At 45.0% G+C, this 576,716-nt stretch overlaps 3 protein-coding genes and 1 long non-coding RNA gene across 13 annotated transcripts; 2 read left to right on the top strand and 2 right to left on the bottom strand.

Moving 5' to 3' along the window:
* Window positions 1-142,289: 142,289 nt before the first annotated feature.
* Window positions 142,290-412,570, top strand: SPAG17 (sperm associated antigen 17). 5 transcript variants are annotated; one of them, XM_039529239.1, is made up of 48 exons: window positions 142,291-142,547; window positions 164,512-164,652; window positions 164,984-165,043; window positions 223,070-223,201; window positions 225,724-225,928; window positions 227,660-227,854; window positions 229,739-229,920; window positions 240,345-240,479; window positions 243,800-243,881; window positions 273,774-273,892; window positions 276,445-276,582; window positions 276,675-276,788; window positions 279,459-279,609; window positions 280,937-281,167; window positions 301,266-301,327; window positions 303,180-303,308; window positions 307,910-308,064; window positions 312,385-312,575; window positions 312,892-312,977; window positions 317,233-317,475; window positions 323,580-323,691; window positions 324,393-324,530; window positions 332,163-332,276; window positions 337,810-338,024; window positions 343,480-343,600; window positions 345,006-345,304; window positions 356,615-356,768; window positions 357,562-357,785; window positions 358,090-358,234; window positions 359,538-359,692; window positions 360,151-360,336; window positions 372,178-372,305; window positions 373,680-373,810; window positions 375,827-375,954; window positions 376,891-377,073; window positions 381,663-381,776; window positions 387,372-387,417; window positions 390,254-390,356; window positions 390,827-390,880; window positions 394,819-394,921; window positions 395,635-395,752; window positions 397,006-397,104; window positions 398,293-398,444; window positions 400,292-400,461; window positions 406,835-406,895; window positions 409,312-409,456; window positions 410,731-410,868; window positions 412,450-412,570. In XM_039529239.1, the coding sequence occupies exons 1-47, from the start codon at window positions 142,446-142,448 to the stop codon at window positions 410,865-410,867; spliced, it is 6,588 nt and encodes a 2,195-aa protein (XP_039385173.1). In that variant the 5' UTR covers window positions 142,291-142,445; the 3' UTR covers window position 410,868; window positions 412,450-412,570. The 5 variants fall into 5 exon arrangements, with proteins under 5 accessions (XP_039385199.1, XP_039385173.1, XP_039385191.1 ...); XM_039529265.1 differs by lacking the exon at window positions 376,891-377,073 and having other exon boundaries at window positions 142,290-142,547; XM_039529257.1 differs by lacking the exon at window positions 398,293-398,444 and having other exon boundaries at window positions 400,296-400,461.
* LOC120400590 lies at window positions 184,632-187,924 on the bottom strand. Its single transcript, XR_005595905.1, has 3 exons — window positions 187,795-187,924; window positions 185,573-185,667; window positions 184,632-184,992 (listed from the first exon to the last, which is right to left on the bottom strand). It is a non-coding gene; the product is annotated as an uncharacterized LOC120400590 (long non-coding RNA).
* Window positions 412,571-423,744: 11,174 nt separating the features above from the next.
* Window positions 423,745-466,341, bottom strand: WDR3 (WD repeat domain 3). 3 transcript variants are annotated; one of them, XM_039529287.1, is made up of 27 exons: window positions 466,052-466,341; window positions 465,131-465,333; window positions 463,511-463,720; window positions 462,668-462,786; window positions 452,665-452,743; window positions 452,187-452,282; window positions 451,283-451,396; window positions 449,497-449,598; window positions 449,266-449,363; window positions 447,631-447,735; window positions 446,750-446,980; window positions 441,418-441,511; window positions 438,501-438,602; window positions 437,529-437,614; window positions 436,289-436,424; window positions 435,301-435,357; window positions 434,700-434,800; window positions 434,104-434,215; window positions 433,866-434,000; window positions 432,249-432,299; window positions 431,424-431,489; window positions 430,380-430,472; window positions 429,768-429,815; window positions 428,194-428,237; window positions 427,411-427,539; window positions 426,420-426,513; window positions 423,745-425,705 (listed from the first exon to the last, which is right to left on the bottom strand). In XM_039529287.1, the coding sequence occupies exons 2-27, from the start codon at window positions 465,299-465,301 to the stop codon at window positions 425,550-425,552; spliced, it is 2,829 nt and encodes a 942-aa protein (XP_039385221.1). In that variant the 5' UTR covers window positions 465,302-465,333; window positions 466,052-466,341; the 3' UTR covers window positions 423,745-425,549. The 3 variants fall into 3 exon arrangements, with proteins under 3 accessions (XP_039385221.1, XP_039385238.1, XP_039385229.1); XM_039529304.1 differs by having other exon boundaries at window positions 451,283-451,393; XM_039529295.1 differs by lacking the exon at window positions 466,052-466,341 and adding an exon at window positions 465,622-465,789.
* On the top strand, window positions 466,144-513,105 carry GDAP2 (ganglioside induced differentiation associated protein 2). 4 transcript variants are annotated; one of them, XM_039529344.1, is made up of 14 exons: window positions 466,144-466,160; window positions 471,776-472,022; window positions 473,980-474,119; window positions 480,625-480,778; window positions 482,784-482,872; window positions 486,190-486,266; window positions 492,040-492,199; window positions 493,547-493,697; window positions 494,958-495,034; window positions 498,021-498,097; window positions 498,843-498,982; window positions 499,748-499,802; window positions 510,221-510,364; window positions 512,383-513,105. In XM_039529344.1, exons 2-14 carry the CDS (start codon window positions 471,847-471,849, stop codon window positions 512,428-512,430), a joined length of 1,488 nt encoding a protein of 495 aa, XP_039385278.1. In that variant the 5' UTR covers window positions 466,144-466,160; window positions 471,776-471,846; the 3' UTR covers window positions 512,431-513,105. The 4 variants fall into 4 exon arrangements, with proteins under 4 accessions (XP_039385278.1, XP_039385250.1, XP_039385258.1 ...); XM_039529316.1 differs by lacking the exon at window positions 466,144-466,160 and adding an exon at window positions 466,195-466,326; XM_039529324.1 differs by lacking the exon at window positions 466,144-466,160 and adding an exon at window positions 466,201-466,326 and having other exon boundaries at window positions 471,782-472,022.
* The last annotated feature ends 63,611 nt before the right edge of the window (window positions 513,106-576,716 follow it).

Below are 576,716 nucleotides of genomic sequence, written 5' to 3'. Positions count from 1 at the left end.
TCTTTGGCATTGCTTGGGCACTGGCTGATTAAAGGTTGGTGTGTAGGAATTGACATGCCCAGAGATAGACAGCCACATCTGGTAACCATTTGGATTAATTATTACACCTGTGTCATAAAACACATGTTAATAAAGGGGTGGTGAACAGGTTCAGGTTGCAGCTTAAAAATAACCACAAAAAGTTGAACACTAGCCAAGAGAGAACCAGACTTTCTGCCAACATTATGATGTCATGACTCCACCATACATATTGAAGAGACTGTACCAGCAAAAAAATAGGGCAGAGAACAAAGGCATATATATCCTTGGATAAAGGGTGGAGAACAGTAAAGGTTCTTTCTTTCTTTCTTTCTTTCTTTCTTTCTTTCTTTCTTTCTTTCTTTCTTTTAGATGTAAAAGGAAAAAAATCATTAATCACTCTGCAGGATACAGCACTTAAATGGTTGGAGTTACTGAAGGGGTCTGGATAGCATCAGCCGATTTTTCATTTCCTTTCAATGGGGACAGTTTGGTGCTCTGGAATCCCTGGAGCCCAACAGCATGAATGCAGGTATTGAATTTTCAGGAGACAATTAAGACCAAACGTTTGAGATACAATGGTATTTAAATGAATTCAAGTGCATGAGCCGAAGACCTGAACCCTTTCCCTTCCCTTTTCTTTGGGGGGCATATTTGGGTTTTAGTGGGTGGGCATTAGTCATTAGTCACACTAGGCTTGTCTCAGTGATGATGGAAGACAATGGGTCTCTGCGTTTATGATTGCTTTCACTGGAAAATGTTTTCCTCATTCTTCAGATCTATTGAAAACTGTTTAGTTGAAACGGGCTCTTCAAACAACTTTGTCATGTTTTCATAGCCACCTGTTTTCTGATTACCTTTAGCAGAGTGTATTTAACTACAGAGTCTGAAGCAAGTTGGTAAATTGTCATTATTTGTTAGGTATCGCCTAGCAAAAAGGGGATTTATACTTTCCATAGAGACCTGGAGATAGGCAGTAAGGAAGAGAGAGCATGTCACCTTTGTGAGTTACCTGTAGTTCTCCTCTCATTTGGGTACATCTGTTTTAAGGGTTAGGGCTGTTTCCTTTTACCCATCATTGTTTGGCTTCTGTAGAATGTCAATGCTCAGCCCTGCAAATACAACTGAGGAATGGAATGTCAACCCATTCAAACACCAGGACGCCTCAGACAGTCAGGCAGAGACACTGAAATGTACTGAAGAAGAGGAAACCAAATAAAGCAGATGTTCCCCAGTTCTCCTAAAAAAAACACTTCATCCCAACCCCACCAATCCAACAGTTCATTCCCCAATAATACGGTACCCCAGTCCCCATTATTGCAATCCCCATGATCCAGGAGGGAGCTGAGATCCATTAAATGGGAGGATATTTGTATGCCATAGCTTGTGGAAACCAATAAAGAGGAAGGTGCATGACATTAGTTGGAGGGCATGCTGCATGCCCAGTCATGAGACCACTGGCCAAGAAAACACCGTTTGAATTTGAGGGGCTATCCAACTATTGCTCAGTCTCTAACCTCTCTGCTTTCTGAGAAGGTGGCAATGGGAATATGAATAGAATGGATTTTTAAAAATTATTTGCTTTCACACTCTGATACATTATGGAGTTGGCAAAGGTCTGTGTGCTGGATGCCCCCTGGCAATGGATGCCAAACATTGTTCCATACAAATGACACAAGATCCAGCAGCAGTTTCTGATCCTTTTTGGTCATGAGGTGATGTTGGTCTGACTGCATGGGCTTGCAGGTTTGAATCCTACAGAGGTCCTGTATATTGACATTGTTGTTCAGTGTTTAGTACAGATGCAGAACTAATAGGGAGGATGAGGCTACCTCCATCTCTGTTGCCATCTGATCCATCGTGGGGACCCCCATTTCAGTGCTGTCCAACCAAGCCTGCAAAGTGGAGGCAAGACACTTCTGGAGAATCTTCCATATTGGTTGCTGCTGTATGTATTGATATAAAATAGGTTGATATTACAGAGAAAGGTGGAAAAACCCCTATAGTACCCCTTGTCAGTTATGTTTTATTAGTGTACCAGTTTCTCTGAAATACAGCTATTTCATTTCCTAATGATCCTGCCTATCCTTTAGAGGCTTCTCCTGTAGGTGGCTACCCCCAGTCAATCAAGTTAAAGAATTACAGTATTTTGGTTCTATTGCAAGAAGAAAAACTCTTCAAAGAACTTAAAGGAGCTGAAGATACAGTGGGATTAATATTACAAAGTACTGTGTCTTGTAACACACCAATGCCTCAGCTCAACCAGGGGTTTGTGTTCCTAGATGGGAGCACCTGTTGGAATTGTTAATCCATTCACTATGATTGTGAGCTCTCTGCAGCATGCCCTTAGGTATCCATATGCAATGCAACCTAGCATCCCATAGTGCAATGCATTGTGTATCCAGCATAGTTACTCTTCATAGTGCAGCTCCTGTACTGTGTTAATGGTTCCTTGTTTGTTGTACATATTCTCACTTTTAAAGGGGTATCTTACCTATGTTTTAAAATGGGTACCGTTTGGTTTTTAATTCCTCACAGAGGTTATGAAAATGAGCAGTTACATATTGTTCAGAATTCCTGAGTTCTATATTACCTGCTTCCCTTAGGTACTTATATAGCTCCCATTACTATAGCACCTGAGCATTTCATAATCTTTAAAGCATTTATCCTCCTAATACCCCTGTGAAGTTAATTCCTCATTTTATATACAGTATATATAGATTAGTTTCAATAAAAGCAAATACATTCCAAAATGGGAAAAACAGGGAAGAAAAATCCTTCTTAAATTTTACAGCTGATCATCTGACTCAATCTAAGCAAGTGTTAAATCCATTTAAGTGTGCTTTAAAGTCAATTTAGTTAAAGAGGTGTGATTCTTTGATATAGAGAAGGGCTAAAAGTGCTGCTAAGGCACAGACTGTTGCAGGACACACAGAAAAGGCATTATGAGAAGACTACATAGAACCGGTGATTCTGTGAGGTGGCAAGACATTGCAAGGATAACTCAAACTATCCCTAGGACGGAAGAAAAACTGAGGTCAGACCCTATTATTACCCCACAAAGTGATCTATTTTGTAGGAATGGGAGACCACTCAGATGAGATCATGGGAAATTGAAAATTGAATTGATGCTTCTGTAGAGAATAAAGGAAACAGATATGGAAAAAAAAATTTGCAGAGCCTACTATGCAAAATGGAGAGAGTGGTGACACTGGGTTGGTAAGGATTAGTATTACTTCGCCCTTCACACTTGGGTCAGCAACACTCCCTGAATGATGTAAAGAGAGCATGATGTCTTGCCATCAGGAAAGTTCAAAGATTTCATTGGTGGTAAGGACCAGACTCTCTGGTGTTAAGTGCTAATAACCTCTGACACTGTAACATGCCTTTATGATAGACCAACAAGGGCAGACTGGCCTGAAGCAAGATACAGAGTTTTACTTTGAACATGAGAAGATTGTCCATGAGCCAGGACAATAAGGCTAAACTAAATGTCTGTGTCACCTGTACAAGAAATGTTTGTATGGAAATATATAATTCTTCAGGCCATGGGGATATGGTATATATTATGATATAATTTTAAGAGGCAGCCCATCTTAGGTCTGAGCAGGCTATTTATCTTTACATTTGCATTTTATTGCTTGAAGATTACTTTCCCCAAGTGATTCTGTTTAGGACGCTTCTACACCCTACAGGTATATACCGCAGTTCATTCCACTCACGATACAAAAACCCCACGGATGAGTAACCACAACCCAAGATTATCGCTAAAACAGAGTCAAATGCACTAAAACCCCTGTCCAGGTGACACAGCTTGTTTAGCTATGTTACTTTTTTTTTTTCAAATGACCTTTTTGTATCAGTGCTGTTTTGACCTTTTTGTAGCAGTATATTCAGGGGATTTCCCAGGGCAAAAAAATATTAGATTTTGTATAGTTTTCTATAGTAGACAAGTAATAGTAGCTTGCAGTTCAGTAACACTTTGAAGACGCAGTTCTTTAGCTCTACAGCTTCTGGTTTTGATTTGATTAACTGTACAAATGCCTTCAGTATCAGTTTTGTGCCCTGTGAAAGTTAAAGTCTCATGAAGAGGGCCCCAATCCAGCAAAGCACTTTAATTTAAGTAGTCCCACTCATGCGCTCAAAGCTATGCATATGTTTAAGGGCTTTGCTGGACTGGGGCCAGAATTAGCATTTTGGTTTCACTAATGTCAAACCATACTTTTGCACTCTGCTTAGTACTACCGCCAAATTAAACAAGAGCATTTCTGTGTCCTCTCCAGTAATGAGAATGTTGTCTAGGCAACTGTGACAGGGTGGAATGGCCAGGAAAGGGTTAACGGCTGACTGTCCCATCATTCAACAAGGCTATAAAGGAAAGGGGTATGTCCATTTCCACTGCAGAGGAAATGACTTCTGGCAGCTTTTTTGCTCTGGGGAGAATAGCTTTTGTTGTACGTTATTTTGTGAGCGGTTGTGTTTGTTAATAAACTGTGCTGAGGGGAGAGCCTGAAATGAAACTCAGGCATGGCACTGAATTTTTCTGAGCTGGTGCAGGAGCCCAACAATGTACAGTAACCTTATGGCCAAAGAGGTACAGCTTCTTTGCCTCTTTAGATTTGGGAGTAGGACCTTGTTGCTCTTTTCTTTTTTTAGCACGTGCCGCATCCATGACCAGCATGCCCGGTTGAAGGTGCGTGAAAAGATATTTGTACTCTTTGGAGGGTACAAAGTACTTCCTTTCAACCCCATTGGCCATGGGAGGAATGGAGGTGGCAGTTTGCCAGAGGGTCTTGGTGGTGTTGTGTATGGTTTTGGTGAAGGGCAAGGCTATCCTTGAAGGACCCTCGGGCATCAGAATGTCCACCATGGGATCTGTCTCTTCTGACACCTTCTCCACCTGTAGACCCAGATATTGTGCTACCCTTCTGAGCAGCTCTTCATGGACTTTATTGTCCATGGCCTGAAAAGTGGCAGATAAGCCCGCCACCGCCTCATCCGGGGAGGAAGAGGATGAAGGTCTTAGTTGCATGGGGTCCTCCTGACCCTCTAATTCATGGAGGTGCAGCCAGAGTCAACAGTGTCGGTTTTGCTGAAGCAGGAGCTGAGTATCCTGGCATGGGATGCACTCCACAGGCACCATCACGCTCCACTGCCCTTACTGTGGGTGAACACCCCTTCTTGGCTCTCTTTTGCTTTTTATGTGGCACCAGCGAGTGCAAGCGGTGCCAGGAAGCCGCCAAGCTTGTCTTCGGTGCTGGAGAGTGGCAGTGCCACAGATCTTTGGACACTGAGTCCTTTCCTGGTGCCTCACTGAGGCCAGTGCACTCCGCACTGAAGTGCTGGGCTTCGGGCCCAACGTGGGCTGTGCCGGCTGAGAGCAAAGAGCTGACTTCATAAGGAGAAGTTTTAACCCCAAAGTCCCTCTCCTTCTTGGTTCTTGGACGGAAGCCCCAGCAGTTTCTACACTTGTCAGTCTGGTGGGCTTCTCCTAAGCACTTTAAGCAGGAGTTGTGAGGGTCTCCCCTAGGCATAGGCTTCTGGCAGGACCCACAAGGTTTGAAGCCGTAAGACCAAGGCATGCTCTGGTCCCCAGGGGGAGAAAAGGTGGAGCGGGTAACCCCCAACAGAACTTAGCTACTAACTAACCTACACTAATACAATAAAACACTACACTAATTAGAACTATTTACAATACAAAAGGAAAGTCCACTAGGAGATCGCTTGCTGAAGCAAGAGAGAGGAGAAGTAGCTCCAACAACCATCACTGGCAGTAAGAAAGAACTGGAGAGGTGGCGGCTCACCAGAGAGCTATATTCACCACCATGAAGGCACAACTCCAAGGGGCTCCCCAACCAACCCGACAGGTAGCATTAGGGGAAAAAACTTCCAGCTGCCATGCACGCAGCATGCGCACACTTCCTTGGAATCGACATGAGCAAACACTCGAAGAAGAACCAGAAGACAGATCAAAAGAACCCTGTGACAGGGTGCTGTTAGCAGCTACAAATAGAGCCCTTTGGAGGCCAGCGCCCTGTCACTTAGAGTATGTCTACATTACCGTTAAAACCCTGCGGGTGGCCCATGCTAGATGACACAGATGCATGGGGCTTGGGCTAGGGGCAATTTAATTGTGGTGTAGCTGTTTCAGCTCTGGCTGGAGCCCAGGCTCTAGGAAGCTGCGAGATGGGAGGGTCACAGAGCTTGGGCTGTAGCCCAAGCCCAAACATTTATGCCACAATTAAACAGCCCTTAGCCCGAGCCTCTTAGCCTGAGTCAGCTGGCACAGGCCAGCCCTGGGTGTCTAATTGCAACAGCTGTGCCAGCACTGCTTCTGTCTCCTCCACCTGCGCCTGTAGCCAGACAGAGCGCCTGAGCATGGATGCTTCTACCCAGATCCTGGTGTGGTTTTGCAGAGACTGATTTGCAATTCCCACTTACTGATATCCAGGCTTGGGGGGGGGGGGCATCCAATGTGAAAGGTGCCTGCTGGTGGCTAGGTTGAGGAGCATCCAAATCCACGAGCAATTCCTGGACAGTGTCCATGTGGAGACAGTTGAGATAGCTGTCCCAGTACACAGGACTGCTGACACGCCACTGGTGGAGGAGGAGATGGCTCAGGGTGGACACTGGCAGCTGGTTACTGCTGGCAGCGAGCAGTGCTCCACCCCTGCTCTGAACCCTCCCGCCGTGGTAATAGGTAACCGTTATGCTCTTCTTGATACAGGAGAGAAGGAATCACCCCCTACAGTAGAGGAGAAGCCTCGTACCCCTAAGGCTGGGAGGTCTGCTGCCACCACTGCAAATAGGAAACGTAGGGTAGTGGTGGTCGGAGACTCTCTTCTGAGGGGGACGGAGGCACCCATCTGTCGCCCTGATATTTCATCTCAGGAGGTATGCTGCCTGCCGAGGGCCCGTATCCAAAATGTTACAGAGGCATTGTCAAGGATTATCCATTTCTCTGACTACTATCCCATGCTACTCATCCAGGTGGGCACAAATGATACTGCGAGGTGTGACACTGAGCAGATCAAGAGTGACTACAGGGCTCTGGGAGTACAGGTGAAGGAGTTTGGAGCGCAGGTGGTATTCACTTCTATCCTTCCTTTCAAAGGTAGGGGCCCGGGCAGAGACAGGTGCATCGTGGAGGTGAATGCCTGGCTGCAAAGATAGTGTTGCCAGGAGGGCTTTGGCTTCCCCAACCACGGGATACTATACCAGGAAGGACTGCTAGGCAGAGATGGTGTTCACCTTTCGAGGAGGGGAAAGACTCTATTTACACACAGACTGGCTAACCTAGTGAGGAGGGCTTTAAACTAGGTTCGACGGGGACAGATGAGTAAAGCCCACAGGTAAGTGGGGAACATGGAGACCTGGGAGATGGGTCGGAATAGGAGGGAGCGTGGGCTATAATGGCATAGAGAAAGGAGGGTCAGGGCAAAAGTGGGAGGCAAGATCAAACCAGTATCTTAGATGCCTATATACAAATGTGAGAAGTATGGGTAATGAGCAGGAAGAATTGGAAGTGCTAATAAATAAATACAGCTATGACATTGTTGGCATCACTGAAACTTGGTGGGATAATACACATCATTGGAATGTGGGTGTGGATGGGTACAGCTTGCTCAGGAATGATAGACAGAGGAAAAGGGGAGGAGGTGTTCCCTTATATATTAAAAATGTACACACTTGGACTGAGATGGACATAGGAGACGGAAGTGTTGAGAGTCTCTGGGTTAGGCTAAAAGGGGTAAAAAACAAGGGTGATGTCATGCTAGGAGTCTACTACAGGCCACCTAACCAGGTTTGGATGAGGCTTTTTTAAAACAACTAACAAAATCATCCAAAGCCCAAGATTTGGTGGTGATGGGGGACTTCAACTATCCAGATATATGTTGGGAAAATAACACAGCGGGGCACAGACCATCCAATAAGTTCTTGGGCTGCATTGAAGACAACTTTTTATTTCAGAAGGTTGAAAAAGCTACTAGCGGGGAAGCTGTTCTAGACTTGATTTTAACAAATAGGGAGGAACTCGTTGAGAATTTGAAAGTGGAAGGCAGCTTGGGTGAAAGTGATCATGAAATCATAGAGTTCACAATTCTAAGGAAGGGTAGAAGGGAGTACAGCAAAATAGAGACAATGGATTTCAGGAAGGCGTTTTTTGGTAAGCTCAGAGAGCTGATAGGAAAGGTCCCATGGGAATCAAGACTGAGGGGGAAAACAGTTTTTCAAAGGGACACTATTAAGGGCACAAAAAGCAAGCTATTCTGCTGGGTAGGAAAGATAGAAAATGTGGCAGAAGACCACCTTGGCTTAACCACGAGATCTTGCATGATCTAAAAAATAAAAAGGAGTCATATAAAAAATGGAAACTAGGACAGATTACAAAGGATGAATATAGGCAAACAACATAGGAATGCAGGGGCAAGATTAGAAAGGCAAAGGAACAAAATGAGCTCAAACTAGCTATGGGAATAAAGGGAAACAAGAAGACTTTTTATCAATACATTAGAAGCAAGAGGAAGACCAAGGACAAGGTAGGCCCACTGCTCAGTGAGGAGGGAGAAACAGTAACAGGAAACTTGGAAATGGCAGAAATGCTTAATGACTTCTTTGTTTCGGTCTTCACCGAGAAGTCTGAAGGAATGCCTAACATAGTGAATGCTAATGGGAAGGGGGTAGGTTTAGAAGATAAAATAAAAAAAGAACAAGTTAAAAATCACTTAGAAAAGTTAGATGCCTGCAAGTCACCAGGGCCTGATGAAATGCATCCTAGAATACTCAAGGAGCTAATAGAGGAGGTATCTGAGCCTCTAGCCATTATCTTTGGAAAATCATGGGAGACAGGAGAGATTCCAGAGCACTGGAAAAGGGCAAATATAGTGCTCATCTATAAAAAGGGAAATAAAAACAACCCAGGAAACTACAGACCAGTTAGTTTAACTTCTGTGCCAGGGAAGATAATGGAGCAAGTAATTAAGAAAATCATCTGCAAACACTTGGAAGGTGGTAAGGTGATAGGGAATAGCCAGCATGGATTTGTAAAGAACAAATCATGTCAAACCAATCTGATAGCTTTCTTTGATAGGATAACGAGCCTTGTGGATAAGGGAGAAGTGGTGGATGTGGTATACCTAGACTTTAGTAAGGCATTTGATATGGTCTTGCATGATATTCTTATCAATAAACTAGGCAATTTCAATTTAGATCGGGCTACTATAAGGTGGGTACATAACTCGCTGGATTACCATACTCACAGTGTAGTTATTAATGGTTCCCAATCCTGCTGGAAAGGTATAACAAGTGGGATTCCGCAGGGGTTTGTTTTGGGACCGGCTCTGTTCAATATCTTCCTCAACGACTTAGATATTGGCATAGAAAGTACGCTTATTACGTTTGCAGATGATATCAAACTGGGAGGGATTGCATCTGCTTTGGAGAATAGGGTCATAATTCAAAATGGTCTGGACAAATTGGAGAAATGGTCTGAGGTAAACAGGATGAAGTTTAACAAAGACAAATGCAATGTGCTCCACTTAGGAAGGAACAATCAGTTTCACACATACAGAATGGGAAGAGACTGTCTAGGAAGGAGTATGGCAGAAAGGGATCTAGGGGTTATAGTGGACCACAAGCTAAATATGAGTCAACAGCATGATGATGTTGCAAAAAAAGCAAACATGATTCTGGGATGTATTAACAGGTGTGTTGTGAGCAAGACACGAGAAGTCATTCTTCTGCTCTACTCTGCACTGGTTAGACCTCAACTGGAGTATTGGGTCCAGTTCTGGGCACCAGATTTCAAGAAAGATGTGGAGAAATTGGAGAGGGTCCAGAGAAGAGCAACAAGGATGATTAAAGGTCTTGAGAACATGACCTATGAAGGAAGGCTGAAAGAATTGGGTTTGTTTAGGTTGGAAAAGAGAAGACTGAGAGGGGACATGATAGCAGTTTTCAGGTATCTAAAAGGGTATCATAAGGAGGAGGGAGAAAACTTGTTCACCTTAGCCTCTAAGGATAGAACAAGAGGCAAAGGGCTTAAACTGCAGCAAAGGAGGTTCAGGTTGGACATTAGGAAAAAGTTCCTAACTCTCAGGGTGGTTAAACACTGGAATAAATTGCCTAGGGAGGTTGTGGAATCTCCATCTCTGGAGATATTTAAGAGTAGGTTAGATAAATGTCTATCCGGGATGGTCTAGACAGTATTTGGTCCTGCCATGAGGGCAGGGGACTGGACTTGATGACCTCTCAAGGTCCCTTCTAGTCCTAGAATCTATTAATAAAACCTTTTCCTTCTTGTTGGACTCCGAATACCTGCCTTTGTTTGTGAACTGCAAAGGCAGTGTTTCCATCTCTGAGAAAACTAATGTATCTCACTGTTTCTCACACTTGAATTCACGAGGTACACATGAAACGTGCTGACCCATTATATTTCTATCATTTAGGCCCAGATCCACAAAGGTAGTTAGGCTCCTAACTTCCATTGATTTCCACCTTTGTGCACCTTTGGGCCTTAAAGCTTACCTCTTTCCTCCATGTCTAAATGGAAATTTCTACTCCTCTAATGAGTAATGAAATACAAAAATTATAACTACGACTAAAAATTACAACTTTTAGTCTGTCACTGTATTACATATTCAGTACAAAATTGTGCCCATTAGGCCTTTTAGTGATTAGGGAAAACAGTGGGGAGTTTGAAGTCTGGGGGGGACATAATGAAGATGCTCTGTGCAATATGACAGACTGCATGTTGCTTTGTGTCCTTCTACTGAAGAAATTCATACAGGAAATAATTTTTAAAGATACATTCACTGTACTTTTCAGTTGCTGATCATAGTTTTTTCTTATTATGTTTGTTACTGACCAAAGCTACTTTCATTTACCTTGTTATTCTGGGTTTAAAATGAACCCGTCTCTAGGTACATGTACATACTTTTAAAAAGAACACTTGGCCTGAGTTCTGTAAATCCTTCCTCATTCATACTTTATGTGACTCAGTCCTCTTGAACTCAATTGAACAACACCCATAGATAAAGACTACTTCCAGGAGTGAGGTTCTGCAAGATCAGACCTGTATAGCAAATATTAACAATGTTCAGCATAGACTCACCTCTTATACCCCCATTATACCAAGGGATTCCTTCCTTCCAGCCCATCTTTTAATCCTACATCGTCCTGCACTGAAGTCATAATGTGAAAATTGAGATATCAAATTCTCTTCCACAGCCACTGAGAGCGGGGCAATCAGGAAGAACGAGAAGCTGTGGTTATCTGGGAAGCCAGAGAAGCTCTTAGTCAAAAGCAAAATGCCTGATGCAATAACATAGGGAACCTAGAATGACTCTGGCCAAGGTCAAGGTGTAAACTGTTTGGGGCAGAGATTATGGCTATCTGTGTTTTTGTACAGCACCTAGCACAATGGAGCCATGATCCTTCCAGGGGCCTCTGGGCGCCACCATAATATACATGACAAATAAAAATATTTAGACTGGTTCCTCTTTGGCAAGTGGCATTAGTGCCACATTTGCTCCAGCATAAATATCACTCTTTAAAGTTCTTTAATATGAGGCTTTAGTTGGCAGAGCCAGGACATCAATTTGTTAGCCAGAAACAGGGGAAATAGCCACGTATTCTGTCTTCAGTATGACACTGCCAGACGGATCATGTTTTAAAAATATCCAAATGAATGGTATCATAGTAAAACTACCCATACAAGCCAGCCAGGCAGGTTCTTTGTGAGTTTTTAATAAATTCCAAATGAAGCAAAGAGACGAAGGAAAAGAGATAAAAGCTGATATGTTAAAGTCATCAGCTGGATTGCCTAGGGCGTTTAGGATAAAAGGAGAGGGATTCTCAGAGGGAAACTGATTAGGGACAAAGAACACAGTGGTACTTTGTCTCTGTTACTTCCTTGGTAGAGGCATGACCCGGGTAGAGGGCTGGGGAGAAGCAGCTCCAACCCAACCACATCTCAGAAGTTCTGCTTGGGAGAGCCTCAAGCATTGAACTCATTTGAAAGGTATCAATCATCTCTCCTGTTACAGCTTCAGTTCTCATCTCCTCTCCTGCTGCTTTGTCCTGTATGTGTTTTTATTCTAGGGAATCACTTATGCTCGTATCGCAGTAAGAAACATTCAGCATTTGTAGTGGCTTTTCATCTGTTCCCACATCATCTGTTCATACAGCACAGGGGCCCAAAGAACCTTAAACTGTAGGATGAAGACATGGCTTATCAACTCCATGGGTTTTTTTTTTTTGCTGGTGAACTAAACCACCAAGCAATTTCTGTTCCCAAACTGTAATATAAAGATCAGTGCAAGCAAATACCATGGCAGTGTGAAGCCATGCAGCCCTCGGTGTCACCACATATAGTGTCCTTATGCACTTGTATGTCAAAATGCTTTACAAAAATGTAAGCCAACTGGCATGAGACAGTTCCTTCACACATCTCTTGTATATTATATACTGCAGTGAAGAGCAACAAAATCACCTTGGAGCTGGACTAGCACATAATACCACACCAATTAAACTCAGGTTGGCACAGAAGTGCTCAAACTGGGGCTTGGGACCCCTCATGGGGTGGTGAGATTATTACATGGGGGGTGGTGAGCTGTCAGACTCCACTGCAAACCCCATTTTGCCTCCAGCATCTATAATAATGCTAAATATAAAAAAGTGTTTTTAATTTATAAGGGGGGAGTCACACTCAGAGGTTTGCTGTGTGAAAGGAGTCACCAATACAAACGTTTGAGAACCACTGGGCTAGCGTCTCAGTTTAAGACCAGGCATCATTTGGTCTTTATGGACTTCAAGGCACACCCTGACCACAGGAAGACATGAGAAGCAACTGCAGATGGTCTCCCGGTTCACACGGGTCTTGGGGAAGGCTTTATCAAGAGCCAAGGCTCTCTCTACCCAGAGCTGGGCTGCAAAGGAATGGCTTACTTGAGGCAGACAGAACTCCACACATTTCTGTTCCTCTCAGGGCTGGAGAGAGACATGGAAAATAAAGCCAGGTTCCCAACATTGAGGGCACTAACCAAAGGGCTACTGGGCTGGCTCACTGAGATAGCAACAGACTTGCATGTGAGAAGCCCACAACTACTTGTTTATGGGTCTCCATTTTCCTTCCAGTCTCCACCTTTCACTGTCTTATTTCTTTGAAACTTTAAAGTCATGTAATCCCAGATCTGTAATGATGACAGTGCCCTGTCCTCACCAAGGAGTAAGAGTGCGGATTTAGAGATGCTCCTAAGCTTGGCTGAAATTTTTGGGATTCCCTCCACCCCACATTCAGACCAGTGCTGCCTCTCTCCTTTCACACAGGTCTAGCTCTATATCTTTGTAGCTTTCTTAGTAGGAATGCCCAGAAGCCTGCCACCTCTTCTTGGGGAGTTTTAAAACACACTATTTCCACATAACATGGTCTCTTGTGAAGGAGGAGTCCAAAACCCTATTTTATTTCCCTCATGTAGCAGTGGGACTGAAATCTGGCATCCCAAATAATATGTTAGGTTGTTACCAGGCCATTCTCAGAAGAGCTCATTTTGTGGAAGAGAGGGATTTTATGAACAAGGCTCTTCTTCTGTTTCTGAAGAGAAAGAAGAGCAACTGTATTCTACTGTTCCAGTGCTGGTGGTCCTCTCATCCCCTGGATGCACTCAATGCACCACCTCTCTTGAAGATACCAGAGATAGAGGTTATTTGGAATGTCATTCTCCTCCTGCAAAATAAGTCACCATTGCAGGGTATCAGACCATAAAGTTCCCCTTCCCTAAGAAGATAAATACAGGGAGAGTGTGACAGAGTGGGGGGAACCAACACCTGAGCCAGCGCTCTGATCATACACACACCAATTAATTCCCTCTGGGTTGAACCTGACTGTGCCCAATTAGCAGATTAGAATGGTCTGGGGAGGACTATTGAGCTAATAGTCACAGAGAGTAGAGGAAGGCACAGGAAGGAAATGCTAGGGGGAGACAGAGGCCCGTAGAACCAGAACCAAGAAAGATCTCTGGATGAAAGGAGACCACCCCTTCCCCCATGAGATATGAGCAGAGGAGAAGAAATTAATGATGTAAATGATGTGGTGTATGGATCAGTAAAGGTGGTGGGAAAAGTATTGTAAATACAGTACATGGGTATGTTTAACAATTGAAGGTCTCCAAACAGTTTGTGTAGAGGGAGCTGAAGACAGGAGTGGGAACTTCACCTGTCACAAAGAGGTAGGAGATGTAACCTGTTTGTTGGGAAGAGGCCTTTAAGACGAGAGGGAAGATTAGTTCCCATTTTGACATGTGCAGAAAAAACATTTGATTTTTTTGTTATGTGAAAACCGTTTCTTTTGAATTATTTAAATTTTGTACAATAAAGGTGAAATCAAAATGAAATGAAACACTTCAATTTTGTCAAAAGGACATGTTTCAATTGACCTGAAATAAAAAACATTTTGGAATTTTCTTTCACGAGAATGTCAAAATGTTCAGGTTTCATTTCTAATCAGAACTAAGACATCTCAAAATCCTTCCGAAAATGGAATTACCATCCTCCTCAAAACTCTGATTATTGATAACAGTCTGACCTTTAGGTTAAACCATTGTTTTATTATTATTATTGTGTGTCACTGAGCTTAAATCCATTTGAGAAATTCACTTTGTGAAACAATAACCCAAGTGGTCTAAACATTTATTGAGCATGCATCTGACCTCCCTCTGATATTCAGCACAACTGCTAATGATTCCTCATGTCCTCTTAATGTCACTTACACCCTGCACCTAATACAGGGACTCCTGTTGCCAATTAGATGAGATTAGCAGGGAGCTGTCTTGTGCGTACTGTACATGACAGCCTAGTCCTAGAGCTATATATTGCCTCTAAATTGGCTAATGCTGAATTCAGGATTGAAATGAAAAGCTATTTGTGAGAGGCCTGTCCTGAGTCCTCAGCAGCATATGAGAATTCTTACTTAGTGCTGATGGTAGGGTTATGCTGCATTGCTGATGGATGTAGAATATGTGCTACCAACAGGAGACTCCAGAATCCATTTCCTATAAAGCAGTGATAAAAAGGCTTCTTTAGACCTAATTCTGCCCTGCCTTACACCCCATGCAACTACAGGCTATCCAGGGAGTGAGAGCAGAATTTGCCCATAGAGAATTTTGAGCTCATATAAGCTTTGTGTGCTTATCTTTCCACAAGCAGCACACAACTGGGGAGCTGAAGGAGAGACAGTAGAAAGCAGGAAGGAAAGAAAGAAGGAAAAACACCCAAGAAACACAGCAGGACAGAGGAGGAAGTGAGAATATTGTCATTTAGGGATAGGTTTAAGTGCTGTATGACATTCAAATGTATGGTAATAGGACTTGCACCAAAATAATTACATTGGCTTTAATTCACACCATTTGCTATTTTGGTATAATTCTGTGGCATAGGGGCCAGTCCAAAGGTGTCTTACTGGATTTTGTAATCAATGTCCTATTCTGATTCATCTTAACCAACTTGAACAAAATCAAAATAGGTCACTTTGATTCTGAAGTAAGTGTCTGCACTAATAGAATTTTTCATTGGAAACTTTTATTCAACAAAAATGGTCTTTTTTTCAAAACCAAAAACTTCCAAAAAAAGATATTGGTTTTTCAAAACATTCTAGTCTTTTATCAGAGACAAACATTTCAAAATTTTGGAATTTGAAATATCAAAATTTTACATTTGTGTTCTTTCCCTATTCTCATGCTCCTTCCTCCCTACTTTATTCACTTTTTCCACTGAATGCAGTAGATTGAATGCTGTCTAGGGTTTTGTTGTGGCTTGTTTATTTGCTTCCTACTTATTTTCATTTTTCTCTCTCTTTTACCATTCTGTAACTCTTGAAAACTTCCACAACTTTGGAAAAGTTACAGAATAGCAAAAGGAAAAAGGAAATACTACAACTCTGTCTCTCTAAGTCTTTAAAAGTAGCAGAGAGTTTCATTTTTTTCCTCCTGACACCAACTTTTCTAACAGCGAAGAAGATTAAAAAAGTTACAAAGCAGCAAACAAAAAAATGAAAGTGAGATAAATCTGAACATAATTCATGTTAATGCACTCAGTGGCAAAAAGAGGGGAAATAGGGCAAATTTGAATTTTTTCAAAATAAGGTTTTCCACACAAATTCTTTAAAAAAAAAGGAAAAAAGAAATAAATTCAATTTTGAACTGAGACCAAACCAACTTCAATATTTGGGATTTTTTTAATTTTTTTTTTTTTGGTGTGTGAAATTGTTTTGTCCATTACCAGCTTTAGTCCACATGCAGGCTTGCAATGAAATAACAAAAGCTGTCAATTCAAACCAATCTAGTTATTACAGTGTAAGTTTGTGGGTAGATCAGCCCTTAGAATATCTATGATACATATGTATTTTATCTGACAAAATGTGTATGTATACAAACACACACACATACACTATGCACTTGTATAAAGAGGAGAAAATCCATTTTAGCATAATATTGAGAGTGTAATATGAGAAATATTTCCCCCTAAAATTGCTCCTCACTCCTGTTGAATGGCAAAGCCATGCTATAGACAGGTAATATAAGACATCTATAGTGAGAGCCAGTATATCTGCTAGCATATTCTCAATTGTATTTTTCTGATTATACGACTTCTTGTCGAATTTTGTGCTTAGCAATCTGATCTACTTTTTGCTTTTCAGTGTCTGGAAACTGTATTTGTCTATGGTCCGTCAGTTTGTCCCTCTTCCTGACCACAACTAACTATTGCCTTTTCTGCAATTTTAAAACTATCTCAGCATATAAGTGTCTTTGCCAAAAGTGCTCAGAGAAGCCAGACCACAAATGCAATTTCTGTCCAGTGAAGAGTGAAGTAAATTCAAAGAGGAAAGTAGCAAAGACCATTACAGGAAAGGTAGAGCAGCTTCTGATTCTGTGTCGGTAAAGGCAGGATAGCTTTACAAACACAGGAGAAGTGGGGAGAGGAGAATTAATCCTTCCTCATTAATCAATAGTAAATCAGTGATGTGGGGATATATCCACCTAGTTCTCACAGGTTATCCCTGCTCACTACTGCAGTGAGGGTTAGGGGGATGACGCCTGGGGCTGGAATGTGCTCACAGTTCTACACATGTTATTTTGGAGGAATCCTACCAACATAAATTGACTCAGGATTTACACCAGTGTAACTGAGAGTAGACTCTGGCAAATTTCTTTACCAACCACACAGATGGTGATCAATGTAGCTCTGTGTGTACAAACAAAACAATCCCTGAGATGCAGTTTGGGCTAAATTGTGCCTGCCCTCTGTGTTACTGCACAAGAGGGGAACTGGTCCACTCTCCCATTGCCTGTGAAAGCGCCAGACACAACTGTAGGCCTGCACTCTCTGAAGCACAGCGGGCAGCTCCTTTCGGAGGGCTACCTACTGCATGATCCTCAAGGGGAGTCCTTGGTAGAGGCCAGTATGGAAGTGTAAGCTACTCCACACGGCAGGGAGGAGGCAAGAGTAGGCGTCCAAACCCTGGATGGGGAAAGTAGCACAAGTTGTAGCAGTCTCTGTGATCCGTGGGTTTGGAGCAGGGGAGAATCAGAAACCTTCCTCTGCCTCCCTCCTTGCCCTTTTGTGGGCAACTAAATGGGACCCTGTAGTGAGGTGGCCTGGCTCCCAGCCGCACCTGAGAGGGCCGAGCCAGAACAGCCGCCGCAGTGGGCGGAGCCACCGCCGCCTGTCCCCGCCCCCTGGAAGTCAAGGGGCGGGACAGGATGTATAAAGGCCCGGGCCCAGCACTCAGTTGCTGCCCAGCCACCGGAGAGGACAGACGTTGCTGCCCGAGCTCCTGTTAGGTCGAGCCTTCCCCGAGCCCGGTACCCTGAGGAGCTGCCTGAGCGTCCCCTCACCTCGAGTCCTGAGGAGCAGCCCGACCTACCCAGCGCTCAGCCCCACGAGGAGCCCATGGTGTGGGACACGGCGGAGATGAGCAGGTACCCATGGAGGGGGAGATGGGAAGTAGCCTGGGGGTAGCCGACCCCAGTCTGGCTACAGCAGACTTCGAGCCAATGTTGGTGTGTTGCGGTCAGGACCCCACCGACACAGCAGCAGACTAACTGCCGCTGTTAGGGCCCCGGGCTGGGACACAGTGGAGTGGGTGGGCCTGTGTCCCCCCTGCCACCCCACTCACGGGTGGCAGTCTCCCCCTTCACCCCAGCGCTCAGGCCTAGAAGCCTGGACTTACCAGTGTTGCTCAGCCCCTGCCTGAGGACCTGAGCCCCTGAACTGTTGCTGTTTGCTCAGCTCCTGCCTGAGGGTCTGAGCCCAGAACTGCTATCTGTTGCCCCGCCCTGATCTGGGGCCTGGGCTTCACTGACTGTTTGTTTTGCTCAGCCCCTGCCTGAGGGTCTGAGCCTGTGAACTGTTGTTTGTTGCCCTGCCCTGACCTAGGGCTCGGACTCTGGAGATTGAGCTGCTTACTTAGCCACGCATAGGGAGGCGGCCTGGCTCCCAGCCACACCTGAGAGGGCCGAGCCCCACACCGGACTGTCTACAGACCCCCTCTTTATTCGATAGAGTACAGATGCAACAGCAGTGGACACACAAGAGACTCTGTATAGGAGAGAAGAGGTTACCTGCTGAAGTGGGACTCTCCTTTCATCATCCTTCCTAGTTTAGACCTACGAGAGCAGACCCCTTCCATGCCCAGCAGTGGAGGAGGGGAATGAGTGGCTAAGTGTCACTTCTGTGAGCTGAGTCCAAGTCCTTTCATTGTTATACTCCATTTTTTTCCTGCAGTATAAAGGTCACACTTTCAGTTAGGCTTGTGGGTGACGTATTTAAGGGTGTTTTGACTGTTCTCTTTGTTGAGGGGGCATCACGGCCCATTGGTTCTCTGGGTCACAATTTCAGAATCTGACTGGATCTATCACCACTTCTGGATTCTCAGATAGCAATAGGGGCCATTTTGCCATCTTCAGTTGGTGATTGTGAGCTTTCCTCTCTGAATGGGCCTCGCAATTGTTATCCATGTCTTTATCAACGCCACGCTGGATTGCTGTAATACTCTCTACTCAGAACTACCCTTAAAGATCACTCAGGAGCTGCACCTAGTGCAGAATAAGTGAGACTGCCAATCTCCTAAGTGGAGATGGCTGGCATGATGACATATAGCAACTCCTGTTCTCCACGCTCTGCCTTAGCTGCCCGTCCACTTCTAGATACAATTCAAAGTGCTGGTTGCCCTTTCTAAAATGCTGAGTGGCTTGATAACTGGCTATCTTTGAGACTGCCTCTACTCTTTGCCCCATGGTGGCAGTTGTATTCTACCAGGAAGCTCCGGCTGTCCCTGGGATTGAACTGCCCAGACAGCAGAACGTTGTCAGTGAATCCCATAGGCTCTGAAATTCACTCCCCATTGTGTTCTTCCAGAGAACAAATGTGGTGGTTTTTAGGAAACAATGCAAGACATATTTGCCCCCTCTACTATTTTCTTAATTTTGGGTAACAGCTAAAGGGTATATATATCTCATCAACAGGTGGGGGTAGCAGAAGCTAGGATAGTCTGAATTTGTGCCAGTTGCCACCAACAAGTTTTCATGCTAAGCTCTGCAATGCACTGCAATATCATGATGGTGGGCCTGATACAAATAAACTAAATACCATTGTTCCTTACAGTCCCTTTGAACACTTGTGGCATGTTTCTTTGCTTATGCTCACCATTCTAGAATGTGAATTCCTTAAAATGAACTTTTTTCAGTTTCTCAATCTAGTCTTACACCTTCTGAAAAAGCTTCTTTTCCATCAGATTCTGGGGTCCTTCATGATCTTTTCCCAAACAGCCTTCTTCCTTTTAACATGCCAAAAATACTTTACTAAGGACAGCCTCCCAAAAGCAATCCATGTCATATGCAGCCACTATTAAATGTCTCTCTGCAGTTTCTAGTACAATTTTATTCAACAGTTAGTTAAAATGAACACCTGGATTAGGCAACTGATTTTTACTGGCAATTTATGACAAGTATATATTATTGCTTTGACTTTCACCTATCAGCTTCTCCTATGATCTATGTCAATACATGTGCATCTTAGACTGTACACACATAGGTAACTCATCTTGTATCATGTTTAGGCTCTTTCCTATAAAATACTGTCGGTCAGATCAACTTCTGCTGACTAAGCATGCTCTGCCCTTGTAACACTTCAGAACTATCGCCCAAGATGTGAAATTACGAGAAGATGTTGATATGAAGACTGCAGAAATCAATATTTATTTAGAACTTTCCTTTGCCATTAAATCTTCACCTCTTGGCTGTGAGATACTTGGGAAAGTCACACTACAGATCAGATGCTGGCTAATCTGCAGCCAGTAACAGAATATTTTCAGCAAGTGTCTATCCCATCAGGTCAGCTGCTAATATTTTGATCTTGCTTTTCAGCAAGGCAGGAATTAGATACTCAGACTAAGACCCAACTTGCACATTCCCATTAAAGCTTAATTTGGCTGCATTACAACATCTGTGTTGTGCTGAGTCCAGTATCTCTCTCTCTCTCTCTCTTTTCAGGGCCAGACTCATCTATCATCGCAGACAGCAGCTTGGAACACAGCAACTGCTGCTGCTGGACCTCATTTATTGGGCGGGGAGGAGGGAAATCAATTCAAGTTCAAAAATGCCCAAGTTGACAGTAACAGCTGGGGTTACCTCATTCAGGTACAGAGTTCCCTGGACACTTTATTACTGTCCTAGGGTGGCAACCTCTCTTGAAGTCTAATAAATAGAGCAACTGACGCTTTATAATTCTCATTCCAACCACTGACTGAAAGGTGACATTACACAATAAGAGTCAATCTGCTACTCCACTTATACCAGCCTCCTATCCAGAGACATTTCTGCCATAACTTCCAAACCAAAATAGCAATTGATGAAATTCAGCCTGCATGCTGTTGTCAAAAACAAGTGCAAGTATTGTAGTTAATGTTTGGCAGCCAGCCTGCGAGTCAGAGTTCACAAGAGGGGCCCTGCTGGGGATTCTTGGCTATGCTGTACAAGCACACACCCCCTACACACATGTAAACTCAAAACACTCTCTGCATGCGCACAGAAACATTCCCAAGGAAAACACTCAACCCATGACTACATAGGCACATCATACACCACAATAAGCAGGCAGTGCACACAGACATTATGGGTCAGCTCCTCAGCTGGTATCAATCATGAATAAATAGATTGCAGGGTCAGAAGGGATAATTATGATCGTCTAGTCTTATCGCTTGCATAACACAGGCCATAGAACTTCCCCCAGTTATTCTGCATCCAGCCCAATACTTGTGGTTGAGCTAGAGCATATCTCATAGAAAAAAATCCATTCTTGGTTTAAAGGCTCCAGGTGGTGGAGAATTTACCACATCCCTTGGCAATCTGTTCCAAAGGTTAATTACCCTTCACATTAAACACTTGCACCTTATTTCCAGTTTGGATTGTGCTGGCTGTAACTACAAGCTATTGCATCTTGTTATGCCTTTGTCTGCTAGACTAAATAGCCCCTAGGTAGGCAAGTATAGACCATAATAAGCTAAACAGATTAAGTTTCTTTAGTTTCTCATTGTAAACATGTTTTCCAGACCACAAACCATTCTGGCAGAAGTCAGTGGAGTCAAATGAAGTCAGTGGAGCTATGCCGCTTTACACCAGCTTAGGGACTGAATGTGGAAACATAAACCATACACAACATATATCCATGCTCTGGTTGCACACACTTGTACAGCACACACAGCCACAATCCACTCACACATTATGTACTCACTATAGGCCTGCACATACACACAATACATGTGCACAAGAACACAAACTACCCGTACGTGCACACTGAAGCTCTGCAAAATTTGGAATTTCCATCCCATGGGAAATTCTGACATTTCAATATGTCCTAAATTTTGGGGGACAGTTTAAAATTCATTTTTTTATGGAATGGAAAACAAAACATTTTGACATTCCAAAATGTTTAATTTCAGTTTGTTGAAATGACCCAAAACACTTCATTGCAAGTAATTTCAACATTAAACTGTATTTTCTAAATTGTGGCACATTGCCTCATGAGACTTATAGTTTGGGAGTCTGCCATCCCCATTTCTTCCTATGGGCCAGGGTCCCTAGGCCAAGTACATCTCACAAGATGCAACCAGAGTCATATGACTCCCATGATGCACCAGGCAGAGCGTGATCAGATGAAAATTGCACTGGATTGTGGGAAAAGCAGCCTATTAGGGAGCTCAGCCCATAAGAGAGAACAGGAGCTGAAACTACAACTCCCATAAGGCAATGCACTGATAAGGAAATGTATTTGAATGTGTTATTGAATAGATTCAAAATATTTTGGGCCAATTAAACAAAACATTCTGATTTGCATCAAGCCAGCCCAAAATTTAATATTTCACTTCTATTTTCTGTCAGAAAATTTTGGACCCACTCTAATGCAAATGCATGTGCACTATATGTACAGATTTCATAAGCACATATATATACAATCTCCATTTATGCATATAGTGCATACTCACATATACACCTATGTACATAAACACATGTTATATGCAATCACACATCCACACTACATGGAAACAAACAATGGACACTACATACATTGAACAGTGACACACTACAGACATGTACACACAACTCATACAATCAACATGCATACACACTCTCTCTCACAAACACACAAAATGTACATACATTACATATACCTACACTACAAATGTCTACAAATACAAAGTATAAGTATATTTTACTGTACATGTAAACACAAGGTCAGACACTACATGCACACATACACACATACACACAAAACATCATTGCCAACTCTCAGTAATCTCATAAATATTTGGGGGTTTTCTCAAAGCCCCTGGTTCTGGAGTCATATGACTACTTGAGAATCTGTGTTCTTTTTTTTTAAAAGTAAGTTTCTAGCTCTCAAGTCATCATAGTTGCAGAGAAAAGTTTGCAAATGTGAACCTTGAAGGCTCAAAAACCAGATGGCAAATAAAGGAAATCAGAATGTGTTATTTTTGCCAATCCTATGATTTCTTGAGTCCTGACTCATGATTTTTGAAATCTTGGAGTTGACAATACTGTAACAATCATGTATACACACTAAAAATGCACCCTATGTGAATATATAAGCACTTAAATACATACAGATATTATTTACATGCACTCACTGTACCTTTGTGCGCACATTGCACATACAACCCAAACATAGGTGAACAAATGCAGTTATGTACTATGTTGTATATACACATTACCTGAAAATACTGAACACACATCCTGCATAGACACACCCACAAATGTGCAGCAGGAAATATTGAAGCCAAACTTTTCACTTTGAAATGACATTTCAAAACTAAATGAAAAATTTTGTTTTGATTCAACTTAAAATGTTGTTTCAATGTGGTTTTGGGGTTTAACATTTTTCATTTTTTAAAATCTCAAAATGTCAATTTGAAATGACCATTTTTCATTTTGTTTCAATTTATGTTGTTTTTTGAACTGAAACAAAAGACAACAAAAATGTTCATTGTATTTCAAAAGGTAGATACAAAGCAAATAAGTTTGAGATTCCCCACAGGAAAGCTGACATTTTTTGACTGAAATTTTGAATGAAGATTTTGCATGTAAACTTTCTCACAGGGAAAAATTTTGGTTTTCCAAACAGCTCAGTTACACCTACATGACATGCTACTTATTACACCCGTGGATCCTACACATTTGCACTCATTACAAATACACACTGTGGACACTACACACATGCACACAATGTGTGCAAAGATATATGCATTATATATGTGCACAAACTCCAGAGACAACACTCATTCTTGTAGTGTCTGTTAAGAAGCACAAGCAAGAAATCCAGTTTTAGATCAAATGAGCTAAGGTTCTACTGGTGGTGATGTTAAAGTCTTGTGCCAATGTGAAAAAACAAATGCACTATAAAAATAGTTCACAACTTCCATGCCCCTTGTTTCATTCCGTCCCTTGTTGTAAACCAAACCAGCAGGTGCATCAAGAGTCCTTCAAATTGACTCTTTGAAATAAAGGAAAACAGCATGAAGGCAGTAAAACAAAATAGAAAAGGGGAGGGGGCATTAATTTATAGGGGACAGCAGTGGGAATGTAAAAAACCAGGAGTCAGGGGGCTACCATCCTGCCTGGTTGCAGTTGTCATTAACTTGCAGTAAGAATATTAAATTGCAGCCTGCATGCGAGTGCACAGAGCCCACCTCTGAACCAAAACTCCTTGGTGTCTGATTCTTCGCTGCACCTAAGTGATTTAATGCCCTGCCCCATGTGGTTTATTTACTTCCTCTTGCTCCATTTAATTGAAGCCAGGGGCCTTCACACCATCTTGGGTCAGCGATGAAGCATGTTGCCTGCGCCAGGCAGTGCACCAGGGGCACAGGCAGGGGAAGGGACCAACCCTTAAAACACAACAAGCAACAGTTGAAGTCTTTGCAGTGGGATGTGATTGGTTGTCCTTATTAGTTTTGTAAAGCAGTATGTTACTCTGACATCTGCAGGGTATTTGCAAGGAAATTGAGACAACACTGAGCTGACACAGCAGACTTTGCTTATAATGGATATTTACCCCCAAACAAAGGTGTTAGAAAAACTTTAGAAAAGCCCCACATTTCCCAGTGTAGATGAAGTGTTCTAAGCTGAGTAACTAGGCAATTGGTTAAAATACAATGCATGTAAAATCAATATCAGTTTATTAAACACAATACAAATATCATACACTTAAAAATAAGAGAAGAAGCACATTAAAGTGTTTTTCTACACACAAAAGCAAGGAATATGGGAAAAACAAGAGGAGCTAGAAGTATTACCAAGAGGTGGAGATCAAGACCCAGTGGGAATAAATGAATTGAGGGTGGGGGTAGTGCTGGTAATTCTTACAGCTGAAATATCCAGGGTCAGTATTGCTGGATACAATCTCTCTAGGAGAAAGAAGACGAGCTGGAGTGGGTAATGATGAATAGCTTCTGAACAGGAGGTGCTATAATATGATTATAGGAATTAAGGGCTTGTCTTCACTAGCACTTTACAGTGCTGCAACTTTCTCACTCGGGTGTGAAAAAACACCCACCTGAGTGCTGAAAGTTTCAGCGCTTTTGAGTGGCAGTGTAGACAGTGCACCAGCGCTGGGAGCTGTGCTCTCAGTGCTGGTAGCTATTCCCCTCATGGAGGTTGGTTTTTTTTTTTTTTTTTAGAGTGCTGGGAGAGCTTTCTCCCAGTGCTGCGCCATGACCACACAAACCACGTTAAAGCACTGCCGCGGCAGTGCTTTAATGTTGCCAGTGAAGATGTGTCCTTAGAGATCTCGACCTTCAGGAAGTCTTTGATGAGGAAGAACAGCGTAGGTGGAGGAAGGAATAAAGCTTGCACACAGAACATGCTGTTTTAAAAAAACCCAACAAAACAATAATCATGCCATCCTGACCCCTAGCATATGGAAATGAATGGAGATGTGTTTAGTGATTTGACTTTGCTTGGGTCACAATGAGAAAACTACAAATTTGCAGCAGGCCTGGATACAAAGGAAAACCAAATAAGAGCAGCCACCCACACGTTATCTGTAATGGGCAAAGCTCCCACTCTGTTTACAGAGAGAGAGGCAGAAGCCTTGGCTATTAGTGTGTATGAGGTACTCTGGGGCTTGCCATCTAAATGTCAAAGTAGATGGAGTAAAGGTTCCTGGGGCTATGTTTGGAGGCTGAAGTTTTTGATAGACGTGGTAAAATGGGGTCTCCGTCACATTGTGAGATGATGAGGGCGGGAGGCTGTTGTATCCGGACTGTACATGGAGGCTAATGTTATTCCCCTATAAAGGGGATGTGAAATGAGAAGCCTCTAAGACTCAGGCCTGATCTACACTGGGTGGGGGGAGGGGGGGAATCGATCTAAGTTACGCAACTTCAGCTACATGAGTAACGTAGCTGAAGTCGACATACTTCAATCTACTTACCGCAGTGTCTTCACTGAGGTAGGTCGACTGCTGATGCTCCCCCGTCGACTCCACCTGCGCTTCTCACTCCAGTGGAGTACCGGAGTCGACGGGAGAGCACCCAGCGGTCGATTTATCGCATCTTCACTAGACGCGATAAATCGACCCCCGCTGGATCAGTCGCTCCGGAGGTAAGTGTAGACATGCCCATAGTCACCAACCTCCAGGCATCAGTCTTGTGCTCAGGGTCTGAAGGAGAGAAGTGACTTCAGTCTTCAGGAGCAAACCTGTGACACTGGGTGCTTCAGGCCAGGTATTCATACAGGTGACGACCAGAAGTAGGGTGACCAGATGTCCCGATAAAATCGGGACTGTCCCAATATTTAACCCTTTGTCCTGCGTCCGATCAACGTACGATCGGGATGCCATTTGTCCCAATATTCGGGTAAGGAGGCCAGTGGGAGGGAGGCATTGACCCCATGGGTGCTCCGGGGCTGGAGCACACATAGGGAAAAATTGCAGTCAAGCTCCCCCCTCCTCGCCTCCTTCTCTCCCCCCTCCCCTCGGCGTGCCACGTCCCCACTTTCCAGGAGGAATGGGGGCAGGGTGAGGGTGGTGCAGGGTTGGAAAGAGGTGGGGGGTGGGCGCGCACCCACCTGGGAGAGGGGAAGTCGGCACCATAGGGGCAGGGCCAGCTCCAGGTTTTCTGCCACCCCAAGTGGCAAAAAAAATAAAATAAAGCTGATCAGCGGCACTTTGGCGGCAGCTCAAAGAGGAAGAGAGGGACTGAGAGACCCAACACTGAATTCCTGCCGAGGCCCCGGACGTGCCGCCCCAATAGCGCATGGAGTGCCGCCCCTTTTTATTGGCCGCCCCGAGCACCTGCTTCCTTAGCTGGTGCCTGGAGCCAGCCCTGCGTAGGGGCAAGTGGCAGGTGGGGAGGTGAGCAGTGGGTGGGGGACTGAGGAGGGATTCAGCAAGCCAGTGGCAGTCCAGGGGATGAGAAAGGGCGCGGTGGAGGAGGGGGGGGCTGAGTGGGGAGGGAGCGGGACCTGGGGCATATTGGGAGCGGAGCCTGGGAGGAGTGGGGGCGGATTGTGGGCAGGGCCAATGTGTCCCGATATTTTAGTGTGATGATCTGGTCACCCTGACCAGAAGGGACCATTATGATCAACTAGTCTGAGCTGCATTTATTTTTTTCCAGGTCAATGATAATCAATAGCACTGGGCCATGAACAGACCCTTGTGGGACCCGGCTAGAAAAACACCCATTTAATGATGATTACCCATTATAGGTTGAGATGTCAGTTAGCCAGGTTTTAATCCATTTAATATGTGCTACGTTGATTTTGTATAGTGCTATTTTTAAAATCAGAATGCTGTGTGCTACTAAGACAAACATCTAACACAGTTAACTTTACATGTAATCTCGTTACCAAACTAGTAATCTTGTCAAAAAACCCAACAACTTTCTGTAAAACCATGCTTACTGGCATTAATTATGATACCATCCTTTAATTCTCTACTGATTGGATCCCATATCAGGCATTTGATGACTATGCCCGGCATCAATGTCAGGCTGACTGGCCTACAGACTATAGTTACTTGGGTCATCCCGTTTACCCTTTAGAAATATTGGCAGAACATTCACTTCTTTCCAGTCCTTTGAAACATCCTCAGTATTCCAAGTCTGATTAAAGATCCACATCAGTTCTCTTAAAGCAATAGGGTGCACTAATTACTGGTCATGCTGTGGCTATATGCCACTGCTCCCACTGGGAGATGAGGAGGAGCTGCACAACAGCAGTTTTTCCCAGAGGGATTGTGCCTGAGGCAGGGTCAATGTCTCCAGTGATGCTGGGGGAGTGCACACAGAAATTGCATCTGCTAAATCCCAATAAAAGGGTTTAGGGCACTTTCCGCTGTGACCATCTGTGACCATCAGGGTCCAGACACCCTCAGGGGCAGACAGAAAGTATAAACCCCACAAATGAGCAGCTGAACCAACTGATTGCATACTGTATTACTGTACTACAAAACCAGAACCAGTTTCTCCTCTCTTGGTTTTCACTCAACTGCTAGAACAGGGCCTCATCCTCCCTGATTGAACTAACCTCGTTATCTCTAGCTTGCTTCTTGCTTGCATATATAAACCTGTCCCTGGAAATTTCCACTACTTGCACCCGAAGAAGTGGGTATTCACCCACGAAAGCTCATGCTGCAAAACGTCTGTTAGTCTATAAGGTGCCACAGGATTCTTTGCTGCTTGTACTACAAAAGTGTATCAAGTAAATGCTTTTATGGAAGAGTGTAATGTTCTGAACTTGATAGTCATTGTGACATATGTATTCAGACTGTGGTTATAAATCCATGTATTTATTTATATAGAAAACTGTGCTCAGCCCGTGTACTACAATTTCAATTACATGTCACAGGAGGAATGGGTTCCTCCCAACCCAGGTATTTCCACAAAACTGGCTGCAAGAATTGACCCATTGTCCAGCCACAAAGAGACAATGGTGGACCATTAGAATTAATAGAAAGGCATTAAGACATCCCTGCTCTTCAGTTAAGAGGGTGTTACACAGACAGATTGGAACTGTTAACACAGATCAAATTTGAATCCAAAGTAATAGGGCCCCTCTCTACTGTGGTTCATTCCCCTTATTCAGCATCTACCAACTGTGAGTATTTGCCCTACTCACCTCCCCTTCCAATAACTCTACTACCACATTAAAAAAAAAAAAAAAAAATTTATTATCACAAATAATGGAGGACGGTAAACAGCACAGAGGGTATTTTAAAACCAAAATGGCTATGCCATTCTACAAGGGGATTTCCAGACTCTGAAAATGAGTTATCATGGACTGAGAGGGGGGAAAAAGAGGGAAAAGCCTTTTAAAAGGCTTGTCAGGTTTTTTTTACCCAGAAACTAAGGGACAGTCACTTGGCAGGAGGGGGGTTTGGCAGCTTTCTAATGAAAAAACTACACACCCTTCTCTGAGTCCCGCGGTCCTCCTCTCCATTGATTGTGATCATCTAATCTGATCATACAATACAAACACAACAAGCTGTCAAAGAATCGTGTGCAAAGCAGCCTCCTGTCCAGGGGCAGCTCCAGACCCTGTCCAGGGGCAGCAGCATGCAGGGGCGGCCCGGCGCGGGGCCGGGCTGCAGGCGGCTGGCGGTGTGACTCCGTGATGATGCCTGCGGGGGGTCTGGGGAGGCGGAGCAGGAGGACCACCCCTCCGCACACACACACCCACCACTGAGCCGAGCGACGGACGGCGCGACTGCCAGAGCGCGCCGCGCGCAAGGTGCTGCCTGCTTGGGGCGATGTCTAGAGTCCCTGCCGCTGTTGTCACAAGAAACAGAATGAAGCCTGAATGTTACACTGTCTTAGCTCCAACAATTTGTGCTTGCACATGAATCGTAGGAGATATTGACAATGACAGTAAGATGCAATGGGAAAATGAAGACAGGTAGGGAAATACACTGGATAATGAGAGAAAAAAACACAGGAAAAACAAGTGTGTGTATGTACTACTAACCACTAGGGCTTCAGAAATTCCTTCCTACCCCAAATATGGCAGTCAGCTGAACCCGAGCATGCGGCAAGACTCTCCAGCCATACCTCTGGGGAAGTGTACTAATTACCAGTGTGGCACTTAATTGACCTTTGACTAGAGCGTTATCCTATCATACTATCTCTCTCCTCCATAAACTTATCTTAATTTCTTAAAAGTCATGGGAGGTCCTTCCCACTGTTCCCTTCGAAGAGCTGTGTTTGTTCCAGCTCTCTGATGATCTGATGGTTAGTCTAATCAATAATTCATCAAGCCTAAATTTCAAGACTGACATTTTATATCCGTCTCATTAATATTTAAAGAGTGCAATCATATCCTCTCTCAACCTTTTTTTTGGTTAAGGAAAACAAACCGAGCTCCTCAAGTCTCCTTTCATACGACAGGCTTTCCATTCCTCGGATCATTCTAGTGGCCCTTCTTTGTACCCGTTCCAGTTTGAATAGCGGAGGGAGTGCTCATTACTGAACAGAGCAGATCTATATGACAGGATAGTCAAAGGTTGGTCATCGCTATCACTCCCAGTGTTGTTAGTGTTACAGGAGCTGCACTGGTGTTGACCAAAAGGGCAGGAATTTCAGGAAATCCTCACTGTAGATAAACCAGGCCCAGGAGCAAAGGACACAAAGAATGAAAAATTCCTGGACCATTTCTCACAGACTCATAACCACAGGCCACGGTACTCATGGGGGACTTTAAGTGCTGTATTCCCAAACAAAATTAGGGTGGCAGCAAATTTTCCTTATTATATATACAGGGCCAGTGCAAGGAAGTTTCATGCCCTAGGCAAAACTTCTTCCCCCCCCTGCCCTGCAGCAGCTGCCCCCTCCCCCCCCACCCCTGCCCTGCCCCCCCTTCCCCCCCCCTTTCCCCCCCCCCCATGCAGCACCTCACCCACCCACCCTCACTCTCAGCCTCCCCTCTCCACGCCATGCCACAGCTCCAAGCTCAGGAACAGCAGGAGCAAATGTGCTTCTGGTATTTGTGGCACCAAACAGCTGATTGGCGGAGAAGAGGTGAGCTAGGGTGGGGAGCCCCAGCACACTAACATCTGTCTTGCATCCGATGAAGTGGGTATTCACCCACGAAAGCTCATGCTCCAAAACATCTGTTAGTCTATAAGGTGCCACAGGACTCTTTGCTGCTTTTACAGATCCAGACTAACACGGCTACCCCTCCGATACTTTCTGGTATTTGGTACCAGTGTGGAAGCAGATGTTTACTCATTTTAATGAAGACCAACTTTGCCATCTTGCTTACAGATGGGAAATTGATGGGGAAACTGAGATGTCAGAAGGTTATAAAAATTAAAGGTGAATTGTAAATGAGGGAAAACCAAAAAATAGGTTTCTACCCCTCCCCAAACCTTCCTCCCTTCCCCTTCTTTATTCAGCATGAAGGATGTTCTTGGTTTGTTGGTCATTGTTTTTTCCTTTCCCCTCCAATAATTGTTATTTTGGTCTGCTTGTGAATAGAAATTGAGGTCTTGGATCTCCCGGTTTTCCCAGAAGACCCTATAGATGACTGGAAGATTTGTAGGTTATGACATTACAAATACCATATAAGTGAAACTTGATTAACTAAACAGGGGAAGTGACTTTTATTCAGACTGTACAACACTTTTTAAATTTGTTTTTGTCAACATCTGGGTAACCCAAACACCTGATAAACAGCTAAAAGAAAAGATCTTTTCTTAAAGAGCCAGCACCTCCTTTCAATTAAGAGCTTTCAATTTACATCTGTGGGTCCTTCCAAGGAAGAACAGGCTACCAGGAAAAACAAGACTTGACATTCCTAAGGATAAAAACAAGCAGAAAAATCACTAAAAGCAAATGTAGGCACACAGTGATTAGTCCCACAAGCGGCTTGTCTACACTACAGACCTTTTAGTGACAAGGCTGTGTTGTCGCTAAAAGTCAGCGTGTGTGAACACTCTTTTGTGGTATTTTGTCAGCACTTTTGCCGACAAAATACTTCCAGCCCCGCGAGCGGCATAAGCTTTGTCGGTAGGAATGCGTCCTGCTGACAAAGCTGCGTTCACACTGCCGCTTGCGTTGGCCAAACTTTTGTCTTTCGCCAGGGGGATTTTTTAAGTACCCGAGAAAGACAAAAGTTTTGGTGACAACTGTGCAGTGTAGACATACCCAAAGTTAGGCACTACATTTGGCAGTAAGTGTTTGAAGAATCAATCCCTAAACAAAAAACATACAGATCAACGTAGGAGGGGCAATAGGATGCCTCACAAGATATTTTTCCCCCATTCCTGGTTTCAGTTGTTTTTTTTAATGATGTTTGCCTCCCTTCTGTGGAAGTAGTGTGAGGTCTCAATAAATAAGTATTGTAAAGAGAATGATTAAGGCCAATCAGTGGAAGAAGCTGGTCTTAAACTCATGTGTTCTTGGCTCCCAGCCCTCGCCTGTTTCCATATGCCAGTTCCATAGGATGAGGAATGCGGTAAGGTCCTATATTTCCCATTAACTGGGAAATTGGTTTGGGCTGGCTTTGGAGGGGTTCAGCAGCTAAGTCAATAGTGATGGTCTAAGTCCATGCACAGAGCAGCACACTAACATCTGCAGTAAGGGGAGACGCATTGGAGGGGGGGGTGAAGGGTCACATGCCCCTCCCTAGTTGCCTGGGCCTCAGAGGCAAGAGCACTGCTAATGACTTCTGCCCTTGGTGCAGGGAGTTTGTTTATAAACAGAGGCAGGATGATTAAGATAACAAAAGGATTGTTATTAAATTAAATTAAGGATCATTAGGTGATCCTGAAAGCATTCCCAGGCACTCCAGTTAAAAGACAGGAAACAAAGGATAGGAATAAATGGGCCATTTTCAGAATGGAGAGAAGTAAATAGAGGTGGCCCCAGAGGTCTATACTGGTCTGGGATCAGTGCTGTTCAACATATCCATAAATGATCTGCAAAAAGGGGTAAACAGTGAGGTGGCAAAGTTTGCAGATGATACAGAATTACTCAAGATAGCTAACAGAGGCCCTGGCTACACTTGAGAGTTACAGCGCTGGTGGTGGCTTTATAGCACTGTAACTCACTCCCCGTCCACACTGGCAAGGCACATACAGCGCTGTATCTCCGTGGCTATAGCGCTGCTTGTACTCCACCTCCCCGAGAGGAATAAAGAGAATAGCGCTGGGGCGCCAGTGTAAACAGGAATAACTTTAGTACGCTGTGACTGACCTCCGGAAGCTTCCCATAATCCTTTTTAGTGAAGGTCCCGCTCTTTGTTTTGTTGTAAACTCCAGGCTCCTGGAGCTGCTTATCTAAAAAACAAATACAGCTCCTGTTTGCTGTGAACGAACAGAGGCAGGGGGGCTCCCTTTGGAATGCCCACAGCTAGTGTTTGTTTGAAGAGAGGAGGAGGGAGGGGGCTTGAGGAGAGAAGCAGCCCAGCGGGCGCGGGGGGGGGTCCGTTTCAGAGAGTCTTCTTATCTGGTCTGTGAGGAAAAAAACAGCTGCTGTTTGCTTTCAGAAAGTGAAAGAGGGGTGGGGAGGGGGTCGGAACTTGCAAGGCAGGGAGCTGAGACAGTGTCGGCTGCAAAAATCCACTCTCTCTCTCTCCCCCACGCTCCCTGTCACACTCCACCCCCACCCCACCCCGCTTTTGAAAAGCACGTTGCAGCCACTTGAATGCTGGGGTAGTTGCCCATAATGCATCACTCCCAACGCCGCTGCAGATGCTGCAAATGTGGCCATGGCAGTGCGCTGGTAGCTGTCAGTGTGGCCAGACTGCAGCGCTTTCCCTACTCAGCTGTACGAAGACAGGTTTAACTCCCAGCACTGTACAGCTGCAAGTGTAGCCATACCCTAAGTCCAAAACAAACTGTAAAGAGTTACAAAGGCCTGGTCTACACTACGAGTTTAGGTTGAATTTAGCAGCATTAAATCGAATTAACCCTGCACCGGTCCACACAACGAAGCCATTTTTGTGGACATAAAGGGCTCTTAAAATCAATTTCTGTACTCCTCCATGATGAGGGGAGTAGTGCTGAAATCGGTATTGCCATGTCGGATTAGGGTAGTGTGGCCGCAATTCGACGGTATTGGCCTACGGGAGCTATCCCACAGTGCACCATTGTGACGACTCTGGACAGCAATCTGAACTCGGATGCACTGGCCAGGTAGACAGGAAAAGCCCTGCGAACTTTTGAATTTCATTTCCTGTTTGCCCAGCGTGGAGAGCTGATCAGCACAGGTAACCATGCAGTCCCAGAATCGAAAAAGAGCTCCAGCACGGACTGTACAGGAGGTACTGGATCTGATCGCTGTATGGGGAGATGAATCCATGCTATCAGAACTCCATTCCAAAAGATGGAATGCCAAAACATTTGAAAAAATCTCCAAGGCCATGATGTACAGAGGCCACAACAGGGACTCAACACAGAAACTTAAGGAGCTGAGACAAGCGTACCAGAAAGCCAAAGAATAAAATGGACGCTCCGGGACAGAGCCACAGACATGCCACTTCTACACTGAGCTGCAGGCAATTCTAAGGGCGGGGGGCCACCACTACTACCCTATCCCTGTCCGTGGACTCCGATGATGAGGTACTTTCAGTTGCCATGCCTGAGGATTTTGAGGACAGGGAGGAGAAGGAGGACAACGACAAGGTTGAGGAGAGCACACAGCACACCATTCTCTCCGACAGCCAGGATCTTTTTCTCACCCTGACTGAAATACCCTCCCAACCCTCCCAAGGTGGTATCCCAGACCATGAAGCTGGAGAAGGGATCTCTGGTGAGTGTACCTTTGTAAATATAAAACATGGTTTAAAAGCAAGCATTTTTTAATGATTAATTTGCCCTGAGGACTTGGGATGCATTCGCAGCCAGTACAGCTACTGGAAAAGTCTGTTAACGTGTCTGGGGATGGAGCAGTAATCCTCCAGGGACATCTCCATGAAGCTCTCCTGGAGGTACTCTAAAAGCCTATGCAGAAGGTTTCTGGGCAGAGCAGCCTTATTCCGTCCTCCATGGTAGGACACTTTACCACACCATGCTAGTAGCAAGTAATCTGGTATCATTGCATGACAAAGCTTGGCAGCGTATGGTCCCGGTGTTTGCTGGCTTTCAAGCAACATCCTTTCTTTATCTCACCGTGTTATCCTCAGGATGGGTCGGGGGGTGGGGGTGGATAGCTTGGTTTCTGCTGCAGCCTGCATGTTAACATGAAAACCACAGCCCTAAATGGACAACTCAACGGGCTTTGCTTGGTATGGGAAAGGAGGGCGCTACTGTTATGAACATTGCAGAAGCCAAAAGACTATGGCTTACCATGGCCGCCTGCAAGCCGAATTCTGTTGCCCGGCATGTTTAATCTCTAACACCAAAGCCGCAGGCACCCAATATAAGATGCAAAAAATGACCTTGTACTGAAATCACATGTGCTATGTATTGTGAATAGTATTGTCCACCGTGAAAGAGTATATCCATCGTTCTGTAAAATGTATGTTTTTAAATATTTCTCTCCCTTTTTTCCTCCCACAGCTGCAAATGTTTCAAGCCTTCCTTCTCAGTCCCAAAGGAGATAAGGCAGGGAAAAAAATGCACATGCGATGAAATGTTCTCTGAGCTCATGCAGGCATCCCGTACTGAAAGAGCTCAGCAGAAAGAGTGGAGGGACACAATAGCACAGGACAGGAAAGCAGCCAGTGAACGTGAGGAGAGGTGGCAGCAGGAAGATCAGAGAATGCACAAAGCAATGCTGGGGCTACTGCGGGAACAAACGGGCATGATATGGCGTCTGGTGGAGGTTCAGGAACATCAGCTGGAGAGACTGCTGCTGCTGCCCCTGTTTAAGCGCCCTCCCTCCTCCTCATGTTCCATAGCTGCCTCCTCACCCAGATGCCCAAGAATGCGGAGGGGGGGGGCGGGTGGCTCCAACCACTCCACCCCAGTGGACAAAAGGCTGTCATTCAACAAGTATTGAAGTGCCCTTTTCCTTCCCTTCTCCTCTCCTCCCACACCCTACCTGGGCTACCTTGTGAGTTATCTCCCTATTTTTATAATCAATTAATAAAGAATACATGGTTTTTAAACGATAGTGACTTTATTTCCAAGTTGTGATCGAAGGGAGGAGGGTGGTTGGCTTACAGGAAATTAGAGTCAACCAAGGGGGCGGGTTTTCATCAAGGAGAAACAAATAGAACTGTCACACGGTACTCTGGCCAGTCATGAAACTGGTTTTCAGAGCTTCTCTGATGCGCAGCACTTCCTGATATGCTCTTCTAATCGCCCTGGTGTCTGGCTGTGCGTAATCGGCCGCCAGGCAATTTGCCTCAACCTCCCATCCTGCCATAATCATCTCCCCCTTACTCTCACAGAGATTGTGGAGCACACAGCAAGCAGCAATAACAATGGGGATATTGGTTTTGCTGAGGTCTGAGCGAGTCAGTAAATTGCGCCAGTGACCCTTCAAACGTCCAAATGCACACTCTACCACCATTCTGCACTTGCTCTGTGCAAATGGGCCGGACTCACCCCTGCGGTGCTTCCTGCTGGTCGTCCTTGGGAATTAGCTCATTCCAGCCCTGGAGCGCCCTCTGCAGGCTGGTGATCCACCTGTCCTCAGGCCCTCGTGTCCTTCCCTGGACCCGGTGCCCTTTTACATGGGGGTACTGCCCTCAGGGAACCCCCACCCTCTATCCCACACCCTACCTGGGCTACCTTGTGAGTTATCTCCCTATTTTTATAATCAATTAATAAAGAATACATGGTTTTTAAATGATAGTGACTTTATTTCCAAGCTGTGATCGAAGGAAGGAGGGTGGTTGGCTTACAGGAAATTAGAGTCAACCAAGGGGGCGGGTTTTCATCATCAGTGTATGGCTATTGCCAGTCATTGTCTAGCCCCACGCCCTGGGGCAGACTGCTATATCAGCCAACTCATCACTGGCAAGGAGGGTTTGGACCTGCTGCTTTGGCCTACCCCTGGGCTGCCCTCTGCAACCCCCAGTACCTGTTAGTCCTCTGCTAGGCCGCAGTCTGGGGCTTTCCAGGCTGGAGCTCCTCAGCCTGTCCCCAGCCCTGCTCCCCTCAGGTACTTTGTCTGTAGCTCCCTGCAGCCAGGCCCTTCTCCCTCTACAGGCAGAGGGAGAGTCTTTCCTGGGCTTCTCTGGCTCTTATAAGGCCCTGGGCTCAGTTTGGGGCGTGGCCCGAGCTGCAGCCACTTCCCCAATCAGTCCAGCCTAAAGGCTGTTTTCTCCTGCCACAGCCCCTTCCCAGGGCTGTTTTTAACCCCTTCAGGGCCGGAGCAGGGGTCCACCCTGCTACACTCAGCCTATAGTTGAACAGCTCCTTACTACTGTCCAGGGTGCCTGAGTATGGCTTCATGAGCCAGGGCATTAAGGAGTAGGCTGGGTCCCCAAGGATAACTATAGGCATTTCAACATCCCCAACAGTTATTTTCTGGTCTGGGAAGTAAATCCCTTCCTGCAGCCATTTAAACAGACCAGAGTTCCTGAAGACATGAGCGTCATGAACCGTTCCCGGCCATCCCACTTTGATGTTGGTGAAACGTCCCTTGTGATCCACCAGTGCTTGCAGCACCATTGAAAAGTACCCCTTGTGGTTGATGTACTGGCCGCCTTGGTGCTCCGGTCCCAAGATAGGGATATGCATTCCGTCGATCGGCCCACCACAGTTAGGGAATCCCATTGCAGCAAAGCTATCTACTATGACCTGCACATTTCCCAGAGTCACCTTTGATAGCAGCAGCTCAGTGATTGCATTGGCTACTTGCATGACAGCAACCCCCACAGTAGATTTGCCCACGCCAAATTGATTCCCGACTGACCGGTAGCTATCTGGCATTGCAAGCTTCCACAGGGCTATCACCACTCGCTTGTGAACTGTGAGGACTGCTCTCATCTTGGTATTCTTGCGGTTCAGGGCAGGGGAAAGCAAGTCACAAAGTTCAATGAAAGTGCCCTTACGCATGCGAAAGTTTCGGAGCCACCGGGAATCGTCCCAGACATCCAACACTATGCAATCCCACCAGTCTGTGCTTGTTTCCCAGGCCCAGAATCGGCATTCCACAGCATGAACCTGCCCCATTAAAAACATGATGTCCACATTGCCAGGGCCCGTGCTTTGAGAGAAGTCTGTGTCCATGTCCTCATCACTGTTGTCATCACACTGCCGTCACCTCCTCACCTGGTTTTTCAGCTTCTGGTTCTGCATAAACTGCACGATAATGCTTGAGGTGTTTACAATGCTCATAACTGCTGCGGTGAGCTGAACGGGTTTCATGCTTGCCGTGCTATGGCGTCTGCTCGGGCAATCCAGGGAAAAGTGCGAGAAATGATTGTCTGCCATTGCTTTTATGGAGAGAGGGTTGACTGACTACATTTACACATAACCACCCGCAAAAAATGTTGGCCCCATCAGGCATTGAGAGCTCAACCCAGAATTCCAATGGGTAGCGGGGACTGCGGGAACTGTGGGATAGCTACCACAGTGCACCGCTCCGAAAGTCGATGCTTGACACTGTACTATGAACGCACACCGCTGAATTAATGTGCTTAGTGTGGACGCATGCACTCGACTTTATACAATCTGTTCCCAAAAATTGACTTCTGTAAAATTGGAGTAATTTCGTAGTGTAGACATACCCTAAGGGATCTCACAAAATTGGGTGACTTGGCAAGAAAATGACAGATGAAATTCAAAGTTAAATGCAAAGTAATGCGCATGGCAAAATATAATCCCAACTATACATACAAAATGATGGTGCCTTAATTATCTGTTACTCATCAAGAAAGAGATCTTGGATTCATTTTCAGTACTCTGGAAGCACTGTTTCCAGAGTCCTGCAAATGTATAAGAATAAGGGCTGTCAAGCGATGAAAAAAATTAATCGCAATTAATCATGCAATTAATCGCTCTGTTAAACAATAATAGAATGCCATGTATTTAAATATTATTTGATGTTTTCTAAATCAAATATATTGATTTCAATTACAACACAGAATACAAAGTGTACAACATTCACTTTATATTTATTTTTATTATAAATATTTGCACTGTAAAAAAGAAAAAAGAAATAGTATTTTTCAATTCACCTAATACAAGTACTGTAGTGCAATCTCTTTATCATGAAAGTTGAATTTACAAATGTAGAATTATGTGCAAAAAATAACTGCACTCAAAAATAAAACGATGTAAAACTTTAGAGCCTACAAGTCGACTCATTCCTACTTCTTGTTCAGCCAATCGCCTAGACAAACAAGTTTGTTTACATTTGCAGGAGATAATGCTGCCTGGTTCTTGTTTACAATGTCACCTGAAAGTGAGAACAGGCATTCACATGGAACTGTTGTAGCCAGCGTAGCCAGATATTTACTCGTAGGGTGACCAGATGTCCCGATTTTATAGGGATGGTCCTGATTTTGGGGTCTTTTTCCTATATAGACTCCTATTAGCCCCACCCCCATCCCAATTTTTCACATTTGCTGTCAGGTCACCCTATTTACATGCCGGATGTGGTAAAGATTCTATGTCCCTTCATGCTTCACCCATCTTTCTAGAGGACATGAGTCCATGCTGATGAAGGGTTCTGCTCAACAACAATCCAAAGCAGAGTGGACCAACACATGTTCATTTTCAACATCTGAGTCAGATGCCACCAACAAAAGGTTGATTTTCTTTTTTGGTGGTTTGGGTTCTGTAGTTTCCGCATTGGAGTGTTGCTCTTTTAAGACTTCTGAAAGCGTGCGCCACACCTCGTCCCTCAGATTTTGGAAGGCACTTCAGATTCTTAAACCTTGGGTAGCTATCTTTAGGAATCTCACATTGGTACCTTCTTTGAATTTTGTCAAATCTGCAGTGAAAGTGTTAAATCAAACATGTCCTGGGTTGTCATCCGAGACTACCATAACACAAAATATATGGCAGAACACAAGTAAAACACAGCAGGAGACATTCAATTCTCACTCAAGGAGTTCAGTCGCAAATTTAATTAATACACCATCTAGAATGGTGGCCAAAGCATGAAGGGGCATACAAATGATTAGCATATCTGGCACATAAATACCTAGCAATGCCTGCTACAACAGTGCCATGTGAATGTCTGTTCTCACTTTTAGGTGACATTGTAAATAAGAAGCAGTCTGCGTTATTTCCCGTAAATGTAAAAAAACTTGTTTCTCTGAGCAATTTTCTGAACAAAAAGTAGGACTTAATGAATTTGTAGGCTCTAAAGTTTTACATTGTTTTGTTTATGAATGCAGTTATGTAACAAAAAATCTACATTTGTAAGTTTCACTTTCACAATAGAGATTGCACTACAGTACTTGTATGAGGTGAATTGAAAAATACGATTTCATTTGTTTATCATTTTTACAGTGCTAATATTTGTAATAAAAATAACAGTATAAAGTGAGCACTATAAACTTTGCATTCTGTGTTGTAAATTGAAATCAAATATTTGAAAATGCAGAAAAACATCCAAAATATTTAATACATTTCAGTTGGTATTCTATTATTGTTTAACAGTGCTATTAAAACTGCAATTAATCGCGATTAATTTTTTTTAGTTAATCGCATGAGTTAACTGCTATTAATCAACAGCCCTAATAAGAATCCTTCTCAGTGTACCTGTATCATCCTGAACTCATTCTCCAGCTTCAGAAGACTTAAAAATTATCTCCAGTCATCAACGGGACAGACATAACTGAATAATGCCCCCCCTTTGGCTGGTTTCCCCTTTTGTGTCCCTCCAGTATTGATAAAATGCTAAAAAATGTACTATACACATATGATGGACAATTGTCAAAGAATCATGACTTGTCCAAATCAAAACAGATTTTCACCAGGACACTGAAAGGCACATCTTGTTATTTTCCTGACAAATTCCACCATCCTAGCTTGAACCATCTCAGCACTACACCTGTGAAAAAAAGTTGCAGGACATTTTTAGAATGGGAAATGTGTTGTTTTTTTTCTTTTTCCCTAGTTCTCAAAAACTGATTTTTTCCTCAGTTTTTCCATAAAAATTCATGCTAGGCAGAGATTAGGCTTGAAAAGTTTCAGGCTGAAAGTGAACGTTTCTAATAGTAATGTGTGATTGAAAACAAGAGCTTAGAATGGAAATTTTTGAGGAACCTAAACTACACCTGTCACTTTAGCTCCAGCTATAATGCACAAATTTTAAGGCCAGAAGGGACAGCAAGGATTTCATATTTTCTTCCATATCATTGATAAGATATTATATAGCATTCAGTTGAGAACTGAATCCTGTGGAAATCCATGAGAAACCACCCCCATTTGATGATGACTACTCATTAACAATTTCATCTGTCAATTAGTCCATTTTTAATCCTTTAATAGAGGGGTAGGCAACCTATGGCATGCATGCCAAAGGTGGCACACGAGCTGATTTTCAGTGGCACTCACATTTCCGGGTCCTGGCCACCGGTCCAGGGGGCTCTGCATTTTAATTTAATTTTAAATGAAGCTTCTTAAACATTTTAAAAACCTTTTTTACTTTACATACAACAATCATTTAGTTATATATTATAGAATTATAGAAAGAGAAATGTATTACTGGCACGTGAAACCTTAAATCAGAGTGAATAAATGAAGATTCGGCACACCACTTCTGAAAGGTTGCCGACCCCTGCTTTAATATGTACTACATCAGGGTTTCTCAAACAGGGGTCACCGCTTGTGTAGGGAAAGGCCCTGGCCGGCCGGGCCAGTGTGTTTACCTGCCCCATCCGCAGGTCTGGCCGATCGCAGCTCCCACTGCTACGGGCCAATGGGAGTTGATGGAAGCAGCGGCCAGTTCCAGAAGCTCCCATTGGCCCGGAGCAGCGATTTATCTAACTAACTTGATAGCTTTTTTGATGAGATAATAAATTTTGTTGGTAAAAGTAGTATAGCATTGATGTAATATACTTAGACTTCTGTAAGGCATTTGACTTGGTACCAAATGACATTTTGATAAAAAACTAGAAAGATATAAAATTTACATGGCACACTTTAAGTAGATTATAAACTGGCTAACCAATAGGCCTAAAATGTAATTGTAAACAGGAAAATGTCATTGAATGAGTGTTTCTTCCTCCGTGCTGGTCAACATATTCATAAATGATCTGGAAAAGGGGTAAACAGTGAAGTGGCAAAGTCTGCAGATGATACAAAACTACTCAAGAATATCTCATAATACCACTATATAAATCCATGGTACTCCCACACAGCCTAGTGTGCCTCCCTGTCCCCTCCCGCCCCGCCCCCCCCACACACACACACAGGCCAGGCCCCCTCACGTGGTTTCCAGAGTGCTCTACCTTCCTTGGCTGGCCCATGCTGGCTGGAGCTGGCTGGCCTGTCTCCCACAGGGAGTTAGGGTGGCTGGTACTGAGGCTGCAACACCCAGAGCCCTGGGGCTGGCTGCCCCTCCTGGCCGCCTGGAGCACCAGGGCCGGGAGCACTGCCACCCGGAGCACTGGGGCTGGCTGCTCTGCCCAGAGCACCGGGACTAGGGCCTCGCCCTCTGGCTGCCCAGCACTAGGGCCAGGGGTGCGGTGGGAGTGCTCTGGGCTCCTGTGGGGGAGGGCAGGAAAAGCAGGGAAGATGGGGAGGGGTGGAGACTTGGGTACAAGAAGACGGGCCGGGGACTAGCCCCCCAATGGCCAGGTCACCAACTGCCCATGCTCCCACACCTTGAATACTGCATGTAGTTCTTGTCACCCCATCTCAAAAAAGATATATTAGAATTGGAAAAAGTACAGCGAAGGGCAACAAAAATGAATGGGGGTCTGGAACAGCTTCCATGTGAGGAGATGTTAAAAAAGACTGGGACTGTTTAGTTTAGAAAGGAGACAACTAAGGGGTGATTGAGAGAGGTCTACAAAATCATAAATTATGTGGAGAAAGTGAATAAGGAAGTGTTATTTACCCCTTCACATAACACAAGAACCAGGGGTCACCCACTGAAATTAATAAGCATCAGGTTTAAAACAAACATAAGAAGTACTTCTGCATGCAACACATAGCCAACCTGTGGAACTCACTGCCCGGGGATGTTATGAAGGCCAAAATTATAATTGGGTTAAAAAAAGAATTAGATACGTTCATGGAAGATAGGTCCATCAATGGCTATTAGCCAAAATTGTAAGGGATGCAACCCCATGCTGTGGGTGTTCCTAAACCTCTGATTGCCAGAAGCGTGGCGTGGCTGACAGGGGATGGATCACTCAATAACTGTCCTGTTAGGTTCATTTCCTCTGAAGCCTCTGACACCGGCCACTGTCAGAAGAGAGAATACTGGGGTAGATGGACCATTGATCCGACCCAGTATGGCCATTCTTATGCTCTTATCACAATGATCCCTTCTGGCCTTGGAATCTATGACTCTATTAATTTAGAATGTATCAGCAGGGAATAACCATGTGCTTGTACTGTGCATCGCACAATGGGGCCCTGGTTTCTGTAGTAGGCAGTACCCCAACACAAATAATTAATAATATTAATTTCCATTATCATTCCTTAGCTACAGCATTGGACTGATACTTCCTCTAGAGTTAAGGCTGCAACTAGGTTTTCATTTGAAATTTTATTTTTACCCCTCTTACAATTAAAAAAATAGTTTTTGAAATATTAAATTGAATTCTCCAGGTGAACTAGATTTTTTTCTTAAATTTTGAAGAAAATGGAACAAATACTTTTCCAGCTGAAGAGATTTTAAAATGACATTTTAAAAATGTTTGTGAATTGTCTAATATTTCTTATTGTCCCTATCTATTGAGCAAAGCTAAATTATGCCTCATAGATCACTTGGTAAATATTTTCCATCATAACCTTATGCACAGCCTCATTTTCAGGCAAATAGAGTAAAAACCTACGTTCCTATATAAGAGCTAAGCATCACCGGTATCATCACTTTTCAATAGGTAGGCATGAGTCTCCAACATTGTAGCTGACAGGAAAAAAAGTGTTCTGAGGGATATATTTTTGTCTCCAAAGCACAGGGAAAATTTTGCATCCTAATGCATTTGAACAGGAAAAGCTTTCTAAATGAGTTGACTTTAGCAAATGTTCGTCTTCAGCACAAATTAAATTATGCTGCCTCTCCTTTCCTCCCTAGACAACACCAGACTATGGTCCTTGGTCTGCATTCCCTCCCAGCTGACCCAAATCCACACAATACTTCTCAGATCCTCAAGGACAGTTATGGAACTTAGTAGCTTAGTGGACTTGGTGTGATGCTTCTCAAGATCAGTGTTGGTCTATGCTGAGTTTCCAGTCTCCACATGGATAGCTTGCTGAGATTGTTGGCTTCAGACTTCACATTTACTTTTGCATGGGCATCTCAGGGCGTTTTTTGACTCATACATCTTTAGGCATCCAGGTCTTCCTAACACGTACTATGTAATGCTCATTTGTCTTTGTTTGCTAAAAATAATACAGCACTTACTATTTTACATACACAGAACTTCATACAATGCAAAGACTTCAGTGAATAAAGACTTATGCATACAAAATATTAAACAGAAAATATGACATAAACTGAATAGTGCATGGTCCTGCCTCCTCTGCTGCCACTGACTTATCCGAGTGAAATAAAGCATGGGGTGGTGATTCCACCATTCATACCAAAGGCTGGGACTGATGAGCTTCTGTGTTCCTTCTCTTGTTTCTTAGGCCTGGTCTACACTACACGTTTATACCAAATTTAGCAGTGTTAAACCGATTTAACCCTGCACCAGTCCACACAACGAAGCCCTTAATATCGATATAAAGGGCTCTTAAAACTGATTTCTGTACTCCTCCCCACGCTGAAATCGGTATTGCCATGTCGGATTAGGGTTAGTGTGGCCGCAATTCAATGGTATTGGCCTCCGGGAGCTATTCCACAGTGCACCATTGTGACCACTCTGGACAGCAATCTGGAGTCAGATGCACTGGCCAGGTAGACAGGAAAAGCCCTGTGAACTTTTGAATTTCATTTCCTGTTTGCCCAGCGTGGAGAGCTGATCAGCACAGGTGACCACGCAGAGCTCATCAGCACAGGTAACTATGCAGTCTGAGAATCGAAAAAGAGCTCCAGCATGGATCGCATGGGAGGTACTGGATCTGATCGCTATATGGGGAGAGGATTCCGTGCTAACAGAACTCCGTTCCAAAAGACAATATGAAAAAACATTTGAAAAAATTTCCAAGGCCATGATGCAGAGAAGCCACACCAGGGACTCAGTACAGTGCCATGTGAAAGTTAAGGAGCTCAGACAAGCCTACCAGAAAACCAAAGAAGCAAACGGAAGGTCCGGGGCAGGGCTGCAAACATGCCGCTTCTACGCTGAGCAGCTGCAATTCTAGGATGGTCCGCCACTACTACCCCACCCCTGTCCGTGAATTCCGAGGAGGGGGTAATCTTAGCCTTGCCTGAGGATTCTGCGGATGGGGAAGATGAGGAGGAGGAAGAGGAGGACGAGCTTGCAGAGAGCACACAGCACTCTGTTCTCCCCAACAGCCAGGAGCTTTTTCTCAGCCTGACTGAAGTACCCTCCCAGCCCTCCCAAGCCACTATCCCAGACAATGAAGCCATGGAAGGGACCTCTGGTGAATGTACCTCTGTAAATATAAAACATGGTTTAAAAGCAAGCATTTTTTAATGATTAATTTGCCCTGAGGACTTGGGCTGCATTCGCGGCCAGTGAAGTTACTGGAAAAGTCTGTTAACATGTCTGGGGATGGAGCGGAAATCCTCCAGGGACATCTCCATGAAGCTCTCCTGGAGGTACTCCAAAAGCTTTTGCAGAAGGTTTCTGGGCAGGGCAGCCTTATTCCGTCCTCCATGGTAGGACACTTGACCACGCTATGCATGTAGCAAGTAATCTGGTATCATTGCATGACAAAGCCTAGCTGCGTATGGTCCCGATGTTTGCTGGCATTCAAGCAACATCCGTTCTTTATCTCACCGTGTTATCCTCAGGAGAGTGATATCCTTCATGGTAACCTGGTTGAAATACGGGAATTTAATTAAGGGGACAGAGATGGCTGGGCTGTTTGCCTGTGGCTTAAAAGAAATCCTTCCCTGCATTTAGCCACGCACGGGGAGGAGGGGGGGTGATTGGCGCTGAGCTTTTTCGCGTTTGGCTAGCTGGGATCTTCCCTGCTACCAGCCACGCAGAGGGGGAAGGGTGGCTAGCAGCGATCTTCCATGATACCAGCCACGTGGTGGGGGGAGGGGTAAAGCGATCATCCCAGAGAATTGGATGGGGGCAGTTCTGGTGCTGCACGTTAACAGGAAAGAAGTAGCACTCAACGGGCTTTGCTTGCTATTTGAGAAAAAAGGTCGCTGGATATATGAAGGCTGCAGAAGCCGAAAGACAATGGCTTACCATGGCTGCATGCAAGCCAAATTCTGATGCCCGGACCTGCGTCTGTGATCTCTAACACCAAAGCCGCAGGCACTCAATATTAAGATGCAAAATGCGACCTTGTAGTGAGATCACATGTGCTATGTAAGGTGAATAGTGTTGTTCACCGTGAAAGAGTATAACCATTCTTCTGTAAAATGTATTTTTTTAAATACTTCTCTCCCTTTTTTCCCTCCCTCCTGCAGCTGCAAATTTTTCAAGTTTCCCTCCTCCGTCCCGAAGGCTATCTCAGATAAGGCAGCGGAAAAAAAAGATGTGAGACGAAATGTTCTCGGAAATCATTGAAATGACCCGGAATGAAAGAGCTCATCTGAATGAGTGGAAGGACGTGGTATCAAAGTACAGGAAAGATGCCAGTGAACATGAGGAGAGGAGAGATGCTCAAGATGAGAGGTGGCGGCAGGAAGATCAGAGGAGGCATGATGCAATGCTGGGGCTGCTGCGTGATCAAACGGACATGCTCCGGCGTCTGGTGGAGCTTCAGGAACAGCAGCAGGATCACAGAGTGCCGCTGCAGCCCCTGTATAACCGCCCTCCCCCCTCACCATGTTCCTTAGCCTCCTCACCCACCAGACGACTAAGAACGCGTCGGGGGGAGGCTCCGTGCACCCGCCCATTCCACCCCAGTGGACAGCCAAACCAAAAGGCTGTCATTATTTTTAAATTTTTTTAGTGGCCTTTTCCTTCCCTCCTATCCTCCTCCCAAACCCCACCTGGACTACCTTGTCAGTTCTCTCCCTCTTTTTATAATTAATTAATAAAGAATACATGATTTTTAAATGCTAGTGACTTTATTTCCTTAGGAAGCAAGTGGTAATCGAAGCGGGAGGGTGGGTGGCTTACAGGGAATGAGTCAATCAAGGGGGGTGGTTTCATCAAGGAGAAACAAACACAACAGTCACACCGTACCCTGGCCAGTGATGAAACTGGTTTTCAAAGCTTCTCTGATGTGCACCACTTCCTGCTGTGCTCTTCTAATCGCCCTGGTGTCTGGCTGCGCATAATCAGCAGCCAGGTGATTTGCCTCAGCCTCCCACCCCACCATAAAGGTCTCCCCCTTACTCTCACAGAGATTGTGGAGAACACAGCAAGCAGCAATAACAATGGGGACATTGGTTTGGCTGAGGTCTGAGCGAGTCAGTAATGTGCGCCAGCGCACCTTTAAATGGCCAAATGCACATTCTACCAACATTCTGCACTTGCTCAGCCTGTAGTTGAACAGCTCCTGACCACTGTCCAGGCTGCCTGTGTATGGTTTCATGAGCCATGGCATCAAGGGGTAGGCTGGGTCCCCCAGGATAATGACAGGCATTTCAACATTCCCCAACTGTTATTTTCTGGTCTGGGAAGTAATTCCCTTGCTGCAGCCGTTTAAACAGAGTAGTGTTCCTGAAGACACGAGCGTCATGAACCCTTCCCAGCCATCCCACGTGGATGTTGATGAAACATCCCTTGTGATCCACCAGTGCTTGCAGCACCATTGAAAAGTACCCCTTGCGGTTTATGTACTGGGTGCCCTGGTGCTCCGGTGCCAAGATAGGGATATGGGTTCCATCTATCGCCCCATCACAGTTAGGAAATCCCATTGCAGCAAAGCCATCCACTATGACCTGCACATTTCCCAGAGTCACAACCTTTCGTAGCAGCAGCTTAATGATTGCTTTGGCTACTTGCATCACAGCAGCCCCCACAGTAGATTTGCCCACTCCAAATTGATTCCCGACTGACCGGTAGCTGTCTGGCGTTGCAAGCTTCCAGAGGGCTATTGCCACTCGCTTCTCAACTGTGAGGGCTGCTCTCATCTTGGTATTCTGGCGTTTCAGGGCAGGGGAAAGCAAGTCACAAAGTTCCATGAAAGTGCCCTTCCGCATGCGAAAGTTTTGCAGCCACTGGGAATCGTCCCACACCTGCAACACAATGCGGTCCCACCAGTCTGTGCTTGTTTCCCAGGCCCCAAATCGGCATTCAATGGCTAGAACCTGCCCCATTACCAGCATGATCTCCAAAGCACAGGGGCCCGCGGTTTGAGAGAATTATTTGTCCATGTCCTCATCACCGCGCTGCCGTAGCCGCCTCCTCATCGACTGGTTTTGCACGTCCTGGTTTAGCATTGACTGCACGAGAATGCGCGAGGTGTTTACAACGTCCATGATTGCTGTCTTGAGCTGAGCAGGGTCCATGCTTGCCGTGCTATGGCGTCTGCACAGTTCACCCAGGGAAAAAGGCGCGAAACAGTTGTCTGATACTTACACGGAGGGAGGGTTGAGGCAGGGGTGAGGCTGTACCCATAACCACCCGCGACAATGTTTTTTGCCCCATCAGGCACTGGGATCTCAACCCAGAATTCCAATGGGCGGGGGAGACTGCAGGAACTATGGGATAGCTACCCACAGTGCAATGCTCCGGAAATCGACAATAGCATCGGTTCATGGACGCACACCGCCGAATTAATGTGCTTAGTGTGGCCGCGTGCACTTGACTTTATACAATCTGTTTTAAATAACCGGTTTCTGTAAAATCAGAATAATCCCGTAGTGTAGACATACCCTTAGAAGCACCACCTGGACAGCATCTCTTTAAGGGAGGTATTGAAAAGAAACCCCAGGCTTATTTTCATCTAAGGAGAAGAGCTGCAATAAGAGGAAAATCATGATCTTTCACCACATAAAATGTTATGTATAGAAGTGTACGCAATCCTTGTAAGTCCAGCAGCTGCCTATTAGTGTTCTTAATATCAGTTATACATTTAGTAACAAAAAACTGCCCATGTGGAAATAATTTATTTTAGTGCAAGGATGGGTGATAGTATGGCTTAGAGCAGCGTTTCTCAAACTGAGGGCCCTGACCCAAAAGGGGGTCACAAGCTCACAAAAAATATTGTGATAACCTTTAGATCCCTTGCATTTCATTATAGCACTTAAATAGTTAGCTCTTAACAGCAATTGATGAAGTATGAAGCCAGACCTCCTGCCATGTGTTATTGGAAGCTCGTTAACTCTCACCCACCCTTCTGCTGTGTTTTACTGGTCCACTAAGCAACAGGCTTGTTGCTATGGAACATGATGTCCCACTTTTGAAGCATATTGTTGAAGACAGCCCGCCCACACTCTACCAGTGGGAAAGAATAGGCATAGAAAATAAAAAATAGACAGTACTGTAATTTCTGAAATAAACAAATGAATTTTGTAAAATCAATGGATTGTTTAGTCATACATAGCAGAAAGAGGGGAACTGAAGCCAACATTGATGGTGGAGAACTGGAGTCAGGAGTCATAAGTGCAGTAAAAAAAATCCAAAAAATAGAAAATACTGCAGTTCTTATTTGCCATTTGGATTTACTTACTTTACTGGCTCAGAAAGTCCCCAGTGTGTTTTGTATAGTGAATTTTTGGCAAATAGCCTAAAACCAGCAACATTTACAAACAAAACACCCTACATACGTGGAGAAATGGGTGGAATGTTTTGAAAGAAAACTTTGTGAACTTGAGCAACAAAAAACTTATACGTAAATCAGCAACTGTGACAGTCAAAACTCTGGAGGTATCTTATGCTGTTTCACTTTTAATCATCAAGACAAAAAATCCTCACACTATCGCCGGACCCATTATTCTTCCTGCAGCTAAAAAAATGTGAGATTATGATTGGCAAGATGCTGCTGCTCAGCTGAGCTCTATTCCACTAGCAAACAACGTAGTGAGTTGTCATACTGAAAGGGTTCAAAAGAGCAAGTTATTTTCCTTACAGCTTGATGAATCCACCGATGTTTCAGGGGCAGCCCAGTTACTGGTCTACATTTGGTACATTTTGGAAAACACAGTAAAAGAAGACTTTCTCTTCTGCAAGCCACTGCCGACATATACTACAGGAGAGGAATATATAAGCTCTTTGTCACCTTTATAACGGGGGAACACAATAACTGAAACAGGTGTGTAAGGATCTGCACTGCTGCCGCGAAAGCTACGTCCGGTACCAAGAATGGGCTCATTGGCAGACTTAGGCTATGTACACACTACAGCTTAGGTTGGTATAAGTTATGTCACTCAGGGGTGTGAAGAAGCCACCCACCATGAGCAATGCAAGTTATAGCAATCTAAGCACTGATGGAGAGCTTCTCCCACTGACATAGCTACTGCTGCTCATGGTGGCTGGAGTAGTTACGTTGACGGCAGAGCTCTCTCTCGTCATCTTATAGCATCTGCACTACAGTAGCTGCCGCGTCCGTGCAGCTGCACTGCGGTAAGCTCTGAAGTGTAGCCATAGCTTTAAAGAAGTGGCCCCAGAAGCCCAGTGGACACACTGCATGATTCACAGGCAGGCTCTTGCTGGTAGGAACATGGAGCCCTATCTTAAATTCATTTCGAGTCAAGCTGTAGCAGTCATCAATGTTATGAAAACAAAGCTGCTGAATTTCTGACTTTGTACAAGTCTCTGTGGAGAAATGCGAATGGAGCAGCAACACTTATTACTGCACACACAGCTTCACTGGCTGTCTCAGGGAAGCATTTAAGTGACATCAAACGGTTGGCAGCACTTGCATATCTAGCAGATATTTCTGATTGTTTGAATTCATTGAATGAGTCACCACAAGGAAAAGAAACAAACATTCTCAAACTCTATGACAAAATTAATGCCTTTACAAAAAAAAACCTGGATCTTTAGAAGTCACAAGTCGACAACAAAATTTTTCAAATATTTTCAGTGCTGAATGATATCCTGGAAATCTCATCCAATGATGTCACCATTGGGGATTGTGGCAGAGCTCTGATCTTGCTCCCGTGGGTCCTGCACTTCTAGGCGGTTTATGCTAGCCTCAGTGGCTCACTGTGACCCTCCACGTAGCCCTTCTCTCTCTAGGGCCAGGGTTACAGTCTACTGAGCCCTTTTCATCATAGGCTGCAAGGAGGTTGGTGAGAGAACTCCCACAGTCTCTGTTCAGCCTCCTGTCCTGACAGGGACCTGACTTCCCCTTCCAGGAGCTGTTCCTGTAGTGGTGGGTTGGGCGGAACCCGGGCCCGCCCTATACTCCGGGTTCCAGCCCAGGGACCCTAATGGTAGCAGTTGTTGGCAGCCAACCTTTCACTGCCAGAGTTGCTGTTTCCCTGGGCCACTTCCCCACAGCTCTCCTGCTTCTCCCTTCTCCCCCCTTACCTTAGGGCTCCTTTAACGATGTTTTAAGGTGTCTTCAGTAACCAGACCTTCAGCCGCACTTCCTCTCCTCTGGCTCCCTGACTCCCCTGCCTGACTGGAGTGAGCTCTTTTTATAGTATCAGCAGTGCCTTAATTAGAGTCAGGTGGTCACATTAACTGAATGGCCTCACCTGACTCTTTACAGGTTAATTAGAGTCAGGTGTTCTCATTAGCCTGGAGCAGCCCCTGCTCTGGTCAGTCAGGGAACAGAAAACTGTTAATCCAGTGGCCAGTATATCTGCCTTCTGCTATTCTGCTGTACCCAACTGGCCTGGGTCTATCACAGGATATAAAAGAACACATAGCTGAATACCTCTCTACACTCCTAGGCCAATTTTGAAATATTTTGCTGACTGTGACCTAACCTGCTTTAGCTGGATAAGAAATCCATTCGACTACCAGTTATCTCCAAATTCAAATCTCACCTTGAAAGCTCAAGAGGAACTGATTGACATCTCCTGTGATTCCATTCTGAAGCAACTATTCTAATCCCAGCCTCTGGCTGACTTCTGGGTTTCCCTCGAAGCAGACTATCCCCAAATCTAAACTGCAACAAGTAAAGTGCTTCTCCCATTCGCAACCACTTACTTATGGGAATCTGGTTTCTCCGTTTTGACATACTTAAGGAATAAACACTTGGCAAAACCGAATGCGGAGGACTGTTTAAGGGTCTGCCTTAGTTCCCTGGAGCTACGATTGAAAAAATTATGAACTTCGAAACAGCAGCGCCCCTCGCATTTAATGTTCAAATAACTTGTTTGTGTACAGGGGACTTCAATCACCCTGACATCTGCTGGGAGAGCAATACAGCAGTGCACAGACAATCCAGGAAGTTTTTGGAGAGTGTTGGGGACAACTTCCTGGTGCAACTACTGCAGGAACCAACTAGGGGCCGTGCTCTTCTTGACCTGATGCTCACAAACAGGGAAGACTTGGTAGGGGAAGTAGAAGTGGGTGGCAACCTGAGCAGCAGTGACCATGAGATGGTCGAGTTCAGGATCCTGACAAAAGGAAGAAAGGAGAGCAGCAAAATACAGACCCTGGACTTCAGAAAAGCAGATTTTGACTCCCTCATGGAACTGATGGGCAAGATCCCCTGGGAGACTAATATGAGGGGGAAAGGAGTCCAGAAAAGCTGGCTGTATTTTAAAGAAGCCTTATTGACGGTGCAGGAACAAACCATCCTGATGTGCAGAAAGAATAGCAAATATGGCTGGTAACCAGCTTGGCTTAACAGTGAAAGCTTCAGTGAGCTTAAACACGAAAAGGAAGCTTACAAGAAGTGGAAAGTTAGACAGATGACTAGGGAGGAGTATAAAAATATTGCTGGAGTATGCAGGGGTGTAATCAGGAAGGCCAGAACACAATTGGAGTTGCAGCTAGCAAGGGATGTGAAGGGTAACGAAGGGTTTCTACAGGTATGTCAGCAACAAGAAAAAGGTCAGGGAAAGTGTTTGACCCTTAATGAATGCAGGAGGCAACCTAGTGACAGATGATGTGGAAAAAGCTGAAGTACTCAATGCTTTTTTTCCCTCCATCTTCACAGACAAGGTCAGCTCCCAGACTACTACACCAGGCGACACAGTCAGGGCCGGCTCTGGCTTTTTTGCCGCCCCAAGCAAAAAAAAAAAAAATGGGGGGGGGGGGCAGAGCGGCAAAGCAGGAGGGGAAAAAAACAAAACAAAACAAAAAAACCTGTGGCGCGGCCCGAGCAGCAAAGTCGGGGGGGACACCTGCAGCGCGGCCGGAGCGGCAAAAAAAATAAAACAAAAAAATTTGTGGCGCGGCCGGAGCGGCAAAGCAGGAGGGGAAAAAAACCAACCAAACAAAAAAACCTGCGGTGCGGCCGGAGCAGCGGTGGAGAGGGACCTGCAGCGCGGCCGGAGCGGCAAAGCAGGGAAACAAAACAAAACAAAAAAACCTGGGGCATGGCCGGAGCAGCAAAGCAGGAGGGGGAAAAAAACAAAACAAAAGAAAAACCTGTGGCGGGGCCAGAGCAGCAAAGCGGGGGTAGGGAGGAACCTGGAGCACGGCCGGAGTGGCAAAGCAGGGGGAAAAAAACAACAAAAAAAACCCTGCCGGGCAGCCAGAGCCAGGGTGCAGGGGGACTCCCTGTGCTGAAGACGTGCAGCGGAGTGCGCACCCAGTCTAGCGGGGAGGGAGCGGGGGAGAGAGAGAGCAAGGGGGCGGGCCAGGGCTTCAGCGGGGTGCTTGTCCCGCAGTCCCGACCACTGCGCCGCCTGCCGGGAGGTCTCCGTTCCGCTCCAGTCGGCAGAGAGGGAAGAACAGGGGCTGCCCTGCCCAGTTTGCTGCAGGGCACTCCCCTCCTCCGCACTGCCGCCCCCTACAGGGCGGTCAGAGCGGCAAACCAAAACAAAAAAAAACAGCCATGCTGCCCTAGGATTGGGCGGAATACCGCCCCATAGAATATGCCGCCCCAAGGACCAGCTTGCTCAGCTGGTGCCTGGAGCTGGCCCTGGACACAGTATGGGGAGGAGGTGAGCAGCCCTCAGTGGTGAAAGAACAGGTAAAGGACTATTTAGAAAAGCTGCACATGCACATGCACAAGTCCAGATCTAATGGTGTTGAGGGAATTGGCTGATGTGATTGCGGAGCCATTGGCCATTATGTTTGAAAACTCGTGGCAATAGGGGAAGGTCCCAGATGATTGGAAAAAAGGAAAATATAGTGCTCATCTTTAAAAAAGAGAAGAAGGAGAATCCGGGGAACTACAGCCTCACCTCAGTCCTTGGAAAAATCATGGAGCAGGTCGTCAAGGAATCCATTTTGAAGCACTTGAAGGAGAGGAAGGTGATCAGGGACAGTTAACATGGATTCATCAAGGACAAGTCATGCCTCACCAAACTGATTGCCTTCTATGATGAGATAACTGGCTCTCTGAATATGGGGAAAGCGGTGCACGTGATATATCTTGACTTTAGCAAAGATTTTGATACGATCTCCCACAGTATTCTTGACAGCAAGTTAAAAAAGTACAGATTGGATGAATGGGCTCTAAGGTAGATAGAAAGCTGGCTAGATTGTCGGGTTCAACAGGTAGTGATCAATAGCTCAATGTCTAGTTGGCAGCTGGTATCAAGCAGAGTGCCCCAGGAGTCGGTCCTGTGGCCGGTTTTGTTCAGCATCTTTATTAATGATCTGGATGATGGGATGGATTGCACCCTCAGCAAGTCTGCAGATGACACTAAGCTGTGGGGAGAGGTAGATACGATGGAGGGTAGGGATAGGATACAGAGGGACCTAGACAAATTAGAGGATTGGGCCAAAAGAAATTTGATGAGATTCCACAAGGACAAGTGCAGAGTCCTGCAATTAGGATGGAAGAATCTCATGCACTGCTACAGACTAGGGACCGACTGGCTAAGCAGCAGTTCTGCAGAAAAGGACCTGGGGATTACAGTGGATGAGAAACTGGATATGAGTCAGCAGTGTGCCCTTCTTGCCGAGAAGGATAACAGCATATTGGGCTGCATTAGTAGGAACATTGCCAGCAGATCGAGGGAAGTGATTATTCCCCTCTATTCGGCACAGGTGAGGCCACATCTGGAGTACTGTGTCCAGTTTTGGGCCCCCCACTACAAAAAGGATGTGGACAAATTGGAGAGTCCAGCGGAGGGCAACGAAAATGATTAGGGGGCTGGAGCACATGATTTACGAGGAGAGGCTGAGGGACCTGGGCTTGTTTAGTCTGCAGAAGAGAAGAGTGAGGGGGGATTTGACAGCAGCCTTCGACTACCTGCAGTGGGGTTCCAAAGAGGATGGATCTTGGCTGTTCTCAGTGGTGGCAGATGAGTGAACAAGGAGCAATGGTCTCAAGTTGCAGTGGTGGAGGTCTAGTTTGGATATTAGGAAAAACTATTTCACTAGGAGGGTGGTGAAGCACTGGAATGGGTTACCTAGGGAAGTGGTGGAATCTCCATCCTTAGAGGTTTTTAAGGCCCGGCTTGACAAAGCCCTGGCTGGGATGATTTAGTTGGTGTTGGTCCTGCTTTGAGCAGGGATTTGGACTAGATGACCTCCTGAGGTCTCTTCCAACCCTAATATTCTATGATTCTATACAGTTGTGTATAAAGCCAGAATCCTTGAACAATATTATGATTATTATGACAAATTGGACGATGTTATGATTATTGCCACAATCACTGGCAAAGGCTTCCAGTTCCGCAAATTGTATCCTGTTGTCTTTTTTTTTTTTTAGAAAACGTTTTTCTTAAATGTCCACATATTTATGCCTGAAAACTGTTGCTTTACACTTTGTGAGAGGCTTCATTGCCTTTGACTGCAGGGATAATGATTACATGCTTCAATTAGTGTTCCTCTGAGCATGTACAGTAATTTGTTATTCCTTTTGGGGGCGGGGGAAAGGGATTGTCACAGCCTGAAATATTTTCAAAGCACAAAAAGTTTGAGAATCCCTCCCCTAGAGTAGAAACAAAGGACTTGTTGGGAAAGCTATGAATAACCTGATTTGTAAATAAGAAATATGGGCAGCAATGATTGCACACAGTCACACACATGCAATACCAGTATACATAAACACATACGCTCAACCACAAATTCACACATAATTACAGTCTCATATAAACACATACAATATGCGCACGGACACATAAAACTCAAACATACAGACACACTCAAACACCTTTGAACAAGTAACCTTTTCAGAACAAATAGGTAGTAATAAAACACTGAGCCAGAAAAATCTTTTCACTTCAAAATGCATCATCTCTTTTGCCTGGGGAATAAGAAATCCCTTTACAGTCAGACTCACATAGCAGTTCTCTCCAGATGGGCTACAGGGTGCTTATTTGTAACATTCGTGTTTTGACAAGGATCTCTGTTCACTCACAGACTCAAAAAAAAAAAGTGTATATAATCCTTTTTGGACTCACTAAAATCTGTCCCTGTTGCCAAAAGGGATGTATTTGAGGATACAAAAGAAGTTTTGCAGAGAAATGTGACAGAAATTTCTTATTAGTTAATTAGACAAATGGGTGTTTTCAGAGTAACCTTTGTTTTTTATTTTTAAAGAATAGCCATTTGAAAGCACAATGGTAGGATAGGAGGACTCATTCTTTCCACCAGCTCTTACCTAAAGTGTCATTTATTCCAGTAAAGAACTTTGAAATGAGCCAATGACAACACACACAACTGTATAATAGTACTATATCAAAGCACTGCTCTCCTGTGACCTGAGGAACACACACAGCTGTCATGCCACTTTGCATGCACACATTTTTGGTTAATTGTTTGCTGGTGTTAATTGGTACATTTCCATTGATGTCAAAGAAGAGTGTGAAGTCATCAGAGAATTTGGCCCCAATGTTTAGATGATTTGTTGTCTTTTGTTATGTCTATTACACTGAAGCCATTCAGGTAGACCCCTGCCTGAATTACCCTCAGACAGCATTTATTCAGTAGCCTCAAACAGTCAATCACAAGAATGACCCCAACTATGGGATCTGGGATGGAGATGTCCTTTGCTCTTTTACTAGTCACTGACACTATATTCCAATCCACACAGTTCCACAATGGGATTTTAAATCCACTGAAAGTGGGCTATTGAGCAGGCTAGGGAAAGGAGAAGTTATGAGAGAAATAAGATCTACTCTGAAGGGAGCTTCAGTTAGTTCCAGTCATCCTTCCCACTACTAATAGATCCCAGAGTCACCTCTGAGACGGTTTCATTCCAGAATACGATGCATAGAGTGAACAAGCAGGCTGGCCAGCCTCATTTTGGAAGCTGAGGAGTTTGGCTGCCTGATAGAGGAAACTATGACCCACACCACAAGTGTGGAATGTTGGGCTAATAGGGTGGGATTTCCATATGGAAAGCACAAGGCCATTTCTGCTTCAGTTGACATTAAAGGGAAAATGCTCCAATTAATCTGCTGCAGAAATTCATCCCCTAACGGTGAGGAAGGCTTGTTGAGGGGAGGGATGATTGAAGACATGCCTTGCGACATAGCTACCAATTGCAAGCCAAGCCAAAATCCAATTGATTTTTTGTCAGCTCTTGAGTCCTGATGTTAAGGATTAGTTCTGCTCCCATATGACCTCCTGAGCTGCTAGTATCTTGTCCCATGCAAATCGCAAGATGTCACCAGGTTTCTTAACTTTAAAGGGTTCCAATCTTCAGCGATGTTTCTGTTAAATATATTCACAGTGGTAAATGTAAAATCATAGGCATGATCCAGTTGTAAACTTTAGTTGCTACCATACAACCTCTAATGTCTGTACATTTCAGGAAACGTGCACAACGGGAATTCTTGCGTCCACTGAAGTGCCGATGACTGGATTGTGTTTAGCTTTACAGTTATTCTAGAAATCATGCATTAGACTCATAGACCATGATGATATGCTAGCAGCTCTAGAGATAATACATGAAGATAAATAAAGGCAGAGCCTAGTGCCACTGACTCACTGGGTGACCTTGGGCAAGTCACTTTATATCTCTATGCCACCATTTCCCTAGCTGTAAAATGGATATAAATAATGTTTCCCTTCCTTTCATGGTATGAGGTTTAGTTAATTAATGTCCATAGACAGCTTAGAAATTGCTCTTTAGATTCACAGATTCCGTAGATTCCAAGGCAAGAGGGGACTACTGTGATTATCTAGTCTGACCTTCTGTATAACACAAGCCGTAGAACTTCCCCAAAATAATACTTGAGCAGATCTTTTAGAAAAACATCCAATCTTGATTTAAAAATTGTCAGGGATGGAGAATTCTCCATGACCTTTCGTAAATTGTTCCAATGGTTAATTACACTTTCTGTTAAGAATTTACGCTTTATTTCCAGTATAAATTTGTCTAGCTTCAAATTCCAACCATTGGATCATGTTATACCTTTCTCTGCTAGATTAAAGAGCCCACTATTAAATATTTTTCCCCATGTACATGTTTATAGACAATAGTTAAGTTCCCCTTTTACGTTCTCTTTGTTATGGTAAATAGATTGAGCAATTTGAGTTTATCACTATAAGGCACATTTCTAATCCTTTAATCATTCTTGTGACTCTTCTCTGAACCCTCTCCAATTCATCAACATCCTTCTTGAACTGTGAGCCCCAGAACTGGACACAGTATTCCAGCAGCAGTCGCATCAGTGCCAAACACAGAGGTAAAATAACCTCTCGACTCTTATGCAAGATTCCCCTGTTCATGCATCGCAGGATCACATTAGTTCATTTGGCCACAGCATCACACTGGGAGCTCATCTTCAGCTGATTATCCACCATGACCCCCAATTCTTTTTCAGAGTTACTGCTTCCCAGGATAAAGTTCCCCATAAGTAGGTATGGCCTGCTTTCTTTGTCCCTAGATGTATACATTTACATTTTGCTGCAGTAAAAAGAGTATTGTTTGCTTGCTCCCACTTTACCGAGTGATCCAGATCGCTCTGAATCAGTACCAGCTATACTGCTGCTATTTTGCAATGGGCCAAATCCTAGACCATAGTTCAAGTCCTTCCCACCATTATAAAACAACTGAGGAGTCTCCTAGCCCAGAGGAAAATGCAACAGGCATATAGCTGATGCAGGCACCCCTATATCACCCCTTTATGCCACCCCTCCTGACTCCCCAGCTGTAGGGTCATATGGGTGCAGGAGATGGCATGAGAAGAGTGTGCTGCATTCCAGCAATCCCCAGCTTGTATAACAGCACCAAAGGCCCCCATTTTTGTAAATCTTGGCAATTGGTTCGATAAAGCTGGACAAATAATTCATGACAAATTACGTATTTGTTGAACATTGCCTTTGTGGCCCAAGGAGGACTTTGTAGCTCTAGGCTCCTGCTCCCACCTCCCCTCCCCTCTCAGGCACAGATAGCAGGAGCCCAGCAGCCCTAGAGCCAACTGTTGTTTTCCAGCATAGATGGGAGAAGTCGAAGGGAGTGGACTAGGCTGTTGTATTTTTCAGAAAGGGAGGGGAAGGAAGGGCTGGAGCCTCCTAACCCTGAATAGCCCAATAGCTCAGGGCCTTGCAGTGAGTAAGGTAGCTGCCTCCTCCTTCTCCGCCTCTTGTCTCCCTCCTCACTCCTCCCCTACCAAAAAAAACCTTTTGGCTGGTGGGCTCCCTCCGATAGAGTTTCTTCCCTCTCCTTGGAGAGGATGGGACGGGCAGAAAGGAGTAGAAGCCCCAGAGCTGCCAGAGGAGGGTCTTCTCCTCCTCTCCTACCAGCTAGCTGCTGCTGCTCCATGACCTGAAACACCACCTGAGCAGGTGGGACAATGAACTGGGGTGGGGAGAGGGGATGAGCTGGAATGCAGACCATACTGCAGGGTCCCGTGCACTTGACCCAGACTCGGAGAACATTGGCCAATGGGCTGATTGAAGAGAGAGAGGTTCTTCCAGGACAGTCACAGAGATGCCAATTGAAACAAAATGACACTGACCTGAAGTGCCTCTCCACAGCTGTTGCTGTTTGCTACCTGCTCCATCATACGTATGAACAGAAGAAAGAGCATTACTGCCCTTTCCTCAGAGTGAGCCCATTGTGACCCCTGTGACTACTATAGTTGGTCATGCTGCCTGATATTTCACTCATCCAGAAACTTGAGGCAGGGATGAGGGGTAAAAGTTGAAATCTCTGTGTTCATGTGCTTATGTCATATGCCCTTTATTCATTTGAATTCTTAGAAATGGCAATCATCACTCTATATAATAAAACAGTAATATCGGGTCAGTGTTTCCCTGGACTGATATTCATATGGAGGTTACCATTGAACATGACTTTTGTTAGAACAGAAAAAAATGCAGAACATTTGTGCAAATTGGATCAAAAAGATGCACTGAAATGTAATTATGCTACTTGTTTGCGGTAGGTGGCTCACTGGTGAGGAAAGTTTTGGGCAGTGTCCTTATACCACACAGAGGAATGTGTTCCATGATATTCCATGATGGCCTCCTGCTGGTCCAAGCCTACTAATATGTGGTTATCTTCACTCTCTGTCAATCAATACCTGCCTCTAGTCAGGCTGATTTTACCTTGTTCTTGTCCCTTCTCACTGCTAGGTTTGCCTGGGCCTTTAACGTCACCTGTCAGTCACCACAACTAGGAGGTGCCCAGCAGGGCACCATAATCAAGTTGCCCTTCAGTTTGTCTTTCTATTAGCAGAATCAAAGACATATTGGAAAGACATATTGCACTAGGAGAATGTTTTCTCAGTAACATGAAGACATGGTGTGACTCTTTCCATGAGACATTGTTTCCTTGACCAGGTCTCCAATCTTGGCCTTTTTTCAGTTTAATTTTAGGACATGGCTTCTTAGAAAGCTACTCATTCCCTTGCATCCAGTTCTGTTCCACTGAAATCTGCTACTCATACCCTAATTAACACCATTACTCCACACAAGGCAGAGGACAATGATAAATCATTTAAAAATTTTCCAATATTTGCATGCCTCCATTAATTGGTATGTAGACTAAAAGCAGTGGTTCCTACGGGTGCCTGTTGGCCAATGTAAACATTACTGAATATTCCTCTGGACCCCCATGAGCTAATCTACTGTTATAGTGCCAGGAAAACAGACTGCTATGCTGTTGGACTTATCAGGGTTATGATCAGCAGAGAAACTTTGTGGTGCATAAACTAGTACTGTGCCCCTCAGGAAAGTGTGCAACAATCTCAGATAAATAAAAGCTAAGATAAACTCTTACACTAGATAGAGGGGGGAGGGATAGCTCAGTGGCTTGAGCATTAGCCTGTTAAACTCAGAGTTATGAGTTTAATTCTCAAGGGGGCCATTTAGGGATCTGGAGCAAAAATCTGTCTGGGGATTAGTTCTGCTTTGAGCAGGGGATTGGACTAGATAACCTCCTGAGGTATCTTCCAACCCTGATAGTCTATGACAGGATCCACAAGGGGGCAGGCTATGTAGCAGTAATTGGGTACCATATTAGTAGCTGGACCCTATTATGAGACTTGATTGACTATATATTGCTTTCTCTGTTTTTCACACTTCGTTGAATATATGTCTTATGTTCACCATCCTAGGGAAATGGGACCAATAAGCTGTCAGTACTGAAGGGCATGTCACTGAACTTCTGCCCTTACCAGATGCTGCTTCTGGCACGATAAGCATAGAGAACCACATGCACTCAATATTCAGTTTTGTAACTCAGTCAGCCTGAGTGCAGAGGGTTGAGATGCATTATAGCGTAAACATTGCTAATGATTGTCCAGCCACTGATGAATTCAGGCCACAGATAGAGGAAAGAGTTTTCTGTGCTGGGCACATTGTGAGGTGGAAGTAGTGGGGAGGGAACATGTATATACTTAGATCATATCTAGATTGTTAGCCACTTGGGGCAGGGACCATCCTTTTGTTCTTTGTACAGCACCTGGCACAATTCCCAGTCCATGACTAGGACTCCTAGATGCTACAATAATACAAATAATAAACAACAACAACAATAATACCAGCATAACAAAGAAAGCAGAAGATATGCACCAGAAGCCATGGCTGTGTTAGCCATGCACTCACACAAACACACAGACATCTGCACAAGATTTGAATCAGGCTCCTCATCTTGTTGTCAGTCTGCTTCATCAGTCTTGCGCCCCCCCCCACCCCCACCCCCACCCCCCCGCACCACCAGCTTTCCCAGCTCAGATGGCATTAAACTGCTTTAATCATGAGACCTTCCTTTCCCTTCCTGCAATCCCCCACAAATAGTATGTGACCATGTAATTAAAGACAGTATCGTAATGCATATGCAGAAGGGGAACAAATTATGGTTGCATGGGCAGCCTTAATTCTGGTATTTTGTAAATTTTGAGTGTTTGACTTTGCAACCTTAACATTCGTTTAACATAGCGGGGGGCATGATGTAATGGGAGATAAGGAGACATAACAAGCATGAACTTCTGCAAAGGGGGAGAGGCCAGGGCCATTCTACGCACGTGCACAAACACACACACAGATCTGCCAGCAATGTAGGCCAGGCACAGCCAGACACAGATGCTATACCATACATGTGGAGTACTGCAGTCATGCTCCCTGGAAGTTCTGCAGAGGCAGTGCACCTCCTGCATCATCACCCCAGTGTGGGACTGTGGCTACACACCCCAATCCAGGTTTAACTATCACTTGCTCTCAGTCTAAGAAATTCCTCTTGCTTCCATTAATAAAATTATTTTTCAAATCATCCCACTCAAGCCATGAGTAGCTATACCCAGGCTTACCCTACCTAGAGAACATGAACATATGCTAGACTGGTCTGCCCTCAGGACACTAGGGTGCCGTGCACTCTGTCTGCATTCATCACACCCATGTACACTTACAGGGACTATGAATGTGATCTTAAAAATAACTGTTCCATGTTTGAAGGATTCATTTTAGTTTAGAGAGACAGACAGAGCTTTGGGGGTCGGTTCTGGCCATTTCCTGCTAGAATACACCGCTGTAAAGATCAGTCACATTACAGACCTAAATGACTTGAGAGAACCCCTTTAACTGACTCAGCAAATGAAGGTGACCCCTGATGTGAAGGAAGGGCCACTACAGTTTAATTAATAGTTAATGAAGAGCCTGATACTTCCCAGCACTGCCAGAGAAGCATAACAAAGTAATACACCCAGCTGGGGAACAGCCCTGGAGAAACAGGTGGCTAGAGCCCCTTTTCAGAGATGATGTTTAAGGTCTGTATACTTTATGGTGTATCTTCCTCCTACTAAAATCTCAGGAAATGTGAGGCTCTATCCATGAATTTTAGTGGATGCTAAGCCCCCTCCCAATCACCCTTTTGTATACAGCCACTCCCAGTCACTGTACTGTCCATGCCAGCAGGTTATTTTGATCTGTCCAGTAACTGTTCCATGTAATACATATGGTTAATTGTATGTTATTTAAAGGATATATGGGTCTACACTCTGAAGCCTTTTGTATTGTCACCTTTAATGACAGCCCTGGTAACTTGGATTAATTTGGGTAATTCTTCGATACTCAAGAGCAGTTGGATGCATCAGCTTCCCAACTATGCCTCACAGTCTCAGGTACTGATACCCTGACAGATAGAGTGATCCGCTAATTGGCCTCTCATGCTGCTTTAGTAGTCTATGATCCACAGCCTTCATATATGTACTGGGGGGAGTAGGAGGTACTAGCTCCCAGTCTATTTAGAAGGGTTAACCAGAATATGCCCCCAATCCGGTGGAGTTCACATGTCATCAGTGGACGTTCCCTCATAGCTAGCTCTTCTCTAGTATTTTCCAGATCCTGAACATGGTCATAAAATCATAGAAATTAGAAGTGGAAAAGTCCATTGTTCCCACACTCCATTGAGACCAGTGCAGGAATTTTCCCTTTTGTATATTCAACAGTACCTTATCCAGCAACGTTTTAAATGACTCAAGAATTGGCTCCCACGCTTTGCCCTGGGAGACTACTCCACAGCCAGTGGATGTCATTGTCAGGAGGGTTGTTTCTTTTTCTTGATAGCCCACATAAATTTTCCTTTCCTCATATTTATCTCATTATTCATACTATAATACTTCTCTCTTTTTGGTGTTCACATCCTTCAAGTACTTGTAGATGGCTCATATAGATTTATAGAGCCCGGCAGGGAACATTTATGATCAACTTGTGGCTGAACTAAAACATATCTTTTAGAAAGACATGCAGTCTTGATTTAAAGCCTCCATGTGATGAAGAATTTACCACAGCTCTTGGTAATCTGTTCCAAAGGTTAATGACCCATCACTGTTAAAATTTTGCAGTTTGAATTTTGCTGACTTGAATTCCCAGCCATCTAATCTTGTTGCGCCTTTCTCTACTAGATTAAAGATCCCTCTGCTATCAAATATTTTCAAGTAACTTCTTAGCTTTCTCTTAGATATATTCAAAATATTGAGATTTTTAAGTCACTTACAGTAAGACTGGTTTTCCATTCTGGATAGCTCTCTTCTGAGCCTTTTCCAATTTTTCAGTATCCTTTTTTATACTGAAATGCAGAACTGGATACAATATTCCGGTATTGCTATTCCGTATCCCCTGTTAAAACTTCCAAGGATACTCTTAGCCACTGCATCACACTAGCAACTCAAGTTTGTCCTACACATTTTTTTCAGAGAAATTGTTCTCCAGGATACTGTCCTCTATGCATGGATTGTTTTTACATATATGATTTTGCATATACTTGTATGAAAATGCCTATTGTTGTGTTAGTGGAGGTGCTGGAGATTCATTGGGACTGAAGGAAGGCCTCAAAGTTTCCCAAACACTGTCCTGTCCATGTGCTTCTGCAGTGACCAAGATAGATCCCACTTCTATGTGTCAGAAGAGAATTCAATCTCCATGGTCCCTTTATCCTTTAGTCTCTCTGATGAGATGGCCCAAACTGGAAAATTAATTTAGAATGAGTAATCATTATCATTTATTATCTTACATTGATTTTGTATTTTTCATCCTGAAGGATCCAAATTACTTATGGCACATATAGCACTAATTAAACCATCTTTGACATGGGCAGCAGAAGCTAAGAGAACAACTGGCTACTAGGAAGCTGTACCTTAAAAGAGAGGAGGACAGTTTTGGGCTCATACCTTACGTTAATGCCCACATTGAGCAAACAGGATTCTGGCTTCTAAGAACTCATCCAAAATACCCCTGCACACAGTAAGCTGCACAGAACTCAGTGTAACTACTACCTAAGAAGGATATTGACAATAATAATAATAATCTCACATTTATATTTCTACAGCAGCTTTCATCCTGAAAGTTTCCAAAATGTATTACAGACTTGGGCTTGTTCTATACACAGTTTTCGTAGCAGCATAACTATTTTGGTTAGGGCTGTGATTTTTCACTGATATAGTTATACAGGTACAACCCCTAGTGTGGATGCAGTTATACTGATAGAAATGTATCTATAGGATAAGGTTTATTCTCCTCCCTATATGGGAATAAACTATACTGATGTAAGCACATTTATACTAGTATGACAGCATTCTCACTAGGGGGGTTGTACTGCTTTAGCTCTACTGATACAACTTTTGTGTGTAGACAAGGCCTTAGCTACAAAAATTACACACAAAAGTCTCTTCTGTCACAGATTTGTTCTGGCTCCCCCCTGTAGGCAGTCCAGCAGACTGCTCTGAGGGGAATTCCACCTCTGGACCCTCCAGTGTTTTAAGCCTCCCGAGTCTGAACAGACCCAGGCACTGTCCCAGTTTGGGGGTCCCTAAGTGTAAGCAGAGTCAGGATGAGCTCTACCCTGACATCTGGTGGTGAATTGTGGCAAGTGTGGAAAAGAACTTCAGGGGCTGATCTGGTTTGCATAGGCACACCCACTCTGCCTAGCATGTGCCCACAGCAGCCCAAACGGGTCACTTTGGCACCTTTGGGATCCCCAGTTTCTCTGTTATTGAGGCAGGAGGAATAAAGTGTTGTTATCCTGATTATGTGAATGAAGAACATTGAAACTGTTTTATGACAGAGGGTCTCACCATCAACTAAGTAGCACTCACTAGACAAGGGACATGGTTTCCAAAACCTAGTGAATTGAGGGAGGTTGGGGGGCAGGTATTTGTACCTGAAACACCAATTGCATCTCCTCCACTGTTGAATGTCAGAGCTAATTTTGATTCCACTAGGAATCTAGTTACAGGCTGCTGAGCTGAATTCACTTTGGGCTAATAGCGCACCAACACTGGGGCTCCCCTACTACAAGCTGAAATTGCTAAGAGCTGAAATCACTAAAGAGCTAAAGTTACTAAGAGCTGAGATCACTAAAGAGCTAAAGTTACTAAGAGCTGAGATCACTGAGTGTTGGGTTAACTAGAGGAGGAACCTGAAGCTATATTGCTAGGTGGGACAGCTGGAGTGGCTCACAGAACGGCTGGTGGAGTGGAGCAGCTGGCAGAGTGGAGCAGTTTGTGGGATGGTTGGAGCGGCCCACGGAACGAGTGGAGTGGAGTGGAGCTGAGCAGTTTGCAGGGACAGCTGGAGGAGCAAAGCGGCGGGTAGAGTGGAGCAATTCATGGTGAAGGCAGAAGCAGAACCCCATGGAGAGGCGGGTCAGTTGGTCTTGGACCACGTAAGGTGTCCCTTAATACCCCGTGCCCCTGCCTTTCCACCCAGGCTGGGGGGGTTAAAACCCTGCAGATAAACTTTTGAACTCTGGGGCTGCACTGACCTGGGACAGAGATTTTTGGGTTGAGGGACTTTTGGGACTGTGGGTTGCTGGACTCAAGAGACTTTTGGGGTGTTGGACTTTGGGGTCTTTGGGTGATTTTTGGGTTGCTGGACTCAAGAACCAAAGGGAAAGGACATGGCCCAATTTGCTGGGGTGGGTCTTTACTCATGGTTTGGTCTATGAACTCTAGTTGTGGTGTTTTCCCAATTTAATGCTGATGTTGTTTACCTCATGTTATTAAACATTTTCTGCTACACCAAGACTCTGTGCTTGGGAGAGGGGAAGTACTGCCTCTTTGAGGTGCACAGGGGTGTGTGTAAGATTTCCCCAGGTCACTGAGTGGCGGCTCGAGCTGGTTTGGCGTTACCTTGTTGGGAGGGGACCCCTACGTACTGAACCCGGCCCTTGCTGCTATCAACTCAGCCTGGCAGAAGGGTTACATAAACATGCTCTCAGAGTGCAGACCCTCTGTCTAATATCTCCTCTTAAGAGCTGCGACCACTAGGGTGACCAGATTGCAAGGGTGAAAAATAAGGACAGGGAGTGCGGGGTAATAGGCACCTATATAAGACAAAGTCCCAAATATCGGGACTGTCCCTATAAAATCGGGACATCTGGTCACCCTAGCGACCATCCAGCCCAGCTGCCTAGCCCCTGGAACCAGCACTGAATCCTCAGCTCCCCCTGAGCTTAAACATACCTTCTCCCAGAACACCCCCAGTGCGAGCCTTTGTGGTTACAGTTTGAGTCTGTCAGGAGAAATAGGTAGACCTAGCATACAACAGAGAGAGAGAGAGACTGTGCACAGAGTCCAATACATTATTGCTCTTTATTTAATCACACACAAAATACACACATACATACAAAAATAATAAACCTTACATGAATTTCCCTTCTCCAGCTTGCCCTTCCCTGAGGAGACCTGTGGGGACCATTTGTGTTCAGATAGGTAGGTAGGCAGTGTTCCCCGCTCCGTTTGCCTCACCAGGCTCCTGCAGCAGCAGCTTGCTTCCTCTTAAACTACTGAAAAATAGCCAAAGACAGAGACCAAATGGAGCAGCTTCTGCCCTTTATCACCTCCAGTCTCTCAGTCAGGTGACTCCTTGGTCAGCCTCAGCAGATGACCTCAAAGTCACACCAGGTGACTTCATTGCCAGGTGACCTCTCCCTTGATAAACCAGTTCCTCTGGGCAGGGAACAGACCTTTGTCTAGGGTACTTCCTTCTTGAACAAAGGACCATCAAGATTTAATGTCTCTTTATTTTAGGCCTTTGCCATTACCCAGTTACCCAAGAGTTTCTATCCAACATGGAGGTGAATGGACAACAGAGGACAAAAGACTGCACCTTCAAAATGGAGTCTGCAGCTGGGTGAAGATACATACAGCGAATTCATACTCTCACATAGAATTAATAAATTATACAGAGAGACTCCCAAATTGTCACAGCTCCACCCACAAAGCGCAGTTACCACAAGGGTGAAAGGTGGCAACTGTCTGACAGTATAAAGCAACTCCACACAGCATTTTAGGGCAGGGAGTGAAGAAGATTAATGTATCCAGCTGAACATGCAGAGGGCATTTAGAAAGGGAGAATGTAATCACCAGTGATCAAAGCAGCCTTCGAAGAGTGGCACCACTATCTGGAGGGTGGTTAGTACCCCATGCAGGAGGTTTACACGGATTGTAAAAATGTACAGTATCTTCACTGAGCCAGCATACTGAACCAGAGGCAGCTTTGCTGGGCCTTGTTCTTCATACACTCAATTTCACCATCACATACCACTCAGGAGCCCAGAACAAGACCACTGATGCCTTGTCCAGAAAAGGGGGATATCTTGCCAGCCAACTCCCCGCCCCCTACTAAGACGCCATGTATTTTCCAGCCCCAGAACTTCCTGGATGCCACAGTTCCCCAAGACCTCACATCGCTGATCTGCTCAGATGCAGGGAAAGAGCCCTGTCCCAAGGAACTTGAGGCAACAAGCTAGGGGAAACAACAGGTCCAAGATATCTTGCTCTATTTCAAGGGCTGCTTGTATGTTCTGCCAGGACCCCCTCAGTTAGAGGTACTATAGCAGTCATGACTCACCATTATTAGGCCATCTGGGTCACCTCAAGATCCTCCATTTGGCCACCCACTCCTTCTGGTGGACCCATATGTAAATGACAATCCATTCATATATTCATTCCTGTGATACATGAGCCTGTACCAAGATGTCAGGCTCAAAAGTCCTCGGCACTCTAATGCCTTCTGAGATCCCATCCAGACCCTGGACAGCCATTACACTGGGCTTCATAGTCAGGTGTCCTGTGTGTAATGGGCATACCGTAGTCATAGAATCATAGAATATCAGGGCTGGAAGGGACCTCAGGAGGTCATCTAGTCCAACCCCCTGCTCAAAGCAGGACCAATTCCCAACTAAATCATCCTAGGCAGGGCTTTGTCAAGCCTGACCTTAAAAACCTCTAAGGAAGGAGATTCCACCACCTCCCTAGGTAACCCATTCCAGTGCTTCACCACTCTCCGAGTGAAAAAGTTTTTCCTAATATCCAACCTAAACCTCCCCCACTGCAACTTGAGACCATTACTCCTTGTTCTCTCATCTGCGACCACTGAGAACAGTCTAGTTCCATCCTCTTTGGAACCCCCTTTCAGGTAGTTGAAAGCAGCTATCAAATCACCCCTCCTTCTTCTCTTCTGCAGACTAAACAATCCCAGTTCCCTCAGCCTCTCCTCATAAGTCATGTGCTCCAGCACCCTAATCATTTTTGTTGCCCTCCGCTGGACTCTTTCCAATTTTTCCACATCCTTCTTGTAGTGTGGGGCCAAAAACTGGACACAGTACTCCAGATGAAGCCTCACCAATGTCAAATAGAGGGGAATGATCACATCTCTCGATCTGCTGGCAATGCCCCTACTTATACAGCCCAAAATGCCATTAGCCTTCTTGGCAACAAGGGCACACTGTTGACTCATATCCAGCTTCTCGTCCACTGTAACCCCTAGGTCCTTTTCTGCAGAACTGCTTCCTAGCCATTCGGTCCCTAGTCTGTAACAGTGAATGGGATTCTTCCGTCCTAAGTGCAGGACTCTGCACTTGTCCTTGTTGAACCTCATCAGGTTTCTTTTGGCCCAATCCTCTAATTTGTCTAGGTCCCTCTGTATCCTATCCCTACCCTCCAGCATATCTACCACTCCTCCCAGTTTAGTGTCATCTGCAAACTTGCTGAGAGTGCAGTCCACACCATCCTCCAGATCATTAATGAAGATATTGAATAAAACCGGCCCCAGCACTGACCCTTGGGGCACTCCACTTGAAACCGGCTGCCAACTAGACATGGAGCCGTTGATCACTACCCATTGAGCCCGACAATCTAGCCAGCTTTCTATCCACCTTATAGTCCAATTGTCCAGCCCATACTTCTTTAACTTGCTGGCAAGAATCCTGTGGGAGACCGTATCAAAAGCTTTGCTAAAGTCAAGGAATAACACATCCTCTGCTTTCCCCTCATCCACAGACCCAGTTATCTCCTCATAGAAGGCAATTAGGTTAGTCAGGCATGACTTGCCCTTGGTGAATCCATGCTGACTGTTCCTGATCACTTTCTTCTCCTCTAAGTGCTTCAGAATTGATTCCTTGAGGACCTGCTCCATGATTTTTCCAGGGACTGAGGTGAGGCTGACTGGCCTGTAGTTCCCTGTAGTTCATCATCTTGGTCAATCAATTGACAAAAATGGCCCACTTTATCCCCATTGGGCAACTGTCCTCTGCAGAAGAAATGGCCCAGTTCCTGTGATTCATGTCATCCGTTTCCAGCATTGCTTATAACAATGCCATTCATATCTTTCCTGAGAAGCAGTTGTTCTATGCAAACTGTGTCTTCCACTCCCATCTCCACCCAGAAGCACCTGTCACTTCCACCAATCCTGCGGCCTCTGACTGGGTGTGCCAGATCCATGAGGCCCAAGAAGGACTCAAAGCACATCTGGACAAGGCCATAGAAGGTTACACTTAGTATAATGACGGCTGGCACAGGAGGGCCAAGCATTCACTGTTGGGCAAAAAGTGTGTCTCTTAGCTCAACACCTCTGCACCAACCAGCCATATTCCAAACTGGATTATCGATACCTCAGGCATATTTCATCAGCCAGGTAATCAACTCAGTGAGCACGAGGCTCCAATTACTTATATCCCTCAAAATTGACCCAATGTTGCACACACCCTTGCTAAAATCTTATGTTGGCAACCCCTTTGCTCCTAGGTCCCAACTCCCGCTCTCGCTGGTGTGAATCCAAGGACATGAGGAGTACAAGGTCCACAAAGTACTGGACTCAAAAGTCAAACGTGGCTCCCTCTGGTACTTTATAGACTGGAAGGGCTTTGGTCAAAAAAAGTAGTCCTAGGAGCCACTGTCCCATGACCATGTGCCTGACCTTGTGGCAGCCTTACACACAGCCCATCCAGACAAACCTGGGACAGCACAGCGCACCAACATAAGGCCTCCAGGGAGCGAACACCTCCATGCTGAAATCCAGCAGCAGCTGTAATCAGCTCATGCTCCATTACCTGCCATCCCCTGTGGACACAGACCACAGGAAGTCCCACCTCAGAGGGTACAACAGGCAGCAGCCTCATGGCTCCTGATGGGCTCTCTGCCCTATGCAAACTCAAGGGGTGTTCCAGGAAGCATCCAGGCAACAAGTGTCATCTCCTGTAGTTGCCACAACTATTCTTCCTTCCTGCTCTTGAACTCCTGGCTTTGACTGGGGCTTGATTTGGACCGGAATCCTGACTTTGACTCTGATTCTCAGAGTTGACCCTGGCCTGGAACCTGATTACAAACTCCTCCACTATTTTCAGCCTCAAATTTAACCTGCTCTGACCCTTGGTCCCTTCTGCCCTTGTCAGGATCCTGACGCCCTGTTTAAAAAGTGGTGGGGCACGTAATCTTCAGTGACCACAGGTGGTCAGGACCTCAGTTTTATATCTTGTTTGAAAAAATGCATCTGTAGCAGTGTAATGTCCCCTAGCTCCTCAAAGATTCATTTGTTCAGTACTGATGCAGAGGGAAGTGTGTCATCTACTGCAAGCACCTCTTCCTGCAGCACCTAGGTGTTCCTTTATAGATCTTTCATCAAAAAACTTCATCCAAAAATAAAGGGCTGAATCAGCCATGATGGTACATAAGAACAGCTATACTAGGTCAGACCAAAGGTCCATCCAGCCCAGTATCCTGTCTTCTGACAGTGGCCAATGCCAGTTGCCCCAGAGGAATGAACAGAACAGGTAATCATCAAGTGATCCATCCCCTGTTACACATTCCCAGCTTCTGGCAAACAGAGGCTAGGGACACCATTCCTGCTCATTCTGGCTAATAGCCATTGATGGACCAATTCTCCATGAACTTATCTAGTTCTTTTTTAAACCCTGTTGTAGTCTTGGCCTTCACAACTTCCTCTGGCAAGGAGTTCCACAGACTGACTGAGTTTTATGTAAAGAAGACTTCCTTTTATTGGTTTTAAACCTGCTGGCTATTAATTTAATTGGGTGACCCCTAGTTCTTGTGATATATGAAGGAGTAAATAACATTTCCTTATTCACTTTCTCCACACCAGTCATGATTTTATAGACTTCTATCATATTCTCCCTCAATTGTCTCATTTCCAAAGTGAAAAGTTACAATCTTATTAATGGCTCCTCATATGGAATCTGTTCCATACCCCTAATCATTTTTGTTGCCTTTTTCAGAACCAGGGGTGGGTCTAGGAATTTGGCCACCCCAAGCATGGCGGCATGCAGCAGGGGGCGCGCTGCCGGTCGCCGGTCCCGCGGCTCCGGGGGACCTCTTGCAGACGTGTCTGCGGAAGGTGCGCTCGTCCCGCGGCTCCGGTGGAGCATCCGCAGGCATGCCTGCAGGAGGTCCACCCGAGCCGCGGAACCAGCGGACCCTCCACAGTCATGCCTGCGGGAGGTCCGCTGGTCCTGCGGCTCCGGTGGACCTCCCGCATGCATGACTGCGGAAGGTCCGCCGGAGCCGCCTGCCGCCCTGCCGGCAAAATGCCGCCCCAAGCGCGTGCTTGGCGTGCTGGGGTCTGGAGCCGGCCCTGTTCAGAACCGTTTCCAATTCCAATATATCTTTTTTGAGATGAGGTGACCACCATCTACACACAGTATTCAAGATGTTGGTGTACCATGGATTTATATAGAGGCAATATGTACCCCACACAAACACACAGAGTTTAGGGGCATTTTAAAATTATGTAGAACCCTGTTCATCAGGAACTAGACTCAGACCACCAGTTCATTTCACACACGCTATTGACCATCCTTCAGATCGTAATCACTTCAGTGACTATGTCCTGTGCTGGATTAGAATGGGTGTAGATGGAGCGGGAATCTCCATAACCTATTACTAATCCTCAAGCAGTTCAGTCCTTCTGACAACAAATGTATTAAATCTGATTTTAACAAAATTAGACCTGGATGCATTTTTGTACCCTTCAGAGTTTGGGGTTGTTCAGATCTGGCATTTAGTGGGGGTTATTAAACTTCAGGTTCAGATTCCAAATACTGTACCTCCAAGGTTGGGGATTGTTCTGATCTTAGCTTTTGAATCCAGCCCATTTCTAAATTTGAATCTAACTCAGTTTTAAAGAGAATCCTATGGGGAAGTTGATGGAGATGGCCAGAAGGGCACATTAGATCATCTAGTCTGATCTCCTGCATAACACCGGACATAGAATTTCACCCAACTGGCCAAGACTCCTGTATTGTCCCCAATAACTTGTGTTTGACTGAAGCATATCAAAGGAGAAAGGGGATCACCACTTAGCCAATTATTTGCTTGGAAGTATATGAGGTAAAATTCTCTTTTTCTGGTGTCTGAGATTAGCTGATCCAGTGGGTGCAAGTCACTTCTTTATCTGTATCTTAGTCTTCCCCTCTGTAAAATAGGGGTAATTATGTTTATTTACCAACCTCACAAAGGACAGAGTGCTCCATCCTCAATTACACACACCACTTCCTATAGCACAGCACCCTCTCACACCATCCAAGGTCATTGGGTTAAATGCCGCTATACAATCACTATCACCACATCCTGCAGCACCTGCAATTTTTCCTGGCAATGAGTCAACCGTCCAAATACTGACCAAGCCCAGATTTGCTTAGATAAGAGCTAGTGACATCAGAGTGCAAGATGGCATCTCTCAGATAGTATCAGGAACTGAAAATCCCAAACTACAGAAAATCCTGTGCACCTAGTAGAGATGAAAAATAATAAATAAGCTGCAGATTCTTTGCCACAGGGTAGATCTTACCTCAGTGCTAAGTTTCAGGATTTTGGCAGGTCTTAAAGAGCTACTTAAGTGAAATAAAAATAACTTGTCCTAAATAGTTTACTGCCCAAACCTGCCAAAGCTGCATCTCCCCAAGCCCCAGAGGAGGGACTGGCTGTACTGATTATCAGCTGCACTGAGAAAGGTTCCTCTCTTCATGCCTTCAACACCTACAAATCTTTCAGGGCCTGCTTGGCTGCTCACAAACTGACAGCATTTCTGCTATTAAAATAAACTGGCTGAGACTCAGTTTTACGAAAGGAGAGTTTCTGATTTATTGGGGGTGAGGGGCCTAGGTGAGATTGCAGAAAGGTTCACTTTGTTGCCATGCTTGCCTAGAAATAGCTGAGCTTTGGGAATGTGAGAAAAATACGAGTCTTTCCACCTATCAAGAAAAAGATTATTTTTAAAACTTTTTTTTTTGGTGTTAAACACCTTATTAATTTTTCAGCAATTAACAGCCGTTTAGCACATGAAGAGTGTGGTAGGTGGGCTGCAGATGAATAAATTAAAACTGAGAATTCATGCTAAGATGAAAATCAAAGCTGTCTGTTTTATTGGAAAGGCTTCTGCTAGCAAGAAGGGCAGGAAATTGGTATCTCATTAAAAATGGGAGAGAGAGAGAGAGAGAGAGAGAGAAAATCTTGTTAAAACAACTGGAAAGGCTGTCTTAATTGTACCTTTCCATTTGCTAACAAGCGGGTATTTGTTATAGGTTCAGAGTACTTTTCCTCCAACCAAAACAAACAATATTAATCACATTATTGTGTCTCTTTGGTCTAGTAGCAGTGACAGAATCTCTTTCAAAACAAACAATTCACCAGTGGAGCTCAACTAGGGAAAGTTAATGCAAGCAAAAAAGGTCAATTGCTTTTTCTTTTAATGACTGGTTTGAGAGCTGTTGGCTGATCTATATCCCAGCCCATGTCAAGTAGCAGGTGGGGGTAGGAAAGGAATAGCTTATCTCAGGAGAAAGCCAGTCCCTAGACTGTTGGAGTCACTCTAGACCTGCACTACAAAAACGGCCCCCACCCTCAACAAGTTCCTATCTATTGCCTGGGAATGAAATTTGTCACTTTCCCCTGCACTTAAAGATGAGCTGACAAGTATAGTCGAGTCAAGAACTCCTAGGGTATGTCTACCCTACGAAATTAGGTCGATTTTATAGAAGTCGTTTTTTAGAAACCGATTTTATACAGTTGATTGTGTATGTCCACACTAAGCACACTAAGTCAACGGAGTGCGTCCTCACTACCATGGCGGTGCACTGTGGGTAGCTATCCCACAGTTCCTGCAGTCTCCACTGCCCACTGGAATTCTGGGTTAAGCTCCCAATGCCTGATGGGACAAAAACATTGTTGCGGGTGGTTTTAGGTACATGTCCTCAGGCCCCTCTCCCTTCCTCCCTCCATGAAAGCAACAGCATACAATCGTTTCACACCTTTTTTCCGGGGTTACCCGTGCAGATGCCATACCACAGCAAGCATGGAGCCCGCTCAGCTCACCGTCACCATAGGTCTCCTGGGTGCTGCTGGCAGACGCGGTACAGCATTGCTACACAGCAGCAGCTCCTTGCCTTCACGACAGATGGTGCAGTAGGACTGATAGCCATTGAATGTCTCCTGGGTGCTCCTGGCAGATCTCAGTGAGGTCGATCAGGGGTGCCTGGACAGATATGGCTATCCTCCCCTTACAGCACCGAATGGGAGCCAGAGACTCCAGGTCATTCTCTTCTTTAAGTTTTGTCTCATGGAGATTCAGTCCTGCCTGGAATATCATGCGAGCTGGAGGCTTCTGCCTCAGGCTGCTCTCCCAGCCAGCAGCACCGCACGGTTGCACCTACCCCAGCCTACCCCTTGCTCCCATGGCTCATGAAGCCTGGACAGTAGTAAGGAGCAGTTCAGCTATAGACTGAGCAAGTGCAGAATGCTGGTAGAATGTGCATTTGAACGTTTAAAAGCTCGCTGGTGATGTTTGCTGACTAGGTCAGATCTCAGCGCAGCCAATATTCCCATTGTTATTGCTGCTTGCTGTGTGCTCCATAATATCTGTGAGAGTAAGAGGGAGACACCTATGGCGGGGTGGGAAGTTGAGGCAAGTTGCCTGGTGTCCAATTTTGAGCAGCCAGATACCAGGGCAATTAAAAGAGCTCAGCAGGGCGCGCTGCGCATCAGAGAGGCTTTGAAAACCAGTTTCATGACTGGCCAGGCTTCGGTGTGACAGTTGTGTGCATTTCTCTTTGATGCAAACCAACCCCCTTTGTTGATTTTAATTCCCTGTAAGCCAACCACCCTCTCCACTTCAAAATAAAGTAACTATTGTTTTGAAACCATGCATTCTTTCTTTATTAATTAAAAAAAATGAGATAACGGACAAGGTAGTCCAGGTGGGGTGAGGGAGGAGGGAAGGACAAGGCCACATTGCTTATTATAGCCACACTAAAAATCAAACTGTTTGATTGACAGCCTTTTGTTGCTTTGGCCATCCTCTGGAGTGGAGTGGCTGGGTGCCCGGAGCCTTCTCTCCCCTCCGCGTTCTTGGGCATCTGGGTGAGGAGGCTATGGAACATGGGGAGGAGGGTAGGTGGTTATACAGTGGATGCAGTGGGGGTCTGTGCTTTTGTTGGATTTCCTGCAGCTCCAACAGATGCTTCATCATGTCCATTTGCTCCCCCAACAGATGCTTCATCATGTCTGTTTGCTCCTCCATTAGCCTCAGCATCATGTCCTGCCTCCGCTCTTCGTGCTCACTTAATTCTTTCCTGGCCTCTGCCACTGAATGCCTCCATGCATTAAGCTGTGCCCTACCAGTGAGAGTGGACTGCATGAGCTTGGAAAACACGTCATCGCAAGTGCATTTTTCTCACCTTCTAATCTGTGATAACCTCAGAGATGCAGATGATGTGAGGAGCGTAGAAACATTCTACGCTCTACGATTCTCGGGGGGACTGCATGGTCACCTGTGCTGCTAAGTGCTGCTGAGTTCGTCATGCTGACCAAACAGGAAATGAAATTCAGAAGTTCCTGGGGCTTTTCCTGTGTACCTGGCTAGTGCATCGGAGTTCAAAGTGCTGTCCAGAGCGGTAACAATGGAGCACTCTGGGATAGCTTCCGGAGGCCAATACCATCGATTTGCATCCACACTACCCCAAATTCGACCCAGCAAGGTCGATTTTAGTGCTACTCCCCTCGCTGGGGAGGAGTACACAAGTTGATTTTAAGAGCCCTTTAAGTCGACAGAATGGGGTTGGTTGTGTGGACATATTCATATTAAAATCGACCTAATGTGGCTAAATTCGACCTAACCCTGTAATGTAGACCAGTCTCTAATCCCACTTGTACCAATGGAACAACTTCAACAGCAGAGCCTGAAGGAGCCCTGCATCAGAATACCCTGCTGTAGCTCAGTGGCTGGGGCACTCCCCTGAGAAGTGGCAGGGCCCTTTGGCCCTCAGAGAGAGTGGGGACTTGAACCAGAGGTCTCTCACCTCTCTGGCGAGCCCCCTAACTACTATGCTAAAAGTAAAGAAGGAGGCTCTCCTCCTCTCCCAATCATTTTGTGTGCTGGGGATCTGATCAGGTAGGTGAGCTCTGAGCATGCTTACTGGCTTGGAATCCAGGGAAAGTTAGGTAGAGAAATGCCTATCTTTCCCTTGTTTGTTCATCTCTCTGATCCTTATGCATCTGGATGCCTAGAGTGAGCTGCTACTGTGCAGAGAACTTCTACTGCAAAAATTTAAGTGCCAAGCAATTCTAGACACCTACAGTTGTTTGGCGATAGCTGAGTAGGAGTATGTGAATCCCAGTGGATCCTGATTCTGGGATTCAGGTCCCTACTTCCCATTTTAGGCACCTAACTCCCTTTGTGAATCTGCCCTTAGGACCAGTGACGGCATTATTAGATTGGAGGAAACATACAGAATGCAAATATTGATTATTTCATTTATTGGTTTCATAAAAACCTATACAGTGTGTGTAGACAGATCACAGTGAATAAGAAAGGCTTATAACAAACCTAAGTCACTACAAGATCTAATGATAATAAACCTTGTCTTCCCTACCCATTGCTCTCCCGTTGTTTGTTGCTTTTACTAACTGCATACCATGTCTACCTTTGGATTGTAAGCAATTCAGGGAGTGGGGCTGAATCTATTTTATGTGCCTGTGAGGTGCTTAATATACTTTGTTGCTATGTAATTATAATATTAGAGACCGAAAGGGGCCCCAAGTGGCCTCAGTATGATCAGAACAAGTGTAAGTGTGTTGTGTGGAGGCTGTGGACTGAGAGAGGCTAAGGAATGCACAGGCCACAGCAGCTGGGCTTGCCTCTATAGCTAATGTATGGGCTTGATTCAGATGCTTCTTTCTAGTTTTTTTTTTCCAGACAATTTCTCTGATAATCCAGCATGCCAGTATTACCAGCAATTTGCAAGTGTGTCTAAAACCTTGACGACAGTAATTAATGTATTCCATCAGCACCCGTGTCTCACGGCCAGCTGTTTTGTTGTGAAATCTGCCAAGTCCTAGAGTCAGAAAATTGTCTCTTCCTCCCCCCACCCCACTCCCAACATTGTCTGGTGTAACTTTCACTTAACGATTAGTGGCTTTATTCAATCCATCAGCATGGGGCAGGGGTTATGCTGATCTTAAGGGCATCCATCAAAACCTGATCTGACAGAAAACAGTCTGCTGAAGGAGAATTGCCTACCAGAAGAGTGGCTGCAGGTGGGGAAAGGAGAAAGGATAGAGGAGAGGCCTTTTAGGGAAAGAAATACCACTTTTGTTCTGGTTAGTTATCAGCGCATACAAAGGGACACTCTGAGGAAGGAACTTCTTGGCAGCCGGAGCAGGATGATAAGACAGAAGCTGTGCTTGCTTGTTGGAATGAGCCAGAGAACTGTGCCACAGGGCTCTCCAAGATGGAGTTTGAGAAAGCCGTTCAGTGTTACAGAGCCACCACATCTGCTCCGAAATTAAAAGGTTACATGAATATTTGCACTGAGAACAAGGATTGAACGTCTTTGTTCCGTATGAATCACATAAGGCATCTGCCCCAAATTTATCAAACATATTCTCCAATCATAGAATCATAGAATCTCAGGGTTAGAAGGGACCTCAGGAGGTCATCTAGTCCAACCCCCTGCTCAATCTTCTTAGCCTTTCCAGGTAAATCCACTTATTAGTTTGTGATTTAGAAGAATTTAATTGGCCCCTTTTTGAAAATTGTTGTTGAGTCTTGTATTTTTTATGATCCATCTAATCTTATTCTTGTCCTTTTCTGCACCACTCCAAGGACATGCAGATTAGTGGATTTTTCTACTTTCTATTATTATGAATAATAATAACACTAACAACATAAGCATTCGTAATGTTATGGGAAAGCTTTGGTAAAGAGATAGGTTGTGAATTTTGTCCTAAAAGCAGTAAGGTTTGTGACCATCCACAGATCTACTGGAAAGGAGTTATACATTCTTAAAGCTTTCTCCCTTGGGAACGTAATCTGTTAAACAGAACAGATGTGATTGTTTCATCAGCTTCCCATTTTCCCTAACCCCATTCTCTGGCCAGCTCCACTCCTGAGATTCTCCGTCTCCACTCCCTGCTTTAAGGTCTTAGCAGGCCTTCCCTTCTATCACTTCTTCCCTTTCCAGGCTATACAGTAAACTACAGTAGTTAAAGTTATTCTTGTTTCCCTCACTCCAACCAAATCCCACATTCTTGGGTCCCTCTACTAGTTTCATGTCTCTTTCTGCAACACATTTGAACATCTCATTCTGACTTCTAAAGCTCTGCACAGCTCTTCCCTTAATTACATCCCATCTCTCTGTTTGAGGGGCCATGCACTATGTGCTGCCATGTGCACCAGTCTCTTCCTGCAACTTTCACTGCTTTCCTATTTGTGGCTCCCTGTTGTGCTCAGAAAGCTGATCCAGTACATTTAGCCACTTTGCTTTCCTTCTTTAAGTTACTACCCAGAACTAACTTCTCTCATCCAGCCTTCTACCAGTAACCATCAACCCCTGCTTTTATATCTCACCTCATGATCTTTTAATGTTCTCTTTAAATTATTAGCTCATGGTAAGAGTTAAACAAAATTTATAAATTAAAAAAAAATGACCAAAACTACAACCTTACACATACCTGCTCTATAACTTTGCTATCATGTTGCATCTCTCTCTTCCCCCAACATCCTTAATAATTTATCAGTCTAGATTGTAAATTTCAGGGTCAGGGAGTTTATCTTCTTACATCTTTATAAAATGTTGTACACACCCATCATGTTACTCAGTATGTCTGACTGGTTTTGATTAAGGCTTTCCAAAGCCAGACTGCTACAAATGAGGATTCTAAACCTGGACCATTTTAACTGAGGTATCTTGAACCCAGTTTGAGTCCCCCACCCACCCCTTTGCAAAAAAGGCAAAATCAGCACTTAGGTAATATTGTTATAAATACCTTTGATATATAGGTTTGGCATTTAAATATAGGTAAAGACTCCTTCCTGTGGAGCTTGTAAATGCTGCAGAAACAGAAAGATTTCAATAGAGAATCTAGTTCTGTATTGTAATCTGACCACAGAGAAAGCTCTTTTATTGGAAACTTTCTAGCTAGACACTTGCTATAATATTAAATCAAAAGTTTATTTGCAACATCACAGCTAGGATTTTCAAAAGAGCCTGTAGGCATCATGGCCCAACTCCCATTGAATTGTAATGGGATTTACGTGCCTCATTCCCTTAGGCACCTTTGAAAATCTCAATCTGCATTCTCATTTTCCAAGTGTTCATTTTTGGAGGCTGAAATTTGTTTTTACAGAAAGCCCTTAGCAAGGGCAGTGCATTATTGCACTTCTCCTGGAACAACCCAGCAATCAGATTCTGATTGGTCTTCCCACAGGTCTGAGTGGGAATAGACTCTGCATCAGGCTAAGATCTGGTGCAACATAGTTCCCCTGGCACAGCTACACTAGCTAGCAGATGAGGAGACAGAGCCTTGGCTCCATTCCCTCCTCTCCCCCTCTCACCCACCTGCCCAGGGGGCTAGTATATAGTGGCTTCATGGAACCTGCTTTCTTACCTGTGCTACAACCCATGGTCTGAGTAGCTGACACAGGGAGTAAAGGGGGACCTTACTCCTTCTTACTCTCATGCACCATCATCCAAGCTGGGGTGGGGAGGTAAATGTTTTAATGCTATGTTATGTGAGGCTTCAATCTGATGTTGCACTGAGATATTTTGTGATAGGATCATGTTTTATCTGCTGCTCACAGATGTCCACATGCAGTTCCCCCCTAGCTGTTGGATTGTTTAGATTAATTCACAACAGTCTTAGTGGATTTGGTTTTAGTCACCCATATAAGAAATATTCTTCCATGGTTTTAAGGTCCTTGGTTAAGTGTTGTTCTATGGTAGGAAAATGGCATGCCTGCGTGATGACAGCAATGTCATCAGTATAAACAAAATTCCATGCTGATGTTTGAGGAAGATTGCTGGTGTAGATATTAAACAGGATTGTTGCTAGGACTGGTGCCTGTGGTAGGCCATAATAGAGAGTGTGTGGCATGCTGACCTGGTCACCAAGGAAAACAAAACATCTGCAATTGGTCAGAAGAACTTTATCATTGCATTGCATGGGATAATTTTGCTGGCTTTCAGAAGGAATAACCCTCCATTCAGTGCCATAGGTAGCAGATAAGTCTGATAAAGCAGTCCCAATCTTGAATTTTTGCTGGAATCCCACCTCCGTGTGTGTTGTTAAGGTCAGTGCTTGGTTGGTGCAGGTGCAGCCTGGTCAGAAGCCCACTTGTTCATTCAGTAATGTTGTTTGTACAAGCAGCATGATCATGGCCAATAATATTATTTCCATAAGCTTGTATGATGTGCAAAGGAGTGATATGGGCCAATATGATGAAGGATTAATGGCTGGCTTCCTGGGTTTGGCAATTGTAATTACCTCATGCCAGATCCTCAGGATGAACTTTGAGGAATGGATTTTGGAGGACAGAGGCTGCCAGCTATTTCTGTTCCTTGTTTCCCAGGTGTAAGAAATTCTGGGTAAACACCATCAAGTTCTGCAGCTTTCCAAGCTTTTGTAAGCGAAGGAACCTTATTTACCTTCATGACCAGGAAGGGCAGTAATAGGGTGGAGGAGGCAGGTAGTGAGTTATTTGCTGGAGCTTTCTTCACATTTTGCGTTTGATAAACTTGTCCCCTGGTGCTTTAGAGGTCATAAGCAGCAGTCTTGAGACTGCATCAGCTGAAACTTCAGGGTTTCAATGTTTCATTGGGTTTGCAATAATAGCCAAGCTGTATGGCTGGAGTGAGTAAAGTCTACAGCTTCAATTGTGTCAAGGTTCCTTCCCCACTCTGAACTTTAGGGTACAGATGTGGGGACCTGCATAAACACTTCTAATCTTAACTACCAGCTTAGATCTGGTTTCGCTGCCACTATCCAGATTCCTCAGTCTGGAACACCCCCTTTCCTCCCAAAACCTTCCCCTCCCTGGGTAGCCTTGATAGACTTTTTCATCAAGTTCCTGGTGAACACTGATCCAACCCCTTGGATCTTAACACAAGGAGAATGTAACCATCCCTATCCTTTCCCCCATCAATTCCTGGTGAGTCCAGATCCAATCCCCTTGGATCTTAAAACAAGGAAAAATCAATCCGGTTCTTAAAAAGAAAGCTTTTAATTAAAGAAAGAAAGGTAAAAATCATCTCTGTAAAATCAGGATGGAAAATACTTTACAGGGTAATCAGATTCATATAGCCCAGGGGAACCCCCTCTAGCCTTAGGTTCAAAGTTACAGCAAACAGAGGTAAAATCCTCTCAGCAAAAAGGAACATTTACAAGTTGAGAAAACAAAAATAAAACTAACATGCCTTGCCTGGCTGTTACTTACAAGTTTGAAATATGAGAGACTGGTTCAGAAAGATTTGGAGAGCCTGGATTGATGTTTGGTCCCTCTTAGTCCCAAGAGTGAAACCCCCAAAACAAAGAGCACAAACAAAAGACTTCTCCCCACCAAGATTTGAAAGTATCTTGTCCCCTTATTGGTCCTTTGGGTCAGGTGTCAGCCAGGTTACCTGAGCTTCTTAACCCTTTACAGGTAAAAGGATTTTGGTGTCTCTGGCCATGAGGGATTTTATAGTATTGTACACAGGAGGGCTGTTCCCTTCCCTTTATAGTTATGACAAACTGTCTCAATCCATCTTCGATGGCACACTAAACTCAGTGATTCCAGTAGGGATGTTGCAGTGCCCAGGTCACCAGACATTGATACCCCTTTAATAGCTTTCTGTTTCTGACTTCCAACTTTGGGCCACGAGGGATGCTTTTTTCTTGCAGCTATTCCGCTGAGTCTGGTGAACTAATAGACATTTTTGGGCTTTGGTAGAATCACATTCATGGTAGCCACAATTGTCTTTGTGCATCCTGGCCAATTTGCCTTTCAAAAATTCCATTGTAATTTAGACAAAGACATAAAACACTAGGAGTTCAATCCCAATGTGGATTAGCACCTGTTGGTGCTGGCTGTGTGGAAAGTTGCCAAGAAGTGTTTTGGAGGCATTCTGAGGGATTCTGAAGAAGTCTTTGATGAGGAACCAGAGATTGTCATTGTCCTGCAAGAATCTCACATCAGAAATGACACCCAAAACTCATGCTGCCATATTGCAGGCTACAATCTCATCACCTCTCCCTGTCGTCTGAAACATGACCTTGTTACATACATAAAGCAGGACATTGAGGATTATGTCATGACATACCGGGAAAAACTCTGGAATCTTCACCATCTCAATAAGAATCAGCAAGATAACAATAGTTAATGTGTATAAACCACCAAATACAGACTGGCCTTCTCCCCCATGACCCAATCACCCAACTATGCACATTGGTGATTTCAGTAATCACTACACAATGTGGGGCTATGATAACAACCATACGGTGAGAAAGGCAGTTGCAGAATGGTCATCGGATAAAGACATGCATCTGTTTTCTAATGTGAAAGATGGAGGTACTTCTCATTCTGCCTGCTGGAACAGAGATTACCCTCCTGTGACGGTCCCTAGTAAACACTATGCTGAAACAGCCAAATACAAATCATTACTTGCACAACAGCATAATGGAAAATATAACTAATGTAGTAAATAACATTGATCCCAAATTATTATGCAGTGTTCTGCACATGAAGTACAATTCATACCATGTTTGAACTGTCAGACTGCTTGAGGAACCCACTTTTCAAAGGGGCCTTTGAATGTTGTCCTCACTCACCACTGGTTAGCAGACAATTTGAAAGGGAGCAAGAACCAAATGTGAGCTGAGGGGATGTAGATTAAGTAGCCAAGAATCAACCTCAGGGAGTCTGAGAAGATAGAAAGAGGTAAACATGGCTTGTTATGGGGAGGAAGCCTCTGAGTGAACAAAGTAATAGGGGCAAATGCATTTCAAAAGCCTCAAAGGGTCAGTCTCATGAACGCTTTAATAATTTAAGCACATTTCTTTGGCTTAGCTGTGGTCAAGGAGGTGCAAGTTATGGTCCATTACTAGATGGAAATGGTAGAATTATCAAAAATAATGCAGAAAAGGCAGAAATATTCAATAAATATTTCTGTCCTATATGTGGGGGAAAATAGATGTTATCGTCTCCTCATATAGTGATTACACTCCTCCTATTCCACTAGTATCTCTAGATGATGATAAACAGATGCTACTAAAGTTAGACATTTTTAAATTGGCAGAAGCAGATAACTTGCATCCAAGAGTTTTAAAAGAGCTGGCTGAGGAGCTCACTGAACTGTTAATTTTCAATAAGTCTTGGAGCACCCTGAAGGCTCCAAAAGATTGGAAGAAAGCTAATGTTGTTCCATTTTTTAAAAAGGGTAAATGGGATTACTCGGCTAATTACAAGCCTGTCAACCTGACACCGATCCAGAGCAAGATAAAAGAGCAGCTGATATGGAAATCAATTAATAAAGAATTAAAGGAGGGTAATATAATTAATGCAAATCAACATGGATTTATGGAAAATAGATCCTGTCAAACTAACTTGATTTTTTTTATAAGATTACAAGTTTGGTTGATAAAGGTAATAGTGTTGATATAATATACTTAGACTTCTGAAAGGCATTTGACTTGGTACCACTGTGATATTATCTGATTACAATATGACCATATAGATCATTGTTGCAACCACAGTTATATATTTGCAACAAATCTTGTACAAAATATGGCATATAAGATATCTATGAAAAGGTTATGATTTGCTGGTTACGATTATGCTATCTGTATGCATGTATAATTTTTTTATTTGAAGTTATGAATATTGGCTCTATAACTGTATTTCAAATGTTTTCTCCTGGGGTAACACCCACAAGGTAGTTAGCTAGCACTTCTTGGAGGGACTATTCAAATTAAGTGGTTCATCAAGAAACACTTGACTGACAATGGACCATGGGAGACACCCATCTACACTGAATGGACTGCCCTGCAAATGTGCTATTTGAGGTATAGGTAATGGCTTCTACTGTGTCTAAACCTTCATGCATGTACATGCGACTTGCCCATGTGACTCCAAAAACTATCTTGTCACCTGTAATTTTCCACTAACTGTGCTGAGGGCTTTGTTTGAAACAATGGGTTCCCTCCACATGGCAGAAGATATAAAAGCCACTGGAAATCCCTCCATTTGGCCTCTATCCTGCTCCAGCCTCTTTTCTGCTCCAGCCTCTGGACTATGAACTTATATTAATGGAAGCATTCTAACCAAGGAATTGAGAACCTTCCAATGATTTGGAAGCAGCCAGAGACTTGACTTAAACCAGCAGTTTATTCCATCACTTCTACAAGCCTGAACCAAGAACTTTGCAATTATTGTATGTATTTGATTCCATTAACCAATTTTAACTCTCACCTTTCCTTCTTTTTTTTTATGAATAAACCTTTAGATTTTAAATACTAAAGGACTGGCATCAGCGTGATTTTCGGGTAAGATCTGAGTTATATATTGACCTGGGTATGTGGCTGGGCCTTTGGGATCAGAAGAACATTTTATTTGATGAGATTGGTTATAAAGAACCACTCACCTTTAAATACAGTGTTTTTGGTGGTGATATAAGAACTGGAATGCCTAAGGAAGCTGCTTTTATGACTGCTTACATAAGCACATAAGAATGGGCATCTAGCCCAGTATCCTGTCTTCCGACAGTGGCCAATGCCAGGTGCCCAGAGGGAATGAACAGAACAGGTAATCATCAAGTGATCCAACCCGTCGCTCATGCCCAGCTTCTGGCAAACAGAGGCTAGGGACACCATCCCTGCCCATCCTGGCTAATAGCCATTGATGGACCTATCCTCCATGAATTTATCTAGTTCTTTTTTAATGCTGTTATAGTCTTGGCCTTCACAACGTCCTCTGGCAAGGAGTTCCACAGGTTGTCTGTGTGTTCCATGAAAAAATACTTCCTTTTTTGTTTGTTTTAAACCTGCTGCCTATTCATTTCATTTGGTGGCCCCTAGTTCTTGTGTTATGAGAAAAAGTAAATAACACTTCCTTATTTACTTTCTCCACACCAGTCATGATTTTATAGACCTCAGTCATTTCTCCACTTGGTCATCTTTTCTCCAAGCTGAAAAATCCCATTATTAATCTCTCCTCATATGGAAGCCGTTCCACACACCTAATTTTTTTTGTCCTTTTCTGAACCTTTTCCAAGTCCAATATATATTTTTGAGATGGGGGAACCAAATCTGCACACAGATGTGGATGTACCATGGATTTATAGAGAGGCAATATGATATTTTCTGTCTTATTATCTGTCCCTTTCTTAATGCTTCCCAACATTCTGTTATTTTTTTTTGACTGCCGCTGCCCACTGAGTGGATGTTTTCAGAGAACTATCCACAATGACTCCAAGATCTCTTTCTGGAGTGATAACAGCTAATTTAGACCTCATCATTTTATACATATAATTGGGATTATGTTTAAGTCTCCCCCTGTGGCTTTGGGGGCTGTGGGTCCCCAGTGGAGGAAGCCGGGGGGGGGAGCCAGACACCTGCCAACTGGCCTGCCAGGCCAGGCCTCACCTGGCTGGCCGCTGGAGGATTCGGGGTGGTCCTGTGGGTTGGCGGCCGGGTGCAGGGGGTCTTGATGTTTTACTATGATTATGCATTACTTTGCATTTATCAACATTAAATTTCATCTGCCATTTTGTTGCCCAGTGACCCAGTTTGAGAGATCCTTTTGTAGCTCTTCACAGTCTGCCTGGGACTTAACTATCTTGAGTAGTTTTGTATCATCTGCAAATTAGGCCACTTCACTGTTCACCCCTTTTTCCAGATCATTTATGAATATGTTGAATAGGACTGGGCCCAGTACAGACCCCTGGAAATGAGAAAGAAGAGCATTTCTAGCATTTCTTTCTTTAGATGAATAGTGCTATAAAGTTAAAAGTGAGATTGAAACACAATCATAGAAATGGAATAACCTTTAAGTGCACCCACTGTAAGGGAAAATATAGCCATTAGTATTAAACTTGTTATTACAGCTTCCAACATTACTACCAAGCTGGTATGAAACCAAGTATTTAAACTTTTTTTTTGAAGAAGGGCTTTGGTCTGATTTTAGATTAGTTTCAAATTCCAGAGTTCAGCCATTTTTGAGCATTACTTGAACAAAAAGGATATTAACAGTTATAATGGGAAAGGGGGATTTTTTTTTCACTTTCTCATAACTCAAAAACAACTGAAAAGATTGTGGTCAAAGTTCCTAAAAAATTTTCCTCTGGGGCTGAGACCAAGCACAGGAAGAGGAGAATATAATACAAATCCAGACATAACCTTAATGATAGGTTTAGCTGTTTTGAAAGCTATAATATAAGGCAACTACTTGTACATTTGGGAGGTTCTTTTGTCTTTAATACTTAGCACAGGCTTCCTTTTAGCTGAAAAATATGTTTGTTTGGGTTTCGTAATTGAATCGGGGGTGGGGGGGGAAGGGAACATGGATTAAAATTACAAGGAAAAAAGTTTGTGAACTTCAACTAGTTTTATAAGGCCCCAAAACAGCTTGAGAACTTTGCCAAAACTCTAATCCAGGAGGTTTACTAATTTCTAATTTGATCTAGTATTTTCCATTCCACAACATGGAAGCAAATTTCTTTGTCAGCCCATCCTGTGGATGGATCTCTTGTATATTCTATACTGTTGCTGTACTTGGAACTCCTGTTGTCATAAGAAAATGAGAGCAATGAAGGTGAGCCTGACAGAGAAGAAAAAGGACAGGAAGAGTGGAGGAGACACTGTGAGAGAAGAGGTGGTTAAGGAAGAAGAGACAAAGAATGGGAGGATACGAAGTAATACACACACAGAAGGAAAATAAAAAGAAAAAAACAGATGACAGGAGGAATGGAGGTGATCCTCAGAGAGAAAGGGAGATTATGGAGAAATATTTTGCTTTTCCATCTGTGACACAGAGGCTCATTGGTACCAGCTGGCAAAGGGTTTACTGTCCTGTAACAGCAACTCCATACAGGCCTGATAAACTCTCTATAGTATACATTCATGGTATTTATCCATAAATGGTGGCATGTGAGGTCTTAAATTAAAGGCAGGATAATGTGGCTCATTAATATCTTTGTGAAATGTATGTACAGATATGATGTAAAAAGTTACATATTTATAATGAAAATATATGTTTCTAAAGTCTAACTCAAGGCAGGGCTGACAAACAGGTTTCTGCCAGACAAAGGATATTTATTCACCTGTCTATCTCAACTCATATGTAATTAAGCACTGTCATCAGATATCACCGGTGTGGTGCTCAGCTCTGTTCAATGTTGATAACAGTCGGCTGCGTGAGTGTGTTCTCTCTGTGTGCTGCCCCGGCTTTGCGCAGATAGCGGACACAGCAGACCCCGAGAGAACCCCCAATGACCACAGACTTTAGTAAGGTACGAAGGCACGTCGGCCAGGTTTATTGTCGAAGAGAAACACAGTCTCCAGCTCCCCGGATCTGCTAGTACATATGTGTTCCCTGACAATGGACACAGCTCAGTCAGTGGTGGGATTTACCACTGCCCCCTAGGCCAGACAAAGACATCCACTCAGGGCTGCATTCTTATACACAGGTACAAACAAGTTACACATCACTCCTGACGCATCGAGGTACAACCCCTCTACGCGTTTAGGTGCTACCTCTCTCCTGGTACATGTTGGTTCGAACAAACAAGTCTATCCACCATGTTATTCTTTTGACCCTGTCTTTAGGATGGGTCAGCCTATTCCTCATTATCTCTGCGGAATGTGTCTGTACCAGGCTGTTCTGATGCCATCCTGGCCCATGTTTAACCTATTAGTGCTTGATACCCTTTAGATATGTGTATACGTCCAATTAGCAGCCGTCTACTTGCCAACTTTTGTGAGCAGGGCCTGCCTCTGGCTCACAGCTTAACTTTGCTTTATGTTAGCTAAGTTCTGACCATTACTTTAGTTCAGGCCTCAGGCCTCATACCAGGCCTCTGATACCAAGGGTTTATGTTTCAGGGCCTCATCTTATTACAAGCATTATAACCCAACACAATGGAAGCCTCATTTACATATGAAGTCAACAAGGGATGGAAAGTCACAGGGAAGTAAGAAAATGGAGACTGAACAGAACCACAGGGGGTTGCCCTTCTCTGGAGGCAGACAGTGACCTTTGGGGATATATAAGGAGAAGGCAAGGAGAAAGTCTTTTATCATGCACCTGAGGAAGAAATAGAGCAATGCAATTTCATTCAAGAAAACGCGATGCCCACCTGCCCTGGCTGGAAGCACTTTAAAGGACACTTGAGTGAAACTGACTTCCTTAGACAGAAGGTTGGCTTGTTAAGTTAAGTTTAATTTCTAGAAAATGTGCTATGATTTTGTTCTATATGTAACCTGTTTCCATTATCCTTACTATCTCTTAAATTTTAATCTTTGATACTAAACTTACAATTGTTTTCACTACAAATATATCTCAGTGCTGTAATGATTATATAGGAGCTGATCATGAGTTGAATCAAACAAGATGGTGTGTATACGATTCCTTTGGGGCAGCTGACCTGGTAACTCCATGAGTGTTCAGTAGATAAGGGGCTGAACACAACAGGCAGATGCTTCAAAGGGGTTTGGGGATTCAGGTACACCCATTGTTACCCTGCGAGGCAAACTAAGGGCTGGCATAGCCCAGAGGAGATTGTCCGGGTGGTTAACAGACTAATGGTGTCAGAGAGCTAACACCCAGTTAAGCACAAGCAATTCTCCCTCTCACAAGAAGCAAGAAAGTAATAAGGTGACTCACAGTCCTGGGCAGCTCGAGGGATGGAGGTGACCCTCAGAAAGAAAGGGAGAGTAAGGAGAAATATTTTACTTTCCCATCCATCTGTTAAAAAAAAACAGATAAAGTAGTAGAACAGCGCTCTTCACTTCATTGTGCAGCCAGTGGAATTTTCCCATCTGGTTTGACATACCAACTGAATCTACAATCCACTCTGTAGCCTCTACAAATATGCCAATCAAAATAACTTGCTGTGAAAGCTGAGAGAAGGTACTGTTTGTGCTACCCTCACATGAATGCTAGACCCACATAGAATCCCTGCTGTATCTCACTTTCAGTCACAGGACACTGGAAAGCTCCTGCTGATGTTATTTTTGCCATGCAAGTAAAGGAATATTGTGATGTGGCTAAACCATGAAAGATGAGGAAAAGCCATGAAATGGAGTCTGGTTGTGAGCTAGCAGAGGGGGATCAGTCACACACGAAAGGCTCTCAGGCAGGACATGCTGAGAGCTTTTTTACATGACTCACTCTGGAGCCATGGAGACAATCAGCTTTGCAAACATTGCTAGAGTATTGATGATGAAATTGTTACATTCGCTCCAGACATTTCTGTAAGGCAGCTCTTCAAGAAACTCTTGAAGCATCACTGATGGTCAAAGAAAAATTCCACTTTATACCAACGGAGCAAGTGAAATATGTTTTGGTATCTGACTGTGAGCCTTTTCTCATGGTTCTGTTCTCTTCCTTGCATATTTTGAATGTTCCTGGGCCCACACTGTCACTTTAGAAATTCAATATCAAGCTAAATCACACACAAATCATGTGAAGTTAGAAGGCAAATCTTAGTCATATTCCTCTGTTCAGTTTAGGTTCAGTTAAACTCATAGAAGCAGCTACAGGATGTGTACAGTCAAGATGGTCTCCTATTGTCTAGGTGGGTTTGCATGTGCAGATTCAAGCAATTATGCGCACAGGAGTTAGAATCTATCATCCGACGAAGTGGGTATTCACCCATGAAAGCTCACTCTTTGCCACTTTTACAGATCTAACACTGCTACCCCTCTGATACAATCTATCACTTGTGCATGTAGGTGTTAGCAATGGTTAAGTGAATGCACAGATGTTACATATGTAAACTTGAGCAAACACCAAAGGCCAATTATCTGGGTTCCCCTTGAATGTTGGTAGGTCAGACCTAAGCCTATCTGATTTGGGGGTTCATTTTGCCAAATCCAAACCCAGCCTCCTCAGCTCACCTGCATAGGAGTAGAAAAGATTCCCTTCCCTTCCCTTCATGATTTAAAAGCAGATTACATATTAGAACCAATTCTGATTCCATACCACCATAAACTGAATTCAAGTTATACACTCAGATACTTCTGTGGTGAGGGCCATATTAGAACCTAGACACATACATAACCATTCCTGAATTACACTGGCATAAGAGATCAGAACAGCCCTCTTTTGGCTACATGAGTGAAAAAAAATCTCATGCACTCGATGCTGATGACAGTGCAGAGAGCAGGTTGAGATTGAATCTGACAATGCAGGAAGATGTCACTTAGGGTAGTACTGATGGAATATGACATGTAGAAATGGCATCACGCCTGGCATTTCCCCAGTAATGAGGAAGACAGGAAGATAATTCCAAAATATGGAACTGGGTAACATGGAATTTGAGCAGGCATCCCTTTGAACTATTGTTTTGTGCTGCACAGTTATGTCCATCATTAGCCTATGAGATGCTGTGCAATTAGAACTAATGGAAAGATTAATTCATTTCCAATGTAAAGAAGAAACATCCTAATGTTTAATTCCACCATTATTATTAGTAGGGTTGGCAGAATTCAATTTTTGTTTATCATTTTGAAGGATAATATGAATGTTTGTTTTAAAGCATTTTTTGTTTATATCAATTTAAATTTTCACAGTTGCAAGAAGTTATGGGGTGTCAGACAATATTTATTTAATGACAGATGTTGAAATTCAAAATGTTAAAGCTTTACAACCATGAAACACAAATTGTCAGCATCACATGTCAAAATATACAAAGTAAATATCCTTAAGTCAAACTCTAAAGTTCTCAAATAGCATTTTTCTTACTTCCTTTTTCTGTAGATTTCAATTATCATCTATGGAAATATTTTTGTTAGTTTGTGAGAGTACAATGAAATTGACATTTACTGATAAAAATCTAATCCTTCCAAGTCTAATTATTAATAATACTTGTAGTGTCTTTTTTTTTTTGATGATCTCAAATCACTTAAAATATTTCTTACATGCCACACAGGAGGTGGGCTGCAGGTAGCTATTGTAACTGTTATGAATTTTTCTCTGTACTACAATTTAAATTTCTAATTAGCTTGCCTGCAGAAATTGTGCCATTTTGTGAGGCAGAGTTGATGAAATATTTTACAGAGAGGACACACACTGTGCTGTTTCTTGGAGGCTTTACATTTATCTGTTCTTGTTTAGTTGTCACCCTTCTCTTTGTTTTGGAAAAACATGCAACAGGGAGGTATTATTTTATCCACATTTTACAAATGAGTAAACTCAGATACACAGCCATTAAGTGACTTTGCCAAGGCCACACAGTGACTTAGTAACAGAGGTGCGAATAAAAGTAAAGTGTCCTGACTCCTAATCCCCCAACTCTAAACATTAGATAATAATGCCTATTTATATTACATTCCTACTATATATAAATCCAAGGCTTTCTATGATCACATTCAAATAGGGAACACTGTGAAGAAAGTTATATTATTACAGAATGATCAGAACCCCAACAAACACAGGAGGCCAACAGGGACATTAGAACTATTATTTCCTTCTGGCTGCTATGTGCAACTTTAGTAAATGTGTGCGTGCATGTGTGTGTAAAATTGATACTTTAGTGAGCACTTGTGTGTGCTCCCTGAAAGAATCTTTGGATGCTTCACTAATTAATTCACTTCGGTCTTAATAAAGTTGCTCCAACTGTCCCTGCTTAAGTTAGTTAAGTTTTCAATTGGCCTGTAATTGGATCTCCATCACACATCTCAAAGGCATGTGAGCCAATGCAGATGACTCACACTCAGGCTAAACTGGTCACGCTTGCGCTAGTAGGTTGCATAAGTTTTGAGGGGACTCACCAGAACTAAGTTAACCTGACTTGTGCTGATCTAAATTAGGCCTATGTCCCAGCAATAAATCAAATCCTATGACAGGATTACTTAAAAGAGAAAATCTGATGTGCAGACGTCTTGCGGGGGTTAAAAATAGTTCCTTTCTTCAGATAGCAAACTGGTAAAATGATGCCTCAAGTGAACTGAGGTGGAGACAGTTTTAGTAAGGCCTACTGTATCAAACACATTTTCTATTCATAGTGAATACATCAAAACTATCACAGAAGTTAAAAATGGAAAACAAACTGCAATAGGAAAGTGATGGTCCTCTGGATGCTCTCTGGATATGTTCATCTGACAGCTTTGAGCAGGGCAATCTCAAGACAGGGCTCGCAACTCTAGAATTCACTTCTCCCCGATCTGACTTTGCTTGATTTACTGAATTTCAAGGCACATTCCAGAAAAAAAAAAAACACTTTGAAGAGTTTCTCGCCATGGTGTGGTACTGCGGTTAGGGTGACCAGACAGCAAGTGTGAAAAATCGGGATGGGGGTGAGGGGTAATAGGAGCCTATAGAAGAAAAAGACCCAAAAAACGGGACTGTCCCTATAAAATCGAGACATCTGGTCACCCTAACTGTGGTCTCCTTGTGTTGAAGGTACAAACCCTCAATTGGTCAATTCAATTTGTATATTGGGGTTGCTCCTCGATTCCTCACCAATACAAAGGTCTGATACAGCAGCATGCATGAGTAACGCTTTCTAGAATCTATGGCCCTCATCACCATAGTACTGGAGTGGCTTCTAGTACTGCATTATATGATGTGGCTAGCATGTGCCATATTTGGTTTGTTCTTTTTCTGATCCTCTCCTCAGAGGGTGAAGTGGGTGTGCAGTGGAATGTTTTCTTTTTGTTGTTGTTTTTTGTTTGTTTATAGATTCAATGTATTTATATTAGAGAAGGCAGATCGAAGAAATGCATACCTTGCACTTGGAGTAGAAGGTGAGGAGATATATAATGGTCCTAAGTTCCTGTGGGAGTTTGTTCCACACTCTTGGATTGGCCCCCAAGAAAGCTCTGTCTCCTGCATAGGTTAGCTTTATCCTTACCGTGGATAGCTCCATTGTGCCTGAGGAGAGGAATTATCAACCATGGTCCACGTTCCAGTGGGAATGCAGTCTCCATCTATGAAGTATTGCTTACTCTTGTTGATAATATTACCAGATTATCTGAAATGAAACTGAGTGGGATATGGGAGAGATCTGTATTATTTTTATGAATATGACTTGTACCTTTGTGGGTTTGATGGTTACTGGGTTGCTTGCTAAAGGATAATGAAGGGTTAAGTCAGTCTTAGGAAGTTTTGATTTGCAGAAACCAAAATCAGTGGTTTTTAGATAGCTCAGTCTCGTGATTATCTGACAATGCAGGTGTCAAGGCCTTTGAAGTTTTATTTCTGTCCAAGTTGCGCTTAATACTCCCCATCTTAGGACAGGGCCAAGGTCCTTCGGGCAGGAAACCTTAATAAAGACCTTGGCAGGGGCTCTGAAGCTGATAAAGGGAGACAGAATCTGGAGAGAAGCAAACTGGACTCCATTCACAGATGTTGGGGTGGCTGTTATGTAAGCCTTTTGTTGTTTTAACCCTATTCTGACTGATTGGTATGTTCCTATGGATAAATAAATAATTTGTTTTGAAGAAGCCATTAGATGTCACTGCATTTAACTACTGTTCACAGTTCCTGCAGAGAAGTTTCTGGCAGGCACCAAACCCAGTTGGGCATGCTAAGGAAACACAGCTGGTAAACAGGGGGCTGTAACCTGGACATCCAGTTTAAATGTAGGGTGAATCATGGGATTTCACTCTGAGATACGTGTAGATACTGGACCTGTCACTGGGAAGGGTTGCTACAGCTAACTCTGAACTGTGATAGATGGAGTCAGAGCTTACACCAGTGTTGAGTGATTTCTGCATCTAGCACCTAGTAAGACATCTTCCTTTGCCTTGGATGGTTATTTTAAAAAACAAACTTTTGATTTTGAAATTTAAAAAAAAAAATCCTGAAAATGAAATTTTAACCTGACCAATCTATACTACAAAACCAAACACAATACAATATGATAAATAACCAACAAGAGAAAATTTTCATCAATATGGAATGAGTTTCACAAAAATAACTTTTGGAAATAAAGCTTGAAAAGATTTTAATTAAAAAATATGAACCATCTCTTATTTGCAGTTTTCACCTTAATTAATTGTTTGCAAAGCACATTGAGAAGCCTGCAGGGGATGGTGTTACAGAAAGGGAAAGTATTACTACTTTCTCTAATAGGAAACTTCATCACAAAGTGATTAATCAATCCCAAAGTACTCCCACTGAGTTGGTATTAGAACTGTGAATAAAACTTTCCAGTCCTGGAATGCAGTCTCCTGTTCTGAACACTAATAAAATAATGAACACTATTAATGTCATAATAATTAATATTATTGCGGCAGGCATTACTGGGTAGTACACAGACTTTCTAGTATTGGTATATATAGACTTGTAGTTCTTTCAGTTAGTGTGCAAGCAAATGTTCAATCTTAAGAATACATGTTGTGATGTAAGTTTCAGTTATGTAAGGTTTCTGGATAGCCGCAGTTTCTGGAGAGAGAAGCAGTGCAAGCAGCAAGAGTGTCTGTTATTTGCCTTGGTCTTTGATTAGAGTCAGTTCTTGAGGCTGAGTTGTTCTCTGAGAACTGGGCATTGGTGTTGGCCTGAGGTTCCTGAAAGTAGGGATTGCCCTGCATACTATTTGACAATCTCTGTTCCAGAACGGGTTTATATGTATAAATAAAACAAGTTACATTTAGAATATACTCAGATTCCTTGTCACGGCTATCTCCTCCACTGGGAAGCCAATCAGCAAATCCCCAGATATCTGATACCACCTCCCATAGAGATGACTCTGGGTTCAGAATGGAACTTCATTTCAGAAGAAGCGGCAACGATATTCTGAAGAGACTCGTGAATGAACAGAGGCAATATCTGACTGTGGGTTATATTTAAAACAACCGCATTGATCTTTAGCAGAGGGCTAGATGTTGGAAGGGAAATGGAAAATTATAATAGAGTCATAGGCACAACAAGACAGATAACAGTGGGGAAATCTGCGCAGATCTTAGATTTCTGTACACAAATGCAAGGAGTATGGGGAGTAAAAAGGAAGAACTATAAATATTAATACATAAGTTAAATTAGTACTTAAATGGCAACACAGAGACTTGGTCAGATAAATCTCATGACTGGAATATTGGTAAAGAAGGTACATCAAGAAGGACAGGCAGATGAAAAAGCAAGGACAAGTTGCATTATACATGAAGAATATATACACTTGTTCGGAGGGCCAGGAGGTGAGAGGCAGACCACTTGAAAATCTTTCCGTGAATATAAAAGGGTGCGGGGAAGGGGCAATGTCATGGTAGAGGTCTACTATAGACCATGAAATCAGGAGGAAGAGGAGGCATTTCTAGAACTAATAACAGAAATATCCAAAAACACAAGACCTAGTAGCAATGGGGGACCTTAATTACCCAGAAATCTGTTGGAAAAGTAATATGGAAAGAGACAAAATGTTCGGTAAATTCTTGTAGTGTATTGGGGACAACTTTTTGTTTCAGAAAGTGGAGGAAGTAACTGGGAACAGCCATTTTAGAACTGATTCTGACTAACCGGGAGGAAATGGTTGCGAAGGTTGAAGGCAATTTGGGTGACGGTGATCATGAAATGATAGTATTCATGATTCTAAGGAAAAGGAGTGAGAGGATCAGAACAAGGACAGTGGACTTCAAAAAAGCAGACTTTAACAAACTCAGAGAACATGTAGTTAAGATCCCATGGGAAGAAAATCTGAGGGAAAAGGAAATTCAGGAGAGTTGCACTGTTAATATTGTCTCTTTAAGAAACTGTCAACAGTAAACTATCTTGATGCAAAGGAAAGATAGGAAGAATAATAAGAGGCCAAATGCCCTGAAAATCAAAAGAAAATCTTACAAAAAGTGGAAACATGGACAAATTGCTAAGGATGAGTACAAAAGAATAACACAAGCATGTAGAGACAAAATCAGAAAGGGCTAAGGCATAAAATGGTTTACACCTAGCAAGGTACATAAATAGTGATAAGAAGATGTTCTTTAAATATATTAGGAGCAAGAGAAAGATAAAGGAAAGTGTAGATCCTTTATTTTTATGTCAGAGGGGTAGCCGTGTTAGTCTGGATCTGTAAAAGCAGCAAAGAATCCTGTGGCACCTTATAGACTAACAGACGTTTTGCAGCATGAGCTTTTGTGGGTGAATACCCACTTCGTCGGATGCAACCCACAAAAGCTCATGCTGCAAAACGTCTGTTAGTCTATAAGGTGCCACAGGATTCTTTGCTGCTTTTATTTATATGATGACAGAAAGCTAATTACAGGTGACATCAAAACGGCTGAGGTGATTAATGCCTATTTTTCTTCAGTCTTCACTAAAAAGATTAATAGTTATCAGATACTCAACACAATATTAACAAAAAGGGGGAAGGAAGGAAGGAAGGAATGCAAGCCAAAATAGGGAAAGAATGGGTTAAATAATATTTAGGTTAGATGTATTCAAATCGGCATGGCCAGACAAAATTCACCCTAGGGTAATTAAGGAACTAGTTGAAGCAATCTCAGAAGTGTTAGTGTTTATCTTTGAGAACTCATGGAGAACATGTGAGGCCCCAGAGGACTGGAGAAGGGCAAGCATTGTACCTATCTTTAAAAAGGATAACAAAGAGGACCCAGGGAATTATAGACCAGTAAGCCTAACTTCAATACCTGGAAAGATATTGGGAAAAAAATATTAAACAATCAGTTTGTAAGCACCTAGAGGACAATAGGATTATAAGGACTAGCCAACATGGATTTGTCAAGAACAACTTATGACAGATCACCCTAATTTCCTTTTTTGACAGGGCTTCTAGCCTTGTGGATGGAGATAAGCTATAAATATGATATATCTTGATGTTTAGTAAGGCTTGTGATGATACAGTCCCACATGACACAGTCATATCAAAATAGGGAAATTTGGTCTAGATTAAATTACTATAATATGAATGCACAATGGGTTGAAAGACCCTACTCAGAGTCGTTATCGATGGTTGGCTGTCAAACTGAGAGGGTATATCTAGTGAGATCCCACAGGGGTCTGTTCTGGGAACAATACTTCAATATTTTCATTAATAATTTGGATAATGGAGTGAAGAGTATGCTTATTAAATTTGCAGATGACACCAAGCCGGTAATAACATAAAACTGGGATTCCTGACACTTTGGAGGGCAGGATTAGAATTCAAAACAACCTTGACAAATTAGAGAATTGGCTTGAAATCAACAAGATGAAATTCAATAAAGACAAGTGCAAAGTCCTACATTTAAGGAGGAAAAAAACAAATGCACAACTACAAAATGCAGAATAGCTGTGTAGGTGGTAGTACTGCTGAAGAGGATCTGGGGGTTATAGTGGATTACAAATTGACTATGAGCCAACAATGTGATGCAGTTGTGGAAAAGGCTAATATCATTCTAGGGTATATTAAGACACGGGAGGCAATAGTTGTGTTTACTCAGCACCAGTGCGGCCTCAGCTGAAATACCGGGTCCCCACTTTAAGAAAGATGTGGACAAACTGGAGAGATTTCAGAAGAGAGCCACAAAAATGATCAAAGGATTAGAAAGCCTGACCTCTGAGGAAAGGTTAAAAAAGTGGTCATGTTTAGTCTTGAGAAAAGAAGACTGAGGGAGGACCTGATAACAGTCTTCAAATATGGTAAGCGCTGTTATCAAAAGGATGGCGATCAATTGTTCTCTATATGTAATGAAGGTAGGACAAGAACTAAGAGGCTTAATCTGCAGCAAGGCAGATTTAGGTTAGATATTAGGAAAAGCTTTCTAACTAAAAGAGTAGTTAAGCTCTGGAACAGGCTTCCAAGGGAAGTCATGGAATCCTCATCATTGGAGGTTTTCCAGAACAGGTTGTTAGACAAACACCTATCAGGGGTGGTCTAGGTATACATGGTCCTGCCTCAGCACAGGGGGCTGGACTAGATAACCTCTTGAGGTCCCATCCAGTCCTACATTTCTATAAATCTATATTAGGTCTAAATTTTTTCCTATATTGATAATTGTTATAACCTGATGGGAAACACACTCCCCTTTCCTTCTGAATATCTGGACTTTGCTAAAATTCACCTATTGCTAAGAAATTACAAAAATAGTTTGTGAAGGGGAAAAGAACAAAAATCACAGGGAAAATATTAGTTCCCTTTAAAATCTGGAGTAAGGCTGCAGCCTACAGCACCAGTCCAAGCAATGACAACAGAAAAAGTCATAAAGGAAAATTCTTACTTCATATCACACCTTATGGCAACAAGCTGCAGTTTCAAACAAGGAAACAGTGCTTCTCCCTTAATAACATAAAGTCTGTTTTGTTTTAAAGCTTATGCTGTATTTGACAGTTTAAAGGGGGATTTAATGGAATTGCTGCTGTTTCTAGTGTTATGTTGCAATTCTGGAAGGAAATATTGTGAGTTTTGCTGAAATGGTGCCAAGTGTATGGCAATGTAAGGTATGTATCATCATCCATTTGGGACAGAAGTTAGACAGAGTTCACATGCTCAGAACCTTTTATAGACATCTGAAGATCAAATAACATCCTGCGGTTCTAATCAAGGCTCAGCTTCGCTAGAACTGCCAAAGGGGAAAGGCCAAAGGAGAGAGAGAATTCAAAGCTATCATCATCACAGCAATCAAGCAAGACCATAGTTACAGTTACCCACAGAAAGGAGTATAATAGGATAGAATTATCCAGGTATCACAGGCACATTAATGCTGGTCAGATTCCAAAACCTTTCATTGCAAACACTCCAGTGTGGCTCCCCCTACAGATGGACAAATAATGTTAATCAAATAAATGATCTGACAAATTTTGTGGAGGTTTAATAATAAATATTCAGCAAGCACTTTTTTCAATTAGTCACCCAGCAGTAGCCACTCAGATCCAGAAACCCATTCAAACATACCTCTCCTTCCCTTAGTTCTCTCACTATCTGTTTTGTCACTTCACCTTCCCCAACAGCACCCTGTGAGTAACCCTACAAAAACAAGTCTGTGTCTATGTCTCAGTCTTCCTAAGCAACTCAAAATTAACAAATCAGTGTGTTGTTTGCCAAGGCCAGAGCTGTCAGTTTGGTTTGGTTTTTGTTTCTTCATAAAAGGTCATATAGGGTCAGACCTTCTGTTGATGTTGTTTGTCATAGTGCCAGGGCTTGCCAGAGCTGAGCCCCGACACCTCTTGTAACGATCTTGGGGTTCATTAAATAATGCACAAGTGAATGAGAAAGGAATAAAACTTTAATAAAACAAACTGGAGAGCTTCTGTAGTGAGCTGCTGCACACAGCCATGCGGTGATCGACCCCCCCCCCCCCCAGTTAATGGCACTAAGCTGATTTACACCAGATAAGGATCTGACCCACAGTCTCTGTCATCCAAGCTAGCTCACAACTCAGCAAGGGTGCTCCACTATTTTGTACAAATTTGACTCTCTAATTGTTCAGTGTAGTGGAGTATGCATTTTTAAATTAAATAGAATTAAACCACTTGAAACATTTTCTTGTAAATAAATACTCTCTTTTTCATAATTTCCTGACAATTTCCCTTGTCATGGCACACATTTTAACTAAAGTATTTTCCCCCATTTACTTATTTAGCCTTGACGAACAAACACTCTAACAAATCAGTGTACAGTCTGCCACTCCTGAGCAACCATGCCATAACAGGCAGTATATTTAGCCCAGTTCTTTCTGGTAGCCCTCAAATAACTAATCAGTTTGTACAGCCAAGACCGTGTGGGCTGCCCAAAAGTACTAAACCTGACAGGTCCAACTTTCTATTATTCTTGAATGTGGACACTTGGTAACATGCATGCTGAAATAATTCAGCGTAATTAGCCCTACATAGGGTCGCTAGAGTGCTGTGGTATGCCAAACCTTTTCAGATATAACATGCAGTGGCATGCCAGGTGCGCCACATCTGAGAAGCAAGGGCAGAAGTCACTTCAGCCAGAAGAAGCTCTGGACTTTTGCACCTGGTGAGCTCTCAGTAAGGCAAATCCCCTGTGTCTGGGGCAGTTTGTTTCTCCCTTATTATCCTCATAAGAGCCTCAGAGGGCTATTGCCCATGAGTTCCCAATAGCCCATTCAGGCGTCCTACTATTCAGCTCTCTGGATTCTGGGGTCTGTTCAGTTATGCTGCTGAAAGGTCTGAAAGCAGTATCTCAATCCCTCGTAGGATTATCTTCACGCCAGGCAGCTATCATCACCTGTTGCTACTGGATCCTGAGAGAGCAAACTTCATTCCTGGGCCAGACCTTTTAAAAGTTTTCAGCCCTTCATCTGATTGGCCAGAAGTGAGGACTGGGTTACTCTCTCCCTTCCTGCTGTCCAATGACTTTCAGGAAATGAAAGGGGGAAAGGCGCCAGTTAGATTTTAAAGTTTCCTGGGTGGATCTTATTTTGGGACAAACAGAGGTGGTTAGTTTTTCTAATTTTTGAGGACCAGAAGGAATCAGTAGTTATTAATCACTCAAAATATATCTGTTCTACATATCTCTTAGAGTTGCCCGCTGCCCCTTGAATTTTCACAGAAAAGTCCCTAAATTCAGGAAACTATCCCATCCCACTGACTTTTGGAAGAGCCAAAATCCCAAATTTTCAGTAGTCATCCAAAGAAACCTCCTTCCCCACAAGATACTCTGTACCCTTGAGAAGGTACATTGATCTGAGAACCAGGAAACCATGCATTCAGATTTCACCTTTTCCACTAACTGCTATTAATATTTTATGTCCATTCAACCCTTATTTTGAGCAAAGTCTCATATTCCCTAATCCTTCCCACCCATGAGACAGGCAACTATCATTTTCCTCATTTTACAGATAATGTATTTAGGAATAGACCTCTGCATGGGCCAAGGATACTGAACTATCCCTGTTACCCCAGAAGAAGACCTCCAGATCAGGGCTGAGGCAAGGTGGCAGGGTGATGCAAGAAACTTGTCCTCCTGTCACCTTATCAGTGAATTTCATTCGCCAGCCTTTACCAGCAATAAATAACTGGAATATGTGAATTACTTACAAATATGCAAAATAGCTTATTACATATTTTAATTTCAATTTGGTTTTCAAAGCCCTGCATGTAATTGGTCCTGAGTTTCTGAGGGACCCTCTCTCCTTCTCTTATCACAACTTCCTGGGACAACTACATTTTACCGGAGCAATGCAACTCTCAGTCAACAGAGGGAGACTCCTGCTTCACAGGAACCAGACTCAGACTGTGGAATTTTGCTGCCTAATAAAAAAAAATAACTATTCACCTCACCACTTTTGGAGCCCAGTGCAAAACCCACTTCTTTGGCAAGGCTTTCTTGTAACCATACCCTCTTTCACATGGATTCCTTTAAAAAAACAAAACTTAAATCTGCCTTGCAATGCCAGGGAAAGAAGAGAGAAAAATTATTGTCATCATTTTTACTCATGGGAGGCACTCAGATACTATGATGATGATGATGATTGTGGGATATAAAATCCTGGGTGATTAGACAGATAGTGCTAGAATTGCATAGGTCCATAAGGAAAATGACATTCTCTACATACAGTGACTATGACTAAAAGAGGGCTAGGAGGATATGTGTGAGCTGTTTCTTTACATCTGTAGCAGGAAGCCAAGCAGTAGGGGACTGAGGAAGGTTCTAGAGAGAAGCTCCACAGTACCTATGGAAAGTAACTTTAGGGATAAATCTCTTTGCCGCAGTCTAATAAAGTTTCTTGTTCTGCATTGAAGACCTAAACTCTGTTTATCCACAGAACTTAAATAGTGGCAGTTCCAGCATCTCCCAAATTGTATACCAGCCTCCTCAAAAATGCAGTGAATGAGAAGGGACTGCAGTTTCTATGAAACTGTTCAGCCCCTGTGCTGACATGGCCAAATAGGTGACTGGTGGGTGGTGATGGCAGCGGGTTTTGACATATGATCTAAGTGTCCACTAGAACCTGGACTAAGATCTGCCAACTCATTTGGTAAAGGTTTCTGGATAGTTCAAAAGGTCAAAGAAAAAATAAATAAAAAGAAACAGAGAATTTAAAAACTAGAAATAAGCAGCAATTAAAATATATATATAGCAAAATGTAAACATGGTTTGCCAGACTATTTAACTGCATAATCTCTCTCTTCCCTCCCATTATTTGTTACATTTTGTCATGCTGGAGCTGGTCACAGCAGTATCATTGAAAGGTCGACACAGACATTTTTAGTTCTATAGGAGTTTCTAACCTTCAAGATAAGAGAGAGGGAGAGCAAGAGAAAAGGGTCCCGGGATAATAGGTAACAGAAAAGGATGAGTAAAGTGAGTAAGATGAAGGATTAGAAACAGAAAGTAAAAGACATTTCAAAATAAAAAAATGCAAAGGAAAAAGGGAGTGGAATTGCTGGCAGGTCTTGCTGGATGTTGTCAGTTTTGTTTTGAAGAAGTTGGCTAGATTCTGGGGAGAGAAGGATGCAAAGAAAGATGGGGCTGGGAAAAGAATTTAAGAAAGACAGTGAAGATAGGGAAGGGTTAGGGTGTTGGCAATGTAAGGGTACTTCCAGACTACCCGCCATATAGGCGGGTAGCAATCGATTTATCGGGGATCGATATATCACGTCTCATCTATCATGTCTCATCTCGTCAACTCCTTAACTCCACCAGAGCAAGCGGCGGTAGCGAAGTCGACGGGGGAGCTGCGGCCATCGATCCCGTGCTGTGAGGATGGGAGGTAAGTCGAAATAAGATACATCGACTTCAGCTACATTATTCCCGTAGCTGAAGTTGCATATCTTATGTTGACCCCCTCCCACCCCCAGTGTAGACCAGGCCTAAGAGTGGATTAGGGAGCAGTAAATCTGCTTAGCAAAGAAGAAAGCAGAGTTAAGCAGCAAGAAAATAACTTAAACTGGAAGAAGACGACAACACCAACACCAGACTTTTCCCTAGATGTATGGTTATCACCCACCTTGATTTTCATGAGAAGGTCTTGAAATTGAAGGGATGATCCTGCATCCTTCAGGGCTGTAGAATTGCAATTCTAAATGGGGGTTTAGCAGCCCTTCTGCACATGTCCAGGGCTGGGGTGGACTTGGGGTAGGTTTGGACTCAGGAGATAGAAAGATAAGAAAGAAAGCAGGGCTTGGTAAAAATTATGTTCCCAGAGCTACCAATATGGTGAATAGGGGCATCTGACCCAGCTCAAAAGAGGAAGATAGTAAAATGAAATTGAAGGCACTAAAATCAGAGTGGTCATTGATCTGAGCACTGAAGCCACTCGGCATGAGAGTCAGGGACTGAGGTGTGTGGAAGAAAAAGAAATAGGAATAAAAGTTTAGGAGGAAAGATGATAGCGGATTGAGAAAAGAAGACACATCCATAAGGAGAAAAATCAGACAAAGTGGACCTTGACAAGTGGGAGAGTGGAGGAAGGTGAGAAGAGAAGCCCAATGCCATAAAGGGAGTTTGAGGGAAGTACGGGAGCTCAGTTGGCTTTGGCATCAGTAAAGGGCTAGGTTTCAGTGAGAATGAGAGGGGTGGATGAAGCAGAAGAGGCCATGATGCCAAAGAGAGTGTTTTAGATATTGAGCAGACATCGAAGAGGGAGCAGAAAGGAAGGACAGGTAACAGGGATACAGTTGGCAGAGGTGGGGCCTGTACGATGGGAAAGGATTTCTGTGAGAGACTTCGTAGCTAAGAGACAGGAATGAAGGGCGGGCCTGGAATTTACAGGTCACATAATTCTTTCCACATTTGAATGACAAAGTGTTTCTATTTTGGAGAGATTTATGCTATTTCTAAGGTGAGAGGGCCATGCACAGATCATCTCTATCTGCCTCGTGAATGACTCATTTGTCCCAAGGATGTCAGGTGGCACAAGAAGGGTTAACTGTGAGTTCCACGGAGCTGCTGTACAGCTGGTGAAATGCATCTGTCAACAGAACTATTACTGTCATCCCCAGATCAACACAATGCCCTTGACGCTGAAGGTCAATTGGGAGGCATTAGCTGTTACACAGAAAGAGTTGTCATGCTGACATGGGGACAGAATGCTTGGAAGACCAATTGAATCTGTTGAGGAAGAGGAACAGTCCAACTGAAGCTACAGAAATTAGAAAGGCTGGGGCAGGACATGATAAAGTGGGGAGTGGGTGCATGTGATAAAGTAGGCTAGTGCCTTTCCCTTCAGGAGACTCAGGTTTAAATCCTCCCTTATGATCAAAATCTGTGAATGAGTCTGATAGTCTTTCCCTCCCAGGTCCCATTTGTGCACACCACAAAACTGCCACACAGTTTGTCAGATTTGAGAGTCTGTTCCAAACTCACAGCACTGTTAGAAAGACAGGGAGTGCTGTGCATCAGGACTGAGGTGCATTGGGCAGAGCTGAATGGAAGTCCTAAGGTTGCAATAGCATAGAGAGCAGCAGGATAGAATTAAGGAATCTGTGCTTTTAACCACATAGAGGCTGAACCCGATGGGTAAACGACTGGAGATTTCACACTGGGTCTCCAGCATCATGTATTTACAATTCAGTTACATTAATAACTTCTCTCTCACAATATGAATGGATGGGCTCCTATCATCACATTTTCTCTGAAGGGAACTAAAATCTTTAAGCTGTGATTTCATTAGCGATAAATTTCACTAAACTTTCTCTAGTTATATATGGGGCCCTATAATCCAGTGTCACTCAGAGCCCTGGCGGCTCTCAGCCAAGCTTTGCTGAAGAGAGGAGGAATAGGAGGAAGAAATGAAATGTGGAAGAGAAGATGGGGGAAAGGGAAGGAACGAGCATCAGGTTCTGTTTTTTCATAAACAGAAGCCAGGTCAGACTGCAGCATGTTCTACAGCTGTGGAGGGCACTCTCACCCCTGTTCCCATATCCCCTCTCGCCATTTGTTGTCCCTCACCAGGAAACCTTCATTAGCAAAGAATCTTTGAGTTGTTTACAGAGGCTTCGACTTCCTGAATTGACCCCTGTTCTGCCGCAGGTGCTGCCCCATTCCACCCCTTTCCCGACCCTCCACCCCGCCTCTTCCTGCCCCCAGTCCTCCCCCACCTCCCAGTGCCTCCTGCACGCCACTGAACAGTTAATCACTGGTGGGTGGGAGACACTGACGGTAAGGAGGAGGAGCTGATGGGCAGGGCTGCCGGTGGGTGCTGAGCACCCACTATATTTTTTCCACCTAGGGTTGTTTATATCAGAGACTAAATCATAGCCACATATTGTACAGAGAGATGACTGTGACCCCTTGTTTGTCTCTGGGCATTGGAAACCTTGCAGCATTTTTGCCGCTAGCTTAGTACTCGCAGCAGGTGGAAGCTTCCAGCCACAGAGCAGCTGTGTACAGCCGATCTTCAGGTTTTCACACACAGTCCTCAAGCCTCCCCTTCCCTTCTTTCCCTGTTTTTATGTGAAAAACTCTAACACTGCAGCCTGGATAGCCCACTCCCCTCCATCAGGTTCCACTTGCAGAATTCTGGGCATGACAGACTCACAGGGTAAACTGGCCTCTCACTTTCTGACTCAGAGAGTCCACCCTTATCCGCTGCCGTGGGGATGATATTTTTGAATTGTGTTTATTTGTTGGCACCCTGGTGTGAAAGCGCTTCCCATCAACTGCATATTAATCTTGTCAGCAGTTTGTGAACATTTTCCTCCCTCTGTAGCCTGACTAATTTATGACTTTTGGGTTCCTCACTCTCTTACGTCCCCACCACTCCTTGTAACAATAGAAAAAGAATCTTCTTTCAGTTTTTGTTACAGACGACCCAAGCCTACGAAAACTGTAAGGAAAGTGGCTGGCTGCAGCCTTAAGAAATGTACAGTTAGGACAGATTGTGCAGTGACATTAGAAATACCCATACAGACTTTTAAGTATTTACTCACTACATGTTAAAACAATCTTTGAAGGCCCCTTGCTTATACTCAATGCTGCATTTTCTATTGACCCCAGATCTTCAGGGCCACTGCCTGGAACCACTGTTGCATTCTCTCTGACCTCTAAGCCCCCAGAGCCACTGTCCAGACTCAGCACTGCATTCTCTGTTACTCTGAAATCTGTGGGGCCATTGCTTACAGTTAGGCTATGTCCACATAGGTCAGTGGTTTGCACATTAGCTTGCTAAACCCAGGGTTGTGAGCTCAGTCCTTGAGGGGGCCTGTAGTGAGTCGGTGTGGTCCCCCTCCTGCCAGCGGAGGGAGCACCTAGCCAGAAGCCTGAGGGGGCGGGGCCAAGGAGCATTGAGCCTGCTCCTCCAAGGGTCAGGCGGCGACCCAGAAGGATAAAAGCTGATCGTCAGAGCTCAGTCGGGGGCCAGCCGCCGCAGGGAGCAGACGTGCCACAGGGAGCTCGAGACTGGGAACCCTCCAGGACCCAGGGGAACTACCCAGACTGGCTGGAGCTTCCCCGTGCCCATTACCTGGAGGAGCTCCCGGAGCTTCCCCGCGCCCACTACCCGGAGGAGCCGCCGGAGCCTCCCCGTCCCTGCTGCTACCCGGAGGAGCCACCAGAGTACGCCTGGCCGGACTTCCCTGAGGAACTGCCGGACCTGCCTCCCAGCCCTGGCCACGAGGAGCCCATGCTGGTGGACTGGCCGGGGGCTGATGCCACGGACCAGGTAAGCCCTGAGGGGGAGACCGGAAGTAGCCCGGGGGCAGCTGACCCCAGTCAGGCTGCAGACACAACCGAACCTATGTCAGTGTGTTTCGGTCAGGAGCCCCACTGACCGAGCAGCGGTGATAGCCGCTGCTAGGGCCCTGGGCTGGGACGCAGTGGAGTGGGTGGGCCTGCGTCCCCCCTGCCACCCACTCGCAGGTGGCAGTCTCCCCCTCACCCCAACGCTCAGGCGTAGGAGCCGGGCATATGTACTGAACTGATTGTGTTTGCTCAGCCCTGAGCCAAAAGGGTCTGGGTGTTGCGACTCTGCGTTTGGTGCCCCGCCCGACCCTAGGGCTGGGCCCCTTTAGACTGTACTGCTGCTCAGCCCTGAACCAGAGGGCCTGAGCTCCCTGAACTTGGTGCTTTGCTCAGCCCTGAGCCAAAAGGGTCTGAGCCTTGTGACTCTGTATTGTTGCTCAGCCCCGAGGCAGAGGGCCTGAGCCCCTTTGACTCTGTATTGTTGCTCAGCCCTGAAGCAGAGGGCCTGAGCCCCTTTAAGTCTGTATTGTTGCTCAGCCCCAAGCCAGAGGGCCCGCGCCTTGGGATTCTGTGTTTGTCGCCCCAGGACCACCAGGGACCTGCCTGGACCAGACGGTGTGTAGTGAGTCGGTGTGGCTCCCCTCCACCCCTCGGAGAGGCTCGAGCCCGGTCACACACGATTACAGGGCCATTTAGGGATCTGGGGCAAAAATCTGTCTGGGGATGGGTCCAGCTTTGAGCAGGAGGTTGGACTAGATGATCTCCTGTGGTCCCTTCCAACCCTGATATTCTATGATGTACACAGTTGCATGCATATTTGAGTAGTGGATTGTATTCACTGTTAGAGCCTGGAATGTGGGCAGTTTTGCCTAATGGTCAGAGCGGGAATCATGCCTAGTGGTTGGAGCAGGCATCAGGGTGGAGAAACAGCCAAGGGTCAGAACAGGAATTAGAGGTCAAATGCAAGAACCAAAGGACAAGCCAGAGCCAGGAATTGGAGCTGGATCACCTGAAGTCAACACAGGAGGAGAAGCTAATGTAGCCCTGTCCAAATGCTTTGAGCAGCCAACAAGTCTGCTGATCTCCTCAGCCAGTTGGGTGTTTGGGCCAATCAGGCAGCTCATTGGGATCCCAGATGCACTCATTAGACTGCCTAGGGGTTAAAATAGCAGGTAAGAAGACTGGCAATGGGTCCTTAGTCTCGAAAGCACCCACTCCTCTGAGGGTGCCTTCCAGGGGCCACAGGGTCAGGGTTCTCAGGATAGGTTTCATGAAACTCCTGCAGCAGGTCTGGGGTATGAATATTTTTCACTGGTTCCCAGATGTGACATCATGCTCTGGACACCCAGAACTGTGAGCCACTGTGTTACCTACTGCCTTAACAAGAGTGAGAACTTTGCTGCTGCTAAGCTGTGTGTCTGCTCCTTGGCCCACCAGCCTGTCTGTCTTGCCAGCAAACTCTTCAAGACTCTGCCAGTCTAAACCGTGCCTTGTAGGTAATAATCAGTGGACCCCAGTTCCCGAGTTCCCCAGGCACATCTCCATTCAGTGTCCAGTTTCTCTCACTGGACACTAACAGAAATTATTAAGTTTGCTCCCTCCAAAGAGCCAGTGTACACATCAGTCTGTTGGGTTTGCTGAAGACTCACACTTCCTGCAATATGACAGCACTGAGATGCTTGGTAGTAAAACTAAGAAAATGTTTATTAACAAAGAACAGAGATTTAAGTGATGCTAAGCAAGAATAATAGAGAAAGGTATAGTTCCAAATAAAGCAAAAAGCACTTTCCAGTGACTAAAATGCAATTTTAGTAAGTTACAGTCTTTGCCAAAGCATTCTTATTACTTACATCAAGTTACTAGCATCCCTAACCCTCCAGACTAGGGAATCAGATTTTCACAGGCTCAAAGGGTGCTGTACCATATGTCCCCTCAGTGAGAGATAACTAAACGTTCTTTTTGCTCCCCTTATATTACCCAGAGTTCATTGTCTCTGCTTCAAGAGCCAGAAAGGCTTCCTGGGGTGCAGATTCTGTCCTGCAGAATGATTGTTAAATGGTCTTCTGCCAGACTTGTTTAGCTTGAGGCTTTGTTTACCTTATACATAAAGGTACTTCCATTGTCCTTTGACTGCAGTTAGGCTTGTCAGAGAGGTAAATATAAAATCCTTTGTCTAGCAATGATGTTTGGGACATATGATATGATAACTTGGCTTACATGACACCTTTGAGATATATATTATGACAACAGTGTGTTGTGACAATGAGTGCGGCAGGCCCGATGTAGGTTACAAATGGAGGGCCTTCTGCCATCTGCCACTGAAGGGTTCCCAGGGTCACACCAGGATCATTCATCTGGACCATAATCCTCCCTGTCCACTATGTACCTGAGTTTCCCCCTAACACATTGGGAGTCAAAGATTTATCAAACCAAATACTCTTCCTGCCCTGGGATTATGATAGGCGGGGATGGTAGCAGGGATCAAGACAGAAATGAGATCTGGATACAAGGCTTCAGGAGGGAGACATGGATCATGGTGGACCATGAGGGAATCTGTAACCTGAATGCCACTAGATTGTTCCATTTCAGAATCTTAAATGGACCCAGATAATGGTGTTCTATCTTAGTTAACAGGCATGTTAATCTAAGATCCTGAATGGACAGTCAAATCTTTTCCCCTGTGGCAAGGTTGAGAGCAGCCTGGAGGCCCTCATTGCCATGGTATGTGTAAGCCTCCTTAGCAGATGTCTGGTATTCCTTCAATTCTTGGTGTATTTGGCAGAGGTGGGAAGTCAAATATGTGGCATTGTGTACCAAAGACTATGTGGGGATATCCAAGTGAAAATGAGGATGAAACCCTTTGTTGGCAGAGAAGGGGCTTTGTTGGCTGGAGTCATGTGTGGCATTATTATATGCAAATTCAGCATAGGAAAGCAGGGAAACCTAGTAGGCTTGGTGATAGTTCAAAAAGCAGTAAAGGTATTGCTCAAGCATCTGCTTGACCCATTCGGTTTGCCCATTGGTGTCCAGGTGGCATGTAGATGAGATGAGGGAACGAAGCCTCAGAAACTCCCACCAGAAACGAGAGACAAACTGAGATCCCACCAGTCTGATATGGTGCCTGTTGGCAATCCATGATAATGAAAAATATTATCAGGAAAAGGAGAGCCATTTCCGGGGCAATAGGGATGGTGTGGCCTGGGACAAAGTGTGCCATCTTTAGAGCAAGGCAGTTTCACGATGAAGTTCATAGACAAGGTAACCAATTGCTAAGATGGGACAGGCAGGGGTTGGAGAAGACTGCGTGATTTCAAGTGCAGGCTCTTGAGGCACAGAAATGGAAGGATCTTATATACTTTTTGACAGAGGTGTACAGGCCCAGCCATCAGAAAATCCTTGACACCAAGTTCCAGGTCTTGAAGTGGCAGAAGTGACCAGTGAGTGGTGTATCATGGCATAAATACAGGACCTGAAGCCTAATCTGTCCCTCCAGGACATAAATATAGCCTTTGTGGTACAGGATGTTACCCTGTAATCGAAACTCAGTGACAGGTTGGATACTGGCAGCATCCAAGGCCTGCCAGTTCTGAGCAATGAATCAGGCAACAAGGAACAGATGGAAGACATCAGATTGCTGACTATTGTCCCATTAATAAAACTGGACACCTTAAGAACTGTGGAAGGAGTCCCTCTGCCAGCATCCGGATACTCCTCTTTATGAGACAGGGCCTTGACCTTTATTTTCTTGCCCCTGGATGATAGGTGACTATGAAATCAAACTGGGCAAAGAGAGGGATCAGCAGATCCTATGTTGGTTAAGGTGCCTGACTGTCCAGAGTATTCCTGTTCTTGTGATCTGTGAGGACCTGGACTGGGAACCTGGGCCTCTCTAGTAGATGGTGCTATTTCTCAGACTATCTTAATGGCTTACAGCTTCTTGTCCAATATATCACAGTTTCTCTCTGCCTGGGTTAGCTTATGTGAATAAAAGGTACAGGGGTGCAGTTGGCTGAGGGGGCCCACTGGCTGGGACAACACTCTACCCAGAGTGAATTTTGATGCGTTAATTTCTACTGTAAATGGTTTTGTGGAGTCTAGATGGGTCACAATGGGCACTGTGATGAATCTCTCTTTTAGTTACTAGAAGGCAGATTGGTCTTCTAAGGACCAGGTGAACCAGGCTTCCTTATGCAGAAGTGTAGTCATAGGAGTGTCTAAGCTAGAAAACCCCTGGATAAATCACCAGTAAAAATTGGTGAAGCCCAGGAATTGCTGTACCTGCTGGACAGTAAGATGTGGCTGCCACCTTGCGTGGGTCCATGGTTCGCCCTTTGGGAGAGAAGATATACCCAAGGAATTCAATTGTATTTTGGTTAAATTTGCACTTCTCAGGCACACCATACAGATGGTTCAGCGGAGTCTCTCTAGGATGCTGTGTACATGATGATTGTGAAGGGGCTGATCTTTCAGAAAAATGAGGATATTATCAAGGTAGATAACTACAAAATGCTGCAATGTTTAGAGCATGGCTTCTACTGTGCACATGATGTTTGTGTCATCAGAGATTACAACCATTACTTCCACAAAGTTTTCAAATGAGGAGAGGGCTACATTTCTCCAGGAGTAGGGAAGCCCAGGCCAGCCACCACCCCAGTCAGCAATCTGATGATAAGTCCTACTCAGGCTTAGTCGGTGGGGAATATTCTCGGTCACAACAGAAAAAGAAGTCAACACTGATTCAGGAATCTGCAGAATTTGCAGTGGTTTCCATTCATCTTATCTAGCAACGGAATCATGGAGACATAATGGAGACACTTGTCTTGGTAGGAGCCATGCCAGCAGGGAACTGGGCCCCTTTTCTCCTGATGCATTCATTTTGGTTGGCTGCTCAAACTGTTAGGGCCTGGATGTGGGTAGTCTGTTGTAGTGGTTGGAGCAGGTGTCAGGAGCAGGGAAACAGAGCCAAGGGTCAGAACTGGGATACCTGGAGCCAGGGAAGGTGGGAGGGGAGCAGGTCAGAGTTAGAAGCAGGAGCGAGGCTGGGACAGGACTGGAACAAGGCAGGGAAGAAGCTAATGCAGGCGAATGCTTTAAGGAGCTAGCACCCTGATACTGCTGCTGGTTTTACGCACTGGTCTGCTAATCCCCTCAGCCAGTGGAGCTGTCTGGCCAATCAGGTGGCATACTTGGGACCCAACCGCACTTGTTAAACTGCCTGGGAGTTAAGCTAACAGGTAAGCAGGCTAGCTATGACATTCATACTTGTGTACACTTTCCATACTCATGCTCAAGAGTCCCTGGTGTGGTGGACACAGGTATTACACTGTCTACACGCATCTACATGCATCCAAACTTCCACTTTAGGTACATGATGTTAGCACTGCTATTTTGGGCAGTACCCCAAGGTTCTGTGCATCACAGTGAAACACACTAGGAACTGTTTTGTTATGTTTGTTGGTACTATCCCTAGCCTTCACACCTTTGTTGATGGCTGTTCCTGGTCACGTCACCCCCTCACTGTTATTTCCTGCAAAACTGGGTGGAAGACATGGAGCAATTGGATGATGAGCTGGTTCTGCTCCTGCTCCTTATTGCAGGACGAATAGTTATGCAGTGGAGTAGGCAATCGGTGAGATGCTGGATGGAATTTGGGCAGCACTGTCTGACCCATCAAAGACGCCTGACCTTGAGGGTCAATGACAATTAATTCAGCCCACACTGTATAGATATGATGAATGCTGGTATTGTCACAGTATGCCCTTTGATTGACCATCGCTTTTGGTGCAACAGAACCAGCATGGTGTGGTGGGATAACATCATTTTTGGAAAGCTGAGATGATTAGTGTAAGCTCCATGTTTCCTTATTCAAAACTTCTGAAGCCACTACTAATCATCTCAGCTTTCCAAAAATGATGTTATCCCACCACACCATGCTGGTTCTGTTGCACCCTACAGTGCCACAAGGAAGCCATACCAGTTCAGAAGCAGATTGCTATTGCCTAGTGGAAGCTGGCTACACCAGACATGGTGATAGTGATTGTTCCAGGACTCCTCCTGGATTGGCATTGTCATTCAGAGTGACTGGGGGACCACTGGAACAGGATCTACAGACTCAGAAGCACTCTGGGTGGCAGCCAAAGGAGAAGGAGGAGGAGGCAGCCAGGGACACCACTTGGAGTCTGAAGCACCTGGGCAAAGTCTAAAAAATTTATCAAACATTTCCCGACATTTTAACAAATAGTATCAGTTTTGCAAGCTTTCTAAAACAGCAATTCTGCTACCTATGAAGAAATGACAAAACTAGAAAGTACTGTAATAATTACTTTAAATGCATTGACTGATAAACTGTTAATCAAGGGAAATTTTCCTCGATTTCATTTCACTACACTTCTTGGTTGATTTTCTGAGTATCCAGGCAGTTGACTATCTCTGTTTCACAAGCAAGAAAGATCACAAAATCAAATCAGTCATCACCCCTGGTAGATCTCAGCATCATTTTGACCAGTTTCGTCTTGCTAAAGATTCGTTCTCCTTTGGTAGAAGTTACAAGGATTGTCTTTGTCATTTGAAATGCAGCCCACCAGTTTGGGAGTCCCTTTTTGACCCCAGATGAATGTCTGATTAGTTTATCAAACCTAATATATAATCTTCTTTCAAAATTTTTCTTGACATCAGCTTTGAACAAAGTCCGTTCCATTAAAAAACTGTTCAGGTTGCATTTTGCAAAAACAAAATGTTTGAGTGAAGCTTTCACATGTTGTTGTGTCAAGATCTTTCAGGCATGTGATAACTGAAATAATATTTTCTTTCATTTCCTTATAAGCCAGATCCATCTCCTGCACCATAACTGCGAGTACTTTCCAGACTTTGTATTCATAGAACTCTTCAAATGATGGCTGTCTTGGAGTGTATTGATAGGGTCTTGAAACCAAGCAGGGATCTGTCTTTCTGTAGGCCTCATTTCGTATTCTTGCACTGGGTCATATTTCTTAGAGCCATCATCTTGCAAAAAATCATTTTTTTCCCCAAATAACTCTGCTGCCTTAACTTGGTAAGTAATATCTGCATCAGAAGTCTGGTTAGACAGTATAATGTGGCATACATCAGTTAAGAAGCTGCAGCAATGTCCAAGTCCTCAGCTTGGGTGCACATGACACCTAAACTCTGGGATCTCTACTGACTGCACATTGGTCTCTGGGTGAAGTTTAAGATGTTGATCATGACCTGTAAGACCCATAATAGCTTGAGACTGACCTACTTGATGGATCACCTCTCTTCCTGTGCCATACTTCTCCAGCTGCAGCCAGCAGGGGCACTCAAATTAGGGTGCCCAGACGTCCCAATAAAATTGGGATTGTCCCGATATTTAGGTCTTTGTCCCGATATTTATTGTATGGCTAAATGGAAGCAGAACTGTTCTTAATATGCCCTCATTATGAAAGGGTCACCCTAACTGTAACCTGACACACTAAACAGGGGTAGTTGGTATCAAATCCAAGTGAACGTCAGAGTGGGTTGTGACAGATTCTGTATCTATCTGGCAGTGTAGATTCTGTTTGAAGGATGTTAGATGCTATTTGAGGGCAGTAAATATCAATAAGAGAGAGGAGTTATTTAAGGTGGTATAACAGGAGTAATGGGATCAAATTAATACAAAGGAAAACTTAACTGAATCTCAGGATAAACTTCCTGACAATGAGATGCATTAGGCTGTGGAAATGTCTCCCCAGCACTTAGAACATTTAGAAGTGGTGTGGTAGAGTGGTAGTTGAATGGGTATTGATGTTTCCTATTCCCCCTGTGGGTCTGCTTGGTTCCTCTTTTTATCTGATAGAGAAAAATAAGGTGCCTACAGTGGGAGCTACATGAAAGGTCTGGGCTATCCTAGCTAAGAGGTACCAATTTCATCCTTACCTCCATGCAAAAGACATACCTGGGGTAACCCAGACTTACAGATTGGCAGAAAAAAACTATAATTGGGAAGAACTGACTGAGCAAGGGCATCATATGGATTTCTCAACTACTCAAGAGTGAGTCTCTTTTTTAACTTTAAAGCAATGATATGACCTGCCACTCTCAGCAGAGTGGCAGTACTTAACTAAAATACTTGCTAACATATCAGTTTGATCCAGATGCCCAGGAACTGCCAGAGGGTCCAGCATTACTGGCAACCTTGAAAATGCTTCATAAATGCCCCAGACCCATGTCAACTATGTATACTTCACCAATGATGAGGAATTCTATTGGTCTGGAGTTTGTTGTGAAGAGGAGTTATCACAACTCTTAAAGGAACACCAATGGAAGAGCCTATTTCAGAATGTTAAATACGCTTCTGTGGATCTCAGGCTATGCCTGATACATCAAAAGATTCTATTCCAGGCCAGGAGCCACTATAGCCCCTGACTGGGGAACCAGAGATCCCAGGGACCAGACTGGAGACCAGTCAATCAGTCGGAGTCAGAGTTCCAGGGAGCTACGTGCACCAGGGAACCCAGAAACCCTGACGATATATGGACTACAGCTTCAGAAAACATGGTAAGAAGTGGCCCAGGGAGGCAGAGTAAGTGGTATCTCCCACCCAGGTAAGGACAGTGTATTGCAGTAGGATCCCTGCTGACTGGGTGGTGAACACACTCACTGCTGACAGGGTCCTGGGCTGGGACCCGGTGGAGTTGGGTGGGCCCGGGTCCCCCTACCCTGGCCACCACCACCCATTTGGTGGCGGCCTCCAGACCTGACCATTAGGCCACGCAGCCCTGTACCTGAGAACAGCCACATTGATTCTGGCCATTAGGTCATACAGCGCTGAACCCCAGGGCAGCCATATTGACTTTGGTCATTAGGCTATGCTGCCCAGAACCCAAGGGTGGCTATGTTGACTCTGGCCATTAGACCACACAGCCCTGAATCCAAGGGCAGACATATTGACTCTGGACTTCGAGATGCACTATCTTGAGTTCAAAGACAGTCTGGTAGACAGCAACCGTGGTGCCTTCACAACACTGATACACCCCCAACAGGGCGATGGGGTGCGCATACACCATGATAAACTGTCCAACAGCCAGGCAGCTGTGGAAAGAATTGGATACAAAAGTGTCAGCAATCAAACCTTGACTAAAAATTATATCCTAGGTTATGTACCTGCTACACTGGGTTTAACTCCACCACAAAGACTTTGTTTCTTGAGGGCCACAATAATTACCAGGCACACAATTTTATAAAAATGGAGGAATAGGCTTATGCCTGAAATTCAACAGTGATATTCAGACCTGTACGAGTTAGCAGCAAAAGAAAGTATAGCTTACTAACACAGAGAACAATTATATGAATTCAAAGAAATTTGGACCCTATTTCTTGATACATTTGGATAAAGAATGCTGAGCTTGCCCAATAATGCCAGACTTCCATTCCACCTGACCTCTCTGCTTTTTCCCTTCCTCTTCCCATGCCATCTCCTCTTTGCTTTTTTTGCCCATTTGTGTATGCCTTTTTATTCTATTATTATTACTCCAGCCTAACATGTTTTGTCTGTGTAATACCATTGGATTTTGTGTTGTCTGGTCTTGCAGCTTTGACAAGTTGTAAAGTTGCATAATTGCATAATTTTATTGGCTGTCTTGTGAAATGTGAGCTATTTGGTGACATATACAAGCTGTAAGTCATTTTCCTTTTTGTAGTTTTGTTTGTTTCTTTTTGAAAATTAATAAAAAATTAATCACAAAAAAAAGGAGGACTGTATAAAGCACTGGAGAGTGTAGTGAGGAGAACTGGCTGCAGGTGGGAGCTGCGGTAGGCCGATGAGATGTGACCGTCTAGATCTTTTAATCTAATTTACACAATTCCATAATCAGTCCTTTTTTCTGCATAGATTTCATGCTTCCTTCGCTAGCATCACTTTATTCTGTTTGCCAATAGAGACACACCCTCCTCTTCTTTCCTCTGTTAGGTCATATGTTACCAATGTTGCACCAGCTGCAGTGAACCTCTTTATTATGTATGTCAGCACTGTCTTGGCTGGGGTCAATAATGGTTTGTGTACTCCATGGCTATACACATTTTTCTCATTCATGTTAATGAGACCTGCATAGCCAGATGTGTCAAGGTTCTAAAAGTGTAAAAGTGATGACATAATCATGGTACAGTCTATGGGAATATTACAGGGGGATTAGGATATTATCAACAAATCAGGTTCTAAGTATTGTTGTGTTGGACTAGGAGTGTTTCCAATTAATTTGTAATTAAATAAAGGAAGCAATTTAGTGAGTTTGGAGAGGTATTGCAGCAAAAGGTTTATCTCATCAGTCTCAACCTCACATTCCTCCCGAACAGGATCATTGTTTAGATCTTGGACATGTTACATGATCTGACCTATAGGAGTAATTTAATAAGATGTCAATATTTTCCTTCTATTAACCCACAGTGTCATGTTGAATGGAGAAAGCTGCCTCTGCCTTCCCTCAAGGCCCCCGTCAGCCCATATCCGCAGCCTCTTTGACTGGCTGGACAGGTGTTACCACTAAGCAGCCTGAGGCTTTCATACACAGTCAAACCAGACATTTTCTGAAATATACACAGAAGAGCATTGACGTATGGTAGAAAGGAGATGAAGCAAGGGAGAGAAGAGATAGCTAGGGGGCGACAGACTGGGACAGAGTGAAGTCCCATGCTGCTTTGGAAATGGAAAAAGCGGAGTCAAACTAAAAATAAATTCTAGCCTACGACAATCAGCTTTGCTCAAATGTTATTTTTAATGTTCTTTTTCAGACAGATCCAGAAGCTTAAGGTGGTTTGAGAGGGTCTGTAAGTAGACAAGTGATTCAAGAATACGTTTGCTGTATGAAAATTCTGCACAAGCAAGAGTTAGAATATGTCATGTGCATGTACAGGTTTCAGGGCAACAACAGGGTATATGCACAAAAACACACATGCACAAATGGAGTCTGGCCCTGACAGTTATGTGATTTTTTTTTCTTTTTCACAGTATTTATTCTATCACTGTGTTTAAGAGGACATAGGAAAGGTTGGGGACAAGGAGAATATGATGGCAGGAAGTGACGAGAAAGAGCAGAAGGAGGATTAGGAGAGGATTAAAAGAGGGAGAAGAAAGGAGTCAAGGGAGTGAGGTGGCAGCAGATTGTAAAGAGCTGGAGCGGGGAGAGAACTGAAGAATAAAGATGTAGGGGATTAGGAAGTGAAGGAGAGAGGGAATGAAGTAGGCAGGGACTAGACTGCCACAGAGTGGGGAGGGGAAATAGCATGTTTTAATTGAGTTTTGAAAGATTGTCTGAAAAGAGCTGATAGGGATAGCTCAGTGGTTTGAGCATGGGCCTGCTTAAACCCAGGGTTGTGAGTTCAATCCTTGAGGTGACAATTTATGGGGGGAATCTGTCTGGGGATTGGTCTTGCTTTGAGCAGAGGGTTGGATTAAATGACCCCCTAAGGTCCCTGCTATTCTATGAAATCATTTCCAAAAGATTCCTTAAAGAATTAACAAGCAGTCCAATGTTAAACAATAAACTGGATGATTCATGCAGAATTGTTGCATGGCAAGCATGAGAAATACAAGCAATATCCTGATTTCTAAACACCTAAATCTGATCACATACTTCCCTGTTTCAGAAAGAGGGAAATGGCTGCTGATTGGAATTATCTGGCTGGTACGGCAGCATACTTAGAAGACTACAATATATAGACTAAATCCATATCGTTACTAGAATGAAGTACATTCCTAATAGTTTGCTCCATCCATGGCCTCCTGTCACACTTTCCCCACTCACCTTCCCCTCCCTCGCTCCTGTCCCTTCCGTGACACTCACCACCACTCCCTTTCCCTTCTACCATTACTGCTGTTTCCATACCCTCACTCTCATGGTAACACTCACCCTCACTCACTTTCCCCTCCTCATTACTTAGGGCCCTGGCCATGAAAAACACATCACAGATCGCAAAATCTGGTCTTCCCCATGAAATCTGGTCTTTTGTGTGGTTTTACCCTATACTATACAGATTTCACAGGGGAGATCAGCGTTTTGCAAATTGGGGGGGCCTGACCCAAAAAGGAGTTGCAGGGTGGTCACAAAGTTATTTTGGGGGGGTGTCACAGTATTGCCACCCTTATTTTTGCACTGCCTTCAGAGGTGGACGGTCCAAGAGTGGCAGCTGTGGGCCAGGTGCTCAGCTCTGAAGGCAGCACCCCACCAGCAGCAGTGCAGAAGGGTGGCAATACCATGCCATGCCACCCTTACTTCTGCTCTGCTGCCTTCAGAACTGGGTGGCAGGAGAGTAGCAGCTGCTGACTGAGGGCCAGCTCTGCAGGCAGCAGCGCAGAAGTAAGGATGGCAATACCATAACATGCCATCCTTCCTTCTGAGCAGCTGCTGGCAGCGGCCCTGCCTTCAGAGCTGGGCAACTGGAAAGCAGCAGCTGCTGGCTGGGAGCCCAGCTCTGAAGGCAGAGCTGCCGCCAGCAGCAACACAGAAGTAAGGGTAGCAGTACTGCAACTCCCACAACTCCTTTTTGGGTCAGGACCCCTACAAATGCAACACCATGAAATTTCAGGTTTAAATAGCTGAAATCATGAAATTTATGATTTTTTAATCCTATGACCATGAAATTGACCAAAATGAACTGTGAATTTGGTAGGGCCATACTCATCACCATGCTTCCATCAGCACTCAGTGTCTAATCAGTATTGGTAGCAGAGATAATTTGGGGAATTTGTCTGTACAGTTTATGAATTCTGTGTGAGATCATGAACCATCTGTGTTTATCATTACCACATTGCAAACTCTATTCTGAATATGAAGCCCTTTGCGTTCTCTGTAGTCCTATCACCTCCATGTTGGACTGGAATTCCACAGGTGACTGGCAATGTCCTGACAACAGATCTATTCAAGAGGGAAGCACCTTAGACAAAAGGCTGACTCCTACCCAGGATAAATGATTTATCAGCGGAGAGGTTACCTGGCAATGAAGTTACCTAATAGGACTCTGTGGTCACCCGCTGAGGCTGATGGAGTCACCTGACTGGGGAGACTGAAAGCTGATAAAGGGCAGAGGCTGCTCTATTTGGTCTCTCTCTGCCATTTTTCACCAGTTTAAGATGAGGGAAACTGCTGCAGCACCCAGATGGGATGAGGGAAGCCTGCCTGCCTACCTACCTATCTGAACACAGATGGTCCCCCAAGGATTCCCCAGAGAAGGGTGAGTTGGAGAAGGAAAATGTACATAGGGTTTATTATTTTTGTATAGATCTGTGTAATTGTTATGCTGATTAAGAGAAAGCTGTGTTCAAGCTCTGTGCACAGCCTGTGTTATAAGCTATATGTGCTCCCAACAGAGTGAAACTGTAACCCAGAAGGCTCACCCTTTCAGTGGGATTCTGGAAGATGGTGTGCTTAAGTTACAAAGGGAGCTGAGGATTCAGTGCTGGTTCCAGGGGCTAGGGTCTGTGGTTGCAGCTTTCAGGAGAGAATGTTAGACAGAGGGTCTGCATTCAGAGAATGAGTTTATAGACCCCAAAACTGGGACAGTGCCTGGGGTCTGTGAAGACTCTGGCGGATGCAGAGACTGGGATTCCCCGACAACAATCAGGTGGGCATCCAGCAGGGGGAGCATGACCAGATGTGTGGCAGAGGGATAGTGCCTTCAGGGGTACTAGAGAGGGAGCACTAAGAAGCAATCATAGAATTCTTATACCTTTAAAACAGCACAGTGTACAGTAACTCCTCATTTAACGTTGTCCCGCTTAACGTTGTTTCAATGTTACCTCGCTAAATTAGGGAACATGCTCGTTTAAAGTTGTGCAATGCTCCCTTATAACGTTGTTTGGCTGCCTGCTTGTAAGATTCTGTGGAAGAGCAGCAAATTTACAAGGGAGCATTGCACAAGTTCCTCTTCTGTGCCTCCTCCCCCTCCCTCCCAGCGCTTCCCGCACCGCCAAATAGCTGTTTGGCCACGCTTAGGCCTTTCTGGGAGGGAGGAGGAGGAGCAGGGAAGCGCCGCATCTCCACTCCTCCCTCTCCCTCCCAGAAAGTCCTAAGCGCCGCCAAACAGCTGTTTGGCGACGCTTAGGCCTTTGGGGGGGAAAGGGATGTGGCGTGCTCCAGAGAGGAGGTGGAGTGGGAGTGGGAAGAGATGGGCCTGAAGTGGAGAGGGGACAGGAAGATGCGGGCCTGGAACATTCCCGGCAAAGTCCAAGCCTGTTCTTCTCCAGGGAAGCTGCTGCTGCTGCTGCCAGAGGCGGCTGCAGGCACCAGCGCTCCAAGTGCATGCCTGGGGCGGCAAGCTCCGGGGGCGCCCTGCAGGTGCCTGCGAGGGCGGCAGTCAGGCCGCCTTTGGCAGCTTGCCTGCGGGAAGTCCCCAGTCCCACGGATTCTGCGACAATTCGGCAGAGGGGATGCCGAAGCCACGGGACTGGCGGACCTCCTGCAGGCAAGTCGCCGAATCCACGGGACCAGGGACCTCCCACAGGCGCGCTGCTGAAGGCTGCCTGACTGCCATGCTTGGGGTGGCAAAAAAGCTAGAGCCTCCCATGGCTGCTGCAAAGGTGCTTCCTGGCATTCTTGCCTGCAGCAGGCTGTGCCTCTGTGGGGTAAGCCAGGGGCACTTCCCAAGCACAGTACAGTACTGTACAGTATATAATGCCTTTTGTCTGCCCCCAAAAACTTTCCTTGGAACCTAACCCCCCACATTTACATTAAATCTTATGGGAAAACTGGATTAGTTTAACATCGTTTCACTTACAGTTGCATTTTTCAGGAACATAACTACAATGTTAAGTGAGGAGTTACTGTATAGATCTACTAATGCTGGCCATCCTGCATCAGTAATGCTGTAGAGCAGGGGTTCCCAACCTTTTTAGGTCCAGGGACCGGTTTCGTTTGCCGGACCCTCCGCAGGCGTGCCTGCGGAAGCTCCAGCTGAGCCCCGGGAGCAGCGGACCTCCCGCAGGCACGACTGCGGAGGGAGCGCTCGTCCCGCGGCTCAGCTGGACCTCCGCAGGCATGCCTGCGGAAGCTCCACTGGGTCGGTTCGCGGCCCGGTTTCTAAGAGGCCGCGGACCGGGGGTTGGGGACCCCTGCTGTAGAGGGCAGGGCCATCTTAGATCATGGGATTTTCATCAAATTTTCCCAAAAAACTTTCCCTCTGGGCTAGCTCCAAGTAACTTTCAGCCTCAAAGGATAATTTTTTCAGAAAGTTACGAGCATATGAAAACAGGGCATACAATTAATCTTATGCTTAGCCCCAATATGCTAAGCATATTAAGCATATGAAAAGAGGGCTTATAATGACATAACCTTCCTACTGGTGGAACTGGTAGCCCTGCCTTTTATTAAGGTTGCCCAACGCTTCCCATAATAAGACACTGTTCAGTTGCTTATAATTTTGCCAAAACTTAATGATTTTCAACTGAAAATTTCCATACCAGGTGTCTGCTTCTGGCTCCATCTGAATTTTTTTGAAAGTTTCAGCTAACATGGTTCAGCTGTTTTTTAAGATCAAGATTAGGGGAAAGTATGCTTTATCTTTTTTTTTTAAACTTCTGGTGACCTTTTCTCTGAGAAGTTCTAATGCCCCCTTGCTTTGGAGAAGAGAATTGAAATTTGGAAGGGAGGTAGACTTTGTGCCAGGGATATGCCTTTTGCTGTCCTGATGAAAACTCACCCAAAGTTGGTCAAGTTGTATGCCTTTCAAACCTCTCAGTTTGCATATGCTCAGGAGAGATGTTGGAGTTTCACATTTATCTACACCAAAGATTCTGTGTGCACTGAACATGCTTCAGCCCAAGGCTCCAGGACCCAAGCGGGACTTTGCTTGATGCTCTGGTCTGCTATTGGCTAGGCTTCCACTGCAACTGCAAGCAGTCCCCCTGACTGTCTCTCCTGTGCTCTCAGTGATTCTCAACCGGCCTCCAGGAAACACAGAGGAGAAGAGGGATAAGAATCAAAATGGGGGAGGGCAGTGGGAGTAGATTGGTCTGGGGGTGGGAGTTGAAGGGGGAGAGAAACCAAGATTGGAAGTTGGGAAAGGGAAGACGGACTGGCTGGGCAGGGTGACTGGGACTGAGAGCCAGATGGGAAAAGGGGGACAGATATGGGGACTAGGAACCAGAGGTGGTGAAGAAAGATTGAGATTGGATGAGGAGATGAAGGGAGACTGGGACTGGCTACCAATGGTGGGGGGAAGAATGAGGAGGGGGACAAGAGGAGACAGATCTGACCAAGAGCTGGGGTGTGGAGGGAGAACTGGGACTAGCTAAGCAGAATCTGGGACAAGAGCAGGGGAAAGGGTTTGGAAACTGAGGTTGGATGAGGAGTCCAGGAAGGGAGACTGGAAGACAGAATGGGGAGCATGGGGCTTGTGGAGATGAACAGATTGGATAAAGAGTAAGGAGGATGCAGGGGGACTGGGAGGCTATTACTGGCTTGGCAAGGAGACTGGGAGTTGGACACTGGGACAAGCAGCCAGGCATAGGGATTAGACAGTAACGTGACAAGAACAAATTGAAGGGTGTGTGGCAGATGGGGTCAAGCTTACAGGTTGGGGTGGAACAGGCAGAATGCTCTGAAACCACTAGAGTACACTCCCCTCCAGAATGTGCAATAGAACCCACAATTCCTAAGTCTCATCATTCCTCTGTTCTCAGCAAATGTCTGTGAAATCCACAGTATGTTTCATTCCCTTCTAGTGTTGGTCCACAGAGAGGATGGCAGCCAGTTACTGCTATGGGTTACTCCGTTAGGTAAAGTGACAGAGGTTTGTGTAATGGATCTAAAGCTTCCAATCTTCCTGCTGAACCATGTGGGTGTCAATATGATGACATATGGTGGATTTTCTGTTTAGGTTGTTTGTTTGTTTTTAAATCTAGGAAATTACACACCAAAAAAGTACATTCAAGGAAAAAACAAGGTTGCAAAGCTGATCTCTCAAAAGTTAAATAGTGCCAGAATTAAGGGACAGAGGCAGAGATAATGCTGCTATGAGAAATTTAACTCTGACTTTTTCTAATGTTGATGTGATGTTGCATTAATGAATGTTTTTGCAAGTAATATGGGATTCAGGAGTGAATTTGATTTTTCAGGCCCTGAGCCAGACCATACAGCCTGAGTGGGAATGGTTGCAACAAGGAGAGACTGCCTTGAGCACCCCATCCCACCCTCATGTAACTTCACGAAGAGTGGAGAGGTCATCTATTTCCAGAGGTACCTCTGTCACAGCTATGGTAAAGCTCTCCCAGCTGGACAATTACCAGGTTGCTGTGTTTGGTTCCCAATGTGCTAGACCTCTGTGCTCTTAAGCTTCCCTTGGTCTGGGTAGGCTCCAGCACTGTCTCTTTTCATGGCCTCTCTGGCACACTTCTTGGGCCCAGGTTCTGCCTGTTACCCCTCCACAGAAGTGAGACTTTGCAGTCCCACTACCAGAGGCCCCCAGGACCAGTGCTAACCCTCCCAAGACACCCCAGTAGTGCCAATCTTATGGACGCTCTGAATTTACAGTTCATCTCCTTGAAGACACAACAGAGGAAGCACAAAATATGCAGGCTCTGCAAAGGTAGGGTGACCAGGCAGCAAGTGTGAAAAATTGGGGTGGGGGGTAATAGGAGCCTATATTAGGAAAAAGACCCAAAAATTGGGACTGTCCCTATAAAATCAGGACATCTGGTCACCCTATGCAAAGGGTTCCAAAAAAATCAATCATTCTTTATTTTAAATAGCACAAGAAATACACAGATCTAGACAAAACACATGGACACATTTCCCTGCTTCAGTTTCCTCATCACACTTGAGTATTCTTTGGGCTTAAGTCACAGTCTTAAGGCCTCCAGGATCCCCACCCCCACCCCAGCTTCTCAGTCTGAGAAGGCTTCTCCTCCATCACATAGACTCTCCCCTTCTCCTTTGCAGCTAGCTTCTTTCTTCTTCAGCTCAGTTGATCTTGCAGTTAGAAAGAATCCCTCTGCTACAAAAGCATGCCCCTCTGTTCCTCTCTTCTACCTAAGCTTTTTCTGTCTCTGTGTCCTTTTGAGTTTCCCTTCAAGTATCTCATACTCTATGGATTTTTAAGGGCCAGTACTAACATCTGACCTCTTTTCTCTCCTCTTTGGGGATTCTCCACTCTCCAAAACCCAGCTTCCTGAAGTGAAGTTGGAGAACACTGGTTTCACCTATGATGTGGCCATCCCATTCTACCAAGGTGCTCCTATTTGGAATCCAGGTTTAACAAACCTCCAGTGCCCCTGATCAGAGAGATATGTGACACACTCCTTTCAGCAGATGGTGGATTCCATCTCTAACGCTTATAATTTATAGATCTTAAGCCAGAAGGGGCAATTGTGACCATCTAGTCTGCCCTCCTGCACAATGCAGTCTGAAGACTTCCCTGAATAAGCTACTGTCAGAACTAGTCTCTCTATTTTAGAAAAACCATCTAATCTTTATTTTAAAATTGCCGGTGATGGAGAATCAATCATAACCCTTGTTCCTTTGTTCCAATGGTTAATTAATCTCACTGTTAAAAATGTGTGGCTTATTTCCATTCTGAATTTCTCTAGCTTCAACTTCCAGCCACTGGATCGTTTTACTTTTGTTTCCTAGATTGAAGAGCCTAAATTCTAAGAATCCCTCACCTGAAATGATCTGAGTGAGCAAATATTTAATTGACCTGATGGTATAACACTACAATAGAGTGTGCATCAAGAAGCAACCATATGCAATACTCCACTTAGCTAGGTGTCTGCAGAGAGCATAAGAAAATGTTGAGGGGACAAATTTCAATTAAATTCCATGGGGTTATTATAATAGAGAGAAATGATCATTTTTAGAATGTTGAGAATTCCTCAGTCCTTGTAGTTTTATAAGCAAAATGGTCACTTGTAAATAGATCTCTCTCATTTTCATCAAGGCAGGTTAATTAAGTAGTACAGAGCGTGTGCGGTCAGTCACACTAGATAAAAAAATCTGTCGGACCTTCGCCCTAATGTGAATTTCCTGACATGACAGATGGGATTGAGTGTCTGTTTATGCCGAGAGGAGTTTGCTAACATTTTTCCTCTAATTACTAATTATACCAGTGAAAGGAGCTTTACGGCCAGAGTCCTGGAAATGTGAAACTTGATCATCAGAGATTTGTAGCAAAGATGGGAGATTGATGTGTGACATCAAACAGCTGACAAGGAGGCTAGGGCAGCCAGATGAACAGCAGCTGCTCAGAAGGGATCTGGAGGGGTTTCAGGAGGGGAGAGAAGGGGACAGGGCAGCTGTGCAGAAGGTTTGCGGAGTTCATAGGGGGAGCAGCATGGAGGGGTTAGAGCCATTTTAACGGTTTTGCTTTCACCCCCTCCCCTCAGTCATTTCAGATATGAATGTGTCTAATCTCTCTGGGTTTGAGACTGTGTGAGAGTTCATCTACCAACAGGTGGCAAGGCATGGCAGCGGGCTGATGGCAGCTGCTGCTGGGGGGAGTGGGGGAGGAGTCATCAACTACATGAGAGGCAATACACAGCATTGGGAACAATGGATCAAAGGAAAGGAGGCAGCAGGGTAGGTTGATCAACTCCTACAGTCCTCAGGCTTCCCTGACCCAAATCTGATCCTCAGGCTTAACTCTCCACATTCCAGACAAACCAACCCACATCCTAGAGGCTCTCATTCTTCCATATTCTGATCCTAGATGACTTAGGTTTTCACTTTTCTACATCCTGATACTAGAAATCTCAGCCTTTTACCCTACCCCAATCGCAAACATCTCAGACTTTTATCATCCCCCTGTCCTGATCCCAGAAGTCTGAGGCTTTCACATATTTCTTCCCTCCCCCACCCCGACTCCTTGGCCTTTCACTTCTCATGAATCTGATCTCAGAGGCCTCAGGCACCCTCTCATCCTAACTTGGATCATGGAGGCACATGCTTTCACCTTCCCACACATTCCTGGATTTCAGAAGCCTCAGACGTTGCAACTATAATGTGAGCCTGGACATCTCAAGGTTTCATCTCTCCATTTAAAGTTCCATATTCTGCTTACCCTATCTCAGCAAAATACAAGAGGAAGTCATCTCCAGGTACTGTGGCCTGGAGAAATGCCTAAAAAAATAAACTGATAGCTCAATCTTCTCTTATCACACTCCAACCACACCACAACACACAGCAACCATGATCCATTTTATTGAAACTAATCTCCTATGCGATCAGTAACTCCCTCTGTTCTGAAAATCACAGCGCTCTCACTTTTCTGTATCCTTCTTGACATACAGGCAGCCTTTGACAGCATTGACTGCATCAACTTCCTTGAGCACCTCAAACATTACACTGTTGGGATTTGGCTGCCACCTCACCTAGTTTAACTCCTGTCTCTGAACGCTCCTCTTGCCTTCTGCAGTGATTATACCTTGGACTCCAGACTACTCCTTTACATAGCAAGCCTCTGAGTGCGACCTCCCTTATAAATTAAACACACTTTTTAATATATTTAACACCATTATAAATGCTGGAGGCAAAGAGGGATTTGGGGTGGAGGTTGACAGCTCACGACCCCCCATGTAATAACCTCGCAACCCCCTGAGGGGTCCCGACCCCCAGTTTGAGAACCCCTGGCCTACTGTATTTCCTCCCACTTAGACACAACATTTCACCATTTAACTATCAGGCTTTGTAGCCCATTGTTTTCTGTTATGTTTTGAAGTAAAGGAGGAACCAGTGACATTCACAAAACAGAAGTGTGAATCTTGACCTCATCTTGGCCTTTCTCACTTATGAGGTGAACTGCTTCATGCTGTCATTTCCTTCTTTCTGGGGAGACTGGGTTCATCCCCAAGTAGAGGAAGTGGCAGTGTTTAGCTGGGAGAAGATGAAAATGTGGATCACTTTGGCTAGGTCCTTGGCTGAGAGAAGGGAGGTACAGTTTCCTGGACAGCTGATAAGAGCAGAAAGCATTCCTATGCCATTGCACTGTGTGTCCAGGAGCAGAAATGAGCCCAGCATGGCTCTGAAGCATCTTGGTGATCTCTGTTCTGGTGCACTCAGTTGTTGCTGAGATTAGAGTATTGGCCAGTTCACCAGAATATTTTCCCTTCTTACCAGCATCACATCTGTTTTTCCAGGGTGAGCTTGAGCCAGCTGCTCTGCATCCATCTAATGATCTCTTCCAGGCATTGGGACATATTGGTGATGGGGAGGCTGAGTCAATAGAGAGAACTAACATTTTTTTAGTTCAGGGAAATGCAATAAATCTAATCTATCTGGACTTCAGTAAAGCATTTGATACAGTACCACATGGAAAATTAGTAGCTAAACTGCAGAAGATGGGGATTAGTACAAGAACTGAAAGATGTGTAAGGAACTGGCTAAAAGGGAAATGACAATGGGTTCTGCTGTCAGACTGGAAGGAGGTTACTAGTGGAGTTCCTCAGGGATCAGTCTTAGGACCAATCTTATTTAAAATTGTCATTAATGACCCTCTCACCAAGAGTAGGAGCATGCTAATGAAATTTGCTGCTGACAAAGTTGGGAAGCATCGCCAATACAGAGGGTTGTAATATTATACAGGAAGAGTTGGATGACCTTGAGGACTGGACAAATAGAAATGGGATTAAATTTAATACTACCAAGTGCAAGATCATGCAGTGAGGGACTAATAAGAATTTCTGCTATAAGCTGGGAGCTCATTAGCTGAAAACAACAGTGGAGGAGAAAGAGCTGGATGTATTATTTGATCAGAGTATGACTATGAGCCACCAATGTGATGCAGCCAGGAGAAAGGCAAGTGTGATTCTAGGATGTGTCAGGCAAGGTATTTCCATTAGAGATGGGGAAGTATTAATGCCATTGTACTAGGCACTTGTAAAACCTCATCTGAAATACTGTGTATAACTCTGGTCACTCATGTTGAAGAAAGATGAATTCAGACTGGAACAGGTGCAGAGATGGCTACAAGGATAATCAGGAGAATAGAGAGCTTATCTGAAAAGAGCTTGGCTTGTTTAGCTTAGTAAAATGATGGCTAAGGAGGTATATGACTGCTGTCTATAAATGCATCGGGGTACAACTGGGCAAAAAAATTTCAGCTAATGGCTTATTCACCAAAAAAATTCAGTTTCGGGTCAACTAAAACTGTTCGCAAATTCATGTTGAATTTGGCAAATAGTTTTGGCCGAAAGAAAATGGGGGAAAAATTTCTGAAAATGTCTAAATATTTTGTTTAGAAATGTTGCTAGCTTTTATACACATACCCATGCGTGCGCACACAAAAAAAAACTGGAAAAAAATGCAAAATTAGTTTTGGTGGGGAAGGTTGACAAGAAAAAACAAAACATTGTAATTGTGGGTAGAACTGAAACGAAAATATTTTGGGATTTTTCAGTTCAGGCACTGAAATACAAATCAGTTATTCACCCAGCCCTACTCAGGGGAGTAAACACCACAGAGGGAGAAGAGCTATTTACACTAAAGGGCAACATTGGTGCAAGAATAAATGAGTTTATACTGACCATGAATAAATTTAAGCTAGAAATTAAAAGGAAGTTTTTAAAATGGATCTTGATAAATTTATGAACCGAACTACGTCATAAGATTGCCTGCAATAGAAGGGAACTGGACTCAATGACCCTAGAGGATTCCTTCTAGTCCTATGTTAGAAGGAAATGAACAGTTGTGTGTCATAGACCTTGTCTACACTCAGGGGCAGCTCTAGACATTTCACTGCCCCAAGCAGGGCAGCATGCTGCAGGAGGCGCTCTGCCGGTTGCCAGTCCCGCGGCTCCGGTGGACCTCGCGCAGGTGTGCCTGCGGAGGGTCCGCTGGTCCCGCGGCTCCACAGAAGCTGCGCGGGAACAGCAGACCCTCCACAGGCACGCCTGCGGGAGGTCCACCAGAGCCGTCTGCCGCCCTCCCGGCGACCGGCAGAGCGCCCCCCGTGGCATGCCGCCCCAAGCACACGCTTGGCGTGCTGGGGTCTGGAGCCGCCCCTGTCTACACTAGAAGTTTTATGTTCTAATAGCATATGTTTCTCCTAGCATGACCTTAACATGCCATGCATCCAAACACTAAAGCCTCTCAATGTGTGTATGCAATGATACAGCCCATGCCATGTACCCTATAGTCCAGGGGTCGGCAACCTTTCAGAAGTGGTGTGCTGAGTCTTCATTTAGTCACTGTAATTTAAGGTTTCATGTGCCAGTAATACATTTTAATATTTGTAGAAGGTCCCTTTCTATAAGTCTATAATATATAACTAAACTATTGTTGTATGTAAAGTAAAGGTTTTTAAAATGTTTAAGAAGCTTCATTTAAAATTAAATTAAAATGCAGAGTCCCCCGCACTGGTGGCCAGGACCCAGGCAGTGTGCATGCCACTGAAAATCAGCTCGCGTGCCGCCTTTGGCATGCGTGCCATAGGTCGCCTACCCCTGCTATAGTCCCATTACTCAAGTTGAATTGTGTTACTCAATTATATTACTGCCCATGTGGTTGGAGCCCAGTGTTACCTGCAACTTTTTATCTTTTAAAGTGTTAATTATAATGTTAATCTTAAAAAGAGCTAATACTATTGTATTTGGTACAGTCTTATCTGAATTTGAAATAAATACACAGACATATAGCAGAGTGTTCCTTTAATTTTGTTCAGTTGAATGTCACTAAGGTGGATGCTGGTATTCACTATAATTAAGAGAGTGAAAAACAGCAGCAGTACAGAACTGAACAGGTTCTTGAAATCAGGAACTTTTAACCAATATCATAGGTAGAGTAGTTTGTTCTGTTTCAAAAAAAAAACAAAAAACAAGCCTTTCTTCATGTATACAAAAACAATTTTATGAAATTGACATGAATTCACAAAAGGTTTTGGTTGACCTAAAGCAACTTTTTTCCAGCTGAGAAATGTAGAATCTGAAAAAATTTCACCAGGCTCTTATCGAAGGCTGTATTTCAAATTGTCACAGCAGAAGCATTACATGAGTATGAGCTACTGCCACCTAGCCAGTTCCCAGGGTATCTCACACCATCACATACCTCTTTGTAATGTGCACAGCTTTTACCCAACATACTGAATAAAATTCCATAATAACTCTCATAAGTACACGTGAGTTAACCAAAATAACATTTTAAATATTTTAACATCATAGTGCCGCTGAAAGAAATGAACACACTAAATACCAGAGCGGATCAGCAATTTATATTCTGATTACAATACTCTCTGGTCCACTTGAGTGACCGAGTTCTAATGTTCAGCTTTACTTTACTGGGGGATAGATGTACACAGCAAGTAAACAATACACCATAGTCCATTCAACTGAGGGAATCAGGAACCTGTCTGTCTGTGATATGTAGGTATTTATATGATCTCTAATATTGAAGTGTCTGAATATCTGGATGCTCTGCTCTTATGGCTGAAAGGTGTATATCATTCAACATTTTCCAATCTGCTAACTTAGAGGGGACAGGCCTTTTTGTTTCACATTCTGAACTGGATCACCAAAGTTAACTGATTTGACTTCTACAGTACCACATTTACAAATTCATACAAAAGAACCACACTGAAAATATGGATATTTAACACTATATACTGTTTTCTTTTATCCTGCTTTCTTCAAATTATGTCTTGTAAATGTTGTGCTGAATTGTCATGTAATTTGAGTAAGAATTAGGCTTTTAGAGAACACAAAGATTTAATCTGATTTGCATCAATTTCCCACGAAGCAATTCTGAAGGACACGCATGGCTTATCATATACTGGATTGATCAGTAGTTCTTTACAAAATCTACTGCAAATTATTTCCAGGGCTTCCTTTCTAGGTCAAGTTTGCAGTCTTTCAAAACATTAAAACATTCTATTTTCATGCCTATTTCTCTCCTTCAAAAATTCCAAATATATGGAGTGGAAGTTGTCGTCCAGTGCTAGCTGTTATGGATCCACAGGGTTTTCTATGCATCCCTCTTAGTGCTAGGCCCTGGCCTCCACTTCTTACAATGGGAAAAGCTGTGACTCCATTAGTCCGAGACAGATTCCCTGGCCTCAGCATCTGTTTCTCACCAGGGCTCCTTAAACAAGTCCCAGAGAGTTTAGATACCTGTTGAGACTTATCTTGTGGGAGCTACACAACCAGGAGATATTTGCAGCAACACAGGACAGCCCTTTCAAAACAAGGCGTCATTTATTAGTCAACTGGAATACAGTATTTAGGTACATTAGATTAGAACGGTAAAGCAAAGTTTACATGCCTGGGCATGCTTGCAGTACAACTGTCTGCCTTGCTCAAATGTCCTGCATTCACCCCTTTACCCTGACACCGCAGGTTCTTATTGCACTCTGCTCACACCTCAGTTCTTTGTCTTAAGCTCCAATCACACTATTTTCACATGTCCTACCTCCCTTGGGAAAAAGCCATGAAAAATTGTCTAGTCCACGATCTTCCATTGTAGATCCAAAGTAGCTCCATTCAGTGCTTGATAGACATCATGACTCAGCCCTTCCTTTGGGGGGAGGGAGAGGGGGCGTGTTAGCTTAGGAACCCATTATAATTGTGCCCTTTTCCTCCTCAGCCTTTTCCACTCTCCTCAGCCCAGAGATCAGATGATGTGTTGCACTGTGCATTGTGCATTCTGTATTCTTGCAGATCTGTATGAACTTAATAGTTAATTATGACTTCCAATTGCCACACGCTGAGGAAGTGAGCTCAGTTTGCTAAGGAAGAGGTTCCCAACCTTTTTAAAAGTGGGGACCACATACTAGTAGAGAGACTGTATTATGGACACCTCCACTCACATTTGATTACATGGACTGTCTCCCTTTTCTTGCATGACCCTACAACATCTGTGTTGCAACTACAATTGCTTACATGAAAAAGTAATATGAAGAAATCACTGATGTATTTTAGTTGCCCTTCAATGCAGTTAGCAGCTAAGACAAGGTGAAGGCCACCACTATGTGACAAGCCAACTCTCTGCAGACCACCATCAAATTCTGCATGGACCATGGATGGAGCACCTATGATCCACAGACCAGCATACCTTTGAACAAAGATAGTGAGATTTCCACTTCCTTGGATCTGCAGAGTGCATCTCATCAGGTGTTTTTAATGGGCAAAATCTGGGATTTACAAAGATTATTTTTTGGTTTTGCTATGTACCTACTGGGTTTGCATCTGCCTCTAGTGCTTTCCAGAAGAGATTACTGGACTGATCTTGAAAGGCCAGTTTCTGGACTAGTATGATTTGGACAATACTATAGTAGATGGAAAGACATAAGTATAGCATGAAGAAATTTGAGAGCTTGAATGTAATGAAAGGCTGCTTTGAAACTGAAGTGTTCCTAGTGCAGCTTTTATTATATTTTTGGGAGGTGATGGTTGCTTTTGTTTATAAAATAAATCTCAAAGGGACGTGGATCCCATAAAACAGAGACAAATATTTGCCTTTGTCAGTGAGGGAAACTGTATCATAGGAACTGCAAAACCAAGAAAAGAACACCATCTCAGTATGGTCCTCTGAATAGGGTTTTCCAGTTGTCTATAACAAGAAAGTCACACATATTCAGGGTTCTTGGCACACCACCACATGGGATCTCTGTGGCTCCACCCCTGTGCCAGGGCCCTGCCTCCCACTTGGAATGGTAGGGGGGCAGCTCCCCTCTCAGAGGGGACTCCATGCTACTGCCCTTGCCCCTTCTCACCAAGAGTGGCAGCACTGCGCCACTACTCCAGAAGGTCAGAATAGCAGCAGGTGTCCCCAAATACACCCCAGCTGCTGGGCTAAGTATCTGCTTGGGTGGGTGGGCCAGGCCCACTGCACTCTTCTTCTCCTGCCACACTCAAGAGTCCTCTGCCAGAACGATGTTGGCAGGGCTGCTTAAGCAGTAGCTCTTTGAGCTAAGCCCCCATTGAGAGGCCTGGAGCAATTAATCCCTCTTAAAGCTACTGTTTCAGGCTGTCTGCAGACTCAGACAGATGCTGATAAATTGGTTACACTTGGGTCACATTTTCAAGCTTTTCTTCACAACTATGAGGGCAGAGACTTACATTTTTGATTATTTTTTTTTTTAAAGGAAGTGGAGATTTTGGGTACGTCTACACTACAGGATTATTCCGATTTTACATAAAGCGGTTTAGTAAAACAGATTGTATAAAATTGAGTGCACGCGGCCACACTAAGCACATCAATTCGGTGGTGTGCGTCCACGGTCCGAGGCTAGCAACGATTTCTGGAGCGTTGCACTGTGGGTAGCTATTCCGTAGCTATCCCATAGTTCCCGCAGTCTCCCCTGCCCCTTGGAATTCTGGGTAGAGATCCCAGTGCCTGATGGGGCAAAAATCATTGTCGCGGGTGGTTCTGGGTAAATGTCGTCACTCATTCCTTCCTCTGGGAAAGCAACGGCAGACAATCATTTCGCGCCCTTTTTCCCTGGATTACCCTGGCAGACGCCATAGCATGGCAACCATGGAGCCTGTTTTGCCTCTTGTCACTGTCACCATATGTGTAATAGACGCTGACAGAGGCGATTCAGCAGCGCTACACAGCAGCATTCATTTGCTTTTGCATGATAGCAGAGATGGTTATCAGCTGTTCTGTACCATCTACCATACCCTTGTAAATTGGCTATGAGATGACGGTTACCAGTCCTTTTGTGCTGTATCCTCTGCTGCTGTCATAGGTGCCCCTGACTGAGATTGGCCGGGAGCGCAAAAGACAAGCAGAGATGGTTACCAGGCATATTGCACCATCTGCTGCTATCATGGGTGCCCCTGGCTGAGATCGGCCAGGGGCGCAAAAGACAAATGGGAATGACTTCCTGAGTCAATCCCTCCTTTATGGTATCTAAAAATAGAATCAGTCCTGCCTAAAATATGGGGCAAGTGTACTAGAGATCCAGTGTATCAGAGAACCAGAGAGCACAGCCGCTCCGTGTCAGATCCCGCCGAAATGATGAGCTGCATGCCATTCACAGGGGGTGCCCCTGCAACAACCCCACCTGTTGATTCCCTCCTCCCCCAGCCTTCCTGGGCTACTGTTGCCGTGTCCCCCCATTTGTGTGATGAAGTAATAAAGAATGCAGGAATAAGAAACAGTGACTTGTTAGTGAGATAAAATGAGGGGAAGGCAGCCTCCAGCTGCTATGATAGTCCAGACAGGACATTAAGCAGTGTGGGGGAGAGGAGCCGAGCATCCCACTGCTATGATAGTCCAGGCAGTACAGAATCTTTTCTTTACACATGAAGGGCGGGGGCTGATGGAGCTCAGCCCCCATGAAGATGGTTACCAGCCGTTCTGTACCATCTACTGGGAATGACCAGGAGTTTTTTACCCAGGCACCCCCGGCCGACCTCACCTGAGGCCAGCCAGGAGCACTCATGGGCTGATGAGGACAGGTACCAGTCCTATTGTGCAGCACCATCTGCCACAAGGCTGATGATGAGGACGGTTACCAGTCATATTGCACCATCTACCACCAGTGAGGGGGAAAGAGGATACTGCAATTGAGAGCCGCAGCATCGCGTGTACCAGCAGCATTCAGTAGACATAGGGTGACATTTAGAAGAGTCAAGAGACAATTTTTTTCCCTTTTACTTCTGGGGGTGGGTGGGGGCTGTAAATTGACGAGCTATGCCCTGAACCACTGCGGACAATGTGTTTGACCCTACAGGCATTTGGAGCTCAGCCAAGAATGCAAATGCTTTTCGGAGACTGCAGGAACTGTGGGATAGCTTGAGTCCTCAGTCCCCCCTCCCTCCATGAGCGTCCATTTGATTCTTTGGCTTTCCATTACGCTTGTCACGCAGCAGTGTGCTGAGTCCCTGCTATGGCGTCTGTCTGGAGATTTTTTAAAAATGCTCTGGAATTTCGTCTTCTGTAACGGAGCTCTGATAGAACAGATTTGCCTGCCCTTACAGCGATCACATCCGTACGGTCCATGCTGGAGCTCTTTTTGGATTTTGATTTCGGACTGCATCGCCACCCGTGCTGATCGGAGCTCCACGCTGGGCAAACAGGAAATGATATTCAAAAGTTCGCGGGGCTTTTCCTGTCTACCTGGCCACTGCATCCGAGTTCAGATTGCTGTCCAGAGCAGTCAGTAGTGCACTGTGGGATACCGCCCGGAGGCCAATACCATCGATTTGCGGCCACACTAACCCTAAACCGATATGGTAATACCGATATTAGCGCTACTCCTCTCGTTAGGGAGGAGTACAGAAACCGGTTTAAAGAGCCCTTTATATCGATATAAAGGGCCTCTTAGTGTGGACGGGTGTGGCGTTAAATCGGTTTAACGCTCCTAAAACCGGTTTAAACGCGTAGTGTAGACCAGGCCTTTGACATAATCAAATGACATGAGGAGTAGGATCCTCTGTATGAGGCTATAGTGCCCATGCCTTAATTCAGGCCTTCATGTTCCTATTTTTGGAGCGAGAAAAATGGTATAATGTAGCCAAGTGTTGTGCCTTTTCACATTGATGAATCTGAGCATCATAGACAGAGCATCTGGTATAGCTGGCTACACAGTGTAGAAGCACAATAAAAGCATTGCTTTGGCAGAATTAATGACAAACCCTGAGACGCAAAGAGCCTGATTTTACTTTCTAGCTGGTATACATCAGGAGTAACTATTAAAGTCAATAAGAAATGTATTCATTTTCAGACCACTTCAGTCCTGTTCTCAGTAACGAAATAATGTAAACCCTTCAGACTTTTCATATAGTTCAAGCTCACTGAAATCTGATGTAGGCTTCACTTGAAGAAATTCAGTTGTAATTAAGATAATTAGAAACCCTCATTAATAAGTTATTATATTACAGAGATGCCAGTTGCAGCTCCATAGTTTGAGTTGAGTTTTACATTGAAAGTAGGGATTCAGACTGTTTGTTATGTAGGAAAATTGTCTGTCCTCCCTACAATTACAGCATTTACTCTAAGTAAAGAATGAATTTTCTGAGAAATTGTCTTATTTTTTTAGTGAGTTTCTCTGAAAGAAGATTAAGCACCAGCCTATGCTGAGAGAATAATGAAAAATATGAAAAATAATGGGGAGAAAATTGCAATTAATTTTAAATATTTATTTTCAAAAGCTACCCACTGCACCAGATCTACTCAACAGAAAGGGCAGAAGGGAGAGGAAAACTGGGGTGTGTTTGTGCAAGGGAATGTGGGGGAAAGGAAAGAAAAGATTAAGAGACCCGAGTTAATGTTGAGAGTACACATAAGGAATTTAACAGTAAAATATATTATGGTGATGTAATTATCCCCAAACTAAGCCTTCTAAGATCAGGAAATTCACAGTTAAACCTAAAAGACATTCAACCACGTTAAGGTATGGAAATACCCAATTATGGCACCCAAACAGGCTTCACTTTGCTCTGCAGTGATTCTATGCATTAACCATACAATTATGACCAAAGCATTTTAGTATTTGTGGTCATTTTCCACCTCTTGTTTTCCCTTATCATCATCATCATTTTTTTATTGCATGGCCTGGGTATGGTTGGGGGTTAGCCCTGCCCACCATGGTGTTTGTTTTTTATGAACCAGACGCAGCCCAGTAGTTTTATTTTTGTTCTGACATTATACTATTTAAATTTCAGAATTTGCTTTGTTTAGGTGGTCTTCCCTGATTTCTTGCTGCCCAGGATGGTAGGAGATGGGAGTCTATGGAAGCAGGATTTTCTGAGAAGTCTTCTCAGGCAGTTAAACAGTGGAACTCTGTGGATGACTGTGTGGTTATGACCGTTGAAAGGGAATTTATTCCTCCTTAGGAAGAAGGCCATGAAATAGGAGATGGAAGCATAGGAAAGAGGGAAGCATTAGGGCTGTGGAAAACCTTTTCCAAAGGAAAAAATGATTTGTTCTGATTTCTTTGTGTAAGGGACTAGAATAAACCCTCTGATTTGATTTGAAATGGGCAGACATAAAGCTGGTCAGCTCTTAGAGAAGTCAGAAGCTGGACCTTTCTACTGACTGGCTGGGCTGAAATGCTTCCAACACCCAATGAGCCAGAGGCAGGAGTAGGAATACAATACCAAATGCCAGAGGGAGGCTTCTTTTCTCTTCCATGGAGTTGAACAGACAGTTTCACTGAATCCAGCTGGAGTTTAGAAGCCAATTTACTGACAGGTGATAATGGATTACATTTTGGGTTTTGCCAGATATTCTAATGTCATTGGCAATATAGAGGAAAAAAGCATTGTGTGTGTGTGTGTGCGCGCGCACGCACACACACACACGGAATTGGACTACAAACTGAAGGCTTCAGAAACTAAATTGGATGTCTGTGTACTTGTTTTTCAGTCATACAAAATGGATAAAGACTTTTTAAAAAAATTACATTTATTCCTATAAAAAAGAAAATTCAGGCAGCTGTAAATAATTAGTCTGTCAATGATAACAGCAGAGGCTATAGGAATTTGTTGAGGGTATTCATCACTAGCAACCTGTACCCCGAATTACATGGCAGGGCCCTCCCAAGTACTGTCCCCTCTTAATTTCTCCACTTCCCCCATTCCAGTCTAATCCAATCAGTATAGTAACTCTTTATTTATCTTATATTAAAGTCACTTAATGTAATGCTGTCTCCAAATTCTAAGATTTCAAATACTGCCTATTAGAGTTATCAGAGTTAAGTGGAAGGTTTTTCAAGTGACCAGGAGACAATTGTAGCTTTGGTATCTGAGCTATGGGAGACTGTCTGGTGTTTTGGGATACAAGAGTCGGGGCTGCCAGCGGGGTCCAAGGTTGGGGCTGTTGCATAGCTGCCCTGCCACCCGGCCCCGACCAGCAGACTTCGGGATTGAAGCTGCTGCCCGGCCCTGCACAGCAGGGTGCAGGGTTCCCGCAGCCTGCTCTGCACCCGTGGCTCTGCTCCTGCCCCATGATAATAAATAGGTTGAGAACCACTGGATTAGATACATTTCCTCTTTTCCTCCCTCTTTGGAGAAACAATGGAGGTGATTTTACATTTGGGGAAGGGAATGAATTCCTCAATTCCCAGAAACCAGCTGCCCTGCTTCAGCTTGCCTCAGTAACTGCCTAGACATCCAACAATCATAGTTAACACTGTAGCTGAATGTAGTCGCTAAAATGATTAGCAGTAAAATAGTTAATTGTTTTAGTTCAAATAATCATAGTTATGGCTTCAGTATTAATATGTAAAGGGTACAAATGGGTCAGTTCACACCTCTCAGGGATATTGTTTCAAGCTGTTTGTAGACTCAAGCCATCTGTGCAATGGTTACACTCATTTGACTTTGTGAAGGTTTACTTCATAATCATAAAGGTTAGAGATTTAAAAAAAAATCATAATAAAGGCCTGGATTCAGAAACACAGTTCAAAGTAAGGGTATTATGTGACAACTTGCACAGCTGCAAAGCTACATTATATATGGCATTTTAGTCCTGGCCTGCTGCATCATCTGTTATTCCAATCCCACTTCTCTTCCCCAATATTCTGCCAATGCACCTCACTCCTGACACACCAGGTACAAACATAGCCTCTATATACAGGACTGTAGTCAAGATAGGGGAATGTCATACCCCTACATTTCTGCCAGCAGCTGGTGTCTGACTTTTCTGTTTCTGGCACCAAATGAAAAACCTCAGAAAAGTAAAGTGGCCTCCTGCCAAGAAATGGGGTGAAGAAAATGTTAATGTGTCTTGGCAAAAACTGTGGGCATCTCTCCCTGCTTCAAGAGGGGCTATAAACTACATCTTTCTGCAGACACAGGGAAAGGTGATTCTATATAATGTGAAGGTAGGATACTAGAAGACTCATTGTCTCTCACATAACCCATAAGCCTGAGTTCCCACTTCTCCCTTATGAGTGCATAATTATAGGCCTTTCAGAGAGTACACAATAGGTCAGTATCCTCCTAGAATGAAGTTCAGACTAAATCAATAATGCACTGAACAGCAGGGTTTCAAGGCTTCTATGAAATTAAAATAAAGATTGTATGTTCTGAGCAACTCAGATGGGTATAGTGGGGTTGGGGGAGAGGGAGCATGTGGTTTGGGATATTTTCACAGAATGTTAAATCACACAAAATATTTCACTCGTCTCTAGTGTGAGATCACAACATGATTCCTCTGTAATGAATTCTTTATCTTGGCAGCTCTCCTGCTTTCTCCCAGCTGTGCCTCTCTCTCCCCTTCTAGTCCCAGTGCAGGAACATATGGTAATATTTGTAGTGTGATTTAGGCCTGGGAGTGGGCCTAGCTGCCCACACCTATGCAGACCTCTGAGTCACCACGCAGCAGGCATCCAGGCTGAGGTCACGCACCAGCACCATTGTGTGAACTCACTCAGACATGCCAAGGCTGCCAGCATGCTTGTTTGGATTTGAAATTTCATGTTAGTCACATTAGAGCACACTGCCTTTCATTCTTCCCCTCTGACTGGGCTGCATCCTCCAAATTTAGCCGCAGCCCAGCACTCGTTTTAGAAGGATGCTCTGGGGAAAAAGCCCAAGGCTGCCAGTCCCCAGGTACTTCTAATAGGAGGGTACCTGATATAGAGACTGCCCCAGTCTTTCCCTCTGAGTTGCCCATAACGATACGGAAAGGTGAAAATATAACATCTATATGCTGAAGCTCTGTTAATAAAGATATTTCAGTACACTGAAGATGAGGAGACAATAAAGCTGCAGATGACTGGCTGCATACTGAGACCAGTAAGACAAGACTCTCCCTCCTGTGACCAGGGTGGGCCAATCTCCTTCTAGCCCTTGGCATCCACAGGAAAATACCTATAGGAAACACACCTTCTTCCCCATTCTATTGTCTGTGTAGTAGGTAAAATACCCAGGTGGACCATGCAGCCTTCTTTCAGCCCTGAGTCTCACTGCGGAGGCATCAAGATGGGCCACGTGGACTCCTCCAAGCTAGTGTCAGCATGGAGGGGCTCAGAGAGGACCCACTACCTCCTCCTAGCCCCAACGAACAGGGCAGAAAGAGCCCAGATGAAACAGACACTCTTGCGCTAGCCCTGCATGAGACGAGTCACACAAGTCATGGTGCAGAACAGACCTAGTGGGGTACTTGAGGACACGGTTTATAAGGGCGTTGACCTCGGAATCACTTTGGGAATGACATTAAATATAGTAATTAACCTTCAAGTGGCTGTAACTTGCTCTTGGGGAGGCGCAAAGCCCGTCTCCTCTGCACCGGCCCAGAGATGAACTCCGCACCAGCGGCCTGACTGCACGCGGCGCAATGCGTGGTGGGGCCGCCGGGCTCCAGCCAGGCTGGCCCAGCTGCGGCTACATGAACGTCGGCCCCTCCCTACCGCGCGGGGCGGCGGGGCGCGAGGCTCCCCACGCCCTGATCCCTGGGCACGCGCTCCCCGCGACTGGGCGGGGACAGGCAAGGAGGGGTCACTGCCACGCGCACACTGTGCTGCGGGCGGGCACGCGCACGGAGACACGGGGGGGGGGAGGAACAGTATTATCCGCGCCCGCTACCCCTTCGCCCCGCCAGCGTCGAGCTCGGTTGCTATGGAGACAGCGTGGTGGGCGTGCCCGGAAGGAGCCCCGTCGTGCGGGCGGGAGTAGGGTTGCTATGGATACGGCGTGAGGACCCGGTCGCGGTCCGAACTGAGCTGGGGGAGACTCCGAGCGCCCCATGGGGCCGAAGCGGCCTAAGAGCGGAGGCAGCTCCCCCGGGGGCGCCGGACCTGCTGCCAAGAGCTGGGAGGCCGGACTGGTGTCCGCCCGCCTGGAGGAGGTGAAAGGGGGCAGGGTACAGGGGGGGGCACAGCGAGGTCTAGGGGTACGGGGCAAGTGGGGGTTAAGGAGGGGCATGGTTAGGGTTGCCAATTTTGGTTGGACATATTCTTGGAGGTTTCCTCACATGGCATAATCTTTAATTCCTGGAGACTCCAGGGCAATCCTGGAGGGTTGGCAACCCTAGGTATGGTGGGGGTTAAAGGGGGAAGGGTGGGGCATAGTGGGGATTAAGGGGGCGAGAGGTGAAGCCGGGAGGGGGCTTGTGCCAAAGGTTGCCAATCCCTGGGCTACTGTATGTTCTCAGTAAGCTCAGCCTGCTTCAGTGTACCTTCTGAGGGCAAGAATAAAAGTAACTTTTTTCCATTCAGTAAATTATTGTGTTTGCTTATAATTATTCTGTTGCAGGTAAACTAGTTCAAGAATTTATTAGTGGTGCTAAAATATTTGTGTAATATAGTGGGCTCTCCAGGTCACCCATCCTTAAGTTACACAGCAGTAGAACAACAAATTTAAAAAGATAACCTTCCTCTGTGCACTTTGCACACTGTTTAAAGGAAAAGCAGCCAAACAGATTCATTCTTTTTTAGACTTTTCTTTCTGAGACTGGATGCCAACTTTCAGTTCAGAGTGAACTTTTATAAACTGCTGAACAACTAGGTTTGATGGAGGTGCTGACACAGCATTAACTGTAGCGTTGAAAATGTGAAGCTATAATTTTCCTACTTGAGCATTTAGCTAAAAGACCCTTTTTTATGGTGTGTGAGGATCTAAAAGCATATTTAGGTTTCCAGGTCCAATGTAAATAATGTAATTCTAATAAATCTTAACTTTCTAGAAAGAATTTGATTTCAAAATAATGTAGCAGTTTAGCAAACAATAATATTTATGTAGCATATGTTTTTCTAGCACTGCTTTTGCAAGAGAGACAAATGGCTTCCATGGCCTTTCTGTTTATTGGGTCACTGCTGTGCCCCCTCCAGGAATTGGGTGACCTCTATTTAAGCAGATAAGGACTTTTAAATAAAGCAGGCTGCTTTAAAAATTGGTTGAACAATTTACCAGTTAATGTACTGATGCCAAGTTTTTATATGCTTACCTGAAAAGACTGCTTTTATTATTGGGTCAATAATAGCCAGATATCAGGAGTTTAATTCACAATCAAACAATTGTTTTTTTAATTAAGTGCTGCTCAACAACTCTAAAGACTGAAATCCCCTATTTTTCTCCAACTAATTAATTTCAACCCTTATTTTTGAGAATGAGAGGGGAAGTCAGTCTCCATTGCCTGTTCAGTTGTTGGCCCTGAGATTACTAACGAGGCAGTGAAATGTCAATTAGTTCTACTTATAGTGGCAGCTTTTGTGATGCAGACATTGTCCACTGGAAATTGGACCATGACCATCAACTTGTTTCACAGGAGGCCAACAGCCATCACATGGTAACAGCTTTTGGTCACTACTGACCTGTTTCGCATTTAAACTGGCCATAATATGCTCCAAATTCTATTAATCTCCTTTTAATATCCTTGCTCTATTTGTTTTATTACGTACAAAAACTACATTGAAGGAACATTACAATTGAAAAGTCAAGTAATACTAGAATTAAGGTTGCCAATGCACTGGCACCCTTCTGTGTTCGTTATGATAATCTTCCACTTTGCAAAGTTAATGTTCTTTTAATGTAGTTTTTAAATATAATTTCCTTGGTTTAAAAAAAGCAAAATGGAGAAAAAAATCTATCATGTGTCACCATGGTGACAACATGCATGGGTGTCATTAACAGGGTTAAAAGAATGAGGAGTACTTGTGGCACCTTAGAGACTAACATTTATTTGGGCATAAGCTTTTGTGGGCTAAAACCCACTTCATCAGTTGCATGGAGTGGAAAATACAGTAGGAAGATATATATATCCACACAGAGAGAGAACACAGATCTCTGCCACTTGGACTAATGGACTATAATTGATAGGAGGAGTTTGTAGTCAGTGTAGACCAGCATTAGAGGATATGAGATATGCTTTGCCAGTGGGCTTCACAGATGTTAGCTGATGCAAAAGAATGCTGACACTCAGGAATCTGGGTTGTATTCCAAGCTCTGAGGAGAGTCTGGTCTACTGGACTTATTCTCAGTCCCAGTCTTCCTCCATCTACTTGGGTCTTTGTCCCCAGTCCCCACAGCCCTCCTTTGGCTCCTTGTCCCAATCAAATCCAATCTGGCTCCATGTCCAAGTCCCTCACCCAGTTCCTCATCCCAATCTCCCCTCTTACTAGCCCTCAGACCTGGCTCCTCATAACTCTGCATTCCAAAATGGGAACTGAGATTCCTTTACAATTTTATCCCATGCAGCAACTTCATGAGTTTGCAAAAACTGCTGATAAGTAGTCTGACTTTACCAACTTTCTCTTTGTTGGCTGCAAAGAGAGCCAGGTGCAGTACTGCCTATCCTAAATTTCAAAAAAATCATGAGTCAAGCCTCAGAAATCATGAGGTTGGCTTAACAATTAGGAAATTTAAAATAAAAATGTTTCTCTTTTGGTGTTTGAGCCTTTGGACTTCACATTTTCAAGATTTTTCTCTGTAACCATTAGGACTAGTAACATAGCTGAGATTCTAATATAAGCACGACTCTAGGAGTTGGGGCTTTAAGAAAAACACCAAATACCACATGAATAAGCAATACTACAAGGAGCCAGACAATCACATTACCAGGAAAGGGAAATAAAGTAAATTGTCATGGTGTTCCTCCCACCAAAGCTCTCTAGGATGAAGCAGTCTGAAAATGGCCAACTTGCCTGGGTTGTCCAAATGTCTGCTGTAGATTGCTGGTTTACCAGACCCTCCAATGACTAGGGCAGGAAAAGACAAATTTGTCTCCAGGAGCTGCAGAGCAGTTGTAATTAAGCAAGATCTTTGTGAGAACTTTTTTTATAGTCCCTCACAACACATTAGTGTGCCTGACTTAGGGGTATTTAGACTCTGGGGAAGGGAATTGGTTTGGTTTTATTTAAAGGGAGTTTGAATAAACTTGGGTGAGGGGAAAGGTGGTTCTAAATATTCTTCTCTATCTACAGTCTTTCCTAAATTTGTAATCACTCCAGCTAGATTGCTTTCTTTCATTCCAGACCCAGCGACTATGTAAGAATATTCAAAGTGCCTTCCTATTATTCTTAAAACATGCAGGGTTCATGTTAGAATCAGAGAGACCTCCTAAATTTACAGTACACTATTTCAATGAAAATAGAATTTAGAAATTTTTACTTTAAACAAAGACAGATACACATCTATCCCTTCGCTCTCCATTTCTTGTCTGCCACAGCAACATCTGAACAGTATATCTGTGCCAAAATATTTTACATAGGAAAAAGCTCCAAACTGGTGTGTAGAACAGTGTTTCTCAACCTTTTAGATAGCAGGGCTGGCTTGTTGCCTTCCTAAACTGTGTCAGGCAGATCAAGGACTAGTGCTGGTCCATGGACTGGTTGCTGAGAAACACTGGTGTCCAGAAGCCGGAGGGAAGGGGGATGGGACAGTCCACATAAATATGTTTTAGGAAAACCACCATTTTAGAAGATGGCTAGGCATCTAAATAGTTACTGCTTTAAGAGAAGTTAGTGGTGGCTTGCCAGCTCTGTAAGTTGACATTCTCTATTTGTCTCCAGAAGAGGTACAGCACAGGACACAGTGCAACCTTCCTACATACACTGCGTTTCCACAACTGTTCCTCAACCATGACATGAAACCATAGTTTCTAGGCATAGGAGAGGATTTTAGTCTTTCTCCACCCAAATTTTTGCCAAACGCCTATTCCACTACCTCAGAGCTTGGAGACACATCACCATGGATCAGTGGGTCTTAAACATGGTGGAACTGGAATACACTTCAGTTTATTGCTGTTTGCCCTTCTTGCTGTCCCCCCTCCCATCAGTCTTCATGGATTACTCTAGGAGAGTATGCTACTTCAGTCTGTCCTCCTTGTTGGGGCCTACAGGAAGTTCCTATATTGTTCAGAGGGAATGGATTTTATTCCCATTACTTTTTAATCCTGAAGACAAAGGGAGTCTCAGGCCTACTTTAGGTCTAAGACAGTTAAACAAATGCTAGAGTAAACTTCTGGAATTTTGTTTTCTTTAGGCCTCTATTATCCCTTAGGGACTGGTATGCTGTGCTTGATTTAAAGGACACCTATTATTACATGGTGATTCACCAGAGCCACTGAAAGTTTCTCAGATTCATGGTCAATGGATCCCACTATCCATTCACAGTACTGCCTTTCAACCTGTCAGCAGCCTATCACGTATTCACAAAATGCATGGCTGTAGTAGTAGCATTCCTGCAAAGCTCAGGAATCCATGTGTGCCTTTACCTGGATGACTGGCTAGTGAGGAGCCGATCCAGGTCCCAGGTACTTTCCAATGTAGCCATTATTCAGTCCATTTTCAGTGCAGAGGGGCTCCTAATCGATACAGAGAAATCTATCCTGACTCCTCTTCAAAGAATAGACCTAATTAGGGTAGTCCTGGACTCTACAAAGGCTAGGGCTTTTCTGCTGGAGCAGAGGTTCCAAGCAATGTGGGTCATTGCTCTAGACCTAAAGGCCCATCCTATCAGCATGGTTCAGAACTGCCTCAAACTTGTAGGACACATGGCAGTGTTCACTTACATGATGCAGCATGCCATACTGTACTCCAGTAAACAACAGGGTTGGCTAGCCTTGGTGTTTTCACCAGCCCGTCGTCATAGGGAGATGATGATTCAAGTCCTCCCTGGACTGGTGGGTACAACCTGCAGATGTTTGCAAGGGAGTTGCCTTTGTCCCTCCACAACAGTTGCTGACTTAGTCACAGATGAATCAGATCTAGGTTGGAGAGCTCACTTGGATCCCCAAGACTCAGGGCCTTTGGTCTCCTTAGGAACTAAGTCTCCATATAAATATCAGGGAGCTTCAGGCCATCAGTTTAGCTTGCATGGCGTTCCTTCCGCATATCAAGGGGCAGAATTTGTTGGTACTTACATCATGGCTGCTGTTGACTGTATGTAAACAAACCAGGCAGGGCCCGTTTGACAAAATTATGCCAGGAGGTGATCTTCCTCTGGAAGTTCTGCATCACCAGTTCCATCAACTGGAGAGCGGCTTACCTTCCAGGAGTTCAGAACTCTCCGGCAGACCACCTGAGCAGGTTGTGAGCAGGTTGTTTGCACGCCACCAAAAGTTGTCTCTTCTCCTGGATGTGTCCAGGTCCATTTTCTAGTGGTGAGGAACTCCCCCGGTGGACCTGTATGCAACAAGAGCAAACAAAAAATGTCATCTTTTTTGTTCCTGAGTGGATCACAGCTGGGGTTCACTGGTAGATGCTTTCCTTGTACCTTGGTCAAAAGGCTTGCTGTATGCCTTCCCTTCAGTTCCATTCCTGCCCAAAGTCTTAATTTTTTTATTGTAAGGCATATTTCCAGTCCTCAAATTCTTATTGTGTGTGGGGATATTTTCTGTTTGGAGTGTGGACACCAGAAGTGGACACAGTATTCTAGCAGTGGTCTCACCAAGTGCCATATTCAAAGGTAATATAACCTTCCTGCTCCACGTTCCTCTGTTTATACATCCAAGGATCACATTAGTCCTTTTGGCCACAGTATTACAGTAGAGTGAGAGCTCATGTTCAGTTGGTTATCCAACATGACCCTAGGTCCTTTTCAGAATCACTTGTTTCCAGGATACAGTCCCCCATTCTTTAAGCAAGTGGCTCTCAGCCTGTGTCCCACGGGCTGCTTGCGGCCCAATCAGCACACAACTGCAGCCCTTGTGACATCCTCAGGGCCATACAGGTAGTATTGGATGCAGCCCGCATAACACATTGTGGGCCGCATATGTGGCCCACAATGGTAAACAGGTTGAAAACCACTGCTTTAAGCATTCTTTTTGCCTAGATGTATGGCCTTGTCTTTAGCCATGTTGAAATGCACGTTGCTGGATCACACCCAGCTTATCAAGCAATCCAAATAACTCTGTAATAGCAACCTGTCCTCATTATTATTACCACCTGACCAGTCTGTGTCATCTGCAAACTTCAATAGATTCCAAGGCTGGAAGGGACCATTATGATCATATAGTCCGACCTCCTGTATGACACAGGCCATAAAACTTTCCCAAAAATAATTCCTAGAGCAGATCTTTTAGAAAAACATGCAATCTTAATTAAAAAGTTTTTACTGATGGAGAATCCACCACAACCCTTGGTAAATTGTCCAATGGTTAATTACTCTCACTTTTAAAATTTTACACCTTATTTCCAGGCTGAATTTATCTGGTTTCAACTTCCAGCCATTGGATTGTGTTATACCTTTCTTTGCTAGATTGAAGATCCCATTATTAAATATTTCTTCCCCATATAGTTACTTACAGATTGTAATCAACTCTCTCCTTTAACCCTCTTTGTTAAGCTAAATAGACTCAAGGAACTCAGTCTATCACTATAAGGCATGTTTTCTAATCCTTTAATTATTCTCATGGCTCTTCTCTGAACTCTTTCCAATTTATCAATATCCTTGAATTGTTGGCATCAGAACTAGACATACTAGTCCAGTTGAGGCCTTATAAGTGTGCTCTCTATGCCATTATCCAAATCATTTATGAAGATATTGAATAGACCTGGACCCAGTGATCGGTCCTCTTCATTATTTATCAGTCCTCCAGTTTTGGTGTCAACTGCAAACTTCATCATCAATGATTTTATATTTTCTTCCAGATCATTAATAGAAATATTAAAAAGCGTTGATAAGTAGCTGAAAACCAGTCCCTATAGGACCCCACTAAAAATACTCTATTAAATAATGATTCTCCATTATAATTACATTTTGAGATCTGTTAGTATTCCACTTAATATGTGCAATATTAAATTTGTTTGATACTTATCATTGAAATACTGTACTAACTCAACTGCCTTATGGAAGTCCATGTATATTATGTCAGTTATTTTTATCAACAAAGCTTGTTTTGATGAAATCACAAGCTATCTAGTTCATTTGACAAGACCTATTTTCCATTAAACCATGTTAAATTGGCATTTAGTATATTACCATCCTTTAATTCTTTATTGATCAAGTCCTTCTCAGCCTTTCCATTATTTGTCCCATTATATTTCAACCGTCTTAACCACAAGACCTTCCTTTCTCTTCCTGCAGGCCCTTGCCTCATTCACTATGTACCTATAGGGAATGAGGCAAGGATCCTACAAACAAAAGCTTCTTTCACAATATAGTCTTAATTCCCTGAGCACTTTCCACCCTGCAGACAGAATGAGATGGGGTTCTATGGAAAAAACAGTATGTAATTATAAAGTTAAAAACTGTATCATAATGTATATGGATGAGCAGCCTTAATTTAGGAATTTTCAGACTTTTAAGTGTTTGACCTGCAAGCTTATTCATGTTCTTATGTATATTTTAATATAATATCCTAGGGTTTTTTTAAAAAGGAAAAGGTAAAGATAAATTATTTAGAACTGCAGCATAGATTTCTACTGCTTGATTTACAGGACTTACTGTATTAGCTAGTAGCAAGAGAAGTCTGGTATTGTGTGTGAATCAGCCACTAAAAGAGGACCCATCTCACACTGGGTTACAGATGAATGAGCAGCCTCATTTTACAGACAGTATAAGTAAGGACAAAGATGGCAGGCAGTTTCTGATAGGTAGGGTGGTTAAATGAATGGGATTTGGGAATAGTAGTGATCTGGATTCTTCTTCTAGTTTGTGTAAACTCTTAGTTGTGTGTGAGGAACTGTTTGAGTGTTTTTATCTGTTTATGTATTCAGGACAGTTTAACAGGTGTACAAATACTAACATGTAAATATCAGCGACAAAGTGATAATTACTACAACAGTGTGTTTGTGTTTAGAGAAACAGTCTACATTAATATAATAATCAAATCTCTGTTTAATAGGATGTTACTATAATGGAGAATGAGCCTCTTTACACTACCCAGGATGTAGTGTTTCTGGTGATTTTATAACATTGAGTGAGAAATTTCTGATTACGTATTGTGGCAGAGCTCTGACCTTGCTCCTGTGGGTCCTGCACTTCTAGGCGGTTTATGCTAGCCTCAGTGGCTCACTGTGACCCTCCACATAGCCCTTCTCTCTCTAGGGTAGCGTTACAGTCTACTGAGCCCTTTTCATCATAGGCCTGCAAGGAGGTTGGTGAGAACTCCCACAGTCTGTTGTCCTTGGGAGCTTATGTCAGAACAGATTAGCCTCCTGTCCTGACTTCCCCTCCCAGGAGATATTCCTGTAGTGTGGTGGGTTGAGGGAAACCCAGGCCCACCCTCTACTCCAGGTTCCAGCCCAGGGACCCTAATGGTAGCAGCTGTTGGCAACCAAACTTTCACTGCCAGAGTTGCTACATTTCCCTGGGCCACTTCCCCACAGCTCTCCTGATTCTCCCTTACCTTAGGACTCCCTTAAGGATGGTTTGAGGGTGTCTTCATTAGCTAACCCTTCAGCTGTACTTGCTCTCCCCTGCCTGACTGGAGTGAGCCCTTTTTATAGTATCAGCAGGGCCTTAATTAGAGTCAGGTGGTCACATTAACTTAATGGCCTCACCTGACTCTTTGCAGGTTAATTAGAGTCAGGTGTTCTCATTAGCCTGGAGCAGCCCCTGCTCTGGTCAGTCAGGGAACAGAAAACTGTTAATCCAGTGGCCAGTATATCTGCCTTCTGCTATTCTGCTGTACCCAACTGGCCTGGGTCTATCACAGGATATATTTATAAAACCAGGCATTGATATCAAATGTTAAAATTCAAAAAAATTGGAAAGGTGTGCAGAGTTTTTTGCAGGTGAATGTACTTTGTCAGAGTATTGAGTAAGTGGTAACCAAATATCTAAGTAGAGGAACTGCTTAATAACAAGGGCTTTGAATAATTCTAGAAATGTACACAACAGTTAATATAAGTAAGTCTAGAACTCACAGTTGCTGGACTCCTAAGCTATGTCTACACTGTATTTAGGAGTGAGACTCCCAGCCTGGGTCCACAAACTTGTGTCAGTGAGGCTTGTGCTAAAAATAGCTGTGTAGATGTTGCTTTGATGTTGTGCTCTGGCTCTTAAGCTCACCCCCCAAACTCCAACATCAAAGCAATGCCTACCCAGCTATTTTTAACGAGCTAGTGGTAGCCCCACTAACACATGTATGTGGACCTGGGCTGAGAGGCTTGCTCTCAGATGCAGTGTAGACATACTTCTAGAGCTGTGCACTTTCCCTTAAGCCAAAGGGTGTTCTATGGCGCATGACCTGGAGCATCCAGTTTGTTTATGTTGTATCTGCAGTTTGAGTTTGTGAAATGCTGAAATGTGATACTGGAGCAGGATGTGCAGTGCTATAGAAAGTGGAGGGTTTTTTGCATGCTGTTAAAAAACAAGCTGTTTTGATGAAAACAAAAAACAAATGGCAATTTTCAACAGCATATAATTTGCCTAAATTTGAATAGATTTTCATAGAGCCAAAAAACCTCTCTGATCCTAGGACTATCCAAATTTCAATGTCCTTCTGCAACCCATGGAGCAGTTGGAGCACCTAACAAAACAAAACAACAATAACAAAAAAGTGACCCAGGAATCTTTTATAAGTGTTAGGTATCATTATTCTTATTATTACAGTTAGAGCTGCTGGGGACACCTATTCTTGTAGTTGCCAGACTCCTCCCACTATAAAATCCTGTTTTCAGTTGCGTATAATTTGGCCAGGTCTCTGCTGCAGGCTTTTTTTTTTTTTTCCCAATCAAAAATTGTTTCAGTAAAAATAGCTGTTTTTTCCTGAGAATGAGATTACTGTAAAATACATTGTTTTGACTATATTAAAAATGTTCTTATAACCAGGCTCCCTGAGAGTAATTCTGGGCCCCAGGGGCAGGGCTGTCCCGAGGAGTGGGGTGGGGAAAGGAATTTGTCACTTCTGGGACTTCCCACACTGGCCCGCAAGGCCCCCCAAGGCACGGGGCCCGGCGCAGTCGCATGTGCCTAGGAGCCCTGCGGCCCACCCAGGCAATTTAAAAGGGCCCAGGGCTCCCAGCTGCTACTGCTGCTACTGCAGCAGTGGTGGTGGCTGGGGCCCCCCAGGCCCTTTTAAATCTCCTGGGCCCCTGGGCAATTGCCCCCTTTGCACACACCCCCTCGCCTCCCCCGTTGGTGGGCCTGCTTATAACTGTTTTATTGAGAAGACGTAGCATTTCCTTTTATTGAAGCAAGCATTTGAAAGGTAGCAGGAGAGTTGCCCTGGTGTCAGGGATGTACCTTCTGCTGTGCCAATGAAAAATGCCCAAATTTGGCCCCATTGTAAACTTTTGAAAAATCTCAGATTGCATATGCTCACTACAGACTTAGTAGAGTTTGACAGCTACATTCTCTGAAGATCTGTTTTTGTGCGTGTGTGTTCTTAATACCCCCTTGCCTAGTGCCCAAGATACCTGTCCCAAATGCAAAGAGGGAAAGAACTGGACTTGAAGGGCAGAGGAAGCAGTGGAGGGAGCTTATTGGGACAAGGAACCTGGTGATGGGGTGGACTGGGACTGGCAATTGACAAAGATTATGGTTGGTAAAACTGGGACTAGCTGGGAAAGGAGACTGAGGCTGAGAGGGAACTGGGGTAGGGAGAATTGGAAGCCAGTGTGAGAGAGAGACTGAGATCAGACAGAAGCCAGGAGGAGGGATGGAACTGGACTTGATTGGGCAAGGAGATTAGGACAAGGAGCCTGAAAGGATGGAAACTGGGACTGGAAAGAGAAGCCAGGTAGAGGTGTTCAAGGAGGATTGTGAGAGTCTGGAATAGACAGGGGAGAAGGGGTCAGGCTTGGGGGAAACAGAGGCAGAAGACTGTATTTACTGGGTCTCCTGTTATGACACACACACTTTAATTACATAATCCCTTACTATTTTTTTCCATAAGACCCCTGCCTCATTCTATGCACAGGGATGAACTGTGTCCTGGGGATGAATCAGGACTGTGGAATAAATGAAGCCGTGGTTTGTAAGACTCCTGCCTTATTTGTTGCAGAAGTTGGAAGGAGTGTAATGAATGAGGCAGAGGATTGCAGGAAGAGAAGAGAGGGAAAGAGGGTCCCTTAGATTAGGCAGTTGAATGCTGTCCTGGAGAACTGGATTCTTAACCACAGAATACTTCTGTGATGCTGGGAAAGTCACTTAAACCAAACTTTTCACAGGTGGTCACTGACTGTGTGTTTCTCCTTTTCGGGTGCCCAACTTGATACTGTGGGGTATGAATTGTCAAAGAATTGAACACTCAAAGCTTCAATTGAAGTCAATAGGAGCTGAGCTTTGAATATGTAAAATGCAATATAATGAAAAATCAGACCACAGGCATCTGAAATTGGGCATCCAAAATCAGTGGATACTTTTTGCTTTAATCCCTCTGTGCCTCAGTGGGATTACAATGAGGGTAATAATACCCCTTCACCTCACAGAAGTGTTGTGAAAATAAATTAATGTATGTCTGTGAAGCACTCAGATACTATAGTGATGAGCACCATAGCAAATCATAGCATTACATAATTGACGAGTTCTGGAAAGCTAGAATTTGCTTCCTAATGTAGGGCAATATGCTAGTGTAGATATTAAATAAATTTGGTGGGGTTGTTCAGAGTTACCTGCACTTGCACTCTGTTAAGCTCTTGGCCTTTATGATATCTAGTGTCAGTAAGTTCTACAGGCTGACTGAATTGTGTGAAAAAGTATTTTTTTATCAGTTTTAAGTTTGTTCCTGTTCAGTTTCATTTAATGTTCCCTTGGTCTTGAATTTTGAGAAGGATGTACAGAAATTCCTGATATTCCTTCACTATACCATTTCTTCATTTTATATATCTTTATTGTGTCCCTGCCTACTCTTCCTACTCCTGGGGGAATTCTACACCATGCAGTGCAGAATTTGAACAGAATTAACGTTTTGAGAATAATTTCCCTTTTCCCTCACAGAAATGGGCTGCAGAGCTGCTGGCTGCCACTAGGGACTGCTGGTCCAGGCAAAGCCCAGCTCCCCAGCTTGCAAATAGAAGAGATTGCCATTGGGGGGGGGGGGATGGGGAGGAAGAGTTGAAGGATTCCCAGCAGCTGCAGTTCCACCATGTCTTGAAGGAATGAGGTGGTCTGCAGGAAACTCCATACAACCTCAGGACCCACTATCAGGCTGTTTCTCCCTCTGGGTCCCTGGGCTCTGGGGGGGAAGGTGGGTGCGGGTGTCTTGGCTGGAAAGGCACACCGCAGCTGGGCTCTGGGAGGGCAGGGAGTGCGGATGTCTGGGCATTGGTTGCGCCCCACAGCTGGGCTCTGTGGGTAGGGGCTGTGGGTGCCTGGGCTTGAGGGGGTGCTCCATGGATGGGCTCTGTTGGGAGAAGGGGTGCAGATGTATGGGATGGGGGCTGCCCTGTGGCTGGGTTCTGGGGGGTAGGGGGTGTGGGCATCTGGATTTTGGGGGGTGCTCCATGGCTGGGCTCTAGGGGAGAGGGAGTGTGCGTGTTTGGGCTGGGGGGACCCTGTGGCTGGATTCTGGAGGGAAGGGATGTGGGTGTCTGGCCCCCCGGCTGGGCTCTGGGGGTTAGGGAGTGCAGAAGCAGGAACTGGGTTGTCATAGTGATTTCTTTAACTCTCTACTCCTGGGGAAATTATTTTTGTTGTCTCTATTGCTACATACATAGTTGCTGACAGATATTTTGAAATAAATTACCTAAATAATTGAAACTGGCATGGTTATATAGTGTTATTTTGACAAATAAAATATGCAGAATTATGCAGAATTTTAAAATATTGTGCACAGAATTTTTAATGTTTTGGTGCAGAATTCCTCCAGGAGTATCTTCTCCTCTCTAAGGTAAGCAGTCCTAATCTTTTCAAACTCTCTTCACATGGAAGTTTTTCCAGGCTTCTAATCATTCTTATCATCTTTCTGTAATACCCTCTATTATTGGTATATAATTTTTGAGGTAAGATGACCAAAACTGAACACAGTATTCCAGGTGAGAGCATAATATTGATTTGTATAATGCCCTTATATGGGGACTCCACCACTTTCTGAAGGAAATTATTCTAAAGTCATAAAGATTAATGAAGATTAGATTATTCTAAAGTCTAATTAAGAGATTTTACCTGATATTCAGTCTAAAAGTACATTTACATTTGCAGTAGCATGTAGAGTACAGACATCGCATGCCCACCTGGCATGGGTATAAGCATTGTAGTCAGTATGGCACGACTTAGGGGAATAGGGTAAAGTAGAGTACTTTATACCTGAACCCTAAGGTATATACCAGGAGTGGCCAAACTTATTCACCCTCCGAGCCGCCATACGACAATCTTCAGAAGTTTGAGAACCGGTACATGCCTGCTGGGGCTCAGGGCTTCAGTCTGGCGGGGAGAGGTGTCTCGGGGCTTCAGCACCAGCAGGCATGCCCCACCAGGCTGAAGCCCCAAGACCCTCCTCCCCACTGGGCAGAAGCCAGAGGCGATTCATGGGGGGACATGTGGCATTCCCCCACCCCATTCCCGATTTTTGTCAGAGTTTTCTGGCCGCACTCGGTCACATAGTGTCGCAGAGTCCCCTCCCTGCATGACAGCTGCTGGAGCTGGCAAGCTGGGAGCTATGGCTGTGTGGAGAGGCAGCAGCAAACAGCTGGGAGCTACAGGGAGGGGCCACTGAGGGTAAAAGTGAGGGGCATGCCTGGGGGTGTGTGACCAAGGGTACCAGTTAGGGAGGGCAGCCCTCCCTACAAGCTTCATACAGGAGGTGTGCTCCCAGACAGATCTCATAACTGCACAGACTAAGGGAACGTCTACACTGGCAAAGTTACAGCGCCGGCAGTTACAGTGCTGCTCAGCGCAGAAAGAAAACCGCTGTTGCGTGTTCACACTGACAGCTGCCTGCGCAATGGCATGTTCACACTTTCATCACTTGCAGCGCTATTCGGAGTGGTGCACTCTGGGCAGCTATCCCACAGAGCACCTCTTTCTCTTTTGCCGCTAAGGCTTGTGGGAAGGCGGAGGGGGTCTCGGGGTATCCTGGGTCCAGTCCCAATGCCCTGTGATGCATTGCTTCGCATCCCAGTAATCCCTGTGCTTCCGTCCACATTTGGCACCATCTTTCAACAGTTTGTGTACTGCGCGCCCTGCCTCTTTCAGGTTGCAGGAATGGATCCTGAACTGGTGACCAGTATGCTGCTTGCTCTGACCAACACATCACGAGTGTCAGTGGAGTTATTCCTTAAACTACAAAGGCAAGAGGAGTGCAACATTGATCTCACCACGTGTAGTAGCTATGACACGAGATTGCTTGTGGCATTCACGGAGGTGCTGACCACAGTGGAATGCCGCTTTTGGGCTTGGGAAACAAGCACTGAGTTGTGGGATCACATCGTGATGCATGTCTGGGATGATGAGCAGTAGCTGCAGAACTTTCAGATGAGGAAGGCCACATTCATGGGACTGTGTGATGAGCTTGACCCAGCCCTGCAGTGCAGACACGCGAATGAGAGCTGCCCTTTCACTGGAGAAGCGTGTGGCGATTGCACTGTGGAACCTGGCTATTCCAGACTGCTACCAATCGGTCACTATCCAGTTCAGAGTGGGAACGTCGACCGCTGGAGTCGTGTTGATGGAAGTGTGCAGGGCTATTAATCGCATCCTGCTCCGAAAGACCATGACTCTGGGCAACGAGCATGACACAAATGGGCTTCCCTAACTGCGGAGGAGAAATAGATGGCACGCACATTCCAATTCTGGCATCAGACCACCTAGCCACTGAGTACATTAATCACAAGGGGTATTTCTCAATGGTTCTCTAGGTGCTTGTGGATCACCGTGGGCATTTCACGGACAGGTCCGGAAAGGTGCATGACGTGCACATCTTTCGGAACGCTGCCTTGTTCAAGAAACTGCAAGCAGGGACTTTCTTCCCGGACCAGAAGATCACCATAGGGGAAGTCAAAATGCCCATTGTGATCCTGGGAGACCCAGCCTACCCCTGAATGCAATGGCTTATGAAGCCATACACAGGGCGACTTGACAGCAGCAAAGAGTGGTTCAACAACAGGCTGAGCAAGTGCAGAATGACTGTTGAGTGTGCATTTGGCCATTTAAAAGCCCACGGGCAATGCCTGTTTGGGAAGCTGGACATGGCCAATGACAATATTCCTATGCTTATGCTTATAGATGTGTACTGTACGCTCCATAATATTTGTGAAGGGAAAGGTGAAAGCTTCACTCAGGGCTGGACCGCGGAGGCTCAGCATCTGGAGGCTGAGTTTGAACAGCCAGAGACCAGGGCTATTAGAGCGGCCCAGGCGGGGCCATAAGGATGAGGGATGCCTTGAGGCAGCAGTTTGAATCTGAAAGCCACTAATATTTGCAGCTATGCTTGGGGTTGCAGTGCTTGTAATGCTAGAAGGTGACTGGTGCACATGATGCAACAAGGGGGTTTAAAATAATTGCATGTTGCTTTGCAGTGCTCTTTTTTTGCTTTCATTTAATAGAATAAAGATTGCTTTCAAACCAACACAATTATTTTATTAAAAGACAACAATCGGAGGAGAGAGTCAAATGGCAAAAATACATCAGGAGGGAGGGGGAGGGGAGAAGGGAAGGTGTCCCGAGGAGGAGTGGTCCCGGGACTGCTACAGATTTGGGTATGTCCAGGGATCATACCCAATCTTATCCTTTGGAGTACAATGTAGCGGGTATTGTACTTCAGCAGGGCCAAACTGCAGAGGGATTGGTGTTGAGTGCGGTGAGTAGTGGGAGTCCACACTGCTGGACTGTGAGGAGGGAGGAGTGGAATGCTGCGGGTAGAGAATGGAGCCAGGAGGTTGATAACTGTGTGTTGGTGGTGTGTGTGTGTGGGGGGGGGCACATGGGAAAGAGTTTTGTGACAGCAGCTGCAGGGGAAGGCAGGCACGGAGCTGCTCAGTTTGAAGAGCTAGTATCGCCTGGAGCGTGTCCACTTGGCGCTTCATAACATTTAAGAGCCGCTCCGTGGCTTCTTTCTGGTGTGATGCGTTCTCCTTTCGGACCCTCTTCTTGCTGTCCCACCACTCCTTCAATTCTTGTATATCAGCAGCAGAGTGCATCCTAACCTCACAGAGAAAGTCCTCCTTAGTTCTTCGTGGCCGCTTTCTAATTCTGTGTAGCCGTTCTGCCGCTGATAAGGGAGGCTGACCTCCCAAGATCATCTCTGTGAAGTTTAAATGCAACATTTTACAGAAGCAGTATTGTTTGCAACACAGACAACTCTGATTCCTGCTTTAAAACACAGCCAGTACTCTAACTGGCTTTAAAACTAACTTTAAAACACACTAACTGGCTGTCACTAACTGGCTGACCACAGGCAAGCACACATGAGCCACAAGACCCTCAAAATGGTGAGTAGCTGCAGAGTCAGGATGAATCACTCTTCCCGGACCTTGCTGTACACTGGGCACGTGGCTCTTGGGGACAGCCAGCATTGTAGGGGGGGCTTGATAATCATTCCTGTCCCCACACTTCCCACAGGATGTGATCATTATGGAAGATATCTCGCTGCTGAGGGTGAGCAGGGAGTCAAGGGAGGGTCTTCTCCAAGCCTGCGGCTTCTGCCCTGGCCACTATGTGGCTCGCTTGTGTGCCGCCATGTCATCTCCCCCCACCCCCCCCGTGATGGCACAGTGGAGCAGGAAAGTTACGATTAATGGGGCAAAAAACAAAGCAGCTCTGCTGAGGAACCTGTGGCAGCGGATTGCCCAGTATCTCCATGACAGTTTCCTGGAGATCTCTGAGGGAGATTCCCGTGAAGTGAGGGAGTCTATCAACAGCCTGTTCCACTACTCAGAATAGACAAGCCTGCTTTCTGCATCCCTCCTGCCCCCAACAAATTGCTTCAGCAATTCCCAAAATCAGATCCACTTACCGGGAGCCTCCTCTCCTGTTTGCGCTTTGCCAAGATCCGACTGCCATGACTGGCTAGGCTCCTCTGGGGTAGAGCTCCTGACTGCATGCATCTCTGGCCTCCGAGCCATCCTCTGCCTCTGGGTTCCCCCCGCCCCCTTCATCTAAAATTTCCTCCTCCTGGCTCGGTCTACTCTCCACTGGCATTTGAGCCAACAAAGTATCCACAGGGGCCTTGGCAGTGGAGGTGGGGTCGCCACCGAGTATCCCATCCAGCTCTTTGTAGAACAGGTAGCTTGTGGGCACAGCACCGGAGTGGCAGTTTGCCTCCCGCACCTTGTGGTAGGTGTTCCGCAGCTCCTTCACTTTTACCCTACGCTGCAATGTATCCCATTCATGGCCCCTTTCTATCATGCATCGTGAAATCTGTCCATAGGTATCATAATTCCTACGGCTGGAGCGCAGCTGATACTGCACAGCTTCCTCTCCCTAAATGCCGATGAGGTCCAGCAGCTTGGCATTGCTCCAAGCGGGGGATCGCCTGGTGCGTGGAGCAGGCATGGCCACCTGGAAAGATGCGCTGAGACCACTGCACGCATCACTGAGCAAACAGGAAGGGGACTTTCAAATTTGCAAAGGAATGTATGGGGTGGGGATGACGGTTGGTCACCTGAGGGCAGGGCAGTAGAGTTCAAACCGATGACCAGAGAGGTGATAACAGGCATTGTGGGACACTCCTGGAGGCCAATCGCAGTGCTGTAATCATCACGGTGTCTACACTGGCACCGCAGCGCTGTAGCCCCAGCGCAGAAAGCTCTACGCCTCTCATCGGGGTGGTTTTTTTTAGAGCACTACAACTGCATAGTTTCTGCGCACTAAGTGGCTTGGCAGTGTGTACACCTCAGTTTGTGCTCCTGGGGCAGGGAGTTGGTGTCTTGTTTACAAATGGAGGCAGGGTACTTAAGATAAGAAAGGGCTGGTAATTAAATTAAGGATCAGGAAGTCTTTAGATGAACCCAAATATGTAGTTCCTGAGCCAATGCATATGAGATATGTAACTCTGGATAAGATGGCTCAGATATTTAAGTATGAAGTGTATAGTTATTGACCACACGTTATCACATCTTCACTGTGATGTTAATATCTATGAGTGAAGGCACTGATGCCAATAGCTTTACTTGATTAAGGACTAGAAGATTTGACCCTCCAACTTTTTTTCAAGAGGAAGAGCTGCCCAGAGCTCCTATGCCTGTTTATTTTCCTTTCCTGCCTGAGTGGCCCTGATATACCTCAGAAGTCTCAATTTTTTTCTCAACTTTAAAACGTGGAATTTTCTTAGTGTTTACTTTAAAATATTCTCCTATGGAGACTGCAACTCAGTTACCGTAGTGTTGTGTTTAAGACCCTTCTGGGAAATAGCTAGCCTTTAAACAGAAGCCGTGTTGCCAACTCTCATGATTTTGTTATGAGAGTCATGATAATTATTGTTTTCGTAAAGCCCCAGCTACTGGAGTCAAGTGATATGTGATGATTTCAGCCTTCATTCTTATAGAAAAATTGAAGTTTCTAGCCCTTGTGCCTCTGGAGAAAGCTTCAAAATGTGATCCCAGCGCACCCTAAAGGCTCAAAAAGCAGAATGGTAAATAAAAAGAACACCAAATATATTATTTTTACATAATCTTAAAGCGAATCTCATGATTTTTGGTGAGCCTGATTCATGATTTTTGAACATTTGGGGTTGGCAATACTGTGAAAGTGACTTGAAATTGTCAGTTTCACTCCTGTTTAAAGTCAGTTTCTAGTCTATTATTTGTAGTGGGGTAACATCCCTAGAGCCCCAGGCAGATGCAGTATAACTCTCAGGGCCTTGCCCTAGTAGGATGTTTCCAAAAGTTAAATGATCAATTCCAAGCTTGATGAACAGTAAAAAAGTAATAGGGAGTAATCTACATTTTTCTACAATTGTTTCAATCATTGTATTCAAGAATTAGTAACAAAGTAAGAATATACATTAAATGTTTAAACCTAATCAGTGTCCCTTTTTACACAAAATGTCAGAACATGTTAGTATTAGAGCTAGGGTCTAACCCTTATTTAATTTTCTTTCTTTATATAGGAATTAGAAATTATTATCTAACAGGAGCACTGTATCTAAGTTGTTATCTGCAAAAAACCAAGAGTTTTCAATTGCCCAAGTAGCCTCTGGAATCATGGTTAAAGTTGCCCCTACCCCCACCAAAATCTGAAATGGCGCCCTGGGTGTGACATAGGCTACTGGGGGTGGGATGAACCTTTAAATTGTGCCCCCCGCTCTCAGCAGGTACAGTCATCTCTGGCAGAAGCCCCTACTCCCAGGGCCAGTGCAACCATTTAGGCGACCTAGGCGGTCGGGCACTAGAATTTGGGGGGCAGCATTTTCTTCGGCAGCGACCGTGGCGTCCGGATCTTCGGCCGCCCCAGTCGCCGCCGGCATTTAGGCGGAGGGAGTTGGGGCAGGGGAGCGCGGGGAGAGCCGCCTGCAGCAAGTGTGTGTGTGAGGGGGTGGCACGCAGGGGAACTCCCTGCCCCAGCTCACCCCTGTCCCGCCTCCTCCCCAAGCATGCCGTGGCTGCTTCACTTCTCCCGCCTCCCAGGCTTGCGGTGCCTAAGCTGCCGCAAGGGAGGCACCTCAGGGCGGAGGGGGGGAGCTGCCGTGGGGGGGGGGCACCTCAGGGCAGGGGCTCAGGGACGGGGGAGGGCGCAAGGTGGAAGTTTCACCTAGGGAGCGAAACATCCTTGCACCAGCCCTGCCTGGTCCCACCGCCGCAGGGCAGAAGCCCTGAACTCCCCCCTCTCAATCTGGTAGGCTGAGAATAGGCAGGTATAGGAGGGCTCCACAATCTTCACCCTAACTGTAAAAGAGCCGCAGTTTGGCTCCCCTGGTATATACCCTACATGGCTCTCTATACGCCCAAGCAGTGCCTCCCATGTCTATACTGCTATTTGCAGCAGTGTAATGCCCTGCTGCCAGAGCCGTTCCTCACTATAATGAAAGGCTCTGACAGCTGGGAAGGGCTCTGGGAGGGAAGAGGCAGCAGGGAAAAGGAAAGGGCTGCCAGAGCTTTCCCTGCTGCCTCCCCCCTGCCAGATCCTTTCACTGCTGTGTGTAGCTACAGGTACCCTCCACACCGCTGCAAGTGTAGACACAGTCTGTGTTCTTTTTCGTTCTTTCATCCCATTACTTGTAGTCATGCCATCTTGGACTACAACAAACCATTTCCCTCCCTCATCCTAAATGCTTACACTGTGAAATATTTGTAGACAGTTACATATCTTTTTTTCTCATTCCCAGTCATCAGTTAGCCAAGATGTACATGTTTAATTATTTTCCTCCTAAAACAGTTTAAGAAGTTGGTAGGAACAAATGGAGAGGTGAAGGGTGAATAAGATTGGAAGGTCAAGGAGAAAGCCCTCCACTCACCCTACCTATCAAATGTAATTTCTTTATGTGAAGTTGACTCCTGCCTTTGCTCTGCCAAGAATGCTGGGCTTGATTACATCATTTTTTTCCCACAAACACATTCATACATTCCTGCATACCATCCCTTGTGAATTGGAAGCATTCTCCATAAAATTTCATAAGGCCACCACTTTATTCTTTTTAAAATTCCTCCTTAAAACCTGCTGTTCTCATGATGCCTACAAATAATGTCTCTGGCATTGGCTACCAATCAGCCTCCTGTTACTATGTTGACCACTGAGACACCTTACTTAGGCCTTGTTTACACTTACCGGGGGTTTGAGGCGTGCTAATCGATGCATTGGCGGTTGATTTAGTGGGTCTAGTGAAGTGTACTCTAGTGTACTCCACCTGAATGAGAAGCGCAAGGGGAGTTGACGGGAGAGCGTCTCCAGTCAACATCGCATTGTGTGGACCCCATGGTAAGTAAATCTCAGTACATCGACTTCAGCTATGTTATTCACGTAGCTGAAGGAGCCTAACTTAGATTGATCTCCCACTGTAGTGTAGACAAGGCCTTATGCATCTTTACTGTAAGTTTTGCAATTGGAGCATGTGGACATATGATTAAAAAGGGTGAGATTTTCAAAATTCCACACAGTGTGAACCCCAGCCGAAATGCTTCTAATTCCACTGCTTCTGGTTCTTATGCTGGGAGCCCTGGAGATGGACATAGAGATGCTGGGGAAGATGGACCTGGACCATGGAAGGGCCCTGGCAAGAGGCAGTGTTCCCAGAAGGAAGGAGTTCAAGGAAAAGACGCTCAGAAGACAGGGAGAGTAACTGTCTCCCTTACAAGTTCTCCAACATAGTTTGATACTCTCATTATGGAGATATCACCAAAGAATGACCATACAGTATAATTTGTGTTCGTTTTGTATTTCTGCAGAATTGAGTTTGGATTCTTTTTTTCATATCATTCTGCTAGGAAATATGTCAGCACGTTTGCAACCTGGTAGTTTTTGTGGTCATTTGTTGGTATTTTAACAGAACATAACTTGCCCTTGTCATGTATATTTTAATACAGAATTCTAGGTAAATAATAGTAATATTCCTTTTTGATCATAAAAGTTTTGTTTTGAAATATCTGAATGCTCTAAATTTCAGGAAGTTACATTTGATATTTCGTAATTCTTCAGGCTAGGAACTTGGAACTCTTTTTCATTTATTTTTTTCAACAACAAACAAAATTCAGCTTCTTTTTCAATTCTAAAGGCTGGCATGTCTGTAAGTGTCATCCTAAAATATTCCTCCAATTGTGCTAATAGAGCATTCACCAATAAAGAAATTGTTACATTGTGTTATGAAAGTGTTTTGTTTTATATAGCACAATGCTGCCACCTGATGGGAGTAAAGGAGTAGGACAACATGTGTTTATGCTTGTTAAAATTTTATATTATATATTCTAAAGTGTGGCATACATGGAAATACTCAATACACATTATGGACTTCACCAGCTGCCTTTGGTAAAGAAGTAATCTGTATAACTTGTTTCTTAAAACTCAAAAATAAAACTTTTTAAATACATTTATTTTTTATTTTGGAAAATCAACAGGATAATTGGAAGCCTAGCATTGCTTTTGTTGTTGGGAACAAAATTGAGGATGAAGTCCACACACAAGCCTTGTCTCTTGCTGTGCAGGTGCCACAGCGGAAGCTCTTCAGCGAGGTATCGTGGGAAGGAATTTTGGGACAGGTATTTAAAATGGTTTATTATTAAAACCTCTTGAAGACTTGGTAGCCTTTTTCTCTTTAGCCACAAGTGCTGCTGTGTTAATTTAAAATTAATAGATTAGTTTAAATAAGAAAACAACCGTTAGGTAAGCTAGTCCATCCTGTGTCAATGCACTGTAGTCCAGGGCTTTGTCCAGACTAGTTTTAAATGTCCAAAGTGATGGAGCTTTCACCACATCCCTTAGAAGATTATGTCACAATCTAATATATCTTACTGTCAGGGAGTCTGAGGGTAATCAAGAAAAAACTGATGAAGATAATAAACACAGTACTGCACTTTGCTTTTCTTACAGATCATGGAAGCTGGAAGTCAAAAGGGAAAAAAGGTTAAAGAGGTGCCTATGTATTATGAGGTAGGTTAAAGCACTTATTGCAGAGGCAAAGTTTTTATTGCTTTTTTAAATAATTGAGCTAAATACCTCTAATTAGTTATGTTTTGTATATCTGAGTAAAAAATTACTCTTGTCCACTGGATACAGCTTTTAAAAACATTTCTGTTGCCAAGATGCCAGAACTGCTTCCTTTTTGTTGCATCTTAATCAGTCCATATGAACTATTTGTAGAGAAAGCAAATGAGGAGCAAGGTACCTTCTGGGACATGGATTTCTTTATGATGCTTGTAATATATTCTCTGGGTATATTTTAATGGTGTTTCCATGAATTATAAAGATATAGAGCTGGGATCTGTTCTCCCAAATGTTTTCAAGTACATAAAAGGCTGTTACAAGGAGGAGGGAGAAGAATTGTTCTTCTTAATCTCTGAGGATAGGACAAGAAACAATGGGTTTAAATTGCAGCAAGGGAGGCTTAGGTTGGACATTAGGAAAAACTTCCTAACTGTCAGGATGGTTAAGCACTGGAATAAATTGCCTAGGGAGGTTGTGGAATCTCCATCATTGGAGATTTTTAAGAGCAGGTTGGACAAACACTTGTCAGGAATGGTCTAGAATGATAATACTTTGTCCTGCCATGAGTGCAGAGGACTGGACTAGATGACCTCTCGAGTCCCTTCCAGTCCTATGATTCTATGATTCTGTGTTCACAGCAGTTTACATGCTTAAACTCTCCTGCATCAATGAGCAAATAGAACTCTAGGATGCAGCATTGATGCTCTAGAGCTTAGTGTTTGTGTAACAGCTACTTGGTGTAAAGTTCTAAGTTGGTTGACCCAGTGGGGTAGATCCGAACAGTTAGTAAGCTTGCTTAGTACAAAGACGACTTCCTTTTACTCTACCTTGTAAATGTTTACTTTACAGTTTGTGAGAGCCTATAAAATTCTGTGATTAATTAAAAGATTTTAAAATTTTCTCAGCCAGTTTTATGGCCCTGCAGACCTTGGACATAAAGATTTTTGGATTCCTCTAAAAAGAACTTGTTTACATTTTAACTCAGTGATGACTAATAAACTTTTTATATGTCTTAGTTTTTGGTGGATTTTATAACAGCTCGTTTTAGTTGTAGCGTGTTTTTCAGTAATGCTACAGTACTATCTGAACAAGTCCCATTGGAATTATTTACAATTGACATGCCTGTGAATTTTATGGAATTAACCCTCTTCGTTCTGGACTAGCCTCCCAGGCAATCTTATTCTATACTATCTAGGATGTAAAACCCTTTTAGCCCTTCTGATAGGAGGATTTTAAAGTTTGGCCCTAAGCAGAACCTTTTCATTATACCTGTATTTAATTACTTGGAGCAGTTTACTTGTGGACTGGATACTTATGAATTTCAGCTGTCAATGCTGTGTCTCATTAGCTACTTACTTTATTGCTCTGTTTTTTTTAAATGGAGAATATAAAATGCCTGTTCTGACCTTTTTCCTGGATCCTGTTTCCGGTCTAGCAGTAGCAAATTAAAAGATTGATCAAGCTGCCACAAGCATAAATTCTGCCCGCTATGGGCAGAACTTTGCTCTACAATATTCACTGAGGATTCTACTGCAGATTCTGCATTCAAAATTCTCATTGACAGTAATGATAAACAAGTACAGAATGAGTACAGAAGGAAGTACATTATTTATCATGCTAAGATTTCTACACTTTTGTCTCAGCTTCCAGTGAGATTGCAGGTGTGAACTCCTAAAACTTTAATGATTTTTGAACAGCTACAATATAATGGAACCTGTGCCGGAGTTTAGTGCCTTATTGAGGAAAACTGCACAGGTATTGATGCAGTCACTATAATTGCTACCGATGGTGCTGGCCTTGATACAAGCTGCTTCAATAGAATGGAATTTCCCTTCTTCCACTTCAGTGCAGCAGTCTACAGTGCCTGCTTTAACTCAGGAAGATTAAGCTTGTGGTCTCAATGATATCTTGTGGGAATGAGTTCCAGAAGGTAATTATGTGTTGTGTTTAAAAAATGTTTCCGTGGATCAGTTTTAAATTTTCTGCCTCTCAGTTTCTTTAAATATCTTCTTGTGCTTGTATTATGTAAGTATTATCCTCATTTCACAGATTGGAAGACAGAGGCACTATAGCCTGATCTATAGATTATGGATAAAAATTCCCAGTTATCACTTTGAGGGTTGACAGGTTCTTGTCCCAAGATCAGGCCCAGTATTATTCAAATTATTATATAGTTGGGAACCCCAATGTGCACAGTTGCAACATTTACAAATAATTTATTAATACATTTAGCACACTCACAAACACTCTAACTCAGTAAGGTAGGTTGCAGAACAACCTGATATGTTAGTTATTATCTTCCTCATCACCGTCTCCTTCCTCCTCTTTACCAGTGGCCATCATTCTGGCACCTCCCAAGGGCTACATCTCTCTATCCTCCTGCCCACAGGCTGGGATGCCACTTTTATAACATGTTACGCTGATGCTACCATGTCTAATGCATATTCAGTAGGGGTATTTCCCTTCTTCCTTATTTGTATTTCCTCCCCTTACTAATGTTGAGGTGTCCTTCTTTTATATGTTAGTATATTCATGATTTCAACTCATTATCATATACCTCAATTTGTTGCCATGGCACTTTAGTTTTTGGATGTTCTCTCCAAAACTTTCCAAAAGCTGGTATTAGCTTAGGTTTCTGTGGTTGGCTGATGTCATTATGGGTAAAATTCCACCTTACACTCTACTGCCAGTTCCCCAAAACATAGGGGTTACTGTTGGACCATTTATCTATACCAAAGTCCATAGGCCTTAAGCCTCATGCTAACAGCTGAAGTCAATGCCTTACAGGATATAAGCCTGTAGGTTCTCTGAATATAATAAAGGCAGAATAATAAAGGCAAGGCAGTTAATATAATAAAGACAAGCTAGCCCTATGGGCTACAGCACAAAGAGTGCATGGGTTAAATCTACAAAGGTGTATAGTTGCTACACCTAATTCCTAGGCTCCCAGCAACCTAGTGGAATCTTGAGTTAGGTACCTAAGTTCCCCATACAATGCATGGGGAGAGTTAGGTGCTTAAGAAAGAGATCTTCAGAAGCCAGCAAGCTGAGCGAGGAGCCACCTAATTCAGCCAGCAGTGAAATGCATAGGAAAGGGGTGGGGTGTAGGCCCAGATCTACAAAGGTATTTGGATGCCTACTTCCTGGTTTTTTGGGCTGTAGGCACTTGACTTACAGGCCAGAGGGAGATGTCTATCTCTGCTTGGAATTGTCAGCTGTGAACCCTCTCCTGGAGTGAGGTGCCTAAGCCAGGTCAGCCATTTTGGTAATCCATGCCCTAGCAGACAGAGAGTAAAGAAAGAACTCTGCCCAAAAGCCTGGTAGTTAAGGCACTCACCTGGGATGTGATCTGAGAGACTTGGGTTCAAGTCCCTGGTCTGGAGCATAGTGCCCTAACCACTGGGCTGTTAAGTGTTTTGGACACACTCAGCTACCTGGTGTGTGAGGCAGCAGCCCAATCCTCTACGTCAGTGGTTCGCAAACTCTGGGTCAGGACCCCAAAGTGGGTCGCGATCCCATTTTAATGGGGTCTCCAGGGCTGACAGTGGACTTGCTGGGGACCGAGGCTGAAGCCAAATCCCGAGGGCTTCAGCCCTGGGTGTCGAGGCTCAGGTTACAGACCTTCCGCTCAGGGTTGAAGCCCTTAGGCTTTGCCCCCCCACACACACACTAATCTGCGGTATCAGGGCTTTGGCCCGTCACCCAGAACGGCGGGGCTCAAGTGGACTCAGGCTTCAGTCCCCCCTCCTGGTGTTGTGTAGTAATTTTTGTTGTCAGAAGGGGGTCACAGTGCAATGAAGCTTGAGAACTGCTGCTCTAGGTGTTCTCTGAGAATGTCTACAGGAATGGGCCCTGCCAGTGAGATAGGCAAGGGAACACCTAGTTTCTGCTTCAGGGCCTCTGGAGATTTGACTATAGCGAGGGCTGTGAGAACATTGTCAGTGTAGTACAAGGTCAGGGCTTAGCTGGCTTTGCATATGCCCACTATCAGAAATTTAGCGGTCTAAAGGGTTAGGCAGCTGCTGAGTGGTAGTTTTGTGAATGTCAATGGTGTTGAAATGGAGGATTTAGGCACTTAAAGAGGCAGTAAGGTACTTATACACCTTTGTGGATCTAGTCCTAAATGACAAGTCCAGGGTCACAAAATGAATCAATAGTAGAACTGGGATTAGAAAGCAGGAGGCCTGACTTCTAGTCCTTTGCTCATTCCAGCAATAAACTAAATGTGAATTAGAACATGTCCCTCCTAAACATGACAGATAGAGAAATAATGTTTTTTCCTTTTATATGGGTTTAAAATTAAAACAGACATAACAAGTCAGATTAATCTATCCTGTAATGTTTCCCACAAAACAGTATATAAAATGTTTGTATGTTGTATATGTATTTTTATTCACATATCTATTTTATTGCAATATTTTGGCAGCTTTCTGTTATTGGCATAGCTGGTAATGTCACATGTAATTAAAGTTATCCAACACTTCCATTATAAGACACCTACAGCTTTGTCAAACCCATGTTACGTGTCTGCCTCGGGCTTAATTTTTTTTTTAATTAATTAATTTATTTATTTTGAAAGCTCCAGCAAAAATGGTTCAGCTGGTTCCAAGAATGAAATTAGGGAAAACATATGTGTTATGATCATGTTAAAAATTCTAGTGACCTTGTCTTTGAGAAGACCGCATGCTTTGGAGTGAGGACTTGAAATTTGGCAGGGGAATGGCCTTTGTCTTTTTCCATCTTTGTGAAAATCTGCCTAAATCAGGCCACTTTGAAAAAATCTCAATTTGCACATGCTCAGTAGAGACTTGTTAGAGCTTTGCAGCTAAATTCTACAAGATTCCATCTGCACTGAGCATGCTCCAGCCCAGGGCTGAGAATGAATTTCCCTGCAATTGCTGCTTCTGGCTGTGGTGGACCAGAGTGAGGCCAGGAACCCAAACTGGGAGCAGGGAGACTCTCTCTTTTGCTGGCAGTGCTTCTCCCGCTAGTGCCTAAGCAGTATGGAGAAGGAAGCCCTGACACAAATGCAGAAGAGACAAAAGCCAGACCTGGGGAAGGTAGCATGACAAGTAGATTGAGACAAGGAACCTGGAGAAGGGGGTGAAGACTGGAACAGGAGTTAGGGAAATTAGATTTGGCTGGGGTGGGGAGACTGGGACTGGGAGAGAGTGAAGGAAACAGGTTAGTGCGGAGGGAATTGGGACTGGCTGGGTAAGGAGACTGGGACAGAAACAAGGAGCCAGGAAGGGGAAAGACAGATATGAGGAGCAGGTGGGGGGCAGGGTGATGGCAATTGAGATTAGATGAGGAGCCCGGAGCCTCTGCCTCATTCACTACACGCTTTTCAATTTCTACAACAGATGAGGCAGAGGTCCTACAGACAACAGCCTCATTAACTACTTAGCCCTGATTAATTCCCAGAGTAGGTCCATCATATGCACTGAATGAGGTAGGGGTCCTGTGGAAAAATGGGCATTTCCCAATATTTGAGTACCAGAATGCAACCTTAATGTTCTTTTAATGTAGTTTTGTGTGTGCAATAAAATAACACTGCCTATCTCATTGTGTAGTTATTTATACCCCAGCAGCCAGCAAACAGAGCTGTAAACAGGGGAGTTTCACTGGGAGTTTACAGGGGGAGTGTTCGGGGGAGACGTAGACCTAGGCAGAAGAACTGACAGGCTAGTGAGGGGAGGGGGTGGTGGTCTGCCAGTGTTCTGGTGCCTGTTGGGGGTTTGTTTTGGTTTTTGTTTCTTTGACGCACAGGTTTTCAGTGGGAAGGCTATGACCGATACAGAGGCAGCAGTGAAAGACACAATGAGGATGACCGGATGTGGAAGCTGCGGCATGTACATGATCCTGGAGGGGGTACCTGAAAAGAGTTTCGTCTGCATGAAGTGCCGCCTGATAAAGCTGATGGAAGAAAAGATCCGAGGACTGGAGAGGCAGGTGGAAACTCTGGTCGAGTTTAGAAGGGGGTTCGAGCAGATGATGGAGCAAAGACATGAGGCGGCTGAAGGGATAATCTCAGACTTGCAGATGGAAGCAGGACCAAAGAATTCTGAGGGGAGACTGCTGGGTGAGGAAAGTGGACGGTGGAAGCATGTAACTAAGAGAACCAGGCAGAGGAAAAGACAGGCCAGTGAAGGAGAATTAGAGCTCAAGAACAGGTTTGCAGAGTTGGAAAATGAAGAAGGGACACAGCAGGTGGTCGCTGAAGGTGAGAGTGCAAGGAAAAAGAGAAGAGCAGCTAGCCCTACAGGAAGAGGGGAAGAGTCAATGGAGACAACACCAAATATGAGCCCCAGGAGAATACAGGATGGGTTGCGGAGGATTGCAAGGGCGAACAGGAATCAAGAAGACTTGCAGCCAGTGGGAGCAGGGGATAGACCAGAGAATCATACTGTCACCAGGAAAAGGCAGGTCTACGTGATTGGGGACTCCTTACTGAGAAGAATAGATAGGGCTGTAACTAGAGTTGATCCGGAGAACAGAAGGGTGTGCTGTCTGCCGGGTGCTAAGATACGGGATGTGGACCTGAGGCTGAAAAGGATCTTAATGGGAGCGGGAAAGAATCCGTTGATTATCCTTCATGTGGGAACGAATGATACGGCTAGGTTTTCGCTGGAACATATCAAGGGAGACTATGCCAGGCTGGGGAAGACGCTTAAGGAAATGGAGGCTCAGGTGATCTTCAGTGGGATTCTGCCTGTTCCTAGAGAAGGGCAACAATGGTGTGACAAGATTATGGCAATCAACAGATGGCTCAGGCAGTGGTGCTATAAGGAGGGCTTTGGGATGTACGGCCACTGGGAAGCATTCATGGACAGAGGACTGTTCTCTCGGGATGGACTTCACCTGAGTAAGGAGGGAAATAGACCTCTAGGATGGAGGCTCGCCCAACTGATTAAGAGAGCTTTAAACTAGGAATTTGGGGGAGATGGTTGGGAGATGTCCAGATAATCTCCACGCCGGAATTTAACACTGAGAGGGAAGAACACAAAGTAAGAAAGGAGACAGCCGTGGGTAGGAGAATGGACATAAGGAGGAAGGGTAGTGTAGATACCAGTCTAATAGGTGATACTGGTGGTAGAATGTCTGTGCCTAACAAGATAAAGAATGTCAGTGAAGCCAAACGGCAAAAATTAAGCTGTCTGTACACTAATGCGAGGAGCCTAGGAAACAAAATGGAGGAACTAGAGCTTCTGGTGCAGGAAGTGAAACCGGATATTATAGGGATAACAGAAACATGGTGGAATAGTAGTCATGACTGGAGTACAGGTATTGAAGGCTATGTGCTCTTTAGGAAAGACAGAAATAAAGGCAAAGGTGGTGGAGTGGCACTGTATATCAATGATGAGGTTAACTGTAAAGAAATAAGAAGGGATGGAATGGATAAGACAGAGTCTGTCTGGGCAAAAATCACATTGGGAAAGAAAGCTACTAGAGCCTCCCCTGAGATAGTGCTTGGGGTGTGCTACAGACCGCCGGGATCTGATTTGGAGATGGACAGAGACCTCTTTAATGTTTTTAATGAAGTAAACACTAATGGGAATTGTGTGATCATGGGAGACTTTAACTTCCCAGATATAGATTGGAGGACAAGTGCTAGTAGTAGTAATAGGGCTCAGATTTTTCTGATGGATAGCTGATGGATTTCTTCATCAAGTAGTTGAAGAGCCAACAAGGGGGGATGCCATTTTAGATTTGGTTTTGGTGAGTAGTGAGGACCTCATAGAAGAAATGGTTGTAGGGGACAACCTTGGTTCAAGTGATCATGAGTTAATTCTGTTCAAACTAGATGGAAGGATAAACAAAAATAGATCTGTGACTAGGGTTTTTGATTTCAAAAGGGCTAACTTTAAAGAATTAAGGAAATTAGTTAGGCAAGTGGATTGGACTAAAGAACTTGTGGATCTAAAGGCAGAGGAGGCCTGGAATTATTTCAAGTCAAAGTTGCAGAAACTATCAGAAACCTGCATCCCAAGAAAGGGGAAAAAAATCATAGGCAGGAGTTGTAGACCAAGCTGGATGAGCAAGCATCTCAGAGAGGTGATTAAGAAAAAGCAAAAAGCCTACAGGGAGTGGAAGATGGGCGGGATTAGCAAGGAAAGCTACCTTATTGAGGTCAGAACATGTAGGGATGAAGTGAGAAAAGCTAAAAGCCATGTAGAGTTGGACCTTGCAAAGGGAATTAAAACCAATAGTAAAAGGTTCTATAGCCATATAAATAAGAAGAAAACAAAGAAAGAAGAAGTGGGACCGCTAAACACTGAGGATGGAGTGGAGGTTAAAGATAATCTAGACATGGCCCAATATCTAAATAAATACTTTGCCTTGGTCTTTAATAAGGCTAATGAGGAGCTTAGGGATAATGGACGGATGACAATTGGGAATGAGAATATGAAGGTAGATATTACCACATCCGAGGTAGAAGCCAAACTCGAACAGCTTAATGGGACTAAATCGGAGGGCCCAGATAATCTTCATCCAAGAATATTAAAGGAATTGGCACATGAAATTGCAAGCCCATTAGCAAGAATTTTTAATGAATCGGTAAACTCAGGGGTTGTACTGTACGACTGGAGAATTGCTAACATAGTTCCTATTTTTAAGAAAGGGAAAAAAAGTGATCCAAGTAACTATAGGCCTGTTAGTTTGACATCTGTAGTATGTAAGGTCTTGGAAAATTTTTTGAAGGAGAAGGTAGGTTAAGGACATTGAGGTCAATGGTAATTGGGACAAAATACAACATGGTTTCACAAAAGGTAGATCGTGCCAAACCAACCTGATCTCCTTCTTTGAGAAAGTAACAGATTTTTTAGACAAAGGAAATGCAGTGGATCTAATTTACCTCGATTTCAGTAAGGCATTTGACACGGTTCCACCTGGGGAATTATTAGTTAAATTGGAAAAGATGGGGATCAATATGAAAATTGAAAGGTGGATAAGGAACTGGTTAAAGGGGAGACAAAAATGGGTCATACTGAAAGGTGAACTGTCAGGCTGGAAGGAGGTTACTAGTGGAGTTCCTCAGGGATCAGTTTTGGGACCAATTTTATTTAACCTTTTTATTACTGACCTTGGCACAAAAAGCGGGAATGTGCTAATAAAGTTTGCGGATGACACAAAGCTGGGAGGTATTGCTAACACAGAGAAGGACCGGGATATCATACAGGAAGATCTGGATGTCCTTGTAAACTGGAGTAATAGTAATAGAATGAAATTTAATAGTGAAAAGTGCAAGGTCATGCATTTAGGGATTAATAACAAGAATTTTAGTTATAAATTGGGGACACATCAATTGGAAGTAACAGAGGAGGAGAAGGACCTCGGAGTATTGGTTGATCACAGGATGAGTATGAGCCACCAATGTGATATGGCCGTTAAAAAAGCTAATGCGGTTTTAGGATGCATCAGGCGAGGAATTTCCAGCAAAGATAAGGAGGTGTTAGTACCGTTATATAAGGCACTGGTGAGACCTCATCTGGAATACTGTGTGCAGTTCTGGTCTCCCATGTTTAAGAAGGATGAATTCAAACTGGAACAGGTTCAGAGACGGGCTACTAGGATGATCCGAGGAATGGAAAACCTGTCTTATGAAAGGAGACTGAAAGAGCTTGACTTGTTTAGCCTAACCAAAAGAAGGTTGAGGGGGGATATGATTGCTCTTTATAAATATATCAGAGGGATTAATATTAGGGAGGGAGAGGAATTATTTAAGCTTAGTAACAATATGGACACAAGAACAAATGGATATAAACTGGACACTAGGAAGTTTAGACTTGAAATTAGACGAAGGTTTCTAACCATTAGACGAGTGAAGTTCTGGAACAGCCTTCCAAGGGGAGTAGTGGGGGCAAAAGACATATCTGGCTTTAAGACTAAGCTTGATAAATTTATGGAGGGGACGGTATGATGGGATAGCCTAATTTTGGCAATTAATTTGGCAATTGATCTTTGATTATCAGCAGGTAAGTATGCCCAGTGGTCTGTGATGGGATGTTAGATGGGTTGGGATCTGAGTTACTACAGAGAATTCTTTCCTGGGTGTTGGCTGGTGAGTCTTGCCCACATGCTCAGGGTTTAACTGATTGCCATATTTGGGGTCGGGAAGGAATTTTCCTCCAGGGCAGATTGGCAGAGGCCCTGGAGGTTTTTCGCCTTCCTCTGCAGCATGGGGCACAGGTCACTTGCTGGAGGATTCTCTGCAGCTTGAGGTCTTCAAACCGCAATTTGGGGACTTCAATAACTCAGACATAGGCTAGGGGTTTGTTATAGAAGTGGATGGGTGAGATTCTGTGGCCTGCGTTGTGCAGGCCACAGACTAGTTGATCATAATGGTCCCTTCTGACCTTAAAGTCTATGAGTCTATGAGTCTATGAGACTGATTGTAAAATACTACCAAATCAGGGCCCATGCCAGAACTTTATGCTGCCAGAGCAGTGCATAGGGACCATAAATCTGCTGTAAATGAGCAGCTGAAGGTTCTCCAGTCATAGGGGAATCATTAGCTGGCATAAAGTCAGTGCAGCCAGAAATATGCTCCTTCCATCCCTCCTTCCACCCTCAGCATAGGTTGCATTTTGGGGATGGGAAGGGGCTGGAGGAGACAGGAACGAAGTGCATTGTACACCCACAATCCTTGCTGGTATAATGTCCCCCTGAGCGCCATTATAAACTAGTACAAGTTGGAGCAGACCTTAGTTTTTTTATTTATTAATCTGTGTATTATGGTAGTGTCCAGGGATCAGTGAGAATGGTGCCCACTGTGCTCAACACATACACATAGTAGCACACAGTCCCTTCCCTGAAGAGCTTACAGTCTAAATAGTCAAGGCAGGTACAGGCTGAGGAGAGGGGTATAACACACCAGCAGCATGGACTACATTATGACAGCAAACAACATGTTAGTTCCTCAGGGTGAGATTTTTGGAGTGGGGAGGGTTAGTTAGGAGGTGATCAGCTAAATGGAAAGGAGAGTGAAGGGAGAGGGAACATTGATGGGAAGGGGTTTGCGGGGACAGGACAAGGGAGGAGAGGGTAAGAGGGGCCAGTATTGAGTGAAGCTGAGATGAGAGACTGTGAGGTAGGGAGGGAGAGGGAGGGAGGAAACAGCCCATCAGCATGGGGTAGAGAAAGTCCAGTCAAAACTGTAGAAAGTTCTCTGGATGTCCAAATGTTCCTGCTTTGGCTGCTTCTGCAGCTTCTCCTATTAGCTGGAGTATCTGGCTAGGTCTTCTCTTCAGTTTTTCTCCAAGGCCACGTGGCTGTGGGAGAGGGAAGACACCACTTTAGTCCTAGTTTCTCCAAAGTGGAACTTATCAATTCTGGGTCAGTGGGTGCTGGGGTTCAGCCAGCCTCAAGGAGATAGGATTGGGATGGAGTAATGGTTTATTCTCTGCCTCCTCAGCTGCATTTTGATCTGCTTCAATGCAGCTGAGGACCAAGTCAATCCTGCTTTTCTTCTTTTTTCATTTTTCCTATCTCTTTCTTTGTAACTTTTCCACTTTACTGTTTAGTTGTCTCTTTTCTTCAGTGTCTGTTTTCCCTCTAATTAACATTTCTCCTTTCTTCTTTTTGAAATGTTGCTATTTCTCCTTTTGTCTCCCTTTCTTCCTCTTTTCACCCATCCATTCCTTCTCACTGTCTTCTTAGGATCATCATCTCCCATCTCCTTAGCCTTCCTTTCTTTTGCATTATCTACCTGGTCTGTCTCCCAACCTTCATTGTGGGCCTTGGCAGAAACAGGATACCTCCACATCATTCACCATGAGGGACTGAGGGAATGCATTTGAGCTTCAACAGTTCAGGTTAGGGACTAAGTTGCAGTTTCCTTGCCTTCTACTACATTTGATGATCAATTGGCTGGGACTTCAGGACTTGTGAAACATCTGGTGGTCTCAGGAGGAATCATCAAGCAGCTGTGGAGTGTATCTGCCTCCCGGGCCCCAAAGCTATATACTGGGCAGGGAGGGTGTCAACTTCCTTAGTGATGCTACTCTGCACCCTAATTGTACTGGACCCAGGACAAAGTTCATGGTTCCATTTCCTGATTATAGATAGTCCTGGCTGCACAGCCTGCTTCCTTTGCTGCAGCATAGATCCCTCCTCCCGAGGGGAACATTTGATAACGACTTTGCAAACTGAACTTTTGGAATTTGTCTCTCCCTCCTGTGGGGTTTTACTGCACAAGGCTCTGGGCCAAGAGGCCTTTCCTCAAAAGAAGTAATCACATATCGAAAGGTTCATCTTTTTATCATATCAGCTTATAGGCATTCTGTGTGGGGAAAAAAAGCTTTTAAAATGGAAATGAGCCTTTTCTAGTTGAAAAGCAGTGCAATGGATTTTGCACCTATCTTCCTCTAAAATTGAACTTGTCCTGAGACACAATATGGAAAGTTTCAACCCAAAAATAATTTTTGAGAAAGTTCTTATGAACAAATGACAATGGTGTTTATTATGGAAGCATGTATGTAGCCATCACTATATTACCACTGTCCATAAACACTGTCAGATAAAAACTGTAATGTCTTTTTAAATAGAATAATAAATTTAACGTTTGGCAGAAAAACAAGTTGAAAAAAGGGTGTTCTTCCCTTCTACAGAATAAAGATTTGTAAAATTGAGAACATAAACTTGCTTTCTCTTGCTATTCTTTTTGATGTTTTATGTTCTTTAGCAGGAGCTGTGGCTAGCATGCTTCTGAAGCCCAAGTATTAGCTCATTGTATACTTTTTCTATATTTTCCTTTTATTTTTTATCTTGTCTTATTGCTTTATATTTGTCTGTTACTTCTGAGCTGCATTTTCTCTGCTACTGTTGAATTTCTTTCAGTGTGTCTGTTATTTTCTCTTCTTCTTGTGTGTGGCTTATGTTTCTGCCCTCCCACCCCCTTCTGTTCTGTGTTAAAATCTTTCTTTATTCCTCTAAAAGTCTATTGGTCTATTTGTTTGTATTTTTGCTCCTTTAGCAATATATCTGTGTTAGCTAATATCTCTGGGTTTTGCTGTTGTGCAGTTCTAATGTGTTTTAATTAGCATTCTTAATGTAGGATGAGTGAAGAGCTCATTGGCAAGCAAAGGACAGCAGACTGAATAGTTTTGGTAGTGAGAGGTGGCTTGTTTCAATTTTATGTAACTGGTTTAAATCCAGCCTAGGGGAATTATTCTTCTTCAAGTGATTGCACATGTGTCTTCCACTCTTGGTTTTTATGCACCACTCACACAGTCATCAGAAACTTTTCTGTCAGTGGTACCCATCAGGGCAGCACGAGCGCCCTCTGCCATCGTGTGCCAGTGCATGCTGTTATAAAGAGCCCAGTCATCCCAGAGTCCCCTCAGTTCCTTCTTACCATCCGTGACAGTGGTTGGAATTGCTTGGCTTGCAGTAGCAAGTGCTCTAAGAATGCTCATTGTAAATATATTATAAATATTTTAGTGTTGTAGTTGATTAGTGCTTAATTAATGGTGTAGATAGGATTCATTTCATTTTCAGTCCCCAGTTTTGGGGTTTCTGTTTCTCATTACTGAGGAATTCCTCAGTCTCGGGGGTTCAAATGCTGTGTGCACTAGGCCAATGACTGTGAGTGACCCACACTCAAGCTGCTCAAAGTATGTAAGGGAAGCTTATATTTCAGATCATTGCCAAATCTGCAAAAGACTTTAAACCACAGTCAGGCTAAAATGTTTGGTCATGGAGGCAGCCCTGAGATCTCCATCAGACCCATGGTTGGTGGGTGAAATTTCCCCTGGGAGAGGCAAGCTCCTTGTCCTGTCTCTTCCGCCCACAGCCCCACTCACACTGCACCTCTGCTCTGGCCCAAGCCCCACTCCCACCTACCACTGACTTGCCACTCACCTCTTTACCCCCCAGATATACCCCCCTCTACTCACCTCCTCCCATGCCCGCTTGTGGCTCGCCCATCTGCTGCTCGCCTCCTCACCCCCTGACCCTTTCCTCACCCACCATGAGACACCCACCACAACCTGCTGTGCAGCTGGCTCACTGCTCGCCTCCTTACCCTGCCCCCCCCCGTGACATCCTCTCCCCTTTTCACCTTAAAGCACTAATAACATTCCCCAAGGGAACTGAACAGGCAACAGGTATAGCTCAATTGCCAGATAGATTCTCCTCTGTGTGGCAGGGAGTTCAATGTATACGGTATACAGAGAGATGAAAAGCCAGTCTACCTGCGCCAAACTGAAGCCTAATCTCTCAGTTTGAAAAAGTGCTTGTCATTGACAGCCTGCATTAAGGCAGTAGTTTAATCACCTTTCTTGCACAGCAGGGCCGGATTAACCTTTTGTGGGCCCAGCACTAAATATATTTGTGGGCCCCTTTGAGGGCAATGGAGCATGGCACGGGGAGGTTGGTCCTCAGAGCAAGGAGCCAGCCAGGGGCAATGCTGCGCCACACCGCTGCCCCTCCTGCCCAAGACCCCCCCCCCCCCGACTCCCTATGGTCAGAGCCCCCCTGGACCCGCTATGCCCAGTGCCACCATCCACAACCCCCTCCCCCACAAACGCACAGCGCCCTGCACATCACCACCCCTGCCCACAGCCACAGCACAACTGCCCTGCACCTCACACAGAACCCCCACTCCCTAGCACCCCAACACACAGAGATCTCCCCCAACCCGCCATTGCCCAGTGTCCTTCCCCACAGCCCCACCACCACAACTACACAGTGTCCCATAGAGACCTCCCAATGCCCAGCATCCCAACATACACAGACTTTCTCGACTGCCCAGTGCACCCCCCAACAGACCTCCCACTGCCTAGCACCCCAAAACACACTGCCCACACTGCCCAGTGCCCCTTCCCCCTCACAGCCCAGCACCCCCCTGAACCACTCCCCCATGCCTTGCCCCCTGGGCGTATTCACTGGCCCTGCTGAACCAGCGCAGAGCAGGGATTCCCCCTCCAAGCACAGTGCTAGGGAGCAGGACAGCTGAAGCTCTGGAGCACAGAGAGGTCCCGCCCAGCCCTGCCCATCTGGCGCTGGTGCCCGCAGTGCAGGAGGCGACTTCCCCAGCCTGCCGCTTCTGCAGAGTGGCAGGGAAAGGGGACCATGCTCCTGGGGAGCTCGAAGCAGACAGTCACCGGCCCAGAGTGGCAGCACCTGAGGGCTCCTCTCTGCCAGTGACAGGGGCGGAGAGGAGCACTCAGCCAGTTGGTCGGAGGCCAGGATGAGAGGATTGAGCAGCGGCTTGGGGGAGAGGAGCCAGCAGCTCGGGGCGCAACGCAAGTGGAGTCGGCTGGGCCAGGGCCCCTTTAGAGCATGAGCCCGGTGCCATGGCTCCACTGGTGCCATTGTAAACCCAGTACGGTTACACAGAATTCCCTGCCAGAATCGTTTACTTAAACTGGGTTTGAATAAAATGACTAGATCAAGAAATAAACTTACTGGCCATGTCAGCTCCTCCTTGAGCCACGTTAGCAGTTACTACTTCTGGGTACAGAGAATAACTGAAGGGTCGTCATTTGGAAACTGTTTTTAACCCCAATAACACATTTTCTTACAATATAAAATCCAGCTGAATGTGGCCAAAGGCTTTCTGGGCATTGGCAAATGCCTGTTAAATGGCTTCATTGCCGATGAGGCCTCCTTCCCAGGAAAGGGGAGCCTGGCTGCTTTCTTTAGCTGGTTAGATTACTGTGATCACCTCGTGAGAGAGTCCCACCCCGTAAGAAACAAATGACTCCTCCCCACTGTTTGTTGTCTTAGATGAGCATTCCTATCTCCGCTGTCTCAGAGGGTGCAAGTCTCTAGAGCAAGACAAATATACATTTAAACATGAAAAAAAAATGGCTTCATTACCACTTTAATGGCTCTTTAACAGTTTCAGTGATCTCTGCTATTAGGTCTCTAGAAGGCTTTTCCACTGTGTAAAGTTACTCAGGAATCCCCTCCACTTGCCTCCTCACCCCAGCCCCCATCTGCCACTGACTCCCCACTTGCATTCTCTCTCTCTCTCATACACACACACACCCACAGGGAGGGTGGGGTGAGGAGAGACGCAGACGTCAGCTGCGGGGATCTGGGGGGAAGGGAGTGGGATGGAGGAGAGGAGGAAGACTCCAGGCAGCAACAGCAGCAAGCTGCGGGAGCCTCGGGAAAGGGTCAGAGCAGGGAGGGAAAGAGGTGGGGGGTGGGGCACCACGGCCCAGGTGTCCGGCAGCAGGGACAGCTGTGCTAGGAGAGGAAATGCCTCCCCTTGCCTATTATACCTGCCGTTCATGATCAGATCCTAGTCCGCACCAACTGCTTCAGCATCAATTAGGAGTGTGCCTCCTATGTTGCCCAAAACCCAGCATTGCTAGCCCTCTCCAGTGCCTAAGAAGAGGCATAAGACCACCAAGGGAGGAAGGTCACTGGCATCAAAATCCTCTAAGCATAGGGAGAAGACTAGAGTGCAGCCAAGACCAACGCACTCCTCTTCATTGGTAGTGCCGAAACTGGCACCGTTGACACTGGCACCAAGGCAGGTACTGTAAAGTCTAGTGCCCGAAGGAGCGCCTTTTTAAATCTACAATACCGTAGCAACCCAAGACCATCTTGATACTGGCAATGCCAGAGGCATCTGTAGCAGTGAGAGATAGGCTCAGCAGATCAGCACTGGTATCCCCAGCTGTGCTACTCCTGAGGGCATTCTGCACCAAAAAATTAAAAATTCTGCACACAGTATTTTAAAATTCTGCAAATTTTATTTGTCAATTAAAAGTGGAGGCTCCAGCATGGCATTGGGGAGCACAGGCCACTGGCTGCACAGAGATGGGAGACCATTGTGCAGCTTCCCCTCCCCTCTCCGGGACACAGACTCAGCGGTGAGGCTGGACCCAACCCTGACACAGTGCAAGGACTGGGCCTGCCACAGAAACACCCCAACGCCCTGTCCCTCCATGCCAGGTGCATTAGGTGAGGGCAGGCAGGCTCAGCAAGGCAGGATCCAAATGTTGAGGGGCTTAGTGTGGGGGGATCCAGGTGTGGGTTAAGAGGGTTCTATGTGGGGCAATCTGGATACTGTTGGCTCAGAGGGGGATCCAGGTGTGAGGAGGATCTGGATGCACAGCGGCTTGTTGCGGGGGTTCTGGGTGCAACGGTAATCTGACTCTGCAGGGGAGTCCAGGTGAAAGTGTTTGGGACTCAGCAGGGTGGGGTCTGAGGGGGATAGATCTTGGCAGGGGGCTCTGGGTGTGGGGAGGCTCAGTGGGGGGGTCCAGATGCTGGAGGAGTGGGGCTCAGTGGGGTGGGGATCCAGGTGCAGCTGGTTGCGGTTCAGTGGGGTGAGTATCTGGGTGCGGGTGACTCATCAGGGTGGTCCAGGTGCAGGGGGAGTGGGGCTCATCAGGGGGGTCTGAGTGCAGGGGGTGAGGCTCAGCAGGAGGGTCTGAGTATGAGAGTGTCTGGATGCATGGGTTGGGCAGATGGGGCAGATTCCCTTCCCCTGCAACTGAGGAGCGATGGGTGCAGTAAGTGGGGTGAGGGGGGAATTTGCAGAGCTTCCTGCAGCTGGGGGAGAAATCTGGGGGTGGGTCTGACCCAGTCCTGGATGCTGTGTGGGGGAAGAGGAAGTCCTGTCCTCCCCAGGCCAGCCGGGACTAACAGCTGAGCTCAGCGCAGGGTAGGAGCCACCAGCTGGGTCTCCCCCAGTCCCACCCCCTGTCCCATAGTGATTTACCTCTCTGCCGGCAGCCCGGCACACCCAAAACATACTGCTGGGGAGGATCACATGACCACTCTTGTGACTTTGCTTTGCATCCCCATCAGAGAGTCATTTTTCTGCAGGGAAGCAAAGAAATCTGTGGGGGACATAAATTCTGTGCATGTGCAGTGGTGCAGAATCCCCTCAGAAGTACTGTGTAGGAGACTGTGCTCCTGGTACCAGCAGAGGAGTGATAGTATCATCAGTGCAGTACTTGGTATAGAGACAACCTTTGTTGCCTCACACTTCATTTCCTTCAGTACTGTCGAAGGGAAATCCTGCAATGTTGGCTGCTCTACACTCTTCACTGACTTGGCACCGGTCTCCGGCACTGTCGGGGACAGATCTCCCCACCCCCTTGGTCAGCAGAAGGTGATTCGTCCTCCTCTGAATAAGAGATTGGCTTTTATGTTTCCCAGCTTCGGAGCCAGTTATGCTACTTCTCACCTAGGTATTACTACCCTGAGTTGCCTCAAGATCCTCTGGTTGAAATAGGATAGGGCATGTGGCCAGGAAGTCACTGGGGCCCACCACTGGTCCAGTGGCCCTTCTGGAACCTCTGGGGATTCCTCTGATTTCTATGTCATACACAAGGCGATCCTGCTCTGTGTCCTTGGAGAGGTGTGGGAAGTCTATTCACAAGGTGCCACCTGTTCCTGAGCCTGGTACCAGGCCTGGTGCTGAGCAGGAAGACCCTGTTGGACAGCTAGTGGAGGAGGAGCCGCCTCACCCTGTGCTGGCTTCAGGGCCAGTGCAACCACTAGGTGAACTAGGTGGCTGCCTAGGGCGCCTAAAAGCCCGCTCAGGCGAGGAGGTGGAGTGGAGGTGAGCTGGGGCATGCGGGTGTGGGGAGGGCCTCCCACAGTAACGGGGGCGAGGGGCGCACAGGGGAACCGCTCCCCGCCCCAGATCACCTCCACTCAGCCTCTTCCGCTGAGCACACAGCCCCCGCTCTAATTCTCCAATCGGCACCACAAGCCTGGGAGGGGAGAAGAATTAGAGCAGCGCCGGTGTGCTCAGTGGAGGAGAGCTGGGGTGGGCTCCCCGGGTGGTGTTAGCTGCCGCAGAGGGGGCGGGGTCAGCTTCCGCGGGGGGGGCTCCCCGGGCGGGGTTAGCTGCCGCAGACTGTGGGGGGCTCTCCGGGCAGGGTTAGCTGCCGCAGAGTGGGGGGGGCTCCCCGGGCGGGGTTAGCTGCCATGGAGGGGTAGCTGCTGCGGGGGGTGGGAGGGCTCCCCAGGTTGGGGGGTGTGGTGGGCTGGGTTAGCTGCCGGAGCGGGCAGGGTTAGCTGCCGCGGGGCGGGGTGGCAGGCGGGGTTAGCTGGGTTGGGGGGGCGGCGCAAGGTGGAAGTTTCGCTAGGGCGCAAAACTTCCTTGCACCGGCCCTGGCTGGCTTGTTCATCCTCCTCTCCTGACAAGGCAGTTTCCTCAGGATGTACCTCACTCCTTCCCAGTGATTATGAGGCTCACCAAGAGTGAGGATCCAGGTTAAGGAGTCCTCCCATTGCCTTACTGATATTTTTGGCCACCACAGGGCCTTCTTGGGTGACCTGACCTTTTAATGAGGCATTTCTGGACCCCATTAAGTCACTCTGGTAGACCCGTTTATCCCTTCCTTCAACCTCAAAAAGGGCTGAATGTAAATATTATGTTCCCTCCCAGAGGTTTGTATATCTATACTCCCATCCTTTCCTAGGTTCTTTGGTAGTGACAGTGGCCAATGAAAGAGAAAGACAGGGCCAACAGGCAGCAACCTGCAAATCAAAAGAGGCTCAGAAACTAGATTTATTTGGTAGAAAAGTTTATTCTGCTTCAGGGTTGCCACTCAGAACTGCCAACCAACAAGCTCTTTTAGGACATTATGATTTTAATATTTGGGACTCCTTTTTAAAGTTTAAGAACATGTTGCTGGAGGACACTAGATAAGAGTTCTCTTTAGTTGATGAGGAGAATTCTGAAGCGAAAAGTTTGCTGCAGGTTGGACTAGACGCAGAGAACTCGGTTGATAGGACCATTGCTTCTGTCTCTACAGATCAACATAAGAGAGCTAAGGGCTGCCCGCCTGTGTCAATCTTTCCTATCTCAGTCAAGAAAAAAGGCTGTTCTCACAGACAACGCAGCGGCAATGTTTTCACTCAGCAGGCAGTGAGGAGCTTGCTCTTCCCTGCTTTGTCAAGAGGTAGTTCACCTGTGGAAATTTTGCATTGTAATTCAATCAGTCTTGAAGACTACTACCTTCCAGGGGTGCAGAATAAGCTGGCAGGCCACCTAAGCAGATTATTTACAAGTCACCACAAGTGAATCTGCCACACACATTTTAGGGCGGTGTGAATCCCCAGATAGACCTATTGCAACCAAAACCAACAAGACATGCCATCGGTTTTGCTCCTACAAGGTTACAGTTCCAGTTTCATCACAGACGCTTTCCTCCTGCACAGGTTGAACAAGCTCTGCTACGCTTTTCTTCCAATTCCACTCCTACACAGAGCGTTGTTAAATATCAGTCATAAGATACTAATAGCCCCAGCATGGTCCCGGCAGCACTGGTTCTCTACTCTCCTGGGTCTGTTGATGGAGGCTCTGATTTCACTTCCATTGGACCCAGATTTAATTTTTCAGAATCATGGTCAGCTGCTCCACCCAAACCTGTGGGAACTTAATTTAACAGCCTGGAGGCTCCATTGCTAAATCCTAGAAAGGAGCCTGACTTGGAGCAAGTTTGCAATGTCTTGTTACATAGTAAAAAGCCCTCCACCAAGACTACTTACATTTCGAAGTAGAAGTGTCTTTCCATCTGATTTTGTCAATCCTGTATTTCGCTGATTTAGTCTTCATCCAGCATATACTGGACTATCTATTGCATCTAAAACAGCAAGCATTGTCAGTTTTATCAAGGCCCACTTGGCAGCAGTGTCAGTTTTCCATCCTCGCATGGACAACTGTTCTATTTTTTTCTAAATATATGACAGTCACATTTTTTAAAGGCCTAGAAAGGTTATACACTCAGATATGGGAACATGTTGGCAGATTGGCAGAGGCCCTGGAGGTTTTTCGCCTTCCTCTGCAGTGTGGGACATGGGTCACTTGCTGGAGGATTCTCTGCACCTTGAGGTCTTTAAACCACGATTTGAGGACTTCAGTAACTCAGACATAGGTTAGGGGTTGTTACAAGAGTGGGTGGGTGAGATTCTGTGGCCTGTGTTGTACAGGAGGTCAGACTAGATGATCATAGTGGTCCCTTCTGACCTTAGAGTCTATAAGTCTATGTCACCCTCCCCCCGGTCTTGAAATTAGTTTTGTCAGGACTTATGGAGCCTCCGTTTGAGCCTCTTGCAACATGCCCTGTGATATAGCTATCACCTAAGGTGGCTTTTTTAGAAGCCATCGCTTTGGCCAGGAGTGTGGCTGAGCTGCTTGCACACCAAGAGTGGAAGGGATGTGTGCAACACGTCTAGAAGACCAACAGTTACAGGAGGTCAGTAACTACTTTTTTCTTTGCAGGCTACAAATAACTGCTATTATTTGAATGGGAGTTATTCATATTCTTTAGTGGGAGAAAAGGGGTCCTGGTTATTGCTAGTAACCCAAATTCATTGCTAGTTTGGTTATGTTTGTGAAATAAATTAAGTCTTAGTCTAGTCCATAGTGGACAAGTGTCCACAATCTCAAAACCACCATCACAGGTGGTATTTAACCCCTTGTTAGCAGTTTCACCAGAAAAGGCTTTGGAGACTGAATTCCTCTCTTCCCATTGAGCCATTCCTCATGGCAAGGGGAAGAGAGGATGGGTCAGTACTTGCTTTGTGGATAAATAGAGGACCTTGTAGCTGACAAGAAGATTTAGCCATATAACATCGATTAATTCTAATGGGATTTGGGTGACTAAAGTCCCTCGACACTCTTGAAAATCAGCCTTATTCTCTAGCTCTAAATTTGCCATCATTCCTGAGCTGCCATAGAGGCAGACACTATAGAAACAAGTATAAAATCAAAATAAGGACCCTCAACCATTTGGGGGTTTTTAAACAGTGGAGGTTACTTAGTAGAAGAGTTGTCAACTCTTCAGACAGATAGTGGGCTGTCGTATTACGGCTGCCAATGCTAACACCAACCCTCTTTATGTTCTATAAAATATCAATGCATACTTGGTATTTTATTAAGATTGTCTCATTTTAGTCTTTCTCTAACAATTTTTTCTCTTCCAACCTTTTATTAAGAAAAGCAGCATATAAACACTGGTTAATGTTTTACCTGTGTGTCTAGCTCACTCTGAGAAATGAGAATATATTCTTTTAAAAACAAAAACTTCCATGTGTTTTGTAACTTTAGCCGTGGTGTTATTGAAGTTGGGTTTTGTTTTTTTTTGGCTTATGCTTTGAGAAACCATCAGGGAAATTGTGTGCTGTCTGCAGCAAGTCACGTACATTTCTCTGCAAGCACTAATAACGTGCTCTGGCAGGGGCAGCAGGATCTTTGCGTTTACTAGTCACACACACAACAGATTTTCCTCCTGTCACTTCCAAGGCAAAAAACAATATTTAAGATATTGGGGGCTTCCACAGAGTAGTAAAACACAGCAATAAAACAGTGGAAAATATGCAATGAACTTTGCCAGAAAATAAGTGATTTTAAAGTAGTCTTCTTTTAGAAGACCAAACATTTCTTACAACTAGCAGTTTGCTAGGTCTGTCTTGAAAGTAGATTTAATAGGTTAGGGCTAGTAACCTAGGGATTCTGTCTAGGGTTAATAGGCCTTTCAAAGTGCCCGTGATACAAGGGATACTTCTGTCAGAGGACATTGGTTTTACACTGGAACAGAGCATGTACTTCTAGTGACAGGTGCTGTTATTGGGTATATGAAAGTATGTACAGCTACATCACTCCAATCCTCACACACCCCACTGGCACCTTTTTCACTTAACAAACCAGTTAAAAATAGCACTTCTACTTAAATATCTTTCATGGTCTTTCTCCAGCCAGGCTTAAATACCTTGTGTCTCTTTACTCCTCCCTCCAGTAAATCTTGTGTTCATCTCATGCTGCCTTCCTCTCTGTCTGTTGCTGTCTTCATTGTCAACAAAAACAGTTTGTTGTTTTACATCGAGATAGTTATCATGAGTTAGCTATTGCAGCATGTAAAATCCTAGTAGGGACAAGATTACCTTGATACAACTAATGGAAGTAAACCCCAGGTGAAGAGTATAGCCATCCTGCGTTAACACAATGTATTTAACAGAGAAGATATTGCTTTTGAGGTAGGGAGTGTTTTCAAGCCAGGTGATGAGGTTGGTTGCTTTCATTGAAAGGTGAGTTTGACAGTGTTTGGCATCCAGAAGGAGTGTGATTCTCTCATTGAGGGAAAACGAGGGTGTGTTTAGCAGTCAAAAGGAGGCCAGGTATGTCACTGAGGAAATGAAGGTCAGGAGTAGAGCTGGTTGGAACATTTTTGACATAATTTTTGTTGTAAAATGCTGTTAAGCTGAAATGTTTCATGGAAACATTTTGATGGGAAGGTTTCTGAAGTCTAGGTTGGACTCTCCAGTCAGTTGGAGAGAGAGGGTGAGAGAGTTGAATCAAAACCCTGGCCTTTTCAATCTAAAAATTGATGTTTTTACAACAATTCTGTTTTGCAAAAATGTTCAAAAGGTTTTGGTTTTGTTCCAGTGTGGAATGAAAACAAAATTTCCATACCTTGAAAGTTATTGTGAAACAGAATTGTCATTTTCCAGTCAGCTCTAGTTGGGAGGGTTTAAAGTAGCCAAGAAGAGAGGCAGGTGCTACCACTGGGGTGTGATTTGGTAGGTCTTGACAGCCAAGAGGGCTTGGGTGTGGTCATTGCATGAGGATGAGAATTTAGTAACCACAAAAGGGTCAGGTATTTTCACTGAAGGAAGTTGAGGGGCTTGTGAAGGTTTGGCAGCTGGCTGGGGTGAGGCGCTATCACTAAATGGGGGGAGGGATAGCTCGGTGGTTTGAGCATTGGCCTGCTAAACCCAGGGCTGTGAGCTCAATACTTGAGGGGGCCATTTAGGGATCTGGGGCAAAAATCTGTCTGGGGATTTGTCCTGCTTTGAGCAGGGGGTTGGACTAGATGACCTCCTGAGGTCCCTTCTAACCCTGATATTCTATGATTCTAAATGGAGGAGGTTCAGAAAGATTTGGCAGCTAGATACATTTCATTTTAATGAAGGAAATTAAATGAAAAAACTATTAAATAAATAACACTGAGATTTATTTATGTATAAATTTTCAATCAGGAAGTTCAAAAGCAGGCCATATTGCACTCTGATATTGGTTTCCAATTCTGTTCTTGCTGTTTCATGTTTTTCACTGTAAAATTTAAACACAATATTAATAGACAAAAACATGGATAACTTAAGTTGAAGTTGCTGTTATGTCTGTATAGTAAGGAATATTACAGTTAAAAATAACGTAAACATAAAAGTAAGTTAAGGGAAGGAGATACTTTTTGATATATATTCAGAATTCATACAGGCCACAATTTTCAAATTTGGGTGCCTAAAGTTGGGTACTAAATCCAAATGAATTGGTAAACTATTAAAATTGTTGACAGCTGCAGGTGTTCAGCACCTCTGAAAATCAGGTCACTTATTTCAGGGGCAGTGTGGATCTGACCACGCCTAGGAGGTATTGTTTCCCTACAGTGTTCAGCGAGAGTTTTGTGAATTGCAGTGGAGGCTAGAACTGCAACTTTAGGCACCTAACCCCCACAGTTGGGTTCCTAAGTACCTATGTGAATCTAGCCCTTAGTGCAGGGGTAGCCAGTTGGTAGACCGGGGGCTAAATCTTGACTGCCAGATGCTTTTGAATGGACCCCAAAATCTTTTGATTTACTTATTATCATTATTGTCTTTTTTTTAATTATTTTGTCTGGAACTTGACTCCAGAGGTACTGACCAGACACCAAAAGTGATCTGGAAAAAGGGATAAACAGTGAGGTGGCAAAATTTGCAGATGATACAAAATTACTAAAGGTAGTTAAGACCCAGGCAGACTGCAAAGAGCTACAAAAGGATCTCTCAAAACCGGGTGACTGGACAACAAAATAGCAGATGAAATTTAATGTTGGTAAATGCAAAGTAATGCACATTGGAAAGCATAATCTCAACTATACATATAAAATGATGGGATCTAAATTAGCTGGTACCACTCAAGAAAGAGATCTTGGAGTCATTGTGGATAGTTCTCTGAAAACATCCACGCAATGTGCAGCGGCAGTCAAAAAAGTGAACAGATTGCTGGGAATAATTAAGAAAAGGATAAGTAATAGGGCAGAAAATATCATGTTGCTTCTATATAAATCCATGGTACACCCACATCTTGAATACTGTGTGCAGATGTGGTCACCCCATCTCAAAAAAAGAGATATTGGAATTGGAAAAGGTTCAGAAAAGGGCAACAAAAATGATTAGGGATATGGAATGGCTTCCGTATGAGGAGAGATTAATAAGACTGAGACTTTTCAGCTTGGAAAAGAGACGTCTAAGGGGAGATATAATTGAGGTCTATAAAATCATGACTGATGTAGAGAAAGTAGATAACACAAGAACCAGGGGTCACCAAATGAAATTAATGGGCAGCAGGTTTAAAACAAATAAAAGGAAGTATTTCTTCACAGAACGCACAGTCAACCTGTGGAATTTCTTACCAGAGGATGTTGTGAAGGCCAAGACTATAACAGGGTTCAAAAAAGAATGAGGTAAATTCATGGAGGATAGATCCATCAATGGCTATTAGCCAGGATGGGCAGGAATGGTGTCCCTAGCCTCTGTTTGCCAGAAGTTGGGAATGAGCGACAGGGGATGGATCACTTGATGATTACCTGTTCTGTTCCTTCCCTCTGGGGCACCTGGCACTGGCCACTGTCAGAAGAAAGGATACTGGGCTAGATGGACCTTTGGTCTGACCCAGTATGGCCATTCTTATGTTCTTATGTACTATGGGATAGGGGAGGTCATTAGCCCCTGCTCAGCCATGGCTGCCTCCTACCTGCAAGCTGGCTTTTTGTAAGGCTGCAGCAGCAGCGCCCATCCCAGCCCCACAGCAGAGGGAGCCCAGCTGGAGGTGGAGGGAGGGAGATGGAGATGATCCAGAAAGTGATGGGGGGAGGAGCGAGCTACTGGGGCAGAACCTGGGGGGAAGAGGCGGAACAGGGGTGGGGTCTTGGGGGAAAAGACAGAGAAGGAGCAGGGCCTCAAGGAAAGAGGCAGAACATGGCAGGGCCTCGGGGGAAGAGGTGGAGCCTTAGGGTTACCAGCAATTAGAAATGTGGCAACCCTACCTTGGGTATACCTTGACCATGAAATTTGAACCGTTAAAAAAAATAATTGACTACCCCACCTTAGTGGATAGTTAACTGGTAATAAGGGTTAGTGTCATTGATTTTTTTTTATGATGTTTCAGTTCTTCCTTTTGGAAGGTAACTTGCTCATTTTTTGTTTTGTTTTTTTTTAATGTGAGCTGCTCCCAGGGTCAGCCAGGCTGCAAAAATTGCTCATCATGCAAGGTTATGATGGCTCTAAACCAGGGGTCTGCAGCCCGTGGAGCTCTTCCCTGCTGTCTGCCAAGCTTCCTGCACACACACACCCAGTTACTTCCTGTCACCGCCAAACTCCCCTCAACCCCCCCCCAAGTTGTTTTATATGGCAGCTAAGCTCCCCGCACACTGCGCCCCAATGTTTGGGGCTGGGTCTCTCCCCCGGCCCCACCTGCCTCCCCCACGCACCTCCCCCGAGTGTCCCCCGGCCTCACTTGCTGCCCCCTCATCGCCCCAGAGCCTGCAGCTCATGCTGACTCCACTTGGCTCTGCTGGCTTCCGGCATCACCTGCTGCCACAGGGTCCTAGTGCCCTCCTTCACTAGGGCCAGGGCACGCTGCCCTTCCCCTGCTCTAGTCCTGAGCCTCTCCAATGCCCCAAACCCCTCACCCCCAGCCCCACAGCCCTCACCCCTGCACCCCTCCTATCCCCAAACTCCATCCCAGAGTCTGCACCCCAGACCTCCTCCCCCACCCAAACTCCTTCCCAGAGCCTTAGGCAGGTGGGGGCAGAGTTTGGGGGAGGGCAGGTTCTGGGCACCACCAAACTTTCTACAAACCTGCCACCCCTGGAAGAGGCAGAGCAGGAGTGGAGTGGTGGTGCAGCCCAGTGCAGTGTGGGGGGCTTTACTGAGTGTGTATATTTTATTAAAACCGCTTGGAAATGACTTCGTCGAAAAAAAGACCACTCATGGAAGAAAAGAGAGTTTTTCAAGACAAATGGGAGAATTTATATTTTTTCAGAGGTAAAAGATAAAATTCAATGCCTTATTTGTCAGCAAATGATTGCTGTTCCCAAGGAGTATAACGTGTGTTGGCACTACGACATGATGCACCATGAAAAATATGATGCATTCACTGGAAAAGTCCGAGAGGAAAAAGTTCAGCAACTTAAAGCAGCATTTGCCAAGCAAAGAAATTTTTTTTCGAGGATTAACAAGTCTAGTGAAGATTCAGTAAGAGCAAGTTTTGTGATAAGCGAAATGATAGCTAAATCATCGCGACCTTCTACAGAAGGCTTATTCATAAAAGAATGTCTTATGAAGGCCAGCGAAATTTTATGTCCTGATAGGAAGAAAGTTTTTGAAGGCATAAGCTTGTCTGCCAATATAGTTGCATGCAGGATAATGGATTTAGCTGATAATGTGCAAAAACAATTGATTCAAATGGCAAAAGACTTCAAAGCATTTTCAATTGCTCTTGATGAGAGTACTGATGTATCAGATACCGCACAGTGTGCAGTGTTCATTAGAGGTGTGGATTGTAATTTGAATATAACTGAAGAATTGTTAGACTTAATGCCACTGAAGGGTACCACAATGGGACATGACATATTTCAAGGACTGGAAGAGTGCATTGAAAAAGCTGTGCTGCCATGGAACAAACTCGTATCTTTGGCTATGGATGGTGCGCCATCAATGTGCTCTAGAAACGTTGATGTGGTTGGGTTATTGAAGACCAAACTGAACAGCCTCAATATACCAGGAATTAGCTTCACCAGTATACATTGTATTTTGCACCAAGAAGCCCTGTGTAGTAAAAGTCTACAAATGAAGGAAGTTATAGATGTATGGACTCATAGAATATTCGAGTTGGAAGGGACCTCAGGAAGTCATCTAGTCCAACCCCCTGCTCAAAGCAGGACTAATTCCCAGGCAGATTTTTTACCCCAGTTCCCTAAATGGCCCCCTCAAGGATTGAACTCCCAACTCGGGGTTTAGTAGACCAATGCTCAAACCACTGAGCTATCCCTCCCCCTGTTAACTTTATATGTGCACGAGGGCTGAATCACAGACAGTTCACTTCTTTTCTAGCAAGTATGGACAGCGAATATGGGGAACTTCTGTATCACACTCAAGTTAGATGGCTGAGTTGTGGAAATGTTTTGAAGCGTGTTTTTGCACTTAGAGAGGAGACTGATTCCTTCATTAAAATGAAAAACAAGGAGGTTCCACAGCTTGCTGATTCCCCTTTTATCTGCAACCTTGCTTTTCTAACAGATGTAACTGATCACCTGAATGCACTGAACTTGAAACTTCAGGGAAGAAAACAGGTGATAACACAGAAGTATGACAGTGTTAAGTCATTCAAAGTCAAGCTTACTTTGGGGGGGAACAACTGACTGCTGGCAATTTGGTTCATTTCTCGACTCTGAATTCCTTAGGAAAAGTTGAACCCAAATCCTTGAAAGAATATGCAGAGATCATTTCTAACTTACACAAACAGTTTGTGCGGTTTAAAGATTTCAAGTCACTTGAACCACATTTTCAACTTTTTTCCACACCATTTGCTGTTGAAATTGACTATGTTGCAGAGGAAATGTAGATGGAGTTAGTGGAGCTTCAGTGTGACACCATTTTGAAACAGAAATATACAGATGTTGGAATTACAGAATTCTACAGGTTTCTTTCACAAGGCAGATTTCCCATGTTATTCTCTGCTTCCGTAAGGATAATGGCAATGTTTGGAAGTACATATATATGTGAACAGTTTTGCTCTTCAATAAAGATTAACAAATCTGTGTTAAGGTCAAGGCTCACTGATGAACATTTGAAAGCAACACTGAGATTGGTTTCGTCTCAGGATATCAAACCTAATATTGATGCTCTGGTTGATGCAAAACGCTGCCAGCTAAGTGGCCAAAAATGAGATGACTGTCAAAATTAGCACTGACTTTTCACATTACAGTTAAAGAAGTTAATTAAAAGTCAATTTATTAACTTTTTTATAGCATACTATATTTTAATACTATACTACTATATTACTGTTCTTTTTTTTTCCGCCTACCTCCAGGCGCTTCCCACCGCCAAGCCACCAAACAGCTGTTGGTGGTGCTTAACGCTTTCCAGGAGGGAGGGGGGAGGAGCGGGGAGCAGCGCGCTCAGGGGAGGAGGTGAAGAGATGGGGCAGGAGCAGGGCCTCATGGAAGGGGTGGAGTGGGGGCAGGGGCAGGGCCAGGGGGGGTGTCAGTGATGCAGCCCTCGGGCCAATGCACTAGTCCTCATGTGGCCCTCGTGGTCATTTGAGTTTGAGACCCCTGCTCTAAACAATAGGCATACCGGATGTATGTGGCGATGGAGCACTGTTTTGGGGTGACTCCCATCATTTGCTAGAAAGGGGAAAAACAATTAGTCATGCTTTGCATCTGGAGGGTGATTACCTAAGGAATATTGAGCTCAGGATGAGGCTAAAGACTGACCCCAAAGGATAGGCTGAAGGGGAACCTGAAAGATATTTGTGTTGGGATGTTTTGTGAACTTTCACTTGGACCTTCTGGATACCACAGAAGGGAGAGAGCAGTAGATGGCTAGTAGGAGGTTTCAGAGCAGATGATACTGGCAATACCAGGGGGCACTCCAAGGGTAAGTGTGTCCCCCATCACAGGTGCACTACCGAAAGATGTGCCCTCGATAAATCTTTCTCTAACCGAATGCAAAGAGCTAGGGAGTCTCATTTAAAAATACTTCTTTTGGAGAGAGCAACACATCCATTCTCAGAGTCTAGGATTCCTGAGGCAGAAACTTTTGAGTACTCAGTTAAAAGTGCTCTTGCTGGATCCTACACTCATGGGGCTAAAGTTCCTGCTTCCAAAGATATATCCTCCTTGCTTGATAAAACACATCCTTCTTGCTTGGTAAAATCTCAGGTGACAGGGGGAGGAAAGAGCACCAGGTTCACAAGGAGAAGAGACCTAGGTTTCCTTTACCAGGTCCTTCCTCTAAGAGCCACATATTCTCTCAAGTTTCAGAGGCTAAAGGTAACATAAGGCCCCAAAAGAGTTCTTCTGTCATCCTGTTAGGCACCAGTCATCATGCCTGAGGGCTAGGTTTTTTGGTACCACACAAATGATCCAGTATCATCCTCTCAGCACTGAGGCCTCCAGTACCACTGTCTGCAGTACAAGTGTCCTTGTTTGATGAAGGCAGTTTTAGGTGTGTTAGGTGTGTATCCAGACTTTCTCCTTGGAGCATATTTAGTTTTATCTGAGTGCCTGGCTGTAGATAGGTGGTTACTGGATCTGTATTTGGGGTGGCTGGATCTGTGAAGGTAAGTGTGTTGATCTGTGAGTTTCTTATATGCAGTTGTCTGTAGGATTCCATAGTTCCATAGTTGATGCTGATTGTGGTGTCCAGGAAATTGATGCTGTTTGGGAGTGTTCTAAAGAGCCTTCACCATACAAGGACACTTCACCAGACAAACAGATCATGTCATGGAACAGGCCACCCAAATACCTTGGGAGAACCTGTTTCAATATGGAAAAGAAAACCCTCCAACCACATGCCCCTAGTTGTCACCTACCATGCCACACTGGAACCCATATGGGGTATGATTAAACAGTTGCAATCCATACTTGATGGGGACCACATCCTGAATGAAATCTTTCCTGAATTCCTTCTTTTAGCCTCAGAAACCCCCCAACTTCACCAAACTCATCGTCAGAAGCAAGCAAGCGACACCAACTCAAAGCAGCACCAGACCCTGCCACAACAACAGATGCAAAACGTGTAGGCATATCCCACTGCCATGATGATCAGTACCCCCCACAATATATCTTTCACGATCCATGAGTCCTACACATGCCTATTACAACATATGGTGTACCTCATCCAGTGGACTGAATGCCCCAATAATAACTATGTGGGTGAAATGAGACAGTCACTATGTTCTCAAATTAACTCACACAAAAAAATGATAAAAGGAAAAAAAACACATCACCATGGGTGAACACTTTTCACAGCCTGATCACTTCCTATTTGACCTCTTATTCCTCATCCTCAAAGGAAATCTGCATAAAATCTTCAAAAGACGAGCCTGGAAGCTTAAATTCCTAATTCACTAGCCACTAAATCATGGACTTAATAAAGATACTGGATGTATGGCTTGTTACAACAATCTATAACTCAGTAATCCCTTTTTTTTTGCCCTATGACTGCAGAGGTGTTAAATGGCCACTTCACCTTGAACGATCTGTTACAATATGTGTTAACTACTTATGCTGTATTACCTTGTATTTAGCTGTGACACTGAGTACGTTTTCCAGACCTGAAGAAGAGCTCAGTGGAAGCTCAAAAGCTTGTCTCTTAAAGGCCTTGTCTACACTACAGAGTTTTATCAACAAAAGTGATGTCAACACTCAAAAATCGCTATAATAAAAATCAGTAAGTCACGTTCACACTCGCTCCCTCTGTCAGCAGAGCGCATCCAGAGTTGGAGCACTATCATTGACAGTGTGAGCAATGCATTGTAGATACCTATCCAACAGTCCAGCTCGATAACTTCTGCTGCTAGGTGTTGTGGGAAGGCAGAGCAGATCACGTCTCATGATACATTGCTTTCTGTCCCAGCATTCCACGGGCTTCTGGCTTTCTTTTGTGACATTTTCAATGGCCCTTATTTGCTGTGAACCCCGGCATCTTTGTGAGACGGGATAATCCCACACTGCTCTTCTATGCTCTGATAATTGTCATGAAGACATCGCGGATGGCAGTGCAGTTAATCACAAAGTTTCTAACTGAAGAAGACTCCCAATTGCCTGACATGCTGTGTGGATGCAACACACAGGAGCAACTTTAGATTGCTTTTGGCATTCACAGAACAGCTGCAGAGGGTGGACTGTCGCTTTTGGGCTTGGGAAACAAGCACTGAATGGTGGGATTGTATCATCGTGCACATCTGGGGTGATGAGCAGTGGCTACAGAACTTTTGGATGCAGAAAGCCACCTTCCTGGAACTGTATGCGGAGTTCGCCCCAGCACTCCATCACAAGGACCCCAGAATAAGACCTGCCCTATCGGTAGAGAAGCATGTGGCAATCACTGTGTGGAAGCTGGCAACTCCAGACTGCTACCAGTCGGTTGTGAGTCAATTTGGAGTCAGGAAGTCGATCATTGGGGCTCCATTAATGCAAGTGTGCAGGGCAATAAATCGCATCCTGCTCCAAAGGACCAAGACTCTGAGAATTGTGTGTGAAATAGAATCATAGACTTTAAGGTCAGAAGGGACCATTATAATCGTCGAGTCTGACCTCCTGCACAATGCAGGCCACAGAATCTCACCCACCCACTCCTGTATCAAACCCCTAACCTATGTCTGAGCTATTGAAGTCCTCAGATCGTGGTTTGAAGACTTCAAGGTGCAGAGAATCCTCCAGCAAGTGACCTGTGCCCCATGCTGCAGAGGAAAGCAAAAAAACCCCAGGGCCTCTGCCAATCTGCCCTGGAAGAAAATTCCTTCCCGACCCCAAATATGGCAATCAGCTAAACCCAGAGCATGTGGGCAAGACTCACCAGCCAGACACCCAGGAAAGAATTCTCTGTAATAACTCAGATCCCACCCCATCTAACATCCCATCACAGGCCATTGGGCATATTTACCGCTAATAGTCAAAGATCAATTAATCAATTAATTAGGTGGAAGGCTTTGCAGAAATGGGTTTCCCTAACTGTGTAGGGGTGATAGATGGCACACACATTCCAATTTTGGCACAGACCACCTTGCAATGGAGTACATCAATAGGAAGGGGTTCTCCTCCATGGTGTTGCAGGTGCTTGTGGATCACTGTGGGCATTTCATTGACATCAACGCGGGGGGTCCAGGAAGGTGCATGATGCATACATCTTCAGGAACACTGGCCTGTATAGAAAGCTACAAGCAGGGACTTTGTTTCCAGACCAGAAGATTACAAGGGGGGATGCTGAAATGCCCATAGTGATCCTGGGAGACCCGGTGTACCCCTTACAGGCCCATGAAACCTTACACAGGAAACCTGGACGGCAGTAAGGAGCAGTTCAACAATAGGCTGAGTAGGTGCCGGATGACAGTGGAATGTGCTTTTGGCAGATTAAACGCCCTCTGGCGATGTCTGTCTTTATGGCAGGTTACACCTCAATGAAGATAATATTCCCATGGTCATAGCCACGTGCTGTACACTGCATAATCTTTGTGAAGCTAAGGGTGAAAGGTTTGCTCAGGGGTGGAGTGTTGAAGCAGACTGCTTGGCTGCTGATTTTGAGCAGCCAGATACCAGGGCTATCAGAGGGGGGCAATTCGAATCAGGGAGACTTTGAGGCAACACTTTGAAAATGAGAACCAGTAATGTATATCTCTGTGATTGGTGCTGCCATGTTACATTACATGTCGTTTTTCTAGGAAGCAATGATGACATTTGAGGCCTTACATTCCAGTGAGCACATGAATAAACTGCCTGTGTATTTACCAGTAGTGCCTGCTATCTCAATTTGTCGGAAACAAATAAAGATGAGTTACTGTTCAAAAACTTTGCTTTTATTAAACAAGAAACAACACACACACAAAGGTGCTTGGTGGGAAAGGAGGTACCAGGGAAGGACAGATTTTAAGAGCTGTGTTTATGTCCAGCTATCATTTTGAAAGTTGTCCAAGGGGGGAATTGAAGGGGAAACCCAAGAACTCCGGGAAAGCAGAAAGGACTGGGCGGGCGGAGTTGGGGTGGAGGGGAGGCTTGTAAAAGAGTTCTGAATGTCCTGCAGGGGAGAGCAGGCATGCATCTGCTCAGTCTGCAGCGTTATTAAGGACTTCAGCATCTTGGTTTGCTTCTCCATGACTTTAATCATCCGCTCAGTAGCATCCTTTACAAACTCCTGATTTTCTTTTCGGTCCTGCCTTTCTGCTTGCCTCCACTCCTTGCGTTCCCTTTTCTCTGCATTGGAGAAGTGCAGTACCTTCCGGAACGTGTCTTCTTTGCCCCATCTTGGGTGCTTTCTTATCCGGCAGAGACACTCAGTAGGTGTGTATGGGGTGTTCCTGAAGGCCACATTTACTGAAGCACAAGGAACAATGCACAGAAGCATGATTGTTAAGTTCACTCATAGCATTGAAACATTTCAGTAAAATACACCTCTGGTAACATAACAATCACTTTCTCACTGATCTTTGGCAAGCACACATCTCGGTGAATACCCAAAGCATGGTGAGTGTTGGTTGGGGGATGGGGGAACGGGTGCTTTACTTGGTGAAAAGAGCACTCTGCAAAGGTTGCAGTGCAGCCGACTAGGGAAAAAATTCTAAAATTCTCCCACACTTTTCCACAGGTGGGGGTCATTGTAGCGGATATCTCACTTCTGAGGATAAGCAGGGAAGTGAGGGTACATCTACTACACACTTGTGGCTTCCACCGTGGTCCCTATGCTGTCGCCTGTGTGCCTCTTTGGTCCCTGCACAAGTGATTGCCAAATGGCGCGGGAAAGTTTCCTACAATGGGAAAAGGAACAAAGGATCTCTGCCAAGGAACCTTCAGCAGAGGATTGCCAAGTACCTCCAGGAAACTTTCAAGAGATCTCTCTGGAGGATTCCCATGAGATCTTGATGTGCATCAATACCCTGTTCTGCTGTAATGATTAGCTTCATGGGCAAATGTCCAGCACACAGAAACACAACCAGCCTTGTACATTTCTGTACCCTGAACCCATGCTACGCAAACCACAGCCATTTACCAGGCGTCTCCTCTCCTGGTTCTTGCTCACCGGAGAGCAACTGCTGAGACTGGCTAGACAACTCTGGAGTGCCTCACCGGGTGACCCTTCTGGGAGCTCCACATCATTGTCTAACCCACCTCTTCATCAGTAACTTTGTTCTCTGAGTTAGGTCCTCTTTCTGCCACCTACAGGCCCGCTGAAGTATCCACGGGGCTCTTGGCGGTGAAGGTGGGGTCACCACCGAGGACAGCCCCCTTAGAACCAGCAGGTCTAAGGTGCAGCACCAGAGTGACAGTTCGCCTTCCTCACCTTATGGTACGCCTGCCTCAGCTCCTTTATCTTCACTCTGCACTGCAGTGTGTCCTGACCATAGCCCTTTTCGTACGAGCCTCGACAGATCTGCCCATAGATATCAAAATTCCTACAGCTCAAGCACAGCTGGGACAGTCTTCTCTCCCAATATACTGATCAGATCCAGCAGCTCCAAGCGGGAGAGCGTTTGCTGCGATAACCCCTATAGTCAACTGGGAAGATGCGATGAGACCTCTCCATGCCGAGCCAACAGGAAATGGAATTTCAAAAATTCCTGGGGCTTCTAAGAGGGAGGGGAGCATGGTTATTTACCTGGTTGCAGGGCAGTGCAGTTCAAACTGCTGACCAGCGCGGTCAGATTGGGCATTGTGGGACACCTCCTGGAGACCAAGTAGAGCGATAAAATCAAGTGTGGTGTCTACACTGGCACATTGTCAACAAAAATTTTGCACAGAAAGCCTTATGTCTCTTGTCGGGGTGGTTTTATTTTGTTGGTGAAACAGGGCATTTTTACTGACAAAAGTCGCATCGCAGTGTGTACGCATTCACTGTTTTGTTGTCAAAAGCTGCCTTTTGTTGACAAAACTCTGTAGGGTAGACAAGGCCTCACCTACAGAAGTTGGTCCAATAAGAGATATTACCTCACCCACCTTGTTTCTTTGATTTCTTTATGCATTTTATAGTCAGATTCCTGGCTTGTTTTTGTGGGTTTTTTTTTTTTTTTTTTTTGCAGAACAGGGGAGAGGAAAATTTAAAAAAAATAGGAAGCTATAACTTGTAAAACTACAAAAGTTGGCGGCGGACCCAGGCGCAGGTGTAGCAACCAAAACTGCTTTTAATTCATTTTTTAAAACTGTCTAGGTTTCAAGTTGACAGTAGTCATTTAATTGGTATGGCTTAATTTACAAGTTCCACAGGAGACCTTGCAAGCTAATAAGCTCCACAAGCAGTCCTTTAACATGGCAAATTGAATTAATAACTTACATAACTCCTTAAATTTAGTTTGAGTTCTCAGTAAGTGACAAGTTCAACAGTGCAGGGTGATTATGAAGAACACAAAACTGGATTATAGACAATTTTCATGCTGCTCATGAAATGATGAATTAAGAGCAACAGACTTTCTAAAAATACTTAGATATCCTAATTGCCATGGTATTCAAAGATGGATAAAATAAATGTGAAGTTTCTAAGCCATGATAATTTTTAGATATGTTCCAAAAAAATTAAAAGACTTTTTTAAAAAGTGAAAAACTACTTATCTTCGTAGCTCCCTTATCTTTATCATGCCTTTCTGATTCACCTCAAATTTGGCAAGGAAAACAAAATCCACATTAATAGTCTTTTATGCCCATAGATCTTTTATGTTCATGTCAGCAGAAGAAAGTGTTTTATTGGTTTTGGAGGGGAGACACATGTATTACAAGCTTTAGAGGGGAAACACATGTTTTCTCACTCCAAGGAGAAATGCAAATAAAGGAATGTAAGGTACGTGCTTTTTGACAGATTGCATTGGATGTGCATAGTGTTCTACCCTAAAAAAGAATTTATCATATTTTAAATAGTGTAGGATTGTATCATAGCAATCAGCCTTTGTATTTCCTTGAAGCCTCCTCGATACTTTTTTCTTCTGTGTCCAGTTTTTCTTTTATTCTTTTAATTTATTTATTTGTAATTTTAGGGCCATAAGCTTGCATAACACTTTATAGATGGAACCAAAAATGATAGGTTCTTGACTCCAGGGATTTTACAGTCTAAGGCCTAGAACCTAAAAACTTTAAATATATCCTTAACTTTAAGCACGACTAGTCATGTTGACCTTTATGGGGCTAGTCATATGCTTAAAGTTAAGCATGTGAATATGTTTGCAGAATCAGGTCCTGAATTATACATAACATCACAGCTGGGGATCAAGCAGGGAAATGGGAATTGTAGAGAAGACAGAAGCTTAGACAAGAGCAAGGTGGATATTGCAGAACCATTTCTGCAAATACTAATTACAACTATTCAACTAATTCTCTTCAGCTGTGTTCATGCCCCTTATAACTGATATCCTTAAACAGTCTAATATATGAATTTTCAGCCAATTTTAATTGCAGAATATTTTAGAAGGCAAATTTCAAATTTATGTTCATGAGTACTCACATTAGAAGCCTCATTCCAAGAATTATGCCCATCCAATCTGGGAACAGAAACAATATTTTGTGGCCTATATGTCCAATCAAACTGACTTGAATTTCAAATATTAACAGTTTGCAGATGAGTTACAAATGAATTATTTGCAGAAAATGTTAGGGAAATAATTGTTTACAAATGAATAGATTAAATCATGATCAGTTCAGAGACTATTCATGAACAAAACAAGAGGTAAAATTTATCAAATAAATTATTTGTTATATATTATTTCCCCAGCTCTAGCTATAGGACTGTGAGATCAGCATATGTTCTTCTTTGAATGATTGCACATGTCTATTCCACTGTAGGTGTGTACACCCAGCGCATGGTTGTTGGAGATTTTTTCCCTCAGTGGTACCCCTTGGTTGCTTGAGCACTCTCTGCTGCTGCATGCCACTGTGTGAAGGTATAAAGGGCAGAGCCACCATCGATCCCCTCACCCCCAGTTCCTTCTTACCACCTGTGATGATTTTTGGAGCGATTACAGCCTTGCTACTGCAAGTTCATCCCTTAATTCCTTGTACATATACCTGTTTTTACTTAGAGTAGTTTCATAGTTAGCTAGCTAGATTATGGTTAAGATAGTGATTAGTTAGATATAAGTTTCAGAGGGTTTTATGCTGACCAGTTTTATTTTCAGTAATGGTACCAGTGTCATGAGCCATGCCTCAATCTTTGGGGTTTAAATTATGCCACTCATGCAGCAAACCAATGCCAGTGAGCGACCCACACCCCAGCTGCCTTAAATACTTGGTGGACTCCCATGTGAATGACAAATGTGACCTTTGTAAGGGATTTAAGCTTTGCTCTAAAAAGGACAGAACAGCTCAGCATAAGGGTACTGATATGGAGGCAGTGCTCTGTCCTCCCTTGAAGCTTTACATTTTGGAGCAGGCACCAGTACATCACCATCAGTTTAAAATGTTCCCCTGTAATTATCTGAGTTTTTGATTGTTGTCACCAGTGCAAAGTCAGAGGCACAAAAGACCTCCAGGGACTCACTACTTCTCTCACAGGACAAGACCTATAGTACCTAAGCCTTGTAGAGGCAAGAATTCTGAGAGGAATGTTGAAAGTACTCACTGCCCAAAATACTATTCAACTAAGAAGTGGTTGTTGAATCCGGAGCCTCTGTCAGGTCCGTTGAGACCAACCCCTGAAGTGCCCACTCCTGCTGCTTCAGGCTATCTCCTGGTACGTCAAAGCCAAAAAGCATTACCAGTACATCAGAGGCATATGCAGCTGTTAGAGAGCTCTTGGTACTAGTTTCCCCAGCAGTGCGGGAAGGACTGAATCCAGTACCAGTACCTAGGAACCTTACTCCAGCTCCTCCAAAGTGTGAGGTGCTGATGCCACCTACGTTTTCCTTAACTTGGAAAACAGTACCATTGAGAGGGAAGCCAGCTACAATTTCTCTGGTACTACCATGTCTGGGTTCTGGCTGTCTCATTCCGATACCAATGAGTTCTGCTTCCCCATTATTGGAAGACTCAGATTCTTCAGCTTCTTCAGACTGAGCGTTTGGGTCCTATGTGTCTCAGCCTAGACAGGAGAAACATCCTCAGTCGGAGGCTTATGTCCCATGGTTCCCACAGCAGCTTCAGCAGTGACCACAAGATAAGAGGCAATGGTCTGGTCAGGAATAGGTCCCAGGACCATGTCATTGGCCTTTCTGGACCCTGTGGGCTTTCCCCCATCTGCCACGTCATCCCCTCATCCTCCTCAGTATCTCTTCTCAGGCACCCATTAGGAGCATCGGTACCAGAGACAACATCTTCCTGTCATTGGCACTGGGACCAGTACTGGCAGGTGGAAGCCTCCCTAGTGATTCCTTCAGGAGAGGAGATAGAGTAAACTCTATTTTAATATCCACGTGCTTCTTCTTCCTCATTACCAGATGCAGTGGTTGAAGCAGTGTGTGGTTCTCCCCCACCAGATGATTATACAGCTCACCGGGACTTACTGAAAGGGTAGTCACAGACCTGGATATCCATGCAGAGAAGGTCTGTGAGAAATTCCACAAGCTGGTGGATATTTTGGATTCAGCAGGACAAAACAGGGTGCCTCTCCTGATCAATGAGATGTTATGAACCCAGTCAAGGTGTTTGTGGAATACTCCATCTTCCATCCCTGCCACAGCTAAATGGATTTGAGCACCTGTCTACACATCTCCCACTGGATTCCTCAGTAGCTGCTGCAGTTAATGAGCAGGAGAGGCAGGGACACCAAAAGGAAAGGACTCAAAGAAGCTGGATCTCTTTGATTGAAAACTTTATTCTACAAAGGGTCTGCAATTTAGGATTGCAAATCAACAGACATTCCTTGGTCTGTATGAATTTACCTTGTGGGATAACATATTTAAGTTCCAGGGCAGGTTACCAGACAATAGCAGAAAGGAATTCACTGTGATGGTGGAGGAGGCAAGGTAGTAGCCAGAACAGCCCTTCAGATCAGCTTGGATGCAGATGACTCAGCAACTCAAGCCATGGCATCTACCATAACTATGAAACAGTGTTCATGGCAGCAATCATCCGGACAGAAGTCCAGCAGACCATCCAATACCTCCCATTTTTTTGACAAGACAGATATTATGCTCTATAGCCTTAAGGATTTTAGGGCAATGCTGAAGTCACTTAGAATCTATATGCAGATAACAAAAAGGAAGCAGTTCTAGCCACAGCAGATCTACAGATATCTGCGATATCCCAAGACCTGTCGAGAAAAAGGGGCAGAAATTACAGGAGGCAACAATCACCATCCTCCTCTTCTACAGTTCCAGGTTCCTCTCATCCAGCAGCTTCTCCCAAACAAGCTTTTTGATGGGTTGTTTGAGAACAGCGTTCCAGTTCCCACAGTGCCACCCTCCTGTTCCTGTTTGTTTACCAATCATTTAGCCCACTCCCAAGTGCTTGGTCCCACATCACCTGAGATCAGTGGATCTGGGATACATCCTTCAGTTTTTCTATTTCCCTTCCTGCCCCCCTTCCCTGTCCCTTTTCAGGGATCAGTCTCACAAGGCTCTCCTTGAGCAGGAGGTGCAATCTCTCCTCCAAGTTATTTTGTTCCTCGGGGGGACAGACTTTTGTTCCCACTTCTTTCTTATTCCAAAAGCAAAAGGCAGTCTCAGGCCTATCTTAGATATAAGAGAATTAAACAAATTCTTGAAAAAAATAAAATTCTGCATGGTTACCCTAGCTTCCATTATTCTTTTCCTGGACCAAGGGGACTGGTATGCTGTCCTTGAATTAAAAGATATTTACTTCCAATTGGCAATCCCCCAAAACCCCACTGGAAGTTTCTCAAGTTCATGGTAAATGGATTCCTCTACCAATTTACAGTGCTTGCACGTAGTCTGTTGGCAGCTCCTTGCATTTTCATAAAGTGCACATTGGTGGTAGCAGCGTTCCTTCAGAAGTCAGGGATCCATGTGTTCCCTTACCTGGATGACTACTGGTGAGAAGCCAGTCCAAGTTTCAGGTACTGACCAGCGCAGCCATTATCTAGTTCACCTTCGGTGCTCTGGGGCTTCTAGTGAATGTGAACAAATCAGTTCTGAAACTGGTACAAAGAATAGAATTTATCAGAGCGGTCCTGGACTCTATGGACGTCAAACTTTTCTACCACAATCAAGGTTCAAAACGCTGTGAGGCTTAGTTCTGGAACTAAAAGCACATCCTGTCACCACAGTATGCAGTTGCTTCAGGCTCCACAGGCACATGATGGCATGTACCTATGTAGAGCAGCACTCCACATTACACCTCAGAAAGTGACAAGGATGGTTAGCTTTGTTGTATTTCCCGAGCCATCATCATCTAGATGTGGTGGGTCGAGTACCAATGCTAGTCTTGTCCTCTCTGGACTGATGGACAGACCCTTTGAAAGGTTCTATAGAGATCCCCATTGCTCTCCCACAACCAGCACTCACTTTAGTCACAGATACGTCCTCCTGGGTTGGAGAGTACACATGGGGTCACTGCAGACTCAGGTATCAGAGGGGTAGCCATGTTAGTCTGGATCTGTAAAAGCAGCAAAGAGTCCTGTGGCATCTTATAGACTAACAGACATTTTGGAGCATGAGCTTTCGTGGGTGAATACCCACTTCGTCGGATGCATGTAGTGGAAATTTCCAGGGGCAGATATATATGTAAGCAAGAAGCAGGCTAGAGATAACGAGGTTAGTTCAATCAGGGAGGATGAGGCCCTTTTCTAGCAGTTGAGGTGTGAAAACCAAGGGAGGAGAAACTGCTTTTGTAGTTAGCAAGCCATTCACAGTCTTTGTTTTAATCCTGAGCTGATGGTGTCAAATTTGCAGATGAACTGAAGCTCAGCAGTTTCTCTTTGAAATCTGGTCCTGAAGTTTTTTTGCTGCAAGATGGCTACCTTTAGATCTGCTATTGTGTGTCCAGGGAGATTGAAGTGTTCTCCTACAGGTTTTTGTATATTGCCATTCCTAATGTCTGATTTGTGTCCATTTATCCTTTTCCGTAGGGACTGTCCAGGGGAAGCCCTGCAGACTCAGGGTCTTTGGGCTTCCCAAGATTTGAAAGCTCAGATAAGTTTCAGGGAATTGTGAGCTGTCCTTCTAGCTCATTCAGCCTTCCTTCCACATATTGAGGGGAAAAATCTGCTACTGTTAACAGACAATATAGCAACTGTGTTTTATGTGAGAAGACAGGGAGGAGCCCAATTTACTCGATTGTGCCAGGAGGTGATTCTCCTTTGGGAGTTCTGCATAGCCAGCTCCATTCACCTGAGAACTACTATCTTCCAGGAGTACAGAATACACTGGCAGAACAGTTCAGCAGGTCTTTCAGTGATCATCAGGAGTAGTCACTTCATCCAGATGTGTCCAGATACCTTTTCCATCTCTGGAGACTTCCCAGGTGGACCTGTTTGCAACAAGGGCCAACAGAAAGCGCCATCAGTTCTGTTTCTTGGGAGTTACAGCCAAGGTTTGTTGATGAATGCATTCCTGCTACCCTGGAAGAACACCCTACTGTATGCATTCCTTCTGATTCCATTATTGCCCAGAGTCTTGTTTAAGACCAAACAAGACCATGCTCACCTCATGTTTATAGCATCAGTAAGGCCTCAGCAACACTGGTTCTTGACCCTACTAGCTTTGTCAGTCAGACATCCACTGTCTCTCCCGTTGGATCCAGATGTGGTTTCCCAGGGTATGGGTATCTCCTCCACCCCCAACCTGCAGGCCTTCCACTTGACAGCATGGGTGCTTCATGGCTAACACCACTGGAAGAGGCTTGCTCAAAGGACATGCAAGAAGTACTTCTAAATAATCGAAAGTATTCGACTGGAAGTATTTACCTGGCCAAATGGAAGCATTCTTCTTTGAGTTCTAGCACATGTCCATATCACTGTAAGTGTGTGCTTGCCTCGTGCACAGTTATCAGAGAACTTTTTCCCTCAGCGGTACCTGTCAGGGCAGTGCAAGCTCCCTCTGTCACCTCACACCATTGCGTGCTGGTATAAGAGGATGGATTCATCCTGATCTCCCTCACTTTCTTCTTACTACCAGTGACAGTTGTCAGAGTGATCTTAGACTAGTTATCATAAGTGCTTCCCTCACTCCTTTGTATGTGTACCCTCTTATTGTCAGTGATACGTTAGTTTTAGCTAGTATTTCCTGATAGTCTTAGATCTTTTGGACTAAATTTTTCTTTTTTTTTGTGCCGGAACACTGAGGCTCTCACCAGGGTTTAAGTCCTGCCGCACTTGTGCAAAACCCATGCAGGCCAGTAATCCACACCTGTCCTGTTTAAAGTGTTTGGGAGAATCCTAATGTGGCCTTGCACTCCCTATGTTTAATGGAAATATATTTATAAGTTTGAATATGATGTAACTGGAATATGCTTCATGCAAAAGGTCTCTTGTAAGGTATCACAGAATCATAGAATATCAGTATTGGAAGGGACCTCAGGAGGTCATCTAGTCCAACCCTCTGCTCAAAGCAGGACCAATCCCCAACTAAATTATCCCAGCCAGGGCTTTGTCAAGCCTGACCTTAAAAACATCTAAGAAAGGAGATTCCACCACCTCCCTAGGTAACCCATTCCCGTGCTTCACCACCCTCCTAGTGAAGAAGTTTTTCCTAATATCCAACCTAAACCTCCCCCACTGCAACTTGAGACCATTACTCCTTGTTCTGTCATCTGGTACCACTGAGAACAGTCTGGATCCATCCTCTTTGGAACCCCCTTTCAGGTAGTTGAAAGCATCTATGAAATCCGACCGTCATTCTTCTCTTCTGCAGACTAAATAATCCTAGTTCCCTCAGCCTCTCCTCAAAAGTCATGTGCTCCAGCACCCTAATCATTTTTGTTGCCCTCCGCTGGACTCTTTCCAATTTTTCCACATCCTTCTTGTAATGTGGGGCCAAAAACTGGACACAGTACTCCAGATGAGGCCTCACCAATGCCGAATAGAGGGGAATGATCACATCCCTCAATCTGATGGCAATGCTCCTACTTATACAGCCCAAAATGCCGTTAGACTTTTTGGCAACAAAGGCACACTGTTGACTCATATCCAACTTCTCGTCCACTGTAACCCCTGGGTCCTTTTCTGCAGCACTGCTGTCTTACCACTTGGTCCCTAGTCTATAGCAGTGCATGGGATTCTTCCGTCCTAAGTGCAGGATTCTGCACTTGTCCTTGTTGAACCTCATCAGATTTCTTTTGGCCCAATCCTCTAATTTGTCTAGGTCCCTCTGTATCCTATCTCTACCCTCCAGCATATCTACCACTCCTCCCAGTTTAGTGTCATCTGCAAACTTACTTAGGGTGCAATCCACGCCATCCTCTAGATCATTAATGAAGATATTGAACAAAACTGGCCCCAGGACCGACCCTTGGGGCACGCCGCTTGATACCAGATGCCAACTAGACTTGGAGCCATTGATCACTACCCGTTGAGCCCGATGATCTAGCCAGCTTTCTATCTACCTTATAGTCCATTCATCCAGCTCATATTTCTTTAACTTGCTGGCAAGAATACTGTGGAAGACCATATCAAAACCTTTGCTAAAATTAAGGAATAACATGTCCACTGCTTTCCCCTCATCCACAGAGCCAGTTATCTCATTATAGAAGGTAATTAGGTTAGTCAGGCATGACTTGCCCTTGGTGAATCCATGCTGACTGTTCCTGATCACTTTCTCTCCTCGAAGTGCTTCAGAACTGATTCCTTGAGGACCTGCTCCATGATTTTTCCAGGGACTGAGGTGAGGCTGACTGGCCTGTAGTGCCCCAGATCCTTCTTCTTCCCTTTTTAAAAGATGGGCACTACATTGGCCTTTTTCCAGTCATCCAGGACCTCCCCCCATCGCCATGAGTTTTCAAAGATAATGGCCAATGCTCTGCAATCACATCTGCCAACTCCATTAGCGCCCTTGGATGCAGTGCATCCAGCCCCATGGACTTGTGCTCGTCCAGCTTTTCTAAATAGTTCTGAACCACTTCTTTCTCAACAGAGGGCTGGTCACCTCCTCCCCATACTGTGCTGCCCCGTGCAATAGTCTGGGAGCTGACCTTGTTCATGAAGACAGAGGCAAAAAAAGCATTGAGTACATTAGCTTTTTCCACATCCTCTGTCACTAGGTTGCCTCTCCCATTCAGTAAGGGGCCCACACTTTCCTTGACCTTCTTCTTGTTGCTAACATAACTGTTATCATTACAAAGCTTATAATCTACTGTGTGTTCATCATATTTGTATGAATGTATCATTATTGTATCTGAAGCTAGAAATACAAAGTATTACTCTGAAGTCCTATTGTAATTATGCAAAGTGTGGGTCATTAATGGTGGTTTAGAATCTTGATGGCTCCCATTGACCAGGACAATTGGTTGTAAATGGCTCTGTTTACTTGTAAGCCTTCCTGTGTTCCTGTAAATCACGCCAGAAAGAATGGAGGCTTGGGGTCTCACAGGACATGTGACCGTGTCACCTGGTACTGGAATCCATCTTAAACCTGGTGCTTTTCCAGTTAGAAGGAGGGGTGGGGACTCAGAGAGACAAAAGATTCCCGCCTTGTGCCAAAGCCATAAAAGGAGGTGGAACAGAACAAAGGGGGCTGCAGTCATGAGAAATCCCCTAGTTACTACCTTAGCTGGAACTAACAAAAACTGTACTGGGGAAAGGATTGGGCCCACACTAGGAAGGAGTCTAGTCTGTGAAAGATGCTTATTGGTACATCTCTGAGGGTGAGATTTCCCTGTATTCAGTTTATTAAATGTATTAGGCTTAGACTTGCGTGTTTTGTTTTATTTTGCACGGTAACTTACTTTGTTCTGTCTGTTATTACTTGAAACCACTTAAATCCTACTTTTTATACTTAATAAAATCACTTGTTTATTAATTAACCCAGAGTAAGTGATTAATACCTGGGGAGCAAACAGCTGTGCATATCTCTCTATCGGTGTTATAGAGAATGGACAATTTATGAGTTTACCCTGTAGACGCTTTATACAGAGTAAAATGGATTTATTTGGGGTTTGGATCCCATTGGGAACTGGGTGTCTGGGTGCTGGAGACAGGAATACTTGCTAAGCTGTTTTCAGTGAAGTCTGCAGCTTTGGGGGTGTGAATTCAGACCCTGGGTCTGTATTGCAGCAGGCTTCCTTGTCTGGCTCAAAAAGGCAGGGTTCTGCAGTCCCAAGCTGGCAGTGGAATACGGGCTCAGAGGTAATTCCAGCATATCTGGTGACAGTCCCAAGAGGGTCTCCGGACCGAACCCGTCACACCTAACTTTACCCTCCTGCCTCACCAGGTCCTAGAGTCTGCACTGCAATCAAATAACCCCTTAGCCCAAGCCACATGAGCCCATATCAGCTGGTATGGGCCAGTTATAGGTATCTAAATGCAGTGTAGACATACCCTAAGAAACATGCTGGGAAAAGTCTTTCATTGGAGCAATATTAATCTAAAAAGAAGGGGTCGCTACCTTCGAAGCCTGTGCCAGGTCTGTTGAGTGCATCTCTGAAGGGTCTCTGAGACAGAGCCATCAGCCACTGCTGCTTTCAATCAGCCTGGAGCCATATGCAGCTACAAGAGACCTACTTAGTCTCTCAGTACCAGTATCCCCAGCAGTTCAAGAAGGTTCACAGTCAGTACTGATGCCATTGCCTACCAAACCTCTGCAAAGGCAGGTGCAGTCCAAAGGAAGCCTCCAATGATTTCCACAGTTACTCCTTCCTTGGACTCGGGGTACCTGTCCCTGACACCAACTGGTTCTTTCCCCCACCCCCAATGTTGGACAGATCAGACACGACATCTTCAGACTCAGAGGTACATTCATTGGTGTTTCATACAAGGCAGAGGACATATCCTCCATTACAGACTTGGGAACTGTGGGCAGTACAGCAGTCTCAAGACTGGCCTTCTTCCAAGGGGCAATAGCCCTGTCAAGGTTGGGTCCCAGACCCATATCAGTGGCTATCCTGGACGTTATGGGTTGCTCCCCTTCCCATTAGGTATTCCCTGCAGCTGTTTTGCTCTGGGTCATTGAAACTTCTCCAGGAGCATCAGCAATGAGGACATCACTCTCTGGTACCCGATATTGACATCGGTACCGAGCATCCAGATCCAATTCAGGTAGTTTATCCATGGCCAGTCATGGAGCAGCCACCACCTCAGAATCCTGTGGAATCCTCTTCCTTATCACCAGATGAAGTAGTTGAGGAAGCAAGCAATTCACCACTGCCAGAGGACCCCAGGGCTCACCAAAACTTATCAAGAAGGGTGGCCTGTGTTCTTGATATTCAGGCAGAGGAGATGCATGAAAGCTCCCACAAGTTGGTGGACATCTTGGTATTGGCGGGCCTTGCCAGGACGGTACTGCTGATTAACAAAACCATTATGGAACCCGTCAAGGTGCTATGGCAGATGCCGTCCTTCTTACCTCCCACAGCAAACTGAGCTGAAAGGAGGTAATACATTCCCTCTAAGGGATATAAATATTTGTTTTCCCACCCTCCCTTGGGTTTCTTGGTGGTGGCAGCTGCTAATGAACAGGAGAGACAAAGGCACCAAGCATCGATGCTGAATGGCAAAAAGCAAAGAGGCTGGACTTCTTTGGGCAAAAGCTTTATTCTACAGGGAATTTTCAACTCAGGATTGCAAACCAGCAAGCACTCCTGAGCTGCTATGACTTCACCCTCTGGGAGAACATCATACAATTTAAAGACATGCTGCCAGAATAGCAGCAGGAGTTTGCAATAATGATGGATGAATACAAGCTGGTGGCCAGAACCACTCCCTAGAACAGGTTAGATGGTGCAGATGTGGTGTCTCTAACTATGGCATCAGCTATTACCATGGGAAGGTGTTCATGGTTACAGGCATCCAGGCTCTCCTTGGAAGTTCAGCAGACCATTCAGGACCTCCCCTTTGAAGGGTGCCTTTTTGTTTTCAGATAACACGGACAATAGGCTTCATAGCCTAAAAGATTCCAGGACAACATTAAAATCTCTTGGAATCTATACTCTGGTGACAAAGAGGAAACAGTTCCATCCTCAGCAGCAATACAGATATCATGATTTTTCTCCCCAGTCTCAAGGTCTGCCAAGGAGAAAGGGTAAGAGTTATAGGAGGTCCTCCACCGCCCTTCACTTTGGCTTCATTGGTTTTCATCCCATCCACCCACCTCATCCAAACAAACATTTTGAAGCGTTGATTGAGAGTAGTGTACCAGTTACCATAGTCCCATCTGTTTCCCATTTTTTGTTTACCAACCACTTATTCCATTTCTTAAATTCTTGGGCTCACATAACACTGGATCAGTGGGTCTTAAGCACAGTAGAACTGGGATATGCCCTCCAGTTCATTTCTACCCCTTCTTCCTACTCCCCTTCCCTGTCCATCTTCAGGGACCATTCTCATGAGATCATCCTCGTGAAGGGACCTGGTCGGTTCTTCAAGCAGGGGCCATAGAGGAATTCCACTGGGCCTTAGAGGGAAAGGTTTTTATTTCCAGTACTTTCTGATCCCCAAAGTGAAAGGGGATCTCAGGCCTCTTTTGGATCTAAGAGAGTTAAACAAATTCCTGAAGAAAACAAAGTTTTGCATGGTTACCTTAGTCTCAGTTATTCCCTTCCTGGAACAAGGGGACTGGTATCCCATACTCGACATACAGGATCCTTACTTCCTTGTCATGATATGACACAACCATCAGAAGTTTCTCAGTTTTGTGGAAGGTGAATCCCGTTGTCAGTTGACAGTGCTCCTGTTTGGTTTCTCAGCTGATCCTTGGGTGTTTGCGAAATGCATGGCAGTAGTGGCAGCACAGCTACAAAACTCAAGTCCACGTGTTCCCATACCTTGACGACTGATTGATCAAGTGCTATCCAGCGTATACACTGTCCTGTCCACATTCAATGCACTGAGGCTCCTAGTGAATCAGGACAAATCAATTTTAAAACCTCTACAAAAGATAGAGTTTATTAGAGCGGTCTTAGACTCCACAATGACTAAGGCTTTGCTACTGCAATCCAGGTTCGAGACATTACGGGGCCTGGTGCTTTGACTGAAATCTTACCCTCTCACCACGGCACTCAGCTGTGTCTGAATCCTGAGTCACATGGTAGTGTGTACCTGTGTGGTTTAACACACCATGCTACACCTTAGAAAGCTACAGGCATAGCTAGCATCTGTGTATACCCCAAGTCAATGTCATCTGACAAGGTGGTTCAGGTGCCAATGTCAGTTTTGTCATCTCTGCATTGATGGATAGACCCTCTGAATCTCTGTGTGAGAGTCCCCCTTAGCGCCTCCCCCCCTGCTACCAGTCCTCACTTTAGTCACAGACCTGGGTTGAGTGGCTCATATGGGGTCCCAGCAGACTCAGCATCTCTTGGCACCTCAGGATCTATTGACTCATATAAAAGAAATGTCAGAGTTAAGAGTTGTGCAACTAGCCTGTTCAGCCTTCCTCCCACATATAGCAGGAAAGCGCTTGTTGATTCTAACAGACTTACTCTGCCATCGTGTTTTACATGAAAAGACAGGGAGGGGCATGGTCGACCTTGCTGTGTCAGGAACCAATCTGCTTCTGGGATTTTTGCATAACATAACCAATTAAATTAATCTCAAAGTAGCTTATCTTCCAAGGAAAGAGAACACGTTGGTGGACCAATGGAGCAGGACCTTCTCCAATCACGGTGATCTATATGTCTGAACACTGCCAGGTCCATCTTCCTGCACTGGAAAACTCCCCAGATGGACCTATTTGCACCAAAGACCAACAGAAAATGCCATTGGCTTTATTTTCAGGGAGGTCTCAGCCCAGGCTCTTTGACAGATGTGTTTCTACTTCCCTGGAAAAATCCTCTCTTGTATGCCTTCCCTCTGATTCCCTTGCTGCACAGCGTCTTGTGCAAAGTCAAACAAGTCAATGCTCATCTCATCCTTCTAACACCGACATTGCCTCAACAACACTGGTACTCAATTCTGCTATCCTTGTCAATGAAACCTCCACTGCCTCTCCTGCTGGATTCAGATGTAATTTCTCAGGACCAAGGTTGCCTCATGGTATGGATATTTCATGGTTAATGCCTGGCAAGATATCCTGTTCTTAGGATGTCCAGGAAGTACTTCTCAGTAATAGAAAATCCTCAACTAGATGCACTTACCTGGGTAAATGAAAGCACTTCTCTGTTTGGTCCCAGCAGAAAGACATACCTCCAGAGCATGCTCCCCTGCGTTGTGGACTATCTTATTGATCTGAAACATCAGAGTTTAGCAAGTAGCTCTATAAAGGTACACCTTGCTTCCATCTCGGCTTTTCATACCTCAGTGGATGGTAGATCCCTGTTCTACAATCAGTTGTTATCCAGTCCTTAAAAAGCTTGATATAAAAAGTTATATTCATATAGCAAGATCTTATTCCCTTCCTCCCCTCCCCCCCGGGGGGTCTGAACATGGTGCTAACAAAGTTAATGGGATTGCCATTTGAACCCCTTGCAACTTGCTCTCCTTGCTTCACCTCTCTATGAAGGTAGCATTCTTAATGGCCATTACCTCCGCCAGAAAGATGAGTGAGTTGAGGGACCTAGTGTCAGAACCTTCCTATACAGTTTTTCACAAGGACAAATTTTATCTCTGCCCTCATCCAAAATTTCGCTTCAAGGTCATTTCTAATGTCCATGTTAATGAGACAGTGTATTTGCCAACATTCGTCCTGAAACTCTGTGTGGATAAAGAAGAGGAGAGGCTTCATTCAGTGGGTGTGAGAAGCTCTCTAGCTTTCTGTCTGGACCAAATTAAGTTCTTTAGATCCTCCACACAGTTGTTTGTTGCAGTTGTAGACAGCATTAAGGGCCAACCAGTCTCTACTCAGAATCTCATTCTGGATCTCACCATACATTTGTTTATGCTACCAGTTAGCCATGGTATCTTTGCCAGCTAGAGTACTAGCCCATTCTACTAGAGCATAGACAATGTCAGCAGCTTTCTTGGTGCATGTTGTGGTCTTAGATATTTGCAGAGCAGCGACTTGGTCATCAGTCCACTCTTTTGCTTCTCATTATGCCATTTCCCGTCAGTCCAGGGACAACTCTAATTTTGGATTGGTTGTTCTTTAGTCACTATTCAGGTAGACTTCAAGCCTACCTCCATATTTGTCTGCTTGTGAGTCACCTACACTGGAATGGACATGTGCAAGCACTTGAAGAATTAAAAAGTTACTAGCCTTTTTATAACTGTTGTTCTTCGAGATGCGTTGCACATGTCCATTCCACAAACTGCTCTCCTTCCCTTCTCTATCAGAGTCTGCCCAGAGATAGCTACACCCTTTTATACTCAAGCTGCCCCAACAGGTACTGCTTTGGGAAAAAAATCTCTGACAATCATGTGCTGGGTATGCACTATAGTGGAATGGGCATGCACAAAACATCTTGAAGAACAAGAGTTACAAAAGGGTTAGTAACTGCTTTTCTTGTTACATGCACCTCCAGTTAGTTCTTTATTTTTTAAATTATGTATTACTATATTTATTATTTGACTATAAGTCAGTATACTATAATTTGAGGGAACAGCATCTTTGAAGTAAAAGTGGGAAGGCTAACCCAAACAACTGAGTCTTAAGGAAGGAGTTGAAGAAGGAGAATTAAGGTTGCATGGCTCACAGAATCAGGCAAAGGGAGAAGAACAAAAGAGGGTACAGAGGTACTGGTGGGAGAAGATCAGGGGTATGACAAGTCATGTTGAGCTTTTGGCGCATAGGGCAAAAGCAGGCTCTGAGGTTGTGTTTTTATGTTTTAAATTTCTATAAAGTTCTAAAAAGAGCTGCTTATTTCATTTTGGTAACACTGTCACTGCTATGTATAATTTCATTTCAAAACAGATTAAGTGGTCCCAAAGGTGGGTTATAGCTATAAAGATCTAGATACCAGATGAACAACTGAAAAGTATATAGATGTCACCTACTGTGGCTATTCTTTAGACTGAGTGGAGAGCAAAATTCCATTTTCCTGAAGATTTTGAGAATTTGAAATTTGGTTTAATACCAGTTAGAAACCAATGAGTATTTTGAAATTCGCAGAAAAGAAAATTGAAAAAAAAATTCAGATCAACTGAAATGTTTTATTTTGATTTTGATGTATTGTATTTTATTACACCCCAAACCCTAATTGTTGTATAGCTCAGAAGAGTCTCTTCAGAGGAACACCATTGAGTCAGAGTGTGATAGGTTTTGGGGATTACTTTTAGGTGGCACCAAAATACCTGGACATTGTGTCTCACATCTCTGCACAATGAAGGACAGTAGCTCAGTGTCTTTCACTAGTGAAGTCTGGGGAGAAGAAGTTTGCCTTCAGGTGCAGCTTCCCCTCACAAAGGTATCCTCAGAAAGCCTCCAGCTGCACTGCAAGATGCCATCATGTAAATCAAGGTTCAGAAGCATTCATAGCATGTAGCCAGCACAGAGGATCATGCTTTATCACCACTTTATCAACAGGTACTAACAGAGGTAGTAGTGGAGACCATCTGATACAGTTTCTGTATTCGATTATGTAGTTTTAAGGATTGGAGCTCCTGATTTAGGTATTTTATGCTCAAGACCCTTTTCTGCAAAGGCAATGAGGTCTCTGGTCATTCATCACCACCTCTGAAAGGGAATTCCAAAGTCTTGAGCCAGTTTCCAAGAAAGCTGTATGTCCCAACTCTCATGAATTTGAACTTCAATGTTGAAAATTTCATAATTCCATCATAAGTGTAACTGGAGGTCATTACCTTTGGGCCACAGATGTTCTTTTTAAGTAGCTTGGTCCAAAGTAAATTCTGCTTTCTTGAAATTAACCCAGTGTTCTATAGGAAACCAGTGGCTCCCAGTAGCCAGTATTGCTCAGAAAGCAGGCTGCTGTGTTTACCTTTTAAAAATCAGTGCGTTCATTCCCAAGTACAGTAGCACAGCCTGCAGATCACAAAGGCTTGGGTCTGTGTGGCCATGTTCATTGTCCATCAGTAAGGGACAGGGCCTTTTTGCCAGCTGCGGACAGAAAAAGCTGTTTTTTGGCAACCAGAGTCACTTGAATGTCCACAAACACCTAGGATTCCAAAAGAATTCCTAGGCTATGTCATCATCATCATCATGTTCCTATTATGCCTCTGGCGTTTAGGGCAGTGATGAAGATCCTCCACTCCTGTCCGTTTCTGGCAAGTCTTTCAATGGTTCCCCAGCTGTGCCACAGGTTTTCCACAGCTCTTCACCTTCAACTACCTGAAGGGGGGTTCCAGAGAGGATGGAGCTAAGGTGTTCTCAGTGGTGCAGATGACAGAACAAGAAGCAATGGTCTCAAGTGGCAGTGGGGGAGGTCTAGACTGGATATTAGGAAACACTATTTCACTAGGAAGGTGGTGAAACACTGGAATAGGTTACCTTGGGAGGTGGTGGAATCTCCATCCTTAGAAGTTTTTAAAGCCTGGCTTGACAAAGCCCTGGCTGGGATGATTTAGTTGGGTTTGGTCCTGCTTTGAGCAGGGGATTGGACTAGATGACTTCCTGAGGTCTCTTCCAACCCTAATATTCTATGATCCTGTGTTGTTTTCGGGCAGCCGCATTTTTGCTTGCCTTCAGGTGTGCATCTTATTGCTATTCTGGTGATGGAATCAGTTTCTAGCCGCAGCACATGACCGATCCATCTCTAATGCCTCCTGGCAATGATGGTGCTCAGATCCTCTTGGCTGCACTGTGTCAGTAATTCTTGGTTTGAGATTGTTCTGGGCCAAAAGATAGAGGATTTTTCTGAGGCAGGTTGTATGGAATGAAAACAGTTTGGACATGCCATACTCTCTCATTCCCCAGCATTCTGCACTATAAAGTAGTGTTGAAAGTATGCAGCTCTGATAAATCTTGAGTTTCGTTTTGGTGTTGTATTTTGATGATTTCCAGACTGTATTTAAGCCCCTGAAGGTGTTCTGGCTTTATTGATTTTGTTCTGGATGTCCTGGCTTGTTCCACCATCCTGGCTGGTGGTGCTGCCCAAGTATGTGAATGTTTCTACACTGGTGAGAAAATAATCCTCTCTCCATATTGGTGATGGTGAGGCAATATTAAAGATCATGATATCTGTCTTATTGTGGTTGATTTTCAGTCCAATTTGGTGGCTGAATGCGTTGAGTTGAGTTGTTTTTTCTTGTATATGGTGTTGGGTATGTAATCGGAGAGCAACATCATCTGCGAAGTCCAGGTCTTCAAGGGATGAGAAGAGTGTCCATTTAATGCCTCCTGGCATGTATTCTGTTGTACACAACATTACCCAGTCAATGGCAATGTTGAAGAGGATTGCAGACATGGCACATCCCTGATGTACTCCTGTTTTGACTTAAAAATTGAGCTCACTGTGATCAACACTGCATGTAAAGTTGAAATAGAAGCTTTTGATGACATTGATTATATGGAAAGATATTCCATATGCCTGCAGAATGCACCATAGGCTGGTTCTGTGAATGCTATCAAAAGTCTTCTCAAAGTCCATGAAATTTATGTAGAGTTGCTAAGCACTGTTCTATTATATTTCGTAGAGTGAAGATCTGGTCTGTGCATCCTCGCCCTTTCCGAAAACCAGCTTGTTCTTTTCTGAGAATGCTATCAACTGCCTCTGATATATGCTGGATTATGATCTTACACAGTACTTTGCTTGGCACAGATAAAAGTGTGATACCATGCCAGTTATTACAATCACTGAGAGTTCCTTTCTTTGGTATCTTCACTACAACCCCATTGGTCCACTTATCTGGCACTTTTTCCTTTTCCCAGACTGATGTAAATAAGGGGCTGGGATAGATGCGGCTAATTTAGGATTTACCCTGAACAATTCTGCATTCAAGTTATCCTTGCCTGGAGCTTTCTCATTTTTTAAGGATTTGATGGCTTGTATGATCTCTTCCTTAGCTGGGGTGTCTGTGTTGATATCCAGGAGGCAGAAGAAGATCTTGATGTTTGCTTCCTCTTTAAGTGGCTCCCTGTTCAGCAATTCTTTGAAATGCTCTGTACTAGGCTATGTACTGAATTGATATTTAAGGACAGATTTTCTCAAAGGAGTGAGATGGAGGGACAAACTTCCTTGTATGGGACCCACCTTCCATGAAAGGTAGAGGAGGCTGAGCATTGCTCATACACAGAGAGATAACAGTTGTGAGATGCAAACACGCTGCAGTGAATCTGATCATTAGAAATATCTACTGGTGGAAATGGTGACAACGAGAACCATACAGTGACTTGCCTGCCTGGTTCAAAGGTGATGGGTACATCCAGACAAACTTCTTATGAGTTCTGAGCAAGAGTCTGTGGTCGTGGTACATTTTGGTAGCAATGGTGTAGGAGAGGAGTACTAGAAGTTAAATTTAGATTACTAAGGAAAAGATTTAAGGCCAGGGTCCCTGTGCAGCTTCTCTGTAATACTTTCAATTCCAGGCATTTCATATTAGTATGTTGCAAAAGTTGATATTTGCCATATTTACCACATGGTAAACAGCTTAATCATTTCTGGGGGGGAAAAAACACTTGCCCAGGCAAAACCAGTAAAAATCTTCTAATACATTTTTGTTTGGTAGCTTTGACCAATAAACACCACATTTAAGGTGTTGAAATTAACTTAAACAGTAAAAACTGTTGCAGTGTTTCAGGTTCTGTGCAAAAAATGACACTGCTTGACAATTCCACATCATACCCCATCTAAATGTACATAAAATAAACATTCAAATGATATATGGGGGGGTACAGTAAACTCCAAAAATGTGACCTATTTTGGAGAATTGTCACACATCTATTTGAACTATTAATAAAACAGCAACTGTCACTAGGCCGGTTACTTTATGTAGTTTTTGGGAAGCCTTCCAGGATTTCCCCATTTCCCCTCTGCAGTGTTTCAAGGACTCTGCTTTGCATGCCCTAGCCTTCTAGTTAGGCAGTCGGGATGTGTCTCCTGAAGACTGTTAACACCACTTCTGCATTTGTCAAAAGGGGTCAGTGAAGAGAAATACAAGGATCTCGCTCCCTCAGTCAGGGGGATGAGTGTGCTGCTTCTGGCAAACTCTCTCTCCCTCTGAACTGACATTTCCTGCTTGGGCTAGCTCCAGCTGAATATTATTCATTACAATTGACCAATAGATTTTAGGGTACCGGTCCCACCTGCAGTTCTCTAAGTCCTTCCATAATCTGTTACTTACTGAGGTCCTAATCTATCTCAGAAGTCAACAGAAGCCTTTCCAATGATTTTAATCAGAGTTGGGTTGGACCCTAACTGAGACAGTGGTCAGGAGGTACTCTGGCAAAGGTATATTATGCGATGCAAAGCAAAATTGACGGTAGCTGTCACTTATTTTTCTATTCATGCAGTAAACTTAATGCCAGATTTACTGGTGTTGGGTTTTTGTTTGTTATGTAAACAAGTGTTTCTGTGGTTTTGTCTCCCTCTTCTGAGTTCCAGAAAAGCTGGACTATGTTCTAAAGGTCTGCTTGGGCCTAATTTTAAAGCCCAACCTGGACCTGAACCTGACCTGAGAGCTTCAAATAGTTTTCAGAACCCACTTGACCTAAACCCAACACTTCACACCAAACCTGCGTCAGTACCACTGCCTCATCTTTGGGTTTTGTCTGGTGGAAGCTTCCTGCTTGCCCCCCCATCTGCAACCCATCTCCGGCCACTTTCTGCTTTTGGGGGCAACACAGTGGTGGCTGTGTACCCTGCTCCTACTGGATGATACCACCTCATTCTGCTGTGTGTGCTGCCGAGGGAAAAGCACTGTGACTTTTCGGCACACTCCACAGCACACGCAGCACAATGAAGTGGCGGTGGCTGGCAGAAATAGGTCATGTAGCCGTTGCCATGCCAACTGCATGGGCTGGAGGAAATGATTGGAGATGACCCAACCCAAGCCCGAGAGGGTGGGCTGTTTTCAGACCTGACTTGACCTCAACCTCAGCAGTGTCCCATAGGGTTCAGGTCAGTTTGCAAAGCTCTACCTTGTTCTTCCTCCTATGGTATGAAACAGTAGTTTGGTCCATTTCAGCTTCAGTTACATTTTGGCTTAGTTTGATCCATAGAGTCATTCATAGTAAGAGGCAGAATTTTCTTTCTCCTCTCTTTCACTTGGCGGAGGAAACTCCTAAGAAACTGAACAAGAAACCATGAAAGGCCAAGGCCAATGGTGTTGTCTGTCAGACAAGACACAATTCAGCAAGATGCAGCATGCATCTTCATTGTCTGAATCTGAGCAAGTAAAATAGACACCATATGTACCCAAGTGTAATTGCTCCAAGGGGGGGAAAAAGAAACATGTCAGAACATTTGAGTAACACCTAATTCAGCCCAAGGTTATACATAAATCTGATGCTTGCTTAGAAACAAAAGTAGGAAAATATTATGGCTGGATTCCTCTTCAGCAGTGCTTCCTACATAGGTGAACTTTATTAGAGAGAAAACAGAAGTGAAAAGAAACATGTAACAACTTTTTATGGTGTTTTGTGCTTTTTTTTTTTGCTCTTTTTTTTTTTGCACTAAATAAAGTGGTTATGAGGCTCCAAGGAAAACAGCCCAGATGTTAGTGAGTTGTATGAAATTTAGTGGCAGCAGGCTGTAAAAAACATAGTCATAAAACAGCCTGTCAGTGTCACACATCTGGACAATGCAGCTGTATGTTCCTGCTGCTGTCATCACCTGAGGAAAACTCAATAGCCTTATTTCACATAAATTAGGCTACGTAGTACCAGCCAAATCAACATTAAACAAAGAGAGGGTGTCTTTGCACCAGTATAGCCTGGCTCAAATTGCCAACAAGCAGTTTGTATCTTTCAGTCAGGGTTAGTAACACAGACACTAGCCATTTTATAAACAGTAGCCCTGGCTATCCCAGTTGGTTTGGTATCTATTCAGTGCTATTTAATTTATAACTCTCTAAGTTGCTGTTAATATCGCTCCACTATTTAAAACCTAATAGTGGATGTTTTTACAACATTAACTGGATATCTGTATACTCCTAAAATGAAATGTAGAATGTTGCCCCCATCTCATCTTGTGTGTAGTGTGACAGTGAGCAGCACTCCAGCTGATTAGCAAGAAGGACCTGAGAGCCAAGGAGTGGGGATAGGCTGTTACTGGTGTTGGGTCAGTTTTTGAAAGTATGACTTAGGATGTCCATCTTATTGTGAGCCACATACTTTAAAATGTGAAATATCAGTCCACCTTGTCAGCACACACAGTATATGCCAAATTTTATATTGAAACTGTATTAATAATAACTTTCTTCACCTCTTTGCAGGTGATAGAGACAGCCAAAGCCATTCTGGATAGTGGAGAGCAGCTTCCTGTAACACTGATTGGAAAACTATTGAAATTTCAGCTGCTTTGCATCAAACAGAAGGACCTGCAGAGAAGAGCCGCTGAAAAGAAGGTACTCTTGTGTGCTGTAGGGAGGATGTTCCCAACTTTATGAAGGCAATTCCATTCCCTCCAGATCACACAGTCAAGTGTTGCCCAAGTAAATTCAACTTCTGTCCTGCTACTATTAGAAAATATTATCCAATAAATGCATTTATAACTGAGAAGCTAAAAACAAACCAAATAGAATATTCTTTTTTTATTAAGTCTTTAAAATAGTTAACTCCTTAAATATTCATTCCTGAGTACTGAGATGCAGAAGGTGGGACAGGAGAAAGAAAAACAGAAAGTTAATACAAAAGTCCTTTTTAGAGGAATGAGATGGAAATAACTGCTTTTAGTAATTATAAAGAAGATCGGAATTATAGGGGAAGACATCAGAAGAAACAAATGGGATACAAATGCAGGACAGCTAAGTGCTGCAGTGTATGTAAAAGGTTAAAGAATAAGCAAATGAGACTACAGAACGTAAGGAAATATTAAACTGGAAAAAAATAGTAGCAAAGGTCTCTGAAGGTGTTGAAAAACATCTAGAGCTCTTTGCTCAAAACCAGACAAGTTCAGTGTCTACTGTGTTCGGGACTTAATTCTAGGAAATGACCCAGATACATTAAATAAGGCAGTGTTTTGTGAACATTCTAGAACTGACAATTGTATAATCTGACTCTATGTGTTCATTGGGTTAGGAACCCAAAGCTGTAGCACAAAAAGATGGGGTTTACAAAAGTCTGAAGTGGAATAAATTTGAAATGAGATGAAGAAAACTGGTTGGAATGCACCAGTCCTCTAGATAGCGTTAAGAGTCTCTCGGAGACATGTCTGAATAGTTTAAAAGGAGCACATGTGAGGGTGCTTAGCACCGGACTGAGAAGGAAGAGAGCAAAAGAAGGCAGAATCTCTGGTTTCTAATCTGAAGTAAAAGACAACAGCTACAGCCAGAAAGGCTGCTTCTTCTGCAGCATCCAGCAAAACAATTGAGTATGGTAAATGATACCAATTACACAGAGTGCCGAGAGCTTTTCTTGCTGCTTGTACGCCCTTCAACATGACACCATGAGAGGGCAAAAAAAGAAAAGAAAAATCGAATGTACCTTTTAAAGTATCTATTTAATCTAATCTGGGGCCACAAACACTAAATTGCCTTAGTTATAAGTATATGATTATGGCACTACAGGTGACACCATCCCTGCGATTTTTTTATATATATACTGTCCACCTTAGCTCTATTTTAATATAGTTTTTGTCCGGGAATTATCTAATGATTCATTAGTGTCCTGTGTGAAATGAATTTAGTGCTCTCAGTCCCAGTTCATAGTGGATAGATGCAGTGGTGAGCTAGAGCCAGTTCCCACAGGTTCCTAAGAACCGGTTGCCAAAATTAGACCTCCATGGAGAACCGGTTGTTAAAGGGCCAGGGAGTGGGCAAAGAACTCCGGTCTGTGGGCTGGACCATCCTGTTGCTCCCAGGATTCCCAGCTGGGGAGGCTGAGGCTTCCCCGGCCCTTCCCCCACTTCCCCCCAGCTGCAGCGTGGCCAGCCACCGGCAACAGCTGGGAAGCTCAGCTGAGCTCTGGAGTCATCCTGCTGCCGCTTTTTGAGAGTCCCGGCAAGGTGGGGGTGGGGTCCTGCTGCAAGCTCCAGGGCTGGCCAGAGGGGAGGTGAGGGGGCAAGTGGGGCAATTGGCCCGGGCCCTGCAGGGGCCCCTGGCCCCATGAGGATGTCTCCCACCAGCCACCCCGTGCAGAGCTGCAACATGACCAGCAGCTAGGCAGCTCAGCTGAGCTCCTGAGTCGTCCTACTGCTTTGAGCTGCCAGCAAGGTAAGGGGGGAGGGGGCTGCAAAGTTCTAGGGTTGCTGGGGGGCAAGTGAGGCAATTTGCCCCAGGCCCTGCAGGGGCCCCCGGCCCCATGGGTATGTCTCTCCTGGCCCCTCCCCCGCTCCCCCCCCTTAAATCAGAACTTTTTATAGGGAAACGGTTGTTAAGATTTTGGCAGCTCATCACTGGATAGATGTTCACATCAAAGAAAAGACCGACAGAGTTGGCACCAATTGATTCCAGAGTTGGCAGTTTCAATAGAGACGCTAAGGACTGAACCAGCCTTAGACTCTGAACTTTTTGATCAGCCGCAGTTCCTTCCTGGTCCACAGGGAAGTTTGCACTGCTGCTGCAAGTGCTGTACCTGCTCTGAAGCTTAAAGCATCAGAGGGCATTAGTTTCCAGTGCTGTATCAATCCACCTTTCACCAGCACCAATTTCACGCATTTTTAAAAAATCATCGTTATTTTCTCATATATACCATATTCTTTTAGCATGAGGTCTTGGCACTGCTATTTAATAGGAATATAATAAACTGAAGAGTGTGAAAAGGGAGAAAGAGTGGAGCTCAAGACAGCTGCACCAAAACAAAATCCTGAAGGGTCAAAGGGAAAAATATTCAAATAAATATATTCAAACAGTAAAGTTTTACTACAGTCAACCATTTGTTCTGTATATGCTTAGACTAATAGGTGAGATTAGTTTGTTAATTTTACCAGGCAGCAGAAGAGCGAGAGAAGGAGAAAGAAAAAGATAAAGGGAAAGCTAAACCTCCTGGCAAGAAGGAAAAGCCACCCAGTGCCAAATCTGCAGGAAAAGGAGGGAAGGGAAAGAAAGCTGAAGCAGTACCAACAGCAACTACTATTAAAAAGGACACCACACTAAAGCGACGGGGAGAAGAAGAGGAAGATGACAAATATTTGGGTATGTAAGGCATGCAAATACCCTGCTGATCAACTCACCCAAAGAGCATTTAAAAGTCTTGAAACCTACCTGCTGATTGAAGACTCTGATGTATTCCCTTTAGAAAGATTAAAACCCATTATAAGTCAAGAAATAAAATAGTTACATTTACCTCCATATCCATGAGGCAATCCTCTCCTTGTGTTATAAAATATCAAAAGCTGTACAAGTTAATAATGTGCTAACCAGTTCTGAGAAAAATCGTATTCCTAAACCATAGCGGACATGCGCAGAATTGAGCCCTTTATGAGGCAAGGCTCACTGTATATTGCACTTTGTTTTCTACAACATATAGTAGAACCTCAGAGTTATGAACACCAGAGTTAGGAACTGACCAGTCAACCACACACCTCATTTGGAACCAGAAGTGCGCAATCAGGCAGCAGCAGAGACCAAAAAAAAAAAAAAGCAAATACAGTATAGTACTGTGTTAAAAGTAAGCTACTAAAAAAATAAAGGGAAAGCAGCATTTTTCTTCTGCACAGTAAAGTTTCAAAGCTGTATTAAGTCAATATTCAGTTGTAAACTTTTGAAAGAAAAATCATAATGTTTTGTTCAGAGTTGTAAACAACCTCCATTCCCCAAGTGTTCGTAACTGAGATTCTGCTGTACTGTTTTCCAGCTTACTAGTGGATCAAGATGGTGTCTAGAAAGCTCTGCCTCATTCAGTACATATATTCACTTCATTTTCCCCTGAGCAGTAAACTCTGCTATGCATGCATGAGCACTGCTGCCTTCTTTCATGTAGAACACTTGGAGATTATTAAAAAGCATTTTAACTGTGTAAAAACACACTCCTGCACATGTTCAAACTATAACTGACAAACCAAAAGAACTTGGGCAAATCAAAAATCCATTTTTCACCAGAACACTGAAAAGTGCCTATCCTCCCACAGGACTCATCCTGCCACATTTCAGCTTCTTACCCTTATGCACTTAGGTGCTAAATCAAAGTCAAAGACTTTTTATGATGTGGAAAATGTTCCTTTTCCATTTCCCTCACTCTCAAAACCAGCTCAACTATTTTTGTACATACTTACCTAAAAAAATCACTGTTGGACAATAACTTTCATGTACCATATGCTCAGTAAGAACATGATAGCACTCCATGTTTTTTAAACTAAACTAGCAGCAAAGAATCCTGGGGCACCTTATAGACTAACAGATGTTTTGCAGCATGAGCTCTCGGAACTTCTTCGGATTTTCTGAAGATTGCTTCCGAAAGAAAGTGAGCAGCTCATGCTTCAAAAATCTCTTATACTATAATCTGCCTGGTGATTCTTGCTGCTTCTACAGAACCAACACACAGACCCACCCCTACTTAAACTAAACTGGCTCTCTATTAAGAGAGCTATTTACAGAGATGCTGCATTTGTAACTAGCACTCTTGCCAGGTGCAAACATACCGGCTTCCTGGTGCCTCCTCCAAATTCTTCACTTCTGCAAGCTGTGCTCCTCCCTACAAGTTCCATGCAGGTTGCTACAGAAACTAGTTGGAAAATTTCAGTCTAAAAGATGAAAGTTCAGAAAATTGTGTGCATCAGAACAAAAGGGGTTACAATAGAAATATTTGTGCAACCTTAAATATAGCTGTTGCTATGCAATTGAGCTACAGTATACTTTAATATAAATGATCTATTCTAATCAGCTCTCCTTTTGTAATGTGACTGGTGATTTCGATATTTTGAACAGATGATGAACCAGATGATGGTGCCCAATATTACTTCATAATTTGGGGTTTCCACAACCCTCAGTTACTGCCTGTACTGTCTGAGCTTGGGGTCAGTATCTCAAATGTAATTAAGATTTCTTCTGAAAATTACGAGCCATTGCAGACATACTTGGGAGCAGCTAAACTGCAAGAAGAATCATTACTTACACCTGAAGGTAAGCTAGTGATAGGACAAATATCCTTTATAAAATCCTAAATATTCTATTTTTAAAATTTTATTTAAATTCTTATCCATGCTTAGCATTGTGTTATCTGAGTGCCTGTGCTCTCTTTTTAAAATGTTTTAGATATCTAGGCCTACAGGAGGAAATGAGCTGAATATTTGTATGCTACCACTTAGGAGACAGCCAGTTAGCTTCTTTGACGCTTGTCACTAGTGCCAGTACTTGCTTTGCCTTGTAATCCCCATGAGATGTCCTATGATATCACAACTATTAGAGATGGAAAATTTTCTTGTCCAATATTTACAGAAGAAGAGATTCAACAATATTTTTCTCCTCTTAATATTCTTCCTCACTCCCTTCTTTTCCCAGTTTTCTAGATCTTACATTGAAGAATAATTAATTAGTGGCATCTAGCCCACCTGTCACTTTGGAAAAATTGATACAGTATTAGTATAAATTAAACTTATAGGTCAAAAATTTCAATGAAAGGACTCCAGATTTTGAATAAATTGTCTGTCAAGCCTCTTAAAACATTTATCAGTTGCAGGAACTGAAGATGCATCTCAAGCTCTTTAAGACTGATGGAGTCAAAGAATCAATTGGTGAAATCAAAGAATAAATCCTGTAACTGGATTCATTCAGCAGAATTAAAGTGCCATGAATTGTCAGTGTATTTGTTATGTCCTTCCAGCATGACTGTGAACCACTGATAACTACTCTCTGGGAACAGTTTTCCAACCAGTTTTGCACCCACCTTATAGTAGCTCCATGTAGGTTGCATTTCCCTAATATGTTTATGAGAAGGTCACGCGAGACAGTATCAAAAGCTTTACTAAAGTCAAGATATACCACATCTACCACTTCCCCCCATCCACAAGTCTTATTACCCTGTCAAAGAAAGCTATTGGGTTGGTTTGACATACTCCCACTGCATTGTATCATATTCAACATATAAACATCTGTACCAGATACTCAGACATAATTTTCCAATTCACAAGCCTTGAGCAACATCAGTAGATGGAAGTGCCTTAGTTGAGGAAGGATAGTCCAGGGTTCTCTTCATGACTGCCACAGAATCCTTGTATGGCCTTGGGAAAGGTACATAGGCCAAACGTTTCAGAACACTCCACTACTGTATTTTTGGGGTTATCAACTTTAGACGCCTCTGGATCACTGGAGTTATACCAGGGATAAATTTAGCCCCAGGCCTGATTTTTAGAGGTGCTGAGCATCCAGAACTCCAAATGAAATCATAGCATTTGCAGCTGCAGATTCTCAGCAACTCCAACAATCAGGCCATGATCCCAGAGTGAGTTTGCAGGGCTGGCATTTAGAAAAATCATTTTTTCCTCATTATCCAGGTACATTTGAAATTTGATCTTTACAATACAATAAACATGGAAACCTGCACTGACGGTTCTACAATCACATTTCACTGATGAAATGTACTTTAATCTCTCTCTGTCTTAGTTTCAACATCTATAAAATGTGGATAACAACACTTATCTACCTCACATTTAAAGAACAGTTACTAGTTTAGACCCAAGGCATTTTGATAAGTATAACCTTAGATTTTGGATTTCAGGCATTTATTTGTTGTTTCTTCAAGTGCAACGTCCTATGAAGTTTTTCCCTCCTTACATTTTTCTTTTGTATTTTCAATCTTAAGTTGGGCTTGACCTCAGATATTTTTCTGGGAATTTGTTTAAGAATGGGAATTTTTTGAAGAACACTTTGGGTAGAGTAGACCAACCTGCAATTCATGTTTCCTTCTCAATATTCCAGAAATATGTCTCAGATTCACTATTCCCATGTAAAAAGAAGATATTGGGATACAAATATGCTATAATTTATCTAATAACGATGCATTTATAGTTGTAGAAGCTGAAAAAAGGAAGAAAGCTAAAGCCATCAAAGATTTGGAAACATTCTGGAAATACTTGGAGCCAATTCTGAACAGTGGGAAACATGGATCATCTCTCTTTGATGTTGCCAGACTTCATCACATAGTAAAGGAAAATACCTTTCCCACAGACTGGACTAATAGTGATATGATGGTCAGTAGTTTCCTCTTTCACAATGAGCTGCCCACTTAGTTTTTATAGCATTTAACAGCAATTTAAGTACAGTGGGAATTTGAGCTGTGTGTGTCTGTAAAACTCAGAACCGGACTGATTGGTTTACAGAGCATACAAACTATGCCTGTGGAGATTGTTGTCTCCTTGAATGAAAGCCATTCATTTTCCACACCTTATAAACTTGCTGGGTGTATCTATAGGGCTTCTATGTTCTTTGAACCAGTGTTTTAGATAGTGAGTTTCTAAACCGTGAGCCATGGTTGCAGAGTTTGTAATCTCTTTGAAGTCTAATAGTAAACAAATTCATAGCTTCCACACACTCCTCATTAGAGGTTCAAACATCGGTATTGAATAACTCCAAAATTATATTGCCAGCCCTTTAACAATCGATCTGTGTCCTAGATCTCATTGAGGGCAAATGAAAATAAAGGAATAATAAAACAAATGCGGAATTTCTGTGCAAGCCATTGTTGAGATATGATGTTCTAATGCACATCCCGCATTGCCTCTGGGGGGTCAGCCCCAAAGTATGCTTCAAATGCAGTACACAATTATGGCCACCAGCCCTCTTTCTTAAAGACCAATCACCCAGTAGAAGCCAACCAGCACTTCTTTCATCCACAGAGGTGCCCCAGCTCAGAACTCTTCCCCCACATTTTTTGTCTTTATTCTTCTGCAGATTGAATTCTCTTTTTCAGAGAATCATAGAATATTAGGTTTGCAAGGGAACTCAGGAGGTCATCTAGTCCAACCCCCTGCTCAAATCAGGACCAATCCCCAACTAAATATCCAACCTAGACCTCCCCCACTGCAACTTGAGACCATTGCTTCTTGTTCTGTCATTTGCCACCACTGAGAACAGCCTCTTTGGAACCCCCCTTCAGGTAACTGAAGGCTGCTATCAAATGCCACCTCACTCTTCTCTTCTGCAGACTAAATAACCCCAGTTCCCTGAGCCTCAACTTGTAAGTCATGTGCCCCAGCCCCCTAATTATTTTTGTTGCCCTCCGCTGGACTATCTCCAATTTGTCCACACCCCTTCTGTAGTGGGGGTACCAAAACTGGATGCAGTACTCTAGGTGTGGCCTCACCAGTGCCAAATAGAGGGGAATAATCACTTCCCTCAATCTGCTGGCAATGCTCCTACTAATACAGCCCAATATGCCATTGGCCTTCTTGACAATAAGGGCACACTGCTCATATCCACACTGGACTCATATCCAGCTTCTCGTCCATTGTAATCCTCAGGTCCTTTTCTGCAGAACAGCTGCTTAGCCAGTCGGTCCCCAGCCTGTAGCGGTGCATAGGATTCTTCCTTCCTAAGTGCAGAACTCTGCACTTGTCCTTGTTGAACCTCATCAGATTTCTTTTCACCCAATCCTTCAATTTGTCTAGGTCACTCTGGATCCTATCCTTAGCCTCCAGCATATCTACCTCTCTCCCAAGTTTAGTGTCATCTGCGAACTTGCTGAGGGTGCAATTAATCCCATCATCCAGATCATTAATAAAGATGTTGAACAAAACCGGGCCCAGGATTGACCCCTTAGATTGATACCGGCTGCCAACTAGACATCAAGCCATTGATCACTACCCGCTGAGCCAGACAATGTAGCCAACTTTTTATCCACCTTAAAGTCCATTAATCCAATTTTTCTGTTCTTCTTTTCTAAGATTTCCTTTCTGCCTGTATCCTCAGCTCATCCTCCCGTGTGAGCTTTTTTTCTTCTCTTCCATTTCCTCTCAGAGCATCATTGGCTCTGTTCAACGAGGTCACTCAATCTGGTACCACATGGAGGATCTCCCTCCCCACAGTACTGCTTCAAATACAGCAGAATTCAGCACAGCTGCAGTGCAAAAAAAGGGAGGACAGCCCTCTACTAAAAAGTATTTTGTACCCCACTCCTTCTTAGCAAGGATCAGTGTGACCAGGAAGTAGCAGAGAAAGCCCAAGCAGGCTCTAGGTGTTCCTCCTCCAGATCTTTACCATAGCAAGGGATCCAGTGTCTCCCTGTTCACATTAGATGAGGGGAAAAAATCCTAAACTACTGTGACGGGTTGGATCACAGAAACCCCCTTGGGGACTGCCAACTGATGTGCCAAGACTACTTCTGCCCCTGCTTTCCCTGCCAGTTCGGGACCCCAGCACTCTGTGCTTGCTGAGCCAGGCACGCCCGTCTGCTCCAACAAAGACCCAGGGTCTGAATTACTTGCCCCAAAGCTGCAGACTTAACTGAAAGCAGTTACAGAAGTGTTCTTGTCTTTAACACTCAGATGCCCAACTCCCAGTGGGGTCTAAACCCAAATAAATCTGTATAACGCTTATACAAGGTAAATTCATGAATCATTCGCCCTCTATAACACTGATAGAGAGATATGCACAGCTGTCCCCCCCCTCCCCCCCGCAGATATTAATACATAATCTGGGTTAAATAATAAGTAAAAAGTGATTTAATTAAATACAGAAAGTAAGATTTAAGCAGTTCCAAGTAGTAACAGACAGAACAAAGTGAATTACCAAGTAAAATAAAATAGAACATGCAAGTCTATGTCTGAGAAACTGAATACAAATAAAATCTCACCCAGTAAGCTTCCTTTTATGGACTAGTCTCCTTCTAGTCTGGGTCCATCAATCACTCACACCCCCTGTAGCTACTGTCCTTTGTTCCAGTTCCTTTCAGGTATCCTTGGGGGTGGAGAGGCTCTCTCTTTAGCCAGCTGAAAAAAACCAAATGGAGGGGTCTCCTGGCATTTAAATAGACTTTCTCTTGTGGGTGGAGACCCCCTCCTCTCCCCTATGCAAAGTTCAGCTCCAAGATGGAATTTTGGAGTCACATGGGCAAGTCACATGTCCATGCATGACTCAGAACTACAGGTAGCAGCCATGGTTCACATGCTACCTTGAACAACCTCAAGAAGACTTCTTATGTGGATTGGAGCATTCTAAGATCCATTGTTCCTTAATGACAGGTTTCAGAGTAGCAGCCGTGTTAGTCTGTATCCGCAAAAAGAACAGGAGTACTTGTGGCACCTTAAAGACTAACAAATTTATTGTAGCATGAGCTTTCGTGAGCTACAGCTCACTTCTTCGGATGCAGTGAGCTGTAGCTCACGAAAGCTCATGCTACAATAAATTTGTTAGTCTTTAAGGTGCCACAAGTACTCCTGTTCTTTTTATTGTTCCTTAAGTGCTTCCTGATTGGGCACTTAACTTTGCAAATTCCCTTCTAAAGAAGCTGACCAAATGCCTTACAAAGCTTACTTAGAAATCAAGCAAGTATACTGCCAATATTCTAAACTTCAAGTACAAAAATGATATATGTGTACAAATAGGATGAATAGTCATATTCCCATAAAGCATTATGGGGTACAGCGTCACAACTACCATAACACATTCCATAATTTCTTCCAGTTTATTTGTGGTTTATAGTAATAGAGTTAGAGGACAGACTATTTCCTCCCAACACTTATATTAGTGGATTAAATTCTGCATATAAACAATCAGTGAACTAGCAAGTCCCTCAAAACTGAAGGGATCAGATTGCATTTGGCTAATTCCGCAGTGGCTTCTAAGGCATACCTTGAAAATGCCTCATTTGTGGAAACATGTAGAACTGCTACTGGAAGTTCAGCCCACATGACATTACTTTCTTCACCTGACCTTCAGATTCGATGTTCATTTTGGGAGAGCAGTTCTTTAGTCATTCAGTTAAAATCCTCTCATTCTCATCTCTTTTATGGGTCTGTTGCTTATGAATATTCCAACAGTAAGTATCTTTACTGTCAGTACTGAAAAGGGAGAGAAAAGGTATGTGTACTATAGTTCTTTGAGTAGATTGAAAGTCTCAATTTACATTTCTCAATTTCTCAGAGACCAATATAGACTCTAAAGAAGTGGGGGGGGAGCATGGGGGTTGTAGGGCTTTAAAGAAATACATATAGAAGGGATACCAAAGAACATAGGACCATATCATAGTATACAGTGAATGGATGCAGTAAGTCTGTTTTGTTGGATTCCCTCTGGAAAGTCTTTACTGAGGTTAAATACAGCTCTGAACTGCCTCCAGGACATGCATGGGGAGGACTCAAATGAAGGACTGCCAGACATGCTATCTGAAAGAAGAGAGATTGACATATAATACAAGTAAATTACCTTTATTCAGGTTTGCATACTTTGAAAATGTGCCTTGCCACAAATATCAGACTTTCCTAAAACACCCTGCTATGCCCAAAAAGTACAGGTGGCAAGTTTTAGACGGAAAGCAGGATGTGAGGTTTTTGACCAAGTATGTGTGTGCTGGGAGGAGACATGGTGGGGAATTGATATTAGAAACTCTCATCTTATCCTAGCTGTTGGTCTTGTTAAACATTGGCAGTTCATGTTGCTTGTAATGTCTTTAGAATTTCTCATTTTGTTTATAATGCTTGCACGTTCAAAACATTCCAACAAGCCTTAATTAAAATGTTCCAGTGTCCTAGTAACCACTGATGAATAATAGAAACAAACATGGGGTGGTTTCTAGATCAACCTTTTTTGACAGATGTTTTGGGTTGGAAAAAAGAAAAGAAGTTCAGACTTTTTAAAAAATAAAAAACACTAACTTTTCAAAATTCCTGTTGTTCAAAAATGACTTGCCTTACTAATCTTGAAGTATCCTGTCATAAAAACAAATCATATCAAAAGTGATTGGTGATTTTGGGTGTCTAAATTGAGACACCTTAAAGAACCCTGAGTTTCAGAAAGTGTGTGCTTAGCACTTACGTAAAATCAGGTTCCTTCAATGTGTCTCAAGTTTGGGAACCTAAAACAGGCTTGTAAAATCATTATAATAATTACTATAATTATTTTTTATTTTTTTAAATTTTTGACCCAAGTGACTGACTCAGCTTACACACAAAATGGATGCACCAAACTAGTCAGAGCAAAGAAAACTGAAAGTATTCATTCTCCCCAGTATGGGGAAAAGAACCAAAATCAACAAAACACATCAGAGGTTACCAGAAATAACTTTATAAGGTTCTCAGCCAAAGATAACATTAGACTAACTTGCCAGCTCTGAGCCAGAGCTTCTCTGACTAGCCCCCTTTCTCCTCAAGTTTCATTTTTTTGGTCCCATCTCCTGTGTTTCTGGTTCCTATTTGCTAACCTGTTGCACCCATGACTCCAGCAGGGTTTAGCTAATCGTAGAATCATAGAATCATAGAATCTCAGGGTTGGAAGGGACCTCAGGAGGTCATCTAGTCCAACCCCCTGCTCAAAGCAGGACCAAACCCAACTAAATCATCCCAGCCAGGGCTTTGTCAAGCCTGACCTTAAAAACCTCTAAGGAAGGAGATTCCACTACCTCCCTAGGTAACCCATTCCAGTTCTTCACCACCCTACTAGTGAAAAAGTTTTTCCTAATATCCAACCTAAACCTCCCCCTCTGCAACCTGAGACCATTACTCCTTGTTCTGTCATCTTCTACCACTGAGAACAGTCTAGATCCATCCTCTTTGGAACCCCCTTTCAGGTAGTTGAAAGCAGCTATCAAATCCCCCCTCATTCTTCTCTTCTGCAGACTAAACAATCCCAGTTCCCTCAGCCTCTCCTCATAAGTCATGTGCTCCAGCCCCCTAATCATTTTTGTTGCCCTCCGCTGGACTCTCTCCAATTTATCCACATCCTTCTTGTAGTGTGGGGCCCAAAACTGGACACAGTACTCCAAATGAGGCCTCACCAGTGCTGAGTAGAGGGGAATGATCACATCCTCGATCTGCTGGAAATGCCCCTACTTATACAACCCAAAATGCCATTAGCCTTCTTGGCAACAAGGGCACACTGTTGACTCATATTCAGCTTTTCGTCCACCGTAACCCCTAGGTCCTTTTCTGCAGAACTGCTACCCAGCCATTCGGTCCCTAGTCTGTAGCAGTGCATGGGATTCTTCCGTCCTAAGTGCAGGACTCTGCACTTGTCCTTGTTGAACCTCATCATATTTCTTTTGGCCCAATCCTCTAATTTGTCTAGGTCCCTCTGTATCCTATCCCTACCCTCCAGCGTATCAACCACTCCTCCCAGTTTAGTGTCATCTGCAAACTTGCTAAGGGTGCAGTCCACACCATCCTCCAGATCGTTAATGAAGATATTGAACAAAACCGGCCCCAGCACCGACCCTTGGGGCACTCCACTTGATACCGGCTGCCAACTAGACATGGAACCATTGATCACTACCATCTAGCCAGTTTTCTATCCACCTTACCGTCCATTCATCCAGCCCAGACTTCTTTAACTTGCTGGCAAGAATAGTGTGGGAGACTGTATCAAAAGCTTTGCTAAAATCCAGAAATAGTACATTCACTGCTTTCCCCTCATCCACAGAGCCAGTTATCTCGTCATAGAAGGCAATTAGGTTAGTCAGGCATGACTTGCCCTTGGTGAATCCATGCTGACTGTTCCTGATCACTTTCCCCTCCTTTAAGTGGTTCAGGATTGATTCCTTGAGGACCTGTTCCATGATTTTTCCAGGGACTGAGGTGAGACTGACTGGCCTGTAGTTCCCTGGATCTTCCTTCTTCCCTTTTTTAAAGATGGGCACTACATTAGCTTTTTTCCAGTCATCCGGGACCTCCCCCGATCGCCATGATTTTTCAAAGATAATGGCCAATGGCTCTGCAATCTCATCGGCCAACTCCTTTAGCACCCTCGGATGCAGCGCATCCGGCCCCATGGACTTGTGCTCGTCCAGCTTTCCTAAATAGCCCCGAATCTGACTATTCCAGTCATCAGCAGCCCAGCAGCCACTCAGATTAGCTTTTTACATACACCCATTTGCCTATTTGTCCTAATCCTAGTTTTCCAGGAGGGAAAGAAAGATCTACCTTTCACACTATATTCATACAGCATACACTCATACATTAATACCATTCAGAACAGGGAAACCCAGTACAGGAAAGACCGATGAATCTCAAAGCGTTAAAGTCACTTGACTTTACACACACTGTCTTGACAGACAAAACTATTAAAATTTCATCCAAAAAAATATACTATTTTTGTTTTGCCCAAGAAAAAAATCTGTTGTATCATTTTTGTGATGCCTAGCATACACAGAAGAATATGGCCAAGCCGGCTAATACAAAGTGAAGCTTGAGTTGGCCTCAGGTTGGAATTGGATATCTGGCCCCATGTGATGTCAGTCTCATGGTGATGGCAAACCCTGTCTCAGTCGTTTTACTCTTTCCACTACATCATTCAGTATTTAGTAAAATCCACAGCAAAACACATCAGAAGCTTCCACCCTCCAACTTACAGCTTCATTCAAATATACTTTTGGCCTTTATGTGGTCTAGTGGCATCATACTGCTTCCACCTGTGGAATCAGAGTTCAGGTCTTGAGGTCTTCCCATCCCCCACCCCAGGACAGCAAATAATAGGAGTACTGTGGAATGACATTGAATTCTGTAAGGAGGCTTGTCCTGCCTTCCTTGGATGGAGGGAGTGTGGTCACTTGTAGCAATATACAGCTGCATGCAATTACAGCTGCACAAATTAAAACCTGCAAATTTGATATGAGGGAGAGAATACAGTACCTTCTGTTACAAAAAAAGAACATCAGCTTAAATCTACAAAAGGTACTTAGGCACCTAAATTCCTCCATAGATGCCTTGATCCACCTTCAGGCTTCACTGACATTCTCACAACTCAGCTGCTGCCTAAGTGACTCAATTTCTGCTAGTAGGCAGGTGTAAAGCCACCTAAGTCCTGACACTTCCCCACAGCTAATGAGCTTCTCAGAGCACTGAAGCGGGATTGTCAAAATAGGCATTCCCACTATCTATCTTACCTGGGGTTCAATCCCATGGACATCCTCAGAACACACGTACAGGATGGGGCATGTCACACAGTGGATGGGTACATATGTGAACATGAATCCAGAATACCCAATAGCCCAGTGGTTAGGGCAGTCACCTGGGATGTAGGCAACCCAGTTTCAAATGCCTGCTCTAATGAATATTTATTATTTCTAATACTGCAATGCCTAGAATACCTAATGCTAAGCACTGTATAAACAGAACAAAAATGGAACAGCTCAGACAGGAAAGATTGAAAAAGGGATCTACAAAGAATAGCATATAGCGCAGTGGTGAGGGCCCTCACATGGGATGTGGGAGACCTGTTGGAGCTGTTCAAGTCCTTGCTCCAAAAAGAGGCAGAGAAGAGTCTTGAATCCTGGTCTCTCACATCCGAGGTGAGTACCCTGGTTATTGGGAGGATTTTTTCTGGTTTTTCATCTGCTAGGGCACGGGCTGCCTAAATGGCTGAGCTGGCTTAGGCACCTAACTCCAGGAGAAGTTGTGGCACCTTAAAGACTAACAAATTTATTTTAGCATGAGTGTCGTGAGCTATAGCTCACTTCTTTGGATACATAGAATGGAACACACAGACAGGAGACATTTATACATACAGAGAACATGAAAAGGTGGAAGTATGCATAACAACAGGAAAAGTCTAATCAATTGAGATGAGCTATCATCAGCAGGAGGAAAAAAAACTTTTTGAAGTGATAATTAAGATGACCCATAGAAGGTGTGAGGAGAACTTAACATAGGGAAATAGATTCAATTAGTGTAATGACCCAACCATTCCCAGTCTCTGTTTAGGCCAGAATTAATTGAATCTAATTTGCATATTAATTCGAGTTCAGCAGTTTAGAGATTAGCATAGGACCTAATCACATCAGACACGCCATCAGGGGCTCGTACACCTGCACATCTACCAACGTGATATATGCCATCATGTGCCAGCAATGCCCCTCTGCCATGTACATTGGCCAAACCGGACAGTCTCTACGCAAAAGAATAAATGGACACAAATCTGACATCAGGAATCATAACATTCAAAAACCAGTGGGAGAACACTTCAACCTCTCTAACCACTCAGTGACAGACCTGAAGGTGGCAATTTTGCAACAAAAAAACTTCAAAAACAGACTCCAAAGAGAAACTGCTGAACTCGAATTAATATGCAAATTAGATTAAATTAATTCTGGCCTAAACAGAGACTGGGAGTGGTTGGGTCATTACACTAATTGAATCTATTTCCCTATGTTAAGTTCTCCTCACACCTTCTATGGGTCATCTTAATTATCACTTCAAAAAGTTTTTTTTCCTCCTGCTGATGATAGCTCATCTCAATTGATTAGACTTTTCCTGTTGTTATGCATACTTCCACCTTTTCATGTTCTCTGTATGTATAAATGTCTCCTGTCTGTGTGTTCCATTCTATGTATCCGAAGAAGTGAGCTATAGCTCACGAAAGCTCATGCTAAAATAAATGTGTTAGTCTTTAACGTGCCACAAGTACTCCTGTTCTTTTTGCGGATACAGACTAACACGGCTGCTATTCTGAAATCTAACTCCAGGAGATGATTCACAACTGAGAATCCTGAACAGAGATAGGCACCGCAATTCACCCTGTCAGTCAGGTGCCTAGAGGCCTAGATGAATGGTAGTTAAGTGCCTAAATACCTTTGAGGTTCTAGGTCTATGTCCTGCACCATTCCTCTACATTTCACTCCTATCTGCCTTAGGTCCCCATTTAGCTTGCTCACTTCTGAGGATCCTTCCTCGGGTACCTGATTCTCCCCATGCGTTATATGGAAAGCCTGGGAACCTAACTAGGACTAGGAATTAGGCATTCCCTTCTTACTTTTGTGCATTTAGCCTATAGACACATGCCATATATCTAAAGAAGAATCGGCTTTAACTGACATTAATAGTACCATTTTAATCTTCTGTAGAACTCCAGCCACTATAGGCAGTGTTACACATATAGATCATTCAATATGTTACAGACTATGACAGGGGTCGGCAACCTTTCAGAAGTGCTGTGCCGAGTCTTCATTTATTCACTCTGATTTCAGGTTTTGCGTGCCGGTAATACATTTTAATGTTTTTAGAAGGTCTCTTTCTAGAAGTCTATAATATATAACTCAACTATTGTTGTATGTAAAGTTAATAAGGTTTCAAAATGTTTAAGAAGCTTCATTTAAAATTAAATTAAAATGCAGAGCCCTCCGGACCGGTAGCCAGGATCTGGGCAGTGTGAGTGCCACTGAAAATCAACTCGCATGCCGCCTTCGGCACATGTGCCATAGGTTGCCTACCTCTGGACTATGATGTGATAGTTGGGAGAATAAAAAGGAAAGATGAGGGAGATCTTGAAAAAATTCTTCACTCATCACCCCCAACAAGAAGCCCTGTTTTCTTAGACTGACATTACAAATTAGCATTTTCAATTAATAAGGGAAACATTTTAAAAGGATGGTAGGTTTGTTGCTTAGAGAGTTGCTAGTTGGTGGTTGAGTTCCACTGTGCTGTTTTGTGTATAAACTTGATCCATCATATCTGTTTCTCTTTTCTCATAGCTTGCATTTGGAACTGTGCTATTTGAAAGCATTGCTTGTTTGATGTATGACTGTCTGGACTGGAAAAGACAACATCAGCACTACTTGGAAAACACCAACTTTATTAATGTCCCTGTAATAACAAAGAACAAACAGGTACAGCCTTCTGCAACTTATGAAGGGACGCTTTGCAATAGGTCATGGTTATGAGCAGTAATTAGGTACTAATTTAAGTGAAACTGCATGTTCTAACTACTCCACTCAAAAAAATCAAACCCAGGCCATTTACTACTTATGTGACCTTGTGTAAATGAGAATCTGGCCCTTTATCTTAAGGGTTAAATCCTCAAAATTGAAAACAAACAAACCCAAAAAAAAACAAAAAACCACCACCAGCTTGAGAATCAGGCCACTTCCTACCATGTCTCCTGGAGTTGCTGTCAAAACATCATCAGGATCCCCAGACCTCTCAGTGCATGGGGTTCCTAGCAATGCTGATCCCTCTCGGGTGTCCGCATGTCTCAGCGCCTCCATCTTCCGCAGTAAGAGGGTCCAGCTGCTCCTGGGCTGAAGCCAGCAAGGAGTGTTATTCCTCCTCAGCTGTCAGCCCAGGCTGAGCTGGGCTGCTCCCTTTTATACTAGTGCTGCATCAAGAGCATGTCCAGTGGGGGCGTGGCTTGCTCAGCCCACAGCGAGAAATTAACCTTCCCCATCCAGTGCAGAGTGAGTGCACCCCATCACAGGGATTCTGCATGCCCAGAGGTCATCTGGCATGGAGTAACTTGCCAGATCAGTTCATTTACAAAGTAAGATATAAATATTCAAAAATCTCCACTACTTTTGAATGTTAGCCTTTCAAAAATTGAGGAACCAAGAATCTTTGAAAATTTTAGCCTAAGCTTTTATTGCATACTTGAAAGTCTTTGATATCTAAAGTGAAAAATTAAACACTTTGTAATAAAACTTATTTTACATGTCTGCTTTGATATATATATCAATGCATAAACATCATTGAGATAAAGGGAGTTGCATTTTCTCAATGGACAGATATGATAGCCAACTACAGTGTAGTTTGTGTCCATGTGTCTCTGGACAGCCCTTCATCCATTTGATGTTCTAACTCCCTCAGTTAGGAAAAGGGAACCTAATTTAAATCATTTCTAATTTGTTTATTTTTCAACTAAATTTTTTAAAACACAGGTAAACCTGAAGAGGTGCCAAAATTAATATTTTTAAATGGTCATTTTGAGTTTTATGGAAAATTTGATATCTTAAAGCATGAAACTTTCTTATCTCCATTCCCACTCCTCTCTTTTCCCAACTTGGAGAAGTCAGAATTGCCAAATATTTTTGTCCATAACGGGAAAAAAAATTCACCTCTGGGCTGCAAAAAAAAGCCACCAAAACCAGAAGAAATTTAAGCCCCATGATACTGTTTTTTACCGAGAAAGCAATGTGCGCCTGAAAATGAATTTAGAAAGTGTCTGCTAATTATAGGTGGGTCACATAGCAATGTCTTTAGTTAACATTTTCCAACACTCCATTATAAGATCCTGGTTTTTAGTTGTTTTTGACTTTGCCAAACTACCATTGGGTTGAAATTTCCCATGTTTAGGGGTCTGCCTCAGACTGAATTTTTTGGAAAATGTCAACAAAGATGGTTCAACCATTTTGCAGAACGAGGCTGGGGTCTTTTTTCATTAAGATTTTTATTATTTTTTACTTTACAAACATTACAATATGAAAAATAAGAAAATTATACAGTAGGAACCTCAAAGATACAAACACCAGAGTTACGGACTTACCAGTCAACTGGACACCATGTGGAACCAGTAATCAATCAGGAAGCGGTGGAGGAAAAATACAGGAAATACTGTACTGCCTCTGTACTGCCTCAGGGCTGGAGCACCCACAGAAAAAAAATAGTGGGTGCTTAGTACCCACTGGCAGCCAGCTCCTCCCTTCCCCACCCCAGTGCCTCCTCCCCACCGATCTACTCCTCCCTGTCCCTCCCAGCGCCTCCCGCCTGCCATGATCAGCAGTTCTGCACCATGCAGGACGCGCTGGGAAGGAGGAAATGGGGTGCAGTCTAGGGAGGGGGCGGAACTGAGTGAGAAAGAGGCAGGGTGGGGGAGGAGCGGGGTCGGGAAGAGATGGGGTGGGAGCTTGTGGGAAGAAGTGGAGTGGGAGCGGGTCCTGAGGCAGACCGGGAGTGGAAAGAGGCAGGGTGGGGCTTGGGGCTTGGGGGAAAGGGTGGTGTGAAACCAGGAGCAGAGCCATGGGGAACTCCGGATCTCCCCACAAGGCTGAAACCATGAGCGGAGCTGTGGGGCTGAAACCCCACCCCCAGCGCTCCCACAGGTCTAAAGCCCTGAGCCCTGGTGCTCACACAGGACAGAAGCCCTGAGCCTCCCCACCCGGAGCCTTGGCACCCTGAGGGTCAGAAACCCCAACCCCCACCCAGAGTCCTGACCCCCACACCCCCACCCTGCGGCTGCAGCCCAAAACCCTGATGGCTGAAGTCCATAACGTCTTGTTCAAAGTTACAGAACATTTCAGAGTTTACATTCCTAAGGTGTCAATAGCACTGAGGTTGTACTGTAAAGTCAATTGTCATACATCAAAGTGTTAACATATAAACACAAAAAACATTTTACCAGCCTTAATATTAAACCATAAAAACAAATCAATACTTTACAACTAAGGGGGAGATAACACAGTCAAAGCAGAGAGAGGCAGTGTGAAAGCGGGGGGGGAGAAAGGGGATAGGAAAGAGTCAATGGGGAGGAAGAAGGGGAAAGGGGAAAGAGGGGCACTTAAAGTCTATGAATCTATGATTCAGTCAGACTTCCTGGGTAAGAACCGTTGATACACAGGGTATGTAGCCCAGAGCCTGGTCTGAGTGGGAGAATTGTAGAATTCTGTCTCAGGAGAGGAAAATGGCCAAACACCCGTGAGGGTGGACTTGTGGGGGTGGTTCCCTCAATCTTTTCTGTTGAAGTTGTTCCACTTTAGGTAAATAATTAAAAAATCATTGGGGCTGGGGGACTCAATGCTGGGTCTCCTATTTCCCAGGTGGGTGCCCTAACCACTGGGCTATAGAGTCCTTCTCACTGTCTTTCTCTGGCTTGGATTTAGGCACCTAGCTTAATGAGAGAGACAGAGTTTAGGACATCCCTGTCATCATCATCTCTCACTTGCTAGCTTAGGCAGCTCCCTGCCTAGCATGCTGGCTTTTGTGGATCTCATTCTAAGGTGCCTGTCTCTCCCAATTCATTGTATAGGGAGCCCAGGCAACTGATTTAGGCTTTGTGGAGCCCAGTGTTCTTCCAGTGATTCTCTGTCTGCCTAAAAGTTAAGTGTTGCAACTCCGAGATTAATCTCTTTATGGATCTGGGCCTCGGTGTTCACAAGTAGCAAACCTAACCTGGCTACACCTTTCTGTGTTTGTTTGATCCATATTTTTGTTCCTTTAGGCACATCTAGTTTCTCCCACTATCCCTTCAAAGAAGAAAGTACAAACAGAAGAAATTCAAGTACCAGCAATTCTACCACAGGGTATGTGTGAAGGATTAAAACTAGAATGAATATCTAATTCCTTGAGCAATTTTCTCTCTTGTCATCTATGCTTCTGTTTACACAGTCTTGAAGTTAATTGTGCAACAAACTAAAAGACTGAAATTGATGTTATACAAGTACTTCCTGGGGGCAAATAAATTATGTAAGTTGCAATACACTGCAATTGCAGCAGTAGCAATTGAATGCTTCAGAGAATGGCTTTATTGGTTTGAATATTCCTGCCTTGCTACCAAGCAAGGGCACTAAGAACCCTGGGATATACCCCCAGAACCAACCATGTCTGACTTGTGTCTGTGTAGTGCAGTGTGGACATGTTGGCATGGGTATGAGACTCCTGTAGCAGTGCAGTGTGGACACACGAGCATGAGCTTGGAAAGAATGGGCCTGCAGGCATGGGTCCCATAGAGGGGAGGTTTACTGTGCAGTGTAGACATGCCCAAGGGAATGGTTTGAACTAAGCTGGAGTGATGCTGATGTTTGATCTAATAATGCAGTGAGGGTGCAACAGCTTGAGTTACAACAGCTCACCAACAGCTGGTCTAATCACTCTGTGCTGCTAATCCAACTCTGTGTTACCATTCAAATCACTCTGTGTAACCCCAATGTTGTTTGAAGTGTGGTCGCTCTCCATCAAGCTAGGCTAGCTCAAGTGCAGATGCAGCGTTTCTCAAACGTGGCCACATGAGGCCACCAATGGATTTTTTGTGGCCATGACAGCCTCCAAAGCATGGGCAGAGATTCGGTGTGGGGGAAGCAGCGGCTCATCCCTGCAGCACCCAGCTGTTGCTCCTGAATAGCTGTTACCCAAGGCAGCAAGATGTGCCGTGTTCGTGTTTGTGCCTCTGAAGACACGTGGCACCGATGTGTACGGTGCTGAAGGCGGCTCTTGTCAGCGGAGGTAGCTGCAATGTTCAGTCACTCAGAGCTCCCTGGGCAGCTCCCCTATTCCTGCCCAATCAAAGCACGGGGAGCCTGGGACTCCGCAGGCAGCCAGTGAGTTCCTGACCTACCTTCCCTGGTACACCCTCTCACTAAAGGGCCAGGGGAGGCAAGGAGAAAGACTGGTTTGACAACATAGCCACCAGCAAGAGTTGGTGGCCACACTCTGACGCCACCAAAAATTCGTTGTGAGAACCCCTAGTTCTCGTTCCAATTAATTGTTGCAGTGAACACAAACCCTAAGACTCCATCTTCAGTGAGCATGCTGTAGCCCAGGGCCCTTCAGCAGGATTTTCCCTGCAATTACAACTCCTAGTAGAAAAAATAGTATGTGATCACATAATTAAAGATGGTATTATAATGCATACACACAAGGAGGTTCAATTAAGGTTGTATGGGCAACCTTAATTCTATCATTTCCTATTTTTGAGTGCTTGATTTTGCAAACTTTATGTTCTTTCAACATACCTTTGGGTACGTCTTCACTACCCGCCGGATCGGCGGGTAGCAATCGATTTCTCGGAGTTCGATATATCGCGTCTCATCTAGACGCGATATATCGAACCCCGAACGCGCTCCCGTCGACTCCGGAACTCCACCGGAGCGAGTGGCGGTAGCGGAGTCAACGGGGGAGCCACGGACGTTGATCCCGCGCCGTGAGGACGGGTAAGTAATTCGAGCTAAGGTACTTCGACTTCAGCTACGCTATTCACGTAGCTGAAGTTGCGTACCTTAGCTCAACCCTCCCCCCCCCCAGTGTAGACCAGGCCTAAGTGTGTGTAATTATTTATTAGCTTAGATTTGTTGCTTCTGTGTAACAAACATGGCTGCTGTGAATAAATTTATATAACTGGTATATTGCCTGGCTGCACAGTGGTTATACTTGGTAGTTTTAATTTATTTTATTTATTTATATCATTGTGTTGTATAAATACATTACAAACATTAAAAAGAACAACCATTGCCAACAATCTGCACAAATCACACTATTGATACAGTCCTTGGGCCAGACCCTCAGCTGATGTAAACTGATATATATACCTCCATTGAGGGGATAAATGTCCTTTAACTAAGCCAGTGGTGATAAATATGTATTGCACCACTTCCTAAAAATCACTAGTTTGTGCTCCAGAACACAATGGGTAGCAAATTTCAGAGTCTGTATGCTTTACTGACAATGTTCTGCTACCTGTGGAGTTCAGTCCTGGGGACATCAGCAAGAGATTCTGGTTGAACATAAATGATACTCTGGTGCATAGGAAAAACATAGTGGAGCTACCCCAGCAGTGCAGCAATACTGAGAGATTAGGGTAAGATTTTGAAAAGCAATCAGTGTTTTCCTAACTCTCTTCCCATTGAAGTTAATGGTAAAACTTCCATTGATTTCAGTGAGAACAGAACTAGGCCAATGCTTACCTCTTTGGAAAATATCACCCTTAAAGAACAATTTAAGTGTGGACATAGTCCGAGAGAGTCAATTCTCAGATCTTTCAAGGCCTTTGAGAGGGTAACAGGCACCTTGAATCATACCTGGAAATGTATAGGAAGCCAGTGCAAAATATGGAGCATAGGAATTACTGTCCACCAGTCACAGTTAAAAGGAGTTAGGAGCAGGCTAATCTGCACTAGTGGCAACAGCTGAATGGTCTTAAAAAGTAGTCTTAAGTAGGGCACATTACAGCGATCCAGTTTGGAAGTAACAAAGGCATGGTATCTGTGACCAGATTCCTTCAGAGAGGAAAGTTTCCAACAAAGATGAAAAAGCAGCTGTGGACCCTTGCAGTTTTCATTGTTTCACTGTCAGAAATTGATAAGGAAATTAAAAGTTAAAATTCTCACATCAACTCTGTTCTTCTGTCCTCTTCTGTTATACTAACGGTAGAATTTTTCATGACATGATCATGCAGCCTTGAATAACATGACGCTTTGGTAACTATTCCAGTTCAGCTATAAGATGTGATATAATATTCTCTATCAGTCCATTAAGGATGGGTAGGGATGGTTAAGTGCCTTAATTGAATTTAATATATTACCAATCCTTTGGCCTTGATGTTTGTTTATTTGTTTTAAATACCTCAGAGCTGGCCTTGGAATTGATCTAGTCCGGCATATATGGTTGTTACCTCATTAAGAACTTTGAGATCTACTGATGAAAAGCACTATATAAGAGTTAGGTATTATTATTATTATTTTTTTATTGTATTAAAATAAAAAGTACCTTTAAATTATCTTCTGGATATAATGGGGGGAACTGCCCCTTTTAACCATGGATACGTATTACACACAAAAAACTATGTTAAAAACATTATTAAGGTTGCAAAGTCAGGCACTCAGAAGTTGGGAAATGTCAGAATTAAGGATGTCTGTGCAACCTTAATTTGGCCCCATTGTGCATTATAGTGACGCAGCATCACATCTGTTTAAAGGTCGACCTAAAACCTCTAAAATGAACATGTTTATTTAGATTTCTTTGACATATGGTGTGTCTCAGGAGAGTCTGGAGTAGGGTTAGTACCCAAATTTGGAGTGATTTGAGTGTGGTGTTCCAGAGGTATAAACCCCCCTCAAAATAGCCATTTAAAAAAAATGGGTTTGTGTGTGTGTGTTTTTGCTGAAAGCTAGAGATCAGACCATTGGTGAGCTACAGGCCAAAATGGTCTTAATCTGTCAAGTTTTACCCCAGGTAATGCATGGCATCCAGTAAATCTTTGGGGGACCTAAATTGACAACAGTATTTAAGAATATGTACAGTTTTACACTGTGCATGTGCCAATTAAAAATGTCTAGAGGGTTTCCATTCCTGCCATTTTATATGCTACAAACTTGACTCTTATAAGTGTTCTAAAATCTGAATGGTTACTTGTATTGCTTTGAAATTAGGCGTACCTCATGGAGGATGTGGGTTGGACTGATGATCCAAATTTAGGGGAATTTGACCAAGGAATTCCCAAGTTACACGGCCCCCTCCCTCACAAAATATTGGTTTCTTTTGGCTGCCTTGTACTGTTAAATTGAGGGGTACTAATGACTGGATGAATCACAGACCTCTTTATGGCTGTGAACTTACCCTTCGATTAACATAACTAAGGATAAATTAATGATGAGCCTCCAATTCAGACAGAAGGAGTCTTGAATTCCATGGCTGCAGGTTGCTACAATTTGTGAGTCATGGGAGGCAATTTCACTTTGAGGGGAATATAATCAAGGTTTTTGGGAGAAAAATTAAACATGTGACTGCTTCCTGTGGGGGTGGGGGGGCATTAGAGACCACAGAAGTGGGGGAATAGGCAGGGAGGCATTTGGGACTTCAGCGAGGGGTTTTGGGAGAGGTAAAAATGTGTATGGCTGGTAGGGGAGGGGAGAGAGGTTGGGAGTTCAGGTGAGGGAGGTATGGCTCCCCCAGCTCTGCCAGCCCATTCCAACTCCCATACACTCCACAGTTCTGCCAGGCACCCCAACCTTCCTGCACTCAACCATTCTGTAGTCCCAGCTCTGCCAGTGCATCTCAGCCACCCTGCAACCCAGATTACCTGCACCCCACTGTTCTTCCAGTGCACCCCAACCCCCTACATCCCCAGCTCTCCCTGTGCACCCCAGATACCCTGCATCCTTGCCTGCTTGCACCATACAGCTCTGCCAATGCACCACAACCCTGTACCACAACCCCCTTACACTCGCAGCTCTGCAAATGCACCCCAACCACCTTGAACCCCAACCTTCTTGCACCCCACAGCTCTGCCAGTGCACCACAGCACTGCATGAAAGCTGTTAATAAGTGTTGAAAGAACATTAATTGGGACATTTGAGGGTACATGGCTGACTGGAAAATGTGCACTGTATGGCATAGAAACATTACAACCTCTATCACTTCAGTGTTTTTTGAAGATGGGGTACATGTATTGGATGGGGTCAGAGGATCTTTCCCTTAAATATAAAACTGTCAGGATCTTGGAACAGAAATCCTATCTGTAATTTCTCTTGTTGGCCTACCACAAACTCCACACTCCAACCATTGTGCAACACAACCAGGAACACTGTTCCATTGTAATGTAGTTGTCCTTTGCTCCAGGCATTTCATGTGAGTTGGGTTATAGGAATGGGAAGTAATGGCTATAGACATATTTGAATGTCAGGGAGTGAAGACTTCAGGGAGAAGCATTCCCTGCTTGCAATGGAGAGTCTTAGGTACATTAGTGGGGAGTGTCCACTTTGGAGAGGGGAATGCAAGGAATGAGTCAGTGGCATGGCTGGAGAAGTGTGCCAGTGCAGGGCTGGTGGAGCACAACTGATGGGAGGGGGCAGGCTGGCTCAGTATACTAAATGCAGGACATGATATGTATAACTGTCTAACTGATTACTAACCCCTACCACAACATGTATTTTTCTGAAAAAAAACTAGGAAGTTCAATGGCAAAAACCTATATTGATGGAGAATTAAGGTTGCTGGGTGGTATATCACCCCCTTGCAGAACACTGAGTTGAGCAAAACTCAAACTACTTCCTTGAGTAGTGTCCCTGTGGGTGCTTCACTTCATATACCTATGTGCCCCATGTGCCTTTGCTTGGAGATTTTTGGTAGCAGTGCCAGTTCATCCCATACATGCCCCATAACAAGAATATGTAGGGCTGTGTGAGCGAACTACCCTCAGTTCCTTTTCAACTGCCTCGGCCTGAGACAGAGTGTGTTGCCTGCCTGCTTCTATCATTCAAGTTTAGCTTCTACTTTTTAATTTAATTAGTGCAGTTTTTGCATGTTTTATTTTGTGTAATAGGCTTGTTTTATACTTCTTTCTCCTCAAGAGTGGCCCACTCTCGAGATCCCCCTCATCTCTGGGGTATGCAAGGATCTGCAGGATTCAAACATTGCCTCACCTGCCTGCACTCTAGCCTGCTCAATGGCAGGCAATCCTGGTTTCCTGGTGTATTCACTGTTTGGGGGAATATACATTCCTAAAAAGTATACATCTGTTCAGCATTTAGAAGTAAAGCTAGGAAGAACCGGGAGATAAGACTCAAGCTCCTGATGATGGAACATTTCCTTCATCTGGCCTTGGATCCAGGCCAGGAGACCTCCCTTATACATCAGCTTCTGAGTGAGCATAGTGCCCCATCAACATCTGCATCACATTCATCTAGACCTTCATAGAATCCCATGAACCGCTACAGGCTGGGGACTGACTGGCTAAGCAGCAGTTCTGCAGAAAAGGACCTGGGGATTACAGTGGACAAGAAGCTGGATATGAGTCAGCAGTGTGCCCTTGTTGCCAAGCAGGCTAACAGCATATTGGGCTGTATTAGTAGGAGCATTGCCAGCAGATCGAAGGAAGTGATTATTCCCCTCTATTCAGCATTGCTGAGGCCACATCTGGCATATTGCATCCAGTTTTAGGCCCCTCACTACAGAAAGGATGTGGACAAATTGGAGAGAGTCCCGCGGAGGGCAATGAAAATGATCAGGGGGCTGGGGCACATGGCTCACAAAGAGAGTCTGAGGGAACTGGGCTTGTTTAGTCTGCAGAAGAGAAGAGTGAGGTGGGATTTGATAGCAGCCTTCAATTACCTGAAGGGGGGTTCCAAAGAGGATGGAGCTCGGCTGTTCTCAGTGGTGGCAGATGACAGAACAAGAAGCAATGGTCTCAAGTTGCAGGGGGGAGGTCTAGATTGGATATTAGGAAAAACTGTTTCATTAGGAGGGTGGTGAAGCACTGGAATGGGTTACCTTGAGAGGTGGTGGAATCTCCATGCTTAGAGGTTTTTAAGGCCTGGCTTTACAAATCATAGAATTGAATCATAGAATTCAAGATCAGTAGGGACCATTATGATCATCTAGTCTGACCTCCTGCAAGATGCAGGCCACATAAGCCGATCCATCCACTCCTTAAGCAAGCGACCCCTGCCCCATGCTTCGGAGGAAGGCGAAAAACCTCCAGGGCCACTGCCAATCTACCCTGGAGGAAAATTCCTTCCCGACCCCAAATATGGTGGTCAGCTGAACCCCGAGCATGCGGGCAAGACTCTCCAGCCATACCCTCTGGAAAAAGGCTAACAATATCCTATCATTGACCCATTGTACTAATTACCAGTGTGGCACTTAATTGACCTATTGACTAAGCCCGTTATCCTATCATACCATCTCCTCCATAAACTTATCTAGCTTAATCTTAAAGTCATGGAAGTCCTTCACCCCCACTGTTTCCTTCGGTAGGCTGTTCCAGAATTGCACTCCTCTGATGGTTAGAAACCTTCGTCTAATTTCAAGCCTAAATTTCCTGACTGACAATTTATATCCGTTTGTCCTCGTGTCCACATTAGCACTGAGCTGAAATAATTCCTCTCCTTCCCTGGTATTTATCCCTCTGATATATTTAAAGAGTGCAATCATATCTCCTCTTATCCTTCTTTTGGTTAAGGAAAACAAACCGAGCTCCTCAAGTCTCCTTTCATACGACAGGCTTTCCATTCCTCGGATCATTCTAGTGGCCCTTCTTTGTACCCGTTCCAGTTTGAATTCATCCTTCTTAAACATGGGAGACCAAAACTGCACACAATACTCCAAATGAGGTCTTACCAACGCCTTATATAACGGGACTAGCACCTCCTTATCCCTACTAGAAATACCTCGCCTAATGCATCCCAAGACCGCATTAGCTTTTTTAACGGCCACATCACATTGCCTACTCATAGTCATCCTACGATCAACCAGGACTCCTAGGTCCTTCTCCTCCTCCGTTACTTCCAACTGGTGCGTCCCCAGCTTATAACTAAAGTTCTTGTTAGTCATCCCTAAATGCATAACCTTACTTCTCACTATTGAATTTCATCCTGTTACTAATAATCCAGTTTACAAGGTCATCCAAATCTCCCTGGAGGATATCCCGATCCTTTTCCAAATTTGCAATACCTCCCAACTTGGTGTCATCCGCAAACTTTATCAGCCCACTCCTACTCTTGGTTCCCAGGTCAGCGATAAATAGATTGAATAAAATTGGACCCAAAACCGAACCTTGAGGAACTCCACTGGTAACCCCCCTCCAACCCGACAGTTCCCCCTTCAATACGACCCTCTGCAGTCTCCCCTTTAACCAGCTCCTTATCCACCTCTGGATTTTCATTTAGATCCCCATCTTTTCCAATTTAACCAGTAATTCCTCGTGCGGTACCGTATCAAATGCCTTACTGAAATCAAGATATATTAGATCCACCGCATTTCCCTCATCTAAAAAATCTGTTACTTTCTCAAAGAAGGAGATCAGGTTGGTTTGGCACGATCTACCTTTCGTAAATCCATGCTGTAATTTGTCCCAGTTGCCATCGGCCTCAAGCTCCGTAACCACTCTCTCCTTTAAAATTTTTTCCATGACTTTGCATACTACAGATGTTAAACTAACAGGCCTGTAGTTACCCGGGTCACTTTTTTTCCCCTTCTTGAATATAGGAACTATATTAGCTAATCTCCAGTCAAACGGTACAACCCCCGAGTTTAGAGATTTATTAAAAATCATCGCTAACGGGCTTGCAATTTCACTCGCCAATTCCCTTAATATTCTAGGATGAAGATTATCCGGGCCCCCCGATTTACTTCCGTTTAGCTGTTCAAGTTTGGCTTCTACCTCAGATACTGTAATGTCTACCCCTATATCTTCATTCCCATCAGTCCCTCTATCACTATTCCTTAGCCCTTCATTAGCCTCATTAAAGACCGAGGCAAAATATTTGTTCAGATATTGTGCCATTCCAAGATAATCCCTAATCTCCACTCCGTTTAAAGTTTTAAGCGGTCCCACTTCTTCCTTCTTGGTTTTCTTCCTATTTATATGGCTAAAAAACCTTTTGCTATTGGTTTTAATCCCCTTCGCTAGGTCCATCTCCACCCGGCTCTTTGCCTTTCTCACTGCTTCCCTACACCCTCTGACCTCAATAAGGTAGGTTTCTTTGCTGATCCCTCCCATTTTCCACTCCTTGTACGCTTTCTGTTTTTTCTTAATCACCCCTCTAAGACGCTTGCTCATCCAGCTCGGTCTAAAACTGCTACCTACGAGCCGTTTTCCCTTTCTCGGGATACATGCCTCTGACAACTCCTGCAACTTCAACCTGAAGTAACCCCAGGCATCATCTGCCTTTAGATCCCTAAATATGTTAATCCAATCCACTTCCCTAACTAGTCGCCTTAATTTAGTAAAGTTAGCCCTTTTGAAATTGTATACCTTAGTCTCAGATGCAATTTTGATTATCCTCCCATTTATTTTGAAACGAATTAGCTCATGATCACTCGAGCCAAGGTTGTCCCCTACAACTATTTCCTCAACAAGGTCCTCGTTACTCACCAAAATCAGATCTAAAATGGCATCCCCCCTTGTCGGTTCAGCAACTTCTTGATGAAGGAATTCATCAGCTATCACGTCTAGGAAAAGCTGAGCCCTATTATTATTACTAGCATTTGTTTCCCAATCTATATCCGGGAAGTTAAAATCCCCCATGATCAAACAGTTCCTATTAGTATTTACCTCCTTAAAAACATTAAAGAGCTCTTTATCCATATCCAGGCTAGATCCCGGCGGTCTATAGCACACCCCAATCACTATCCCAGGGGAGGCTCTAGTAGTTTTCTTCCCCAATGTGACCATTGCCCAAACAGACTCCGTATTATCCATTGCATTGCTAGTTATTTCGTTACATTTCACCTCATTATTGACATACAATGCTACTCCCCCACCTTTACCTTTGCATCGGTCTTTCCTAAACAGCACATACCCTTCCATACCTGTACTCCAGTCATGGCTACCATTCCACCATGTTTCGGTTATTCCTACGATATCCGGTTTCAATTCCCGGACCAGGAGCTCCAGTTCCTCCATTTTGTTACCTAAGCTTCTCGCATTGGTGAACAAACATCCTAATTTTTGCTGTTTGGCTCCTCTCACCCTTTTCACCCAACTTGGTAGGGACACAGTACTACCAGTATGACCTGTCGATCTAGTATCCGTCCCCCACCTCTTCCTTACACCTAACCGTCCCCCTCCAGCTATATCTGTTGTTATCCTGTTGTTCTCACTCCCAATGTATAAATTTGGCGTGGAGAGCACCTGGACCTCTCCCAACCGTCTCCCTGGCTGGGATGATTTAGTTGGGAATTGGTCCTGCTTTGAGCAGGTGATTGGACTAGATGACCTCGTGAGGTCTTTTCCAACCTTAATCGTCTATGATTCTATGATTCATGGGATAGATCAGAGGATAAAGGGAAGACTCATAAGAAGAGGAATAATTCTCCTCACAAGGAGCCTACTTCAAAAAAGCCGCCTTCTCAAGATAAGAGAGTTGGAGACCTCAGATCTTGGTCTAGGTACTGCAAAGGCTCCAGCCTTTGCTGGTACCATTCTGCATTAGGGCTCTGAGCTCTTCTAAGGGTCATGATACCAAACATCTTTGGTACTGAAAAAGCATGATCATGCTATGAAAGAGTCTAAATGCTCTACCTCTAAGGAGGTAGTAGCTACAGCCCCATCGCAATGTCTGGTAATTAAACAAATCACTCAGATTCTCTCGATACTGGTAAGGAAACTGGCATCTGGGTGTTCCCCAAGCAGTCACCTTCTTTGCTACTAGTGACCTGCATCAGACAGGATCCACCTAAACACACTACCCTCAGTACCGATTGTGGAACCTTGCTCTGTTTCAGCTCAAATCCATCTGGTACCACACGAATTTAGATACTCAAGAAACGTATTTGTCTCAGACAAATTGGAGTCTCCTCTTTTAATGTGTTCTAAGCTTCTGTCAGTAATGAGATTGGCACGGTGACTGAGACCTGACTTTTCCCCAGTACCACTTGATTTTTTAAGCAACCTCTGAGTTTGGCAGGGCTCCTCCTTTAGATGATAAGGAGTTCTCTTCAGATTCCCAAATCTTGCCAAAGAAGGACATCCTCACTGGCACCTTCATGGAAAGAGAGGAGCTGCAAGTGAGGCAATCTTGTGTCCTTTCTCATTGGCTTGAGCCACACTGGATGTCACCTCCTATGCCCTATGGACCTCCTCAGTGTGCATATTGTGATCCATGGGATGCCTATTGACAGCAGTTTTCTCAAGCCCATAGTCTTTCTCAGGGGAACCACCGAGGGAGATGGAACAGGAGACTATCTACTCATCCTCCAACATCTCAATCACAGGCATCTTTTGAAGAGACTAGAACAGATAAGGAGGCTACTCCATAAACTAATATCTCCTCATCTGGAGAAGATGAGGCGGTTATGTCACCATCCACCTTCTCTAGCAGATGATTTTAAACCATTTCAAGTAATTAAACATATTACAGACTTCTTACAGATCCCCTTAGAAGAGGCCCAAGAGTCACAGCATAATCTTCTAAATACCCTGCAATGGACACCCCCTGCTCAAATGGCCTTATCAATAAACAAGGCCTTCTCAGTTCCCTCCAAGACCATCTGGTAGACCCTAGTAATGATTCCACCAACATGCAAATGTGCTGATAAAAAGTATTATGTCCCAGTCACAAATTCTGAATTTTTGTTTTCACATTCTTCACCTACATTTCTAGTTGTGAAAGCTGTAAATGAATGTGATTGACAGCACCACACTAAATCAACATCAGACAATAAGGACCACAAATACTTTGACCTTTTTGGCTGTAAGAACTACTCATCTGCAACCCTTTGATTTAGGATTGCAAATTACCAAGCTCTTATGACAAAATATAACCACACCAATTATTCTAAGTTCACCACCTTTACTGAGCGCTGTGATGGTGCAGGACTCACCCCTGCAGCGCCCCCTGCTGGTCTCTCAGGGAATTAGCTCAGCCAGCCTCCAGAGCGCCCTCTGCCCTCTGGTGTCCCGCTGCCACTGGCTCCCATGTCCTTCCTCAGATCTGGTGCCCCTTGTCTTTGGGGTGCTGTCCCCTGGCAATACCCCCACAGTCTCAGGGTCTCCCCATCCAGGGCAACCCCCAACCCTCTATCCCCACCTTGTCTCAGTCATGGGCTACTGCCAGTCACCATCTAGCCCCCACTCACTGGGGCAGACTGCAGTGTAAAAGCCACTCATCATAGGCAAGGGGGTTCAGTCCTGCTGCCTTCCTCTGCCTCCCAGTACCTCTATGGGCCTTGGACCAGGCCCTGCAGCCTGGGAAGTTGCCAGCCTGGAGCTCCCCTGCTTCTCTGGCCCTCCCCAGCCCTGCTTCACTCCCAACACCCTTTCTACAAGCAGACAGGCCCTGCTCTCTCCCAGCCTGGAGAGAAACTCCTCCTGGGCCTCTGGCTCACAGCCTTTTTATACAGGCCAGCTGTGGCCTGATTGGGGCGTGGCCCAGTTGCGGACGCTTCCCCAATCAGCCCAGCCTTTCCCCTGCCCCAGCCCTCTCCCAGGGCTGTTTTAAGTCCTTCAGGGCAGGAGTGGGGTAACCACCCTGCTACAAGCACTTTCCAGCAGAACATTACAAGCAATTCCAGGCTATTATTACTGAAGATAAGCTACTAGCTAGAAACTCATTGCAGGCCTTCTTAAACCTAGCTGACATTGCAGCTTGTTCTGTTTCCACAGCAGTCACCATCCATTGGACATCCTGGCTTCTGCATTCTAGGTTCCCCAGACAGTTCCAAAGTACTTCCCTTTTGATGGATCAAAACTCTAAGCTGAATCCACTGATCATGGACTTTTAAGGTCAGAAGGGGCCATTATGATCATCTAGTCTGACCTGCACAATGCAGGCCACAGAATCTCACCCACCCACTCCTGTATCAAACCTATGTCTGAGCCATTGAAGTCCTCAAATCATGGTTTAAAGACTTCAAGGTGCAGAGAACCTTCCAGCAAGTGACCCGTGCCCCACGTTGCAGAGGAAGGTGAAAAACCCTCAGGGCTTCTGCCAATCTGCCCTGGAGGAAAATTCATTCCCGACCCCAAATATGGCGATCAGCTAAACCCTGAGCATGTGGGCAAGACTCACCAGCCAGCACCCAGGAAAGAATTCTCTGTAGTAACTCAGATCCCACCCATCTAACATCCCATCACAAGCCATTGGGCATATTTACTGCTAGTAGTCAAAGACAAATTAATTGCCAAAATTAGGCTATCATGTTATACCATCCCCTCCATAAACTTATCAAACTTAGTCTTGAAGTCAGATCTGTCTTTTGCCCCCACTACTCCCCTTGGAAGGCTGTTTCAGAACTCCACTCCTCTGGTGGTTAGAAACCTTCATCTAATTTCAAGTCTAAATTTCCTGATCGCCAGTTTATATCCATTTGTTCTTGTGTCCACATTGGTACTGAGTTTAAATAATTCCTCTCCCTCCCTGGTATTTATTCCTCTGATATATTTATAGAGAGCAATCATATCTCCCCTCAGCCTTCTTTTGGTTAGGCTAAACAAGTCAAGCTCTTTGAGTCTCCTTTCATATGACAGGTTTTCCATTCCTCGGATCATCCTAATAGCCCTTCTCTGAACCTGTTCCAGTTTGAATTCATCCTTCTTAAACATGGGAGACCAGAACTGCACAGAGTATACCAGATGAGGTCTCACCCGTGCCCTGTAGAACATTACTAACACCTCCTTATCTCTACTGGAAATACCTCACCTGATGCATCCCAAGACCGCATTAGCTTTTTTCACGGCTATATCACATTGGCAGCTCATAGTCATCCTGTGATCAACCAATACTTCGAGGTCCTTCTCCTCCTCTGTTACTTCCAACTAATGCCTCCCCAACTTATAACAATAGTTCTTGTTGTTAATCCCTAAATGCATGACTTTGCACTTTTCATTATTAAATTTCATCTATTACTATTACTCCAGTTTACAAGGTCATCCAGATCTTCCTGTATGATATCCTGGTCCTTCTCTGTATTGGCAATACCTCCCAGCTTTGTGTCATCTGCAAACTTTATTAGCACATTCCCACTTTTTGTGCCAAGGTCAGTAATAAAAAGATTAAATAAGATTGGTCCCAAAACCAATCCCTGAGGAACTCCACTAGTAACCTCCCTCCAGCCTGATAATTCACCTTTCAATATGACCCGTTGTAGTCTCCCCTTTAACCAGTTCCTTATCCACCTTTCAATTTTCATATTGATCCCCATCTTTTCCAGTTTTGCTAATAATTTCCCGTGTGGAACCGTATCAAATGCCTTACTGAAATCGAGGTAAATTAGATCCACTGCATTTCCTTTGTCTAAAAAATCTGTTACCTTCTCAAAGAAGGTGATCAGGTTGGTTTAGCATGATCTACCTTTTGTAAATCCATGTTGTATTTTATCCCAATTACCATTGACCTCAATGTCCTTGAATACTTTTTCCTTCAAACATTTTCCCAAGATCTTGCATACTACAGATGTCAAACTGACGGGCCTGTAGTTACCCGGATCACTTTTTTTCACTTTCTTAAAGATAGGAACTGTGTTAGCAATTCTCCAGTCATACAGTAGAATCCCTGAGTTTACAGATTCATTAAAAATTCTTGCTAATGGGCTTGCAATTTCATGTGCTAGTTCCTTTAATATTCTTGGATGAAGATTATCTGGGCCCCCTGATTTTGTCCCATTAAGATGTCAATCTCCCTTAGAATCCTTAATTTATTTCCTCCAGGTTTTAAAAATCCAACATTTCATTAATTAATCCTCCTTGCAGAGTTCTGTGAATAAAAATGTTCACAATCTTTTGTAATGACAAGACAAAAGCTATTCAAATGTACTTATGAAGTCCCCCTCCAGGAAGCATTATGGGCAGGAAACATTCAATGCAATAGAGTTGCAGAGCTAACGCTTCACAAAAATGAAAGATTCATTTTGCTCAGACTGATAATGCACAAGCTGCATATTGTTCAGCCATACAGACAGCATTTTGAAAAGGAAGTTAGTAAGAGTAGCATTAAGCTGTTTATATACATAGACCCTACATCGGCATCACAACACCTAAATGCTGCTGAATTCTCTGGCATACAAACAGGCTACTGTGCATCTGAAATTTTCATGCACCCAAGGCTTTGAGTGCACAAAATAAGGAAGCTTAACATCCAAAATTTCATATAATTCACAAGGAAATCACTGCACACCCTGCAGGATTCCAAGGCCACCTTAAGATTCCTTGGGGTTAATACACCTGCAAGTAAACAAAAGTTTAGTAGATTCCATATGCAGGGCCGGCTTTAGCCAGTGCGAGACCGATTCGTGGGGCATGTACTCTCCGGGCGGCACTTCGGATTTCCGCGCTCCGGCTGTGGTAGCGGGACCGCGGGGTTGCGGGGCTCCGGCCGCGGGAGCGGGGCAGCCGCACTTGCCACTCTCCGGCCAGAGGACCGGGGCTGCCGGGTTGCGGGGCTCCGGACAAAGGAGCAGGGATGCGGGGTTGCGGGGCTCCGGCCGGGGTAGCGGGGCCGCGGGACTTGCCGCGCTCAGCCGGGGGAGCGGGGTTGCGGGGCTCTAGCCAGGGTAGCAGGGCCTCCCGGCTCCAGCCGGGAGAGCGGTGCTGCGGGGTTGCAGGGCTCGGGCCGGGGGAGTGGGACCGTGGGGTTGCGGGGCTCCGGCCAGGATAGCGGGGCTGCAGGGTTGCAGGGGCTCCAGCCGGGGGAGCGAGACCGCGGGGTTGCAGGGCTTCTGCCGGGAGAGCAGGACCTCTGGGTTGCGGGGCTCCAGCCTGGGGAGCAGGACCACGGGGTTGCGGGGTTCCGGCCAGGAGAGCGGGGTTGCGGGGCTCTGGCCGGGGAAGTGGGGCCGCAAGACTTGCCGCGCTCCAGCATGGGGAGCGGGACCACCGGGTCCCAGGGGTCTGGCCGGGGGAGCGGGGCCAAACGGCAAAAGCTGACATTAACATTGTTTCAGTCTGTGTGTTACTTGACATCGTGTATTCATTGTCACCATTGAAGGGAAGGGCTCTGCATAGAGGGAAATTTGCCTGGGTATCAGAACAAAATGTTAAGTAAAATTTGCTTTTAAATGAAACCTACCGCTTTGTGATCTTGTGTCATCATTTTTATTTCTTAGCTTTCAGCTATTTAAGTGAACTCCAAAACTTTCATACTGACTGTTTACTATCTGCCATTGTATCTCTCTAATCTCCTTCATAACCATCATTGACTTTTTTCCATTTTAATACTATCCCTTAGTATCAGAGACAGTGAGAAAAATAGCAAATAAAGGTACATGACTCTCTTTCTATCTCTATAGAGAATGATAGATATACATGCATCTGTCTCACATAGAGAGATGTGATGTATTCCCTGGACCATATGGTGCAGAGATCCCATCCCATTCAGGGCCAGATTAACTCTCCTGTGGGCCCAGGGCTGTTAGGTTTTGGGGGGCCCCTGTATACAAGTCTTTTTCCTAATTTAAAACAAAATTCTCACAATTATGGCATCGAGGCTATTAACGCCATGCTAAACTTGCCTTTTAATTAGCATAAAGCCGTTCTGTGGTTACATTTCAGGCTTAAAATATAGAATATAGTTACGTTAATTCAAAACAGCCTAAGTCTGACCTTAGAACAGCTGTTATATTAGTTTCTTTCGGGAAGGGAGTTTGGGTGCAGGAGGGGGCTCCAGACTGAGGCAGAGTGTTGGGGTGCAGGAGAGGGTGAGGCATGTGGGCTCTGGGAGGGAGTTTGGTTCAGGAGGGGATTCTGACTTGAGGCAGGGGTTTGGGGTGCAGGAGGGGGTGCGAGGTATAGGCTCCGGCCAGGAAGCGCTTACCATAGGTGGCTCCCGGCCAGCGGCGCAGCAGGGCTCAGGCAGGCTGCCTGCATACTGTGGCCCCACGCCACTCCCGGAAGCAGCTGGCTGCTGGCACGTCTCTGTGACCCCTTGCGGGGATGGGGAAGGCAGCTTCACGTGCTGCCCCCGCCCCCAGCACCGTCCCTGCAGCGCCCATTGGCTGGGAACAAGCCAATGGGAGCTGTGGGGGTGGGGGGTACTGGGGCTGGGGCAGTGCACGGAGCCACCTCCCCCCCACCCCCGCAAGGGGTCGCAGAGATGTGCCAGCAGCCGGCCGCTTCCGGAAGTGGCGTGGGGCCATGGTATGCGGCCCTGCTGCGCCAGGTCCCCCCTTAGCCCCGGGCCCTGGGCTGCAGCCCCTAAAGCCCCTACGTTAATCCGGCCCTGATCCCATCCAGTTTTATGGATTTCAAAGATCTACTGAGCCATCCAGAAAGAAACAAAGATTCCAAAGGAAGAGACCACATACTTCAACTACATCTATCATTCAACTATCCTCATCATCAAAATGGCAATTTTGATATATTGGTTGTTGGTCTGGAACAACACCACATCATGAATCTGTGACTGCACCAATATACCCAGCTCCTCACCTTTGGAGACTCTGTCCTATTTTCAATCTGCATGGGAACAAATTACATCAGGCAAATGGGTTTTGGGGGTTATAAGATCGGGTTACTACATCTATTTCACTTCCTTCCCTCCACCCCACTTCCCTTCCCCATTCTGTTCAGGGACCCACTTGCTGAGACAGGAAATCATCTCCTTTCTATGCCATAGACCCTGTTCCAGCTCCAATCAGGGGTACAGGATTGTATTCCAAGTATTTTCTTGTCCCAAAAAAGAACGGGTTGGAGACCAATTCTAAATCTACATAATCATAAAAATTCAAATTCAGGATGGTGATTCTCACAGTTATAATTCCATTGTTGAATTCACTGGATTGGTTCTCAGCCCTTGAGCTTCAGAACACATACTTTCATGTTTCAGAGTAGCAGCCGTGTTAGTCTATATCCACAAAAAGAACAGGAGTACTTGTGGCACCTTAGAGACTAACAAATTTATTTGAGCATAAGCTTTCGTAGGTTACAGCCCACTTCATTGGACGCATAGAATGGAACATATAGTGAGGAGATATATATACATACAGAGAACATGAAAAGGTGGGAGTTGACCAACCAACTCTAAGAGGCTAATTAATTAAGATGAACTGAGAGACATATCTGGCTTCTAGATTAAGCTTGATAAGTTTATGGAGGGGATGGTATGATGGGATAGCCTAATTTTGGCAATTAATTTGGCAATTGATCTTTGATTATCAGCAGGTAAGTATACCTAGTGGTCTTTGATGGGATGTTAGATGGGGTGGGATCTGAGTTACTACAGAGAATTCTTTCCTGAGTGCTGGCTGGTGAGTCTTGCCCACATGCTCAGGGTTTAGCTGATCACCATATCTGGGGTCGGGAATGAATTTTCCTCCAGGGCAGATTGGCAGAAGCCCTGGGGGGGTTTCACCTTCCTCTGCAGCGTGGGGCACCTTTTTCCTCAGATTAGACAGCACATTCCTATACAAGATCTAAACTTGATACTTAATTTTCTTACGATGCCCCCCTTTGAGCCAATGGCCACTTGTTCCCTTCACCTGTCCATGAAAATGGCCTTCTTATTGGCCATTACTTATGCCTGAAGAGTTGGAGAACTGTGGGTTTTAATGGCAGATCCTCCTTTCACAATATTCTTCAAGGACAAAGTTTCACTACGGCTACATCCTAAGTTCCCATCTAAAGTGACTTCTGAATTTCACATCAACCAAGTGAACCATCTCCCTGTTTTTTTCCCTGAGCCACATCAGTCCAAGGAAGATGCTGCCATCCATACTTGGACATTAGGACGGCATTAGCCTTTGGATTAAACCATTTACAAAGTCTCCCAGACAATTTGTTTTGACTGCAGACAGATCCAAGGGGTCCACAGTCTCCACCCAGAGTCTCTTAAGGTGGATTGCAGGGTGTATTGTCTCATGTTATGGAGTCTGCCAATATTAAACCTCCTTTTAGGGTATTATCTCATTCTGTGAGGTCTCTATCTACCTCTATGGTGTTATTTAAACATGTTTCCATTCTTGAGATTTGCAAGGCTGTGACCTGGACTTTGATGCAAACCCTTTCCAAACATTATATGGTGGCTCATTCTTCTAAATCTGATGCTGCCCTGGACAATCTAGTTTTGTCTTCGGTATTAGAGTCGGCTCTGAAGCTCCCTCCTTCTGATGAGGACAGTGCTTGGAAGCCACATGAAGTGAAGCACCCAGAGGGAGACTACTCGAAGAAAGAGAGATTACTCATCTTGTTCAGTAATTGGAGTTCTTCAAGATGTGTGTCTCTACAGGTGCTCCACTATCTGCCTTCCTTCCCCTGTGCTTCAGAGTTTCCTTTGAGGGGCTGTGTGGTAGAGAGGAAGGTGAAGGCCATTTCCTTGAAAAGCCCTATATCTCCTCAGAACGGGGCACAAGAAAGTGTAGGGCGCATGCATGGGCTGAATAGGCATTGCTACCAAAAATCTCTGATTAAAGGCACATGGGACATACGTACACTTGAAGCAGAGCACCCTTAGGGACACACATCTCCAGGAACTTCTGTTACTGCACAAGGTGAGTAACCCCTTCTGGAACCCAGGAAGTGCAGAGTTAAGATTGCCTGGGCAACCTTAACTCTGTGGTCTTTCAGCAGTGCCCCAATACACTCTGTTAACACACAGATCTTTACTCCGCCGTCCCCAGAGTTGCTGAAATATACTAGCTCTTCACCTCCTTTTAAAACCCATTCACTCTTACCATAGGATTCCATCTAGCACTATTAAAGGACAAAAAGGAGAAGAAGAAAAAAGATCGCCCACACCACCTTCCCTCTCTCTTCTTGAGCAATGCTTCAGTATATACATAGCTCATACTCACACTGGACCTTGACATTATAAGATTCAGGAAGTTCCAGATCCTGGCAAACATTCACACACTTAGCCAACTCCCAGGAAAGAATACCACATGTGTACAATTTTAGAACCACTTTACAGCTTTTTACAGCTCCTTATCCTGAGGGTACATCTGTATCTGAGCTGGGAGGTGAGATTTCCAGCTCTCATAGACAGATCCACTCTAGGTCTGCTCAAGCTAGCACACTAAAAATATCCATGTAGCTGGAGTAGCACTTGTGGTGGCTTGGGCTAGCCGTCCGAGTATGTACCCAGAGGGTCCAGGCGGATTTGTACTCAGGCAGCTAGCACCCCTGTTGCTCAGGCTACACTGCTATTTTTAGCATGCTAGCTCAAGCTGAGATACTGTGAGTACATCTACAAAGCTGGGAATCACACCTCCAAGCTCAAATGTAGACATACCATTACTCACGGGATGCCATCTCAACCTACACTTTCACCTAACCATTATTAAAGTATTATAATCGTCTAATATTCCACCTCATTGCCAGTAATATCCTTTGAAATCAAAGCTCCATGCCCTGCTACAGACATAATGTACATAGTTCAGCATAGAAATGATACATATTGCAAACTGAAGGTACACTTGCACCTCTTCCCTTTCCTCTCATACATGAGAGGATGCAAAACTTAGATCTCTTATTATAGTTACAACTCTGTCACACACCTCAAAGTAATCCACAGAGCTCCCAAACATATCTACTGCCTCCACCAGTCAGTTCAGCTGCACTTGACACCGACCACACTCACCGTACCTGGAGTGCATGAAGATAATAAATGCTTAGACTGCTCATAGACTCATGATCTTTAAGTCCAGAGGGGGCCACTATCATCATCTGGTATGATTTCCTGCATATCACAGGCCACTTACCCACTCCTGTAATAGGCCCATAACCTCTCTCTGAGTTACTGAAGTCCTCAAATCTTTATTTAAAGACGTCAAGTTAAAGAGAATCCACCATTTACTCTAGGTCAGACCAGCAAGTGACTGTGCCCCATGTTGCAGACAAAGGTGAAAATCCCCTAGAGTCTCTGCCCATCTGACCTGGGGAAAAATTTCTTCCTGATTCCAAATGTGGTGATCAGTTGGACCCTGAGTATGTGGGCAAGATCCACCAGCCAGACCCTTGGGAAAGAATTATCTGTACTAAGTCAGAGCCCTTCCCTTTGAGTGCCCCATCACCAGCTGTTGGAGATATTTGCTAATAGCAGTTGTGGATGGTCCATATGCCATTGTCAGCAACCTTATCATACCATCCCCTTCATAAACTTATCAAGCTCAATCATGAAACAAGTTGCATTTTTGCCCCCACTGCTCCCCTTGGAAGACTGTTTCAGAAATTCACTTTTCTAGTGGTTAGAAACCTTCATCTAATTTCAAGCCTAAACTTGATGATAGCAAGTTTATATCCATTTGTTCTTGTGCCAACATTGGCCCTTAACTTAAATAATTCTTCTCCCTCGCTGGTGTTTGTCCCTCTGATGTATTTATAGAGAGCAATCATATCTCCCCTCATTCTTCATTTTGTTAGGCTAAACAAGCCAAGCTCCTTAAGTCTCGTCTCCTGAGACATTCCTCTGATCATCCTAGTATCTTTCTCTGTACTTGTTCCAGTTTGAATTCATCTTTCTTAAACATGGGAGACCAGAATTGAACACAACATTCCAGATGTTGTTAGTCCCTAAGTGCATGACCTTGCACTTTGCACTATTAAATTTCATTCCATTTCTATTACTCCAGCTTTCAAGGTTGTCCAAATTTCCTTGTATGATATTCCCAGTCCTCCTCCATATTGGTAATACTGCCCAATTTTGTGTCATCCATACATTTTATTAACAATCTCCCACTTCTTGTGCCAAGGTCATTAATGAAAATATTAAATAAGATTGGTCTGAAAATTGATCCTTGAGGAACTCCACTAATAACCTCCCTCCAGCCTGACAATTCATCTTTCAGCGTGACCCCATGTACCTCTCCTTTAATCAGTTCTTTACCCACCTTTTGATTCTTGTATTAATCCCCATCTTCTCAAGTTTAACTAATAATTTTCCATGTGGAACTGTGTCATACTGAAATCCAGGTGGATTAGATCTACTGCATTTCCTTTGTCTAAAAAATAATTTGTCTTCTCAAAGAAAGAGATCAAGTTGGTCTGACACGATCTACCTATTGTAAAACCATGTTGTATTTTATCCCATGTACTGTTTACCTCTTTGTCTTTAATTACTCTGTCTTTGAAAATTTGTTCGAAGACCTGACATTCAGTTGGTCAAACTAACGGTCCTGTAGTTTCCCAGATGACTTTTTTCCCCCTTTCTTAAAAATAGGTACTATATTTGCAATTCTCCAGTGACAGGGTACAACCCCCAACTTTATGGAGCCATTAAAAATCCTTGCTAATAGGCTTGCAATTTCATGTGCCAGGGCCTTTAATATTCTTGAATGGAGATAATTCACACACACCCCTTTGGTCCCATTAAGCTGTTTGAGCTTGGCTTCCACTCGGATGAGGTAATTTGTACTTCCATATCCTTGTTTCCATTACCCATACTGCCACTGCTCCCAAGCTCCTCATTATCCTTACTAAAAACTGAGGCAAAGTATTTGTTTAGGTGTTGGGCCATATCTAGGATATCTTTAACCTCCACCCCATCCTCAGTGCTTCATGGTCCTGCTTCTTCTTTCCTTGTTTTCTTTTTCTTTTTATGGGCCTTTTACTATTGGTTTTAATTTCTTTTGGAAGGTCCAGTTTTGCTGGTCTTTTGGCAGTTTTCACTTTATCCCTACACTTTTTGACTTCCAAGAGGTAGCTTTCCTTGCTGATCCTTCCCTTCTTCCATTCCTTGTAGGCTTTTTGCCTTCCCTTAATAACCTGTTTGAGATGCTTGTTCATTCCAGTTTGGCCTCCAGCACTTCCCTACTCATTTTCCCCGTTGCTTGGGACACTGTCTCCAGATGGTTTCTGCAATTGTGCTCTCATATCCCAGCTCACTACTGACAATGTCCTTTGTAGTAAAACCCCTGTGTCATGCTAATTATATATCATACACATTTCTGTATTGAAATGATGTGTACTGGGTCACGAAGAGACACATGCAGCTCTTCCCTTTGCTTGCATAATATCAGAATGTGCAAAATATAGATTTCATTATATCATAATCACAGCTCCATTGCGCACGCCTCAAAGTAATCCACACATGTCCTCATATCAACAAACACAGCTTTACCAAGCAGGCTTAACTATTGTTCTACCATGTAGTGTAGGTTCACCCAACACACTGACTGCATTGGGAGCATATGCAAATAATTCCCATTGGCTACTGCCAGCACGAGGGAAACAGAGGGAAGATGGGGCAAGCAACCTTTTTTATCTCCCTTTTTGCCTTTTAATAATGTTAGATCCTGTGGGTGAGAAGGAATGGATTGTAAAGGAAGTAAAGAGCTTGTACATTTCAGCAACTATAGGATTGGCAGAGAGAAGGTATGTGTGTTAATGGGGCATATTGGGGCACTGCTGAAAGAAGGCAGAGTTAAGATTGCATGGGCAATCTTAACTGTGCATTTCCTTGTTTTCAGAAGTTTGAGTTTTGATCAACGTTTTGCAAAGGGGAGACATAACACTAAGCAGCCTTAACTCTGTGTTTACATAGTTTTTTGCCATTGATTATACATTATGATACAATCTTTGCTTACATGGTCACATACTATTTTTCCACAGGATCCCTGACTTAATCAGTGCACAAGATGGAGGGTGTCACTGAAAGAGCAGTTATGCAATATTTTGTGTTATCCTCAATCTGTGACCCCATGCCTTATTTACTGCATACTATTCAAAACCCTGCTCTGAATACAAAATCATTAATTTTCTCATGGAGTTTTCTGTGGTGCTATAGTATCTGAGTGTTTCACAAACATTAATTAATTTATTTTCACAATACCATGTGAGGTGAGGGGGTGGTATTATCCCCATTTTATAGATGTGGAGTTGAAGCACAGAGGGTATAAGGTCAAATATGTCCACTGAGTAAAGAACAGCACCTATTTGCACTGCCCCAGGAGCAGACCAGGGATTAAATAGTTATTCAGAGTCACAAATCAGTACCTGTTTACCCCTTGTTCCAAGGGTGATTAAGTTGCCCCAGACTTATATCTGATGCAGGTTTCTATTGGTTGAAATGTGGTAACTGGTGTACTGGAAGTAGGGAGCGAAGCCTCCACACCAGTGTATGCAGGGAGGCCAGTAGCAACTTCACAGCAACTGTTCTCCACCCTGCATGCAAACTGAAAATGTAGATGCCCACAGAGAGGCAGGGGCGGCTCTAGGCATTTTGCTGCCCCAAGCACGGCGGCACGCCGTGGGGGAGCACTCTGCCGGTCGCCGGTCCCGTGGCTCCAGTGGACCTCCCACAGACGTGCCTGAGGAGGGTCCACTGGTTCCGCGGCTCTGGTGGACCTCCCGCAGACGTGCCTGCGGATGCTCCACCGAAGCCGCGGGACCAGCGAACCCTCCGCAGGCACGTCTGCGGGAGGTCCACCAAAGCCGCCTGCCGCCCACCCGGCGACCGGCAGAACGCCCCCCACGGCGTGCCGCCCCAAGCACGCGCTTGGCGTGCTGGGGCCTGGAGCCGCCCCTGCACAGAGGACTAATACCATACAAACCCTTACTCCCTTGCACGGGTACAGAAGGCAGCTTGTGACTGAGCCCATAGCATATAGGATTTTCTTTCATTATGTGTGCTTGTAATTGAATTTTAATACTGCTTCTTGAGTGAGATTGTATAAATTAATTTAACCATGTACTACTGATTTATGTTTACACTGCACTTTTTAAAATGAGTTTAGAGATACACGGCTGCATTTTATATAGGTTAATATGTGATATGTCTCTATGGAACCTTAACTCTGAATCTCCTAAATTTTGAATATAATCCTTCTTTTATTATTAAAATACTTGTATTTTATTAAAAATAAATGAAACTATGGGAAGGAGATATGTCAAGAGCAGAAGTTCATCGTTGTGCAGACTAAGGGTATGTCTACACTGTGAAATTAGGTTGATTTAATAGAAGTCAATTTTTTAGAAATCGATTTGATACAGTCGATTGTGTGTGTCCCCACGAAGCGCATTAAGTTGGCAGCGTGTGTCCATAGTACCAAGGCTAGCGTCGACTTTAGGAGCGTTGCACTGTGGGTAGCTATCCCACAGTTCCTGCAGTCTCTGCCGCCCATTGGAATTCTGGGTTGAGCTCCAATGCCTGATGGGGCAAAAACATTGTCACAGGTGGTTCTGGGTACATGTCGTCAGGCCCTCCTCCCTCCCTCTCTCCCTCCCTCTCTCCATGAAAGCAATGGCAAACAATCATTTCTTGCCTTTTTTCCTGGGTTACCCATGCAGACGGCATACCATGGCAAGCATGGAGCCCGCTCAGCTCACTGTCACCATACATCTCCTGGGTGCTGCTGGCAGATGCGGTACTGCAGTGCTACACAGCAGCATCTCCTTCACTTGCCTTGCCTTGCCTTGCCGGCGGCAGATGGTGCAGTACAACTGTTAACCATCGTCGTCATCTTGTGGGTGCTCCTGGCCAACCTCGGTGAGGTGAGTCGGGGGCACCTGGACATAAATGGGACCGACTCCAGGTCATTCTTTTCTTTAAGTTTCGTCTGATGGAGATTCAGTCCTGCCTGTGAGCTGGAGGCTTTTGCCTCAGGCTGCTCTCCCAGCCGGCAGCACTGCGCAATCGCACCTACCCCAGCCTACCCCTTGCTCCCATGGCTCGTGAAGCCTGGAGCAGTTCAAATATAGGCTGAGCAAGTGCAGAATGGGTGGTAGAATTTGCCTTTGGACATTTAAAAGCTCTCTGGGGCTGTTTGCTGACTATGCTGTTTGCGATTAGAAGAGCACAGCAAGGCACACTGTGCATCACAGAGGCTTTGAAAACCAGTTTCATGACTGGCCAGGCTTCGGTGTGACAGTTGTGTGTGTTTCTCCTTGATGAAAACCTGCTCCCTTTGTTGATTTTAATTCCCTGTAAGCCATGTTGTTAGTTGCCCCTCCCTCCAACGGCAGACAATCGTTTCGCGCCTTTTTTCTGCGCAGATGCCATACAACAGCAAGCATGGAGCCTGCTCAGATCACCATGGCAGTTATGAGCACTGTAAACACCACGCACATTATCCTGCAGTATATGCAGCACCAGAAACTTCAACAGCAGGCCAGGAGGCGACGGCAGTACAGTTACGAGAGAGATGAGGTCATGGACACAGACTTCTCTCAAAGCACAGACCCTAGCAATTTGGACATCATGGTGGTAATGGGGCAGGTTCATGCCATAGAACGCCGATTCTGGGCCCGGGAAACAAGCACAGACTGGTGGGACCGCATAGTCTGGGATGATTCCCAGTGGCTGCGAAACTTTCGCATGCATAAGGTCACTTTCATGGAACTTTGTGACTTGCTTTCTCCTGCCCTGAAGCGCAAGAATACCAAGATGAGAGCAGTCCTCACAGTTCACAAGTGAGTGGCGATAGCCTTCTGGAAGCTTGCAACGCCAGAGAGCTACCAGTCAGTCGGGAATCAATTTGGAGTGGGCAAATCTACTGGGGGGGCTGCTGTGATCCAAGTAGCCAATGCGATCACTGAGCTGCTGCTATCAAGGGTAGTGACTCTGGGAAATGTGCAGGTCATAGTGGATGGCTTTGCTGCAATGGGATTCCCTAACTGTAGTGGAGCGATAGACAGCATATCCCTATCTTGGGACTGGAGCACCAAGGCAGCCAGTACATAAACCGCAAGGGGCACTTTTCTATGGTGCTGCAAGCACTGGTGGATCACAAGGGACGTTTCACCAACATCAACGTGGGATGGCCGGGAAAGGTACATGACGCTCGCATCTTTAGGAACCCTCATCTGTGTGAACGGCTGGAGCAAGGGACTTACTTTCCAGACTAGAAAATAACCGTTGGGGATGTTGAAATACCGATAGTTATCCCTGGGGACCCAGCCTACCCCTTAATGCCATGGCTCATGAAGCCATACACAGGCAGCCTGGACATAGTCAGGAGCTGTTCAACTATAGGCTGAGCAAGTGCAGAATGGTGGTAGAATGTGCATTTGGACGTTTAAAAGTGCACTAGCGCAGTTTACTGACTCAGTTAGACCGCAGCTATACCAATATTCCCATAGTTATTACTGCTTGCTGTGTGCTCCACAATATCTGTGAGAGTAAGGGGGAGACGTTTATGGCGAGGTGAGAGGTTGACGCAAATCACCTGGCCACTGATTACGTGCAGCCAAACACCAGGGTGGTTACAAGAGCACAGCAGGGCGCGCTGCGCATCAGAGAAGGTTTGAAAACCAGTTTCATGACTGGCCAGGCTACAGTGGGAAAGTTCTGTTTGTTTCTCCTAAATGAAAACCCGCCCCTTTGGTTCACTTTACTTCCCTGTAAACCAACTGCCCTCCTCTCCCCCCTTTGATCACCACTTGCAGAGGCAATAAAATCATTGTTGTTTCAAATTCATGCATTCTTTATTAATTCGTCACACAAATGGGGGGATAACTGCAAAGGTAGCCCAGGAGGGGTGGGGGAGGAGGGAAGCACTGGATGGGGTGGTGGAGGAGGGGAGGAGCGAAGAACAAGGCCACACTGCACTTCAAAACTTATTGAATGCCAGCTTTCTGTTGCTTGGGCAGTCCTCTGGGGGTGGAGTGGTTGGGTGCCTGGAGGCCCCCCCACCAAGTTCTTGGGCGTCTGGGTGAGGAGGATATGGAACTTGGGGAGGAGGGTGGTTGGTTACACAGGGGATGCAGCGGTGGTCTGTGCTCCTGCTGCCTTTCCTGCACCTCAACAATATGCTGGAGAATATCAGTTTGATCCTCCAGTAACCTGAGCATTGCTTCCTGCCTCCTCTCATTACATTGACGCCACCTATCATCTTGATCCCGCCACCTGTCCTTGCGTTCATTTTATGCTTTCCTGCACCCTGGCAGTGCCTGCTTCCACACATTCTGCTGGGCTCTTTCAGTGTGGGAGGACTTCATGAGCTCAGAGAACATTTCATTGCAAGTGCGTTTTTTTTCGCCTTCTAATCTTCGCTAGCCTCTGGGATGGAGATGATACAGGGAGCATTGAAACATTTGCAGCTGCAGTAGAAAAAAATGAGAGAGTAGTATTTAAAAAGCCACATTTTAGATAACAATGAGTAGACTCTTTCACGGTGAACCAAGCTGTTAACATTACATAGCACATGTGCTGTCTTTACAAGGTCGCATTTTGCCTCTTATATTGAGGGCCTGGCAGTTTGGTGTGAGAGATCATACACGCAGGGCCGGCGGGCAACAGAATTCGGCTCGCAGGCAGACATGGTAATCCACAGTCTTTTGGCTTCTTTAACCTTCATAACATGTGGGAATGGTTTCAAACAGCAGCGCCCTAATTTCCCATACCAAGAACCTGTTGGGTTGGCCATTTAAAATGGGCTGGCCATTTAAAAGGAAGGACTGTGGTTTTTGGGTTAACGTGCAGCACAAACCCAACTAAACCAACCCCACCACCACCACCCAATTCTCTGGGATGATTGCTTCACCCCTCCCCACACCGCGTGGCTAACAGCGGGGATGATTTCTGTTCAGCCACAGGCAAACAGCCCAGCAGGAGTGGCCACCTCTGAATGTTCCCTTAATAAAATTCCCCTATTTTAACCAGGTGACCATGAATGATATCACTCTCCTGAGGATAACACAGAGAGATTAAGAACGGATGTTGCTTGAATGCCAGCAAACACCGGGACCATATGCTGCCATGCTTTGTTATGCAATGATTGCAGACTGCATGCTACTGGTCTGGCGTGGTAAAGTGTCCTACTATGGAGGACAGAATAAGGCTGCCCTCCCCAGAAACCTTTTGCAAAGGCTTTTGGAGTACATCCAGGAGAGCTTCATTGAGATGTCCCTGCAGGATTTCCGCTCCATCCCCGTACACGTTAACAGACTTTTCCAGTAGCTGTACTGGCTGCAAATGCATCCCAAGTCTTCAGGGCAAATTAATCATTAAACACGCTTGCTTTTAAACCATGTATTATATTTACAAAGGTACACTCACCAGAGGGGCCTTCTCTGCCTTCAAGGTCCGGGAGCCCACCTTGGGTGGGTTGGGAGGGTACTGGCTCCAGGGTGATAAACAGTTCCTGGCTGTCAGGGAAAACGGTTTCTCTGCTTGCTTGCTGTGTGCTATCTTCAACCTCCTCATCTTCCTTGTCCCCAGAATCTGCATCCCTGTTGTGTGAGAGTCCATTGATGGAGTCCACGCACAGGGGTGGGGTAGTTGTAGGGTCATCCCCTAGAATGGCATGCAGCTCATCATAGAAGCGGCATGTCTGGGGCTCTGACCCGCAGTGGCCATTTGCCTCTCTGGTTCTTTGGTAGGCTTGCCTGAGCTCCTTAAGTTTCACATGGTACTGCTGCGGGTCCCTGGTATAGCCTCTGTCTTTCATGCCCTTGGAGATTTTTTCAAATATTTGGGCATTTCGTCTTTTGGAAAGGAGTTCTGATAGCACGGATTCCTCTCCCCATGCAGCGATCAGATCCAGTACCTCCCGTTCAGTCCATGCTGGAGCTCTTTTGCGATTCTGGCTGGTCACCTGTGCTGATGAGCTCTGCATAGTCACCTGTGCTGATCAGCTCGCTACGATGGCCAAACAGGAAATGAAATTCAAAAGTTCATGGGGCTTTTCCTGTCTACCTGTCCAGTGCATCTGAGTTGAGAGTGCTGTCCAGAGCAGTCACAATGGAGCACTCTGGGATAGCTCCTGGAGGCCAATACCGTCGAATTGCATCCACACTACCCCAAGTTCAACCCAGCAAGGTTGATTTCAGCCCTAATCCCCTCATCAGGGAGGAGTACAGGAATCGATTTTAAGAACCCTTTAAGTCAATAAAAATGGCTTCATCGTGTGGACGGGTGCAGGGTTAAATCAATCTATCGCTGCTAAATTCGACCTAAACTCGTAGTGTAGACCAGGGCTAAGCAGGAGAGGCTTTAAGAATTAGGTCCTTTCCTTATATTTTCTTACAACACTGTCACAGCCCTAATTCAGGAACATAGGAGAGATTCAATGAGTTAAATTAGGAAAATCTTACTAACCATTTCTGCCAAAGTCAAAGGAAAACCAACAGATCCAGCTAGATGGTCTCAATATGTTATTTCTGCTTTCTACAATAGAGGAAGACGTTTCTTTTCTGCCTCCTTATGTGGACATGAGGTATTACAATGATTTGCTAAGTCAGATTCCTGAAGAATTCATTTCTGTTCCTTTAATAATGAACTGCATGTTGGAACAGGTGAGTGTATTTTCATATTAATTCATACCCATCATTCAGGCTGAGCAGTGTGATAGCGAATTGATCAGTGAGAGACAAATCAGGTTCATCCCAAAATAAGAGAACGTACATAGCTGCACTACCTAAGGAGGATCAGTAGGGAAGGACTCAGAGAGGATCCCCTGCTTTGCCTTGCATTATGGAGGGGAGGAGTTAGGTTTTTCATTCCTTTTCAGGGTGCAGCTCATTCCCATTATGTGTCCGGTGATCTATTCCAAAGCTCCTACTACTACTCTCTAGTCCTCTATGCCCCCTCCCCATCCACTTTCTCACAGAGAAGAGTATTAGGATAGGGAGTCCCTGCCTTTTTTGCCGCTTTTTTGTCCTTGCTCCTCCTTCCTCCCTTGCATGGTTGAGTAAGGGCTAGGGTTAATCTAGCCTACAGTAACTGCTAGCGAGTGTTTTCTCTCAGGGTTGTCAAAACTAAGCATATATAATACAAGTGCAAATGATCACTAATACTATATGGTTGTCAACTTTTCTCAGTGTGGGACAGGAGATCCTCCACAAGAATGGCTATACTGTGTCATTGCACATGGGTCCCAGAGCTGGTTTGTAGCACTTTAGCTGTTAGGGAGTGTTTCCAGACAACCTACAATGGATCTTCAGTCTGCAGCTTTGAGGACAGAACTCAGACCTGCCCATCACTGGCTCATCGATATTTCTCCCAGTGAAGAGACTGCAGATTTTGTTCTGTTTCCACAGCAACAAACAAGATGTACAGTCCTCTGTGCTGCAAAACTTTAGAATTGGTGGATCAAAATTTTTTCTAAGCTAACCAAAAAATCTAAAAGTTAAATTTCATGTTTTTAAGACCAGAAAGGATGTTTATGATCCTCTAGTCTAAGATAATAGAGTGGCTGATATGGGTTTTAATTAATAAAGAATTAAAGGAGGGTAATATAATTAATGCAAATCAACTTGGATGTATGAAAAATAGATCCTGTCAAACTAACTTAATATCTCTTTTTGATGAGATTACAAGTTTGGTTTATAAAGGGTTGATGGTAATATACTTAGACTCTCCAAGGCATATGACTTAGTACCCCACAACATTTTGATTAAAAAACTAGAATGATATATAATTAACGTGTCACACATTAAATGGATTAAAAACTGGCTAGCTAATAGGTCTTAAAATGTAGTTGTAAATGGGGAATTGTCACCAAGTGGCTGCATTTCCAGTTGGATCCTACAGGGATGACCTGATCAAGTTTGCAAAAGATACAAAAATTGTGGAGGTTGGAAATAGGGCTGTCAATTAATCGCAGTTAACTCACACGATTCACTAAAAAAAATTGGCTTTCAAATATATCGATTTCTATTACAACACAAAATACAAAGTGTACAATGCTCACTTTATATTATAATTTTTATTACAAATATTTGCACTGTACAAATGATAAACAAAAGAAATAGTATTTTTCAATTCACCTCATACAAGTACTGTAGAGCAATCTCTTCATCATGAAAGTGCAACTTACAAATATAGATTTTTTTTTGTTACATAACTGCTCTCAAAAACAAAATAATGTAAAACTTTAGAGCCTACAAGTCCACTCAGTCCTACTTCTTGTTCAGCCAATTGCTAAGACAAATAAGTTCGTTTACATTTACAGGAGATGCTGCTGCCTGCTTCTTATTTACAATGTCACCTGAAAGTGAGAACAGGCATTTTCATGACACTTTTGTAGCTGGTGTTGCAAGGTATTTATGTGCCAGATATGCTAAATATTCGTATGCCCCTTCATGTTCGGCCACCATTCCAGAGGATATGCTTCCATGCTGATGATGCTTGTTAAAAAATAATGTGTTAATTAAATTTGTGACTGTACTCCTTGGGGGACAACTGTATGTCTTTGGCTCTGTTTTACCCACATTCTGCCATATATTTCATGTCATAGCAGTCTCGGATGATGACCCAGCACATGTTGGTCATTTTAAGAACACTTTCACAGCAGATTTGACAAAATGCAAAGAAGATACTAATGTGAGATTTCTAAAAATAACTACAGCACTCAACCCAGTGTTTAACAATCAGAAGTGCCTTCCAAAATCTGAGAGGGATGAGGTGTGGAGCATGCTTTCAGAAATCTTAAAAGAGCAACACTCCAATGCGGAAAATACAGAACCCGAACCACCAAAAAAGAAAATCAACCTTCTTCTGGCATCTGACTCAGATGATGAAAATGAACATGCATTGATCTGCTCTGGTTTAGATCTTTATCAAGCAGAACCCATCATCAGCGTAGATGCATGTCCTATGGAATGGTGGTTGAAGATGAAGGAACATATGAATCTTAAGTGCAGCTGGCACATAAATATCTTGCGATACCAGCTACACCAGTGCCATGCGAATGCCTGTTCTCACTTTCAAGTGACATCGCAAACAATACGTGGGCAGCATTAGCTCCTGCAAATTGTAACCAAGTTTGTTTCTCTGATACAACCTTAACTTAAGCTAACTACAAATCAATGCTATGATGACATCTAACATGTTTTCTGCTTGGTAGGTCATTGCAACTGAAGAAGGTCTTACACCACCAAGTCTGGTGGTCCCAGAACCACGAGCAGATGGGCTGGATCATAGCCTTGCAGAGCATATAGTCTCAATCCTTCCCTCTCTTGCCCTCTCTGAGAGTGAAAAAAAGGTTTGTATTGTCTTTTCCCTTCAGACTGCCTTGATTGCTAAATAAATCTGTGTATTAATTTTTAATGCGTGTGCTCTTTTCTTGCTTAATAGAATCTCTACAACTCCTTTTTCCCTAATGACAATGAAGAAAAGACTGTGGTCCCCAAATGGCCTCTTCTATTAAACTATCATGATATTTTGTCTCAGAGGCTACACCTGCTAAAGGTACAATACTGTGTCTTATATCAACAGTCTTAAAGTCTACAGAGAGGACATTAACTTAGAATGTGTCTTTTAGAAAGTAGACTAAGAGAACCCAAATTTTGCCCACCTCATGGTGACATTAGCCACTTGCCAGGAATCCAAAGGCTGTACTTAATTTGCTTAAAATGGAGCAGATTGCAGCCACCCATGGGGACTACAGATCCCAGTATGCAATGTAGCATATTGATCTGCGTGGCCTGGCCACAGTGCTTATATGGACATTTAGCTTTCGTGACTGCATTTCCATATAAATGATGGCATGGGATACATTGTAGAACTCGGTGGGCTTCACTTTGGACCACCACTGAGCTAGGGGATTATTATTCTGAAGAAACTAGAGTTTCTAAATGATGAGTGTGGTGTAGCAACTAGAATGGAATAGATTAGAGAGGATGGGACAAACAGGGGGAAGTGCACAAGAAGGCACAGAGCAGTTTATGGGAGAAGAACACCAGAGTGCATCAAAGTGTGCAGAGTGTAGCGCTCATATAAGGCAGCAAGAGTTATCTAGACATGATGTAGGCAGAAGTGTAGAGTAAGATTAGAGTAAAAAGTTGGATGCAGATTAAATTTATAAGGCAATAAAGGGTTTCAAGTAGAAGGAGGATGACATGGTTGAGTGGTGGGTCAGAAAGATGCTTTTAACAGAAGCATGTTGGATAGACTTTTGGGCAGCCATCTAGATTTCAGGAGGTTAGAGAGGAGGAAGTTGCACTGATTAATGCAGGAGTTGACCAAGGCATGAAAAATGTAGGTATTGGGGATGAAAGAAGAAGGAACAGGTTTGGGAGATATGATAGAGGAAAAAGGTATTAAAAGTAACACAGAAGACAGGGACTATAATAATAAAAATAAGAAAAAGCAAAACTGAACAAAGTAAAGAAACCTCAAGCCAGTACAGTTCTTTAAATCCATCATAACGCTGCTGTCAAAGACCATCAATAAGTTGTATGATTTCTTGATTATAATGACTATGGACAGTAATATAGACCAACTAAGAATATGTGTGAGACATTGCACTCCATATGTTTATGGAAATATGCTTATGAGTGTAAATATAATGTAACTGGAATATGCTTTATGCAAAAGGTCTCTTGTAAGGTATCATTACATAGCTTATAATCTACTGAGTGTGTTCATCCTATTTGTATGAATGTATCATTCTTGTATCTGAAGCTAGAAATATGAAGTATTACTCTGAAGTCCTATTGTAACTATGCAAAGTGTGGGCCATTAATGGTGGTTTGGAATCTTGATGGCTCCCATTAACCAGGACAATTGGTTGTAAGTGGCTCTGTCTACATGTAAGCCTTCCTGTGTTCTTGTGAGTCAGGCCGGAAAGAATGGAGAGTAGGGGTCTCACAGGACATGTCACCATGTCACTTGGTATTGGAATCCATCGTAAACCTGGTGCTTTTCCATTTAGAAGGAGGGGTGGGGACCCAGAGAGACAAAGGATTCTCGCCTTGGGCCAAAGGTATAAAAGTGGGTGAAGCAGGACAAAAAGGGTTCCAGTCATGTGGAATCCCCTGCTTTTCACCTAAGATGCCTGCTGGAACTAACAAGGTCTGGATCAGGGAAAAGGATTGGGCCCAGCCTAGGAAGGAGTCTAGTCTGTGAAAGAAGTTTATTGGACCATCCCTGAGCATGAGATTTACCTGTATTCAGTTTCTTAAATGTATTAGGCTTAGACTTGTGTGTTTTGTTTTATTTTGCTTTGTTCTGTCTGTTATTACTTAAAACCACTTAAATCCTACTTTTTAGGATAAAATCGCTTTTGCTTATTAATTTACCCAGAGTAAGTAATTAATACCTGGGGGAAAAAACAGCTATGCATATCTCTCTACCAGTGTTATAGAGGGCAGACAATTTATGAGTTTACCCTGTATACGCTTTATACAGAGTAAAACGGATTCATTTGGGGTTTGGATCCCATTGGGAACTGGGTGTCTGGGTGCTAGAGACAGGAGCACTTGCTAAGCCGTTTTCAGTTAAGTCTGCAGCTTTGGAGGAATGGGTCAGTCCCTGGGTCTGTGTTGCAGCAGATTAGCATATCTGGCTCAACAAGACAGGTTTATGGAGGCCCAAACTGACAGAGAAAATGGGCTCAGAGGTAGTCTCAGCACATCAGGTGACAGTCCCAAGGAGGTCTCTGTGACCGAACCGATCACAGTGTGGAAGGGAAAGGCTAATACAAAAGCATCCTTTGCAGTTTGACAGACTAAATCAATACATATTTTCTATATTCTGTGAAAATTTCAGATTCTGGCTAAATGGCAAATAATTTTGTGATCTTTAGCAAATATCAGTTAATTGTGCCCTCTTAAATTATTCTCTTTTTCTTCTGGTATATATTCACTCCCCCGCAGTGAGGAAAGTAAACAAGAACTGATTTCATCTTCCACATAAAGGCACTGATTCAGCAAAGCACTTCGAGTATATGCACAATTTTAAGCAGATGCTTAAATTCCATTGACTTCAAAGTAAAGTAAAGCATATGTGTGGGGAAGGGTGAGGGGCGGTTGGGGAGGGGGGAATTGTGTGCTGAACTGGAACCTTAGTTATTTAAATGAAAAATCCCTTTTTTGTGAAAGTTTACTTAGCTTTTCTCCTTATTGCTCTTTGCGTCAGGTCCAAGGGGGCTTAAACCCAAAAAAGATTGAACAGGATATGATGGACAAGCTGCCACTGGTGGAACTTCTTCAATTCCCCCTTCCTCCACCTGGAAACAACACTAAACGCTTGGCCAGAGTTCATGAGCTCATGCATTATTGCACCAGTGGTAAATTGATTTTTTTTTATTAATATTATTTCATACTTTGTTGACAAGCTCCTATGATATAGTTGTGGATCTGTGTGATATAGTTGGAACCCACTTTTTTGGGGCCACTGTCTCAATTTACCCAACTAAGACCTTCACGGTATCAGCCAGTATCTACCACTTTTCATATACTTGACTAACCTATCATGGAGTTTGGCCTAACACCAAACCACAATTTCATGGTTATGAGCAGACTAGGTTACACTGCATGTTAGAGACTGTGAGACTGACAACTGTGCATTAGCAGCATGTCAGGACTCAGCCAAGCACATAAGCTCTGCATTAAGTTGGGACAAGAATATCAGTCACACAAATTACTAGTTCTGGTTCTAGTGCACAGAACAAATATTGGGAACCACTGTGATATATAATGTATTTGTTGATTTTCTTTTTTGGTGGTTTAAGTTCTGTATTTTCCACATTGGTTTGTTTACAAAGAACCTTTTGATTGAGAAAAGAGATTTGTCTTGGATTGGGAGGATTACTCGGGGAAAAAGCCATGGTTTTCTCATTGTGTTTTCTTTGAGCTGCCCATGTTAATAGTACTGTGGTATCTACAATAGTCACATTTTCTGGTTGTCATGATAAGGTTTACTTCTCCATCAAGAACTGTCTCTTCAATTCCTCATTCTTGTAATGTGTGTACCTAGTTGGTGCACACTGTAAAACAGTTAGAAGGGCTACATAAATGCCTTCTACTGAGTCTGAATGTTCACTCTAAGGGTACAGTTAGTAATGAGCATCCAAACCCCTTCAATTTCTTCTTTACTGTCATAAGTAGGGCCCTACCAAATTCATGGTCCATTTTGGTCAATTTTCTCTGAAGGCAGCAGAGCAGAAGCAAGGGTAGCATGGTATGGTATTGCTAACCTTACTTCTGCGCAATACCACAGTCCCCCCTAAAATAACCTTGTGACCCCCCGCCACTCCCTTTTGGGTCAAGACCCCCAATTTGAGAAACTCCCTGTGAAATCTGTGTAGTATATGGTAAAAGCACACAAAAGACCAGTTTTCACGGAGATAGACCAGATTTCATGGAGAAAGACCAGATTTCACGGTCTGTGATGTATTTTTCATGGCTGTGAATTTGGTAGGGTCGTAGTCATAAGACACCATCTGACCACCATCTGATCAGTCCATCGATCATTACTGAAATTACCATCACCGTTAGCCCCCTTGTTGGCAGCCTTAAAAGCAATGCCAAGGACAATATACCTGGTCAGTCTTCTATTTACCTTTCACTGGAATGTAAGGACAATTTCTGTGGATGGTTTTAATTCTCTTCCAGAACTCTTGAGTTGGGCTGAAGTAGAAAGAGCCTTCAAAGTGTTTACTTTTGAAAGCCTGCGGCTGACTGGGGTGGATGATTCTGGCCTCCTGGAGGGCTCAGGGTTGATGCTTGGAGGTGATTATGAAGTATCTTATATTCCATGGGATAATCCGGCCAGGTTTGCAAGACATCTGAGACAACTATCGATGGTGGAAAACCTGTTTGATGAGAAAACTCCCAATGGCTCAGGTAACAAGGCATTTATCAGCATTATATCTAAAGAATTTAAACATGCTATTCACTAGAGTCCTTTTCTTTTACATTAGTTCAGAATTATTTATTATTACTGGGATGTGATGATTCTCCTGTTTTAGGAACCATTCGGTCATCAAGTACTCTACATTCCATTCATCCATTCATCAAGTAGGAATACTGGATAATGACATAAACTGGGCATTTTGTATGACAATTAAATAGTTTATTTAAACAAGTCTTTAAAAGTAGTATCTGTGTAAAAGAGCTCTGCATAGCAGATATTAGAAAACTATTTTATAGCTTTTGATATAAAAGTGTATTTTAGAGAAATTAAACATTGAAATCATACCATTAAACAGTTGTTTTAAACATATTTATACAACACAATATAATATAGGATTTGGCAACTGTTTCAAAGTTTCACTCTTCTTAAGTGTTTCAGAAATGCTATTCATAAAGTATATAAAACACTGCCTTTTATCTTGATATGCAACTAAAATAGTAATTTTGAAACTTTGATAATAGTAGTGGGTATATACAAATGATTATAAACAATACAATGACGAGAATGTAATTTACTACTTGGAACTGAATATGGACAGATTACATTTTAGATACAATAGTCTCTCTGCAATTTCTGACAATGGGCCAAATCTTAACATCATTGAAGTATGTTTATGCCAGGGGTTCTCAAACTTCATTGCACCACAACCTCCTTCTGATAAAAAAAAATTACTACAGGACCTCAGGAGGGGGGACCAAAGCCTGATCCCACCCAAGCCCCGCCACCCCAGTGGGGGCGGGAGGGGCCAAAGCCCCACTGCCCCAGGCTGAGGAGCCAAAGCCGAAGCCCAAGGGCTTCAGCCCCAGGCAAGGGGCCTGTAATCTGGCCCTGGGCCCCAGCAAGTCTAAGCCAGTTCCTGACCCACAGTTTGAGAACTGCTGGTTTATGCCAATAACCAGGGCCATCCTTAGGATTTATGGGGTCCTACGCAGTATTATTAAACTGGTGTCCCTATGCCTGACGGCAATCCGGGCTCGCAGCCAGTGGGGAGGAGGGATGAGGCAGTAAAGGATACTGAGATGCCCAGCCCGCCTCATGGCGGTGGAAAATCGCAGTTCCCCGCAGAGACCCCATACCCTCTCCTTCATGCAGAATGTGCAGCGCCAGCGCATTCGGCTCTCTGAATATGGCCCCTGCCTAAGGAGACTGCAGTGCGCACTGGGTGTGCGGGAGCCAACCCGCTCTTACCTGCTGTCATGGGCAGTGGGTGAAGCTGCCGCTTGGGGAGGCTAGTTTCCCAGCCCACCTCTTCTGTCTGTGGCCCTACCCATCCTCTACTCCTGCCCCACCACAGGCCCCGCTCTTTCCCACTGTCTCCCTCCTCTCTTCCCTCCTCCACCTTGCTCACCACCTTCCAGACAAATCCCTGAACCCAAATGAAGCAAATGACATTTGAAAAAAACACTCTTCTGCAATTTCTTTCTAAAGAAAATGGAGCATGTTTTCCACTGCATGCCAGATGGTGAAGACTGGACATGCAGAAGGTATCTAATCAAAAGCACTAAACTTGGGAATAAAAAATATCAGTCACAGGTTTTTTGATATGCCCTGAAGTTTGTCAGAGATTTATTTGCAAAAACTTTGTAGTAAGGGCAAGTCAGCTGTCTTGCTGAATACAACATTCAATATTATGGAATACAGGATGCAGCTCTTCTCTGTTTTACATTTTCTTAATCAGTATTTCTAAGCTGATTTTATATTTTAAATGTACTCTTAAGCCTTCATAAAGAAATCATTCCAGATTATTACATATTTAACTCATTGAAACAAAGACATTATTTTAAATTAATCTGTCACAGAGGTTTAGCGTGTTCATAACAATGTCCGTTGCTTTTAGAAAAAGGGAACACTAATTTACTTTGTGTGATCTCTATAACAATAGACAGGTTTATGAAATTTCACCAACTTAAAAAAATATATGTATCAAAAGATTTTAGGCATAACAAAGGATTTTATATCTTACTATGTACTGATTTTGCTGGAGGGTTCTCTTAAAACTAGTTCATCAGATAGTCAGAAGTGAAGAACGGGAAACTGTGTCCAGCTATCTGACAGGAAAGGGGTGTTGTCCCTTTAAGGGCTCTCTTCAAAAGGGGGTGAAGGGAGAAAGGGATGAACAGAAAAGACAGGAAGACTTTGGAAGCAAGTTTTTTTTACTATAGTAATTAAAATGAAAAGGTGTATTTTAGATAAGAGTGGTCTTTTGAAGAATTTATTTTAAAAACTATATGTCTGAAGATCCAAGCATTTAAGGCTAAAGATGATTGTTCATCTAAAAATCGGTGGAAGGGTTTTTTAGAGATGTGATTTTATAATCTTCACCAACTCACTAATGAAATATTTTTAAAGCAAATTTTAAATTAAGGTACTGTAGACTAACATGTTCTGAGAAAATATTACAGTAATGCACAACTGTTTTTGCCTGTAAATTCAGAAACCAACAGTCTATACAGGTCTGTCTCATCTTACACTGAGGTTACGTTCCGCAGTCAACGCATAAAGTGAAAATCGCATATAGTCAAAATTACATTGAGTGTAATGGCGGGCGGAATCGCCCGCACTATAGAAATAGTATTTAAATTGCGATTTTTCTCTTTTTTTTTTCTTGTTTTTGCAGACTGCGTAAAGCTGAAATCGCGCATGTTAAATGCACCTAAGATGCGACAGACCTGTACCTGGGGGTTGGCAAATGCCTGTTAAATGGCTTCATTACCACTTGAATGGCCCTTTAACAGTTTCAATGTTGTGCTAATAGGTCTAGCAGGCTGGAAGGCTTTTTCACTTTTAAGTTACTAGATCCCCTCTGGAGTAAGAGTCACCAGGCTGCAGAATCTAGCTGTGGGAGCCTGCAGGAAGGGTCAGAACTGGGATAGGAATAGCCGGGAGAGTGGACACTAAGACCCAGTGGTGCCCCAAATTTCCAGGTGCCCTACACAGCCACCTATGCTGTGTATACCTAGAACATAAGAACATAAAACGCCCATACTGGGTCAGACCAAAGGTCCATCAAGCCCAGTATCCTGTCCTCTGACAGTGGCCAATGGCAGGTGCCCCAAAGGGAATGAACAGACAGGTTGTCATCAAGTGATCCATGCCCTGTCACCCAATCCCAGCTTCTGGCAAACAGAGGCTAGGGACACCATACCTGCCCATCCTGGCTAATAGCCATTGATGGACCTATCCTCCATGTATCTATCTACCTCCCCTTTGAACCGCGTTATAGTATTGGCCTTCACAACACCCTCTGGCAAGGAGTGTTTTTACCTAGGGATGGCCCTGCCAATAACCTGCCAATAATGATGTCAGTGGGATTAGGATTTAACCCAATCTGCATTGGTTGTTGGTGTAACCATTTTCAGAACATCTGTACAGATCAATCAGGAAAGGCATCTCAGTCAGGAAAGGCTTCCACTACTCAACTGGAATAGTGAACTCTAGCCCTGATTCAGCAAGGTACTTAAGCATGTGCCTAACTTTAGAATTCAAGTAGTCCCAGTAAAGTCAATGCACATGCACCATTACCTTGCTGAATCAGGCTCCCATGAAATCCCATGCCTGTTCAGTCTTAGCAGCTTTAATAGTGACCAGAGAGAGTGAAAGCCAAAATCAGAGGTGATGTGTGAAGTATTGTAAATTAGATCAGTTATACTCAGGGTATGTCTAAACTACAAACTTTAGCCATCACAAGGTATGTCAGCATGAAGATGTCACAGTTGTATCGCTTTTGCGCGTGTATAGTTGGTACAGTCCAAGGCCAGCATCGGCAGTACCACCACTATGGACCTCACGCCAGGGCCTAGTCAGGAAGTAAAGAAGCACGCACATAAGCATGGCAGTAAGTCTTCCTCTAAGCTAAGAAGGGAGAGACCCCTTCCATGAGTTCCAGTCATGGGGATGAAGCAGGCTCTAAAGCGCACAAACCCAAAAAGAAGCTGCATAAATCGATGGATCCGCCAGTACTGAGTGCAGATTTGCACACACAGTCAACATCCCTCAGAATCAGAGAGCCATCCGTTCCGGGAAAGATCACCGCTTCGCTTCCGGGGACTGAGAAATTGCCCTTGATTCTGGGGAGGTCAAGAAAAGCACTATAACCCCAGGAAGTGTTTGCCTGGGAAAGCCATGGTCCCCACAACTTCTAGGGCCTTCTGCTTCCAGGGAGACACTATATGCGGCACCAGACACACCACATCTGAAGCACTCTTCACCCCCACTCTGGCAGTATACACGCTTCCACCCGCTCCGACAGTACTGCTGATGGAACAGGTCTCCGAGTTTTCATCTTTGGAAGACTCAGATGAGGATCAGGGACCATCCATCCCTTTCTGCCACTATGAGTACCAACAGAGACCTTCTATATCATGGCAGTATCCTCCATTCCATCTGCTGTAGAGCCACTGATTTCCTGTGCCATGGGGCCCTCCTCAGCACCCATCAGATCCATCCTGCTGGCCCTATTGGGGATCCTGGCCCCAATACTCACCCTTGTAACCCATCCATTCTATAAAGGAGGTTTCACCTATTTCACCATCTTGGGTGCCTTCAAGTAGATGCTCTGAACCAGTATTGGAAGATGAGCTGCTCAGACCGGATCCAACAATACCACCAAACAGGATAGATAACCATCATCGTCTCCTGATGTAGCAGTATCTTCAACATCCCCTCCATCTCCTGCTGACTACCGCCAATTTCAGGATCTCTTGCATAGACTGCCCAGAGAACTTCACATTCCCCTGGAGAAAATCCAAGACACTCAGCATAAGCTGCTGGATATACTTCACTCATCGAGGCCAACCACAGTCGCTCTCCCAAACAACGATGACATCATTGAGCCAGCTAGCACAGTTTGGCATACGTTGGCCATATGTACACTTACCTCAAAGGGGCAGAAAAAAGATACTGTGTACCAGCCAAGGGGTCTGAGTACATAGTATTCTCACTCTCACCTCCCAATTCACTTGTGGCCCAGGCAGCAATGGAACAGGTGAGGCAACAGTATCCACACTCCACCCAATCTGACAGGGAGGGCAAGGACCTTTTAGGGTGCAAAAGGGCTGCAAAAAGGACTGGACCTTTTAGGCTGCAAAATCTTTTATTCAGCCAACCTTCAATTCAGGATTTCGCATTATCAGGCATTATTTGCCGGATCCGTTTCCTGAATTACAGCAAATTGGAGGACTTGTCGAGAAACTGATGCAACTGGACCAGGCCTGCCTCCAGTCAATAACTGAGGAGGGGAAGCTGGTAGTGATGCCCTCACAACAGAAACCTCTTCGTGCTCAATGGCCACAGGCATTGTCATAAGGAGGCAGTTTTGGCTCCATTCCACTGGTTTTCCCAGGGAGGTATAAAATACCATTGAAGACCTCCCTTTTGATGAATCCTGTCTTTTCAACCAGAAAACGGACTATTCCCGCCACACCCTCAAGGATTTGAGAGCTACACTCTTCCTTGGGTGTTTACACACTGGCACCAGTTTTTCCATCAACAGCCTTATGAACCATCAAGGAAGTGTCAGATGACTCAAAGATCACATCCTCTAGGACCACCCTCGAAGTCTTCCTCCTCCCAAATGCAACACCCCCACAGAAGAGGTATTTCTGAGGAACCCTAGCATGCTGTCAACCACCTTGCCTGCTGCCACACAACCATCCTACCCACTTTGGGGGTTGTCTAGCACTCTTTTTAACCAGCTTGGAGTCCAATAACAAAAGACAAATCGGTGGTAAATGTCATCCACTATGGCTATACGATTGAGTTCATTACGCTACCTCATCCACAACCCTCTCCCTGATCCCTCCTCAGAGACCAGTCTCACAACAGCATCCTCGCCCTGGAGGTGGACTCTTTACTACAAAGAAGTGTGATAGAGTGGGTTCCTCCAGACTATCAAGGGATGGGGTTTGATTCAGCTTACTTCCTGATACCCAAATTGAAGGGTGAGTGGAGACCAATCCTGAATCTCCATTGTCTCAATTGCTTCATCTGCAAACCCGTTTCATATGGTCACCTTAGCAGCCATCATTAGAAGAAGGCTTATGGCTTTTGTCTTGCAGGATGGTTATTTTCACATAGACATCCATCCGGCCCACAGATGATTCCTGAGGTTTAAAATAGGCCCTCAGCACTTTCAATACAGGGTCCTGCCATTTGGACTCACCACTGCTCCCTTCACCAACGTTTTCTCTGTCATGGCGGCCTACCTCAAGCGTTATGGGGTCCTTGTATTCCCCTATCTCGACAACTGGCTCCTAGTAGTGCAGTCCAGAGAAAAAGCCTGGATTTCAACCTCCAGGTTGCTCAGACTCCTTTCCTCCCTCTGGGTCAGCATCAATGTCGAAAAATCAACTTTGGACCCCACACGGTTCCTAGACTTTATAGGGGCCTCCATCAGCTCAGTCACAGTATGAGCATATCTACCAAGGGACAGATTCCAGTCTCTGCAGGAACTCGTAGCCTGAGTGTAGTGAGGCAAAGTGTAGAGTGGCCTCCCTCTTAGCCTGATGGAGAGGAATGGCCCCATACCTCCCCTCCTCCCAGTAGATGGAGCCAAGCCAACCAGAAGCAGAGGGGTAGGACAGGAAATATAAAAGGCAGGCCCTCCAGCTCAGTTGAGCCAGAGCCAGGGAAGGAGGCAGAAGTCCCTGCCTTGCTGCTGAACTCCCGCCCAGTGACCAAGCGGTGCAGCGCCATGACCCCAGAGACCAGCTGTGTAGAGGTGTTGCTGGGACTGCTGTCCGCTGTTTATCCTGAAGAGATTGAGGACCCATGAACTACGGAGCCATGCCAAGGAAGGGCAGTAGGAAGTAGTCCAGTGGAACCAGACATTAAGCCGGTTGTGTTGCAAGGAGACGAGTCGTCATGTTTTGGTGACTTCCCCACTGACTCCTTGGTGGGACCACCCACCACTGCTAGGGCCTGGGCCTGGGCCATGGTGGAGTAGGCTGGGCCTGGCTCTCCCTGCCCTCCTGTCACCGGCCCCAACCCCTGGGGAGGTGGATTACTTACCCTAGGCCAGCAGGCCAGTGCCTTGTTTTGTGGCTTGCCCCAGCCAGGTAGCTGTCGGCCCTGAAACTGTAACTGTTGTCTGCTCTTGCCCAAAAGCTGAAGCTAAAGACTGCTCCCTGCTCTGCCCTGCCCGAGGGTCAGAGCCCCCAGACTGTGTCAATTGCTGTCTGCCCCATCCAGGAGGCTTCGGCTAAAGACTCCCTGTTATTCTGTCCTACTCAGAGGGCCAGAGCTACAGACTGCCTGCCCCAGTCAGGTTACTTCCTGCTGTACCCTGACCAGAGGGCCAGAACCCTAGCCTGCTAATTGTCTGCTTGCTGTTTGGCATAGTAAGGTAGAGTGGCCTCCCTCCAAGCCTGACAGGGAGGGACAACCACATAACCACTACACTGAGCAGTCAACAGTCCTGTTCAGGCCAGGACTTGCCTATCCCTCCTTGGCCACGTGGCCTTGTGCACATACGTCACCACCTTCACTCGCTTCTGCCTTCACTACCTTCAGATGTGGCTCCAGAGAGTTTACTCAACAGTGTGCCATGCCATATATCTGGTTCTGACGGTTCCTCCTGAGGTATTCTCTTTCCTCCAGTGTTGGACGGATCCACAACAAGTGTTTGGGGGTCCCCTTTCTCCCATCCTCCTCAGACAAGACAGTCATCACCGATGTGTCCCTCACACTTGGGAGATAGCATGAACCACTCGGGAATCCAGGGTGCATATCAACATTCTGGAACTCAGGACTGTAAGGAAGACATGCCAAGCATTTCTCCCATCCATTCACTCCCATCATGTTCTTATCAAGTCGGACAATGCCACCCCCATTTACTACATCAACAAACAAGGGGGCACGAAGTCAACTACTTTGTGTGTGGAGGCAGTCAATCTATGGAACTGGTACATTGCCCACAAGATCCTGTTATCTGCAGCCTATCTTCTGGGGACTTAGAACGTAATTGCAGACTCACTCAGCTGACAATTCGTGACCCATCATGAGTGGGAATTCCATGACACCGCAGTAAGCAACATCTTCAACCAATGGGGGACTCCAACCAGGGACCTCTTCACCTCCCCCGTCAACAAGTTTAGCACATACTGCTCCAGGGGAGGTATTGGTCCCCACTCACAAGGTGGTGCATTCATTCTCCACTGGTCAGACAAGATCAGTTACACCTTCTGCCCTCTACCACCCCTGCCATGAGTACTCCACAAGATCAGGTGGGATAGAACAACAGTCATCCTGATTGCCCCACTCGGACGCAGACAGTTCTGGTTTGCCAACCTTCCCAACGTGTCAGCTCACCCTCCACTTCCCATCCCCACTTTCCCTGAGCTACTGACTCAACACAGCAGCAAGATTAGACATTCTGATCCACAGACACTTCACCTCAGAGCATTGTATTTGGATAGGCATCTTCTCTACAACAGGCGTGTTTATCAGAAGTGCAAGACATCCTCTTGAGCAGCAGGAAGGAGTCCATTCGGTGTTCTGACTGGGCCAAGTGGAACTGCTTTGCCTCCTGGGCCCAACAGAAAGGGCTTTCCCCAGAACAGGTGGAGATTCCCCTTCTTTTGAATGAGCTCCTGTCCTTGAAGGCATCGGGTCTTGCCCTCAACTATTTCAAGGACCATCTAGCAGCAGTTAGCACTTTCCACCCTCCACCTCACCTCCAGTGGAAGGACACTCCACATTTACACACCCATTTACTGCTAGGTTTTGGAAGGGCCTCATCAGAACCTTCCCATCTGTACAACCTATTGCCCCCCAATAGGACCTTAACCTAATTCTGCTGGCACTAATGAAACAGGTCTTTGAGCAGCTAGCTTCCTGCTATATGTCCCTCCTTTCCATTAAAGTCACCTTCCATGTGGCTACCAGTTTGGCAAGAAGGGTAGGTGAACTTGGGGCCATGATGGCAGACCTGCCTTTCACCACTTTCCATAAGGATAGTCTCTCTGCGTCTACATCCCAAGTTTCTGCCAAAGGTCATATCCCAGTTTCATATCAATCAAACCATCCACTTACCTGTTTTCTTTCTGAAACCTCATGCTTTGGAATAGGAGTGATAACTTCACTCCCTTGACAGCTGTTGGGCCTTGGCCTTCTACTTGCAGAGGACAGGACTGGTCAGGAAATCTCCTAGATTGTTTATCACAATAACCAGGAGGGTTAAGGGGCAGGCAATCTCCACAAAGAATCTCCAATAGGGTGTATTACACTATGCTATCAGTTGTTGGGAGTGCCTCCCTCCCCTGGAGTGAGGGCCCATTTCATGAGAGCCCAGGCTTCAACTGCAGCCACTCTCCATGATGTTCTGCTTTGGGACATACATAGAGTAGCCATGTGGAGTTCAGTATATATCTTTGCTAGGCATTATGCCTTGTTGCAGGACTCTGTGATGGATGCATTTGGCACAGCTGTCCTCTGCTCAACCATTCCATCCTCACCTTTGCACCTTCCTCCAACTTAGGTACTGCTTGTTAATCACACTCAATGGAATACAATAGGGATCATCACTCGAAGAAGAGGAGATTACTTACTTGTAACTCAAGGTTCTTTGAGATGTGTGTTCCCTATCTGTATTCCACTTCCTGCCCTCCTTGCTCTCAGCTGCAGATCTCTTGGATTTGCAGTGGAATAGGAACTGGAGATGTGGTCAGTCTGCCTCACCCTTTAGCACCTCTGATGAAACCATGAGGTGAGCCAAGGGTGCATGCGCATACCAACGGACATTATTACTTGAAAAATCTGCAGCTCCAGATGCACGGTGCACATGCATAAACCCACAGTGGAATACGGATAGGGACCACACATCTCAAAGAACCTCCAGTTATAGGTAAGTAACCTTCTCTTGCCATTGGGAATATTGAAATGCCAGTAGCGATCCAGCCTACTCCTTGCTCCCCTGGCTCATGAAGCTGTACACTGGCCACCTTGACAGCACCAGGAAATGATTAACTACCAGCTCAGCAGGTGAAGAATGACAGTTGAATGTGCTTTTGATAGATTGAAGGGATGCTGGCATTGTCTACTCACAAGATTGGATCTCAGTGAAAAAAATATCCCAATGGTTATAGCTGCCTGCTGTGTCCTGCATAATATCTGTGAAGCAAAGTCGGGGGAATTGCTGCCGGGGTGGAGCGTGGAGGTGGAGTGGCTGTATGCTAAGTTTGAACAGCCAGACACAAGGGCTAAAAGAAGAGCTCAATGTGGAGCCGATTGTGGAGCAGCTGCTACCAGCGGTACTCCCGCTCCTCCCATGCTGGCATCACAGTCTCATGGTTGGCACCATTCCCGATGCTGCTGCTCCTCCTGGTTCCAGAACAGTGGCAGCTCATATGCCAGCCCGGCCTCCCTTCATAGTCGTCAGTCGATGAGACAGGCTAGTCAGGCTGAACAGCCTGCTCTGCTGGTGCCACAGCAGGTGCAGTGGCACCGGGCTCCTTGGCTGGCACCGTGGTACCAATGGGCCCCATGGCCCCCGACGCAGCCCCCGGTGGTGGCTCACTCGGTGGCCAGAGCCTTGGAGAAACTGTTAGCCCTTCTATTTCAGCCTCCCAGAAAGGAGTCGGTGGGGCGTTCATCTCCGGTTCCGCACCCAGAGGGCGACCAAGTGGTGGGACCTCTGGCACTGGTGGACATGCAGAGTACCGCACCACCATCCTCATCCTCTCCTGATGAGGCAATTCCATCCCTCCTAGACCTGTTTCACAGGAGGACTCTAAGACCCACCAGGAACTGTGGAAAAGGGTGGCATCAAGCCTCAACCTTCAAGCCGAGGATGTGGAGGAACCCTTGGACTCTCTCTTCAATGTCTTCTCGGCCTTGGCACCGGGCAAGGTGGCCCTTCCACTCCACAAAGGAGTTCAATTTGTGGGGCTCTCTGTCCAAATTTGAGGACTCCCTCCAGGAGTATGACAAGAAGGAGTTCAAGGCACTGGTGGATGAGGGTACAGCGGCTGACAGGGTGACCCTGCAGGAAGCATCGGATGCCACAGATATAGCTGCAAGGTCTGTCCATGAGGAGGGCGTTGTGGCTCCTGCTGTCTGGGCTGTCTAGCAAGGCACAGAACTCCTTGCAGGACCTCTGTTCGATGGCAAGGCACTGTTTGCGGAACAGACAGACGTGAAATTGCACGGCCTGAAAGATTCCCGCACAACTCTTAAGACACTTGGCCTCTATGTCCCGGCTCCAGCCAGGACCAAGTTTAAGCCTCAGCAGGCTCCCACCCAGGCCACCCACTCTAAATATGAGCCCCCTTATAAAAAGTCATGGGACTATTAGAAACACCCGCAGAGGCTGTCCTGGTCTGCCCCCCAACCTGGGCTTTCCAAGGGCAAACAGGCAGAAAACATCAGTTTTGACAGGATGCCCAGGGGCGACTTACCAGTTCATACCAGGGATCCATCCACAATAAAGCTTCCCTTCTCCAACCAGTTGTGTGCTTTTCTCCCGGAGTGGTCACAGCTGACGTCGGACTGTTGGGTCCTCAACACTGTCTCCCGGGGCTACACCCTCCAGTTTACGTCTACCCCGTCCAATCACCCTCCATCCCTGTCCCTTCTGGGGGACCCCCCTCACAAGGCCCTGCTTGAGCAGGAGATGGGGTGACTCCTTGGCCTTTGAGTGTGGAAGTGGTGCCAGCAGAGTTCAGATGCAAAGGGTACTACTCCTGCTATTTCCTTATCCCGAAGGCCAAAGGGGGGCTCAGGCCCATCCTGGACCTGTGAGGCCTGAATCGGTACATGGTAAAGCTCAAGTTTCGCATAGTCTCTCTGGCCTCCATCATCCCCTCCCTAGATCCTGGGGACAGGTACGCCGCCCTCAGTCTGCAGGACATGTACTTCCACATTCATATATTCGAGGGGCACAGGCACTTCCTCCGTTTCACAGTTGGGCAGGAACACTACCAATTTACGGTCCTCCCGTTTGGCCTGTCCACTGCTCCCAGGGTGTTCATAAAGTGCATGTCTGTGGTGGTGGCCTACCTCAGATGTCATGGAGTTCAGATCTTCCCCTATCTCAACAACTGGCTGGTCAAGGGCAGCTCCAGGTCGCAGGTGCAGGATCACGTGGTGCTCCTCCTGTCCACGTGCGCCACCCTGGGCCTGTTGGTAAACGACACCAAGTCCACGTTAGTCCCGGTGCAGTGCATAGAGTTTATCAGGGCAGTCCTGGATGCAACAACAGTCAGGGCCTCCCTCCCACCGGACAGATTCAAGACCCTAAAAGGGCTCATTGACACAGTCACAGGGTTCCCCATGACCACAGCCAGAGCATGCATCCAGCTCCTGGGTCACATGTCGGCATGCACATATGTGGTTCACCACGCCAGACTCAGGATGAGGCCCCTCCAGCTCTGGTTAGCCTCAGTGTTCTCCCAGTCCAGAGACAGGATGGACAAAGTCCTCACTGTGCCTGAACCAGTGATCATCTCCCTACAGTGGTGGTCCTCCCCAGGGAACATGCTCCATGGGGTTCCATTCAGGGTCAAGCCCCCATCAGTGAAGCTGGTGTCTGACGCGTTGGACCTGGGGTGGGGAGCCCATGTGGGGAAGGTTCAGACCCAAGGTCTGTGGTCTGCGCAGGACCTTTCCCTGCATATAAACGTCAAGGAGCTCAGGGCAGTCCGTCTGGCATGCGTGGCCTTCCACTCGCACCTGGAGGGCAGAGTTGTCAGGGTTCTCACGGACAACACAGCCTCGATGTTTTACATCAACAGGCAAGGCAGGGCCCGCTCCTCTGTCCTCTGCCAGGAAGCCCTCAGGCTGTGGGACTTCTGTATAGCCCATGACATTTGCCTACAAGCCCACCACTTACCAGGCACCCGGAACTCTCAGGCGGATCACCTGAGCTGAGACTTCTCCTCTCAGCACGAGTGGTCACTACACCCAGAGGTGGTGCACAGGATTTTCCAAGGGTGGGAAACTCCTCAGGTGGACCTGTTCGCGACTCGGCAAAACCGCCAGTCTCCCCGCTTCTGCTCCAGGGGGGGTGGGCGCCATCTCCGAGGCCTTCCTCCTATCTGGGTCGGGCCAGCTTCTCTATGCCTTCCCCCCGATCCCGCTGATCGGCAAGGTCTTAGAAAAGATAAAAATGGACAGGGCCCGGGTCCTCCTGGTAGTGCCAGCCTGGCCCAGGCAACATTAGTACGGGACTCTCACGAGCTTGGCAGTCGCCCCGCCATTGCCATCCCGCCTGGACCTGCTCTCCCAGGACCAGGGCCACCTCCTCCACCCCAGCCTAGCGGTACTCCACCTCATGGCGTGGCTGCTCAATGGTTAGGCCAGGAGGAAAGGACATGCTCAGAAGGGGTTCAGCATATCCTCCTGGAAAGCAGACAGCCCTCCACACATCTGGCCTACCTGGCAAAGCGATCTCGGTTTTACCGGTGGGCAGCTTATCGGGGTGTTTCAAAGGCCAGAGGAGGAGCAACAGGCAGGGCAGGAGCTAGGCAGCTGGAAGCAAGTCAGTCTCAGCTGGCTTGGGGTGCAAGGGGAGGTCCAGAGCCCTGGCCTTGGGCTCCCCTCCCCTCAAGATGGACTTGGCTGAAAGTCACTGATTTCTGTGCTAACAAGTTCTGTCCTACGCTGTGTTCCTGTTGACTAATAAACCTTCTGTTTTACCGGCTGGCTAAGAGTCACGTCTGACTGTGGAGTTGTGGTGCAGGGCCCTCTGGCTTCCCCAGGAGCCCCGGCCGGGCAGACGCGCTGCAGGAAGTGCACAGTGTGGAAGGGGATGCTGAATGCTCTGAGGTCAGACCTAGGAAGGTTGAAGCTGTGTAAGCTTCTTGCCCTGGAGACAGTATGCTCAGAAAGAGGAGGCATGCTCCTCCAGAGTCCTGACTGGCTTCATATGGAGTAGTTCCAGAGCATCGCCCTGGTGATTCCGTGACAACTGGTGGGAGAGGTGGGATAAACTGCACCCCATGGACACAGCGTCCTGCAGTAAGTGACTGGGGAGCAGTAAAATGAAGGGGGATTAGTGAGAGATGGGCATGCTGAAGGCTCCGAGAGGTGCAGTTCCAGGAGGTGGAGGAGCTTACGGCTTAACTCTGAGTGAGAGTGGACCCCCGAGAAGGGCTGTCTCACTGAAGGGGTTCCTCCCAGGGATCGTGGGGAGCTGAGAGAGCACAGGCCTGTGAATCCATGACCACTTGGGAACAGTGTGGAGATGGCCTATAACCATCTCCTTAAGAAGGACATTGTAGAGCTGTGCAGAGAGAGAGGGCTGCGCATTGAAAAGCTCACTAAGGCACAGCTGATTGCTCAGTTGGAAGAGGAGGATCGCTCTAAGGAGCCAGTTCCTGACCCAGCTTGGGCTGCGAGAGAGGCTGGGAGCAGCCAGGCAGCCCCAGGGCCCGCATCAGCTCCTGACCCAGCTGGGGCCTCAAGAGAGGCTGGGAGCAGCCGGGTGTCCTGGAGACCTATGTCCCCGACCGGCCGGTGGTCTCCACTGGGTTCCCCGTCAGTGGATCTGAGACGGATCGAATTGGAGCTGAGATCAAAGGAGTCAGAGGACCATGAGAGACAGGGAAGGCATGAAGCAAAGAACAGGAGAGACAGAGGCAGCATGAACTAGTGATGGCTGAGCTGAGAGGCAGAAGGATCCGCCCAGGGGTGAGTGGGGATGGACCCTGGGGTGCCAGTTCCACAAGGAACCTCGATACTAAATTGCTGCCCCAGGTTAAGGAGGGGGGAGATATAGATGCCTGTCTCACGGCCTTTGAGAAGGCTTGCAAGTGGAACCAGGTTGGCCCTGCAGAAAGGCTCTGGTGTCTAGCCCCCTTCCTGGGTCCCAAGGCCATAGAGCTGTTTAGCCAGATGGGCAGGGTGGCAGACTAGCTCTCACTCCTGGCCCCAGCATATATGTCTGTGTGGACTCTCCTGGGCTCAGGTCCCTCGGACCCCCAATGAGAGCGGGAGATGGTGGTCAATGGCGAGACATTTCTAGGGTGGCGAGACCCTGTGATAGAAAGAACTGTTGTCGGGCCCCAGGTGGTTCAGCCTCACCAGATGCTGAGAGGCTGTGTGACCTGGGTGAAGGTCCCAGGGATGAAGCCCCTCGCCCTGCCTATGGCCCAGATCCCTGTGCAGATGTAACCCACACACCTTCTGGGTGTGGTGTTCTGTCCCATCTAGTGACACCGAGACCACTTAGAGAGAGAGCTAAATGAGTCTGCTCTACAGCCTTAGCTAACAGCCAGTTGACTTTTAGCTCATGCGGTAGAAGCTCATGCACTAAGCTCCAGAGGTTCCCCGTTTCGATCTACGCCTGCTGATGACCGAGGTCTGTTGGTGTTACACAGAAACAGGAAGGGTTGGGCTGGCTGGTAATTGGGGTTCTCCAAGATATCAGCTGTGGCCTACTGTTGGGGGATGACTGTCTCTCTTTGGGACAGGATCCAGGGCCTGCTCCTGTAACAGCCGAGGATTTGAATTTGAATCCAGGGAACCAATTGGCTGAGACTGAAGTAGTCAGTGAAAATGCAAATGACCTTGCTGGCAGGGGGAGGAGCTGCTAAACTCGGGATACCTGCCTGTCTGTAACCAGTGCCCTGGAGCTGAGTGAGACACAGAGATACTTCCTACCCCACTGTACATGGAGGAGGTGGCTCAAGGTGGCTCTGATGCTATGAGCAAAGCAGTGGGCTCGCTGCCTGCCCTCACTGGCACTGGCACAGCAGGGGCAAAGCTGAGCCCAGGAAGATTAGAGACCCCAGCTGAGTGTGGGGAACCACAGCCAGGGCAAGACACCTGCTAACCAGGGCTGCCTTGTCCAGAGGTGCAAAAGGTCCAGGACAAGGATAAAGCAGCCTTCAGACACCTGCTTGTCATAGAGGAGCCTTTTCAGAAGGTGGCCCTGGACTTGGTGAGGGACGAATGGGAGGGGAAGACCTCCCCTGATGGAGAATCAGTGGTGGAGTATGTACTGACTTTCCAGGAAAAGCTCGCTGAGCTCGCGGGTCTGGCCAAGGAGAACCTAGCCAGGGCCCAAGGGAGGCAGGGGAGGTCTGGTACTACCGCTTAGCCTTTGGCACCGGGGAGCAGGTGAGGGTTCTCATCCTGGTGAGGAAAAATAAGCTGCAAGCTGCCTGGGACAGCCCCTTCAAGGTGAACAAGCAGGTAAATGAGGAGAACAATGTGCTGGAACTGCCCAACCAGGCTCACAGCCACCGAGGGGAGCAGGTCAACATGATGGAGCCATACTGTGACAGGGAGAGGCTGGTACTGGCCATGTGTGGCCAGTGGAAGAAAGGGGAAGATCCCCTGGTGGGTCTCTTTCTGAGACAGGAGTCAGCCCCTTGCTGGAATAAATTCCCCTTTCTGACCAGCTAACCCTTGCCAAGCAGGCAGAGATCAGAGAGATGCTGTATTCGTACCAACAGCTGTTTTCCAACCGGCCTGGGCTCACTAAACAAGCTGTCCACTGGGTGGAGACAGGAGCCAGCCCTCCTGTCAGGTGTTCCCCATCCAGAGTAACTGGGAACACAGCCCAGGCCCTGGAGGGAGAGGTCAGAGACATGCTGGCTTTAGGGGTGATCCAACCATCCACCAGCCCCGGGGGGGCTCCCATGGTGCTGGTCTCCAGGAAAGATGGGTCCATCTGATTCTGTGTGGTCTAACAGAATCTCAGTGCCATCACCCATGTATGGTGCCTGCCCATACCAAGCCTGATGAGATCCTAGACAAGTTGGGGGGGGGGTCTCGATACCCCATGACCAGGGATCTCACCAAACGCTACTGGCAGATGCCTTTAGATCCAGATGCCAGGTTGAAACCTGCTTTTGTCACCCCTTTGGGGCTGTAAAAGTCCCTGGTCCTACCTTTCGGGCTCAAGGAGGTGCTGGTCACCTACCAGCGCCAGGTGGATCAGTTACTGAGGAGGATGGAGAATTTTACCCTTGCATACATTGATGATATTTGTGTCATTAGCCAGACCTGGGAGGACCATGTGTGCCAGGTGAAGACGAGGCTGAGTGTAAAAGCTGACTGTAAAAGCTGGGACGTGGAAGGTGGGGATGGCAGAGGTGTCATTCCTGGGCCACAAAGTAGGGAGCGGCTGCCTAAAGCCAGAGCTGGCCAAGGTGAGGGCAATCAGAGACTGGCCTTCTCCCCAGACTAAGAAACAGGCCCAGGCCTTTATTGGGATGGTGGGGCACTACCGGAGGTTTGTGTCACACATTAGCTCTGTATCAGCTCCCATCACTGAGCTATGCAAGAAAGGTAAGCCAGACAAACTGGTCTGGACTGAGCAGTGCCAGAGGGCTCTCTGCATGCTGAAGAAGGTCAAGGGCCCAGTGCTGGGAAACTCAGATTTTGACAAGCCCTTTATGGTGTTCACCGATGCCCCAGACACAGGGCTGGGCGTGGTGCAGAGGCAGGCCAATGCAAAAGGGGGAGAAACATCCCATCACGTACCTGAGCAGGAAGCTGCTGCTCCGGGAGCAGGGCTATGCAGCCATAGAGAAGGAATGCCTGACCATGGAGTGGGCTCTTAAAAGGCTGTAGCTGGATCTATTTGGACGGCACTTCACTGTGTACCTGGACCACTCGCCCTGCTGTGGCTGCACCAGATGAGAGGAGCCAATGCCAAGCTCCTGAGGTGGAGTCTGTCCTTCCAGAATTATGAGATGGAGGTGGTCCATGTGCTCCCCCAGAGTCCTGACTGGCTTCGTAGGGAGTAGTTCCAGAGCATCGCCCTGGTGACTCCGTGACAATCACCTACTTATTAAAGACTGAGATCTGTGCCAAGTGCATTCTATCACCAAAGAGGTGTAGGGCCTCCAGAAAGAGGCAGCATTTTCAGAAAAAGAGACTTTCTACATTAGCAACCCATACTCTCAGATTGCATCAGCTCATAAACAACCATTTTGACAGGTTGCTCAAGAATTGCCGTGCCACTTTTCAGGATCTAGACTTTTGCATCTTTCCTTTCAGAAATCAGCCAAACTTCTTCCAAAATATATGGGCTTCAATTACACCAGACCATTGGGTACTAGAAATAGTATCAGTCAGATACTCCATCCAGTTTGAACTAAAAATCAACAAAGAAAAGTCCAGACTGACACCAATACAAAGAATAGAATTTACAGGAACTGTTATAGTTTCCAGAGCATGTCTGCCTCAGGACATATTCAAGAACATGTCCACTGTCATATCGCAGATTCAGTCAAGTCCAAACACCAAAGTGATGACTTCCCCAAGTCTTCGTGGACTTATGGCACCTTCCTTGCATGCAGGTTTGGCTAAAATCAATTTATGTTCAGAGCAGGCATTGCTTAGCTATGCCTCTTTTAGTACCACAAAATGTCCCAATGTCCCTAGATTGATGGGAAGATTCCGATTGTGTTTGAAAGAGGCTAACGTTTGCACCACACCTTCCATCCAGAACCATAGTGACAGATGCTTCCCTCTTGGGGGCACACGTGGATCATTGCAGTGTGCAAGGCCTTTGGATTCCAGACAAAGATCAGCTGCATATATATGTGTTGCAGCTCAGAGCAGTTCACAGAGCCTGCTCGGTATTCCTTCCATGTATTCAAGGTCAATCAAATTCAAATCATGATGGACAACATGACTGCCATGTTCTATATAAACAGACAAGGAGGTGCAAGATCATCTTTGTTGTGTCAGGAGGAAGTTTAACTACGGAACTGATGTATCCGTTATCAGATAGCCCTTACTGTGATTCACTTACCAGGTCTGTAGAATATCTTGGCAGACAGGCTGAGCAAACATTTTTCATCCAACCACGGATGGGAGATCAAGGACTTGGTCATACACAGTATCTTCAGGGATTTTTTGAGGAAAAAATGTTTTGTCTGAAAAAATTTACTGAGCACTAGTCCTATGACATTTGGATTCTGAAATAGAGAAGGAACTGAGTGGCAGCTGGGCCACTCCATTCTTTATGCTCAGTGCAGAGCACAAGGACACTCAAGGCACATGCACAGTCCCAACAGAAACTACTGGCCAAAAAACCATGCACATGTGCATGTGCACTACCAGCAGTGGAATATATACATAGACAACACGTTTCAAAGAACTCCAGTTACCATAGTTACTACTCGGAGAAGTAGCCTCTCTTTCTGTGATCTAATGACAATATAGTTATGAAAGCTCTAATTTCTAGTTGCTTCTTGTAGTGTCCAAAAAGGTGTTGCCATCTGATTGTTACTTGGTGGCCTATATGAAATGAATATGGTAGCCTGAGTAAAGTCTTTAGTGAACAAGTGTTAAATCATGAAATCGCCACCACAATTGTCACTAATTGGCCCTTTAGTTAGCAATCTCAGCAGAGAAGGTGAACAACAAATGGGCAAGGAAACTGAATACCCTCTTACTCCTAGAGGTGGGGCCCTCATGTTCAGGGCTGAGCATACTAGGAAAGCAGGATGGAGAAGCTTCCACTTGTACCCGTGCTCTACCTAGTCCGTGCACAAATAGAGGATGTCATATCTACAGAGCTGCCAGCTTGGCACCTTTCACCACCATTAATTTCAATAAAAAATTGTTTTAAAGGTTTGGATAATTTTATTACCATAACAGAATAATAATGTTGCTTACTACATACGTGCTGAAATAAGGCTAATCAAACTTCATGCTTCTGGGTTGAAACTAACTACCGCAGAGTTGGGAAAGCATTAACTCTTCTCTCCTTTGTCCAGCATTATGCAATTGCTAAAATACAGGATAGGTATTTTCCTCCTTTCTGTAAAGAATCAGGTAGTAATCTCTTCTGGTGATGTGATTCTGGACTTGATGAATCGATAGAAAGTCCTTTGTTCTTATGATCTTCTGTAGGGTCAAGAATGTGATTGGGTACTTTATCATCATCGAAGCAGGGCCCTTTCCATACTGATAAAGCAAAGCTTGAAAGGATATATGTAGCTTTCTGGAGGTTGAGCTAGAATGTGCCCACAACATGTGAATAACGAAGAGGAATAAAGTAAACAACAGAATAACAAATTCTGAAAATATCTGGAACTCTAGCATGTTTCTTCTCTGTTCAATTTCCAGTGCATATAGAAAAGAATGACAAACATGGAGGAGACGGTCTGGCTGATCCTATTGTAAACAAAGTAAGAAATTAGTTTCTTCACTTCAGAGATGAACAGTATAATGAGTGGAATAAACTATGTTCTATCACGTGGCTTGAAGGAATATTAAAGGCCGTACAAAGTGAATTCCTCTTGCTGAGGATTCGTCGTGAATCTCCATGTGGGTGTTAATTTTATTTAGGGCTGTCAAGCAATTAAAAAAATTAATCGCGATTAATCTCATTATTAAACAATAATGGAATACCATTTATTTAAATATTTTGAAAGTTTTCTACATTTTCCAGTATACTGATTTCAATTAGAACACAGAATTGAAAGTGTATAGTGCTCACTTTATATTTATTTTTTATTACAAATATTTGCACTGTAAAAAACAAAACCATGCTCCATACCTCGTCCCTCTCAGATTTTGGAAGGCACTTCTGATTCTTAAACCTTGGGTGGAATGCTGTAGCTATTTTTAGAAATCTCACATTGGTATCTTCTTTGCGTTTTGTCAAATCTGCTGTGAAAGTGTTCTTAAAACAAACATGCTGGGTCATCATCCGAGACTGCTATAATATGAAGTACATGGCAGAATGAGGGTAAAACAAAGCCAAAGCCAAAGACATACAGTTCTCCCCCAAAGAGTTCAGTCACAAATTTAATTAATGCATTATTTTTTAATGAGCATCATCAGCATGGAAGCATGTCCTCTGGAATGGTGGCCAAAGTGTGAAGGGGCATACGAATGTTTAGCATATCTGGCACATAAACACCTTGCAATGCCGGCTACAAAAGTGTCATGCAAACACCTGTTCTCACTTTCAGGTGATGTAAATAAGCAGCAGGTAGCAGCATCTCCTATAAATGTAAACAAACTTGTTTGTCTTAGCGATTGGCTGAACAAGAAGTAGGACTGAGTGGACTTGTAGACTCTAAAGTTTTACATTGTTTTGTTTTGTTTTTTAGAACAGTTATGTAACAAAAAAAAATCTACATTTGTAAGTTGCACTTTGATGATAAAGAGATTGCTCTACAGTACTTGCATGAGGTGAATTGAAAAATACTATTTCTTTTGTTTTTACAGTGCAAATATTTGTAATAAAAATAATAATATAAAGTGAGCAGTGTACACGTTGCATTCTGTGTTGTAATAGAAATCAATATATTTGAAAATGTAGAAAAACATCCTGAAACATTTAATAAATTTCATTGGTATTCTATTGTGTAACAGTGCGATTAATCATGATTAATTTTTTGAGTTAATCGTAAGTTAACTGCACTTAATTGACAGTCCTAATTTTATTATGTTTTGGGATAATACCCTAAAGTCCAGTAGCTTTAAAGTACTGTAAAATCTGCCTCTTGCAATTCTGCACTATCCAAGAAGGAGGGTGGAGGGGGCCTTCTCATGGCAATGCTGTGCTACTTATTGAGTGCAAGAGATTAATTATAGAGTAAGAGTTTAAGAGAGATTGCCAAACTGTAATCTCACTAACAGACTGTGTGGTTTGGCATCTTCACAAACATCTGTCTGCCGTTTAGCCCTAGATAAGTAAAGCCATGTTAAAGTGACTTCACAAGACCTATCTGTAAGTCTGTAATTGCTTACAGCACTCAGAAGCATATAACCTAACAATAGAAATATTTAGATTATGTTGACTATAAAGCAGTCAAAGGCAAAATCTTTTTGTCAATTTTTATTCTTACTAAAACATTTCCATATAGATTTACACATGTGCAGCTTTATGCAGTTAACTATGATGCTGCACTGGGCACTGTCTGTTCTATATTCTTTTGTACCTCATTCTCCTCACTGTAGTTAAGTCAATGGAATTACATTCAGTTTAAAACAAATGAATACTAAAATACTGATTTTTTTGTTGTTTTGATGTACTTTGAGGTTAAACAACAGAGGCATGGGCCAGAGACAGATTTAGTGGAAATACAAAAGACTCAGCAGCGGCATTTGACAGACTGGAGTTTTGCTGAACATTATGAGCCATGTCTTCTTCTTCAGGTATTTATGAGCTGTGATTCTCATAGGCACAATAGCTCTGGGGGCTGGTGCATAGAGTGCTAGTAACAGGATACAGAGCATTTTGTATATTATGTGTAGTGCTGGGGAGGAGCCGGTGGTCGTGGTACACATAGGTACCAACGACATGGGGAAGGATAGGAGGGAGAGCCTGGAGGCCAAATTTAGGCTGCTAGGTAAGAGATTGAAGTCCAGGACCTCCATGGTAGCATTCTCTGAAATGCTTCCAGTTTCACGTGCAGGGCCAGTTGGACAGGCAAAACTGCAGGGTCTCAATGTGTGGATGAGACCGTGGTGTAGGGAGGAGGGGTTTAGATTTATTAGGAACTGGGGAAGCTTTTGGGAGAGGGGGAGCCTATACAGGAAGGATGGGCTCCACCTAAACCAAAACAGAACCAGATTGCTGGCGCTTAACATTTAAAAGGTCGTAGAACAGTTTTTAAACTAAGGACTGGGGGAAAGCCGACAAGTGTGGAGGAGCATGTGATTCGGACATCTCTTAGGGGAGGATCTATAAATAGAGATTCCCTATGTCCTAATAAGGAGGAGAGGATGGAAAATGATAAAATACAGGGAGGATCTGATAAGAAAAAGTCAAACGAAAAAAAGTCTCATTCAATTATGTCATGCAACAGGGAACAGCCAAAAAATGACAAGTTTTTAAAATGCTTATATTCCAATGCTAGATGTCTAAATAATAAGATGAGTGAACTAGAGTGCCTAGTATTAATGAGGATATTGATATAATAGGCATCACAGAAACCAGGTGGAATGAGGATAATCAATGGGACACATTAATACCAGGGTACAAAATATATCGGAAGGACAGAACAGGTCGTGCTAGTGGGGGAGTGGCACTATATGTGAAAGAAAGCGTAGAATCAAATGAAGTAGAATTTTTAAATGAACTAAATTGTACTATAGAATCTCTATGGATAGTAATTCCATGCTTGAAAAATAAGAATATAGCAGTAGGGCTATATTAGAGACCACCTGACCAGGATGGTGTTAGTGACTCTGAAATGCTCAGGGAGATTAGAGAGGCTATTAAAATTAAAAAATCAATAATAATAATAATAATGGGGGATTTCAACTATCCCCATATTGACTGGGTACATGTCACCTCAGGAAGGGATGCTGAGATAAAGTTTCTTAACACCTTCTTGGAGAAGCTGGTCCTGGAACCCACAAGAGGAGAGGCAATTCTTAATTTAGTCCTAAGTGGAGTACAGGATCAGGTCCAAGAGGTGAATATAGCTGGACCACTTGGTAATAGTGACCATAATATAATTAAATTTAACATCCCCATGGTGGGGAACCTCCACAGTGGCCCAACACTGAAGCATTTAATTTCAGAAAGGGGAACTACACAAAAATGAGGAGGTTAGTGAAACAGAAATTAAAAGGTACAGTACCAAAAGTAAAATCCCTGCAAGCGGCATGGAAACTTTTTAAAGAATCATAATAGAGGCTCAACCTAAATGTATACCCCAATTTTAAAAACATAATAAGAGAACCAAAAAAGAGCCACCATGGTTAAACAACAAAGTAAAAGAAGCAGTGAGAGGCAAAAAGGCATCCTTCAAAAAGTGGAAGAGAAATCCTAATGAGGAAAATAGAAAAGAGCATAAACTCTGGCAAATGAAGTGTAAAAATATAATTAGAAAGACTAAAAAAGAATTTGAAGAACAGCTAGCCAAAGACTCCAAAAGTAATAGCATTTTTTTTTAAATACATCAGAAGCAGAAAGCCTGTAAACAACTAGTGGGGCCACTGGACAATCGAGGTGCTAAAGGAGCACTCAAAGACGATAAGGCCATTGTGGAGAAACTAAGTTAATTCTTTGTATCAGTCTTCACTGTTAAGGATGTGAGGGAGATTCCCAAACCTGAGCCATTCTTTTTGGGTGACAGATCTGAGGAACTGTCCCAAACTGAGGTGTCATTAGAGGAGGTTTTGGAACAAATTGATAAACTAAACAGTAATAAGTCTCCAGGACCTGATGGTATTCACCTAAGAGTTCTGAAGGAACTCAAATGTGAAATTGCAGGACAACTAACTGTCATATGTAACCTATCATTTAAATCAGCTTCTGTACCAAATGACTGAAGGGTAGCTAATGTGACCCCAATTTTTAAAAAGGGCTCCAGAGGCGATCCCTGGCAACTACAGGCCAGTAAGCCTCACTTCAGTACCAGGCAAATTGGTTGAAACTACCATAAAGAACAAAATTGTCAGACACATAGATGTTGGGAAATAGTCAACATGGTTTTTGTAAAGGGAAATCATGCCTCACCAATCTACTAGAATTCTTTGAGGGGGTCAACAAGCATGCAGACAAAGGCGATCCAGTGAATATAGTGTATTTAGATTTTCAGAAAGCCTTTGACAAGGTCCCTCACCAAAGGCTCTTAAGCAAAATAAGCAGTCATGGGATAAGAGGGAAGGTTCTCTCATGGATTGGTAACCGGTTAAAAGATAGAAAACAAAAGGTAGGAATAAATGCTAGAAATGCTCTTCTCTCTCATTTCCAGGGGTCTGTACTGGACCCGTCCTATTTAACATATTCATAAACAATCTGCAAAAAGGGGTAAACAGTGAGGTGACAAAATTTGCAGATGATACATGACTACTCAAGATAGTTAAGTCCCAGGCAGACTGTGAAGAGCTACAAAAGGCTCTCACAAAACTGGGTGACTGGGCAACAAAATGGCAGATGAAATTTAATGTTGATAAATGCAAAGTAATGCACACTGGAAAACATAATCCTAACTATACATATACAATGATGGGGTCTAAATTTGCTGTTACCACTCAAGAAAGAGATCTTGGAGCCATTATGGATAGGTCTCTGAAATCATCCACTCAATGTGCAGCGGCAGTCAAAAAAGCAAAAAACTGCTTTTTGGTGACTTTTACTAAATGAGTTTGTCATTTTAATCTATTTTGTAATTTTGTTCATGACTCAAAAACAGCATTGTAATTGTCCATTTTGGCATTGGAGCCCAGACTGAACATGTGATAGAAGGGACTTTCTTCTTATCCCTAGGATTGGCTTTTCTGTGGCAACAATGACATTGGCTGCAAGGGTTAGGAACGTTTCCCTGCATCCATTTTATGAATAAATGGAAGACGTTAGTGTTCATGACTGTCAGCAAGAACAAAGGGTCCTTGTCCTTCAAGTTCTCCATGGGCAGTACTCCCATGGATACATGTACAGTACTCCCATGGATATGGGAAACCCATAATAGAAATAGGATAATGACTAATATTTATCTTAAAGGAAAGAAGAAACAAGAACTGTAAAAGATTAATCAGAGTGCAGTACTGCAAATACATTGTGGTCTGTTCTTTCCTCAATGTACCCGAGGATTGTGCCTGTTAGGAGAATCCCAGAGTTGTACTAACCCAGAGGGTATGAGGAGGTATTCTGCCATGAACCCCAGGGGGAGTAGAGATGAAGCAGACTCTGTGCTCTGTTGAATTACAGAGGCTGTAGTTTTGCTTAGCTTTTTGTACTCTTCCCACCACACTGACCACACATATAAAGACCAAGTAGAATCTGGTCCTAAATTACAATACATGGGAAATTCCTACTAATGCGATGGACCTTAATATCTATACCACTGGTAATAATTAATAAAGATGGTTATAAAATGTCCATGAAAACAAAATTTCAACACAAAGTGGAAGTCTTGTAAAAACTTTTCCTTTTTCTCATCAGCTCTAGTAATTAAATTTCTTCATTAAAATTGGCACATACCATTTCATTTTCTGTATGGAAAGCAATATACTGTCTGCCACACCTTTACATATCCTTTTACATATTGCTGTTAATGAGTTTTCTTTTGTAAACTGAATATTCAATTAACTAGAATTTATTCATAAAATAGATTCAACCCAATAATTTATGATATATAAATGAATTTCAGTCCCATTTCAGCTCTAGTATTCTGCAAAAATGATACATTTAAAATAAGATAAAATGAGATTCAGCATAGAGCCAGTACATGCATTAAAAAAGGATGCACAACACAGAATGGGCTAGAAAAATTTAGTGGAAAGCAGTAAATATGGAGAACATCAGCAGTGATAGCACAGTGAATTTGATACAATATGAACTTATAATGTGATATAGCCATAAAAGAAGTAAATTTATTTTCTTTCTGCATGTTTGTAGGCAAGGGGATGATACTTCTTTTCTGTACAGCTCCAGCCACACCTGAAATATTGCATTCAGGTTGCATCCCAAAGAGATGGGAGTGGCCGGTAGGAGAAGATCAAGTTATGGTTCCTATGAATTTTCTAGTGGAGTTGGTTGACTGCATGGGTATAGCTAGTGGCACTCCTTTAAGGCATGTGGTTGTGGGAATACAGCTTCTACATGCCTGGGGACTCTAGAGAGACCTTTTGTCTGCCAGAGGCAAAATGCCTTTTGGTGCTTCTGGTATAGTGAGCCTCTGTACCATCCCTTACTATGGGACATCCCTACAAGGCACAATCAAACCCTCTTGTAGGAGTTGGGGGTGCCATTTGTCTGTATGAAGGATGTGTCTTAAGTATTAATTTCTTTTCATTTTCAGGTTTTACACAATGCAACCCAACAATACAGGTGTATTGATTCCTATTACCACACCCAAGATAACTCTCTGCTTATAGTCCTTCACAATCCAATGAATCAACACCGTCAGTGCAAGGAATCCTGGGATATTGCAATGCACTCTGATGTTGGATTTAGGTAATACATTTTTTAGATGGTATCTTCAAACAGGCATTTTAGCTGAAAGCCTGGCAATGGAAAAGGAGCTTGACATAACAAGCACTTACGAAATATGGTGGCATCAGAAAAATCAATGGGTTAACTGTAATACCTGGCAATAAATGGTTCAAGAAGAAATTACTAAGTCATTAGGGGGCAGGGATTGGGGGCATAGTAGTAGCACTATATCTAAAATATACCACAGACACTACTGAGGTAAAAAAATCTGAGTGAATAGAGCCACCCCATAGAATTTGTATGCTTACAAATCACAAGTCATAAGAATACAAATATGTTAATAGGGTTATATACTGGCCTCCATATCAGGAAAAACTGTATTGGGGGCACTATTTTGAGAGAAATCAAAAAGCCAGCTAAGTCTAATTAAACAAATCAGTTCCTTCAACTACCCATATATGAACTGGTCAAATGTCACAACAGGACAAGGTTTACAGAAGCAATTTCACAATACCTTAAACAATTTCTTCTTGGAACACCAAGTCATAGAGAATACAAACAAAGGGTCTATTCTTTGTCCCTAATTAGTTTCCACAACACCTGATTTTGGTGCTGTGGTTCAGGGGTAATCCAAACAACAGAGTAGTCAGTGAAAAATGTGAGATTCTCTGTGGCATGGTTTGCAAGGATTTGTGGGGTCTTGTAAGGATAACCATATTATAAGTGGGACAGGAGGTACTCAGTGCTTATACAGAAAAAGTGTGTATTTTCTGTCCCAGCCCAACATATATTTCTTTAAGGAAACAAGCAAAAGGAGCAGCGGCTATTTGAAATAAAATAAAATATGTCCATTTGTCCTGGTTTTTCAAGAAGAGTCTCTGTTTCATATGATGTCTCACTATCCTTGGAACATCTTTTGAAATAGCTGAAATGTCATAATTTTTCATTCTAGCAGTTAATTTTTTTTTATAACTACAAAATGTTTGTTCACATTATATCGCTATACCAAGCAAAACTTGCTGTGTGTGTCAGGAACAGATCGTCCAATGGAATGAGTGTTCTTCAAACATTTCTTCATACAGATCCTGTTGTAGGTGTGTGTGCCCCATGTGCATGATCTCAGAATCTTTTAGCCAGCAGTATCTGTTAAGGCTGCATATGCATCCTGCACACCCTCAGACTCCTTCTCTTGAGGCATAAAGGACGGAGAAGCCCTAACCGCTACTCAGTTCTTTCCTACCACCCATGGCAGCATGTTGGAGAGGTACAGTGTCTATCTGCTTCCCCATAGCCTGTTACATTATGTTTAGAGGTTACTAGTGAGTTTGATCTTTTTTTTGTAATTCTTCATAACTAGTAAGTTTCATTCAAGCCCATTGACAAAAAAAAGAGAGAGATTTTTAACTTGTTTTGAGTTTCCACTTGGTACCAAATCATAGATGTAATGGATGAGATGATGTCTCCAGGCTTTAAAATCTGTTCTGGCTGCGAGGCAGCTATGCCTGCAAACAATGGACTAATACATGCCTTTTTTGTCAAGTGGAATTATAGATCCCCAGCAAACATTCATTTTGCAGATCTTTCTCTAAGTGCATACGAAAACCTCATGATGCCCGTCAGAAATTATTTTTAATGGAAAGATCAGTGAAATATGTCTCTGACTCTGAGTTCCCTCTTTAAAGGCAGTCTGCTGCTGCTGCTTCAAAACCAGTTTCTGTCAGTGCTTCAGCTACCAGAGATACTCTGCCAGGAGCTAAGAGGTCATCAGGCTCTAAGAGACCTCGTGCTTCTCAGAAACTTACTGAACCTTCTCTACAGATCGGTCAGTGGATCCTGTTCCTTATTCTCTTATTTTCTGCTCCTTATTCATCTAGATCCAAATCTAGAAATAGGTCACTTCCTTCTAAGGAGTCATCTAAGATACTGCAGTCCTCAAGCAAAGTGCTCCATCAGGAATTTGAGCAAGAACCTCATACTGAGGAGGGAGATCTTGTGAAGGAGTATGGGGAGCAACCTATCCCTTTGACAGTTTCTTCTTCATAACCAGATAAAGTTGTGGCACCATCTACTTCTTCCACAGTTAATGACTTTAAGGATTTTAGGACCTTCTTAAAGGAATGGTGGATACTCTGGAGATATCTCTAGAAGTCATCCAGGAAAGATCAGACAAGTTATTTGATATTCTGCATCTGGTCTCTCAGGGTCACTTGACCTTTCCTATAAATTACGGTATCCTTGAACCAGTCAAGGATTTGTGGCAAGCTCCTGTATCCATTTCTGTTACATCAACAAGAGCAGGTTGGAGATAACAATTTTCTCCTATAGGGTATGAGTACTTTTTTACCAAACACATCCCTGGATCTTTAGTTGTAGCGGTGGATCATGAAAAATCTAAGCAGCAGGCTTTGGAGGGCTAGCTGGTGGTAAAAATCGTATAACAGGCCTTTTTGGATGTTTCTGACATGGTGTCAGGATCAATGGCTACTGCAGTCACTGTGCATAGAACATCATGACTACAGTCATGAGGCATTCCAGAAGAAGACCAAGCCACAATTGAGGACCTTCCTTTTGAGGGCTGTGTTTTTTAAATTTAAAGACTTAAGAGATGCTTTATTCTTTTAAAAGATTCCAGGGCAACACTTTGATTTCTAGGCCTAGATACCATGTTCCAGAAGAGGAAGCAAAGTAGACCTCAGTCCTTCTTGAGTGAAGGGCCTCCATCATCCTTGTATTCATGCCAACAAAAGGCTCCTGAATTTTACAAGAAAGGACCATATTTCCAAAAGAAAAGTGGCCCTCCTTCATTTACTGTTACTGCATACTCATCATCGGGCAAAAGTTGCAGGTTTGATGCTGCAGTCAAGAGTCTTGGACCAGTTTGTGAAGATCCGTACACCTTCTCCCCTGTGTTTGGCAACCTCCTTCCTTTTTCTGCAGATTCATGGATTGCAATTACTACCAACCAGTGTGTCTTAGAATATCCAGCAAGGATATTCAGTATAATTACAATCTAGACCAACTCCGCACACCCTACCCAGTCCCTTTTCATGAACTCTTTGCATGGGAGCCTGTCTTGTATGGAGACAGACTTTTCTTCAATGGGGTGTAATAAAGATGGTGCCTCCAGCATTCTGCAACCAGGTATTCAATTCCCACTACTTCCTCATTCTGAAGAAGAAAGGGGGTTGGCATCTTATATTAGCTGTCAAAGACATCTCAACAAATTCATCCATCACTTAAAATTTGACTCTTTAGTCAATAATCCTCTCTCTAGATCCCATGAAGTCATTCACAACATTTGATTTGCAGGATGCTTGCACGTGTCAATCTATCCAGCCCACAGGAAATATCTACATTTTATGGTCAATGGCCTTCAGTACCAATTTGAAGTCCTACCATTTGGTCTCTCAAAAGCTCCAAAGGTGTTTACCAAATGACTCTCAGTCATAGCAGTTCATTGAAGAGACAAGGCCTTCAGTTGTCCACATATGCTAATGACTGATTGATTTGGGGGCACACATCACAACAGATTATCAGAGATGTTCACATGGTTCTCCAGATGTTTTCCTGACTTGACTTCAAGATCAATTGAGACAAATATACTCTCACCCTTACTAAATTGATAGAATGTATAGGGGCAAGATTGGACACCTTCCTTGAGAAGTTTTGTATAATGAGTGATCTTATTTCAAACCTGCCTTACATGACCCCATAAGTCAGCAAGACTGTGCCACCATCCTCAGGATGAGGTGTGCGGTGTAAGTTTTCCATTTATCTTACAGCAATTTAGTTCCATCTTTTATGTGTCTATGTAAGTTTGATTAGAAATTGGTGCTTCATATATGCAGAGGGTGGTTAAGTGAACAAATGCTAAGGGCCAGTATTATCAGGAGTAACTCTAGTGAAGTCAGTGGAATTACAATGGTTGTAAACCACTAAGAAGGGAGAATCAAGTTTTTGACTCTTCTTACTGACCCTCGTTAAGTTAAATTAATCAATGGTGATTTATGGCTAGCTTTATTTTTTTATTATTATCATTATTATTATTATTATTATTATTATTGGCAAATGATGCTTTTGCAGAAAAGAGAACTCAAATGTTAAACATAAAATGTAGTGAGCAAAGATCAATAAGGCAAAGATAAAAATTCCCATACAGAAAAAAAAACCTGGTAAACTCTACCTGACTCTTAAAGATTATGGTAAAATGTTCAGATAGCAGCTAAAAAACCGAGACTGTCTCTAGTGAAAGGTAGAATGAAAAAGATATTGTATGTTCCAATATCATATCAATTAATACAGTATTTTCACTGTTAATAGTAGTAATATGTTTCTTTTCAGAAACTATCTGGAGCTGGTGGCCAACTCAATTGAAGACTGGGTGACAAAGGAAGAAACCAAATATCAGGAAGAAAAAATGGCTAAGGAACTGGAGACCCTTAAACTAGCTAAAGCCATGACAGAGAGACCTCCTGAAGATAAACCCGGTGCCTCCACTAGCAAAAAAGCTGCATCTCCTAAGAAAACAAAAAGTTGGTATCTTTCCATATGTATCCCAGAAAACTGATTCCAAACCCTCAAAAGTTTGAGTTTTGTTCAACTCACCATTCTGCAAGGGAACAACATGCCACCAAACAACCTTAACTGTGTGGTAGCATAGGGTTTTGCCATTGAATTGTAATACAATTAAATAATAATTGTGAAACACCAGTGTATCTGCCCTTCTGACCTTCTGACCAGAGAAACAAGGATTTTAAACAGGGATTCCATCCTGTCCTTTGCACTGAACCAGACTTATTTTATTTTATTTTGGCAACATATTTATTGTTCCCCTCTCATTTCTCAAAGGCAGTACATCAGGACTGGACGGTAAAGCAGAGGTCACACCGGAACTCCCAGAAAAAAATCCTTTTGTCAGAGAAGGCTCCCTCAAGGTGAGACAAGAAAAGCAAAAGTCCAATAGTCCCTCCCGAGTTGGTGGATTGGGAAGTGTGAGGGGGTCCTGGCCCAGATGGCAGGAGGGATCAGGGTGGGTGGAAGGACCCTGGCCCAGCAGGCGGTGGAGATTGGGTTGTGTGTGACGGCATGGGGATCAGTGTGTGAGGGGGCCCTCCCTGTCTGTGGGGATGGGATAGACTGCCCCACAAACACCTGCCCATGCTTCAAGCTGTGGATCCTGGTCTCTCCCAAATCCCCCTGCTGGGGCTGGGCCCCTTCAGCCTTGATTCCTCCCCACTTCCCCCACAAGGACAGGGGTGTCGTCACCCCCCCCCACACACACACACACACATACCTGCTAATGCTCCAAATGGCAGATCCCAATCTCCGCTCCTCACCAGGCAGTGCTGTGATGGCTTCCTTGAAACTGCCAGGGGCCACTGTGGGGGCCCAGGCTGGGGCTCCTAATCACCACATGTTTTAATCACTGCCCCGCTCTCCCCCTTGGCCAGATGGAAAGCAGCAGCCAGGGCCAGGGCTGAGCATGGATCAAGACGAGCCCTAATCATCTAGTCTGACCTCCTGTATAACACAGGCCATAGAATTTTCCCAAAATAATTCATAGAGCACATCTTTTAGAAAAACATAAAATCTTGATTTAAAAATAGTCAGTGATGGAAAATCCACCATAACCCTTGGTAAGTTGTTCCGATGGTTAATTACTCTCACTGTTAAATATTGCCTTATTTCCAGTCTGAATCTGTCTAGCTTCAACTTTCAGCCATTGGACCATGTTATGCCTTTCTCTGCTAGGCTGAAGAGTTCATTCTTAAATATTTGTTCCCTACATAGATACCTATAGATGAGTATTTTTATTACATTATGAAAACAGCAACACTCTTCCAAGATCTCACTTTCGTAGCTTGTATCACTTTGAATAAGCTTGTTATAAGACAAGGCTCCTATGTTTCATCAAGAAGTATCAGATGTGAAACAGCATGAAAGTATCTAAGAAGCCAACTCAAAGAGTTCCTCTTACACAAGCGTTCAGGTCTTGAGCAGTCCAGGCAAACAACACACGTTACAACAAAGCTTAAACTTGTTCTTCATAATTTAAAAACAACACTAGCAGCCTATTTAATTTTAAAAACAGCAAAAAATATCTACCTCCCTTTCCATTTCTTATAAGGAGTCTTAAAGGTTAAATCTCCTCAGTGTGATAGATAGGTTCGCTTTGATCTGCTTAGCTCTTGGAAGTCCCCAAGGCTCCAGGCTGCTGGTCCCATGTTGCCCAGGGTCCCTAGGGACAGCTCTGTCCGCCCTTAGGGAATTTTTTCCCGAGAACCCCCAATAACATTTTTCAAAACCCCAGGGGTTCACAAAGCCCAGTTTGGAAACCACTGCTATAGACTGTAATCAAGTCACCCCTTAACCTTCTCTTTGTTAGACTCAAAGAGCTCAATATATTTAGTTTATCACTATAAAAAATGTTTTCTAATCCTTTAATTATTCTCGTGGTTCTTCTCTGGAGGGTTTCTCTCCAGTTTATCAACATCATTCTTGAATTGTGGGCACCAGAACTGGACACAGTATTCCAGCAGCAGTCGCACCAGTGTCAAATACAAAGGCAAATTAACCTCTTTACTCTTATTCAGGATTCTCCTGTTTACGCATCTTAGGTTTGCATTAGCCCATTTGGCCACAGTATCGCATTTGGAACTCATGTTCAGCTGATTATCCATCATGACCCCCAAATCTTTTTCAGAGTCACTATTTCTCAAGATATGGCCTACATTCTTTGTTATATACATTTACGTTTAGCCAATTAAAATGTACATTGTTTGTTCACGCCCAATTTACCGAGCAATTCGTAGTCGTCTGTATCAGTGACCTATACTCTTCATTATCTACCACTCCCCCAATTTTGTGTCATCTGCAAATTTTATCACTGATGATCTTATGTTTTCTTCCAGGTCATTAATAGCAACATTAAATAGTGAGTGCCAACGACCAATCCCTGCAGAACCCCACTCGAAACACACCTGTTTGATGATGATTCCCCATTTACAGTTACACTTTGAGACCTATCATTTAGCCAGTTTTTAATCTATCTGATGTGTGCCATGTTAATTTTGTATATTTCTAGGGTTTTTTTAATCAAAATGTGGTACAGTACCAATCAATTACCTTACAGAAGTCTAAATATATTACAGGCACACTTTTACCTTTATCAACGAAACTTGTAATCTCATCAAAACAAGACATCAAACTATGTTAATTAGCATTAATTATATTACTCTCCTTTAATTCTTTATTAATCAAGCCCTCTATCAGCCACTCCATTATCTTGTCTGGGATCAATGTCTATTATTTCTATATAGTAATGAACCAATACCATTTTTAGGATTCTTTTTTTTCCTAAAGTACTTAACAAACTCATTTTTATAGTCCTTAATTCTACATGCCATGGATTTCCTGTGTCCCTTTGCTTCCCCTCTCAATTTTCTACAATTCCTAGCTTCTGCTTTATATTCATTACTATCAGCTTCCCTTGTCTTCCATTTGTTATATGTTAATATTTTTTATTTTTATTTATTTAATTATTTATTTTTACAGCTTCCTTCATTTTGCTTCTAAACCAGGTTGGGTTTTTTAACCAGTACAGACATCTTCTTCAGTTATGGGATTGTGGCTTTTTGGGCACCTAGTAAAGTGTTCTTAAACAATTCCCAATTACCACTCACATTTTTTCTAATTATAATCTTCCTCCTAGCTGATTTGGCTCATAATTGTTTTCAGCTTTGTGAAACTGGCCCTTTTAAAGCACTGAGTATATACATTATTGGTCTGGACTTTATTCTGTTTGCACATTATAAATCTAATCAAGTCATGAAAACTTGTACCTCAGTTACCATTAATGTTTAGTTCTGTGATCAGTTCCTCTTTATCTATTAGGACAAGGTCTAATATAGAATTCTCCCTTGTTGAATTCAACACTTTTTGAGTTAGGAAATTGTCATCTATACTATTTAGAAATTCCTTGGATGTCTTCCAAGGATGAAACCTCCAGCACATTGTCACTCAGATTGAATCCCCCTGATCACGCAGCATTTTTTCCTACACATTATAGATAGGTGCGTACGGAGCCGACTATTCTGTTCCCTAGTGTGATTTAGTGGTCTATGGCAGACACCAACTAATACCCCATTTTGTGTTTTATATGTTAGCATGTTGATGCATAAGCATTCAAGATCATTTTCTTCCGCATGATCAGTGACTCTGACTCTATTGTCAAAACAGTGCCACTTCCAATTCCCTTTTGCATGCTTGCTCCTTCTTAAGTAGGTTATTACCATTGATTTTAACGTTCCAGTCATGGGAGACATCCCAACAGGTTTCATTAATACCAACTAGATCAAATTTATGCTCATAAATGAGGCATTCCAATTCCTCTTATTTTTATATACCATTCGTGTATAGGCAACTGAAGAATTTCTTCTCTACATTTCTTTGGGTTCCTTGACTAATTTTGTTCCCAACATCCCAATTTTGTGCTAGCTTAACACTTATATCTTCCCTTTTTACCCTGCCCTTTTGTTGTTAGTTTAATGCTCTCCTGACTACTCTAGCCAGCCTGCCCCTGAGGAGATTGATCCCTGTTCTACTGAGGTGAAGCCATCCAAAATATACAGGTCCCTCTTCCCACTGAAGGCTGACCAATGTTAAAAACCAAAACACTACACTACTCATCTAGCCAGCATTTCACTTCCAGAATCTTCCGCCTTCTGCCTTCCTTTTCTCATGAGACACAAAGGATCTCAGACAAGATCGTTTGGACATTCTTCTTCAGCATGCTTTTGAGTTCCCTGAAGTCATGTACAATCTGCAAGATGACCATCTATGCAGAGTCATATGAAGTACAAACATTAACTAGTTAACTCATTTTCTTGGTGCCCAATTTGAGCAACCTGATACATAATTTGCAGAAGTTATGAGCACTCACAACTATAGCTGAATTTGAAAGTTGTGCTTTGAACATACGAAGTGCTATAAAAACACAAAATATTCTGAAGAATCCCATTGACTTTCAAGTTACTAAGTGTTTTTCAAAATTTTACTCTGTATCAGAATTCATAGCCATTTCAGGAGGCTGAATTAAAGTTGCAAATGGAGAGGTTTTTTATAAGACAGTAAGCATCTTTTGATAAAAACAAGACCATAATTACCTGAATTCTTAACTTTTTGTAATAGGCTTGGAAGGAAGAGCATGATCGACTACTAGAGGAAGAACGACTAAGAGAAGAAAAGAAAGCCGAGAAGAAAGAAAAGTCAGGTGGTAAAAAGAAAGGACAGAGCAAGGAGATACCAGTGCCTGATGACAGCAAGGGGTCCAAGACAAAATCTTCCAAGGAAAAGTCTAAAGATGAGACAGCAAAAATCCCTGAACTTGAGGAGCATAGTACCCCAGCACCACCCTCTGAGAAAGTTTATGAGGTAAGAAGTCACATTACAGCATCATATTAGAAAAGGGTTAGGTGTTTAAACTGTCAAGACTCCATTAGAGCTATCGTCCAAGTGTGAAACTGGAGTCAGGGACAAGTTAACCCTAATTGTGTCTTGTTTAACTCCATCATTTAAGCAGCTGACCCTTTTCTGACAGAGTTCTTTGTACTGTTTAGGCATCTCATCTTTTTACAACTGAACTGTTCTTTTTTCTTGCATTTCTTGGATTTTTTTCTACATGTGAAATTAATATGAGTATTGGAAGGATTCCCCCTTCAAAGATCTAGGCCTTGATGTGACAGACTGGTAAGAAGGGATCCCCAGAGAGCCCATTGCAGCTCCCTGATTCAGGGCTGCCTGGACCTCACACAAGTTTGGGCTGTAGCCCTAACTTACAGCACTTACTCCACAGTGCAGGATAGGGCATAGAGGAGTTTCACTATGTCTCTTCCTACCGGTCTCAATGCTGACCTGTCCTCAGAATTCCTTACATGTCCTCCTGCTGCATACACTGGCAGAGAGTTCTCTTGCAAATAGGCAATTCTCCACCAGTTAACTCCAGGCAGTTTAAAGCCCTCGTGTACTGCTTCTGCCTTCAGAATTTGACCCCCTCGATTCTTGGAGGGTGACAATTCTATTTATGTCACCACCTGAGTAATGGAACTGCAGAGCCACAAAACAGTACTTCAGAAAAATATAATATCTCAGTCTGAATTTGCTTGAGACCACTATTCTAATTCTTCACAATTTATGGATGAGCATCTGAATGGAATGGCTTAACACTCTGAGAGTATGTCTATACAGTGCACCCTGACTCAGATTTAAGCCCAAGCAGCACTTCCATCCACACAGAAATCAGTCTGATTTGGGCCAGGAATCCTCTGGACTCAGGCCCATGGTCTCTGCAAGGGTGGTGGGTCAGAGCCCCTGTGCCGTGAGTCAAAGCCCAGGCATTTTTCAGTTTGGACACAGTTCAAGCCAGGTCACCAGACTCAGGTCTGGAGAGTCCTCCAACTGTAGCCCACAATCTTCAAGGGCTGTGTTTCCCAATTCTTCCATACCAAAACTTCTCACTCACTTCCAAGGAGCTCAAAGCAAACTCCTAGTTCAAATGCAGCTGCTCAGCATTTAACCCTTCACTCCTATGTGGAATGCTTAGCTGGAAATACAGTTAATCCTCATATGAATTAACTCTGACCAGCACTAAGAAGAAGTCTTGCACTGTGTGCTTCTAGCTGTCCAGAGGAACATAGATGGATTCTGGTTAACCTCTGATCCAAGACGAGCAAGACATTCAACTTCAGCAAGAACACAAGAGATGTCTAGAAAGCTACATCCAATCAGCTGACAGTGTTGGGTCTCGACCACACAGCTCAATAATGCAGAAAGCAATTCAAGCAGCTGAAGACAGACTACCTCAAGGTCAAAGATTCTAACAGCACCTCTGGGAACTCACGGTCTTCCTGCCTCTTTTACACTGAGGCCACTGTGGTGCAAGACAATCTGCTGAGCAGTGATGGCACCCTCATAACCCCCCAGTCACAGGCATCACCAGTGGAAAGCCAGCCACCAGGTGAAGGGCAAGAAGTTATCCTGGTGTTGAGGCTGATAACCAAAGAGTTCATACTGCTGGAGCAGCTACAGCACATCCTGGGTCTGTACTTGGAGGAACTGTTTGGGGACACCCCTGGGTAGCAACCTGCTGCAGAACTGGCATCAGAGCAAGTGCAGAGCCTGGTAAGTTTCTGCCCCATGTTTGTTGTTACTAATGTATGGATGGGAGGGATTTCTGGCTTATGGCCCTATTAAGTTATTAATGCAAGCCAAGATTTTGGTGTGCTTCCATTTAAGGTGGAACCCACATCATTTCTGCAGTGTTTGCCCCTCTTTCCCCCAACACCACATGGAATTCAAAATGCACACTACAAAATGAGAAAAAGTGTTAAACAACCAGTAATCATGGAAGTTTTACTAGTTGCTCAATGATCGTTATAAGTATTGGTTGGGAGCTCCACAATTAACAGCCTCACATACCTCCCCGGCCTAATACAATGCACCGTATAAATCAGCCATGGCCGCACTATCCCAAACTGCCTGTAAACTGAGTCCCAGAAAGCCTGGCTGTTATAGCTGGCTTAAATGTAAGAGCCCAAATTACAGCAGAAGGTGGCTGGCTGGCTGTGTTACAGGAGTCCCCATGGCTGGCATTCAGTCAGGCAAGTGGATGGATGCATGGTGCTTGTAAGGAGGCTGTACTGTGTCTCCATGCTAATTCAGCATCTTGTTGATTTTACCACAAATTTTCACCAATTGATGGCTGGTGATGAAAGCAAACTTCTCACGAAGGTGGAGCTCCAGATGGCTGGTAATGTTCTGGAGTAGGGCATACTTATTAGGGCCATCTCTATAACTTATGAGCCCCCTCCATTCCAAAATGTGCTGGTCAGTTACTAGATGCCTAAGTATCTCCTTAGCATAGACAGATGGCTGTCTTCCGCTAGCCTGGGTCAGAAGTTCATGCTTCCACTCAGGGACCTCCCAAATATCAATGGTCTCCAGAGCTTGCCCTGCCTGAAAGGATTGAAAAACCATAGCTAGTTATTAGACCCCTTATAAAGCCCCACACACACTCACACCACCAAAAAAATGAAGAGGCTATAGAAATAATTTCAGCTGAAGTTTGTATGTGTATCTTACCGTGATTTGCAATGGCTTTCTGGGCTGCTCCAAAAGACATCTGAACTGGCTAATTTTTTTCTGTGAATAAAATAAAGCCCATTGATAAAAAGTATCATTTTTACCTTGAATTAAAGCAGCCAATAATGTGACATTCCATTTTTTTTCAAGGCCCTTCCACCACCTCAGGACAAACATGTGGCACCAAGAGCCTGGGGAAGTGAACCCACCTTCTGCAGGCAAGGAGAAAGAGAGTCTGAGATGAGTTGATGAAAAGCCAGATAAAATAAATCACCAGATAGATTTCCAGATGGACCAGTCTGACTATCAGAAGAATAAGGATGCAAGAAGGGTGGAAAGAAAGATGCTGCACAGTGCAAGGAGAGATTAGTGGAGAGATTCATGGAGCATGATCCCAGATTGAGCAGGAAAGACAGGAGTAGCAGGAGGAACTGTTCAAGCGATTACTTGTGCTTATGGCTACCAGACTGCAGGCTCCACTGCCACTTGTAACTCCTGCACCAGCCACACATCGTGAATCCTTTCCATGGTATTGTGTGCTGCAGACTATGCAGCCTTGGAACAGTTCAGTGGTTGCCAGGACCATCTCACAGGCAATGAACAGTAGCACATGGAACAGACATTATACCCTGTGCATTCATCCACTCTGGTCCAGTTGCAGCCCTCACATGTAAAATGCACCAGAAAGGCCAAGGAGAACAGAGGGACAGAGAATACCCAGAAATAGCTGTCCATGTCATTTGGTAACATGCACCTTTCAGTATTTTGGCAGTGAGTTTGGTTCTTGCATGGTACATTTTGACTGCAGCTGGTCTGCCTTTCTGGTTCTTATACTGTTATGTAAACAGTGTAAAATAAAGTTTTGAATTTTCACACAAGGCTACAGTAACAAGTTTTATTATATGTAATGTTAAAAGTGCACAAACTAATAAATGTCATCACGTGCTCATTCTCAATAAATTTAATAATAAACATTTTTCAAATATCATTTCATTCCCCCTCATGCATGGGACTATGCAAATCTATTATGCAGGTGAACAAAACATCTCTGATTTCCATGCACATCTGGATCCATCACCAGTCATGACAGGTGCACTATATAGCGGTGTGTACCAATTTTGAAACACATCAGTGTCTTGAGCCCACTGCTGGCTAAAAGATTCCCCCTGGTCCTTGCAGACATTATGCAGAACACAGCAGGCCCCAATAATGCGGACTTCATTGATGACACTGGCATCCAAATGGTTTTGAAGGCACCAGGACCAGCTCTAGGCACCAGCAAACCAAGTACGGGCTTGGGGCGGCACAATTCTAAGGGGGGCATTCCAGTGAGGTTTTTTCCTTTTTGCTTCGGCAGTGGTGCTCTCAGAGTTGATGATTTTTTTTTTTTTTTTGCTTGGGGCAGCAAAAAACCTAGAGCCGGCCCTGGAAGGGCACCATCAACAAAATCTGCCAAATACATATTCCACCACCATCCTACAGCTACTGAGTGTGTAGTTGAAACTTCTTTTTCCAGGTCCTCTGAAATCAGGATAAGGTTTCATAAGTCATGGCAACAGAGGGTAAGCAGCATCCCCTAGAATAACAGTAGGGACAGTGGCTCCATTTAAAGCAATGGCAGTCAGTGGGAATAATGTTCCAGCTTCTTCATGAAGGTAAAGTCCTGATCTCTGGAACTCCCTGACATCATACACCCTGCCAGTGTCCATGAATCTGTCCCTGTGGTTGACCAGGACCTGCATAATGGTGGAATAGTACCCTTTGCAGTTAAGAATGCATGCTCTTTGCAGAAGGCAAACTGTAGGCACGTGAGTCCCATCAGTGGCCCCAGCGCAGTTTGACAATCCATTCCCTCAAAGCCAGCAATTATTTCAGGAACATTTGTAATGCCCACCGTCTTTGGGTACATCACATTCCTGATGGCCTCACAAATCTCTGCCACAACCCCCACAGTTTATTTGCCAACTTCAAATTGGTTAGCCATGGACCCTGTAGCAGTCTGGTGTAACCAGCTTCTAGATGGCTATAGTTACCTACTTCTGGGCTGGTATGGCATCCCTCACATGGATGTCATGATGGTGGAAGGTCAGGGCAAGTGAACACAAACTCCAGGAACATCTGCTTTTTCATGCAAAAGTTGTGTAGCCACTGCTGGTCATCCCAGGTGCGCATGACAATGTGATCCCACCAGTCTGCTTTTGGCCCTGCTCTGGAAGCGCCAGGCTACATATGTGAAATGTGCAGCTAAAGCAACAGGGATGAACAGCTTCCCCTGGGTCATGGCTGGCATATCAATACATGCCTCTGAGGGGTGCCTTTTGCAGGTCAAAAACTGCCGCTTAAATGTCCACCCGCATTTTGGAGATGCTCTGCCTCATTTCCAAAATAGGACTGACAAAGTGAGTAGGAGAAGTGTTGATGGCTCTATCTGCTGGGAGTGTGCAGACACAAAATGGTTTACCACCCAAATCCCAGTCAGCTCCCTCGGGATGGACAGACAAGTTCTCCCATAAGCAACTATGAACCAAGCCCTAGAGCAGCTACAGCTGGCAAGGGTGCTAGGAACCCTGAGATACGATGACAAAAGCCCAAAGAAGCTGAAGTTATGAGTTTGGTCTGCATAGTGCAACATGGACATGCCAGCCCTTTCATGAGGCCTGGGTTTCCAATGCAGTGTGGGCGCTGAAGTGAGAGCTTGGAAACATTGAGTCCACAGGTGCAGGTCATACAGACCCAAGCTTACTGTGCTGTGTAGACAGACCCTAAGTATCAGATGTTAAAGGTCTAGAGCTCCTGCAGGCATAGACTTAAATCCCTTTAAGTCAATTTAGGCCTTCCGCTGTGGATAAGTCAAGCCGCATGCCATTTAGTATTCATGTATATTTTGGGTAAGACCTTGAAAACCAAAGTTCTGTCTGCTTCATCTGGATCTTAAAGATCCCATGGCTCTTTCCATCTAAGTAATAGTTTTTCTCAATGTGCTTGGCCAGAATTTCTCCTTCCTCCCTGTTACATGGTGAGCAAACAACCTATTTACCACTCTCTAACCCCAGGGATGGTTGCACATCAGTGAAGCAGTGATGTTATATGTTTATATAGGGCCAAATTCTGCTTTCACTTGTAACAGATACCCCCATTAATAATAATAATAGAGTTGTGTATTGGTGTAATAGAGAATAATTTGCCCCATAGTTTGTTAAAGTGGTATCAGTATAAATAAGCTACTATTGCCTATGCCAATATCTAACAATACTACATGTTAATCACTGTATAATAACATTGAATTGCTGAACAACAACAAAAACAACAGAAGAGAATAATCTTGCTTGTCTTCCATCTGCCTCCTTCATGCCTTCTGCCTTTCCAATCCACGCATAGTCTGACATTTCTTTTTCCAGTTTCTTGGCTACAATGTGGGGGAAGATCTCATTCAAGTCTCAGGGACCAGTCAATATCTTTTCCCCACTGATGGAGGACAGATCCAAGCAGAAAAGATAAAATTTGAAAAGGGTGAGTCTTCCTTTCATTATATTTCATTCCATTTTATTGTTGATTATGGGGTGCATGTGCTATTCAAAACAATATTCGTGAAACAGGACACTGTTTAAAGGCTATTACTTGAGAACTTTTTATAATTATGCTTGTAGAACTGATTAGATCACTGCTCTTCAGTATCAGAATTCTAAGACTATTTTCAGTTATAATAAAGTTCTTTTCAAATCTCTGTATTAAATTAATGATTTCTTAGGCAACTTGGAGAATAGTTTCTAATTACGCTGTTTTTCTGTATTATCATAACGTTGATATTTTGTTGTTATATTTTAACAATCAGTGGATAACCAGAGAATCTGCAAATTAGAACTGGAGACCAGCTAGGTCCTATTTAGTCCATCCTTTAGCAACCAATGCATGGTTGTTCCCTACATTACATGCTCCAGTGATTTGTCCAATCTGGATTTAAATGTCCCAAGAAATGGGGCTTCTACAGCGCCTTTAGAAGATTATTTCACATCCTAATAGAACTGACTGTCAGGAAGATTTTTCTGATATTCAGTCTAAATTTTCCTATTCTTAATTTTGTCCTATTACTCCTATTAAGCAATTTGGCACACCTTAACTAATTTCTGTGTTTGACTTGTTGGCATCACCAATCTGTAACTGCAGGCACAAAAGCAAGCCATTTACAAATGGTTGTATTTCGTTGTTTTCAGGGACAACTTTGGTAAAAATGAAGGTGGTAAAGGATCGCCACAGTTTCTTCATTCATATCACAGACCCCAAGAAAAACTTGATAGAAAGTGAAGGACAAGAAATGAGCAACTCTTTGGAAGGGCAGCAGAGTGAGACAGGTCAGTAGGTCACCATCACTGCTATAAAGAGTAATCATCTAAAATAGTCCAGTAACTAAATGCAAGGCATGACAAGTAGCAAGTAATGAGAGAATTATTTCAATTCTTATGTATAATACCAGGTAAATAAAGTTAGTTTAGCTGAAAACAGATAAATGTACTCTACTGAAGAATGGGAGGATGAACTCACTTTACTGGACATTATTTGTGAAGACTGGAAGGAAATCAAAGCCTGAGTGAACATCTAGCTTCACTTTCTATAAGATGCTGAATAATTCACTTGCTATCTTTGCCATTCATCAAGTGCAGCAGAATAAGTAGAGTGAATGTGCTATGTTGTAGCTATTATTATTCTGACTAGTACTTTGCTTGAAATGTCATTGGGATAATGTATGCGACACTACATCCCATTTGGAGCCCAAAGAAGCTGTAGAGGTGCTCTTCAGTGATCCTCACTGGTGTAACAACCTTTAGGTGACCATTAAAAACTGGCCTAAAGTAGAGCAGCCCTAAGTTTTCTTACAGGCTGAAGTGCTCCTGGCAGCTCTGGGATTCAGAGGAACACAAAGGTAGCATGCAGCAATCTTCCCTCACCCCTTCCGGTGTTCAGATCAGAGCTCTGGCACACTTGAGGATCTGGGCATGACTAATCACAGGGCCAGTTTGCTGGCTTGATCACCACCTACTTTGTTGTGCACAGAGGCAGGGGAGATGTTGTGGGAAATAATTGTAACTAGGGCTGTCAAGCGATTAACAAAAATAATTATAAATAATTGCACAATTAAAAAAGTAATCACTATTAATCATGCAATTAATCAAACTATTAAACAATAATAGAATATGATTTATTTAAATATTTTTGGATGTTTTCTACATTTTCAAATATATTGATTTCAATTATAACACAGAATACAAAGTTTACAGTGCTCACTTTCTATTTATTTTTATTACAAATATTTGCACTGTAAAAAACAAAAGAAATAGTATTATTCAATTCACCTAATACAATTACTGTAGTGCAATCTCTTTATCATGAAAGTTGAACTTACAAATGTAGAATTATGTACAAAAAAAACTGCATTCAAAAATAAAACAATGTAAAACTTTGGAGCCTACAAGTCCACTCAGTCCTATTTCTTATTCAGCCAATCGTTCAGACAAACAAGTTTGTTTACATTTGCAAGAGATAATGCTGACTGCTTCTTGGTCACAAGGTCACCTGAAAGTGAAAACAGGTGTTCTCATGGCTCTGCTGTAGCCAGCGTTGCAAGATATTTACATGCCAGATGCGCTAAAGATTCATATGTCCCTTCATGCTTCAACCACCATTCCAGAGGACGTGTCCATCCTGATGACGGGTTCTGCTCAATAACAATACAAAGCAGTGCGGACCGACACATGTTCATTTTCATCATCTGAGTCAGATGCCAGAAGAAGATTGATTATCTTTTTTTTGTGGTTCGGGTTCTGTAGTTTCCGCATCAGAGAGTTGCTCTTTTAAGACTTCTGAAAGCATGCTCCACACCTCATCCCTCTCAGATTTTGGAAGGCACTTCTAATTCTTAAACCTTGGGTCGAGTGCTCTAGCTATTTTTTAGAAATCTCACATTGGTATCTTCTTTACATTTTGTCAAATCTGCTGTGAAAGTGTTCTTAAAATGAACAACATGTGCTGGATCATCATCTGAGACTGCTATAACATGAAATATATGGCAGAATGTGAGTAAAACAGAGCTGAGGACATACAGTTCTCCCCCAAGGAGTTCAGTCACAAATTTAATTAACACATTATTTTTTTAATGAGCGTCATCAGCATGGAAGCATGTCCTCTGGAATGGTGGCTGAAGCATGAAGGGGCATACGAATTTTAGCATATCTGGCATGTAAATACCTTGCAATGCTGGCTACAAAAGTGCCATGCAAATGCTTGTTCTCACTTTCTGGTGACATTGTAAATGTAAACAAACTTGTTTATCTTAGCGATTGGCTGAACAAGAAATAGGACTGAGTAGACTTGTAGGCTCTGAAGTTTTACATTGTTTTGTTTTTGAGTGCAGTTATGTAACACAAAAAATCTACACTTGTAAGTTGCACTTTCATGATAAAGAGATTGCTCTACATCAATGGTTCTCAAAGCCAGTCCGCCACAAAATTAATCGTGATTAACTGGAGTTTCAATCACATTGTTAAACAACAGAATACCAACTGAAATTTATTAAATGTTTTTGGATGTTTTTCTACATTTTCAAATATATTGATTTGAATTACAAATATTTGCACTGTGAAAATGATAAACAAAAGAAATAGTATTTTTCAATTCACCTCATACAAGTACTGTAGAGCAGTGGTTCTCAAAGCCAGTCCATCGCTTGTTCAGGGAAAGCCCCTGGCAGGCTGTGGCATCTGCAGGTTCAGCCGATTGCGGCTCCCACAGGCCATGGTTTGCCGCTCCAGGCCAATGGGGGCTGCGGAAAGCAGCGCGGACCGAGGGATGTGCTGGCCGCCCTTCCCACAGCCCCAGGGCCGCCCAGAGGATTCAGGGGGCCTGGGGTCTTCAGTGGTGGGTCCCAGGGCCCCACTTCCCCCTCCTCCCCTCTGGGCAACCTTGCACAGCCCCCATTGGCCTGGAGCAGCGAACCGCAGTGAGTGGAAGCCGCGATCGGCTGAACCTGCAGACACGGCAGGTAAACAAACCGGCCTGGCCCACCAGGGGCTTTCCCTGAACAAGCAATGGACTGGCTTTGAGAACCACTGCTCTACAGTACTTGTATGAGATGAATTGAAAAATACTATTTCTTTTGTTTATCATTTTCACAGTGCAAATATTTGTAATAAAAAATAATAATATAAAGAGAGCATTGTACACTTGGTATTCTGTGTTGTTATTCAAATCAATATATTTGAAAATGTAGAAAAACATCCAAAAATATTTAATAAATTTCAATTGGTATTCTGTTGTTTAACAATGTGATTGAAACTCCAATTAATCATGATTAATTTTTTTAATCACAATTAATTTTTTAGTTAGTTGCGTGAGTTAACTGTGATTAATTGACAGCCCTAATTGTAACCCATACTATAGTTTCTGTTGCAGGGTGGAGGGGAAAGGAGGCACCCAGAGTGTGGGAAGAGGAACAGAGGTAGTGTCAACAGACAGAGAGGAGCTAAAGGGTAGGGACACTGGGAGAGGGTTGAGGGGAAAATAAGAGCATCAGGCAGAGGGGAAGACACCAGGGGGGAGGGGAATGGGTTAGAGGAGGAACATACCAGGAGAAGTCTCATGATCAGTGGGGCATGAGAAGTTTTATATTTCTCCTTTGGTTTGTGTTGCTCACATAGTTGTGCAAATGAAACCATACAGAAGCCAACAACTCTGCAATAGTATCTAAATGTAGCCCCTTCCTCAGGCACTTGTAATCCCCAATGGAAATCTCCTTATTCCACTCTTGTTGGGAGTTCAGTGACCCAATTTAGGACCAAAGAGCCCTGGGATTTTTTTGCAGTCAGTGCCTCCACCTAGTGGCCACGTGCATGAACTAATAGATAACAGCTCCCCCCTGCCAGAGCCTTTCACTGCTGTATGTAGCTACACACTTCAGTGTGGATGCAGCCTGCTTTTCACTGTGCTGTGTGGCTTCATGTACCCTATATGCTGCCACAAATATAGATGATGCCTGTGTGTGTGAGTTACTTAAATTTCAACTCACATCTATGTAACCAAGGAACTGTCCCACACAATACTATTACTTTAGAGATTTGACTGAGCCAATGATTATTATAATTATAGGTACACCATAACATGAACATAACCCATAAAAACCCCTAACCACTAGAAAGCATGGGAAAGATCATTTAAGGTATTTTGAATAAGTATTCTTTTAACCTTTCAGTTCATGCATTTGGTTAATGACAATATCAATACGTAAACTTTCACTTTATATATTTATTACACATACAAAAATATGTTAAAAGGACATTACTGAGAACATTATTAAACACTGAAAAATTAGGAGATGCCAGAATTAAGGTTGCTGCTGCCTCATTCGGTGCACAAGATGAACAGTGTTCATTAATGAGCAGCTGTTCAGTATTTTGTTTTCTACTTATTTTCCAGTGTGTGGCCCCAGGACTTATTTACTATTCAAACCCTGTTCTGAAAAAAGAATTATTAATTTCCTAATGGCATTTTCTATTACACTTATTGTTTTAGTATCAGTATTTCACAAACATTAATGAATTTATGTTCACAGTGCTCCTGTTAGATGGGGGAGGGGTATTATCCTCATTTTACAGATGAGGAACTGTGGCACAAGCTCAGAAATACCCACTAATTTGGGGTACTTGATTAGAGACACCTAGGACCTGATTTTTCAGAGTACTTAGCATTATATAGCACTTTATATTTTCAAAGCACAGCTCCCATTGACTTCAGGTGTAGCTGGGAGTTGTAAGATTGAAAGGCAAGACAATTTGTGAATTTGCCATGCATGGTGCCAGTTAGTAAAAAAGGATGATCCCATTTGATTCCATTATATATTGGTAAACCTAGTTTGTTAGAGTTCAGCTTTAAAATCTGAGTCCAGGAGCGTTGGCTTACTAGTTGAACGCTGGGTTCTTGGAAGGCCAAATTTTAACTTGAACAGTATTTCTCAGATCAGGACACTTAGTTATTCTTTACTAACCAACAGTGTATTAATTCATCCAGAACAAACAGTTCACCACACAAATGTAGACTAAACCAGTTCTGTGTACTACACACACAATACATTCTCACAAATGATTATTACAGACTAAAGTTGAGGTTCAGCAGTTATATCCAAGAACAAGGCAAATTACCAAGATTTCTTATTACATTTACTTATGATAATCAATTCTCAGTTCTTAAGTACCTAACATATTTATCATACTTCCAAGGATGTACTTATCTTTAAGACACTTTGAAGAGTGGGATTACTAAATTTGAATGGATTGGTCCAAAAGGAACAGGTTTAGAATATTAAAAGCTATTGCTTAAAATAATTGTTTTCAATCTCTCTTAGGCCATTTTGTTTGGACTTATAAAGGAGTTAGAATCTAAAATATGGTTACTTTGAGGTCTCACTAGAGTATAGACTCAACAAGATAAGTACGATTCTTTATGTCAAAGAACAGAAAGGGAAATACAATCCTTGAAATGAAATCTCACCACTTCTTGTTACCCTCTTAACCCTGGGATGGGGGAGAGTCCTTTCCACGCATCTGGGATGGGCTTCGGCCGATTGTACTTAGGATTCTGCACTTTCTTGTGTTGGGTTCAGTCAGTTTTCCTCATCACATGGTGTCTTCAGTTTATATACCCTAGTTTCACAGCTCGTAGGAGGGAGCCAACCATATATTCCTATTGGACCCATGCCAAGTGAGTGCTTAGTTTGAGCTCTTTCCATTTCTTTGCTGCTTCCATTGGTATCCAGTAGATGGCATTTGTGTATAACAAATTTCTTTAATCCTTTTCTTATGAGCAGCTTTTAAAATTTGGTTCATTTCAAGGATTGAATATCATTATTAGCTCCTACTATCAACTGGGATCTCCCCTTTTAAGCAATATCTCTTAATATCCCAAAGTTATACCCTGGTTTATATCTTTTAACATTTATTCTTCCTTGTGCTAGACAATTCCTATTACTTCTAGAGTGCAACAATTATTTACAATGAAAGCAAACAAAATCAATATAATCTTCTAAATTTGGAGGACATATTCTATATATTCTTTAATTATATATAAGCATTTCACAGTATTTAGAATTTACAACTGAACAAGAGATGTTTTCCACATACAGAAGGATGTAGAGCTGACTCACAAGGCAAACAAAATTGTAGTTTTTAATCTGGGATGAAAGACAGATTATCTCTGGTGCATTTGATTTACAAAGAAAAAAATGTATCTATATGTGGTGCGGTATAGTCAACAGCTGCCCCAGTTTTCAAGTCCTTGCTCCAGAGCATGGGAACATAAGAGCTTCTCAATGAAAAGGTCACCAGAATTTTTTAACATGGGCAAAAAAAGCTGAATTTTTCCCTAGCCTCACTCTCCAAACCAGCTGAACTGTTTTGGCTGAAATTTTCCAAAGAAATTCAGCCTGAGTCAGACACTCAGAATGGAAAATTTCATTCCAAACAGTTAAAGTTTGACAGAATTATAAGCAACTAAAAACAAGGTCTTTTAATGGGAAGCATTGGACAACTTTAATTATAGGTGGCGCTGCCAGCTCCTCCTAAAATGATCTCTGGTTTCCTTTTCCTTTTCTTTTCTGGTTGTAATACAAGGTGATGGTTTTTGACATAAAAGGCCCTAAATTGTTTGGTAACCATCAGTTACCTCTCCCCCATGTTAACACAGCAATTAAGATCAGCTGATATGTTTGAGCTAGCTGGTTAATGGGTTGAACAGGAGGAGGTTGCTGGGAAGGTGGAGTTCTTGATTCTGTTTTTCTCCTCTCTTGGTTTGATAGAACTTGGGTCTGTTTATCTTCAGTGATTGCTTATCTGTTTTTCCAGGATTTTAAGGAGAGGATGATTGGAAGTGTGTAAATGGGGACAAATGCTCAGTCCTTCTGTTTTGCATGGGTGGAGAATTTTTTAATCAGTTACTGTAGCTGTCTATAATTTTTGTAATAAAACTAGACAACATGCACCTATAAGCTAGGATAGGGGCTTTTTTAAAATCTAAATAATAGAAGATTATTAAGCAAAATAATTACCAGAAAAACCTGACTGTTCCTGTCTTTTTAAACTATTCCATTCTATGAGTGCACTGGGATGATTCAAGTAAGCAATGGTACTTACATTTAAAACACATTTTTTAAAATACTATTGAACAGATCACATAATTCATCTTAATAAGAGGTTATAGGTTATATATTTCAGCTTCATTTAAAAATGTGTTGGATAATTTTATGACAAATAATAATTATACATCCTGGTGTATGATCATATGTCATGCTTCAGGGCTTCAGCTAGTTGCTTCGGGATCAGGAAAGAATTTTTATCATTAATATACAGTATTTTGCATCTAACTAGAAGTATTTTGATCTTGTTTTGTTTTGTCTTTCTTTAAACCATCAAGTATAAGCCATGCTTAGATAATGGAATAGATGAACCAGTGGTCTGATCCAGTAGTGCAGCTAAGGACAGCAAGTCCTTACTTTTTATTTATTCCGGCAAAAGACTCATTGAAGTCAGTGGAGCTGCTCCTTACTTATACTGATATATATAAGGGTAGAATTTGGCCCTAAACTGTTTGCAAAAGGATCCTGTATGATAGGATGTAGGTTAATGAAGGATTTGGAAAAGTTTTGTGAGGTTGATCCCTGAGGTGCTCTGCATGTTACGCCATTCGTGAGGTAGCAAATCCATGTCTGCACATATAAAAATGATGTGGCAGTCAGCTAAGCTGCATGTGCAGAATAGGGTAAGGAACCAAGAATGTTTGGCTCCAGTAACACAAAGAGACTGGTTGTCATTATTAGTAGGTGTTTTACATAGTCCAACCACTAGTAGGTAGTGGTGCACATAGTAGCCAATAGATTACAGTTCAGCAATTCATGTGTGTTTTTTTTCCTCTTTAAATCCACATTTTCTTCTTCTTTTTTTTAGGAAAATTAATAAATCAAAAGAAAGCTGTGAGCAAGTTTGGATCTTTTTCAGCCACTTTGGAAAACGGAATCCAGCTATCCTTGAGCTACTATGGAGCTACAGGAAAAGCAGCAGGTAAAGCAACAGACAGAAGAGGATATTTGAGAGCCCACAGTGGGAGTCCTTATTTCTTTCATACACCCCTTAGTTCAATAATCTGTTGCATCCAGCCCTAACTTTTTTAACACAGTGGGTCATTTTCACCAGGATTTGAGCTGAGGTGACATTGTCAAATATATTTTATTATTCAAATTTCAAAATGAAAGGAGATCTCTGCACTTTTTTACTTATGTGAAAACAGGCCAGTGTAGTAAGAAAGTCCCAAGTATTTTTATTAACTAGCGTAGCAAAACCTTAAAATTAGTTTGAGCCAAAGAAAATGTGATTTGCTAAGGAATCTTCTTGGTTTTCCAAGAAATAATATTTTTGTTAATTTACATAGGTGATTATGGAAATTCTCATTTTGTGTCAGGCCATGTGTACACATCATGAGGAATTTCTGTCAGACTTTCAGTAAATATATTCACCAACTGGAAGCAATTGCTTCATAACCCATAAAGAAAACACCAAGAGCTAATAAAATCTTTTTGGTTCTGCTACATTTAAGAAGTCACTGAAAATGTCATACATCTGAGAGTGAAACCCTCCTCTGATCAGAAAATAATTTCAGCATTTTTCATCCCTTAAACTATGAAAACATTTAATCAGATGTTTCTCCATGTGGGTTTTGGTAAGCCATTTGTCTGACTGTACATTCAGTTTCAGTTCTTCCGAGACATTTTTCCCATGAATTGCTAAAAATGTACTTCTTATCTTGTGCTAAAATAGTATCCATACTGTAGTGGACTATGAAAACTCACATTACATCTTTAAAAAACAGAGAAGCATCTTATTAAATAATTAAATATTCTTTTGTATACACGATGGTAATTTTGATTGTGTTACAGCAGCCATTCCCAACCATAGGTCTGCATGCCATTTCTGGTGTTCAGGCTTCTGCGACAAATACTCCAAGTTCCCCACTCTACCTCAATGATAAGCCTCCTTGCTGAGTCTCAATAAGCCACTGTTGTCTGCCTTCCTTTCATCAGTGGAACTTGGGCTGACCAATATCCCAGTCTAACAATCACAAGAGCATCCCAAGCTCTATCCATATCAGGATAGAGTATGCACAGCAGAATATTGTAATGGGAGGTAGGGCACTGGAAAAAACATTTGGTCATTAGCCTGGCTCATCTGATGCTTTAGCTTAGTACACTGGTGTGGTTGCTCCAAAGGTTGAGAACTACTATTTTCTTGCCTAATCATGTTCCCACTGAAGTTAGTAAGAGTTTTACCATTGACCTCAATAGCAGCAGGATCAGGTCCTTACATAGTGAGTGGTTAGGGATGCAGAAAAGACAAAGGTGAAGTTGAAGAGGCTGTTCTTTGACACATGACACAGAACTGTGAATTCTCTGGAAGTGAGGAGTCTTCCCAAGCCCCCTTTTCTGCCCTTCAAACATCCCCCCACCCCCAACACCTCATCATCAGAAGCAAGTTCCCCATAGACCAGGACACACCAACTCAAAGTGGCACCAGACCCTGCCAAAACAACAGACCTGCAGACATATCTCCACTGCTACAATGAGCAATATCCCCCACAACACACCTTTCAAGATCAATGGGTCCTACACACAGGGCCGGCTTTAGGAAGTGCGGGGCCCAATTCGAACGTTTTTGGCCGGGCCCTGGCAGGGATGACTAAAAAAAAAAAAGTGTAAAAAAAAAGCCTTTCATTTCTTCCATGTATTATTTACTTTCCATAACTATATAAATAATAAAATTATATATTATGTACATTGCATCATATATGCTGTTGATTGGTTATTAATGACCTCCGTTTCACATGTGTGGGTCCCCGCCACTCCCTGGGGGTGTGCACATGTGTGAGTCCCAGCTGCTCCCTGCCCCCCTCATTGAAGCAAGTGTGCAGGGTTACTGCCCTGGGAACTGCAGGGCAGCAGTGAACATGGGGCTGGTTGGAGGCGGGGCAGAGGCTGACTGGAGGTAGGGTCTGGCTGCAGGCAGGGCAAGGGGTGTGGGGCTGGCTGGAGACAGGAGGGTGTGGGGCAGGCTGGCTTCAGGCAGGGCCGCAGGGGGTGCAGCAGGGGTTGGCAGGGCTGGAGACAGAGGAGTGCAGGACTGGCTGGCTTCAGGCAGGGGGGTGCAGCAGGGGTTGGCTGGAGACAGGGCAGGGGGTGCGGGGCTGGCGTAGTGAGGGGTGTGTGTGGGGCTGGCTGGTTTTGGGCAGGGCTGCAGGGGGGTGTGGCAGGGGTTGGCTGGAGACAGGGCAGGGGGTCTGGCAGGGGCTGGCTGTGGGCACGGGGTGCAGAGCTGGCTGCAGGCAGGGGGGATGGGGCTGGTGTGGGCAGGGCAGGGGGTGCAGCAAAGGCAGCTGGAGCCCCGGCCCTTTAAATAGCCCCCAAGCCCCCTGCTATCCCAGGGCTCTGGGGGCTATTTAAAGGGCCCAGGGCTCCCCTGCTTCTGCCCCACCCTGGACCTTTTAAATAGCTGCGGGAGCCCTGGGGAATGCATGGGGGCGACAGGGCTCTGACGGCTATTTAAAGGACCGGGGTGGCAGAGGCAGCTGGAGCCCCGCCCCTTTAAATAGCCCCCCGCTACCCAGGGCTCTGGGGGCTATTTAAAGGGCCTGGAGCTCCAGCTGGGAGAGCGGGGCTGTGGGGCAGCCGTGCTCCCGCCAGCGCTTTGGGCCATGGAAGACCCCGGAGCAGACCGCCGCCGGGGTAAGTAAAAAAAATTAAAAAGGCGCCTAAGGCGTGGGGCCCTCTTAGGCACGGGGCCCGATTCCCAGGAATCGAGCGAATCAGCCTAAAGCCGGCCCTGCCTACACATGCCTATCACAACATGTGTTATACCTCACCCAGTGCGCTAAATGCCCCAATAACAACTATGTGAGTGAAACCAGACCCCCACCCTCTCTTACTTTCACTGTGGTCTGCATCCAAGCCCCCAGCATAGCGAATTCATTTCAGTTGAGGATGACCTCCTCAATCAGGACAGCTAAGCACAGTTCTGCTGCCCTTTACTCATAAAATAAAGATAACATTTCACTACCCCTGCATTCAGTACTAAAGTGATTTTTAACACAACACCAGCCAAAGTTGATCACTTTGGGCAACACAGCTCTGTCTGCTGGATACCTATTCAGAGTAGGTGTGCTCATGTAAATACAGTCTGTACCTGAAGTCTTTTCCCCTCCCCAGCTACTGTCAGGGGAGAGCTCATTCAGACCCTGCTTACACAGATATTGTGGCAAATGCTATCATCTTTGTTGCCAACAGCCAAGAGGACCAAGTGGAGATACCACATTCCCTTCTGTGAAATTGAACATTTCTACACACATCCTTTCCTGGGTTCCTTGGTTGTTTCAGCGGTAAATAAAAAGGAGCATCAAGGACAGCCTTTGAATCTTAAATTTCTAAAAGATTCACTCTAGCTCAACCAGACGTAATGGACTTGATGCAGAAATTATTAGGCCTGTGTTTTGCAGGAGGTTAGACTAGAAAATCCTAATGGTCCATTTTTTCTTTAAAATATACAAATCTATGATCACATACTATTCTTTTGCCTTGCCTATTACACAAATTGAACCCTGTTCACTGAATGAGGCAGCTGTTCAGTATTTGCTCATCATATATGTAGCCCCATGTCTCATGCATTTCACACCTTTCAAAGCATAAACTGAATGAGTAAGAAGTCCTGTGAATCCCTGCTTTATTTACTACACACTATCTACCATCTGCACTGAAAAGGACCAGGATCCCCTTTGCCCTAGTTTTATTAACTACACTGCTCTGCACTGTCCAACTTGCACAATTAATAAGTCAGTGGTCCTGCACAAAAAATAGTGTGTGGTGATGTAATTAAATACTGTATTATAATGCATATGTGCAAGGGAGCAGAGTTAAGGTTGCACAACAAATATTAAAATTGTTAAATAGAAAATTCCACTCCATTTTTATTCCAATATATGTGCAGTGTGAGTAGAACATTAGCGGATTGTTAGTTTATCATATAGCCAAAAGTGGTGTATGTGCAAAATAGGTTTTGGAACCACTATAACTCAGCCAAATCAAAAATGATTGTTGTGAAGCCACCTAAAGACACATTTGTGAGGGTTGTGTTTCTACAAGCTCCTATTATGCAGCTAGAGCAGTTTAAATAAATAAATAAATAAAAGCCTACCCCCAGGCCATTTTCTGAGGACTGGTTCTTTGTGTTGTTGTATTACAATGTAAATCAGACCTTTCCATAAAAAGTGTTGGTCAAGACATTGGGATTCAAGTGTTGCTTCATCTGAGGTAAGTTGTCCATAAAAAGACTAGCATGAAGATTACGTGAATTGTCTGAGTGAGAAAAGCTCCCCAAATACATGCTCCGTATGTGTGGCTGTAGGGTTTACAACAGGAATAGATATTCAAATTTTTTCGTATTATGCTGTTGCAAAAAAGGCAAATGTCATTCCAGGATGTATTAAGAGGACACAGGAGTGTCATATATAGGACATGGGTGGTAATTGTTCCACTCTAGTTGATGCTTGTGAGGTCTCTGCTGGAGCATCGAAACCAGTTTTGGGCACCGCATTTTAAGAAAGATGTGGGCAAATTGAAGAGAGGAGGAGAGCAACAAAAATGATAAGAGGTTTAGAAAACCTGATCTATGAGGAAACGTTGAAAGACTTGAGCATGTTTAGTCTATAGAGAAGAAAGCTGAAGGGGACTTGATAACAGTCTTCAAATATATAAAAGGGTGTTATAAAGAGAAGTGTGATCAGTTGTTCTTCATATTTATTGAAGGTAGGACAAGAAGTAATGGGTTTAATCCGGAACAAAGATAATTTAGGATTGATATTAGGAAAAACTTTCTAACTATAAAGATAGTGAAGCACTGGAACAGGTTACCTAGGGAGGTTGTGGAATCCCCATCACTGGAGGTTTTTAAGACCAGGTTAGCCGAACACTTGTCAGGGAAGGTCTAGTTATGTTAATCCTACCTCATCACAGGTGGATGGACTAGATGAACTCTTGAGGTCCCTTCCAGTCCTACATTTCTATGATTCTATTAAATCTATCAGGTGTTTTTAAGTAAAAAGGACAGACCATCAGAACAGATCCTTTGCCATGGCAGAATAAAAGCATTACAACTCCAAACTACTGGAGTTAATGGTCAGTCCATGATGAAGTGTAACAACATCTATATTTTCCCGGATACTAGATTCAGAACATGTCCAGCTATATGAATATTTCTTGGGTGAAGGAAAGTGGAAAGATTGTCTTTCCCATACATGATAGACTCCGACCTAGAGATATCTCAGAAGCTATGGAACACACTAGTCTTAACCCTCTCTATGGCTAGAGTAGGCCATAGAAGGTGTTTGCATTTGTTGTCATGCACCCAGCCCCTGGACTGAGGTCTCTGGGGGTTTTGTCTTTTAAAAGGTAAAACTTGGTAACTGAAGTTTTGTCAAACAAAGCCTGATACATGCATGTATGTGGCTTCAGTCTATTGCATAAAAATGTTGCTTTTTCTCTCCCCCCCCCCGCAGATGATACAGACCCTAACTTAGCAACAATTCTGAATATCCCCTCCGTACATATTCCAACTGTTGCTCCCACTCCTGTTGCTGCTTCCACTTCTTCAGGAAAAAGCAACAAGTCACTGAAACAAAAATCAGCAAAATCTCTGCAGTCTGCCAAAGGGAGCCATGTCAAGTTAATCACTCCACCACCGGAGGAGTCTCCAAAGCAAGAAGAGAAAAAGGTGAGAGAATATTCCCCAATAAATACTAAATTTACCCCCTAGTGTAATCATAAGTCACAAATAGGTCTAAATTGGTAGAATGACTCAGCAGAAAAGACAGGTGCAGTCAGCAAGGTTATTTTTTTCAAATGTCAGTGTTTAAAACAAAGTGAAATCAATTAACTTGATCAGAAATGTTAGCTGAGCCTAGTCACGATCTGAGACCACAGGGAAAGATAACTTTTTGTAATGTCTGCTATGATCTCAGAGGCTTGGCCATTTATTGACAACATAATTAGAGTTGGTTAAAAACAAAGGAAAAAATATAGTAAAGATTATTCTAAATTTTCTCAGAATTTCAAAATTCTAAAATCTTCTATCAGCTCTATAATTGGTTTAAAAATGGGGGGAAATGTTCACAATTTTTTTTCAAATGTCTACCTGTAACCATAAATTGGTTGACAGAGTGGGCATCTGTCAGTCTAGTATGCATTCTCCTTATGTGACAAAGTGAGGCTGTACGGCTGCAAGAGGGTGTGGGAAGGCAGATATGTTAGCACTAGAATGTTAAAGGCCCTCTTCCCTATAAGCTGAGAAGGGGTTACCTCAGGTCAATTGGGAACACCTGGATCCAGTTAAAGGCTGCCTGAGATCTTTTAAAACCTCTCCTCCAGTGAGAGAAAGGGAGGGAGAAAGAGACAAGCTGCTACCAGGCCAGTGACAGCAGGGAAGTAAGCTTCTCCAGGAAGGGAGACTGCACTCCTCTCCATAGAGGAAGCAGACAAGCCTGAGTGCCTGCTAGGGGAAGGACTGAGACCCCGGGGCAGACTACAGGGCGACACCCAGCCCCAGCGGGGAGGCAGGGGAAAGTATCACCCTTTGTTTTTGTGTTTATGGTACTATTTCCCTTTTGATTGGTGGAGAATCACCTATAGGCCTACCCTGAGGCCTACCCAGGAAACACGGCCAAAGAAACACAGAAGTGGGGAGGACAAACGCTGCCCAGAGTGGGGTGGGGCCTCTCCCTCAATGTGAGAGGACCATGCACACTTGTGCTAACCAAGCTGAGATTTTCCCCAGATAAATTCTAGCACTAGAAAAAGGTTCAAAAAAAGAGCAAAAAAAATTAGGTTTAGAGAAGGAAGGTCCCATATGAGAAAAGATTAAAGAGGCTAGACTTTCAGTTTGGAAAAGAGAAGACTAGGGGGAGGGGATATAGGTATATAAAATAAAATCATGAGTGATGTTGAGAAAGAGAAGAAAAAAAGTTATTTACTCATAATATAAACTAAGAAGAACACAAAAAATTAAATTAATTAATAGGAGTTTTAAAAAAAAAAACAAATTCTTCTTCTTCTTCACAGACAGTCACTTGTGGAACTCCTACCTGAGGAGGTTGTGAAGGCTAGGACTATAACAATGTAATAAAGGGGAATGATAAATAAATGGATGGTGGCTGGCATAATAAATGGCTAGCCAGGATGGGAATGAATGGTGTAGGTCCTCTGCCTGTGAGATGAGGAGGATGGAGATGATGGAGAGGAGAGAGAGATCATTTGATCATTGCCTGTTAGGTGCACTACTCAGGGCACGGCAGATTGACCACTGGTCGGCGACAGATGCTGGGCTACCGATGGACTTTTGGTTCTGACCTTTCTTTCTTATGTTCTTATGTTCTTATACCTTAGTCAAACACACACTGGTTTGGATTAAAACATAAAATAAGTTTAACTACAGAAAGATAGATTTTAAGTGATTATAAGTGATAGCAAACAGATCAAAGCCGATTACCTAGTAAATAAACAAAAATGCAAACTGAGGTTAACATATTAGATAGGTAGGATATGAAGTAGCAAATTCTCACCCCGAATGATAAACAGGCTGGCATATACTTAAGGCACAAGCTTTTTTTCATACACAGGCTAGAAATCTCTTTAGCCTGGGACCATCACTTCCTCAATTCAGTCTTTGTTCCTCAGGTGTTTCCAGGTGTGTCGTACCTCAGAACGATCATGATGTCATTTCCCCCTTTTATATCTTCTTCCCACTTGCTGGAAAGCTCTTTTGCAGTGATCTGGGTCAAACAGTTCCCATTGTGTAGTGCTATCTCTAAGAGGTTTCTATTGTACACAGTTCCTGGAGTAATCCTTGTGCTTGTGTGCATTTCTTCAATGAGCCATTAATATAGTTTGGCCTTTTTACTGTTGTACCTGAAAGACTGCTTGTGGGTGTTTTCAACGTCACAACATGTTTCAGTAACACATACATAGCCAAACTTCATAACTTCACATATGACGATAGCACATACAATCCAATGCGATATTAATGTCTAGCAGATCAAGACTTTTAGAATGATAGTTCACAAGGCATACTTTGTGCAAAACATGTCCTAATTACATGACAGTGGTGAATAAGGGGGTGAAAGGGTGTCATAATGGCCTCAGGGTCATCTTCTGACAGAAGGAGCACATTCTTGGACTACAGAGTTATCTGTCCTGTCCCTTCCATGATCTACACACCATGATCATCTGTTGGTCTTGTTACTATAGCCACTCCACCAATCCCTTCAGCTGTTGGTGTTGCTGCTACTATATGGAGTGCTGCAGCTAGAATTGTTGATGGTACTCTACCATTCATTTCACTATGTTTTGCTTCATATTATTGTTTTACTCACAGTTTCTATGTGGGTCTGAAATCCGACAACCTCTGACACCTTGTGTAAACTGGTGGAATAAGCCATCAAAAGAAAAGAGTTATCCATAACTTTTCCTCAGTCAGTATTGTCGGGCTCAACGGGGAGTGATCAATGGCTCAATGTCTAGTGGGGCAGCCAGTATCAAGCCGAGTGCCCAGGGGTCAGTCCTGGGGCCGGTTTTGTTCAGCATCTTTATTAAGGATCTGGATGATGGAGGGATAGGGTCCAGAGTGACCTAGACAAATTGGAGGATTGGGCCAGATTCAATCGGATGAGGTTCAACAAGGACAGGTGCAGAGTCCTGCACTTAGGATGGAAGAATCCCATGCACGGCTACAGGCTGGGGAGCAACTGGCTAAGCAGCAGTTCTGCAGAAAAGGACCTGGGGATTACAGTGGATGAGAAGCTGGATGTGAGTCAGCAGTGTGCCCTTGTTGCCAAGAAGGCCAACAGCATATTGGGCTGCATTAGTAGGAGCATTGCCAGCAGATAGAGGGAAGTGATTATTCCCCTCCATTCAGCACTGGTGAGGCCACATCTGGAGTACTGCGTCCAATTTTGGTCCCCCCCACTACAGAATGAATGTGGAAAATTGGAGACAGTCCAACAGAGGGCAACAAAAATGATCAGGAGGCTGGGGCACATGGCTTACAAGGAGAAGCTCAGGGAACTGGGCTTGTTTAGTCAGCAGAAGAGAAGAATAATGAGGATTTGATAGCAGCCTTCAACTACCTGAAGAGGGAAAAGGATGGAGCTCGGCTGTTCTCAGTGGCAGATGACAGAACAAGGAGCAATGCTCTCAAGTTGCAGTGGGGGAGGTCTAGGTTGGATATTAGGAAAAACTATTTCACTAGGAGGGTGATGAAGCACTGGAATGCGTTACCAAGAGAGGTGGTGGACTCTCCATCCTTAGAGATTTATGGCCCAGCTTGACAAAGCCCTGACTGGGATGTTGTAGTTGGTGTTGGTCCTGCTTTGAGCAGGGCGTTGGACTAGATGACCTCCTGAGGTCTCTTCCAACCCCAATCTTCTATGATTCTATGTATAACAATACATTTAAAATAATTTAATATAGATAAAAGAAACAAACTTTCTCCAACTTAAATTTTTGTGGGACTCACAGATGCTGAATTTTTTTTCCTGGGGGGGTGCTCCAACCCCGCTCTACCCCAAGGCCCTGCTCCCACTCCACCTCTTTCCCTAAGGCCCTGCCTTTGCTCTGCCTCTTCCTGCCCCTGCTATGCCCCCTGGGACGGGTTGGGTCACAGAGACCCCCTTGGGACTGCCACCTGATGTGCTGAGGCTACCTCTGAGCCCATTTTCCCTGGCAGCTTGGGACTTCAGAACCCTGCCTTGCTGAGCCAGATACGCCAGTCTGCTCCAACACAGACCTAGGGTCTGAACCACGCACCTCAAAGCTGCAAACTTAACTGAAAAAAGTTTAAGAAGTGCTCCTGTCTCTAGCACCCAGACACCCAGCTCCCCCAATGGGATCCAAACCCCAAATAAATCCGTTTCACTCCATATAAAGCTTATGCAGGGTAAACTCATAAATTGTTCGCCCTCTATAACACTGATAGAGAGATATGCACTGCTGTTTGCTCCCCCAGGTATTAATTACTTGTTCTGGGTTAATTAATAAGCAAAAAGTGATTTTATTAAATATAAAAAGTAGGATGTAATTGGTTCAAAGTAATAACAGACAGAACAAAGTAAGTTACCAAGCAAAATAAAACAAAAACACGCAAGTTTAAGCCTAATACATGTAAGAAACTGAATACAGGTAAATGTCACCCTTAGAGATGTTCCAATAAGCTTCTTTCACAGACTAGACTCCTTTCTAGTCTGGGTCCAATCCTTTCCCCTGTACAGTCCTTGTTCCAGCTCAGGTGGTAGCTAGAGGATTTCTCACAACAGCAGCCCCTTTTTTTCTGTTCCACCCCCTTTTATAGCTTTGGCATAAGGTGGGAATCTTTTGTCTCTCTGGGTCCCCACCCCTCCTTCTAACTGGAAAAGCACCAGGTTTAAGATGGATTCCAGTACCAGGTGACATGGTCACATGTCCTGTGAGACCCCAAGCCTTCGTTCTTCCTGGCCTGGCCTCCAGACAGAGCCATTTACTGTCAATTGTCCGAGCTGATGGGAGCCATCAAGATTCTAAACCACCATTAATGGCCCACACTTTGCATACCTACAATAGGACTTCAGAGTTATATTTTATATTCTTAGTTTCAGATACAAGAATGATACATTTATATGAATAGGATGACCACACTGAGTAGATTATAAGCTTTGTAATGGTACCTTACAAAAGACCTTTTGCATATTCCAGTTACATTAAATTCACACCCATTAGCATATTTTCATAATATCATATGGAGTGCAACGTCACACCCCCTCTCCCAATGCCCACCCCGCCTGCCACTCACTCCTCTCCACCTCCCCCAAGCACTTCCCACCAGCCACTCTCGGCTCCGCTGGCCACCCTGGGAACTGCCAAACAGCTGATTGGCAGCCAGCCCCAGGGCCGCAGAACCACTGTAGCAGGTCGGTGCTGAGCATCCCCCTATTTTTTTTCCATGGCTGCTTGAGCCCTGGAGCCTGCACAGAGTCAGCACCTATGGTGGGACTGATTATGGATTAAATTATAACTCAACATTAATAAGGTAGGTAGAAGAATCAGACCTTTAGATACTAGCTCTACCAGAGCATATAACAAAACTAAACTTTATAAAATGCTTTTTGAAATGTGTAATAAAACTAATCTGTTCTATTCTCTAGGTAGAACTAGAACCATCAACACCTCAAACACAAGCGGTGCCAGATGTCCCTGTTTTCCAGACTTTGAATGTCTCCTGCCCCAACGGGCTGGTATTGACTTTCCTTGGTCAAAATTCTATAGGTTAGTTTTATGAATCACTATGGAGACAGGAGTATTCTGCATAAAGTTAAAATCACAAAAGATTTGTTTTTTGATGTAGAGATGGATTTAAACACAGTTACAGGAAAGTTCTGACATCTAATATTGAAAACAATTCCCTAAACATTGTTATAGAAAACAACTGTATGAATTTCTTTCTGTGTAGCTGAGCAAGGCTCAGGGCAGTTCATGACCCACTTTCTGTGCCTGGCCTATTAGGCTACTGCAGTGATTCAGCTTGCCACAATTTTTGGACATTTGCACAACTGTTCAACTGCACATGGTAGACTGCAGTGATACTTCGGTTGTTAGTAATCATAAGATTGAGATTTGGAGCAGTTTCATCTTCATTATGACTTGTAGTGTATATAAATGGCTGGAAGATGGATATTGGTGGTTCATAGAGCCTCAGCACAAAGGCTTATCATTATGGGAGAGTTTGATACCTCTGAGCCTGAGCCTGGCTAAACTTTATGAGTCATCCCTGAGCGAGAGAGAGTATAACGAGTCAGCAGAGGCAATTGCCTGCAGGTCTTGTGATAGGCCCCACACCATTCTACCAAGATTCAGCCAATCCACAGGCAAGGACCCACTGAAGTCATCCCAAGGTAGGGTTATAGGCTTCTAAGGAAAGCAGTCTGTCCAGTCTGCTCAATGTCCCTATTTGGCCGGCGCATTCCCATTCCCAGTAGTTTCAACAGACTACCATTGCTCCTGCTCCTGCTCCAGTCTGCTCTTCACATTGCTGCTGCTCCAGTCAGCCCTTGTGCCTGCTCCAGCTGGCCCTTGCTTCTGTTCCTGCACTACCTGTGCCTGTTTCCACACTATCTAGCTCCTGCTCCAGCCTGCATCTGCTACTGCCTCAGCCGGCCTGCCCAGCAACTCTAACAAAGCGGGAGAACCTAGATTACTGGTCACATAACCCTGAATTACCAGAATAATCATCTTTTACCTTCAGGCCTCCATCCCACTCTCATGTCAAAATATTTGTCTGTTCAAGGTATGTGAGGTCAGATTAGTTTAGCATTATATACAGTGCAGAGGGTAGAGAGGCTCAATATTAGATGTCAAAACAAACAATGTTTGGTACAGGAGTTTCAATTGGCAGTACTAATCTCCTATAGGTGTGCAGACTGTCTATACAATTGTCCACCACACTCAGTATACAATGAGCTCTACTGTCTGTGTCTAAGATTGACCCAAAGAATTTATTTGCAGAGACTGTCTACTTTTATGTTTGTAAAGCATCAACCAATGTGATGGCACTCACTAAATAATAATTTTCACCAGTATTGATGCTAAGATACAACAATGATGGGCTCCTTAGAATTGCTTAGATGACAACAGCTACTCTGGTACTGTTAATTAATATAGACTTTAATTTCAGATTTGAAAGCTGAGTCTAAGGAAGCTGAAGCCAAGGCAGATGAAGCCAACAAAAGTGAAACCAAGGCAGATGAAGCCAACAAAAGTGAAACCAAGGCAGATGAGGCCAAGGAAGATGAGGCCAAGGCAGAAAAAGCCAAGCAACCTACTCTGGAAATCCTAGTTAGGCAGAGTTATCCCCAAAGGGTGAAGCATTCCCATCTGTACAAAGCAGTGAAGAAACCAGTAGAACAGGAAGTGTCTAGAGTCATTACCAGCCAAGGAACTGTCGTAAAGTACATGATTGATGGATCCACCCAGGTATAGTAAAGAGTTTGATTAGAAATGGGTTCAACTTGGTTTTCTAGACAGGCCAAGTACTCGTGGCCTACAGTTTCTGCCTGTAGGCAGTCTGCACCATTGGGAAAAGATATGTTTTTACATAATTCCCGGAAAGACCACAGCCAGAAGAATAGTCCTTTCGGAATGACAACACAGAGTTGGCCAGCCTGTGTTGTTTGAGGCTAGATGTCTGTGATGGGGTGTGTAAATCCCACACTGACACAGACGGGGCTTGGGAGGGTGTGTGCTAAGATAGCCCAGCCCTGCCAGCCCTGCCAATCATGCTTGGTAGGGTTGAGGGCTTTGAAGGGAGGAAGCTGCAGTATGCAAGGCAGGAAACCCTGAGAAGGGGGTGACTAGAGTGGCTCCTGAAATAGCAGGAGGAACCCTCATGCCAGAACTGCCCCCAGCTCTGCAAGGAGTCCAGCAAACCCCAGGGCAAGCCTGATAGGGAGCAACTGACTCAGCTAGCCAGCCATAAGGACTCCAACAAAACTGCTACTCAGGCACCCCTGAGGTAAGGTTTTTTTGCCTTTTTATTGACCCCTCAAGGGGCTTGGATTGTGTTGACCTGGACTTTTGCTTTTCTCTTACCCAGAAGGAAAGTGAGCAGGCCCACAAGGGTGAGGCCACTACCAGAACTAAGAGGCTGTGGCCTATACTAGGCCATCGCAGTGGTGGAAACTGGGTAAGGTGAGGAGCCCAGCCCAGCTAGAGAGGTGCCCCAGAGAGACTCTTTTTACAATGTCATTTCAATACTACTGCTTTTGATACTTCTGTAATAGTACAGTGCTTCTTTCCTGTCCAGATGCCATGTTGGATTGTCCAATGGCTTGAGGGCTAGCCTAGGTGGTGGGAACCTGGGTTGAATTCTCTAGTCCACCACAGACTTCCTGTGTGACCTTGGCAAGTCACTTAGTCTTCCTGTACCTCCATTTCCCATCTGTAAAATGAGGATAATAGTATTTCCCTTCCTCACAGGAGCATTGTGAGGATAATGCATTAAAGATGGTGAGGTGTTCAGATACTTCAGTAATGAGAGCCATATAAGTACCTAAGACAGTTCAATATATTCTGCCTATCTATAATCTCTTCTTTGAGTGGTTACAGAGGCGTATTCCACTTGAGTATGTTGTCACCTAGCACACCAAGAGACAGAGATCTTTTTCCTGCAGCAGTATCTGTTAGAGCACTGCTCATGCCATACACCTCCTTGTGACCCTCTGTGATGTTCCCCTCTTGTGTTATCCGGACCGGTGATCTGCTAGGTCTCCAGTCCTTGACTCTGGGAGCCAGCCTGCACTTCTGTGAGAACCCCCACTCCTGGGCTGTTCAGGCACAGCCTCTGACATGTAAGCTGCTCCTTGGACTGTGCAACCGAATGACACTAGCCAATATCTCCAGTCCCAGACACAACCCTAGGAACCTCCGTCTTGCAATGTCCAGTTATGCCCGCTGGGTGCTGCAAGCTTATATGAGTTTGTCAATTTAACAAAGAAATTGATGTGTACGAGGCTTGTTATCCCAAGGGGAGTCTCTGACATGCTTCAAACCAAACGCACTGCTTCAGGTAGAATAAACAAACAGATTTATTAACTACAAAGATAGATTTTGGATGATTATAAGTCAGAACATAACGAGTCAGATTTGGTCAAATGAACTAAAAGCAAAACACATTCTAAGCTGATCTTAACACTTTCAGTGCCCTTATAAACTTAGATGCTTCTCACCACAGGCTGACTGGTTGCTCTTCAGCCAGGTTCTCCCCTTTGATCAGCACTTCAGTTGCTTGGTGTGATGTCTGTAGATGTAGGTGGAACAGAGAGAGAGAGTATAGCAACCGTCTCTCCCTTTTATCATGTTCTCTTCCCTCTTGGTTTTGCCCCCACCCTTCAGAGTCAGGTGAACATTACATCATCGCTCTCCCAAACTGACCAAGGGAAGGGGGGTGACTCACTCGAGAGTCCAACAGATCCTTTTGTTGCTGCCTAGGCCAGTGTCCTTTGTTCCTGTGAGGCTGAGCTCGGTTTGTCCCATACATGCCCTGATGAGGTGTGAACTGCCCCTCTGCTCTTGGAGAGTTATTGCCTGGGCTTGTTTTAAGCCATGAGGACACAATTTCAGCCTCATAACTATATACATGAAATTACAACCTATAACATTACTATAACATTGCTGTAAAGACAATTACTATAACAACCAGGCTCAGTGCATCATGAGCCTTCCGAAGACACCCAATATGACAAACTTTGCCTTGGACACCACACAATCATTTTATAAAGATGAACATGGGGGTGTAGGAAGGATGTTCCCACGAGGTACAGAATGCCACACCCTCCTGAGACTATATAAGGCTGGCAGCACCCCAGTCCTCCTCAGTTCCTTCTTACCATCTGCAACCTGCGTCTGAGTTCCACATGCAGGTTTTCTCCTCACAGTTTTTCTACTGCATCAGCAGTTTGTATCTGAGACCTTCGTACTGTATATAGTACCTGTAGTTTAGTGTAGTGTAGTTTGTTCTGCTCAGCATTGTAGGCTATGCAGTATTTCCTGGGCTTCAAAAATTGCCTGTCATGTGGGGTTTCTATCTCTCATAGTGACACTCACACACGGTGCTTATTGTGCCTTGGTGAAGGCCATACTAAAGAAAAGTGCAGTATTTGTCATTCTTTTAAGAAAAGAATGCAGATCACTATAGACGTGAGCCTGAAGGAACATCACAGGCAATGAGGCCTGTCTCCGCACCTGGACCTTTTTTAGATTGCTTGATCAACCATCCTTAGATGTCCTCTGCCTCTGCGCTAGTTCTGGACAGAGCCCAGAACTCTGATCTCCCTTTGATAAAGGAAAGGGGTCATTCATCATCTCCACATATCCGTCATAAGAGGACTCATAAAACAGACTGGAGCCATCCAAGACTGAAGGATTCATCCTCCTCTTCGTTGAGAACAGGGCCTCAGCCTCAGCAAAACTCAGGTACCCAGGATAGAGCCAGGGCATCAACCCATGTCTCCCCGGTACCAAGGTGGGAGGATCCCAGTGCTGTACTGTCAACTCTGGAACTATCTGTGGGACAGCCATTGAATTCAGTACCTATGGACACGACTGCTGCTCCATTGCTGTCGGTGCTGTTGACCCTACAAGTTTACATGGCAGCATCAGACTTACTTTGTCTGTCTGTACAGACATCCCCATTAACTCAGAATGTCAGGGCAGGGCCAGTGCCTCAGGCTAGTTCAAACCTTTTGTCCTCTTCTGCTTCAGGACAAAGATTGCCCTCATCTCTGGTACCAATGAAGAAGCAGGCACCATCCATGGTACCTATGCTGACTGGACGGGTACCGACGCACCCTCTGCCCTCAGCACTATCTGCATCATTAAGTTTGGCATCAGCATTCTCAGTATCAGTGGGTTGCTCAGGGTGGGGATCAAATAGCTCTTTGGCACCAGTAGCACACCCATCCTCAGTACCAGTCCCTGCTGCAAAACCCTCTCAAGGTGCCTTTGCAGTGCCAACCATGGTTCTGCTTATGGTACTAACATTAACCTTGCCCCACTGGGTTATCCTGTGGCCCCATCACAATAGTACATCTGACTGATGCCCACTGATTATTCAAACAGCACATCACAGATCACACTCCAGGTTGGAGTCCGTCAGCTCCTCTCTAATCCTGCCTTGACTAAAGAGATCAAGACACCCATGTGGAGTAAACATTGGTACCAAGAGCAGAGTCATTCTCGTAGTAAAGACAGCTCATCCTGGCCCACTGTGTACTGGCTTCCTATGCCATACCCTATGTCTCAGTGGCCCCGTAGGGATCTCTGGGTGCTTTTCATTCCCACAGATCCAAATCTCCGCACAGATCTCAGAGCAACCTGTGACACAAGCACAGGATAACATCCATCCTCCTGAGCCACCTCCTTTGGAGGACCCTTAGCCAGAGGAACAGCTCATGCCCCAGGAAACACCTGTGGCTCCAGTAATCCCGAACTCATCATCTCTGGATGATGCAGTGGCCCTGAGTTCAGCTTCTCCTGTCCCAGATGATTTCATATCCTACCAAAAATTGCTCAGGAGAATGACTGCAGCTCTTATACTCAAGCTGAACTAGTACAGGAAAATAGTCACAAATTGGTGGACATCCTCTAGGCAACAAACTCAGAAAGGGTTACCTTCCTAATTAATGGCACATTAACTTTGTGGCACATTGTAGGGCAGTGGTTTTCAAACTTTTTTCCTGGGGACCCAGTTGAAGAAAATTGTTGATGCCCATGACCCAACGGAGCTGGGGATGAAGGGTTTGGGGTGCGGGAGGGGCTTAGGGCTGGGGCAGAGGGTTGGGGGGTGGAGGTGAGGGCTGTGGGATGGGGCTGGTAATGAGGGGTTCAGGGTGTGGGAGGGGGCTCTGGGCTGGGGCAGGGGGTTGGGTTGCGGGAAGAGGGGCAGGGCTCTTGACTAGGGCTGGGGATGAGGAGTTTGGGGTGCAGGAGGGGCTCCAGGTTTGGGGGGACTCAGGGCTATGGCAGGGCGTTGGGGTGTGGAAGGGGGTCAGGGCTCTGGGATGGGGGTGCAGGCTCTGGGGTGGGTCTGGGGATGTGGAGTTTGGGGTCCAGGAAGGGGTTCCAGGTTTGGGGGGGCTCAGGGCTGGAGCAAGGGATTGAGGCGCAGGGATGGGGTGCAGACTTACCTCCCATGGCTCCCCATCAGCAGCACAGCCGGGGTGCACCGTGGACCGCAATGCGCCCTGGAAGCAGCCAGCAACAGGTCTGGCTCCTAAGTGGAGGCGCGCAATCCTCACCCACAGGCACCGCCCTCCACCCTCCCAGTTCCATTTGGCCGGCAGTGTGGAGCCGGTGCTCGGGGCGGGGGAAGCGCGCAGAGCCCTGTGGCCTCCCTGCCTAGAAGCCAGACCTGCTGTTGGCCGCTTCCGGGGCACAGCTCAGTGTCGGAAAAGGTAGGCACTAGCCTGCCTTAGCTGGGCAGCACCGCCGACTGGACTTTTAATATCCCGGTCGGCATTGCTAAGCAGAGCAAGGTGACCCAGCACCTTACATGCCACAACCCAGTAGTGGGTCGTGTCCCACCGTTTGTAAAACACTGCTGTAGTGGTCCCTCAGGCTCAGACTCGGAGGGAGGCCACTCTGTGTCGCAGCATCAGGCAACAAACAGTGGATTAACAGTCTATGGCTCTGGCCCTCTGGCATGCAGAGCAGTAAGCGGTCCCTAGCCCAAGAGTCTTGGGCCAGGGCAATCACAGTCTGGGCTCTGGGCAGGGCATGGAGCAGCCTTTCACCTAAGCCTCCTGGCTAAGGCAGCCAACAGATAAACAATCTGGCCCTCTGGGCAGGGCAAGACAGAGCAGGGAGCAGGCTTTCACCTTAGCCTCCTGGCTAAGGCAGCCAGCAAACAAGTCTGTGGCTCTGGCCCTTTGGGGAAAATAGGCCGCTACGCCAGGGGTGGGTTTGCCAGCAGGGGGTGGGGTACTTGGGCCCACCCTACTCCACTGGGTCCCAGCCCAGGGCCCTAACAGTAGCAAATGGTTCTGCCACTGGGTCAGCAGGGATCCTACTGAAACAGGGTGACCTGTGCTCCGGTAACAAAATCAGACTAAAGTCTTGTTTCCCTGAACCACTTCCTACAACAGTCTGGATGGGGTTTCTGTAGTCCAAGAGTCCACTGTCTTTTTGGGGTACACTGCAGATGGCAGTCCCAGCAACTCCTCTCCAGCGTCAGTCTCGTCTGGGGGCAGGGCGCTGCACAGTGCCAATTCAGCTCCAGAGTTCTGCAGCAGGCTGGAGACATCTGCCTCCTCCCCTCCTGGCTCTGGCTTGACTGAGCTGCAGGTCCTGCCTTTTCTAATTCCTGTCATGCCCCTCTGCTTCCACAAACACACATCACATACTAATAATTAATAGGGGGGCCCTTGAGCTGCTTGAGACCCTAAGCAATTGCTTAGTCTGCTTATGCCTAGCGCCATCTCTGGTTTCTACTCAGCCAGTGCCATGGCTGCTAATAAGAGGTTGTGGCAAGGAACGTTTATGTCTACCCTGAAGGATAAAGAACCTAAAAGATTGGACTCTTTAGAGAGACAGATTTATTCTACTGCATCACTCCAAATGAGAATTGCCAACCACCAAGCTCTAACTTCCTTTTTGTCAGCAAATGACATTTACCTGCTCCAGACAGATCAATACCACGATCAACCTTGTGAATTAACTGCCAGGGCAACTGTACATCACCATTAGAAGTTATCTAAGTCTGCTCGGTCACATGGCCTCCTGCACACAGCTTGCCAGACTACGCCTTCACTATGTGTCTGGTTACCGGTTGGTTGACAGATACAGGAATCATGTTCTGCTGGTGTGTAGAATATTTTGATTCAAGGTAGAAAAGATTCCAGAACAAAAAAGGCTGCCAAGTGGATGAGATTTCTGATTTGGGCTTATGGGCGATGCATGAACCCCCCATTTGAGATGGCTAGTCCCCTGCCCCATCTCTTCTGCCCACAGGGCCAAAGGAGTCTCAAGCCCCCCACCACAGCCAGAGGAGCCCTGGAGAAGCCCCAGTGGGCCCCACCTGAGCTGCCCCAAGCCCCAAACTGCCACCCCGAGTCCCAGCCCAAGCCAGTCTGAGCCACAGGCCGCTGGCCAGCCCAAGCTGCCCCAGGCCCCCAGCCAGCCTGAGCCGCCCCAGGCCACCGGCCCTCCCACCCAAGCCCCCGGCCCACTGGCCTGCCTGCCCAAGCCCCTGCTGGCTTCAGGGTAGAAGCGGAGCGAGGATGGGAAGAGGAGCAGAGTGGGCGAGGCTGTGGGGGAAGAGCAAGACACAGGAGCGAGCCTCAGAGCCTGCACTCCGAAGGCAACAGGCCAGCAGTGTGCCCTCAGAGGGAGATGCACCACATCATGTTTGGGGAGGCTTAGCCTCCTTGGGTCTATTATATCCACTGCCCATGTTTGAGCTGAACAGTGGTATTGATCAGCTACTGACTCCAAGATCCCGGCTATCCTGAACTTGCTTTGTTTAAAGAACTCAGGAATCTCAATTAGCTCTGTTCTAGTGTACTTGGCAGTCATATCAACTTAGCACCCTCCCATCCAGAGATACAGTTTTCCCCCATCAAATGGTATCTGGATTTCTAATGGGCCTTACATAAATGTTTGCCATAGTTAGAGACTCTCCTCTCAGGAACTTCAATGTAATTCTAACAGGTTTAATGGGACCTCTATCTGAGCCCATGGCAACTTGTTCCCTGTAGCACTTATCAATGAAAAAAGCATTTTTAGTGGCAATTACATCAGCTTGAAGAACTGGGGAAATACAAGCTCTAATGGAAAAGCCCTTCCTTGTACGATATTCCATAGAGATAAGGTTACTCTTAGGTCCCATCCCAAATTCCTGCCTAAGGTAATCATCAACTTTCATTTGAACCAAATGATCCATTTACCAGTTTTCTTCCTGAAACAACAATCTAACCAAGAGGAGGCTAGGCTACACACTTTCAATCTCCTTACAGCATTATCAATCTATCTACATAGGATCAAACCATTTAGAGTCTCCCTAAGACTTCATTCATTTTATAGGGCCAAGCTATTTTAACCCAGAGACTTTCCCAAAGAATGTCTGGCTGAACTAAGACTTGTTACCATCTAGCTAGCTTAGATCTCTTAGTGCAGATTCAGATGACTCCACGAGGGCTCGGACAGCTTCTGCCACTTTCCTGAGAAACATACCAATCTTAGAGATATTCAAAGCAGATACTTAGGGTTCATTGTATACATTCCCTGGTGGAGTATCCAGATCTGATGCTTCTTTTGGCAGAGTTGTTCTGCAGTCTTTGTTTTAGTGGACTCTCAGCACCCACGTCCTTACATCAGCCTCTTACATAAATTAAGTTGCCATGGTATAAGAGGGAAGATCTTTCATGGATTGAGAACTGGTTAAAAGACAGGGAACAAAGGGTAGGAATAAATGGTAAAATTTCAGAATGGAGAGGGGTAACTAGTGGTGTTCCCCAAGGGTCAGTCCTAGGACCAATCCTATTCAGCTTATTCATAAATGATCTGGTAAACAGGTGGCAAAGTTTGCAGATGATACTAAACTGCTCAAGATAGTTAAGACCAAAGCAGACTCTGAAGAACTTCAAAAAGATCTCACAAAACTAAGTGATTGGGCAACAAAATGGCAAATGAAATTTAATGTGGATAAATGTAAAGTAATGCACATTGGAAAAAATAACCCCAACTATACATACAATATGATGGAGGCTAATTAGCTACAATGAGTCAGGAAAAAGATCTTGGAGTCATCGTGGATAGTTCTCTGAAGATGTCCAGGCAGTGTGCAGCATCAGTCAAAAAGCTAACAGGATGTTAGGAATCATTTAAAAAGGGATAGAGAATAAGACAGAGAATATCTTATTGCCCTTATATAAATCCATGGTACACCCACATACTTGAATACAGATGTGGTCTCCTCATCTCAAAAAATATATACTGGCATTAGAAAAGGTTCAGAGAAGGGGAACTAAAATGGTTAGGGGTTTGGAATGGGTCCCATATGAGGAGAGAGTAAAGAGGCTAGGACTTTTCAGCTTGGAAGAGAGGAGACTAAGGGGGGATATGATAGAGGTATATAAAATCATGAGTGGTGCGGAGAAAGTGAATAAAGAAAAGTTATTTACTTGTTCCCATAATATAAGAACTAGGGGCCACCAAATGAAATTAATGGGCAGCAGGTTTAAAACAAATAAAAGGAAGTTGTTCTTCACACAGCGCACAGTCAACTTGTGGAACGCCTTGCCTGAGGAGGTTGTGAAGGCTAGAACTATAACAGGGTTTAAAAGAGAACTAGATAAATTCATGGAGGTTAAGTCCATTAATGGCTATTAGCCAGGATGGGTAAGGAATGGTGACCCTAGCCTCTGTTTGTGGATGGCAGGAGAGAGATCACTTGTTCGTTACCTGTTAGGTTCACTCCCTCTGGGGCATCCAACATTGGCCATTGTTGGTAGACAGGATACTGGGCTGGATGGACCTTTGGTCAGACCCACTATGGCTGTTCTTATGTTTTTATTATTCATGTCATTGCTTGTGAGTCACCAAGAGTGGGTTATTTATTGGCAAGCACTTGAAGATGAAGAAACAGTTACTTACTTTACAGTAACTATGAGTCTTTGAAATGTGTTGTCCATAGATATTTTGTGACCTGCCCCTAGAACACCTGGATTCTGTGTTGGCAAAGGAACTGAGTGGCAGTCAGGGCTCCCCTGCTCTTTTTGCCTTCAGCATAGGGCACAAGGCCACTCAGGACACAAGTACAACCCAACAGAAACTGCTGGCCAAAATAGTCCAGTCTTGAGTTCATGGATAGGGTGATCATATGTCCCATTTTGGCCAGGACAGTCCCCTTTTTTAAGCCTTGTCCCGGACGTCCTAATTTTGTTTGGGCAAAACTGGGCATTTGTCCTGTTTGCTTTTGCAAATTTCAAGTTGCTCTGATCAGTTGGCAAAAGCAAATGGAACAAATGCCCAGTTTTGCCCAAAAAGTGGGTTGTACCTCCGTCAGGAACTTTTGGGGAGGCCAGTGGCGACACGAGGTGCTGGTGGTGGGGCTTGTGCAGTCAGTCCAGGGCGCTATTGGGCTCAGGTGGTCAGCCACAGTCCTGGGTGGCATGGGGCTCAGGCAAGCAGCAATGTCAAGTGGCTCGGGACAGCCCCATGGGGGGGGAAGGGGCTCTCAGGTGAGCGGTCATGCCAAGCTGCTCAGGCCAGAGCCATGCCGTGTCCTGATTTTACTTTGATAAATATGGTCACCCTACTCATGGAACATGTGTGCACTGCCAGCATACCACTTACCCTGATCTAATCTGTGCTTACACTTGCCACTGCCCCTGTTTCCCCTTTTGGCCTCCTCAATAACCCCACAAAAGGGCTGGTTTATTCACAGAAAGTTGAAAATTGAAAACAAAACTCCCTTTGGTGACCAGGGAGTTTTGTTATCAGAGTCCCAAATAATGTCTGTCACCACAAGACAAAGTTAATGTACTCAACTCTGGTATCTTGTGCCACTCTTGGGGACCCTATTCAATCCCAGCCTCTTGATTCTCTTCTGTCCTCTACTCACCTTGAATCTTCCCCTGCTCTTTATCACACAGCCACTCCCAGGGCTTTTCCACCTGGAGTCTTTCCCTGCTCTAGGGTTGCCACCTTTCTAAAGACTGGTAACCAGACCCTGAGGCCCTGCCCCCTGCTCAACCTCTTCTCCCCATGGCGCCGCTCCCATCGCTTGCAGGATCTTCACCAGTACAGCCGAGGCTGCCTTGTCCACCACCTGTGGGCTGCACAGGGCCACGTGTAGCAGCTTGGCCCCGGAGGCAGCTTCTGCAGCTCTGCCTCCTTCCTTCTGCTTAGGGTTGCCATTTTTTCCACAGATCAAAAAAAATGGACACCAGGGCTTATTAAGCAGCACCCAGACACACAAGCTGAAACCCAGACTATCTGGGTGCAAACCAGATGGGTGGCAACCCTGCCCTGCTCCATCTCAAGCAGCAACTTGCAGGGCTTGCTACTTGAAGTCCTTCCTTTCTCCCAGAAAGGGATCCAAGACCTCCTATCCCTGGGCAGGCCTCTGTCTGCCCTGTGACTGTCTCCTCTGACTTGACTGCCTTCATGAAGCCCCTCTTATCTATACTCCAGAGGCCTGATATAGTCACATGATCCGCCTGTCACATGACAATCTTCATTCTCTCCACCTGGGGAGGCAAGTTAAGTGGACTGGGCCCATCTCCCTGTAAAGAGGCCCACCATCCTGTAACATGTACCAAGAGTGGAGGACATGTGGACAACCTGTTAAGAAAAACCACATTTACTGTGAGTATGTAACTTTCTTCCTCTATGAGCCACTATCATGGCAAAAGCTAGATACTCCAGTGCTGGAAATGACCCATCCCAGAACAAAGACCAATACAGTGAGACAAATGAGCTAGCAGATCTGTAAAAAGTGGCATACAAAAAACTCAGGAAATATCAACGATTTAAATAGAATGGTCATTATGTTTTATGTTTATAATATCACCATGTAATTAAATAGAATCACTGTTTATTAGAAGCTTGCGCAGTTACAATTATTGATCCCTCTTTTTTCTGATTAGTGATCTTTATCTCCTGCACTCACTCTGAGGGCTTCCTCCTCCACTATCTACTACTTTCATTTGAACATTTTCTGTTTTATGTTCTTTTTGTTATTTGAAATTATTTTAACATAAAGAAACTGCTTTGTTTTCTCCCAAGGTTCTTTTTCCTGATGGCACGGTGATCAAGAGTCCCGATTCAGTTCTAACATCATCACCTGCAGTTAGTACACGATCATCCATTGTTGAGACTAGCCTACAGAGCCAACCATTGCCAAAACTGGTGCCTTCTACTGACATCAGCACTAAAAAAGGTAGCATTTTCAGTGTTAATCAGCTGGAATTATTGCATCTTAGCAAGGTCATACCCAGCAGAAAAAGTTTTTCTGCAGCCTGAAAGTTCTGCCAGTGTTGAGAATGTGCCATTTTACCTGCACTTTAGTGTTGCAATACTTCTCAAGTTTGTCACCTTTATAGGCATTAATGTCTCCTCTTTCTCTCCAGCCCTTTCTTTTTCTTCTAATGTGGAAGAAAACACACATATGAAAATATATATATGAGTTCACCAATACCAGAGTGACCCAATACAAAGTATATTAAAGTAAATCCTCAGACATTTGGTAATATCAAATCCCTGAGACCTTATTCACCTTTTACTCTGTCCCTATTCAGGGACGCTCCTCTTGAAGTCAACGGGTGCTTGGCTAAGTAAGGGCTGAGTAACAACTGAGTAAGGACCTCAGAGTACAGCTCAAAATAATTACCCATAATCATAACATTAACTTTATCTCATGAACAGAAATTGGTGACTGAGCTCATCATCAGTAAAAACCTGTAGCAAATCAACTTTGATTTCATCCTGCAGAGACAGAGAGAAGGCAAGTGAGACCACATTTCAGGATTTCTTGATCTCAGTTGGGCCTCCAGCCACACTTTACACATTACAGCAATGTGGTTTTCATTTTTTTTATTTTTTATTTTTTTAATTTTGCAATGTCCTGTTTTGATATTCCAGGAAAGTTTATAGTTTACTGACACATCTTTTGACGCTCTGTGCTACATATTACACCGACCTAGACCAATAGGTGTTTGTTTCTGTTCTTACAGGAAAGGGTGGCCACAAAGGTAGCACAGCACCAGCAGCCAAATGTGAGTTGCCTGAATCTGCTGTTCAGGAACCCCTGCCTACTCTGCTACAACCTGTAGACAACCAATTAGGCACCTGGATAACAACCATCCCATCAGGCATTCAAGTGGGCACTAAGGGAGCAAACAGAATGGATCTGAAGCCACTGTTAACTTATCAGGCAACTGACCCAGTTAATGGAATGGTACTGCTATTCTAATATCATAGTTCTATCCTACTGAGTTTAAAGTTCTGGCTGATAGCATTTGTTACAGAATTTGTTCATTGGATATGTTTCCTTAGATCTCTAATATTATACTATTAAAGATACACAGGTATTAGATTTGGAAAAAACTCTGAACTTTCAAACCACTGAGCAATATAAAATTGTGTTGTTTAGCTTTGTCAAATGTGCAGTATCTTATCTTATCTATCTAATGTATTATTGATACTGCTGTTACAGTGGTATCTGAGAGCCATTGGAAACTAGTATTCTTTTACCCTTCCAGGTTATGATAATGCGAGAAGACAAGGTGCTAATGGTTCAGAAAATGGATGATACCAAGATAGTGGATCATGCAGATGGTACTAGAATCACCACATTTTATCAAGATTATGAGGAACCTTTTGTATCTGAGGATAATGAAGAAATAGGTAAAATCAAAAAGGGAGCAATTCCCACTCCTGTATCTTGTAAAACTGTAATATTTCAACATAAACAATAGATTTTTCAACCAAGGTTTTATATGTATAGCCTACACAACAAATCTGATCTCAGTTGGTCTAGGATGGGCTTCTTTGGAGAACTTTATTTCTTCAGGAGTTGTTATAATAGACTTCAATGTGGCAAAAGAGAGGTAACAAGCAGGTCTTCCATCCATCTGATCCACTTATTTGACCCTCATCACTGTGGTAGTAGCTGCATACTTCTCATTACACTTCTACCCTGATATAACACTCCTCGGGAGCCAAAAAATCTTACCACGTTATAGGTGAAACCGCATTATATCGAACTTGCTTTGATTCGCCTGAGTGTGCAGCCCCGCCCCTCTCCGCCCCCGGAGCTCTGCTTTACTGCGTTATATTCAAATTCATGTTATATCGGGTCGTGTTATATCGGGGTAGAGGTGTACTTTAAAAAAAATCCTTCTCTTTCTTTCCTGTCATCGACAAGCAGACTAAGGGTGTTTGATTTTTAAATTACTGGATCTGTGAGAAGTCGGTGCTATTGTGAGAAAGCCTAGGTGCAAAGAGGTGTGTTTTACATTTGTCTCTGAATGCAGTGAGGCTAATGGTCATTCATATTCCTTCTGGCAGTATGTCCCTTTGGTCCAGTTGCTGTGCAGGTTCTGTCTCTCAGGGTCAGGTGCCAACCCCTGTTGGTTGACAGTGACATTGTTCTAGTGGAATGTGGTGGGAGGTTCTGGTCATGAAGGGAGAAATGGTAGACAGGACTATGTAGGACTTTAAACTGGATTATGTATTCAAAGGGGAACCAGTCTAGAGAATTGCATATCAGGATGATGGGTTCCTTGTGAGCTGTGTTGCTGAATAGGTGGGCTGATGCATTTCCTCACAGCATGGGGCTTCCTTCCCAGATATAAAGAATTTCAATAGTACAGCCTATACGTTACAAATGCATGAATTATTTTGGCTAGGTCTACTACACATAATCTTTTGACAAGCCATATATAATAGTGAGGATTTTCTGCTATTGTAGCTACTTGGATGTCCAAATACAGTGCAGAGTCTAAGAGAATTCCAAGCCTACAGATTGCTTTGAGAATGTAAGAGCAGGTGCCTTCAATGAAAGGAATTTTTATGGAGAAGAGTTCATCAAGGTGCCCTGTGCAAGAGCTGAAGGACCAGCCCTATTAGAGATAAAGAAACTGAGACATAGATTGTCCCACAGTTCATGTCCTCCTGTTTGGTGTGGCTAACCTGTGTTCATTACTAGGTGAATCTCCACAAACTATCAGAAGGAAAGTAAAATGCATACGAGTGGAGAATCCTGACTTTGCTACGGTTATAACAAACTGTGAAGACAGCACCTGTTGTACCATCTTTGGAGATGGGACATCTATTATAGCAAAGCCACAGGGAACATATCAGGTGAGCATTAGTCTAAGATTATAACAGTGTAATGTATGTGTTTGTGTTCTGAACTTCTCATCCCTGTCTTTGTCTCCTCTTACCCTAGCTATCATAACTCCCTTTTCTATGGCCTTTCCACATCCTATCCAGATTCCAACTTTGCAGAATGTGGCCATTCCACCTATACTCAAACTCCACAACTCTGTGGATTCCCATTTACTTCAGAAGCCAGTTCAAAATTTCTCTCATATTAAAAATATTAATATTTAAAATATTGCACAGACTAACATCAGCCTACATCATGGGCTTTGTCTTTCTCTGTTTCCCTCTCCACTCCCTCCAAACATGATAATTACATATTAAAGGTCTGGATTGGATTTTTCTTCCTGAATTCAACAATTGCTCATTTTCAAATTGCTTCTAAACTCAGAAGTCAACCATTGGCAGCTGAACCTCCTCTCCTCTTGTTATGGCAGGTGTTACCCTCCAGTACCGGCTGCCTTTTCATTGATGATGATTGTTCAGCAGTTTATTCCCATGAGATTTTCAATAAAACTCAGCTTCTCTGCAAGCGTGAGGAGAAACAAGCAGGGAGATACATTATGAAACACACCTCCAATGTTATCTGTGAGATGCTGGATCCTGAAGGAAATCTTTTCAAGGTAAAATACAAAGTAGGAAGTCAGAACTTGTATTTTGTGTTAAGTAGTTTTATCTACTTTGTAAATGGAGAGCTTTGTAGCCCTGTAGTATTAATACTGTGGGTGGGCAGCTTAGCCAACCAAATGTCACAGCAGCCGGGTACTGGATATGGTACCTCAGCATAGAGTAGACTTCAGTCTGGAAGTGACTTTTGGAGCTCCCTCACCTTTAGAGGCAAAAAAAGAAGTGTCACACAAAATGAGACCCTTGGTGTGCAACTGCATCATGTCTGTAAAGTCACATTGATTAATGTGAGTTGTTGCACTATTCTAAGCAAAGGAAGTAGCTGTAAGAGTTGGGATCTGAACAGGGGAAAGGATACTGAGCATTTTCTTACAAAACCCCACTAAAATATTTAAAGCTAAACTACTCTGTAAAGCAAAACCAGATGTAAGAAGTGTGATTCAGTCTCTGAAGTCACACTGCTTTGAGTTGTGATCCTTTCTGATCTTAAAAGCTAGATGGGTTTGAGCTAGGTTAGTACTTGGATGTGAGTCCATGAAGCAGCATCTAGGGGATAGGAAGTCACATTGGTTACTAATCAGAAGGTGTTTTTTCTGACTCGGTATTGTGCTTCCAGTGTTGTGCTTAGTGGTGGTGTGTTTCCGCATGTAATCTCTTTCTTGCAATAACTTCTTTATAGTTAGGTTTGCAACCAGCTTTCATTTTCCCAGGTTCCTTTACTACCTTAATTCAGCCTTGTGAAGGGGAACACTCACTGCCAGTGCCGTCTAGGGCTCAGGCGGGGATGTGGCAGGTCGTCTACCTCCCAGGTGTTCCACTTTCTTACTACAGCTCTGCCCATGGTGGTCTGTCGTCTCCATGACACAGCCCTCCAGCCAAGTCACACTTTCAAGTGTATATAAAGAGTCTGATAATGGGGAAGTCTTCAGAACTCAGCAAGGGATTCCCCTTGGGTCAGGGTCTTGTGGTCCAGACCTTCATACTTTCAGGGTCTCCCTACAACTAGGTTCCCCACCTAGAGTTGTCCCTCTTTTGGGATTGGTAGGGGAGCATGGGCCCACCCTCACCACTGGGCTGTGATCCAGTGCACAATGGTAGGAAGCTAAGTCCTGCACCTTGGGAGACTATATGGCTTACTCCCTGGATCACTTCCTTCCAGTCCCCTCTCTTCCCCCTGGGTAAAGTAAATAACTTAAACACAAAGATACAGTCTCAACCTTCAGAAAGTCACTGGTCCCTTCTTTGTAGACTTGGTCAGGTCTCTGTAGTCAGCCTCAGACAGCAAGAACTCCTGTGATGCTTCTTCCCAGGAGCTCAGAATGCAGGTCAACTCACCTCCACTGTCTGCCTCCCACTGAGCTACTCTGCTTCCCTTTTTAAGCTCCTCCTCCAGCGTGTGCAGGCTTTGCAGGTGCTGTGGGGTGGGGCTGCCTGGCTCAAGAGTAGCCCTTTCTTTCCTTTCCTTTCCAGTGTAAGGTTTGTGCACTCCATCACAATCACCCATGGGTGTATGCATTATGATACAATCTTTAATTACATGATCACATACTGTTTTTTTCACAGGATGCCTGGTTCATTCAATGCACAAGCTGGACCGTGGCTCACTAAATGAGCAGCTATCTTGGGCTTTTCTATAGCACTTATCATTGTAGTAGCTAATACTTCACAAACATTAATTAATTTAACTTCACAACATCCCTGTGAGATGAGGTGGTATTAGTTCCATTTTACAGATGATACACTGAGGTACAGAAAGATTAAGGTCAAAAGTTTCCACTAATTTTGTGTATCTAATCTAAGACACCTATGACCTGATTTCTCAGAGTATTTAGCATTATGTAGCATTTTACATGTTCAAAACACAGCTTCGGTTGACTTTACTTGCAGCCATGAATGCTCATCACTTTTTCAGAACAGACCTTCAAATTGGGCACCCAGAAAATGAGGAACTCACAATTAGTGATCACCTGTGACAAGTTTGGTTTAAGTGACTTCAGCATCACACAGGCAGAGGCAGATATAGAATACAGTTCAATAGAATACAGCATCATCAGCTGCCTTAACCATGAGACCTTCCCCTCTCTTCCTGCAATCTCCTGTGTCATTCACAACATATCTTCAAATTTCTACAACAAATGATGTGTAGCGTTTCCACAGACAACAACCTCCTTCATTTTGCACAATCCTGATTCACCCCAGAGTAGGTCTATCCTCTCCTGTGCACTGAATGAGTCAGAGGTCATGTGGAAAAAAGAATGTGTGGTCATGTCATAACGTATACGCACAAGAGGGTGAGGGGCAAATCAAGATTGCAATGCAACCTTAATTCTGGCATTTCCTGACTTTGGAGTGCTTGACTTTGCAACCTTAATAATGTATTTTTATGTAGTTTTTTTAGTGTGATTTCCTATGTTTTTAAAAAAGCAAATTGAAAAAACAGAAATTCTGTTTTGTTGCATCATACTGATACCCATGTTCATCATGTAGCCTTTTGTTTTATTTAAAGTGAATTTAGTGATTACACTACCATGGGTTTGGCTCCAGTTGCTACAGTTTTAAACATAACAGGGCGAAATGGTCTCTGGTGCTTTTCTCAAATATGGAGGCTCTATGAACACACGAAGTCCATGGACAATGACCACAGACACAATAAGAAGTACAAAGTCTTATCTGTACTATAAGTTTTATTAAAGCAATAAGTAAAGTTACAATTACCCATACATATAGATATCCTGCAAAAACCGATGCAATAATTATAACTGTATTTGTAATCACATCCTCAAAGATATTCTTGGGTCTGATGGACCCCTCAATAGATGATAATCGCTAGAGGGGTAGTTCCTGCTGGGGTTCTTGTGGGTTCTTCCCACTTCTACCCAACCAGGAAACCCTCTTTTGTATTGTAATTCTAGCCACACTTAACACCTTATGCATATGCATGAAGGTGTCAGTCAGCCTTCTTTCCCTTATGTGTACTTTCACACCCCATGAATATTGGTGTGCCCTGTTTTTCATAGGTTATTCATAGTTCCTCTTATTCTCATTAGCATTTATGAATGACTTGTATCCTGCAGTCAGGACAGACATTTAAAGATGTTACAGTCAGGTGTCTGATGGTCTCAGACAATATATTTGAGGTTTATTGCAATCCATTTTTCTGTAACCTCACCTATTGGCACATCTTATGCAGTAACCCTGTGACCCTACGAGCATAGGGTTATTCCAAAGTCACTCACTTTTGTCAAACATTCTTAAACCTATGGCTTAGTATGGCTAAGCTAAAATCTTACAGGTCTCAGCCTGTAGGCCTTGTATTTCAGCCATACTTTACTTATATACCTAATACACACTCATCACTCCTAAATACTTATCAATCCTATACTTCTATAATTCTACAATTCAAATCTATTTTGCAAGCATTGATTATATATGAGTTGACCATGACATCACATGATACAATGATAAATGGATGATAAAATAAACTAATAAGCTACAGTCAGCAGGGATGGAACTTTTAAATCCACCACACACAGACCTTAGCTACTTACTTGAGCAAAGGAGTAACTGATGATAGTAGTAGGTTATCATCCTCTATGTGGGCCAACATTGGAAGGGGTGGGGCACAGACTTTGCCAGTGGGTTTCACAGTAGTTTGCTGAGGAATGATGAAACTCTAGAATTCCATTCCAAACTCTCAAGGGGAGTCTACTCTAGTGGACACTGATTCTTTTGCTGATTCATTCTCCCCAAGCTTGACTCCTGTTCCATCCTTTCCAATGACCTATCTATTCGCCACCCCTGATTTGTTATCTCTGTCCTGTATTCCTTACCTAACCTGCTCCAGTCACCATTCTTCAGACTTATCAGCCCAGTCCCAGTCTCCTTACACCTCCAGTCCTAGTTTCACACACAGGACTTGCTGTCTGAATCCCAGTCTCCCCTCCACCCTTCCAAGCTCTCCCATCCCGCATCCAGTCTCAAACTCCTTATCCAGCCAGTCACAGTTAAGGTAATAATTGTAGACCTACCAATCTCCTAGAACTGGAAGGGACCTTGAAAGGTCATCGAGTCCAGCCCCCTGCCTTCACTACCAGAACCAATTTTTGCCCCAGATCCCTAAGTGGTCCCCTCAAGGATTGAACTCACAACCCTGGGTTTAGCAGGCCAATGCTCAAACCACTGAACTATCCCTCCCGCCTCAGCCAATATATCTCTCCCTTCCTCCCCGCACTGTCTTCCAGTACTATCTCCTTCCCTGGACTCATCATCCAATGTCCCTCCGCTTACCCACTTCCCAACTTCTTGCCCCAATCTCCACCCTCACTGGCTCTTGGTCCCAGTCTCTTTGTCCTGCCAGTCCCAGTTCTTCCTTTACTCCATGTTGATAGATGGTTGGCTGTGTGTGTGTTCTTTCTGCATGCTGTACTGACTCTGGCCCGATAGCCTGTACAGCAGGCTCCGATCGAACGGCCCAATAAATGCACAGACTTGGTTCCAAGGCATTTGGTCAGGTTTATTGTCAATGAAGCACAGTCCTAATGTCCTGGCTCAGTGGTTAAAGATACACTAACACACGTATGCCTGTTGCAATGGACTAGCTCAGTTAATGGCAGGACTTTCCATTATCCCCTAGGCCAGCTAAAGACACTCCCACTGAGATTTTTTTTATACATCAATACAAACAAATTCTGCACTGCCCCTCTGACATAGTTAGTTAACACCCTCTGACATAGCCACTTAGCACCCATCCCCTTTTACATCTCTAACCATCACACTGTCATCCTGACCCCCTCGCCCCAACACTCAGGCCCAGGAGCCTGGGCTTCTTAAATTACTGAACTGTTGGCTCAGCCCCTGCCTGAGGGTCTGAGCCCTGAACTGTTGTTTGTTGCCCCGCCCTGACCTAGGGTTTGGGCTTAAATTACTGAACTGTTTGCTCAGCCCCTGCCTGAGGGTCTGAGCTCTGAACTATTGTTTGTTGCCCCACCCTGACCTAGGGCCGGGGCTTGAATACTAACTGTTTGCTCAGCCCCTGCCTGAGGGCCTGAGCTCCTGACTGTTTCCTGCCTCACCAGGCTAATTCACCAGCTCACCAGACTCGTGTAGTGAGGCGGCCTGGCTCCCAGCCGCCCCAGAGAGGGGCGAACCCCAACAGCGGACGCTTACAGGCCAGTAGATGCATTTCTAGATGTTAAAGTTATAGAAGACACATCGGCTGCATCTGTGACAACCCACATCTTAGAAGAGTTAAATGCTTGTCAATTGGACCCAAACAGATGGCTGCTTGTGCATTTGATGAAGCTGCAAACTTCTCCGGAAGACATGGTGGTGTGCAAGCTTTGCTCAGAGAAAAGTGTAACCCTAATCTCTCCTATACACAATGCAGAGGCCATCTACTCCAACTAGTGCTAGTACAAGCTGCAGACTCTTCAAAAAACATTTTAAAAGCTATAAATTTAACGTCTTCATTATATATTTTTTTTCAGCAAGAGTCCAAAAAGACTGAATATCTTGGAAAATATAGAAGATACACTGGGATTGAAGTTCAAATTAGTCCAACCTGGGAAAACCCTCTGGCTTTCTCATGAGCGATCCTTGGCTGTTGTCTTAAAATTACTCCAGCCATTATTACTGACTTTGGAAAGTATCTACCAAGATGGGATGGATCTAAGTAGTGAGGCTGGTGGATTACTTTTGCTACTACATTCAGAGAAGACTATTGCCACTCTCTCTCTTGTAAGTCTACTGTTGAAACCATTTAGGTCATTCAACAATGCCATCCAGGCATCTGCTACAACAGTAGTAGATCTTTGTCCAGCAATAGAAGCTACATTTGGGTCAATCAGAGAGCTATCCATTGAAAAAGTACTGGAAGAAGCAAAGACTTCAGTCCAGAAGTTGACTAATGAAGGCATTTATATTGAATCCTTAAGTGAAGAGGACAAGAAGTGTTTAAGACAACTGAAAAAGTACACAGACTTCTTTTAGATTCTACTCAACCTCTACGTAGCTTTTACAGATCCCTGTCCTATAAAACAGACAGTTGAGTGAAGTGAGGCACTACCAGCAATGGGGCTGCCATGTGCTCAGGACAGAATAGAAAAATTGAACACAGAGTGGAATATCATACGACAAATGAATGAAGATTTGACTTCAACTTATTTTTTAACATCACTAGTGGCTCGACCCGATCTTTATGCTATGTTTCCTTGGATGAAAGAAGTAGGAATTCATCTCTTGCTACTCCCAGTCACAACAGCTACCGCTGAGTGTTCATTTTCATCATTGAATAGAATTTTGTGTTCTGAAAGAAGTTGCCTTCTGCCTGATCATGTGAATGAACTAATGAGCATATCAATTGAAGGAATGGAAGTACTGGACACACGAGAAGCCACCAAAGATGAACACATTGCATTCAAGAAGTTCATTAACAGAGTTGTGCAAAATTATTACAAGAAACCAAGAAGGATGTAGATGTCGTGCTTCATAGAATGCTTGAGTAGCCAACTTTAATTTGTGTGATGATTTCAAAACATGAGTTAAATCTAATAAAATGGTCATGAAACAGTTTTCAGTTTTTACTATGGTGCCATACAGCCCACCTTCACCCCTCAATTCCTGGGGAAAACACTGACTACAAGCTTCATGTATACTAGCAATAAACTATGGACAAGCTGAGGAAGCTGTTCTACTGTGAATACACACACACACACCAAGGACCAGATTTGTAATGGTATTAAGCACCGAGTGGGATTTGCAGAAGTGCCTAGGCACCAAGCTCCCTTTGAAATCAATAGTCCTAGGCACATAGCTGGTTTAGAAAATAACCAAGATGTGTTGGATTTTAACAGTTTTTTCAGTTGTTTCATTACTGTAGAAAGGTCTTGTAGGTATCAATCAAGGTAAACTACCATCCCCCATATGCATCTCAATTCTGATAATTTATTGGTGCATTCAATTCTCAATTGCTTTTACTTTCTCAGGACTAGGATTGATTCCGTCTATGTTTATTGTGTGTCCCAAATTGGTGTTCATGGAAAATGCACTTTTCCTTGTTTAGCTTCAGTCCAGACTGACTGATAGGGTTAGGACTTCCATCAAAGACTTATATATCAAAATATTACCCATGAATGCTACAACTCCATTTCTGTTCATTAACAGTTCTGTCATCTTTCAGGTGCACTGGTAATCGCAAAAGGTAATCTTTGAAAGCAAAATCTCCCAATGGTTGTGATAAATGTAGTCAGTTTAGCACTCTCTTTGGCTAAAGGAATTTGCCAGAATCTGCTTGAGGCAACCAGCTTGAAGAATACTGTAGCTCCTTTCACTTTGGGGAGGGAGTCATTCAGTGTTGCAGGGGTGGGGGGCATTTTTCTCCCGCAACTGCTTCATTAAGTCTTTTAAGATCCACGTATATTCTTATTTTCCCATTTTTCTTTATAATCAGTGTCATTGGGGCACACCAGACTGTTGGCTCAGAGATTTTCTCAGTGCCAATCTATTCCATTCTCTCTAATTCAGTTTCTACTTTATGAAGCAATGGGACAGAAATCCTGCAAGGTGTATGTATACTGTATGGTTCATTGTTGTCTCAAGGTTATTTGTACCAAATCTCCTTTCAAAAGTCCAATACTATCAAATACTTTGTTGAATTCTTCCACCTTTCTCACTAGGCCCATGGTGGCTGCCACACTGCAGCTGAGAAGGTTGTTGTCTTTGATCCTTTGATCATATACACTCTGAATGAAAAGCTTTTGTCTCTGTAAGTTGTTTCTATGGTGAACTGGCTCATGCAATTCAGAATACTTCCAGGGTTAGTCAAGTCTGTGTCAGGTGATTTCACTGCTGGGAGGGGTCAAAGATGATTGTAAGTCCCTTCTAAGATGAATGTGACATCTATTCTGAGTGAATTTTAAAGTCAGTAGTCTTGCCATGAATATTCAGTTTCATTCTTGAGACTGGCTCTATATCATCACCACATAACAGATCACAGAAACAATGGTTCTTGATTGTCTATAATATTAGTCAACTCCCTGACTGCCTTGGTATGGCAAACAGCTGCAGAATGTCAATATTTTGTGCATTTATTGCACCTTGTACCTGTGGCTGGCCATGCATCATCTCTTGGGCTATGAATTTTTCCATGTCTTCTACATTTAGTCTGAAAAGCGTTATTGTTTGCCTGGATTATGTCCCTTTTAGGCTTAGGGATCTTATGATAATTACTTGTAGAACTCAATCTGCAGCTGTTAACAGCTTCTAAACTAGTTTCTTGTTTTGAAAGTGTGGCAGATTGCTCTAGGTTTTGCTGTTTCACCAGCTCAAATTGCTTTGCTATTTGAATAGCTGTGTACAGAGTTAAATCTGTTCAAAATTGTAGTTGCTGTGAAAGATTTTTACATGTTAATCCAATAACCAGACTATCTCTATTTTCATTTTTGTTGTCCTGAAATCATAGTTTTCAACCAATGCATACATACCTCTTATAAAACATTCAAAATTCTCTCCTGGTTCTTGAATTTTCTGGTGAAAATCTGCATTTCATAAACCACATTTCTCTGAATATAAAGTATGCATCAAACATAGCCAGAAACCGTGCATAGTCATCTTTTTTACTCTCGTCAGTAAAGGTAAAAGATTTAAAGATATGTTCTGCCTGCCTCCCCCTAGCATAAACTAAAGAACATGCCTGAATGTCTCCAGTTTCCTTGTGAAGTTTGGTTGCAATGCAAAATCTTGCAAACTACTTTGTCTGTCCATTATGAAGGTTTGTCAAAACTGAAGTTCTTTGGGACATTAAAGAGTGGCCTGGTGATGAGCTCCATCCTGCAACCTGTGATGCTTTTTTTCCCTTCTGTATCCAATCTTTGTTGCTTTGTTCCTTCTGTGTCTGTTCTGATTTGGCACTTGTTTACTTCTGACACCATGTCATATCCATTTTGTACACAGTAGACTGCAAGGCTGCTACTAGAAGGTCAGGCTCCTGTACCATATATAGACTGGCTACATAGCTTCCTTCTCAGAGAGACACCAGAAATGTGTCTTCCATAAGATTCTTTAATGTACTGCCAGGTTTGGCTGAGGTTAGCTTAAATAAGGTGTATTAAACACATTCCCACCTTGTGGCTGAACAGTATAATAAAGTTTAGCTTTGCATTACAGACCCAAAGGTGCCTAAGTTCCCTCCAATGGGCATGTGCAAAGCCACCTAAATACTGATGCTGCCCCACAGCTAATGAGCTTCTCTGAGCCTTCATTCATACCTAAAACCCAGTGGGATTCTCAAACTAGGTGTTCCCCTGCCTAACTCACCTGTGGGTCCCAATTCAATGGGCATGTTCAGAGCACACCTAACTTATACAAAAGAAAGTGTGTGTGGGGTGAGGGGTGCGCAAAAACCCAGTAGCCCACTGGTTAGGGATCTCACCTGGAAAGTGAGAAACCTGTTTTCAAATTTCTGCTCTGGTTGCTTTGGAGTAGGAACTTGAATAGAGGTCTCCCATATCCCTGGTACTATAAGTGCACTGGACTGTAGAGTCAACATCTTGCTTTTTCTCACTCTCTGACCTAGTGAATATTTATTTATAAGAAGTGGAACAGCTTCAAGAAGAGAGATTGCGAGAAATGCATGCCAGAATATGCTATAGGCTGGTGAATAGGGCCCTCATCCAGAATGTGGGAGACCTGCTCCAAAGTAGGCAGAGCAGGGATTTGAAAACAGGGTTATAAGGGGATGGGTCTCTCTTTCTCAAAAAGGCTGACCTGGCTTAGGCACCTCCAGGAGAGGGTTCACGGCTGAGAATCCTGAGTAGAGTTAGGCACCAAGTATCTCTGTGGATCAGGGCCCTCAGCCCCTTCCCACACCCCGCATGTTACTTGTGGCTTAGGTAGCTCCTCTTTCAGTTTCTGCGATCACTTTCTTAGGCACTGTGACAGACCCAAACCAGTGGGGTACAGGAGTCTGGTAGAGGGCAAATATACTGGTCACTGGATGAGTAGTTTTCTGTTCCCTGAGTGACCAGAGCAGGGGCTGCACTAGAGTAATCCGGAACCTGCTAGAACCAATTAAGGCAGACAGGCTGATTAGATCACCTGCAGCCAATCAAGGCAGGCTAATCAGGGCACCTGGGTTTAAAAAGGAGCTCACTCCAGTCAGGTGGGGAGGAGCCAGAGGAGAGGAAGTGTGTGTGAGGAGCTGGGAGCAAGAGGCACAAGGAGCTGAGAGGGAGAGGGTGTGCTGCTGGAGGACTGAGGAGTACAAGCGTTATCAGACACCAGGAGGAAGGTCCTGTGGTGAGGATAAAGAAGGTGTTTGGAGGAGGCCATGGGGAAGTAGCCCAGGGAGTTGTAGCTGTCATGCAGCTGTTACAGGAGGCACTATAGACAGCTGCAATCCACAGGGCCCTGGGCTGGAACCCGGAGTAGAGGGCGGGCCCGGGTTCCCCCCAAACCTCCCAACTCCTGATCAGACACAGGAGGAGTTGATCCAGACTGTGGGGAAGATCACTGAGGTGAGCAAATCTGCCAATAAGCGCAGGACCCACCAAGGTAGAGGAGGAACTTTGTCACAGCACCTAACTCTCTGTACAATGCAGAGGTTGTTTAAGTTAGGAGAAATTGAAGATAGATTCAGGTATTTCTTTGATGCAATCCTCTTTGTTTAAAAAAATGTACAGAAAGCATTGTTTCTCTGAACACAGAGGAACAAACCATAGGGGGCATAAGTTCATATGTTCCTAGGACCTGTACAGGGAGCTGCTCCCCCGTCCGCCCAACCTGCATGCATCCAGACCCCCTCATATGTAGACCCTCCCCACCCCCACACTCAGAACTCCCCCGATGAGCCCCACTCCCCCTGCACCTGGTCCACCCCAATGAGCTACCCACATCTGGATCCCCATTCCACCGAGCCCCAACCAGCTGCACCTGGATCCTCACCCCACTGAGCCCCACTCCCTTAGCATCTAGACCCACCACAGAGCCCCACACACCCAGACCCTCTCTGCCAAGCTCTATTCCCCCCATTCTCAGACCTCTGCATTGAGCCCCAACCACCTTCGCCTGGACCCCCCTGCAGAGTCCCATTACTGTATCACCAAGAACCCCTAACAAACCTCTGTGCATCCAGATCCTCCCCATACCTGGATCCCCCAGATTGCCCCACACAGAATCCTCTCAACCCACACCTGGATCCCCCCCATGCCAAGCCCCTCCAAACTTGGACCCTGCCTTACTGAGCCTGCCTGCCCACACTTGGTGCACCTAGCATGGAGCAGAGTCCTGGGGTGTTTCTGGGACAGGCCTAGTCCTTGTGCTGTGCCAAGGTTGGGTGCAGCCTCACCACTGAGTCCGTGTTCCAGGGGGGAGCTGCACAGTGATCTCCCATCTCTGTGCAGCCAGTGGCCTGTGCTCCCCAGTGCCATGCTGGAGCCTCCACATTTATCTTCCGCCGTGCAGTGCACATCAAATCCCACCTCTAACACCAGTTGTGACAAAGTTCCTCCTCTACCTTGGTGGGTCCTGCGTATTGTAAAGATGGAACTTAAATACTTTTCTTTGAAAATTTGGCCACAAATGTCCACTTTAAAACCCCTGAGTATTACTTATGCATTGGCACTTGGGATTAGGATTTTTGACATGGCATACTTAGCCAAAAACATTTATTTTGTCTAACTCTGCCATTCCTACTCCTATTACCCTGATCATTTAGCTGCCCAGCACAAAACAATGACTTGGCTGTAACTATAATTGTGTTAGCTCACATCTGGACTTAGTAGCAAATTCCTGTTTTTAAAAGATTTCATAGCCCAAATGATTTTCAGTGTTTCCTATCATAGGTCATGGCTGATGGCAGCACATCTGTGTTCATTCCCAGCATTGATTCTGATGGTGAGGAAGATGGATGCTTAGCACCAATACCAAAAGAAGTTCATACTCCTGTCACATATAGTGAACATGCCCCCAGGTAAACCGAACATACCACACAGGGATTGGTTCTTGGCCCTATGCTATTTAACATCTTTATCCCTGATCTGGAAGAAAAATAAAATCATCAATGATAAAGTTTGCAGATGACACAAAAATTGCGGGAGCGGTAAATAATGAAGAGGACAGGTCACTGATTCAGAACGATCTAGATAGTTTGGTAAACTGGGCACAGGCAAACAATGTGTGTTTTAATACAGCTGTATGTAAATGAGTACATCTAGGAACAATAGAATTTAGGCCATATTTACATAATGGGGGACTCTATCCTGGGAAGCAGTGACTCTGAAAAAGATTTGGGAGTGATGATAACCAGCTGAAGATGAGATCCCAGTGTGATGCTGTGGCCAAAGAGCTACTGCGATCCTGTGATGCATAAATAGGGGAATCTCGAGTAGGAGTAGAGAGCAGCAGAGAGTCCTGTGGCACCTTATAGACTAACAGATGTATTGGAGCATGAGCTTTCGTGGGTGAATACCCACTTCGTCGGATGCATGTGATGCATCCGACGAAGTGGGTATTCACCCATGAAAGCTCATGCTCCAATACATCTGTTAATCTATAAGATGCCACAGGACTCCTTGCTGCTTTTACAGATCCAGACTAACACGGCTACCCCTCTGATTTAGGAGTAGAGAGGTTATTTTACCTCTGTATTTGACACTGGTGCAACCCCTGCTGGGCTATGTATCCAGTTCTAGTGTCTTCAATTCAAGAAGGATGTTGATAAATTGGAGAGAGTTCAGAGAAGACCTATGAGAATGATTAAAGGATTAGATTACATACCTTATAGTGATAGACTGAAGGAGCTCAATCTATTAAAAAAGGGAAGGTTAAGGGGGGACTTAATTACAGTCTGTAAGTCTGTACATGGGGAACAAATATTTAATAATGGGCTCTTCAGTCTAGCAGAGAAAAGTATACCCAAAGGGTAGAAGTTGATGCTAGACAAATTCTAAAGCTAGGAAATAAGGATTACATTTTTAATGGTGAATTATTAATCAACGGAAACATTTACCAAGGGTCATAGTGGATTCTCCATCGCTGACAACTGTTAAATCAAGATTGAATGTTGTTCTAAATCATATGGTCTAGGAATTATCTTGGGGACATTTTATGGACTGCACTGCACTGGAGGTCAGACTAGATGATCATAATGGTCCCTTTTGGCCTTAGGCTCTATGAATCTATAGGCTCACATTTTCTTTATTCAGTAGTCTTTGTTTAGTTATTTGATGCCACCATCTTGAACTTCCACTTTCTCATTATGCCATCACAATGTTCTTTTCTAGAAAAAGGTGTGTGATTCTAATGTAATCTGGAACTAATCAGATTTGTATGGGTGACTGTTTAGGTTCTTCATTGTCTATGCTGATGGTTCAGGGACTGAACTCCTTCGGAACAGTGACATAGAAGAATACCTTGCTTTGGCGTATGGTGATCCAGCTACTGCAGTCTTGCAAGAGCCAGTACAAGAATGTCCAGGTAGGGATATTTCATTTCCTTTTTGCCAGCCAAGTTTAGAAATAATTAAAATAGTTGGAGCAGGACACTCAAAACTTTTATTTAGGTAGGAAAAATGAAAATACTGTTCCCCACTGTGCTCATACTCCAAATTTGCCACCCTGCTAGTTCCATAGTGGTGACTGCATCCTGTTTCTGCCCAATGGTAGCAGTGTACATGGGCTTCTACTCCACAGGACATGAAAGTGGCAGGGAATGTGGAAGAAAGAACTTATAGAAAGACTGTGGGATGTAGTCAATCAACTAAATGACTGTTTGATTAAGGGGGAAGTTCACACACATTTGGTACACTTTTATCCTTTTATATACATGAAAATTGAAACTACTACTAAATACATCAATACTGTGAATTTATTGTGGGGCGGGGAAATCACCAAATGTCTCTTGTGTTAGTTTAACCATCTATGTGTGAAGTAAAATGATCGCTACGAATGGTGGCTCTTTGCTATTTGGAAAGCCCCCTCTATGCATTTGGTGTTAAGGACATTGAAAGATAAAACTGGGACAGGGATTATTAATAGCATATGGGGCCTTCTACCTGTAGGTCCATGGTAGTAACTGAAAGTGGTTACTCTCTGAAGGCTTGGCGTGGCTTGTGTGAAATGAATTACCAGGACTCAGTGCCAGTCCTAGTGAACGAGCTATGGGAAATGTCTGAAGGGGACAGACCTTCACTAAAGAAATAAATTGTAAACAAGCCATATAGAGAAGCATATATAGTATCCCCTTAATGTGGAGAATACAATGACAAAATGGCTGCTTTAAGTAGTACAATAACGGTACAGTTCTCCCAACAGCTGATCTCGGGAGGAATTGAGAACAGCCATCCCACTGTTCACCCTGTCAGGTTTTACACTATTTGAAGTGTTGCTTCCACCAAAAATAAATGGCTTCCCAGCAGATAAATTGAATAACATCAGTGAAACTGCCACTGGCACTGGAAAGAGGAAGAGGGAAAGAGAAAGGGGAAAACATCAAGAGAACCAGGAGGGCAGAAGTGGGAAGTTCAGGAGGGGAGACAGGATATGTTCCATGAAACTGCCAGATGAGGAAGCAGGCCTGCTAATCACCCTCAGCACTCTGTCTGAGAGCAGCAAACCATTGGGCTTCCCCCTAAAAAGATGGCTACAGTTAGGTATGTGGTGGCCTCTATAGGTTCAGATAAGAATCCAGATTTTAGGATGCTTCTTTAGACTTCAAACTTTTAGGACCTTCCCACCACTAACTTGGCTATTTTTGCTATATTGAATATTCTGCTCTTATATGCTTATGGAACAGTGTATCATTGTGACAAAACAACTCACAGTGATGTAAATTTCTTATGTAGTTTATGAGGCAGAATATAGGGCTAAGTGGATTTTTGGTCTGGTAGGAGATGAAAACTTTAAGAACAATCTGAAAACTGCATCACTCTTGAAGACTTGATAATTAAGACACCTGTAGGGTTTAAAAAAAAAACAAAAAAAAACCCTGAAGTTCATCAGAGAGTAATAATTACAAGTAATTAATTACCTGTGGTCTGAAAGTGAAATGTAAAATAGGATAAAATGCAGCTCACAACAATGCTTACGTTGAACATGGAAGTATAGCCTAAGTAAGAGTTCCATATGCAGCTCGAGATGGTGCAATGTTGTAGTTTTTTCATGGTCTGCAGTTCCTTACTCAAGATGAAGTCATGCACTCCATAATATGCAAATTAGATGTATCCCTGAGACTCCTGGCAAGTTGCAAATGCAATCTGTGGTTTGGCAAAGTTTGGGTGATCCTAATCCAATATTTACCTATCTTGCAGTCACATTGTGATCCAGTATTGTCTCTAACCATCAGTATCACATTCTTGCATTCATTTTCACAGCCCAGTAATAATATGCTTTACATTTACATATGTTCTTTCATCTGAAGATTTCAAAACCCTTCATCAAATTGTCCATCCAATCTGGATGCAAAATTGCTTTTATTGAAATGTTTTTGACCCAGGTGTTCTAAGTATTACTGTTCTCCGTCCATTGACTGAAACGTCTCCTTGGGTAATGAAGAGAGAATCATCCAATATTGTTCCTCCGAGCCTCCAGTCCAGGAACTGGGATACGTTTCCTCCATTTGAGGTATAAATCTTTCAAAACTCTTTTTTCTCCCTGTTTTGCTGTTAGGCATTGACGTTACTCTGTTATTAACTATTATATTTATTATTTGCACATAGCACTTGTAGATTGTATTCATAGATTATAAAGCCATCAGAAACCATTGTGATCATGTGGTCTAACCTCTACATAACACAGGACATCACTCTATCAATTTCTATTTGCGAATTTCCAAGCACTTTATGTACTTAAATTAATTAAACCTCACAACATCTGTGTGATGTAGGTAAATATTATTATTCCCAATTTATAGATGGAAATCTGAAGCACAAAGATGTTAGTTGAGTTGACTAAGGTCACACATTGAGTCTAGCCCAGAGCCAGAAACAGAACTCTAATCTCATCAGTCCCATGTTTTAGCCATAAAACCATACCGTCTCTTTAAAACAATCCAGAGGGTATCCTCATCAGAAAATACTGATTAGATTAAATTAGCATAGGTTCAATTAGATTAGGATGTGTTAATGTAATAAGCATGCGACCTACAGGAATTCACTGTCCACTGACTTCGCTGGTTACATTCATAATTAGATTAGGGTAAATCAGATTTGGATCCAAACTTTGCACGTACTCCCACCTTTGTAAAGTAAAACTCTGAAATCCAAACACCACTGACCTTGAGGGATCCAAACTTCATGGTTTGGGACACATTTCTGCATAACAACTTGAGAGGATGCCATGTGAACTTGGTCATAACTATAGATCCTGGGCTAAGAAACACCCTAGCCTGAAATTCGCCGCTGAGTTTATCTAGCCCAAGTTGCCATTCTTGCTTTGTGAGCAGGGAGCATTTTCATGTAAGTATCTCTACAACCTTGCTTTCTGACTTGTTGAGAACCGTCCATGTCACTATAATAAATAATCTCATGCTCTGTTCGCTCGTTGTTGATTTGTGTTCAGAGGAAGATTCCAGGTCCACCATTTGGCACACATATTTGGAAAGGTCTGTGCATAGGATCCAAAGAGCTGACTGGCTCTCCAGCACCTGTACTAAAATGCCCTAATGTGCTACAAATCCGTCAGCTGATCCAGTATGAACCAGTCAGTGATGAGCTGAGACAGAAGCTGCAGCTGTCCCTCAAGGTAATGCAGTCACTGTAACTTCATTCTCTCAGTAAACAGAAATTTGCTGACAAATCAAGTAGAGTATATTTCTCACACACCCCTGAGATAAGAGCTGTCAGTTACTTGGAATCCAATAATCCTTGTACAAATATATAAATGTACATAAATATTTATTATATGTATATAAATATTTTAATATATGTTAAATTTATATAAATATAAAAGATACAAATGTTATATATATGTTACATAAAATATATAAACCCCAGATAGGGTAGGATGCTGACCTTGCCTAGTTTATTTCACAATAAAACTAAAGTGCCTTGTTTTCACTATTTCTTTTCTTCCATATAGCTCACTCACATTAGTTATTCCAATTGTAAAACACATTTTTTTTTAGCAGTGAAGACAAGGCTATGTCAGGGCTGAGCCACATTGACACAAGGTGTGTTGTGGGAGAAGTTTTACTGCCAGTGCTGTATTTTTTCTGGGGATAAACAGTCTCTATGGCTGTCATTCAGACAACGCTTTCTACTAGGAAAAAATCACTTAAAGGAAACCACATAAAATTAATTTTAAAAAAATCTTCCCTCTATTATTAATAACATGTATTGCCATTGACACAATGCTGAAAATCAAATAATTGTTTAGACTATTTCATAACTTTTCATATTTCACTCAGCTTCAGCAGCAGAACTAAACTGGCCTGTTTCACTTTCATTCACTTTCTAGGTGCACAAATTGTTGTCATTTTTATTCACAATATCAAAGAAGAATGTGTGAATGCCAAAACAAACATTTTTAATTGGAATATTTTAAAATGCTCTTCATATTGGGTTTTTTTCATTCTTTAATTTGTTTTCCACTTACAAAATTTAAATTTTGGACCAAGGATATGTCCACAGTGCAGCCCTTTTAACCAGGGCCGGCTCCAAGTTTTTTGCCACCCCAAGCAAAAAAATAAAATAAAATAAAAAATGAATTAGAAAAGGGGGGCCGGAGTGCCGCTGCCAAAGCAAACAAACAAACAAAAAAGCCGGAGTGCCGCCCCTTGAAAAGTGCCGCCCCAAGCACATGCTTGGAACGCTGGTGCCCAGAGCCGGCCCTGCCTTAAACAAATAAAACAAAATCCTATACCCAGGGCATCTTCTCACCCCAAATGTATGGGCTGAACTCCCCATCTCTGTTAATGAGACTCTTGCATGTCTCTTGGTGTGAAAATAGACTTCAAAGAATAGGTTAAATAATCTTAGAGAAGTTTACATTTCATGTGATCAATTTTTATTTCAGATATTAATTAAAAGTGTCTTATGTCACAGATCTGGTGGAGCTCTTCCCTGGACACTCACCAGACTGCTTTGAGAGGATCAGAAACACTGAATCCCATGTGGCCTCAGCTTCCAAGGGCTGAGCACAGTTTAGTCAGTTTATCCCTGACTTTGAGACTCTTCAGGTGTAGACCTCATGTCTGATGCCTCTTGGCAGTGCGGGCTCCATAGTCCAATTACCTAGGCCCTGAAACTAATGCCATTTCCCCCAAGCCTCTGCAGCACCACGTTCTGCAGAAGTGTTTCAACCTGAATAAGCAACCATTTAAGGTTTAATGCTTGTTGTCCCTGGTCTGGCACAGACATCAGCAAATGGTGGATTCTACCTCCATACAGAGGTGTTCCATGATTAAACAATTTCATAATAACAACTTCACAACATCAGCCAGAAATTATTAGTTATGGATAGACCAGTTCCCCAAATCATCACACCTCATTACACTATGAACTGAGCTAATATAGAATAGGTGCCCTTAATCTCATCAGATAATCAAAGTTGTCTGAAGTGCAGACCATGGGTCAAAAGTGACCCATGGAGTTCTGAAATGCAACCTATTGATCAGCCCATTTATAGACTGACCTGAAAGATGGCTAGATCGTCGGGCTCAACGGGTAGTGATCAATGGCTCCCTGTCTAGCTGGCAGCCAGTTTCAAGCGGAGTGCCCCAAAGGTCGGTCCTAGGGCCGGTTTTGTTCAATATCTTAATTAATGATCTGGAGGATGGCGAGGACTGCACCCTCAGCAAGTTTGCAGATGACACTAAACTGGGAGGAGTGGTAGATATGCTGGAGGGTAGGGATAGGATACAGAGGGACCTAGACAAATTAGAGGATTGGGCCAAAAGAAATCTGATGAGGTTCAACAAGGAGAAGTACAGAGTCCTGCACTTAGGACGGAAAAATCCCATTTAGTGTTACAGACTAGGGACCGAATGGCTAGGAAGCAGTTCTGCAGAAAAGGACCTAGGGGTTACAGTGGACGAGAAGCTGGATATGAGTTAACAGTGTGCCCTTGTTGCCAAGAAGGCTAATGGCATTTTGGGCCATATAAGTAGGGGCATTGCCAGCAGATCGAGGGACGTGATCATTCCCCTCTATTCGACATTGGTGAGGCCTCATCTGGAGTACTGTGTCCAGTTTTGGGCCCCACACTACAAGAAGGATGTGGAAAAATTGTAAAGAGTCCAACGGAGGGCAACAAAAATGATTAGGGGGCTGGAGCACATGACTTATGAGGAGAGGCTGAGGGAACTGGGATTGTTTAGTCTGCAGAAGAGAAGAATGAGGGGGGATTTGATAGCTGCGTTCAACTACCTGAAAGGGGGTTCCAAAGAGGATGGATCTAGACTGTTCTCAGTGGAACCTGATGACAGAACAAAGAGTAATGGTCTCAAGTTGCAGTGGGGGAGGTTTAGGTTGGATATTAGGAAAAACTTTTTTACTAGGAGGGTGGTGAAGCACTGGAATGGGTTACCCAGGGAGGTGATGGAATCTCCTTCCTTAGAGGTTTTTAAGGTCAGGCTTGACAAAGCCCTGGATGGGATGATTTAGTTGGGAATTGGTCCTGCTTTGAGCAGGGGGTTGGACTAGATGACCTCCTGAGGTCCCTTCCAACCCTGATATTTTATGATTCTATGATCCACTCTGCGCCTTTAGTTTCCATGGGTCATGTCACAGTTACCGGGGCTAACTGCACCTCTGACACCTCCTAGGTTCTCCAAGTGCAACCCCTCTCCGTCTCAGGTCTCTAGTCATCACCTGTCTCTCAGGATGGAATCACGCGATTCTCCCACTCTCAGACTGGGCTCTGGGTTGCAGTCCTCTGTGTATCAAACCTGATTTACCTCAGCAGGTCTGATTTAAGTCCATACCCTCTAAGGCAGTGACAGTGGTAAGCAGTGACCAACCAGCTTCCTTAAAACAAAGTATTTTTATTTAAAACAAAAGCATTTCAGAGAAAACATAAAACAGACTGTATGCCTATCTAGCTTGTTTCTAAGACTTACGAATCCCTAGTTCCAGGACGTCCCTACTTCTTTAGACTCCTTCCACAGAGGCTTTCACACTCTGTCAACCTGGCTCCCTAGAAACTCCCTACTGACAAGTGGCAATGCCCCCTCGTCCCCATGAGAAGCACTTTTTACTCTTTAGTGTTCTTCTGAGAATCAAGTTCCCAGGCTGGCAAAACAAGTTTGCATCTTCCTTGGAGATAGGATACTTGAAGCTAACAGGAAGTACTCTAATGTAGTCACTTGATTTTTATAGTACATTTGAAAAAAGGTCTTGTTGCAATAGAAACACACACTGACTGCTTACATCTCTTACATTTTTGACACATCATTCTAGCAGGACTCAGTTTTACTCATTTGCATTACATACATACACTGATTTACATATTGGTCTTTTAAAAGGGGGCAAATTTTTAAACTTCTTATGCCAAATTCCCAGGTTAGGCCTCTGCATTTAAAAGATTATAAATTAGGTCAGCAAATGGCCCTCAAAATAAGAAGGAACCCCTAAAAAGAAGCAGTGCAATTATGGGCATTCCAGAGACCTTTGTAATGATTATATTAACCAGAAATGTAACTTTGTCCATGGAATACCAGTTCTATGGGTATTCCAGGAATAAGTGACTTACAGTGATCAGTAGAGAAAGATGAAGACAGACAGAACTGATACCACTAATAGCCACTAATTCTTTGTGTGACTTCACAGACATAACGACATCTGTGGAGTAGAGCAGAGAACATGATCCTAAGTACAATTGCAAAGACAATATTTCTCCTTAGAAAGTTGCCTCTGTAGATCCCCACTGTCAGTCATGAGAAGGTAGATTGAAACTACTTACATTAGAAGAATACTTCTTTTGTTATAGAAGAATTTTTAAGCTAGAGACTTACTTGGTCAGAACCTAGCCAAGAGCTAGAGGAGAGGGCACAAGCTTTCTCTTCTCCTTCCCCATTTCTTTGGAATTCAAAGAAGTATGGAAGAATGCCTGTTCATGAATGCTTGCATGTAGCTTGCCATCTGGATAGGGATGTGAGCCTAGCCCTACCTATGGTCCCTACTTTTCGATCTAACTGAGCTTGTAAGCATAAAGACTCATCTGACAAATAGAGCTCCACCATAGTTTCTTGACCCTGACAATGTGACTCCTCAGAGGCAATATATACCTCACTTACTGGTAAGTAAACTCTCCTCCATATGAATGTCCAGTATGTTTACTTCTGTAAAACAAACAGTTGCATCTCCCATATCCTTTATTCACTGCTCCACTAGGAATACATAGATTACATCCTGAAGCAGGAAGATGAGATGCAAGAGATGACCATTAAAGAACCAAGAACAGAGGAAGAGAAGGGTAATGCTGCTGACCTCCTCAAACTGGTTATGGTGAGAGAACTTCATTTTGAATTTTTTCTTTTCAATACCAATTATTGAAACTCAGGGTCTGTTTACACCAGGAACAATATGGCATTGTCACTTCTGTCAGCAACCATGCCAGGTACTTGCCGCGCCTCTAAAATACATCATATCCATTCACAAAATAACAAACAAAATCTTAGGATGTAATATAGCAGAACACCAGCTCTACTATAGTTCAGGTTGAGCAGAGCTTTCTGTTTAAAAGTTGACTCTTCTAAGTGCTCTTAAAATACATGTGCTTACTCAAATTGTCTTGAAATTTTCTGTACTTCATGGGGTGCTGGTTAGTAGTGTTAGTTGTCCACATCTGATGTCATTTGAGCAAAGGATTCCTGAGCAGAGCTGGGCAAAAATTTTCAGATGAAAAATGTAGGGTCAGTTGAGCTGAAACTATTTGTGAATTTGACATGAATTCACCAAATACTTTTGGCCAAAACACAAAACTTTGGGGCTAGACTCACAAAACAGCAGCAATGGCGGCTGCTTATGACGATGGTGCCTATTATATTTCTGGACCCTGCTCCAATGAATATTTCATTATTTATATTTATAAAGTGGAGCAGTTTCAACAGGAGAGATTGAGAGCGCCGCACCCAGAATAGCTTGTAACCTAGAGGTGGTCCAGTCCTGCCCTCTGAGCTGACACTGTCTGTTGTGATGGGATCCAATGACTGACTCCCATATGCTGCTTAGCTCCCTGAGCCTGGGTAGTGACTGGTCACTATCCTTAGTTCTGTCTCACTCAGGTGCACTACCAGGTGCAGACTTCTATGACTGATACCGGTCTTAAACAATGGGACCCTGCGGGCTTGGACCCTGGAACCAGTGCCTCAGCCTTCCCAAGCCCCTCCTTGCCCCATTCCTCACCCCCATTGGTTAGATACATTTCCTCCAGAGATGGGGGGATTTGATAGCTGCTTTCAACTACCTGAAAGGGGGTTCCTGGCTGTGGGGGAGCTCTGGTTTGTAGTTAACCTTTTCAGGGACAGTGTGGCAGTAATGCAAGGAAATGGAGGCTTAGCAAAGGAATTTCTTATACACACACTTTGTTCTTAAAAAGCACAAGACAGTGAGAGCTCTGTGGAAAACAACAAACTACTGAACACAATCTCTCTCTGGCCTCACCACCTCGTGAATACTGGGTTTCATCTGAGTCCTTGAGGGGAGACAAAGTCCCCTCCACTCTCTCCTTCAGGGTCTTCTGTTTCTGGCAATGGAATTGTTTCCTTAGCTTAGAAAAAGCAGCTGCCTTTCAAAGCAGTCGCTGTCACCTCTGGGCAGTGATGAGCTGCCAAAATATTAACAACCAGTTCCCTCCTCCTCACCCCACGAGGGGGTATTCCCCCCCCCCCCGGGACTCCTGTCTCATCCAACCCCCCATGTTCCTTGACAGCCCCCCACAGGACCCCTACCCCATCCACCCCCCTTCCCTGTCCCCTGACTGCCCCCTGCCACCCCATCCAACCCCTTCTCTCATTCCTGATGGCACCCCGGGACCCCTGCCTCATCCAACCACCCCTTCTCTCTGTCCCCTGACTGTCCCTGGAATCCCCACCCCTGACTGCTGCCCCATCCAACCCCTGCTCCTTCCTGACTGCCCCCCTGGAACCCTTGCCACCATTCAATCCCCCTGTTCCCTGCCCTCTGACCGCCCCGACACTAATCCACCCCCCCAACTCCCCTGCCCTCTATCCAACACGCCCTCCCTGCCCCCTTACCACGCTGCCTGGAGGTGGGGGCCGGGCTGGGCTGGGGCTGGGGCCTGGCTGGGCCGGGGCTGGGACCGGAGCCACTCGGCCAGAGCCAGGGCGCTCGGCCGGGACCGGGCCCAGGAGCCAGGCCAGAGCCGTGCCGCCTGGCCAACATCGCAGCCGGACCCGGGAGCTGGGCAGGAGCCGCGCCATCCAGCCGAGGTTGCAGCCGGACCCGGGAGCCAGGCAGGAACCGCGCCGCCCGGCCGGCCGGGGTTGGGGGCCAGGCTGGAGCCATGCGGCGCCTGGAGCCCTCCTCCCGCTCGCGCCCCGGTCCCCCTGCCCCAGCTCACCTGGGGGAAGCCGCTGCTTCCTTCTCAGCCCTCCCAGGCTTCCCGTGCGAACAGCTGATTTGCGGGAAGCTGGGGACGGGGAGGAGAAGCTGGAGGAGCATTCAGAAGAGGAGGCAGAGGTGGAGTGAGGTGAGCTGGGGCTGGGGGAAGGGCAGGGAGCTGCTAGAGCTTTTGTTAAATTTAAAAGCCCTTTTCGAACCAGTTGTCCCTGGCAGGACAATCGGTTCTAAATGGGCTTCTAAATTTAACAACTGGTTCCCGCGAACCGGTGGGAACCGGCTCCAGCTCACCACTGCCTCTGGGTGAGGTGGTCAAGCAGAGAAACTACAGTTCTCCCAGCCATGTATTTAGACTGGGGGATTCCAGCCCCCTTCTCCCAGACACACGGGTTTCTATGAAGAGTGTTCTTTCAAAGTCAGTAGGTCTGTTACTATTGGGATAAAGCCTTTCAATTTTCATAGCCATTTCATTGCTCTGTCACAACTTCCAAAACAGTCTCTGCTTTAGGTGCCAGGTTTCTGCTACAGAAATGCCCATGTGAAAAATTACATTCAAAAAAAGAGGTAGAAATTACAACAGGCAATCACAAAACCAAAATGAAATTCCTAAGCTGACAGACATATCCCGAAACTGCCACAGAACATAAGTACAACTAAGTAAAACTCCTCACGCGGCCAAATACATCTCAACTCTCAAACATAGCATAGGATGTAAGCTCCTCCCATTGCCCTGGAGGAGCTTACATCATATGCAGTGGTGAGCTGCAGCTGGTTCGCACCGGTTCGCGAGAACCGGTTGTTAAATTTAGAAGCCCGTTTAGAACCAATTGTCCCGCGAGGGACAACTGGTTCCAAAAGGGCTTTTAAATTTAACAAAAGCTCTAGCAGCTCCCTGCCCTTCCCCAGCCCCAGCTCACCTCACTCCGCCTCTGCCTCCTCTTCTGAAGCTCCTCCAGCTTCTCCTCCCCCTCCCCAGCTTCCTGTGAATCAGCTGTTCGCGCAGGAAGCCTGGGAGGGCTGAGAAGGCTTCCACCAGGTGAGCTGGGGCTGGGGGGTGGGGGCGCCAGCAGGAGGAGGGCTCCAGGCGCCGCGCCACCCGGCGAGGTCGTGGCCGGACCCTGGGGCCCGGCGGCACGGCTCCTGCCCCCCGGGTCCAGCCACGACCTCGCCGGGCAGCGCGGCGCGGCTCCTGCCCGGCCCCCGGGTCTGGCCCCGACCTCGGCCGGGCGGCGCGGCTCCTGCCCGGCCCCCGGGTCTGGCCCCCGGGTCCGGCCAGGCAGCGCAGCTCCTGCCCAGCCCCCAGGTCCGGCCCAGCAGCGCGGCTCCTGCCTGGCCCCCGGGTCCGGCCGTGACCTCGGCCATGCGGCGCGGCTCCTGCCCTGTCCCCGGGTCTGACCCCGACGTCGGCCGGGTGGCTCTGGTCCCAGCCCCAGCCCAGCTGGGCCCCCACCTCCAGGCAGCACAGTAAGGGAGCAGGGAGGGCGTGTTGGATAGAGGGCAGGGGAGTTGGGGGGTGGATTAGTGTCGGGGCAGTCAGAGGGCAGGGAACAGGGGGATTGAACGGGGGCAAGGGTCCCGGGGGATAGTCAGAAAGGAGCAGGGGTTGGATGGGGCGGTAGGGGGCAGTTAGGGGTAGGGATTCCAGGGACAGTCGGGACAGAGAGAAGGGGTGGTTGGATGGGGTAGGGGTCCCAGGGTGCCATCAGGAATGAGAGAAGGGGTTGGATGGGGTGACAAGGGGCAGACAGGGGACAGGGAAGGGGGGTGGATAGGGCACAGGTCCCGGGGAGGGGGGCTGTCAAGGAACATGGGGGGGTTGGATGGGGCAGGAGTCCCCGGAGGGGGGACATGACCCCCTCGTGGGGTGAGGAGGAGGGAACCGGTTGTTAATATTTTGGCAGCTCATCGCTGATCATATGCAGGCACTGTGGGTACAACTTGTGCAGTTTTTCCAGTGGGGAACATAGGGAATTGGCTGAGGCAGAGGAACTATTCAAGAGCGACCTGCTCCTCCAGATTCTGCTCAGAGCATGCTTATCTCAGAATCCTAGGGGAAAGACGGGGACGTCCTTTACTATGGGGCAAAGGAGCTAGTTGCCTCCCCTAACCTTGCTTTGCCCCTTCCCCCCAAGACTTTGCAAGATATAATATAATCACATATCATGTTCTGCATGCTGACACAACTGTGCCACTCCTCCACAATTTTTTCTATAATGATGCCTGTGGGGAAAGGCACAAGAGATGGAAAGGAACTGTTAGTTCAGATCAAAAATAGGGCTCAAGGCTTTGCATTTTTGCAGCAGCCAATGGGGTTTCACTAAATAGAACATCAGCATAAGCGTTGGCCTGCATCACATGAAAGAATACAACTTAGAAATATTCAGTGTAACGAAGAAGTGACATACCTCCATCCAGATGTGGTAATGATCATCATGCTACATCCCAGGACACCAGGACTAGAGATTGTCAAGGAGAACAGATGCATCTTAAGAAGTGAAGTTTTTTACCCACAAAAGCTTATGCCCAAATAAATCTGTTAGTCTTTAAGGTGCCACTGGACTCCTTGTTGTTTTTTAAGGAGAGGGAGAGGGTGCTTTGGCCACTTAAAGGAGCATAAAGGCAGCACACTGCAATACGCATATGCATGAATACTCAAGCAGAACTGGCCCTCGTGTTAGAAACAGTGTTGAAATAAACAATTGGGACTTTCAGTAGAATCCAACATAAGTGGAAAGTCTCAGGCAAAAAAATCCTTATCTGATCCCAGCCTTAACATACCAGTTTGGAGTAATGGGTTGGTTGGAGGTGGGATTTGTGATGTAATTTAATGCATAAATGACAGAATATGATTAGAGTCGTATTATACTTTTCTAATTTTTTTAATAATCTACTCTGGAGAACTGTGCTAGAAAATGTGAGGGAGATTCCATGGGAGGTCCCACAGTACACTGCAAATGAAAGGAGTGCCGCAGACTTGTTTTCAGTATGAATATGCTGTGCCATTGCAAGGTCAAAGGGCAACCAACACATATATGCACCTCTGTCTCTGCAAAGCCACTCTTACCTAGCGGAAACAGACCATAAGGCAAATGCAGTCCTATCACTTTTAATTCTCTGTACACTGCAAACTCATAAACAAATTCTGAAGCAAAGTATTCTGAGGAATTAACTCATCATGCATGAGAATCAGATTAAATTCATTCTCCATCGGTGACTCTCAGGTTTGTATACATTTCATCTGCTACTCTCTTGCTCACATTGCCAAGGACCCTAGAGGTCCCATCTCATTTTCATGTGGCTGTGTCTACTGCATATCCCCCATTCCTTGACTCCCATTGCTCTGTACTTTAGAGATATTTTGTTTCCTGGCTCACATTTCCAGGCATGCTGAGGGGACCCCATTTGTAGCCTCAGATTGACAGAACGCTTCTTTGGGGATAAAAACTCTCTCAAAGGGTAGGTACTGTTGTGCAAGGTCTTGTTTGGTACATATCCATAATTATTCTGTCTTCATTGCAGTCTTTCCCTAACTTGGAGAAATCATCTGAAGATCTCAACACTAGAGGTAGGAACAAATAAAACTCTGTATTTTAAATGTTCCAATGATTTTTAAACATCGGTGAAGTGATCCTTTCAAGTGCTATGCACATTAGTCTGTCTCCTCTGGTTTTTGATCCCTTTTTTACTTCTAAAAAGAACAGGAGTACTTGTGGCACCTTAGAGACTAACAACTTTATTTGAGCATAAGCTTTCATGGGCTAAAACCTACTTTATTGGATGCATGCAGTGGGTTTTATATATATATACATAGAGGACTTGAAAAAAATGGGTGTTGCCATACCAACTGTAACGAGGGTAATTCATAGACTTGAAAAAAATGGGTGTTGCCATACCAACTGTAACGAGGGTAATTAATTAAGGTGAGCTATTATCAGCAGAAGAAAAGTTTTTGTATATGAATTAATATGTTCCTTTGAGCATTTGTTAACATTTAAAAGTACATAAAAATTAAATCAAAATAGCATGTATTTATTTATTTTTAAAGTAATATCTCTGAGTATTTTCTATCCCTGTGATGATGCCAGCTTTTAGAATGCTAATTATTCAGCCAGTCCAAGACTGACTAAGAGCGGTCGAACACTAGAGCAAAATTCAGCTCACGAATAGCGTAGCTGAATTCGAATTAAATACCCTAGTTCGAAACGACCAGGCGCAGCGCGCCGAAGGTCGACTCCGCCCGCCCTTTTGCAGTGGTGGTGGTGGAGGAGTGCGACTTCTTCGAGTCGTTCGAACTACTCGACAGATTAGAGATTACGATGAACCGAAGTTCGAACTCCGAAACTCACCGCACGACCGCGCCGAGTGTAGAGAGACTGCAGAGGTTAGTCTTGATAATTGGACAATACTTTTCATGATCTTTCATATTTTTGAAGCTTAAACTGGAATTGCTGCAAGTAATGGTTTCCACACTACATTATTTCCAGGCAGAAATGGAACTAAGTTTGTAAAGATGTATCACCAACACAGGGAAAAAATAATGTAAAAAAGAACTGGCGTTCAAAAAAAATTGACAAGACAGAAAAGTGAAAGTTAAACTTAAAAACGTAGGGAAAAAAACACAAAAATTAAACTTTGTGAATTTAGCCCTCAGTATTTCATTGTACATTTCAAAGGAATGTGGGTGTATAACAGCCTTTTTAGGTGCCTAAATCCAATATTTTAAGTGCCACTGATATTCATAAACTCATCACTCAGCTGCTGCCTAAATCCCCATAGATGCCTAAATTTCCACCAGTGGGTATGCACAAACCCACCTCAGTCCTGGCACCATCCCACAGATAACTAGCCACTCAAAGCTCTCACTCACATCTAAACACTGGAGGGATTCTCAAATGAGGCAGGAGAATGCCTGTCTCACCTGCAGGGCCCATTCTAGTAGGTGTGCTCAGAGCACACCTAACCTGCACAAAGGGCAACTGGAGGCAAGCATGTCAGGATTTTGGGGGGCGGAGTATTGTACATGTTCCATTATGCCTAACGTACATGGGACATCCATATTTGAATTCCCAGACTGCCTGATTTGAAGCAGGGACTTGAACTTAAGTCTCCTACATCCCAGGTAGGAGTGGTGCCCTAACCTCTGTCTCTTCCCCCCAGAAGAAAGCTGAGCTGACTTAGGCACCTAATGCCAGGAGATGGTTCACAGCTGACAGTCTCAGGCAGAGATAGGAGCTTCTCTCCAGCCTTTGAGTCAAGAACCTAAGGCCTAGATCAGTGCAGGTTAAACGCCTTTGTGATTCTGGGCCCTAAACGTTGCTCCTTTCCTCTGCTTTCACTCCTATCTGGATTAAGTGGCTCCCTGCTCAGTTTGCTGGCTTCTGAGAATCTCTTTTTTAGGTGTCTAACTCTCCCCATAAAATGAATGGGGTTCCTGGCTGCCTAACTTTAGGCTGTGAATTCCACTGGCCATTAGGGCACCTACCAGCGTTGCAAGGCCTAGTCCCTTTGGAAATCTAGCCCTTGGAGACTTTTGAAAACAAACCAGTCAATGGCTCTCTTTAAAACTCTTCTCTCCAAAACAGATGGTCCTGAATTTTACAATAAAAAATTTCCTTTGGAGTCAAAGTTCAAATGTAAAACTTAAACTAGATAGTACATGTATAGAATTTAAAGGAAAGAAAAACACTTCACTAAAAAAACAAAAATGTTAGCACAGTCTTAACTGTGAAATAATTGGCTTTTCTCCATAATACATATTGAAACAATAGTTACTTCCATAAGAATTTTGATTATGGTAGTTTTACAGCAGCAATTAAATATAGTGAAACTAAAGAAGATCCTTTTGGAGTTCAAGTATTGCTAACCAGTCAGACACTAGCTGAACATCAGCAACTTTTCCTGCTCACAGATATTTGATTTGTTTCTTTAAGGAACATATAAGCATTTAAAGTGATACACAGAAGGAATACACGTTTATTCTGTATCAGTGATCTTACCTCCGGAAAGATGAATTTCCTAACTGCTGATACTCTAAACTTGAACCTGGGATGAGGAAATCCATCTGAGCTCTTTCTGCTTCTTACATCATAACCAGTTATAAAGATTCTATATTCAGGCCTGGCTGACAGTTTTCCGATGATGTATGAGGCAGAAAAGAATCCAGCTCAATCTCCTATGTTATTCAGATAAAACTGTTTGTGTGAGTAAAAGTAAGGAGATCTGACTCACAGGAATCAAATAAGTTAAGAGGAACCATTTTTAAACAGCAACTTTTAATTGGGTGACATAATGATGCATTAAAGAAATATCTGCTGCTGCTTTTAACTATTCTTAATGAACACTTTACAGTGTTTAATACTGAATTTACATTGGTAGTTAAATAACCTCCCCTTATCTTGCAGCTCAGATAGTTGAGTTATATGAGCAGGCTGTGGATTCTCAGCTCCAAAGTCCACCAAGGAAGACAGTGTCAAAGCAAACTGAAGACTACTGGCAGAGTTTCAGGTAGGACAATCCAATAAGACCTGCTGTTATCATAAATCATACAAAGGACGGTGAGAAGCAGAAATGAGAGACATATGCTTTAGTGGTTAGCGCATGGGAGTGGAAAGGAAGAGTTCAAGCACTGTCTGACTCTCCCTATGGACACTTTGTCTCTGTCTCAGTTTCCCCTTCTGTAAAATGGGGCTAATAACGCTTACCTATCTCACAAGGGTGCTATGAAGATTTTTGAGTTTTTTAGCTGCACAGTGCTATAAAGGAGCAAAATGTAATTATTAACATGGTTGACCAATGAGTGTTGCAAACTATGCTTGTAATCAGTCCAGGTCAGAAGTCATCAGACACATTAACCTAGCATGGCTTAATAAGAGAAATACTTTCTTTCATTAGTTATTTTGTGAACCATTCACGCTTATAAAATACTGTGCTATTTATCTCATTTTCATTATTTTTCTCCTTTCCCCCTCATGCAGCAAGGACAGATTAACCCAGATATCTCACTGGCAGACAAAAATAGAGCAGTCCAGGTAATGGTGTTATTAAGATTGAAAGTTAGGGCCTGATCCAAGACTCACTGAAGTCAGTGGAAAGATTCCTACTGCTTTCATTGGGCTTTGGATTGGGCTCTTAATGTGATACAGTAGCAAAACAATCCTGTTGGAGCATTAGCTCTAATAGAAATGCTGAATGAATAGTTTGACTGTACTTCTGATACTTCTGCAAATGACAGATCAAAGCATAGGAATGGAGGGGGCAGTATCTATTACAGACAATTTAGAACGGGTTAGGAGTTAGAAAATGTAGGTTCTATTCCTGGCTTCAGCACCAATTAGGAAAGTAATTTAGGTCAGCGTTTTCAAATTCTGGTTCTTAAATCCCCGTCATAGACACTTAACAGAGATGGCCTGATTATAGAGGTGATGAGCATCTGCGCAGTTCCCATTAAAATCAGATCCTTTTGGTGCCAAATTTTAACATTTTGACTCTAAATCTCCCTATCCTCCATTTTCCTATTTGTAAAATATTTACCTCCTTCACACAGGGGTTATAAGGAATCTTTAATTAATGTTGATAAGCACATTAAGATCTTCAGATTAAAAGTGCTATGGAAGGGGAAAGTATAATAGGCTAAGCAGCAGTGAGAACTATAATTCAGGCTGAAACTCAGCTTTAATTCTAACCCCCTTACTTCACTTCCACTTAAATTTAAAAAAAAAATTCCAGAAATGGTAAGATTCCAGAAAGTAAGATTTTTATGAATATGACAGAGTGCTGTATTTTATGGCGTTGTATAAAATGACTGTCCAAATCAAAATAATGAAAAAATCTACATTTAAATTAATGTCAAGTATGAAAACTTAAAGTATGAATGGGAAAAACAAAAGTGAAGGTTCTCTCACAGGAACATGCATGCACCCACAATGAACATAAATAACATTGAGGATTACTGTCTTGATGTACAGAAGAATATACAGTGTGGATGAAATAGTCTTGTGATGAGAAACTTGTGCTTTTCCTAATTTGTTTTTGTGAAAGACTGAAAATAGTAGTTGAGCCAGGATCTCCTGCATGGCATCAGAGCTAAGCTAATGCTCTCGACTTTGTAACTGACTTGTTTGAAATCATAAAATGCTTTAATTCCAAATTGAAGTTGGATTGCCTTAGTGCCACATGATGGCAACACTTTATCTCTCATTATATACTATGTAAAAAGTAACTTAAAATGAAGCTTGGTAGAATACGGTTTTTATTTTTTATAATTTCAACAGATCATATCAATGTTTATTATTAGGATTTTTTAAATTTTTATTGATTTAAATTTTCTCAGTTACACAAAATTATGGTGTATAAACAATATTTTTTATTTATCAAGCAAAATTTTCACAGTTGCGGGAAATTATGGGGTCAGCAGACAATAGGGTATCAGACAATAAGTATCTAATACAGTAGATGTTAAGTTTCAAAAAGTTAAAACTTTATAAACTGATAAAACACAAATTGTCAGCATCACATGTCAAAATATACAAAGTAAATAACCTTAAATAAACTCTAATACATTCACAAGCAGCATTTTTCTTACTTTGCCTATCTGCAAAGTTCAGTTATTATTGATGGAAATATTTTTGTCAGTTTATCTACATACAGTGAAATTGACATTTACCAATATTTACCAATAAAAATCTAAGTTACTTAAAATCAACTCTACTTAAAATGGATGTATTATGGCATCTGTCACTAAAAACCTGGGATGAAATTCTGACTGCCTTAAAGTCAATGACAAAACTCATTGACTTCAAAGTAGCCAGGGTTTCTTGCCTAAATTTTCTACTCATTTGCAATCAGGAGGAGTAACTCCCCTGAACTCAATGAAATTACAGTGGTATAAAGCTGGTTTCAATGACTGGAAATCATGCCCAAAATGTATGAGAGCTGTGTTGGCTTAACAATGATTAAGACAGCATTCTGCTAAACCTTCTCATCTTCATGAGTTCAAATAGCTCTATCTGGATGTCTACAGAGCCATCAGTTTCGTCTTCTGTAGGACAAAGCCCTTCAGGCAGTCAAATGTCGTCTTCATCTTCTATTCTGGCTAGAGCAAGGTCTCAATGCATCTAAAATGACCATCTTCAGATGATTGTATACAGTGTTATTTTATCCGTGTTGGCTCCAGAATATTAGAGAGACAAGGTGGGTGAGGTAATAGCTTTTGTTGGACCAATTTCTATTGGTGAAAGAAACTAGCTTTCAGGTTTATATAAAGCTCTTCTTCAGGTGTGGGAAATGTATTCTGAGGGTATGTCTTCACTGCAATTAAAAACCTGTGTCTGGCCCGTGCCAGCTGACTCCGGCTAAGGGGCTGTTTAATTGTGGTGTAAACAATCAGGCTCGGACTGGAGCCTGGCCTCTAGGACCCTGTGAGGGGGGAGGGTCCCAGAGCTTGGGCTGTAGCCTGAGCCTGAACATTTACACCACAATTAAACAGCCCCTTAGCCCGAGTCAGCTGGCATGGGCCAGACACAGGTGTCTAATTGCAGTGTAGACATATGCTGAGTGTCACAGCTAAATACAAAGTGGAACAGATTGTTTAGCATGTGTAGTTAACATATATTTCAAGGGACCATTCAAGGTGAAGTGACCTGTTAACACCTCTCCAGTCATAGCGGAGAAAGGAAAAAGCTTGCAGGCAGAGAGACAAGGGACGGGGTTGGGTGGGTTATAGATTGTTGTAATAAGCCATAAATCCAATGTCTCTATTCAATCCATGATTTAGTATCTAGCAAAGTTACAAATTTAAGCTCCTGGGCTTGTCTTTTGGAGGTGTTGGGCAGGTTTCCTTTGAGGATGAGAACTGAGAGGTCAGATACAGAGTGATCACTTTGTGAAAAGTGTTCACCCACAAGCGATAGTTTTGGGTTTTTTTTGTCTTTGATCATTTTCCTGTGTGAATTCATTTGAGAGTGTAGTGATTATCTGATTTCAGTTGTTATTGGGGCATTTAGTGTACTGGATGAGGTCCTATAAAGGATATTGCCTAACCCACCTTATCTTCAGATGAGTCAAATCTGTTGATTTGAAAGCTGGAAAGACACCTTCAAGTCACAGTACATATTCACCAAGGAGTGCATCTAAATCTAGGGCAGGAAGAATTAGAGCATGTTTTGAAGAGATCTGCAGAGCAGCCCCCTGGCAATCTCTACATATTTTGATCAGATACTTCAAGTAGATCATCCTCTGATGAAAGATGCTGTCTTTGGATTCCAGGTCTTTTAGTCTCTCATTCTTCCTTGGTCCATCTCCTCCTTTCATTCTTTTCTTCCCCATCTCTTTTTCTGGTTGGATTACTTGCTTTCGCTGATCAGTCAGTCTCCAAACTTGAGAATTCCCTTGGTGTATGTGAATACACACAGCATTTACTGTCCATATGCTTTCTCAAAGTAGAGAGATTGTCTGAGCTGGAACTTGTTCCACCCTTGTATGTGTGTAGTTTTCTACAGTTTAAAGGTTTGGAAGTATCTCAACTGGGCTGTGATACAGCTTCAGGATTCAAGAGCTGAAAGTCTGGGCTGCTTCTGGTGCTTTCTGGATGTGGTTAACTCATCAATCTCCAGTCTTGATGATTCCTCTGGTTTGCATAAATATATTTACAGTAAATTCATATTATTGTCTGCTGCTTTCTGTGGGAACAGGATTGGGCTGTTAGTAATTAGAGTATGAGTAACGAGGAGATGGTGGGTGTACATGAAGGCAACAGATCAGCCACCATTCATACAAACTTCAAATTTCTATCTAGATCCCAGATCTGTAGCATGAGGCTCAGTAGCTGATCCCTCTGCTTCTTGGCAATTTGGTAACTTTAAGAAAAAGTCAGTGGATTATAAGAATGACATTTGTAGATTTGTTTAGCAAAAAAAATGTCAGGGGCAACACTTGTAATATCTTCTTCTTTCTTTTCCTTACTATGTAGGCAGGAACTTGATGAAGGAAGGAAGTGCCTAATAGCAATAAGAAACAGAATAATTCCACCCTATTTTGAATCTGAACTCGGCAAGGAATTTCTCCTGAAAAAGGTAATTGAGCTCAGAGAAGCTGAATGAGATGGTATTAGTGCAAAGAATCTCCGTCTCAGTCCTACAAAGCATCTTAGGGTAGGTCCATACTTACTGCGCAGGTCGACGCGGTGAGTTCAACTTCTCGGAGTTCGAACTATCGCGTCTAATCAAGACGCGATAGTTCGAACTCCCCACGCGCTCCGGTCGACTCCGGAACTCCACCACCGCGAACGGCGGTGGCGGAGTCGACCTTGGAACCACGGAGTTCGACCCCGCCGTGTCTGGACGGGTAAGTCAGTTGAACTAAGGTAGTTCGACTTCAGCTACGCTATTCGCGTAGCTGAAGTCGCGTACCTTAGTTCGGCACCTCCCCGTAGTGTAGACCAGACCTTAGATTGTTTTTATCATCTTAGTTATCATCTTGTAGAAGGCACTTTTGAATGACTGGACATATTAATAACTGGTCATTAATTGATGTTATGTACATGTGTCAAGTGCAGACCATACCTTTATAATCTTGCTTGATAAGTAGGCTGAAGTGCTTTTTTATAATGTATATAGAAGGAAGTGTATTCTAGAATACAGCTATATTTATTTTATACTGTCAGTTTAATTGTTACAGGTTTAGTTCTGCTTATTTGTTTTCTTTATGTCCTCTTTCATAGTGGCTATATATATATATAAAATATGGTTAGGAGACATGAGCACTTCTTGTCATTTTTATTTAAAAGTTCCCTGATGTGGATTCACTTTCTAAAGAACTTCCTCCGTTTCCAAAGAAAGAGAGAGAGAAGCCGTCTGTGGAGACAGTCACAGAATTTGTTAGGAGTACGTCTGAGCTCAGGGCAGGTAACGTTTCAATATGGTGCAACATTCTCCATTGGCTTGTTGAGTTGCCTCATACTTCTATTGCACTTAAATCCACAAGGGCCTTGGGGCAGTTGCAGTTTCTGCAAAGGACTGAAAAAAAGTCTCCATTAGTTTCTGATACCAACTAGCTGAATGAGTTGAACAATGAGTATGGAATAATTGATACCAGTGTGGATGCTACAAATAATACCTGAAAGGATTTTCAGTTCTGAACCTTATCATTCAACACCACATCTTCCAGATCTGCTTGACACTTGAACTGCTTGGGAACATTATAAGACTGGTTTGTGAGATATATTTAGGGTCTTTGCAGACATAAAAGAACTGGAAAAACTGTGGGGTCTGGGTGCAAAAATGAAAAGCTAGGGGTTATCAGATGGCATTAGAGGCTGGGAGGAGGTGGAACAGCAACTGGGCAAACTTAACTGGGGGCAAGAGTGAGCAGGAACGGATAAGAAGGCAATGAAGGGGGAAAGGGTGTGAGTGTTGAGAAGGAGCTGGGAGACAGGGAGGATCTTGAAGTGAAGTGGGAGGAAGGGGTAAGGTGGAATAGCAGTTTGGAGACCAGGGGTGGAAGAAGGGTTTGGTAGCATAAGAATCTGAGTGATGTTGGGTGGAGACAACTTCGAGGACACACACACACACAGGGAGCAGCAGAGAACAAAGGAGGGGTGGGCAGTGAACAAAGCATCTTAAGCAGCTTGGATTCGAGAGGTTTACAGCACTGACAGGAGTACTTTGATCCTTCGTTTAGAGAGCAGCCCTGGCAAGCATTGAACTTGCACATCAGGATGAAAGGCATTATGCTGTACTGTTCATCACACAGCAAAGAACACATCATCAGAACAATCTTCCATGGGTCCCTCTCAGAGCCCTGATCATTCTCATATTTCCCCATTTTGCACTCCCTCAAGCCTCCTATATTGCAGCTCTCTGGAGAACTGGACTGGATTGCTTGGCAGAGCTTCTCAGCTCAGCTCAGCTCATGGCTGAATCAGCCATTCTGCCATTACAAAGCTCTCCTAGCTATGACTCACCACCCCTGCTGCCCCATGGAGCAAGTTGCTGGTGGCTGCATTCACATGGCAACACACAGCACTCATTACTAGGCCTGACCATACTTCAGAAAGTATATGGCCTCCCTAATTGAGATGCTTAATACCCTCTGTATAGAAATGTAGCGTGTTGATATAACTGGCATTTTGTCAATATACTCATCTGTTTTTCTGCAGAATCTACAGGTCTGTTTGTCCCAACCAGTGATTCCCTACACTCACTGAATCCTCAGACATACAGTCCTTCAGCACAGACTGAAGTTTCCAGCAGAGCAGGTAAAGGAGCATTCCAGTTTGGCATCTAGATACAGGTATAGGTTGAAGACTGGTGGAGAGGGGAATAGGAGCTGCTGTGGTAGTAATACATTAACACTTCAGGGAAAATAATGGGAGGGATTCTCTCCTCTGCTATGGCCCTAGAAAATGGCTGCAGCAGCATAAAAGAGCCATTAGGGCCGTAGATTTGGTCACAGAAGACTTCCCTCGGCACATGCTTTGCACAAGGTAACTTACTCTGCCCTACAAGGCCCCCAGCCCAAGACCTGCCATAGGGGACTTGCTGGGGGCAGGGGCAAGAGCAAGAGCAGGAATGGTGTGTTGAGGGCAGAAGGGGTGAGACCTCAGTGCATAGCACTGCTAGGATTCCAGGCAAAGCTGCTGCAATAACTTAGACAGTGCTGGAGAACTGCCTACGTTGTTCTGGGGGCTACACTGACTCTCGCCACAGACCAGCATCAGCAGGGTTTAAAGGGGAGCTAAATCCACCTTGATCCCATATCCCTGGGCTGTACGTTTTTTGTTCTGTGCCTCTGAAACCTTGTCTACAACTTAAAAGTTTTGCTGATAAAGCTATAGTGCTGTGTATAAATAAATAGCCATTGGGCCAGAGAGAGACTGTGAGAATGACAGTAGACCAGTGTTTAGGATCCTCCCCTCTGATATGGGAGATCCAAGTTCAAGTTCAACTGCCCTAAGCCCTGAAGCCAATGCTGAACCTCCCAAGTCTCCCCAGTTGCTTATGCAGATTCCCCCAGAGTTAAAGGCCACTTGACATGTAAAGCAAGGAACAGAGGCTTTGCACTGGATATTCTTAACCATAGTAACTTACTCTTAAAGCTTGCAAGAGTCAAAATGCAAACACAAGTTGTTGTGCTAGCGAGAGTGTTATCTATTTTTTTCTCCTCGATATTTCTAAAAAGAAAAATCAGTAGGACTAAGAGACAGAAATCCCTTTTCTGTCCAGTGGCCCCAGGATATTTGTTTCCTGTTAGTAGATTTTAAAAAGGGCCTTTCCACTCTTACATTGCTCTGTTAAATAAAAATACTGAGCCTGATCCTACAGACGTTATGCAGACCAAACTCCTATGGAAGTTAGTAGGAGTTCTGATTGCACAAGAACTGCAGAATTGGGCTCCCTTTGTGCAAAATTCAATGTCACTCTTTGAAATCTTGGCTTCTGAATAGAAGTGGGAACGGCTGTGTGCACATCTGGGATACCCTTCCGGTCTCACACCCAGAGCTTGCTGGTGGATGCTGCAGGGCAGCCAAGAAAAGAGAAGGTGAAATTACCATTATCAATCCAGGGGTGCAAGCCAGAATCTGTACCCAATGAAAAGGTAAAATAAAAATTTCTTGGCTAATGTTAATCTCCCTTTGCACAACTCTTTTGCACACCATTGTTAAGTCACTCTGCAGCAGCACTGGTCACTTTTTGGAATTTCTCTTTACTGAAGCAATAGCACTTGCAATTTATCTGGGGCTGACTGTCCCAGAAACAACTTCTCCCTCAATTATTAGGCCACAAACTTGGGTGCCTAAAGTTAAGCACCTAGGTCCATATTTAGGCACCTAAATAAAAGCACCCTGATTTTCAGGAGTGCTGAGTGTCCCCAATTCTCACTGACTTGAATGGCTCAATACCTCTGAAAATAGAGCCACTTTTATCTAAATTCCTAAATATGGATATAGGTGGCCTTCTTTACTTTAGGATCCCAAATTTGAAAATGTTGGCCTTAGTCTTTAACAATCTTAGCCGCCCAATCATTTGCATTTAGCCATTTGCTTTTCCTTTCTTTTTCTCCCCCTTAAAAGTACAGTAACTCCTCACTTAAAGTCATCCCCGTTAATGTTGTTTCATTGTTACTTTGCTGACCTATTAGGGAACAAACTTGTTTAAAGTTGCGCAATGCTCCCTTATAATGTCGCTTGGCAGCTGCCTGTTGGCAAGATTCGCTGGAAGAGCAGCCCCTCCTAGTGGCGATTAGAACCGGGGGGACCAGCAGCCCCCCTCCCCAGCAGCTCCCCCAAATTCCCTGTAAGGTATGTGGCTTGGCAGCTGCCCAGCAGCAGTTCAGCTGTCCCTCCCCCCACTGCCATGCTGCTCCTGCCCTGCCCTCTGCCTTGGAGCTGCTCCCGGGAGCTTCCTGCTTGCTGGGGGATGGGGGAAGAGGGGTGCTGATATCAGGATATCCCCCTGCTCCTGCACCACTCCCACACCCTCCACCCACAGAGGAGAGGAGGAGAGGGGCAGAAAGGAGGGAGCTTGCTGGAAGCTGTTGCTTCCTGTCTGAACGAGCTGATCTGCTTAAAAGGGCAACATACTTGAAGTGAGGCCAGCATACTTAAAGGGGCAATGCACGTCTCTCTCTCACACTCATGCAGGCACCCCCCTCCCCTCAGCACTTTGGAAAGTCAGCACCTGTGCAACCATGCATGTGCTGTCAGGAGGAGGGAGTGGTGCGCTCCAGCTGGATAGCGTGGGCTCATCATCATGTTCAGTTTTTGCAGGGAAGTGTTTGCAGCTGCTGCCCTGCATCTATTGTGTTTCCTCCATCCTGCCTCAATCCATGCTGCCTTGTAGAGCGTGAGGCTACATTAGCAACAGCGTATTAAGCCCTGAGGGCTCAGCCGAATGCTAGTCATCATTTAGCAGCAAGGCATTCCCTGGGAAATATCCCACCTTCTTACTTCACTACTTCAACTAAGCTTCACAATCATTCATTGCTGTGTACAATATTAAACTGTTTGTTTAAAATTGTTTAAAACTTATACTGTATATGTATATAATGTCTTCTGTCTGACAAAAAATAAATTCCCTGGAATCTCACCCCCCCCATTTACATTAATTCTTATGGGGAAATTGGATTCGCTTAACATCATTTCGCATAAAATTGCATTTTTCAGGAACATAACTACAACGTTAAGTGAGGAGTTATTGTATGAAAAACTGTCTTGTGTCAGTATTTGGACAGTAACAGATAAGCCATTAACAGAAGTTGGTATCATTAAACTTGGCAGTCTGCACTGTTATAGGAGGGGGGCTATAGTTTCTGTCCTTTTAGGAATAAGCAACTTCCTGTTATCTTGGAATAAGTTCTTTGTTGCCACCTAGAGTCTTCTTTGTGGTTTAGTTTTTAATTCCCTCCCCTATTGCCCATGTAATGTATTGATCTTGTTTGCAAAGGTAGAAGATCCTGTTGGGGGAAAAGTCAATACATCTTCTGTTGCAACAGCAACTAAGCATCTTTGTGGATTCCATCTCATCCCACCTAAAGTGATATTTGGGGTGCTGAAGGAGGGTTATACTTATGCCGCCACAGCCACTCTGAAAAATGTTGGAGTGGACTTCATAAGGTGAGATCAAACTGTCTTTAAACCTGTTTTAAAACCGTCACCTAACTCCATCTGTAGGCCAAATGTGCACCTCCTCTCAGCTGTGAACTCTTCGATAGTGTCACTAGGCTAATCAGAATCCAGGTGGCATTTGTATTTGGAATCCTCCATATTGGAATGATATTCTAAAACACCTGGCTACAGAAAACACAATCATAGAAATAATAGGATTAAAATGTAACTAATGCTAGGCATGAGAGTGAGGGCAGTAGCACAGAATACATAGAGGAATGACAGCAGATTCCTAGCACACAAATAGATTTAGCACTTCAAAGCAACTAGCACCAGGTTTTAGACAGGTGATAGACAATATTTCCTAGCTGGGTCTGTGCTCTGCCGCACTCTCTGCTTTCAGTGTTAGTGGGGCTGCTCTTTCCAGAAAGGCAGCAGCTCAGCGGCTCTGGTTGGGTGTAGTAATGGATTTTGCTCCAAAAAGGGGGAAAGTTTTCATCTTACATTTTAAAAGCAAAGTCATACACACAGCATATGGCAACTACCCTGCAGCAAACTGGCTTGGAGCTTGGGGGGCAGCAGCTGCCCTAGCTGCTGATGTGTGTAGCGAAGTCAGAGCCCCACATATTACAGAATCACAGAATGTGCTGCATTATCCACTCCCTGCAGTGGATTTGAACTCCACAACTGAACTTTTTTTTAAACTACATTTTCTGATCCTTATGGTTGTAAAGGAAACATTCAAAATGTAACCTGAATATAAATGATGCTGTATTGGCTTCCTGAGTCTGCAGAGGGCCTAAAACAATAGCTCTAAGAGGTGTGAACTGCCCCATTCATCTCCATGATGTGTTAATGCTCAAAGCTAAAGATTACAGTTTAAGTTTAATAGTTTTGTTGACAAAAGTCAGCTTTCATCAGCAAAACAGTGGAGGTGTACACATTACAATTCTCCTCCTGCCGATTTAACTCTCCTGATATGCCAACACAATAAAACCACTTTGACGAGATGCATTGATTTTGCAACAAAATTAGAGCGACACAGTGTCGACATCACAATTGCTTACATCACCCTAAGTGGTCTCCAGGAGGTGTTCCACAGTGCCCATCATGACCGCTCTGGTCAGCGGTTTGAACTCCACTGCTCTGAAGCCCAGTACACAGGCATGCACCCCTTCCCCTTTAAAAGTCTGGAAATTTTTGAAATTCCACTTCCTGTTTGCTCAGCGTGGACAGCTCACATAGCATCTTCCCAGCTGACCATGGCAGCTCCCCGCAGTAAATGTGTTCCCGCCTGAAGTACTCCGGAGTTGTTGGATCTGCTGGGTATGTGAGGAGAAGAGGCTGTGCAATCCCAGCTCCATTCCAGCTCTAGGAACTTTGATACTTACGGGCAGATTGCTCGTGGCATGTTGGAAAAGGGGCATAAAAGGGACACGCATCAGTGCTGTGCTAAGATCAGGGAGCTCAGAAAGTCATACCAGAAGGCAAGGGAGGCAACTGTCACTCTGGCGCCGAAGACCTGCCGCTTCTACAAGTAGCTGGACACCGTCCTTGGTGGCAACCCCATCTCCATCCCCAAGAACGCCAGGGATACTTCTAGGGTGCTGGAGGCAGCAGACAGCAGAGTCAACCCTGAGGATGAAGTGGTGGGCAAGGAAGTGGAGTTGGAGGTGGATGTGGGACAGACGACAAGGTTGTCCAGTAGTGTGGTGAGCCAGGACCTCTTTTTGACTGGAGGAGTCTACCCAGTCACAGCACTCCAGCTCTTGGTGCCTGATGCAGGAGAAGGAAGCTCTGGTAAGTACTCATTTTGATTTGATACTGCACAGTGCCATGAGGTAGAGCTGTCCTTTATTTTGTTCTATGTTAGAAGTGGGATAAGGGATAGAAATTAACAAGACTAGCACTGTTTCTGTCTGCTTCCCATTCTTCTATGCAGCTATGCAGGCAGCCCTGCAGAAAAGTTGGTTAATGCAGACCAGGATTTCATGGGAATCCTCTATAGTGAGCTCTAGGAAACTTTCCTGCAGGTACTCTGCAATCCTCTGCCGAACGTTCCTTGGCAGAGCTGCTTTGTTCCTTCCCCTCTCTGTAGGAAACTTTGCCACACCAATTGGTAATTACTGCTGCAGGAACCAAAGTGATACACATGTGAACAGCATATGGACCAGGTCTGAAGCTGCATGCATGTAGGAGATGCACCTTTGCATCCTTGGTTACCCTGAGAAGTGAGATATCAGCTTTGATCACCCCTGCCAGTGGAAGATGGTGCCAGAATTTACAATAGTGCCCCTAGGCTCTTGTAGTGATCCCCTTTGTTAACCATCCAGACCCTTTCCCCCATCGAATCACCATGTTTAGGGTACTCACCAAGCTGCGTGCTTGCCAAGGGACCGTGAGAAAGAGACATATTTGACTGTTGTGATTCAAGGCTGTGAGTGCACTCACAATACTGCCTCTATTTATCATTTCTTGTGCTTCTGCAGATGTGCCCTTGAGGGGTACCTCCTACACACAGGGGGAGCACCTCTGCCAGCTGAGGAGGTGAACCAGGAGGAGTAAGAAGGACGTGTTTAAAGAAGTGCTGCAATCATCTGATGCTGTAGATCGTGATCACAGGGCGTGAAGAGAGACAATTAATGAAAAATTAAAAATGGATAGCCAGGAGAGGAAACAGGGGCAGGAGCGGATGATCAAGCTGATGGAGGACCAAACAGAGATGCTGAGGTCCCTGATTGCACTGCAGTCAGAACACAAGCATTCTCGACTCCCTCTGCAGCCCATACAGAACTGCATTCCATGCCCTTCCCAAATTCCCCACGCATATTCTTTGTGAGTTCCCAACCTGTCGCACTACCCCTTGCACTCCACCCTGAGGGACAGGTTTCAGAATAAAAATAATGAGTCCTTGTGGCACCTTAGAGACTAACAAATTTATTTGGGCATAAGCTTTCGTCTCTAAGGTGCCACAAGGACTTCTCATTGTTTTTGCTGATACAGACTAACATGGCTACCACCCCGAAACCTGTCACCACGAAAGTTTTCAGAATGACAGCTGGACTTACACACGGCTCTGAGAGCGTCAATTCAGCGAGTGCTCCTCAGTGACATGGCCCTTGTAAGACATGGAAATCTATGTATTCCTGTGTAATAAAAGTTTACTCTTTAAAATAAAATGAATCTTTATTTGTGTCCTACACATGGTGGGTGCTGCTGGAATTCATACACAGTGGCAATCAGCACATTTGCAGACTACAGTTAACACTCAGGCACAATCATTACAAGGGTCATTCAAGTTGGCAAATAACCAATGCCTGGCTGAATGCATTACAGAAAGACATATTACTGGGGGTCATTGTCGAACTGCTGCTGTAGAGCCTTCCTGATTCAAATAGCCCCCCCATTGAGCCCCTCTAATAGCCCTTGTATCTGGCTGCTCAAAGTCAGCTGCCAGGCGATCTGCCTGAACACTCCACCCCATGGAAACTTTCCCCCCTAGAAAAAAATGGACCTGAATCTGCTGTAGAATTTCCAGTCTGGCAGTGTTACCAGGTGACAAGCATGGTCTGACACCCTAGACAGTGGGAAAGTGCTGCAAAACCACAGCCCAAACAAGAGAGAAATTCTGTGTGTGTATTTTAGTTCATTGTGCCACAGACCATAATGGATCCATGGGACTGGCCTGTCAATCTGTGTCAGCATCTCATCTTCGAGGACTTGCACATGTCCATTCCTCGTTAGGGATGTGTGCGCCCAGAGTCTGAAGCTGGAGATGTTTGCCATAGCAGTTCCCATCAGGGCAGGGCATGCACCTTGCATCATCTTGTGCTCCTCACTGAGGATTAAAAAGGGTGAAGCTGCCCCAATGGCCCAGTTCCTTCTGTCTGCCCGTAGTCAGTAGTTCAAGCATGCTGTATGCAGTTACACATTCTTCCTTTTGCTCTGAAGCTAATTTATTCTTTTCTAATTAGTTATTAGCCTTAGATAGTTAATGGTACTCATTTTTTGATGGATACCACTGTGGGGAAAATCTCTGGCTTCTGTGCATGCACATCCCTAATGTGGACTGGACACATCTGGAAGAACACCTGCTATAGAACAGATAAGTAACTGGTTTTTAAATTGTGCTCATCACTGTGCTATTGAAGGACTCCTTCCCGACTCCGCCTCAATGCAGGAAGCACTATTGAAGCTTTCCTCACTCCCAACCCCCAGTGGCAAATCGCTGTTTCTCAGTAGGATATTGACACCAATGTATTTTAGGCCTGGTCTATATTAGCAAAGTTGCACCAGTGTAACTAAACCAATATTGGACTGCTTTACTTACACAGTGCTCATCCTTAATGTAAATTCACTTGAACCACTGTGAACCTCTCTTAAATCAGTTTAGCTTCATTCAATAACTGAGTTAAGTCTTCCATTTTGATTTGCTTCAGAAAATGAACAGCAGTTGGATCTGGGATCTGGGATTTTCTTTTATAAGCTCTTGTCTAGACAGGAGAGGTTTTTCAGTACATGTTTTTCTGCCATAATTGTACAGGTATGTCCACACTGCTTTGTTTATGCCAGATTAAACTACTTACTCTGTGAACCACTGTATCTACACAGAGGGGTAGCCGTGTTAGTCTGGATCTGTAAAAGCAGCAAAGAGTCCTGTGGCACCTTATAGACTAACAGACGTATTGGAGCATGGGCTTTCGTGGGTGAATACCCACTTTGTCAAATGCACGTACATGGCATTCACCCACGAAAGCTCGTGCTCCAATATGTCTGTTAGTCTGTAAGGTGCCACAGGACTCTTTGCTGTAGCTACACAGTGCAGCGCAGCTCTTGTTTGAAATGACCACACAGCATTCTACACAGATATCCAAAGCTACTTTGTTCCTCCACTAAGCTCTGTGCATGCTGGGATTTTTCTCAAAGTGCATTGTAAGACATCTACTGGACGTCTGGGACTTGGGCTCAAACTAATAAACTCTCATGACTTCTTTTGTGGAATCCCATATTTCATCTGGCTTTTGTGAACCAGCACCATTTTCAAATTGCTGTCAATCAGCATGGAGCAAAGATTGCTGAGCTCCACAAGCCTTTCATTCCTTAATACAAACAGGGTGCTCCACATGTATTGGCAGTCATGCACCATGGGGATATTGTTGAAGAGGCGGAGCAGTTTCTTCAGCTAATGTCTGCATGACATTTCCCTGGTGAGGCTTTATGTGGTGGAGTGCCCCTTCTGGGCTCGGCCAGCCAACACCTACAGGGCAGGCTAGTGATGCAGACCTGGGATGATCTTCAGGTTGAGGAAGGCTAATTTTCTGTGCAGAGCTCGCTCTAGTGCTGCTGCAGCAAACCATCACCATGCACGTTCCCCTCAGCATGGCCAACAGTGTGAGTTTTGACATCTGGAAATTCACCAACTCCAATTGCTACAACAGAAAGGGTATTTCGCCACAGTGCTGCAAAGCCTGGTTGACAAATGTGGCAGGCTCACCAATGTTAATGTGGGGTGGACAGTTTGAAAGACATCTCACCAGGGTCCCTGGTCAGCTGGGTGCCTTCCAAACTGTCCACAACACCAAAGGGTCCCATGGTGGACTCCATGGCAAAAATCCAGTCCTGATGCAGGCAGTGGGAACATTACAGGAGGTCTTGTTGCAGGGGAGGGATAGCTCAGTGGTTTCAGCATTGGCTAACTAAACCCAGGGTTGTCAGCTCAATCCTTGAGGGGGCCATTTAGGGAACTGGGGTAAAAATCTGTCTGGGGATCAGTCCTGTGGTGAGCAGGGGTGGGACTAGATGATCTTCTGAGGTCCCTTCCAACCCTGATATTCTATTATTATAATTCTGCTGGAACAATAGCAGGGCACTGAGCCATGTCCTGGAAGTGCCCCTCAATCCACATTTACTTCAGTAGCTGTTTCTGGATCTTTGCATTCTGGTGACTGATATTAAGGTGGGTCAGCCTGCCTCTCCCTGTACGGCAAGGTGAGCCATATTACAGTGGTATAAGAAACCCCATAAATGAAAAAAAAGATTTGTGCATGTTTTGACACGAGCATTTATGCCAGAAAAACGAAAGTTATATTCAAAAACCTGTCCCTGTATACACAAAGCATGGACAAGCATTTACTTTATTTTTTATCGTAAGGCAGTAGGCAGTGGCTAATGAGCTCTGTTGGGAGTCAGGTACCTTTGGTCCATTACTATGATGGTTTGATTTTCTTTGTTTCTGTTAAGAACTGTGTGAATGGAGCTTGGGCAGGAAGCCCAGAAATATTTCCACATTTAGGAACTGTGGATTCTCCACTTTCCTTTCCATTGGCCCTGGCTACCCTGAGTTGTTCCAGGTGGCAGACTGATTGTATCTTTTCCCTGGCAGGTTTCGGGTGAAGCAGCCACCTCCCAGCACAGGACTGAGAGTGATTTACACACCGGGGCCTGTAAGTCATGTAGAGCATGTGTATTATGGGGCAGAAAGTACTTTGTTTTCAGGCAACTTCAGACTGGCCCTCAAGGCTCCCAGGCAATTTCTCAGCAAACGCCTCTAGCATCACTCTGGGGGATGGGCTGGCAGGGGGCCAGAACTGAAAGCTCTCTGTATATGCAGATTCTTGCAGCCCCCTGTTGAAGAAATGAGCAGGTGAGAGACATGGAGCATGGGAGCCTGGGTGACCTATGCTGCCTCCTGTGTTTGAATGTAGCAGGTGCTGTGAGATGCTCTGTGGCAAGGATCAGATTATGCTCCATAATGCATAGAGCAGTCACCATGCAGAGGCGTATTTACAGTGAAACACAGGGTGCCCTGGCACGGGGCCCCCCCAACGATAGGGAGCCCCAGGGCTGAGCAGTTGCGGGGGCAGAAGCTTGGTCCTGCCAGCTCCTGGGGCTCCTGCTGCACCGGCAGCCATGCTCCCCCCTCCCCTGCCTCTTCCCCACCTCCTCCCCAGAGCATGCCGTGGTCCCACCCCTCCCTCTCCATCCAAGCGCATCTCCCACCACCAAACAGCTGTTTGCCAGTGGTCAGCTTGCTTCAGGAGGGAGCGGGAGGAGCAGGGCCACAGAGCACTCAGGGGAGGAGGCAGAGAAGAGGCAGGGGCAGGGTCTTGGGGAATGGAGTGGAATTGGGGCAGGGCAGAGCAAAGGCGGGGCCCCCGCATTCCCCGTACACATACTCCCCCCCTTGCCATGAACCCCCATGACCCCAGCCCACACCCCCAGCCTTCTGCCCTGACTCCGGCCCCCCCTCACTCCTGCACCCACACCCCAAGCCCCCTGCCCACCCTGACTCCTGCACACACCCCCACATATCCCCACTTGCACCCCTTGCACCAAATGGAAGCTGCCCCAGGTAAGCGCTCTGCACTCCAACCCCCTGCCCCAGGTCACCCTCCCACACCCTAAGTCCTGGATAAGAGTGAATGTTCTTTTTCTTGGCTGGGTCCCAAGGAGGGGCACCATAAATGAAGCTGAGCCCAGGGCCCCACTAACTCTAAATCCGCCACTGTCACTATAATAAATTCAAACACAAGTGGCAGCAGAAGGCAGCAGGCCCAGCCTGGAAAAGTGAAGTGATTTGCCCCATGTGTCAGTGACAGATCTGGGAGCCGAATCTAGATCTCTTGAGTTCCAGTTCAGTGCCCTAACCTCAAGGTTCCTTCAAACCAATGACTGACCTTAAAGGGCTTGGAAAAGATACTTTCCCTCTTTCCTTCTATACAGTCCTCCTTTCCCCCTCCTTCTCCATTCCTATCGCTAGTTCTCCCCCAGCTGTAGCAGGCTGGTTCTCCTTTCCTTCTGCTAAGACTAAAGGGAAGGTTAATGGGGAAGAGGAAGCAAGGACGGAGGGACAAGGAAGAGAGCAAAGACTGTAGATGAAACAGGGAGAGGATGCTTTGGGAAGGGAAGGAGGAAGGGAAATTAGACACTTGAAAGAGACAAATAAAAAATGCCCTTCTGTGTTTCCTTCTTCTCCGGTAAGTGGTAAAGAACTCAAAATGGAAATAGAAAAAGGAAGAATAAACACAAGGGAGAAAATGAAGGGTTTTAAAGTAATACGGGTTAGTTACAAGAGATAACAGGGATCATTTTGCCATTGCTAGGCCTTGTTTTACCAGGGTTTAGTTCCCAAGTATTGGCAAAATTCTCCTGCTCCTCCCTCCAGCCCATTCTGAGAGGCTCATGTTCTCTAAGGGCTGTGGAGTCAGCTGGGGTGGGAGAGAAGGGTGTGAGAGAGGGAAAGTGCAGAATGGTGTGATTGAGGCTGGGGTGAAGGGACAATTCCCTTTCATTCCTCACTGAGCCCGGGATGCCACCAAAACACAGGGCAAAGGTAGATTCACTTTGCTCCATTCCATGTCTGAATGGAGCAACAGAGACTAGAAAAGACTGGCTGGCAGTCTAAAAACAAACTACTCACCACCCCAACTACAGCTCTTCTGGTAACGCTGTGCCTGCTGCACCTGCTCCTTGGGGCATAGTCTCTATGTATTTTCCAAAGGATAAATCCACTTCAGGTTCTGATGGATGTAAAGGCAAACTGATGCATTCTGCACAGCCCTCACCAGTCTGAAAAGTCACCTGCTAAACAGCCCTTCACACCAGGAATAAGCTTCTGGGCGTGGCTGAACTAACAGACAGCAGGTGTCTTGCTGCAAAGGAAGAGTTGCGACCCAGGAAGCACAAATAGAGATGAATGGGAAGGGGGACAAGGAGTTTGGCAGTAGTGGGATGGATTTCTCCATTGGTGGACCTAAGGGCCCCCTTTCCTTGTATATTTTTTTGTGTCACTTGTAAGGTACATGTCCAATTTTATACCTCTAACATGACTGCCTCTGGGTCACTCTGTCTCTCTTCCAGGTGGCAGCCGGGTTGCGGGCTGAACTGGAGATTGAGATTTATGCCATGGCAATTGGAGTGGAAGGTACCGAGGGCTCTGGAGAAATTTCCCACCGTATTGAAATTTTAACAGAGAGGGAGACGCTGTTCCTGCCTGTGGAGGCAAATATCCTTTGCTGCCTTACAGTACAGACAGCCCGAGTAGCCTCAGGCGTGGAGACCATCCCCAGCTGTACTCAGGCCTCCTTTCTGAGGCACACAGCTGAGCTGAGGGACGGACCCCAACTGCAAGTGATGTCAGTTGCACAGGATGGGAAGCCCGGACACACTGGTGGGGAGGTATGAGACCGGGAAGGCAGCCCCAAGGTGTGGCTTATGGGGAATGATTGGAAAGAGGGACAGGAGGGCGCACACACCCCAGTCAGGGGCTCAAAATCCTTATTAAACATTTAGCTGATATTTAAGGAGCTGGGCCCCACTGTCTGGACACTGAGCACACAGATAGGGACCATCCCTACCTCAGCAGGCTCATAGCATGAAGGCAGACACAGAATTGGGGAAAGGGCTATAACTGCATAAGCAGATGAATTGAGCCAGTTTGCTTGGTTATGTTTTGTTGCTTGGCATTTTTTCTTTTCTTCTGGCTGTTTAATTGGGACTAGCGATCTGGTGACAGGGAAGAGCAACTTTAAGAAGCATTAGTCCCCTCTGCCTCAAGCCTCAGAAATGTTCTGTTCACACTGAATGACAGGCTGGTTTTCACAGGGGGGGAGTATTTGGGCAGGAGAGGGGGTTTGGCTTTGAAGCAAATGGACTGCTGGTTAAAGGGGAGGGATTGCCAGGGCTGGTAGGGAAAGAGTCTGTATGAGGAGGAACAAAGCAAGGCTACACGCACAGCTCTCCTAGCAGCATGTTAGTGACTCATGCTCCTAAACGGAAGAGCCCCCACCCCTCCCAGGCTGGAGAAGGGATGGTGGCTCCTCTAAGGTGACCAGCGGGCAGTTACGGCCAGGTAAGATGGTGCTTCCTCTATTGTGGACCCGTCCTGTGGCAGCTAGACTGAGACCATCCTCAGCTAATTGACATTGGCCCAAAATGCTCTTTGCTGGCAAATCCCATCAGTTATGGAGCTGGGCTGGACAAGGACTGGTGCCCAAGCAGCGAAAGCCTCCTTATTCGACTCCCAGTCAACCGGTCGTGACTCATTCCCACCCCCACCCCTACCCCTACCCCCACAGTGAACCATTGCTTTCCCCTCTTCCCGTGTTTTCTCTTTTCCCCAACCCCCATAGCTCACTTTAGTGTTTGAGCTGGGTCAATGGTTTGGACTCAGGTCCTTGTGAAGGCCTCTCATCTCCACAGCATGTTCAGGCCTCTATGCCCCCAGGTTTGTTTGTTTGTTTAAAAAAATAGAGTTTACACCCTTAACAAGTATCTCACCAGTGTTAACAGGTGATATTTATGAGCGCAGGCCACAGGGCTACCCTGAGGGGGGCCAGGCAGCTACAGTCCGGCTGGTTTCTACAAGTCCCACCCCCAGGTTCAGGATTATACTACCCCACAAACTTCCTGGCTAACGTAAGTGCCGCCGATGAATCATTGCAACTTCTAGCTGAAGAGTATTAGCTGAGCCTTGTCTTGCCTACTCATCGACCCCAGGATCAAGTCCTGCACCACCGACAGCAGGAGCCAGACACAGCTGAGTGCTGAGCATTAAAGGGAAGCAATTGGATGATGTTAATGAAAGGACTTGGCTGCTACAAGTTTTCCCAATTACTCAGTCCCAAAGAAGTCACTCCCAGCAGAGAGGCACAGTCTCTGCTTATCGCCTCCACCTAAACCCCTTGGCAGACACACTCTCTTCTCCCACTGGCTCACATCCACCTGCACAGCAAGAAGGTGGCTTTCAGCAAGTAGCAGCTTTTTAGGTGCAAATGGCTTTTTTGGTGTTCTGAGTCTCACTGGAGTCAATAGGGCTCTGCCTGTTGATGCCAAGACCATTCCATGAAATTCTGTAATTGATCAGAAGCAGTGTTCAGACGTTATACAGACAAACACCATTGAGTTTAGCATAGGGCCTCCTTTCACTCTGCCAAAAATATAGTTGCACTATTTCCTTTTTGAATACCAAAAATATTTCTCAAAGTTTCATAGAATTATTTTACTTTACTTTAAGGTCAGAAGGGACCATTATGATCGTCGCAGGCCCCAGAATCTCACCCACCCACTCCTGTATCAAACCCCTAACCTATGTCTGAGCTATAGAAGTCCTCAAATTGTGGTTTAAAGACTTCCAGGTGCAGAGAATCCTCCAACAAGTGACCTGTGCACCACGCTGCAGAGGAAGGTGAAAAACCCCCAAGGCCTCTGCCAATCTGTCCTGGAGGAAAATTCCTTCCTGACCCCAACTATGGCGATCAGCTAAAACCTGAGCATGTGGGCAAGCCTCACCAGCCAGACATCCAGGAAAGAATTCTCTGTAGTAACTTAGATCCCACCCAATCTAACATCCCATCACAGGCCATTGGGCAGATTTACCTGCTAATAATCAATTAATTGCCAAAATTAGGCTATCCCATCATACCATCCCCTCCATAAATTTATCAAGCTCAGTTTTGAAGCCAGATCTGTCTTTTGCCCCCACTGCTCCCCTTGGAAGGCTGTTCCAGAATGTCACTCCTCTAATGGTTAGAAACCTTCATCTAATTTCAAGTCTAAACTTCCTGATGGCCAGTTTATATCCATTTGTTCTTGTGTCCACATTGGTACTGAGCTTAAATAATTTCTCTCCAACACGTGGCACATGCAAACTACTGTACCTGATTGTGTGGGTGAAAAGCTTTGAGTATTCAGTGTGGCCATCCCAAATCTATGCTCATATCTTTTATGCCATGTCCACCTTCATTTATTATTTTTAAAGAGCTTTGTGAAGTTTATGCATGTGAAAATCCCATTTGCATGCCAATGTACCCTTCCAATAGCAGTAACACAGCACAGCCCCCCCACACACACACACAGCTGCAGCCCCCCCACAGCTGCAGTGCTTGTAGCACAGTTTGCAAGATGGCTGGAGACAATTAAGTGCTTCTATTGCAACAAGGGGAGATTTCTTTTTGCTTCTCTTTATTCTTGTTCATTTTCTTTTCTCTTTCATTACAGATCAGGCCAGGAGGGGGTAACAGCAAAAGCAGCAGCACTGAAAGACAGATTTTAGTGTAGCATTATTGTATAACTATTATCCCAGTAAATGTACTGACCAAATCAGTTCACACCAACTTGATTATTAAATGATTGTTTCCTCTCACCATCCTCAGTTTAGGCTCATTTGTCTCATGCCTGTAACTTGTCTGGCCCCTATCACATTCTTGACCAGCTTTCTCCTACCTCTCATGGAGTGGTGGTAAATACTGAAGAGGTCAGATGCTGGGAACAGAATGTTCTTCTTCCAGTGCTTGCTCGTGTCAGTTGCAATCAGGTGTGCGAACCAGGGCCCTCCTTAGGAGTTATGGGGCCCCACACAAAATACCTGAGGGGGGATATTGAGAGACAGGGGAGGGGAAGGCAGGGGCTCCTGAAGGGAGATATTGAGGGAGGGGAAGGCGAGGGCTCCACTGAAGCCAATCCCTAGGCGGTGGCGCTGACCCCAGTGTGTTGAGGGGGCACAGTCAACCTCCCCTGCCCGTGGACCCCCAGGAACCCCTCCCCTGCCCGGTGCCACCCTTCCCTCCACCACCCACCCAGCTTTTGCCCATACTCGGGGCTTCCCTCCCCCGACCAGCGCGGCTTCTACTGGGGCTTAGGGATTCCCTCCGCCGACCAACCACCCGGCGTGGCTTCTGCTGGGGCACCCAGGTGAGCTCGGGGCTTTTTACTAGGGCTTGGGCTGGATGCTTGGGAACCCATTTTTCTGGGGGTCCCATATGGGCCGGGGAGGCCCTCTGGGCACGTGCCCTGCTGGCCTGTATAGTAATCTGCATGGGGGGGGGTGATGGAAGCTCTGGCCAGGGGCACCCCCCACACCCAGCTTTGAGAGGAGATGCCGCCCTCCAGCGCGCATGGCTCCCTCCTGGCACCCACGCCAGCTCCTACCTTGTTGAGCTCCCAGGGGGTAGAGAGAAGCCCTCCAGTCAGCGGGTGGGCTGAAGGGCGTGAGCAGTGGGTGATGGGGAGGAGTCAGGGGCCTTCTTCCACTTACCCCACCTTTTTTTTAAAATTCCCACCTGCATCGCTGAATGGTTGTCCCGATTCACTCTGCACATGTGCAGCGAGGAAGACACCGGGAACTAACTGCACCCAAGCAACCCCGGGCAGCCTGCCCCCGGGTAGGGACAGTGGAGTCCGAGCGCAGCACACGTGGAACAGGCTGGGGCCCCGCAGCCTGGTGGTGCCCCACATTTTCAGGTGCCCTATGCAGCCGTGGATGCCTAAGGACAGCCCTGGTGCACGCACCATGTGCACGACAGCTGGAAGATTTTCCCTTAGCAGTATCTGTTAGGTCAGCCTGGCCGCCCCCTGGAGTCGTGCCCTCATGGCGCCCAGTATAGGGTCTTGCTAACCCAACCCCGACTCAGTTCCTTCTTATCTCCTGTAACAGCTAACTGGAACTCCCTACCACTCTATCCTTGTGTACATAGTTAGCATAGCAGTTATAGTTAGTGTCGTTTTTCTTATAGGTTTCCTTTGGGGTCTTCGCCTGATGTTTTTCCCTGGCACCGGGGTATGTCTCGGTCCTGGGCTTTAAACTGTGCTCAGACTGCAGCAGGTTTATGCCAAGGAGTGACCCGTACTCATCGGGCCTTAAGTGTCTGGGCGAGGGGCATCTCAGAGACCACTGTAAGAGTTTTCGCTCCAGGACCCTTAAGGAGAGAGCAGCACCTCCGAGTCCAACTTATAGAGGTGGCTCTTCGGCTCCAGTCCAAGCCCGCCACACCTGACCCAGCCTCGAGCGCCACATCCTCAGCGCACAGCGCGCCAGCACCATCGATGCACAAACCAGTGCTGAGGAAGGACTCAGAGATCCTCTGCACCGCCACGGCTCCACCCATGGGCAGGCATCAGTGAGGCACTGTTATCGCTGCTCCGTGCCCCATAAGAAGATGACGGCCGACAGAGGGCACTCCCTAGCTAGGTCTAAGGACCACATAATGAGTAAACCCCCATCAAGTGCTCAATCAACCGGGACCCCATCCACTCCTGCCCCAGGAGGGGCAAGGTCGAGTACGGACCTGCGCTGCTCACTGGGCGGCCGCCACGAGGACATAACTCCCCTTCATGGCGGAGGCGTTCAAAGGCTGCAGGGGACCTATTGGCACTCAGGGGTGTCACCTGAGAGGGTGAAGTCACCGGCACTGATCCCAGGCCTCGTATATTCAGGGGGCAAGCTGGCAATGATGTCCACCATGAGGCCATCCCCATTACATCAGCCACTGGCACCAGAGGTTTCTGTGGGGAAACCCCTCCAGTCCCCAAGCTGGCACCAAGACGCTCCACTCCTCCCTGGTCATCACAATCAGAGACCTCAGAGTCAGGAGTCCTCTCGCTCTAGAAGGAGCAGAAGATCCCACTCCCACCACAACAGTCATCCCTATGCAGCACCCTGGCAGGACCAGTGGCCCTTCTGGACACCCTGGGCCTATCCTTAAAGCCAGGGTTCCAGATCGGCATAGGTGGTCTCAATCTGGGGCGCTCCGACAACAACGCCGGCTGCTGCACCAGCCTCAGCACCGACCCTGGCGTCAACCGCAGCTCCAGTCCCGGTGTCTACCGCGGCACAGAACTGACCGCGGCACCAACGGTCCTTGCCCTGCAGGACCCCAGGGGGCTGAGGGCAGTGATCAGACCCCAGAACCAGCCACTTCTCATCCTCTTCGTGGCTGGCTGAGGCGGTGGTGGCCACCTCACCCGCTCTAGCCTTAGAGGACACTAGGGTCCTTCAGCGGCTGCTGAGACAGGTGGCCCAGAACCTAAATATCAAAATGGAGGTGGTGTTGGAGGAAGCTGACCCAATGGTGGATAGTCTCTCCCTGCCCAGGCCATCCCGTATTGCGCTGCTGATGATCAAACTGATTAGTGATGCCACCAAGACACTGTGGGAGACCCCATCCTCGCTGCTGCCTATTGCAAAAAGATACGAGAGGAGGTACTTTGGTCCTTTGCGTGGGTATGAACATTTGTACATCCACCCCCCAGCCGGACTCCCTGGTAGTGGACGCTGCTAACCAGCATGAGTGACAGAGCTACCAGGGGCCCTCTCCCAAGAATGGTGAGGCCAAGAAAGTGGACCTTTGGGAGAGAAATAAAAATACTCAATTGGGAGTTTGCAGCTATGGATCGCTCACCATCAGGCGGTGGTTAGCAGATACAATTGTAACACCTGTGGGGCTATGCAAAAGTTCACTGAACTTCTGTGGTCTGACTCTCGTGCAGAGTTCTTCGCACTAGTAGAGGAGGGCAAACTGATCTCCCGTGTGTCCCTGCAGGTGGTCTTGGACGCAGCCTCCCGCACGATGGCTACTGGGGTGGCCAGGAGAAGGAGTTCTTGGCTGCAGGTCTTGGGCCTACCATTTGAGGAGCAGCAGATGATTCAGGATCTCCCCTTTGTGGGTCAATTGCTGTTTTCAGAAAAGACTGACTCGTGTTTGCACAGCATCAAGGACTCTTGGGCCACCCCAAAGTCCTTGGGCCTTCACACGCCTGCGACCCAGAGGAGGCACTTCAGACCTCCCCGACCCTTGAGGAATTATCAGCCTCAGCTGAGGCAGACAGAAAGAGTCACATAGGAGGAACAGGAACTCGAGAAAGAGACCTCATCCTTCCTCCGGCTAGGATTCTGGCCAGTTGAAATCTTCCTCAGGCCAGAGGCAGGCCTTTGAAGGTGCGCTCAGGGGACGACACACCCAGCTCAGAGACTGGATCCTCCCCACCTTACCTTTTTGTCCCATCTATCCCCTTTCTACCCTGCGTGGGCCCATATTACATCGGACCATTGGGGGCTCCACACAGTAGAAAGGAGATATTCACTCCAATTCTCGGCTCTCTCGCCCTTCCACCCCTCTTCCCCGTCCCTCTTCAGGGACCCCTCTCATGAGCAACTCATTATCCAGGAGGTGCAATTGCGCCTCCTGCTGGGAGCAATGGAAGAGGTTCCTCAGGATTACAGGGGCCTTTATTCCCAGTATTTCCTAATACTAAAAGCCAACGCGGGGCTAAGACCTATTCTAGACCTGCACAAACTCAACAAGTGCTATCAGAACTCCATTCCAAAAGATGAAATCCCAAAATATTTGAAAAAAATCTCCAAGGGCATGATGGACAGACGCTAAAACAGGGACTCACAGCAGTGCAGCATGAAAATTAAGGAGCTCAGGCAAGCCTACCAAAAAAACCAACGAGACAAATGGCCGCTCCAGGTCAGAGCCGCAGATATGCCGCTTCTATGATGAGCTGCATGCAATTCGGGGGGGGGGGGGCTACCACTATCACACCCCTGTCCGTGGACACCTGCAAGAGGGGAGGAGTCTCATGCAACAGGGATGAGGATTTTGGGGATGAGGAAGAGGAGGAGGAGGAGGAGGATAGTGCACAGCACGCAAGCAGAGAAACTATTCTCCTCGACAGCCAGGAACCATTTATCACCCTGGAGCCAATACCCTCTCAAGACGGGCTCACAGACCATGAAGCCGGAGAAGGCACCTCTGGTGAGTGCACCTTTGTAAATATAATGCATGGTTTAAAAACAAGCATGTTTAATGATTAATTTGCCCTGAAGATTTGGAATGCATTCGCAGCCAGTACAGCCCCTACTCCCCAAGTTCCATAGCCTCCTCACCCAGATGCCCAAGAACGTAGCGGGGAGGGCCCTCTGGGCACCCAACCACTCCACCCCAGAGGACTGCCCAAGCAACAGAAGGCTGGCATTCAATAAGTTTTAAAGTGCAGTGTGGCCTTGTCCTTCCCTCATCCATCACCCCACCCGGTGCTTCCCTCCTCCCCCAACCCTCCCGGGCTACCTTGGCAGTTATCCCCCTATTTGTGTGATGAATGAATAAAGAATGCATGATTTTGAAACAATGACTTTATTGCCTCTGCAAGCGGTGATCGAAGGGGGGAGGGCAGTTGGCTTACAGGGAAGTAGAGTGAACCAATAGGGCAGGTTTTCATCAAGGAGAAACAAATAGAACATCACACTGTAGCCTGGCCAGTCATGAAAGTGGTTTTCAAAGCTTCTCTGATGCGCACCGCACCCTGCTGCGTTCTTCTAATCGCTCTGGTGTCTGGCTGCGCGTAATCAGCAGCCAGGCGATTTGCCTCAACCTCCCACCCCACCATAAACGTCTCCCCCTTACTCTCACAGATATCATTGAGCACACAGCAAGCGGCAATAACAATTCGAATACTGGTTTTGTTGAGGTCTAACCGAGTCAGTAAACTGCACCAGCGCACTTTTAAACATCCAAATGCACATTCTACCACCAATCTGCTCTTGCTCAGCCTATAGCTGAACAGCTCCTTACTACTGTCCAAGGTGCCTGTGTATGGCTTCATAAGCCATGGCATTAAGGGGTAGGCTGGATCCCCAAGGATAACTATAGGCATTTCAACATCCCCAACAGTTATTTTCTGTTCTGGGAAGTAAATCCCTTCCTGCAGCTGTTCAAACAGACCAGACTTCCTGAAGAAGTGAGTGTCATGTACCTTTCCCAGCCATCCCAGGTTGATGTCAGTGAAACGTCCCTTGTGATCCACCAGTGCTTGCAGCACCATTGAAAAGTACCCCTTGCGGTTTATGTACTGGCTGTGAAGATGCTCTGGTCCCAAGATAGGGATATAGGTTCCATCTATCACCCCACCACAGTTAGGGAATCCCATTGCAGCAAAGCCATCCACTATGACCTGCACATTTCCCAGAGTCACTACCTTTGGTAGCAGCAGCTCAGTGATCGTGTTGGCTACTTGGATCACAACAGCCCCCACAGTAGATTTACCCACTCCAAATTTATTCCCGACTGACCGGTAGCTGTCTGGTGTTGCAAGCTTCCAGAGGGCTATCACCACTCGCTTCTCAACTGTGAGGGCTGCTCTCATCTTGGTTTTCTGGCGCTTCAGGGCAGGGGAAAGCAAGTCACAAAGTTCCATGAAAGTGGAAGCTTCCTCGATGGTTTCCCGAGGAAGAACACACGTTCCCCGGAAACAGACAACATGGAGAAATTCGCTATCAAGACACGAGCAGGAGAGCAGAGTTGCAGTGGAAGCGGTGGATGACAACAGGATGCCACGAAAATAGATATTTATACCGAATGATGAGAGGACCTGCGAGGTGGATTCATGGCACCAGGAGAGCAGAGTTGCAGCGGAAGCAGTGGTTGGATGACGATGGTTAGCAGTCCTACTGCACCATCTGCTGAAAGCACTATGGCGTCTGCACAGAAAAAAGGCACGAAACAATTGTCTGCTGTTGCTTTCACAGAGGGAGGGGCGACTGATGACATACCCAAAACCACCCGCGACAATGTTTTTGCCCTATCAGGCATTGGGAGCTCAAGCCAGTATTCTAATGGGCAGCAGAGACTGCGGGAACAGTGGGATAGCTATCCACAGTGCAACGCTCTGAAAGTCAATGCTAGCCACGGTACTGTGGATGCACTCTGCCGGCTTAATGCTCTTAGTGGGGACACACACACAATCGACTGTATAAAATCGCTTCCTAAAAATCAACTTCTATAAATGCGACCTAATTTTGTAGTGTAGACATACCCTTAAGGTCATTACTTCTTGTCTTGTCCTCAGAAGTTAAATTGTTCTCATCACCCTCTTTATAACCTTTTATGTACTTGAAGTGTGTTACATTCCCTCTCACTCTTCTCTTATCCAGACTAAACAAACCAAATTTTTTTTCAATCTTTCCTCATAGGTCATGTTTTCCAGATCTTTAGTCATTTTTGCCGCTCTCCTCTGGACTTTCTCCAATTTGTCCACATCTTTCACAATGTGTGGTCCTCAGAACTGAACAATACTCCAGTTAAGGCCTTATCAGAGTGGAAGAATTACTTCCGCTTACAACTATCCTGCTAATACATCCCAAAATGACATTTGCTTTTTTTTGCAACAACATTATGCTGGTAACTAATATTTAGTTTGTTATCCACCAGAACCGCCCAATCCTTTTCTGTAGTACTCCTTCCTAGGAAGTCATTTCCTGTTTTGTATTTGTGCAATTTGGTTATTCCTTCCTAAGTGAAGTACTTTTCATCAATCCTTATTGAATTTCATCCTATTTATTTCAGACCATTTCTCTAGTTTGTCCAGATCATTTTGAATTATAATCTTATCCTCCAAAGAACTTGCAACCCCTCCCATCTTGGAATCATCCACAAACTTTATAAGTGTACTCTCTCTGACATTATCCAAATTACTGATGAAGATCTTGAGTAGGACCAGACACAGGACAGATCCCTGCAGACCCCACTGGATATCCCTGTCCAGCTTGATTGTGAGCTCTTGGAGTATGCTTTTCCAACTAGTTCTGCACTTGCCTTTTAGTAGCTTCATCTAGGCCATATTTCCCTAGTTTGTTTATGAGAAGGTCATGCAAGACAGTATCCAAAGTCGAGATATAACAGACTCTTCTGTCTCGCCAACAAAGATACAACATGAGCCAGTGACTGGATATTGAAGCTAGACAAATTCAGACTAGAAATAAGGTGTACATTTGTAACAATGAAAGTAATTAACCATTGGAACAATTTACCTATGGTGGATTCTCCATCGCTGGCAATTCTTAAACCAAGACTTTTTATTTATTTATTTTTAAAGATAAGCTCTAGTTCAAAAGGGATTCTTTGGGGAAAGTCCTTTGACCTGTGTTATACAGGAGATCAGACTAAATGACCACAACAATCCCACCTGGACTTGGAATCTATGACTCGATAACACTATATTCTGAGCGTGTGGTATGGCTGCCCAAAGAACAAGCAGTGTATATCAGGTTGGCAGTGCAGGGATTATATATTTCAACCTAGTTTATAAAAGATATTCTGTGCCTTAAAACAAATAATGGATATTTAGCACTGAGAGGTTCCTGGCCAAGATTTTCAAAACTAGGACCCCCTGAAGTTAGTCCCATAAATCCTTAAGCACCTGACTTTAAGTACTGACCACCCAGCAGATTCCATGGGGATCCAGGGTGATTGTCAGAGAACAGATACTAGACGAGACAGACCACTAGTCTGATTTGGTAACTGCGATGTTCCTATTTTCAGAAAGTCATATGCATGTGCACACCTAGTATTTGTATGCACAGTGCTAGTTATTTGCTCACACAGTCACTTGGGCCAACACACCACAGGTATTCTGTGTTCGGCAGAAATGGGGGTCAGGCCAAGACCCCTTGAAAGATTCCACTCTGAAAAGTGACCAATGTAAAATTCCACATATACCTTCCCACCAACCCCAAAGCACGAATGCTCAGTTTACATATAGAAAGAATGGTTCTCTAACTGCTCTGCAAATTCAGCCAGGGATCTGAGACTCAAGCTGGCTTCTCTCCGACATGTGTAGCTACCAGTAATAAGTTCTGCAGGCCAAATGCTTCTCTCAGGTACACTGGAGTAAACGACAATTCTATAAAGTCTCTCCCGGCCAGAGACACCAAAATCCTTTTACCTGTAAAGGGTTAAGAAGCTCAGGTAACCTGGCTGACACCTGACCCAAAGGACCAATAAGGGGACAAGATACTTTCAAGTCTTTTGAGGGGGGCGGGGAGGGCGGCTTTTGTGTGTGCTCTTTGTTTTGGTGGTGTTTGCTCTTCAGACTAAGAGGGACCCGACATCAATCCATGTTCTTCAAATCTTTCTGCACAAGTCCCTCATATTTCAAACTTGCAACAGCCAGGCAAGGCATGTTAGTTTTATCTTTGTTTTCTCAACTTGTAAATGTTCCTTTGCTAAAGGGAGGTTTATCCCTGTCTTGCTGTAACTTTGAAACTAGGGCTAGAGGGGGTTCCTCTGGGCTCTTTGAATCTCATTACCCTGTAAGTTATTTCCATCCTGATTTTACAGAGATAAACTTTACCTTTTCTTTTAATAAAATCCTTCTTTTAAGAACCTGATTGATTTTTCATTGTTTTAAGAGCCAAGGGTTTTGGATCTGTGTTCACCAGGACTAATTGGTGAGGGTATACTCTCAAGCCTACCCAGGAAAAGGGGTGTAAGGACTTGGTGGGAGGGGAGGAATTAGTCTCAAATCTGCCCAGGAAATGGGGGGGTGCTAGGGACTTGGAGGGAGGCAGAGTTCCAAGTGGCTCTCCCCTAAGATTTGGAACATGCTTGGTGGTGGCAGCTTACTGTTAACCTAAGCTGGTAAATAAGCTTAGGGGGGGTCTTTCATGCGGGTTCCCCTATCTGTACCCTAAAGTTCAGAAAGGGGAAGGAACCCTGTTAGTAACTGCCTTTTCTTCTTCGAGTGATTGCTCATGTGTATTCCACAATAGATGATTCCAAGCTATATCTGTTGGAGGTGGGTAGGAGTTCACAGCTTCCTGGGACAGAATATGGCCCTGCCGAACCCGGCTTTTTCCCTGGTTTGGGAGAGAATCGCATAGTGCGAGTTAAATGTGTGAACTGAAGACCACATAGCGGCCCTACAAATGTCCTGGATAGGGACATGGGCCATGAAGGCAGCCAACAAGGCCTGGGCCTGAGTCGAGTGTGTCTTCACAATTGGTGGCAGGGTAAGCCCTGCCACGTCATAACAGGTGTGAATGCACAAGGTGATCTAGTGGGAGAGGCGCTGGGTGGAAATCGACCGACCCCTCATAAACTCAGCTGAAGCAACAAACAGTAGAGAGGACTTCCTGAATGGCTTAGTCAGTTCCTGGTAGAAGGTCAATGCCCTACGCACACCAAGCGTGTGGAGGCAGCGTTCCTCAGCGGATGCTTGAGGCTTGGGGCAGAGGACAGGCAGGAAAATGTCCTGGCCCATGTGATAGACGGAGACCACCCTAGGGAGGAATGTGGGGTGTAGGCAGAGCTGAACCTTATCCTTGTGGAAGACCATGTACGGGGGTTCAGAGGTCAGAGCCCTGAGCTCTGAGCCCCACCTGGCCGACATGATAGCAACCAGGAAAGCCACCTTCCATGAGAGGTGAGACCAAGAGCATGTGGCCAGAAGTTCAAACAGGGGCCCTGTGATACGGAATAGCACCAAGTTCAGGTCCCACTGCAGGACAGAGAGCCTGTCATATGGAACCCTATCATATGTCCAACCCTTTAAGGAACCGCCCAGTCATAGCATGGGAGAACACCGTGTGTCCCTGCACCGGTGGATGGAAGGCCAATATGGCTGCCAGGTGCACCTTCACCAATGAGGGCACCAGGCCCTGGGATCTCAGGTGAAGGGGGTAGTCCAGGATAAGATGGATTGGGGTGGCCACTGGGGAAATACCCTGCTCAGCAGCCCATCTAGCAAACCCGGACCACTTAGCCAAGTAGGTGCAGCGTGTGGAGGGCCGCTCCTCCCCTCCTAGCCCTTGAGCAGCCACGCTGTGAGGTAGAGTGCCGCTAAGTTGGGATGGAGTAGGCAGCCCCAGTCCTGAGAGAGTAGGTCTGGATGGCTACGGTCACAACGGGGCCACTGCCAGGCCCGTGAGGGTCCCGTACCAATGCTGCCAGGGCCATGCCGGGGCAATTAAGAGGACCCGTGCCTTGTCCATTTTCACCTTCTCCAGGACCCTGCTGATGAGGGGTAACGGGGGGAAGGCATACAGAAACTGGTCTGGCCAGGACAGGAGGAATGAATCTGAGATAGCACCCCATCCCAGCCCCCCCCCAGACAGAACGGGGTAATGCCTGTTCTGCGTCATTGCAAACAGGCCCACCTGGGGAGTTCCCCACACTTGGAAGAGCTGGTGAGCCACTTCTGGGTGGAGAGACCACTCGGGTCAGAAGTCCCTGCTCAAGCAATCAGCCCACGTGTTGTGGGCACTTGGTAGGTGAAAGGCCCTCAGGGAGAGTCATGGGCTATGCAGAAGTCCCACAGTCTGAGGGCTTCATGGCAGAGGGCCGAGGACAGGGTCCTGCCTTGCCTGTTGATGTAGAACATTGAGGCTGTGTTGTCCGTGAGGACCCTGACCACCTTGCCCTGCAAGTGCGAGCAGAAAGCCACACATGCCAGGTGCACCACTCTGAGTTCCTTGATATTTATGTGTAGGGACAACTCCATGGCAGAGCACAGCCCTTGGGTCTGAATGGTCCCCACCTGGGCTCCCTAATCCAGGCCGGACGTATTGGACACCAGCTCTAACGATGGGGCCGCATCCCAGAAGGGGACCCCTTGGACCACCACAGGGAGGCAATCACCGGGTCAGGCATGGTGAGGACTTTTGTCCATCTTGTCCAGGGCCTGGGAGAACTCCGAGACCAGCCAAAGCTGGAGGGGCCTCATTTGGAGCCTGGCGTGGCAGACCACAGATGTGCACGCTAACACGTGACCCATGAGCTGCAAGCACAATCTGGCCGTTGTTACTGGGAAATTCGTGATCGAGTCAATGAGCCCTTTTAGGGTCTCAAACCTGTCTGGTGGGAGGGAGGCCAGGGCCGTCGAGGCGTCCAGGAGCACCCTGATAAACTCTATGCGCTGGACCGGAACTAATATGGACTTGGTGTCGTTTACTAACCGGCCAAAGGTGGTACACATGGACAGTAGGAGCGTGATGAGATCCCGCACCTGCGACTGGGAGCTGCTGATAGGTTGTTACCACCGACATACATTTCATGAACACCCTGGGGCAGTGGATAGGCCAAAGAGGAGGACCGTGAACTGGTAGTGGTTCTGTCCCACCAGGAAATGGAGGAAGTGGCTGTGCCCCTCAAGTATGTGGATTTGGAAATATGCGTCCTGCAGGTCCAGGGCCATGTACCACTCCCCAGGGAGGGGATGATAGAGGCCAGGGAGACCATGCAGAGCTTGAGCTTGACCATGAATTGGTTTAGGTCCCACAGATCCAGGATGGGCCTGAGACCCCCCTCTTGCCTTCGGGATAAGGAAATAGCAGGAGTAGAACCCCTTGTTCCTGAATTCGTTGGGTACCATTTCCACCGCTCCCAGGCTTAGGAGCCGCCCAACCTCCTGCTTTAACAGGTCTGCGTGCAATGGATCCCCCATACCTGACAGGGGTAGGGGGTGGCTGGGCGGGGGCAAAACAAATTGCAGTGTGTAGCCCCAGGAAATGGTATTGAGGACCCCGCGGTCCGAGGTTAGTTGCGACCACTCCAGGAGGAAAGCACACAACCAGTTGCAGAAGGGAAATTTTATTGGGCGGGGGGGGGGGGTGGAGGGGAGGGGAGGATCCCCTTGGAGAGCTGCCTGGGTACCCCCCAGCGTCCCATCAAAACAGCCTCTTCCCCGCCTGTTTGCCCTTGGAGGACCCAGGCTGCAGGGCTGGCCATGACTGCTGCCGTTGTCTGTTTGTAACATTTTAAAGGGACAGGGATGGGAAAGGTCAGGCCGTGTAACAGCCCATGAGAATGCAGTCTGACCACACAGCCAGTGTCCCCGTAAACCACTCCCTCGTGCAACATCAGCACAAAGTCCTGCCGCCTGCCCCTTGGCACATTGGCATGGTTATAGGAGCAGTTTGCAAACTACACTCAGGGCTAGTCTACACTAGCAACACTAAAGTGCTGCCGCAGCAGTGCTTTAACGTGGCTTGTGTAGTCACGGCTAAAAATCCACCTCCACGAGAGGCGTAGCTACAAGCGCGGCTCCCAGCACTGGGGCACTGTTTACACTGGCACTTTACAGCACTGAAACTTGCTGCACGTGGGGGGTGTTTTTTCACACCGAGTGAGAAAGTCGCAGCGCTGTAAATTGCCAGCGTGGACAAGCCCTCAGTTAAAACACTGAGAGCAAATCATATCTCTATCGAGGAAGAAATCAAGCCATTTCTAATGGCTGCTGGTCTAAGGGACAGGCTGCAGCTTTGAGACCGGCCTCAGATTCAAGATTCAAATGTAAACATGTCCAGCAGAGTTCAGGAAGTTCCATCCAAGCCAGGGAATGGGACTCACTCCACCCCGCATTTGTGATGTGCCCTGGAGGGAATTAATACACCCTCTGAGCATGCAAGAATGGGAGCAGACCTGCTGGAGTCCGCGTCAGTCACTGAACCAGAGACTTTCAGGGCCCACTAGCCCTCAGAAAGCCTCCCTCGCATGGAGGTTGCACGAGCCCCGCGCTCTGCCCTGCATTATGGACAGCAAAAGCTAAACCACCGCGAGAACCAGCTTCTCTTTTTTCTTCCTCTTCCTCCTCTTCTCCTCAAAACGGTCGGTCGCATCCGCAAAGAAAGTCACCTCGTCCTTGGCCTCAATCTCTCTCTTCAGGAACTGCAGCCCAGCCATATTGAAGCCCAGCACATTCTGCAAAGACAGATGGTCGGTGCATTACTGGGTATTCCTCAACCTTGCTAGTGGCCGGGAGTCAGCATCCCCAAGGCCCCCTGCTCCCTGGCCCAAATAGACACTACTGCTTTCACCATCTCCGGGTAAGATGCAGCCCCACAGATTTACGCAATGCAGCCTACAGCCAACTTCATCAACACAGAAGAATGGCCAGACCCCAGCTACCGCTTAGAACAAGAGGGAGCACTGCATTCTGGGAGTTGGAATCTCTGTTCTCCACTCCTCTGTATTAAAGAGCGGGGGGGAGCTACAACCCACTTTCTGAAAGTTAGCTAGCAATTAGCTGACTCAGCCCTGGTAGGCCACCACCTCCCCCACTCCAGGTTACTTGTCAATCACATCAGCCCACGGCAAAGGTGAAGATGGTTCCCTTTCATGAGAGGTTTGAGAGTCCTGTGTACAAAGTACATTCATACTGGTGAGTAAAGTCTGAACAAACCACACAGCAAAATCAAAAGGGGATGGAGGCATTGTGTGTTATAGCCAGGAACCAGCCTGCCGCCCCCACATGCAGCAGAAACATGACAAAGGGCCAGGCTACTGGAAAGCTGGGAAGAGTCAGATGGAGACACTGGACTTAGCATTCCCTTTGAGACAAACACGATGCATTCTGTAACCGTTAGTACAGTCACTATGCCAGAGTCCGGGCAGGGGGGCGCTGCAGATACTCACCCTGACCTCGCTGACTTTGGAAATGGTGGTTTTCTTCAGATTCTCTATCACTGTCACGAGCAGCTGATTGCTTGTGATGCGCCCAAAGTGTATCCTGAAGAACAAGCCAGGCAGAGAGAGCGCCCCAGTTAGATGCAGCGTGACATTCCGACAGGCCAAGGGACTTCAGGAGGGGGACAAAGTGAGGGCTTTTCTTAATTGTGTTTACATGGTGCAGACCCCACTGAGTTGGGCCCAGGAGGCGGATCAGAGTGCAAACAAATGAGATCAATATTACAACAGAGGTGGACTGGAAAAGAAACGGGGGCTATTTCATAAAGTTTCTTTTTACAGCACACCGGCTAAAGACCTAGGTGGCTGCTCTGGGTGAGCTGGATGTGAGACGGGCCATCAGCCCATGCTGGCATGAGGGATGCAATTCCCAGCTTCATCAGCACTTCAGCGCTCTGAAATCTCAAACTCTGACACAATGCCTGGCAGCCCAGTTTGGGCCATACTAGCCAGACCCATGTTCCCTGTCCTGACCCAGCCTGGCTGCGCACACAGTCCTGACAACAGCCCCATCACATACACTGTGGGTGATGGGACCTTTCCTCCAAAATACAGGGGACACAGGACCGACTCTGCCAGGCAGGACTCCAGGGGCAGGAGAGAAAGCTCAAGCACATCCTCCACAGGCCCAGGCAAGATGTACTTCATCCCGCAGTACCTCAGAGTATCCCCTAGACCTACCCCGCATGCCCATGTGTCCCTTCCCAGCATGGCAGGTGCCCAGGGAAAGTAATGCAGCCCTTGCTACACAAGGAGAAGGGACAACAGGCATTCAGGGGAACACAGCTCGGGGAAGTGCTGGCTCATAGCCCAGGAGATCAAAGGCTCCTCACTAGCTACAAAGCAGGCAAGGAGCAGTGGGTCTGGCTGTCTACACACCATCCTGCTGGACTCAAACTAGTGAGTGAGGTGAGAGGATAAAGCAACCTTCCTGACTCACCTGAGCAGAAAGAGGAGCGCACGGCAGAGGAGTTCCACCTCCGAGCCCCGCTGGATGTGCTCATTAAAGAGCACAAGCAGGTCAGGCACATACGAGAAGGGCAACACCAGCAGAGACTCCTCCAGCTCACTGAGGAGAGAGCGCAGAGACAGGGATGACTGACAGCAGCCATGGACAGAACACACTGCACCATGCTGTCTGCCCTGCTGCAGAATGGGCCCCGGACCAGGCATGACATGCTGCGCAAAGCCCCTCAGCCTTAGCACAGTCCAGCCTGGCAGCTCCCCTCTCTGAGGAAGGAGACTGAAGAAAGCCAGGACCATTTGGATGGAATACAGTTTCTTTGACATTGCCCAGGACAGGGAGCAGGCAAACAGCATTTGGGTGGGGGACAGACAATCCTGCCCTGTGGGAAAGACACCAGACAGCTCTGTCTACCTGGAACATCCCACTGGCTTCCTTCCACTCCACTGAGTAAAAGAGCTCCTGGCCCACCTGCATGGACAAGTTTCGGCCAACTCTCACCGTGGAAGGAACGATTTTTATTCCCCACTTGCAGACACTCTACAGCCGCAGTGTGCACTCATTCCCAAAGAGGTGGCTTTCGTATTAGAATTACCCATGGAATACATGAAATGACTTCAAGTCTACCAGTGACATTCACACGAGCCTTTCTTCCATTGCCCACCTCCAATATAAGTGGCCAATCCAAAACTCCAGCCAGAGCCAGGCTTCACTGCTCAATAGCAAGCCCTGCTCAGCAAAAAGCCTCATGAGACTCACCTTGACTTGACTTTCTTGAAAACTTCTAGCACGTATGCTGAAGGCTGTAACAGAAGGAAACAGCATCAGCTTGGCATGTCAGGAAGTGCCCCAAAGGGAGCACAAGATCAGTGGTTTTCAAACTTTTTAGGCCCTTTCCACATAATGTAGTCTACCGCATACCCCCATCTGAGATAGGATCATAATATACCTATGATTAGATTACCAAGTCTTTCTTACAAGTCTTCATGGCATTGTCCACCATTACAGGCTTTTTCTTCCATACCCCCCTGATGAGAGCTTGCGTACTCCCGTTTGAAAACCACTGCACTAGATTAAATGAATCTCAAAGCATGTTAGTTATAGAAACACAGGAACATGCTTTTAAGAGTTGTTAAATACAATCAAAATGAAAAGAAACAGAAAGCCACCGCATCTCCCATCCGCTGACAGCTTGGGACACAAAGGGCTGCTCAGGAGATGAATGAAACAAGCTGCTTTCAGAAAACTCTAGTACTGGTGGGATTTTTGTAATAATTTAGCAGGTTGAATATAAAGTGTTTATCCATTTTATACAAGTTCTGAAATTTAGTGGAACGTGTTCTGTGCAATATGGATAAACACCATTTACACTTAAGCTGTTAAATTATATTAAAAAAACCCTCACAAAAACTAGTTACCTAAAAAGTGTTACTAGTCCCAGCTTCTCTCATTCACCTGCTGAACAGCACTTCCTGTGTCACAAATTGCAGCAGACACAGCCTCCTGCTGGGAAGTAGCAGGCGAAAAAAGGCAGCTCCATCTGAGAGAGAGATTCAAGCACCATTCACTGTACAGAGAGAATGAAGGAGTAACAAGGATTTCTACAGGGGTGCCTAAAAAATTCATTAGTGTGTATGCAGAGACTTTATAGACTTGTTTAATACAGGAGGAATAAATTTGGCAATGTCGTAACAACTGGAATATAAATGTACGCACAAGCTCAGAATGTTTCATTTCTATGTACTATTATACACAAACACCCACTTTCTAGTATCTAGAAGTGAAAACTGCTCTGAGCTGGCGTAACCCAGTGGGTTACACGAGCACTCAAATGCTGTAATAGTGACATTTTAGATCTATGTGGAATTTCAATTAAAATATCTTGGGAAGCCTAAACAAAAATTCCACAATTTGAGTCCCACCAAGCCTTCCAAAACAAGCCTGTTTAAGGCAGAGCTCTGCATTCCACTCAGGGCCACCCCACCATGGCAAGAGCAGAAATGAGGCTGTAGGAACTGAAACTTCCATGGTCTCCTAAAGAAAAACTGGCTTCCAGCTACTGCTACATGGGTCACAGCAACATAGCAGACAGGTCTCCAGTAAGCAACAACTCTTCAACAGAGAGCAGATACTGCACCTGCCAAACCCATAGAGCATTTCTGAGCATGATCTGACCTGTCAAGTGCTCAGAGTCGAAAGTCTGGGCCCAGACTCAGAGCTTGCCAGCACAATGTATTTTTGCTTCTTGAACTCATGAGCGTGAATGGACAACCCATGACCCAGACTTCCAAGAGCAGACTGTGCACATCCCATGAACTGGGCATCCCACTTACTGAAATATTTCCATAGGCCTGAAGGATGGGGTTGACAGGAAGGGGAACCTGGAGAAAGAGAATGGGTCAGAATAAGGCAGGTACATACACACACACGCAGTTTCCAGTAAGAGACATGCACACTGCCAGGCCCTCTACCTGGAACTCCCCCAGCTCCCCCAACGCAGAGAGGCAGTTTTCTGTAGCCAGAGCAGTGTAATTCTCAGAACACACAGGGCATTTTGTCTTACACATCTCCATTCTTTCCCACCCAGCCAGCCATCAGCCTCCCATAGTAACCAGCAATAATCGGATGAAGGTCAGAACGAACAGCTAGGCTGGATGATAGGAAAAACCTCCTGGCAGAGATTTCTATTAGGCAATAGAATAATCTCCCCAAGGGCAGAGGCAGAATCCCCAGTGCAGTCTGGGACATTAAAAACCAGAACAGAAAATGCACTGCTAATTGTGCACTAGGGAATGATGCTGCCCTTCTGCCAAGAGATGGATTTCACCGACCATCTCTAGCTGCCACAGCTCTTTATTTGCCTGCTTAGCTTCTTCCCTGAGGTGATGGAGCTGGCTAGAGACATGCACACACTACTAAGTATATCCATGCCCAGGTCTCTTCACCTCTTTCCCAGCAGCTTTACATATGGCCTGGTGCTCCTTCCGTTTTGCAGTCTCTTCTCTGTACAGTTCAATAGCTTCCATGATCCGCTCAGCCTGTGTAGGACAAAAGCAGCACATCAGTCACTGAAAGGCCCGGACAAAGCAGAGCTCATATTCTGATTGGGAGGAGCGGAGGGGAGGGGATGCTGAGGTGATAAGAGCATTCCATGAGATTCCAAACATGGCACCACTGACTAGTTAGTATGTAGAAACCATGTGACCTGCACTAGCCAATTAATCAACATTTAGGATTCCCCATCTTGCTGAGGTGCTGTGTTTCTCTCAAGATGCTCCCCTGACATCTACAGGCAATTCCAGCCTGCTGGCCAGGAATAACGCCTCAAAGCACTCTCTCTTCAAGAAGAATACTGGGCTGGTCAGTTTTGACCATTAAGTTCTGTAGTTTTACTTGCTAAGGTAAGAGTAGCCAAGCCTCAGACTGATTGCTGCAGGGGTCGGAGGGATCCCCAGGACCCTCCCACAGCATTGTACAATTGCCAAGGGGCATTATGAGACACTTCCACCTTCTTCTGAAGTATCGGGGATTGGCCAGGAGCAGGATGCCTGACTAGCTAGACCTACACACCCTGATCACGCACAGCAAAAATCTACACTTCTGATGGAGCATCCCATTACCACAGGGGCATGCCTGCGGAGCCAACGGGCTTGAACAAAAGAGTATGCAAAGCTTTTAATTCTGTTTACAAAAAGGAAATGAATCCATTCATCCCTGGCGCCTGCTGGCTGGGAGGGGTATGTACCAGAGAGGGAGATGGCCTCAGTACTTCTCTGGGAGGCACCAATCTGGCACGTTTCTGGATGGACTCAAACGCCTTCTCCGAGCTGAGGAGGTGACACTGCTCTGCCTGATCAGGAAAGTTTACTTCGGTGCCCTACATCTCAGATGTCTACTCCTCAAAGCATGAGCCCTTCCAGGGAGTCTGCTGGCCTATCAGTAACACTGGAGAACCAAGAAAAGAACTAGCAACACTCACACCAACTTACCGCTTTGACAGTCTCAATGGTCTTCTTTCCAGCTAATCCAGTCTCTCCCTGGGTCTCGCCAGCCACCTACAAGACACAAGACATGTCTCAAGCTACAGTCCTTCCCACAAAGCAGCTAATGCAGCCCCCAGGCAGCTCAAACCCCTTCCACAGTCAACATCCCTGATGCATATTAAAGCTCAGTGCCTTCCCCATCCTCTCATGTTCTTGGCTTTCCATCAAGTTCCCTGTATTGATGCTTTACACTGGTAATGGATTGATATAGAAATAAACTGCTTTCACCCCAGAGTCTGAAAGCACCACATTAGTATTAACCCCCATGGCCCCGTGAGGCAGGAGACTTTCTGGATAGGGAAAGACAGGCGAAGAGAGAGCTAACCAAGGCTCTGAGGCTGTGACCAAGTCAGCAAAGGAACTCAAGCCTCCTGCCTTAGGCACTAAACACGTTGCTTCTCATCCATCTCACGTAACAAAGGCACTGAAGAGCCAACCCTCGGACACTGCTGACCCAGCATGGATTTGAACTGGTGATGTACGAAATGGAGAGAAGGCAGGGATTGCGATTCACAGACTGCAGTTACTATATGGGAATAAGGCCAGGACCCCTCGCTCCTGCAAGAAGGGCCCAGAACTCCTTAATGAGTGCCTGGGCTTTCCGTCTCCTGTAAGCCAGCATCTCCAGTGGCAGGCTCCACACTGGGCCAGTACCGGCGAACTAGATCCCCCCAGCGTTCCTTACAAGTCTCTCATAAGTACAGACCCAGACTAGCTTATGAGCATTTTACAGTCTGATTAATATTCTGCTGGTCTGGCAGTTCTACTCACCACAGGCTGCTCTTCCTTGGCCACGCTCTCCTCGTATTCAGCTTCCCTTTGCTGCAGCGAAGGAGAAAGCAATACGTTAACAAGGGCAGGTAGCGCGGGTAAAACAGCGAGAATGAAAGTATTCAGCTTCCTCCCGGGAAAGCCGTGGCCTCGTGTGAACCTTGCCGCCCAATCTCAAAGCTGGGACACCCCTGGCAGGGAGCCCAATGCAGGTTCCCAGGTTTGTTTTCCTCCAATGGCCCAGCATGAGCTCAGGAGGCCAACACCGCGGGTTTGACTTGCACTATCACACCAGTGCTCACCACCGCAGGGCTGAGCGAGTGACAGCTCCGGCATTGGCCAGGCAGGCGGGGGAACAAGTCTGCAGGCTGCGCACACAAGGGCAACCCAGGGAGATCGCTGGCATCAGCTAGTCAAACTGAAATGAAGACGATCCAGATACAGCGGCTCCCTCCTGAGACACAGCCCAGCACGAACAAGCCTGGGAGCGTCCTGACATCAGCCCTTCCTGCAGGAAGGAGCCGTCCCTGCAGGGCCTGACTGGCACCTCTCCCACTAGCATGGCCCCAGCACTGTTTAATTCATCCTCTGGTGCCCAGAGCTGAGGCTCAAACACTGAAGGCCCAACTCACTGCTCTTGAGTGCATGGAAGAGATGTAGGATAAGCTCCCCTAAGAAGAAGGCATCTACCTCCCTCTGGAAGGCTTATCTATCATCCTACTGCCACCAGCATTTCCAATGAGCCAGTCCGGGGATATCGAGGTGCTGTCTAAGGGTCACAGCAAAATCCCCACAGAAGAGTCAGGCCAGACATCATAGACTTTCAGGTTTCCTCCTCTGCACATGCTGCCAGGCATGTTCTCCTGCACTGGCTCTTTGGGGAGTGCTCTGGTGAAGAGGTGAACCCTGAAGCACAAGGTCAAGAGGCGAGGTAGGCCTCTGCCAGCTCCCCTGAGCCATGGACCTACTACTGAGAAGGTGCTGCCCTCAATTCTCTCAGTCCTGGGTCTGTTAGTTGCAGTGATGACCACAGCAGCCAGGGCAGGCCCAGGTGGAGAGGGTGCATGGGCCTCTCATACTAAGGAACAGAGCAACCTGTGCACACTACAGCTAATTAACAAACTCCCCATCACTGTCACTGATGGAAAGTGCCCCAAACACCACGGAGGGCAGAAAGTTAAGCAGGGGCCTGCAGAGCTTAGAAAGACCTGAAGGGAAGAACAAAAGGAGAAGATGCAGCCAGTACTCCTGGGGAAAACAAAACATCTATTTGGAGGGAAACCTGGGGAGCAGCATAGCAGAGAGCATGTTAGCAAGGAGTTTGCAATGCAATATAGCAGGGAAAGAGAAAAGAAAAGACGGCCAATGCAATCCTGAGCCACCTGAAGATAATGCTGGAGGCAACTGTGCCTCTCTCTGCAATACTAGCAATCTCCCTGGAATACTCCCGTCACCTCTGGGCATCTTACTCCCAGACACAGGTAAACAGTGAGCTGAGATCTCTTAGGTACTGTGTAAGATCCTCAGAAGATTAAGAAGGGGCATTTAGTGGCTGAGGAGAAACTGAGGTGGAATTGTCTCTTGTAGGAGACCACAAGAAAAGGCTAATGCTCTTACCATCTCCCTCTCCTCTTCCAGGATGAGTGGTTCCCTCGTCCTTTCCCAAAGGCGCAGGGATTTATCATGCGATGAAGACACGATGTAGTCTCCGCTCGGACTGAGTGCCAAGCACCACACCTCCTGGTGGTGTCCCTACAGGTCAGAGGAAAGAGGTGAGACATCACCACCACCAATGCTCCCAGTCATTAGGGGAAATAGCTGCCCAGGCCCAAGTCACTCTCTGAAACCCCTTTACCTCCAGGGTCTGGATGTGCTCAAACTTATCCGCATCCCACTGCTTAATCTTGTGGTCCTTCCCAGCTGTGAAGAAGAGATGGGACTTGTGCACAAACTGGAGGGTCATCACACTGGAGAGTGAGAGAAAGCGATCGCCATCACACAGATAAGAAAGGAGACAGTGAAATATCTGAAGCCAACACCCTTTCTACAGCAGCCTCCTCTTTGCCTGCCCCGTGGCAGCACTCCCTGGGCATTGCAGGGACTCCAGGAGGTAGGGGGAAGAGATTTACCAGACTACGACATCAACTGTACCAGCCTCTGCTGCTTTCCGCTCTCCTGCATGCTCTACCCCAGTGGAGCTCAGCCAAGCTCCATAGCAGGGCATGAACACCAGACAATGCGCTGAGGAAGCAGGAGGAGCCAGGAGCACCACCATTTGCTCAGGAAGGTGTGCCTGTCCGCTCTGGTGCCTATGCAATGCCACACACAGGAGGCCAGGGGCCCACATCCCACCCCCGCCGGAGCACTGGAGAAACTTCCCCGTCATGGCAAAGATCACAGATCCCTCTCCTGTGGGTGAGGAGTCTGCAGCCCCCACACACCAGGGCCTACCTGTCGTCATGAGCAAAGAGAGACCGGTGACAGTCGCCGAAGTCCAAGCCCCAGATCTTCACATTCCTATCAGCAGAGCCAGTTGCAATTAAGGCCCCGTCCTACACCAAGCAAGGCAGAGAGAAGGGGCATGACTGACTGGCTGACTGACCCAGAAGGGATAACAATGACCTCTCAGCTGGTCGTTAGGACTGAACAGTACATGACTAATGAGCAAGGGCCAAAGAAACAAGTCTCCATCCACCAGGACAGGACGTACAGCTGTATTACATCCCAAAGCAGCCAATGGGGGGGCTGGGAAATGTTGGGAGTGAACTCTACAGAAACTTTCCCCCACCCAAAATTCACTTGTGGGTTCTTGTCATGACCTAATCCCACAATCCTTTGCAGCCAGCAAAGGACTGTGGAATGGGTGAGGGTTAGTTTGGGTCCTATCAAGTTCAGGTGGGTAGTTGGGTGGTTTTTAAGTCCAGCTGAGAATCACCGTTCTAGAGGGCCCTGCCTAGCTCTATTCCCAAGCAAGGCTGTGGTCAGTTTTTAAGGCCACAAACACTGGCAGAATTCCTGAAGATCTTTTGTGAGCAGCCCCCACTTCACTCACATAGGAGATATCCATACAGAGCACCGGCAGCTTGTGTCCATACAGAGACAGGAAAAACTGGAAAGAAATAGGAAATGGATCTAGTTAGAAATGCTGGGCACAGCACTTTGAAAGCCTGCTGCTCTGCCCTGGAATCCCCTACATTCAAAGGTGCCTGCGCTTCCAAACACCTTCACAGTGAAGGTTAGCAGCTGGCCTATGACTACAGGGATCAGCTGATACTGTTAGGAACAATACCCAAGATCACTGACAGATTAGAGAGGAGAAAGCGCCTGTCGCTTGGCTTTGTGTATCTGTCAGCATTTTATGTGCAGCTCCTAAGCATCATATGCTGGTCCGTTTCACTGACTAGCTCAAGGACCATCTGACTGCCAGGCAGTATTCCCAGGAAGGAGGCCTGCTCTCACATGCAGGGAGGCTCTCCCTCCGCCACTGACTTCAGAGTTTGGTGCCTGTGTGATAACTGGAGGAGAGCTGTCAAATAGGTGCTCTAGCCCCACCCCCAAATCTCTTCACAGACATAGGGAGGAGGAGCAAGGGAAAGATGGGAAGGGGGCCCACAAGGCTCCTGCACTGAGTGGGGAGGGCACCACCACCACTGGCCTTGCCCTCCAGTGCAGCAGGACGCTTGTTGCCAGGGGAGGGCCTGATTTTTTATTTCCTCCCCCCAGTTTAAACGATTTCCCACTGAATTGTGGCCAGTGTTTGGTGGGATTCTGGTCAGTAAATAGGGACCAGAACCAGAAGTCAGCAGGCTTCCCCATTTGTTATTACTGGCCAGCTAATGAACAGATGCCCCTTCAACTCTCCCCAGCCTTACATTACTGCTTCAGACCCCATTCCCATGTAGTAAGAGCGACTGCACCAGGTAAGCCAGCAGCTCTGCTCCAGCAACCAACCCACACCTGTCCAGTCAGCCCCCTATCCTCACTGCCCCCCACACCAGCTCTCACCCCAACCCCTCCATCCAGCCCAGGCAAGAGGCCACCTTGAGCGTGTCTGTGTAGAAGATTTTCACAGTGCAATCCAATAAGGAGATGGCCAGCAGCTTCTGGTTGGGGCTGTAACGCACACAGAGAACGTCCTCATCCAGCTGCAAGATGCGTGTCTGCTTCATGGAGAGCCTGGCAGTGGCAAAGAGGAAAATAGCATCATTGTCCCTGCATGCAGAGCGCCAAGGGTGTAAACACAAACTCACAAGCTTATTCCAATGCACAGCCACCTTCCTTGGCTCTTGGAATGAAGCAAACTGAAATGAGCCAGGAGCCGTGCACATATGGTTTTCACTGCCCAATCTACCACTCACCTATAGGGAGAATCTGAGAAGTTAGAGGGAAGCTTGAAACCAGTGACCCAAAAGTGACCCGAATTCAGCATAGCAGGGAATAGATTCACAGAATGCAGCAAGCAGCACAAGGCCACTCAGTCTCAGTTTGGGAAATTAAGAGAGTAAGGTGCAATGAAATGAAGCAATTGAAATGTGGAGGAGGGCTGGGGAATCCCACGAGAGATTGTGAGTAGGACTCAACAAATCCACAGCAACACAAGGCTGCAAAGGCAGTGGAAGCAGGGCTGGCCAGAAAACAATTCTGCTTCACGAAAAGTTTGGGGCTTTCAAAAATTTGATTTCACTCCGACGCAGAATGAAAACAAGAATGTGCAAAATTTCTCCTGAACAAATGAGGGACCCCTCCTCAGAACACCTGATTGCCTGGTCAGGGCACTCACCTGGGATGTGGGGAAACCCAGGGTCAGATCTTGCACTGCCTGATTTGGAGCAGGGACTTTGAGTGACTCACTCTATAACCTAGCGGTTAGGTAATACAAACCTGGGTCTCCCACATGCCAGGTGAGAGTGGTCTAAACGCTAGGCTGCAGAGTGAATCACTCAGATGCTGTCTCACTCGGTACCATCCTGGACCCAAGAAACCTTCCCGATGAAGAAGTTTGTCAGAACAGATACTTGTTTCCGCCAAACATTTCAGTTTAGTCAACAAACGTTGTTCAATTCTAGCTGGGAGGCACTAGAGCTGTGGTGAGGATCCTGCATTCAGCTCCATTAACTGCCAGCAGTATGTGGGCTCAGACCTTTGTTCTGTCTCTGTCACACAAACGCACACACACACACACACACAGCATGTGTTACCAAAGGCAACCAGGAACAAAACTAAGGCCAAACCATCAAGCAGGGAGAAGGAATGCAGCCTCCAGAGCAGCTTTTTTCTCACCTCTTTTGTGTGCCATTCTCATCCTTCACCAGCTCAAAATCCCAAAACTTGACACATTTATCAGCACCTCCTGTTACAAAGCCACGCTGAAGGAGAAAGAAGTTTAAAATTAAAGCAAGCAAGAGCACTTTCACTGCACTCAGGAAGAATAATACACCCAAAGCAAAGTCCATACACTTGAGGAGCCTTAAGCTCTTAAGTTCCACACAAGAACTTAAGTTCATAAGACCTTAAGACCCAGCCTAGATCTTAAGTTTCTATGGCATGAAGGTTAAGAGCAGGTTACACTGACCATTGGTTCAGTGGGAACACAGAACTTTTATTTACTGTGCAGAAGACACAAACACATTTGGATTTCAAAGGCTTTGGCAGACGGGATTTTTTCAGGAGGAATGAACTTAAGATGGTGGAGTGGGCAGGATAAATCAAGATGTAGCCTGTACCAGCAGGTTGTCTGGTATATTGACAACCTTCTGGAGCAACAAGGGTCAACTTGACTGATCTGCTGTAGATAGTGGATGTGTGTGTACACTCGCTGTGTAGGATGAAAACCCATGTGACCGTATCATTGCACTTAGAACACCGTATCAACCACACGGAAATGGTCTGCTTGTAGAATCGCATTTCCAGGGGGCATATTTACACTATTGGGATCAGTTATAAAGTTTTCCTAGTGCTCTAGGATCTGCAGATGAGAAGTGTTCCAGAAAGGCAATGAGCTGTCACTGTTTTGATAACACAGAAAATGACATCCCATGCTGTAACAGCAGAGGGCTATTGGTGTACTACCAAGCCAGGTTCAGGTGTGCAGAACTGAACAGCAGCATGTTTTATAATGCCAAACAAAAGTGCAAAGGTGATAAACACCTCCCACATCAAACCCCTACAATGCCAACTTCTGCATCGTCAAAGCCACCCCTTAGACACAGGCTTCCTGAGAGCAGCACAGACCTACCACTAAAAGAAAGTTACCTGGTCTGGTGAAAGGGAGATGGACCACAGGGCCCCATCGTGCGCTGCAAGTGTCTCCAGCAGACTCCCAGAGGCCAAATCATACAGCTGCAGCTTCCCTGTCTGGGGAGAGAAATTACCAGAGAGCAAGTTAGCAACTTTATTCTGTCTCCAGTACATGCCAAGACAGCTTGAACAGGTCAAAAGCCCAGTCTGCAGGCCTGAGCTGCAAACAAGGCGTGATAACTTGAAGCACAGAGTCCCAGAGACAGAAGGATTTGTGATTAAAGGAGCAAGGATCCCAGTGGGGAACAAGACAGCCAGCAGCAGCAGAGCCCAGCTAAGTTAAAGAGACATAACAGGGAGGGGGAACATGGGAGTTCTCAGACCAAATGAAGTGTGAGAGGAGCATCTTGGTGCCAAGGCATAACCCTACTGGCAGCCAGGAGGAATGCACCAGCTCTGTCCAGGGACTCAGCACAGAGGACACATTTCTGGCCTGCAGCATCCCCAGCTGTCCCTGGCCTGGAACCTCTACATGCATCTCCACTGATACACCTCACTCCTGCCCTGCTGCACCCCCGTCTCTGGCCCTCAAAGCATTCGATGGCCACTAGACACAGCCAATCACATTTTCAAAAACATCCCACCATTGCTAACACCGGCCAGCTCAACCCCCACGAGCAACACCTAGGGCAGAAAGGGCTGCCACAGGCACTTTCAGCACTAAGCCAATCAGACACACTCTGAAGAGGGCTACAGGGCAGTGGTAGATCACCAGGGACAGCCCATTTTCATTAAGGCTGCCAGCGTTGCTAACACAAGTGGCGCTGAACCAGTACTAGCAATGGTGGAAGTTTTTAGGCAGGTTCCCCAGCTCAGTGGTTTTCAAACTTTTTTTCTGGTGACCAAGTTGAAGAAAATTGTTGATGCCTGTGACCCAGAGCTAAGGATGAGGGGTGTGACGTTGCACTCTATATCATTTTATAAAAATATGCTAATGAGTGAATATAATGTAACTGGAATATGCCTCATGCAAAAGGTCTCTTGTAATCTACTGAGTGTGGTCATCCTAGTTGTATAAATGCACCACTCTTGTATCTGAAACTAGAAATATGAAATATAACTTTGAGGGCCTATTGTAATTATGCAAAGTGTGGGCCATTGATGGTTGTTTGGAATCTTGATGGCTCCCATCAACCAGGACAACTGACTGTGGATGGCTCTGTTTGCAGGCAGGCCTTCCTGTGAGTCAGGCTGGGAGGAATGAAGGCTTGGGGTCCTACAGTGACATGTGATCACGTCACCTGAACTGGAATCCATCTTTAACCTGGTGCTTTTCCAGTGAGGAGGGGTGGGAACCCAGAGGAACAAAGGATTCCCACCTTATGCAAAAAATAAATAAATGGGTGGAACAGAACAAGGGAGAGGAGCCATCATGAAGAATCCCCTAGCTACCGCTTGAGCTGGAACAAGAGCTGTACCAGGGGAAAGAATTGGGCCCAGGCCTGCAAGGTGTCCAAGTCTGAGGAAAAAACTTACTGAAGCATCTCTAAGGGTGAGATTATCTATATTCAGTTTGATTAGACACAGATTTGGTGTTTTATTTTATTTTGCTTGGTGACTAACTTTGTTCTGTCTGTTACTACTTGGAATCACTTAAATCCTACTTTCTGTATTTAATAAGATCACTTTTTACTTATTAATTAACTCAGAGTGTGTGTTAATACCTGGGGGGGCAAACAGCTGTGCAGATCTCTCTAGCAGTGTTATAGAGGGCGAACAATTTATGAGTTTACCCTGTATAAGCTTTATACAGGGTAAAATGGATTTATTTGGGTTTAGACCCCATTGGGAGTTGGGCATCTGAGTGCTAAAGACAAGCACACTTCTGTGAGCTGCTTTCAGGTAAACCTGCAGCTGTTAGGGGACGTGATTCAGACCCTGGGTCTGGGTTTGCAGCAGGCTAGTGAGTCTGGCTCAAACCAGGCAGGGCACTGAAGTCCTAAGCTAATGGGGCAGTGAAAGCAGGGGCAGTAGTAGTCTTGGCTCATCGGGTGGCAGCTCCCAAGGGGGGTTCTGTGACCCAACCCGTCACAAGGGGTTTGGAGTGTGGGAAGGGCTCAGGACTGGGGCAGAGGGTTGGGGTGTGGGGGTGTAGGCTGCGAGGATGAGGGGTTTGCGGTGCAGGAGGGGCTCCAGGTTTGGGGGGTTCATGGCTGGGACAGGGGGTTGGGATGTGGAAGGGGGTCAGGACTGCGGAGGGGGGCTGGGGTGTGGGAGGGGGTCAGGACTGGGGCAGAGGGTTGGGGTGTGGGCTGTGGGGATGAGGGGTTTGGGGTGTGGGAGGGGCTCTGGGTTTGGGGGGCTCATGGCTTGGACAAGAGGTTGGGGTGTGGGAGGGGCTCAGGACTGGGGCAGAGGTTTGGGGTGTGGGCTGTGGGGATTAGGGGTTTGGGGTGCGGGAGGGGCTCTGGGTTTGGGGGGCTCAGGGCTGGGACAGGGTCAGGGCTCTGAGCTGGGGGTGCAGGCTCTGGGGTGGGGCCAGGGAGGGGTTTGGGGTGCAGGAAGGGGCTCCAGGTTTGGGAGTGGCTCAGGGCTGGGGCAGAGGCGCGGTCTTACCTCAGGCAGCTTCCCGTCAACGGTGCAGCGGGGGTGGTAGGGCAAGCTTCCTTCTGCGAAGCTGCCAATGGGAGTGCAGAGCTGGTGCTCGGTGCGGGGGCAGCACGTGAAGCCCTGTGGCCCCCCCACGTAGGAGCTGGACCTGCTGCTGGCTGCTTCCAGGGTGCAGCGCAGTGTCAGAACAGGTAGGGACTAGCCTGCCTTAGCCGGGCAGCACTGCCAACTGGGTCTTTTAATGGCCTGGTCGGTGGTGCTAACCAGAGCCACTGTGACCCAGTACTGGGTCGCAACCCACAGTTTGAAAACCACCAGTTACCTTAGTCCCTATGATGACCTGCCGATCTCCCGGGACAAAGAGTGAGCAGAGCGCATACTCGCACGCCATGGTCCGGATACACTGCAGGGTCGACCTGTGGGCATAAGCAGCATGCGAGATTCCATCATTGTGTATAGACCGCGCCCCTTTAAATGAGCTGTGTTGCTAAAAGGCCTTTCACAGCAACTGCCTCTCTCTCATGCACTGTACAGGAAGCCAGAGATTACAGCACCATTCAGGGGGACAAATCCATCTCAGAGCCTGGCCCTCCAGTTCGAACGCTGCTACCCCAGCACTGCACTGAAAAGGTTTCCCCGAAAGCCAACTGGGCACACAGTCAGCCCCTGGCTCATGCTTGTCAAGAGGGAAGGAGAGCAGCCCATGGCAGCAACGGGGTACTTCAGCCAGCAAGGGCTATCACACCATGGGGTATTATGAGCCTGGCAGGCCACATGCTGAGCCCAGCAGGCTTGTGAGAGATTGCATTGGCTGGGGTAGGGCAAGGGCCACCTAGAATCAAACCCTCAGTGCACAGTTTAGCCCACAGGAAAGTTAACTGCCCACCCAGAAACCTCTAAGATGCTAGACCCAAACAGAAACTCTACCGGATCCCCAAACCTGCTCCCTACATCGGAGAGAACACAGGGAGGCTGCTACCTCTCCCTCACAAAATAACTGAAAACAGCTGGCTCAGGGAGGAGGAGGGGGCAGGGCAGGAGGAGTTCTCAGAGGATAGCAATGCCCCAGGGGAGTAGCGTTTGAGGAGTCAGTGACGGTGAGGGAGCTCTGCGATAGCATCGTGGGTTAGAACAGTGACCCAGGCAGTCCAATGTACTATCTCCAACAGCGGCTGGCATCAGATGCTTCAGAGAAGATACAAGAAAACCCAAAGCTATGTCCATGGGTGAAGTTTCTCCCTAGCCCCACACAGTTAGTGGCTGGTTTATGTCAGAAAACACAGGATTGGAATCCAACATGGAAAAAGAATCCACATGTGAGATTTCTTTCACCCCACAACTGGCAGGTACTCTACAAAAAAGAGTTGCAATGAGAGGAAAACGGCACATCAGCAACACCACTGCTAGCTCTTCCTCTGCCTGCACCTCTTGGAACACTCCATGAGACAGGCATCCTGACCCTGGAGACTTCCACACAGCTTCTGGTCTTGACTTGCTGGGAATGAAGCCTGCATATCCCCACCAAAGAAAGCCAGGCAGGGAGAACCACCTGGTATGAGAAGTGTCTGTTGGTGGAGTCCCTCGGGAAGCTGGTAAAAGAGCTGCAGGAGGTGGCAAGGACTTCATCAGCAGGACGCACACGGAGACATCCAGGATGGAGGATGCTCGCCAACCTCAGATAACTACAGCACACCAGAGGAGGAAAGAGAACTGGCTACTCTGCAGGAAGGAGACTGATCAAGCCCACATCCGAAAGGCAACAGAAAGACTCATCCGTCCCTCTGACCACTACCCCGTGCTGCTCATCCATCTGGGCCCTAATGAGACTGCCAGGTATGACCCTGAGCAGATCAGCTATGATTACAGGGCTTTGGGAGCAAGGGTGAAGGAGATGGGGTCCCAGGTGGTGTTCTTGTCCTTGTGCCTGGACATGCACAGTCTGGAGATGAATGCATGGCTATGCAGATGGTGTTGAGGGGAGGCTTCGGCTTCCTTTGCCATTGGATGCTGTTCCGGGGAGAAGGACTGCTGGGAAGAGATGCGGTGCACCTGACCCAAGAAGGGGAGAGCATCTCCGCGTGCTGACTCACCAACCTAGTAAGGAAGCCTTTAAACTAGGTTCAAAGAGGGCAGGTGACAACAGCTCACAGGTGAGCATAAAGAAGGGCAACCTTAAGAGGGCTAGATGTTGTGGGGGGAGACATAAAAAATTACAATATAGTCATAGGAGCAACAAGAGGGAAATCAGTGGGGGAATCTGATCAACATCTTAGATGTCCTTACACAAATGCAAGGAGCATGGGGAACGAACAGGAAGAACTGGAAGTATTAATACATTAGCTAAATTATGACTTATTTGCATCACAGAGACTTGGTGGGATAAATCTTATCACTGCAATATTGGTATAGAAGGGTACAGCTTGTTCAGAAAGGACAGATGGGGAAAAAAGGATGTTAATTATACATCAAGAATTTATACACATGTTCTGAGGTCCATAAGGAGGTGAGAGGCAAAGTTTCTGGGTAAAGATAAATGGGGAAAACAAATAAGGGTGACTTAAAGGGCTCTACTTTAGATGATCAAAACTGGAAGAAGTGGATGAGGTATTTCTAGAACAAACAGAAATATCCAAAACACCCAGGTAGTAATGGGGGATTTTAACCACCCAGACATCTGTTGGAGAAGTAATATGACAAAACACAAAATCTCCAAACAGTGCATGGAATGTATAGGGGGCAACTTTTTGTTTCAGAAAATGGAAGTAGTAACCAGAAGGGCAGCCATTTTAGACTTGATTCTGACCAACAGCAAGGAATTGATTGCGAATCTGAAGACGGAAGCCAGTTTCAGTGAAAGTGATCATGAAATAATAGATTATATCGTTCCAAGGCAAGGAATAAGTGAGAGCAGCAGAATAAGGACAAAGCGGACTTGAACAGCCTCAGAGAACAGGTAGGTAAGATGCCATGGGAAGAAAATCTAAATGATAACAGAGTTCGGAAGATAGCAGTTTCTCAAGGAAACAATATTAAAGGCACAACTGCAAACTCTTCCAATGCAAAGAATAGATAGGAAGAATAGTAACAGGCCAATATGGCTCCATCAATGACCTAAACATCAAAAAGGAATCCTACAAAATGTGGAAACATGGATGAATTGACAAGGAGTAGTACAAAAAGAATGGCACAAGCATGTAGGGACAAAATCAGAAAGTCTAAGGAACAAAATGAGTTACACCTAGCAAGGGACATAAAAGGCAATAAGAGGAGGTTCCTTAACTACATTAGGAACAAGAGAAAGATGAAAGAAAGTTTAGGTCCCCTGCTTAGCAGGGCAGGAGAACTAATAACTGATGGCATTAAAAAGACTGAGGTGTTTAATGCCTATTTTGCTTCACACTTCACTAAAAAGATTAATGGTGACCAGATTCTCAACACAATAAATATTAACAACAAGAGGAAAGGAAGGCAGACCAAAATAGGAAAAGAATACATTAAAAACGTTTAGAACATAAGAATGGCCATATGAGTTAGACCGATGGTCCATCTAGTCCAGCATGCTGTTCTAGATAAGTAAGATGTATTCAAGTCAACAGTGCCTGATGAAATTCAACGTAGGATACTTAAGGAACTAGCTGAAGCAATCTCAGAACTGTTAGCAGTTATCTCTGAGAATTCATGGAGGACAGACGGATGAGGTCCCAGAGTACTGGAGAAGGGCCAATATAGTACTTATATTTAAAAGAGGATCCACGGAATTATAGACCAGTCCGCTTAAGTTCAATAGCTGGAAAGATACTATAACCTTCCTTAGAGGTTTTTAAGGTCAGGCTTGACAAAGCCCTGGCTGGGATGATTTAGTTGGGAATTGGTCCTGCTTTGAGCAGGGGGTTGGACTAGATGACCTCCTGAGGTCCCTTCCAACCCTGAGATTCTATGATTCTATGAATGAATTATTAAACAATCAAATTTGTAAGCACTTACAGAATAATAGGGTTATAAAGAATAGCCAACATGGATTTATCAAGAATAAATCATTCCAAACCACCCTAATTTCCTTCCCTGATAGGGTTACTGGCCTAGTGGATAGGGGGAAGCTATAGACATGACAAAACTGGATTTTAGTAATGCCTTTGATACAGTCCCACATGACATTCTCACAAGCAGAGTAGTGACACGTGATCTAGATGAAATTAGTGTAAGATGGGTGCAAAACTGATCGGGCGAGGGAAGCTAATGATCCAACCAACGGACCAAATTTGGTGATGGATACTGGTCATGTGCCACATGAAGCATGTTGTGCATATGCTAAGAAAAATATTGAAAGACTGTACTCAGAGTAGTTACCAGTGGTTGGCTTTGAGACTGGGAGAGTATCTAGTGGAGTCCCACAGGCGTCAGTCCTATTCAATATTTTCATTAATGACTTGGATAATGGAGTGAAGTGAACGCCTATAAAATTTGCAGATGACACCAAACTGGGAGGGGTTGCAAGCATTTTGGAGGACAGGTTAGAATTCAAAACAAAGTTAACAAATTAGAGAATTGGTCTTAAATCAACAAGATGAAATTAAATCAAGTACAAAACACTACACTTAGGAAGGAAAAATCAAAATGGGGAATAACTGACTAGCGGTGGTAGTACTGTTGAAAAGGATCTGAGGGTTATAGTGGTTCACAAATTAAATATGAGCCAACAATGTGATGCAGATGCGAAAAAGGCTAATGTCATTCTGGGATGTATTAACAGGAGTGTCGTATGTAAGATTCGGGAGCTAACTGTCCCCTCTACTCGACCTCAGCTGAGGCCACAGCTGTAGTACTCTGTCTAGTTCTGGGCATCACACTTCAGGAAAGATGTGGATAAACTGGAAAAAGTCCAGAGGAGAGCAATAGAAGTGATAAAAGGTTTAGACCTGACCTATGAGAAAAGGTTAGAAAAAGCAGCACATTTTGTCTTGAGAAAAGACGACTAAAGGAGGACCTGATAACAGTCTTCAAATATGTCTAGGGCTGTTATAAATGAAGATGGTGACCAATTGCTCTCCATATCCACTGAAGGTAGGACAAGAAGTAATGGGCTTAATCTGCAGCAAGGGAGATTTAGGTTAAATATTAAAAAACAACAACTTTCTAATGCTAAAGGTCAGTAGGTTCTGGAACAAGCTTGCAAAGAAGACTGTGGAATCCTCATCACTGGAGGTTTTCGGGAACAGGCTGGACAAACACTTGTCAGGGATGGTCTAGGTTACTTGGTCCTGACTCAATGCAAGGGGCTGGACTTGATGACCTCTTGAGGTGACTTCTAGCCCTACATTTCTTTGATTCCATGACTGTGGATGTCCTCAATATCCAGAGAGTTGTCCTTTTATATACCCCATTAAAAACTCTTAGCCTCAATGATATCTAGTGGTAATGAATTCCCTGGGTTAGTAATGCATTTTTAATTTCATCTTTCAGTTTCACGAAAGAAGCATCCCCTTATCCTTGTATAATGAGAAAGAGTAAACAGAGTGCCTCATCTACCTTCTCTATTCCATTCATCACTTTGTATTCTTTGGGATCATTCCCCTCTCGTTTCCCATTCTCCCCTCTAACCTGAACAGCCCCAACTTTTGAGGCAGACGAGGAATTTACAGAATCAGAACACACACCTGTTCCAGATCTTAACAGATTCAGCAGCAGCCGAGAGGACAGCAATGTTGTCGGAGCTAAAAGCCAGCGTCCTGACATCACCGCGGTGACCTCCAATGGTTATCTTGGATGCCCGGACAACTTGGGAGACCTGTGCTGATGGGTTCAGGATGTAGGACTCAATGGTGTTGTTCTGGAGCAGTAAGGTGGCCTTCAGCTCTCCTTTCGGAGACAGAATCAAGTCAAATGACCTGTTTAAATGGACAGAGAAGTCAGGGTCATAACTAGGAGAAACAAGATGAAATAAACTAAAGGAAAACACCAAGAACAACTTCTTGATAGGGGAGGCAGTCGGCAGTGGAATAGTCTAACAAAGGTAGCAGCAGAAGCCCCATCAGACCTGTCATTTAAAACTGGATGAGGCAAGCCCCTCGAGCAGGGGTTCTCAAACTGGGGATGGGACCCCTCAGGAGGTTATTACATGGAAGGGTCGCGAGCTGTCAGCCTCCACCCCAAACGCCGCTTTGCCTCCAGCATTTATAATGGTGTTAAATAAATTAAAAAGTGTTTTTAATTTGGTGGGGGGGGGGGAGGTCGCACTCAGAGGCTTGCTATGTGAAAGGGGTCACCAGTACAAAAGTTTGAGAACCACCGCCCTAGAGAATCCCTTGCAGGGAACAATCTTGATGGAAGGGGTGTGACGACACTGCAGGGATATGGGGTGGAGGTGGACTAGCTGGGATCCTGCAGGACTTTCCCCAGCTCTAAGTTCTATGGCGTCTCATCTTCTCATCTTTGGAGATGAGCCACCTTTGTACAATACAAACTCTCCCCACGTCATGGCCCCCTCAGTGGGTACTTGAGCTGCATCAATGACTGCAGAACAGGGCTTTGCACTCACTTGATTTTAGCAGAAGCTTTGATGCTAGTGACTCGCTGAATCTCTTCTTGCAGACTCATCTCAACGCTTCCTTCAGGCTCCTCTTCCTCCTCTGCAGACTTCAGTCTAGAAAAGTCAGACAACCACTGGGAATCAGGTTACCGGGCACTGCCAGTCCAGTCATAGGCTAACACGGGACAGAAATGTACAGACACATTTACCCCCCAGCCCCAAAAAATTAACACACTGCAACTCCTCTACGAATGAAACTAGCTGGACCCTTACCCGGCGCTGACACAGAGGTGCCATTCTAATGGAGGTGCAATGCTCTTCAGTGCAGACCTTGAGGGCCAACAACGCTGCTGGCAGTCCTGAAGAACTTAAGAGATCCCAGGACTCTTGTTGCAAAGTTAGAGAATAATGAACCTAGACAGTCTTATTAAGATGCCTATCAAATCAACACCCTGCTATGAGAACTATTCAGTGAGGAGAATCCACCTACTTCAATAAGGTGAAATTGTTTATAGGAGCACAGCAACAAGCCACAGGTTCAGGACAGGAAGTGCAAGAGAATACTCTATCAAACTGAAACCACAAGGGTAATTTAGGGAGGCAGGAAGTAAATATCACTGTTGAAATTTGTTCAAGACACCAACTTAATTGCAACCCTCCCCACCCATGTACTTAGGGCTTGTCCATCCATGGAGTTATTCCAGAATGGCTTCTGTGCTTTAAATTCACACCCTACCTTAATCCAAATTAACATTCAAGTGTAGACAAGCCAACAGGCTGAAAGCTCTCAGGGGCACGGATCATCATTTTGTTTAGTGTCTGTACACAGCTCAGAAAAATGGGGTCCTGACTCCTAATTCTGGCCCTTGGGCACTACCAAAATATAAACAGATGTAAGGATAGCTCAGTGGTTGAGCATTGGCCTGCTAAACCCAGGGTTGTGAGTTCAATCCCTGAAGGGGCCATTTAGAGATTTGGGGATTAGTCCTGCTTTGAGCAGGGGGTTGGACTAGATGATCTCCTGAGGTCCCTTCCAACCCTATTAATCTATGATTCTATGATCCTTGGTATGCCTCAGATTTCCCATGAAGTGAGCTAACATTCACCTACCTCCCAGGGCTATTGTGAGGCACCAGTTAAACACTAGGGGATGTATGAATGATGGACACTGGAGAAGCATAAAATAGATTTATAATAAAAGGCTGTCCGCTAAAAGACAATTTGCCCCAATCTGAACCTGGCACATACCACCCCCAGGCTCACAATCTGTAGATGTCAAAGTGACTCTGGTTACTCAGCCTAGCACCACCAGCTTTCACACTGGGAAGTGTATTTATTTTGTGCAACTCTCCTGAGTCATAGATGGTGATGTACAAGTGGGGCTTTACCAGGAGAGTTTTGTCCATTCCCTCATCCCATTCACTTCTTGCAAGAGAATCAGATCGAAGGTGATTTTCTCACAATTACTGGGAGCAGAGAACAACCTGGCTCACACCAGCACCAACAAGCCAGGAACAGACAAACATGTTAACAGCAGACTAACTGCAAATGGTTCATGATTAATTCATTGCACCCTCTCCCTGGATGGGCCTTTTGTCAATTCTCAGCACGTGGACATCATCAACTTACAAAAACAGAGCTTACTTGGCTTTTTTCTTTGCTTTTCTCATTTTCTTTTCCATTTTCTTGCAAATTTCATCCTCAGTAAGGACACAAAACACTTCCAGAACAGAGTCCGTTCCCTGGAGATAAATTCACAGAGTTAATACTAGCAGCAAGTTGCCTAAGAAGCTGCTGCAGTGGAGAGTCCCTGAGACACACAATAGCGCCTTCTATGTAGTCCACTAGCAAAAGGCCCCAAAGCATATTACTTACATGGCAGGCCAGGATCCTGCCTGTCCGGTCAGTGGCGAGAGTAACTACTCGGTCTCTTCCTGCCCGCATGATGGAGCCAGCTTTGTTGCATCTCAAGAGGCGCTACAAGGATACAGAAAGGGAAAACAATTGTAGTCTGAAAGATCAAGCAAGTCTTTAAATTCAACAATGAAAGGGCACATTCTACAACATCTGACTAGCATCCAAAAGAGACAAGGAAGAGGTGGGAACTAACAGCAAACAAACATTTGTGTCAGGCACAAATTTAACTTATGTTTCTTGCATTTTATCTGAGAACTAACTTTCTTTTATGGACCGAAACATGCCCGTCACTAAATGAAAGGGAATTTATCTGTTATTTTAATCTAATATTTATCTGTTAATTTTATAAAATTAAGGCACCAGCTTTTAGTTCCTATTGCAGGAGAGAGATGAGGAAGGTGTGGGAGAGAGATCATTTAATTACCTGCTTAAAAATAGAGACAGAGAAACTTCCTGGAGGAAGGAAGGAAGGAACAGTTGTTAAAGCTGCGTGTCTAGCTATAACTGAATGAAATCTTCAAAGGATTCTGGAAGTGCCAACAGGTGTGTAAGTGATCCAGAGAGGAGGAATTTAGTGAAAGGCTGTCAGGTGCTGATTGATCTAAGTGGAAGAGGCTTCCCACAATAGGAACTGATTCTAAACATGGCAGCACCACTCTCCAAGACCCTTATGACCAGGGATCCTCAAAATCCATTTCTCCCAGAAAAATGTGGAATTTGTGTTTTTACAGAGAACCTTTAGTTTTTAAATTTTGTGAAAAAATAAAAAACATTAACTATTAACTAAATCTTACTGAAAGTACCAGTGCCACTTATTCAATGCCTGCAACCTCCCCCTCTTGTAGATGATTTTTCAATGCGCTTTAAATTTACAGTGGAACCCGATGTATCCGATCTAATTGGGACTGGGACCAAATAATCAAAAATTGGAATAATCAGGAGGTCTGACAAAAGAGCTTTCAAATCCCTTATTTTAAGGTGGGGCTCAGGCACTCAGCCACACAGCGCTGACGATGGGAGCCCCACCGCAGTCAGCCCCGGACAGCTGATAGTTCAGTTAATACAGAGAGCCAGATAACGGAGGCTTGGATAAAGAGGGTTCTATTATATATCAATAAAACACGGTGTTCAACTTGTACCTAGATATATCATGGCCTGGGAAACTAAAGTTCAGCGTTCCATTTTAATTGTGGGGAAACGGGGATTTTTATGGGTTTTTTAAATCAGAGAATTTTGGTTTTTTTAATAACAGAAAACAAGGATCCCTGGTTATGACATAGGTAATGAGTCCTAGGTGAATCAGTTTCAGCACTGAATGGAGGCAGGTGGAAAGTGACCATTTTATTGTAGTCCCTTTCCTACAAGGAAAGAGCTCTGCTAGTACTGCCAAGCCTTTCTAGAGACCTGCCAATATGCTTACATTGGGGATTTCTTTGGCACAGGTTACCAGCAAATAGAGGCACAGGTTCCTGCTGCTATTTTGTGGGTATTTGGGGAAGTGTGAGAGATTGTTCCTGAGGAAGGTAGAACACACTGGTGTGATTCCTTGCTTATGGGTCAGGGTGTCTTCTCTAGAAGTGCTAGAGATCATCCCCAGGGCACAAAGCCAACAGAGCGAGGCAAGTGTCAGCAAGATAACCAGGCCTGTCCTCAAACCCCTATTTAGTTATTGGAGCTGTGTATCTACCCTCACAAACACCCTGTGAATCTGCAACCACTTAGCCAGAGTGGGGAAAAGGGTTACCTCCTCCGGCATCTCATCCAGGGCTGAGGTCTCATCCACTTCAGAAGTCTTTTCTGCTTTAGCTGGAGACCCTTTGCTTTTCTTGGATTCTGGTTCATTAGGGTCTGTTGCCTGCTTGTAGCAGACAAAGGAAAAAAATACCCTTAGCATACCCTGGCTTCTCCCCCACCCACACCTCGATCCCCTCCAGCCATTTAACACGGTCACTGCTTTCATTCTGAACTACTCAGGAGAACAAGCAGGATGGAAGATGCTCTATGAAATGAAGCCCTAAGAGCGTAGATAGTAATCAAATGGCACCAGCCCATTACAGAAGAGCTTCCCAAATATTGCCCAGCCACGGTCCCATCAGCCGCCGGCTGGGACATCAAGGGCTGCATGTACCTGTCAGGAAAAGAAGCCAGCTGCAGATCATCAGTTCCAGCACACGTTGCACCACTCCAATCCAAGTGGCCTTCTCCTGAGACCAAAGTGAAGCACTGGATGTCAAAGCCTGTCCTCTCCACAAGCCACACCCATGCGGTGAAGAGGAGGGTGGCCACCAGTCATTTCATGCTTATTTGGCTAACCCCAATTTGAACAAAGAGAAGGAGTGGTCTGCAGCCACCATGCATGTCCCCAGATAAGAATTTCCTCCAGATTCTCACTCTGCTTGATCCTGTAGCAAGAAGTGCCCCATTCTTAGGACAGCTCCCACACACGCACAAAGGCAGTCTGCACAGAACTACAACAGAGCTGGGAGCCAGTAGAAACATACAGTTAAAGCCATCAAACAACATTTGCTCCACACAAAGTGTGTCCTGGATGGATACTGACTATGTCCCAGAAAGTCACTCAGTCCTGCTGTGTTCCAATTCAATCCACTCCAGAGCAAAGCAACCGAGATGATGCATTCAGTTCTTACCTCCTGGATGTAGGTGATGTTCCACACCCTGAGCTCACTGTCTGCAGCGCCAGTGATGAGGCGTTTCTCTCGCGACACAAAGGCTAGTCCCCACACCTACCAAGAAGACGACACCGAGAAGCATCTTTATGTCTAGTTATATGGCCACCCATCACCATGATTATTTTTTTTCAATTTAAAAGGGAAAATGAGAACAGAGAGCCCACGCCCCTGCTACGTAGGATACTGCACAAGGACATCCAGTTTGGAAACATCACTCCCAGCAAGAGTGGTACAAGCCTCCACAACAGAAAAGGCTTCTCACCTGTCCCCTCTTCACAACAGCCAACCACAAACATTTCATAGGGGCTGTGTTTACAACCTAAAAAAAATCCAATCCTGAGCAGTGTGGATGTAACAATGGAAGCTACCTTGCAGCCAGTGTGCTGTGATACTTGTACTGAACTAACTCTCTCCCTCCATCTTTAATTTTATTTACCTCAGTACGGTGTCCAACCAGTGTTTTGAAGCAGTGCTGCGTATCCAAGTCCCACCACTTCACCAAGGTGTCTTTACCACTGAAAAAAAAAAATGACATCACCCAGACATGAGGCCACATCACCAGAGTTCAGCCAAAACTGTGCGCTTTGAAGAGTAAGAAACAAAAAAAGGTAAAGCATGCTGCAAGGTGTCAGAGGTCAGACTTATTTAGGCTAGGATCTCAGCAGGTCTCACAAGCTAAGCAGAGTCAGGATAACAGACCAAGCAAAACCCAGCCAATACAGAAATATGGGCTGGTGATTCATTAGCAGGCACCTCCTAGAGTCAGCACTGAAATCCCAGCCTAGTGTTATGGAGAAACCATTCTGCTTTCTTTAAGGGCAAGGGTGTCAGGCCTGGTGCGCTGGCCAAATTCCAACACTGGGTCTCCCTAAATTCCCCCTGTATTTTCAGTTGATACAATATTCTTCATTGCCTGTCCTAATGAACTGTGCAATGATCTGTGCCAAATTAAATGCACCAGACAGAGCTCCATTTTAGCTTATCAGGTTTTAGGACTTTTCCATTTGCAAGGTGCTCAAAGAATCAAATACAGCTTGTTACTATCCCCTTCACGTTCCCCAGATAATTAAATCTCCTTGAGGAGTCACGTTTCCAGGTTTACTTGAAGGAAACAGGGTGCAATAACAGGTTGTAATTAGGGCTGTCAAGCGATTAAAAATATTAATCATGCGATTAATCGCACTGTTAAACAATAATAGAATACCATTTGTTTAAATATTTTTGGATGTTTTCTACATTTTCAAATATATTGATTTCAATTACGACACAGAATACAAAGTGTACAGCGCTCACTTTATTTTTTTATTACAAATATTTGCACTGTAAAAAACAAAAGAAATAGTATTTTTCAATTCACCTAATACAAATACTGTCGTGCAATCTCTTTATCATGAAAGTTGAACTTGCAAATGTAGAATTATGGACAAAAGAAACCTGCATTCAAAAATAAAACAATGTAAAACTTTAGAGCCTACAAGTCCAATCAGTCTTACTTCTTGTTCAGCCAATTGCTCAGACAAACAAGTTGGTTCACATTTGCAGGAGATAATGCTGCCCGCTTAATGTTTACAATGTCACCTGAAAGTGAGAACAAGCATTTGTATGGCACTGTTGTAGCTAGTTTCACAAGATATGTACATGCCAGATGCACTCAAGATTCATATATCTCTCCATGCTTCAACCACCATTCCAAGGGACATGCGTCCATGCAGATGACAGGTTCTGCTTGATAACCATCCAAAGCAGTTTAGACCGACGCATGTTCATTTTCATCAGCATGAGTCAGATGCCACCAGCAGAAGGTTGATTTTATTTTTTGGTGGTTTGGGTTCTGTAGTTTCCGTATCAGAGTGTTGCTCTTTTAAGACTTCTAAAAGCATGCTCCACGCCACATCCCTCTGATTTTGGAAGGCACTTCAGATTCTTAAATCTTGGATTGAGTGCTGTAGTCATCTTTAGAAATTTCACATTGGTTTCTTTGCATTTTGTCAAATTTGCAGTGAAAGTGTTCTTAAAACGAACACGTGCTGGGTCATCATCCAAGACTGCTATAACATGAAATACAATTCTCCCCCAAGGAGTTCAGTCACAAATTTAATTAACACAATATTTTTTAAACAAGCATCATCAGCATGGAAGCATGTCCTCTGGAGCAATGGCCGAAGTATGAAGAGGCATATGAATCTTGAGCACATCTGGCACATAAATATCTTGCAACGCCAGCTACAACTGTGCCATGTGAATGCTTGTTCTCACTTTCCAGTGACATTGTAATTAAGAAGTGGGCAGCAATATCTCCCCTACACGTAAACAAACGTATTTCTCTTAGCAATTGGCTGAACAAGAAGTAGGATGATGGACTTGTAGGCGCTAAAGTTTTACATTGTTTTATTTTTGAGTGCAGCTATTGTGATAAACTCAGGACAGACAGTTGCCGGGGGGGGGGGGGGGGGGGAGGAGTCAGTCCCAGAGGGTTAAAAGGCCCTCCTCCTTATCAACTGAGAGGCAACTACAGGTCAAGCAGGTTCAGCTGAGGTAGCAAATTAGAATCAGCTGAGAGGAGCTACCTGAGGGTAATTAGGATCAGCTGGTTACAACTTGGAGCTGCCTGAGACCTTTTTAAACCCCTTCCTGGGAGGAAGGAAGGGGGGGCGAAAGCAGAGAGAGAAGGAGCCTGGCTACCAGGAGTATTGAAGCAGCAAGCCTTCCCAGGCAGAGTGGCAGGACGCTCTCCTACAAGGCAGGGTAAAAATACTTTAATTAAGACTGGTGAGAAGACAGGGGACAGACTTCCCCTGAGTCCTAAGGGGGACTGCATTACCCTAGCCGGTCTCACCAGAGCTAAAAACAGCAGAGGCTGGGGAGACTGAGACGGGACTTTGCCACACGTGGTGTCAGGGGTGGGATGGAGTGAGACTTTGCGGCAAACCGTCTCGGGGCAGGGTAAAAGCACCCCAAAAAAAAAAAAAAAATGGAAGATGTAGTGAAGGCATTGGTGCAGGCCACTGCGGCCCAGCAAGAAGCTACCAGGGTGCAGATGGCTGCCCAGCAGGAGGCGGTACGAATGCAGCAGGAGACAAATCAACTCCTGATGAGCCAAGCGGCTCAGGATCGAGCCACCTTGCATGAGGTTGTGAACCAGCTAAAGGCCCTGACCACCCTAACGCACGGCCCCCATGGGACTCGGCCCCTGCACGCCAGCCGCTACTTACAGAAGATGACAGTGGATGATGACGTGGAGGCGTATCTCCTTGCGTTTGAGAGGACGGCCCGGCGGGAGGCCTGGCCCCAAGACCAGTGGGCCAGTATCCTGGCACCTTTTCTGTGTGGGGAGGCACAGAAAGCGTATTTTGATATGGCAACAGAAGCAGCTTCCGATTACTCCCAGCTAAAGGCGGAGATCCTGGCAAGGTCTGGCGTGACGACAGCTATAAGGGCGCAGAGGTTCCACGAGTGGAAATACCGAGCCAACAAAGCCCCGAGGTCCCAGCTGTTTGACCTGATCCATCTGGCCCGGAAATGGCTGTGCCCCGAGACCCGCCGGCCGGAGGAAGTCGTGGAAACCATAGTTGTGGACAGGTACATGAGAGGGCTACCGCCGGACATACGAGGATGGGTCAGTCAAAATGATCCCTCCTCCTTTGATGAGCTAGTTGCCCTTGTAGAGAGACATCTAGCAGCACAGGAACTCTCTCGGACCATTGGGGAAGGGAGATGCCAGGATAGGAGGCAAGGCTACGTACCAAGGGCCCGAGTTGCCATAGCTCCAGGCCGAACTATGGCAGGGAAGAAGGAGAACGAAGAGCAGCCAAAGTTCTCGGAGGGACCTGGGGACTGGGAGAGAGAGACTCGGGGGGTAAGGCCCCACAGCCCAAAAATTAAGGGGCTGCCCCGAGGAGGGTACCGATGCTATGCATGTGGAGAGATAGGGCATATAGCTGCCCAATGCCCAAACCTAGAGGGGCCCATGCAATGCGACCTGGGAAATCTAGAAGAGTCATGTGACCTGATAAGCCTAGTAGGAGTAGCGATGGTCCCTCATAGATATACTAGGCAAGTCAAAATGAATGGTATAAAGACCACCGCGTTAGTAGACTCAGGAAGTGCAGTCACGCTGGTCTCGGGAAAGCTGGTCGGGTATGATCAACTATCCCGGGCCAAGCGCACAGGGATATCCTGTGTCCATGGGGATGTAAATTACTATCCGACCATCCGAGTGAAAATAGAGGTCCAAGGAAACCCCACTAAGGTGATGGCGGGGGTGGTCCCAAAACTCCCCTACCCAGTCCTCATAGGACGAGACTTCCCAGGGTTTGGCAGTCTACTTCCTGGAGAGGAGTCAGAAGAAGATAACACTCCAGAGAGCAATGGGATGGCCTCAATAGCTAGCAACCCCCCAGCCTTCCAAGAATTTGCCCAGGACTTATTCTCGCCCCCTGGGAAAACCAGGAAGACTCGGCGAGAAAGGAGGGCAGATAAGAGGAGGGGAACGAGCATCTTGGCCCAGAATCAGAAGCCTATACTCGTAGGGGAGAGAGTTAGCCCAACGGACGAGGGGACTAGGCAGGAGGTTGGGGAGCCAGTAGCCGGGCCCAGTTCCCCAGGGACCTCCCTTGAAGAAGAGGGGGAGATAGAACCCTCTGAGTTTGGGCAACTTGGAACTTCACTAGAGAATTTTGGACAGGATCAGGCCAATGATCCCGTATACCAGAACATTCGCAAAGAAGTAGTGGAGGTGAATGGGGTCCCTGTGGAAGGGAGAGCCAAGGGCCCAGGGCCGTATTATATGATCAAGAAGGATCTGCTGTACCGTGTTGTCCGTATCCAAGAGCAAGTCGTGGAACAGCTCCTAGTACCACAGAAACATCAGAGGGGCGTGATGGAGCTAGCTCACAGCCATTTGTTCGGGGGACATCTAGGGGTAGATAAAACCCTGGACCGAATTCTACAGAGGTTTTTTTGGCCTGGAATATATGCAGCGGTCCGACGATATTGTGCCTCCTGTCCAGAATGCCAGTTACACGGGCCCCGACCCCGCTTAAGGGCACCTTTGGTACCTCTCCCGATTATTGAAGTCCCCTTTGAGCGGATAGCTATGGACCTAGTAGGGCCGTTAGAAAGATCAGCCCGGGGCCATCAGCACATACTGGTGGTGCTAGATTACGCCACCCGATACCCCGAGGCCATTCCCCTACGGAACACTACGTCCAAGACCATAGCTAAAGAATTAATCCAAATTTTCGCTAGAGTGGGAATACCCAAAGAGATCCTGACAGATCAAGGAACTCCCTTTGTGTCTAAATTAATGAAGGATCTATGTGCAATGCTCCACATAAGGACCCTAAGGACATCAGTCTATCATCCGCAGACCGATGGCCTCGTCGAGCGTTTTAATAGGACGTTGAAGAACATGATACGGAAGGTGGTGAGCCGGGATGGGAGGAACTGGGACACCCTGCTACCATACCTAATGTTTGCGATCAGGGAGGTGCCTCAGACTTCGACTGGGTTTTCCCCGTTCGAACTGTTATATGGTCGCCACCCCCGCGGCATACTGGACATTGCCAAAGAAAGTTGGGAAGAACAGCCGAACCCAGGGAGAAACGTCATCGAGCATGTGTTGCAGATGAAAGACAGGATAGCCCAAGTCACTCCCATAGTGCGGGAACACATGGAGAGAGCACAAGGGGCCCAACAAACATATTACAATCGCCAGGCGACGACCTGAAAATTCCAGGTGGGAGATCGGGTGATGGTACTCGTACCCACAGCAGAGAGCAAGCTCCTGGCCAGATGGCAGGGGCCGTACGAGATAATAGAAGCCGTTGGAGAGGTCGATTACAAAGTCCGACAGCCCAGACGCCGGAAGCTGGAACAAATCTATCATGTGAACCTGTTGAAACCTTGGCAAGACAGAGAAGCGCATGTGGTCACTATAGGGTCACCCCCTCCCGAGAGCAACCTGCCTGGCCAAGTGGGAATATCCCCAGAATTGACCTCTGACCAACGAGCGGAGGTGATCCACATGATTGAACGCAACCAGGACGTGTTCTCAGAAAAGCCAGGCCGGACTACTGAGGTTCACCATCACATCCTCACAGAGCCGGGAGTGAAGGTGAATGTAAAGCCATACCGGATCCCGGAGGCGAAAAGAGAAGAGATCAAGTCAGAAGTCAGGAAAATGTTGAAGCTAGGGGTCATTGAAGAGTCTCATAGCCAATGGTCAAGCCCAGTGGTCCTAGTACCTAAGCCGGATGGCAGTATGAGGTTTTGCAATGACTTCCGGAAACTGAATGAGGTGTCCCAATTTGATGCGTACCCTATACCCCGGATAGATGAGCTAATTGACCGACTGGGGAAAGCACGATTTTTGTCCACCCTTGACCTGACTAAGGGTTATTGGCAAATTCCCTTGGCCAGGGCCGACAAAGAGAAGACGGCCTTTTCAACTCCAGAGGGACTGTATCAATACACTGTCCTCCCGTTCGGTTTACATGGGGCTCCTGCCACCTTCCAACGACTCATGGACAAACTGTTACGCCCACATGGCAGGTATGCGGCCGCCTATCTTGATGACGTCATTATCCATAGTCCGGATTGGGAGACGCACTTGGGGAAGGTGGAAGCAGTCCTGGACACCTTGAGGAAGGCAGGGCTGACTGCAAATCCCTCCAAATGCGCAATTGGGCTAGCAGAAGCCAAATACCTTGGATATATAGTGGGGAGAGGTGTGGTAAAGCCCCAACTCAACAAGTTAGAGGCAATACAGAATTGGCCCCGACCTGTCCGGAAGAAACAGGTCAGAGCATTCTTGGGGCTTGTGGGGTACTACAGGCGGTTCATCCCCCACTTCGCCACCAGGGCATGCCCGCTAACTGACCTAACGAAAGCCCGTGGCCCAGATATAGTGAAATGGTCTAGCGCGGCTGAGGAGGCATTCGCAGATCTGCGGACCGCGCTCTGCACTGACCCAGTGCTGGTAGCTCCAGACTGGGAGAAGGAGTTTATCTTGCAAACGGATGCCTCAGAAGTTGGGTTGGGAGCGGTGCTTTCACAACTGGTTGGAGCGGAAGAACACCCCATCCTGTTCCTCAGTAGGAAACTCCTGCCCAGGGAACGGAAATATGCCGTAGTTGAAAAGGAATGCCTGGCCGTAAAGTGGGCCATTGAAAGTCTTCGCTATTACCTACTCGGACGGAAGTTTACCCTTGTCACGGACCATGCTCCCCTGAAGTGGATGCACCAAAACAAAGATGAGGGTGACCAGGTGGTTCCTGTCGCTACAACCCTTCCACTTCAGAGTACAACATAGGTCTGGCATCAAGCATGGCAACGCGGATGGCCTTTCAAGGGTACACTGTTTTGCCGACCCAAGTAGCCCAACCCTGTAGTGTTGAGCGGGGGGGGGGGATGTGTGATAAACTCAGGACAGACAGTTGCCAGAGGGGGGGGGGGAGGAGTCAGTCCCAGAGGGTTAAAAGGCCCTCCTCCTTATCAACTGAGAGGCAACTACAGGTCAAGCAGGTTCAGCTGAGGTAGCAAATTAGAATCAGCTGAGAGGAGCTACCTGAGGGTAATTAGGATCAGCTGGTTACAACTTGGAGCTGCCTGAGACCTTTTTAAACCCCTTCCTGGGAGGAAGGAAGGGGGGGCGAAAGCAGAGAGAGAAGGAGCCTGGCTACCAGGAGTACTGAAGCAGCAAGCCTTCCCAGGCAGAGTGGCAGGACGCTCTCCTACAAGGCAGGGTAAAAATACTTTAATTAAGACTGGTGAGAAGACAGGGGACAGACTTCCCCTGAGTCCTAAGGGGGACTGCATTACCCTAGCCGGTCTCACCAGAGCTAAAAACAGCAGAGGCTGGGGAGACTGAGACGGGACTTTGCCACACTATGTAACAAAAAAACCTACATTTGTAAGTTGCACTTTCATGATAAAGATATTGCACTACAGTACTTGTATGAGGTGAATTGAAAATAAAAGAAATGGTATTTTATCTTTTTACAGTGCAAATATTTGTAATGAAACATAATATAAAGTGAGCACTGTTCACTTTGTATTCTGTGTTGTAACTGAAATAGGTATATTTGAAAACATAGAAAAACATCCAAAATATTTACTAAATTTCAGTTGGTATTCTATTGTTTAACACTGCGATTATTTTTTCTGAGTTAATTGCGTGAGTTAACTGCAATTAAATTGACAGCCCTAGTTGTAACAAAGTAAAAAGTTATTAGCAATTACTTTCTCTAATTCCAGGCCCAATTCTATTTCCACTAATAACAACGGGAGTGTTTTTGTCAAAACACCAGCACATTAAAGGCTCTTCTTGGCACGGCTGCCTCAGGGCACCTCTACACTGCAAGCAGTGTGACCGTAGCATGGGTAGGTATACCTGCAGGTAACAGCTGTAATGATGACTTGGTAACTTGGGCACCAGGAAGAGGCAGCAACACACGTACAAGCCTGACAAGAAGCCTGGGTACACAGTCAGCAATGTAGACGTACCTTACGCTCCACTGCACACTGAGCCAGCACGAGCAGGGGAGCTGATGCATAAGCAAAGATGTTGGGACCTTGCTTCTCCCTGCCCCCACATCTCCACTTTCTTCTCCGCCTCCCCCCACAGAGCTCCTCCAATACCAGAAAACACCAATATAGGGAGCCAAGAGGACTGGGGAAATGGCCATATGTGAGGGGATGTGCATGGGCTGGATGCAGAAGAAGAGTGCTGCTAGAGACCAGCATTGTGCAGAGAGAGGATGCAGGGAGCCCCTTGTGTCCCAATGATGCACTTTAACGACATCCGGGTGTTCCTGCCTCAGTATGCAGCAGGGCCAAGGATGCAGTGTTATGGGGAGCCTTTCAAGCACTGATGCCCAAATGCAATCACAGAATCTTTCAGAGCAATGACAGGATGAAAAAGGTCTGACTCCAAGCACTAAATTTCTTAAAGGACTTGTTTTTAAATTAGTTTTAACACAAACTATTAAATGAGTTAAGTGTACTTGTAAATGGTCAAAAAATGCTGTACTCAATGAACGTTGAATGACTGGGTAAGAATATTCTGTAGTTTTCATAACAAAGAGGTCAAATCTCTGGTGGAAAAACAAAAATCAGCCTTAAATAAGGAGTCACAACTATGTTTAAGGCTGATATTCCTCTTTGTTATGAGAAATAGGGCATATCTTGCCCAAGCATCTCCATAGAAATATATAGCTACCCCTCCATCCTATTTATTTTAAAATTAAGAACTATCTTAATTTACCAACACTAAAGAAAGTAATATTAAGAAAATTGTGAAAATAAAGCCATTTTATAAACTACCAAACAAGTGCATATTTCTTCACAACACAGCTTTAACTCTAACCCCAAATAAACAAGCATCAGAGGGGTAGCCATGCATCTGGAGAAGTAGGTTTTTTACCCACGAAAGCTTATGCCCAAATAAATCTGTCAGTCTTTAAGGTGCCACCGGACTCCCCAAATAAACACTATTATTTCATCAATAATCTGAAAAATAAAAGATACCAGCATAATTTTATGCTAAATTGATGTGATACTTTTTCTATTGAACTGATACATAAATCTAATAAATAAAACATTCTTAATAGAATTTCATCAAAAAATTCTCCTGCCAAGCAACAGTCATCTTTAAAGCTAGTGAATGTTAAGAGGAATTAAAAGTCAGTTCAGGTACTACATGTGCCCATGTCTCCCTATCAATTCCCATGGTTCTATAATCACTTCCCTATTTTTAAAAATTATTTTTCTGTCCCATTACTGTGTGAAAGATTCACAAGCAAAAGGGAATCCAATTGATTATACAGGGGGAAAAGCAAAAGTGACTTTACACACAGTACTATCAAATGCATTCTGTAAACATACTGCTAATCTCATGGTACATATACACTGCAGCTGGGAGCACATCTGAGCATAAAACCACCCAGACCCCTGGGTATGTACTCAGATGACTAGCCCAAGCCACTAGCTGCACTACATTGCTCTTTTTAGCATGCTAGCTCAGAGCAGAGCACATCTGTCCAGCCACGATAGGACGCAGTATAGACATATCCTCTATTACAGTAATCTCAGGTACCATATTTAACAGTACATTTAAAAACTATTCAAAGAATAATTATTTTTAAATTGACTGTGTCTCATTAGCTGATATTCCCCACTTAACGGTATTCCTTAAAAAACATTTAGATATCAAGATAACAAATATATTTTAAAAAGTCTCTGGCTCACAGTTAAGTTTATTGTGTTATGATAAGGCTTTTTTAGAAAAGCTTATTAAGAATGTGTTCATTCTGCAAAAGAGCACCATTTATGAAATCTAACTCTTCATTTCTTTATATTAAGTTCATAGATTTTGACATGACGTGACAGACGAATAAAGCCTCGAATCCTCAATTCAGCAAGCTCAGCAGGCAGTGTACCTGGTAACCAGGAGGTTCTTCTCTCTCAAGAAGAGCGCCTGCGTGACAGCATCCTTGTGCCCCCTCAGCCGGTACAACCCACTTTCGTTGATGACATCCCACACAATGACGTCTGTGTCCTGAAAGGAAAGGTGCATCACAAAGGATGGACATCAGCAGAATCTTCTGCCATCAGGCCCAATACACTACCTTAGGCAAGCAGACTGTTTTCCCCTAAATTTGAGTTTTAGTACATAGTGAAGGGCTAATAAAGCCAGGAGTTATTCTCCCCACACACACACATGCAGCTCTACAAGTGCACCTTAGTAACGGCCTGAAGCACCCGCTGCTGTTTCAGACCTAGCAAAATCCCTGTCTTCAATAGTTCTGCCCAGGTACTTCAGTCCCTGTCTGCAGCCCCCTGCTATTCTAGTCCTGGGCTCCACACACAGCTCTGCCAATGTCCCTCAGTCCTGCCCTGCAGCCCCCCTGCTATTCCAGTCCTTGGCTCTCAATGAACAGATCTGCTGATGTACTTCATGCCCGACCTGTAGCACCCCCACCATTCCAGCCCTATACTCCCCCATGCACAGGTCCGCTAATGCACTTTAGTCCTGATCTACAGCACCTCTTCCTATTGCAGTCTTCAGCCTTTCCATAAAGATCTGTGATGCAACTCAGCTGTGAATCTGACCCAGATCCTCTCACTAACACTCCTCCAGCTATTCCAGTGCACCATCCACTCCTTCCCAGCCAGGCCACTTGACTTGTAGACATAACCACAGTTATCTCCACAGAGCAGCTAGTCCTCCCTGATTATGAAAGAACTGACCTCCAGACTTGGCTTCTCCTACCAGCTCTCACCTTTGAGCCAGACACCAGTCTGCCTCCCAGCTGATCATACTGCAGAGTCGTAACTGCAGCCTTATGTCCATTGAAAGTGACATTTCCTTCACCACTCAGGAGGCTGAAGACACGGATCGATCCATCCTCATATCCAACAGCCAAGTGCAACCCATCTGGGGATGGGCAGAGAGAAGTGACCTCCTGCTTGAGACCCTGAAGGATGAGAACCTGTAATTTTCAGAAGACAAGGTGTTTGTGACATGTCAGAGCTAGACACACCCATAGAAAACAGAAGGAAGAGAATACTTTGTTTGTCTATCAAGCCTTCCGAGTTTAGAAACTCATTCTTCACAATCCGCTACTGAAATGAAGGAATACCATTATCCCAGATTTAAAAAGGGGAAAACTGAGGCATGGGGGGGAACATGACATCACCAGGCCAAACAGCAAATCAGGGTGCAATGAGGACTAGAACCCAGAAGTCTAACAGCTAGAAAGTGATTCCTCTTGCTTGCTAGTAAAAGAGGCACCCCAAATTTCTTCACAGGACAATTCCTTTCCATTTTAGCTCCTCTGAGGCATACAACAGAATTTTTTTTTCCACGGGGTGTACATGAGTTCAGAATTCCAAAAGACCCCTAAAGCACTGTGTTAGTGTAGCTCTGGGTCTAATATGTCATTCATGTCCTTTTGTACTGCTCTGCATTGTCAACAGTGGAACTTCAAATCTCATACTCAACTCTAGGAGTAACAAGGAAGAATGGCTCAGTGAGACTGACACTCATATACCTTTCCACCCAAATAAATTATTTAAGATCAAAGGAAAGAATCAGGATCAGTTAAGTTTTGCGTAGGAAAAGTCCCCAAACAGGGTACATGTATCATGTACTTGTGTCAGAAGCAACCAAACTTAGGCTATGTCTACACCACTGCACTAAATCAGCCTACGTTACGCAACTCGACGTACCTTAGGTTGAGTTACCGCTGGGTCTACACCCCGGGGCAGTTGATGGGAGAAAGTCTCCTGTCGACTTACCTTACTCTTCTCATCAGGGGTAGAGTACAGGGATCGACAGGAGAGCGATCTGCTGTTGATTTGGCGGGTCTTCACTAGACCCACTAAATCGACCGCTGGTGGATTGATCTCAGAGTGTTGATCCCAGTTGTAGTGTAGACATAGTAATAATCTAAAGGTTATGTTAGCAGGTAGCTTGCATAAAAGCTAGGAGACTGCAGATGCACTCATCTTATTTGAAATGCAGCCCATGGTCGCTATAAGTTCCAGACTCAGTCTTGATCTGAGTTGCCTAGCTACACTGCACACTGGAAACCTCAAATTTCCTCTCCACTGTAGTCTATGTCTGGCACTTCTTATGACCCCACCATCATAGTATCTCAATGCCAGTGAGTGTGCCCCCCAGCCAAGACAACAGAACTCTAAAGGAACTGATGAGCACTGGCTGCACTTTGGGCATTCTGGCATATTAAACGCCACCATTTCTAAGCTTATTTGCTCTCTTTGCATGGGGAGCTCCCAACAAAGATAACTCATGCAGCTACACTTTTCTAGTCTCACTGCAGTACAACACAGTAGCGTCACCCCACTCTGGTTCACAGTGGGGGAAAACAGCTCATCACCTTCTCGCCTTTCCGAGTGTCCCAGATGAAGACATGCTCACAAGCTGGCACTGCCACATAGCGGCCCTTTTCGCCCCGCAGGGTCACATAGACGATGTTGCCTTTCTGGCTAGCAATCACTCCAAACAATGCACTAGCCGTGTAGCGCAGATATTGCTTGGTGAGACCCATGGTGCAATTTCCAGACCCAGGTGGGAGCTGACCTGGACATAAAGAGAAGACAGGAATCACTGAGAAAAATTTCATGTGTAAAGAGAAATTAGGGCCAGAAAAGACCTGCTGTATGATATTGACTCCACTTTTCCTCTACAGAACTTTCTCTAGTATTATTTAAACTGGTGACGGGGGTCTCAACACTTCCCTTGGGAGACTACCCCATAGTGTGCTAGGCTGCACCAAGTTTTTTCCATTATTCAGTCTACATTTTGTTTTTAATCTTTCCATATACGCCTAACCTAGAACCGAACGCAATATTCGAGGTGAGGCCTCACCCGAGCTCTCTGCTCCCTGATGCCTCTACACACACACAGCTCCACGCTACCTTCGGCTTTTCCCCTCCGCCTTATCGCACTGCACGGGCACATGTGCTGTGCTGTGTGTCCCCCTCCCCCCGCGCTACTGCCCCGATTTCTCCTGCCCGGCAGCGCCGGGCTCGGGATTATTTTTTCCTCCCCGAGGATTCAACAGCGGCCGCTCTGCCCCGCCGCGGTGCCCAGGCCGCGCCCCCAGGAGGAGCCGCCGGGGCGCTGCTATGCGGGGTGGCGGCAGGGCCCGGCGCCGGGGCAGCGATGAGCAGCGGGGCCCGACAGCGCCGGCCGGGCAGGGGCCGCCGATCCCGCTGGGCAGGAGGAGGGGGAGGGGGCGGCGCTGCCGTGCCGCGCGCGCTGTAACACCCAACCCCCGCACCGGCCCCGCGCTCACCGCCCCCACGTGGCTCCGCGGGTCACTCGCGCGCAGACACCCTCTCTCGTTCCGCACAAGAGAAAGTGGGCGGGCTGGGGAAGCCGTCCAGAGTCCCGGCGGAAGTGACGTAAGATCTGACATCATCCCGGCTGTTCGGTGCGGGATTGGTCGGTTTTGATCCGGAAGTGGAAGGGAGGGTGGGTCAGGCTCAGTGCCCGCTTCCTGGGTGATGCTGCTGAGTCGACTCCTACCACCGGGACCCTCTCGCCAGATGGGGGGAGCGGGGCCGGCCCGTGAGTGAGGGGCGGACCGCGGCGAGGGCGGGCGCAAGCGGTTGGGCCCGGGGTGGCGCTGGGGGCTGTTGCTAAGGGGGCGCTCCTCGGGCGGGCGTTGCTAGGCAGAGTGGGGTCGCTGTGTGTGTTCTGTGCTGAGGGGCCCCGCCCCCTCCCCCTGCTGCTGGCGCGCGGCCTGTAACCGCCCCTCCGTGTCCGTTGGGTTGCGGGGCGCGTGTCCCGGCCGGCGCGGTGGGGGGGGGGTCTAGCTTCGAGCGTTTGTGTAGGAACTTGCCCAGGTCCTGCGCCCGGTGAGCGCCCCCCCCCCGGGGGGTGGGGGGGGATCCTTGCCGGGGACTGGGCCTGGGGCACGGCCCGTGTTCTCCAGTCCTGGGTCGCTGTTGTCGCTGTTCCGTTGTGTCCGGGAGAGGGGAAGGTGCGTGTTGTTGTGTTACATGCCGCCCAGAGGCGCAGGTGTGATGCTGCACGGACAGAAACTCATAGATGGGCTCTCAGGCCGGGAGACCTCGTCAGTCACTGACTTCACTTGCTTCTCCTGGGAGACTCTCCTAAGAGAGAAATGACCGTGGCTAATGTTTCCCATTATTCAGTCTAACTCTTTTGCTTTTGTTTTAACCAAAATATTCCTGTTTATACCTCACCGGTCACCTTGCTTTGTACCGGTCACACGGTTAGACTGTTATCGTACCCGCCACCCCAATATTTATTGTTTTGCCAAACTATATATTTTCAACTCTCAATCTTTCCTTTCAAATATGCCTCTCTTCCCAGTAAGTGTTTCTGTTGCTTTTTTTTCTGCATCCCTTCTGGTTTTTACTAATCTTTCTGCTCGTGTGGCATGTACCACATGCTTCATTGACACAAGTATACTTGTGCAAAAAGAACAAACTTTGGATCTCAGTCAGAAATGGATACAAGTATCTAAGGGCTTCAGTGTATTTGAGGTTTCATCCCAAGTGTCTGTCTTAATTCAATGGCAGACTGCCACATGGTATAGTACTACTTATTTTCTCACAGGTTCTGAACAGTTTTTCCTCACTGATTCCTGTTTCAGTCTCTCAGTTTCAACATGCCAGTAGCTGCTGTGGTGCTAGTTGCTCTGGTGTTTTGGTTTGGGTTTGCTTTAGGGTTTTTATTTTAGTGCGCATGCTGCTGTTTGTCTGTTAGAGAAGACAAGGTCAAAGAAGTGCACCGTGTACTTGGAGCTGAAGAAGGTGATGTTTTGGGATGAGCCTTAGTTCCTGTGTTAGCTCATTCCACAGTCTGGAGCTAGATACTGTGTTCTACGCAGTCGGCTTTACCCTTATTGTGTAGAGCTCATTGTGTCTGAGGAGCAGAATTAGGAAATGTGGCCTTCATCCCATAGCTTTAGGTATGCTCGGCTCAGGCCTTTAAATACTTACTCCTGAGCGCATCCTCCACCAAAAATTAAAAATTCTGCTTACTATATTTTAAAATTCTGCAAATTTTATTTGTCAAATGTGGAGGCTCCAGCATGGAATTGGGGAGCACAGGTCACTGGCTGCACAGAGATGGGAGATCACTGTGCAGCTCCCCTCCCACCTGGGATGCAGATTCAGTGGTGAAGCTGCAGCCAACCCTGACACAGCACAAGGACCAGACCTGCGCCAGAAACACCCCAGGGCCTTGCCTGTACATGCCAGGTGCACCAGGTCTGGGCAGGCAGGCTCAGTAAGGCAGGATCCAAGTGTGGAGGGGCTTGGTGTGGGGGGCTCCGGGTATGGGTTGAGAGGGTTCTGTTTGGGGCATTGGGGGTGTGGGCAGCTCCACAGGGGATCTGGGGGCAGGGGGGATCTTGATGCACAGGGGCTTGCTGTGGGGTTCTGGGTGTAACAATAGTGGCACTTCGCAGGGAGGTCCAGGTGAAGATGGTTGGGGCTCAGTGGGGGGGTTCTGGGGTGTGTGGGCGATAGAGCTTGGCAGGGGGGTTCTGGGCGTGGGAAGTCAGTGAGGGGGTCCAGATGCTCAGTGGGGTGGGGATCCAGGTGCAGCTGGCTGGGGCTCAGTGGGGGGAGATCCAGGAGTGGGTGGTTTGTTGGAGTAGTCCAGGAGTAGTGGTAGTGGGGCTCATCGGGGGGGGGGGGTGCGGCTCAGCAGGAGGGTTTAGTATGAGGGGGTCTGGATGCACAGGGGTTGGGCCGATGGGAGAGCAGCTCCCTGTACAGTGATCCCTTCCTCTGCAGCTGAGGAGTGATGGGTGCAGGAAGCGGGGTGGGGAGGAGTTTGCAGAGCTTCCTGCAGCCGGGGGGAGAAATGTTGGGGTGGGTCTGACATGGCCCAGGATGCCATGCAGGGCAAGAGGAAGTCCCATCCTCCCCAGCCCAGCCAGGACTAGCGTCTGAGTCCAGTGTAGGGTAGGAGCCATCAGCTGGGTCTTCCCCGGTCCGTCCCCACCTCACAGTGATTTGCCTCTCTGCCGGCTGCCCTGGGCACCTGAAACACTGCTTGGGGTGGGTCACATGACCACTCTTGTGGCTTCCCTTTGCTTTCCCATCAGAAAGTCATTTTTCTGCAGGGAAGCAAAGAAAACTGTGAGGAACATAAATTTTGTGCATGTGCAGGTGTGCAGAATTCCTCCCTGACTAATTTACTTGAAGTTAAGGAACAAGACCTTGATCTTCGTATTCTGTTTGTGTTTGCAGTAGTGCAGGTTATTGAGGAGATGTGCTGTAGTTTTCTGTACTATTTGGAGTTTCCTGAGGAGTTGAAAAAGATGTGCATAATGGAGGCAAGATCATCATTTGCCAGGATGAGGCAAATTCGCCTACTCAATCAGAGATAATAGAAAGCATAATTTGAAAATGCTGCTGTATAAGAAATTAGTGTCAGTGATGAATCTAGGAGCACTGCTAAACTGCAAAAAAAACAGGAGTACTTGTGGCACCTTAAAGACTAACAAATTTATTTAAGCATGAGCTTTCGTGAGCTACAGCTCACTTCTTCGGATGCATAGAATGGAACACACAGACAGGGGATATTTATACATACAGAGAACATGAAAAGGTGGAAGTATGCATACCAACAGGCAGAGTCTAATCAATTGAGATGAGCTATTGTTAGCAGGAGGAAAAAAAACTTTTTGAAGTGATAATTAAGATGGCCCATAGAAGGTGTGAGGAGAACTTAACATAGGGAAATAGATTCAATTGGTGTAATGACCCAATCCAATTGAATAGATTCAATTGGTGTAATGACCCAACCATTCCCAGTCTTTGTTTAACCCACAGTTAATAGTATCTAGTTTGCATAAATACCACCCTATACCGGAAACCCACTGACCGCTATACTTACTTACATGCCTCCAGCTTCCATCCCGGACAAACCACACGATCCATTGTCTACAGCCAAGCTCTAAGATACAACCGTATTTGCTCCAATCCCTCAGACAGAGATAAACACCTACAAGATCTCTATCAAGCATTCTTAAACCTACAGTACCCACCTGCTGAAGTGAAAAAACAGATTGACAAAGCCAGAAGAGTACCCAGAAGCCACCTACTACAGGACAGGCCTAAAAAAGAAAATAACAGAACACCACTAGCCATCACCTACAGCCCCCAACTAAAACCTCTCCAGCGCATCATCAAAGATTTACAACCTATCCTTAGAGATGATCCCTCACTCTCACAGATCTTGGGAGACAAGCCAGTCCTCGCTTATAGACAGCCTCCCAACCTGAAGCAAATACTCACCACCAACCACACACCATACAACATAAACACTAACCCAGGAACCTATCCTTGCAACAAAGCCCGATGCCAGCTCTGTCCACATATCCATTCAAGTGACACCATCATAGGACCTAATCACATCAGACACGCCATCAGGGGCTCATACACCTGCACATCTACCAACGTGATATATGCCATCATGTGCCAGCAATGCCCCTCTGCCATGTACATTGGCCAAACCGGACAGTCTCTATGCAAAAGAATAAATGGACACAAATCTGACATCAGGAATCATAACACTCAAAAACCAGTGGGAGAACACTTCAACCTCTCTAACCACTCAGTGACAGACCTGAAGGTGGCAATTTTGCAACAAAAAAACTTCAAAAACAGACTCCAAAGAGAAACTGCTGAACTTGAATTAATATGCAAACTAGATACTATTAACTGTGGGTTAAACAAAGACTGGGAATGGTTGGGTCATTACACCAATTGAATCTATTTCCCTATGTTAAGTTCTCCTCACACCTTCTATGGGCCATCTTAATTATCACTTCAAAAAGTTTTTTTTCCTCCTGCTAACGATAGCTCATCTCAATTGATTAGACTCTGCCTGTTGGTATGCATACTTCCACCTTTTCATGTTCTCTGTATGTATAAATATCCCCTGTCTGTGTGTTCCATTCTATGCATCCAAAGAAGTGAGCTGTAGCTCACGAAAGCTCATGCTTAAATAAATTTGTTAGTCTTTAAGGTGCCACAAGTACTCCTGTTTTTTTTGCGGATACAGACTAACACGGCTGCTACTCTGAAACCTGCTAAACTGCAAGTCGCTCTATCAATGTTTTTGGCTTTACAGAATGTCCAGGCTGATTCAGAGCAGGACTGGGAAAATGCATCTTCTTTTTTACTCCATGGGAAATAAGAGATTTTCAAAGTTGTTGCCAGTTAAATTAACCCAAAATTTTAAAAATTAACTGAACAGTAGCTTAAGTGCTAAACTTCCCAAGCCTTTGGAGGGGGCATGGGAGAAATAGACCTCAATTTGTATTAGTGACAAATACACTAGGCACTATTGATTTTTGCAAAATAGAGAGCAAGCAAATTTGACTGTTTTGTTTTTAAAGTATTTAAATGTTACTAAAGCACTAAGGGCCTGATCCTAAGAGGAGCTAAGCACCCTTAACTCTAAATGACTTCAAGAGCACTTTATTTGCAGTGGAGGATGCAGGATTGGATGTTTAAGTGTTAAAGTAGTCAGAAAAGAAAAATCTATCCTGTTATGTATACATATGTGTGTATTTTTGTACCTTTTTTACTTAAAACACTGAATCACTTTTCTTCAAATTTGATTTTTCTTTCTTAGGCTGAACTACAAATCTGCAAAATGTGGAATTTATAGATTCAGCATTTTATAAGATTCAAGTTCACAAACCGATTGGAACATTTTATAGTGAGGAAAATGAGGTGTTTTTTTTTTCCACCATTGGTTAATTCAAAAACAGAATAATTATCTTAGCTCAGACTTTCCAAAACAATTCACCTTTGTACTGAGACCAAGCACAAACATTTAAAGATCAAAAAATGAAACCATACAGAGGATAGGTTGGGAACGAAATAGCCTGTGAATCTTAACTACATTGCTACCTGCAAATGCTTTAATTGTTCTTCAGCTTTCCTTTATGAAAAGTCTAACTCTTCCAGAATTATTCTCAGTGAAAATCCAGGTCTATGATCCTATTTTTTCTCCTCTGAAGCACCAGAAAGACTCCAGTGAGTATTGGAGTGCTGAAGAGGTAGTGGAAAGAGGAGTTGCTGTTTCCATTCCATGGATCCCTTGGGTGCTCCTTCCCAATTTGTGGATATTGATTCTCTGCCAGCCTGGAATGACTACTGTGAGGCAGACCAACTGGACTCCCACAAAACTCAAGTTGAAAAACCCGAGCTTGATGTTAGATCACCTTTCCCGTACAGGCAAGACATCAATGCAAAAATAATATTGTGGTAAGTTCAAACTCGCTCTGACTTCTTAGATGCCACAGTAATGAATGCAGTGATGACAAAGTGCCTGACAAAATGGTAATCACCACAAAATAAAGCTCTTCACATGGTGTGGATTTTTTCTCCTTTTTGCCTCACTTTCTTCTCTGCATTCCTATCGTAGAATAATGGGGTATCTTCTCCTGTACTGTCTTCAGTGTGTCGGTTTTTTTCTTCTTCTCTATCTCTCTGCCTCCATATGCTTTCTTTATGTTGTATTCTGTCTCCATATTCTTCTTCCAAAATTTATCTATCTCAACAGTGTCTCTGTGCTAACTTACCCCATCTATGTCATCTCCTCTCCCTCGCCCACCCACTCACACTTATCGACACCTAATTTCCAGAGGACTACACCTATCAGCAGAAGACGAGTATGAAAAGTGGGGGAACCCTCAGGACCAGGAGTAAAGTGAAGAGCCACCCCCGTTTCCCCAGCTGCTAAGAAGCGGGGTTGGGATTTCTTGGCTTTGCTTGGGTCTCTCGTTCACGTGAACCTCCAGATCGTAGGTGTCTGGTAAATTTGAAGATCAGCCCTTTCTCCAACCCCTTCTGGTTGCTGCACAGAAGAAGGATCATTCTCTCTGGCTTTATCCCTGCCTGTTCACCCCAGATCCTCCTAGTTGTTGCAGACATGGGTGGGTAGGGACACTGCTGCTCTATCCTTTTCCTTCTAAGCCTCAGTTTCTTCCTTCAGTTCCTGTCTCTGATCCTACTTACAGCTTTCCAGCTTTCCCTTGAAGCATCAGAGTGCAAGTGACCAGATTCTTGTCAGTTTCACAGTTGCCCAGAGGTGTTTTTAAGGGTAGCAATGAAAACTCATCAGACTCTGGTCATCTTTCACTCTGCTGTAGCTTTTCAGTGTTCTGAGCAGCAGCAGATAGATGCACTTAAGCTGACGGGGGTGAAGACTAAGAGACAGCACTGTATTAGTAATAGCCTGTTCATGATTAGAAGGCTTTCTTTAAAATCAGAGCTCTGCAGTTTCAAAAGATGCTCCTCTGCTCTGAGGAGCCAAGGCTGGCCCACTGGATCAGATGCAGCATTTGACAGGCTCCAGAAACAGGGGTAATATCCTACTGACATCAGGGAAACTAGAGACAGACCCACTGGGCCTCATTCCCCCTTGCCCACCTCAAACATAATTGTTCCCTCCATATTGCCATTTGCCATAAGGAAAGTCAGGGATGATTCATTGCTCCCTTATCATACCACCCATAAGACCCTCATTGCTATATTAAAAATCCAGGAAATTCCATAAGCAAAATATTAAGTAAAATTAGGTGCGTGTAATATATCCTCTCTGTATCCTCAAAAGCAAGAAAATCCCAAGTTATGGGACACTCTAAACTTTACCCTAATGCCTACACTGCACATTTCCAGTGACAGACTCCACATCATTGCAAGGAACTTATTTCTACTTTCACATGATGATCAAACATGCTACACACAACACATTAATTTCTCTCGCAGTTTAACATGGAACTTCTTTACAGTTCGCTGCTTAAGTGAATAGTGTGGTGTTTATTGGGGAAGCATGAATTTGCAATTAAGGTTGTACCGTGAGGGAGAATTATAAGTTGCATGTAGTCTGTTTCCATACTAGTTGGAGGTAGAGTGAGGTTCATTGTGAAGATTCTGAGTCTGTGGATATGTGGTGCGTGGGTATTAGGGTATGGTTAAGAAATTACCTGGAAACTTGACTTTTCATTGTTTTTTAAGATTTCATTGAGGATCCCATGTTTTACCAGGCTTAATTTCTTCTAAACTATGCTTCTGTTGATGGAATATATCTCACAGGGTGAGAGAGAGGAGTACAGTGTATCATGAAGCAAGGCAATAATAACCCCTTAGCAGTCAAGAAGAACTTCTGTGGTGCCAAACTCATGTATCTAACCTGCACTCAATGGCTTTGTTTCCTCAGGAAAGGAAATGTAGCATTACTGAACTGCACAGCCATAGTAAACACCAGCAATGAATCTCTCACAGATAAGAATCCGATATCTGAGAGCATCTTCATGCATGCTGGTCCCGACCTGAGGGATGAACTCCAGAAACTCAAAGGTAAGGAGAATCCTGCTCTATAGCGATGCAGCTGCCACCATGTAACACATAGCAGAAGTATCTGGGTTTGAAATGCAAGGAAGGTGCAGAAAAGACACATACCTTTATTTCCTTTACCTGGTTTTAATGTGAAAGTCTGGCCAAAACTTCCTCCTATAGTAGACAGTTCCCCCATTTGTAATTCAGAATACAGATCCCTAGAAGCTTCTGGCAGCCGTTTAAATTGCTGAGCTCTTATTTTCAGACTATGACACAATTGTCCCCTTTGTTATCTGAAGCTGTTTGAAGTTATCTAAAAGAGCAGTTATAAAAGTTCTTGCTGCAGAGACTGAACTTGTATGAATACTAATTTTTCCTGTACTGCCCCTTTTTAAGGAGATGCTCGAGGAGTCTTGTAGTTCACCCCAACAAAAAATCAAACTCAACAAGAATTCATGTTGAGTAGGTTCTGTACATGCTGCTAGCCTGCAGCCATGCAACCTAATCTTTTAGGTACCAATGTCTAGTAACAGATAAATGGTTGCTGCCCTGCATGATAAAATAGAGCCTCAGAGTGACCTCTTAATCAATTCTTTCATTTTTCCCTGTGCTAAATCAAAAATAGTTCCACAAGCCAGTTTAATAATATTGAAAGAAGAATCCTATTGGAAGGCTGGCAATTTTGCTTTTCTAGAGAGAAATACTCTTTGAATTATGGACTTTTCTTTATCTGGATACTTCTGTATCACTTATCTAGTATTTTAGCACCTTGCGCATGCTAACCAAGTTATCTTCATACGGCCCTCCCATTTTGCAGGTGAGTAACTGAGACAGAGTTTAAGCAACTTCCCTATAGTTATGGCACAGCTGAGAATTGAATACAGATCTCCTGAACCCAGTACAGTGCCTTAACTACAAGATCATGTTGGTCCTTCTGTAGGCAGTGAGTCCAGGCCTTTCCCCTGCAGTAGAGAAGTGGTGGTTATGTCAGTTTTCCAAGACACACAAGAAGAGGCATAATATTCCTAATCCAGACTATACCAGCCATTTAAATTAAGGTGGGATTAGTTTCTTCTGTTTATATAGTTACCTCATTTTCCTGATTTAACTTCTTTCCTTTGAGTAACTCAGAATCAAAGGGAAGGGAAGGTAAATCTGCAAATGACAGAGGGAGGATTCTTTGCACAATAAGGAATGTCCTTTGTAGTCAGGCATAGTTGAAGTCTGGTAGATATTGGAGGATGACCTAGATCCCTGGAACCGCAAATTTGAATCCCAGCAGGTTTGATGTACCTCTTCATCCCTTGAAGGTAAATGTAAGATACTTGCTTCTTCCTCTGGAGTAGGATGGAGAGAGGTCTCTCTGCTCTGCTGGGCACTCTTTGTAAGAATTGGGGTTAGCCTCTGTCCTCTCTGCAATTTCTTCTTCCCATACTGGTTGGTGCGCTGTCTGCCATCCTCAACCCCTGAAGTAGCAATATTTAATTGGAATCCATAGTCTCCCAATATATCTGTAACACATCCTTCAGACCAGTTGTGCTAGATTGCTGATGGTTTCCAGGAGAGTACTGAAGGATCGATGAAAAGAAACTGACACCACTGTTAGACTTAAGAGAAAATGCTGCTGGGGTATTGAGAGGAGAGGAAGGCTGTACCACAAATAGTGGCATTTCCACTTTAGTGACTCGAACACAAGAGAAGTAGGAGATACCGACTGAGTTCACTTAATAAGTTAAACATGTAATCCCTTTGTCACCTGTACCCTTGAAATCGCGTTGCACTTTCTTCCTTTTTTAGTCTCACGCTGTTTTATGTAGCAAAAGGTCTTGGAGAGAAGGTGATAGAGTGATGCTGTGGTCCCAAGTCCAGAATGAGAGTGTAGCAATGATGACTTTCAGTTTTCCTTATACCTTTCAAGGTAACTGCACCTGTATTTCCCCCTCTGTTGTCCCTCGAGGGCACCCACTTATAGGTTTCTGGCTCACAGCTGTCACCTCTCACTCCCTTCTGACTGGAGTTTTTAAGGCTATGTAGCTTCCTGATCTACACTGATATTCCCAGCAAGCCAGACTGCTTAACTAGTGCTCTGCTTTCTCTGTGAAGGCTATGACCAATATATGGCCAACAGTTATAAGTTACTACACAGCTCCTTCTAAGCAAGCACTTTTATTCTTAAGGTAAAAGCATTATAGAGAGAGCCAATAAAAACCTACACACATGCCACAAAGCTTACTAGAGGTTACCCCAACTCCAACATAGGGCTGGTAGCTCTAAGTCCTTCAGCCCCCAGAATGAGGTTTTCCCAGTTCTTGCAAGTTCATGTCAGCCTTTAGATCAGGAGCCAGATCAAAGGCTCTGAGTCAGTTTAAGCTCAGGGCTATTTATCCAAAATTCCTTTCTTTTTCTGGTGGTCTCTGGAGAATCCGGTTTGAACCAGGATATATGAACCTCAGAAGGCGGTACCTTTCTGGAGGTGTTATAACCTGAGTGATTTGCCTTCATCGTCCCCTACTGGTTTCACTTCCTGGAGGAGCTGTGGTAACGCTTTCCCCCATAGAGTGCATGTAGTCCCTGGCCCACAATGATATATAAACCATTCATTCATTTAAATACAGTATGATCGCCCAAAGATATTGCAGGAAGTTTCACTATCTATCACATGCTCTTCCCACCCATTTGTATCCACTTTCTCTAAGCCCTGAGAAAGAGTCACGCTTAAAGCATGTGATATGCTACTCTTGCTCAAGCCTGGAGGTGCCAAGTGCTTTCTTTATGGCTCAGCTGACCTCTATGTCCCTGGGAACAGTCTGTTCAGCTTCCTCTAACCCAGAAATACTTCAGGGAGGGGCTCAGATTTCTGGATGAATTGGTGTCAGTTTATCATCTTAGTCTACTGCATCTTAGACGACACTGTCGGTGTAGTAACAGTCTTCCAAATGCTGTGAGGTCTGTTAGATGGCTTTGTTTCTCTCCAAAACATTCTTTAGATGAAAAAATCTGAGTCTTCCATCTAATGTCTAGACCAATGACTGGGTAAAATGAGATCTTGGCTCTGTTACTGATTTTGCTACCTGGTTACTGTTACCTTGGGCAACTCACTTTCCCACTGTGCTTTGCTCCTGATTTGTAAAGTAGGGGTAATACTTGTGACAGATCTGAGAAACACAGGCATGTCTTGAGACTATCGTATTTAACGTTAGTATTCTTATCTGTTTATTTGAGCCAGCCCTTGAAATCCATGAAAATCTTCAGGCTATTATTTGTTGATGGGCCCCAAAATGTTCAGACCTTTGTATCAATAAGCATTGTATGTATTTGTGTTCCTGGCTTGCTAAGTGGATTCCCTGTAGAATCTAGAATCACTAGGAGGTGATTAATCTGCAAAAACCCAAGACTGGCTATGCAGATGCCCAGCCTTTGAAATCTTACCCACAGTGGAAAGGGGGACAGCAAGTGGTTTTACCTGTTTCAGGAGGCCTGGGAACAAAAAGAGGGTTTTTTGGTAGAAAGGCTGAGTTTGAACTGACTGAAAGGGAACTTATTGAGCTACAAACTGGTGTGTTCTGATAACCAAAAGAACCAAAGCCTTGGAGAAGGGTTTGAAAGGCTTTGGAACCCATCAGGACTCCCATGAGGGCTGATGGGGTCCTTCTGGTAAGCTTAAGTAGACGTTTAGATCTTTTTATTGTTTTATGATTTCTTTGTATGTTTTTACCCTTAAATAAAGATGTTTGCTTCAAAAGAATTGTTTTGGTTACTTATAACCACTGGCATACACTGGTCATAGCCTTTGGAGAGAGCAAATTGCAGGTTCAGGAGTTTAGTCAAAACCTGCTAGGATAAACACAGGGAAGTGCAAGGGGACTGAAACCCTAAACCCCTACTCAGGCGGGAGAGAGATGTGGGTCCCTGGCCAGAGACCTGGGAGGGTCAACTTGAGACCTGAGAGTGCAGTCCTTGCGCAGACCACTGGGGTGGAGGTCAAAGGTGCAATTATCCCCAAACTATAACGTTGCTCAGTGTGCTTAATTGTCAAATTCTTCTACACCACTTTGAGATCTGTGGGTGGAATGCACTGCTGAAGTGTACACTAAGATGAGATTGCTGCTACAGATGAATATTATCACATCAGGTTATTTTTTTACTTCTCTCCCTCTTTCATTTCCCAGCCTGTGCTCCTATCAAGATTTTCTCTAGTTTTGCCCAGGAAATAAATGTTTGGGGAAGAATATCTCTTCCCTGGGCTTCTTCTGCTCACCCAGTCAAACTGCTCACATCCTGGATGGGTCTAGAACAGTGGTTCGCAAACTTCATTGCACCGTAACCCACCTTCTGACAACAAAACTTACTACACGACCCCAGGAGGGGGAACCAAAGCCCAAGCCCACCCCAGCCCGTCGCCCCAGGGGGAGGGAGAAAAGCTGAAGCCAGCCCTGGCCAATGGGACTCAGGCTTGGCTCCAGCAAGCCTAGCACCAGCCATGGTGACTGGATTAAAATGTTTGAGAACCCCTGCTCTAGAACAACGAGGGAAGAATAGAGACTTTTAGGTGGGATTCACAAAGGTACTTAAGTGCCAGGGTCCTGTTTTTAGGCTATATTGAGATCCACCAAACTCCCACTTGGCTGCCACCTAACCCTGTAGGTGCTTAAACTTCCTCAGTGCCTAAATTATTGCAGTAAAAATTCTCTAGGCACCTGTTTCTTTTTCTGGGCATGCACACTGCTGCCTCGCTCTAGGCATTTGGGTGCCTCTCTGCTGCCTAAGACGCCAAGACCAATCACGGGAAGATAGGTGCTCCTCCACCTAACACAGTGTGGGCCCTGAGCAAGTTGGCATTGTCAGAGGCCTCGTAGTTCCACACAAAACGGGCAGGAGGAGGAACTCCCTTCAGCCCAGTGGGTACGGTACTCATCCAGGGAGTGGGAGACCCTGGTTCAATTCTCCCCTTTACCTGATGAGAAGGGAATTTCAGTCAGGATCTGCTGCCTCTCAGCAGAGTGCTCTAAACTCTGGTTTATGGATATTCTGATGTGGATCTCCCTTAATCTCTCCCCTTGAAGTTGTTCCATTCTCTAACCTGCGACCTCCCTATTCTGCTACTGGTTTCCATTTAGAAACCTGCAGAAGGAGGTGTGTTGTGTTGAGAGCCAGGATTGAGAGGAGGAGCAATCGCCCTACTCAGTGTTTTCAGCACTCAACAAGGGGTGTGGGAAGTAGCGGCTGGGACTGTTGTTGAGAGGGAGCGAATGCTCCTCAGTTCTGTGGTGCAGGACACTGAAAATATTCCTCTTAGAGTTTCAAGGAACAGATTTAAAATTTTTATTAAAGCTAATGTTGTTAAAAAAATTATATAGTACACAGGTTAAGAAAAGAGTGTCTGTACATCTGGGTATTGTATTGTAGATAATCTAAGCACTAAGTTTGTTTTAAAAAGTCATAAGATACATATCTAATATAACTCTCACTCACCAATGGGAGTAAATTCTTCTCCTTAAGTGGGGCTGGAATAGTTTAAGCCAGTCTTGTGCTGGTGGATTCTGAGAGTATTTCTCACTCTTAAGGGGAGACTTGAGGAAAAAAACATCTTGTAGCTCCTGGCTAGTACATTGGCTTTTCTATCTTGCTTTAAAGATGCAAGTTTGGTCCACTGGAATAGATTTGAGCCCAGATCACTCTCTGCAAAGTACATAGTGTACTACTGGTTGTGAAATAGATGCTTATAAATGGTCCCCAGAACACTACCAGTATCTGAGGGGGAAAATGATTCCCAGAAAGCTACGTGTATGTGAGGAAACACTTCGCTGTCAGTGGGAGACAAGTTGTCCAAGAGGAAAGGAATGAAATAGAACAATAGAAAATGTAGACAGAATACCCAGAAACCTCTCTGAACAGGCATCTCTGGAGACATTCAAAACTGAGCTGATGAAAACCTTGTAGAACAAAGCACAACTATGTGCTATGCTCCAATGTGATGTTGGGGAAACATGCCGTTAGGGCTTGTCCATCTCTAATAGCTCTGACAACCACAAGTTGGCTGATTAAAAGAACCACGTCAGTCTCCTATACCAAGAAATTTAATCAAACAGCAGTCTCCTAAAAACAAAGCCTTTCAGAAGAGCTGAATTTGTGTTTGTCTGCGAAGCACGTTTCTACTGCAGCTGTCTTGCCAAGTTAATATAGCTTTTTTTGTGAGGGGGAGCGGGTTTAAGGCCTACATGCGAGCACTGCAGTCGAGGTACACAGCCTCTCCAGTGACTTGGTGCTTCTGTTCTACTCCTTGAGTGCTTAGCTTCTGAGAAGCAGACTGGAGCCAGTACACCTCACCGCATGTTCCCAGGCTGGCTGAGTGCTGCTGTAGCAGCTTGCCATCTTGTGGTACAGGAACTATGGGAAACAAAGAAACTAATGAAGTGGAAGTGATTTGCTGCATGGTGGGGTTTGGTGTGGGGATGAAGAGAAGTGAGTTGCTTTACTCCCTGCCCTACCAAGACTTCAGTGTCTTATCCTTTGTATATTTCTTTAGGATGCCGGACGGGGGAGGCAAAACTGACTAAAGGATTTAATCTGGCTGCACGATTCATTATTCACACTGTGGGACCCAAATACAAGAGCAGATATCGCACAGCAGCTGAGAGCTCCCTGTATAGCTGCTACCGCAATGTCCTACAGCTGGCAAAGTAAGCACATGGCAATTTGGGCCAGGGTCTGTTATCCATAATACGTGCTGCTTCTGGGCTACCTGGTGTGGGCAGAGTCCAGGTAGGTACGAATGCCCATCAACACACTCTCAGACCGGGGCAGAGTCTGAGACCACTCTGCTCCCTCACTTATGTGCTATGGGGCATGAGTTGCCATTCTGAAGGGAGAATACACACGCATAATTGACTTTGTTGTATCAGATCATGAAGACGTATATCCCAGCCTGGCCAAAAGATAATACTGATTGCCTAGGGGAAAGGCAGACTTCTCTTCCCACTCCACCTTCCAAACAGTGCAGAAGGCCAGGAATGTACTGCTCTATATTTGGAGAGAGGAGAATCCATTCTGACTCCTGTGGTGAACAGCTGATCCCCTGAAGTCTGAGATGCACGTATGCTACACATGATGGCATTACCGATTTATATAATTCAGTCCAATATGTGCCTCTAAGCCTCCTGTAGTGATGAGTGACTACAATGTGAAGAAGCACTTCCTTTTTATGGTGTTACTTATACCTTGCAGAAAATCCTATAAAATCTTCACACTGTGAATCAGGGTGTTTAAATCCATAAATGATTAGTTTATGGCTTTTACCTTTGGTTGTTTCTGATCTTAATATATTTAAGTATATTTTATACCTTTGGGCTTTTGAATTCTTCAAAGTTATTTTCTTATGACTGCTACTGTCATTTTAGCAACACCTTATGATAAACGGTGAACAAGGAGCAACATCTGGGAATGGAGCTTTGTGGTCTCTTAGGGAGAGGGGAAAACAACTTTTCTAGATATTCGAAGATCTGTTTGTTACAGTGCAATGATAGTTGCTATGTAGTCAAGTTTACACCTGAGTTTCCATAATAAGGCCACTTTTTTCCAGAATCCCCCAATCTTCTCAAATCTGTAGTTTTATGTGCCTTAAAACTGGTAGCTAAGTCTTGGCCTCAGGAGAATTTTCCTGCAAACTTTGAAGTGATTTGGACAAGAGGTTTCTGAATTATGACATCCTGAAAATAGAGTGCAAGAAAGACTTAATTTTTCTATTATTGAGAGGAATGATGGATTTTGGTACAAAGAAGCAAAGCAGGAAAAAAATAGCTTAGTTTACTAGATGGCGTTAGGTGGCAGTCACCTTTCAAAAGTATCTAACTGTGGACCTTGTAAAGTTGGCAGTCACCAGCTTTGATCTTGGTATAGTATATGAAATAGTTGCTGGAGACATGCACTTTTCACTTCTTAAAAAAGGTCTCTGAGCTTGTCTTTGCTGCAGGGAAAGGGCCAACAATGTAACTGATCACTAGGAGCACTTGTCCGTGCAAAAATAATAATTATTCCACCCAGAGGGCAGTGTGGAGGACCCAAGAAGCTTCCTAAGATTTCTCATGGATTCTAGCCGCCAGCAAACCTAAGAGGCACCACAGGAAAGAGGGAATATTCTCGTGGTTTCCTTCCCCGTGTTTTCACCAACCGTCTGTTGGTCCTCTTGATTTGCAGCAGTGGAAATCCTTTTTGGTAAACAGGAGACTAGTCAAGTGGATAAGGCAGGGAAAAGCTAGTGCTTCTCTCTTGCCACCACTCCTAAGAACCCATTCCCTGCATCTTCCCTTCTGTTCCTGGCAGAGCCCACCTGTAGACAGCAGTTGTCCAGTGGACTGAGTGGGGGAGCGGCTTATGGGGAGCTTGGTTTGAGATAAGAGGAAGTGGTCCAAGTGGGAAGGGACGTTCAGAAGCAAATCAGGGGAGAAAGTTGGGGGCAAGTAGTGTTTCTCTGCCTTCTCCACCTAGTGAACCTCCTGTGGCTCATAAGGTGGGAATCCCTCTGCTGCAAACCAGAAGAGGTTCCTCAAGTAGAGAGGAGGGATGTGTTAGTACCTTATCCTGTCCACTGAGCTGCTTATTGCCTTCCCCATACCTCCTGCCAGTAGCTCACTCCCGTATGAGGTTCTTGTTTTCATGCCTGAGTTTCTTTTCTCCTTTTGACTTCAGGGAGCAGGCAATGTCCTCAGTGGGATTCTGTGTCATAAACTCTGTGAAAAGAGGCTACCCTTTGGAGGATGCAACCCACATAGCACTGCGTAAGTAGGTCTTGGAAGGTCGCTGCGTCCTAACACTACACCAGCTGGAGCCCAGTGTTGTGCACATTAGACTTAAATAACAGCACGGTGTTGGAGCATTTGGGGATGGGGGTGTTAAGCAGCAGAATGTTAGGGCAGTAGTGGGGCCTTCCAGTAGGTCAAAGTCAGTAGAGATGTATATTCAGGCGTAGACCTGGCAAATGCCTAGGTGTTTCAGTCAGCGTTGTTTTGCCAGGAGCCTGCATTTCTACCAGAGGTAGAAACTGACCCAGTGTTTGAAAATCCTCCTGTTTTAGCTGTATGTACCCACCTGATGGCATGTGAATACAGAAGAGCCTTCAAGGTGAAAAGGGGAGCTGGGAGAGACTTATGAAAGGAAGGTGGCCTTATGACTGCCAGTGCTGTTCAACCACAGCAGCAGTGGCCCCTGTGAGATTTTTGCTGTGGTTTAACCTATTTACATGAGAATTTCACTGCAGGAAATGTATGGAAATGCATCCCCTTTTTCTCCAAACTGCTGCTATTGCTTGAAAAGTCCTTCGTTGATTTAATTTGTTTGGATTTTGTTCTCTAACCTAGTAACACCCCTTCCTTGCTGCTCTCAGTCTCTGCACATCCATACAATCCAATAATGTTCTGTGACGTGCTGACCTTTTGTTTCTTCCTGTCCAAATGACTAACTGATGAGAGCTGACAAGATCACAGCCTAAGGGCCCCATCTACACCACGAGGGCATCCCAGTCTGGGGACCTGGTTACAAAACAGTTTTCTCCTGACTGTTAGTATTGATGGGAACTTGGCCACATCCTTACGTTATGCTAAAGCTTTGGCTAGTCCAAGAAAGCAGGAGAGAGGAAATAGTATAAAATCTGTAAATCACAAGAGAATCACTTCTAATTTAAAATGCTTTTTGAAGTTTTCTCCAAGGCATCAGCAGTACTTTACATCTGCGGCAGGCCAGCAGGGGTGCACAATTGGATGCTACAGTGAAAGGCCCCTCAGAGTGAGTGACAGATGTCACCATAAGGCTCTCTTCTCCGGTGCATCAGAAAATCGTTGGGGTTTCTTATTTCTAAATTCATTGCCCTTTATGGTGGTGTTTTGGTTTGTTTGTGAGGCTTTGTGCTGATGAACCAGCTTTGGAGCAGGCTCTACTATTGAAGATTAGCTTGTGTGCAGTGTGTGGTTGCTTGAGGCGCCTGGCTTTCCTGGAAACTTGCAGTGCATGTTGGCTTGTTCTGGGACTTTCGCTCAACATACGTTAGTAACCTCTTCTGGAAGTAGTTCAGAGAATGAAGCTTGGCTCATGAGGGAATGGATTGAGTTGGCCTTGTGGGTCTCTGGGAACACATTTCACATCTCTGCCACTCCTTCTTTCCGGAAATTAGCCAGGCTGCTCTATGTTCACAGGCAGTGCGCCCAGAGATTCAGTTGCTGACACCTTGTGATTGTTGTCCTACTTTTAGAGCCAATGTTTTTGTTTCTCATACCCATTTCCAGTTTACTATAAAGGGAAGCTTGCATGGAGAGAAGATCTTTCGCCCTGTGTTGAGTGCCCCATTGTGCAGTGTCCAATACCTAGAAAGTAACAAGCTCCCAGCCCCAAGAGACTTGCATTCTAAATGAGAGAAAATACAGTTCAGAGTCATCAGGTGAGGGTCTGTTCTCAAAATGATAAGATGTTGGCTTTTTTTGCACCTTAATTAATGTTGATGGGTCTTGCAGATGTGTGTAGAGAAGGATTTGGGTGGAGAGAGGGTGGCCATTCAGCGTTTAGGGAGGAGACTGTTCCCAGCAAGAGTGGCAGCATGGAAAATCCAAAGATGAATGGGACAAGTATGATGTCCAAAAGATGTGGAGAGGAGGGAGGCTTGACCAGAACAAAGAATGTGGGAGAGGGAGTAGAGAGAACTGGGAGCAGAATTTTAAGTAGGAGCAAAATTTGTGCAGAACCTGGAAGGTAAATTCCAGAAGCATGAACTTAGATGAACACTGTACCAGTGAAGGTATTTGAATCTGAGTGTGGCATGGTCAGAGGGTTGCAGTAGAAGGCTTTCAGTGGACTGTTTGAAGGAAGGAGGTGAGAAGCCAGACATTCTTGTCTGAGCTACTGCAGTCACTGCATGGACAAATGGGCTGAGAGAAAAGGACAGCTTTTGAGTGATCCCATGAAGGAAGAAATGACATCATCAACAGTGTGTAGGCAAGTATCATTCTGGGGTGTATTAACAGGAGTGTTGTATGTAAGACACAGGAGGTTATTGTCCCACTCTACTCAGTCCTGGTGGGGCCCCTGCTGGAGTGCTGTATTCATCTCTGGACACCATGCTTTAGGGAAGATGTGGGCAAATTGGAGAACAACAAAAATGATAAAAGGATTTGAAAACCTAACCTATGAGGAAAGGTTTAAAAACCAGGGCATGTTTAGTTTTAGGAAGAAAAGACTGAGGGAGAGCCTGATAAGAGTCTTTGGATATGTTCCAGGCTCTTATAAAGAAACTGTGATCAGTTGTTCTCCATGTCCACTGACAGTAGGACAAAAAGGAATAGTCTAAGGCTATGTCTACATATGCAGGTTTTAGCGACATGGCTCTGACACTACAGCCGTGCCGCTAAAAGGCGTGCAATGTAGCTGCTGTTTATCAGCTCTCCTGCCAACAAAAGACTTCCACCCCCAACGAGCAGCATTAGCTGTGTCAGCAGGAGAGTGCTCCTGGCGACAAAGTGCTGTTCACACCAGCGCTTGTCGGTGGCAAAACTTTTGTCTTTCGGGGGAAGGGGGCAGTAAACACCTCTGAATGACAAAACGTTTGTCTTTCAGTAGTATTAATCTGCAGCAAGAGAGATTTATGTTAGGTATTAGGAAAATCTTTCTAACTATAAGAGTGGTTCAGCTCTGGAATAGGCTTCCAAGGGAGGTGATGGAATGCCCATCGCTGGAGGTTTTTAAAAGCAGTTTGGACAAAACTGTCAGGAGTGGTCTAGGTTTAGTTGGTCCTGCCTCAGCATGGGGGGCTGGACTTGATGACTTTGCAAGGTCCCTTCCCGCTCTACATTTCTATGATTTCTGTGATTCTGTAACTATGGATATTCTTAATATCTAGCAAACTGTCTTTTTGTGTGTACCCACTCCACTGTGTATGGTGCTCTTAGCTGCCCATTAGGGTCTTGCCTGTGGGGTGAGGGCTTTCCCCTACTTGCAGATGGAGGGGAGCATCTTTCGTATATGCCTATAGCTAGTGAGTGTCCCTGATTGTAGCTGAGATTGTAAATCAGTTCCCCTGTTTCCTCAATGTATTTAATTCTCTTGCTCATAGGCACAGTCAGAAGGTTCCTGGAGATTCATGGGGAAACCCTGGAGAAAGTGGTGTTTGCAGTCTCTGAGCTTGAAAAGGTATTTCTCATCATTGTTCATCCTGCCAAAGTTCTTAGTATGTTCTAATTCTTAGGGCACTGGAGCATTGTAGACTTTTGTTCCGTATGTTGTACTGTGAAGCTGAAGACCAGTTTCCCTATCCTCAAGTTGTTACATCTGACTCTCATCATGACTGTTGGTTCCTCTGCATCCCTTTCAGCCTCCTCCCAGATGTTTCACCAAAAGCACCTCTCCTAGTTTCTTGCTGCTCACATTCTCACTGGTAGCGGCAGATGCAGTCCAAGCCACCCCACTTGTCACTTACAGGTTCCTGACTCATCACTTGGGCACCAGCATGAGGGACTTGGGTTAGATGGGATATTTGTGCAAGATGGTTTTTGGCTGTAAGAAGGCAGAGCAAGTCACTACATTCAAAATTCCCACCTTGCTTCCCTCCTGCTAAAAATCCTCCCTGCTCCTAAGATTAGCATCCCCACAGATCCTCCCACAAACACCTAGAAACTGGCTGTTTCAGACATTACTTGGAGAAATTAGCTAACCATTGTTCTGTTTCTAAGACAAAAAGCCTTTGGCAGTTTGAGTACTGACATTCTTCCATGTCTTCTCACTGTATTTGTGTGGAGCACCTCCTACTAATATGTGTATAACACAGCAAATCCAGTCAGTGTTCTTCGCACTGGGATCTGGAAGATACAATCTGGGCTTTTAAATGGAAAGGCTTTCTCCAAGTTCAGCTGCTAATTGGTAAAGAAAAAACAATGTGTCCCTTCCCTCATATTTCTCTGTCAGAGATCATTCTCTACCCTTGCTTGGCCCTGGGGTGGCCAAAACATAGCCTGCAAGTGCCCTCTTCTTTAAAAGAGGTCCAGTCTACAGAAATGACAGAGCATGATATGCAGTGCTCCAGCTTGATCCAAGCAGCCTTTGTTAGGATCGTTCATCCTTGCAGACTATTTTTTTTATTTCAAGAAAAGGGGTGGCTGCAGTCTACCCCAGTTGATGTAAATTAAAGGCAGCCCCCTCTCTAGGTCAGTTGTCAGTGTGGCATGGGATTAGGCAATATTTGATTGGCCCTGCGAACAAGTCTCAACACTTAGGGTTTCCAATCAAATTAACGTTTGCTGGCTTGGATTTGCCCAAGGTGAATCTCACTTTATCTCCTTAGCAAGCTTCTTATCTCCTTAGGCCCCACTATATTTCTGTTTCCTCTGTTTTGCTTTCACCTGTGGAAATACAGACATAGATAAAAATAATAACTTAAAGGAAAGAATCGAACTAAACATGAAGCTTTGACTAAGCATCAGAGGATTAAAAAGGTATAGCAATCTTGAAGTATGTGAAGGGAGTTAGAGACGAGGAGGAAGATTTCTTTAGGAAGGTATCATTAGCAGTAATGGATTGAAATTGAGAGGGAAAGTGTAGGCTGATAATATCAGACACAGATCTACTGAAGGGGTGACCTGCGGTGATGGTATTGTCTCACAGGAGGGAAGTCCATTTCTCTAGATGCTATTCTAGACACAACTGTAATGAAATATGCTCCAGGGCACAAGACTGCCCTGACATAAGAACGGCCATACTGGTTCAGACCAAAGGTCCATCTAGCCCAGTATCCAATCTTCCGACAGTGGCCAATGCCAGGTGCCCCAGATGGAATGAACAGAACGGGTGATCATCAAGTGATCCATCTCCTGTCGCTCATTCCCAGCTTCTGGCAAACAAAGGCTTGGGACACCATCCCTGCCCATTCTGGCTAATAGCCATTGATGAAACTACCCTCCATGAATTTATCTTGTTCCTTTTTGAACCCTCTTGTAGTCTTGGCCTTCACAACATCCTCTGACAAGGAGTTCCACCGGTGGACTGTGCATTGTGTGAAAAAATACTTTCTTTTGTTTGTTTTAAATCTGCTGCCTATTAATTTCATTGGTGACCCCTAGTTCTTGTGTTATGAGGAGTAAATAACACTTCCTTATTTACTTTCTCCACACCAGTCATGATTTTATAGACCTCTATCACATCCTCCCTTAGTCATCTTTTTTCAAGGTGAAAAATCCCAGTCTTATTAATTGCGCCTCATACGGAAGTCATTCCATACCTCCAATCATTTCTGTTGCCCTTTTCTGAACTTTTTCCAAGTCCAGTATATCTTTTTTGAGATGGGGCGACCACATCTGCACAGAGTATTCATGATGTGGGCATACCATGGATTTATCTAGAGGCAATATAATATTTTGTGTCATATTATCTATCCCTTTCTTAATGATTCCCAACATTTTGTTCACTTTTTTTTGACTGCCGCTGCACATTGAGTGGATGTTTTCAGAGAACTTTCCACAGTGACTCCAAGATCTTTCTTGAGTGGTAACAGCTAATTTAGGCCCCATCATTTTATATGTATAGTTGGGATTGTGTTTTTTCAATATGCATTACTTTGCATTTATCAACATTGAATTTCATCTGCCATTTTGTTGCCTAGTCACCCAGTTTTGAGAGATACTTTTGCAGCTCTTCACAGTCTGCCTAGGATTTAACTATCTTGAGTAGTTTTGTATCAACTGCGGATTTTGCCATCTCACTGTTAACCCCTTTTTTCAAATCATTTATGAATATGTTGACTAGGACTGGGTCACCCCACTATTTACCTCTCTGAAAGCTTACCATTTATTCCTACCCTTTTAACCGGTTACTAATCCATGAGAGAACCTTCCTTCTTATCCCATAACTGTGTACTTTGCTTAAGAGCCTTTGCTGAGGGACCTTGTCAAAGGTTTTCTGAAAATCTAAATACCCTATATCCACCGGATCCCCCTTTTCCACATGCTTGTTGGATTCTAATAGATTGATGAGGCATGATTTCCCTTTACAAAAACCATGTTGTTCTTTATGATAGTTTCAACCAGTTTGCCCAATACTGAAGTCAGGCTTACTGGCCTGTAATTGTCGGGGTCACCTCTGAAGCCCTTTTAAAAAATTGGCATCACATTAGCTATCCTCCAGTCATTTGGTATAGAAGCGGATTTAAATGATAGGTTACAGATGACAGTTAGTAGTCCTGCAATTTCACATTTGAGTTCCTTCAGAACTCTTGGGTGAATACCATCTGGTTCTGGTGACTTATTACTGTTCAATTTATTGTTTTGTTCCAAAACCTCCTCTAATGACACCTCAGTCTGGTATAGTTCCTCAGATTTGTCACCCAAAAAAGAATGTCTCAGGTTTGGGAGTATCCCTCACATCCTCAGCCGTGAAGACCAATGCAAAGAATTAATTTAGTTTCTCCACAATGGTCTTATCGTCCTTGAGTGCTCCTTTAGCATCTCGATCGTCCAGTGGCCCCAGTGGTTGTTTAGCAGGCTTCCTGCTTCTGATGTACTTAGAACGTTTTTTGCTATTCCTTTTTGAGTCTTTGGCTAGCTGTTCTTCAAATTCTTTTTTGGCCTTCTTAATTATATTTTTACACTTCATTTGGCAAAGTGTATGCTCCTTTCTATTTTCCTCATTAGGATTTAACTTCCACTTTTTAAAGAATGCCTGTTTGCCTCTAACTGCTTCTTTTACTTTGTTGTTTAAACATGGTGGCTCTTTTTTAGTTTTTACTGTTTTTTAACATGTCGGGGGGGGGAGGAGGAAGGAGTGGGGAAAGAGGGTGGAATTGATGTGACTTAATATTTCTGTGACTCTTTAAAGCTAGGGCTGTCAAGCCATTAAAAAATTAATCATGATTAATTGCACTTGTAAACTATAATAGAATACCAGGTATTTAAAAAAAATTCAATGTTTTCTACATTTTCAAATATATTAATTTCAATTACAAAATAGAATATAAAGTGTACAGTGCTCACTTTGTATTTATTTTATTTTTTATTACAAGTATTTGCACTGTAAAAAAAAAAACAAATTCACCTAATACAAGTACTGTAGTGCAATCTCTTTATCATGAAAGTTGAACTTACAAATGTAGAATTATGTACAAAAAAAACCTGCACTCAAAAACAAAACAGTGTAAAACTTTAGAGCCAGCATCGCAAGATATTTACATGCCAGATGCCCTGAAGATTCACATGTCCCTTCATGCTTCAACCACTATTCCAGAGGACATGCATCCATGCTGATTATGGGTTCTGCTTGATAACAATCCAAAGTAGTGCAGACCGACGCATGTTCACTTTCATTATCCGAGTCAGATACCACCAGCAAGCAGAAGGTTGATTTTCTTTTTTGGTGATTCGGGTTCTGTAGTTTCCACATCAGAGTGTTACTCTAAGACTTCTGAAAGCGTGCGCCGCACCTCATCCTTCTCAGATTTTGGAAGGCACTTCAGATTCTTAAACCTTGGGTCAAGTGCTGTAGCTATCTTTAGTAATCTCACATTGGTACCTTCTCTGCGTTTTGTCAAATCTGCAGTGAAAGTGTTCTTAAAATGACCAACATGTGCTGGTCATCATCCAAGACTGCTATTACAAGGAAAATATGGCAGAATGCGGGTAAAACAGCAGAGAACATACAGTTCTCTCCCAAGGAGTTCAGTCTCAAATTAAGTTAACACATTATTTATTTAACAAGCGTCATCAGGATGGAAGCATGTCCTCTGGAATGGTGGCCGAAGCATGAAGGGGAGTACTAATGTTTAGCATATCTGGTATGTAAAGACACTAACAAAAGTGCCATGCGAACGTCTTTTCTCACTTTCAGGTGATCTTGTAAATAAGAAGTGAGCAGCATTAGCTCCTGTAAATGTAAACAAACTTGTTTCAATTAGCAATTGACTGAACAAGTAGGACTGAATGGACTTGTAGGCTCTGAAGTTTAACATTGTTTTGTTTTTGAGTGCAGTTACGTAACAAAACAATCTACATTTGTAAGTTGCAATTTTACGCCAAAGAGATTGCATTACAGTACTTGTATGAGGTGAATTGAAAAATACAATTTCTTTTATCATTTTTGCAGCGCAAATACACCTCTACCCTGCTATAATGCGACCCGATATAACACAGGTTCGCGTATAGTGCGGTGGTAACAGAGCTCCGAAGGTGCTTTAACGGGTCCGGGGCTCCGGCTGCTGCGGGGAGCCCTGGGCCCTTTAAATCCCGTTGGAGCCCTGCCACCACTACCCTGGAACTGCGGCAGCGGGGCTCGCCAGCGATTTAAAGGGCCCGGGGCTCCGGCCACTGTGGGGAGCCCAGGGCCCTTTAAATCACTGCTGGAGCCCTGCCGCCGCTACCCTGGGGCTGCGGCAGTGGGGCTCACCAGCAATTTAAAGGGCACAGGCTCCCTACAGCAGCTGGAGCCCGAAGATCTTTAAATCACCGCCGGAGCTCTACTGCCCCTAACCCGATATAACGGGGTTTCAGCTATAGATAGGGGTTTTTGGCTCTCCACACCACGTTATAGCGAGTAGAGGTGTATTTGTAATGAAAATAATATACTTTGATTTCAGTTACAACACAGAATACAATATATATGAAAACGTAGAAAAATATCCAAAATATTTAATAAATTTCAATTGATATTCTATTGTTTAACAGTGCAATTAATCGCGATTAATTTTTTTTTGAGTTAACTGTGATTAATTGACAGCCCTATTTAAAACCTCTGTAAAACTGAGGCTGGCTCCTTTTATCCTCTTGTTTTTGGCAAAAGCTCAGTGGAAGAAAGGAAGAGTAATGCAACTGACTGAAAAGTACTTAAGAGAGTGATCCATTATCCCCCTACCCGCTTTACAGAGTTACAGGTTCTTGTGTGGCTGTATAGAAAAGTAGTTCCTTCTCAAACTTTCTGTCATTTGTAGGCCACTTACCAGAAGCTGCTGCCTCTGTATTTTCCAAGGTCATTGGAAGAAGAAGGTCATTCCTTACCATGCCTTCCTGCAGATATTGGCAATTCAGAAGGGGAGCCAGTAGTACCAGAGCGACAGATCAGGATCAGTGAAAAACCAGGTGCTCCAGATGGTGAGTTATAATTCAACCTTGAAATATTGGCACAAAAGCCAAGGAAAACCAGAGAACATGCACAGAGAATTATGAATCCCATATTTTAGATGGAGTGTACCCAACAGAGAGAATCTTCAAAATGAGATTTTACCTATGTCCTGCTCAGGCAGCTGCCTGGATTCTACAGCAATAACTTCTGCTTTCTCCCTTTGTATGTGGGAGGTGGTTGGAGGCCTATGCTCGGATTTTCATTCCCCCCCCCCCTCCCCCACGCCACTTATTCTGATGCATTGCACTAGTCTGAGATGACTGGGAAACTTCAACAGTCTCTTCCTTGAAATCACCTAAGTTCAAGCTTTTTTACCACCATCTCATGAAAGTCTGTTCTGATCAGCGTTAGGTGATGTAGTGGTAACATCCAAGCCCTGTCTGATACAGTTTTCAGCATTATCATAGGTGGAGCTGCACCTAATGGTGAATTACAGATCTGTTTTTTGTTCTCCTCTAGAGTAGACAAGGCCAATCCATTTGTTCCAAGGATGCATGTCTGCAGTCATCGTGTTACTCAGTTTATAGATTTATAGCTGCTAAGCCCAGAAGGAGGCCATTTATCTAAACTGACCTCTAGTTTAAGAGCTAGAGAAAATACTTTTAGCATTTACAAGGCAAACTTTTATTTTCAAGGCACTTTATAAACATTGGAGTAACACTGGAAATAGTTCATTGTTATCACTCTACTGGTTGTGGCTAGGGGCAAATGGGATTGATTTGCCCAAGGTCACAGACTTAGGCCTGGTCTACACTGGGGGGGATCAATCTAAGTTACGTAACTTCAGCTATGTGAATAACGTAGCTGAAGTCAACGTACTTGGATTGACTTACCATGATTTCTTCACTGAGATGAGTCAACTGCTGCCACTCCCCCATTGACTCTGCTTGCACCTCTCGCCAAGCTGGAGTACAGGAGTAGACAGGAGAGCACTCAAGGATCGATTTATCGCATCTAGACTGGACGCGATATATCGACCCCTGCTGGATCGATTGCTGCCTGCCAATCCGGCAGGTAGTGAAGACATACCCTAAATCGCTAACAGAGCTAAGATTAGGTTTCAGGAGTTCCTTGTTCTTAGCATGGAGTTAAGTTCAATAGAGGTCATTGCTCTATCAAATGGAACCACAGAAAATTTGTGCATCATAACATGGTGTCTTTTTTTGTGTGTCATGGCTGCAGTCACCTTGTGACTTGGTTGTGTCTTATTGATGCACTGTCATGAGGCAACATTTCCATTTTCATTATTGTGGTTCTCTTGTATGTAGTTTGAGCTCTGGCTTTCTTACAGCTTCTTCACCCATGCTTCATTGCAGATTACTCAGATGAGGAGGGGCTGGAAGCAGATATTTCATTCATTGGTTCCCATGCATTTGCCCGCATGGAGGGAGATGTTGATAAGCAGAGGCGCCTCATCCTTCAGGGACAGTTGTCGGAGGCAGCACTGCAGAAACAGCATCAGAGAAAGTGAGAACATGTTGCCTGTTTCTCTATATGCCTGTCTCAGCTAGGCCTGTGTCTTTGGGAAAGATCCTTAAAGCTCTCTTTCTGTGTCTCACAAACTTGCAATCTGTTAGCAGGAAAGCATGGACAAGGCCTAGTTTCATTCTAGATCCCTGGAATAGCCTCTTGGTGCTAAAAATATGGGACGGGGGTAAGGGTTGGTTTTCATTTTTTGTGGGGGTTTTGTTCCATTGTTTTCATATCTGCAGGACCTAGACCAGGGGTCCCAAATTTTGAGGGTTATACCCCCCCTTCCCCATGTCCACATCCCCCAGAGCTGGAGCTGCATCTGGGGTGGTGGTGGTGGTAAAGGGGGTCTGGGAGTGGGGCCGAGGTCAGGGGCAGAAGCGGAGCCACAGCCGGGCTGTGGTGGGGGCACCCCACACTTTGGGGACCTCTGACTTGGACATATTGGAGCAGTTGTACTGCCTGTTTACCACTAGATGGCACAGTTCCATCATAGCTTTCAGTAACTGAGCCTAGTCTTCTCTTTCTAAGACGGGCACACCTGTTTCAGAACTCATGCCCTTTTGAATCCTGGGCACCTAATAAACCCTTTTTCCTCCTATGCTTTTGAAGTTGGAGGGAAGAGAGAATTTTGAGTAGCTGTTTATTTTTTCAGCTGAATTGTATTTTTTCCCTGCTTTTTGCATATTAGAGGCAGGTTTAACTTCCTCCTAGGGAGCCAGTCCTATGTTATGATACTCATATTTTGGGCATGAGGCATGGCTTTCAGTGTGTGTTTGAAGCACTGACTTGTTTATTTACATTTGGTATTAAAAGGCCAATGTCACTAGTTAGGCCCAACTTCTGGATTTAAAAAGCAACCACTCCTTTTCACTGTTTTAAATATTTAACCCAAATAGTGTTGGTTGCATGTGCAAATTCTCCTTAAATGTTTGCAACTGAAATGCAATACCATTGCACTTGTGTGTGAGGGCTAGAAAAGAGAACCAATTAAGTGTATATTTATTGTCCCAAGCAAAGTAACCAACAGTATAACTAGACAACAGTCAATATTCCTTTTTTTTTTTTCCCCAAACACTCCCCATTGAAGCACTTCAGAAGCAGTTTCTTTACTCAAAAGATTTCAGTGTTGACTGCTCTATAACACTAAGCGTAGCAGATCCAGCTCCTCCGATTTTTCCAGGCTGATCTTCATGCTTTCTAACAGATGAAAGAGAGAGACAGCTCTGACCCCGTGTGTGTGTTTGACTTTTCTAGTTACAATCGCTGGCTGTGTCAGGCAAGAGCTGAAGACCTGTCCGACGTTGCTTCTCTCAAAGCCTTGTATCAGACAGGTGAGTTCAAGATCCCAAAGGCTGTTTCTTATAGACTCACCAGTAGGAAATGGAATGGCCATTTCCACCTTTGTGTGAAGGAAGGCTCATGGGATGAAGCCTGAGCAAGTGTTTTAATCTAGTGACAGATTAAAAAGTCTGTCCTACTTCAGTGCCAGGCAGGCTACAGCCAAACAAGATTTCTGGCATATGGAAGCTAGAATGAGATGTGATGAATTGGGACCATAAGTAGAGCCCTAAAAAACTGCGGATATTTGGGGACCATGTTTGCAGATTGGATGCAGATACAAATTTTTTATCCACAAGGGCTCTAACCATAAGTAATTTGACATGTCATAGAAAATCTACATCTACAAATTCAAGTGGGTTCTTAAATTCAAAGATCTCTAAAACTGAGCTCAAGGGCTGGCATTTGCTGTGTTTATTGGGGTATTATTAATTTAGAGGGAAAATATGAGGGCTTAATATAAAAAATATACGGTGGGCAAAGGGCTATCTGAAGTGGAGAAGGCAACAGGTTATGCTGAAATGAACTATCAGTCTGGAGGGAAGTTACTAGTGAAGAGCCTCAAGGTTTGTCTTGGGACCAATCTTCATTACTGTTTTCATTAGTGACCTTGGCACAAAAGGTAGGAATGTGCTAATGAAGTTTGCCTCTGACAATGTTGGAAGGCCTCATCGATGCAGAGGAGGGTTGGAGTATTATACAGGAAGAATTGGATGACCTTGAGGACCAGAGCAATAGAAATGGGATGAAATTTAATACTACGAAGTGCAAGGTCATGCACTGAGGGACCAATAAGAATTTCTGCTGTAAAGTGGGGGCTCATCAGTTGAAAAAAACTATAGAAGAGAAAGACCCGGTGTATTAGTTGATGACAAGATGACTGAGCCACCAATGTAATGCAGCCATGAGAAGGGCAGGTATGATCCTAGGATATATCAAGTGAGGTATTTCCAGTAAAGAGAGAGAAGTATTGATGCCATTGTACAAAGCATTGGTAAGACCTCATCTGGAATACTGTGTACAATTCTGGTCATTCATGTTGAAGAAACAGGAATTCAGACTGGACCAAATGCAGAGAAGGGTTACTAGGATGATCAGAGAAATGCAGAGGAGACTAAAAGAGCTTGGCTTGCTTAGTGTAGCAGAACAAAAGCCAAGAAGGGGAACCGATTGCTCTGTATGAATACCTCAGTGGAAAAACGCCAGAGGGAGGAGAGCTGTTAAAACTAATGGACATTATTGGCACAAGAACAAATGGGTATAAGCTGCCCATGAATAAATTGGGACTGGAAATTAGAAGGTTCCTGATCATCAGAGGAGCAAGTTCTGGAGCAGTCTTCCAGTAGGAGTGATGAGGTCAAACAACCTAACTGATTTTAAAATGGAACTTGATAAATCTATAAACAGGATTATATAACGGGGTTGCCATGATATCAGGAGGACTGGACTCTGTGACCCGGGAGGTCCCTTCTAGGACAATATCCTATGTTTTCCAGCTCCAGTCACCATGCTCCTGGCCCTCTGTATTTGTTAGATGAGTGTCCTGGTTACTGGTTACTAATTCTATGGGGGGGAGTGTGAGATAATCCCAGAATTCAGAGTTCCCAGTGCTACTTGGTGTTGGAAGGTGGGTAAGGAACAAGTTTAAAGTCAGCAGGTAAAGCTCCAATGGACTTGAACTGTTCTTAACCTAAGAGAAATAAGGTTTAGACAACCCAGTTTTGTGCAATCCAGTCCATCTTCCCATGCAAAGTTAGGGACAGTATGGTTTGCCTGGTTTCCATACCATGTCATAAATCTAGACCAATTAACCAAGAATCACAGATATGTCCCCTTAACTTACTATAGAGAAGGATTCCTCTTGTTCTGCCTGGAAAGCCTTCCTATATTGTACACTCCAGAATAGCTTCCGGGTAATGATTAGAGGGCAACAGCAACAAACTGAGAAGAGGGAGTTGAGATGGCAGGTTCAGTGAATGAATGTTGTTAGGGGGCAGGAAGCAATAATTCCCTGTTAGTATTTGGCAGATGAAATATAATTACTACACTTGTCAAAGTACAGGAACATTCTTGCTAGCAGTATTATTAGAAGTTTTGAATTTGTACAGTCATTGGCTTAAGTCCATTATGTCTCTCATACCAGATATTTAACCTGTAAAGGTCAAATAACCTGTCCATCTATAGCTACAAAGAAGTGTACTCTTCTTACCAAAAAACCAGTCCTAGTAGCTACTTATTAAAATAATTTTCTAAATTATTTTACAATGTGCTTATATTTACACACAGGCTAGATGACATTTGATTCCCCCCACACTACACTCTGGTTTTATAACTCTTCTTCCCCGTTTATATATAAACATCATGGAGAAAATGCCCATCAAGGAAATCTACAATGTGTTCAGCTACCTGAGAGAGTGAGAGTGTATATTACAACCTTTCAAGGAATTAACAATACCATATTTCACATTGTAAACATACTATCTAAATTAAGCACCTGTAGCTAAGTTGCTCATGTCTGCGTCAATAAGAACTTAAATATAAGAAGGCCCTTTATGCTAATGTGATTGCAGTTGTTTGAGGGTGTGGTACCTGTTATAGATTACATGTCCAGAACAACACACCCTTTTGGTGGTGATAAAGCAGAAAGTGTAGCCTTATAAACAGTAGGTGCTATGTCAGTAAATTGCTGGAACCTCCAGGGTTATTGATTGCAGCCTCCATCTTCAAGGAGTGCAACTCTGTATTAAAAACTACTGTTTCCAGGTGCAAGGCATCCTTCTGTTTAGATCAAAATGAGTACTACATAATGGGAGCAGTAGTCTCTGCACTCTTCATCTCCTGTTAAGAATGCTAGTTAACAATATTGTAGAATGCTTGTAGTTAGCTGCCCCTGACTTAGAGGGCGACTTTCAAAAACTCAGACTACTTTATGAATGTTATTCAAAGATAAAAGCTTGTGGTTCTCATTTTATTCTGTAGGTGTGGATAATTGTGGTCGCACAGTGATGGTGGTAGTTGGAAGGAATATTCCTGTAACTCTGATAGACATGGAAAAGGTAAAATCTTCATATAAAATTATAGAGCTGTGGCAGTGATTCTTTAGTTAAGGTTGAAAGGCAGTTTCTATTAAGTACAACTATCTCATCGTGTACCCTCAGCACTAACTTTAGCAAGATATCTGTAGAGGGGTGTATCTATGCAGAAATCTTCCTACACAACAGATTATGTACAAACTGTTTGCATAGATACTTTAACATGAAAATATATCCTATCTAAAACTTTGCATATGAAGTTTTTCTGGTAGAAACTTTTCTAGGGAAGTGACTAGATTCTCTTCAGGGAAGCATTGCGCCTGGCATTGGCCACTGTCGGAAGACAGGATACTGGGCCAGATGGACCATTGGTCTGACGCAGTATGGCCGTTCTTTAGCAGGGTAGTGTAGGGCCTCCTCTTTCCCTCCAAAGAGATGTAAAGGTGCTTCTGTAGCTGGAGACTCTGAAGTGAAGTGCACTGAGCAAACTTGTTTCTTGCACATGCAAAATTCCAGGGATCCTGACAAAGTATGTGGAGGTTAGGGACATGGAGCAGAGTAAAGGTTGGCTGTAGACATCTCCAGATAATATTTTTGAGCCAGTGCTTAAGACTTCAGTGTTGCATCATGTTTTTGTAATTGAAATATAATATCAGCTTGTCTTAAGGCTTTTGGTCTGGATAATATTAGGTTAGAGGGAAATCTGTTAGCACAGAATGGGACTGTGACAAATTTTTCTGATGAAAATATAAATGTCTCCCCACCTCAGGCACTCTTGTACTTCATCCATGTCATGGACCATATTGCAGTAAAGGAGTATGTCATAGTATACTTCCACACGCTCACTAGTGATTACAATCACCTGGACTCCGACTTCCTGAAGAAACTGTATGATGTCGTCGACATCAAGTGAGTGTCATGAGTAGGAAGAGAACCCTTCTCCTCTACTTCTCTCCCCATACAGGCCTTTAAGACAGACCCTTTATCCAGCTTGCTTCCTTAGCTAAAGGATTGCTGGGAAGAAATTCACAGGGGCCAATAGACCCAGATGTCTAACAAAACCAGTAGAGATTAGGCCTGTTTCCTTTCCTGCTCTGAATCCAAACCATTTAAACAATTTCTAGGCATTTCTGAAATGTTTATTGTAACTTATGAGTGCCTCAGTTCATCAGGAAATTAATTCTAGTTCATGCATGCTTGTGTCATATACTGGTCTCTGCAATCCCTGCCTGTGGCATATCTATCAGTAATGAAGGCAGGCGTGTTTGCGACCATATATTTTATGTGAGCTCATTCCATCTGCCTCTAAAGGTTGTGTTTCCAAAAGACAGTATTGTGCACTGGGATGCTCCATCCATTTTGCTGGAGGAGACGTATAGACAGCACTAACAGGTGTAACTAATGTGTAAGCCTCTTTGGACTGGAGGATCAGATAGGATTTATCTAGGGATGCAGGGAAACTTTTCACTTCCTTTGCCTCGCTTATCCTTAGGACAGCTGCCCTTTGACCTGCATTTGAATGTTGTGGGTCAGGGTTAGCACCAAAAGCACTTGTGCATGAGTGGGCAAATGTCTCCAAACACCTTAAGCTGTGTTTTTGGCTGAATTTAGTAGGATAAGCTCATTACTACTTTTTTTTTTAAATAACAAGCGTCATTTTCTTCTTTAAACCAGGTACAAGAGAAATTTGAAGGCAGTGTACTTCGTCCACCCAACATTTCGCTCAAAGGTGAAGTATACTGAACCAAAGGCCAAGAATGCAGGCTTTTGAAATAAAATAGGGCATAAAATTGTAGTATAAGGGGAGAAGTCACGAGAGAGAGAGAGAGAGAGAGACTTCAAAACACTAGGCTATGCCTGCTAGATATGTGTTTTCCAAGAGCTAGTTCACATTTGGGTACTGTTATTTCTGGCTTATGTGGCTGGTACACTAGCCTTTCCCTTCCTACCTTAATGATGAGCCTCTGTGCTTGGCCCCCGTGCACCACTACTGCTCACTTCCCATTTTACTTTGTGTGCTCCGACCTGCAGTGACACTTCATCTCTCAGGTTGCTATTAACCCACATTGCATTGCTGGTTAATGCACATGAATGAGCAATGGCACAGAGCCTCATTATTAAGGTACTGAATGGAGGCAGACGTTGACCGTTATAGCAGAGGACCTACTCTGATAAACTGGAAGAGTTGTCTTGAAAGGCTGAGAATGAAACTGATCAGTGTCACAGGTGGTTGGGGTACATATCTGTGGGGTGTCCTCTAACAAAATTAAAGCTTTGAGACCACATTTAATTCAAAGAAAAGAGGCATTAGTCCTTTCTCCTGCTCTCTGGCTTAAAATATGACATTCAGCTGTGTGAGCCCAGAAATATTTTTCTCTTTGTGGTTCACCACATGGGCATTTTTTACTCCCCAGGACAGTTATGGTACAAAAGCAGTGTCAGTGCAGGCTTCACACATGTGCACCTCATTGCCAGTGTGCCTCAAACTTGATCTGATGTGGGTATTCAAGAGGCAGAGGGAGAAAACTTGATTTCCATGCCATTATTTGACCTCCGCTGAGACTGCCTGCCTCACCTCTTGTTGGCCTTTGTAGATGGGTCTCCCACTGTCTGTCACAATCTTTTCCAAGAAACTGAGTAGCAGTGATGAGCCAGCAATGGGCTCAGTCAGGATCCTAGATTGTAATATAAAAAGGTGGAAAAGGGAAGAAGAATTCATTTTGGGGAGGCCTAAGCAAGACTTTTTATTTCCTGTGGATTTTTCTAACCTCTTCAAAAGGACATGTTACTGCTTTGCTCTATGGTCTCTAGAGGTGATCAGAAGGTGGTGCTGCTTCTCTTCCTTTGTCTCAACTGTGGATCAAAACAGTAATCACGGTATTATGCTTGGAAGATACCAAAGTGGCAGCAGTGGCCCTAACTAACATCTTGCATGCTGGCACTTTCGAATTAGATGTCAGACTAAGGGCCTGACCTGCCATCTTCATTAGAGAGCCTTTGTCACTTTATGTAAGATAGGAGTAAGAGTAGGAGTATGGTCCCCAAGGTCCAGGCCATATTCCATCGCAAATGTTTTTTATTCTGCTTGGGTGCCTCCCTGCAATTTCAATAAGTTGAAACATGGTAGAGGAATGTAGGTGATTGTTCTGAGGTTAGGAGTTGGGCAAACAACTGTGGTGGTTCCTTGATTTCATTTTATTAATACCACCACCATTTATATAGTTCTTCACACTTGTCAAGTACTGTACTAGAATGAACTTAATTCCATACCAGTGTAGCCATCAGCCCTTCTCTTCCCTCATCCATTTGGGTAGTTGTCCATCCCAAAGAACTTTTTGAAATAGCCTCCCTTCTGTACCACAAATTGCATGTATAGTCAGCCTTCTGATCATCACTTAGTTAACATTCTGAAACCTCTGAGGTTTTGTAGTCTTGTGTTTTTCCTTACTTGAGTAACACAAAGCGTATTGGGCCAGTGGCGATGCCTGCTGACCAGAAGGTTGTGGTAGCTGGTTAATTCCATAGTTTGTGCTAATGAATGGGTTAGTTCGTGAATCCTGAATTGGTTGCCATTTCCTACAACAGTTAAAACAGCACTCAGATATTCAACTGATAAGAACAGTATGAACATTTAGATTTAGGGATTATAGCAGACATGGTCAGTCTGCGGCTTACGAGTGTCCTGTCTTTAATATGAAGATGTGCTCAGAGCAGACTGTCCCAGTATCAAGATGTCCCATGTTGATCCCATCAGCATTCCAGTCAGATTAAGTTGCAGCATTGCATGTTTGGACCTGTAGTCCCTGCGTCCCTGACATCTGTTAAAAATAAAACTGGCTGATTAATCTGCTCCTTTTATGATAGGTGGGGCTGATAGTGCTGCCCCCTATTAAGGTTGCCCGATACGTCCCTTTTAAAAACCCCTGTTTCCAGTTGCTTATAACTTTGCCAATCTTAAATCATTTGGGATGAAATTTTCCATGCCCAGTGTCTGCCTCATGACTTAGGTTTTATGGTTGGTTTGGGTTTTTGTTTTTTTTTTAATTTCACCCCAAATGGTTCAACTGTTTGAGAATGAGGTTTGAAAAATCCATTGTTTTGCCCATATTTAAAACTTCTGGTTACAAAGCCTGTTAGAAAAACCTTACACCTCTTCCCTAGCTGTTTTTCCAAGCAGCCAGAAAGAAAAAGGAAAAAAAAGAAAAGAAGGAAAAAAAGTCTTTGTTAGGAAAAGTCTGTTAGAAAACCTTATTTCCTCCAGCCAGCCTCGCTGAAAATCTCCTTCTAGCAAAACCTTGTTAGAAACTGAATACTTCTACCCCCCCTCCCCCTTCTCTCAGGTTGCTTTCCTGCTTTAGAAGAGAATAGCTCTTTTCAGCTTAGTCCAGCTGAAAAAAACTCCTAACAATACCTTGTTAGAAAACCTTGTCTGTTTGCCTTCGGGGTATCTTTCTCTCCTAACCTGCATTCCTGCTTTAGGATAAGAGAATAGCTCTCAATGGCTCTCTGGTTCTTAAAACATCCCACCTCTGCCACCATGTCATAGGTCTTCTCCCCCACTTGGAGCTGTTGGGTTCCAAGATGGGGACCTGCATGGACTTCTCTAAACTAAAATTCTAGTTTAGATCTGGTTTTCGCTGCTACCAGTTACGTTTAAAGTGGATAACACACTGCCTGTCTCCCCAAACTTTCCCTGGGGAACACAGATTCAAATTCCCTGAATTTTTACACACAGGGAAGCAGCCCACTTCCCCCCTCCCTCTCCTAGCCACTCTGGAGAGATACACACCGATTCAACTTTGTGAATTACCCTTAGGAGGAACTCACTCTTCCCCCCCTCCCCTTCCCTTGAATCTCCACAAGAGAAGGAATTAACCAAGTCCAAAGAAAAGAAAAGAATTTATTAAAAGAACAAAAAGAAAGTACACTATCTCTGTAATACCAGGATGGAACAATACACAGAGTCTAAATTATAAACCTGGAGAGAACTCCCCCTCCCCTTTTCTTCCTCAGTAAAAGCAAAGTACAGCAATAGAAATAAAGAATTTCTCCAGCAAACACACAATTGCAACTGTAGAAATCAAATTATAAGACTAACCCGCCTTTCGAATTAATACTCACTATTGGATAGTAGGAACTACTCCAGAAGAACTTGGAGACATGTCTGGCCTCTCTTAGATCCAAAGAGAGAACACAGAGCCAACAAGGAACACAGACAAAGCCTTCCCTCCACAGAGATTTGAAATTATCCTGTCCCTTGATTGGTCCTCTGGTCAGGTGTTTCTCAGGTTACTGAGCTTGTTAACCCTTTCCAGGTAAAAGAGACCTTAACCCTGATCTGTTTATTTATGACACCTTTTCTTTTAAAAGTTCTGGCAACTTTATGCTTTGGAACAGGGATTGAAATTGAGCAGGGATGTGTCAGGAATGTGCCTTTGCTGTCCCTGTGAAAATTTGGCCACATAAGCCTTTGAAAAAGTGAAGTTCATATGCTCCGTAGAGATTTGTTAGATTTTTAGCAACTAAATTCCCTAAAGTGTCTGTCCACACTGGGCATGCTCCCTGCAGTTGCAGCTCTGGGCTACAGCATGCCATTCTGGTTCCAGGCATCTGAACAGAGAGCCACAATTCTGTTTCCTGTGCTTTCAATGAGCCTTGCTGGGCCTAAGCCACATGGTGGAAGAGGCTGCCTGAATCAAATGCAAGGGGAACCAGAGCTGGACTGGTAGGAATAGATAGGGACATGAAGCCTAAGCGCAGGGAGGTGGAGACTGGGACTGGCAGCCTGGAAGAGAAGCAGGAGAGGAGAAGCAGTGACTGACTGGGCAAGGAGACAGACTGGGACTAAGAGCTAGTGAGGCAGAGGAAGGAGATGAGTGCAAAGGGGAGACAGATCTGATTGTGTGGTGCAAAGGGAAAACTGTAATTGGCTGGGCAAAGAGACTAGGCCAAGGAATCAGGGGTGAGGGAGAGGGATGCTGAGATTGGATGAGGAGTTTGGGGACAGCAGATTGGGGCTGGGAGCCACAGTGTGGGGGTGGGTTGAGTGGAGGCCAGAGTTGTGGGGATAAAATGGATTACGTGCTTTTTGGGTGAGGGAGTTGGGAATGGTGGGGCAAAGGAAACTGAGGACAAGGAGTTAAGGGGTTGGTAATACTGGGACTGAAATGTAGAGTCCAGAGAGGTGAGACTGAGATTTGTTGGGGCAAGGAGACTGGAACTGCTATGAGTAGCCTGAGGTGAAGAAAACAGGACTGGGATGAAGAACCAGGGGGTGGCAAAGAGACGGGACTGAGATAAATTGGAGGGAATAGGGCAAAACAGGTCATGCTTCAGGTCAACAGGCAGAGGGGTCTGTGATCATGCAGGGGTTCTCAGCCTTTTTCTTTCTGAGGCCCCAGCCAACATGGTATAAAAATTCCCTGGCCCAGCTGTGCCACAACAACTGGCCGGCGTTAGGGGGTAGTGAGCAGGGCAGTTGCCTGGGCCCCATGCCGCAAGGGGCACTGCAAAGCTAAGTTGCTCAGGCTTCGGCTTTAGCCCTGGGTGGTGGGGCTCAGGGCTCTGGGCTGCAGTCTCGCACAGCGGGGCTTTGCCTTTCTGCCCTGGGCACTAGCGACTCTAACACTGGCCATGCTTGGCAGCCCCCCCCTCCCCCGAAACCTGCTCGCAGCCTCCAAGGGGGCCCCAGACCCCTGGTTGAGAACCACTATATACAGCACACTTCCTGCCCAAGCCTGTAATGGAACGCAAGATCTCTGATCTCACCATTACTCTGTCATGTATGAACTCTCAGGGCAAAGTGTCTCATTCCCCTTCTAGTGCTGGTCCTACTATTGCTACAAGTTGCTCTATTAGGGCAAGTGGCAGAACTCTGAGCAGTGCATGTAAAGGGTGCAACCTGCTGATGAACCATGTCAATGTGAGTGTGGCTCCACATGATGGAATTCAATTTTTTCAGATTGCTTTTTATAATAAACCTAGAAAATTACACGCACACAAAAAACTATTAAAAGACCATTATTAAGGTTGCTAAGACAAGTACTTAAAAGTTAAGAAATCCTCCTGTGCATATGCATTATGCCGTGTTTAATTACATGATCACATACTGTTTTTCCCACACGACCCCTGCCTCAGTCACTACACAGAATGGACCTACTCTAGAGATGAATCAGGGTTGTGTAGTAAAGGAGGCTGTTGTCTGTAGGATTCTGCCATGAGGCAGAAGTTGAAAGATATGTACTCTTACTAGTACCAGAAAGCATGGGTGTAGACCTGCCCCCATCCCCTCACCTAAGGGAGTGGAACCATTGAGTCCAGGCTACTAGTGATTTATGAGGACAATGAAAAAGGAAAAACAGGATCAGGAAAGGGGTCAAAAATCCAGGGGGAGACACCGAACAGTGTGTCCTAGACAGCATCCACTGCTCCTCAAAGGCATGTAAGGAGTCAGTGGACACCACCCAGAGGAAAACTGCTTGGAGATATGATTGGATAAAGGAACAGAAATAGACCCCACTGCCCCCTCCCGTTCAGCTTCTTCCTCCTGGATAGATGGCTGGCCCTCTTGGCCAGCACCAGGAGAAGGTTGCCAAGGCAGTCTCGTGACTTTGTAGCACAGTGTGGTAGACTGTTGTCAAGGAAGTTAATGTTGTGGTGGCCTGTAATCCTCTTTCCCTTTCAGAGCTATCAGAATTTACGTGCAGAACAAAAAAAAAATCTAGAGGTTCCAAGTGGAGATAGCCCGGCATAAATCTTGCTTGTGAAGTAAACAAAAGCCTGCCCAAGTCTTTAGGTTTCTTGTCAGAGACTGCAGCAGAGTTCTGAAATAGCTACAAGCAGGAAGAACATACTGGGGATTAGCATGTAGAGAAAAAAGCCAAGTATCCTCCTTTGCTTCAAATTCCACAATGCAGTTGTGCTAGTTTAGGGGCCTTTCAGCCAGAGTAAGATTTACCAGGTCAGCCTCATAGACTCACTTAACTCATAGAGTGAAACATGTACTCTCGTAAACTGAGACCCAGTAACTTGTATTTCTCAAATGCCTTCCATTTGATAGAGCTTTGCAGACTCACCAAACTAAAGTACAAACAGAAATCACTTAGCTATCCAGCGACACATAACAATTCAGGACAAAAAGTGGCAAATGCTGTATAAAAGTGAAACTGCAGAGGAAGTATAGGGAGGTAAAATGGAATTAAACAAAGATGGAATTTGAGCAAGCTAGTATTCTAAGGCAGGGTTTCTCACCAATTGGATTACAAACCCCAAAGGGAGGGGGCACAAAAGACAATCCAGGGCCCCAAGGCAGTGAAAGTTTTGTTACAATCTAAAAGCGAAAATCTCACTCCCTTGCTCCCTTACCTATAACGGTCAAATTATTCTCAGTCAACCTCTAAAATCTCACACTGTAATAATAAATAATAATTGTGAAGTGCTTTGAGATCTACAGATGAAAAGTGCCATATAAAGAGTTAGTTGATATTATATAGACTTATTGTTATCATTGGTACTCTCTAGTAAATGTGAGACAGTAGTGACAATTTTTGCTTTGAATAAGGGGCCACCAGCCAGAAAAGGTTGAGAAACATTGCTGTAAGGAAAAAATGTTATGGGATCTTTAATGATAATCAGAGCCCCAGTTTTGCAGGTCATGCAAAAGACAATACCTCCAGTAGCACTGTTCTCACAATGTTGTGCAGAGGTTTTCAATCTGTACTGACTTGGAGGGAAAATGCCCCCTATTGAATTACCAGCCCGACACCACTTCTTACAGGAGTAAAGTTGGGCTAAGGTAAGAAGAACAGGGAGAAAACAATGGAGAAGAACCAGGGCTGCATTTTCTGGAGGCTTCAAATCTGGTGTCCCAAGAATTCTGGAGATTCTCTTCTCATGGATATATGTTAAAGGAATGCTAATCGTTTTATGGCCAATAGCTTTACCAATTTTCCCTTTACTTTTTCTTATACTGGACCTCCAAGAAACCCCAGCCTTCAGGCCCTTCATCCAGGCAACCTGCCATGCACCTGAAGATAGCTGGATAAAGTTCCCTCTGGAGCCTGTAAATGCCATTCCTCCAAGCAGAAGGTGTCATTAGAATGACACTGCTCTTTCACTGGCCTTAATCTTATCTTCTGGGCTTCTTGTCTATGACTTAAATGTTTCTCTTGGGGTGGTTGCTTCAGACTGTGTAATCTGTTTTTATTTTTCTCCATTGTCTTCTACCCAATCTCCTCATCCCTCCCCAACTTTACTCCTGTAAGGAGAGCATTTGTTTACAAGAGAGAGCTCATGGGGCCTGCTGCTGGCTATTTAAGGAGACTGTATCTCCTTATGGAGTGTGAGATGAGACACGCAATAGGAAGTGGCCAGTAGGAGATTGCTTGACTCACATGAACACTTCAGGGCTGCCAAGTCTTTGCAGTCTCTGAGCCAGGAGAGTCCCGTAAGATCTAAATTGCTTAGATGTCTTCAAAAGTATATGTTTCTCTCTGCTTTGCTTTTCAGTGTTCCTAGGGTAGGACCCTGTATTTCTCAAGTGTAAGAACAGGAGCTCTTTGCTTGTAAGCTTTCCACCATCCCCCAGTGCCCTCCTCTTACCCATCTCTGCATTGTATTTCAGTTCTTAAATCTGTAACGTAAATCATCCATGTTATTGCTGTACTGAATCCTGGCATACTTGATGGCTTCCATCTGTTGTATTTCTGTATACTACTTCTGGGCCTGCTGGGCTCTAGAGATTTTTATCATGCTCTTGGCGGACCAGAGCTGTGCTTGTTTTGTAGGGGCCATGAACATAGTTTATGCTGCCAGCCAACATTCTCTCTCTTATTTAGGAGAAACTGTTTTAAATTATGTGTATTCTAAGGCTAGTGGCTTTTTATAGAACATGTTGCTCTAAACTAAGTCTGCAGAGGTGAGAGCACAGCAGTGATCCCCAAAACAGAGGGTAATTGAAGCAAGGTGTGAGTCGCTAACGCTGAGTAAGCCATTGTACACACAAAGGCAGCTAATCCTGTCTTTTCTTTATTCCTGCTCTGATGTGAGCATTCCTTGGTCTGCGCAGGAGTCTGGTGCTGCTGGAAGGTGACCTCACTGGAGAGAAAAGTCCTCTATCTATCCCCCAAAAAATACTGTATTCCTGGATAACATTTTATTGCTACCATTGCATTACGTGTAATCAATTATGCTTCTGCATATTGAATGTCTGTGGTGAACTTAAGTTCATTGTTTCAATGCTCTATCCTCTCCTGTTGTCAGGGAGTGAAAATTACCGTGGTGCAAGATTTGAAATCTGCTATATTCAGACCAGTGACAAAAACACTTGGCTAGAGTGAGGGATCAAGTGACAGTTTTAGGGTCAGAGGTCTCTCACCATTAGAACTAATGGCAAATCTGAATGTCAGTGGGAAAACTGGTCAGCTCCACTTTCTAGTAGTGCACACCCTCTGATTCTAGCCTTGGTACGTCATAAAATATCAGTCTTAAAACACTGCTCTTTCCAATTGCTTCTCCCTCCCGCTACATCGCACGCACACTCAACCTCCCAATCTGGTTGTACTGTTTAAGGATGGGGACACTGTACTTTTCAAGGACACTGTTTGCTTCTTTCAGCTCAAATATTGAGCTTAAACTAAAGATGATCTGTTTGGGACTGACCTTTACATACAAAATATCTCTTTATTTTTAATCCATCATTCTGTCAGAATTTTTCCATTCCGTAAATTGCAGCAGCAATATACGAACTCTCTCGTGCCAGCACCTATATGTTTCTGTTGACATGCTGGACGCCAGTGCAGTAAACGAAAAGGAAACTGTGCTATAGTTCAACAAACAAAATTTGAAAGGAAAACCATTTTCAGGCTTCTCTCTCTCCTCCCCCTCATCTCCTCCTCCCCACACACACCCCCAACACATCTGAAAACAGCCAGGGCCTGCAATAAGTTTGTTTGCATTAGCACCTTCCAACTCTCCTTAGAAGTTGCTCTCTAAATGCAAAGCTTCCAGTTGCTCCCAAATTTGTTCTGTTCAGTGTGCCTTCACATCATTTCCCCTGCTAACTGCAGATAAACTGCATTTGCCACATTGGTAACCCTGATTTATATATTCTAAAGATAGTTACTATGTGGGTTTTGTAGTCCAGAGGGAATTATGCTTTATATTCAATCCAAAGCTGAGCAAGTGGAATGGCTGACACATTGCAAGGTGAGGGACGAAATAGTCCCTGGACTAAAAGTTTGAGACACAGGGAATTTTTTACCACTAACAAATTACCGTATTCAGTAGTGTACATACACACAGATCTGTCTCCTCCAGTCAACAGGGACTGGGCTTACTGTATGTGTTGGAAGAATGGGATGTGCTGTGGTGTCCGAGTGGAAAGATTGGTTGAAGCCAGTTTTACATTGTGCTCTAAAAATGTGGTTTGAGATCATCCTCTTCCCTTCCCAGAAATCATTTCAATGTATGTAGACCAGTTGCCCACACTAATAGGCATTAACAAAACAACACCTGGCTGGTAATTCCTTATCTGATTTACATGGGGAGGACAAAGATGAGGTAGCTGCTCTACATTGTGTCCTGTTACAAAAAGATCTGAAAGAGAGTCAAAGTTAAGACCTAAAATTAAGACTTGCGGGTTTTGGGCAGCAGATGTGAGTTGGGTCTGATGCCATCTGAGCAGATGTAGTGTATAGGAAAGAGGGAAACAAATACCCAGAACAGAGAGGATGTATCTATCAGTGGGGTCTTGGAACAACTGAAGGTCACTTTTTTTCTAAATTGCTGTAGGAAAGCTGGTGCTAACAGGCATTAAAACCAAGGCAAAGAAAAAGATTGATCTGAGTAATCTGGAAGTGCAGAGTTTTGGAAATAGCAGAATGGGAAGGAGTAAATAGACACCAATTCTGTGCAGCAATACAGAGGTGTAGAATTAAGAAAAATGTCAGTCTGAAGTTTGAAGCACTACTCTGTAGTGCAAGTAACAGCTTGCTAGACTAGCAATTGAGATGGAGTATTCTTTATTGGTGTGTGCTTGCAGTTACAATGCTGACGCTTGATTGGCTTATATGAGTACAGAATAATATGTTGAACTTGAAGACTCAGAAATGGCATCAGTTTAATTCTTTTTTTTTTTTCTATGTTTAGGTCTCAACGTGGTTTTTCACAACCTTTACCGTCTCAGGGCTAAAGGACAAAATCCACTATGTGGAAAACCTTCAGCAATTGTTCACAGCCATACCCCCAGAACAGATTGACTTCCCCCCTTTTGTCCTTGAATATGATGCCAGGGTAAGTGGCTTCAGGTGATAAGCATCTGTTTATGCTCCCAAGTACAGTTGTTGAATATCTTACTGCTTTGTGAAGAAGACTGGAACAAGTCATCTTCACCCTCTTAAAAGGAAGCCTAGATGGATTGCTGGGGAGACTAACAGCTCTTTTTGAACTTCGTAGAAACAGTCAGTTGTCCCATGTTAGTCTTTTCTACGTCAGTCTCTGAGGAGAGGGTTTGGCCCAGAAACAGCCCTTAATTCCAGTAGAGGCTTCTCTTATATTATTTTTGTGTGTAAATTAGGGACAGCGCTCTTTGCCTAGCCAAGGACCACACCAAGTTTGTATTAAATGAAGACAATTGTAGCCAACCTAATCAGTAACCTAGATGGAGATGCAGCATTGATCTGAGCAGCCTGGATTGCAGACCTGTAGTCCTCATGGGCCCACACCTCCATAATGAAGATTAGGGTCATTATGGTCTGCTTTTCTTGGGGAAGAGAAGTCTCTTTGATGAAGCAGATTGTGTCCATTAACTGGAATGCAGAAGTATGGCTCGTCTCTCTTCTTGAATCCTAGGTGCCCTACAGATGCAGATCTTAGAAGTATTCACCTCTCTTATTCTCTCTGCTTGCTTCTCTCCCTCATCTTGCTTATCTCCTGACAGCCTCCCTAAGCTTTCAGTTTTCCATGGCTTATCGAGTAGCTATATGGTGCTATTAACAGTTACCTGTAACACTCTAAAACCTGACACACAGAGGATTGTTGCTGTCTGCCATCCCACTGCTGTTGGAGCTGCTTTGTGTTGTCTTGTATTGTTTCACGGCCTTCAAACTTTGTTTCCTTTTCCCAGCCCCAAATTAACACATACACCAGGGTGGGCAAATTACGGCCTGTGGGCTGGATCCGGCCTGCGACCCGTTTTTTAAGCCGGTCCACAAGCCACACCACACGGCTCGGCCCCGCTCTGGCCGAGGCGCTGGGTCGGGGGCCAGACCACGCAGCTCGGCCCCTCTCCGGCTCCTATGCGCTCCAATGGGAGCTGCAGGGGCGGTGGCTGAAGATGGGGCAGTTCGCAGAGCTGCCTGTCCACAGCTCCGCATAGGTGCCGGAGCAGGGACATGCCACTGCTTTCAGGAGCCACTTGAGGTAAGCACTGCTCAGAGCCTGCACCCCCTGAGCTTCTCCCCGCACCCCCTGAGCTTCTCCCCACACCCCTGACCCAGCCCTGATCCCCCTCTTGCTCTCCAAACCCCTTGATCCCAGCCCGGAGCACCCTTCTGCACCCCAAGCCTCTCATCCCCAGTCCCACCCCAAAGCCCACACCCCCAGCCAGAACCTGCACCCCTTCCCATACTCCAGCCCTGATCCCCCTCCCACCCTCCAAACCTCTCGGTCCCAGTCCAGAGAACCCTCCTACACCCCAAACTCCTCATCCCCAGTCCCACCCCAGAGCCCGCACCCCAACCCCAATTTTGTGAGCATTCACGACCCGCCATACAGTTTCTATTCCCCGATGTGGCCCTCGGGCCAAAAAGTTTGCCCACCCCTGCCATGCACACCTTAGGGAAAGGGAGTGGAGAGGAGGAACAGCTCTTGGCTGTCTTAGTCCTTTCTTCCTCCTGGACTTCTCCCCCAAAGTGCAGGACAAATGTGACTCAGCGTCATTCTGACCCAAATTTGCCCTCACTTCAAATACTGAGGAACAGACACTGCATGTGTCTGCAGCAGTGTGCCATCTTGAGCAGACCTACTTGCCACATTATATGCTGGCATTTGCAGTCTCGACAGGTCATGGCTTTGGTTTTAGGCTAAAGCAGCTGTGATCTGCTGTGTTCAAATCAGGAGCAAGCAACTTTCAGGCTCCCAGCAAGTTGCCAATGTCGTTCTCAGCGGGGTGAAGTTTGGATGCTACTGTACTAGGATATGAGAGGGGTGGTCAAGAATGTTTGTTTAATTATGCCTCCTTTTCATCCATCAGTTGCATGCACTTGAGAGTTGGAGACACATTTAGTTAACTTCTCATTCCTTTATCACAGGAAAATGGGCCTTACTATTCTTCTTACCCTTCATCCCCTGACCTGTGATCTACAGCCCTGCAATACTGCTGGTTTCCCATGGATCCGATGACCTGATGCCTGCCAATCCCATGTGCATTTGTCCATGTACAGAATTCAGAGAAAGGGTTTTGCCCCCAGCTCTCTGGTATTTTTTTACTGATAAGATATTTTCAAGCACACAAGCAATCGGAGAACTTTATGCCACTGTGAACTGTACTACTATTTCAGATCTATTTATCCAAAGGAAAAGTTGATTTCAGGATCACTTGGTGGATTTTATTTTCTTCTTCTTTTGGAAGGTATTGAGTTTTATGCCTGAATTGACTTTTTTGCTCTCCCGGAAAACCATCAGAGATACTTTAATCATGTTTTTACTTAATATTGCCTGGTTCCAGCTCCATTTATAATACCCTGTTTTACAAATGATATACAGTACCAGCCTGACACTGTTGCTCATCTTATGGTCTAAGCTTCAGTTCCAATTATTTTTTGCCTTCTGTTAGTGCTGATTGTTCTAGTGATGACCCTGCAAAAGTAGCTGGAATCAGGAATATCGCAACCACAGAGTGAGGAAAGCACTACGCCAAGCGAACTCTGTGGCAGTGTTTAATACCATAAATGCTATAGTCCTTGTCTGTTTTCCCTGGAAGATGTGATGCCATTGCTCTCCCATTAAGAATAAAATTGAAAAATATGTCTGCATCTCTCCTGTAATTCTAGGTATTTGTGGTCTCTCATCTTTCAAACAGACAGATGCATAAATGTTGTAAATGAATGCCATCTGCTTGACATTGCAGCCAGCACCCTAATTACTCTTGTATGTATTAAAAGATTCAGTGATGCAACTTCTATTTTCTTGAAAATAATCAGGCTCTGGGAAAAGACTCTACTCTCCCTCTCGTAGTGTAACAGGGACACTATCAACTAGCTCTGAGAGCTCTGGCAAGTAAAGCTTTAAACGTTGACTTCCCAAGGGTATAAGATTGGAGGTCCAGCATAGTGTACACAATCCATGAAACATTTACAAAAGTGGGGGAGATACTCTCATTAAATACATTTGCGATGGCACCTTCCAAATCACTGCACGCCATGACAGAGTCCCTGCCGGACATAGTTTGTGCACAAAAAATTGTTTTGGGAGACTGTGTGGTTCTCTGTTCCCTTTTAGGTACCTTCCTTGCACCAGTGAATAGAGGAAAGAAACCTACTTGTAACTGTTCCCAGGCAAAAACCTTTTTGATATTAAAAACAGATTCCTCCTCCTGTCTTTTTGGACCCTCTGGCCTTTCAAGAAAACACAGAAATTGTGGGGGACTTTGATCATCTGGTGAAATGTATGAGAAGGTTAGCAATTTATACTGCATTCTAAAATTCCTCTGCACATTGATTAGCTATGAAACTGTGACTGTTGAGCTAATGCAAGAGGTAGACTGCAGTCACCCTTATTGTTAGAGATGGTAGATGAAGTAGCTAGGGCTGTGGTAGTTATGATCAATTTTGACACGTCTCTTTTGGACCCTTTAGTCTCTGTGGCTGCACATCACGGTTTACTTTACAATCTTCAGTTTGTCACTTCTGCAAACTAGGATCACAGCCTTCAAGTTCCTCCAGTGGTACCTTCTACTTGTGCCTCAGAGATGGGCTTCCAGTGTGGGGGGGGGAGGGGGGGAGATCTTAGGCTGCTCTTCCCTCCGTCCCCCCCAACATTCACCACCAGACATGGAATATTTTAGTCTGTGAGATGGATATTTTGCATATGTAGCAATATGTGTAAAATGGGATTTTTATAGCGGTACCTACTTAGGAACATTCATGCCTTGCTTGGAATCAGAATGAGCTCTGTAATAATATATAGCACTTAGATGGTGCTTTACAAACATTAAGGCCTGGTTCCACAAAGGGACTTAAGCATCACAATGCTGAGCATTGTGGAACCTAGCTTTTAGGTTCCTAGCAAATGACAGGAACAACCCTACAATCCATAGTCTGAGTTAGGTGCCTATGCTCCAATACAATGAATGGGAAGACATAGACATATCACAATGTGATCTACAGATGCCAGCATGCTAGGCAGGGTGCTACATAAACTAGCCAATGGGAGAGTCAATAGGAGAGACTGAGGGAGACCTACATCGGAATATCCCATAGCTCAGTGGTTAGAGCATGAACCTGAGAGGGAGGATTTGAACAGGGGTCTCCCTTCTTCTCCTCCTAGCAGAGGGTGGGAATTGAACCTGGGTCTCCCATATCCCATATGAAGCTTCTAACCACTAAGCTAAAAGTTACAAGATGGGCTTCTGCTAATGCCACCACAAGATTTTGAATGGGACCCAATCCAGTGGGCAGCCTTTGAGTATGCCTACCAGATCAGGTCCCACCTGCAACCCAGATGGCTGAACTCCTGTCTTCCCCTGGTTTGTGAATTGTTCTGGGGCTTAGGCCGGAGATAGGTGACCAGACACCTGTCTTTTTTGCCCTCCTCCACAGCATGGGTCACTTGCAGGTTTAAACTAGTATAAATGGTGAATTCTGTGTAACTTGAAGTCTTTAAATCATAATTTGGCTTCAGTAACTCAGCCAGAGGTTATGGGTCTATTGCAGGAGTGGTGGGTGAGGTTCTGTGGCCTCAGTGTGGCTGTCAGAGTAGATGACCATGATGGTCCCTTCTGGAATTAGAATCTATGAATCTGAGGCAGCAGTGCACATGCCCAAAGGCAAAAACTTAAGCCTGATCTATACCTAAAATGTAGGTCAACATGGCATAACCCTAAGCACCACAGCTAACCTAGCCCCCAGTGTAGATGCAGCTAGGTCGAGGGAAGAGGGCTTCTTGGGGCAACAGAAAAACCCTTCCATTGTTATAGTTACTTCTCATACATGCATATGCCCATTGAGGTAGGTAAATACTGTTATCCCTGATTAACAAATGAGAACCTGAGACTGCAAGATGTGAAATCATTTAGGCAGACACAGCAAAGTCAAGATCAGAATTAGGAGTCCCCAGGTCTCCTCTTGATGCAAGGACTTTGCGTTACCTTCAGGGGTGAAAGTAATAATAAATTCTTACCGGTACGGGGGCTGGATCTGGCCTCCCGAAGGGTCGGGGCCTTGGGCGGAAGGGGCATGGCTGGAGGGGTCAGCCTCCCCCAGGCAGCCCATCCGTGCTGCCTGGCTCCTGCTGCCCGAGGCTCCAGCAGCAATTTAAAAGGGCCCGGGGCTCTGGCAGCGGCCGGGAGCCAGGGCCCTTTTAAATCGCTGGCCCCCGGGGCAGCTGCCCTTTTGCCTCCCCTGTCAGCGGCCCTGCTGGTAGGGTCCCTACCGGCAGGGCTGCCGATGCGGTGAGGGAAGGGGCAGCAACATTAAAGCGCTGCCGCAGCAGTGTTTTAACATTGCTGCCCTTTCCCAACCTCCCATTGGCGGCCCTGCCGGTATGGACCCTACTGGCAGGGCCGCCAAGAGGGAGGCAAAAGGGGCAGGGATGTTAAAACTTTTAACATGGGCTGCGTACGGGCCGGTACCGGCTTCTTACCAGCCAACACCAGCTCACTTTCACCCCTGCTTACCTTCCAGTTGTAGAGGAGAAGTATACTGCTGGGGCTCATGAAAGAGCATGCTGTTGATGCTGCCTTGAGTCTCTTCCCTTGCTGTGCCCCTTTGGCTCATAAGCTCTGTTTATATTGTCCTCAGCATTTCAATACGTGTCAGTCACTGATGAAGATGTTCATTAACTGGGGATTGTTGGCAGCACTTAATATGCAATTTCTGATTGGTATTTCAGTAATACTGAGTGTGCCTCAGGCCCTCTACTATAGCAGTTTTGCCACAGGAAAAATTCAGAAACACTAGTGCAACAAAATTTCGGGAGTTAAGATATGTCTTGCTGCCTGAGATACCATTCCGTTGGAGCCCACTGAGCTATGCTTTTTTTATTCGCTTTTCAATGATTGTGAAAATCCGCAGTACTCTGATACACCGCAGCCATTGTTGCCTGTATGCGCCCCATTCTTAGCCCCAGCTGTTTTACAGCTGCCCTCACACAGCAGCTGTTTATAACCAACAGTGAATTTTCAGTGTCTCTAATAATTTGTGTATTTTTCCACCCCCAGTTAACCATCTGCTGTTTTTCACATCCATATCTCTATCAGGAGGGCTGTAACTCCTCACTGCTTAATAGGCAGATTTAAGGTAATTCATTCACACAGTGTTGTGAAAACGGAACTTTTTTTCTGCTTCAGCAACTTAAAAACTTTTCCTATCCTCTTGGCTCACACATGGCTTGGAAAGGCAAGGTGGGTGAGGTAATATGTTTTATTGGACCAACTTCTGCTTGGAGTCATGCAGTCCTGAGTACTGTTCTGAAGGCTGTATCTGCATGTTTCTCTACAATTCTAGTTCAGTAATCTAAAAAATGACCTGGCTCCACCAAACTCAAATATGCTCCCACAGCATTTGCTAACCAGAAAGGAGATCTTGGTAATATGCACCTCTTTGTGAATTTGTCCCTTGAAATACTTCATTTAAAAAAAAAAATTACTTGAGTCCTACAACCTTGTGTACTCCAGGTCAAGCGGGATCTAAATTGCACAGCACGAACACTGCACTCTACCATGGCAGGTTTAAATATTGTGGCATTTTCAGATACTTCTTTTAAAATGGAGATTTATTTTATTGAATTAAACATGCTGATGAATAATCCAATCAGTAAAGTAGTCAGTGTTGTTTGATATTAAATTTACTTTTACACTTCCCTCACGTTTTAAATTTTCAATGCAAACACACTTTTGTACTAAAAAAATACCTTAATTGTAGATGCCGTCTGGGACTGGAGTGGGAGCTAGGGTAAACTGGGCATGGGGGCAGATAATTTTTGACACTTAGGAAGGTGGGGGAGGCAGTTGAGGATTATAGGATAAGCATATTAGTTGAACATTTCTGCTTCAAATTATCAGCAATGAAGTAGTTTTGGAGTCAATGCCCTATTGAAGTCAATGAGACAATTCATATTTCATTAACTGCTTGCTTCATGCCTTCTGCAGATGCATGGCATGGCTACATGGGGAAATTTACTGGCATAATTATACCCCTATAATTATACTGGTATAGTTCCCTATATAACTCTAGCAGTATAATTTCCCTATGTAGACAAGCCCTTAGGAGACAGCATTGTGGCAGTTACACCTGAAGCATATCTGTAAGGCTTTTATCACAAACAAGTGTTGCAAAGTGAATTATTTTAAATGAAACCTTCAGATTTTGGAGCACAATTCTGTAGCAAGGAGTGGATTCTGCAGTCACAAAATCGCAGAGTACATGGTGATCTGCTCATAAATGTTTATCATCCATTGTCTACACATTTATTTACCCATTTAGATTCCCCATCCTAACTGGGTAGATACGATTTCCTTGATTGTTATATCTTAAGAACTCAGTGCTCTGTTCTCAGAAGGAAACTCCTAATATATAAGAACATAAGAATGGTCATAATGGGTCAGACCAATGGTCCATCTAGCTCAATATCCTGACAGTGGCCAGTATCAGATGCTTCAGGCGGAATGAACAGAACAGAGCAATTATTGAGTGAGCCACACCCTGTTATCTAGTCCCAGCTTCTGGCAGTCTAGTTTAGGGACACTAAGCATGGGGTTGAGTCCCTGACCATCTTGGCTAATAGCCATTGATGGACCTATCCGCCATGAACTTACCTAGTTCTTTTTTAACCCAAGTATACTTTTGGTCTTCTCAACATCACCTGTCAATGAGTTCCACAGGTTGACTGTGTTGTGTGAATCCTTATGTTTGTTTTAAAGCTTCTACCTATTAATTTCATTGGGTGACCCCTGGTTCTTGTGTTATGTGAAGGGGTAGACAGCATTTCCCTTATTCACTTTTCCACACCATTTGTGATTTTATAGACCTCTCTCATATCCCTCCATAGTTGTCTGTTTTCTAAGCTGGAATCCCAGTCTTTTTAATCTCTCCTCATATGGAAGCTGTTTTCTACCACTAATCATTTTTTGTTACTCTTCTCTGTACCTTTTCCAGTTCTAATATATCTTTTTTTAAGGTGAGGAAACTAGAACTGCACACAGTATTCAAGATGTGAGCATATCATGGATTTATGTAGTGGCATTATGAGATTTTCTTGTATCTATCCCTTTCTTAATGGTTCCTAACATTCTGTTAACTTTTTTGACTGCCGCTGCACAGATGTTTTCAGAGAACTATCCAGAGTGAACTATCCAAGATCTCCTCTTTGAGTGGTAATAGCTAATTTAGAAGCCATTATTTTTGTAAGCATGTTTTTTAATCCGACGAAGTGGGTATTCACCCACGAAAGCTCATGCTCTAAAACGTCTGTTAGTCTATAAGGTGCCACAGGATTCTTTGCTGCTTTTACAGAGCCAGACTAACATGGCTACACCTCTGATACTTTCAATGTACGTTACTTTGCACTTACCAAGATTGAATTTAATCTGCCATTTTGTTGCCCAGTCACCCAGTTTTGTGAGAGCCCTTTGCAACTCTTCAGATATGTCTTCTCTACCCTCCGGATTGGCGGGTAGCGATCGATTTATCGCGTCTAGTCTAGACGCGATAAATCGACCCCTGAGCGCTCTCCTGTCGACTCCTGTACTCAAGCGCCACGAGAGGTGCAAGCAGAGTCGATGGGGGAGCGGCAGCAGTCGACTCACCGCGATGAAGACACCACGGTAAGTCAATCTAAGTACGTTGACTTCAGCTATGTTATCCACGTAGCGAAGTTGTGTAACTTAGATCGGCCCGATCTGGCCCTCTTCCCTTCCCTTCCCCCCCCCCTCCACCCTCCCCCAGTGTAGACAAGGGCTTAGTTAAGTCCAAAGCTGACTGCAATCTTGAGTAATTTTGTATTATCTGCAAACTTTGCCACCTCACTGTTTACCTTTTCTAGATCATTTGTTTATGTTGAATAGCACTGGTCCCAGTACAGATCCTTGGGGACCCCACTATTAATTACTCTCCATTGTGGAAACTGACCGTTATTCCCACCCTTTTTTTCCCTATCTTTTAACCACTTACTGATCCATGAGAGGAAGCTTCCCTCTTATCCCATGACTGTTTACTTTGCTTAGGAGCCTTAGCTATCACTGTTATTTCACTGGAAGGCCATATCTAGGTAAGAGGGCCATTCTAGTAGATCCGTACGGCACACTGTATGACACTTCTCATGCCCGGATCAGAAGATTGTTTTTAATTTCCACTCCCAGATGTGGCCTGTATTCCAGTCATGACACTTTGATTAGGAAGGTTGTTAGGGGAGCAGGGCTCTTCTCTACCTGTGTCTTGATCAAGTTCTCCTGTCACTGTTCAGAAAGATTAGGTGTCCTGGACTATATGGTGTTTCTTATTCAAAGCAATTTGAAGGCCTTTTGCTGCATGGCAATTGCTGAATATAGAACCGCTATTTCACTTCTCTCTGCAGTCCCTCTATTGCCAGGATCTAACTGGATACTTTCAGATGCAGCAGATACCAGAAGGTGCTGGACAGAAATAAAATGTTCTTCTATACAGTAGAATTTTGGCATTTTAATACAGATTTGTCATTTAAACTAAATTTTCAGACTTTTGGTGTTCTCCATATTCGTCTCCATTAAATATCTAGTATAGCGCACCTGACCTTTCTGGCATCTGCTCCCCTTTATCATCAGCCTAAGACTTTGGTGGTAGCCTGTCTCCCTTGCCTTATCTTCATGAATTAGGGCTTAGCTCTGGTGTGTGACTGAGCACTAAAGTGTCTGCAATGTTGCAAATGTCACACAAGGGATTAGCACCCAACTGCTGAGGCCAGGCACTCTACATGAAATTAATTTGGATGACTCTGCTGTAACACAAGCTGAGGTCAACTGGTCCACTTTGCTGATCTAGAAAATGTGAGAATGGCGAGTTATTACCTTTCCCTGTTCTCCGCGGCATTCGGTCATGAGAGAGACAACCCTTGATTTGGAGTTCACTTACATCATTTTAACTCCATTAAGTACCATGCACCTACTCCTGATTCCCAGGGGTGTCAGTGATATCAGAAACAGGCCCTGTGACTTATTAACAGGAAAGTATTATAGCACTAACCCTTAAGAAACTGGCTTGTTCCTAGGAAAAAGAACATGAGGGAACTATTTTCCCTAGGTGAGAGAGGAAGGTGGGGAGATGCTGGAGGAAGAAGGGTTTCCAGCAGTGATGAAGTGAGATGGGATGCTTGCCCAGTGTGAATCCTGCTGCTACTAGCCACCCTCACTAGTCTCTGGCCTACACTTCCAGAGTGATGGATGCTCAGCCTTTCTTTTGGGTCGGCCATGAAAGCTTCTCTGGGGAATCGATAATGTGGAGGGAATCAGTGCAGCTCTGATGTGATAAAGCATGCAAGAGGCTTGGAGGGCAGCAGCATCCATGTCAAATGAGACCTTTGGAAAGGGAGTGATTGTGGGGTGTGTGGAGCTGTACTGTTGAGTCAGGGCGGAAGTGGCAGGAGGATTAAGAGTTGGGGGGTGGGGCAGGAGGGTAAGGGCACTTTAACCATAAGTGAACTATCAAGAAAAGATGTCTAATGCTGCTTAGTATCAGGATGTGGAATTGTCTCCAAGTGGGGAGCTCTGTCACCTGGGAAACTTAAAAAGGGTCTCTGTGGGGAACAATCTTGCATCAGTCTTCAGGTGATAGGGCTCCTTCCTTCTGTTAGAGGTGGGAAGAGTTAATCCAGTGCACTACAGCTCATAGAAAACACTGTGAACCCAAGCCCTCTACTACCCAAAGTCCAGTTACTGTGAGCACCAGGTGGATTCCTGATAAAAGAAACTCAGCTACTCAAAATGTAAAATTTGTATGAAAATCCTTAAATGATAAACCATCCACAACATGTGAAACTGCTGAAAATGCCAAGATTCCTAATCCAGTGAAGACATGGCTACAGCGGGGCGCCTCAGCTGGAAGAACACAGTGTACAAAAAGGAGAGGAAGGGGATTGTATCAGATGATACACAGTTGACTGCCATATGAACATATGTTTTTAATGTGCTAATCAGATCCCATTTGAAGCCTTTCTCAGCTGGGCGTCCTTTGAAAACCAGATTCCTCATTCCAAGGGGACAGGACTGGTTGCAATTAGGCTGCAATTAGGACAGGAAGGTTATTCGTTTTGTTGCTGTCAAACTTCAGACACTTCACCAAAACACTGGGAAAAAAAGAGTAAGAGTCTCCTTTCCAACGAGAGGTCAATGGTGGCTTCCAGGCATAGGTTATCTGCTGCAAGATCTCACCATCTGCTTTAGCATGGGTGCTCACTCTCTCTGCCATGAGATGTGCGTGGTCTCTCTCTCCTGTTGTGGTGCTTGCACTCCCCTGCACGCTATTTGGGGTGCTGTTTACTCACTCATCTTATCTGGAGAAAGCTCCAATGCCCACCCCATCATTGACAATGAAGACCACCAAGAACAGCAAATACAGGCTCCTGGTGGCAGATCCATCCCAGTAATTGAGAAGGCTGATGCAGCTGGAACTGTTTTAAGAACAAGTGGCTGTGTGGTCAGCCAGCCATCAAGAGGGTAAGTATTAACCTGATCGTACAGTTGATCTGTCTACATTCTGAGATTTGAGACATGTGCAAGAGAGCCACAATGGACTAGTGGTTGTGACGCAACTCTACCACTTCAGGCTGGATCTGTGCCCTAGAAATGAACTAGGATAAGTACTAAAAGTGCAGTATGTCCACTTTAGCCAGGCTGGTCCTGGTGCAGTTTTGCTGTGCATCCACACTGGCACCGTATTACACAACTGCAGTCACACTGCCCGCTGGGTACTTCTGCAGTTTCCAGCACAACAACCTGAAGCAGTGCATTATGGAGAGATTTTGAAAGGCATTTGACAGCCAAAGGGAAGTTTGGGAGAAGAGCTCAAACTCTCATAAGCCTATGACAAGTTTGTGTGATTCCTGGGCACTGGCACTATTTCCTAAGCCTTTCCTCAAAGCAGAGGTCAGGCTGACCACTTCACTCTTGCTGTTTGCTCAGCAAGCAAGGAAAAGTAGTTTCAAGGTAGCTTTGGTAAGGTGATGAAAACTGCTCCAACAGTAACACAGCAGAATCAGAGATCAAGTGAAACCAGCAATCAATGGGTTTACTGTTGCAATTGCTATGGGAGATGTGGGGCTGTTCTGCCTAGGGAGTGGAGAGAAGGAGGGGACAGGAGGAGACCATCCTTCAGGATGGTTGCTAGATGAAGCATTGCTTTTGAGTCCAGGTTTTGACCACAAACTGGTCAGAGCAAGTCCAAGCTGCCTCAGTGATCTCTGAGGACCAGCTCCAAGTGAGCTTCTAGGTGGGGGCAGGGAAATACACATTGCCCCAGAATGGGATGGCCAGACTGCAGCACTGACTCTGTTCAAGCATTGTAGACATAACTCCTGAATTCAGCTACAGTGAATTGGTATTGCTGCTAGATTTCATTTCAGGCATTTGATGATTGGTTGGCAGCAGGGCACATTCTTACATGTAGACCTGCTGTGTTAAGACGTGGGGAACCAAAACATAGTAAGATGCCTAGCTTCTTTAGGGTAGGTGTGGTCCCTGAGATCTGGCTTCTGTACTCTGCACTGCCATAAGCGTCCTCTGTGACCTCTGGCATGCAGGGCCGGCTCCAGGGGTTTTGCCGCCCCAAGCAGCCAAAAAAGAAAAAAAAGCCGCGATCGCGATCTGCGGCAATTCTGCTGGAGGTTCTTAGCTCCGAGCAGGAGTGAGGGACCCTCCGCCGAATTGCCACTGAATACCTGGACCTGCCGCCCCTCTCCGGAGTGGCCACCCCAAGCACCTGCATGCTAAGCTGGTGCCTGGAGCCGGCCCTGCTGGCATGAGATTTCCGCTTTGATTCTCAGTTCCTATCTATGCAGTTAGTTAATGACATGTCTCCATCTGTGAGATGAGGAATAGGGTTGCTCGCTGAATGATGTTGAAATGCAGAATTCTATCAAGGCTCTTCATTGGAACAGGTGATCCAAACCTAAAACCTGTCTATGCTTCACTTAGGCAAGGGACTGTTGGGGGCAGGAATACATGAAGGAGGAATTATTCCAGATCTTGATGTGCCTCTTCACCTTTGAAAGGGAGCTCTGCTGCTTTGGAGGTCAGCAATGACAATTTCTCCCTTTAGTGAGCTCAAGAATGAGTGTGTATGCACAGTGTCTGCTGTACTGTCTGCTGCTTCTAGTACAGGCTGGTAAAGCAGGGACAAAGTCTCTATTACAAAAGCACAACTCTACAGTCCGTGTGTGTTTTCTCCATTTTTAATTGGCAGAGAATTACCTCAAGCTTTCAAACAAAAGGCAACTTTTATAAACACTTTACTGGGCCTGATCTTGCGCGTCACCATCAACATCTGCTTCTGTTTCCCATTTAGTGGTGTAACGCAAGTTCTTTTGGCAGAGGAATGCAAGAATCTACAGAACACAGTTCTAACCAGTAATGTGTGGACTTGGGGCTCTAGCAGGGGCAATGTCTCAAAGATAAAAATAATTAAGAGCAAAAGTGATTGGGAGGAGAAATTAAACACAGAAGAGGGAAGAAAAAGTGGATGGCATTTAAAATTTTTTTTACTTGGTGTCCAAATTCCTGCACTTATTAGACACAAAAAGGCTACTCAGTTTAAAAAAAAATCTTGCTTAAGAAAGGCCATAAAAGCAACACACAAAAAATGCAACAAATACAAACAATGGGAGGTAAATCAGAAGCAAAGAGAATCGATGAATAGCTCTGGCCAATAGAGTTAAAGTCAACAAGATGAACGTTTTTGAATAAATGGGGAGGAAAAGGAGGCCTAGCAATGATATCGAACTGTTACTAGATGCAGATGGCAAAACTGTCAATATGATGCAAGCAAAGCAAAAGTGTTCAATAAACATTCCTGTTCCATATTTGGAACCAAGCTGGATGGGGCATCTATATCATAATTCAGACACGTTCTTTTTCCAGAAGTAACTAAGGAAGATGTTATATAGCATCTACTAAAGATTAAACTTTTTAAATGAGCAGGTCTGCATTTGACTTTTTAAGAAATTGGCTAAACTATTGATTTTATTTTTAATAGATGTTGGAATACTGGTAAAGTTCCAGGGGATCAGGAAAAAAAGCAAATGTATCAGTATTTTAAAAAGAACAAACAGAATTGCTCAGGTAGCTAGACTGGTTAGACAGATATGCGTCCTGGGAAAAGTCGTTGGACAGCTGATACACAGGACTTCATATAGAGTTAAAGGATGGGAATATAATTAATCCCAGTTAATAGGGTTTAATGGAAAATAGGTCTCATTTAATTTCATATTGTTCTGACAGATTAGCAGTCTGAGAAAATTTGCTGTGTTGCAAAATATAAGTTGTTTGATTTAGTACCACTCTCATATAATGGTAACAGCAATACCAGTAGCATTGTCATTAAAACACCAGCACAATATGAAATAGATATAGTACATGTTGACTTGATTAAAACTATGTAACTGATAGATCTCAAATTATTCTTGTAAAAGGTGAGTCTCTAACAGGGAGGGTATTTCTAGTGAGATCCTCTAGGGAGTCGTTCTTAGCCCAGCTCCAGGCGAGCTGGAATGAGGGGGGCCAGCTGGCTCTTGCCCCACTGCTTTTAAAAGTGGGAGAGCATAGCCCTTTTTACCGGTCTTAAGGACGAGCAACAGGGAGGAAGGGCGGAGAGGAGCGAGTGGGGCCTAGGGGGAAGGGGTAGCACAGGGGGTGCGGTCACATTTCAGGTGCCAGTGGCCCCCTCACTTTTAGGGAGTTTCTGTAGCCCCTTTCCAGTTCTGTTCAATAATTTTATCAATGATCTAAGAAGAAAATATAAAATGAATGCTAATAAAGTTTGCAGATGGCACAGACTGCTGGGTGGTAAATAACGACAAGGACAGGTCTCTGGTACAGAGTAATCTGGGTCGCTTGGTAAACTGGGGAATAATCAAACATGCATTTTAATACAGTCAAATGCAAGGTCATAAAACTAAAAATATATACGTGTGGGCAAGAAATGACTCTGATAAGGACTTGAGGTCGTTGTTGATACCCAACTGAACATTTCCTCTCATTATGGTGATGTGCCAAAAAGAACTAATGTGACCCTTGGATCTATTAACAGAGGAACATGGAGCAGGAGAAAGAAGGCCCTGTTGCCTCTATAGGTGGTATTGGTGAGACTATACTGGAATACTGTGTCCAGTCCAGGCATGCATGCTTTTAAAAAGACATTGGAAATACTGGAGAGAACTCAGAAAAGAGCTACAAGAATTATTTGAGATCTGGAAAATCTGCCTTCTAGGGAAAGACCAAAGAAGTTCAATCTAGTTTATCTAGTTAACAAAAAAGACCTATTGTAAATTAACTTGGATTCAACTACTGCTGTTGCTCTGTAACTTCCTATTTTTATATCGATCAGAATTTGGTTAAGGCAGAAACCCCAACTCAACCTCCACCTCTCTCTGCTGTCTTGAGATATTCTTGGGTAAATAAGAGAGCCATTACACTGGTATACTTTCCTACTGAAGTGCATCCTCCTGCAGTGTGTCCTGATGCAAAACTAGATGTGCATTGGCTGCATTCTGAGAATAATGGGGTTGTTGCTGTGTCTTTGGAACAGATGAGAATTGCAGCTCCGGCACCAGCAGTTTAATTTTATCATAAGCACAAAAAGTTGTGAAAAAACAATTCCAGCGGGTTCTGCAATAAGGCAGTAAACTTCAGTTCTCGAGAACTGAAAACTGGGCCAAAGCAGAGATCCAAATGCTTCCAAGCTGCTACCTTCGTGCATCCAACGAAGTGGGTATTCGCCCACAAAAGCTCATGCTCCAATACATCTGCTAGTCTATAAGGTGCCACAGAACTCTTCGCTGCTTTTACAGATCCATACTAACATGACTACCCCTCTGATACTTAAATAATCTTGTAACACTTCTCGAGTGCAAATCCTGTACTCCATCATGTGAGTTCCACCATAGGACAGAAGAATTAGCTGTCTCATCCCATTGGGTATCCATAGTTGCCCTTAGTTGGTTGCCGTCTGATTAGGACAAGAGGCTGAAGGAATGTATTAGGGTTAACTATCCAGGCCCTTGTGTCTTTTGTTGTTCACACAACAAACATAAAGAAATACCTGGGCACAGTAGGATTCAGATAACTGTGTTTAATGTATATACACAACATGAACATAAGAAAGGCCATACTGGGTCAGACCAAAGGTCCATCTAGCCCAGTCTCCTGTCTTCCGACAGTGGCCAATGCCAGGTGCCCCAGAGGGAATGAACAGAACAGGTTATCATCAAGTGATCCATCCCGTCGCCCATTCCCAGCTTCTAGCAAACGGAGGCTAGGGACACCATCCCTGCCCATCCTGGCTAATAGCCAACATGCAAGGCTTTGCTGCTATACACACTGCTGCTCTGGCTGGATTTTGGTGGCTTCTAAAACACAGAACACGGTGAGTGCCAGTAGAGGGCTTACAAACTATTTAAAAGAACACTACCCTATTCATATGTGCTACAGTTGTTATTTGCAGCCACTTGTATATTCTCCCTGTAGCTGCTGCAGCTTCTGATTATAAGAGGGTTCTGTAACTTTCTACCATGGTTTCAAAAGGCTGCCTTCTCTCCTCTGACCCCTTGCTGGGGCAGGATTGGTGGTTAGATGGGCCCAACAGTACCTGGGGTCTTTGTTCACTAACCTTGGAAGCTATGAGACTTGAAATGTGGACAATTACTGTTAATCTCTATCTGCTTTCATTGACTTGGGGAAAATAAGGAGACTTCAGGGGCGCAGTCTTTGGCAGCAGAAGGGGTGGATTTTAGTCTTTGCCATGTTGCTTAACTCATAGATGTGCAAATAGCACCATGTTCCACCATCTTTCATCTTCCACATCTAATCAATGTCCGATTTTAATATAATTCAAGACACTTTAACTAAGAACCACTTTTAGTCTGAATAGCTCCCATAACGGATGCACTTTGAATTTAATTAAAAACTCTGTCCCTTTAACACCACAGCAGCTTGTACAGGCCTAAACTAAAATACCTTAATAATAGGAGTACCATGGTTTCTGACATGATTCCTGTACCTCTGGAGTCTGTGATTACTGAGCCATGCAATGAGAGAGGTGACTACATCAACAAGTAATGATCAGCTCTTACCAGCACTCCATTGTGTCAGACCCTTATTACATGGTGTCAGAAGTAAGCAAAATCTTGGCAAAATATGGACCAAGTGAAGCCTCTTGATTCCCTGAGCCTGGGAGGGAAGCTGGCAGAGAACTGCAGGAGGCAGGTCTAGCTCTTGCAAATTTTCCTGGAACTCAATGACATTGCAGAGACTAGAGAGCTGCCACAGGTGCCAGGCCAAAGGCCTTGAAGATGTATTCCAGTCAGAGCATTAAGGGGACTGCAAACTGCTAGACATGGTCATTCTGAAATGTCAAGATTAGTGTGATCCACATTTGGATGTCACTTGGGAAAAGCACATTTTCTTTACAAGAAACCAGTGGCTAGGTGAGACAATTGATTATACATAATAAAGCTGTTCCACTTTTTATGAAATACCTACATCCTTAACTATGCATTGGGCCAGTGAGAGAGAGATTGACTCTCTGTCCCAGTGGTTAGGGGACTCAGCTGGGATATGGAAGAGATGGGTTTCAGTCCCCCTGCTCCAGTGCATATTTAATTATAGCTTCAACAGGAGAGACTGAGCCAGACCTATCCCTTAGCCCAGTGGTTAGAGCACTCTCCTGGAAATGGGGAGCTCTAGGTTCAAATGCCTTCTCCACGTCAGGCAGAGGGGGAAATTGAGCCTGGGTCTCCTATATCCTCTAATCACTGGGCATTGTTTTGTGTAGCGCCTGATCTGGTAGACAGCTTCTGAGCATGACTACCAGAGCAGGCCCTGCAGGCACGATAGTGAAGGAAAGGCCGAGTCTGAGGATCCTGCTGTGGCTTAGGCATGAGATAGGCGCACGTGTACCTAGACTGAGTCAGCTTTGCACATGCTCACTGGCAAACATGCTAAGTGTCTAGGGAATGTAGGGGGCCTACAGAGTTAGCTGAACCACTGAAGCAAGGTTTTGAGGATCCACATTTTGGATTGAGTCACATAGGCAGTTAGGTGCCTAAATCCCTTTCTGGATCTAGCTCCAAGTTTCTTAAAAAGGTTAGCTTCTGACACTGAAAATAAATGAACAAAAATGAATTTCAAAATAAATAGTTGGACTGAGTGCAATGTAATTACAACTGTAAACAAAATTACTGGTGACCACCAAGATTTGAGATTGAATACCAGACATGTTATGGGGACAAAATGAGTCTTTGTAACCAAGCCACACTGCCATTACCTGTATGAGGGACGGGTACCACTCAGAATTTGAAAGAGTGGAACAGGAAGAGTGGAACTGTGTGTGCTTGCAGATGATCAAATGGGTGTGTAACTTGTATACAGAACAGGATGGAAAATACATTACTAAAGAATTTGATGATGTGTTTAATGGACAGGGTTGCATGAAGGCTATAATAATCATGTTTTATAAACCCTAATGGGCTGCCAAAAATGCATGCACAAGCCATTAGCACTGAACAATAAAGTGAAAACTGAAATTGACCAGATGATAAAATTAAATGTTATTGAACAAAGAGCCCAGCAGATTGAGTTAACACTGGCCGAAACCAAGCAAGTTATGGAATGTTATGGATCCAAAAGATTTGAATAAGACCATCAAACAAAAGTGTTATTTTACCCTATGAGAACAGCTAAGAAGGTCAGATCTAGACTTCAAAATGCAAGACTATTTTCAGTTTTTGACGTAAGCCAAGTGTTTTGGCAGGTCCAACTCAATAAAAAGGTGCAAAATACTGGATTGTTTACTCCCCTTTTGGTAGCTACGTTTAGGTGACTACTCCTGGGGGGAATTCTGCGCCAAAAAAAAAAATTCTGCAAAATTTTGCATACTTTATTTGTTAAAATAATGCAATATAATCACACCAGTTTCAATTGTTTGGGTAATTTATTTAAACTACAATACAGAAAAAAGTCACAATAACTATTCAGCATTTCCTAAACACATGAAAGTTAAGTTACAAACACTTGGTAACTAAGACCCTGAATTCCAGTTATAATCCTGGATTTTCATTTAAATTACATTACAGAACAGCAAGCAGCAAAAAAAAAAAAGTAGAATGTCATTTTAGTTACATAAGACATGGACGCAGTGACAAAGGAGTTTGATGAGACCCAAGAAAGATGGAGATAATTGTACAAATGGAATGACCCCCAAAGAAGTTCAGAGATCTAGTAAAAAGAACAGGAGTACTTATGGCACCTTAGAGACTAACACATTTAAAGCTTTCGTGGGCTACAGCCCACTTCATCAGATACATGCAGTGGAAAATACAGTAGGAAGATATATATACACACAGAGATCATGAAACAATGGGTGTTACCATACACACTATAAGGAGAGTGATCAGTTAAGGTGAGCTATTATCAGCAGGAGAGAAAAGAATGGTTTGTAGTGGTAATGAAAATGGCCCATCTCCAGCAATTGACAAGAAGATGTGAGGAACTGTAAGGGGGGAAAAGGTAAATAACATTTCTTTATTCACTTTTTCCCCACCACTCATGATTTTATAGACCTCTATCATATCCCCCCAATCATCTCTTTTCCAAACTGAACAGCCCTAATCTTCTTAGTCTCTCCTTGTATGGAAACTGTTCCATACCCTTGATGGTCTTTGTTGCCCTTCTCTGAACCTTTTCCGGTTCCACTATATCCTTTTTGAGATGGGACACCCAGAACTGGACACTATTCAAGGTGTGGGTGTACCATGGCTTTATATAGTGCCATTATGATATTTTCTGTCTTGTTTTCTATCCCGTTCCTAATAGTTCCTAACATTCTGTTAGCCTTTTTGACAACAGCAGCACACTAAGCTGAAATTTCCATAGAACTATGAATGATGACGCCAAGATCTCTTTCTTGAGTGGTAACAGCTAATTTAGAAACCATCATTATGTATGTGTAGTTGGGATTATTTTTTCCAATATACATTACTTTGCATTTATCAGTGTTGAATTTCATCTGCCATTTTGTTGCCCAGTCACCCAATTTTGGGAGATCGCTCTGTAACTCTTCACAGTCAGCTTTGGACTTAAGTATCTTGAGTAATTTTTGTATCATCTGCAAACTTTGCCACTTCACTGTTCATTCCCTGTGTACCATGCCTATTGGACCACAACAGATTTGAGAGGCTATGCTGCCCTGAGACTTCCATTTCCAGTTATGTGTACTCCATACATGCTAAACAGTACTAGATTGCTGACACTGGCAAATCTGGAGCAAATTGGGGATGGTAATTCAAGAATCCAGACCTCTATGTGATAGAGCCATCAGAATGAATATTACAGAGAGAAATGTTCTCTTCTTTTGGCAGAGTAATAAGCTCTCATAAGAAGCAGCCCCACCCAAGCTTCTGGACAATACATTCATAAGGCGACTCCAACATTTTGATCAGCCTCCAGCCATCCCATCCACTGATGGGAAATAGTAAACTAGGACATGCAAGTTATTTTCCTAGACTAAGTTGGGTAACCACATGTCCCTCCTGTCTCCCTTCCTGTTTTGTCCTGATTTTGTAAATCCAGCTGACTATTTACTTGAGAGACCCACTATACAGCTGTGCAGATGCAACTGAGAGCAAGCACATATACTCTGCACGGACTACCCTCAGGTCTAGGATACAATAATGTTCCCATTATGGCCTCCTGGAAGCTTCCCAGTGAGCAGCTCCCTCAAACCAGTCCTTCCTTAACCCTGGCTTCTCACAGGTTGGTCAGAAAATCATCCAGAAAATACTATCTCCTTCTCTTTGTTTTCTTAATGAAAAAATCATCTTTCTCACTCAGGAAGTTTGTTTGGGGTCCAAGGTGCTTTTTAAGCATTTCAGTCAAGTCTTCAGAGGCCATCTCACCTGGACCTTCAGGAAACCATGTCTTTGTAGGACTGCAAACAACTAATTTCTAACCGGGATAGGAAATTTTAGCTTTTTTCTTTTACGTTGTCTTTGGTCTCATAGGCATACACATACTACTATGGCTTTTGTACAGAAAGTTCAAACACCTCTCCCACATCATTGAAGTAGAAACCATCTTCTTGTTTTTCCTCCATCCATGGCCTTTTTCACCTTTCTTTATATTTACTTGCTCTTCTTTTCCTTTAACCTCCTGCCTGTTGCTTCACTGATCACTTCACAGTTTCAAAGGATCCCATCTTCATCGCCAGTGATTTTCTTGATGTCTCCAGATCCATAAACCAATCTTGCTGTTTAATTGACCCCCACATAGAACTGTGGCCTGGTGACCCTAAGTGCCATTGTAAAAAAACAATTAACTGACGACTTTAACTGGACACAAATTGTAACCAGAAAATAGAATAAGAACCAAGTGAATTGAACTAACAGTGAGAGTGTTTCTTTCTTATAAGCTACATCCAGCTCCATTTTGTTCTGAAGTTCAGGCTCTAACCAACTCCAGCTGCACTCAGCTGAAAAGTCGTTATGAGCTTTGGTACTGTTCTTGATTTTAATTTCTTGATACTGCACCTTTAATGTTGACAGCATCTGCCTGCCTGCAGGAGCAGCTGCCATTTATGAGGCAGAGTTGATGTAGCATGTAGCAGACGGGATATGCACTGTGCTCTCTTGGCCACTGACAGTATCAAGATTCTTTTTGTGTATGAAAAACATAGCAGGGGGAAGTTTTTAATCTTCTCTTGTCTTAGCCAAATCAGTTCACCTGCCCAATAGCACGTAACATTGTAATTTAAGGGACTGCTATATGTAGCAGTGCCATGTAGAGTACAGGCACTGCACACCCAGCTAGCACCAGTATAAACTGCAATGTAGAAAGTGAGGCACTGCTTAGGCAAGTAGAGTAGAGCAATGACATGCCTGAGCCCCCAGGGTATATATCCTGCATGGCTTTCTACATGCCCAGGCACGGCCTCCCATGTTCACACTGCTATTTTAGCAGTATAGTGCCCCACTGCCAGAGCTTTTCCCCACTGCCAGAGCCTTTTACTGCCGCGTGTAGCTACAGTGACAAGTGTAGTGCCCGTGCTCTACATGCCACCATCAGGGTAGACGTAGCCTTAGTGTATGTCTCCACTTCAAGCTGGAGGTGTCAATTACAGCCCAAGGAGACGTGGGCTATCTAATCAAGCTAGTGCACTAAAAAGTGAGTGTAAATGTGTTGGCACAAGCAGCAGGAGGGTCCAAGATGCTACGTACATACTCAGGCGTCTTGTCCTCTCCTGCCATTTACACTGCAGTGGCTACACTTCTATTTTTAGCATGCCAGCTCAAACTGTAGCCAGACCCTCAGTAGCCAAACATACTCTGAGCCCTCAATATTTGCTTTGCTTCTTTTGTTTTCTGCTCTGGCTCCCTTTCAGTTCATGCATGCAGTTAGGGACAGGCATGATAACTTCTTGAGACTGTCTCTAAAAGGAAGCTGTGATGAGGTCTGAAGAATGGAAAGGTACACACCAACTGCACCAGCTGCTGCGTAACACCAGATGGTCTGCTTACCAAAATGTTCAAATAAACCCTATTTATTCTAAACAAAACAATCTCAGCTCCAAGACTGCCAGGAAGTCAAACAGCTGCTTAAGGCCAAACTTTTTAAGAGGTGGTTCTGATATAAATGACCTGAATGGCTTCCATAACCTTGCACAGTGAGTTATCAGTCTCTCTTTTGGGCTCTTTTCATTTGAGCTTTTGCTGGGGGATGAATTATGGGGAGCAGCAGGCAGGGGCGGCTCTAGGAATTTGGCCGCCCCAAGCAGGGCGGCACGCCGCAGGGGGCGCACTGCCGGTCGCCGGTCCCGCGGCTCCGGGGGACCTCTTGCAGGAGGGTGCGCTGGTCCCACGGCTCCGGTGGACCTCCCGCAGGCATGACTGCAGAAGGTCCGCCGGAGCCGCCTGCCACCCTGCCGGCAAAATGCTGCCCCAAGCGTGCGCTTGGCGCGCTGGGGTCTGGAGCCGGCCCTGGCAGCAGGAACATTTTATTCCTGCAGCCAAGCTTTTGATGGATTGTTTCTCAAAGCTCACCCAAACTCAGTTCCTTCAGCAAGACCTCAGCTCTGTTTTGGAGTGATAGAGTATTGCTGAGTTCTGATACTGATAGCGTGTTGTCCTGAGAGGGTGCTGCTGATCTCTGCGTATTCAAAGGCTACACAGGCAGGAGCGTCTTCAAGAGATTTTCAATCTTCCCCAAGCTATAAAGCACCACACTTAAAAAGAAATGGCCTCCCAAAGGTAGAGAAATACCCACTGCTGTGGAGTAACAGCTGCCGAGGTAGAGCAGTAAAGTTGTGACAGTGACTATGTTTCTTTCTTATAAGCTACATCCAGTGACTTTTAAAGGCCCATGGGAAATTATAAAGGCAACAAAGAAGCAGAAGTAGATAATGGTGGTAAAAGGATAAATACAGCTTGCAAAAAGGGAGGGAAATGGATTGGGGAGGGGGGATTGTCTTTTTGTTCTTTATGTTGTACAAAGAAGGCCTAGAAGGGTTTTAAAATGTCCTGGTTTTTAAAAAAAATATATTGCCCAATTGTGGCGAACTGGGAATGTTCTTAATGTTTTCTCTGAATATGGTGTTGGTGCCTCAGTGTCCCCTATGCAGTTCTTAAGTATCTAGGTGGTGGGGTAAGGGTGTATGTTTGCTGCAGAGCAAAGGGCTAGTGCACATAAATGCCTGACACTCTGTCTCCTAGCAACTGATGGCCTGGGCCCTTCCTCTGCAAAGGTGCCAACTGAAGGTGTTGGAGACAAAGAGGTCAGGTGACCTCCTGGCCCGGGAAAGGAGCTGAGCAGAGGAGGAGGGGCTGGACGGGTTTTCAGTTTGGGGCTGGCTGGGGACAAGGAGTGAGGGCAGACTTGGGGGGGTCTACCTCGCTGGGCCTACAAGCTCTGTTTTAGACCGTGTTCCTGTCATCGAATAAACCTCTGTTTTACTGGCTGGCTGAGAGTCACATCTGACTGCAAAGTGGGGGTGCAGAACCCTGTGGCTTCCCCAGGACCCCGCTGGGGCAGGCTCGCTGTGGGAAGCACATGGAGGGGCAGAGGATGCTGAATGCTCCAAGGAGAGACCCAGGAGGTGAAGCCATGTGAGCTTCTTGCCCTGAAGATAGTCTGCTCCAAGGGAGAGGAGGCTCCTCAAGGTCCTGACTGGTTTTGTGGGGAGCAGTTCCAGAGCATCGCCTGGGGACTCTGTGACACCGATATTCCTAATATTCTAGCATCTTCCCTGTTATTGCCGGAGCATTCCTTGAAAGAGCAGAGAAGCCAAATGGAAGCTGTCTCATTTCCTGAGTGAAGGGAACTTACAGCTGAATTTGCCACAAAGAGCGTTTCTTCCAACTGTTTGTCAAACATTTGTGTTAAATAGATGTCCATAGAAATATAAGATTGAAAAAGACCTTGAGAAGTCATCAAGTTCAATTGCCTGTGCTGAGGCAGGGCCAAGTAAACCTAGATCATCCCTGACAGGTGTTTAACAACCTCTTTTGGAAGCCTATTTCAGAGCTGAACTCCCCTTATAATTAGAACATTTTCCCCTAATATTTAACCTAAATCTCCCTTGCTGTATATTAAGCCACTTACTTTTTGTTCCTACCTTCAGTGGACCTGGAGAACATTTGATCATCGTCCTCTTTATAACAGCCCTTAACATACCTGAAGACTGTTATCAGGTCCCCTCCCCCCCAGTCATCTTTTCTCACACCTCAATATGCCTGTGATGACCTGCTCGCCCCCGTAAGCAGCTTCCCCATATATACCAATATACTTGGTGATTCTTTATCTCGTGTCTCTTTTGCCACTCTCCAGTATTCATTCCTTGTCTCTTTTAGACTTAGAGTTAAAAGGTTTTAGGTTCTTTTCTCCCTGGGAACTGGAAACCCAAAGATACTCTCTAGCATGTGGTAATTATTATGCAGCATCGCTTTGAGAAGCGGCAGTCAGGAGTCTAATAACTTAGGAGAACATATCAGGCTTAGCCTTAGAGTTAGTGAAAATAAAGTGTCTTATTTACTACACTAAGAACAAATATAATCTAACATAGAAATATGAACTAAGTAGCTTTATATGCAGAAACCACTCATCTTACCAATTTATTGTGAGCTTTGTAATTGTTTACAAATATACATCTGTATTGTGCTGCGAGCTGTCCGTGTCTGGTGTCACCTCTCAGAATCACCTCTTGAGGCTGGGTTACTGGGATGGCTTTGGGAGTCCCTCACTTTCTGAGGAATTTCTCCCCTCCAAAATCCTCCAGGATCTACCTATGTGGGAAGCTTCTGGGGCCCAAGCTAAGCTCCCTTCAGCTTCTTCCAGTTCCCTCCTCAGGGCTCTATAAACCCTTCTTCACGTAGCCCAGCACTCCAGGCCAGTCTAGCCAGGCCTTCCATCTGACCCTCCCCATTCCCAGTAATGGCCCTGCCATCATTCCCAGATACTCCTCTCTCAAGATCCACTCTCCGACTGTCACCTTGACTAACCTCCCCAAAGGCTCTAGCCCTTCTGGTGATGTCACTGATGATGATGTCACTAGCCTCAGCAGTTCCTTCCCAATGCCCAACTTTTTTAACTTTCCTCATAGGTCAGGTTTGTTGCTCTTCTCTGGACTTTCTCCAGTTTGACTACATCTTTCCTAAAGCATGGTGCCCAGAATTGGATGCACTACTCCAGCTGAGGCCTCACCAATGTTGAGTTGAGTGGGATAATTACCTTCCATGTCTGACATATGACACTTCTGATAATACAGCCCAGAATATTAGCCTTTTTTTCACAACTGCAACATATTACTGGCTAATATTCAATTTTTGATCCACTATAACCCTCAGATCCTTTCAGCAATACTACTACCTACCCAGTCATTCCCCATTTTTATTGAATTTCATCGTTAAAATTTCAGACCAATTCTCTAATTTGTTTTGAATTCTAATCCTGTCCTCCATCGTGCTTGCAACCCCACCCAGCTTGGTGTCAGCTGCAAATTTTATAAGCATACTTTCTACTCCATTATCCAAGTCATTAAATAACATATTGACCAGTGCCAGGCCCAGGACTGGCCTTTGCAGGAATCCACTAGTTACGCCCTCCCAGTTTGACAGCCAACCATTGATAACTACTCTTTGAGTATGGGCTTTCAACCAGCTGTGCACTTTCATCTAGACCACATGTCACTAGTCTGCTTATAAGACTGTCATGTGGGATGGTATCAAAAACCCTACTAAAATCAAGATATGTCATGTCTACCGCTTTCCCCCATCCACTAGGTCATTAACCTGTCAAAGCATGAATTTAGCTTGGTTTGGCATAATTTGTTCATGGCAAATCCATGTTGGCTATCCCTTATTACCCTATTATCATGTAGGTGTTTACAAATTGATTATTTAATAATTTGTCCCGTATCTCTCCAGGTATTAAAGTTAGGCTGACAGGTCTATAATTACCTGAGTCCTCTTTGTTCCCCTTTTCAAAGATAGATACAATCTGATGGTTCCCAGGGGTACCCATGGCTATGAGGCACCTCACTACCACCTGCCCTTAGTGTGAGACAGGCTTGTCTGTGCTACCGTGGGTCAGCTCCCCAACTCCTCCCACCATGGGCAACACAGGCACTCCCCTTCAGGCCTCACAGGCCCTGCTGTCACTCTGCAGGCTAGCCCTCGAGCCCTCAGGCTAGCCATCCAGCCCTCGAGCCCTCAGAGCATCTCCTTGGAAAGTCCAGCCCTTGCCCACTCACAGAATTCACTGCTTCTCTCTTCCATAGAAGCAGCACACCCCAGCTTACCAGTCCCACCTCAGATCATTGCTCTGTTTATCTCACAGCACTCAGATATGTTTATGGTGAAATCAAGTATAAGTTTATTCAATAAACCACAAAGCTTCAAGTAGCAGCAAGCAGAAGTATTGGATACAAATGGTTGCATACAAAATAAAACCATGACATGTATTCTATAGTCCAGGCTTAATTAATAAGAGCCTTTCCTGTCTAATAAAGTATCACTCACCCAAAATCTCTGCAGGGCTTTACAATCACGCTGGCTGTGGCCTGCCTTTCATGAGACAAGCACGCTGTCAGTTTGCCTCCCAGGTGAAGGATTCAGTTTGTCTCTTTGCAGTCCAAGATATACCAAAACAATCCTTGGTCTTTATTCATTAAACAGGACCCAGCCCTGTTGTTGTTTCATTTTGTAGGTTTTCTCGCTTGTAGATTTTTCATACTTTCATTTCACAGCAGGTTCGGTATGTAAATTGACATACAGTATGAGGCATACTGTATGCAAATGGCCAGACAGGGAGCTAGGCATCTGTTACCCTTGCCTAAAAGGACTATTTTGAGGTATGTCACCTCCTGGTGACCTGTCTTAACTCCAAGACCTTAAGAATATAATTTTTAGTGTAGGTACACAACTCCTTAAATGTTATCTGTATATACATTTCACAATGATTATGAAAACCAGTGGTTTACTGGCTCTCAGTAGAGACCTCACATGCCACCCTTTGGTGAACTGTTGGTGGTCCATAAATTACTTAATGCATTATTTGATTATTTTCAGGATCCACTCCACCCCTTGTAACATTGAAACAAACTCTCTGTCAAGCAAAATTAAGGACCCATCAACCCCCTGAAGTGTTACGTAATTTATGAACAACCCCTCATGCAGATATCTGACCCAGGGATACCTGTTAACCCCTGTGCCCTCTGTCAGTTGGCATTCAAGGGTCCTTGGGTCACACTACATTTGCCCTTCTGCAGTCCTCTGTGATCTCACCCATCCTCCATGAGTTCTCAAAGATCATTGCTAATGGTTTCAAGATCGCTTCCGCTAATTTTTTAAGTACCCTAGGATGAATTTCATCAAACCCTATCTGATTATTATTTAACCTGGTCTTTGCCTATTTTGGCTTGTGTTCCCTCTCCCTTGTTGTTAATATTAATTGTGTTGAGTATCTGGAGTTATCTAATGAAGACTGAAGCAAAACAGTTATTAAACACCCCAACCTTCTTGATGTCTTCAGGACCTACACTTTCCTTCATCTTCCTCTTGTTCCTAATGTGTTTAAAGAACCTCTTCTTCTTGCCTTTTATGTCCCTTGATAGATATAACTCATTTTGTGCCTTAACCTTGCCAATTTTGTTCTTACATGCTTATACTATTCCTTTGTATTCCTCCTTAACAATTTGTCCATATTTCCACTTTTTGTAGGATTCCATTTTGATATTCAGGTCATTAAACAGATCCTGGTTGAGCCATTTTGGCCTCTTACTATTCTTCCTATCTTTCCTTTGCATCAGGAGAGTCTGCAGTTGTGCATTTAATATTGCCTCCTTAAGAAACTGCCAGCTTTTCTGAATGTCCCTTAGATTTTCTACCCATGGTACCTAACCTACCAGTTCTCTGAGTTTGGTAAAGTCTGCTTTTTTGTGTATATATTCTTGACATATAATGCAACACCTACTCCCCCTTTCCCCTGCCTGTCCTTCCTGAAAAAGCTGTGCCCCTCTGTACCAGTATTCCAGTCATGAGATTTATCCGACCAGGTCTCAGTGACATCATAATTTATCTTATGTACTAATACGTCCATAATTATTCTCCATAACACGGCTACCCCTCTGATACTTGACACCATACTCCTTGTGACAGGCGCCAGCTTCCTCTTGTCCTTGGTGATGCTCAACCCCTGCTCAGCCGCAGGCCCCGCCCACACTCCATCCCTTTCCCCAAGACCCCACCCCACCACATCTCTTCCCACCCCTGCTCTTCCCCTGTCCCACCTCTCCTCACCCACTTCCATCCCCTCCCCACTCCTCTACCTCCTCCCAGCTCCTCCTGCGCGCAGCAGAACAGCTGATTGCAGTGGGCAGGAGGCACTGGAAGGGAGGGGGAGGAGTTGATCGGCAGGGCTGCTGGCACGGCTGCCAGCAGGTCAGAGTGCTGGGGTCAGGGGCGGCTCTAGAAATGACGCTGCCCCAAGCAGCGCGGAGCGCTGCGCCGCCCTTCCCCGGTCCCGCGGCTCCAGTTGAGCTCCTGCCGGCATGCCTGCGGCAGGTCCACCGGAGCCCGGGACGAGCGGACCTGCCGCAGTCATGCCTGCGGGAGCTCAACCGGAGCCGCGGGAAGACGGGACCCGCCGCAGTCATGCCTGCGGCAGGTCCGCTCGTTCCGGGCTCCGGTGGACCTGCCGCAGGCATGCCGGCGGGAGCTCAACCGGAGCCAAATGCCGCCCCCCCGGGAAACGGCCGCCCCAAGCGCCTGCTTGGCGCGCTGGGGTCTAGAGCCGCCCCTGGCTGGGGTGGAGGAGCTGGCTGCTGGTGGGCGCTAAGCGCCTGGAGCATCCGCAGAGTCGGTGCCTATGCTCCTCTTTAAGAAAACCAACTGAAAACAAACTGTTTCAAACAATCAGATTAAAAATCTTTTCTCCTCTCAGTTGCTCAGGTTTTTCTCTCTTGGTTTGGGTTATATCATAATCCTCTTAGTTCTCCAGTTATCCACAGAGTCTTCCAGGAAAAACAGAGTAGACACAGCCTAGATTTCTAATGTGAAAAACAAAGTGGGGGGAAAAAATCTTTGTAGGTCTTTTTTAGTTATCACATTTTTTTCCTATGCAGGGGAATGAGGAAGGCTTTTACAAATGAAAACAGGCAGATAGTAGTTCCTGTTTTCCCAATGATTTACTGCCAATATTGTTAATAAATGTTATACCTATATTTTAAAAAGCACCTAGGGGAGATCTGGTAAATTACAGACCAGTAAGTCTTACATCAGTACCTGCAAATTGATGGAGATAATAATTAAAATTAGAATAACACACCTAAAAGGCCATGGTAGGGTCTAACCAGTATATGCCTTCTGCGAAGTAAAATCATTCATCACTAATCTATTAGAATTTTTTGAATGAGTCAATAAACTAGTGGATAAAGGAGAACTAGTTGGCATTTATTTGTACATTCAAAAGGCCTTTGATAATGTCCCTGGCAAGAGGATAATAAAGAAACTTATGTCTGGTCAACACACAGTTTTTGTACCACTTTAGCTATATTGGCTTAAAACTTATCAGTTATAAGCTGAATTAATATAAGCATCTTCATACCAGTATAACTGCCTAAAAACTGGGGGGTAACTGTATCTATTTAGAAACCCCATATATTTACAGCAATACAAAACTGTGTTATTTAATCAGTATTATTTAATATGTTTATGAATGATCTCAAAAAGGGGGCGAGCAATGTAGTGCCAAAATTTGCAGATGGTGAAATTATTTAGCATAGTCAAGAGCAAAGAAGACTTTAAGGAATTTCAGCTAGGTGATTGGGCAGATACAATTCACTTTTAACAAATGCAAAATAAGGCACATTGAGGGAATAATCTGAACTACTCTCGAACTATAGTGAGTTCTAATGTAAGTGTACCAATGAAGGAAAAAGAGCTGGGCATCACCAGAGATACTTCAATGCAGGTCCAGCAGTGATCACAAAAGTTAACCAATGTTAGGCTGCATAAAGAATGGGATGGAGAATAATACAGAAAATATTATAATACCATTATATAAACCAGTGGTTTGTCCTCACCTGAAATACAGTGTTCCGTTCTGGTCACTGCGTTTCAGAAAGCACATTAAGTAATGCTCACTTCAGAAATAGTCTCTTCAGTGATCTGGTCTTAACCCAACATAATTCTATATAAAGGGTTTTTTTTTAAATAAACTTATTTATTGTAAGGTACAGCAGGGAGAGAATTAAACATATATGTTTGCCTTATTTATATTACTCATGGTCCTTGAAAGGTCTGATCAGTTGACATACAAATTTGGTTGCAGAAAAGACCTGTCTTGGGTTATGACTGAAACTTGCCTTCCAGCTGATACAATTAGTAGTGATAAAATTCATACTCAGCTCTCATATAGCAATGTTCATCTGTAGCTCTCAAAGCACTTTACCAGAGTAAGCGCAGCATCACTTTATCTCTGACCATTCTGTCTTGTAGGTGCTCCCAGTGCCATTGTAGTCTCCTATTTCTTTAATCTCTGATTTATCCTGATGTGAAATTTTTCATATTCCTGCAAGGCAGGAAGGATGAAATATCTCCAGAGCCATCTACTGACCTTTTATTAAAACACACCCTTACTTCTTAGTACACAATTTCTGCCCAGCACCTCAAAATTGCTTCCTCATTTCCCTCTGCTGTGTATTGCTGTTGTTGAGCTCTTCCAACATTAAAGACTTAAGTCCTAGACCAGTCTAATGACACGGTAGTTTCATCTCAACTTCTTGCCCCAAATTGTTGTTCTTAATGTTTCCCTCGTCTGTCTTGTCAGCTTTGTTTATACTCTTGCAAGTGACTTGCAATGCTGCATACGGTGGCCATTTGCACAGAAAATATTAGTGACTCCTGCACTTCTCAAACAATGTTTCTCCAAGTTCAGGCCTGAAGAGTGACATTCTTCAGCTCTAAGCGAGGCTTGCAGTGTGGGCTGATGGAGAGGGAACAGACTTTTCCAAGTGCCTGGGCACTTGTTTTGATGTTGGGCACAATGTCCTGGAAGCAGCGTGTGTTCGGACAGCTGTGTTCCACTGCCTCATCCAGGAAAGGGACCAAAAATTAGCTGAATTTTAAGAAAAATTTAATGAATTTCAACTACCAGCACCAACCCTAGGGGTTCATTCTGTTTTTTCTTACTCCTGCCTTTGTTACTGGGTATGGAATCACCCGAGAGAACGTGGGGATTCTCTCTGCTTGCGTTCCCCCATCTTTCAGGAGTAAACTAGCAGGCTATGACAGCAAGTCTTACACAGGAGGAAGCTTTTCCTAGTGACTGTTGCCAGAGAAATGATACTGGCCCTGATGGTTCACCTAGTACTGTCAATGCTAAGGAAAGGGAGCTCTCCTGGATGAGAACACAGCATGCCTTCCCCTCAAGGTCACTTTGGGATCTTTTCCTCCAGGACTTAATATCAACAACCTTGAAAACAGTGAACGTTTAGTCTAGTCTCACAGTTATGTCTCCGACTCAGTGGTGTGTTGCCTTGGTCACTGGGTCTCAGGCATTCTGTATTATGAGCTCTTAGACAGTGACTCAGCTAAAGCATCGCAGCACGTCATTAACACCAGCCACATCTTTCTATGAAGCTGGCAGCATTTCCCCAGAGCGGCAGCTTCTGGATTCTTGCACACTGACACCATGCCACACACTGGAGATCTGTCCTGCTGCATGATAGAGCTCAGAGCTTATAAAAGGCCATGTGGTTACAGGATACAGCATGGTTACCCTCCACAGTAGCCAATCAGTGTTAAAAATCCTGCCTTATTATAGCAAGGATCTTCTTCCCTTGGAAATATAGCTCAGCAGAAAAATAACTAACTAATATTACTTGTTTCTTCCATGGCACTTTAATTCTTCAAGACACTGCACAGGTAGTTCTGAACAAACCCTCCCAAACCCTTGCTGAGACAGGAATTATGTACAATTGCCCTGCATTGACATGGAAGCAAATGCCTTGTGGGAGCAGAAACACTAGTCCAGACTTTGATCTTCACAGCTGTTAATGGGATTGGACTATGAATATCTCAGAAACGTTCTGTCCCTGTGACTGACCTACTGTGGCAGCTGTGCTCCCCAAGGACATCAGAGCTGACTCTAGGTAGCTAGCTTGGGTTTTCCTGCAGCCACTTTCACCATAGTATCTAAGTGCTGGGTGAAACTCACAAGTGGAGACACTCTCAGTCCCTTCTCAGCCACTTGATCACAGCTATGGAGCTCTCCTCTGTAATGGACAAATGTGATCTCTGATCCTATCACCTCTCTCTCCCTCAACAACTACCCAAGGGGCCAGAGGAGGAAAATAGCTTTGCCACTTGCATTTCCTCAGCTTGGCATGATGGATGGGTGTGTATAGGTTGGATACATTTTTATTTAATATCTTCATTAAGGATCTGGAGAAGGTTGTAAATTGTATATTAGAAAAAGTTACAGGTGATACTAAATTTGGGAGGAGCCTGGAAGGACAAAGTGGGGCACACGCTTGGTTACTCTATGTTACGTACAGTAAATTTGGGCAGAGGCAGTCAGCTGTAGTATACTGTGAGCAGCTTCGTGGAGCATTGAGTATAGCGGTGCCTACTCTGTTGCAGTACGCTGCCTACCGTTACTACAGAATGCATACAGTCACCGTGCAGACTGGAGCAGAGCATACAGCTAGACACTGTCTGATCCATAGTCTGTTTATGGCATGTTGCCTACAGTCAGCTGCTCTGAATGTAGGTTCCATTGTGGTGGTACAGTTGGTGGTTCATACAGTAATTTATAGCACACAGTCAGTTACTGGGCAGCGTGTTCAGTCAGTTGCTGGATGGTTGATGCAATCTGCAGACTGGGCTTGATGTTTAACTCCTATCCGACACACTGTCTCACTGAAGAAGAGGAGTGAGGGTTGAAAAAGCCATAAAATTCTAATACCTTCCTAATAAAATATTAAAACAGGGAAGTGGGCCTCTGCCTAGTGCCCCTTGCTGAATGTGGCCCCGCCCCCAGCCCTTTCCTTTGGCTCATGGAGCCTGGAAGGCCTGTGGAGGCAAGACCCTCAGTCTCTGTGAGTATGTCTTCACTGCAATGTGAGCCCAGAGTTAGTGGAACGTGAGTCAGCAGACCCTGGGTTAGAGAACCCCAGGCTTGAGCATCTACACTGATTGTCAACCCTAGGTTAAGTATCAGGGGGTAGCCGTGTTAGCCTGTATCCACAAAAACAACAAGGAGTCTGATGGCACCTTAAAGACTAAACGATTTATTTGGGCATAAGCTTTTGTGGGTAAAAAACCTCACTTCTTCAGATGCAAGGTTAAGACTCTTCTAATCCGGGCCTGCACCCAGGGCTCCAGCGTCCACACTGCAGTACATAGGCCTGAGTCCAACCAACCGTATCTAAGACTTCCTAGCACCCTCTAGCCCTTTGTTCTTGCTGCAGTGTAGGAAAATTTGACTGTCCACCCCATATGTTACAGGACATTTGAACAGCTGCCAACACAACCTGCCAAGCCCATCATTCTAGTCTGTGCACTCCCAGCTATCAGAGCCAGCAACATGGTAGAGGCACCAAATGAAGAACTTTTCTCATTTGCGCTTTTGGTTCCTGTTTTAGGAAATGAGCAGAGCTTTGGTGATATGCTGTTGGACATGTCAGTGGTGTTTTCTGACCCACTGAAGGCACCTGACGGAGCTAATAATGGAGCAGGAGGAGGAGGAAGACACAGACATGGCACATGCAAACTGGCTGATGCTGCTTATGACACTAGATACAGCCACTGATGCCCTCTATGTAGTCTGGGGCTTCTGCAACAGGACCACAAGCACAGACTGGTAGGATCACATTGCCTTGCAGACCTAGGATGACCAGCAACAGGTCCAGAACTTTCACGTGAAGAAAGTTACATTTTTGGAGCTCCATGAAGAAAGCTACATTTCTGGAGCTCTGTGAGCAGCTTGTCCTGACCCTTCAGGATAAAGACACACGCATTAGGGTGGCCATGCCGGTCCAGAAGCAGGTTGCTATAGCCGTCTGGAAACTGGCTACCCTAGACTGCTACAGGTCTGTTGACAACCAGTTTGGTGTTGGAAAGTGAATAAGGAGGTGTTGTTTACTCCTTCACATAACACAAAAACTAAGGATCATCCAATGAAATTAATAGGCAGCAGGTTTAGAACAAACGAAAGGAAGTACTTGTTCACACAGTGCAAAGTCAACCTATGGAAGTCATTGCTGGGGATGTTGTGAAGGCCAAAACTGTAATGGGGTGCAAAAAAGAATTAGATGTGTTCATGGAGGATAGGTCCATTAATGGCTAGTAGCCAAGATGGTCAGGGATGCAACCCTGTGCTCTGGGTGCCCCAAAACCTCTCACTGCCAGAAACTGGGAATGGATGACAGGGGATAGATCTTATGTTCTTATGGAAAGTTGACTGTGTGTAAAGTGGGGGTGGAGGTTTCTGAGGCAATCAGGAGTGTGATTTAACTCAAGGAGGCGGGCATAAAAAGATATTCCTGAAATAACCGCTGGCTTTGAGAGAATGGGGTTTCCAAACTGCACCGGGGCCATTGATGGAACTCATGTGCCCATAGCTTGCCCTCCTCAAGGAGCACATGAGACCTGTCTAACAATAGAGCAATACTCTGTGTGGTGTAGGTACTCATGGACCACAGAGGCCAATTTATGAACGTCAAAATGGGCTGCACTGGAAAAGTTCATGATACCATGGTTTTGCACCGATTGGGAGACTACATTCTCCAGTCTCCCTTTGTTCCTGGTCACTTTGATAAGTGCAGGCCAGGATACAGCTGATTCTGTCTTTCTGTTTGGGCAGTAGAAAAAGGCTTGATTTCTTACTGCCTTCCCCTCCAAATGTATTGCTGGCACCTGGGATGCTAATAAAGCTTCTGCACACGCTGCACCTGGGGCTCTGGCTGAACCCCTATTTAGCTGCTCTGCATTGCACCTTTCCTAAGTTCCTGTTTTAAAGCAGAAACAAACACCTGGCAAGATGCTATTCAGAGTCATGAGCATATTGTATTTTTCAGGACAAAGAACAGCTGGCTCAAGCTGAACCCAGGCAAGACTGAAGTGACGCTGGTTGGAAAAGAGAAACACATCGAAGACCTGACCAAGACATTGTCTCCACCTTCATCAGCTGTGTGAAGCCTTGGGCTCAGGTCTGACTCCTCACTGAGACTGGGTGATGAGGTAGCATCAGTTTCCAAAAATGCCACCTTTTTCTCCAGCTCGCTAGGAAACTTTATTCCTTCTTTCTGGATGTGGAGCTGAGCATAGTGATCCATGCATTTGTCACCCCAAGGCTGTATTTCTGTAATTCACTAAATCTGAAGCTGAATGTGAAGATGATGTGCAGGCACCAGTTGGTTCAGAACCCAGCTGCCTGCCTTCTCCATGGTTCAGGCTGCCATGAGCACATCAAGCTTGTGCTCAAGCCCCTTCACTGGCTCCCAGTCAGTTTCCAATGTCAGTTTAAGGTCTGGGTCCTAATCTTCCAAGCAATTAATGAATCAAACCCCGACTACATCAGAGATGGAATTTCAGTCTATAGACCACAGCAGCTGAGCTCCTCTGGGGCAATGCAGATCTCAAAGCCCAGGACGAAGCACATGAGAGCTGGGGACAAACCACTCTGTCAAGGGGATCCAGCTCTGGAAGAATCTTCCAGAGAAGATCAGGCAAATCCAGGAAAAGCTGCAAAACCATCTTTGAAAAGACTTCATCCCCAATAACCAGAATGAGATTCGCGATCTAGAAACCCCTCCTACTCATCACCCGCCCCCCAACCAACAAACAAAAACCCTGATAGAAAATCAACCTTAAAAAAACCTCTAAAAGTAAATCAATAACTTAAACACACAAAAAAACCAAACCCCCACCCCAAGCAGAGAAGAGAAGATAGAGACTCTAGGAAGTTCATTGGGGACTTTGCTATTGCTACTGCATCAAGGTGTAAGGCATTAAGAACATAAGAACAGCCATACTGGGTCAGACCAAAGATCCATCCAGCCCAGTATCCTGTTACCGACAGTGGCCAATGCCAGGTGCCCCAGAGGAAGTGAACCTAACAGGTAATGATGAAGTGATCTCTCTCCTGCCGTCCATCACCACCCTCTGACAGACAGAGGCTAGGGACACCATTCCTTACTCATTTTGGCTAATAGCCATTAATGGACTTAACTTCCATGAATTTATCCAGTTCTCTTTTAAACCCTGTTATAGTCCTAGTCTTCACAACCTCCTCAGGCAAGGAGTTCCACAAGTTGACTGTGTGCGGTGTGAAGAAGAACTTCCTTTTATTTATTTAAAACCTGCTGTCCATTAATTTCATTTGGTGGCCCCTAGTTCTTATATTATGGGAACAAGTAAATAGCTTTTCCTTATTCACTTTCTCCACATCACTCATGCTTTTATATACCTCTATCATATCCCCCCTTAGTCTCCTCTTTTCCAAGCCCTGAAAAATCCTAGCCTCTTTAATCTCTCCTCATATGGGACCCGTTCCAAACCCCTATTTATTTTAGTTGCCCTTCTCTGAACATTTTCTAATGCCAACATATCTTTTTTGAGATGGAGACCACATCTGTATGTAGTATTCAAGATGAGGGCATACCATGGATATATATAAGGGCAATAAGATATTCAGATACTATGCGGCTGCATAGAGGTATAAAACTTTAGACAGATCAGATCTGCTGTTTATCTCCTTGGTCCAGATGTGTGTAGTGTCCCTCAGAGTAAAGAAGAAACATGACTTGATTGTAATGTCTCTAAAAAAGATTTTTTAATGGAGGCTGTTGGACACAGACAGACCCTGTAGTTCTCCCAAGCTATCAAGCTCCTAAACTTCTGCAGGCTGGCTCATGCCTAGTATCAGAAATCACACAAGGTTAGCAACAAGAAGAAGGTCAGGGATAGTGTGGGACCCTTACTGAATGGGGGAGGCAACATAGTGACAGATGATGTGGAAAAAGCTGAAGTACTCAATGCTTTTTTGCCTTGGTCTTCACAGACACGGTCAGCTCCCAGACTACTGCACAGGGCAACACAATATGGGGAGGAGGTGAGCAGCCCTCAGTGGTGAAATAACAGGTTAAGGACTATTTAGAATAGCTGGATATGCTCAAGTCCATGGGTCCAGATCTATTGCATCTGAGGTGCTGAGGGAGTTGGCTGATGTGATTGCAGAGCCATTGGCCATTATCTTTGAAAATTTGTGATGATCGGGGGAGGTCCCGGATGATTGGAAAAAGGCAAATATAGTGACCATATTTTAAAAAGGGAAGGAGGAGAACCCGGGGAACTAAAGACTGTTCAGTCTCAGTTCAGTCCCTGGCAAAATCATGGAGCAGGTCCTCAAGGAATCCATTTTGAAGCACTTGGAGGAGAGGAAGGTGATCAGGAACAGTCAACATGGATTCACCAAGGGCAAGTCATACCTGACCAATGTGATTGCCTTCTATGATGAGATAACTGGCTCTGTGGTATGGGGAAAGTAGTGGATGCGATATATCTTGACTTTAGCAAAGCTTTTGATACGGTCTCCCACAGTATTCTTGCCAGCAAGTTAAAGAAGTATGGCTTGGATGAATGGACTATAAGGTGGATAGAAAGCTGGCTAGATTGTCGGGCTCAACGGATAGTGATCAATGGCTCAATGTCTTGTTGGCAGCAGGTATCAAGCAGAGTGCCCCAGGGGTCGGTCCCGGGGCCGGTTTTGTTCAACATCTTTATTAATTATCTGGATGATGGGATGAATTGAACCCTCAGCAAGTTCACAGATGACACTAAAATGCTGGGAGAGGTAGATACGCTGGAGGGTAGGGATAGGGTCCAGAGTGACCTAGACAAATTGGAGGATTGGGCCAAAAGAAATCTGATGAGGTTCAACAAGGACAAGTGCAGAGTCCTGCACTTAAAAAGGAAGAATCCCATGCAGTGCTATAGGCTGGGGACCGACTGGCTAAGTAGTAGTTCTGCAGAAAAGGACCTGGGGATTAGAGTGGATGAGAAGTTGGATGAGTCAGCAGTGCGTCCTTGTTCCCAAGAAGGCCAACGGCATATTCGGCTGTATTAGTAGGAGCATTGCCAGCAGATCGAGGGAATTCCCCTCTATTTGGCACTGGTGAGGCCACACCTGGAGTATTCTGTCCAGTTTTGGTCCCCCCACTACAGAACGGATGTGGACAAATTGGAGAGAGTCTAGAAGAGGGCAATGAAAATGATTAGGAGGCAGGGGCACATGACTTACAAGGAGAGGCTGAGGGAACTGGGATTATTTAGTCTGCAGAAGAGAAGAATGAGGGGGGATTTGATAGCTCCTTTCAACTACCTGAAAGGGGGTTCCAAAGAGGATGGAGCTAGACTGTTCTCAGTGGTGGCAGATGACAGAACAAGAAGCAATGGTCTCAAGTTGCAGTGGGGGAGGTCTAAGTTGGATATTAAGAAACACTATTTCACTAGGAGGGTGGTGAAGCACTGGAATGGGTTACCTAGGGAGGTGGTGGAATCTCCATCCTTAGAAGTTTTTAAGGCCTGTCTTGACAAAGCCCTCGCTGGGATGATTTAGTTGGGAATTGGTCCTGCTTTGAGCAGGGAGTTGGACTAGATGGCCTCCTGAGGTCTCTTCCAACCCTGACAGTCTATAATTCTGTATGGTATGTCTGCACAGTCCACAGCAGCGAGCCTCCCAGCTGGGTTGTGTAAACATAGCCAGAGGGGCTCCCTAAGCTCTACCCTGGACTCAAGAGAGATTCTCCTGTCCTTGGCAGGCCCTGCCTGCTTCTCAGCTGGCTTTTCTCTTCTTTTCTCCAGCTCTTCATGCAAGCTCTTGCTGCGAGGCTGGCTGCTACGCGGAGCCTTGAAGTGAGAGCTGTGAAGTATCCCATTGTTATTTATTGTAGCTGACTGTGGGAGAGGTGATTTGGCATAACCAGACAATCCTAATATTGCATTAACATTGGGGGTGGGAATGGGATGCATGTAATGAGCCAAATCACCTACACAGGTGTCAGGAGGAATAAGTTACAGCTCCTCTCACCTCTCCAGGGGTCTATACCCCAAGGGAAGACAAAGGCACTGTTGTCATGACCCTCTTAGGGTTCATGACATGATCACGGGAGGGGAGGAGGGAGCTTTAACTTTCTCCATAGGAGGCTGCTGGGGGATTGCCTACATCAGCTCCAGCCACACCACTTTCCCACCCAAAGTTGCCATGTTTTGGACTGTACTGGTGTCCTATGGGCAGCAGAGGGGTTGTTGGGACCACTTTTCACCACTGCAGTCTCAATCAAGCAAACTTTTCTCTGCCCAGAATCTCTGCCAGGGTGGACCCTGGTGTGAATTTGGTCCAATAGATATGTGTTCGCATGACATCCGAGGGTGCTAAAGGAGTTGGCCGATGAGATTGCAGAGCCATTGGCCATTATCTTTGAAAAATCATGGTGATCGGGGGAGGTCCCGGATGACTGGAAAAAAGCTATTGTAGTGCCCATCTTTAAAAAAGGGAAGAAGGAAGATCCAGGGAACTACAGGCCAGTCAGTCTCACCTCAGTCCCTGGAAAAATCATGGAACAGGTCCTCAAGGAAACAATTCTGAACCACTTAAAGGAGGGGAAAGTGATCAGGAACAGTCAGCATGGATTCACCAAGGGCAAGTCATGCCTGACTAACCTAATTGCCTTCTATGATGAGATAACCGGCTCTGTGGATGAGGGGAAAGCAGTGGATGTGCTATTTCTGGACTTTAGCAAAGCCTTTGATACAGTCTCCCACAGTATTCTTGCCAGCAAGTTAAAGAAGTATGGGCTGGATGAATGGACGGTAAGGTGGATAGAAAACTGGCTAGATGGTCGGGCTCAACGGGTAGTGATCAATGGTTCCATGTCTAGTTGGCAGCCGGTATCAAGTGGAGTGCCCCAAGGGTCGGTGCTGGGGCCAGTTTTGTTCAATATCTTCATTAATGATCTGGAGGATGGTGTGGACTGCACCCTTAGCAAGTTTGCAGATGACACTAAACTGGGAGGAGTGGTTGTTACACTGGAGGGTAGGGATAGGATACAGAGGGACCTAGACAAATTAGAGGATTGGGCCAAAAGAAATATGATGAGGTTCAACAAGGACAAGTGCAGAGTCCTGCACTTAGGACAGAAGAATCCCATGCACTGCTACAGACTAGGGACCAAATGGCTGGGCAGCAGTTCTGCAGAAAAGGACCTAGGGGTTACGGTGGACGAAAAGCTGAATATGAGTCAACAGTGTGCCTTGGTTGCCAAGAAGGTTAATGGCATTTTGGGTTGTATAAGTAGGGGCATTTCCAGCAGATCGAGGGATGTGATCATTCCCCTCTATTCAGCACTGGTGAGGCCTCATTTGGAGTACTGTGTCCAGTTTTGGGCCCCCCACTACAAGAAGGATGTGGATAAATTGGAGAGAGTCCAGCGGAGGGCAACAAAAATGATTAGGGTGCTGGAGCACATGACTTATGAGGAGAGGCTGAGGGAACTGAGATTGTTTAGCCTGCAGAAGAGAAGAATGAGGGGGGATTTGATAGCTGCTTTCAACTACCTGAAAGGGGGTTCCAAAGAGGATGGATCTAGACTGTTCTCAGTGGCAGAAGATGACAGAACAAGGAGTAATGGTCTCAAGTTGCAGAGGAGGAGGTTTAGGTTGGACATTAGGAAAAACTTTTTCACTAGTAGGGTGGTGAAGAACTGGAATGGGTTACCTAGGGAGGTGGTGGAATCTCCTTCCTTAGAGGTTTTTAAAGTCAGGCTTGACAAAGCCCTGGCTGGGATGATTTAGTTGGGTTTGGTCCTGCCTTGAGCAGGGGGTTGGACTAGATGACCTCCTGAGGTCCCTTCCAACCCTGAGATTCTATGATTCTATGACAAGTAGCACTAACTGACTTCCTATTTGGCAGCCTTCGCATACTGGTTAAGGACTCATGGGCCACAGAGACTAAACTCTCCTCTCACCCCACATTATCTGGCTGCACAATTTGTGGGAATCTTGCCTTGCTGCTGCCCAGCCTGTTCTGGTTCCCGGGATAAATACAGAACTCCAGTCTCCAGAGCGCTGTTATTTATTGCCTTTCACCAGCACTGCAATCTTTCATCACTCTGAGGGCTGGATTCTCTGCTGAGGACCATTTCTGACTATAACTGGCCAAGACAATAACAGGGTTCAAAAAAGAACTAGATAAGTTCATGGAAGATAGCCATTGGTGGACCTATTAGCCAATGGGCAGGGATGATGTGCCTAGCCTCTGTTTGCCAAAAGCTGGGAATGGGCAACAGGGAATGGATCATTTTATGATTACCTGTTCTGTTCATTCCCTCTGAAGCACCTGGCCTTTGCCACTGTCAGAAGACAGAATATTGGGCTAGATGGACCTTTGGTCTGACCCAGTATGACTGTTCTTATGTTCTGCTGGATACCACCAAGCAGGGGAGGGGTTGCTGGAGTGGGTTACAGTTCCCTGACTGTCAACCCCAACCTCATGGCTACTCGAACTGCAGGCTGGTAACAGCTCACAAGAAGCCATCCACCAGCTGAAAAGAGCTGGTGTGCAGCAGCACTCCAACCATGCCCCAGGCAACACTGGGGCAGAGACAGGGAGTGGCCTATGAGAGGGTTACACTGCTTCAAGATCCACCCCTTATGAGGGACCCACATGAGCTCTGGCTGTTTTCAGAGCAGTGCAAAGGGGTGGGCTAGAAGAAAGAATCTCATGCTGAATTGCACCGGACCTGCCTTAGGCGTGGAGCTGTAGAGCGTGCTGTCTGAGCTGGCAGTCCTAGGCACGCAGGTCAAGGCTGAGTTCATTACTGAAAAGGCTTTGACAAAGAATAGAAACTGAGGAGAGGGGAAGTGAAAGCCACAGGGGCCAAGACACCTGTTCTTGTGTCTCTGTTTCTCTGGGAACCTTGAACTTCTATATTTGAACAAGTGATTATGACTTGTTTGTTTCCATCTTATCCTTGTTTGTGAAGCTTGACTGAATTCACACACCCCTATTTACAGAAAATGCCACCTTGAAGCTGCTGGGAAATTCTCACACCTTGCCAAGCACTGACCTCAGAACAGGGGATTTATTCTCACTGGAGATACATGGGGCCTCTTAGGAAAGGCAAATGAGACCAACAGACTGACCATAACTGGCTTTTAATAATAATTTCAAAATGTATCGGTGACTGTAATGCTCATCAAAAGGAGCAACTGAGAGCCTGGACAAACGTTGTGCAAATTTCACCCACACAGCTCTGCCAATGCACTTTAAGCTGATCTGCAGCAACCCCTGCTAGTCCAGTCCTGGGCACCCCATCCCACCAATGAGCTGAAACCAGAGGTGACGCGTCATGTGCTACCCACAGCTTTACTGCTTGGCTTGGACTGAGCATGCTCACATGGACTGAGCATGCTCAGTAACATCTGCTGAAGCTGCTGCCCTCAATCTGCCCCTCCGCGCTATCAGCAGGTCTGGGTCATCTCTAGCTGAAGCATCTCAGTTCTGAGCTAAATACCAGACTCCCCTGCCTCATATCTCAGCCAATGCACCTTATGCCTGCTCTGCTGCACACCCTTCCTGTGCCCCCATACAAGCTCGCCTAATACTCATGGTATAAGAAAGCATTTCTGGTTAAAGGGAAGAACAATCATATTCCAAAGCACCCTCATAGTGCAATACATGCAACCCCTGGTATTTGTCAAGGCCAAAGAGGTGGAAATTTTATGACATCCCCTTGTCAAAATATTGCCAGCAAATCACTACGCCTGCCCCAGCTCTGACTGAGGGACAGCTGGCTACAGAGATAGTGTCTTCATATTTATACAGATCTTTAACTTTGATCCCATCACGATTATCAGTATCCCTCAGAAATACTCATCTATACCTTAAATGAGGAGCGCATTGTCAAGCCACATGATGCTGTCAAGCCACATGATGCTGTCCCACAGCTCCTAGTAAATCCCATGAAGGAGTCATACCTCCTTGCAGTCCAAAACCTAGCATCAGCATCACAATCTGCCTCATTTGAGTGGAAAAGAGAGTCCCCACCCCTCATGCCCAAGACTTATAATGGAGTGGTGTCCAAAAGCCCGGAGCCCACTGCCCTCTGATGGTCTGCAGCACCATAAGAAGATGTGCAACAGTCCCTGGGCCTCACAGCAGACTTAAGCCAAGATGGAACTGTTTCCTTCATCAGGAGATGAGGCTAAGGTGAGGCTGCCTTTGACTATGCACTCTGGAACTAGCCTCTTGGGTGTTCTGTTGTTATGACACATCTAGGGAAGATGGGCTAGTTGTGAATCATTTCATGACCCATATGACAGAAAGGAAAAATCAGCTGCAGCTAAGAAAAGATGTATGTGTAATACTGACAGACCCCAGTCATCAGAATCGAACCAGGGACCTCTGGAGCTTAGTGCATGAGCCTCTACTGCATGAGCTAAAAACCAATTGGCTGTTAAGCAGACTCATTTTAACTATCACTAAGGGTATGTCTACACTACAAGAGTAGTTCGATTCAACTTAACTCGAATTTGTGGAATCGACCTTACAAAGTCAAATTTGTGTATCCACACCAAGGACACTAATTCAACTTTGTGAGTCCACACTAACGGGGCAAGCATCGACCTTGGAAGCGGTGCATTCTGGGCAGCTATCCCACAGTTCCCGCAGTCCCCGCTGCCCATTGGAATTCTGGGTAGAGCCCCCAATGCCTGCTGGGGAAAAAAAATGTGTCGAGGGTGGTTTTGGGTAACTGTCATCATTCAACCGTCACTCCCGCCCTCCCTCCCTGAAAGTGCCGGCGGGAAATCTGTTCGCGCACTTTTCTGGTCAGTGACAGCGCAGACGCCACAGCACTGCGAGCATGGAGCCCGCTGCGATCATCGCTGCACTTATGGCCGTTGTCAACTCCTCGCACCTTATCGTCAACCTCTTCCACAGTCAGCTGCTGAGAAATCGGGCGAGGAGGCTCCGGCAGCACGGTGAGGACATGAAGTGTCAGAGTGGCACAGACCTCTCAAAAAGCACGGGATCCTGCGCCGTGGAGATCATGGTGGCAATGGGTCATGTTCATGCTATGGAACAGTGATTCTGAGCCCGGGAAACAAGCACGGACTGGTGGGACCGCATAGTGCTGCAGGTCTGGGATGAATCACAGTGGCTGCGAAACTTTCGCATGCGTAAGGGCACTTTCCTTGAACTGTGTGACTTGCTGTCCCCTGCCCTGAAGCGCAAGGACACCCGGATGCGAGCAGCCCTGACTGTGCAGAAGCGAGTGGCCATAGCCCTCTGGAAACTTGCAACGCCAGACAGCTACCGGTCAGTAGCAAACCACTTTGGCGTGGGCAAATCTACCGTGGGGGTTGCTGTGATGCAAGTAGACCACGCAATCGTTGAGCTACTGCTCTCAAAGGTAGTGACCCTGGGAAATGTCCAGGTCGTCATAGATGGCTTCGCCGCGATGGGATTCCCAAACTGCGGTGGGGCTATAGATGGAACTCACATCCCTATCCTGGGACCGGCCCACCAGGCCAGCCAGTATATTAACAGAAAGGGCTACTTTTCAATGGTGCTGCAAGCACTGGTGGACCATAGGGGACGCTTTACCAACATCAACGTCGGGTGGCCGGGCAAGGTTCATGATGCGCGTGTTTTTAGGAACTCTGGTCTGTTTAGACGCCTGCAGGAAGGTAGTTTCTTCCCGGACCACCAAATAACTGTTGGGGATGTGGAGATGCCTACAGTGATCCTCGGGGACCCAGCCTACCCGCTAATGCCCTGGCCCATGAAGCCCTATACAGGCGCCCTGGACAGTGACAAAGAACTCTTCAACTACCGGCTGAGCAAGTGCAGAATGGTGGTGGAGTGTGCTTTCGGACGTCTCAAGGGGAGATGGAGGAGCTTACTGCCTCGCTCGGATCTCAGCGAAACCAATATCCCCATTGTTATTGCAGCTTGCTGTGTGCTCCACAATCTCTGTGAGAGCAAGGGGGAGACCTTTATGGTGGGATGGGAGGTTGAGGCAAATCGCCTGGCTGCTGATTACGCTCAGCCAGACACCCGTGTGATTAGAAGAGCCCAGCGGGAAGTGCTGTGCATCCGGGAGGCTTTGAAAGCTAGGTTCCTCAGCAAGCAGCGTGACCTGTGACTATTCAGTTTCTTTACAGAGAAGCTGAACCTGCCCCTGTTTCTTTACCCAGTTACTGTTGACTATCCTCTGCAGTTACATACCCTGTTCACCCCCTTTCCCCCCTTCCAACACACGTGTAAAAATAAAATACATGTTCCATTGTTACTTAACAAAGGTTTCTTTATTAATGACTTTGCGTTAAAGGGTTGAAACTGGGACACAGACTGTGCTGGGTAGGGTGTGCAGTGATGTAAAGACCGCCTCTAAACTCGAGGAATGACAGGCTCCTGCTCCTAGAGCGGTCCGCAGTGCCGGACTGGTTGTTTCAACAGAGCCTGCCATCCCTCCTTTTTGGGACTCTGTGTGCGGGGCCTATGTGACCTTGTTGCGGGCAAGGACGGTTACAGATTCCCCTGCTGTGTGGCTCTGTGGTCCAGGACAAGGACCGCTGCATAAGATCTGTAACCGCCCTCCCCCGCTACAAAGTCACATACCCCCCCACCCACACAGAACATGGAAACCACCTCCCATACCGACCAGGGTGCCTACTGACTGCACTGTGTGTGTGACCTGCTGCTGATCCTGCCCCCGTGTCTGTACCCTGGTAAAGGTGACTGTCCTATGCAATTACCAACCCCCATCCCCCCCCCCCTTCAAACACAGTCTTCTGTACAAAAACATGACGGAAACAGTAATTAACAGCAAAGTATTTTTAATAATCAACTAGACAGTTAGGGGATGAAACTGGGATTGGGGCTTGGGTGAGTCAGGAAGGGAAGGACTTCTCAAAATTTAGGGAATGAGAGCTTTTGGGTAATTGAGCACTCTGCTGGGGTGCAGTGACAGTTTTCACGGCCCCTGGTGCCCCTCCTTCTTGTTATTTTGGGTGAGGGGGGTATGGGACTTTGTGGCGGGGGAGGGCGGTTGCAGATACACTGCAGGGGGGCTCTGTCCTCCTGCCTGCGGTACTGCAGAACATCCACAAGGCGCCGGAGTGTGTCCGTTTGCTCCCTCATTAGTCCAAGCAGCGTTTGAGTCGCCTGCTTGTCCTCCTCACGCCACCTCTCCTCCCGTTCACTGTGTGAGCGCTGGTACTGAGAGAGGTTCTCCCTCCACTGGCTCTGCTGGGCCACCTCGGCTCGGGAGCAGCCCATAAGTTCAGCGAACATCTTGTCCCGTGTCTTTTTCTTTTGCCGCCTAATCTGCGCCAGCCTCTGTGAGGGGGATGCTGGGGCAGGTCTGGAGACAGTCGAAGCTGTGTGATGGGAAAAAGGGAGTGAATTCCTTGCAAAGATACATTTTTTGCGAACAATGAACACAGTCTAGTCTGTCTCTGTGAACAAGACCATGCACAGCACCTATCTCGTGTGCACTCCTGCTGCAGGCAATCCGGAAAGCATAAACTCTGCCCCTGTTCCACCCCTTCGCAGTCTTCCCCACCCCTTGGAGTTCTGGGTTGAGATCCCAGTGCCTGATGGGGCAAAAATCATTGTCGCGGGTGGTTCTGGGTAAATGTCGTCACTCATTCCTTCCTCCGGGAAAGCAACGGCAGACAATCATTTCGTGCCCTTTTTCCCTGGATTGCCCTGGCAGACGCCATAGCGTGGCAACCATGGAGCCTGTTTTGCCTTTTGTCACTGTCACCGTATGTGTACTAGATGCTGCGGACAGAGGCGATTCAGCAGCCTACACAGCAGCATTCATTTGCTTTTGCATGACAGCAGAGATGGTTAGCAGCCGTTCTGTACCGTCTACCATGCCATTGTAAATTGGCAATGAGATGACGGTTACCAGTCCTATTGCACTATACCTTCTGCTGCTATCATAGGTGCCCCTGGCTGAGATCAGCTGGGGGGCGCAAAAGACAAAAATGGGAATGACTCCCTGAGTCAATCCCTCCTTTATGGTATCTAAAAATAGAATCAGTCCTGCCTAGAATATGGGGCAAGTGTACTAGAGATCCAGTGTATCAGAGTACCAGAGACCACAGCCGCTCCATGTCAGATCATGCAGGAATGATGAGCTGCATGCCATTCAAAGGGGGGCTGCTCCTGCAACAACTCCACCTGTTGCTTCCCTCCTCCCCCAGCCTTCCTGGGCTACCGTTGCAGTGTCCCCCCATTTGTGTGCTGAAGTAATAAAGAATGCAGGAATAAGAAACAGTGACTTGTTAGTGAAATGAAATGAGGGGAAGGCAGCCTCCAGCTGCTATGATAGTCCAGACAGGACATTAAGCAGTGTGGGGGAGAGGAGCCCAGCATCCTGCTGCTATGATAGTCCAGGCAGTACAGAATCTTTTCTTTACACATGAAGGGCAGGGGCTAATGGAGCTCAGCCCCCTGTTGCTATGATGAAGACGGTTACCAGCCGTTCTGTACCGTCTACTGGGAATGACCGCGAGGCCAGTCAGGAGCACTCATGGGCTGATGACGAGGATGAATAGCAGTCATATTGCACTACACCATCTGCCACAAGGCTGATGATGACGACAGATATCAGCCATATTGTACCATCAGCCACCAAGGAGGGGGGGGGAGGATGCTACAGTACAGTGCCGCAGCATCGCGTCTACCAGCAGCATTCAGTACACATAGGGTGACATTTAAAAGAGTCAAGAGACGTTTTTTTTCCCTTTTCCTTCTGGGAGTGGGGGGTGGGGGTACATTGACGAGCTATGCCCTGAACCACCGCGGACAATGTGTTTGACCCTACAGGTATTGGGAGCTCAGCCAAGAATTCAAATGCTTTTCGGAGACTGCAGGAACTGTGGAATAGCTTTCGTCCTCAGTCCCCCTCCCTCCCTCCATGAGCGTCCATTTGATTCTTTGGCTTTCCGTTACGCTTGTCACGCAGCAGCGTGCTGAGTCTCTGCTATGGCGTCTGTCTGGAGATTTTTTAAAAATACTTTGGACCAGGCCTAACATTACACTAATTCCCCTAATTAGATGCAGGAGTCGCCGAGCGAGATCACCCTGAGGAGGGTCACTGAAGGAGATAGAGAGTGCATGCTGCGTGAAAGCCAGCACAAACCAGGGGCCTATGCTGCCATGCTTGTGGAGGCAATGCTCCCAGAATACCTCATGAAAGCCTGGCACGGAAAAGTGTGCTACCACGAAGCACCCAATAAGGCAGCTCTCCCCAGGAACCTCATGCGGAGGCTTTTCTATTACCTCCAGGAGAGCTTCATGGAGATCTCCCAGGAGGATTTCTGTTCTATCCCCATATATATAGACCTCCTTTTCACATCGTTCAGATTCCTGTTATATTAATAATAAAAGTTTACATGTTTAAAGCACTTACCGACTGATCCTTCCCCTGATTCAGGGTCCGGGGTAACTGCTGGGGAGGGTTGGTAGGGGATCTCCGTGAGGTTGATGAAGGAGATCCTGGCTGTCGGGGAAACCAGCGTTGTAAGCACTGTCGACTGCCTCCTCCTCCTCATCTCCTTCCTCATCTTCCCCATCCGCAAACATCGCCGAGGAACTGGCCGTCGACACTATCCCATCGTCGGAGTCCACGGACACTGGTGGGGCAGTGGTGGCAGACTCACCAAGAATGGCATGCAGTGCCTCGTAGAAGTGGCATGTCTGGGGCTGGGCTCCGGAGCGTCCGTTTGCCGCTTTGATTTTTTGGTAGCCTTGTCTCAGGTCCTTGATTTTCACGCGGCACTGCGTTGTATCCCGGCTGTATCCTCTGTCTCTCATGGCTTTGGAGACCTTATCGTAGGTCTTTGCATTCCGTTTTTTGGAGAGCAGCTCCGAAAGCACAGACTCATCGCCCCACACAGCGATCAGATCCAAGACTTCCCGGTCAGTCCATGCTGGGGCCCTCTTTCTACTCTGAGATTGCATGGACGCCTCTGCTGGAGAGCTCTGCATCGTTGCCGGTGCTGCTGAGCTCGTCACGATGTCCAAACAGGAAATGAGATTCAAACTGGTCAGACAGGAAAAGGAATTCAAATTTTCCCGGGGCTTTTCCTGTGTGGCTGGTCAGAACATCCAAGCTTGGACTGCTGTCCAAAGCGTCAACAGAGTGGTGCACTGTGGGATAGCTCCCGGAGCTACTAAGGTCGATTTCCGTCCACACATAGGCTAATTCGACATAGCCATGTCGAATTTAGCGCTACTCCCCTCGTCGGGGAGGAGTACAGAATTTGAACTAAAGAGCCCTCTAGGTCAAACTAATTAGCTTCCTGGTGTGGACAGGTGCACGGTTAAGTCAAATTAACGCTGCTAAATTCGACATAAACTCCTAGTGTAGACCAGGCCTAAGTGGTCTTGGTGCCACTAGAGGGGACAGACCACCACACCCAGGAGGTGTGTGGGTTACATATGGTTAGGCAGATGCCATCTCACTAGTGGTTGAACTAGAGTGTCCCAACAGCAGGGGGAGGGTTTTTCGTTCCACCTGCCAGCTGTGCTCACAGGAACAGGGAGGAAGAGTCCCCGTCCCAACAGCTGGTTCCCTTGGGAGGAGAGAAAGAGAACTATGAGAGAGGAAGGTATCCCTGGGAGGGAGACAGGCACCCCTCTTAGTGAGACTGGACCCAAGCTGAGGGAGGGGAGACATATATCACTGAGGGACAGCAGGGAATATAGAACTCATGGGGAATGCCAGGGGACATGTAAGGGGATACAGAACCCTATTTAGGGCTAGCTTAGATGCCATGAGCAGGCCTCAGTTAAGACAAGACAAGCCTGAACAAATAACTGCTGAACAAGCCTGAACAAGAAATTACTGAAACAACTAACTACTGTGAATATGTTTATAGTAAATAAGGGAGGCAGAAATTAACTAAACTAACTCTTGTGGGTATGTTTATAGTGAACAACGTAGGCAGGAACACCTCAAACTGATAAGATTGGTCCTTATACAATCTGCAAAGCAATTGTTCTTGCACAAGCTGCAGTGTTTGGTCCTGACATGCAGGCAGTAGAAGTTAGTAGCTAGGAAAGATGTATATAAACTGTGTAGTGTGTGACATGAATTGGAACTGGGGTATCACCCTGTACCTACACCCCTTGCATCTGAGCCTGGGCAGCACAGGCAAAAAGCTGTTAGATGCCTAATAAAATAACCAGAGTGATGAGCTGGAGTCAAACTGAGTTTCTTGGATCCCACAGAACCAGCTGAGGCATTCTTCCTGAACTGGAGGAGGTGTTCTGGGTATGCTGAGGGGGAGGACTGACCACCAGAAGACATGAGGCTGCAGCAGACAGAAAGAGGCTGGGGAATATGCGGGACACAGAAGCCTATGCACAGACAAACAAGTCCACACAGGCACGGTCATACACACAGGGCTTTCAGGATGGACAGAACTGACATCATCTGTGGATTCAGTTCCTTTTCCCACTCAACTCTTTGTGGCTGCCTATATGGTTGAGCTCATTGTAACCCCCTATTTGTACTACCTATTCCCAGACTAATGGCTCAGAGGGTTCCCAACTGAGTTTTTTACATTTTATAAAAAGGTGCCCTGCTCACTAGCAGGTGGGTTACTCCAGTGCTGTACATGGTGTGACTGACACACAAAGGAACTTAAGAGTCACTCCTTTAGCTATCGTATTTGTGTCAATGTGACTTGCCTTTGCTAGATTCTGTACATTACTAAAGTGCTGCCCATACCACACTCCTGACATACACAAGGCCACCACTGCCAGCGATGAATGTAGCTTGATTGAAACAGCCTGGAGAACACTCGCCACAACAGCCAAAGAGGAGGGGGAATGCTGCTGCCCAAGCAAGACAAATAGACAAGCTTTGCATGTGCATGTTCTCAGCTGGTGGAGAGAACCTCCTTTGTGGGTTTTGAAAACAGGAGCTGAACAGCGGGTGTGGGCTGGGGTTGCTGTGCTTCTGATTCTTCTTGTGGGACAGCCCCACCTGTGTGTTCTGAGAAAGCGTCAAGGATCACTTCCCCCTTCGGAACACATGTGCCAAGCGGATTTCATCTGGGGGCTGTTCATGCTTCTGAAATAGGAGTGAAAAAAATAATTGCACAGTTGTTGCTGGGTGGCCACACACCCCCACACAGACTTTGTATAGACCAAGTGTTTAGCAGTAAGTGTAGAAGAGGATGTTGTGGGGGTGGAAGGATGACCTTATGGTTAGGGCACTGACTGGAGACTTCTTATGCAAACTTCTCACTTTGTGTTCCCGTGACTCATTTTTCCATCGGCAAACGGGGGATTATAACATTTCCTTGATGCACACAGATGTTGTGAGTATTTCCTCGTTATGATAATGCAATTAGTGTTGGGGAAGATATTTCATGTGAGCAGGCCTGTGTTTAGCAGTGGTTGAGGGTGGAAGCCATGATACTTCCATAGGAAAAAGGAGCTATGCCTCTCCCCAACCATGTGTGAACCACAGTGGATACCAACCTGAGGGGCAGGGGAGGATATAGCAGGACATAAGTATACGGAGGGCATTTACCACACCGGCATCCAAATGGTTGTCTAGGCGACATCATCTTGCCTTCAGAATGCCACATGTGCAATCTGTCACCATCCTGCAAGTGATAAGTGTGTGCAATCGAACCTTCTTTTGCCAGACCATTAGATCAGGGTAAGATCTCATGAGTCAGAACAGGAGAAGGTAGATTGGGACCCTCAAAACAGTGGGCACCTATAGTCAATCAATAAACATCTCATTTGGAGGAAATAAAGTCCCTGTTTCTCCTGAGAGGAAAATGCCAGATCTCCTCAGCATCTGCCATCATGCACCCTGCTAGTATATCCCATATTGATGTCCCTGAACTGCCCCACTGGTTGACCAGGGAGTAGTATCCTTTGTGGCGGACTGCTGAGGTCACTCAATTAGGGTGAACTGCAAACAGGATAGGGCAGACAAACCCCAAAAGCTGGTGGATGTTCCAATACTTAGATTTATCAAGCCAGCACAAAACAGCTTCTGTATTACACCTCACTGGTTACTCAGAAGTCCAAACACCACAGTTCCCTTAAAGTACCCAGCTTCAGGCCTCCATCCAGACACACATCATCATATCTGACGATTACTGAAAATCTTATATCATATAAAAGAAAAGGTTCTTCCAACCCCAAAGGATCAGCCACACACCCAGGTCCAATTATATCTGAGATCTTACCCAAAATACACACTTATAGCCAATTCTGATTAAGTCACAAGGCTTTTAATACATTTTCAGCGGCCTTTTGGCCTGAGAAAAAAATAGGCTTAACTTTCCTTGACCCAAACATCATGGCAATTAGCACAGGGTAATTTATCCATTAAACAGTTCAGATACAGGTTACCACAACCTTCAAAGAGACAAATAGACAATAATACTATTTCACTCAAGTATCTTCCTAAATATTAATATTCCTTTTTTGATCTTTGAATCAAAGCTATAGCAATAGACAAGGCTTGTTTGCTTACATCACAAGACCTGAGCAAACATCTACCCTTCTATCTCTAACAATGCAGACTTGCATTTGAAAGCTCTATTCATTTACACAGTGGACCCCAACCTTTTTGGCTGGCGGGCGCCAGCCGAAGGACCACTGCGGCTGTGGAGCACCCGCCGAAATGCCGCCGAATTTTGGCGGCATTTCGGCAGCAACGCCTCTCGATGACGTCGCTTGCCGTCAACAAGCGATGTCATTGAGAGGCGTCCCCAACTAAATTCGGGAGCGACACCTCTTGATGACATCACTTGTCGATGGCAAGCGGCGTCACCGAGAGGCGTCGCTGCCGAAATTCGTGAGCGACGCCTCTCGATGACATCACTTGTCGTCGACAAGCGTCGTCATCGAGAGGTGTCCCCACCAAAATGCCGCTGCAGCATTTTGGCGGGTGCTCTCCCGGGGGCCAGGACGCAGGCACATTAAGATGGCGCCCGCGGGCACCGCGTTGGGGACCACTGCATTTACATATCTTCCTAACCAGTCTTTAAAGTTCGGCCATGGGTCAGGTCAATCTGTGAGTTAATTAACTCTTTCTGGCCCTGTGTCACCTTTCAATGAGATATTATATTACATTCATAATGTCACACGGACATATGCAGTTGCTCCTTCTGGCAGGGAAACCATCACTGGCCCCAGTGCAGCTGGGGAAGCCAAATCTCTGGAAGCCATCTATTTAAAAAGGCACGTTTCTAATACCAACCACCCACGAGTAAGTCCCAGTAAGAATCCCCTGACAGGCCACCCTCCACATCACAGCACTGACAGTTGACCTGCCTTGCCATGGACCCATACAAGTCTGGAGTAGCCAGCTTCCACAGGACAATTGCAACCCACTTCTAGATGGGACAGAAGGAGGCCAGTCAACTGTTCTGGCACAGGAGGGTCCAAGCAACCTCGTCACACAGCTCCAGGAAGGTCTGCTTCCTTATGAGGAAATTCTGCGGCCACTGCTGGACATCCCACGTCTGCATGACAAAGTGAACCATGCTAGTTCTCCTGCTGCAGAGGGACAGTGTATAAACAGGGAACCCACAGCAATTGCAGCACTGATCATTACAGTCCAGTCTGCAATACCTTAGTTTGCCTCCAAGTCCCAACATCTTCTGCATTTTAGAAAATGCTTTCAAAACTGCCTTCCAGACTCTCAATGTACATCTACATACATATTTGCCCATAAGTAGGAGCAGCTCAGCCAGTGGATCAAGGGCTCGACTCTTGGCTGGAATGGACAGGAGTGAGGCGCACGCAGAGCCAGGAGTGCTGCAGCTAAGTATGACAGGCTAAAACCAGTTCTGCATAAGGGGTTGAGAGGGAGATCCAACTTCTATTACAAACCATTTCCTAGAACAGCTCCACTTGGTGAGGCATCATGAAGTCTGGGATACACCCCCCAGAAATCCTTGCACCAGACACATGTAGCTGCAGTGGCAGTGTGGACACTGGTATACGGGGGGTGGAGGGTGCAGGGTGCAGCAATTCAGAGGTGGGCTTGGCTAACATACACCTGCATTCAGTGTAGACAAACATCAATCCTGCCATGGGATGTGGTTAGTACTGCCTCTGACACTATCCATAGTATTGATGGCTCTTAACCCCAGGCAACAGATGTGCCTTTGGCTCTTTTCTAGGGCAGTGCATATTCCAGATGCAGTGTCTTGGGCACTTCACCACTCATCTGGATTTTGCCAGGATAGTTGGATGAGTGGAAGAGATATTTTTGTCAAAGCAGCAGACAGCTGAAGGGCAGAATTCGCCCCTTGTGCTGAAGGAGTCAGTGGGATGGATGTTTTCATGAGAGTGCAAACAAGCAATCATCTAAAATTCACCAGCGTTGAATCACCTGAGTTTGAGAAACATGATTCTGTAATAATCTGGAAAGAGGGGTATGTGCTCAGCTCAGCCACTCCACTAGGAAGTAATGCCACTGAATTAGGTAAAGAGACGCAAGTCTTACCCTCTGTTATGAATAACCCAGAGGTTCTCAAACTGTGGTCCACTAATTAGGTGCTTGGACCCAGGAGATGACGCCTAAGTAAGATGAAGTGGTGGCTTTGGGGGAATAGGAGGTAGGTGAGAGGGGGCAGTGGGATGATAAGAGGGGGTGGGGGAAATTTGGGACATGCAGGGCTGTGGCGGCCAGAGAAAGAGATGACTTTCCCCAGCTCCAGGGCTTCGGCTGCTGGAGAGAGACGGCCTCCTTCCCAGCCCCAGCTTGGGGGCTGCCACGGTGGAGGAGAGAGGGCACATCCATCGCATGAGAAAGGTAAGACTACTGATATTAAAATATGAGCTGTGTGCTTATATTTGTAGAACAAAAGTGTTTTTTTTTAATATAGCACTTTTATCCAAAGCACTTTACAGTAGTTAGCTAATGATACAAACAATATTTGGAAAGATCATTAAGATCCTCAGCAATTTTCAAGTGGTCTGCAAAAAAAAAAAGTTTGAGAACCACTGGAATAACCAATAAAAGCCAGGGCCCTGCAGCACACTGTGTTCATATCCTGCAGCAAAGTCCCTGGTACCGCGGGGCACTAGGGCTGAATGTTGCAGCAAGCTCTCCGCTCTCAGAGCCCCAGGCTCAATCCTGTGGGTCCCTGAAATGTCTAGAAAACCATGCAGCAGCAAAGGTTTTAAAAACTAACATTCCAAAGAAAAGATTGTAATAAGAGTCTGAAGTCGTTGTCCTTCCCCAGTGTGTTCCAGGTTGCTACCTGAGGTGTTAGTGCACCCACTCACCTCTAGAGACCTGTATTCAGTTCACCAATGAAAGAAGTTTGGTAGCCTCAGCTGGCCATATCAAAGGGAGGGGATCTTCCTCTAGAAGGTGAGGTTAGCACAGAGCACTTCCTCCACCTGGTTGTTTCAAGGGGGCCAGAGTCTCACAGAAATGCTGAAGGAAGAGGCACAGAGTACTTGGCAAGTTCAGCTTCCACACTTCCTATTTTACCTGGTTAGGGAAATCCTTTACGACTCAGAAGCTATCCTGCCTAAGAAGCACCTTGCTGTAGGACAGAGGGCAAACTCGCACAGCTATGCAGCAGGGAATGGTCCTGCGATTGTGGGGAACTTTCCTGGCTTATACACTACCTCGGTGAAATGGGCTAGCGAAAGGATCTGAGTTCTCACTCCCACTTCCTTTACCCAGAGGCCTGCCTGAGCTCAAGGGCTCCCCTTCTGCTCTCCCATGTGACAGAGTCCTCATAACCCCAGCAAGGCTGGGCCCAGGATTCCTGGAGGGCTCAACCCCCAACCTTATCATGGTCACTTGGGGCAGGGACTAGGGTGTCCCCATTCCAGGGTGCTCTCTCTGCACTGGACGTTTCCCTGACCCACTGATCATTACATACAGTTCCAAGCAAATACAATTTATTAAACAGCAATCAATTTAAAAACAAAACAAAACAGGGAAAGAATGGGAAAGGGTAAAGGAAAACACATCACAACCAGCCGTCTCTGGAATGTAAGGGAAGTTACAGTCTGTTCCTCACAGGTCCCAGGTCTCCTTCTCAGGCCCTGGCTGTGCTGCAGGTCAGACACTGGCGCTAGCGGTGGCCACACACCCTCAGGTTCTAGGGGGCAGGACCATTCTTCCCAGCATCAGCCCCCCATTCGGGTTACGATCCCCCTCCAAATCTGGCCTGCAAAACCTCTTGGCTAAGGAGGTCTTCCTGTGCTGGGCCTTCTTCCCAGGGTCCTCCCTCACTCTCTCCAGCTGCTCACCGCACCCAGCTCCAGGCTGCGCCAGCCCCAGCTCCACTCTGCCTGAGCATAGGGTTGCCAGGTGTCATTTTTTTTTTAAACCAGAATGCACCGCTGACTGGGCCATTAAAAGTCCAATCAGTGGTGCAGCAGGGCTAAGGCAGGCTCCCTAGCTGCCATGGCTCTGCGCAGCTCCCAGAAGCAGCAGCTCCCATTGGCCAGGAACCACGGTCAATGGGAGCTGTGGGGGCGGTGCCTGCAGACAGGGCAGCGAGCAGAGCTGCCTGACTGTGCCTCCACATAGGAGGTGGAGAGGGGACATGGCTGCTGCTTCCGGGAGCTGCTTGAGGTAAATGTTGCCTGGAGCCTGCACCCCTGACCGCCCCCCCCATGCCCCAACCACCTGCCCCAGCCCTGATCCCCCTCATGGCCTCCAAACCCCTCAACCCCAGCCTGGAGCACCCTCCTGCACCCCAAACCCCTCATCACTGGCCCCACCCCAGAGCCCTCACCCTGAACTCCTCATTTCTGGCCCTGCCCCTGAGCCTGCACCCCCAGCTGGAGTCCTTATGCCCTCCTGCACCCCAACTCCCTGAGTCAGCCTGGTAAATATGAGTGAGTGAGTGTGGGGAGAGTGAGTGACGGAGGGAGGAAGGGAGGGAGCCTTGGAGAAGGGGTGGCACAGGGGTGGGGCCTCAGAGGCAGGGTGGCACAGTGGGTGGGACAAGGGTGTTTGGTTTTGTGCATGTAGAAAATTGGCAACCCTACCTCAGCACTGTGGTTGCTCTGTCTCCAGCCCCTTGGGCTGCTCCTCTGGCCCCTCCGGCTCTGGTTGCTGCAGCTGTGCTCCCAGCACTGGCCTGCTCCCTGGGCCACTTCTCTGGCTTTTGTTGCTGTGGCTTTGCTCCCAGCACAGATCTGCTCCCTGGGCTGCTTCTCTGGCTCTCTGGGCTCTGCTCCGGCTCCTGCTCTCTCCTAGCTCGGTCCTACTCTGTTCCAGGCAATTCCAACTCACGTGGAGGATGGGACCCCCCTGGCCTCCTGACTCCCTCATTAGCCTGCCTGCCCTGTCAATCAGGCTGACCTGAAGCATTGACCTCTCCCCATTGTTCTTGAGGACTGTCAGTCTCAGGGTCCTGATTTCCCATCGACCCTTCTCCTTCCTTTTGGTACTGAGAGCTAGCCAACCAAAAAACCCCAACAGTCCCCTTACATATGCAGCAGAGTCACTGAAACAGGTACAACCCTCTGCACCCTCTTGGTGGGAGAAAGAAGCAGGCATGGCATACAGAGTGGCACATGATTGCTAATTCTGTTACAAATAACCACAACAGAAAGGATTGCTACCACTGGGAGACAGCTCTCTGTTGCAGTTGGATGCAAATGGCAAGTGCTGCAGCTCATTCTGTGGCTGCTGAATTTACATGGCCTTGAGACGCTCTCAGCTTTTTATAGCACCTTTTGTTCAAAAGCTCACACAAGACTTACTTCCCCCCACCACTGAAGTGCAGCTGACTCAGATAGAATGCAGCAGCTGTGTACCACCAACACAGTAACTCCACACCACAGCTCAGAGAGGAAATGAAGACTATTCCCACATCCAACTGAATATCTCATGCAGCTCCCACCCACCCTTCCCACCATGGAGAGCCAGGAAGTGAGGGGCAACCGACAGACCCATTCGGTTTACCCTGGTTTCTGGCCGTGGAGAAGGAAGGCGGTGACTGGGTCTCTTCTCCCCTGGAGTGGTGGGAGAGTTGGAAATGCTAAAAGTGACGCCTCTCGTCCAAGGAAGGGAGGAGCAATCTGCAAGGGAATCATCTTGTAAAGAAAGGAGGCAGATGAGGGCTGGACAATTCTTCCCCCACAAGGTGCTGGCCTTGATGCTGCACCACCCTTAGAAAACCCGTAGACCCCAGCACTAGCTGTTCCCACTTCAGATTCTGCTATCTGATCATTCCTGGTTTACTCCTGCCTCTTCATTGGTTGGTGAAGAAGAGCAGAGGTCCACAAGCCCAAGAAGAAAAAAGGGGGAGTCCTTCCTCTCGCTTGGTGCTTTCATACCCTTCCCCTTACACCTGTATAGCATTTGCAGCTTGCAAGGGTGATGACAGGTTACAAGTCTGTGAGCTCACTGTTCCAATGCATTTAGGGTGCTGGGCAGAAAAAACCCAGGCATCTCTGAGGCTACTGGCTCAGTATCCTCATCGTGCTAACTGATCTCAAGGCAGTGGCCTCTGTTAGATATCACCTCAGCACCCCCAAGCCTGTTGAGATGGTGACAAGGAACTGGGCTGCATGTGCTCACCGCCTCAGCATGTGATGACGTGGGACTGTTCTTAATGTTTCCTCTGAATACTGTGTGGGTGCCTCAGTTTCCCCTATGCATTTCTTAAGTATCCAGTGTGCACAAATGTCTGACACTCTGTCTCCTGGCAACAAATGGCTGGGGCCCTTCCCCGCTGCAAGGGGATGGCTAAAGCTGAACAAAGAGATCAGGTGACCTCCTCCTGGAAAGAGACAAAGGCCAGAAAGGAGGGGCTAGAGGGGGTTTTCAGTTTGGAGCTGGCTGGGGATGTGGAGTGAGTACAGACATGGGTGTCTGGCTTGCTGCCCCCCAGGACGGACCCGGCTGAGGGGTCCCATTCTCTATATCTACAAGCTCTGTTTTAGACCGTGTTCCTGTCATCTAATAAACCTCTGTTTTACTGGCTGGCTAAGAGTCACGTCTGAATGCAAAGTGGGGGTGCGCGCAGGACCCTTTGGCTTCCCCAGGACCCCGCCTGGGTGGACTCGCTGTGGGAAGCGCACGGAGGGGCATATGCTGAATGCTCCAAGGTCACACCCAGGAAGGTGAAGCCGTGTGAGCTTCTTGCCCTGAAGACAGTCTGCTCCAAGGGAGAGGAGGCTCCCCAAAGTCCTGACTGGCTTTGCGGGGAGCAGTTCCAAAGCATTGCCCAGGGACTCCGTGACATAGAACATCTAGTCTGATGCGAGAGGCCAGCTACAATGCTTTGCAGAATGTTTCCAGTGGAAGTGTGGGGGCTGGATGTATGGTATTAATTTTTTCTGATCACTAGAAAAAAGGGGTTTTAGGGATTTGGGGGAGGAAAACAACCTGTCCCATTCAGAGTGGTATCCATCCTCCAGGATGAATCCCAGACTGCCTACTACATACCAAGCAACAAAGAAAGCAGCTAGCATGAAAGTAGTCACTCTGGATCAGCTAGGCTTGATGGCAGAGAGGTACTGCCACTTGTCCTGGGACTCAGCCCTTCACTGCAAGGACATGGCTGTATGTACAGTGACTCTGGGACTGGTTGCTTAGTAGATAAGGCCAGAGCCAGTCCACAGAAGAGCTTATGGCTCTAACAATTTTAGAACAGTCTCAAGGTCTGACTGCAACTAACCCCACAACAAGACTACACGAGAAGCCCTATTGGTTTGCCACGTTGCAAATTCACCAACACAAAGAGAGAGTTTGTGCTCATGGAGTAGAGCTACCTGGAGTGTCATTATGGCAGGTCCTATGAATCTGGTTGCCCTCAAAGGAGCAACATTCAAAAGCCTTACATTACTTCCAAAGCGACAGGCTCAACCTGCAGAGGGCTTGGATATGAGCCGACATTAATTCAAATAGCCTGCTCCCATCTGAATTGTTAAAAGGGCAACATCCTGTCCCCACCTCATACATCCATAGAGACACTTGCCTCAACTCTACTATAGAGGTGATAGTAGAAATGAAAGATCAGACTCCATCCGAAGAAGGATCTCAGTCTGCTGGGACACCAAACAAATGATAACTCAATAAGGAGTTGTCTGGTTATTTTATTTACTCCCAGTTTCAGAATATTTCATCTTAAAACTGCACAGTTCATCATGTCCCATTGTCAGATCTGGTTAGCACAGACAGTGGTTGGAGCAGCAGGCCCTGGGAGTCAAGACTCCTGGGTTAAATTCCTTGTTCTACAGTATTGGACTTGGCAAAGTTGCTTCCCCTCTTTATGACTCAGTTTCTGTGACTGTGAAATGGTCTTTCCATCAAAGCACCACTGTGAAGGAGGGCAGCTAGCCGTTTTAAACATCTATGCCATTGGCCAGAGTTCAGCTTCAGCGTCATAATTTTGCTCCTGCTCTCTGAAGTAGAGATGCCATTATACTCTGGGGTCAGAGTGATCCCTTGACTAATTCCATGAATTGGAACAGGACTTAACCTCCTGGACCAAGGATGCACACGCACAGCCACCACTCAGTTAAATAGGAGTCACGTATTCAAGGTCAGATTTAGAGCAATACAATCAATAACCCAGAAGTTGCAGTTATATCTGCCAGTCTGTTAAGAGTTGATTTTTGCTACCCTTGGCAGAACTTCTCCTGGAGTTAGAGTGTTTTGCATGTAGCTGGGTGGCAGGATCAAGCGCCAAAATCCTGAAAACAAACCTGCACCTGACTTTATGAAAAATCACCTGGCTGGGGGGGAGGTAAGGGGGTGTGCACTCATATGCTCTGTGCAAACTACATCAGTCCTGGGAGCGATTCACTACTGTGAAGTGTTTTGAGATCCTTGGATGAATGGTAACTATGCAGGCCAAGTACTATTATGACTAGCAAATGTGCTGGTGAGAGCAGGAATAGGTAGGTTCTCAACCCACCCAGCTAGAAAATTCAAGGCCCGGGGTACTTGGCAAATCTAAGATTTAGGAACTTTTTCTATTAAATGGAGTGAGAATACTAAATATTTCTTTTATTTGCACCAGGTGGCTGCAGTAAAAATAAATGTCTGCTCCCAAAATCTCACATCTGGGCCTCAGCAACAACTAAACCTGTATCTACTAAAACGTATTTCAAGACACCTGCAGGTTTCAACATTGCCCAAAATAATCTTGCACAGCATGGTAACAATAAGAACAATTCTCAGACCTGTGAGAGCTTTTTGTTACTTATTGACAAAGAGTCCTGTGGCACCTTCTAGACTAACAGAAGTATTGGAGCATGAGCTTTCATGGGTGAATACCTACTTTGTCAGACAGATTTGTTACTTATGACACTATAAGGACATATTTCCCCAGGAGAAGAGTATTACACCTTTTTATAGGCATGGGAAATTGAGGCCCAGCATACTTATGAACCTTATGCAAGATCACCAGGCAAGTCAGCAGCATAGGTAGGATTAGAACACAGAACTGTCTGGCTCCATCCCTGCTTGGAGCACTTCACTTTGTAGAGCCATTTCCTGGCTTGTATAATGTAAATAGCAGGGCTGGTAGTAAGAGGATGAGTAGGAAATGAGTTCTGCATTCAATATAGCACTGAATCTGCTTGTATTTACACCATAGCCTGTTCTTGGATCAAACACTGGATAGAGCTTTTCTATCCAGAACCTGGGTGGATGGCAGAACTGGTACTAGATTAGCAGTCTGTGCCTGGCCCTCTCTCAGTATGACACAAACGTCGAGAAGAAAGGAGTAAGCACACTTTTCATATCTGACTTCAGATGCAGATAAAATCTCAAGTACACACAAATTGCATACAAGTTCCAAGGTCAATATATCCTAGTAGGACAGAAGCCTACTCATAATACTAACCCTCAAAGACTTAAATAGAGCTGTGCTGATGCCAGCGGCTGGGTTGCATAGACTCAGTTTCAGGGACTTCAACTTCTGCATGGGTGGTGTCTAACACACTATGATCAGTAGTTGGAGTTGCCATTAGGTGTTTAAGCATACTTTCACCTGCCCGTCTCCTGCTAGCAGAGATCAGGGCTGTTTCATCCTTTCATCACAAAGGCAAACAAACTATGCCAGTACTCTTAGGGTATGTCTACACTACGGGATTAGTCCGATTTTACATAAACTGGTTTTGTAAAACAGATTGTATAAAGTCGAGTGCACGCGGTCACACTAAGCACATTAATTCGGCGGTGTGCGTCCATGTACCGAGGCTAGCGTCGATTTGGGGAGCGTTGCACTGTGGGTAGCTATCCTGTAGCTATCCCATAGTTCCCACAGTCTCCCCTGCCCATTGGAATTCTGGGTTGAGATCCCAATGCAAAAACAGTGTCGTGGGTGATTCTGGATAAATGTCGTCAGTCACTCCTTCCTCCGGGAAAGCAACGGCAGACAATCATTTTGCGCCCTTTTTCCCTGGATTGCCCTGGCAGACGCCATAGCATGGCAATCATGGAGCCCGTTTTGCCTTTTGTCACTGTCACCGTATGTGTACTGGATGCTGCTGACAGACGCGGTACTGCACTGCTATACAGCAGCATTCATTTGCCTTTGCAAGGTAGCAGAGACGGTTACCAGTCATATTGCACCGTCTGCCATGCCATTGTAAACTGGCGATGAGATGACGGTTTTCAGTCATTCTGTACCATCTGCTGCTATCATGGGTGCTCCTGGCTGGCCTCGCTGAGGTCGGCCAGGGGCGCATAGGCAAAAATGGGAATGACTCCCCGGATCATTCCCTTCCTATGTTTTGTCTAAAAATAGAGTCACTCCTGCCTAGAATATGGGGCAAGTGTACTAGAAAACCAGAGAGCACAGCTGCTCGATGTCAGAGCCCCAGAGATCCTGCAGAAATGATGAGCTGCATGCCATTCTAGGGGGTGCACCTGCAACAACCCCACCTGTTGCTTCCCTCCTCCCCCAACCCTCCTGGGCTACCGTGGCAGTGTCCTCCCATTTGTGTGATGAAGTAATAAAGAATGCAGGAATAAGGAACACTGACTTTTTAGTGAGATAAAATGAAGGGAAGGAAGCCTCCAGCTGCTATGATAGTCCAGGCAGGACATTAAATGGTGTGGGGGAGAGGAGCCCAGCCCCCGCTGCTATGATAGTCCAGGCAGTACAGAATCTTTTCTTTAGACATGAAAGGGCAGGGGGGCTGATGGAGCTCAGCCCCCAGTTGCTATGATGAGGACGATTACGAGCCGTTCTGTACTATCTGCTGGGAATGACCAGGAGTCATTCCTATTTTTACCCAGGCGCCCCCTGCCGACCTCACCGAGGCCAGCCAGGAGCACTCACAGGATGATAACGAGGACAGATACCAGTCCTTTTGTACCGTACTGTCTGCCACCGGGGAGGGGAGGGGAGAGGATGCTGCGGTTTAGCGCTGCAGCACCCTGTCTACCAGCAGCATGCAGTGGACATAGGGTGACATTGAAAAACGGCAAGAAATGATATTTTTCCCTTTTCTTTTGGGGAGGGAAGGGTGTAAATTGACGACATACACCCTGAAACACCCGGGAAAATGTTTTTGACCCTTCAGGCATTTGGAGCCCAGCCAAGAATGCAAATGCTTTCCGGAGACTGCGGGGACTGTGGGATAGCTGGAGTCCTCAGTACCCACTCCCTCCCTCCCTCCATGAGCGTCCATTTGATTCTTTGGCTTTCCATTACGCTTCTCACGCAGCACTGTGCTGAGTCCCTGCTGTGGCCTCTGTCTATCATAGCCTGGAGATTTTTTCAAATGCTTTGTCATTTCATCTTCCGTAACGGAGCTCTGATAGAACAGATTTGTCTCCCCATACAGCGATCAGATCCAGTATCTCCCGTATGGTCCATGCTGGAGCTCTTTTTGGATTTGGGACTGCATCGCCACCTGTGCTGATCAGAGCTCCATGCTGGCCAAACAGGAAATGAAATTCAAAAGTTCACGGGGCTTTTCCTGTCTACCTGGCCAGTGCATCCGAGTTCAGACTGCTGTCCAGAGCGGTCACAATGGTGCACTGTGGGATAGCGCCCGGAGGCCAATACTATTGATTTGCAGCCACACTAACCCTAATCTGACATGGCAATACCGATTTCAGCGCTACTCCTCTCGTCGGGGAGGAGTACAGAAATCGGTTTAAAGAGCCCTTTATATCGATATAAAGGGCCTCATTGTGTGGACGAGTGCAGGGTTAAAACGGTTTAACGCTGCTAAATTCGGTTTAAACGTGTAGTGTAGACCAGGCCTCAGAAACCATGAAGTTCTATAAGTTTCCAAAATGCCCACCTGCAAATGCTCCTCAGCTTCTAGAGCAGAGTAACAACGATCTGGCAGGATCACATGGGTTTGCTGTAAATACATTAGTATCTATCACTTTGTTCTCACCCATCACCCCAGATTCCTATGATTACATGTGTGGTAGATTAAAGGTAATCAGATGTGGTTCTTTGCAAACAGCTTTCTAAATCCCCTCAATTGAAGCATAAGGGATTCATGGCAGTGCAGCTATATTCATCCTGGAGCACTCACACAGTAATAGATTTCACTTCTTTTATAGACAAGTTAAATTGTTCAGTCAATAGTCAGCAGCTATAACTGAACCCATATAGGAAGTGTATCATGGTGCTATTTTTAGACTTGACCCATGATTTGATGTGCTAGCATTTCTGATAGCATGCTATATCTTTGACAGATGAATGAGGAAGACTCTCTCTGGTGGGTCAGGGACAATGAAAGCCTACATAATTTTGCAATCTTGCATCTAAAGGTGACACTGTAGAAGCATGCAATAAGTTAAGAGCTATGTTGAGGTTCTCCAGTGCCAGTTGAGATTGTTTCTATAAGGTAGAGTCTACATACACACACACACACACACCCCTTGATTCCAACAATGAACATGGGGATGAGTCATTGATCTAGTATCTGCTGGCTCACTGCCAGGGAAAGAGTAACAGCTTGTTAATAGAGGTGATATGGGTTCTCATAGCTACACATCTTTCCAAGCCTCCACTGTCTCTTGGGTAGATTTTTAGGGGAAGAATCAGCTTGTTTAAGAAGGTAATGAACACACTGCTGAAGTCCTGTTCCTCTTGAACCTCTACAGGTGTTTTAGACACCATCACCAAGTGATCTAGGGCCTTTGAAGCTTGATCAAGAGGCCAAGTTCATCGGTACTGAAGTGCCTGGTGGAGCATTATTTTACTTTTCCCCCACACTCAGAGGATGGAAGAAACTTGAGGCTTTTGGTTTAGATTTCCCCCTCCCCTCCCCTTAATGAGAGAGAAGGGATGAACAAACAATAGACTGGCATGGAAGGGTTGCCTCTAGTTTCCTTCATAAACTTAGCTTCTCACTGTAGTGGGTAGGCCCAGTAAAATGCCATCAACAGCTCACTGCTACTCAAGACGATGCCTCTTACCATCAGACTACATAAGCCTTGTTTAGCTTCCTCTTTGCCATGCCTGAGGCCACCAGGAGAGCTGAAGCACAGGAAATTGTTTAGTATGCACCACCTGTCCTGAGAGGGAAGCATAAGCCATTTGTCTTCTTCCCCCAATCCCCTTTAACCTTCCCTTCCTGCCCACATGAGGCCATTGCATAGGGACTAGAGACAGACCAGTATTACTACCTCTAGGTAGAATGAGTAAGCTTACAAGAAGCCTA

This window comes from Mauremys reevesii, linkage group 1 (genome assembly GCF_016161935.1).
Source record: "Mauremys reevesii isolate NIE-2019 linkage group 1, ASM1616193v1, whole genome shotgun sequence".
Lineage (NCBI taxonomy): Eukaryota > Metazoa > Chordata > Testudines > Geoemydidae > Mauremys > Mauremys reevesii.
The sequence above is the reverse complement of the archived record's forward strand: the minus strand, read 5'-3'. Positions and strand labels throughout refer to the sequence as shown.

Coding starts and splice junctions, on each gene's coding strand:
- SPAG17 (XM_039529239.1), top strand. CDS start 142,446: ATGGGGCCGAAGCGGCCTAAGAGCGGAGGCAGCTCCCCCGGGGGCGCC. Junction 323,692..324,392: donor AAAGATAAAATTTGAAAAGG/GTGAGTCTTCCT, acceptor CGTTGTTTTCAG/GGACAACTTTGGTAAAAATG. Junction 395,753..397,005: donor TACGTCTGAGCTCAGGGCAG/GTAACGTTTCAA, acceptor GTTTTTCTGCAG/AATCTACAGGTCTGTTTGTC.
- WDR3 (XM_039529287.1), bottom strand. CDS start 465,301: ATGGGTCTCACCAAGCAATATCTGCGCTACACGGCTAGTGCATTGTTT. Junction 441,512..446,749: donor TCTGTTAAGATCTGGAACAG/GTGTGTGTTCTG, acceptor TTATGCCCACAG/GTCGACCCTGCAGTGTATCC. Junction 432,300..433,865: donor TGGAAGAGGAGAGGGAGATG/GTAAGAGCATTA, acceptor CCTTCGCTGCAG/CAAAGGGAAGCTGAATACGA.
- GDAP2 (XM_039529344.1), top strand. CDS start 471,847: ATGGATCCCTTGGGTGCTCCTTCCCAATTTGTGGATATTGATTCTCTG. Junction 486,267..492,039: donor CAGTCTCTGAGCTTGAAAAG/GTATTTCTCATC, acceptor TGTCATTTGTAG/GCCACTTACCAGAAGCTGCT. Junction 498,983..499,747: donor TATGATGTCGTCGACATCAA/GTGAGTGTCATG, acceptor TCTTTAAACCAG/GTACAAGAGAAATTTGAAGG.